Below are 467,354 nucleotides of genomic sequence, written 5' to 3' on the forward strand. Positions count from 1 at the left end.
GTAATTCCAGTTCATTTTTTAAAGCACAATATTATAGGAAATGGAACATTTGGATGCAACCACCACCACTGACTTGGGCTCAGAACACTTATAATAGCAAAGGATATTGTGGAATATGATGCTTACCATATTTTGCTTTAAAAAAATAATAGTTATGTTTCTAGCTTTAAAAAAAGGATTAGACTTAATAGAAAGACCACAGAGTTAATTATTTGTATTCCTCTGCAAATGAAAACATCCTCTTTCCTACTACTCATAGCTCAGTTCAATGAAAACTTTCAGAATCTATCCCTTTGCTATAATTCCTTGATGATGTAACATTATCTCATGCCAAAAGAGGTATAACAGAAATACTCTAGATAATTTACTGGAATTTCATTTCACAGTTGCTGAGGTAGAAGTTGGCTACGTATTTTTCCATTAAAAGATACAAAAATTCATCTAAGTTTATTGATTCAAAAACATACATTTTTTTTCTATCAGCAGTATTATAATAATTTCTAAACCAAACACTGCATGGAAATTTTCTCCTTGATGTGTATTTTTGTATTTACAAAGACTTATTACCTCAGGTGAGAATGTTACAATGAAACACTATAAACACATGGAGAAATCTGTGTCACAAACGGTTAATACAGTATACAGTATTAAGATAAGTTTTCTGGTTTCTAAAGAAAAGGTACTTTAGAATTCAGTGTGAGTCTCAGAAATAATTCTGACAATTAAGTAAACATCAAAATTTAATAAATAACATACATGAAAAACCAAACATTCAAAAAAAACCCCTTATACCCAACAAAATAATTTCTAATATTTGATGAAGATTTTGGCTGGATTTTCTTGGCAGTGTTCATTTATATACAATCTTTGTACTGCATTTACTCCATTCTGATGAAATTCCACCACGTGAAATCACAGAAGAGATGAAACCAGTATCACTACAATATTGTGCCTTCCTGAAATGCTTCTATCCACCTATTGGCAAGAGAAATTTGTTAGAATTATAAAATGCAATCATCTGGTACACGTTAAGACAATATACATAATAGCTGTACCTGTGGATCCAATTACCCTGCCTGTATATTTAAGATCTTTCCTATACTATTGGGGTGCCTGGGTGGCTCAGTCAGTTAAGCAACCAACTTCGGCTTGGGTCATGATCTCGCATTTCGTCAGGCTCTGTGCTCACAGCTCAGAGCCTGGAGCCTGCTTTGGATTTGTGTCTCCCTCTCTCTCTGCCCTTCTCCCGCTCACACTCTGTCTCTCTCAAGAATAAGTAAACAAGTGGGAATGCAAGCTGGTGCAACCCCTCTGGAAAACAGTATGGAGTTTCCTCAAAAAACTAAAAATAGAACTACCCTATGACCCAGCAATTGCACTACTAGGCATTTATCCACGGGATTACAGGGGTACTGTTTCGAAGGGAGACATGCACCCCCATGTTTATAGCAGCACTATCAACAATAGCCAAAGTATGGAAAGAGCCCAAATATGTCCATCGATGGATGAATGGATAAAGAAAATGTGGTGTGTGTGTGTGTGTGTGTATATACACACACACATATATATACATATATACACATATATATGTGTATGTATATATGTGTATGTATGTATATATATGTGTATATATGTGTATGTGTGTATATACATATATACATGTGTATATGTACCCATACACATGTATATATGTATATACATACATATATATGTTAGATCAAAATAGGTGTATATATATGTATATATATATATATATGTATATACACACACATACATACATACATACATACAATGGAGTATTACTCGGCACTCAAAAAGAATGAAATCTTGCCATTTGCAACTACATGGATGGAAACTGGAGGGTATTATACTAAGTGAAATTAGTCAGAGAAAGACAAAAATCATATGACTTCACTCATGTGAGGACTTTAAGAGACAAAACAGATGAACGTAAGGGAAGGGAAACAAAAATAATATAAAAACAGGGAGGGGGACAAAACATAAGAGACTCATAAATATGAAGAACAAACTGAGGGTTACTGGAGGGGTTATGGGAGGGGGGATGGGCTAAATGGGTAAGGGGGACTAAGGAATCTACTCCTGAAATCATTGTTGCACTATATGCTAACTAATTTGGATGTAAATTTAAAAAATAAAAGAATAAAAAAAAGTAAAAAAAAAATTTTTTTTTAAAGAAATAGACACTTAAATATAGAGAACAACCTGGGGGTTGGTTGAGGGGAGGTGGGGGGGGGGGGATGGGTTAAATGGGTGATGGGTATTAAGGAAAGCATATGTGATGAGCCCCGGGTATTGTATGTCAGTGATGAATCAGCTAAATTCTACTACTGAAAGTAATATTACACTGTATGTGAATTAACTGAATTTAAATAAAAACTTGAAAAAAAAAGATCTTTCCTATACTAAACTAGAATTCTGTGTATATGGAATTATACTTTATTTGGTAATATGGCCCAAAATCTGGCCTGACAAGTGCATCTTCTATTTCTATGAGGAGTGAGAAGGGACTATTTCATAAAAAGCTCTATGAAGTCCTGATAATCCCATATAATTGGTTTTGGAAATGAATACATCTGCAAACCTTTATTTCAACCTCCTTCCTGGTTTAAGGAACACTATCTTTGCCTCTGTTTCCTTCTCTCTTAACTCCCTGGGGATCTGTAATTGAAACCTGTTTTAGTGTTTTCAGTGAAAGAGAATCTATATCTGGTCTACTTCCAGTTGATCAAAATTTTGTATGTAATATAAAGTGTCTCAAAAAGAAAAAGAAATGTGTCTCAGAGTTTCATAGAAGTCTTCCCAGAATTCATTAGTCTCAAAGTTTATCTGACAATACCCACAGTTTCAATTATTCAGAAGACACTTGGAGGTAGTCACTTTGTATCTCCCTAGGACTGTAATTGCTTCTGTGAACATCTAAAACCACTCAGTTAATAGAAGCAGCCTATAACAGATATAGCTCAAATTTCAAGGACAGAATTTTCAAAAATTTAAAATTTAAATGCAAATGGCATGTTATATCATGATAAAGAGACTTTTAAAAAGTTAAAAATTTTCATTAAAATTAACACATTTTAATATTCTATACTATGCAAAAAAACCCCATTACATTAGTGACTTCAAAGAGAAACTTGTAATTTATCCTGTATTAATTCTCAATTATAAGAGGGCAGATTCCCTTTACTTACCTACATTCAATTGTCTTAAGGTTTTTCTACCTTGTTGACTTAATGATATAAACAAAAGATGTATATTCAAAAGCAATAATTTTTATCAGTTTGATGATGAATACAGATAAAAATCATGAGAAGTGTAATACCTAACAGAATATTAGAGCAATTACTCTTTTACCCAAGTAGTTTTTACAGAAAAAATAATGGTTAAGTGACAATTTTAAATATTCTTCAATTCAAAACAATTTATTTATAGTAATAGATATACATAGTAGATGTCCTAACATAGACTGGAAAAAAGAAAAAAGTGTTCCAGAGTATTTGCAACATTGTACCTGATTAATATGCAAGAGCATATGCAATTCGGGTACATTAATTCTAACTGCATTAAGAAAAGATAAGCCTTGCTGACTTAAAGCATTCTTTTTTTATCTGCATGCACCGTTTTAAGCCTATGGAGAAAACATAAGCACATCTTAGTGAAAACAAAAACATGTAACGTGTGAGACTAAAATAAAAATCAAGTGAAAGATTTGGTTAAAGGTTATCTGCTCTATTTTGTTTACAAAGGACCTGGGTTCCACAGAGATATGCTTCTCTATGTCAAACCACGTCATGACATCAAAACAAATATTCTTGTTGGAATTTTGAAGAGATTGTTTAAAAACCTTTACCATCTAAAATGATATCCATTTCCTTTTACTCAGTTATTGGGGACAGCATGGGAGCCTCTTAATGTGTTTGACCTTTTTCCCAAAGAAGTAAGTTAGCAAGCAGCTGTTTAAACTCCTGCTGTTCCATGGCACAATTGAGTCACTGGATTGCCAAAGTCCTGGAATGTTTCAAGAGATGATCCTCACCCTCACTGAAGGAGAGGTCAAATGCCTCGGCTTCCTTTCCTTGCAGCAGAGCAGTTTCATGCTGCTTCCTCAGAGGTCAGTATAGACAAAATATTTTGGACAGAACTACCTATTTTCTTTTCCCCTCTGCCTCCTGAAAATATTCCAGATCCTCTTGCTTGTCCTTAAAACAATTCTAAAGAGTTTGAAAAATATGTTAAATCTTCCTAATTTGGATCTTGGATTTAAATTCTTAATTGTCCCCATGCATGAAAGTAGGTTATTTTAAAATCAATCATGTAACAACTTGAAACTCATGTATAAAAGAAAAATATGCCTAAATTACTTACTTCTGAGCTGAGTGAGCATCATCTGCTTTGAACAGATAAAATAACATGTTTTTGTGCAGCAACTGGAACACTCTAGACTCTGAATTCTCATCTTTGACTTGAGTGACAGTGAATCCTAGTAAAGGCTGACTCTCCAAAGCTGCCACATCCTAATTTAAAAAGACACAAAGGGAGATGGGACTTTAAATTGATACAAAATTCAGATTTGCAAACTCTTAAAACTATACAGCTTTAATTTTATATGCACACTATATAGAAAACAATGATAATTCTAACAACTTACTTACTTTTCATTTATTCAACAATATTAAGATGTCCCCCCACCTCTGAAGCTACCCCATGAGCCAGACACTGTGCTAAACAGTTTTCCTTGGGTTCACACTCATCTAAGTTCACATATTTCCCCACAACCATGGGAGGCAATTATATTACTTTCATTTTATGGATGCAGAAAACAAGCTCAGAAAGAAAAGTGATTTACCCGGTCCCACTAAGGAAAAGCTTGGCTCTTAGAGCAGTGGTTTTTATAGCCAGCCAGGAATTGTTTCTAACCCAAACAAAGTCTATCTTATCGAAGTTTGAAGCCTGATCAATACAATCTGGGGATAGTCAAGGGACTGTCTTCCATGAGAGCTTGGCAGAAAGGGTAAGAACCTTTGCCTTTAATGAAGTTGTTAGTGGTCACATGACACCAAAAAAAGTTACATCTTAATACTATGGAAAATTCCTAACATTTTTTGAGTAAGAGCTCTAGGACATTGTTGACATTAAAGATAATAGCAAGAAGAATCTCCCCCTCCAAAAGCAATGCAAAACAAAAAAATACACAAAACGAATAGATCAAACAAATATTGTGATTATTTCTAATTGGCATTATAAAACCAGACTCCCAAATAATTCATCTTTAGATTTCAGATCTTACCTCACTTGCAGCATATGTATACAGCACTTTATTTTTTATGACAAACCACAAGTGTTTCCAGGGTTTTTTATTGCCCTTTGATCTGTACAAATAGCCACTCATGGAAGAATCTTCTGTATTTGCTGATACCTAGTAAGTAAACCCCATACATAGTTTAATGGTTTTCAGACAGCAACAAAATGTAAAGTAACAAAACTGCTTTTGATCATTGGTGCTGAAAGCAATAACCATAATACTATAATGTTTCAGAATGAAATTGTTTACGTTCAAAGTCTGCTACTGTACAAATTGAATACTGCCATTACCATGGGCATAAAAACCCCTTTCGTTTAGAAGCAATTCCAGCATTCTGCTTGGTTTAATTGTGCTTCCATGTATGTATTTCTTTGTGGTGCCACCTGTGTTTTCCTGGTTTCCAGAAAAAGAAAAATAATTCTAAAGATCAAAAATGCTTTTTGAAAGCTGCATTTTTGGGAACCGTGTATGTTGTTCTTCGTATTTTGCAATGTTAGGGAAAATTACTTAAACCTTTAACTCTTTCTGAAATAGCTTTTTGGACTTATAAAACCTGTATTAGGGGCGCCTGAATGGCTCAGGTCATGATCTCACAATTTGTGAGATCGAGCCCCATGTCAGATTCTGTACAGACAGCACGGAGCTGGCTTAGGTTTTTCTCTCTCCCTCGCTCTCTGCCACTCCCCCACCCAGACTCCCTCTCTCTCTTTCTCTCAAAATAAATAAATAATTAAAAATAAATAATAAAGTTTACATTAAACAATAATATTTGATCCTCCTCATAAAATTTGTAAGAAATTGATACAATTCATACATGATTAAAGGCAGACTTTAAAAATTCATAGAATCCACTTGTATTTGTTTTCTGTTGTCACATACAAATTACCACCAACTTAGTGGGTTAAAACAACATACATGTGTTGTCTCAGGAGTCCGGGCACAGCTTAGCTGGGATCTCTGCAGGGCCCCAGTCAAGGTGTTGGCCGGCACTGAGTTCTCATCTGACAGCTGACGAGGGAAGGGTCTACTTCCAAGTGGATTCAGGTTTTTAGCAGTATTCATTTCCTTGAAGTTATGAAACTGAGGGCCCTGGCCTCTTGCTGGCTTTTGCCTGGAGCTCATCCTCATTTCCAAGCCTCCCAAGACAACTACTTACTTCTTCAAAGCCCGCATGAGAGAAAGTCTCTAGAGCCCATCTACAGCAATATGGAGTCTTCCATAATATAACATAATCATGGGAGTGACATGCCATCATCTTCCCCATATTCTGTTGGTTCACAGCAAGTCACAGGTCCTTGCCCCACACAACGGGGAGGAGACTGTACAAAAGTGTGACCATCAGAGGAAGGGATCATGGAACCACCTTAAAAGTCTGCTCACCATTCTACTAATAACACAATCCCTAAATTTGGTCTTATGTTTCTCTCCTGTTCCTATGTTAAAAACAAAAGTTTCAACTGCCAGATTACAATCATTGAAACCTTACTACCTTTTGGCCTAGAGATTAAAACATTTTCATCCTTTTATGAAGCAAACTAAGTTTTGCTGAGACCAAAATTTGAGGATCAGAAACTGATCCTTAAAATCACCATAAATAATAGAATTTCCATTTACCTCTCTGTTAATACAGTTTTGTTTTTTAATGTTTATTTAATTTGAGAGAGCATGCATGCAAGCGGGGGAGGGGCAGAGAGAATCCCAAGCAGGCTCCATGGGATCTCACAAATTGTGAGATGTGACCTGAGCTGAAACCAAGCCACCCAGGTGTCCCAGCTAGTGGGAACTTTAATATTAAGTGCAAACAAATTTATATAAAAAAATAACATCCTTGTAGAAGATTACAAATAACTTTTTTTCAATTAGAACGTCTATGTTCAAATGAAATTTTGCTGGAAATGTAGTTATATTGGGATGCTACTATGTACTTAAGTGTTACTATCATTGCTCAAAATATTTTGTATGTTCCTTTTTTGGAATATTCTTAAATTAGTTTTTTAGCTATGAAAGAATACCAATCACAATCCTGAGTCGAGAATAGTCCTCTATTATCTTTTTAAAAATAAAATTGGTCTTAACCAAATTAATCATATGATTCATAAAACTTTCCAACGATATATATATATATATATTTTTTTTTTTTTAAGTTTATTTATTTATTTTGGGAGAAAGACAGCACAAATGGGAGAAGGGCAGAGAGAAGGAGACACAGAATCCCAAGCAGGCTACTCAACATCAGTGCAGAGCCCGATACAGGGCTTGAACTCATGAACTCTGAGATCACGACCTGAGCCAAGATCAAGAGTTGGATGCTTAACCAAATGTGCCACCCAGGCACCCCTGATTTGATTATTTAAAACATAAATCAAATCTAACTCAAGAGACATAGCCTGCCATTACTGAGGGTACTGAGAATCTGAATGTAATTCTAAAATAATGAGTTTCTGAAAATGTATTGAACATTTTTACTGGAATAAAAACTCTTCCCAATCCTTAAAAAGTTAAACATAAAATTATCATGTGACCAAGCAATTCCACTCCTAGGTGTATAACTAAGACAAATGATATTTATAATAACCCAAAGGCAGAAACAACCCAGATGTCTATTAACAGATGAATGGATAAATTCTGATATATACATACAATGGAGTATTATTCAGATATAAAAAGAAACAAAGTACTGATAATGCTATATAACTTAGCTTCTAAAATATTGTACTAAGTGAAAATAGCCAGACACAAAAGGTCACATATTGTAGGATTCCTTTTTTTTTTTTTTTAATGTTTATTCATTTTTGAGAGAGAGAGAGACAGAGAGAGAGAGAGAGACAGAGCATGAGTGGGGAAGGGGAAGAGAGAGAGGGAGACACAGAATTCGAAGCAGGCTCCAGGCTCTGAAATGTCAGCACAGAGCCTGACGCGGGGCTCGAACTCACTAACTGTGAGATCATGACCTGAGCCGAAGTCGGACGCTCAACCGACTGAGCCACACAGGTGGCCCTGCAGGATTCCTTTTATATGAGATATCTAGAATAGGCATACATAGAGACAGAGAGCAGATTAGTGGTTACCAGAGAGGGTGGAGAGAAGGGACAAGGGGATTGATTATTTAATTGATACAGGGTGTTTTTATGGGGCGATGAAAAAGTTTTGAAACTAGAGCAATATGGTGGTTGCACAATATCGTGAATACACTAAATATCAATGAATTGTATTGCTTTATTTTTTTTAAAAAAAGATTTTATTTATTTTTAAAGTAAACTCTACATCCAATGTGGGGCTCAAACTTACGACCCCAAGATCAAGAGTTGCAGGCTCTACCGACTGAACGAGCCAGGTGCCCCTGAATTGTATACTTTAAATGGTTAATTATAAATTAGGTGAATTTCAACTCAATTACAGATAAAAAGACAAAAACCACAGCTTCCCAAGTACAACACTTTTACTTTTATAGCACTTAATTAGATAAATTAATTTTCCCAGTTTGATTTCAAAGGAGCAAAGCAGTGGTTCTCAAACTTTAGCATACACCTGAATCACAGAGAATGCTTATTGAAATTTCTGATTCTGTAGACCTTGGGTGGGGCCTAAGAATATCCATTCCTAGTAAGTTTCCATGTGGTGCTTTTGTGCTGCTCTGGAGGACACTTTGAGGACCAGTGGAGTAAAGGAAGAAATGGCTGCAGTCAGGAAGTAGAGGTTTGACAGCAGAAGGTCTGTTTGTATGGCTGGTTGGAAAGATACACAAAATGGGATTGGAGTTAGGCTGGCTCTAGTCAAGAGCAGAAAGAGTTTTGCAACCAGTGCTGTAGAGTTTAGACTGACAAGGGGAGTAAGTGTAACAACTGTATCTATAAATTGTGACATCAGCATGGAGAGGCAAACAGTTATTGAGAACTGAAAATTACTTCAGTTTGTTAAGAACCTTAAAGTTCTGAAAGTCAGTTTAGATTTAGGAACTGAGTGATGGAAAGGAGAGTTGAGAGTACTAAATCCCCTTAACTAGGGTGGCTCAGTCAGTTGAGCATCTGACCTCAGCTCAGGTCACGATCACACAGTTCTTGAGTTCAAGCACAGAGCCCACTTTGGATCCTCTGTTTCCCCCTCTCTCTGCCCCTTTCCCGCTTGTGCTCTCTCTCTCTCAAAAGTAAATAAATATTAAAAAATAAATAAATCATCTTAAGTAGCTTAAGAAACTTGGCAATTAGAACTTTAAGTCCTAGTCTTACTATTTCATGAGATTGGCTATAAATCATTTCCTAGTGTTTTAACTGCCATGATGGAATACATTCAACTTTACATAAAGAACACAATCTTGGTCAAATTTTTAGAGTTGTCTGCTTCCACACTCCACAGAACACCTCCAGAGTATCCAAGGAAGAGAACAAAATTCAAAATTCTGCTGGCCAAAAAACTGGCCGGAAGTGGAACTAATTAATAAACTAATCAAAATGGTGGTAGATATGCAGTGCTGTGTGTTACATGACACTGGCTGACTGAACATTTGAATTTGAGGAGATGGGATAGGATATTGGTGATGCCTGTGGATTACACCACTGGCAGTCTAACTGTGTAGACAGACTATCCTAACTTTTTAAAGTTTTCTTTTCAGTTGAAAGGAAAGACAATTTACTATCAGTGCAGCTGTATATAGCCAATGAATCCTTACAAATAACAAACTGTGCAGATCAGGAAATGCTAATAAAACACCCCAAATATTCTATAGACTCTTCCCTCTGGTAAGGGTTTTCCTCAAAGTAATTTTAAAAATTCACATGTGTCTAAATTATCTTTTACTTTCTATCATTGCTATAAAATGTTCTCCAAACCTTTCAACTGCCATTTTCTAAATGACTCAGGTCATATGGGAGACCAAGCAAGAGAGTGAGGCATCAGCCACATCCATCACCAGTATTAAAATGCCATGTCTTAATAGTAGTGGGAAATGACATCTTCCTTTATGAAAGAAAAACAGTGTATTATATGCATATGAATAATTCAGCCTGTATCAGGTTGCAAGTTTAATGGAAACACTTACTTCCTTGAGAGCAGCTGGGATTTTTTTCTGTTTCCTCCCTGATGGAATACTATGGAAGACTGATGATAAGGCACTTGAAGGAGATTTGTGATTTCCAGGAGATCCAATCTTAGGAGAATGCTGGTGATCTAAAACAAATCAGATGCACTCATGTAGCCAATGGTAAGCATTTTGCAATTCAAGTTAATTCATATCAATAAACACTGTTGCATAAAATATCCATGGAAGGATACTTGAGAAACCGAGGACACTGAGACCCCTGGGAAAAAAAAGACAGCTGGGTGCAAGCTGAGTGAGAGAAAGACTTTCTACTGTCTAGGAATTTAAGCTTTTTCAGGTGTGAACCATGGTAAAGGAATACCCTTTTGTGCCTTCACAATTCTGAAACATGTTAATATACTACTTAATGTACTAACCATGTCAATGTACTAACTGAAATTAATTCTATAAATTTTCTTTAATGTTTACTTTTGCGAGAGAGAAACAGAGTGGGTACGGGGGAGTGGCAGAGAGACAAGGAGACACAGAATCCCGAGCAGGCTCCAGGCTCTGAGCTGTCAGCTCAGAGCCCAACACGGGGCTCAAACTCACAAACCGTGAGATCATGACCTGAGCCGAAGTTGGACACGTAACCAACTGAGCCACCTAGGTGCCCCCTAAACTAATTCCATAAACTTCTGAAAAAAAGCTCCTGACTTAAAAAAACCCCCAAAAACCTAAAAGCACTGTTTAGTATTGAGATATATGTTGAAATAAGAATATTATAATGAACAAAATGCTAGAAAGGGGGCTATAAGACAAGATAAGGAAGCCATTATATTTGACTGTAGAAGTTCAGTGAAAGCTGGGAAGAGAGTAAGATGTTTGAGTTGGCCATTAAGGTATAAGTATGAGTTTGCCAAGTCAAAAAGAGGAGGAAAAACACTCCCTGAAGGCAGCATAAGCAAAAGCAGAGGTATGAAATTAGATCATCTATTTGGAGAATAATAGAGCTGAGGAAAAAAAAAGGCTGGTTCTAAGGAACATGGACTGTTGTTTAAGTCATGGGAAATTAATGGTCTTTTAAGCTGGGAAGTGACATGAGCAGACTGAATTTAGGAGAAAAAAAAAAATCTGGCAGCAGGAAGGAAGAAGGATTTGCAGCAGAAAACCTGTTAGGAAACTATTACAGTAGACCAGATGAAAGATAGGGCTGAAATGAAGGACAACCTTTTTGCAATTTAGATCCTATAGGTTTCAGGAATTTAACCAAATCTCTCTTTTCAAAATGTAGACCTGAGCAGTCCTGCTAGCTGCATTCATCTTAACTGTGGGAATGGATACCTGCAAATAATGAGTAGGCAGATATGAATTACCATTTTGTATTTGGTGAAAAGCTGAACATGTAGATATACCATAGAATCTCACCAAATCAGTCCAAGTGATTAGAAATAAACTAACAAAGTGCCACCTACTATATTTCCATAGAGAATTATTTTACAGATAGACAAAAATGATTTGTTAATGAGCAGGCAGTTGTAAAACCGAAAACTTCAAAATTACTTGAAAGTTAAAGTTCCCTTGTAACTGTTTTAATGCATTTCATCCTGTAATTGCATTTCTACAATTAGTATTCTATGAGTTAAGAAAGCTTAATTGAATTAAGAAAGCAAAATTCTTTTTTTTTTTTTTAATTTTTAATTTTACTTTTGAGAGAAAGAGAAAGAGAGCGAGTACACATGCATGCATGGGTGTAGGTGGGGGAGGGGCAGAAAGAGAGAGGGAGACACAGAATCCGAAGCAGACTCCAGGCTCTGAGCTGTCAGCACAGAGCCCAGTGCGGGGCTCGAACCCACGAACGTGAGGTAATGACCTGCACAGAAGACGCTCAACCAACTGAGCCACCCAGGTGCCCCAAGAAAGCAAAATTCTTAATATTTTGAGATGAGTATCACCAATCATCTTGCTCACTTGTCTAAGATGATTCTTTTGGAAGGTTGTGTGAAAGCGTCTGGGAATAAAGGAATTTGTTAAATCTTTACTTATATATTACCTAGTTTCTGCAGTTCTTGGAAACAATGTTCACATACTCTTGCTGGTTGATTTTTCAGGTAATCTAAACCATACTTATTTGATGAACAAGCTTGGCATACAATCTGAAAACACATTGGAATTATTTCATTTAGAATAACAGTATCAAACCATCTAGTTTGCTACAATTTATAATGCTGTCTACCTATAGTGTTTTCTAAACCTTTTCACAACCACTGACTCTCAATTACACCGCTATGGAGTTCAGGCCCGTAGTGAACTCACACACTGGAAGATGAAGAGGCCACAGATTATTATGACTGTGTGCTAAGTCCATAAAATAAAATGCTAACAGTGTTAATGTGTGCAAAATATTTGGAACCATGTATGGCAAGCACTAAGTCCTCTGGTCGCCATATTTGTCATCATCGACATTGCCCCTGTCATCATTCCTGCTGTAACCACAACCATGTCTGCTGCACTTCTACCAAGCATTTGGCCCTGTACGAAATGCTCTCGAAACAGACCTTGTTTAATCTTCATGGTAACTCTCTGACGTCATTGCCATTTATGCTCATTTTACTAATGAGGCCATGAAGGTCTAGAAACGTCACTGGTGATAACTTCAATACTTAAAGTATCTCTATTAAATACTTAATACTTAAATAATATCTCTATTAAATACTTAGTATCTATGTAGTTTAAACAAATATCAGTAAATATGGGAGTCTAACTGTGAATTTTATTTTAGTGACAATTATCTATCATTGACATTCTACAATAACCTTGGTAGACACGGTAACGACTGACCTATGCCTAAATATTTAGAGAAAGTATCATCCATGATTCAGTATCTTTTTTCCCCCTGCCATGATTTACAAGAGGAAATATGCTTCCTCACTATGTACAGCCTGGAGCTATAAAAATTCACAACGGAGATGGGTGTCATCTTCTCCAACCTTTCCGCAGGCCCGGCAGTGGTGTCGTCGCCAGGTCAGAGTAAATTCACTTGTGCAGATCATACACATTGTGGCTCTGGTATCAGGGATCCAGATGGGAGCCTTTGATCCAAGAGGACTAACTTCCTCTTTATTTTCTGCATCAGCCTGGGGAAGAACAACTTTTCATTATCTCCATGCACAGTGAGTGCTATAGATTCAAGTCTTTTTTTTTGGGGGGGGGGGGGGCAATGCTGATGGAATTATCAAGGATGTGGGACAAATCATGGGCCATTATATTTTTCATGTTCTCAGGATATTAAGATTAGCTATATTCTAATAATGCTTTAATGCAAAATTAACTTAAAAATACGTCTGTGGTAGTGCCATGAGAGCTGATTAGTTTCTTCCTTAAATTATGTTATTTCCCAAATTTTTTACAATGAAGTTTTACAACCAGAAAAAATAAAATGTGCTGCATGTTATCACAGACTTAGTTAGACATTAAGAGGATATTTAGTTCTGAAATTATACACACACATGTATCTTTCTGTGAAACGCATGTTGCTTTTCTAAACCCCTAGAAAAGTTTAAGGCAAAAACTGTTTGAAATGCACTGAAAAAAAAATAAGAAGGAAAAGACAATACCTCATCAAGACTCCTACTAGGACAGAATGTGATTCTTTTTTTGGCATACTCTTCTATTGACCTGGAAATCGCTTCTAGCCATTCATCCCTTTCTGTGGCAGAACTATTGGGGGCAAAAGAAGGTTCCATTAACCAGATGTCAGCGTTTATTCTTTGCCTTCTTCTTACTTCTTTTCCTTCTGCCATGGCGACAGATTCCACTACCCTCCAACAATGCTAGTGGCAGGCAGCAGCTCGGAGATTTTTTTGCACAAATAATCAGAGCAGGCATTACAGCACACATGGCATTTTACCAAACACAATGTTTGTTTTCTTCCCCAATGTACTGCTTTATACTTTTGAAGTCTCTTAAATTTGGAGGTTTTTTTGCTTGGCTTAAAAGCTAGTCATACAATTAATAATTAGGGTTATTTCCATAACCTGAGATATTATCCTAGAATTTAAAAATTTTCCAAGGAATCAAGTTTCAAATCCAAACTTACAGCATAGCATACTAGCTATTTTTAGGTTATTAATTACTAAAAATTTCTACAAAGGACACTGGAGTAAAGGAAACATGTATCTGGCATCATAAACAAATGTTTAGGAAGTGTTAACAAGGAAAATAGACTGTAGTTGTTGTTAGGGCTCCCCTAAACTCTTCATGTTTTTTGTTTCTACCCTCAGGTCATCAGGAGCCACAGGATTCAAATCTAGACAGAAATGGGCCAAACAGGGGGGAAAGCTTGTTCAGAAAAAGGCATTCTCGTTCTGCTTTTTTTGCAACTACACCTCCTCCAAAAAACTCTGATGAGTGGCATTAGCACATTTAGTTTTGTATACTCAAGAGTGAGAGGCACATTTTAGGTAGTGCGTGTGTGTGTATACATAATAATCTCTCAAAATAAAATCTACCATTATGATGGGAATGGGACTGTGTAAGGAAATGTGTGTTTTAGAGAGGCATATGAAGTATGTATATAGGAGTAAAATGACCTGATACCTGCAATCTGCTTTGAAATACTTTAGGAAAAAAAATTTGTGGCAGAATCTGGATAAGATTTGAATCTGGGTGAGTGAATATGGAGTTTCATTGTATTATTTACTCTAAGTTTAAGAATATTTGAGCTTTTAATTTAAAGTTTATTTATTTATTTTGAGAGGCAGTGCGCGCATGCACATGAAAGGCAGCAGGGGAAGGGCAGAGAGAGAGAGAGGGAGAGAGAGAATCCCAAGCAGCCATCGCCTGGCTGCATTTCACAAACTGAGATCATGGCCTGGGCCAAAATCAAGAGTCAGATGCTTAACTGACTGAGCCACCCACACGCCCCTAAATAATGTTTTTATAATTAAAAATCCCATTATGCAAATGGTATGAATGGGCATATTCTGTTGTATTTTGCTGAGCACAGAGCCAAGTCAAGGAGATACTAAAAAATCACTCACCTTCCCCATAATAATTATACTCAGAAATGTACCTTCCTACTAAATGGCTTAAGTGTCATTTAGAATATACACTCACATGGTTATTAAAAAGTAGAAATCCACTTTTAAAAATAAAATTTTTTTTTTTTTTTTTTTTTTTTTTTTTTTTATTTTTGGGACAGAGAGAGACAGAGCATGAACGGGGGAGGGGCAGAGAGAGAGGGAGATACAGAATTGGAAACAGGCTCCAGGCTCCGAGCCATCAGCCCAGAGCCTGACGCGGGGCTCGAACTCGCGGACCGCGAGATCGTGACCTGGCTGAAGTCGGACGCTTAACCGACTGCGCCACCCAGGCGCCCCAAAAATAAAAATTTAAAACCAGTATAGTTCTCAAATTTTCATTATATATCAGGAATAAAATAAAATAGAATAGCTCTTATTTCTCTAATCCAAACAAAACTTGCCTCACTTACCTCTACTGCTCTACCATTACTGCCCCAGCTAGCTGCCATTTACTTAACAGTTACTACATGCCAGCCAACTGTGCTAAATGCTTTGCAAATGTCATTATATCTCACCCTCAGAGCTACCCCATGGACTATATTACTGGATCTTACACTCCTTGTCCCCAGTCCCATCACTCCCACCAATCAGCATCATTTACAGATAAGCAGTCTGAGGATTTGAAATGTTAGGCAATTTTCTTTAGCCAACAACATGACTTGGTATCAGACCCAAGTGTGGCTAAAGATTGAACCCTTCACCACCATGCCATTCATCTCTGTTCTCTTAACTAAGCTCTGAAAATACATGCTCAAGCTTCCAAGGAAACATTCATAGAATCTTACTGTCCCTCTTTTTCTCTTCCCTTCCTCTACTTTTCAGTGGAAGAGGTAAGAGAAAGTAGAGAGGCAGATGGCTAATTTGAGCTTTGCCGTCTGATTTTTCTGGAGCCCTGGGAGCATGTGGAATGTGATTTGACTGTGCAAATCATGTCACATATGCTGTTCTTTCATTTAATCATTCCTGGCTCTCTCTTGTGTGGGGATCTGCCAAAACAATGTTTACCAGCTCTTGATAACACATTTTTCACAGACCACACACATTTGTCTGCAGTACTGAGTAGAGACATTCTAGCCCTTCTTTTGTAACATGGTTAGCAGAAGAATCAGCATCTTCCTCAGTTAAACCAACTTAAAATGCAGTTAAACCAAGTATTCTTTTCTTTATGGAATGTGCCTATTGCCTAGAAAGCAAATTTGTATTAAACAAGCACATTCTCCCATTGACTGGGATGAATTTCCAAAGGGAAAAACCTCCAATAGAAGAGATTTCAGGTATGTTAAGATCTTGCCATGCTATCTAGTACCTGTGTAACTGTGGAATGCTATTCCGGCGTCTAAAGTCCACATCACTTCATTTCAATTCATCTGAGTAGCATTTAGCAGGAGCCTGCTGAAGGCCAGGTACTAAGCTATGAACTTACATAGCATACAAAACACACACTTGTAAGGGCTCATATCTAATTAATTGAGTTGAGACATAAAAACAAGTAATTACCACATTATACAATAAAGGCAAAGTAGATGAGTAACATAGAAGCAGTAAACTACCTTATTCAGGTAGCAGGAAGGCTCTACAGAGGTGATGACTAAGTTAGGACTAGAAGAATTTAGGCGTCGACATAAACTCTGCAGTGTCTCTGTGCATCCTCATTTGCCCTCCTAGCTTTGCTTATCTTCTCTAAGCTGATGACTCCCAAATATATGCCAAGTCTGGGCCCCCTTCTGACCTCCAGATCCTTACAGACACTGTCTCATTGATGGCTCCATCTTGATGATTGACAGGCACCTCACATTCAACATGCACCTCTGAAACTATATTCCTGATTGTTCCCCCAAAGCTGCTTTTCTCCCAGTGTTCCTTAACACAGGGAATGACACCACTATCCGACACAGTGTGCAAGCTGAAGACTCGCTCTTAATGCCTCTCTCTCTCAATCCCCATGTCCACTTAATCACTTTACTTCCCCTCCCAAACCATTCTCCACCCAGCAACCAACTTTTAAAAAGGCCAATCTGATCACATCAATCCCTAGTACAAACTTTTCAGTGGTTCATCATCCCCTAGGACAAGCTTTTCAGCTCAAGACCCAAATCCACAAGCTCTTTCCCCTGTCCCTCCAGGCTTACCTTTGATCACTCTCCCCCTCATTCTCTATTTTCATGCCATTCTGGTCTTTCAGTTCTTTGAATATGCCATGCCCCTTTCCACCTCAGCACCTTTGTACACATTATTCCTAATGAGAGCCTCCTTTCCCCTTTGCCTTGCTATCCAACTCCTACTTACCCTTCGTAACTCGGTGGACACAGCAGGTCTTTCAGGAAGCTAACCTTGACTTCCCTTTCTCTACTAAAATTAGTTCAAGTTTCCTTGTTTTACAGCCTCATAGCATCTGGTAGTTTTCCTGTGCAATACTTAATCATAATAATAACTGATTGTGTTGACATTTTGTTAAGTGTATGTCTTCCCTAACGGACTGCAAGTTCAGGAAAGGAAGGGCCCTTTTAATTCTCCACTGTATCCTGATGCTTAAAACACTGCCTGGCCCAGGGAAGAGGCTCCATATTACTTACTGAATGAGGGAATGAATTCCAGGCGGAAGCAGCTGCCTGTGCAAGGCAAAAGGATGTGAGGTAGGCTGGCATGCATGGAGAATACGTAGATCCATCTGGCAGAACATGCCATGTTTTGGTGGGGGTGGAGACAGGGAGAATGGATGGAAATCAGGCTGGTGAGGTAGACAGGAACCAGATCACAGGAGACCTTCTCAACTCCTTCCTACATGTTACAGAGTACCCAGCTCTCTGTGGTTGGGGGAACTCAGAAGAAGAGCATGGCACACTGGTGGCATTCAGTATGTGTCAGTTTTCCTTCCCCCAGGCCATCTTAATCCTTCCTTGGAAACTTACTTTCCCCCTACCTAGAACTTTCCAGTTTATCATTTCTCCTGAATAACCCACATTCAATCCATCAATAATCCTATTAACTCTGATTCTGAGCATTTCTACCATTCTAGTACAAGAAAGCATCATCTAGTTTCCTGCCTGGTCTCCCAACTTCTACACTAGACTATAATGGTTTATCTTCCACAAAGAAGCCGGTGTCCTCTTTTTAAAATATACATTAGATCATACCAACTCTTAGCTTAAGACACTCGGATGGTTTCCCAACACACTTAAAAATCCAATGACCTTATTAAGTTTTAAGATGCCCAAAGAAAGATTTACTATCATTTCCTGAACAATTTCATTTCTATTTATTTTTTAATGTTTATTTATTTTTGAGAGAGAGAGAAAGAGACAGAGTGTGAGCAGGGGAGGGGCAGAGAGAGAGGGAGACACAGAATCCGAAGCAGGCTCCAGACTCTGAGCTGTCAGCACAGAGCCTGATGTGGGGATCAAACTCAAGGGGCCTGAACTCACGAACCAAGAGATCATGATCTAAGCTGAAGTCGGATGCTTAACCGACTGAGCCACATAGGCACCCCAACAATTTTTAATAAAATAGAATTTTGTTTTCACCAAAGCGTGTATGTGTATGTGTGTGTGTGTATATTATATATATATATATATATATATATATATATATATATATATGTATGTATATATTTAATTTTAGAGAGAGAGCATGGGTACAAGTGGGAGGGAGGGGGTGGAGAGAAAGAATCTTAAAGCAGACTCCATGCTCAACGTGGAGGGAGCCTGATGTGCGGCTCAATTCCACGACCCTGGGATCAGGACCTGAGCTGAAATCAAGAGTTGGATACTCAACCATCTGTCATCCGGGCACCCCAACCAAAGCAGATTTTTCCTTAGGATATTTAAGTGTAACTGAAAACTTGACTTTCCTGTAGGTAAGATTTCTCTGGATATTTGAAAATAAGTTTCTTGATTTTAAGAACCAGGCTTAAGTATTTGTCAGGAGCCTGTTGCATAGGGATGTGATGTTCTTTGCACTTTTGTTCAAACTCAAACTCAAACTCAAACTCAAAAACAAAAAAATCCCAAAAAAACAAAAGTCACAGTTCCAGGTGATCAAGAGTTTACCATCACTTTCCAAGTATTAATCTGGAGGATGCTTCGGGTACCACCTCCGCCCCAACACCCACCCTGAAACTGCTTGCTCTGGTGGGTAGCTGGGAAGCATGTCACAAAATCCTGGACAAACCCTCTCTCTCTTCTGTCATCCTTAGATCTAGTGTCAGGCAGCAGTGGTCATTCCATCTCAGAAGGGTGACAATGACCCAGGGGGCGGTTCTTGTGGTCCTGATTATGGGACGTCAGACATCTGGTCTGAATCTTTGATATCCATAGACATAGGTAGTATTATAATGGTTAAAAACATGATTTTCAGTGTCAGATATACCTAGGTTAAAATTTCAGCTTAACTGCTTATTAGTTCTATAATCTTGGATGTGTTATTTAACCTGAGTCTGCATTTTTCTCATCTGGAAGGTCAAGACAACAACACCTACTCCACTAGTTATAATGGAAATTAAAAGAGAAAATAAATATAAAAGTTTAGCATTGTGCCTGGTGTAGAGAAATAAATGGTTCCAGTTAGAACGCTCGCTGCTACTATCCAGATGCACCAATGGAGCATGGCTGTTGGTGTCTCTTCCTGCACCAGCCAAATCCTGCCAAACATCCACTTCTGCCACTTGGCCAATAACTCAGTAATGTACATGTACGAGTCATACAACTTCTGGTTTCCTTGGCACTTGATTTAAATAGCGGTTAATATTTTTTGATTTACACATAAGTCACTGCAGGTTCCAGTGTGAAACAATGTGGTACCATAAATAAACAACAACAGATTTAAAAGTAAAAAATTTTCATTTGTATTCTGCCCTTGCCAGCTATGTATTGTTTTTTTTTTTTTAGTGTTTATTTATTTTTGAGAGAGACCGAGAGAGAGAGTGTGCGAGCAGAGCAGGAGTGGGGGAGGGGCAGAGAGAGGGAGACACAGAATCTGAAGCAGGCTCCAGGCTCTGAGCTGTCACCACAGAGCCCGATCTGGGGCTCGAACCCACAAACCGCGAGATCATGACCTGAGCTGAAGTCGGATGCTCAACCGACTGAGCCACCCAGGCGCCTCTCCAGCTATGTATTATTAAGACAACAATTGACTTTTTCTCTTAGTCTTCCTCATTTTTATGAGATGACACCCACCTCGTAGATTTGTTATGACCTTTCAATGTTATATGAAAACTTCCTAGTGAATTATAAAGCACTAGATGTCTTTAAAAACATTAGGTGCCATTGCAAAAAGATTTGAAGTATTCACTAAAATAAATAAATAAATAAATAAAAATTAGTAAGGCACTTTCAGCATTATTATTCTTTTCATAGGAACATTTTTATCTTTGTGCTTCTAACACATTATTAGATCACCTCTCAGACATTTTTATTTATTTATTTATTTATTTATTTATTTATTTATTTAATATATGAAATTTACTGTCAAATTGGTTTCCATACAACACCCAGTGCTCATCCCAAAAGGTGCCCTCCTCAATACCCATCACCCACCCTCCCCTCCCTCCCACCCCCCATCAACCCTCAGTTTGTTCTCAGTTTTTAACAGTCTCTTATGCTTTGGCTCTCTCCCACTCTAACCTCTTTTTTTTTTTTTTTTTTCCTTCCCCTCCCCCATGGGTTTCTGTTACGTTTCTCAGGATCCACATAAGAGTGAAACCATATGGTATCTGTCTTTCTCTGTATGGCTTATTTCACTTAGCATCACACTCTCCAGTTCCATCCACGTTGCTACAAAAGGCCATATTTCATTTTTTCTCATTGCCACGTAGTATTCCATTGTGTATATAAACCACAATTTCTTTATCCATTCATCAGTTGATGGCCATTTAGGCTCTTTCCATAATTTGGCTGTTGTTGAGAGTCCTGCTATAAACATTGGGGTACAAGTGCCCCTATGCATCAGTACTCCTGTATCCCTTGGATAAATTCCTAGCAGTGCTATTGCTGGGTCATAGGGTAGGTCTATTTTTAATTTTCTGAGGAACCTCCACACTGCTTTCCAGAGCGGCCGCACCAATTTGCATTCCCACCAACAGTGCAAGAGGGTTCCCGTTTCTCCACATCCTCTCCAGCATCTATAGTCTCCTGATTTGTTCATTTTGGCCACTCTGACTGGCGTGAGGTGATATCTGAGTGTGGTTTTGATTTGTATTTCCCTGATAAGGAGCGACGTTGAACATCTTTTCATGTGCCTGTTGGCCATCCGGATGTCTTCTTTAGAGAAGTGTCTATTCATGTTTTCTGCCCTCAGACATTTTATCTACATGATAAACCAAGAGTAAACTGCATGGTTTTAGGGAAGAAAAAGAAAAAGAAATAAGCCTAGTAGTTAACCTAAATGTCAAAGCTGTTGGAGATGTATGACTCTATAACACCAGCAGATGTTCATGTATACATGTTTTAAAATTTTACCTGGCTGAAAGGATAAAGGAACGTTCTACACTTTCAATCTTTAGTTCATTCTGATATGCTTCTTGGGTAGGTTTTCTGACCTGAAAGAAAGCAAGACAATTTGAGCAAACTCATCCTACTGCAAATCTCATCTCTGAAGCATAGCTAAAGTTGCTCAGTGCTCTTGGTGCAGTCATCCACCACCAACCCTCATACCCAGCTTTATCTCCCCCTGCTGTCCCTCATCTACTCTGTGCACCAGACAGAGTTAGATACCTGCATATGCATAGGCCCAACTTTCCCACCTTCAGGCCTTGGCTCACACTACTCGCCTCTACCTGGAATGCCTTCTCCACATCTCAGTATGGCCATACGTGACCTACTGTTTAAGGCTCGTGGTTCTTCCTCCAAAGACTTCTTCTCTGTTTCCTAGTTGCCACAAATTCCTCCACTGAGTCCCATCGAAAGTTGCACATTCTTTATTTTCTGAACTCCCCATATTTTAATTATGCCTTCATTGGTTATTTGTACCCTTATAGGTATTTATGTATAGTGTATTATCTCACCTCTGGGTGAGGCAGAGACAAAAATCATGATTCACTTCATCTTTGTATTTTTCACCAAACTTATTACCATGTTTATAGTAGTTCTCAATAAATACCTTATGAATAAATTAATGTGTGAGTGAACAAATGACTACATAAATGAATAAATGAACATATAAACAGTAACACAGGGAGAGAGAAAAATTAAGGATGTGAAAAAGATGATTGTCTTAGGGCTTCTTCTCTAAATATACTTGGGTTAAGAAAAGAAGTATCTTCTAACAGACGCACAGACCTTCATTCCAGCCAATGAGAGCATGTTGTTCAGTTTATACATCCCAGACTGCACCGGTGTTGTATACAACAGGGCATCATTAAACTGAAAGCAGAAATATTTTACAGGGTCAAGTAAAGAAACAAATTTCAGCTACAGAGACATTGGCAAGACACTGAAATAAAAAAGAAAACACTACTTTTTAATTAAAAGCTCTTTGAATAAAACACATAAGCATGCTTATATAAACTATAACCACCCAGAATGCTTTATTAAAATTATTATTATTAAAATACAATTTCGGGGGTGTCTGGGTGGCTCAGTTGGCTGACCATCCGACTTCAGCTCAGGTCGTGATCTCACAGCTTGTGGGTTTGAGGCCCGCATCGGGCTCCGGCTTGGAGCCTGGAGCCTGCTTCAGATTCTGTGTCTCCCTCTCACTCTGCCCCTAACCCACTCCCATCCTGTCTCCATCTCTCTCAAAAATAAATAAACACTAAAAAAAAAAAAAAAAAAAAAAAAAAAAAGACAATTTTGGGGCACCTGGGTGGCTCAGTAGGTTAAACATCTGACTTTGGCTCAGGTCATGATCTCACGGTTTGTGAGTTCAAGCCTGGCATTGGATTGTCTGCTCTCAGCACAGAGCCCGCTTAGGATTTTCTCTGCCTCTCTCCTGCTCACTCACTCTCTAAAATAAATAAACATAAAAAAAAGAAAAAAGGTGGGGCGCTTGGTGGCTCAGCAGGTTGAGTGTCCAACTTCAGCTCAGGTCATAATCTCATGGTCTGTGGGCTTGAGCCCCACATCGCGCTCTGCAAGCTGGGAGCTTGCTGTGGATTCTGTCTCCCTCTTTCTCTGCCCCTCCCCCACTCGCACTCTGTCTCTCTCTCAAAAATAAATAATAAACATTAAAAAAGAATTTTAGGGGGCACCTGGGTGGCTCAGTCGGTTAAGCATCCGACTTCAGCTCAGGTCACGATCTCGCGGTCCATGAGTTTGAGCCCCGTGTCGGGCTCTGGGCTGATGGCTCAGAGCCTGGAGCCTGCTTCCGATTCTGTGTCTCCCTCTCTCTCTGCCCCTACCCCGTTCATACTCTGTCTCTCTCTGTCTCAAAAATAAATAAACGTTAAAAAAAAAAATTAAAAAAAAAAAAGATTAAAAAAAGAATTTCAGAACGAAAAAAGAAAAATAGAAAAAAGGCATTTTCTAGAAAATGTACTCTTTCCAAGTTCTGTAACAGATACAATATTTTCTGAATTCTAAATCCCACTAAAGTATTGCAATCTGACTAAATAATTGATTGAATCAATTTTTCCACATTAGAAAGACATAAACTAAATTCAAAAAGGAAATAATTTCTGATTATGCATGCATCACAAAAGACTTTGTTTCCTACATTTGAAATGCAAAAGCAAGACAGTCAGTCAAAAATCCCACTAAAGCTATATGAATGTGTTAAGCTTATCTGTCATGTACAAATGTCTCCTTCCATTAGGCGAGTATCCCTTCCTCCGGCTCATCAGAAACACACATGGCCACTTACCAGGAAAAACACTCGGGGCTGCATGACTTTCCGAGACAGCTTCATCAGAGTTCCCTCTTTCAGAAAAACCTGATTCATCCAAACAAATATGCATTTAATCCCACCATCATAACACAATTATGATAAATATCTAATTTGTTTTTCAACTTTCTTTACCCCGAATTTTTTTTGGGGGGAACAGGGCTGGGTGGACATAGTTGCCATGTCACTTTTTACAGTTATGGTTTCTTTTTAAGCTGCTTAAGGAACTGGACAAGCCAGCAGAGTTTCATAAATCCAGTATTGGTCCCAGGGGTACTATGTGGTCTGAAATGTAACTGACTGAGCGTGTACTTGATCCTAAGGCATAGCCAACATCCTGACAATTGCACTTTGTAATTTTCCTGAACTCATTTCCTATGCCACTGTTGTGCTCTATGAGGAGCACCAAAATACCAATTTTCTCCCTCCCCTCTTAAAGATTTTAAATGAAATTGTCTTTAAAGCTGTGTGAGGTCAGTTAGTATTACACAATAAAATGATCCTATTTAATCAGATACTCTGTGGGGTTCCTTGCCTTTCTCCTAATTGAATTGAACTTCTTGTCACAGTGACTTAAATCATGAATGTTTTGAATGGATAGAATGAGCTTGGTTGATCCAGATTGAGTCAGTGAAGAGTAACAACAACAAATAAACCTATTTTCGTAACTGAAATGAAAAATAGCTACAAACAGTGTCTAAATACATTGTATTAAGTTTGCAAAAGGCAGTCTAAAAACACTTACCCGTCCAGGTTGCACTATTTCATGGTGTCCATTTAAGCTGTATTGAATTTGCATAAGTTTCTGAAAGTTGTCCTACAGAAAGAGAATGTATAGCATATGAAGGCCTGGGCTTTTAGGTTCAATAGTATAACAGCCACTGACATCAAGATACTTACCCCTTGCTTCATGATGTCATTGGCGTGATTGGCTACCTCAATAACAACAGCAAGGGCATCTAAAATGTATAGGAACAGAAGGGACATCAGGTTATTCCAATGAATGGCAACATTAAGCAATTCCAGAGGGCCAGATAGCAAGTTTATAGCAGCAACCCCTGGAGGAGCTTGGGTCTGATGAGGGCAATACCAAGGAAAAACAGTACTCGTGAAGAAAAATGAGCCCAATACTCTAATGAGACATTATAGGCTATATGTGTCAATAGTATAAATGTCAGGGTTGCTTTGTGCTAAGATTTGATTACCCTATTGAATGTTTACAAGGATAAGGAAAGGATTTCACCTGGAAGTTAAAGACCATTCCAGTATAAAGTGCCTTGGGAGAGAAGTACCGTGGCACAGGGGACAGGAAACCAGAACTATGAAAAGTAACGATTTAAGAGGGTCAGGGCTTCGCTGCCTTCTCTTGGTCTGATCCCAAGGGGAAAGAAATACTACAAAGAAGCATGTGAGGCTTTAGGAAATTACATGTACCATTTTGTGAGCTGAGTAATTTATCTGTGTTTATTCTTATTAACCCCTCGCCTTTAACAAAGTGTTTTTGAATGCTCTAGTCTTGTCATCTTCATAACTAGATATAAAGGGGAAAGTCTGCACTTTGTCTCCTTTTGGGCTATAGTTGTTCTTAAGACAGTAACGCTTCCCTACAGACATGGGGACATATGGAAAGACAATTTTTGGTTGTCACAGTGACTGGGAAGATCCACTGGCCTTTAGTGGGTAAGAGCCAGGGATGCTAAGCATCTTGCAAGACTAATTACAAGTTCATATAAAGAAGATTATCCGAAATGACAGTAGCACTCCTACAGAGAAAAAATGGTAGAGTATTATTTATTTTATTTTTTTTTTTGTTTCTTTTAATATGAAATTTATCGTCAAATTGGTTTCCATACAACACCCAGTGCTCATCCCAACAGGTGCCCTCCTCAGTGCCCATCACCCACTTTCCCCTCCCTCCCACCCCCCATCAACCCTCAGTTTATTCTCAGTTTTTAAGAGTCTCTTATGGTTTGCCTCCCTCTCTAACTTTTTTTTCCCCCTTCCCCTCCCCCATGGTCTTCTGTTAAGTTTCTCAGGATCCACATAAGAGTGAAAACATATGGTATCTGTCTTCCTCTGTATGACTTATTTCACTTAATGTAATACAAAACTGGTAGAGTATTAGAGAGGGAAGTATGTCCCCCTGAGGCTGGTGTGGTAGTGGCAATAATCATCAACAAAAGAACTATAAAAAAGAAAAAAAAAAAGAAAAAAAGAAAAGATCAATTTCTGGCAAGAGGTTGAGGTTTTTTTGGTCCCATTACTGTAACCTACCAATAGATTCTCTTTCTGGTATTAGCCTTAGAGGGTTCTACATTCTTCAAACATGTATTATTATCACCATTATCAAAGAAAAACAGTACTTCCTTATAGATACCCCAGGCATTTATCAGAATTTACTGCACATGACACTCAGCACAGCAGATATTCAAGAGTGATCCTGGACACATTCCCTTCCTTCTGGCCCATGTGAATTCCCGGTGCGCAGGGAGAAAAGGTTTAGGATTTAACAAGTGGATACAATGATAAAACAGCTGCTATTTGGTCACCAGGCCTCCAAGCTCTACCTTCTCCTATCCATTTTGCAATTCTACTTTCCCCATGTCACCCCTTTAGGGATCCCTTTAACTTTTCTGCCAGCCTTCCAAAGGCATATTTGTCTCATTTTCTCTCACCTCTTGGTCAATCTCATCTACAACTTTTCACTGTTTTACTGCCATGCTTCTGGCCACACAGTGTACTTCACTGTTCACTGCTTCTTTGAACCTATGTCTTTGCTGAAGGGTGTAATTTCCTTTAAGCAAGCTCCTTCATCTCTGGTGCTATATTTGTTTTATCTGGAAAATGGAGCTAATAACTCACTTTCCTTGAAGGCAGGAGCCCTGGGAGAGATGTTTTGAGGCCCTAGTCACTAAGTTGTGGCTAAAATTTTCATCTTCACGAGCCAGACTCTGGTCTGGAATGCCTGCTCTCCCTCTCATCCACCCTTCAACTCATCTCCAGCCCCACTTCTAAGCAAAGCACTGCCTCTTCAATCTTTGCATCTTCCCCACTCTTTGAAATGATTCTGTACTGCTCACTGCATCCTTACTTTAAATTTTTTTAATCTTTATTTTTGAGAGAGAGAGAGAGAGAGTGTGTGAGTGGGGGAGGAGCAGAGAGAGAGGGAGACACACAGAATTCGAAGCAGGCTCCAGGCTCCGAGCTGTCAGCACAGAGCCTGATGCGGGGCTTGAACCCACAAACCATGATATCATGACCTGAGCCGAAGCTGGACGCTCAACTGACTGAGCCACCCAGGCGTCCCACATCCTTACTTTAAAGCTATCTGTTTTGTTCTTTATCTGATGGGTATTACGGACTTTTCTCTTCAACTAGATTACATGTTCACCTAAGACAAGAAGCACACCATATACTCCACTCCAAACTTTGCCCTTTTTTTTTTTTAAAAGCACCTTTAAAAGCAAAACACTTGCAAAGAGAAGATGTTAGATTAGAAGAAGTAAAATGATTAAGAGAATGAGTAAGAATCTCCACAAAATGGGATAAAAACCTATCCAGCTTTGTAATCTGAAAATGTAAAGGATGTTTAAGAATTATAATCAGAATTCATAAAATTAATGGAGTATGGACATGGACTTCAGATTAGAGCCAGGGATATACCTATGGCATTTGAAAGAGTACTTTGGGGATAAATAGAAACACCAGTATCCGGAACAGAATTAATCCTTGTGTGTGTGTGTGTATGTGTAAGAGAGAAACACACACACACACACACACACACACACACACACACACACACACACTGTGGATTAATCTGTGAATATCAATGAGTCCCTTGTATTGTAATGGAAGTTTTCCTTTAAGTGCTACTAGGGGTGAGGGGTAGAAGGGTGGTAAGGCAATTGCCCAGCATCAAGCAGTCCCAGAATATGCTATTTTAGAATTTATCCCTGATTTGTGTAGTTGATCACTTCACAGAATCATGATTTTAAAGCCTGAAAGGACAGGCTTTTCAAAGCAACAGACACATCTACAGAAGGTGAATTTTCCACTGGCACAGAGTGACTGAGCATAGAAGGAACCTTCCTCATTCTAGAACATGCGGGGTCCTCTCTCAGGATGCCAGCTTCTGTGGCCAGCTATAATATAAGAACTTCTACAACATATAATACCACAAAAGTTATTTACCTTGAGTGTCTCTGAAATCTCCAGAGTCCTCTAGAAGATTTTTCAAATAATCTAGAAAAGGAAAAGGATTATAGTATTTAGTAAAATAAAGCACTAAGGAAAAAAGCATTTCATCTTTCTTATTCAATACTTTAGTCAGTTTTGTTGGTTAATATATGTGCTAGTTCAATGTGCACTAACTTTAAAAAAAATTGTTTTTTAATGTTTATTTATTTCTGAGACAGAGAGAGACAGAGCACGTGTGGGGGAGGGGCAGAGAGAGAGGGAGACAGAATCAGAAGCAGGCTCCAGGCTCTCAGCTGTCAGCACAGAGCCCGACGCGGGGCTTGAACTCACAAACCGTGAGATCATGACCTGAGCCGAAGTTGGTTGCTCAACTGACTGAGCCACCCAGGTGCCCCAATGTGCACTAACTTCCTAAAAATGTGAAAGAATAAAGCCCCAAGATGCATTTGAAATTAGAACACAGGCTCAGAGCTAGAAAATCAGGGGCCACACTGGTCATTTTCTTTTCTTTTTTTAATGTTTATTTTATTTTGAGGAAGAGAGAGAGGGAGAGAGAGAGAGAGGGAGGGAGGGAGGGAGGGAGGGAGAGGGAGAGAACGAACCCCAAGCAGACTCTGTGCTAATGTGCCCCACTACATGGGGCTCGATCTCATGGCCGTTTGACCACGACCTGAGCTGAAACTAAGAGACGCTTAAATGACTGAACCACCCAGGCATCCCCACACCCATCATTTTCAAGATGAAGAATCAGGTTACGTAACAGGGTTTCACTGAAGTTACAACCTCTAGCTAAGACTAGAATCCAGGTTTCCTGATGCCCAGTTTAGCACTTTTACTCCAATACACATGAAATGCCTTAATCTCAAATCAGCTGTGTGTCCAGCACAAAATTCTAAGCATTAATAGACTGAATACCTAAGGGATTTGTCAATCTGAGAGTCTAACAATGCAGAGAACATCAGAGGAATACTACATATGTCTAGAGCAGTGGTTCTCAAATGGGGGTGGAGTTTGCTTGCAAAGGGACATTTGGAAATGTCTGAAGACATTTCTGATTGTCACAACTGGGCAAAGGGGGTTCCATTGGCATCTAGTGACTAGAGGCCAGGGATGCTAAATATCCTACAAATGCACTGGACAGCCCCACAATAAATAATTATCTAAGCCAAAATGTCAATAGGGTTGTAGTTGAGAAACTCTGGTCTAAATGAAGATGTTTTTTAAATAAGCTATGTGGGTATACAGTTCTTATAATACAGAAAAAAAAAATTAAGGCAATAGGTTATATTTTATAAGTCTTTAACACTAACAGATGTCATGGGATTTCAAGGTACTTCAATCTCTGTTGAGAAATGTTGGATGATTTCGATTATCTCTCAAAACAAATTCTTAAAAAACAAAACAAAAACAAAACCACACATACAAACCACCCCCCCCCCCAAACAAATTCTGTTCCCTGGAATTTAAATTCACCCCACTACATGATCTCTATGGACTTTTGTGATTTTCTGTCTTGCTACTGCTTAACACAGGCCCTTTGTCCTTACCAAAGTCTGATTCTGCACAATGCTTGAATACTTCCCATGTGGTCCCTGGCTCCATACTTTTGTCTCTAATGTTCCCTTCTATGAATCCTTTTCTCTGTCTCTGCACATAAAAATTCTACTCCCATTCTTCAAGGTTCATCTTAAATTCCTCTTCTCTTACCAAACTTTCCATTTGAAAGAAATATTCTCTCCCTTTGAATAATGTATTACACAGTAGTTACTCACTTTATGCCTTTTATCATTTTCTCATTAGACTCAAAGCTCCTTGAGGGCAGGAGCCATATCTGATTCATCTTTCTATCCCTCATAGTACTTAGCCTGGGTCTTTGAATACCAGAGACAAGAAATGCTTGACGAATAAAAATATAAATAATTTTTTTAAGACAGGATTATGTTTAGGAAAAAGGCAGTAAAGGCTGAAACCTTTGTTTCAACTCCTAGTGCCAGTGGGAGTTGAGAAAATAAAAAGAGGAAAGGCATATTAAGAGACTGAATGTATTTTTATCAGAATCAGTCTCCATTCAGCAACATTATAGAACTGGTTAATTTCATCTCATGGATTTATGAAGTCATGCTCAAAGACACAAAGGGAAACCTGGATGTTAGTGTCAGCTTTTTTAATTCAATAGCTGACACAAACACACACCCAATTGCTGAAACTCTGTACATCTTTGAAACAGTGATCCAAGAACTCGTATGAGTTTAGACATGTATACTATAAATACCCAGCTCTGGCAATAAGCCATGGTGAGATACTGTGTATGACGACATTAAGCTTCTATGCACCATCCCTAGCAATTTAGCTCTTAAAGTAATCCGAACACAAGTTGGAGAGTATGGTACCAATCAAACAGATTTAAAAAACCCACAAAAACTAACAAAATGCACTTATTACACATTACACTTAGCCTCACCTGGAGACGAAAAATTAATCTCACTCTGACCCCACTCAGAATGCATTCCATTTATAAGCTTTGTTCAGTGGGCCCAAATATTTAACTTTCCTATGAGTAACAAGGCTGGGGAGAAAAACCTACTCTTCTTCTTACATCTTCTCAACACCTGGGCTATCGCATTAATCAAAAGTGATGTCCCTTAGAACCTCTAGTTAGTGTAAGAGTGTGGAAAAGCAATCAGATTTATTTAAATATCAGATTCATGGCAAGTTCCTACTTTGTCTTCAATTTTTGTTCTTTAATACAAAAGTATACCCAAACAAACAGAGACATTTCTCTAAACCAAGAGGGCTCACTGGAAGATGTCCGTATTAGGAAATCCTGACCTCCGAATCACAGGGCTGAGCTTGATAAGTTTGAGTTGCATTTTCTTTCCCTGAACTCAAGCTCAGCTGCTGTCCACCAATCTGAACTTGAGGCACAGAATGGAAATACACAAACTGGCTGAGCAGAAAACCCACCACTAGAATGCTGCAAAATCATGCTTTTAACCAAGGATGGAATAGAGTTAGGTTTACTTTCCTGGCCAACTAAAAAAACAAAACAAAAAAACCCTTAAATTTCAGCTTTCAAAATCCAATTTTCCAAATTCAACTTTCTCATGGATCCATCCATCCATCCATCTATATTTTCGGGGCACCTTGTTGCAGTACATCATCTTGACAAGTTTTTTACCTTTTCAAAGAAGACCAGACCATGAATCCCCTTGGTTAAGAATCACTCAGTGTCTTAACTGCAAAATGAGAAGAATGTGGCTGTTCAGCCTCTGAGTCAGATGGGAGGAGCACTGAAACCACGAGCTGCCCTAGTGACTGTTATGACCCAGGTGAAACCCCAGAACAGAGACCAGACAGACACGCTTGTGTTAGTCACAGGGAATTCTTACTACGTACCATTTAGAACCTAGTAATCTGCATGAGCTTCATTAGAAACAATGAGAACAGAATAGTCATTTCAATTTGCCATGTTACACTTACAGTATCCCAAGATTTTCCTACTTTTGCCAAACCAAACTAGGCATTTAAAAAAATTTCACTAATAAAAATGCTTCAAATGCTGCTAAGGTTATTTATAACAAAGAAAAAAAAGTTGGTGCAGTGTGCACGGGCACCACAAAATGTACTTTCTGGCCACCAGGTGGCATCATTGATTAATAAAAGTTAATTAACCCCTATTATTACCATTAGAAGCACAAAATTAGCCAAAACCTAGCATGTACCTCAAGAGATATACAAGTTAACTTTGTTCTCATATATGAAGCCCAGAGTGAAAGGATAAGGACACAACAAATACTATATGTTGTGAGAGGTCTACGTTTTCTGTATATATGGGCTCCTAGTAATAAGCCTTATCACCCCCTGATTACCTAATCAAAAAATAATCAACTTAAAGCAGACAACTGTTCAGAAGTACACTTAACCTTTCCTAAAAATGAGTCACTTGTGGGATTGGGATTCTGGGACATTTTAATTCAACAACACCCAGTTGGATTCCTGGACTATGTGCTGAGAAACGGTTGGTGGCAAAGCACAGAGGAAATGAACATACAAGGACAGTGACATTCCAAAGTCAATCTGTTTTGAACTTGAGAATGTGTCTTACTTTGTACTACCCACATTTCTTGTTTCTTCCTTAAATATGCACTGAAATCAGTGACACATCCAGAATTATGGGATCCAGAGAAAAATAAGTCTAGTCAATAAGCTTCTTTGCCAAAGTTTCAAATTTTAAAGGCAACCAGAAATTATCCTGACTTCTGAGACAAATAAATTATTTTAAATACCAAAAATAAAAGTCAAGTGTTACGTTGCAAGACATACTGCTGCCATCTTCAAGGCAGCTTGGTGAAGTGGTCAAGGGCACTCACTGGCAGTGTGAGTATAGACTCTTCATCGTCCAGCTATGTCTAGCTGAGGCTTTTGACTTTGGCCATGCCCTGTAGCATTTCTGTGTGTCAATATCCACATACATAAAATAAGTAGGGTGGACCAGACTGGAAAACTGTAATGATTATCATTCTAATGTATTATGAAGCCCATTTAAAAAAATATTCTAAAATGCATTATAGGAAATCTGGAAAATTAAACAATGGAGAGAACTCAAACCACGCACATCTCTTAAATAACTATTATGGAGGCGCCCAGTTGGCTCAGTCAGTTAAGCACCCAACTTCGGCTCAGGTCATGATCTTGTGGTTTGTGAGCCTGAGCCCCACATGGGACTCTGGACTGACAGTATGGAGCCTGCTTGGGATTCTCTCTCTTCCTCTCTCTCTGCCCCTGTCTTGCTTGTTCTCTCTCTCAAAAGAAAATAAAAATAAACTTAAAATAACTATTATGATTAAAAATATTTCCTTGTTTTTATAAATGCTTGATTTTAATTTTAATAATATATAGGATTTTATAGCCCATTTAAAATCTTTTGGCCCACATATTTTTTTCCCATAGGAATAGCTGAACAACATCCCGTGAGAGGGATGTTATTCGGTACTTAGGTACTAAAGGTCATTTAAAAATTATCTTGTTTTGGCTGTTCTAAATAATATAGTCCTATATCCTAATTTGCCCATAATGATGCTGCTGTATACTTGTTGCCCTTGTCTAACTATAAATAGTGCCTTTCACTCTTTGAATAATAAATTGTCTAATCATTTTAATTATAAGTAACACTGATCAGTATCTTCATATATTTGTCTTTTTTTACATACTTGAGACTGTTTCCTGATCAGAGAAAATGAAGTTTTTTTAAAGTACCTGATATATATATATCAGGTACTTTTTTAAAGTACCTGATATATATATATATAATTACATATTATACATATATATATATACATATATATATATATATATATATATATATATATATATATATATGAGAGATCCTCCCTAAAGGGATACACCAACTTAAAATATCATTATAAATACATGAAAATATCAAATTCACTAATGATCCAGTTATATGTATTGTAGTTTTTTATTGCTGATATAGTAGGGGGAATTAAAAACTTGTTTTAATTAATACTTATGATTTAGAGGATGTTAGATATGCCACTGTGTATTTATTATGCATTTTATTAGTGAATTATTCCTACGTTTAGTCTAGATATCTAAGGGAATTTTAATATTCTTAGTGAAAAAGCAATTTCTTTCATATTTGCTACTAAGATATTTTCTGACATATTGTCTATCTTTTAATTTTGACTGTTTTAAACCTCTATAATGCTTTTATTATTTAGAATAGTATAAAGGTATCAATATTTTCCTTTATAATTTCTTTACTTTTCTGGGCTTAGAAAACCATCTCTCCTCTTCTCCCTATCCTTAGTTTTAATAACCAATTTTATTTTTTTACCTTCTTCCCCCCCCTAGTTTAATGCTTTATATTTTTTTATTTTAATTAAGGCTTTCTTTTTTTTTTTTTAAGAGCAGTTTTACGTTCACAGTAAAGCTGAGAGGAAGGAACAGAGATTTTCCATACACCTCCCACTCCCACATGCACAGCCTCTCCCATTAGCAACATTCCCCACCAGAGTGGTACATTTACTACAACTGATAAAGCTATACTGACACATCATTATTACGCAGAGTCCATAGTTCACTGTTGGTGTTGTATATTCTATGGGTTTAGACAAACATAAAATGACATGTATCCCTGATGATGGTAATGTACAAAGTATTTTCACTGCCCTAAAAATCCTCTATGCTCTGCCTATTTAATTTTGATTTTAGTGTATTCACTAATGTATGAATCTCAATTTTTTCTTTCTAAAAAAAAATTTTTTTAATGTTTATTTTTGAGGGTGGTGGTAGGGAGAGAGGGAGACCCAGAATTTGAAGCAGGCTCTAGGCTTGGAGCTGTCAGCACAGAGCCTGATGCAGGGCTCAAACTCACAAACCATGAGATCATGACCTGAGCCGAAGTTGTATGCTTAACTGACTGAGCCACTCAGGCGACCCATTAATTTTTCCTTTCTTCTGTCTTACACTTCCTATCTTGCCATACATTACATTTTTATAAACAGGGTCATTTTAAAGTTACCTCCTTATTCTATTAATAGAATAATAATTTTCATTTTTCAAATGTTTATGTTGAGAAAGAGAGCATGTGCATGCATGAACACATGCAGGAAAGGGTCAGAGAGAGAGAGGGAGAGAGAGAATCCCAAGCAGGCTCTGCATTGTCAGATCTCATGAACCAGGAGATCATGACCTGAGCTGAAACCAAGAGTCGGATGCTTAATCAACTGAGCCACCCAGGCGCCTCAATAATTATTACTGTTCAATCAATAGGTCTTTCTTTTATACACACACACACACACACACACACACACACACACACACACATATATATATATTTTTTTTTTTTCTTTTTTCTTTTCCCCCCTTACCTTCCCCCAGGGTCTTCTATTAAGTTGCTCAAATTCCACATGAGTGAAAACATAGATATGTCTTTTCTCTGACTGACTTATTTCACTTAGCATAATACCTCTAGTTCCATCCACATTGTTGCAAATGGTAAGATTTCATTCTTTTTCATTGCTGAGTAATATTCCATTGTATGTATGTATGTGTGTATGTGTATACCAATCTTCTTTATCCATTCATCAGCTGATGGACATTTGAGCTCTTTGGATAAATTCCTATAGTGCTATTGCTGGGTCATAAGATAATTCTATTTTCAAATTTTTGAGGAACCTCCACACTGTTTTCCAGAGTAGCTGCACCAGTTTGCATTCCCACCAACAGTGCAAGAGGGTTCCCCTTTCTCCACATCCTCGTCAACATCTGTTGTTGCCTGAGTTAATTTTAGCCACTCTGGTGTGAGGCGGTATCTCAATGTGGTTTTGATTTGTATTTCCCTGATGATGGGTGATGTTGAGCATCTCTTCATGTGTCTGTTAGTCATCTGGATGTCTTCTTTGGAAAATTGTCTATTCATGTCTTCTGCCCATTTCTTCCCTGGCTTATTTGTTTTTCAGGTGTTGAGTTTGGTAAGTTCTTTATAGATTTTGGATACTAACCTTTTATCTGATATGTCATTTACAAGTATCTTCTCCCATTCTGTTGGTTGCCATTTGGTTTTGTTAATTGTTTCCTTTGCTGTGCAGAAGCTTTTTATCTTGATGATGTCCCAATAGTTCTTTTTTGCTTTTATTTCCCTTGTCTTTGGAGACATGTCAAATAAGAAGTTGCTGTGGCTGAGGTCAAAGAGGTTGTTGCCTGTTTTTCTCCTCTAGGATTTTGATGGTTTCATGTCTCACATTTAGGTCTTTCATCCATTTTGAGTTTATTTTTGTGTATGGTGTAAGAAAGTGGTCCAGTGTCATTCTTCTGGATGTTGCTGTCCAGTTCCCCAGCACCATTTGCTGAAGAGACTGTCTTTTTTCCAGTGGATACTCTTTCCTGATTTGTCAAAGATTAGTTGGCCATACATTTGTGGGTCTGATTCTGGATTCTCTATATTATTCCATTGGTCTATACGTCTGTTTTTGTTCCAATACCATACTATCTTGATGACTACAGCTTTGTAGTACAGGCTAAAGTCCAGAATTGTGATGCCTCCAGCTTTGGCTTTCTTTTTCAACATTACTTTGGCTATTCAGGGTCTTTTGTGGTTCCATACAAATTTTAGGATTGTTTGTCCTAGTTCTAAGAAGAATGCTGGTGTTTCAATAGGTCTATTCTTGTAATGGGATTATGTGCTTTTAATTATTGATGTTGTAGGATATGTATTGGCTGATGTTTCCCTCCCAGAATATTCTTTAATGATGTACTCTATTTTGCTAAACTGTGGATTTCATGAAGACAAGGAGCTTGAATTACCCTCGATTCCAGTACCTAGAACAAGGTCTGGTACATATTCAATAAATGTTTCCTGAATTTATGGTGGACTAAATGATACTCCATTTAGGGAAACCACTTCTTGCTTTCTACTTTACTAAGCAGTTGAGATAATACCTTGAGGGTCTGACTAGTGTAAAAGTACTCAGGCCCCTGCTCTCATTCTCTTGCCTCTCAAATATTAATTCTATTCTGGTCCTTGAAATGTGGCCCCGGGCTGCCTCTTGTACATACAGTGCTTGTCTGAATTAGAAAAAGTGACCTTTCTGGGCTCTCAGAAAGCAGGCCATCCCTTTCTGTGAATTAGAAAAGGCCACCTCTCCTGGGCTGATGCACCCCCACCCAGAGCACACAAGATGTCGAGCAGAGTGCAGGCTGGACTTGGACATCAGCCAAAGCCCTTGTACAGGACATAGCCAATGAGGCAGCCCTGGTCTATGCTAGACTTTGGGTCAGGGCCCTGGTCCTGAGGTGGCATGCCCAAAGGACTTACAAACTAAATCTAACTCCACGGGCTCATCTTACGCAAAATTGTGTAGCAGATTTTACAATGGACAGAATCTTCCTGTGGTCCCTTTTTATTGGGACAGACTGGCTAGGCATATCCAGGATGCCCTTAGAGGAATCCAAACAGTAGGACGTCTCTCAACAAAAGTAAACATCCATTATTTTGACTTGGTTGATACTGCTTTTTTCCATGGATACGTTTTCCAGCCGTTAAGCTTGCCAGTTTACTAGGTGACAATCTCAAAGGTACAGAAATGGTTTTGGCACAGTGAAGTTTCATTTACAGAAGTTCTTATCCATATTTGGTCCTTACCACCCTAATTATCAACAAAGAACAAATTTAGGTTTAGGGAACTAAGTATATTTTATTTTATTAGCCAAAGAATAGCCAAGAAAAGAATAAAGCAAATACAAACACTAAAGTGAATTCAAGTTTGAGTGAATTTCAGCATTTTCTTCAATGGGAACAGTTCCCGATGTAAGCCCATGACTAACAAACACTAAGAGGAAAACTCAGTCAGCTTGCTGGATCTTTGGCAAGGCAAGTTTCAATGATAGAGGCATTTGGCTATCTACAGGGAATCTGAGTCAAACATACACAGAGAACTAGAACAAAGAATGACTTTACAATGATGTCTGTGGGTATAGTTCTGGGGATCCACAAACTTGGATGGGCAAAGAACAAAAAAACAAACAATATTTTCACTAACTTCTACATGAAATACAGAATTTCCTTCTATTGTGAATGTAGCCAACAAACCACAGTATTACCAATGATACCAATGACTTTACCACCAGAGAAGTCACATAATTTTTTATTATCACATCACAGTTGTTGCAGATATCTCAAAATACCGTTTACCATCACCACTATATCAAAATCATGGTAGTTCTTATATCTACCACCAGATCTTCTTTTTAATGCATTACTAAAGTAGCACATGTATTACTATGTAACACTATAAAACTATTTTAATAACTGTATTTCAGGCTAATTGGTTCCTTTTAATCTTATGTATATTATTCTGTAACTTTAAAAAAAGTATTCTAAGAGAGCCATAGACCTCACCAGATTACCAGAGGGATCCAGGCATAAAAAAGGTTAAGAACCTCTATTCTGTAGAGAAAGTGAGATTACATTTAAAAGCTATAATTTAGGGGTGCCTGGGAGGCTCAGTCGGGTTGAGCATCCAACTTTTGGTTTCAGCTCAGATCATGGTCTCATGGTTTGTGGGTTTGAGCCCCATGTCAGGCTCTGTGCTGACAATGCGGAGCCTGCTTGGGATTCTCTCTCTCCCTCTCTTTCTGCCTCTCCCCTGCTTGCTCTCTCTGTCTCTCTCTCAAAATAAATAAATAAGCTTAAAAATTAACATTCAAATAAAAGTTATAATTTAATAGAACAGGCAAATAAAATGTGCTTATATCCTAAAGTCTTTCCATAGTACTAAATATTTCCACAGTACTAAGATATTTCATGGATAGAATTTATTAAATACCATCTCTCAAAATACCTTGTTCACAGCTATAATTAAAAAATTAATTGTAACATGTTGAGAGTTGAGCTAATAACAACAGGAATTCTGAATATTATCACTGCCTTACATCAGGGTCTTTGGGTTCTTCAGGAACTAAATTCCTTGGCTGGTGATTGGGACAGCCCCACCTTTCATCACGTTCTGCCCTAGAGAAAGTGTTAGAATGACTTTGAGGAAGACAATTAGCCCTGGGTTATAAAACAAATATTTGCTAAGCAGAAGTTTCATTTTTCAGTAAGAATTTTTTAAAAGTCATGCATTAATTTGACTGTGATCTTTTGTTGAATCTGCTTATTAGTCCGTTCACAGCTCAAATTAATAGCTTCAGAACACTATAACAGATGTTTTTAATATCCCATTTTCTACCAACATGGGAAATCCTGGATTTCTAAAACCTAGAGGGAGTTAATACCATCCCAGACTAAAGGCAAAGATTACAGGAAAAGTAATATAATATGTCGTTAGTCACTTATAACATAAATATTTAGAACAAGATCAAAGAAAACTACCTGATCCAAATTTAATCAAAGTTCAAAGGACTGTTTTTTCCTCCTAAATATAGAAGGGGAAAAGATATTTCAGAGGAATTTTTAAATTATGTTTTTCATTTTATTTTACTTTCTCAACATGATCCTCACTGATTTAACTTTTTTCAACACCAATGTAGTAACTTTCCACAAATAAAAGGTTTTTTTGTTGGAAAAATTTATACTGCATATAACACAGAGACAAAAAAAACCTAAAAGGATCTATGATAGTCATCTCTGGATGGTAGAAGATAAAGAAGAACTATGTTTTATAATACTTATATATTTTTTAATAGGCACAAAAGACCCTTACAAAAACAAATCCTCAAAATATAGTCACTCAAACAAATGACGAGATCAGTTTAATTTTCAGGACTCAGGAGAGGACGCTCTTGGTGAAAGCCTCAGTGGTTGGGCATGGCCCCAAAGAGGAGGACTAGAAGCTCCACCAGAGCAAGGACCACCTTGGTGTTGGCCAGTGCATACAGGTGTCCGGCTCAAGTTCAGTCCATATAAATATTGATTAATGAAAGAGAGAATCTGGCCTTGAGGACATCTTTCAATACAGAGTAAAAAAACCTATTGCAGTTAGAGCAAAGGAAAACAAAGTTTGGGAAATTCTGGGTTATAACATGTGGCCTTTATATTGTGAATAATAATGTCCCCCCCCCATTAAGACTTTTTTTTAGAGTGATTTTATGTTCACAGCAGACCTGAGAGAAAGGCATAGAGATTTCCCATATACCCTCTGCCCCAGACATGCACAGACATTCCCATTATCAATATCCTCCACCAGAGTGGTATGTTTGTTAGAATGGAGGAAGCTACACTGACACATCACAACCCCCCACTCCTCCCAAAGCCGATAGTTTACATTAGGATTTACTCTTGGTGTGGTATATTCTATGGGTTTGGGCAAATGACAGGTATCTGCTATTATGGTAGGATAATGTAAGCTTTCAACTTTCCTGGGCTCTCCTCCCAGTTCCGGGCAGGGCTGCTAAAACCCTTGTGATTTTCTAAGTGATAAGAGCACTAGGAGAATCTTTTGTTCTAACATCTGGCCTCTGACCCTAGTTCTGACAGAACTCCTAAATCCTCTGAAACTTCCTAGGTGATAGGAATGTCTTTTGTTATAAGGAGCTGACTCTGGGTGGGCTCCTGAATAGCTCCTAGATAAGGGCTGGTCACCAGAAAGATCAAGCCATGATTATAAGCTTGAAACTTTCAGCCCTACTCTCCATCCTATAGGAAGGGAAGAGGGCTAGAAGAGGAGTTAATATTGGATCATGACCACATGATGAAGCCTTCATTAAAATTCCAAAGTATAGGGGTTAGAGTTTCTGGTTGCTGAACATGTGGAGGTGCTGGGAGAGTGGTACCCAGAGAGGGCATGGAAGCTCCAAGATCCTTCCCATATACTTTTCCCTATGCATCCCTTCCATCTAGATGGTCACTTTTTTCCTTCATCATACCTTTAAAAAAATATTTATTTATTTATTTATTTATTTACTTATTTATTTATTTATTTATTTTTGAGACAGAGAGAGAGAGAGAGAGCGCGTGTGCCAGTGGGGGAGGGTCAAAGAGAGAGAATATCAAGCAGGCTCCGCACTGTCAGCATGGAGCCTGATGTAGGGCTCAAACTCATAAACCATGAGATCATGACCTGAGCTGAAACCAAGTGTCAGACACTTAACTGACTGAAGCCCCCCGCTTTTACCATATCCTTTAAAAATAAACCAGCAAATGTAAATAAGTGTTACTCTGAGTTCTATGAGCCATTCTGGCAAAGTAGTGAATCCAAGGAGAGAATCAGGGGAACCCAGATTTATATCTGGTTGATCAGAAATACAGGTGGGGCGCCTGGGTGGCTCAGTCGATTGAGCGTCAGACTTCAGCTCAGGTCATGATTTCGTGGTTCATGAGTTTGAGCCCATTGGGCTCTGTGCTGACAGCTCAGAGCCTGGAGCCTGCTTCGGATTCTGTGTCTCCCTCTCTCTCTGCCCCTCTCCTGCTCATGCTCTGTTTGTCTCTCAAAATGAATAAATGTTAAAAAAAAAAGAAAAGAAAAGAAATACAGGTGACAACCTGGGACATGTTGAATGGCATGTGGAGTTTGCAGGGGGGTAGTCTTGTGGGATGGAGCCCTTGATCTGTAGAATCTGGCACTATTTCCAGGTAGATAGTGCCTGAATTGAATCAAATTGTAGGACACCTAGCTGATGTTAAAGATAATTGCTTAGCATGGGACTAAACTACACATCTGGTGTCAGTACTGTGAGTGTGGTGGTGGTGGTGTGTGAACAGGAGAGACACAGGAGTGGGTTTTTCCTTTTGGTATCCTTGGAAAAGAGATTAAGTGACAATGTGCCAGGGGTGGTGGTGGTGATAAGAGGTAGCATGACCAGAAGGAAGATATTGCCACAATTTGACAGGAGTTTAGGAAGGCCTGGCCTAGAACAAGGGAAATGGAAACAGCAGGAATCAGAGGCAAAGGAAAACTGGTCAGCATATCCTATGAGAGAGAAAAGAAGAGGAAAGGGAAGTATTTCAGTCCTTTCCACAATTTTGTGCTTGGGTAACTGGAAGAACGTTTCAACTCTTAATAATTTATTGACCCACTCATCCATGAAACATTAATTGACACCACAGCATGGGGATTCTCAACCTTATAAAAAGGAACAATGTTTAACTCCCTAAGCCTTTCAGCTCATTGAGTTCCTGTTATGTGCCAGAGTCTATGACAGACACAGAATCAGGATAATAAAGACGGTCTCAACACTGAAGAGATGAGGAAGGAAATAAACAGAGGTAAACAATTAATGTTGCTCCTACAGCAGCACCTGTTTCTTTCCATTACTTCTTCACTGCTGCCTCAAGACTCTCATGCTCCTGGGGCACCTGGGTGTCTCAGTCGGTTAAGCATCTGACTTCGGCTCTGGTCATGATCTCACAGTTTGTGGGTTCAAGCCCTGCATCATGCTCTCTGCTGACAGCTCAGAGCCTGGAGCCTACTTCGGATTCTGTGTTTCCCTCTCTCTCTCTCTGCCCCTCCTCCGCTCACACTCTGTCTCTTAAAAATAAATAAACATAGGGGCGCCTGGGTGGCTCAGTCGGTTAAGCGTCTGACTTCGGCTCAGGTCACGATCTCGCGGTCCGTGAGTTCGAGCCCCGCGTCGGGCTGATGGCTCAGAGCCTGGAGCCTGCTTCCGATTCTGTGTCTCCCTCTCTCTCTGCCCCTCCCCCATTCGTGCTCTGTCTCTCTCTGTCTCAAAAATAAATAAAAAACATTAAAAAAAATTTTTTTTAAATAAATAAATAAACATAAAAAATTAAAAAAAAAAAAAAAAAAAAAGACTCTCAGGCTCTTAACTGCAAACAGGTTCTGGGCCCCACATAGATTTCAAGATCTGACTAGATCCACTTGCTTTGAGTGGCCAATATAAAGGTAAAATTTATAAGTTTTCCTACTTAAATTAAGTAAACCAGTTACTTTATTTTACCTTTTAAATAAAATAATTCTAATATTAAGCATTTATTATACAACATATGCATTTTCTTTAATCTTATTTTGAGTTGAGTTAAAAAAAAAAAAAAGTACTACCAAGAATTTAGTTGAAAGTGCTTTTCACTATGCTGAAGGAAGACAAAGCTAAGTCAAATATCCAACTGAAAGCCAAATTATGTCCAGGAAGAAAATTCTGCAAGACAACAGGATGGTTGTCTGACTAGTAGGGGCAGGTTGCAGTATCTGGGGATTTCCATCCACCTTTCTCTAAAAGGATTCCAAAAGAAACTATCCTATCTTATCTGTACTTCATCTCTACATTTTTCAGTCTTTCCCTCCTGAAACCAAGGGGGTCACATATCTATACTGAGTCAGGCAGGGATCCTTCCCCTAGTCTGCCTGAAACTCATTACTAAATCAAAGTTGTTAAAAGTTGCCCCAAATAGTCTTGCTGTTCCTCTCTGTTCCCATATATTTTGTGCTCTTGGAATTACTCCAAATTCTAAAATGAAAATGAAAGTTATATAACCCCACAAGGTTGTTCAAAGGATTAAAACACTGAGCTTGTTTATCCAAAAATGAGGACCCCATTTGAATAGATGCAAACCTAAAGATTTAAAATCCAACTTCTAAAAATTTAAGTGTATAGACAGGGAGCACTTTGATAGCAACTGTAGAAATATCTTGCAAAATAGGGAGTAATCAGAATATAACAAAAATGAGTACTGGAAAATCAGAGTAAAAAAAAAATTTTTTTTTAATGTTTACTTATTCCTGAGAGAGAGACAGAGTGTTAAGCTGGGGAGAGGCAGAGAGAGCGGGAGACACAGAATCCAAAGCAGGCTTCAGGCTCTGAGCAGTTAGCACAGCACCCGATGCAGGGCCCGAATTCACAAACAGTGAGATCATGACCTGAGCCGAAGTCGGACACTTAACCAACTGAGCCACCCAGGCATCCCTGGAAAATCAGAATTTTAAATAAAAATATAAACAAACCCTTAGCATCACAGCCTCCATATGTCCTTAGGATTCTAGGACCATATGTATACTTCAGTACTATCTGTGTAGTTTGGGGAAGGACAATTCACCTCTCGGAATATGTCTTCCATTTATTTTTATTTTTTATTATTATTATTTTTAAAAGGCCTAAGCCTATTTAAAGTTTATTTTGAGAGAGAGTGGAGGAGGGGCAGAGAGAGAAGAAGAGAGAGAATCCCAAGCAGGCTCTGCACTGTCAGCGTGGAGCCAGATGCAGGGCTCAAACTCAAAAACCGCAAGATCATGACTGGAGCTGAAATCAAGAGTCAGACACTTAACTGACTGAGCCACCCAGGAGCCCCTAAATATGTCTTCCTTTAGAAGACATCATCTCTGAAATTCTCTATCTCAATGTCATCCTTTAGGCTAAAGATGTTTTAGCTTAACGGGATATTTTAAACCTATCTTAAAAGCAGCCAATATTATTTCCTGAATGGCTTCCAATGTAATCAAAACTGACCCAGAGAAATTGAAGTGCACTAAATTATTGGTAAAAGACCCACTCCTTGACCTTGAAGAGTTTATAATCAAATTACAGAACCAATTTTCAAATTACAAAAATACTAGCAAATTCACAAGGCACCAAATACAGTAGTACCCCTTATCCATACTTTCACTCTCTAAAGTTTCAGTTAACCAAGTCAACAGCTGTGAGTGTAAGGAGGCAGAAGGTCCTTCTAACATGTCACTTAAGGTCAACAGTAGCCTAGGGATACACAGTGCCTAATGTCATTCATCTCACTTCATCTCATCATGTAGGCATTTTTTCATTTCACATCATCATAAGAAGGGTCACCATAGTATAATAAGATAGGAGAGGAAGATGAGGCACCCAATCAGTTAAGTGTTTGTCTTTGGCTCGGGTCATGATCTCACGGTTTGTGAGTTTGAGTCATGCATCGGGTGAGCTCGATCCCTGAATCAGGTGAGCATGAGCCTCACTTCGGATGAACACGAGCCTGGCTCCTCTCCCTCTCTGCCCCTCGCAGGATTCTCTTTCTCTGCCTTTCACTCATTTGGACCGCCACCCCCCGCCCCTTCAATTAAAAAAAAAAAAAGATATGAAAGAGACCGTATTCATTTTTTTTTTTTTAATTTTTTTTTAACGTTTATTTTTGGGACAGAGAGAGACAGAGCATGAACGGGGGAGGGGCAGAGAGAGAGGGAGACACAGAACCGGAAACAAGCTCCAGGCTCTGAGCCATCAGCCCAGAGCCTGACGCGGGGCTCGAACTCACGGACTGCGAGATCGTGACCTGAGCCGAAGTCGGACGCTTAACCGACTGAGCCACCCAGGCGCCCCGAGACCATATTCATTTAACTTTTATTACAGTATATTGTTATAATTATTCTATTTGCTATCATAAAATACATGACATCTGTTCTCTTAAAAAATAATTTTTAAAGCTTACTTTGGCTGTTTCATCACTTCTCAGTTAAAACCAAACTTCCACGAATCATAAATTAAATGTATAACTTTACTTAGATCAATCATAGTGTGGGGGGAGAAACATTTTTACATTATAATTTCAGAATCTTGCTCTATCCTTCTCTCATTTGAAACCACAGTAGTCTTTTGCCACTAAAAACACACTCCACAGCTGTAGAAACAGCCTAAGCCGTTTAACAGCTTCATTTACGACACAGCATTGAATTTATCTAGCAAAAACACAACACATGCATTGGTACTTCCTTTTTGTCCTGTGTTTTCTAAATCTCTGCCAAAAGCAGAGGAAAGAAAGTACAAATGGACAGGATATCCTCAAATTATTTGGTTTGCCTTATGTCATTCCAAAGAAAAATCTAGTGTTTGATTCACAGTTCGAAATTCAAACTGCACACTTGAAACACCTAGAGTGGCCAGTTCCAGATGCTGAGGGCAGGCGTTCCTCAACAGCACTTTGTCTTTTAAAAGGCAACCTTGGAAGGCTTTGCCTAAAGGAATATCAGGAAATTCTGGCTTTCCAGGACTCACACGTACTACATCCGATATAGTTTTTGGCTCACAAGAAAGGATTTAGTGAAGGAAAGGAGCATGCCCACTCTTTCTTATGAATACCAACAGGAACCAAGTACCTCAAAATCTATTTACATGAAATCACAACAGACTGAACTTAGAGTTGTGGTGGAATTTTGATATTCTTATCCATTTGACACAATTCTTAATGCACATAATATATGTATACTAAGTTGCTGCACATCCAATTATTTCACCAAATACTCCAGTGGACCTAGTAGAATGTGTCAGACACTAGACTTGGTGTGAGACTGTACTAGCTTTTCTGTGACACCAAACCACTTATCTCTATTATTACATCTATGTCAATAATACCGTGATATATGGATGGCTACGGTGAAGACTTGGAAGGGTCAAGGAATATAAACCCCTGAGCACAGTGTATACCTTCACTCAAGTCATAGCCTCTTGGCTTCTTCTTCCCCTTTTTTTTTTTTTTTAACAGTTATAGGAGTAAGCCAGATAGACACAGCCCTGTAATCTTGAAGCTTACAGTCTACTAGAAGATATAGATAATGACCATGAGAACAACAACATCATGATGATGACGATAAGGATACTACTATTATTACTAGCAGCCGATACTGGTTTAGAACTTAGTATGACCAAGGCACCATTCTAAGCACATAGCTCATTAATCAATCCTTACAACCCTCTGAGGTAAGTGACCAGGGCAACAAATATGTGTGAGTGACCCCCTAAACCTCATTCTTGAGCAGCTGGGAAAGGTCATTCTTGGGATTAATAATATTAATCAGGTAAAATGTCACAGGGATGTGGGGTTGGGATGGTATGATGTACATGTAAGAATAATGCCCACGCAGAGAATGCATGCAGGGATGATCAAAGAACTGATCAAAGAACTGGTTGGTTGGCAAAATGTCAGAGAAGCCTACCTGTCAGCAGCAGCCTGTACTGGGGGATCCTCTGAACTGGCTTGAGTAGGTAGTGCTTGAGGGCCAGATTAGCACAGCGTGGGCTCGTCTGAAAGGAAAAGGTATCCAAAGTCAACACAGGCATTCTTCTTTTTTTTTTTTTTTTTTAATTTTTTTTTAACGTTTATTTATTTTTGAGACAGAGAGAGACAGAGCATGAACGGGGGAGGGTCAGAGAGAGAGGGAGACACAGAATCGGAAGCAGGCTCCAGGCTCTGAGCCATCAGCCCAGAGCCCGACGCGGGGCTCGAACTCACGGACCCGTGAGATCGTGACCAACACAGGCATTCTTCTAAAAAGCATGGGACCCAGATTCAAGTGCCCAGGAAGCCAAACTTGAGGTGGTCATCAACTGTGGAAGGGGATTCATGGAAAAGCCTGCTGTAACTTAAGGCTCGGCTGTTATGCTAAGAGTGAAACCATAGCCCACTCAGCACCTAGCCCACCCTTTTCTGCAGGTAGGTCTCTGAAGTCACAGGCTCACTGCGATCATTTGTTCACGGCCCTCTCACAGATAGTGGTGGCTGCAGCCTGTGCTATAGATCAATTAGAGAGCACCACACTCTGCAGCTGCCACTTAGCAGAGCCTCTGCCAGTGTTTTCACAGGCACAAACCCAATGAGCAAGAGAGAAATGCATGGCACTGAAGATAAGGGGACAGAAATCAATCTACTGGGAACTGGATTCAAATAATAATCAGCGTCTATGGTCAATGTACTTACGATAACAACAAGTGGTAGTGGGGAGAACTGCAGAAGTTAAAGATGACCTGAAAAGTAGCCTAGCTATGTGTATCTTCTCTAATAAGCCCAATGGATGTAAAATTTCTTTCTCAGATGAATGGCTATAAAAGACAGCTCCCAAATCAGTGTATATAGAAACATTTGATTCCGGAGCCATTTTGATTTGATCAAAATGACAACTGATTCTGCCTTGAAAGCTCTTTTCCGAAGTAAGTACAACAGACACTTCAGCCCAACCCTGGGCCTCCCACCCATTCTCCGACGCAGGAATTTACTGTGAGGTGGCATCAAAATGGCTGAGTGAGAATGTTCCTGCATCCTAAGATGCTCTGCACTTCTTCCCCAGCTCAGGTGGGTGGGGAAAAGTTTTTTAAGATTTGCTCAGATTGTTTCATCTTTTTCTACATATGCACCTCTAGGGTCTGGTGCACAGAATACTTAAAAAATGATAATGATATTGCATTTAAGAAAGCATCTACCATGCAAGCATCATTAACCAAGACAGTTAATTTTCCTGTCTTATGTTTTCTTTTGCTGCCAAGACAACAGAACAATTAATTCTCTGGACACTGATGAAACCCTGGGTCAATTATCAGTTGCCATAGCTACATAAATCACACTTCCTTTCTTAACAACATGAAGACATCAGGAGAGGAAAAGGAAAAAAAAAAACCCAGAAAAAAGACAACAAATGATTTTAAAGTTTAATTACGTGTCTAATGTAAAAATAAGAAATCAGTAATATCATAATACCTCTAAAACCTTTCTAGTTTGCATGACTGGAATTTTTTTTTTTTAGTTTCAAAAGAGAGAAGTAAGTATTCAAACATACAATAATTCACATTTTATCCAAGACTGGGGGAAGGACTTAAACACAAAAGCTTTGGCTATAAAACGTTATTAATTTTTCCTAACTTTGACATTGAACCTGTGTCATTTATTTATCTAAAGGGAAACAAATTATATTTCCTACCCATCATTGTAGATTAGTTGTTAGAAGAAGAAAAGGAAAGGCTGAGTTAGAAATAAGAAATGTTTCTAGAATAGTCAAATTCATGGAGACAGTAGGTAGAATGGTGGTCACCGGGGGTGAGGCAGGGGAGGATAGGGAGTTGTTTTAGGTATAGTTTCAGTTTTGCAATGTAAGATGAAGAGTTCTAGAGATTGGTTGCAAAACCATATGAATGAACTTAACACTACTGAACTATACACTTAAAAATGGTTAAGATGGTTGTTTTATTTTGTGTGTATTTCCTCACAATTAAAAAAAAAGACCCATTAAAGTATTCTAACATGCAATAAAAGATTTTCAAAATTAAATCTGGTACATACTTTTTCACCTTTTAATTTGTTCAATCTCCTCTTTGATTCTGAAGGAATTAAATATCAGTATCTTTTTGTTTTCAACGATGGCAAATTCTTACAGCTTTAAAAACAACAAAAGAAGAAAAAAGGGTTCAACATTATATGGCAGCAAAAATACCTCAAATTCTCTAACAACAGCAGCAAATGCTGGGTTCTTCTTGCACTGCTCATCCAGCAAAGCTATATTCTTATCAAATTCTTTGATGTATGTGGAGTACATTTTTAGATATGGTCCCTTCTTTACAAAGATATCAGCAATTCTGTGTTGTTCAGTCCTAAGAAAAGAAATACACAAAAATATAAAAAGAGTCATTAGTGTATCCAAAACATATCCAATAAAGAGCAGAGTCCCAAGTCTAAGCCATCAGCTTCGCGTCTTTTCTCTTCTTGTAAGATATCTCCTATCTCCAAATGCCTACTCTTCACCATTCCCACTGCCGCCATCACATCTTGCCTGGACTTTGCCAGCCCTCTGAACGGTCTTCCTGCTTCTACCATCTCATCCATCTGTGCAGCCTGACAGTCTAAAAACGAATATTACTCATGTGACTTCCAATGGCCTCCTAGGGGACTTAGCAGAAAAACAAACTCCTCACCTTGGCTTACAAATTTGTAGCCTCATTGGTCCAGCTGCTGCCTACTTTTCTGACTCATTTCAGGCTTCTCTCCTTCTTTCACAGTACTCTCCAATCACACTGGTCTTCTTTATATTCCTTTGACATACAGAGTCAATCCCACTTTGCAAACTCTTACTAATGGCTTTGCATGCCTGGAAATATGGAGGAACCCTGGCTGGCTCCTTCTTTTTGTACAGATGTCACTTTTAAAGTGCTTTGCCTTTTCAGAGGGTCTTCTCGGCCATCCAGTCTTCACTTGCTAGCACGTCATCTTATTTTATATCTTTCTAGATCAGAAGTTGCTTTCATCTAATGTTTCTTGTCTATTTTTCTGGCTCTTCCCCCACTGAAACATCTACTTCATGAGAACAAGAGCCTCATCTGTTTTGTGCAATGTGATATTCCCACCATGCTTAGAGCCCTGACTAGCACACAGTAAGATACTCAAAACTTTGTTGAATGCAGAAATGAAGTATTGCAACAGCTGTTATTAAAAGCCAATGCAAAAATAAATGTTATTTCAGAAAGCATACTAAAACCAAAGACTATGTCTTAACTTGAAGACCCCAGAGAGAAAAATATTTTAATAAGTAGAAAATACCTTATCCAAGGATTAGAAGAGTTTTATGTCAGTAATAAGTGTAGCTTTTGCCATAATTACTGTTTTAGCTGTCCCTTTCATCAATTCAGTCTGTTTCTTAGGAATGTCTAATACTTTAATGCAGAACATCTATAGATCTAAACTTGGGAAAACTTTTAGCACAAGCGAAAAATATATTTAAGCCTCTTTATAACGCTTGCACAAATATACATATCTGTTAAAGGCAATTCAAGGTAATTTTAAAGATAATTTTTATAAGAAGAATGACAAAGTATGTATAGGAAAACTCTGTGGAATCACATTTTATTTCTATCATGACCTTAAAAAATACCTTTCAGTGATTCCTCAGTTCTTAACCCTTTGTTATTTTACATTCGGGCTACAGCTAGGAATTAATCACTTACCTAACATATTTTGCTAGCATGCACAGGCATATTTCTAAAACAGGCAAGAGGTATTTTTCTGGGTTATATGTAAAATAAAGCTTACAGGGAAATTTTGAATTTTGTGCATAGCTTCAAAGATGTCACCAAAGTTTCCGCTTCCTCTCTACAACCCAAGGAAGTACTTAACCTTTTGGTATTCTTTTCTACAGTCTACAGTGATATCATATACATGTAAATTTTCTAAACCAAATAAACCTATTATTCCAGTGAATGGTCTCTTTTCCAAAATGCAAAGACAGATTCATGAAACTCCAGAAAAGATAATAAAGCATTTAAAAACATTTCAGTGTGAAAATATCAACTAAACTCCCTCAATCTCAAAAACCTTGATTATCAGAGGTCTCCTACAGAAAGTTAAATTGGCTAAATATGGGTCCTTCTTGCTTTTGAGGCAACATTACCAAAGAATTTGAACAGTTTTAGAATTGAGCTCAGTGCATCAAGGTTGTGAATTTTGGCCATCTAAAATGACCAATCTATAGGTAACCACCAAGAAAATTTAATATATTGAAACAACTCAATGTAAGGAATACCACCTCTCTGTCACAAGCAGGGCCCTTGTGGCCTCATCTAAAATTGGAACTTAGAGGGGCGCCTGGGTGGCGCAGTCGGTTAAGCGTCCGACTTCAGCCAGGTCACGATCTCGCGGTCTGTGAGTTCGAGCCCCGCGTCAGGCTCTGGGCTGATGGCTCGGAGCCTGGAGCCTGCTTCCGATTCTGTGTCTCCCTCTCTCTCTGCCCCTCCCCCGTTCATGCTCTGTCTCTCTCTGTCCCAAAAATAAATAAAAAACGTTGAAAAAAAAAATTAAAAAAAAAAAAAAATAAAATAAAATAAAATTGGAACTTAGGGAAAGCTGGTCAGTCCATTTATACCAGTTTGACATCCTTTCCTCCAGTTCCTTCAGGAGATCCCGGTTGAGCTCATACAGCTGAGGCAAATAGTACAGGATCTGATTTAGGATCCGGTCCTCAATCACGGGTTTCCCAAGTTGCCTGGAAGCATGGGCCACTGCATCTCGGAAATCCTATTATAGTTCAAAGGAGGAAAAACAACATACACACACATATAATTTAATATAAAGCTTTTCACCCCAGTGATTCTCTTTTCTACAACAATATAGATCACAAACTGTATTTTCTGATGTGAAAGTGTTATGGCTTGGAGCGAACAATCAAGAAAGAATGCTTGTGGTGTCTCTGGTGCAAAAAGGGTGATTTTATTAAAGCACAGGGACAGGACCTGTAGGCAGAGACAGCTGCACTGGGGCTATGAGGAGTGGTTGATTTACTTTCAAGTAGGGATAGCAGTTCTCTAAGGAATTTGGAAGTAAGATTTCCAGTACTTTGAAAGGGTAGCTGTTGTGAGGAAAAGGTCATTTACTACTATTGTCTAGTAATACCTTAGTCATGAGACCCTTCATGAAGATGTATATCAGTGGGCCATATGCTTGGAGGATGACTGCTAACATATATCTTGGGGGGTGGGTAGAGATAAAGGAAGCTTCCAAAGGAATTTTTTTTTTAACGTTTATTTATTTGGGGGGGGGGGGAGAGACAGAGAGAGAGAGAGAGAGAGAGAGAGAGAGAGAGAGAGAGAGAATCCTAAGCAGGCTCTGCATGGTCACAGCAAAGCCCAAAGTGCAGAGCAGGATGAAGGGCCTGAACTCACAAACCCTGAGATCATGACCTGAGCCAGACTGAGTCACTCAGGCGCCCGTCCAAAGGAATTTTTATCCCTTAAAAGGTGACTTACAGGCACCTGGGTGGCTCAGTCGGTTAAGCTTCCGACTTAGGCTCAGGTCATGATCTCACAGTCTGTGAGTTCGAGCCCTGTATCGGGCTGTGTGCTGAAGCTCAGAGCCTGGAGCCTACTTCAGATTTTCTCTCTCTCTCTCTCTCTCTCTCCCCCCCCCCCCCCCCCCACTTGCACTCTGTCTCTCTCTCTCTCTCAAAAATAAATAAAATAAACATAAAAAAAAAAAGAGAGACTTACAGGATCCTGGAGGTCAGGCTAATGTCAAACTAAGGCTGTCTTTTGTCCTTAGCAAAGTATTAACATTGAGGCAGTTGAATTCCTATAGGAAGGTCACTCTGTCTCAAGGACTTGTCAATGGCTGTAAGTTTTAAGGAAATTTTATTTTTTTCCTTTGCCTTTGTTCTCCATATCATTTTCCATGTAGAATTACAAATTGAAAGTACGCACTTCCTCCTATCCTACTTAGCTAGACAGGAAAAAAAAAAACACAAAAACAAAAACACCACAACAAAGTGGCTGGGGTAGATATTTGGCCTTAAAACAGTCTGTGTGAGATTTCTCTTACATCTTTTGGTCTGATCTTCAAACTCGGTAATTATATTAAAGGGTATCTGGAAACTGTATTGCCTTTAAACTTATTCCAATACTGCTATATGAACACAATCCATTCATTTTAGAAGTCCCCAAGAGATCTTAATTGATTTTATTCTGGAAAGTCCCTTTGTTCACTTTCAGTAATTATTTCCCAACAAGAGCATTCTAGGTAAGGCATGTGGAGGAGTGGCACATTTTTAATAATCAGAGAATACTGGATCCAGTATTACTGTGTTTCCTTGGGCTAGCTGCATTTTCCTTGTCTGCTAGGTGGTTTCTGAGACTTTCACAATGCGCATCACTAGATAACACACTTAAAGCTTTTTGCAATGTGTTTGGCACACAGAATCAACAAAATATTTTAACCATGGACTCTTCTATCCCTCTAACCAACTTACCAATAAATTCATCAGGATTTAGATCTTTCACAAAACAAAAAATTTTCTCCTTACATTTTCTTTCCTGTCAACTTTTCCCTAGAAAATTATTTATATACCATGTTTTTAAGACAAGTCCACACCAACCTACCCTGTCATTCCAGGGGACTTGGAAAGGGTGGTGGTGTCTGGGATCCTATTTGTCTAGTTTCACACTATCTTGAGGTCCACCCTCTGGGGATAAGTAAAACAATAGTGGAATCTGTTCCACAGCCCTAAGGACTCAAAAACAAAGATTGTTCATTCTTAGAAACAATCTTTAGGTTTAATTAAAACCTTAAAGCAAAGCTTAGGCAAAACAGACTCTATACTAGGTTTCATCTTCCTTTACATTTATTTCTAACTATTTTCCCTTCAGGGATTCACTGGGCAAATCAAATACATCAAAAAAAAATACCCATTTCTCCCCTGATCCCTTCAACCACTTGCCTCCTGTACATTAACCATAGGCATTTGTTATATTTCTTGTGAAAGACAAAAACCTTATATAAAATTTAAAAGTAATGAATGGATTCCTTGCCTAAAGGATGGTTATTTCAGACAACTCAAATCCTCCTGTGCTAAACCAGTGCTAATAAACCCTTCACTTCAGGCCTCAGGATCTGGGACTATACTTTATTGGCCCAACAGTCACAATGGCCCAAAGGAACCAAGTACTTAAACTAGTAACTAAAGAACTACTTTTACAGCTAATTACTGTAATATAAAGATGCGAGTTTGTAGCTCGCATAAACTCCAATTCAGAAAGCCACACAAAACATCTCCAGAAACCAAATGGATATTGGCCAAATTCCACCTCCCAGCAGCTTGTTTCTATCAGCATTCACATTTACTAAGACAAAATAGACCTTTAAACTTAATGCTTTTGAAAGTCATTAGATTTTCCATCAGGCACAACAGAATATATTTACATGTCAGTCACAAATTATAACACAATTATAACAGTATTCAAAGCACAGTTAAACATCTTCCATAGTAGTCTTTTCTTTTTTTCTTTTTTTTTTTTTTTTTACCAGTTTAATAATTAATATAACTTAAATGCAAGAATTCCTTGTTCAGCAAAGCAATAAGCACTGCCCTTTCTTCTGGTAGAAGACATGATAAATGTATTTGTCCCTTGGCAGCAACATGACTTTTATTTTCCAGTTGGAAGATACTTCCTCAGTCACAACAGTGACAGTAGCCGTTAGTGGCTAAGTAGCTTAAGGACCCTATTTGACACAGCTTTTTGCCAGACTCTGCATTCCATATGTCTGCCACTATTGCCAAAAGGAAAACTTGCTTATTTGAGACACATTCAACAGAGACCAGCCAAATTCACACTGGGCTGACCAGTAAGATGGCCACCTCTAACTGGAGGTGTCTGTCACATACTAGGCAAAATGTCACTTTTTCCAGTACTACTGGATGATTGTAGGTAGCTCTGAACGAACTTGTGGCCCATACTGTCATTGGCAAAAGAGGACCATTTAATAGAGACTATAGGAATTTAGAGTTTCTATCCGGGTATCTATTACAAATTATTCCTAGGACCCATGAGGTTACATATTCTAAGCAAGCACTACCAGGGCCATCAACTTGTCTTCATCGTACCTTTTTGAAAGCAGAAAAGGGTACCCCTTACTCCAGGCCAATGCAACTCACACCAAAGACCCTACTTGCAACTCATGGCCTTTAATTATACACAGCAGCTCTGGCCTAAATCTCATCCCCTCACCTTTTGGGCTACCATCCCCTAAAAGCCATGTGCTATGGCCCCAGTGCCAGATGTAACTAATTCACACAAGAACTACACGCAGAATCTTTCACTTCTCAGCTCTTCATGAACCTCAACCATTTCCAGAACTGGTGCCACTAGAAGGAAGAAAACATCTTTTTTTTTTTTTTTTTTTTTTTTTTAAATAAAAAGGATGGTTACAACATATGTCTGGTTATTTTTCTAAATGCTAACAGCCAGGATAATTTGGGAAAGTGTGATGACACTTAGGAGCCAGAGGCAAAACTATTTTTGGGCAGAAGAATTTAAATTCCCCAACACCTCCTTGACTAAATCAGTGAGGATATAAGACCACAGGACTGGCACTTCAAAAATTAGATCCAGAGTTTACTTTTCTACACTGGAAAATCTGGGTAATTAAAATGAAAGGGGTATGGGAACCAGGATATAAAAATGTTAGGCAGGCAATAGAGTTTATTGATACCAACTACACATACTTTGGTCTATTCTTCCAACATAAAACCCACCAAAAATTCTGTATGTAAAACTGAACCATCTAACAGTCTAGTTTCTGATTACAGTAACCAAATGCATGTTCAACTTGGCATTTTTAGAAATAGGCTCCTGAATTATAAAGCGTATCATATTATTAATAATTCCTAGAAAACCTACAAATGAGAACCAGATCAACTTTTAAAACACAGTGAATATAAACCACAATTTCTTTATCCATTCGTCAGTTGATGGACATTTAGGCTCTTTCCATAATTTGGCTATTGTTGAGAGTGCTACTATAAACATTGGAGGTACAAGTGCCCCTATGCATCAGCACTCCTGTATCCCTTGGGTAAATTCCTAGCAGTGCTATTGCTGGTTTATATACACAATGGAATACTACATGGCAATGAGAAAGAATGAAATATGGCCTTTTGTAGCAACGTGGATGGAACTGGAGAGTGTTATGCTAAGTGAAATAAGTCATACAGAGAAAGACAGATACCACATGTTTTCACTCTTACGTGGATCATGAGAAACTTAACAGAAGTCCTTGGGGGAGGGGAAGAAAAAAAAAAAAAGAGGTTAGAGAGGGAGAGAGCCAAAGCATAAGAGACTCTTAAAAACTGAGAATAAACAGGGTTGATGGGGGGTGGGAGGGAGGGGAGGATGGGTGATGGGTATTGAGGAGGGCACCTTTTGGGATGAGCACTGGGTGTTATATGGAAACCAATTTGACAATAAATTTCATATTGAAAATAAATAAATAAATAAATAAAGCCTTACATAAAATAAAAATAAATAAATAAAACAGTGAGTTCCTTTGAAGTATTAACATACTAGCCTTACAAGCTCTGATCACTTGGGCAAGACTTAAGCAAAAATCAATGCAAATAAAGTCAAGTATGAACATCTAAAGCAATGAAGCACAAAACAGATGGTCTTATTCTTAGGGTCAGGATTTACATCTCCAGTGCCAAAGAGAAGTAAGTGACTTAATGAAGCTGTCCTGACTGGGTGTCTTGACCTGAGGGTATGACTTAACCACTATGATGACACAGTGAATTACAAAAACTAAATGGACATATCGATAGACAGGGAACTCTGCAGGGCTCCCTGCCTTCAAAAAGGGCATTACGAAATACTTCATATTAAGCCAAAGCAAAGCAGCTGGGAAGGTCAGAGAGCTTTGATAAATATGCAGAAAGAGTGTGAAACTATGAAGTAAATGTAGAAGGGGGAGGAAGTCCTAACATTAACAATTTGATTTTGTTTTTAAATTAAAATATTGACCAATGAAATGATTTCTCCCTCTCCCTATGATCAGACTGATCACAATCAGGTGATTGTGTATAATCATCAATGCACGCTATAAACTATATAAAACATGACTGAAATCAATCCTTTATCTCCAGTCTCTAACTCCCTTAACAACAAGTAATCATAATGTATCCTAAGTGAAAATATGTAGCTTCATTCTCATCTTCAGAAGATAGAAAACTAGAATTTCTCTGATTTCTTGGGCCACTGAAAGAATTCTGAAAACAAGCTAATATATCCAAAGATATACTACTACCCCCTATACAGCATGTAGAAATGTCAAGTTAATAATTTTTAATCCATTTCTGAACAGCGGCCTAAGTTCAAGGTCTCAGACCAGAATTCAAAGTATGGTTTTGCCATTTAGCAGTGGGTTACTTTAGGCAATTAGTTTTCTTCATTTTAAAAAACAGAAATAACAAGTATTTGATAGGGTTGTTATGAGGATTAAAATAGACAATTTACATAACACAGCATGTTTCAAGTCACACAGAGAGTGCTCAACAGAAGGCCATTTATTTAAGTAAAGGAGATTTGGTTAATTTAAGTGATCACATGAATATCATTTAAGGTCAACAAGTCCTGGAAGCTTGGAGACAGAATGCTGAATCAGAGGCATATAACAAGAAGCAAATACCAAACCAAAGTAAGGAAAACAAACACCTCAGCAGCAGGACAAAGGGGCTCTTAATGAACTTCATTCAGTGAAGGACAGTCCTAACAAGAAGGAAGCTGCTCAAAAAGTGAAGGTTTGGCAGCCATGTCAATAGACACTAAAGGAGTATTCTTTACAACTAAGGAACAAATTAATGATAATTAAATCATTAACAAGACTCAAAAAACAGTCTGTATTCAGTAGAAAATGATGAAGTTAGGGGAGCATGGGTGGCTCAGTCGGGTAAGCATCCGACTCTTGACTTTGACTCAGGTCAGGATCTTATGATTCATGAGTTTGAGCCCCAAACTGGGTTCTGTGCTGACAGCTGACAGCCTGCTTGGGATTCTGTCTCCCTCTCTCTCTGCCCCTCCCCTGCTTGTTCTCTCTCTCTCTCTCAAAATAAAATAATAAAAAACAAAAGAGAAAAAAAAGAAAATGATGAAGTTATTTAAGATAGGAAAAACTGGAGGCTTCTATGAGAAAGCCTTCTATTCTTTCTATGATTCACTTTTTAAAAAAAATTTTTTTAACGTTTATTTATTTTTGAGACAGAGAGAGACAGAGCATGAATGGGGGAGGATCAGAGAGAGGGAGACACAGAATCTGAAACAGGCTCCAGGCTCTGAGCTGTCAGCACAGAGCCCGATGCGGGGCTCGAACTCACGGAGCGCGAGATCATGACCTGAGCCGAAGTCGGCCGCTTAACCGACTGAGCCACCCAGGCGCCCCTCTATGATTCATTTTTTAAAAAATAAAAGATACATTCTAGTTACTAACAGACATATGAATGTCCAAATAACTGCCTCTAACTCTATAGATTTTAATGAGAGTCCCTCAAATTTTCAAGGTAAGTGGGTCTCAACCTTAAGAAATCAGTGGAGCAAAGATGCTTCATTACTAGTATCATTTTATTACTTAATCAGCCCATCTTTGTCAAAAAAGACCTCAAAGTCTCTGATCATTCTCTTGTCAAAAAAAAAAAAAATGTTTTTAAGTCATGCTATTTGGGCATTCATAAAATAAATTTATAGCTGTGTATTAAAATAGTCTCCCATCAAAGGGAAAATAAAATAACAAAAACAATGCAATTACTATTATTATTATTCCCATTTTCCAGAAGAAGAAACTAAGGCTTGACTTATTTGTCTAAGAACACATAGCGGCAGGGGCAGAATTCTTAACCCCTAAAGAATTAGTCACACTCATGCATTCAACAAATGTTTACTAAAAGCCTTCCAATGAACAGGAATGATGGTAGGTACTGGAGAGATGATCCCTGCCCTCACCTGGCTTATATTTTAGTAGAGTAGACCAAAAATAAACAACTAAACAAACAAATACACAAATTATATTAAGTGTCAAGAAGAACACAAAGGGAAAGGTAAAGAGAAAAGGATAGTCAAGAAAGGTCTCTATGAGGAGGTCACATTAAGCCAAAACTGGAAGGATAAAGAAAAAACTAGCTATGAAGAAAATGAAAACCAAACGTTCTGGGAAACTGCATTAGAAAAAGCTGTGAGCAGGAATAACCTTAGCAATGAACTAAGAACTGGAAGGAGGACTGTATGGCCACAGCATGGTCAGTGAGGAAGAGAACGCCCCTCTCTTTCCCCAGCATCTCATCTTAGTAAGAGGCCAAATCACATAGCATCTTGTAGGCAGGGGGAACCATAATTTGATGATCCAGCAAGACAAAAGGAACACTGTTAATAATTACTATTAGTTATTAATAGACAATAGACAATAACCAGAATTGTCAAAAGCAGACTGGGACATAAAGTCATCCTATTTACAAGCCTTGGTAAGTAACATGGACTTTATTCTTTTAAAAAAATATTTTTTTTAATGTTTATTTATATCTGAGAGAGAGAGAGAGACACACAGTGTGAGCAGGGAAGGGGCACAGAGAGAGGGAGACAGAACATAAAGCAGGCTCCAGGCTCTCAGCTGTCAGCACAGAGCCCGACGCAGGGCTCAAACATGTGAACTTTGAAATCATGACCTGAGCCAAAGTTGGATGCCCAACGGATGACTGAGCCACCCAGGAGCCCTGGACTTTATTCTTAATGCAATGGGAATCATTTAAAGGGTTTTAAGAAGGGGAGTGACATGTTCTAATATAGATTTTAATAACATCACTCAAAATTTTGTAAGGAAAAAAGATTGTATAAGAAACAGGTTGGGAAAAGGCTGAGAATGGAAACAGGAGTGAGTATCGGTTAGGAGGCTGGAATGGTTGTCTGTCTGCGTAAGAGATGATATTCTGAACTAGGCTGGTGGCAGTAACAGAAACAGAATCAGTAGGTTTGCTGACGGGTTGGTTGAAGAAGTGGGTGAGAGAGAGAAAGAAAGGACAGATTCTAGTTTTCTGGCTTTTGCAGTCATAGGGATGGCACTACCATTTTGTAGTTATTTTTTTTTTTTAATGTTTATTTATTTATTTTTAGAGAGAGAGTGCGTGTGTGCTATGTCAGTGCCGAGCCTGATGCAGGGCTCGATCCCACAAATCATGAGACCATGACCTGAGCCGAAATCAAGAGTCGGACACTCAACCAACTGAGCCACCCAGACTCCCTGGCACTACCATTTTGAAAAGGAAAATACTGGTATTGGGTATTGACTGGGAGACACTGTGTACACTGGACCTTTAAAAATACCTAAAGTCCAGGAGCTCATGGAAGATACTGCAGAGCATACATCATAAAAAAGATTAGTTGTAAAGTCTCGCCACTGCTGCTACAGGCCCTAATTTTCCTCACAAATATCAGGCAGATGAATCAAAGGCCTCAACTGGATATTCCTTCCAATGTCATAATAGCTTGAATGATAAAATTCTTTAGTTTACACTTTAGATTTTATAGTTAAGATATGAGCTGTGCCACCTAGGTCAGCAAATTATAAACAAAGAAATGTCAGTAAACTACAGTAACATATTTAAATTTTAAAAATATTGGACATAGTGGACAGTGCAGATACTGAATATTTCTGTCATCTCAGAAAGATCTATTAGTGCTATTCTAGAGTCTCTAATACAAAAAACTATTCATAGGAGGGGTGCCTGGCTGGCTCAGTCAGCAAAGCATGCGACTCTTGATCTTGGGGTTGTAAGTTCGAGTTCCATGCTGCATGCAGATAATACTTAAAAATATAAAATCTTTAAAGAAAATTATTCACAAGAAATCATGTATAACTGAAACAGCAGAATAGCTTCCCCCAAGCCACTCGGATACCTGGTTCATTTCCAAAAAAGTATCCACTGGATTATCTAAAGCCTATTATTTAGGTATTGTAAAGCAGTCATATTCTAGGGCATAACACAGACATTGACTCATTTATATGAAATCAGACGTAAGTAGTGCTCAGGATTGAAACTATCCATGTGTTACCTTTGTGGGGCACTTTTGGTAGAGGGATAAATATGAGCTTTAACAGTGTGGTGGGGGTGGTGAAATGAAACAAGACTCTTGACTTCACCCACATTATGCTGGTAACAATCCTCTCCTAATAACGGCTCTCACCTGGTTAATGCTTTGTTGTTAAAATTCCCATTAGAGCTGGGCTCTGCTGAGTTAACATTTACACATACCAGATAGGACGTTAACAAGAGGTAGGCAGATGATCTACTCTTACCCATGCATTAAAGGCTTAGGAGGTTTTGAAAATGTACAAGCCAAGATGGGTTTTGGATGATTCACTGCTCAACACCAGCTGGGGAAGAGGCCAAGGCCATCTATGAGATCTATCAGATCTGAGATGATATGGGAAATCCTTTGGTCTGACTGTCCATTTTTACAGTGTTTATGATTTGTTCCAAAAGTATAGAGATAAGAACAAGATACATTGTTTTAGGTAATCAAATAAAGAAACTAATGAAGCTCTTAATTGGTTCTCTACCTACTGGAATCAGAACTTCATTACAATGAAATTTTAGGACAGAGGAAAAAAGGCATTTGGAAGGGACAGAATTACAAAAAGATGAAAATAGCGGGTAATGAAAGTCAATCTAAGCACCTACGTACACTGTGCAAAATAAAAGGCTCTTTCACATACTTTATTCCACTGATTCCTCACAACCAGAGAGAGCGATATTTGTATCTTACAAATAAGGAAAGTTAGGCCCACAGGGTAGACTACTTTCTGATATTCATATAGCTGTTAAAAAACAGAATCTACATAGGCAGAATAGATGCTGATATTTTTGCCAATATTCTCAAAGTGTGGTCCTCTTTATTATTATTGGTCTGCAAAGATATTAGTTAGAAGCATAAATAAGGGATTGGAAACTTTTATGTCACTTTGACATGGCCGTGACATTTGTATTGTACTTTTAAAACTTCTGATCCAACACGGATTGGAAATATTTTAAATCCAGTCTCTCACCACATTATGAGAAGCACTACGCTAGACTATAGGCACTATGAGGGCAGGGACTCTGTTGTTCGTCATGGCATCTTCAACATGTGTTCCATGCAAGATTTGTTGAAATAGTGCACTGAATTTCCAACTCCAGTTTTTCTGACTCCATAGCGTTTTTTTTTTTTTTTTGCCTCCATGAGCTTACCAATTAAATTGCAGATGCTGCAAATTTCCTTAGAGTGGTCTAATTCTGTTTAGACGTGTCTATCAGAAAATAATGTCAAATAGGTACAATTTGTTTGTCCTACAGATATGTTAAGCTTTCCAGAAAAAGGAGTTTAGCTTTTTTCCTTTTCCCTCTGCAATGGTTTAAACAATACAGAGGTTCAGTAAAAACTGGAATTCATTTAGTTCAAAATGGAGTTTATTTTGAGAAGTTATTTATTCATCTTGCTGTTACATATTTGAATTTTTTTTAACGTTTATATTACGCATTTGAAATGGCAATATACTTCAAACTCAATAAATTTATTTGGGTGACCAAATGCCATGCTATAATTTTTAAAAAGTGAATTACAAAGAGAAGTAAGCAATACAGTCAAGATTTATATAAGAAACTATTCACAAGACAGTAATTTCTCAAAACAAATCAGTAATGTTAAGAATTGTTTTAGAAAAGGTTTCCAAAACTGGAGATTCTTCACACAGGATTTAGAGCTCCAGGTTTCTGTTGTACCAAGCACAGAGCACAGAGAATCATTTAGTGAATGTGAATCAGGCTTAAGTGCACCCTACTTTTCATTTTCACATGTATCTTTTAAGTGGAAAACTGAAAATAATGATACTTTTAGAGATATTAATGGGTGTGAACCTACCATTTCTCAGTAATTAAGATGAAGATGATGTTAATAATTATACCATCTAAGTAAATTTTCACTTCAGTTGCTTTCTTCATTGTTTCCTCTACCTTAACCCTCTTTTGTTAAGTCTTAATAACTTGCCAAAATATAATTCAAATAAAGTAGGATTAAAAGCGCTTTCACTGCTAATGCATAATGAAACTTGTAAAAACTTGCAGGTGCAAAAGAGTGCATGAGAAAAATGAATATGCTGTCAGACACATCCTAATTGTTTCCCAACAGGTTTGTTCAAGTTGACAATTATAAAAATGGAATACAAAACTTTAAAAAGTTAGTTATAAAAAGGTCTATTTTAAGAGTCTATTTCTGGGAGCTTATTCAGATAGAAGGAGAATGGTTTTGAACACTGAGCATGACATTCTTTATACATTGCTAGTGCAAAGTTTTCCTTATAGACATCTTCTGCAAATGCCCAAGAAGAAATACTCTAAAAACTGTTATGAAGACAGAAAGTTTAAAGACTTTGGAAATATGGATATAAAGGCCCTGGGGCACTTGGGTGGCTCAGTCATTTGAGCATCTGACTTCGGCTCAGGTCATGATCTCATGGTTTGTGGGTTTAAGCCCCACGTTGGGCTCTATGCTGACAGCTTGAAGCCTGGAACCTGCTTCAGATTCTGTGTCCCTCCCCGTCTCTTTGCCCCTCCCTGTCTTGTGCACGTGTGCTCTCTCTCGCTCAAAAATAAATAAACAAACATTAAAAAAAAAGGCTCTATTTTTCGGAAATAATCTGGGTATACTACCTACCCATTAGAATACATACATTTTAGAAAACGTCTATATTCACATATATGTATGAATTAAAAAAAAATTTTTTTTTAACGTTTTATTTATTTTTGAGACAGGGAGAGACAGAGCATGAACAGGGGAGGGTCAGAGAGAGGGAGACACAGAATCGGAAACAGGCTCCAGGCTCTGCGCGGTCAGCACAGAGCCCGACGCAGGGCTCGAACCCACGAACCGCGAGATCATGACCCGAGCCGAAGTCGGCTGCTTAATCGACTGAGCCACCCAGGCGCCCCTGTATGAATTTAAAAATGTAACCATATATTAGGAAGCACATGTATATATACACACATTAACAAGTATATTTAAGTTATGCTGAAAATTTTTTGACATAGGGAAAGACGCAAAAGACGATAGTCTCAGACTCTAAGAAAATATTTGCAGATACTTACAATATGCAAAAGTTTTAACACATCCACAAACCTGTAAAAAAAAAACAAAAACAAAAACAATAAAAGAAATGTTTTCAATGAACCAGTAGGGAAACAAATGGTCATTTGAATTATAAACTGAATGAATACCTACACTTTCTCTGAGCTCATAATCTCCTTGGCAATATGATGGACTTTACTTTTCATTCCAGTATCTTCATCCTGTGGATAAGACTACATTAAGAAAGCATAAACTCATAAAAGGATAATGAAGATTGGGTTTGAGCTGGTCAGATGTAAATCCAAGCTCTGATACTTATAGGTTTCTGATTAGAACACATTTCATACTGCATAACATCTCAAATGGCAAATGTGGAGCATGAGATGTGATTATTAAAACATAATACAGGAAGCGCTGAGAGCTATCGGTGATCCTCACTGTCACCAGCACAGGACTGATGGGACTGTCCTGGGGAGCCTGAGTCCTGGTGGAGCACAAATGCCAACGGTTCAAAACTGACAAGTCATATTCTGCAGGAGAAATGACCCTTACAGATATCACATAAACATGAGTTCTTCCCAATATGTAACCTAGGAATTTTTCTACTACCCTGAATTTCTCTTCAACATCTGCTGGTAATCATGGCATCTCCTCACAAACATTCATTGCTAAACATATACCCAGACATATCTCCCCTCCACTCCCTTCAAGATTTAACAAATCGCAAACATTCTGCAATATCTGGTTTAAATCTGTCTATGAAACAAATGGTTATATAACATTAAAGTTCCACTCCTCCTCCAAGAGTAAATACTAATCCTGCAGTGTGCATTTGTCCCTTCCATGTTTTCATTTTAGTACAGATGAACTTAAATACAATAGAAAAAAATCCTGGGGCACCTGGGTGGCTCAGTCAGTTAAGCGCCCAACTCTGGCTCAGGTCATGATCTCGTACTTCGTGGGTTCACGCCCTGCATCCGGCGCTGTGCTGACAGCTTAGAACCTGGAGCCAGTTTCGGACTCTGTGTCTCCCTCTCCCAATCTCTCTCTGCCCCTCCCTGGCTCTCACTGTCTGTCTTTCAAAAATAAATAAACATTAAAAAAAAAAAATCCTAACCTTTCCATTAGAAATATTGTTACACAAAAAATATTCAAGGTAGGCTATGAAACGAATTACTTACAAAAATAATCTTTAAAGACCAATAGTTATTAATTCAGAATGTACTAATACTCCAGCCTAGTTAGCCTAGGATATTCTGCCTTGCTACTTGACCTTAGCTCCTAAACTCTATCTTTACTTTTTTATTTTATTTATTTATTTATTTTGAGAGAGAGTGAGGGGGGGAGGGGCAGAGAGAGAGAAAGGGAGAGAAAGAATCTCAAGCAGGCTCCTTGCTGTCAGCACAGAACCGGATGTAGGGCCCGATCCCACAAACTGTGAGATGATGGCCTGAGCTAAAATCAAAGAGCTGGGCGCTTAAGCGACTGAGCCACCCAGGCACCCCTTAAACTCTATCTTTAAAGGAACGATTAAACAGATGAATTTGACTTCCATCCCCATTATTATTCCTCTTTTCTTATTTTTTTTAAAGCTTATTTATTTATTCTGAGAGCAAGAGAGGGGGAGGGACAGAGAGAGAGAGGGAAAGAGAATTCCAAGCAGGCTCCCAACTAAGAGCACATAGGCTGATGCGGGGCTTGAACTCATGAACCCGAGATCATGACCTGAGCCAACATCAAGAGTCAGATGCTTAACTGCTTGAACCATCCAGGTGTCCCTTGTTCCTCTTTTCTAAGACCAGTTGTTTTGGTCAACTGAGCAAGATCCAGCATAAGATACTCAGCTCCATTCACCTACCTTTTAAACTACATATAGCTAACATTCCTCAGGAAGCAGTCTTAAGCACAGCCTGATCTTGCAGACTATGTATCAGTCATGTGCTAATAACTATGACTATGTACACACACACACACACACACACACACACACACACACACACACACGTGAGGATAATTGTTACTTTGAAAAACTTAGCAAGGTAATACTTTTCTTACTATTATAATGGGTTTCTCCATATCATCTGTAGCTAGAAAGTTTAATATTTCAAAAATACAGTTTAGGGGCACCTTGGTGGCTCAGGTCGTGATCTTGCAGTTTGTGAGTTCAAGCCCTTCATCAGGCTCTGTGCTGACAGCTCAGAGCCTGGAGCCTGCTCTGGATTCTGTGTCTCCTTCTCTCTCTGTTCCTCCCCCTGCTCGTTCTCTCTCTCAAAAATAAATAAATATTAAGAAAAAAAAGAAAAATATAGTTTATATTTTGAAAACTGAAAGCCAGAAGAAATACATTAAAAATGAAAAAAGACGGGGCGCCTGGCTGACTCAGTGAAGCATGCAACTCTTGATCTTGGGGGTTGTGGGTTTGAGCCCCATGTTGGATACAAAGATTACTTAAAAACAAAAACAAAAACAAAAAAACAACCAACCAACCAAACAAACAAAAAAACACCAGAAACCTAAACCACTGAAAGATCTAAAGCTTTCACTGAGCACTCTTACTTTCAAGTGATGTGAGGTCCTTAAAGATCAAGAGGTGCTTTCAGCAGTAACTTTCCAGAAATGCATGCTATAGATGGTAAAGCATTTCACTAGCAGAGCCACCTGAAATGTGTACCAGCTTTATACAAAAATTTCAAGTAGGTGTACTTTATTTTTGGCATCTACCCTTTATTTCCTTTCCTCTTTTTATGGCTCTGCCCTTATTAAGTCTCTATTCTAAATTTTTTTTCCTCTTCAGGACCCCACTCTGCCAGGCCTGGTTTAGAGAGAATTGTGTGGTGATTCCATGATAATAAATGTTTATCCCCAGACAGATATCATTCTTCTTTCTGTTCCAGCATGGGACAAAAATACTTTAACTTAGAAAAACAACAAAGGTGGGCCTGACATTCCTTATCTGTAAAGCTAAAGTGTTGAACTTGCAACTTTAAAATCTTAAGATTTAAACGTTAAGTATCTCAGGGGTGGCATGGCAAGTCAGTGAGACAGAGGGTGGCAGCGATTCAGAGGTAGCACTGGAGCTGGAGACTATGAAGCAGGTGTTTCCTTTCTAGAGACTGAGACTGTAAACTTTGGGGGCGAATATGATGAGTACTGGCATAAAAACAGATGTAGGTCACAGGGAAAAAATTAAGAGAAGTCCTTAAATTTTGTCAATGGATTTTTTTTTTTTTAAATTTTTTTTTTTTAACGTTTATTTATTTTTGAGACAGAGAGAGACAGAGCATGAATGGGAGAGGGTCAGAGAGAGGGAGACACAGAATCTGAAACAGGCTCCAGGCTCTAAGCTGTCAGCACAGAGCCCGACGCGGGGCTCGAACTCACGGACTGTGAGATCATGACCTGAGCCGAAGCCGGCCACTCAACCGACTGAGCCACCCAGGCGCCCCTTGTCAATGGATTTTTAACAAAGTTGTCAAGACAATTCAGTGGAAGAAAGGATTGTTTGTCCCCACCCCCCAACAAAGGTTGAAAATTGCTGGACCAATTAGATGTCCATGAGCAAAAAGATGAATTTATAATCTACCTGACACCAAGATGTATCACAGGCTTACACATAAGAGCTAAAACTATAAAAGGTCTAGAAGAAATCCTTTTAGGTTTAGGCAAACAGTTTTTAGATACAACACCAGAGGCATAAACCATAAAAGAGAAAAAGATAACACTGATAAACTAAACTTCATAAATTTAAAACCTTTATGCTTGAAAAGACACCATAAAGAAAATAAAAAGATAAGCCCCAGGTTCTGGGTCCAGAATACATAAGATGTGAATAGATATTTCACTCAGTATGTAAGAATAGCCAATAAGTATATGAAAAGATGCTCAATATAATTAGGAAAATGTACATTAAAACGACAGTGGGGTTCCATTCCATATCCACAGAACGGTAATAAAAAAATTAAAAAAATAGTAGGGTGCCTGGCTGGCTCAGTCAGAAGAGCATGCAACTTTTGATCTCAGGGTCATGAGTTCAAGCCCCACACTGGGTATAGAGATTACTAAAAAAAATAAACTTAAAATCAGAAAATAGCAAGTGTTGGTGAGGATGTGGAGAAACTAGAACCTTTATCTTACTGCTGGTGGAAATGGTAGCCTTTATTCATATATTGTGATTGGGGGTTTTAGTTGTTTCCTAATATCACTCAAGGTAGAATTCCTATTTCTTATCTTTCTTGTTATTGAGATCACTCAGAGAGGAGTGATCACCATCCTTACTCCATCATTTAAAAATCTACAGTAACAGATTATCCATCATTTGATAGCACGGTTAGTAGAAGAAAACAGCTCTACCCTCAGCTGATTCATTGCTCTACAACCAAATTTGAAAACAAACTGATCATCAGAACCCCCAAGCAGCTCTTAAGTTTCAAATTCCCACTGAACTGTCTTGGAAATTCTGATTCTATAGGGGCAGGAAAGTGGTTGTCAGAAGAGGAAATTAAGGATAAATTTTTAAAAAGCCCTAGATTTCAAGAAGTAAATAAGGAGAGCAACCAAATATCCAAATAGCTATACCTATAAACACCCATGAAATATGCTAATATCTTGAAAGAGAGAAAAATGTATAGTTTAGGAAAATATTCACAAGGAATAAAGCATCCAATGACCTTCAGTCATTCTTTGAACAAGTCATCAAGTATCTGCATACTAGATACTGTAGAAACACACTCATCAAAACCAGAAACCTGGACTCCTTCTTCTCCACCTTCTGTGATCACAAGTGAGTCTTCAAGTCCTATCAATTTATCATTCTGCATATTTCTTTAAAGATTTATCAATCCTTACCTCTTCTTCAATACTGCCTCCTTATTTCTTGCCTACACTACTGCAGGAACATAAGTACAGTAAAACCTTGGTTTACAAGCATAATTCATCCTGGAAATATGTTTATAATCCAAAGCACTTGTATATCAAAGTGAACTTCCCCTTAAGAAATAATGGAAACTCAGATGATTTGTTCCACAACCCAAAAATATTCATATAAAAATGATTATAATACTGTAATATAATACAAAATAATAAAGAAAATGCAAAATATAAAGAAAAATAAACAGGGGCGCCTGGGTGGCTTGGTCGGTTAAGCGTCTGACTTCAGCTCAGGTCATGATCTCACGGTCCATGAGTTCGAGCCCCATGTCGGGCTCTGTGCTGACAGCTCAGAGCCTGGAGCCTGTTTCAGATTCTGTGTCTCCCTCTCTCTCTGCCCCTCCCCTGTTCATGCTCTGTCTCTCTCTGTCTCAAAAATAAATAAATGTTAAAAAAAAAAAAGAAAAAAAAAGAAAAATAAACAAATTAACTTGCACTTACCTTTGAAAACCTTTGTGGCTGGTGTAAGGGAGACAAGAGAGAGGAGGATTATTGTGTAGGACGACTTTCACTATCACTATCGGAATCACTGCTACCTATTGGCTCAATGGAATCTTTTTCTGCATGGAGCTATTGTAAACACTCACACATATGTTTGACTATAGTACAGTATTATTATTAATAAATTCTTGTCATATACTGTATTTCATGTAACTGGCAATAAGGCAACAAAGGAAAGGGTTTATACCTGCAGGCAGCCTGACCTAGAATGAAGTGAAGCATTCCTAAGCTTACTCTTATATGGAAAAGCAAAGGGCTGTCCATAGGTGCTTTGAAGTGACAAAAATTACACTAGTGCCATTTGTGGGCACCTTCCAATGTTCTGAAAAATCAGTGATTTTTGCCAAACACCGCGGCCTGAGACCGAGCATTCGAGCATGGGAGACAATCACCCACAATCCTGCAGTGAGAGCGAGAGAGTGAGAGCAAGAGCGAGAGAGACAGAACCACTGGCTTGGTCGTGATCACGTGACATTCAGCATCACATACTACTTGTATTGCAATATATCGTTTATCAAGTTAAAATTTATTAGAAATGTTTGCTCATCTTGTGGAACACTCGCAGAACAAGTTACTTGCAACCTAAGACTTTACTATGGTTTCCTTGGCTCTAGATTTTATCCCACTGCAATCCAGTCTCTATACTGCCACCAGAGTAATAGTTCTTATTTCTTTATTTCTTTATTTCTTTATTTAAATTTTTAAAAGTTTAAATCCAAATTAGTTAGCACATGGTGCAACAACAATTTCAGGAGTAGATTCCTCAGTGCCCCTTACCCATTTAGCCCATCCCCCTTCCACACCCCTTCCAGTAACCCTCTGTTTGTTCTCCATATTTAAGAGTCTCTTATGTTTGGTCCCCCTCCCTGTTTTTGTTTCCCTTCCCTTATGTTCATCTGTTTTGTCTTTTAAAGTCCTCATATGAGCGAAGTCATATCAGTTTTGTCTTTCTCTGACTAATTTCACTTAGCATAATTCCCTCCAGTTCCATCCACGTAGTTGTAAATGGCAAGATTTCATTCTTTCTGACTGCCGAGTAATATTCCATTGTGTATGTATATATATATATATATATATATATATATATATACACACACATATATATATATACACGTGTATATACGTATATATATACGTACATACACGTGTATATATATATATATATATATATATATATATACACCACATCTCCTTTATCTATTCATCCATCGATTGACATTTGGGCTCTTTCCATACTTTGGCTATTGTTGATAGTGCTGCTATAAACATTGGGGTGCAGGTGTCCCTTCAAAACAGCACACCTGTATCCCTTGGATAAATACCTAGTAGTGCAATTGCTGGGTCGTAGGGTAGTTCTATTTTTAGTTTTTTGAGGAACCTCCATACTGTTTTCCAGAATGGCTGCACCAGCTTGCATTCCCACCAACAATGCAAAAGAGATCCTCTTTCTCCACATCTTCGCCAACATCTGTTGTTGCCTGAGTTGTTAATACAGAGTAATAGTTCTAAAATGCATTTTAGGGGTACCTGAGTGGCTCAGTCAGTTAGGTGTCTAACTCTTGATTTAGGCTTAGGTCACACTCTCAAGGTCCTAAGATCAAGCCACACATCAGGTTCCATGATGGGCGTGGAACCTGCTTAAGATTCTCTCTCTCCCTAAAAAAAGTGGGGGTGGGGGGCACCTGATGGCTCAGTCGGTTAAGCATCTGACTCTTGGTTTCAGCTGAGGTTATGATCTCATAGTGTGTGAGTTGGAGCCCCACATTGGGCTCTGTGCTGACAGTGTGGAGCCTGCTTGGGATTCTCTCTCTCTCTCAAAATAAATACTTAAAAAAAAAAAAAAAAAGATTCTCTCCCTCTCACTGTCCCTCTCCCCCACTCAAGCTCTCTAAATAAATAAATAAATGAACAAATAAATAAATAGGCTGCCCTCATAAAAAAAATAAATGAATAAGAAAATATTTTAAAGAAGGCAAATATAATTACCTTAGGTCTCAGGTTGAAACACATTAGGAACTCCCTATCACCTATGGGCAACAAAGACTCAAATTTCCTTTGCCATATATCTAAAACACTCCACAGTGTAGTCTAGTTATCTTCACTAGTCCCTCCCCGCTCCCACACACTGTATACTCTCTACTCCAACCGAATTGGAACCATCTTGCAACCCCAAGTATGCTCTGCCCTTGTATGTCTGTCCCTATATGCCTTTCCTTCTGTTGTGATTTCCTTCCTCATCACTTCTCCCCTCCGCAAAGATTTCTGCCTGTCATATTCTGACTTACCCTTTAAGATGGCACTCAAAAGTTTATCCTTTATGAAGGCTACCTTGATATTCTTTCCCTGCCACTGCCACAGTGCCGGTTATTCTCTTACTCATGTAGATTTATAGAACTTAACCCAGTGGATTGTGTTTACTTGCTGACATTTTTGATTCTCTCTAGTTTAGGACCTTATTTACCCTGTATCCTGCACCTAGCACAATGCCTATGCACTGTGCAACTGATATGCATGAATAAGCAAAAGTGTCCAAAGGTGGCTGCCACCTTCTCAGAATGTAAGAATGGAGCACAGTGCTTTTGAATGTGTATTGAGTAACATGAAAATGTAGACTCAAACCAACTAACAGGTATTATAGATATTTCATCATGTAAAAAACAAGGTGGGGGGTTGGCGTAGATGATTAAGGCCTTTTGCAATTCTAAAATTCTAGGAGTCTATGTATGTATTCTATTGTCTATTTTACCTTTTAAACTAGGAAAACTACAGAGCTAACAAGGGATAGTAACTACTAGAAAATGATTCAATGGGTTACATTCATTTTCAAAGTAGACAGAAAGTCAAAGATAACTAAAAACCATAACAAAATAAAAAGTTTTGGATTATCTTCAACTTGTAAGAACAATGACTAATTCTGACCCAAGTCAAACAGTGATGGAAAAATACACCCCACTGTAAAACCTCAAGAGAGAGGCCATATTTGGCATCTTAACTTTTCAGATAATGACAGTCCTCACTTCAATTACATCACATTTCAAAGCAGATTGCTTGTTAAATAGCTGCATCTCCTAAAAGCACACTGCTGTGGAAGCTGAAACATTAGCCACAAATGAAATTACTTTGTGAAGATCATAAAGTAAGTCAAACAAATTCAAAAACAGAACCTTTGATTTGAAACCCAGTTTTCTGTTCTGATCTCTTGATAACAGCCCACCCAGCTTTGTAAATTCTTAACTGTGTTCTCTTTTATTAATATTTGTTTGCAAGCAAAAATGTGGTGAAATTTACCCATTACTTTTTAATAGAATTCTTAAAAGGCCTTTGTCATTCTACTCAAGGGCTCTACTAAAAAGCAAAAACCTGGGCACCTGGGTGGTTCAGCTGGTTGAGAGTCCAACTCTTGGTTTTGGCTCAGGTCATGATCTCAGGGTTGTGGGATCAAGCCCCCCATCAGGCTCTACACTGAGTGTGGAACCTGCTTGAGATTCTATCTCCCTCTGCCCCTCTCCTTCCTGCTCCCACACTCCCTCTCTTAAAAAAATAATTAAAAAATAAAAAAGCAATAAACTGAACAACCAGATCTGTCTGAGAAACATGTTTATCATTAATTTCATTAAATTATCTCCCAAATGAGGTAACACCATGATTAACCTTTAAAGGACAAAGTTCTCTTAGGTTTTCACCCCACTCTTCATAAAGAAAATTTAAAAAAAGGGGCATCTGGGTGGCTCAGTAGTAAGGGTCCGACTTCGGCTCAGGTCATGATCTCACGGTTCACGGGTTCAAGCCCCGCATCAGGCTCTCTGCTCTCAGCACAGAGCCTGCTTCAGATTCTGTGTCTCCCTCTCTCTCTGCCTCTCCCCCGCTCTCTCTCTCTCAAAAATAAACATTAAAAATTTTTTTTAAAAAGGGTAATTTTAAAAAGGAAGAGATAGGGATGTCAACAATCAGGAAAGGTGAACAATGGTGAATATTCTAACCATAATGAAGGGAAATGAACAGATCTCATTTTCAAAAAACCATTTATTATTTTTTTGACATTTTGTTGTAAAATTTATTTACTGATTTTGAGGGAGGGGGAGGGAGAGAAGGAGGAAGAGAGACAGAGAGAGGCGCAGAGAGAGAAGGAGACACAGAATCAAAGCAGGCTCCAAGCTCTGCACTGTCAGTGCAGAGTCCAATGTGGGGCTTGAACTCACAAACTGTGAGATCATGACCTGAGCTGAAGTTGGATGCTTAATGGACTGAGCCACCCAGCTGTCCCTCAAATAACCATTTATTATTAAGCACTGAAAGTAATGGCCAAAAACCATAAAACTAAAGACTTGGAACAGAAAAAAATAGAGATTACCATGGCTATTCACTACCATCCCAAACACATTCCATTAACATCATTCAACTTCTATGGCTTATCCCAAGTTTTAGTAAAGACAGATTTTGGTTAAAAGAACAACCACAACAACGAAAAAACCCAAAAAACACCAATTCAGGGAGCTCCAAGGCAAGTTACTACTTAACCTGAATAAAAAACTCCTTTTCTTCATGTGAAAAAAGAATAGTACATATGTCAGACCTATATCCTACTATGTTTTTATTTATTTTTTTAATCTTTTTTTTTTTACATTTATTTATTTTTGAGAGACAGAGAGAGAGAGAGACAGTGTGAGCAGGGGAGGGGCAGAAAGAGAGAGGGAGACACAGAATCAGAAGCAGGCTCCAGGCTCCAAGCTGTTAGCACAGAGCTTGATGCGGGGCTCAAACCCACGAACCGTGAGATCACGACCTGAGCCAAAGTCGGACGCTTAACTGACTGAGCCACCCAGGGGCCCCTCCTACTATGTGCTATGTTTTTAAAAAAATTTTTTTTTAACGTTTATTTATTTTTGAGACAGAGAGAGACAGAGCATGAACGGGGGAGGGGCAGAGAGAGAGGGAGACACAGAATCGGAAGCAGGCTCCAGGCTCTGAGCCGTCAGCCCAGAGCCTGACGTGGGGCTCGAACTCGCGGACCGCAAGATCGTGACCTGAGCTGAAGTCGGATGCTTAACCGACTGAGCCACCCAGGCGCCCCTGTTCTATGTTTTTAAAGATTAAGTGTATACCTGCACTCACAGTACAAAGACAAGCACAGGCACACAGGTGTTAAGATTCTTCCCTGTCTGGTAGCACTTTTACCTTTCCAGGAGTATCTATTTGAACATGTTTGCTTTCTCTTCACAAAGTTAAAACAAGGGCATAGTGGCACATATCCTTTATTTTCTCTTCCTACTGAGTCTGGCAATTTCGTAAGGAAATATTATTGTCATCGAGACATATCAGTTATGTACTCATTATCTGTCCATGGAATATGGCATCTGTTATGAATTGAATCACGGCCTCCAAAAGATATGTTGGAGTCCTAACCCCCAGGACCTCAGAACATGAACTTATTTGGAAATAGGGTTGTTGCAGATGTAATTAGTAAGTTAAGATGAAGTCATACTGGACTAGGATGTGCCCCTAATCTGATTGGTCCTTAAAAGAAGAGAAGAGACACAGGCACACATGAAGGGAGCACTCTGTGATGATGGAAGAAGAGACTGAAGTAATATAGCTATAAGCCAAGGATTAGCGAGGATTGCAGGCAAGCCACTGGGAAATAGGAAGGAAAGAGTCTCTCTTATAGGCTTCAGAGGGAGCATGGCCTTGTCCACACTGTGATTTTGGACATCTGGCCTCCAGAACTGTGAGACAATAAACTTCTGTTGTTTGAAGCCACCCAGTTAGTGATATTTTGTAACAATAGCCCTAAAAACCAATAAACCTATCACAATCACAATCATAGAAGTGTATTACACGTGCCTAATGTGCATAAACTTTCTTGACTTCAGAGTGTTTTTACAATTATTAGCCGGTATGTTACAACTATGTACCCTGTATTATCTTCACAACAACTCAGGGGAACATTATTGTCTCATTGTGTCAATGAAGAAATTGAGGATCAAAGAAATTATAAAAGAAGTGGTCTTACTATGCTTCTACTCCAAAGACTTTTTCCTTTGGAAACTGCTACCACCTTCTTTACTTGGTTGTGAGAAAGCCAAATTTGTTTCCTCTTCTTGGCTGATGTATATAGACTACACCACAGGCACTACTCTGTACAGTCTTCCACTTAGCTTTACTGTTTTCCTTTAGCAGGATTTTTTATTTTAATAGATTCATTAAAATATTCACATTCCATAAAATGAATTTTTACTCTTCTAAAGTATAAATTCAATGGTTTTCAATATATTCAGGGTTATGTACTCATTACCACAACCTAACTTTAAAACATTTTCATCACCCCTAAAGGAAACTCCATGCCTGTAAGCAGTCACTCACTCCCCATCCTACCTTCTGTCCAACCCCTGGCAAGCATTAATCTACTTTCTGTCTCCATGGATGTGCTTATGCTGAATATTTCATGTAAATGGAATCATAAAACATGAGATCTTTTGTGACTGACTTCTACTCAGCCTATTTTTAAGCTTCATCCATGTTGTAGCATGCATGAGCACATTTTCTAATTGCTAAGTAATATTCCATTGTGTGGATACAGTACATTTGTTTATACATTCATCAGTTGATGGATCCATTTATCAGTGGAAGGGCACTGGAGTTCCTTCCATTTTTTTGCTTATTATGAATAATGTTACCATGAACATTCTTGCACAAGGTTTTTATGGACATATATTTTCACTTCATGTGGGTATATACCAAGGAGCGGAAATGCTGGGTTATATACTAACTCTAAATTTCACCTTTTGAAGAACTGCCATTTGTTTTCCAAAGATGCCGTATGTGTCATTTTACATTCTCACCAGCAGTGTATAAGGCTTCCAATTTCTCCACATTCCTGGCCATTTGTATATCTTCTATGGAAAAATGTCTATTCAGATTGTTAGCCCATTTTTGTAATTGGGCTATTTTTTATTATGATTGAGTTGTAACAGCTCCTTACATATTCAGGATATAAGTCCTTTATCAGAGATGTGTGCCAATATTTTCTCCTCTGTGAGTTATCTTTTCATTTTCTTGATGGTACTGTGTATAGCACAGAAGTTTTTAATTTTGATGATGTCCAACTTGTCTATTTTTCCTCACATCACTTATACCTTTGTTGTTGCATCAAAGAAGCCTCTGCCTACCCAAGGTCATGAAGAGCTATTCCTATTTATAGTTTCAGCTCCTACATTTAGGTCAATTATACATTTGAGTTAATTTTTGTGTACGGTAAAAGGAAGAGGTCTAACTTTATTCTTTGGCATGTGGATGTCCAATAGCTCCAGCACAATCTATTAACCCTTTGATTTCTTTAACTACATATTTTGACTTTTTGTACTACATACATTTTTTTATTGTCACTTGAAATCCACTGTGATAGGAGATTGGTGCAAATAAACTAAATGACTTAAAATAATCATTTGACCATGGTCAAATGGCTAGTAAGTGGCAGAGCTGGACTGAACCACAGATCTTACAATGCCAAATTTCATGTATTTGTTAGAACATATTACTGCCTTCTATGTAAACATGCTTCAGATTTATTCATCAAAGATAAGACAAGGCAAGCTTGAAATTATATTTGGTTATATAAGGAATGATTGGAAATACTAAGCACTCAATTTGTGTAAGGAACTGTTTTAAACAGTGTATCATCTTTAATCATCACAATAATCTTAAAGAATAAAAACAAGTGTCAAAAAAAAAAAAAGAAAGAAAAGAAAAACAACTATCTACCCTACTCCCTCTTCTTCCCACAGATGAGGAAACTAAGGCATAAAGGTGTTAAGTAAATTGCTCAAGATCACAGAGTTGGTAAGTGGTAAGAATGCAGACAATCTGGCTCCCAAGACCGTGTTCTTCTTAACCACTTTGAAAGCAGATTACTTAAGAGGAAAGCATTCACCAGGCTACGCTTAGATGGATCAGCAACTGTCTAGAAAGGGAGAGTTAGCTCTTTTTATTATTGCCATTGCTGACTCAAGCTTGTCAGGATGGCTGACACTTCAAAAAGGGAGATCATTAATACACTAGAATCAGGTATAAAAAAATCTTATTAAGTGTCCATGATTAACTGAAGAAATAATCTCATCAAAAAAATTTTTTAATGTTTACTTATTTTTGACAAAGAGAGAGTGAGAGAGCAAGCGTGTGAGCGGGGGGGGGGGGGGGGGGGGGGGGCGCGCAGAGAGAGAGATACAGAATCCGAAGCAGGCTCCAGGCTCCGAGCTGTCAGCACAGAGCCCAACGTGGGGCTCTAACTCATGAACCGTGAGATCATGACCTGAGCTGAAGTCAGACACTTAACCAACTGAGCCACCCGGGCACCCCAGAAATAATCTCATTTTAAAAACAGAAAAATATTTAACAGCAGTGTGGCACAACTAAAGACAAAAACTAATAATATAAATACCAGAAGGGAAAGGAAAGGCCAGTACAAATACAAAGGAAGGAACTCTGGAAGTCTCCAATGACTACAAAACAAATGAGTCAACCAGGCAGTGTTGTGACCGGATGTGGTGGAAAGATGCATAATACAAAAGGGTTAGAGAGAAATCGTTCTTTTACGCATATGTCAGTGAGATCCCTAGTAGAATGTGGATACTGCTTTTGGTTACCATACTTCAAGAACTATGGGGAGAAATCAAAAGGGTTTGAACAAGAGAAATAAAACAGATGCAAACAATAGGAAACAGTACTTGTTAGAAAAAGAAGAACTTGCAGCTTATCAAAGATAGTAAAGGTTGATTTAATTATAGTCCTCTGAGAAGAAGACCATTGGAAGGCTCTTCCCCAAACTCCGAAGGATTTGGATCTTACCAGTCATTTATTTCTCAAATATCACTTTCTTAGAGGCTTTTATTCTAAGTAGCCTCCTCAGTTTCTAGCACATTGCTCTGTTTTATTCTTTTCACAGCATGTAATTATCTGAAAATCTCACTGTTTTCATGCATATATGGCCCCTCTTGTCCCGTTAGGATGTAAGCTGTTCAAGAGCAAAAACATTAAGCACTGCTTTATGTCTTGTACATACTTTTTATGTCTGGTATATCTGGGAAGTAGTATTTTATAAATACTTGTAGAATCTATATCTATGAAGCAGCAACAAGGAAAATGAGCTTTCAAATCAGAGATGGTAGCTACCAGTAAAACATAGGAGGAATTCCTTAATAATCAAAGTAAAACCTACACACTGCTGAGGGATGCTGTGGGCCTATAAGAAGTCACCCAGTCTGTCTTAGGTATCTTACAAACTCACCTGCCTTAAGGCTAAATAATTTCTAGTGGTTACTCCCAACTCTTATGAGTCAGTACTTTGCAGCATGAAATATTGCAAGAAATAATCATTGAGTTCCTACCATGTACTGAACAGTGTTCTAAGGCTTTACACATATCAGATCATTTAGTCCTGACAATTATCTGAGATAAATTCTGTTCTTTTCTTCATAAAATGGAGGCTCTTTAGCTTAAAGAGATTAAGTAATTTGCCCAAAGTTGTCTACCCTGCTCCTAAGTATTGGAGCTGGGATTTAAACCAAGATAATTACATAACTTATGCCATTCATTTAAGGCTGAAATAAATTTAAACAAAGCAAAAATATATTAAACAGGAAACAATGGATTGATAAATTATGGCACAGAAGTTGGATGACAGGGATTTTCTTCTCTATGGTTTGATACGCTTGCTATGCGGATCCTTTCAAATTCTATTTTGCTGTAACATTCCAACACATTTTAGGGTTATTGTTAATATACTATTTTTCCCCTTGTAAGTATGTCTTTATTAAAAAATATATTTAAAATGAAGCACTCATGTCAAACTAGAGAAACAATATAATAAACCTCCATGTATTGACATATCTTAAATAATTAACAACACATGGACAATCTTGTTTCATGTATAGTGTAAATACACAAAAACTGACTCACTTCAAAGGAAATCCCGGTATGTTATTAACAAGTCTTTATTCTGTCTCTGAAAAGACTTCATTAAATCTGAAATGCATCTAATTCCTTTCTTTCAAGTAGACTCACTTGGATTCAAGGAACAATCCTAAGAGGGGATTTTCATTATCAAAAAGAAAACCAATGGACATTGCCAAAAGTAATTTCTCAAAAACTACTAGTCTCTAAGTGATGTGCATTTAGAAATATGATTATCTTAGGCACTATATTATACCAAGAACTAAATTTGAATTAGAAAATGTTTTATAAAGGGGGCGCCTGGGTGGCTCAGTCAGTTAAGCTTCCGACTTCAACTCGGGTCATGATCTCATGCTTTGTGGGTTCCAGCCCCATGTCAGGCTTTGTGCTGACAGCATGGATCCTGCTTCAGATTCTCAGTCTCCCTCTCTCTCTCTGCCCCACCCCTGCCCCTCCCTCTCTCTCAAAAATAAACATTTAAAAAATTTAAAAAAAAAAAGAAAATGTTTTATAAGTTTTAAGAAAAAATTAACTAGGGATTTTGTGCCTATCATGCTGATAAATATTATCTCCAAATTATATGAGAGACCAACAAATACAAAAGTAGAAACAATTAAATACTAATATATACCTGTTTGTCTCCCAGGTCAGGGTCCCCTTTACTAGAATCAGAGCTGACATCGTCTTCGTCAGAACTGTTGAGGTCTTCTTCCTCATCTGAAGGAAGTTCACCAAGACCAAGGTCAAGATCGTTGTGTCCCTCCTGGGATGTTCCAGAACTGTTTCAATAAAAAGTATTGCATTAGTCACCTTTAATAACAAGGAATACTACCAAAAAACAAACATGATCAACCATCTTATTCCAGGTATACCTAAGGGATGTAAACACAGGGATGGAAATAGCCAGACCAACCAAAATTCCCCTCTCTTTCCTATCTCAGCTGTCAAAAACACAAACTCATCTTGAGATTAAAATAAACATCTTGAAAAACATGTATCTTCATGATAGGAAGGTGGATGAGAAGCAAGTTTTCTAGCTGCCCTAATCCTATGCTTCCATATCTCCTTACTCGAAAAGATCAGGTCTCTCTACCCCTATAAACCAAGAAGCCTCATGGGATATGGACTGTATTACCACAAAAGGGCACTCACTGGCTAAACAGGAACATTAGAAAAGGTGGTGTTTCCCTGGGTCTCAGTTTTTGTTTATTTGTTGTTTGTTTTAAAGCAACTAATAAATCTACCAGAATTGGGAGGTAATGACGGTGAACACAATAAACCATGCATGTGCTATTATGAACATGTGCCCAACTTCCCTGATTATCACCAATTCCTTTTATGTAACCACATCATAAGACATGGGAAGGGACAAGGATGTTAAAAATTCTTGGGCTCTGATCCAGACCTGCTAAATCAGAAACTCTAGGGGTGCAGGGCCCCAAGAGATACATGTTGGAAGTTTGAAAACCACTGTACCAGCTCATTTACCAACTCTGCCTCGCCAGCCTGACGTCATCAACATTTCCCATTTTGTATTGAGACAGATCTCTTGAATCTAAGAGCTATTGTTGCAATCCAGTCTGTAGGGGGGAATTCCACAGCAAAGTTCTCCAGGAAGACAACAGAAATAATTCTTTCTAACTTTGGTTGTAAAGGCTCAGGAAGAAATTATCTGTAGCAACTGCTTTCCTGTCTGCAGTCTATAAGAATATCTGCAGAAGAGTCAGTAAAAGATCACAGAAAATCATCAGGAGAAACACTCACACGGAATAAAGAGAGTTGCATTTCACCCTGGCAGGCCCCTTTACAGATCAAGGTCAGGTCATTCAACTGCCAAGGCTCCTACAAGTTATGAAAATTTCTAACAGGAATCTTAAAAGCTAAAGATGAATTTTCTGCCAGTTCCTGATTACACATTGTAGGATACAGACTAGCCTCAGATGCCATTCCTGGAACTCAAATGTTACACAAACCAGTTGGGTGAAGGCAGAATGCCAAAAGGAACACCTCCCTCTGCCAAAGACAGGGGTTCCTTATTATTCAGTAGCTAGAGGGCCTCAGAGAATCATATTGCAGCCTCAACTAGGTGGGTGCGTGCCTTATCATAGCTCCCATGACATGGAGGAGACTCACTCTCTAGGGAGGAGGTGGGGGTGGAGAATGGAAGCTTTCTAGTCAGATCACTGGCAAGATTCACTGTCTCTGGTTGCAGGGACAGGAGCCCAACCCAGCTGGGTAATTAGGTGATTTAAATTAGCTAGCATAAAATAAAGTTAACAGGATGCAGAGACTGCAGGATCCATCCATATAAATAAAAGAAAACGTACCTTCACTTCTTTTTATCTTAATTCTTTATCTTTCGTCCTCTAAAACCCTGTTACTCATAAACACATTCAATCTATGACCAGCTTCAGCATCACCAGGAAGCTTTTCAGAAACATAAAGCCTTAGGCCTCACCCTGCTGCAATGAATCACAGTCTGGTTATAACAAGATCCCAGTAATTTGGTTTTTTGAATCAGTGCACTCTTTTAGACTCAACACTATAAAAATTTTGAATAATCAGTAACAGAGCTTGTAGCACCTGTGAGGAAATTAGGTTTACTTTGTCTGAAGAGAGAGCTGAGAGGTGTTTCCTGGTCCAACATTTGGAAAGCCATTATTAAGGATACAGTAGGAAGCTAGTAACCACAACTGTTAGGGATATAAATATTTACAACAGTTAATTTAAGGACAAGAAAAAAAAAAAAGCTTTAAGTATTAAAAGGACACGGATCAAAACGTAACTGCCATAAAATGTTGGGAGTTGTTAGTTCTGAAAGTTGCTTTCCTACAGAAAACCTTCCCTGACCAACCCCTCCCTAACCACATTGGTTTACTTGTCTCTTCTGAATCCTACACCATCTCATTCAACTGCACATGGTGATATATTTGTTTCCCTCCCTAAAATGTAAACTCCTAAGGACAAGAAAATGGTCTTTTTCCGTTGAACCCCCAGGATCCTGCTTGACACATAATGGGCCCTCAGTAAAGTTTTAGTGAGTAAACAAAAATTATATTAGAAAGCAAAGAGTGTCAAATTTCAGACGTTCAGATGGTAAGTATTTATGGCAGTGGTGATCATAAAGAAAGGTTTGGGGGGGAATACTGGAATAGTGTATGGTTTAAAGGAGAAGGGGCATCCTAAGCATCATACTCAGTGGTGTGGAAGTGGGAATATTTGTTTTCAGAAAACAAAAAGAACATTCAGGCTGCAGCAGGAGTCTCCTACACATAATGGAAAACAAGCTTGGAGAAGATAACAGGTACTAGCCTGTCAAGGGTCATGAACAATAGCAGAGTCCATACTCAGCTTGTAGGCCTTCAACAAGAAGACTCAAATCTTCCAGTAGACCTCAAAGATTTCCTTAATCCATAGTTCCCTCCCATTAATGACAACAGAAAAGAGAACAACATCCCTTCCATCAACCCAGGCCTGTAGGCCCAGCCCATGCCCCAGTCCCCCGACCCAAACAGTGAAAAGGATAGCCCTAATTAGCATCAGTGAGGTCCCCCTGATCTCAAAAGATTAAATTGAAGTAAAAGGAGCTCCCTATATATCTGGATAGTAAATGGTAGACCATTTACAATTTCTGAAGCTTGCAAGGGAGGAATGTGAGCAAAGCAAAGCAAAGCAAAGCAAAGCAAAGCAAAGCAAGGTTTTAGGAAGACTAATCTTGTAACTCAATGGGGGCTGAATGGGGCGGGCACAGGGACAGAAGTGGATAGGGATCTGAGAGGTAATCTCAACAGTATAGACAGCCTGAATGAGGTTGGCTACATCAGGAATTAAGAGGAAGGGCTAGATATAAGAGTTAAAAACTTCATCAGGGCTATGGTAAAGAGGTAGGGGAAAAACCGGAGTCTTCCTTCAAGTCACCAGCAAAATGAGGGGGACATCAATTGAAACAGAAATTTCTTAACAAGGGACATGATTTTAAAGAACAGATAACGGGTTTGGCAGCAAAATCAGGAAAGATGGCATTTAGCATCCATATTTACACGTTTGTGTCTACATGTTCAAACAGAGAAAAGTTGATTAATCTATTTTCCCACATAATTCTTAGCAGCTTTCAAATCTATATAGATAACTTTAGATCTCAGATAATGAAATATGGACTTCTTACTGATGCCAGTCATTGAGTTGGGGGCTCATCTATTCTTTACATTTCCTTCCCACTGTCAGGAAGATATCGTCCTAACACTGTCAGCCTTGCGGGTTAAAGGAACAGGACATAGTGTTTCCTCCACAATTTCCTGCCTGGTTATTTCACAATTTGATAATCGAAGTAAAAGGAAAGTAAGCTGCAAATACAACCCAAAAAGAGTCAAGACTGGGCTCTACCTCCCCAGGCCATCCTTTCCAAGTCTGGATGAGGTAAGGGCAGAGAAAAGTAAAGCCAGAAGTAAATTCCCACTGATTAGGCAGCTGTCTTCAATTTCCACATGTCAAGGATCTACATACACATTTGGATCTGCACATCTGATTACTTAACGCCATCACTTTTTAAAAAATTATGTATTTTGGGGGGCACCTGGGTGGCTCAGCTGGTTGAGCGTTCGACTCTTGGTTTCAGCTCAGGCCATGATCTCATGGTTTGTGGGTTCAAGCCCCACATCAGGCTCTGTGCTTACAGTATGGAGCCTGCTTGGGATTCTCTCTACCCCTACCCCAATCACACTCACTCTCTCAAAAATAAACTGTAAAAGCAATTTTTTAAAATTATGTATTTTTTATGTTATTTGCTATATAGGCACAGTACACCCTCCCCTGTAAGTACATGAAATTTCTCTTTTAGGTAAGATATCACACGAAAGAGGGTTTCTCTTTTAGAAGGAACTGTCTTTTTAAAAAGACTCATTTAATCTATCTCCCCTAAGAGTTTTTCAGAACATAAAACTGCACAAGGCCGAGCCAGACATCACCACCAAAACATCCTTGTGAACCTCCATTAACCTGAAAAATTCCAGCAAAGGGAGGGGAGAACAAGGAGAACAGAGAAAGGAAAAGGAGAAGCACAGTGAACTGAGGAGCACTTTCAAAGCATTAAATCCTGTCTTCTTTGTTGATGAATCTAGTTATCTTGTTCCTCTCTTATCTGAGCCCCCGAAACATAGAATGTTCCATGTAATTCCTCCTAAACTTGAAGAAAAAAGGTTATTCCAGTGTCCTCACCTTCAAAGTTTCTTTCTAATTTTCAAGTCACAACATGTAAATCTGAACTTCTGAGATCTTTCTCTTCCTCTTTCTACCACTCCTGGACCAAACTGAGCAGAATCTGCTAGTCCTCAGGATGTTGTTATAATTCTCCTACAAATGCTGTCTCATTATGACTTAGTGATTATGTGTTTCCTTTGGCTGCTTTCATATTCATCACAGAATGAACAGAAAAAACTACTGTTAAGCACTTGAAGGATGAACACTACATAGAAAAATAAAAATGTTTTTTAATAAGTTATGTATTATTATATGCTAACTACATAATATTGGTTCACAATTTTCACCAGGAAAGTGTTTACATTTAGTTTTACCAGAAAATGTTCTACTCTGTTATTTCAGCTCCTTTACTGAACTTTTGATTCAGGGGTCGGGTTGAAAACCATAAATCAAATCAATAAAAAACGGTTTAGAAACCACTCTTATTCTTGTTTTCATGTCCTCTTTTCAATTACCCAGTACTTGGAGAATTTTCTCCATTTTCCACTCAGATGATTTTCCTGGGAACTATCTTTAAAATGAGTAAGTTATCTCTCTACTACTCTTAGGGAATATGGCACAACTGTAAATGGGTATATGTGGCCATTTTCATCCTCGAATAACGAAAGATGCATATATTTGTGGCATGTTTTTAGGTTTTCCAACTGTAGACTCTTGCACAATTATTGTTAAGTATGTGCAGAGCCAGGGTGACAGAGCATAAAAGCCAAGAGATAACACTGAGTCTGCAGCAAACTTATCTGACCTCATCAAAAATCAGGTTCTTCAAGTGTGACCTCTACGTGCTAAGAGACAAACCAGATCATCTGCTAGGTCTTCTCTATTCCTAACTGCTTTAACTAAAAAGAAACGTCAATGTTTCAGTAATATGTAAGCCGTGGATGGCTGATGTTCTAATTATAGTGTAACAGCAGAAATCCTTCCCCTCAAAGAAAGGTATATACATTAGTTTTTAAATATATATTAATCTTTAATCTTCTTTTGAGAGACAGACTAAAGGTTAGAACATACTTTATTTTCATTTTAAACATTAATGGATTTTATTATCTTGATTTCAGTAAAAATAATCTTTAATTTCACACATGTATATAATGCATTAACTTTCTTGAATTAAACACTTTGATTAATAAAACATACAATACAAATAAAATCACTACAATAAGGGATAGCACAGCAGGAGTATGTTACCAAAAAAGGAAAGGAAATGAAATCAAGAAACCTGCAGCATAAAATGCATACGGTTAGTGTTTTACTCTTTGGGTCATGAATTTAGAGGTGTTAACAACCAAGACTTTAAAACTACCAAGCTGGAATTCTATGGCTTCAGAAAAAAGAAACCACAGAGAAATACCCAGCTTCCTTGAAATATAAACTGAAGGTCGGTTTAAAAGCTGATTTGAGGCGACACTGTCAGGAAAGAATACCAGGCTTTAGTGATGCACTTTGAAAAACATGCCCACTTCATTTTCCAGGGGCAACCTTAACCTTTTAAATACCATTTCTATTTCCTTCCCTAGATACGCATTTGTTACTAGGATTCTCTAAACTGCAGACTGACAATTAAAAACAAAATCAGGATCAGTACCCCGAGGCTGCTATTTAAGATACAGTCATTACAGGACTACTCCAAAAATGGTTTAAAAGACAAATGGAAAAGGGGTGCCTGGGTGTTTCAGTCAGTTAAACGTCCGACTCTTGATTTGGGCTTAGGCCATGATCTCGTAGTTTCTGAGATCAAGCCCTGATTGGGCTCCGCACTTGACAGCACGAGCCTGCTGGGGTTTCTGTCTCTCCCTCTCTCTGTCCTTCTCCCGCTCGTGCGCACATGCACGCTCTCTCCCTGTCTCTCAAAATAAAATAAACTTAAAAGAGAGAGAAAAAGAAGTTGTAAAGGGATTGTTCAACATTCTATAGGGGCCACAGAATAACCACACAACTTGTTGACTATGTCACAGCGAACAGCACCATACTATTAGGCATCTCCCACAGCACTCTGGGTTGCGGGAGAACTCCTAGCCTGTAAATAAGGATGATCATGCCCTCCAGGGTTCCTGGTGCAATCCTGATGTCATAAGAGGAGCCTAAGGCTGATCACAGTCCAATAGGCACTCTTGTCACTCTAGCTTAGCTGGGAGAATCTGGTTCAATCATGAGCTGCTCCTAGGTGGAGAGGAATAGATTGTGATAAAAATGTCTCCTGATACAAGCACTAGCTAAAATAAATACCAAACATTTAATTACCAGCAATTTTGCTTTCTTAAAATTTGGTTTGAGAATGATTCCCTAAAATACTTTTCAAGAAATGTGGACCAAAACCTTTTTGTTAATACAAACAGAAAAGGGTTCTATTAAGTTTAGAAATGTCTCCAAATAAAAGAGCCCAAATGTCCATCGATGGATGAATGGATAAAAATGTGGTGTATGTGTATACACACACACACACAAATGGATTACTGCTCGGAAATCAAAAAGAATGAAATCTTGCCATTTACAACTACGTGGATGGAACTAAAGGGTATTATGCTAAGTGAAATTAGTCAGAGAAAGACAAATATATGACTTTACTCATATGAGGACTTTAAGATACAAAACAGATGAACATAAGGGAAAGGAAGCAAAAATAATATAAAAATAGGGAGGAGGACAAAACATAAGAGACTCTTAAATATGGAGAATATAAGAGGGTTGCTGGAGGGGTTGTGGTGGGGGGGTGGGCTATTTGGGTAAGGGGCATTAAGGAATCTACTCCTGAAATCACTGTTGCACTATATGCTAATTTGGATGTAAATTTAAATCAATAATTAAATTTGGATGTAAAAATAAATAAATAAAATATATTAGATGGGGGGGTGGGAGAAATGCTTCCAAATAAAATATAGCAGGTTGCCAATCCAGTTTTGTCATTGTAGCAAAGTTTACTGTGTTGAAAAATAAAAGTTTTCAATAAAGTTAGGGTTGACCCAACATCCTTTCTTCCCTTTATGTAACTCATTAGTACCACACAAATAAAGGCCACTAGAAATAAAGGGGTTGGGAGGGCTACATGAGGGTGCTTCATATTTAGACACACATACACACATGGATGCTTCACATTTACACACACACATATTTACACGTTTTTACATATTTTTTTTTTCAACGTTTTTTTTTTTTTTTTTTTTTTTTATTTATTTTTGGGACAGAGAGAGACAGAGCATGAACGGGGGAGAGGCAGAGAGAGAGGGAGACACAGAATCGGAAACAGGCTCCAGGCTCCGAGCCATCAGCCCCGAGCCTGACGCGGGGCTCGAACTCAGGGACCGCGAGATCGTGACCTGAGCTGAAGTCGGACGCTTAACCGACTGCGCCACCCAGGCGCCCCATATATTTTTAAAAAATATAAAACTGCTATGCCATTTATTTCAATAAATATTGAGGACTTATTATGTATCATATTATTTTAGGGGCTGGATGAAGATAATCTAATAGAATTAGTTAATATTCAAACTGTAAATTCTATTGGTTGCTTCTCTTTTTACCTGCTGAGTGAAACTTCTCTATACAGATAAAGGCAGAAGGAATTAATACCACAAGAATTAGGATAAAGGCAGGGACTATTTTCTGAAGAGTACAACTAAAAGTTAGTGCATACTAAATGTTAAAGTCAGTGCACAGGGGCGCCTGGGTGGCTCAGTCGGTTAAGCGTCCGACTTCAGCTCAGGTCACGATCTCACGGTCCATGAGTTTGAGCCCCGCGTCGGGCTCTGGGCTGATGATGACCCAGAGCCTGGAGCCTGCTTCCGATTCTGTGTCTCCCTCTCTCTCTGACCCTCCCCCGTTCATGCTCTGCCTCTCTCTTGTCTCAAAAATAAATAAACGTTAAAAAATATATATTTAAAAAAAAAAAAAGTCAGTGCACAGACATTAAGGGCTACAGAACCAGAGAAATAGATACCTCATGCAGGCTGGGGCAGTCAGAAATTTAAGGCACAAGCACGTGAAAGACTCCAATGACTAAAGAGGAGCAAAGGCATCCTAAGTTGGAGGGAAGGGAAGCAGTATAAGCAAAGGCTTGGAGGTAGGAATTGAAGTGTTGTGGAAGGTGCTGGAGGCAGGCTGGTGGTGGGGATTTCTGTGTGATGAGAGGCTAAGAGTGTCTACCAAATTAGAGACAGATCCCTCTCTTGGAGGGCAGCCATGGCAGAAAAGACAATCATCCATCCATGATAGGAAATGGGGATACCCACTCCTCTCCTTGGCTTTGCCAGGTTCTAACACTAGAGTAGGGAACCTAGTCGGGGAGCTGGGCCAGAGGAGTGGGACTCATTGATGAAGACATAAACACCTCATCTTTTGACTATCTTCTTAATCAAGATGACCATGTGTTTTTCTGTCTATTATACATGCCACACTGCTCCTGCCAATATCTCTTTATCATAATCCTAACAGCCACTGAAAAGGTGGTGGGCCTTTTGGAAAATATGACCATTCCCTCTGCCCATGCTATGCTCTTGATTGTGAGTCAATATGAAACTACTATGGTATAATACCTATTGTATTCTGTCTTGACATCCATGGAAAACGAAGAGGATGCCGAACGGCCTGACTGCAAGTTGCCCTTCCTATTCTGTTCCCACAGATAGGGTGCCCTAGCCAAACAACCTTTTTTATCACAGGGGCAGTTCTGGCTACACCTGAGTAGAGGATTTTAGTTCCTTGCCAACATATGGAATTATTCAAACCAGCCAATCATATCCTCCCATGGGAACCAAAGGGGACCCATTATCTTGATACTGTATAGCCTGCTTTCCACGGCCCCTGGTGACTCATTCTGTTCCCAAGTGCAAGCTCAGTGTGCGCCTATGTGGAGGGCTATGTCCTCCTCCCCTGTATATGTGACCAACCAACTGCTGTCAATCTCATCTGTCGGGTGTCATGCGTTTGACCATCTCCATAATGGAAGGACAGAAATCCCTCCCTTACCAACAGGGTGAATAAAAAATAATTAAAACATCAGTAATTAAGTTATTAATTAGATTATAAATTAAACACTAAGTTTTGTTAGAAATTACATAACATATTATAAATAAATGTTAGATAACAAATTATTAATCAATTATTCATTAAAAATAAACCACCGCAGAGGGTGCCATTTTCTGGGATCCTTAAGTACAAAAAGATCATTTGTACTACCAGTGCAAAGCAGTTGCACTGGTAGTTTTGGATATAATTATCCTAATAAATCCCATTGAAGGGTGTATCAAGTTAGCTTCATGTACACCTAGTTATATTTAGTATATGCATCTGAAGTCTGTCATGATAAACTTCAGCAATTTTCAAATTAAAGGTAGTAATGCTATGTGTTACAGAAATGACATATTCCATGTTACAGAATATTAAATGTTACATTAAATACAGACCCCACTATAATAAAGTAGTAGGGAATTACAAGGAAACCAGTAGTTAAACTCAAGAGACATCTGCTTTCAGTCCCAGATCTTATTTTAGCCAAGCCTACTTGAGTGTTTCCATTTTCTAATAGGAACTACAACCTGTAATTGGGATTTCCCACTGCCATGGGGAAAAGGATAGTAAGCTTCTTCGGAACCCATAAGTAGTCAAAGATGAGGAGGTTAAACTGTCACTCATGAACACATCAGTTCACTTCCTTATTTAAAACTAAACATGAACAATTCTACTTATCATTTGTCTTCTTCAGGTACTATCCACAAAAGAACTGTCCTAAAAATCTACTCCAGGCCCCCTATGAATCATCAATAATCCCAAAGACTCATCTGGAACCCATTTCTTTCTCAGAGTGTGCTAAGGACACAGTCCTATTCTTTCAAGACTTGAGAGGCAGTAGAGGGTATCAGGAAAGGACATGGGTTTTCTTCCTCCATTCTTCCTCCCATGCATCACTGTATCTTTCTACTAGTTAAATTATTAACTTGTTCTTTCTTTCTTTCTTTCTTTCTTTCTTTCTTTCTTTCTTTCTTTCCTTTGCTTCCTTGATTGGGAAACCAAGAAACATCTTAACATTTCTATCAAACTTGTATAGATAGCATCTTTGAAAGCTAGAGTCAGGGCAAATGGAAGGGGAGTAAAAATAAGCATGCCATTTTAGAAGTGAGATACACAAATTCCCTTTAGACAGGGTCAAAAGCATTTCATCATAGCTTCATACATTCCCAGGAGCAAAGAGGAAGCAGCAGTGAAGAGAACAAAAAAAACACCTAAACCTAAGACAGACTTGCATTTGAATCTAGGCTCTACTTCTCACCTGGCTGTGTGTAAATGGCTGCCTATTTAGGCTCTTTTATTTTATACTTCTCTTTTTTTTTTTTTTTTTTTTTTTTTAACGTTTATTTATTTTTGAGACAGAGAGAGACAGAGCATGAACTCTGGGGGAGGGTCAGAGAGAGGGAGACATAGAATCTGAAACAGGCTCCAGGCTCCGAGCTGTCAGCACAGAGCCCGACGCGGGGCTTGAACTCACGGACCGTGAGATCATGACCTGAGCCAAAGTCGGCCACTTAATCGACTGAGCCACCCAGGCGCCCCATATACTTCTCTAAACTATAAAACAGATAACACTACTGGCTATGAAGATTAAATCGGATAATATGAACATGTCTGGTACATGCAACGGACAGGAAATAGAGAATTTCTGTTTTTTTAAGAGAGAGGGAGTGGGGAGAGGGGCTGCGGGAGAGAGAGAATCTTAAGCAGGGTTCAATCGACAACACAGTGCTCAATCCCACAACCCTGGGATCATGACCTGAGTCGAAACCAAGAGTCAGACACTCAAGTGACTGAGCCACCCAAGAGCCTCAAAGATAAATTCTTAAAAAAGCAGACATGAGAAGAAGTAGAACTTAAGTGGAATGGCAAAAGGAACTGGAAGGTTTTGTTCTTGTTCATCCTTGGTAACCTAGAATTTAGTATGATACCTGATCTCTCTTTCCTGCATGGATGAATAAATTAGTGGACTTTATCCTAATATCTCACACAAAAATAGTACAGTATGAACAGACAAGTCCAGTCTGCTTCTTTTTGTAAGGCCCATGAGCCAAGAATGGTTTTTACATTTTAAATGGTGGAGAAAAAAATCAAGAATAATGTTTTGTGACATGTGGAAATACATAAAACTCAAATTTCAGTGTCTACAAATAAAATTCTATTGGAGCATAGTCAAGCACATTTGTTTTTGGACTGTCTATGGCTGCTTTCATGCTATATCCACAGAGTTGAACAGTTGCAACAGAGATTACATGGTAAAAATATTTACCATCTGACCCTTTATGGAAAAAGTTGGCTGACCCTTGCTTTAGTAGATTACCCAGAAGGAGCAGAATATCTGCTTTGGAGCAAAATGGCCTCTGTTTTTTTGTTTGTTTGTTTTAATGTTTTTATTTATTTTTGAGTGAGAGACAGAGCACGAACAGGGGAGGGGCAGAGAGACAGAGAGACACAGAATCCCAAGCAGGCTCCGGGCTCTGAGCTGTCAGCACAGAACCTGATGTGGGGCCTGAACCCACAAACCATGAGATCATGACCTGAACTGAAGTTGGACACTTAACCAACTGAGGCACCCAGGTGCCCCCAAACTGATTCTGTTTTAATCTTAGCTCTTCCACTTACTATCTAAGTGAAAATGAGTGATAAGCTCTTAACTTCTATTTGCCTCAGTTTCTTCATCCATAAAATGGGGATAATAATAGTGCCTACCTGAAAGGGCTTTATGAGAATCAAACAAATTTATATGAATAATGTACTGACAACAATGCCTGGTATTTGTATGCATGCTCTCTCACTTCGTACATGTTGAGTGTCATCTGTAATATTAAAAAAACAATTACTCCAGATACTTAAAAGTCTAGACTTGGGTAAAAAAATGACTTCAGACAGAAGCTTCTGCATTATCAGTCATGTGAAACAGCTCATCATCAGTGTACATGGCTGAGTAAAGAACTCCTGCAATGAGATCATATGAGCCATGATTTTGTAGCAGGTCACCCCTACTCTTGTTATAAATGTTTTACTTCACTGCTTCTTTTTGGGAGTTTATTACTTGTACAGTAATATCCTGAAGCTTGGAATAATCACACTTTTACCCATATCACAACACTGTTTCCTATTTCTAAAAGAATTTCAGTCACCACCTAATTTAGAGGTGTCCTATTAGATCTCAAGATACTTTTAAAAGCACCTTTCTAAACACTAGCTTTATCCCTCTTTGGTAAATAAAGATCACAATGAGCAACACAGGCTACAAAGACCTCTGAAAGTTATAAAATGCACATGTCACTTATACATTGAAGTTGCTGATTCTTTTAGTTATGTGAACTTTACTTTGTAATGTAAAGCAAGGTACCTGTATTTATTTTCTAATTACAGATGTTCATCCTACAGTAGAAAGTCTAGTAGACAGCACTTCAAAACCTTGATCCCCTGCTCTGAACCACTAGCTAAAGGCACCAAAAAAGGAGAGGAAGGAAGTAAGGACAAATTAAGGTACCAGAAAATAGTAAGAAAAGAAGGAAAGAGGAGAGATATAAGGAGCAAGTAGAAAGACAAAGCGTTATCCAGGAACGTGATCCACTCTTCCATCTGTGATATGTGCCTGTACTACCCTAGCTGTTCACTGAGTTCCTGGTGAGTTAAGCTTTGTGTTAGGCACCGAGGTAACACAAGAAGGAAGACTTCCTGCCTAGGGGAAACAGTTCTGACAGCCTTTGCCTTTCTCAAGTACCTCCAAGATAAGGCCTCCTGGGAACAGAGATTAACTACCCCTAAAATTTCCATTTATTCTAAAACTTTCCATATCAAAAAACAAAAACAAACAAACCCCCAGAAAACCTTTTCTCTCAACTAGAATGGAGGGGGATAAGGAGAGGGAAAGGAAGGAACATTTTACTTTTCGCTTTATGTACATTTAACTTTAAAAGAAAAAAAAAAAAGGATTCTATGTAATGCTTATAATTTAAAAACTTAATACAGAAAATCCCCATTCTCCTTCCCCCAAGCTTACTAATTTCAATTATTTCAAGCATTCCTCATATACAATATATATACGTGTGTGTGTGTGTGTGTGTGTGTATATATATATATATATATATATATATATATATACATATATATATATATGTATGTATATAATACTTAGGAAGAAAAGATCAAAGATAAGGGGGAAGGATGGGCTGGAGACAGCCATCCCTATCTAAGCCTCCTATAAAATGCAAAACAAAACAAAACAAAACAAAACAAAAATCAGACCATGTTGACATGTAAATTACAGCAGTAATTTTCAGTATACTTCCTGTAGACAGACTATAAATGAACACACTTCCAACTCTCTAAATTGTCTACCACCTGTCAAGGAAAATGATAAATTCCCTGTATGGTAAACCCAAGGAAGAAAGAACATCTTTACCCTAACATCAGGTAAGTATAGTAAGATAGAAGCTACTGTAAACTCCAACAAACCCTACTCACAGTCACAGATTTTAACTTATGGAATCAACCCACAGGGCATTAGCAGAAAAGCCAGCAGACATATTTACTGGAGTCAAGACTTCAACAAGCAGGCTGAAAAGACAGTAATATGTAGAATACAGGAGAGTATGGGAAGATACTTTGCTCCTTAGCAGTGGGAAGAGCTCAGTAAGAATTAAAGATGCTTAGAATTACTACTATTGAGAATCAATCTAACAAGGCTACTACATTCAATGGAACAGTTAAGATCTCATGTTAGCCCACTGTACAAAACCATCAACAGGTAATCAAGTAAACACTGGGTATGAAAACATACTTAAACTAATTTTACCATCAAAAAGCCCCTGAACCTATTAGAGCTAATGTATTTGCTTACTTTCTCAGTGTTTAAATTTTGCTCTACAAAGAGTTCATATATTTTAATGAGACCAAAACTAATTGAATAGTCACAGAAAACTTTCACCCTTCAGACCTTTATTTTATATTCTTTGCTAAAACCCTAGTACCAATTCTCATTTTATTTACTTATTTTTAAATATTTGTTTATTCTTGAGAGAGGGTGGGAGAACAAGCACAGGAGAGGGAGACAGAATCTGAAGCAGGCTCCAGGCTCTGAGCTGTCAGCAGAGCCCGACACAGGGCTCAAACTTACGAACTGTATGATTATGACCTGAGCCGAAGTCAGACGCCGAACGAACTGAGCCACCCAAGCGCCTCCCAATTCTGATTTTAAAAGTTTCTTTTATCCTTCCCCAAATATGGTACTTAGCATATACCTGGTATGCAGTAAGCACCTGTAATTGGAAACACAATTTAATATAACTGGAAACACAATTTAATACTAGGATGAAACGTGTAATCTATTAAATAGCTTTCTCAGGTTATCTGTACAAGTTCACGAACATATCCTATATGTTATTGGTCTTCTTAATAGTTAGAACATCAGATTTTATCTGTTGTATAGTGAGAACACTAAAAGATAAGGGTAAAAAGTTTTCTTAAGTTAACATTTTTCTAGAAGATTTCATAGTTTAAAAAAAATTTTTTTTTAACATTCACACATTTTTGAGAGACAGAGCATGAGTGGGGAAGGGGCAGAGAGAGGGAGACACAGAATCTGAAGCAGGATCCAGGATCTGAGCGGTCAGCACAGAGCCTGATGCAGGGCTTGAAATCACGAACTGAGAGCTGAGCCAAAGTTAGATGTTCAACCGACTGGGCCGCCCAGGTGCACCAGATTTCATAATTTTTTTAATTTAAGATTCTTATATTTTTCTCATCTGGATACCCGACTACTCGAGATTGGTGTTGATAATACACTTTATTTGCAGACAACAGAATTTAAATAACATATTTCAGCAGACCAGATGTTCAAATCCTAAAATAATGATATGGGTAATTGACCCCATAAGAGAAAGCACATTTTCTATAGCTAAATCACTCTAATCATTTCCTCATATATATAAAAATTGCACAAGGCCTTCACCAAGCTCTTGATTTTGGGACATGCTAACAGTTTGGCTAACTCCTTTGGGTACCTACAAACCGCTTAGATTTTTATTTTTTAACTTTCAGTTTTCTTACTACATGTAAGACATAGAGACAGATCTTTCACTTAAGAAAAGTTTTATAAAAATATTTTTTTTAGTATTAAATTATCTGCATTTTCTGAATCGCACATCACATCACGATAGGCACCTTAAGATACATACTTTGAGAGACTGTTAAAAATTGCTTTTGATTCGTGTGGGAATTTAGGCCTATGGCTTCTTTCTGCAGGTTCGTAACAGGACCAGTGGAATGAGTGGAATGGAAAGTTTCTTGCTTAACAATTCTACAACATGTAAGGATGCTCACTATCTAATAAAGACAGACTCATGTGAGGTCTTTTAGCCCAATTTCTCTTCTTCAAGGGAGCTTTGTTTTAGCAAATAGCAATAATTTTCCAAATCAGTGTAACAGCTTTCCAAAATTAACAGATGTTTCCTGTGCATTCTGGAAGCCTAGTCAGTGGGACACTGGTTTACTCAAAATGCAGCTGGATTCTGACCTCACACAAGTAAAAGCAATATATAACCTGACAACTATTTACTCAGATGTGACCACCTATTTTGTGCCAGGTATCTGCTGAGGCCAGGGACACAAAGATGCTTATAATATTTATTCTTATATTTCTTATATCTTATGTTTCTTTTTTTGGAGGGAGTGGTAGGGAGAGGCTAACAAACTGCTAGGATAGAATAATAAAGTAGTGCTGTGCAAAAGCAGACGAAGAAAGGGGTGACCTGTACTGCTTGGTATACAATCAATACTGTAGATGGTAGCTATCACTTTTATTACACTGTAAATAGGGTATGTTAGGTAACATGCTATGGAAGGGAGTGGCAACACAAGTATCCACAAATTCACTTCCTCAGTCTTTCAAGAACTATTTACAATGTGCCCATTATATGTCAGGCACTGTTCTAGGCACAGGGGATAAAGTGCTGTAACAAAGTTAAATGCCTCACTCATTCATGCAGGTTGTATTTTAGTAGTGGAGAGAAGTGGGAAATAGATAATATACTGATGGGAAAAGAAAGTGTTATTAGAAAGAAAAACAGAACCGGGTAAGTGGGACAAGGGGATAGGTGGAAGAGGTAGGGGTATTTTCTTACCTTTCCTACACTGGAAAGGGAGAGTTCCGTGAAAGGTAACATTTGAGTTAGGTCTAGAAGGATGAAAGATAATCTGTCTGGAGGAGGGTGTGTCAGGTAGTAGAACAAAGCTATGAAAGGGAATAGGGTGCTTAGGAATGTTGGTCAATCTTATACGGTAGGCAAACTCATGACATTACAAAGGCCAACTGGGGCCAGACCACAAAAAGTCTTATTTACTAAGGTAAAGAGTTTGAATTTTATTCTCTAGGGAGTAGGGCACCAAATGATGCTTAATTACGAGATAATTCTTTAAAAACAATAAACCGGGGCGCCTGGATGGCGCAGTCGGTTAAGTGTCGGACTTCAGCCAGGTCACGATCTCGCGGTCCGTGAGTTCGAGCCCCGCGTCAGGCTCTGGGCTGATGGCTCGGAGCCTGGAGCCTGCTTCCGATTCTGTGTCTCCCTCTCTCTCTGCCCCTCCCCCGTTCATGCTCTGTCTCTCTCTGTCCCAAAAATAAATAAAAAACGTTAAAAAAAATTTTTTTTAAAAACAATAAACCAATGGGACGCCTGGATGGCTCAGTCAGTTGAGCGTCCGACTTCGGCTCAGGTCATAATCTCGCAGTCTGTGAGTTCGAGCCCTGTGTCGGACTCTGTGCTGACAGCCCAGAGCCTGCAGCCTGCTTCGGATTCTGTGTCTCCCTCTCTCTCTGCCCCTCCCCGGCTCATGCTCTGTCTCTCTCTCTCTCTCTCTCAAAAATAAATAAACTTTAAAAAATATATATATGAAAAAAACAATAAACCAAAAAGTCTCACTTGCAAATGGGCCAAAGAAACAGAGATTTCACCTGAGAGGATATATAAATGGCAAATATGTACATGAAAAGATATTTAACATCATTAACCATTAAGGAAATGCAAACTACACCACAACGGGATGTCACTACACACACCTATCAGGATGGCTAAAAATAAAAGTGGCAAACACCAAGTGCTGAAGGGGGTGTAGAGACACTGGACCACTCATACACTGCTGGTGGGAAAGTAAAATGGTACAGCTACTCTGGAAAACAGTTTAGGAGGTTAGTTTAGGAGGCAGCACCTCCTGAAACTAAACACGCAATCACCACATAACCTGTAATTGTACTTCTGGGTACTTATTCCAGGGAAATGAAAACATATGTTCATACAAAAACCTATACATGAATGTCGATTATAGCTTTATTTTTAAGAGCCAAACAGTAGAAATGGCCCTTTAACTAGATGTCCTTTAACTAGAATATTACTCAGCAATAAATGGAAAGAGCTATAGAGACGTATACAACAACTTGGATGAAATCTCCAGAAATGATGCTGAATGAATTATGATTCCATTATATATAAAATTTTTGAAATGACAAAAAATTTGAAACGGATTATTGGTTGCCAAGGTTGGGACTGAGATGGGTGAGAGGTGGGTGTGGTTATAAAAAGGTAACAGGGGGGATCTTTGCAACGATGGAATTGCTCAACATCTTCACTGTGATGGCAGATACACAAACCAACACGTGGCAAAATTACATAGAACTAAATACATATATACATACTGAGTACAAGTACTGGGGAAACCTAAGTAAGATCAACAGATTGTATCAATGTTAGTATCCTGGTTGTGCTGTTTTACTATAATTTTACAAAATGTTACCATGAAGAGAAACTTGTAAAAGGATACTAGTTTTTCTCTGTACTCGTTCTCTTTTTGTTTTTAATTTTTTAATGTTTATTTTTGAGAGAGAGAGTGCATGCACGCAAATGGGGGAGGAGCAAAGAGACAGGGAGACACAAAATCTGAAGCAGGCTCTAGGCTCTGAGCTGTCAGCACAGAGCCCGATGCGGTGCTCGAACTCACAGGTTGCGAGACCATGACCTGAGACGAAGTTGGATGCTCAATGGACTGAGCCACCCAGGCGCCCCTCTTTCTTTTTTTTTAAAGAGAAAACTTTTTTTTTTTTTTTTTTTTTTTTTTTTTTTGAGAGAGAGAGTGAGCTGGGGAGAGGGTCAGAAGGAGAAAAAGAGAATCTTAAGGAGGCTCCACCCTCAGTGAAGAGCCCAACATGGGGATTGAACTCATGAGTCGTGAGATCATTACCTGAACCGAAACCACGAGTCAAAACCAAGGGACACTTAACCAACTGAGCCACCCAAACACCCTGCCCCTGTACTATTTCTTACAACTGTACGTGAATCTACAGTTATGTCAGTTACACTTTCAACTTAAAAAAATCATAAACCAGATTGTAAATTCCTTGTGAATAGGAACTCTCCTTAGTTTCTCTGATTTCTTGTCTAATTCCCCTATCCCCGCCCCCATTTCCAAATGTTGAGACCAGCCTGAGAGAAGGACATAGTGAGAGGTAATTATTTGGTTTCTGGTTTATCCAAGGGGAATTAAGTTTATTAATTTCTATAAAAGTAAAATCTATATTTTACCAAAATTCTCTATATAAATTCTATAAAATAAAATCTAAAATACCAACTGTCTCTGAAGTAGTTGATTATCTACTATGGAATAAAATGACTTCAAAATATCCCCATTAGCAGTTAAAATGTCATTATGTTTACATGGGAATCAGATGCCTTTTAAATCAACTGTCATTAGGTAGGAGTCTTTGGGAATCAGAGTCATGGAAAACTGGCAGATTGAGGCCAACAGGATTTCAGCAGGCTCCTATAACAAAAGCCTTCAGAGCATGGCACTCCACTACCCCCTCTTCATCCTGTTTTAGCACAAAACATTTGAAGAGGAGAGGCAGGAAACAAGTGATATAGGGTAGTGAAACATGTATCCATATCTGTAGACTAAAAAATCCATACTTACATGCTCTTTGGTAATGAGACATCCTCACAATGGAGCCAATTGGGGAGTTATTTCTGGATAGATTAATTAATTTGGATTGAGAGAAAAAAACTACAAATATATCAGAAGTCTGAATTATCAGAAGTCCTATAATTCAGTTTGAGTTCTTTCATATACATGTATCTACTTTTCATACCCAAGTATAGGTCTTACTTACCAGGCTTGCTTTGGAGAAGCCGTAATTAGCACTGTAATTATTTTACACGAGACACAGTGTTAAAATGCCCAGCAGGGTGTACACAAAAGGAATTTAATGTTTTCTACATGACTTTCAGCATTTATTTGCTTAAAATAAGACTAGCTAAATTCAGTTGAGCCTAGGCAGAATGAATACAAGATGCCAAATTAAAAAGTCACAGAGGCATCATGATCAGTGTCACCTTGGAGGTATATTCCACAAGCCTCTTGGTAGATGAAGCCAGTGACTGTGACCTATGTCAGCAGCCCCAGAAATGATGCTAGCAGTGCTCATCTAAGATTTTCTCTCAATCTATAGCCCAACTGAATGTGCTCCCTGTCCAGTTTCCAGGTCTTGCCCTCTCATAATTCACAAGACTGCAGAAATCCTATCTACTCCAATATTCAACCAGAGAGTGTATCACCTGCCTCTTTGGGGGAAAAAACCCCTACCATTCATTTAAATCTGTTTTTTTTTTTTTTCATTACGATAATAAGGATATCTTATTATAAAAGGTATTTCAGCTTTACAAAATTATTTACTTTGGGGATCCATAAATAGTAATTAACTATTAAACTACAGTGTTTTAGAGGTCAGAAAGTATTTGACAAAGAATGAAATCAGGAATAGTGATAATAAATAAAAAAGTAACTTTCACGTAAATCAGTGGGAAAATATGAGACATGCATAGTTCTCCCAGTGTCATTAATTTCCCCATAAAATGGTACTAAATGACAGGAACCCATTTTAACACCACTACCTTGACTAAATGCAAATATGGCATGAATAGTTCAGTTTCCAAACACTGAAACATCAATTTCCTAACCACAAAAACTTTCCAACCAATGAGCTCTTCTAGCATGAAAAATCTGGAGTCTCTGAAAATGCTCAGTGATGCCTATACATATCACTGCAGGTGTCCTTGTGTTTTCCTTCTAGACACTGAACAAATTTGGGACAGAAATACTTTGTCCATCAAGGTTTCCTGGAGAGAAGATTCACAGACCTCTACCGATATCAAACATAAAAAGAAAAAAAAAAAAAAAGGCAAAACCAATGCCTCACAGCACAGAACAATATGAACATATCCTGATTTAAAATCAGTATGTCTCAGGAACTTGGTTCCATATTGAGTTCACCTACACAATACCTGCGTGCCCTTGGGCAAGTTACTTAAAACTCATTAAATCTTAGTTTCCTCATCTGTAAAAGAAGATAATATCTGCCTTATAGGATAGAAGGGACTATGAGAGAGCTCCTAGCATGATGCTTGGCATAGCAGAAATACTGAGTAAATAGTAACTATTACTATTTAGCATAGAGTCTGTGCTATTTGATGTTAAGATCATTTCTTATCCTTGATATTATCTGGTTGATAGACTTTTGGTGAGGTGGGCAAAAAACTGGATTGATGGGGAGTCAGATAGTGGAGGGAAGAAAGTTTTGTTAACATATATTAGTAGCACAGATATTTGTTGGCTAAAAAGTTTCTGCTTAGTTTGAGCCCTTATCTCTCTGAAATCACCTGAAATCATCTTAAAAACACGAGCCAGGGGCGCCTGGGTGGCTCAGTCGGTTGAGCGGCCGACTTCGGCTCAGGTCACGATCTCGCGGTCCGTGAGTTCGAGCCCCGCGTCAGGCTCTGGGCCGATGGCTCAGAGCCTGGAGCCTGCTTCCGATTCTGTGTCTCCCTCTCTCTCTGCCCCTCCCCCGTTCATGCTCTGTCTCTCTCTGTCTCAAAAATTAAAAAGTTAAAAAAAAAATTAAAAAAAAACCACGAGCCATATAATCCTGTGTTCATAAGCTGTGTGCAGCCCTCCTTCCTAATAGGGATAACAATATCTGTCATAACTGAAGAAAATAGGCAATGTCACAAGCAAACCTAAACCTTTTTTCAACAACTAAGATCACTTGAGTTTTCTAAATCTTGCTGACTTTCACTGCAATGGTTCCACAACAGCATTAGAAGGGGCAATGTGGTATTCTGAAGCAGCAGGTTGGAGTCTTGGTTTTGCAATTTCCCATCTCTGTGGTGTGGAAAAAGTCAGCATGTCTTGCTGGGCTTGGCTTCATCAGTGAATGAGGAGACTGCACTGGATGATTTGTAATGACTCTATTAGTTCTAAAATTTACATTTAACCTAGAACCATTAAAAGACATATATGACTTTCCAAATTTCTCAAAATACCCAAAAGGTCCCCATTTAAGTTTCCTCACCCAAACGTGATACCAAATAAATCATATCTGGACTCATGAATGAGCTCATTATTCATCCCTCCCTCCCACCCCAAGTACTTCCCACAACCTAAAAGGGCAGTAGTGAGGAACTGTGCTTTTCCCTCATGTTTCCAACAGTGGAACTATACAAAGAAAATTTAAGAAATGAAACAGCTACTCATTTAAATTGAAATATCTGTTTACTTGTGACTGCAGATACATCTAAAGACCAAGAGAAAAGACAGAAAAAAAGTCACCAATTATTCCTTCTGTATACATTACACCAACTTTCCTGGACTTGAAATTATAATTGCCAAATAGTTCAAATGGGAACTACTTTCCAGATGAAGAAAGAAAAAAGAACGAGCTATTCTAAATTTATCAAAAACCAAATCTATTCTTTAATTCCTAATGTTTCAGATGATACTAACATATGCCAAAGTATATCAACTTGCCAAAAATATGTTACCAAGAAACTGACTTCAAAAAAATATATGATCTAAGTAAAACAAAGTTTTCTATGGAATCCATGGGAGCTCAAGAATAAGCAGTTACACCATTTCAAACAGAAAAAGGCTAATGTGTTTGTTTTCCTTTTTATTTTTATCCAAACATTCAGGGGAACTGATTTTCTTTGTTCAGTGTTTATTATTTCACCTTTCCTGAAGCAGAAACCAAAATACTTTGATAAATGGGAGAGTCTGGTAAACAGACCCTTGGACATTAGGGCTCAGAATCACGAATCTCATTGTATTTTAATTGTCCATTTTTCCTGAAGTCACCATCACCGTGATTCGATTTCTTCTTGTATAAAAGGGTATGATAACACCAAATACAACCTTACTCCAATGCACACTTATATGGAACCAAAATGGCTCTATAATACATGCAAACAAGAAGGGCTGAGAAATGCAGAAGACAGCTGTTCTTCCTGGAAATACTATCATCACACTTTACTCCACTGATAGTCTATTTGGTCAACCCAATTTTTATAATTCCAAAGATAGATTATCTCTGTCTGACGTCAAAACTACTTGCAAATACTTTTTTTTTTTTAACCTTCAGAGATCCACAAACACGATTACCAGACTCAGACTAATCCAAAGTAGTTTTTCTATACCACCCAGAGGAAACTAGGCAGTGCAGTTCTTGAACTTAACTCAGAATTTAATAAAAAACATCTACTTTGTAGCTTCCTACACCCAAATGTGCTACAACTCAAACCGCTTTTTGAGTTGTGGCACACTTTGCTACACTTCGCTACTAATATAGTTTCAAAAAAGTATTAAAATAAATAGGCTCATATAAACACGTCTACTTTTTTAATAAAGGGCTTGCCCTAAATACCAAATTAATCTATGTAATTCCAGGAAAAGATGATGCATTTAAAAGAAATGTCTGGAAGAACACAGAAAGCTTACAAAAGTAATATACAAAGCACAGGCATTACTTACGAATACCTGAAATATGAATACACTCATCACCCTACAAAAGAACATGAGCCTAGATTTGGAATTCCCCTGAACCACCTGGAGGAATGGTGAGCCAAAGTTCATCTTCTCCACTTCTTCATCCTGTTCCTTCCTAATAAGTTCCTCAACACACCACCTTTTACACCTCCTTGAATGTATCAGCATTTAAAAGTTACAAAAATCTTATTTTATCGTTCTGTTTTGGTATTGCCACAATTTCATTTGCTATTAATTTCCATTGCACTTTTCACATATCAGAAGCTAAGTAAGTTCTTGTGGGCTGGCTAGGAACCTAAGACCTACTCACAGTTATTTCTATTGCAAAAATGCATTGACTTCCAAACATCCTATTAACAGGCTTAATCCATTTACAGATTGATGGATTATCAGATTATCTTTACCAATCAGGTCCTTACAGGAATTAAAAATGTTTAGGAAAACAATGAAGGCCATCCTTGTCCCCTCCCCACAAGTGTCCTTTCCCAAAAGGTTCACACTGAGAATGTTTTTCTAGGAAATAGGTCAGAAGCTCATTTTGCAAAGCAATTTGTCTCACTGATATAATTGATTATTAACTTTTAAAAAGCAAAATTATTATATCCTTGGCTAAATTACAAAATTTTTAGATTTTTACTATTCAAAAATTTAATAAAAATCTAGCAATGGAAAACCAATCATCTCTAAAAATAATGCCACCCACCCCCCAAATGTGCAAATATCATCTATCTCAACACGATGTATTTTTACCATGACAGGATGTATGTGTGTACACACAATCATAATTTAGGATATTTGTTCTTCTATCTCTTGACTAAAAATATGCATCCAAAAGTATAAAGTGACATTCCAACACAGAAAAGCATAATGTTTGATAAAATATCACTTATCTGTTTCAGCAAAAAATGAGACCAAAGTGACAGTGCTGGAAAAAATACTGCAATTTCATTAATTGCTAATAATTAATTTGAAAGGAAAAAAGAAAAGCTTTATTGCCAAGAAATAAAATCCAATGCTTCTAGCTGCAGTTTCAAATGCAGGGTAAGTATGTAAACAAACAGATTTGCCAAAATTGTGAGGTTATGATTCCAACACAAGAAAGCCAAAGTTAAAGAGCCATACAAATGTTTGATATTTCCTGAGCTGATGATGTTGTAAATAACTCCCAGTAAAAGGCTTCTGTTGAGATACAGGAGTCCTAACCCTTACCCTCTAACAGTGCATAATCTTATCAGTGCTACAATAAGGTGGAAATGCTTATTAGGGCTATTAATTTATACTTTAATCATTACATTAAAATCCAACACTACCACCAGATGGTAAATGCAACCCAAGAGAGACTAGGTCTGATGATTTACAACACAGAAGCCATAACAGGATTTTAGACGATTTGTCATTTGGCCAGCTCATTAAGCCCAGTTTTGTGCTTAAAACGGGGAGAAAACAAACAAAAAACTTAATACTTTCCTTCATCAGAAATGAGGGTCTACTGATTAAGAAGAAATTATTTTGAAGTTTATTTTATTTTGAATCTTGGTGCTTGAGGAAAACCAAAAGATAAATCCAAACCTGTCAAGTGATGGGGACTTCTGGGCAAAGTTTCAAGAACAGCCATCTACATTGGCTGATTCCATTTCCTCTCTTTGAAATCCTCCTCAGTCTGCAATCTGGCTTCTTCCTCTAGAGCAACACTGACACTGTTCTTATCAAGGTTAAAAAACGACCTCCTAAATGCCAAATTCAATCTTGTCCATTTTTATAAGCCTTGGGTCTAGTCTTACCACCTTTGTGAAGTCATCTTTATCTTAATTTATTTTTTTAAGTAATCTCTACACCCAACCTGGGACTCAAACTCACAAACCTGAGATCAAGAATTGCATGCTCCTCCCCGACTGAGCCAGCCAGGTGCCCTGTGAAGTCATTTTTAACACCCTTCTTGGGGTATAACTCGGACAAAGTTTGGAATCACAAAACCATGCTGCCCTGTAATTGTCTGCTGCCTCACTGGACAGAAACTCTGGGGAGTAGGCACTCTCCTTTCACTTTTGAAGGCACAGTGCTTTACACATGGGTCAATAGTGCGGAATATATAAACTGAGGGCTTGCTAGGTTACCCAGGAAAACTCAATAATCATTCATTTTCTTTGAAGTGCTTATAATAAGAATTAAACAACAGAGGAAAAAGGTAGAAAGGTTCCAGGGAAAGTTTTTCTTGGTTAGAGAGTTAAGAAAGCCACTACAATTTCAAAAGGAAAATTCCCATATTGGCATACTATTATTTTGCTAATTTGTCTATAACTCTTTAATATTAACAGCCCAAATTTACAAACTTCCCTATGAAAATCGAACTTCTTAAATAATACTAATAAATAAGCACTCATTAGCCTGCATGCCAGTGAGACAGAAAGGCCTGCTGCCTGCTATGTATTTGAGGATAATCATGTTTGAAACATTTCAGGCAAGAGAGCTCCTAACTATACCCAAAAGGCACCAGAATACTCCAGAGTTTCTCACAATCTGGCTCCCAACAAAACTGCTTTTGAGAACCCAGGGCAGTAAGCAAACGGTGACCGATCTGGGGACACCAAAAGCTACAGTTTCTACGGCCAGGGGTATTCCCTTCACCCTCCTTTACCTTCATATTTGGCTATTCACCCTTCTTGGCTGCAGGGCTTCCCAGCACCACTCCTCACAGCAGCCAACTCCCCTCCTCCAGTTTCCTCTACTCACTCTTGCCTGAGGTCAGAAACCCAATTAGCAGAATCCTGCAGTGGAGAATGGGGAGGGAAAGAGAGGAGGGATAGGAATAGTGAGGAGAAAGGAGGGAAAGAAAATCCACTGCACTCTAAATCCCAATCACCCAGCCCTTCCCTTCTCCATATCACTCCCAATGCCTTACAGTCTTTCTCAAAGCAAACCCAGCCCCTGATTTCCTCATTCTTTAGTCACCTCACCCTTTCCATAAACACTGCCTCTCAGACTCAGTGGATTTGCTTCTCTGACATGGGGATGCTCAACCCCACCCTGGCCAATGCTCCTGCCTCAGCACAAAGAGAAGCTGAGAGGAAGAATTCACCCAGGACGAGGGAAGTGGAAGCCAGTACAGTAATGGTTAATATAATTTGGGTGCTAAACTGAGTCCTTTACCAATGTTTCCAAAGTTGTTTCTTTGGACAATACACTCTAAGTTCCAAATTACAATTAACTTTTAGAATACAATCCTATTTGTAACTGGGGACTGTATACAATTATTTCCTGATAAATGACAAACATGTTATGAATTAGTAAATATTAAGCTGTTGGATTCATGAAACATCTGTCTTCTAAAGAAGGTGACCATATGAGCCACCTCAAGCTTGGCAGTGTCTGTTTACTAATCCAGACTCTGGATGATTATATATGTGGACTCTGTAAAATTAGTAAGTCTCTCTGAGCCAATCTCCTCTGAAAGAGCCAGAATCTCTTCCCTGAGGATCGAGAAACTGTTAAAGACACTTGTCTACTCTTTCCAACAGAACGATCTTACATAGGGTTCATAATGTGTTTTTTCTAATCATTTTAGAACTTTACTGAGTTGGACTTTAATTACTGCAAGGCAGAGGTCTATATATTTTCAACAGCTAGATTACCAAACAGGATTTCCATTTGGATCCACTCAACTCACCTGAAATGTATGTCCCACTTCTCATTTACCTTATTTTAGGGTGTCCAGGTATCCTCCTCATGAGGGCTTGGGTTTTGCTTTCTCTGTCTATTCAATGTTGTTTACAAAAGGTACAACCTCCCAGGAAAAGCTGTTAGTCTGACCCTATGACTGAAGGCTTTTGATTCAGCTGGCACATTTCAAGAGTCTCAAGCCTGGCTCCCTGCTCCAGGCCTAAACAAAAATCTCTGTGGAAAGCTAATTCAAAAGCAGAGCTCACTCACTCTTCACCAGACTGCCCTACTTGACAGCCTGTAACCTGTCCAAAGCCGCCCTCAGTTTCCTGTGGCCTTGAGAAAGAACCCTCCTTAAGAATGCCATCCAGCTGCACAGGCTGGCTGTGTACATTAACCCCTTCCAACCACGTTTCCCACCACCACCAGAGCAAAGCGCCCTGTGTAAGAAACAGCAGAAAAAGGCTGAGTTCCAGAAGTTTACAGCTGGTGTTAGCAATGACAGATCCTTGAGATTTAAGCCTGAGGGCCAATGGGATGGCCAAACCTCCAGTTTCAAGAAAAAAACTTCATCTTAGGTAAGGACAGTAGTATACCATAAAGAAGCCAAATTAATTTCCCTTTCCCCCCATCACACTATTCACTATACAGAAGAATATTAAAAGGAGGGCAATACCAACAAAACTGTTCCATGGACAGAAGAGCAAGCATGAGAATACATTTTTTCTTTTAAGTTGGGATACTTAATTTCAATTCTCTGTCAAAATATTTATGCCATGAAAAAGGCTTTTGCCTAGGTACTAACGTTCAGAGTAGACAGTTGTAAACAGAATGGAGTCAGCTATGAGAAAAGTTAGGCAAGGGAGGCTAAGTCTTTCATGGGTCAAAGGAGGAAGGACAGGGTTTATGAGTAAAGAAAAACGTTAGGAGAGCATCTGTAAGCTAAAAGAAATTAGAACAATTTTACTTGGTACACTAAGATTTTGCTTGACATTTTTATTTATTCAATTCTCCTGATAATCCTTTAAGCCCCTACTACGTGCCATATATGTTAACATTTTTACAAAAGTCCCACTGTAGATCTGAGTATTCAAAGGCTTGAGGTTTATATATAAGAACACAAAGACTTCAAAAAGGGTCTATGTGCTTTTTGTTAAACACAAAACACTTTAAATGCAATGCAAAGGCCCCTCTTTGTGACTACAGAGAGAAAAAAAGCAGCTGCAGTGGTTGTGTTGTGGGTTGGGTTTTTTTTTTTGTTTTTTTTTTTGCCTCTTTTTTATTCATTTTATCATCCAACCAACACCTACTCATTCCTCCTCAGCCCCTTGGTTGACCTCATGAAGGATAAAAAGGTATGACTCAAACTCTTCTTGGAGCTTAAAACTAAAAACACAACACCAGACATACCAATAAATAATTACACCATAAAACACACAGAGAAAGGCTGTAAGGATACCACAGCATAAAAGGGAGATCAGAATAGGAAATAAACACTTGCTACTAGGTCTGTAAAAGCTTCATGAAGCCAGTGGTTGCTAAGCTGGACCATTAAAGATGGTCAAGGTTTTAACAAGATGGATGGAGTAGGTAGGTATATCAGAAGTAGCATGTACACATACAAAACTGAGAAAGAAAGGATAGTACCTTTCCACTTCCTGCATTTTTCCTACGTCCATATGAAGTCAGCAATTAGTCCTCAACAAGCAAAATAACTAATATCAGAGAGGAAATTTTGCAAATTTAGAGGTTTTAACTGACAAGGGCACCATAGGCAAACACATGGATTTCAAACTTTACAGATTCCTACACCTAACAAATAAACCTCACTGAACTGGCCAATTTCCTCTCCTAGTTTCCTATGACTTCTAAGTTGGTGCTTTGGAGGCCCTGCAAACTCGCTCTTCTAGGTCTCTCTTGTACTATCTACACTATCACTGGGTCAAATTCTTTGAATCAGCTACTAAAATAACTCAACTACTTCAAGCTTGCATTGAAAACATCCATTCTGGCTATATGATAAAAGAATACTGTAGTTTGGAATAATTTAATATATGCTTAACGAAGCCACTCTCTCACCAAGTGATTTTCCCCATCTCACAGGGTTGCTGCAGGTTAATTTCAGTTAAAGCACAGTGCCTGTCTGGCACCTAAGTGTTACCTGGAATGCTGATGTCTGGGTTCAAGTTGCAGCTGGCCATCTGAAGCTTCATATGGCTCTTCTACCTCATACACATTTGCATCGGTGTCCTCCATGCTTCTGGAATTTTGCCATTCTAACTCAGGAGTTTTCCCTACGGCCATAATAAATGGCAAGTTCTCATACTCTGGTATTTCCTCATAATGGCGTATATTTTCATACTCTGGTGCATAGCCACTTGTAATAGATTTGCAAGGTGTCTGAGATGATGACTCCCTGGAGAGCATTTGGTCATCCAAAGACTCAGATCTTGGTCCATTAGCTGCACTGGTCTGGCCCCGAGACTTTTTCCTCTTCTTCTGGGATTCCAGGCTGTAATTATCTGCAGAGTATGCTTTGATGGGTTTACTTTTCTTTTCTTCTACCAACGTGCCATGCCAATCACTTTCAATCCCTTTCCGCTCCCCACCTGAGAGGCTGCCTGTGGTTGTATCTCCAACTTGGCTATTCTTGAACCAAAATTTCTGGAAATCACTCTTCATGAAACAGATGGACAGTTTCATGTTCAGCAACTTCTTTAACGAGTTCTTCTTTTGAGAGTCTTTGCAAGGCTTAGTGCACCTCTCCACATCCATAGCAGATAATGATTTCGCTCTAGGCTTAGTCGTGGCAGTTGAAGGCTCACTATTTGATGATATGGTGACAGATTTTAAGGATTCTGGGTTCCCTGAAAAGGGTAAAATAGGATGAGGTAATTTCCACACTGGCTTTTCTGAAGTCTGTTTAGTCATATCAAAGGAGGACAACATACCATGGTTTTGGGCACACAAATGTCGAAGGTGATTTCTTTCTAGACCCTTCTCTGAATTGTTTTCTTCATTTGAGGGATAAGAAATTTTCTCCACCAGCTCCTCTGAGGCAGCTTTTTTAAGTACTCCTGCAGCAGGCAAGCTGTGTCTCTGAGGTTTTTTGGGGACAATTCTTGAGGAACTTTCACCTTTTATTATAGATTCTTTTTGTATTTGAGGGGCAGATGCTTCCAGGTTACAGGCAGTAGGCAAATGTTCATTGCAAGTTAATTTGAGTTGCTTAGGGAGGCTCATAGATAAAGTACTGCATCTTATAAAACTGGTCCCTTTGTCCATAGCAAGTGACATACTAGAACCATCTACTGTCTTGGTGTCAGAACTCAAATTACAATCTGTTTCTATTTTTTCAAAGGAAGATGTTTCATGACACATAACTTTCTGTGGATTGAGTAAATTTTGTCTGTCACTGTTGCAGTCCACATTCAATTCACTTTTATTTCCTGGCTTCACTTTGTCCACCTGTTCCTGGTTACACAAAACATTCTGATGAAGAACACCAATTTTACTGTTTTTCAAACCAGCTTCTAAAGGACAAGAAGGGTTACTGTCTAAATTCTCTGGTTCTTCAGTACTTTCGCTAGGAACATCTATATACTTTTGGCGTAACAGACGAGCAGCCCGTGTCTTTCTGGGCTTGGGAGTTGGAAATTTGGGGGTATAGGGTACTAAGTGAATTTCTAAGGGACCAAGATCTTTGACTTCTGATTTCTTATTAACTCCATCTGAAGATGGAAAAGTACTTCTTTTATCATTTTCCAGAGTTTCTTGTTCAGATGAATGAAAGCAACTATTGCTTTTTTCACTACTATGCTGATAAGTTTCATCACTAGGAATCTGTAAGTGGCAGTGGTGATGATCAGGAACTTTTTCAAGGCTGGACAGGGAAGGTGACAGGTCTGCAAACTCAATTCTGAATTGTCTGTTGGAATTATAGCCATCAGTCATTTCTGGGCTGTCTGTGGAGCTGTGCTTCTGTAGGGAAATAAAAGGTGATGCTCGTTGTGTTAAAACATCTTTAAGCTTCTCTTCTAGGATGTTTGCCTTTAAAACTACTGCATTCTGGCTCCTGACTTTTTCAAAGTTAGAATCACATTTACTCCTTGTTTTTATAGCTGAAGAGGACTCATCAATTTTACTATTTTCTAAATTTTCACGCATTTCCAGGGGCTCTAAGATAAGCTGCTTTACACACACATGTTCTCTATTCCCAAGTTTATGGATACACTGAGAATTACAGGAGCACATTGGTAAAATATAATCGCTGCTCTGATGCCCTACATTTTTACAATTAGAGTTGTCAGCATTTTTAGGTAATTCCTGTTTATGCTCTTGCAGGTTCACAATGATTTTCCTTGATGGTGACTGCCCGATGTCTCTAACAGGTGAGCCTTTCAGAACCTTTGGTTTCGGGGCTATTGCTGGTTTGGTTTTCTTTGTTGACTGTGGAACACTAGGAATCACAATATCAGGTTTAGGCGCAACAGGAGGTGGAGCAGGCTTATTATTTGCTACCACAAGCTTTGGCTTGGGGGCCACTGGTGGCTTCTTAATCTCTAGAAAGGAAAAAATAATAATTTGATGACAAAAACAAAAAACAAAACCCAAAAGATGATAAATGATTAAATTTGATAACATTTTTACTTTTTTTGACAAAATGGTGAACTTACATTTTACTAGGCAGATTATGTTAAAGAGTCAAATGTTACTCTCGAAAATTCCTTAAATTGTCCTTCAATTCCAATATACAAAGCTTTGGGTAGAGTGTACATTTCTTATCAAGTCCAAAACAGTTTTTCTTCTAACTCTAGAACAGATTACCATATCTTCAGTAGACACTAAATGAGATCATTGGCTTCTGCTTTTGGGACCCTTATAGAAGAAAAGTACTTCATTTGCTGAGTGCTAAGTGAGTGAATTTGCTTAAGTTACATGTAGATAGAACTCTTTAAGTTTGCCTCTCAGTAAGCAGTAGTATTCTTCAACTTCAATGATATACCATAGAGTTATATAAATGCTTTTTCTCAAGATTCTACCCCACTAGAACCCCAAAACTATCTTAAAAAGGAATACAGAAATCAAAAATTTTCCGAACTTAAAAACAAAAGTAATTCTTCTGTATTATTCAATTCATTTTAAAGTTGGATTTCTCTGTACAGAAATTGTCATTGGGAATTTTCATTATAATCCTTCCCAGAGCTTTATTTTTTAAAAAGGCATGTGTATAGGCTCTACACCACATCTAATCAATCAGAGATTCTGGGAATACAGCCTGGACACGTGTATTCTTTTAAGTTCCACATGTGAATATACTGTGTACCCTTAATTAATAATGACTACTGTAGTACATTTAAAAGATAACCACACACACATACAAAAGATGACCACAATTTCAATTGTAGCAATCCTCCCTTGACATTATATAAAAAGCACTTAATAAACACCTATTATACAATGCTAGGTTTATACAGACCTGGTCCTATCCTAAAGGTACCTAATAAAAGCCTCACTCAAAAGACCTATAAAATAAAGATATACAGAGCCCGAATATCTGTATTTTTTTTAAAGTTCTTTAGGTTTTTCCACCTAAACTATCTCTTATCACCTAGTCACATTTCCCCCAAGGAGACCTAAAGTAAAAATATTTTATCTTATACTTCTTACACTGCATGTTTGTTCCTCCAACAGGATCTAATGCTTAACAAAAACTTAATTTACTAAACAAAAACCATAAATCTTTCCAAATATCTGTTGGACATTAAGTACTTGAATACACGGAGGCTTTGATACTTCATTTAGTGATGATTTTCTTTTCAACAAAGGAAATTAGTCACGACACTTGGGAAGATATGACATGAAAGTGTGGGGGTGGGTAGAGAGAGAGGGAGAGAATAGGGTGCTCTACTTCCTTTTACCAATCATTTTCCCAAACCAAGGTCACACAATGACATATGCCCTCTCATTCAATTCCTGGTATAATGTCATAATAAAGAAGATAATAAAAAAATACTTCCAAAATAACTTAATACAAATTCCCAAAGCTACACAATTTCACTTAGCTATTTAATACACATGCTGTTACTTTTAAGTAGAAAAAAATTGTAAAACCATTCAAAACCTAATGATAAACCTTGTTATAATAGTCTATTAAATTAAACTCTTGACCTATTAAGTCTTAAGGGAAAGTACGATTGCCCTAGGCCTCTTCCCAACCTCCCACCTTACCCAAGATAATGAAAACTGACAAACTGTCATGTTGATTTCATTTTTGTAACCATTCTTAAAACATCTTATATTTGGGATTTTTGAAGGAATTAAAAAAAAAAAAAAGTCAGTTTTGCAAGATGGAAAGAGTTCTGGAGATTGGCTGCACGGCAACATGAAGGTATTTAACACTACTGAACTATACACTTAGAAATGGTAAAGATGGAAAATTTATGTGTATTTTACCACAACTAAAAAAACCAAACAAACCCAAAAAACAAAAATCCAGTCTCATCAAACTAATCTTTTACTTTCTGAATCTTATAGCCTGTCAAAAGCTTCAGGGCCATCTAACCAATCAATTTTTGCTTTTTAGTTAAATTGTTTTTTACTCTTTGGTAACAATTTCACTATTTTCTTTAAATGTGCTTTATACACATTATCAGCATATCAGCATATTATACACATATCAGCATCCAAGGGCCATAAATACCTGTTCTCTGTTAGTTTTGTAGAAATTCAAGCAAATACGTATGAGTGGTGGTTGATTCCCGACAAACAGCATAGCATATGTACCTAACACTTTTCAATGCTCACTCACTGCATTAAATAGATGACTGTGAACATTAGCTCACCACTGTTAACTATGTATTGGAGGAAGCAGATTAACATAACTCAGCTGGCTAACCTAATTCTGTGCCTTTGTGAAGATCTGGTTGCCTCAGTTTCCTTACTTGTAAATGAGGGATTTGAACAGATTTCTAAAGCCTATATGATTCCGAGATTATAACTTCTGTGATCCTTGCTTCAGGAGAATCCTTATATTCTCTAGTCCCTTATCTTTATATGATATTTCTTCAGTAGGACTTTGTCGGTCTTCACCATTAGAAGGCAAGCTCCAAGAGAGGAGGCATTTTGACATAATGCTCTATCCCCAGTCCTGAAAATAGAGCCTGGGAATAGTCAAAGCTGCCACATACATACCCTTCAATAGGTCTCAGTAACAGACAATTTCTTTTTAAAAAAAAAAAAATCAATATCCATTTAAATGTAGAATAATATTCTGAAAAGTTAGCAGGAATCAACTTCAGTAGGATTATTAAATGAGTTATTAATCATTAGTAAGAGCAAATATTTAAGTCACTGGTATAGCAATATCCAAAATCCTTTTAATTTATTAAATTAAATTATTTAATTTATTAAACTACATTTATTTAATTTATATTATTATTATCATCATTATTATTATCATTATTATTATTATTTAGTGGCTCTATCTCGAAAGAAACACAACTCAAAAAATAACAAGTCATTATGGCCTGCTCCTATGTCACTCTTGAAATAAGTGCATGATGTTTGGAAATGAACCCAGCACCTTTGGATCTTAATACTGTAACAACATTTAGACCCAAAAGTGTAGAGCAAAGCAGCAAATCTTTTATTTACACAGCTGTTTGGCTTCAGGGAAAAATAAGGTAAGAAAGTAAAGCACTAGTACCATTTTACTATTACAAACATACGCGTCATCTGTTAGACACAGATGGCTGTGGTTCACATGTGCACACCTTCTTAGCTATTGGCCAGCCCAAAGGCAAAGCACATTAATGAGGCTGTATAGGTTTTAAAAGATACAAAATATACACTGATAATCATCTCTCCTTTTTCATATACTGACTAGAATAATTCTAAAGTCTCTATTACTGGCCTACTCTTTGACAGATGCAGAAAAACGAAGAAAGCTCTTCTTCAGGATACATATAACTTAGATGTTCGACATTTATCTTATTTTTAAAAAATGAAGCCAAACCATCCCAAATACATCAGATTAGATTTAATGTAAACAAACACCCCCTCCCCCAACTGCAAATAACACTCTTAATGTTTTAATTAATTTGATTATGTACCAAAAAGCATCATAAAGAGTTTACAAAAATGATAAACACATAATTTTATAAGAATGGAAACAAAACCCCAGTTCTCTTCCATATTCTCCATTTAGACATGATAAAGAATAAAAAATCTTAACAGACAAAAAGGTAGTTAATGTTCTCAGCAAGCCATGGTAAAAACCAACTAACTCAGCTAAACACAGGAAGTGTTCTTTTAAACACCACAAAAATGTCTGTGGATTAATTGTAAAGTTGATAAAATACAAAAGTAGCTTGCATTATTCTAGGGTAATTCAAATGAAAGAATCAAACTTCCCGACTGAGCCCTGAATCAGATTTACATACTTAAATGCTTCTGGACCTGTTCATTAGAAACTGTTAGGACTAGAATTGAAAACAATACATTTAAGGTATGAATATTTTAAATGTGTTTGAAACTCCAAAGGAGGTGAGAGCTAAAATGGCTGGCAAGACTTTTAAATTTCTAAACATTTTAAATTAAGTGGACTGGGTCAGTAATAAAAATTAAAAGGTGAGGTACAGAAATTTAAGATGAAAACAGTTCACCTCAAGTACGTAGAAAGTCTCCCCTTGGTAACGAAAAGAGTTTATAAACAACTTTCACAGTGTATGATAACATATCTCTTATACATACATGTAACATTAAATAGGAAAGATCTGCAGTATGTTCAGGAATACTTCACTCCTTGCTTTCTTATCCTATTGCCTAACTTTTTACCTGGTTAGCTGTAATCTGATTACACCTAGCAATGCAACACTCCAATATATCTATGATTTAAAAATAATACAAATCAGAACATTGAGAGTGCTGTTTGACAGCTTCAAGTTGCAGAAATTTAAAACAAATGCCATGAAAAGCAAAGAAAAATTGATCATACTTAAGTGCTGATTTTAGAAGTAGCTTTGTTAGGGGAAGCCTAACACTATTGTACTACAAAATTCTTAATGAAGCGTATTTCTTTAAACATGGGCAAAAGCATAAAGAAAAATCCGCAATACTTAATGCATTATTAAGTTCTGGTTTAAAAATTAACCTATAGTCTTATAAAGTGCTTTTTTTTTTTTTAAAGCGCTTTTAACAGTAATTAGCAATTACCTTACTAATCATGTTGGAAAATAAAGAACTGTCCCTTAAGACTGTTTAGAAACACAACGCCAAGAAATCCGCAAAATTCACACAAAGGTAAATTACAGGCTTTGTCATCTGGATGAAGAGAAAGGACTATGGGAGGCAGACAGAAAATAAGGCTTCGACTAACCAGGTAGAAACAGAAAAAAACCCATAAAAACTGGGTGAGGTGAGGAAAACATTGCTATCGACAATTCTACTCCTCTGCTTCTCAGGTAACAGGAAAAACCACGGGGAGAGGAGTCACAATGTCTAAACCTCCGCATCTAGTAAGGGTCAGGGTTTCCAGTTGGTACTGGGTTCAAAGCGACTCAGAGCGGTGGCTGAGTTCAACACTCCGGGAACACTGCCCTTTCCTAGAATAACTGATTTCTTAACATGGGAATCTAAACTATTTTCACACGCAAAGCCAAAGTCGCCCAAACTTTGGGACACACGAGCAGATGTTTCCCTCTTTACATTTAGTGATTCACCTGGCGCAGAGCTCCCAATGCGGGTCTCCGTTTCAAGGGAGATCCCAAGAGAGACACGATTTCTAACCAGCCCCTCTGGTTAGGAAGGGTCGAAAATATTCGGCAGCACACGCCGTCTGCTCCGTACTTGCCACAGCCCTCGGGAAAGGCAAGGGGAACACCGTTAATCCACCCGGGAGGAGAAAGTTGCTCCAGAGCCCAAGACTAGCAGCGCTCGCTAGAAACTTTCCAGCGGCAGCGCGAGCGCCGTCACTTACCCGCGGCAGAAGTCATGATTCCCTGTGCAGCTCGTTTCCCCGTTAGCCCCCCTCAATCCATGCTCCTCTTACAATCCATTGTTTCCAGAGTTCTCTTCAAGAAGAGAAAAGCTTCTGCCAGGGGCCGCATTCCGTCCGAAGGTCCCGCGGCGCAAGCAGAGCGCCGCACAAAGGACGCGACCGGCTCCAGGGACCCAGCGGCGCTCCCGGGCGCGAGCCGCAGGCGGCGGGCAGGCGAGCACGAGCGCCTCCCAGCAGAGCTCGGGGAGGACGGCCAGGCACGGGCACGAGCAGGGCTCACCGCGGCTTCGCCGGCGCGCGCCCCAGTCCAGCTCCAGAAAAAAAAAAAAAAAAAAAAATCTGTACTTCAGGCGCCCCCTGCTCGTCGCAGCCGTAAAAGGCGGACAATAGCTCCAACCTCCTCCAATCAGTGAGCTCGGGCTTCCTCCCGCTCCTGCCCCTCCCACCCACACGCTCATCCTTTGCTCCAATAAGTGGCCCTGAGAGGGGGCGTGCGCTGCGAAGTATTCTGGGAATTGTAGTTTTCTGGACAGACGGGACAGTCGGTAGCAGACGCCGTGGTGCCGCCTGTTCTCCCGCCTTCATTTCCCATCGTGCTGAGGCGGGTGGCATGGCGGAGAAGGATGACACCGGACTTTGACGAAGAGGTGGTTTTTGAGGTAAGGGGAAAATGGCGGTGGATGTGGATTGCCTTTGTTTGAGACGGACAGGGGGGAAGGCGAAGGGCCGATCCCGGGACAACGGATTGGGTGACGCTCCTGCCCGCCTAGGTCCTCGAATCTCGGCGATTTCTGGGCCTAGTGTTGGTGGCAGCCTGACAGGTGTAGCCCCAGGCACCCTTGCCGCGGCAGCCTCGGCCTCAGGCCCGCCCAGAATTCCCAGCTGGGGCTCCGTTGCTAGGCCGGTGGACAGGCGCCCCCTGCTTGTTCCTTCCCCGGGGATGGATATGCTCGCGGGCGTACTCTGCCCGAGCGGGGCGGGGTCCTATCGTGCCTTTTGGATACTCCTGAATACAACTTAGCCTCCCCCTTTTTCGTCCTCGATCTTTTGGGTCAGTATCCAGAAGTGCCTCAGGTCATCCTTCACGGTCGAGGCGTGGCCCTCGTAATGAAGGCAGCAGGTGCCCGTTTTCTAACACGTTTTAAAATCTGTGTGTGGGACCTACTGCGAGTATTTAGGACCGAGGCATATCAACATCTAGGTCTAATTCTTTTGTCCTTTGCCGTTGCGCTAGGTGTAGCCCGTTCTTCTGACTCGAGCCTCTGGGTGTGAGTGCTTTTGTGTGGGACTATTTTAAGACGTTCTCTGCCATCTTGAATGAAACACACACGCGCGCGCGCGCACACACACACACACACACGCGCGCACACACACACACACACACACACACTCTATGGCGAGTATTTTGTTGCCACTTATCTATCAGATGCAGGAGAAAATTCACACCCGTTATAGATATATTGCAAATATGTATGCTTTATGTTCACTCATCCAAATAGATTGTAAGAAATTTTTAAAAAGAAATGGCCTATTCCATACAGTGAGAAAGCGAGGCACTAAGTGCAGAATGATAAATGTTGAAATATGTATAAACTGTTGTTGGAGGATTGATTTGGAAACAGGAGTCTATTCTTGTGGCCTCAGAGAAGCTACACCCAGTAAATGATACCGGAGATAAATCTTGAGCTATGAATCGGATTAGACAGATCGAAAGGAGAAAATGCATTACCGGGAAAGAACTGAATATGCCAAGGTTAGGAGGTGTGAAAGTACCTGGTGTGGATTTTTTTAGGGGCATGAGTGGGAGGGTCGCTATATAAAGTGGCTTCATGTGGCTAGAATGTAGCAGTAGTGAAAGATAGGGCCATTTTATCAAAATGAGGAGTCGATTGGAGGAGCTCATTAGGGAAGACAAGTGTTTGAATTTTGGAAATGAGAGAAAAAATGATGGAATAATGCCTTGGACAGATAATTCTAAGGTAAAATCAAGGAAGCAGTTACAGATTGAATGTGGGGGCTGAAGGAGAGACAAAAATGTAGGTTACTCAGATTTCTAGGGTAAAGAAAACTGGGCGGATGTTATTTTTTTTTTTACCCTATTTTCTTAGATTTCTGAATATAATAGTAATGAATGCCCAAAGAACATTTCATTATAGAAAATAAGCCACAAAATTACAATTATCTGTTAATCTACCAGCCAAAGATGGCCCCTATTAACGTTACAGTATTGTGTTCTTACAGACTTTTTTTATGCAAATGTATGTTTAATGTGTGATATTTTTTAAAGAAAAATGTATCATACGTAGAATTCTGAATGTATTTTTCACTTAAATTTATCATGAGTCTAACTATTCATTACTCTTTGAAAATATTGTTAATAACATAATATCCCTGCATGCATGTTTATCATAATATAACCATTTTCCCATTATTGGATAATTATATTGTTTCAAAATAACCATTGTATCAACACTGATATGATACCATCTTTAACTGCAACTCTGATTTTTCCTTAGAATAATTTCTAGAGGTGAAACTAGCGGGTCAAAGGATATGACAATTTTTTAAGACTTATACAGAAAGGTTATACTAATTTATGTTTCCGTTAGGAATAAGAGCATTGATTTCACCAAATCCTCAGCAACAGCCTTCTTAGTTTCTTTTAATCTTTGATAATTTGATAGGAAAAATAGCATTCCATTGTTCTAGTGTATATTCTATGCATTTATTGGAACCATTTTTATTTCTTTACTTGCCTGTTTCTTTTTGTATTTTTTTGTTCATTTTCCTATTGGATGCTAGCTTCTTAAAAATTGACTTGCATGAGTTCTTCATATGTTACTTAGACCTTGTAAGAAATTGTAGAAAATTTCTTCCAGTTTGCTGTTTAATTGACTTGCCTTTTGTCATGTACATTAATCTTTTCTGTAGCATAATATCAATGAGGAAAGTGTACAAATCATAAGTGTGTGCAGATTGATGAATTTTAACATGTTGAATACACCAATGTAAGCAGCAGCAGCCAGATCAAGAAACTGAACATCACCATCACACCAGAAGCTACCTCTTATTTCTTTTGTCGGTTCTGCCCACTTCAGATATAACCATTATTCAGACTTGGAATAACGAACTTAATTTTGCCTATTTTTATAGTTTATACACTGTGCAATTCTATTTGTATATCTCTTTTTTGGCTAACTTTTTTTCTTTCTGGTTTTGTTAGATTCATCCATATTGTCATGCGAGCATTTGTTATTTCTCCATAGTATTCCATGTGAACGTATGACAGCTTTTTAATCCATCTTACTGTTCATGGTCTTTGAGTAGCATCCAATTCGGGACTATTATGAATAGTGCTGCTTAGTATGTATGTTTTGTTGAACGTATTTCTTTATTATTATTACTATTATTATTTTAAGTTGGGGCAGAGAGAAAGGGAGAGAATTCCAAGCAGGCTCCACACTGTCAGCCCATTGCAAGTCTCGAACTCAGGAACCATGAGATCATGACCTGAGCCAAGATCAAGAGTTGGATGCTCAACCAACTGAACCACCCAGGCACCCCTTGTTGAACATATTTCTGTTGTATATATATTTAGAAGTGAAATTACTGAGTCATAGGAAATGTATATGTTTACCTTTTGTAGGTACTGCCAAATATTCCAACCCAGTTATACCAGTTTATACTCCTACCAGCAGTCTATAAGAGGTCTAGTTGCTCTACATCCTCACCAACACTTGCTAATATCAGTCTGGTTGTTTTTTTTTTTTTTAAGTGTATTTATTTATTCTGAGAAAGAGAGACAGAGTGCATATGTACACTTATGCACCTGTACCTAAGAGCTGGGGAGGGGCAGAGAGTTGGAGGGGGAGAATCCCAGGCAGGGTCTGTGCTGTTAATTTGCATTTTCCTGATAAGGAAGTTGAGAGTCTTTTTTATATGTTTATGACCCCACCCATTGTTTATCTACTTTTGAAAAGCCAATTCAAGTTTTTTGCATATTTTTCAATTGGGTTATCTCTTTTACTGATTTAAAGGAGTTCTTTACATATACCTGATACAAGTCCTTTGTTGGATATGTGTACCTCAGATATCTTATCTCAGGATATGTGTAGCACTCTCTTAATTGTGCCTTTCAGTGAACAGAAGCTCTTAACTTTCTTATAATCCAATTAAACCTTCTTTTGTAGTTAGTACTTTTAAAGAAATATTTGCCTACTTTAAGGTTACAAATGTATTTTCTCTCAAAGCTTTATTTTACCTTTTGCATTTAGATCCGTCATCCATGTGAAACTGATTTTTGTATGGTATCAAGTAAAGGTCAACATAATTTGTTTTTCAAATAGATGTCTGGTTAACCTGGCATTTACTCAACTGACCATTCTTCCACTGAACTACCATGTTGCCTTTGTAATAAATTAGGAAACCTTGTATGTGTGGCTCTATTTCTGGATGCTCTCTTTTCCATTGGCCAATTTGACCATTCTTATGCCAATAACATTATTTTAACCACTATAACTTAATAAAAAATGTCTGATTGGATAAACCTTTCAGCTTTATTTTCCTTCAAGGTTGCTTTTGCTATTTTTGGTCCTTTGCATTTCCAAGTAAATTTTAGAATCAGCTGGTCAATTTCAGTTAAGAAAAAAAAAGGCTGAGATTCTGATTGGAATTGCTTTGAATCTATTGATTGATTCAACAGATTCAATTGATTTGGAGAGACTTGACATCTTTACAATACTAAATCTTCCAATTTGTGAACATTTTTACTCTCACCTTCTAAATGAGGCAGTTTCTCATCTCTGTGTTCTAGAACTGACTTTACAAATAGGGAATATAGGGGAGAAAAATAATTTTCCCTCCTCTACCCTTCTACTTCTTGGCTGAGAACCCTGTATTAAAAGATACATTAGGGGTGCCTGGGTGGCGCAGTCGGTTAAGGTCCGACTTCAGCCAGGTCACGATCTCGCGGTCCGTGAGTTCGAGCCCCGCGTCAGGCTCTGGGCTGATGGCTCGGAGCCTGGAGCCTGTTTCAGATTCTGTGTCTCCCTCTCTCTCTGCCCCTCCCCCGTTCATGCTCTGTCTCTCTCTGTCCCAAAAATAAATAAAAAACGTTGAAAAAAAGAATTAAAAAAAAAAAAGATACATAAACAGAGAAAAACAAACAAGTTTATTAACATGTATACCTCATTTGTTCATGGGATATACTGTGAAAAACCAGAGCTAGACAATATTTAAAGCAGTAAACAGATTTTAATCCTGGCTATCACAATAGAAGAGACCTCAGTGAGAACCAGACTTAGTTGCAAATATAGCCTGGGCAAGAGGGAATTTAATTACTAAGAGGAAACACTGGGATAAGAGGGGTTTTGGGGAGCCTGGGTGGCTCAGTCAGTGAAGTGTCCGACTTCAACTCAGGTCATGATCTCGCTGCTTGTGGGTGCGAGCCCCTCATCGGGCTGTGTGCTGACAGCTCTGACAGCTTGGAGCCTGGAGCCTGCTTCGAATTCTATCTCCCCCCTCCCCTGCCACTCACATTCTGTCTCTCTCTCTCTCTCAAAAATACATAAACATTAAAAAAAAAAAAAAAAAAGAAAGAGTGGTTTTGGCTAAACTGATCTAATAGAAGAATTCTTGCTAAAGACAGGGGTGGGGTGGGTGGGGATTGGACATCAACCTGGGTGGGTGATAGAAAATGAGGAACCCAGTATCTATCAAGGTTGTTATGCTCATGAAGCTGAGAACACATGATCACGATCATAAGCAACAACGTAAGAGTCAGGAAACCATCACATCTGCCTCTCGATAACCCACAAAGCTGGTACAGTGGTACTGGAACTCAGAATCTATCCACTGTCTCTACCGCAACTGCCTCTGCATTACCAGAAAGCTGGTAACACATATTGGAACAAAGGAAAGAAGGAAGGAGGAAGAGAGAAAGAAAAGCCCACTTTGTATCTAGAATCCTAGCTGCAAGATAATTTGAGAAATCTTACATTTAGCTTTCCTGTCTCTTAAACCTCTCCTACCCTAAGAAAATTTGACTGGATATTTTTGGTGTATTTGTTTTAACACTGTTGTTTTAATGATTTTTAGAGTCAGACGTCAAACGCATTTATGTCTTAAGACTTACTCAGGGGGCGCCTGAGTGGCTCAGTCGGTTGAGCAACTGACTTCGGCTTAGGTCATGATCTCACGGTTTGTGAGTTCGAGCCCCGCGTCAGGCTCTGTGCTGACAGCTCAGAGCCTGGAGCCTGCTTCTGATTCTGTGTCTCCCTCTCTCTCTGCCCCTCCCCCGCTCATGCTCTGTCTCTCTCTCTGTCTCAGAAATAAACATTAAAAAAAATTTTAAAAAAAAGACTCAATGTCATATGCTACATTAAAATTAAAATTTTAAATTTTAAGTCAAGCAGAGTTTTGGAAAGTACTCCCAACTATATCCTTTCCCTACTTAAAACTCTTTTTTAAGTGCCTTGATTTAATATCAATTTCCTGGAATATTAGCAACTCTACTATCTTTTCTTATAATATTGACCCAGAGGTCATCTTTGAGTGCTGCTACTTTGGGAGGACCAGGGCTACACTGAAAGATGATGTAGTAGAGAATTAAGAAAGAAAAGAAAAGAAAGAGTGAGATTCCCAGGTCCAGGTCCCAGTCCTTGCCCCAGAATCTGACCTTCTTTTTATCAGTACTAGACTCCAAATATACCTTCAAAGTTAATTCTGTTATCTTGGAACCTAACAACCCCAAGAGGCTCCAATGGAAAGGAGTGGAAAGCATAACCTCAGACTTGGACCTCTCAGGCAGAACAACAACAGGACAAAGTTTCGAAAATGATGAACAGCATGTCTAACTCTGCAAAATAAATACTGAAATGCCAATATCATCATTTTACTCTGTAATTGTTATCTGTAAGATCTTTTGAGAGTATGTAGTCTCTATTGGCCTTAGGCAGGTGTTATAAAGTTCTGATGTTGCTCTTTTGTAGCTTTCAGATTTTTTCATTATAAATTAATTGCAGAACTTTGAGCCATTCATCCTATTTTGAATCCTTCCATGCCCAGAGGAAAGAGTACCTGAAAATAAGAGGTTTTTATCTGAAGGACAAATATTTCTACCTCTTTGCATTATTTGTAGTGTATCTAAACCATTTCTTCGTAACTACACTATAGGGACAAAGTTGTCCTCAAGGGACTCTTTACTCTTTCATATCTGTCCATGATAACCCTATTTCGGTGGCTGAATTCTTTGGTTTTTATTGAAATTCATTCTCTTTTCCTTTGTTCATGACTGGGAAAGCTAATTTTTGCACCTCTTATCTCTATCTCTTTCCCTCCTTCGTACTTCTCAGTAAATTATTAAATGCTAACTCTTTGTTGCCATTATGTTCAGGCGTACTCCTCCCCATCCCCACACTAAGATAAATGTGAGATGGCTCTCACCCAATCTCTCACACGTAAAAGTGTAAAAAATCCTTCCTTACTTGAGAGATTCTCCTTTCTTTATGTTATTTTTATATATTTTAATTTTAAAAATTTTAATTCCAGTATCTTTTCTATATTTGAAGGTTAAATATTATTTGTAGATTCTTTCTATTTGCATTATTGATTTGACTAATGGAAGAAAATTGTTTTTTGTCTGTGAATGTATATATTGACAGTATTTGGTATTTTGATAATGGAATTGCTGTCTGGAATAATTATAAAATTTAAGGTATTGTGTCATCTCATTTTCACTTAAAATTCATCTTCAGTTTTCTGCGGTACATAAAATTCCACAATTGTATAAAATACTCTACTTCTAAATAGTAGCTGAGCTTGGAAGCATAGCAAAACTCATGCTTTTATCACTATCTGAAATTGAAAGAATACTTATTAATGAGTTGTTAAATTAGAACCCTATTGACATAAAAGATTAATCATTAAGGCCAAAGCTAGTTTATTACCAGATGTGCAATAATAAATTTGTTTAACACAAGTTATAAAAATTATTCTTGGGGAACAAGTCTTTGCTTTTTTCTGTCTGGGTGATATTCCTTCCATTTTGGCTTCACATATCCACAGATCTCTAATGAGGATTTTAACATTTAAAAAAGTAAAATAAAACCAATGAAACAACAGATTTGGGGCAAAAAAAAAAAAAGAGTTTAACATTAAAAAAATTTAAAAAAATTTTTTAATGTTTATTTTTGAGAGAGAAGTGGGGGAGGGGCTGTTGAGAGAGGGAGAGAGAGAATTCCAAGCAGGCCCTACCTACACTGTCAGCACAGAGCCTGACATAGGGCTTGAATGTACAAACTGAAATCATGACCCGAGCTGAAACCTAGTCCGATACTTAACTGACTGAACTACCTGGGTGCCCCAGTGCTTAAATTATTTTTATGGTTGTCTTGGTATTTTTACACAGTTCTATTAAAGGCTTTCTTTTTTTTTAAGTTTATTTATTTTATTCTCTACACCCAGGATGGGGCTTGAACTCATAAGGTTGAGTAAATAAGAGTCAAGCCCTTAGAGTTCTCCATTAATTAGGAAATACAGGAAGAGATTTGGCTCATTTCCAGTCCATTTTTAGATCAGGAACTCTTACTCAATTTTAGTTTTCTCGGTTCTGTACCAGTGTTTCTGTAGTTCCCAAAGTTGGGATTTTGTTGATTAATCCACACCATTAATTTCATGTCTCTTTAACAACTTTTTTGAAGTGGATTTTCTACTTCTATATATATCTTGCCCCATCCTTTTAGTTTCACTCTTCCTTACAGCTTCTCCCTTTCTGATGAAAGGGCATAATACATCATTTTGAGAGAAAAATCTCTCCTTTATCTCTTAAGGGAACCACAAATGCTTTTTCTACTCTTTTTATTATCATTTGGGATAAGGAAAAAAGACAATAAAGTTGGATGTGATCTAATAATATCCAGACCTCATTCTAATGTTTATCGCATGCTCTTCTCACAACATGTTGCCTGTGTGTTTGACTTGGTTCTAATTTTTTTTTAAGTAGTTAAAAATGAGTTTTACTTCCTCACCTTGCTTCTGCCCTGCATCCAATAAATGCCCATTATATGCCAGTTCATTAATCAGATACTAAATGATATTAAGGGTAGAATCAGAACTAGGGAGCACTCAATCCACCATTGCTACCTTCCTTTCTCTTAGTTAAGACCAAGTCATTGTCGTTCTTTATATTTAATCAGTTGAGTGTATAAGCTGTGCAAGTCAGTTTTCTCCCTTTGCATCTCTTAAAGCTTTTTTTTTTTTTTTTTGATGGATAGATTTTGTTTTGTACTATATACAATTGTACTTAAGTACATTCGTGCTATTGTATGGAAAAAATGTGAAGTCACTCTTTTTAAAACTTTTTGTTGTGTATAACACTTAATATGATTAATTGGATAAGATTGATTTTGATTGGAAAATCTTAGAAGCCTGCAGCCAGGAAAATTTATGAATATAAGTCTTACCTGCTGCTAGTTTACAAAAAATTTTTAAGTAAACATAATTATTAAGTAATATCCTTTAAAGGCGTTTAAAAACCCCTACTCCTTCTATTACTTCTGCAGTTACTGAGTGATATTGAAGGAATTATGTTGAGGTTTTTTTCAAAGAGCTGCTTCTGATTGGAAAATGCTTAGTAATGATGAAGACACACCCTCCAGTTCAGTGGCCATTTTGTAGTGTGGTTCTTCTGGAGAAACAAGTGGGAACCATCAAAGAAAGAAGTGTATGGATCAGAAGAATATGGGCAAAAGGCAATAAATTTTTCATCTAGGTCAATTGGAGAAATTATAACTATGCTGTCCGTGAGTAGTTTAATTAGTAAGACCAATTTTTCTGGATGCTTTTAGCTTACTTAATCTTTTTGATTTCTGTGATTAGATTTGCTTTGCTCATATTGAGGAACAATTAAATTAATGCTTGGATTCAGAGCTTTGGGTATAGTAATTTAGAAGTTACGTTGAAATATGTAAACTACAAAAAGTATTTCCTGTTATTTTAGAATTAATTTTGCAAGGTACTTTTTATGGTATTATCTATCCAAGGTTTAAGGTTGGGGGTAGGGGAAGCAGTGAGTAGTTATTTTCAAATTATGCTTTCTGATTGTGTACTGATTTAAAGGTGAGTGAAAAGTCTGTAGGAATTCAGTATATTGACAATATAATTAATTGTAATGGGTAAATTTATTTTCCTTTGTAGAGTTTGTAAATTATGACGATTTTAGCTCTTTATATCTAAAAGCATTTTCATTAAAAATAGAGAAAACAGCTACCTTGCATAATTTGGTAATGACACTCTTCCTCATCAGCTTATTTTGTGATGTTCTGCAGTTAACCTGGAAAGAAATAAGGAAATAATAGCAATTAACAACAGGAATTCCTCCTTTTCCATCATATTTTCCCAGAAAATTGCTGTTTTACATGTAATAATTACATTTATACCTATAGCTATAAGCTATATTCAAGGAGAAAAGACTTCTAAAATATTTTTAATAACTAATAAATAATTGTTTCCAGGCAAATATCCTCCAACAAAGCCCTTAATTATAGAAAATCTTTTTTTCATAAAGATTTTGTTTTGAATAAAAGATCTTTTAGAGATTCCTTTGGCATGGCAGAAACTTTTAAAAATATATAACTTACATTACAGTACTTTCTTTTCTGAAGAAATTAAAAACAGATATAAATCTTTAAAGAAAAGTTACCTGTAAGTAATTTGATAGATTGTTTTAACAAGGGACTGGAAACAAAGCCTTCTAGGTAAGCACAGGTTTATTATAAATTGAAGTCTTCATTGACAAAGTCACTCCTACGTTATACACTTTCATATCTCTGTGCCAATGCCTCCTGTCTTCTACTGCCTTCTGTTAGTAGCTAACTGCCTTTTCCTACTGCTTCTTGTGTTTAATAATGGACTTAAAGAGATCAGATGACATCTGACATCTGACAGCAGTTAGCATTTGATATTTTACTGACATTTTAAGTAATGGAACTGTGTAATAGTTGACTAGATGGTTAATTTTGATATAGACAAGTGCACAGGATCATTCTATTCATTTGCTAAACCAACAATTCGACACCTTTTTTATTAGGCCTTACACTGGGCACCTTTTTCCGCACAAATAACACATGAATGTATTCTCATTATGAAAAAGTCAAATAATACAGGGAAAGCATCAGCCCTCCCTTAATCTTCCTTTTCTTCCTAGAAGTAACCACTCTCCTCAGTTTTCTGCCAGATCATTTTCAGTGCAATTATATTCATATGTACATACAAGCAAATATATACTCATAATACACATAGAAATGTTGTATAATATCTATAGGATCAATGCCTAGTAGAATTGCTAGATCAATGGATATATTAATATTTTTACATACTCCCATTAATGGCATCTGAAGTATCTTTTTCCTTATACCCTTACCAACACTATACATGACCAAACTTAACCGTCGCCAACTATCAGGTTAAAATTATATCTTTGTTTGAATTTGCACTCCTTCAATCAAGGGTAAAGTCTAGCATGTTTTTATTTGTATTCACCCATTTGTGTATTTTTTTTCTTTGAACTGCCTCTTTATATCCTTTGCCCATATTTGTAGTTTTTAATATTTTCTTATTGGATTATATGGTTTTATCATAAAGAAATTAGTTTTATCATATGTTGGCCATATTTTCTCTTAAGTGTCATAAGAGTTGTTTTAAAAACTCAGTGAGATAGCCTTGAGAATAATTTGGAAGAATAAGGTACTGTTGTTTTTATAGTCCCAGGATTCTTTGCAGCCAGTTTCAAGGTTTGTGTAATCTGAGGTAAATACATACAAATTATAACTTATCTGAAGAGAAATGATTGGGAATAAAAGTAGGTATTATCGGGAGAATTATGCTTTGTTGAATTTTCTAACTTAATCTGTTAGATAATTTTTAAATTACAAGTCCAGTTTCTGGTTAAAAAAAACACAACTATATAAAATACTGTATTAGACTGAGTTAATGAATTTATTTACTCTAAATTAGTTGCAACGTAGTGAAATAAATAACAGTTTTGGCTCTCTGTTGGCTTGTGTAGATTCAAATTCTGGCTCTCTTATTTCTGTGACCTTGGCTAAGTTACATGTTCTTTCTATGTCGTAGTTTTTCTCTTTTCTCAAACGAGCTCTGCCTCATAAAGTTATCATAAAGGTAAAATGAGTTACCACATAAAATGCTTAGAAATGTGCCTGGTACTTAGAAATGAACGTAGGTAATCAATAAATGTTTGGTGCTGCTGTTTGGGGACGAATTAGTGGGGGAGAGAATCAACCCAATAGATGTGAACTGACACTGATCATTCTCCTGTGAGAAGAAAAGTGCATCTCAGTAATATTGAACAGAATTCACAGCCTCCACTGACATTTCCAAACCAGAGATAAACACTGTTGGAACCTATGAAATGAGCCGGTGGAGCAGGTCAAGGACCGTTTCCGGACTCCCCCCTGCTTGTGGCCCCCATAGCCTGTGGGAAACTGCAGCACTGGAATACTTGCTTAATTTTGTTTGTGTGATCTTGATCATGTTTGTGCCTGCTATGGCTCTATCACCCTTGGTGAGTGGATTTCTAAATTGATAATCTATCGCCTGTAGATTATTTTTCCTCTTTGCATTTATACCTGAAAATTTCCCTTTGGTTTTTGCTTGAATTATTCCCGATTGTACTTTGTTAACTCTAAGATAATAAGTATAGAACTCTTTTAAGAATGAGTAAACAGAAAAGTCATGGAGCCTAAAACAATTCTATGAAGATTTGGAGTTGCCACGCTCCAACAAAGTATATTCACAGAAGGGGAAAAAAAAATCCAGATTTGTGTTTCCAGATTAAAGTGGCTATAGTTCTATGAAACCTAAAGCCACCAGTGAAGGGGGAATAATTTAATAATTTGAGATGAGGACAACCTGAAGAGAGGAAACAATACCCCTGAATTAAAAATTGTACCATGCAGGATCAGCATTTTGGACCTTAAGTGAATAAAATCTGATAAATAAGTATGTTGTTAACCATGTCTTTTACTTTCTGTATTTTGATGCATTGATCATCTCAGGACCTTACTGACCCTGGAGGGATTGCCGCTCCCAGAGTTAACCAATTCCTAAGAGAGAGCAAACCGTTCATCTAGGTAACACACCTCTCACCTGGCCACGACGCATCTGCCCTAATCATCACAGGGTCAGATACCAGACCTCACTAGGGACAACCCCTATGCTTCAGAGCCTGCTGAAATTATGCAGACTAGCCAGTTTTAAGCCTGCTTCCCTTGCCTTCCTCATTCCTTCCCAAAGAAACCACAGTAAAGGCCGTGATCCATAATTTCCTCCCTCTCCCCTCTTGACCAACCCTGGTGCTGCCACCATGACCTCCCCTTCCTCATGGCATGGCCTGCCTCCATCTTTTGAGATCTATGAATATAACTGTCTTTTCAATGGCAGTCATCTCCTGATCTGTTGGCCTTACCTGAGCAATGAAACTTACATTTTAAAACAATAAGGGATACCTGGCTGGCTCAGTCGGTGGAGCATGCAACTCTTGATATTGGGGTCGTGAATTCAAGCCCTATGTTGGGTGTGGTCCTTACTTTAAAAAAAAAAATAAATGAAAGAAGACTTCTTCTAGATACCCTTTTTCCTCAGAGACAGTTTTATGTTATTATTAAGGGTGTAGGCTTTGGACTCAGACCAAAGCTGGTTAGTCTTACACTATTTAACTTAGCCACGTTTTTGACTTCATATGCCCTAATTTCCTTCTAAAATGGTAGGAATAGTAATAATTTCGCTTTAGAAGTTTGTTGTTGAGAGTAAAGTATTATAGGGGCGTCTGGGGGGCTCAGTCAGTTGGGCGTCTGACTCCGGCCCAGGTCATGTTCTCATAGTTCGTGGTTCGACAGCTCAGAGCCTGGAAACTGCATCAGATTCTTTGTCTCCCTCTCTCTCTGCCTCTCCCCTGCTCACACTCTGTCTCTCTCAAAAATAAACATTAAAAAAACTTTTTTTAAGTAAATAAAGTATTATAAAACATCCTTAACTTAATGCCTACCATATAAGCAACTCAAGAAATGTTAACTTTCTTTACTATTACTCTATTTTCCAGCTTCGGCTCTACTCTTTTCTGAAATATTGGCCTCTTGTAAGGCCTTCTTATCTTCTCATCCTCTGTATTACCTCTAGCTGATCTCATCTACTCAATATGTTCCCATACCTGTACCCTACTATGTGGGTTTACCACCATACCTATTTGCTAAAAGCTCAGATCTGTGCATTCAAACTGGGCCACTTTCCTGATCTCCAGATATTTTAGGTCTAAATTATTCACATTTGAGTATCTCATAGGCTCCCTCTTCAACCTTGTTGTGCTGCCACTATTTTATATTTCAGTAAATAACACCACCTAATTGTCCAAACCAGAAATCTAGGAGTCACCTTGCCCCCCTCTGTTGCCAGCCACTTTCAAGCATAAATGGGTAGTAAATTTGAAGAGACAGTATTCACAAACTAAAGAGTGTTTATTACATTTTGAGAAAGGGAGTAGGGGTGAAGGGTAAGATAAAGGTATTTCTCAGTTTATATCTTTTTGTGTTGTTTGAAATTTTTATTTAAAAATAGCAATATGGTCAAAAAAAATTTTTTGTGAAATTGAACAATTGAATTTCCTTTTATAGCATAAAAACAGTTAACTTTTTCTTAAATATTCCCAGAGAGAAGTTAATGGCAGAAAAGTCCTATAATTCTAGTGCCAGACATATAGAAGGTGCTCAATAAATATTTGATTAGTGATAAATGAACAAATTGATGGTTGGATTGCCATTTGTTTTCCCTTTCTAGCTAAGTGATTTTTCTAGTGGAATGCCGCCAGCACTCAGTCAGTGGCATCTAGAAAACAGCAGATAGTTGGTGAGAAACCAGAATCAGAATTTGACCAGTAGTTGTTGTAGACTACAAAGGGCTTTCTAAAATTGTGTCTGCGAACAGCTCCTTCTGGGAAAGAGAAGGAGAGAGTCCATAGGGTACATAAGAGCATAAGAGTTAGTGTGAAAGAGCATCTGAGGTTCTTAGCCTGACACATGTGCTTGGTTGTAAGCCTATAGCATTAAGATGTGCCCATAACCGAATGCAAATTGGTGCAGCCGCTCTGGAAAGCAGTGTGGAGGTTCCTCAGAAAATTAAAAATAGACCTACCCTATGACCCAGCAATAGCACTGCTAGGAATTTATCCAAGGGATACAGGAGTACTGATGCATAGGGGCACTTGTTCCCCAATGTTTATAGCAGCACTCTCAACAATAGCCAAATTATGGAAAGAGCCTAAATGTCCATCAACTGATGAATGGATAAAGAAATTGTGGTTTATATACACAATGGAATACTACGTGGCAATGAGAAAGAATGAAATATGGCCTTTTGTAGCAACGTGGATGGAACTGGAGAGTGTGATGCTAAGTGAAATAAGCCATACAGAGAAAGGCAGATGCCATATGGTTTCACTCTTATGTGGATCCTGAGAAACTTAACAGAAACCCATGGGGGAGGGGAAGGAAAAAAAAAAAAAAAGAGGTTAGAGTGGGAGAGAGCCAAAGCATAGGAGACTGTTAAAAACTGAGAACAAACTAAGGGCTGATGGGGGGTGGGAGGGAGGGGAGGGTGGGTGATGGGTATTGAGGAGGGCACCTTTTGGGATGAGCACTGGGTGTTGTATGGAAACCAATTTGACACTAAATTTCATATATTAAAAAAAAAATAAAATAAAAAAAAAAATAAACACTGAAATCATTGAAATAGTGAGAAAAAAAAAAAAAAAAAAAAAAAGATGTGCCCGTAACCAAACTTTGCTCTTGATGGCTGGTTAAAATTTCAATGCATAAATTCAGATGTAGTTATTTTGAACATAACTCATTTCACTCTTAGAATGCCTATTGAGTTTTAGATTACAAGTCATGGAAAAATAAGTAATTTTCCATTTAGGTGTTTGCTTTTTAAATCTATCATTCTCCCAAAATAAGAAGTGAGGAAAACAGCTGTTGGGCTACTTAAGTTTTGTCAATTTTTCAATGTATGATTGCTCATATTCTAAAACAACATTTCTCAACCTTAGCACTATTGACAGTTTGAGCTGGATACCTCTTTGTGGGGTTCTCCTATGCATTGTAGGATGTTACATAGCATTCCTGATCTCTGCCTACTAGATGCCAGTAACATTCCTCCCCTCCTCAGTTATAACAGCCAAAATATCTTCAGAAATTGGAGTTGGGGGATGGGTGCAAAATCTAGTTTGAGGACTACTGCTCTATAGGAACGTACTGTTTGGTTTTTGTTTGTTTTTTAACTGTCTTAATGGTATTTTTAAAACATGGCTCCAAAAATCACAAAATTGAGACTTTTTATTCCACAAACTTTTAATTAGTTTGTGGAAGGTAAATATGAATAATTGACTTTGACAGGTAATTAGTCATTTATTTGTGACTAATAAGTCACAAGACTGTTAAGTCTCCACTAAGACTGGTTACTTAAAATCTTATTGCTAGAGGATACCTTTGACATTTGTTATCCTTGGTGGGAGTATTGAGTGACCTGGGCATTGTTGTAGAAAGTTTGCAAATCCAAATATTTGCCCAATGTTATATGAATACTTTTTATGAATACGTAAAATATCACATACATATGTTGCAGTGGGTTAATTGGTGCTAGTATAATTAACTCAGAAATTCATTTAAAGATGAAGCTAAATTAACATTTGCTTTTTGTCATATTCTCTTTCAGCAGATATTAGAAGGACCACTACCATTATATGGAAATTTGTAAAGACTTGAGTGTTCTAGTCTAAAATTTAATAAGCTTATCTTTTTCCCAGAGTAAAATAATAAATGGAATTTTCTCAATTTTACATTTTTCTGCCATATTATTTTCTTAAATCTTTTATACCAGACTCTAGGAAAGCCTGGCATCTGATTTTTTTTAAACTTATAATGGACTTTTAAAATTATACATAAAAGGAGAGAATAATACAGTGAAAGGTCTCTATACCCACGACCCAGCTTCGGCTTGAACAGCTGTTAATATTTTGCTAAACTGTCTGATATGTTTCTCTCCCACCCCCACCTTTTTTTTTTTTTTTTGGAGTATTTTATGAGACTGATGCGCTGCCCACTGTGCCGAGAGCCACTTTCTTGGAGTATTTCAAAGCCGATCCCAAACATTACCTGATTTTACCTGTAAATTCTTTAGTATGCATCTCTAACAGACAAGTGTGCTGTCTTCTTTTTTTAAATGCTAACTCCAATATAATTATTTAATAAAATTAGTAATTCCCTAATAATTGTCACCAGCCAGACCTAACGACCAGACCTTTACTATTCACCTGCTTGTACTCACTGACCTTTGTCCCACAGTTTTCCTTAGGCTCTTCTTTCCAGCTTATATCTCTGAAGTCAGGCAAAAGACCAAGGGGCATAGCATCCTGTGATAGAAACTGGAACTACTCCTTAAGCAATAAGGACTGCCTGGACAAACAACTCTAGCCAGCCCAGACCACCTAGACCAGTTTGAATTGAACCCCCAACTCATGCCTATGCAGGTGGACCATGGATGGAGTGACCCATAGAGTGACTGTCAGTTACCTTTACCTCATTGTAATGACAAAATCTCTGCCCAAGGAGAAGCACAAGCCTCATTTACATAACCTAGGGTACATGTAAAGGCATGTTTCCTTAGGATGCATGTGCCACTTGATGCTTGCCTCTAAGTGATGACAAGGCTCCCCTATCTAAATATTCATTGTAATCCTTAATAAAAGAAACCCATTCACCCTTGCTCAGGGAGTCAGGCTTTGGAAGTTATTTATTCCCCATGCTGTCCTTATTTGCTGCAAATAAAGTCTCCTTTGTGTGACAACTTACCTGTTGTAGTTCTATTTTTGACTCATTGAGGAGCAAACTCACGTTTAGTTAGATTACAGTATCACCTAATATCTAGCCTGCATTTGGATTTCCTCGAGTATCTAAAAAATGTCTTTGTATAGTTGTTCAAACCAGGATGTAGGCAAAACTCATATATGACATTTGGGTGATATTTGGATGTCCCTTTAGTCTTGAGCAGTTTCCTCCACTTCCTTTATTATATGGTTCATTTGTTGAAGAAACTGAGTAATTTGATATGTAGAATTTCTGTATTCTGGCATTGGCTGATTGCATAGGATAAGATGGCATTTGATTTAGCATAAAATTATAATTTTTTAGCATACCACTTTTTTATCTTGTTTCTCACAGAACATCATGGGGGTTTTTTTTTGGTGTTTTTTTTTTAATAATGTTTATTTCTTTTTAAGAGAGACAGAGTGTGAGCAGGAGAGGGGCAGAGAGAGAGGGAGACACAGAATCCGAAGTAGGCTTCAGGCTCTGAGCTGTCAGCACAGAGCCCAACGCGGGGCTTCAAACCCAAGAACTTCGAGATCATGACCTGAGCTTAACGCTTCACCGACTGGGCCTGAGCCACCCAAGCGCCCTGATGAGTTTTGTTTCACCACTTGAACAAGTTTAAGAAAATAGCATTCTTATTTTGTACTTAAGGAAGCTGGGACCAAGAGAGGATTTTCCTGAAACATGGCAGCCTATCTGGAAAGTATCAAAACACTCAGTATTTTCTTTGGTAGTTGAAAGCAGTGGTCTTATCAGAAATAGCATAGAAGGAAGCTTTTTAGCAAGGACCTCACCTGTTTTGTTTTGTTTTCTTCCCTATGCCTAGATATTGCTTGGCACATAGAAAATGTTCCATTAGTATTTATTAATGAATGAGTTGCCTAATTTTGCCATTGTTGCCAGGTTGCCTATTCCATCTCTGGCCTAGAACCTGGAAGGTTACAACGTATTCTCTCTGTAAGTGTTTAAAGCAGTTCAGAAGAGAGAACCTAATAATAAAAGTATTTTACCCATCACCTCAATTTCTGCACTAGTTTATCTTCCTTTTTAAATGCAAACCAGCAATAATGGTACTGGCACTTATGCAGAATGCACCACAAATCATGCAGAAAGCAAACAATGCATTAAATGGGTGGTTCAAGCTTTATATATCCATCAGTGTGGGATCTGATATCTTTAATGTGTGGGTAGGCATGAAGTGCAGGTAGTCATGGACTTAAATGAGTCGTTTTCTTGAAGTGCTTGTTCAGCAAAAATGTTGGGGTTTCCTGTCTATTTTTGTTTATTTTTCTTACAAAAATAGGTTTCAGCCATCACAACAATCTTAGCACAACCAGAGACTCTTGGCTGTCTTTCATTTAGCAAAATTCTTTCTGGTGCTATGATGTGTGTTTTCTGTCAGGCTAAAATTTACAGGAATAGTGAACCACAAGGATTTCCTGAGGAGAAGCTCCCACATGCTGTGTCTGAGGTTTCTCGTATTTCTTTTGGCAACACTATCATTCTACAATACTACAGAATTATGGTTTGAGTCCAGTGCTAATAATTTTTTACAAGAAAACAACTTAACTGAAATATTTATGCTTCTATTTTGCTTGAACCAAGGAAAAAAGTTATAACCAAAAATTACCTATCATCACCTACTCTACCTTGCCCTCTACAAAAAAAAAGTCCCTTTCTGAGGCTGCCATCAACCTATAATAATATTTACCATATGAAGCATAGAAATTTCTATGTATTCGTTTATAAATTTAATACCCCAACCTACAAATACAGTGATTAGGGCTGTTGCAACATGGAGCCTGATCTTGTCGTAAAAGAAGAAATACATTATTTTATATATTAGGCCGTCACATTTTAATAACTAACAAATTTGCCTTTTTCTTTCTTTTTTTTCAAGTTTTTTTAAAATGTATTTTGAGAGAGAGAGAGAGAGACCAAGAGCAAGCAGAGGAGGGGCAGAGAAGGAGAGAATCCCAAGCAGGCTCTGCACCAGCTGCATGGACCATGATGTAGGGCTTGATCTCCAAACCACGAAATCATGACCTGAGCCAAAACCAAGAGTTGATAGCTTAACCAACTGAGCTACGCAGGCAACCCCATTTGCCTTTTTCACTTCTCACTCGTGCATAGGGTAGAAAAAGCTTGTCTATATGGTTTCATAGTCCACATTAAAATCAACCTTTTCTAAACTATCACTTGTGGAGTTTTGTTATGGGTATTCTTTGGTAATACAATTGTCAGAAAAGACTAAAAAATATTCCCTTTCTAGGGGTGCTTGGGTGGCTCAGTCAGTTAAACGTTTAACTCTTGTTTTTGGCTCAGGTCATTATCTCATGGTACAAGTGATTGAGCCCTGCGTAGCTATTAGCGCAGAGCCTACTGGAATTCTCTGTCTCCCTCTCTGTCTCTGCCCCTCCCCAGCTTGTGCTCACGTGCTCTCTCTCAAAATAAATAAATACACATTTCAAAGAAAAAAAAGAATCCAGCTCTCTCCTGTTAAGCCAGGTAGTAAGGAGGTTTGCAAAAATGTAAAACAATCCATCTTGTTCAATACCTTTCTTTTTCATTTTGGAGAAATAGTGTTCTCATTAAAAATTACATTATTTACATTAATATTGTAATGGGTTTACTGTTATCTTAAGTAAATTAATAAATATTTTAATTTTTTTGGTTTTAATTTCTAATATGATAAATGTTGTTGGACATCCACAAAAACTCTTTGGGGCTCTCAATAATTTTTAAGATCCTAAAGAGGTTTTGAGACCCAAAAAAATCTGTGAACTGCTAGTCATGATCTGGTTTTCTGAGATCTGTCAAATAGTACACAGGTTACTTGGCAGTTTCAGAGAAAACATGATGGTAATTTTAGCCCCCAAACACTTTTTTTAAATTAATAAAATAATAATTTTACCAACAATCACTTTGCACTCTTAAAATTTGCTCAGTTGTGCTATGAGGTCTAATTTGGTCGGTTCATCTTAGTTAATGTTCAGTTTGTTAACCAGGGGATCTTTGTTTTTCATTTGTGTGTTATCATTGGTTAAATACTAAATTTTATTTTGGCTCTAAAGCGATGGAAGCATAAAAATAGAAATAAAACAACAAAATTAAGGATGCAACTCAGAATACTAAAATAAACATTATGAATAAGAGCTTTAGAGTACATACAGTCTGAGTTTATATGTTTAGAAATGGTCTGATTTGTAATAGCAGTCTAAAAAAGTAAAGTGTAAATAAGAAATACAATGGTGCCTGGAATTATATTCTATCAGACCTGCAGTACCTTCATCCGTAGTCTCCAAAGATTGTCTACTCTGAAATTTTGTCTAACTAGTTACACAAAGCCATGAAACAAGGCACAGTGATAGTCTTGGCAGGCCAAAAATTTCCAGAACTGTAAAACAGTGCTTTCTAGGGTGAAAGTGATGAATTCTGTCACTAGAGATGGGGAAGAAACCAGAATTACTAAAGCATCATTCATAGTTGCATAGCTCATATGAATGGATGTCACACCTTTGATAAGAACGTTGTGAAACCAACCAAAAAGTTAATGAAAAGTTTTACATTGCTAGAAAAGGCAGAATAAGGTACTGACAGAATTACTGTATCAAATGACACCTCTGGACGTTATTGGTATTATTCAAGGTACATGATTAATGCTGCTATTTTGCAAAAAGTGAAATAGCAAGTGTTCCAGATTATGGTGTTTCCAACTGAGTACATATGCTTTAAGTTGATGTGCAGAACACATATGGAGAACAAAGTATTCATTGTTTCTCTTCTATTTAATTACTTTTAAAATTTTCCATTTTGTTATTTTGTGAGCTGTGATATGAACTGGAAAAGGAAGGGACTTTGGGGGTCAGTGCTGACACTCATCAGCTAAGTGTGGAGTAAGAAAGGTATTAGAATTTGAATGAAAAGAAATTTAGCCCCCTTCCCCACCCTGAAGCCTGTTGCCAGAGAACAGTTAGCAATCAGAGTGTGCCTCAAGGTCTTGACTGAGCCTTTAATTAAAACTGGGGTCAGCAAACTAATGCTTTTGGGGCAGATTTGTCCTCTGCTCCTGCCTGATTTTCTGTGGCTGGTGAACTCAGAGTGGACTTCACGTTTTTAAATGGTCAGGGGAAGTATCAAAAGAATGATATTTTGTGACATATGAAAATTATAAGAAGGTCAGTATTTCCATAAATAAAGTTTTATTGGAGCATAACCACACTCATTGTTTTATGTAGTGCTGTGGCTGCTTTTGCACCACAGCAGCAGAACTGATTAGTTACGATAGAGACCATATGGTCTGCAAAGTGTGAAATATTTACTGTCTGGCCTTTTACAGGAAAACTTTGATGACCCTGGAATTAAAGTAACTCTGCTTTGATCCATCTTATTTATTGTTCTTCCCCCATGGGAGTTCACTTGAAGAAAGAGTTCTGCCTTAAAAACAAGTTGTGTTGTGTGTTTTTTTTTTTAAGTATGTAAACTTTTCGAAAGGTCAGCCCAACCGAACAAGCATTCTTGTTCTTTTGCCACTATGGGGACAGAGCAGGGTGAGGTTCACAACTCATTTTGAAAATATTTGAGTAATTCAAGGCGATATTTGAAGATCAAGGCAATATTTGAAGATACATTACGGGTGATGTTAAGATTAACCGTTTGTGCCACCAAAGGTTTTAAGTCTGGTAGAGACATAAGAACATATCCCTCCTTTTATTATAATTTTTTGTGTATTTTTTTCAAAAGAGTATTAAATGTAGCTTTAAAAGGAGGCATTTTACTTATCTTCTATTCTGTCAAATTGATACCCAGCAAATTGCTACCAGTACAAGCAAATTCCCACTCTGCCTCATTTTCCCAAACTCAAGGATATATTCCCTAGAAATATTGGTCTCACTTAACTGCCTCTTCTGTTTCCGTAGTATCCAATACAATTCTGCAATTATTAATTTGCTTGATATTTCTATACTAAGTTATAAGGAAGTTTCCCTGGTGTCTTTCTCTCTAAACATAGGAGGGACTGTTTGTTATTTTAGATAGTATAGTATAATATTTCAGAGTGTTGGCTTTGGAATCAGACCTATCCTGCTTTCTGTATCTAACAGAGTGAGTCTGTTTCCTCATTTATGAAATGGGTATTAACAATAACAATGATCATAATACTTTTTAAAGTTTGTTGTGAACCTTAAGTGAAATGATGCAAGTAGAATGTTTAGTTAAGCTTTTGCCACATGATACTACATTAGCTGTGTTGCTGTTTACTATTGTTTTCATGGTGGTTGTTATTTTATCTCTACTACCTAACGTAAGGTCTTTTTTAAAGTATTAAATATTTTTGTTGAATGGAATCAGGGTTTATTTTTAAACATGTCACCAACTTTGTGCTTTAGAGAAGACAAAGTTAAAATTAAAGCTTGCTATTTATCCAGAAAGAATTGTGCCATGTATTTTCATCCAACAGTGATGCTGATGCATCTGATGATTGGAGTAATTTTGTTTGTTTGTTTTTTTGTTTTGTCTGTTCCAAAACCTGTGCTCTTTCCACCTGGCTTATATATAGTTGAAGTGTAATTTGAGTGATTACTATGGACCAGGTACTGTTCTAAGTGCCTTGTATGTATTTAGTCCTTGAAAGGACCCTATGAACAAGGTGTAATTATTATTCCTATTTTAAGATGAGACAGCTGAAGCAAAGAATTTAAACTGTCATAGGATATTCAACCAATAAGAGGCACAGTTGGGATTTGAACCTGTAGTCTGGCTCCAGAGTTTGTGTTCTTAACCACCATGTTCTAATGCTTTTATTAGCCACAGAATCTCTTGTTTGCCTTATGGTTGTATGTGAGATACAGCTTATTTTAGGTAATTTTCTTGGAGTTTTAAGATTGTTTACAGTGGCAGACATATGGTAGGTCATACATACTTTTGCTTGAATGAATTAGTGAATATGATAGTATAAAATTATAATTAATGTAGTATAATCATTGCTTAATTCTTAGCTTCAAGTAATAACTACTTTTCATTGTAGGCCCTCTTAGGAGCTATCTATAGTCAGGCTTGGCTATTTTGAAGTAATCTACTCTAATACTACAAATATTTGGGCAAAGAAATTGCTTTACAAATCTATTTATATTCCTAAATCCATTTTTTCTTGCTGGTACCCACTCAGAAAAATCTGTGTTTAGAGTTTTTTCCTTTTTTGGGTCCCTCTGTTGAATTGTTGATTTTTTTTTTTTAATGTTAAATGGCAATGTGACAGATAATTCACTTTTTAATAGATGAAGCCTTAAAGAATTGGGGCATACTGGTCATGATAGTGAGTTTCCTATTGAATTTGACCTCTAAGCTTTTTAAATAGCAGTGATCTTGAAATTTGCTTTATTTCATGTCTTTTTCAGAATTCTCCACTTTACCAGTACTTACAGGATCTGGGACATACAGACTTTGAAATATGCTCTTCTCTGTCACCAAAACCAGAAAAAAGCACAGTGACAGAGGGACAACAAAAGCCTCCTGCAAGAGCCCTGCCAAAAGTAAGAAATCACGCTCATTCTCTCTGATTAATCTCTTGTTCTTCACCTCACTAATTATTCAAAGTGCCTTTACCTTTACCCTTGCAAAAACAAAACAAAACAAAAAAAACACATAGGTACCTCCATGTCTTCCTCAACACTGGTTTAAGATATTATGTTTTATTTCATCAGTAGTACAAAACTGTTTAGATAAACATAAATCTTTGCTGTTTTGGACTATCTCAGTAACTTCTATAATAAATGGAAATTAATATGGTTGAAGATTAAAATATATTGTTTATTCAAATATTGAAGTTGTTTAGAGGGAACCAGAAAAATATACTAAAGCCTTAATAAGAATTCAACCAGTAGGACTCATATTAATTGAAATTTTTTTCTTTTCATATTTTTTAAAAGAGAGCACAATTAACATCACTCCTAATCAGGGAAATACAAATCAAAACCACACTGAGATACCACCTCACGCCAGTCAGAGTGGCTAAAATGAACAAATCAGGAGACTATAGATGCTGGCGAGGATGTGGAGCAACGGGAACCCTCTTGCACTGTTGGTGGGAATGCAAATTGGTGCGGCCGCTCTGGAAAGCAGTGTGGAGGTTCCTCAGAAAATTAAAAATAGACCTACCCTATGACCCAGCAATAGCACTGCTAGGAATTTACCCAAGGGATACACGAGTGCTTGATGCATAGGGGCACTTGTACCCCAATGTTTACAGCAGCACTTTCAACAATAGCCAAATTATGGGAAGAGCCTAAATGACCATCAACTGACAAATGGATTAAGAAGATGTGGTTTATATATACAATGGAATACTAGTTGGCAATGAGAAAGAATGAAATCTGGCCATTTGTAGCAACATGGATGGAACTGGAAAGTGTTATGTTAAGTGAAATAAGTCAGGCAGAGAAAGACAGATACCATATGTTTTCACTCATTTGTGGATCCTGAGAAACTCAACAGAAGACCAGGGGAAGGGGTAGGGGGAAAAAAAAGCTACAGAGAGGGAGGCAAACCATAAGAGACTCTTAAATACTGAGAACAAACTGAGGGTTGATGGGGGGTGGGAGGGAGGGGAGGGTAGGTGATGGCTATTGAGGAGGGCACCTGTTGGGATGAGCACTGGGTGTTGTATGGAGACCAATTTGACAATAAATTACATATAAAAAAAAGGAAGAAAAATTAAAATAAAAGAGAGCACAAGTTATAAGAAAGCAAATTGATAACATATTTCACAAACAGTTTCAAGGGTATATGATGGAGTGGGTATATTTACCTCAATTTCTGATGCCCTTTATATCTGTGCAGTATCTTTTTTTTTAATGTTTATTTATTAATTTATTTTGCGAAAGAGAGTGTGGGCGGGGAAGGGGCAGAAAAAGAAGGAGGAGAGAATCCCAAGCAGGCTCTGCATTGTATGCACAGAGCACTATATGGGGCTCGATCTCATGAACCATGAGATCATGACCTGAGCCAAAATCGAGAGTCAGATGCTTAACCAACTGAGCCACCCAGGTGCCCCTGCACAGTATCTTTTTATACAATAAATATCTCAGTTGACTACAACATTGCGAGGCTAAGATACTAAAAAGAATCTCCATTACCATCAATTATGTTCTGTAAAATGCATTTAATAGATTCATTTATGTTCTATTAGCCATACTTATTAAAATAAGAAGATATTCCAGTACATTTCAGTTTTAACAAAAGGAATTCTAATTTAATAGGAAAAAAACCCAGATTACCTCATTTCCTAAACATTCTAGTTTAATCATTGTTTTATTACAAGACATCATTATTTTGGGGAGGAGGCTTTTAAAGTTTTCAATTAGTTACTTACTCTGTGGTGATAGAGAGAGAAGTATCTTTTCTCCTGTTCTTAGAAAAATCCCTACAATGTGAGATAACCAAGCTGGTCCCATTTGCCAGAGCAGAATAAATACTGGAGAAATGTTTTTTGACTGACACTTACAGGGTGGGAGTTAGGGAGTTAGAGCTCACACAGATCAGAACCAGTTTGCTATTCCTCTGCACTTAAACCCTTTCTTCTCCCTGACCCTTTCAAATGTGGATGTTCCTGGGAAGAATTTTGAAAGCAAAACCTAAGGATACAGCTAACAGGTTATTTATAGATTAAGACTTGGATTTGAGATTACTTGGCCACAAAAGAAAAAAATGGGCCAAGGGATAGTCTTAGCCAGGATATGGGCATTGGCGTTTTTTTGTTGTTAGGCAAAAACTTGGGTTTTATAGGTTTTAATCCTTTTCATTTATGATAGGTATTTTTACATATAGAAATGTTATTATTAACTTATAAATAAATAAAATGAGAGTTGAAAATTTCATCCCTCAGAAATTAAGGACCAGTAAAAAGCATAGCCAGAGAATGCGTTTCAAAATTACCACATGGTGGCTCAGTCGGTTAAGTGTCCGACTTTGGCTCAGGTCACAGCTTGTGGGTTCGAGCGCCTCATCGGGCTCTGTGCTGACAGCTCAGAGCCTGGAGCTGGCTTTGGATACTGGAGCCTGTTTTGGATTCTTTGTCTTCCTCTCTCTCTCTGTCCCTCCCCTGCTTGTGCTCTGTCTCTCTCCCTTTCTCTCTCTCAAAAATAAACATTTTAAAAAAATCACCACATGTCCAGAAAGTTCCTTTAGCCTTCATATTACACATTTCAATTGTATGAGCTAAATTTTTCTAAAATGGAGTTTTTCTAAATCTGGGGCAGCTGAATTTTAGAAAGATTTGTTGTATTACTTAGTTCCTTCTCAGGGGATATATTTTTAGAATTGCCCCCAAAGTTCTGTTCAAGCAGTGAAGTACCGATTATTTTCTTTTGAAAGCAGATTTTTTTATTATTATATGAGATGGTGATGAAGCTATATTTAGGATTAATCACCCTTTTTTCACTTTTATTTTTTAATGTTATTGTTAAGTACTTACTGAGTAGCTATATTGGGATTCTCACTGTGAATATTTATTCTCTGTATATTTTTCTAGTTTCTTTTCCTGTGATTATTCTTAAACGTTCCTCCCATAAACTTTGAGCATCAGGCCTCTTTGCTTGACCTGTTTCTCTGAGTGATCTCATGTACTTTCTTGCCCTCATTGGCCACTTATATGCATTCTGTCTTCTCTCAGTTCTGGATGCTTGTCAAACATTTTCACCTGCCCTATACCCCAGGAAACTCAGATTCAGAATATGTAAAACAGAACTTTTTTCAACTCAGCACTCCCAAAACAAACAATATTCTTTCCATATTCCCAAATTACCACTCTCTGTTATCTTAAGTTTCCTATCACTCCCACATTAATTTGGTCACTAAATGGTAAGTCACCTTCTTATGTCTCTAAAATCCAACCCTTGTTCATTACCATTTTTTGTTACCCTGCTTTAGGCCTTTATCATTGTTTAGCTGGACTATTAAATATCCTTCTAATGATACTTCTTGGCTACAGTTATTTCCTGCTAGTACCATCTCTGTGCTGTAGCCAGTTATTTTTCTAAAATGCTGATATTTATTGTTTCATATCCTTGCATAAAAATCTTATGCAAGGTGCTCCTCATAGCCTACAGTATAAAGTCTAAACTATTATGGCATATAAGACCAAAGTTCTTTAAAAACCCTCTCAGTGTTCGTTACTATTCCCTTCTTCCCTTGGGTCATAGCCCAGACTATGCCACCATGACCATGGCAGGTGGTTACATGGCTGTCCCCTTTACTCATTCTGTTCCCTTGCCCAGAATGTTCTCCCTCCTTTGTTAAAATTTCTGCTCATCTGTTAGGGTATAGCGTCAGTGTTAACACCTATTGACATCTTTTCCCACACTTTCCGAGACTTTACATTGATTTGTAATTATTTACTTTCTCTTCTAAGTTTTTGAAAATAGCAGTTATATGTATTTATCTTTGTTCCTATGACCCTTTTTTAGTACTCAGGATATAGTAATCACTCAATGAATGTAAACTGCATTTACTCAGATAATAGGCTATTAACATTAAGGTAAATTGAATTTTTGATTGGTTCAATAATAAAAATTATTTCAGTATGAGACACTTTTTCTAAAGTTGATTAAAATATCTTTATGCCTTAGCATTGTGGCATGAAAATGTTCTTAGTATTTGAGAACTTGGAACACCCTGTGATTTTCATTAAAATATATACTGTCGGGGCTCCTGGGTGGCGCAGTCGGTTAAGCGTCCGACTTCAGCCAGGTCGCGATCTCGCGGTCCGTGAGTTCGAGCCCCGCGTCGGCTCTGGGCTGATGGACGGCTCGGAGCCTGGAGCCTGTTTCCGATTCTGTGTCTCCCTCTCTCTCTGCCCCTCCCCCGTTCATGCTATGTCTCTCTCTGTCACAAAAATAAATAAAAAAACGTTGAAAAAAAAAATTAAAAAAAATAAAAATAAAAAAAATAAAAAAATAAAATAAAATATATACTGTCATCTTGACATAGATAGTATATAGGGTACCGAAGACAAATGAGCTGCATCAGGATAACTTCTGAGTGCTCTTTTAAAAATCTGCTGTTCACACTCTCAACAATAGCCAAATTATGGAAAGAGCCTAAATGTCCATCAACTGATGAATGGATAAAGAAATTGTGGTTTATATACACAATGGAATACTACGTGGCAATGAGAAAAAATGAAATATGGCCTTTTGTAGCAACGTGGATGGAACTGGAGAGTGTGATGCTAAGTGAAATAAGCCATACAGAGAAAGACAGATACCATATGGTTTCACTCTTATGTGGATCCTGAGAAACTTAACAGAAACCCATGGGGGAGGGGAAGGAAAAAAAAAAAAAAAAGAGGTTAGAGTGGGAGAGAGCCAAAGCATAGGAGACTGTTAAAAACTGAGAACAAACTGAGGGTTGATGGGGGGTGGGAGGGAGGGGAGGGTGGGTGATGGGTATTGAGGAGGGCACCTTTTGGGATGAGCACTGGGTGTTGTATGGAAACCAATTTGACAGTAAATTTCATATATTAAAAAAATAAAATAAATAATAAAAATAAAAATAAAAATCTGCTGTTCAGGGCACCTAGATGGCCCAGTTGGTTAAGCATCTGACTTTGGCTCAGGTCACGATCTTGCAGTTTGTGGGTTCAAGCCCCATGTCTGGCTCTGTGCTGACAGCTCAGAGCCTGGAGCCTGCTTCAGATTCCGTGTCTCCCTTGTTGTCTGCCTTCCCTCTCCCCCTTTGCTCACGCTCTGTCTCTCAAAATTAAATAAACATTAAAATTTTTCAAATAAATGAATAAATAAGAATTTTTTTTTTTTAAATCTGCTTTTCAGGTCTCATCCAAACCTAATGAATCTGAACCTTTGGTTTTGGGGACCCAAGAATATGTTTCTAACTAAAATATCTAGGTGATTCTGATACGCAAGTAAATCTGGGAACTATTAAGGAGCCTGAGACATACTGACAAAGGATATAACCAAGATGATTTTTTTCCTTCCTTTTTCTAATAAAAATTTTGGTTAGTTAGAAGTAAGTTATTTGCAGTTTTTCCGCTGTGTGGGTGTGGTTTAATGTATCCTGTACAATCTCATTAATCTCCTTCAGCGAAGCATCCTGTTAAAAGTGGCTGAAACCATCAAAAGTTGGATTTTTTCTCAGTACAATAAGAAAGATGACTTACTTCACAAGTTGGTAAGTGTTTGCTCTATTTCTTTTAGTCAGTTTTCAGGACTCCAGTTTATTAATGACAATACAATGAATCAGAATTTGTTTTGCTACTGATTTGGGCAGTGATTGATTCTAAATTCTGAAAAGTTCTCTGAAAGGAGACTGCCTGCTTCATAAAGTGTTTAAATAAAGTTTGTTTGTGTCACCTAAAAAAAAAAGAAATTCTTCAATAACTGTGGATCTTGAATTTGGACTTAATTTAGTATTATTTCATAGCTCTTCTAAGAGGTTATTAGCCATTTAGAATAGAATATTCTAGTTGTTATTGAAACCTTATTTGTTAGATTACTAATTTCCTGCTGCCATCTTCCTCCATTGACAAATACTCCTCTCATTAAGGAAGAGAGTGTATCAATTAGTGGGACCTTCTTTTTTTTCATTAGGAGCTTGACTGTATCCTTTTTTTCTTTTCTTTCTTTTTTTTTCTTATTGACTGTCTGTATCTTTATCCCATAGTCTATGATTAGAGTTTGGGCAAAATCAAAGTGGTTCCCCCCTGATTTATTTATCATTAATCTATCATTCCCTGACAACTTAATATGTAAACTTTAGTCTCCCAAGACCAGTAATCACAGAATTTCCCAGAGACTTGGAATTGTGACCATTGAGAGTCTCTGATTCCTGTGAGGCTTGCTTTTTTTTTTTTTCCTGCTCTCTGCTGTAGTATATCTGGTATTTGACCTGTGACACCCCCCCCCCCCCCCCCCGCCCAAGAGGGAATGCTTCAACTTTGTACATCTTAAGCAAGGCAAAATCCAGGTAGTATAGCTAAAAAATTGAAGTAACGAAGTTCTCATGGCTCTCCTAAGGAGCGATCAAGTATGGGTAGGCAGATTTCAGGATCTTCTGCTGGCCTGTGACCTTAAGATGATAATTATCATTCTTGTGAATTACCATTTGTAAGGAGATGTTTACAAAGTGCTTTCACATTTTGATTTGCTACTTCAAATACTGTAAAGTTTAGTGCATTTTGCCATTTGGAAGTGGTAAGATTTCCAAATGTCTGAGATTCAGATAGTTCAGTTTGGTTTAAGAATACTTAGTGAGTTGTTCAAGAATGTTCAGCTAGAAATTGATAGAGTTAGAATTTGAATTCAGGTCTCCTGTTTCCAAGCCCAGGTTCTTCATTATAACATAGTACCTCACTGGCTTGAGTGTTATTATGCCTTGACTGACTAAAATTACTTTTTTAGCAATCCAAATGGGCAAGTTCTCTGTTCAGGGTTTCATCTTTGTAGGTATGTTGAGAAGGTCAATGAAGTGTCTTGTCACCTACGTAGAATATCATCTCTATCCAGGTGGAGCCATCCTCATTCTTCAGTGATACTAGGATTGTGGTAAGGTATACGGATCCATATACATTTTTCTGTGGTTTAATCATAGTGTGCATAGTCCTGATCTTTTCATTCTTGGTTCTTTGTCACTGGCCACATGTTTCACTGTAAAGTGCCAACTTCTGTATGCATCCCTTTTGTGCCTACATTATAGAGAACTGTAGCAAGTACTTACCAAAGAAATCATTTAATAGTAATGGAACGAGGAATTACCCCGTTGGCTTCTGGCATGAGATGCTTGACTCTTCCCTTTGTCAGACATACTTAAAATTTTATTAGCTATACAGATATTGAACCAGTCCCTTTTTCCTTTTATTAAAATACTGACAGTTGCTCCATGATATCTGAACCTTTTCCTTTTTATTAAAGTACTTCTTAAAGATTTTTAAAAAGTTCATTTATAACAACTATAACGGTAATGGTATTAGTACTTTTGAAGCACTTTTTAGCCTGTAAAGTGCTTTCACACATGTTACCTCATTTGATCCTCATCAGCTCTATGAAACAGAACAATGTATTAAAAAGTATAGAAGATCGTTGAAATATATTGACACATACATAATTCCCTTCTCCATGCCTAGGGGTAAAAACAGAAATCTGTCTATTCTTTTTTAGCTGTGCTTCTCATACCCTTTCATTCCATACAGGCAGAAATCTTCCTGAGTTACCGTCTCATACATTTTCCTGTTTAGATCCTTAAAATATCACCATTACCCATTGAATCAAGTCCAGTTCATCATGTTAGCATCAAAGAGTCTGCAAAATTTGGCCCCAAACTACCTTTCCAGTCTTACCCACCAATTTGTTCATCACCCAACCCAGTCTTCCTTTTCTTTTATTCCATACCTGTTCTGCATGTCTGTGTTTGTGCTATTATACTATGGTAGAACCCTTTCCGTTTTTCCTCTATTACTGTAGTCTGTTCAGTAAGCAGTCCCAGCTCTTCCTTAAAGCCTTTCCCACAAACTTCAGTCTATTGGATCTCTTATTTTCTTCAACACTATAGTAACAATTATCCACTATGTTTCAAGTTTATATATTGTATTATGGTGCGTTTCTTTATTATGTTTTAATTATTTCGTGTGTACTAACAACATTAACAGCTAAGACTTACATAGTACTTAATTTGCACCAGTACTTACTATGCATCAGACACTATATATTGTACAAATATTGACTTATTTAATTTTCATAGTAGGTACTATTGAAGTAGGTACTATTCTTAACCTCATTTTGCAGATGAGGAAACTGGAGCAGAGAAGTTAATAACTTAAGATGTGGAACCAGGATATAAACCTAGGTACTAACTAGGTCTCAGCACTCAAACTTGTTAAGGGTGAGCCAAAGTTCACCTAGTGCACTTCCCCACAGCGCAGAGCATCCAACCATAAAGATGATAATATAATATCTAGTCAATCAGTATTAGTAGCTTTTAAATTTCTTCGCTTGTTTGACACTTGGACCTCGGTCCAAATAGGGCTTTTGTGAGATGTTTCTTAATATAGCAGGTGTCTATTTTCCCACTAGTTTGATTGGCATATTGCAGCAGTTTCCCTATTTTCTGCAGTTCTCATTTTTTTTTAATGTTTATTTATTTTTGAGAGAGAGACAGAGCACGAGCAGGGGAGGGGCAGAGAGAGAGGGAGACACAGAATCTGAAGAGGCTTCAGGCTCTGAGCTGTCAGCACAGAGCCTGATGTGGGGCTCAAACTCATGAGTCATGAGATCATGGCCTGAGCCAAAGTTGGACACTTAACTGAGCCACCCAGGTGCCCCTGCAGTTCTCATTTCTATAATTAAAGAGTAATATACAATTTTATAATTTATCCTTAAGAAAAAACTTAATTCCTCAGTGTAATCTGATTTAATTTTATAGCTATTGTGATCAGAATATAGTTCAAGTTCTTCCTTTGCAGAGACAGTCTAGTCACTAGATAATACTGCTTTAATTATTTAGAGTGTCTTGGTCCCTTTCAAGTTCATTTGTATTTATAGGTAATTGTAAGTAGTTTGTCACATTCTTGAATCACATATTCCTAAAGCTACTAGTACTGCCTCAAAGCACAATGGTTTTGGGGAAACATTATCCCAGTTTTGCAAACAGTTCTGATGCTAAGGATGGTGTTAAAGAAAGCGTACCTGATTAAGCAGCATATCTGTACAAGGGGCTTTGAAGAGGCAAAGCTCCCATTCTGTGTTAATAGCTTTCCCTCTCTTTGTGAGCCTTAGCCTTCCTTAAGTTAGGCTTCTTTAAACTTACCCAAATGTAGGTACATTGAGGTCTCATAAAAGGTAGGATTTAAAGCTTTTATAGCAAAAACTTGATTTTTAATGCTTAATGTTTTACTATCTCTCTGTGTGTGTGGAATCCAAATCAGATAATAAGGCCAGTATGTGAGGATTTATTTCAAAGATTACTTGAAAAGCTGCCATGCTCCTCCTTTTGCCCTCCTTGCTTCCACCCCTTCCCTAACAGTAGTATAAAGTGAATTGTGCTCTTCTCTTTGTGAAAGTGGGGTGGAATGTCAGTTAATTGGTTCCTAAGCTTAGAATCATGATTCTAAGAAGAGTGAAGAGACACACGGAAAGATGTGCAGCATCCCTAATCATCAGGGAAATGCAAATCAAAGCCATAATGAGATGTCACCTTACACCTGTCAGAATGCCTGATATCAAAAAGACAAGAAATAACAAATGTTGACAAGGATGTAGAGAAAAAAGAACTTTCAGTACTGTTGGTGGGAATGTAAATTGGTGTAGCCACTGTGAAAAACAATATGAAAGTTCCTCAAAAAATTAAAACCAGAAATACCACACAATCCAGTAGTTTCACTAATGGTTATTTACGTAAAGAAAACAAAAACACTAATTTAAAAAGATAAATGCACCTCTATGTTTATTGCTGCATTATTTACAATAGCCAAGATATGGAAGCAACCTAAGTATCCATCAATAGGTGAATGGATAAAGAAGAAATTATATATATCTATATATCTATATATACATATAGATATATAGATATATAGATAATGAATATTACTCAGCCATAAAAAGAAGAATGAGATCTTGCCACGTACAACAACATGGATGGACCTACAGGGTATTATGCTAAATGAAATGAGTCAGACAGAGAAAGATAAGTACCATATGATTTCACTTATACGTGGAATCTGAAAACCAAAAGAAACAAAACAAAAACAGACCCATAAATACAGAGAACAAACATGGTTGCCAGAGGGGTGGGGGTTGGAGGGATGGGCAGAATGAGTAAAGGGGAGTGGGAGGTTCAGGCTTCCAGTATGGAATGAGTAAGTCACAGGGATGAAAGACACAGCATAGGGAATTCAGTCAATGCTAACTGTAACAACACTGTATGGTGACAGATGGTAGCTGCACTTGTGGTGAGCATGGCATAATGTATAGAGTTGTCAAATCACTGTGTTGTACACCTGAAACCTAATGTAGCATTGTATGGTAACTAGAACTCAAAAAAAAACAAAAAAAACAAAAACAAAAAAACCAGAGAGAAAGAAAGGAAGAAAAAAGAAAAGGAGAGGAAAGAGAAAAAGAAGAGAGAAGAAACAGTGGTTCAAATATGAAACAAAAGTGATACACAGGCACATGCAAGGTGTGTCAGTAGATGGTGAAAAAAAAAATAATGCCAGGCTAAAGGAAGACCAGCGTTCCAAGATGTTCTTGTTTTATATAACTGAAAATCAATAAAGGGGTGCCTGGCCGGCCTAGTCAGTAGAGCATGTGACTCTTGATCTTGGGGTCATGAGTTCAAGCCCCACATTGGACATAGAGCTTATCTAAAGAAAGAAAATTAATAAATATATCCATATGGGACTAATATTAAAAATATTCTTCTCCTTCTCTAAAAGGAGTGTATGTGGTGACACATAACCCACAATCGAGGACATGCTCTCATAGTTGGATATATGGATCACTGCATTCCTATTAAGTTCCCATTATGAGGAGCTAGGGCAGGGTAGGCTCTTGTGTGGGAATGATTAACTGGCTAAGAAGAGCAAACCCATTGCCTTCAAACCCTGGACCTAATGGTTTTACTTTAACTGCTAAAGGCCTTATCCGGTAAAAGTTCTATTTTTTCTTAAAATAGGATCATTCTGTTCTTACATGTAATGCATAATAAAACTTCAAATTTTCTCATACAGCAGGCTATATGTAGGAAAGTATAATTGACTACCAAAGACTTAGGATTTGAAATCAGAATTCTAGAAGTTACTTAATCTCTTTGGGCATCAGTTTTCTCCTCTATAGAATGGAGAGGAGGATGAAATGTACATCACAGGGTTACTGTGAAAGTTAACCTATGTACTCTTAACATTGCTACTTCATCTCTCACCCTTTTTGTTTTATTTTGTTTGTTTGTTTGTTTGTTTGTTTGTTTGAAGTTTATTTATTTAAGTACTCTCTACACTCAACCTAGGGCTTGAACTCACAACTCCAAGATCAAGTCACATGCTCCTCTGACCGGGCCAGCTAGGCACCCCCTCATCTCTCACCTTCTTACCATGCATTGTATGGAAAGCTAAAAGCAGTAACTTGCAGTTCTAGAGAGGCTTTTGCTCTTCCCACCCCGTCTTCCAACTCTTTCATCTGGTCAGTTCTTGTTCATGCTTTAAGACTCAGCTCAGGCAGGCATCACCTGTTTTCCTTTCTCGGACTTCATTACAACTTTTGGTTCTTCTGTGCCATTTTCATAATCCCAGGTATACCTTATTGCACTTCTTTGCACATTGTAACTGTTTCCTTTTCAGTCCTCTTCATTAAACTGTGAACTTTAAGAGTAGAGACCTTGTATGTTTTGTTCATTTTTTGTGCCTTTGGTCTCAAGCATGGTGCCTGGTATATATAATATTTCTTGATAGATAGAAAGAAAAGAAGAAGGAATAAATGAGCTGGTATATGTGAAAGCATTTTGTAAACTATAAAGTGCTATGCACATATTAGCGCGGTTTTGCATTACATTCCTTAATGTTGTGTTTGTCCATTTTTAGAAGGCCTTGATCCTGCTGATGTAATTCTTACATTTTGGCTATATTGTTACAGTATCCAGGGACAACATCTTATGTTACAGGATTATACCTTCCATGCTCTGTTCCAGCAATTTAATTAATTAGGCTTAACTAGACAGGCTTATTAATATGTAGTTACTACACATTTCTTTATTAAAAATTTATATTTCACATCTGGTGGCTCAATGATGTCCATTGCAATTTTTATTGTTTCACATTTACAGTGAAACTGAAACCCCATATACATAATACTAAAGATAGATTGGACTGTTGTATCTTCTTGGAGGCTATACTGAAAATATATATAGTACCCCTAAATTTTGTTAGTACATTAGGAGCTTAGCATTTCATACAAAATTATGTGTGTATTAATGCCTCTCTTCGGGTTTTTTAATGGCAAGGATACTGGATTCCGACTCGACTCACTACATACCATCCTGCAACAGGAAGTCCTGTTACAAGAGGATGTGGAGCTGATTGAGCTACTTGATCCCAGTATCCTGTCTGCAGGGCAACCTCAACAACAGGAAAATGGACACCTTCCAACGCTTTGCTCCCTGGCAACCCCTAATATTTGGTACTGTCCAGAAAACATCTATCCTTTGCTTTCATATACAGTATTAGCAGAGGAAATCCACTGTGCTCTCTATTGTAAATTATAAACATTCCATACATTTTAACATTGTAATTAATGATAACCCAGAGGTTTAAAAAAAGAGTACCTTTCTAAAATAAATACTTTTTAAGGTGAAGCTGGAAAAACATCCAATTATTACATATTTTTAATTGAATCTAATTAGTTCTGTGTTTAATAACCCAACAAGCAGGCATAACATGTGCCCCAAGAATCTCTCTTACCCATACACCTATACACATGTGTGCATGCAGTCCTAGCCACTAGCTCTTTTATGTTTCTTTAAAATTAATAGATTATATCATAAACACATTGTAGAGACATCAAAAATAGAATGGGACGTGGAGGTAAAGTCAACTCTTGCTTTGTTGACTGAGAAGCCATAGGAAATATAGACTGACAATTCAGTCCTAAAACTTTTCTTGAAGTATTTGGGTCTAATACAGAAGTCCCAGGCCATGAATACCAAAAAGGGACTTTATATACATATATATATATATATATATACACACACACACACACATATATGTGTATATACATGATATGTATATACATGTATATATATATATACATACATACATATACACATATACACACACACACGCAGAACTGAACTATTAAAGTATGAGTTTATTAAGTGAACAAAATCATTGCTTGAACTATTCAAGTTATATAGGTGATTACATAACATTGGCCTGAGTGTTCTGGATGTATCTTTCTTATAATATTGACAAATGCTTCATATTGTAAGGGATAACAAAGTATGTCTTCCAAATTTGTAGGCACTCAGCCTCATGATGGAGTAAAGCATCATCTTATCCTTTACAAATCTAAGAATGCAAGGAGCTGCTAGAAGGAACCAAGGGTTTTAAGAATTTTATAGCTTTAACTTCTAAGTTTGCTTTAGCCACAGGTGTGATTAAGCAACGCTGAGGCCTGTAAATACTTTTAGACTTCACTATTCATGCATGAAAGTATAGGATAAGATTTTGCTTTATGATGTTACCAATATCACCTGAAAGTAAAGGATTCCAAGGGAAATTAGAACAGGTAAATATTTATTAGGAAGCATTCTTACATGTGACTTTCTTTATAATTTGATTATAACTGTCTTTAAGTATTATTGATGTTTTTTTAGATATCCTAAGAGACATCTCCTTATATTCACCTCTTTCTTATTACATTTTTATCAAAGCCTTCATTGCTTAAAAGACGTATTTTAGTCTATGTATTTGTAATTTGCCTAGATTTAAAAAGTTTCATATATACTTTTACTTTAGTTAAAGCAGTGAAAAAGTACAAAGTATGTGCATATTATCAGCTGCAGTATGTGTATTCCAGATTTATGATGATGATTATTAGATAACTTGAAACAATTACTCAAGTACATATTATTTCTGTATTTGGAAAAATGCTTATATTTTCTTGAGATATTTATTTCTGCGCAAATAATTAGAGTCTGACTTTGGGAAAAGAACTGATACTATCTTAATATTAAAATGTACTTTAATGTTAAAAATTAGTAACAATTATTTTTACTTTTAAATTTGTAAAATTGGATTTTAGGGGCGCCTGGGTGGCTCAGTCGGTTAAGTGTCCGACTTCAGCTCAGGTCACGATCTCGCGGTCCGTGAGTTCGAGCCCGGCGTCGGGCTCTGGGTTGATGGCTCAGAGCCTGGAGCCTGCTTCCGATTCTGTGTCTCCCTCTCTCTCTGCCCCTCCCCTGTTCATGCTGTGTCTCTCTGTCTCAAAAATAAACATTAAAAAAAATTTTTTTTTAAAAATTGGATTTTAAACTCTGTACTTGGTTTTTAGGCTAGAAGAGTCCATATCTTTTTTTTTTTTTTTTTTAGTGTTTATTTTTGAGACAGAGACAGCATGAGCAGGGGAGGGGCAGAGAGAGAGGGAGACAGAATCTGAAGCAGGCCCCAGGCTCTGAGCTGTCAGCACAGAGCCCGATGTGGGGCCTGAACTCATGAACCGCAAGATCATGACCTGAGCAAAGTCGGACACTTTAACCAACTGAGCCACCCAGGCGCCCCAGAAGAGTCCCTATCTTTAAACAAAAAGTCATTTCAGAGGACACCTGTTTCTTACATTCTTTACAAACTTATTAGCTTAGATTTTAATACCTAAGACACCGTTGTTTAGTTGCTAGATTTTTTAAAAACTATTTCACATTACTTATTTAAATGTTATTTTTTAAAGTCATAGTTTACAAAGAAGCTACTAGCATTTTGTCTATTCTAGTAAACCTGAATTATGGACTAAAGTAACACATCCTTCTCTAATCTGATGGGTTATCATGTTTCTTGGTTTCTGTGTTATAGGGATGTCTCAGTGCTGTTTGCCTTCATTAGTTTGCTCATTATGCTTCCCACTTGGTGGATTGTATCTTCCTGGTTGATATGGGGAGTGATCCTGTTTGTTTATCTGATTATAAGAGCTTTGAGATTCTGGAGGACAGCCAAACTACAAGTAACTCTAAAAAAATACATTGTCCGTTTAGAAGATACGGCAACAAATAGCCGAGCTTTTACTAATCTTGTGAGAAAAGCTTTACGTCTCATTCAAGAAACTGAAGTCATTTCCAGAGGATTTACACTGTGAGTTCATATTTCATTTTATTTTTTAAATAATTCTTTTCTACTACATAGTTAAATTAGAGTATTTATTACCTATTTTCATTTCTGTGTTGCATTTACAGAAAAAAAGTAAGTTTTTTCTTTAGCACTTATTAAAGTCTGTTAACTGTGAAGGAATGAATACATTATATGCTAGATTTAATATGTAGTATGATTCTGCTTATCTACTTTGAGAAACCAAAGAGCTTAGAGAATCATGATTATTTGTGTTATGTGATTTCTTATGAGTTAATATACAAAAAGAGCCTAATATTGAAGCTGGCATGCAAGATTACCCAACAAATGTTTGTTTCCTTTACTCTCTGCCAGACATTCTCTTTCCTCAGTTTAAATGATAGATGTATCTGACTTGAATTCATTTTGAAAAATGTTGCCATGCATTAATAATATTCTTTAGGTAAATGTTAGCAGATATTATGGCACTGATACTCTCAGTATATCAAACAAATATTCACATTCCCACAGGAAGTTAAATACTCTCCACTGTAGTCCAGTCTTAATTAAATATTAAGGTATAGGATATATAGGATATTTATTCTGTTATTAAAAGGATAGTTAATGTTTATTGAGCACGAATTATGGTCCAAATACTCTGCTAGGTAATTCTGTATACAACTAAAAGCATACAATTACATATGGTAGAACAAACGTTCAGGTCCATTCCATCTGACTCTAGAGCTTGTTTCCAGTCTGCTAGGCTGCCTGCTGAACACTAACAAATGACAGTAGTACTGTAGTATGTTTAATCATTTATTTAACTTACATAACCTTTCCAGTCTGTAGGTGGGAGAAAGTAAGTATATGATGAAGAATGATTATTACTCTTAATTACTTATATCTGCAAAATCACGAAAAGGGAGAGCAGAAGAACCTTGGGTAGTAATCTCGTTCTTCACTCTGCTGTGCTCTAGAATAGCACTTAAACTGTCCTGACAGAAAAGCCGTATCTGGAAAATAACAAAACAGGAAAGCAAAAGTATCTCTAGTAGTCACTCATTCTTTACTCTGTTGTGTTTTAGAACAGTGTTTAAACAATCCCAAAACAGGAGAGAGATTCTGTAACTTTTTTTTCTGCGTCTTTCAAAATGTAATAGTTCTCCGTGTCTGTTAATATTTGTCCTTGTATTATAAAGTCTATTTGTTGATAGAGCATAACAAATATTAAGTTGTTTGAGCATTAGATTTTAAAAGTTGAAAACAATGCTAAGTAATAGGTCCTTTTCATTCTTGATTTGTACAGTATTTCACTGAGCAGACTGGTTAAGCTAAATGGCTATGTGTCCAATTAATGCTTAGGCACATATAGAGGATTCTGTGCTTTTTGTCATTTTCCAACTTACATTAAAAATTATGTCTAGAATTGTCACGAAGAGCTAAAATGGGCCAGCTACACATGACTTACCTCCGGGTTATGATTCCTATCCATTGACATGCAGTCAGGCAAAAGAAATGTTGGAAAAAATTGTTTGACTTGTCTCCATCTAACTGGATAATGGACTGAGAAAAATTATGAGTAACAATAAATCTTGAATCATAACTTTTTTAGAAATATGTTCATCTTTAAAACTGATTTATTAGTAATATGGAGCGCACACAAGAGTTCCGTATATTGAAAACATGTGCTGTGTTGTTCTGCCTTAATTTGTCTTCTCTAGCGAAGAATCGAACCATTCTTTGCCTCATTCCCTTATTTTAAATTAAGCTTATCAGTCATTGTCCTCTGTTGTTTTTTTTTTTTTTTTTTTAGATTTTTAATGTCTGAATACATTATGGTTTGGTTAACATTTTTAAAGTTTTGATTTAGATATCTTGTTTTGCAAATTTGTGGTTATATTGTAAGAAATTTATAAATTCCAATATTTTGTATTGCTATTGGGAGAGGTTACTGGTTAGGTGGAAAAACTATTATCCAATAGCTATGTAATATGAAATCATTCTATGTTTCATTTAACAAAGCATGATATATTATACATCATTGTTGCAAATAGGTACTCCCCATTTATCTTTTGGAAAGTACTATGAAATGTGCTTCCTCTTGAATAGTTTGGAGAGTAGCTATGCTACTGCCTAGTAACCCTTCCTTTGCCTTTCTACTTGCATTCCCCTGTTGGCCACTGGTCCTGTTATCTCTCTGCGTCCCCTACTTCATTTTGAGTAGGTAAGTGCCAGTGGCAGCAGGTGGGTAAGTCATTTTACCCTACTTTTATGAATGTACAGAATGTATTTCTATACAGTATTTCATTGTTCTGTACAAGTGACCAAAAATATGAGTGATGAACATATGTAAATGCATATTAAGAATGTAAAACTTTTCATACTTACTGTAGATACAGGTTTTAAAAACTAAATGTAAAGCAGTACCACTCTAGTATATTTTAGCAGGTAGAGTGTCTATATCAAAAAGTTGCAATGTCTTACCTAAGTATTCTACATTTCTACCATATTTTGACTAAAATATATTGTTTCCCGTATCAGAAGAAGCCTTTACTCTTTGAGATTTTGATTTTTCATTTGTCTTTTTTTGGAGGGGGGCTATACATGTATCAGGGAAATGGCTATTTATGAGACCTGAGCTGGGATATTTACAGTCTTTTTCTAATAAAAACCATGAAAAAGGTTTTTTTCTAAGTTGAATAGAATTGGGGATTTAGAAAACAAAAACTTTAGGACACCTGTACAGTTGTATCACATTTTACTTTTCAAGTTTGCTTGACAGGGTCAGTGCTGCTTGCCCATTTAATAAAGCTGGACAGCATCCCAGTCAGCATCTCCTCGGTCTTCGGAAAGCTGTCTACAGAACTGTAAGAGCCAACTTTCAAGCAGCAAGGCTCGCTACCCTGTATATGCTGAAAAAATATCCTTTTCTGTCTTCATGTAAGAATAAATATGCTTCCAGAGTCCTGAATATATAGATAGTATAGCTGCATCCTGTAAAAGTTAAGTGTGAACTGAGATTGCCTATTTTGGAGCTAATTTCCATCATCACTTCTATTTTAAAGCTGGAAATGCAGTCTAGGGGGAATAACAATAACAGACAGGAAAAAAGGTTTTCTGTTCTCGTGTGGCTGTTTCAACTGAGGAAAAACTTGAAGGCCCTCCCTCTATTGGTCCAAAGAATAAAGTCAGAAGAACCTGGCTTTGCTAGGTCTGACATTTTTAAGAGTTACTGGACACATAAATTTGCGTCATGACATGGAAATAAACTGGTAACAGGAAATCCTTCCCCTTTGAAGAAACAGAGGCTCTCAAGTCAGATTGGCTAAGTTTAAATTTTGGCTCTATCAATTACTGCCTAGGTGACCTTAAGCAAGTTTCTTAACTTTCTGTACCTTGCGTTATTCATTTTAAAAATGGTAGTAACAATATACTCTTCCTGTGGTTTTGTTGACATCAAATAAGTTAGTGCATATAAAGTGCTTAGACAGTGCCTGGTGTATAATAAACACTCAGACTGCATGACAATAAGTCAGTCACTTACATTTACTAAATCAGGAAATTAGTTCTGTTAATCAGTAAATAAAGGTGTGTAGGATCTTTATTTCAGTTAAGATTCATAGATAAGTTAAATTATGAGTAAATAGAGTACAAAAATACTTCTTTGTACCTTCAGTATTTGGGGTACTGTAGCATGGATAAATATGCTTAACGTTTACAGAGTGCTTTATTATGTCTTTGTATATACCTTTCCAGCTAGATCTTATCTCCATTTTATGAAAAAACTAAAATCTCCATTTTGTGTGATTTGCTTGGTGTTACACGACTAGTGAGAGGTGAAGTTGTGTCTTAACTATAGGACTTATGACTTAAAACCTTTTCTATATGTATATATGTATACATATATTCGATATGTACATATAGAATACATACATATATACATATTTATAGAATATGTATTTATATATATATAATATATATTTATAGAATACATACATATATATACATATAGAAATATACATATTTCTATATGTACATATATACATATATACTCTTTTAACTGTATGACTTCTTTGGAAATTAAAAGCGTTTTATTTTTAGTCATGAACTTGTCCATTCAATTCCCATGCTGCCTGAATACCCATCTGCTATGTGCTAGACTTTTGAGTATACTCAATAGATTAACTGGAATTCATAATACACTAGAAGTGCCCAGGGTACCTTCCAACATAGTAGGACAATGTACTTGGCCTAAGGGGTCAGAGAGTGCTTTCAAGGAGTTGACCTTGAGTATAATAAAAGTCTGCATTCAAGTATAATGAAGCAAAGATAGGGGAAAAAAATAGGGGTATGGTCGTATGGCATGTGAACTTCAAATAGTTACTCATTCAGCAAGTATTGAGAATAAACTCGGTGCCAAGCAATATGCTAATCACTAGATACATGATGGTTCATGTAATAGACACGGTCCCTGCCTCAGAATACTTCTAGCTTAGTGAGGGGTGAAGGAGCAGAAAGGGATAACCTAACAGAGATTGCAAATTTATGAGTTTCCTGTGCCAGTTACTTTTTCTAGGTAATAGAAACCTAGCAGTGGACAAGACAAACAAGATCATTGTACTCATGACTCTTACCTTCTTGTGGATGAGGTAATGAATAAAAAAGTGAGATTTTCACATATCTGTTGTATAAAAACCCAGCAGAATAGGACAGAGTGATTGGTGAGTTACTGCTTTTGATTGGATGATAGGGGAAGGCCTTCCCGAAGAGTTGACATTTAAAATGAGATTTATGGGGCGCCTGGGTGGCTCCGTCGGTTAAGTGTCCGACTCTTAATTTCAGCTCAGGTCATGATCTCACAGTTTCATGGGTTCGAGCCCCACATCAGGCTCTGCACTGACCATGCAGAGCCTACTTGGGATTCTCTGTCTCCCTCTCTCTCTGCCCCTCCCCCACCCACTCTGTCTCTGTCTCTCAAAATAATTAAACACAAAAAAATTAAAATAAATAAATAAAATAAAACGAGATTGTAATGAGGAGAAAGATCATGTTCCAGTTTGACGGACCAGTGAGTATAAAGATCTTGTGACAGGAGTTATTTTAGCAGGACTGGAGGACAGCAAAAAGGCCATCATGTCTGGAGCACAGTAAATTGGGAGTTGGGGCATTAGGTGACATTCAGAGGTAGGCAGGAACCAGAACATATTTACCACACAAGAAACCTTAAGGAATCAAAAGAAAAAAGAACCCACCAACTATTTCTTTGAAAAGACCAAACAGTATAAACCCTCACATGTCTGGTCAAAGTAAAAAGAGTACAAATATACAAAATTAGTAACAGAGCTATAACCATAGATATGGAAGAAATTAAAATAATTATAAGGAGCTAGTATATACAACTTTGTGGCAGCGACTTTTAAAAAAGAAAACACCTGGGAGCGCCTGGGTGGCTCAGTGGGTTAAGTTTGACTTTAGCTCAGGTCATGATCTTATGGTTCATGAGTTTGAGCCCCACATTGTGCTCTCTGCTGTCAGCACGGAGCCCACTTCAGATCCTCTGTCCCCCTCGCTCTCTGCCCCTCCCCCATGCATTCTCTCTCTCCCTGTCTCTCTCTTTCTCTCTCTCAAATAAACTTACAAAAAAAGAAAGAAAGAAAACCCCTGATTTTATGTAAACAATGGAAAATTTGCAGGTATAGAAAAGTGATAAAGTTCTTGATGCACTACTATGGAATGATATCCAAATTGTTGAAAAAAAGAATGAAGTGCACAGCATTGTTCATGCTACCCTTCGATTGTGCGTAAAAGTGTGTGTGTATACACACATACACATATATATGAGACTATTTGTATATATGGGAGATTATAAATACATATGAGGGAATATGTGTATGTGTATATATCCACATACATATTTATATTTGGATTTGCTTTTATGCATGCATAAAGTATCTTGAAAGGTGCACAAGAAGGGGCACCTAGGTATCGCAGCTGGTTAAGTGTCCAACTCTTGGTTTCGGCTCAGATCATGATCTTGTGGTTTGCGAGGTCAAGCCCAGCATCCAGTTCCACGCTGACAGTACAGAGCCCTCTTGGGATTCTCTGTCTCCCCTCTCTCTTTCTGCTCCTCCCCTGCTCGTGCTCTCTTTCGCTCTCTTTCGCTCTCTCTCTCTCTCTCTCTCAAAATAAACTTAAAAAAAAAAGAGACACACAGGTTATCTTGAGAGATACTAATCACAGTTATCGTCTGTGCCTTTAGCTAGGGGAATGAGGTGGCTAAGGGACAGGGGTAGGAAGCAGTTTTTACGGTGCTCCTTAATACCTTATGAATTTTTTTATACCTTATGAATTTTCAATCCTGTGAATATATTACATGTTTAAAAATTAAATGAATAAAGGAAATTTTAACTACCAGGTTCAGATGGTTTTGTAGTTTTTTTAAAAAACTATTTCAGACCATAGAAAAGGTTAGGAAGCCTCTACTACCTCATTTTATTTATGAAGATTCTGTAATTGCAATACCAAAACATGTATTATAAAGAATAAAAAACTAGACCAATCTCACAGATGGAGATACAAAATATTTAAGTGAAATATTTATATATTTGCGATAGCACTATATTAAGATATTATATGATCAAATAGGAGTATGCTGGAAATATAAAAATAGTTCAGTATTAGGAATTGTATGGATATATTCTTTTTTTTTAATTTTTTTTTTAATGTTTATTTATTTTTGAGACAGAGAGAGACAGAGCATGAACAGGGGAGGGGCAGAGAGAGAGGGAGACACAGAATCTGAAATGGGCTCCAGGCTCTGAGCTGTCAGCACAGAGCCCGACGCGGGGCTCGAATTCACAGACCGTGAGATCATGACCTGAGCCGAAGTCGGACGCTTAACCGACTGAGCCACCCAGGCACCCCAAGGAATTGTATGGATATATTCTTTATAAAAACTGTTGAAGGCGGAAAAAATCACATATTAAGCTGATAGATACCCATGAGGAAGAGAAAGAGGAAACAGGCCAGTAGTCTGAGTGGGACAACCTAGATAGAACAGGCTTAGTGCTAATGGTGTTTTGCAGCCTGAGCACTGGTAAGAAGAGAAAAGTACGTACTGTAGTGTAGAAAGGGCCTGAGCCACGATACAGCAAAGTACACAATATAGTTTCAAAAGCTACTTGTCAAAAATAACTAAGTTAGCACGTTAGCACTTGTAAAGAGTTGAACTTTTAACTGTTTAGAGATGAAGGTATTTTATTCACATGTATACTAGTAGTAAGATACCTGAGGTTTGTTAATATAGTAGATTTTAAGATTGGTTTCTTTTTTTTTTAATGGATATTAATCACCTCCAGTCAAAGTTCAGAATAAAGATGAGTAAAGGTAATTTGGGATGATATGACTGTACCCTTTATACTTTTAATGAAAAGGCCTTAACTTAATTTAACCTACCCCCTGAACTCTGAGAGTGACAATGTAACCAACTACATCTGTGTGGTGCCTTTTAAGGAGCTGGGCCTGGGCCTTAGTGAAGAGCAGATTTCAGAAGAGGAAGCACATGACCTTACAGATGGCTTCAGCCTTCCTGCTTTGAAGGTACTCTGCCTGTGGAAAGGGCTGAAGAAAAGACAGTTGCACTCCGATTGTGCCTGTGCTATCTGAATGTAAATGGGACACCGGTCCCTTGCTGAACCGTCATCATAATAGCCTTCCTGACGTATGTGATGCTGTCTTTAAAAGTTGAGAGCATCATAAAGATTGGATGAGGAGATCCTTATATTCTGATATCAAAATACTTAAAATTCTTACTGTAAGCATATCTTGCCTTAAATCAGAGTTTATAGATAAGTGAGTTTACATTAATAGAAAACCAGCATGAGTGACTTTATGACTACTTGTTTTAACAAACATGGGTAAACAGCATATAAGATCTGTATCTTCCCTTGGAAAATCTACATAAAAGGATATATTTGACTATATAAGAATTAAGCTTCTAAATGAAAAAATTGCAATGATTTTTAACAAAGGTAGATAGAATTCTTTCTATATAAAGAACACTAAGTTATGTTAAATCTAGACAAGATAGGTGGTGCGTGAACTGGTTTCACAAAGGAAGAACTAGAAGTGGCCAATTCAGTTTCAGAGCGTCTGGATGGCTCAGTCAGTTGGGCGTCTGACTCTTGACTTTGGCTCAGGTCGTGACCGTAGGGTTGCGGGATTTGAGCCCTGTGTCAGGCTCTGCGCTGAGCATGGAGCCTGCTTAAGATTCTCTCTTCTCCCTCTGCCCCTCTCCGCCACTCATACATGCTCTTGCTCGCTCGCTAACTTGCTCTCTCTAAAAAAAAAATAGCCAATTCAATCTCGTTAGTAATAAGTAGACATTTTGCCAAGGTTATTGAAAGTTGATAATATTCATTATCTGTGAAGATCAGTAGTCACACACTATTAATAAAAGTATAGATTGGCTCACTTTAGCAGTTAATAAATACCAGTCTTCGGAAAGATACCGTATTCTTCAGTAATCTTAAGCTTAAAGACAAGTAATCAGAATATACTCGAAGTATGTTCATGATATTACCACAACAGCAAATATTGGAAACAAATTAAAAGCTAAGTAATATGAGATTGGTATATTCTTTGGGATTAGTAGTCGAAAAATTGTACGATGGAAGAAACAAAATAAAGCAAGTTAGAAAAACAGTGTGTGTGGTAAGATTCCAGTAGTAATTTTATTTTTATTTTTGGCTTTTTGAGAGAGTGAGAAAGAGAGAGGGCACAAGTGAGCAAGGGGCAGAGAAAAGCGGCAGAGAGAGAGAATCCCACAAGGGGCAGGGAGAGAGAAAGAGAAGTGAGGCTCACCTGAAGCGGGGCTTGAGCTCACCCAGTGCAGGCTTCAAACTCAGAAACTGAGATTAATACCTGAGCTGAAGTCAGACGCTTAAGCGGCTGAGGTACCCATGCACTCCTATGTTATTTCTTAGCTGTTTTCTAAGCCAAAATAATGGTATAATTTTGAATCCTAAACTCTGGATGTATCACTGACTAATTTCTTTGGACTTCTATAGGTCCATTATTCCTACTGTCTTCTTTCCTACTTTGTGTCAAATTTGTAAATAATTCATCAAGGAATATTCATTTACAATAGATGTATCTCATTATCAACACTTCTTTTCTGGGATAGAACTGTTCTAAAATATATACTGGTATTACATGCTATATTGGTATTAGAAGTTCCCACATGCCATGACTACATAATTTGATCAAACATTCTCAGCCAGTCTTGAGGGTTAGTTCAAGCTCAGCTGTATTCATTACTTAGGATAAAGTGAGAAATTTAACCAGAAGTTAAGATAAACAAATTAGTGGTTTGTTTTGAATTTTGATCAGTTTTTTTTATTGATGTAGTCCCGTTTTCTTTCCAGGTTTTGTTTCAACTCTGGGTGGCACAGAGCTCAGAGTTCTTCAGACGGTTAGCCCTATTACTTTCTACAGCTAATTCACCTCCTGGGCCCTTACTTACTCCAGCACTTTTGCCTCATTGTATTTTATCTGATGTGACTCAAGGTCTACCTCATGCTCATTCTGCCTGTTTGGAAGAGCTTAAACGCAGCTATGAGTTTTATCGGTACTTTGAAACTCAGCACCAGTCAGTACCACAGCGTTTATCCAAGACTCAGCAGAAGTCAAGAGAACTGAATAACGTTCACACAGCAGTACGCAGCTTTCAGCTCCATCTGAAGGCATTGCTGAATGAGTAAGTTTAGAAGCCAAATAAGAAAATGTCCCCATGTTCAGCAAGCTTCATTCTCCTGCCATTGTGATGATTGGCTTGTGTCCTAACTGGAAAGTAGCAGCAAAATTAAGACATGCAGCATGAAGGACAGTTTATAGCTATGAATGTAGCAGAGAAAGAATGATTTGGGGAGTCATTTGTAGTTTTCACTTTGTCCGATTTCAGCCCAGAACCTAGAAACATAGGACAAAAACAGGTGTTCATTCTGTTTGAGAGCTGAAATGGAGATGTTTATGAATACTGAGCTTGTTTTAACTCTTTTTAAGTGGGGCTCTTAAACTGGAGCCTGCGGTCTAAGAAAAGTATCTGCCAGCACTGGAACAGTAAGTTTTAAGAGGTATTGTTATATATAGTTGAAGAATAACATATTGCAATTTTAAAAATAAAGCATATTTGGACATTTTCTACATCAGAGGACCAACTTTTTTGGCCCCAGTTGAATAGTGAAGTGCAGGGTCCATAGTTTATATTTGTTTATCTTCTACTTTGCCTGGTATTATTGGTACTCTGCCTTGGTCAAATGTAGGATCCAGTCACTCCAGTGAAATTTTTCTGTAACGGATACTTGTGGTATAGGGCTGGATCAGATGGATGGTTGGGTTCATGTTGTGTTGGTAATCAGGAAGGTCATAGGAACTTAATGAGTTGATGAGATTGTAGTTGATGTACTCGACCCTGGATACCAGGCAAGAAGTAGAAGGGGAGGGCAGGAGTCCATTTTGTAAGATCAAAATAGAACAAAACAAGTCAAAAGCATTTGAAGTCTCAGTAAAATCAAAGGGCTAGTTCACTGGAGTGAGGAAGGATATGATGAATAAAAATAGGAAATTAAGGTGAGAGAAACATTTTGAGAAGGTAAGTTTTTACCCGTCTATTTACTGTCTGAGCTGGTCTCTAGCTGCTATTCTAAGAAAGCAGATGAATGAATGCTGACCTGACTCAGTCTTATCTCCCACAGGGAGTATGGGAGACAAGGCAATCTCTACTTGAGTGGGCAACAAAGGTCGGGCCTTTGTCAGGAAAAAATTTCAGTGGAAAGGTTGTATTGGGCAAAGGTAGAGTCTCTAAAGAATTAATTTTTGGCAGTAGAATCAGAACTACACAAGACATAATGGAATGCATTAGAGTGAGGGAGGATGGCTCAGGGAAGAAAGGCCGCACTGGATGGACATGAACAAGAGGGGTTTTGTGCCTTGGGCAGAGATTGTGGATTATGCATGGGAAGGATGTCTCCAGCTTAAAAATGAAATATTCTATATATGCTACTATACGTCACCTTTCAAACAGTATACCGGTCACAAACCATCATCTGTGATTTGCTCTATAGCACAGCTACACAAAATTTTTAGAAGTGTTGTCTGAACACTTCCAAAAACATTTGTTTTGTGTTTCACTCCTCCTCCTTACTTGTCCCCATTGCTCTTCCCAGTTGCTGATACTAGGGCATTAACCCTTTAACTGTTCTCCCTGCCTCCAGAGAGCTCCCTGCCAGATTAATGTTTCTGAGGCATATATTTGCTTTCTCCCTTAATCAAACATCTTCACTGGTTACAGAGTACAAGCAGCATAGACAGAAGTCTGTGTAAAACATTCTGTTGAAAGAATTTGCTATAACTCTATTATAGTCTGCTTTTCAGTCCTTCTCATTCTTTTCCTTCAGTCCAAACAAACTGCATAAATGCCTTTTCCCATATACCACTTAGAATGAACTTTCTCATCTTTTGTACATGTTCACATTTTATCCATCCTTCAATGCTTCCTCAAAAGTACCTTTTCCTTATGGGCTTTCCTATGGGCTTAGCTTCAGCCCATATTTACAGCTAACAGCTGTATAACTCTGGGCAAGTTTCTTTAACTCTCTGGACCTAATTCCTCATCTGTAAAATGGAAATAAAATGTTAGTTATAACTTTTTATGATATTGTATTATATTTCTCTATAATGCATAATTTCCCTGATTTAGCTATTTTTCCTATTAAGTATGAAATGAGCTTAATTTATCATTTCAGCTCATAAAATGCCTCGTATATGTAAAAGAAATATTGTTGAATAAATAGGTGATACTCTTTATAAGCTTTTTACAACATTATGATAAAATACACGTAACATGAAATGTATTATTTAATCATTTTTAAGTGTACAATTTAGTGGCCTAAAAAAGTAAACATACATTGTTATGCAACCATCACCACTTTCCATCTCCAGAACTTCATCTTTTAAGCTTATTTCTTAAATAAGTCCTGTGAGTTATAAATTTTCCACTTAATATTTTAGAAATCAGTTTCTGTTTTTCTTTATTACTCAGGGTAATAATTCTTGAAGATGAACTTGAAAAGCTTGTTTGTACTAAAGAAACACAAGAACTAGTATCAGAATCTTATCAAATCCTAGAACAGAAGTTGAAGTTGATTCAGCCCCATGTTCAGGCGAGCAACAATTGCTGGGAAGAGGCCATTTCTCAAGTGGACCGACTGCTCCGAAGAAACACAGATAGGAAAGGTACCAATGAGTGCTTCCTTTCATACACACTTGTCAGACATGCTTACTCCACGCCAGTAGGGTTTTATTAGGTAGATTTCTCATCTCCACGATGAAAGCGACATGACAAAACTTAATTTACTAAAAGAAAGTTGAACTTATACATACAAACTGACACTGAATATATAGTCTGGCTCTTTGTAAACAATAAATGAATATGTTTTGAAAGTTCTCTGAATCGTAAACCTCCTTTTCAAAAACTTCAGTGAGGGGCACCTCGGTGGCTCAGTTGGTTAAGTGTCTGACTTTGGCTCAGGTCATGATCTTGCGGTCCGTGAGTTTGAGCCCCGCGTTGGCTCAGTGCTGACGAGCCTGCTTCAGATTCTGTGTCTCTCTCTCTCTCTGTGCCTTCTCCACTTGTGCTCTCTCTCTCTCTCTCTCAAACATAAATAAACATTAAAAATAATAATAATGAACTTAAATGAAGGGATAGATTTTAATAGGTAGTATTCCATAATTAGAACTTTTAGAAACTCTTTTCCCATTAGTGTAATAATGAGTTTGATAGTTAGGGGCCAGAAGTTGAATCTTGCTTTTAAGATAAAACACTTCAGCCATTCATAAATGATAAATAAATGCTATAATAGGTGGCACTGCATACTTGTTATTAAGGGTCTAAAATGTATTAAATGCCATTATTTAATGGTAACATTGGAATGCTTTGTATTGCTAGGCAAATGGGCAATCTTGAAATTTTATGCGAAACTGCTTTAATTTGACCCATTTTTACTAATCACTAATTCATTGTAAATATTTGGCATATTAATTTCTGAACTTGTGCTACCAAACAATACCATGTTTATCCCTTGGACCTTTATGATAAAGTTAATCAGATTTACGTATAGAAATTGTATTGCTGGCAAAGATGATTAATGCTTTATCATCCTGTTAGTCATTTTTTTGTTTCCAGCTAGATCTGTCATACTTTAATGTCTTTAAGAAGCTGAATAAGTCTTTACATAGGGAAAGTATTAACTTTATTCAAAGGAAGTGTTAACATGCTAATTACTGATGCATCACCAATAGATTTCCTTTATATCTAAAATGTAATTGGCAAGTAATTTTTTTCTTCAAAGGGTAAATTTGCCAAGGATTTTTAATATATGCAAATATTTATGCATGTTAAACTTTCTGATGTGACTTAAGTCTAGAGCTTTTGAGTACATTTTCTTCAAATGGAAACATTCAGAACACCACTGGGTATTAAAAGATACATCCCATTCATCCCTCCCCTTAGCATACTCTGAGATGCTGAATCTTAGTCACTTAAACATAATTGTCAAAACTGTCTCCAAATCATCGGGCAGGTGATAAGCCATTATGTTCTCCATATGTGGCTTTTGCTTATAGGTGATAGTGATAAGAATTAAGATACAAGTCATTTTCAAACTTTTCTCCGTAAAACGCTTATAGTGGCCATGGCTATACAACTTTGAATAAAATATTTATATGATTTTTTTTTAAGAAGCAGGTGCTTTATTTAGCTGTTAGCTGGGTTTTTTTTAATGTTCATTTGTTTATTTTGAAAGAGAGTGCTCACGCATGCATGCTCATGCAAGCGAGGGAAGGACAGAGAGAAAGAGAGAGAGAATCCCAAGGAGGCCCCTGCAGAGCCCACCACAGGGCTCAAACTCACAAACCATGAGATCATGACCTGAGCCAAAATCAAGAGTTGGATGCTCAACCACCTGAGCCACCCAGGTGCCCTAGCTGTTAGCTCTTTTTTAAGTTATTTTAAAACTACAGAAGTATCACCATAGCTCACGGTACCCTTCATCCATATTCCTCAGTTGTTGACATTCTGCCATATTGGCCTTACCTCCTTATGTATCCATGTATAAATTCTTTTGGTAGTATTTTTTTTTAATGTTTATTTATTTCTGAGAGAGAGTGAGCATGAGCAGGGAGGGGCAGAGAGAGATGGAGACCCAGAATCTGAAGCAGGTTCCAGGCTCTGAGCTGTCAGCACAGAGCCTGACATGGAGGCTCGAACTCACAAACTGCGAGATCATGACCTGAGCTGAAGTTGGACGCTCGACCGACTGAGCCACCCAGGTGCTCCTCTTTTGGTAGTATTATTCTGAACCATTTGAGAGTAAGATGCAGACATGAGACCACATTACCCCTAAATCTTCTGTTTGCATTTTTGAAAAATGGACATTCTCCTACATACCCCCAATATACCACCAAAATGAAGACATGAGCACTGATATAAATTGCTTTCTTATCCACAGATCCCATTCTAATTTCACTGATTGATACAATAGTAATTTTATATGTCCAGATTACACATGGCATTTAGCTTTTATGCTCTTCATTCACTTTAGCTTTTCTTGTCTTTCATGATAAGTATTTTATTTAAAAAAATATCCTGAGGTTATATAAATATCCTTTCTTCACCAAATATTTACTCGCTATTAAGCATATACAATCTATATGATGCACTAGTATTCCAGATATTTACTCACGAGATATAAAAATTTAATGTTCACATGAAAATCTATAAACAAATGTTTATAATGGCTTTATTCATAATCACTAAAAACTAGAAGCAGACCAGGTATCCTTCAGCTGGTGAATAGATAAACTGTTCTATCCATACACAATGGAATAGTGCTCAGCAATAAAAGAAGAAATGAACTACTGATACATCATTAAGACGGAGGAATCACTAATGTGTTGTGTTAATCACTACATAGTCTATGATCCCATTTAAATGACATCCTTAAAACAGTAAAATTTCATGGGAACAGCAAACATACCAATGGTTATTGGGAGTTGGATATGGAGAGATGAATAACATAAGAAATGTTTTGAGGTGAAGGAACTGTTCTCTATCTTAGTTGTGGTGGTAGTGGTTATATGACTCTAATTTGTCTAAACTCATAAAATTATATACCAACAAGAGTGAATTTTATTGAGTAAAATAAAATAGCTTAGACTTTTTCACCCACTAGTTTTAGCATCCATTTGTGGATCTTGCTTGAATTAGCTGTTATTGTGATGGTTGCCAGGTGGTAATTTTCTAATTCCATTTTTCCTTTTATACTTACTAGTTGGCATTCTATTGTGAGCCAAAGCATCCCCCTTTTCTGCTTATTTATATCAATATGGATGTATGGATTCTTATTTTATTCTGTGGATCATAATTTGTTATTTTGTTGCTCAAATTGTACAAAGTTTGACCAGAGGGAGCCCATTTAAGGTTTGTGTCATTTTTTGATCATTTTTTGATCACTTCTTTATACTTTACTTGCCCCTAGCCCTAAGGGGTGCCCCTTGTGGGTGCTAAGTATGCTCATAGCCACTGGGATGTTCTTGTTTTTACCAATTTTCAGTGTAGAGGACAGTGAAATATATCTGTGTATATACTTATACATACATATTTCTACATCTGTCCATATATGTTATAAACCATGGGTTCACATCGATACCTCCAAATCAGTTCCATGGTTCTTCCTGTACTTCTCCCTCTGTATATTTGTACCACCATGAGAAACTTGGCTCTCATTATCTTCGGTATTAACTTATTTATTCAATGCCTTGTATGTAAGCAATCACCTGATAATATGGACTGTCTCCTAAGCCACATTGCTGCTGACTCACACCTAGTGAGAGTCCTTCCCATCCTGTCTCATTCCAGTCCAGCTTGCTTTGTCCACACTAGCCCTTGACAGCCAGGAGTCTCCCCTAACTCTGGTCCCAACCAGTTATCTGTCATTACTTTTAAAAGGTAGAAATCTAGATGTCTAAAGCCTAATTCTTTTTTAAGTTTATTTATTTTGAGAGAGAGAGAGAGACTGAGTGAGCGAGCATGAGCAGGGCCAGAGAGAGAGAGGGAGAGAGAATCCCAAGCAGGCCCTGCACTGTCAGCGCAGAGCCGAAGTCTCACGAACTGTGAGGTAATACCTAAGCCAAAACCAAGAGTCGGACACTCAATTGACTGAACCACCTACGCACCCCTAACGCCTACTTCTTTTTTTTTAATGTTTATTTATTTATTTTGAGAGAGAGTGAGTGAGCAGGGGAGGGGCAGAGAGAGAGAGAGGGAGACAATCCCAAGCAGGCTCCACACTGTCAGCGTAGAGCCCAACACAGGGCTCTAACTCACAAACAGAGAGATCATGACCTGAGCCAAAACCAAGAGTCAGATGCTTAACCAACTGAGCCACCCAGGTGCCCAAGCCTACTTCTTTTTAAGTAGAGAGATAATGTTGGAAGGTAGAGAGCTGGATATGAGAATATGAGAACCCTCTGGTTAGATACCAAATACCAATGTTAAGTAATGAAAGTTAACACCTGGGTGATCTTTTCAAGCTATGACTTGTGAAACCCATTTCCAATTCTAACTTCTGAGAATAAAAATAATATAAGGGAAATGTAAGATTGAAGTTTATTTTTTGTGGGGAAGAGTGATGGTCTGTCTTTGAGACTTCCCATGCCATGAACGAAAGTTGATTTGTTTAGCGAGTATTTAGAGAGGAAGTACCTGTTGTGAACCAGATACTATGGTGAGGTGAAGAAGGGAGAGGAAAACAAGTTTCTCCTCTGAGAGTTTAACTTACATTGTAAATCTACCGCTATTACCATTGTTAACTTTAACATCCTTAATTTTTTTATAAATTGAAAGTTATAATCAGAACGTCAGACTATGAAATTGGCAAAATATTAGTACTAAAAATGTTTTTTTTAATTCGATGTTCACTCATTTCTGTGTGGCCTATTGCTTTTTAAGGCAAGCCTGAAATGGTGTGTGAAAACCCACGTTGTACTGTGGTACCTTTGACGCAGCCAACTCTACACATCGCGGACAAAGATCCAATCCCGGAGGAGCAGGTAATGGTGAAAATTGCTGTTTTCTTCCCCCTAAAGAAGAGTTTCCCATACAGAGTTTACCTATCTATCTCTGTAAGTGGTGTGGATCATTACTGACTAAGTTGTTAAATTTATGTTTGTGATGAGCTTCAAAATTACCACACAATATATTGAACTGATAACAAATCATTAGTTCTTAGTACCTTGAGTTTGAATCCACTGAACCTACCAGCAAATTTTTATAAAGATTTTTTTCTTTAATATTTTATTTATTTTTGAGAAAGAGGGGCGGGGGAGAGAGAGACAGAGAGAGAGAGAATGAATGAATGAATGAATGAGTGGAGGAGGGGCAGAGAGAGAAAAGGGGACAGAGGATCCCACGCAGGCCCTGTGCTGACAGCACCAAACCTGATGCGGGGCTTGAGCTCACAAATGGTGAGATCAGGACCTGAGCCAAAGTCAGACTTTCAGCCAACTGAGCCACCCGGGTGCCCCTACCAGCAAGTTTTCATGTTCTTGTATCTTACTGTCTATTTCTTAGACACTTAAAAGTGATTAAATACCTTAAAAATTAATGCATTGGCAAAGGTGCCTTCTACAATACTGGAAATGTGAGTGGTGGTTACCAGACTGTATACATATGTAAAAATCCTGTACACTTAAGATTTGTGTATTTGGCAGCATGTATGTTATACCTCGCTTAAAAAAAAACAATTTTTCAATGATTTCTTTCGATACTGACAAAGATTTCTTTTGTTTATCCTAAGGAAAACTTTTTTTCCTTCAGTCATATTGTCTACTCAGCATTCTTAATTGCAAAGGGAGACCAATCTGTTTAACAAACAAGAAATTTGTTTAAAAAACCAGGAGGTGACTGACAAAATATCTCTGAGGGCCTCATAGTTACGTTTGAACTAGGATGGGGTAAACAGCCCAATTTACTCAAAAGAACTGTTCCAGTTCCAGCAACATCATTGCCCAGTCATTGGTTGTAGCCATTGTCACTCGCTCCATCATTGCTGAATAATAAAAACTACCTTCAGAACCTCTACCTCTGGAAACTTGATCTGCCACCATTCTTGCCAGAGTGGATTCCTTAAAACGCCTGCTTCCCTTGTGACAAACTTCTGGGTCCGATCTGATCTATATACATATGATTAGAGGATCCCGAGTCATTTGCCTGAATCATAACTGCAAGGGAGGCTGGGTAAGCAAGGGGCCTAGTCTGTGTCTTAGTGATACGAAGAACCACAAGATGAGGTATTCCCCAATTCTAGGAATAGTGTTCAAACCTCCTGGGAAGTCAGAAAGAACCACAAATACGGCCACAAGAAGGCTAATATACCTGACCACTTCCCCAAACCACCAGCCCTTCTAATTTTGATTTGTTTTGGCAGAGCAAATAACTATAATATTAACTAGATCCACAGGATGGTATCAGAGCAGAAAAATAATGATTGAAGTTATTAAACTTTCTTATCCACGGTCCCTTTCATTATCAACTGCTAAGTTTTTTTAAGACTTCCAATTTACCTATAATAATATGTTTGCTTTGTTTGCCCACCTTTGCTTTAGTGACCTGTGCCAAGAGTCTTCATTGTTTAATCTTGGAGATGGGTAGGTACAAGGTAATGAATGCTACTAGAAAATTGTCTGCTTGAAGTAAAGTGCTTTTTCTTTATTCATTTTCAGGAATTAGAAGCTTATGTAGATGATATAGATATGGACAGTGATTTCAGAAAGGATGATTTTTATTACTTGTCTCAAGAAGACAGAGACAGACAGAAGCGTGAGCATGAAGAATCCAAGAGGGTACTCCAAGAATTAAAATCTGTGCTGGGATTTAAAGCATCGGAGGCAGAAAGGCAGAAGTGGAAGCAACTTCTATTTAGTGATCACGGTAAGCACTGACTTCAGAGTAAAAGGTTATTTTAATGAAGGGGACTCTTTTTTTCTTGAACTACAACTTTTATTTTAGCTGTAATTCTTACAGCTTTAATTTTAGGGATCTCTCAGCAAGTATAGTGCTTTTTCTTCTAGACACAAAATCAATATGATCAATAAAAGACTAGGTATATAATCAAATTGGGAATATGAAATCAAGCTTTTTCATCAGTAACTTGATGTTTTACTACATTATTTTGGAATGGCAGTGAGTTGAATAAATATGATTTCAAATTTAGTGAATTTGAGATTCTAAACTCTTCTCTTTATGTGGATACTATCAATACTTCAGTGAAGCATCAGATTAGTGAATTTGAGATTCTAAACTCTTCTCTTTAGGTTGATATTATAAATACCTCAATGAAGCATCAAATTAGTAACTCTACGTTCATCATTGAAACAAGTGGATTAAGACCTAGGCCAGTTAGCTACATCATTAAGGTTTCTCAGTTGGTTTGAACACTTAAGTAGATGGGACAAGAAGAGGTGCTTCTGTGCAAGCTGTCTCCGTACTTCAATATTGACAAAATTGGATGATTTGACAATACTGACGATTAGCATTAAACTCCTTTATGTTTGCCACTCTTTTCTTTGGTTGGACTTCATGAGAGGTGAGGGAAGGAATGAGGGTATCTTGACAGTATCAGACTAGCTAATTTCTAATTGAGGAATTAACTCCTGTAGATTTCCAAGAGGTAGAGTGGGATTCCTCTTCCATTTTAGAGTACTTACCTGAAACCTCAAAATCAACTGCCTTCCTTTCCCATTCTCTTTTTCACTGGAAGTATATAGATTACCTGTACTTCTGGAAAGTTCCTCAGATTTCTCTTTTCTTCTCTTAGGAGTCCTGCCATTGTCCCATGTCCAGATACACCTTTGTTGATTTCATCCTTCCTCTTCCCACTGGCCCCCTTTATAGCCCAGATCCTTATTAGATTATGCTCATACATTGTAATAGCCTCTTAACTGACTTCCATTCTTTTTTTTATGTAAACTCTACCCCCAACATAGGGCTCAAATTCACAACCCCAAGATCAAGAGTCACATGCTGTACTGAGTCAGCGAGGCACCCCAGCTGACTTCTATTTTCAATACCTTTTTCTTCTAAGCTTTCCTTAGAAGATAGCTTCTAAGCTAGCTTCTGTCCTTGCAGGCTGCCTCCAGATTTTTCTCAAACAGTACAATGATAATAGCTCTCTTTTTTTTTTTTAATTTTTTAATGTTTATTTATTTTTGAGAGAGAGAGAGAGAGAGAGAGAGAGAGAATGAGTCAGGGAGGGGCAGAGAGAGAGGGAGACACAGAATCTGAAGCAGGCTCCAGGCTCTGAGCTGTCAGCACAGAGCCTGACAGGGGCTCGAACCCATGAGCCGTGAGATCATGACCTGAGCTGAAGTTGGATGTTTAACCAACTGAGCCACCCAGGTGCCATGATAACTCTCTATCTTTAAAACCTGCAGTGGTTCCCCCTTTCCCACTCTTATTAAATCTAAACTCTTTTCCCTAGTTTCAAGCCTCTCTATCATATGAATCCATCATATTTAATTATATTTATCACTCTTTCTGATATGGATATCTTCCTCTGGTTATATTTATCTAATTAGACTGTGGTCCCACAAACTTACTATTTTTATTCATGAAAAACATTCATGCTGCAGTGCCTAGCTGGCTCAGTCAATAGAACATGCGACTTCATCTTGGGGTTGTGAGTTCAAGCCCCACATTGGGTGTAGAGTTTACTTAAAAAAAAAAAAAAAAAACTTAAAAAAAAAAAACAACATACATGCTGTTTTGCTTTGCTAAGAATTCTGTCTTCTCCACCAAAAAAAAAAAAAAAAAAAAAAAAAAAAAAACTTAAAAAAAAAAAACAACATACATGCTGTTTTTTTCCTTTGCTAAGAATTCTGTCTTCTCCACCAAGCTGTCCTTTCTACCAGTTGCTCCTCCATGAATCCTCTGTTCCAGCCCTTCTACCTCTCCCACCACTACAGACCCTCACACCAAAGGGGCCCTGGAGGGAATTGTAACCATGTCTTGAGCAGCAACATATGTAGCAGATTAAAAACTTCCCAGGTGCAGCAGTAAAGAGCTCCTGCAGCCTGCTTGTTCATATTTTGGGTCTGCATGAATCAGGGATTGAGAGTATCGTTTTAGGCACTATTGTTTTCTGTGCATTCAATGTTTTTTTCTCTATAATGAAATTACAGTCTCTTTCAGTAGGAGCTTTATTATCCCCCACAGTGTTCATTCAGCAAATTATTCATTCAACAAGTAGTTACTGAGGCACTGTTTACTGCTATATCCCTAGTGCATAAATCAAGAGACAAAAATCCCTGTACTCCTGGAGCTTTACATTCTAGCAATGTTAACACTTGATCCTCCAGATGTGCAGATTATATTGCCCTATTTAATTAGCAATAATCAGGGATATCAATCAACATCTAATACATGTTGCATTCTTTAAGAACTAGATTTATTGCCTAAAAATGTACATGAAGACTGAGAATAGCATTGTATATACATCTGTATCCTTCCTATTGTTTAGTATTTTCTCCATATAGCTTTAAAATTATCCTACTGACAGTATGGGCAAAGATATAATGAGAGAAATGTGTCTTTTTTCAGGTATATGCTTTGGGTAGCTACGTTAGAAAGCGCAGTATTGCTGATTTTGTTTGTGAAATAAGTAAAAAGCTGCTGATACCATAAAATGCTTTTTCCGTGAAAAATTTCAGTACATCTTCCAGAGTTGTTTTCATCTCTGCCTACAGGGGTAAAGTCCGCATGGAATTAGAGAGGGATATTCTACACTGGAACCTGCTGTGGCCATTGTTTTCTGTTGTTGCTGCTTCTCTAGTGGAGTTACTGCAGCTTAGGGATCTGTTTCTTGGAAATGGACACCTTTTACAAATTATTTTTTAAATAAACGCCAGATCTTCAAGAAGCACTTTTTTTTCTTCCGTCATGCTTCCTAATATATTGTATTGTACTAACCCCTCATACTGGGAGGAGAGACTGCCTAGCAAGCAACCCACTGCCTACTAACATCAAGAGGGGCTAAATAAAACTTCATTTTCCTTGAAAGGACACCTTCTGCCGTATGGATATAATGTTTATGTATTATGCTTTGTATAGTAGTTGATCTTGAATACAGATTTTATTTTGTTTTATACTTTTATGTGACATTACAAAATGTGTGGAAGTTATGGCTTTACTTTCATCAGGGTCTTGTTAGGTGGTTGGCAAGCGAATAGGATTGTGTGCATTTTTTTTTCCCCATACTGTTTTCACTTGTAAATATATATGTGTTAAAGATATGATTATTATCTGGATTACTTCAGGCCTTTTATCTGACATATTATCAGTAAAAATCATGCTGCTTATTCTTTCATAAGATGGTTCTCAAACTTTAGTGTGCATCAGAATCAAGCGTAGGGTTTGTAAACACAGCCAGTCCTCATTCACAGTTTGCCATTCAGTAGGTTCTGGTAGGAATTTGCATTTCTACCAAATAACTGATGCTGTTGGTTCGGGGACCACACTTTGAGAACCACTGCTTTAATATTTTGAATAATACAATGTGTGAGGTGTTTTAAAATCTTCATTAAAACCCCGTCTCATTTCATTTCTTAGGCATTTTATCTCTTACAAAGTTCTCTGGATTTATAAATGTATATAGATTTAATAGAAAGATTTATTTAGCTTTTATTTATTGTTCTTTATTAGAAAAATAACGACTGGAAGTTTAAATTAAAGTTTAAATCATTGCTGGGTCCTTAGTTATTATTTTTCTTTCTTTTTTTTTCTTTTTCTTTCTTTCTTTCTTTCTTTTTTTTTTTTTTTTTTCTTTGAAGCTGTGTTGAAATCCTTGTCTCCTGTAGACCCAGTGGAACCCATAAGTAATTCAGAACCATCAGTGGATTCAGATATGGGGACAGTTGGTAAAAATGATACTGAAGAGGAAAATAGTAAACCCTCCACAGCTGACAATGAAATAAGTAGTAGGACTGAGTATTTATGTGAAAACCCTCTAGATGGTAAAAATAAAGACAATTCTGCAAATGAAGTCTTCCTCCAAGGAGCTGAAGAAAGAGTGTGTTCCCAATGTGAGAGTGAAGAGGAATCTCGGCAGGCGGACGTAGGGAGCCTGTCCACTGCCCATCCAGCTCCCGGGGACTTATTACAGCCTTCCATTAAGCAGAGGCTGGCGCGGCTCCAGCTGTCACCGGATTTTACCTTCACTGCTGGTCTTGCTGCAGAAGTGGCTGCTAGATCTCTCTCTTTTACCACCATGCAGGAACAGACTTTTGGTGATGAGGAGGAAGAACAGATAGTACAAGAAAATGAAAATGAGGTACAAGAGAAGTAGGAACCAAGATTTACATGGAGGATTTTAAATTATTGCTTTTATGCAAGTGTTTTAGCTTCAAGGCTAGATAATCCACTAGAAAGGGAAAATGAGTGTTAAGTTTACTATATATAAAGCTAAGATGTGAATTTACAGCAAGAACCCTGGTTTGAACAACTGATCTGAAAATAGTAGTTAACCTGTAAATGGCAAATCTTTTAGGAAAATAAGAAAGGTAAGGGCTCTTTTGAATAAACTGCTCTTTTTTTTTGCAGCACAGCTGATCGATCTTGGAAATTCTTTAGGTACTTTTAATAAGAAACAAATTTATCATTTCTTGCCAGAATTTGCTACCATGAAATGACTGGGATAATTCTGTTGCAAGAACATTAACATTTAGTATGACTCCTTTTTACTGTATTCTTGCAGTTCATAGCTGCAGCTATTATGTTAATAACAACTTGTTTGTATTTTATTTTTGTTTATACCAGTCTTAAAACAAAGATACAGGTTCTGAATAAAAAAAAAATGACTTCATACAATTAATGTGTACTGGGGTTTGGAACTAAAAAGTAGTTTCAAAAATACTGGGGTTATGACATTTTTTTTTTTTTTATGTTTCCTTGTTCATATGTGTATTTGGTAGTTAATTTTAAGGTGTCCTAATAATCTTTAAAAGAAAAACATTGTACTGTTTTAAAAATTACCCTTTCAAATATATTTTGTGTTTTTCTTCTGTTCTTGTTGTAACTAATAGAGATGATGTCAAAGTAGGATCCGTATAGTCCAAGACCCCATCCGCACCTTTGCAGAAAGTTCTTTGTATCTATTTGCCTACAGATAATTGGGTGCCGTTAACACAAGCAGATCATTTCAGCTGATTTCTAGCCTGAGGCTATATCCTCTCCACCTTAATGAGATTCTGGAAACATCCTGCCTGCTTCCTGGAAAGCATCCTTGTCTCCTCAGTACTTCATTTACAACTACCTCTTAAAAGAGGTTGCTTTCCAAATTGTCCAGTGTCATGATTGCATTTTCAAAGTGTGATATTTTCAGGAGTATATTGTTTCTTGAAATCTATAGCTCCTACGCAGTGACATAGTTTATAGACATTATTTGGGGAAAGTATAGGAATAATAATTTATGCTGCTGTCCTAGAAAGGAAGTTACACAACGAATATAGATTGTCTTTAGAATTAAGAAACACATTCAGATTCCTGTAAACTTAGTACTTTGAGTCAGTAGATTTATGTGTACCGAGGAGATTTTTATTTAATTTTTTCCAGTAATCTTAGGAAATTTATTTTTTATCCTGAGGAAAAACTTGATTCTGCTTTGTATGAATAGTAGAGATCCTTTGTACTATAAGTGATTCTGCCTATTGCCCAAAATTCTGAGACTGTCCATAATCAAGCTCTTAGAAATATTACAGGGTGGGCCCAGTTTACCACTTAGAAGTAGCTAAATTTCAAAAACAAAAATCTTGTTTTGAAACTGACAATCGTATTCATAAATAATAATATTTTCTTTTTAGATTACATAGTTTGCCAAGTCTTTTTCCCCTTGGATTTAGAAGAAGCAATTATGGGAACACTTGGTAATTGTTCCCCTTATCTGTGACCTTACACAGGAAGAATTAGAGTTTAATAATTTTTAATTCTTTTATTGTATTATTTTTATTTACACCAGTTTGGGGAAAATGTCTTCATAATATTTCATCAGTTTTATTCAATGCTCTCTAAGCATTGAAAGACTGATTTTGTTATAAATTTTAAAAAACTAACTTTAATGAGGAATTCCTAATCTTCCAATCTGATCTGTTTTATCTGCAAATATTCTACTTGTTTGAAACCATAATATAAGGATCTTGGGACTTTAATTGAAGGTTCTTTTTTTGTGTAGTTTTTAAAATTTCTTTCATCTGATAAAATATTGCTGAGATAAAATAGTATCTTCCCTGTGAATATTCCTAATGTTCTCTTATAATAGTCTAAAAGTCAATGTTTCTCAGTTTTTGTTTTTTATAGGACGCCTATATTAGAATAAACTGGAGGTCTTATTTTTAAAATGCAGATTTGGGGCCATAACTCCCAGTCATTCTTAATCAGTCATTTTGGGATGAGACCTAGGTGGTGTGTATGCTCAGTCAAATCTAAGAACCTCTGTCTAGGACTTTGTTTTCCTTGCCATGGATATCTTAGGAAATTAAAACAAATACGCCAATGTGACATAAGTAGGTATTCTTATTACTTTTCTAAGAATATTTCACTTTGTATTATCAGGCTTTTGACTAGTTTTAATAGTTGACATCCTGCATCTAAAAGAAGCCCGCTGGGAAAAATATTTTGTGATGCAAAACTTGTAATTATGCTTTCCAAATTTTACAGTGATATTTTGACAGGATAATTCTTGTTAAGAGTAATATCCTGACAGCTTTTGATATGAACATTTCCAGAGTTTATTTTACCAGGACAGAGCCGGTACTTAATGTAAGAATGCAATGACAGAAGCTATTTAGGGTCACTCTTGAGGACAAAATTTTTACACTCTGCCTACAGTGAGGAAAGTCATGGCAGTAAATGACCTAATAATGGTTATCATACCTTAAATTCTTATTTTTTTTTCAGCTATCATTATTAAAACCCGCATATCTGGACTACCTAGGACCAGACTCTTGCTGGTCTTTGATTTGTGATCTTTGGCTTATTTTTTAAGTTGTCTGTATTTGACTTCACTAGTCTTCTTTAAAATTGTACTTCATTAAAATTGTATGTTTGAATATATTTAATTAAGAACTCATGTATTGACTCAGGTTTGATTTCTGAAGTTATTGGAGACAAGTCAGGAGAAACACATTTAAGGCAAATTGCTAAGGAAATTTAAGAATATGGTTTTAAGGCTTTAATACAAAAAGGTTTTAATACAAAATTAAACTTCAATCTCAGAGCCATCATTTAAAAGCTATGGGTGCAGTTGACCTAATAATGTCATGGGGAGTTTTTCCAGCAAAAACCAAATTCTCTGGATTGCTAAATCATGTTGGTAAATTCTTACTCCTCAGAAGTAGTTAAAAAAGAAGTGAAACTTTTGAGGCTGAAAAACAAGATCTGGTTATAATTATGTTAGTGAAATAGGTCAATTTTCTTTAAAAAATAAATACTAATATTCTGATTCACATAATAAAGGTGGTGAATGTTAAAGCATAAAAAATTATGTTTTGATACATTTCACAAAATTATAAATCAATGGAGTGTTAATTGGAAGGGAGCCTAGGAGTCATTTCACTCTGGTGACTTATAGTGACTTACTTATACACTATAAGTAATGTAAAATATGAAGTCTTTTGATAAATTATTAGAAATCATGTGGGAGGAAAAATTCAACTGATTTGGTTTAATCATAGGACATTGTTTCCATACCCAAAAAAAACAAGGAAATAAGAACTAAATGCCATGAGACTGTGCTATAGCTCAGAAGACTCGTTTTTTGAACTAAAGTAGATAGCATGCTATGAATGAAACACAGACAAAGCAAAAATTGATTTATTTTTCCACTTCTGTTGATCACAACATGTCTCTGTAATTCACACTTATATTGAAAATGAAGCTGTAAACATACTAGAAGCAAAAATATAGGAAAAATACCATAAGTACAGTAACAATTTATTGACAGGTAAATAACCGACAGTAATTATCGACAGGTGACTAACTTGCATGAGTTAATTTTTCATGTAACTGAGGCAAATCCATTTAATCATAACAGTTTTTAATAATTTAATAGGAGGGGCACCTGGGTGGCTCAGTCGGTTTAAGCATCCGACTTCAGCTCAGGTTATGATCTTGAGGTTTGTGGGTTTGAGCCCCATATCGGGCTCTGTGCTGACAGCTCAGAGCCTGGAGCCTGCTTTAGATTCTGTGTCCCTCTCTTGCACTGCTCCTCCTCTGCTCATGCTCTCTCTCTCTCTCTCTCTCTCTCTCTCTCTCTCTCTCAAGAATAAGTAAAACATTTAAAAAAATTTTTAAATAATTTAATAGGAAAATTTTTAGAATGTACTTTCTGTACTTTTTTCTAGAATATTTAGCATATAATTTAACTTTTTCTCAGTCATCTTTAAGGATATCAGCTCCTCTCACAGGGTAATAAACAGAAATGCACCCTCAGGAGCAACTGAGATACATAATGTTCTATGCCCCTTTACCCTGTGACCCTGCAGAACTTTGCTTTTTGAGCTAGGTCTGGTTTTCACAGTTTCTCTATCTTCCCTTAAAATCAGCTGTCACTTTTTGCTCCTGTCTTGTGTGCCTGCCTCTTGCACTAGGTCCCCAATTTGCTGCTTCTCATCTGCTGTGGGCTGAGAAACCAGATTGCCAAACTTGCTAGAATTGTGTCTAAAATAAGAGTAGACTGAAAGAAGGCTAAGGGACTTTTCTGTCAGTTATGCGCATGGCCTTTGTGGTACCTGTTTGGCTGCTTAGCATACTTTTGTTTGCCTGTTCATTCTTTACTAAGAACTTGCTAAAAATACTTGGTTGAATATGTGATTGCCATATATTTAAAGTATTAATTCAGTTTTTATATGTTGGTGTTTCTAGGACTTTCCATTAATGAATTCAGCTATAAAAGAGAATTTGATTATCATCTTTGTATAAATCATTGTGTATATTTTAGGAAAATGGGTTTTTTTTTGTTTTTTTTTTTTCTGCTCATTATTCCTAGTATAGGACATAGACTTAAAACTTAAACATTATAAATATGACTCCAACTCTGTCCACCAAGATTTATATTTAGAACTATAGGTTTGAGACTAAACATGCATGGCTAATTTAGAAAGAACTGGCTAACTGGATATTTGGAGAATGACTCATTCTAGATATCCCAGTTTTCTATAGAACTTAAACCCCTTTAAGCATTAAAATTTTTCAGAATAATTTCTGAAGGTGATCTTTTTAAAACAATATGCATTGCTATCTTATTAAACAATATATGAAAATCATTTAAATCTTTTTTGATGTCAAAATGATCATTATTAACAAGTTATTATACTGTGATAGTCTAATTAAGGCACTGAGAGCTACATGCCCTTTTACTAAATGGCTCCATTCTGATGTGCTTTTTTCATTTTCTTGTCTTTGTTTTCTGATAGCAGTTCTCATTCCTCCAGTTTCTCCAAATACCGCTTAAGTGTGCCCATAGCAATGGCCTTTCTCCACCTTCGTTATGCTCCTTCTAGTCTGTTTTGGTTTCGGAAACCAGGTAACTAAGACAGCTAGAATAATGTATAAAGTAAGAACAAATTGACTCAGTGAAGACCTAAAAACCTGGATTATACTTAAATGCATGGATTTTGTGGGTATCTGTTACTACCTATTTCATTGCTATCTTTAAGTGAAGTTACTAAATTAGGTACCTGCTCTCAAAATAGAAGAGCTGTTATTGTACAAAAGGAACGATTATGTTTCTATACTTACCTTCTCTACATTCTATTTTTTAATTTTTTGTCTCTGATTAAAACCAGCCAACTCAAATTAGCATTTTCTACAGTACTTTCTAGTTGAATCAGATACCACATGTTGCTAAGAATTTCTTTGGCTAGGTTGGTTTTGTTGTTACTTTGGTTTTGTTTTTAGAGAAATGTATTTTCATTTCTGAAACAATGAAGTAGGTTGAGTCCTGGAAAATAAGAAAACTTTCACAATTGATATCCCAGAGAACTGAGAAGTAATAAGGTTTTTAGACTCTAGGCAGTTTTACCACAAAGAATTTATTCTTTGATGTGCAGGATTTTAACACAACATCTTTATTTTTATTCAACGCAATGTATGTTAAAAGTTTGCCAGAAATTATCAGTGTTAGAGCTAATGATGTTGACAGATGTTTGAATGACTAAATACCCAGTGTCATTCTATATTTTGCGTGTTTAAATTACCATTTGATGTTAAGCAAACATGATGATTTTTCTCTCTTGAATAAAAATAAACACAAAATTCACATGTTACAATGTTTGCAAGTAAAATTCAGATTTGTCTTTCTAGAAAGGGATACCCTCACCTTGAATAACTTAGTTTTACAAATAGGCTGATTATGTTTTAGTCCATACGTTGATTCATCTATCCATCATATACAGGGTAATTGGAAAATCAGTCTTTGGCCATGACACAGCTTAACATTATTCATATGCTACTGGAAGGGAATTGTGATATAATATTCACTTAAAAATAGAGGATCCAAACCCGTTTCTTGAGTTGAGACTGCCATTACAGAATAATCATGACGCCAACTCCTGGTTGGTGGTAGAAAGAGAGAGATTCTCTTTGAGTATAGTTGTAAGAGGAAAGTGATTCTACTCAGTATAATTGCTATACATTGAAAAGAGGATGAATTGATTACAGGATTCGCATATACAAAGGTATAACATGAATAAATTCTAAAATGTGTGATCAATTAAAATACATATGGTATTTTTTAAATGCTGTACATTTTAATATATTTTAACCTGTCAGCAGTTGAGTTAATTTGTTTCATCCCTGTTTACTGAATTTCATTTGGCACATATCAAACATGTTATTGAAACAGGACAGTATTTAAGTTGTGTATACTTCTGATACACTGTTTTTCAAAGTGGGTATATTCTATGAGCCATTGTTGTAGAAATATGTATTTCCCATCATATTTGTATCTTAAGAGTTTCTCAAGATAAAGAATAATTCTATTGTTTTGAACTTTACATTTTTCACTTTTATAGCATTTCCTAAAGGTTGGCTACCTACAAAATGAGTTTATTTCATCTTTGAAATTTTTTCTAAAACTAAAGCATGTCTTTCACAAGTTTTTTGTTTTTATGATATCCTAAGAAGTTACATATCCTTTACCCCTCCCAAAGTAAATTTTAAAATTAATTCCAAGTTTAAGTCAAAGTATTTTCTGCACAGTACTGGCACCTGGCAACGTACAGAAAACTCCAGAAATGTTACTCCCCTTCCTTAAACATTGTATGGTCTGGTACAGCCCTGGAGGTCCATATGAGTGAAAAGCCCAGAAGTCACCTGAGCTGAAAGCACTCCCAAGGAGTTTCGTTTTGTTTGGGTTTGTTCTAGGTATGGTCCCAGGGATCCCAGATCAAACCAGGCCCCTGGGCCTATCCTAGAACCAACCTAAACTCGCGCATCATTCCCGGAACATCAAGAGTGTGAAGACTGAAGATAACCTGAGGCTGACTAGACTTCCTACGTTCACCAGAACTCACTTTTTTGTATGTGTGCCTACATTTTAGCAAAAATTGGTTCATGAATCCTTCCAAAATTAGAGGAATGACAGTGGGTAACAAGATAAAGTCTTACCAGACTTTGACATTACAGTTATCACAGCAGAAATGTGATCTATAATATGGTTATTATTAATTGCTAGTAGGAGAATTGTTCTTGTAACTTATCAGATTTCTATTTTGTGGTTAAATGACTTTGTCACACAAAAAAATTTCTCCCCTAAATTAATGGTTTCTTTTTTCTTTGGTTTTGTCAAACACTTTCTACTCAACAATATGATTAACAGTCTTGTTTAATTATGCATCATCTCCGAAAGGCATTTGGTCTTTGCCCTCTGACTCCAATGCCGAGTAATTTTAAAATCTTTTTTCTGGAGACCAGTGCCTTTTTTCTTGTAATCTTTTGAATCCACCACAGTGCTTTGAGCTTGTTTTTTAGGTTCAGTTCTGGGAAGAACAGCATCATTTCAGACTCATTGTAGAGGCTACATTTCAGAATCTGCTATGGTTGATAAAAAGCATGATAGAGTGAAAATGGATTAATACTTTACAGATTACTGAAGTATTTTGCAGAATAAGGTTTTTATTATTATTATTTTTTGTTGTTGTTGTTGTTCCCTGCTGCTCTGGGTTTTTAAAAGATTGTGACCTACTTGATTCATCACATGGTCTCCTACCATAACTGTGACATTGCTGTTTTATTTCGTTTGAGGACAGGATTTCTGAAAAGGCATGAAAAGACCCCAAACCCAAAGGTTATGATACACAATGGAAATGTATACTTTTGGTAATACTGGCATTTCAATAGGTTTAGACCATGTTTGAAATAATTGCAGACAAATCAGGGATTCCAACTGTGAAAAGAGCCCAAAACTGTGCTGTTCCTCCAAGCCTTGTCACCAGAAAAATTGGATCAGTGAGTTATCCTTTAAAAGAGGACTGTGAGTTTGAGGCTCATTCTGAAGAACTCAACCCTGGGATTAGATCTGTACTGCCTTCATCACATAGATGCTTCATCCCATGGCTTCTATTATTTTTGCCTCTTAAATCATATTTTGATTACCCTTCTCAGTGTTTTCTTTTTTGCACAGTGTTTCCTGTTTACATAAATCAAAACTATACATGTTAGTACTGTATATGTATGTATTTTTTTGATAAAACGAAACCTTGGATCTAAAGATCTTTGGATTTTGATTCCTTTTAATGTCAAATGATCTAAATGCTTTTACTGTCTTATAAATTCACTCTTAATTTATGCCTCAATTCTTCCAATTAATTTTTTCTAATGAACTACATTACAATTAAATAGGTGAGCCTTATATCAGTTTCTTCCAGAATTTATGACATTTTGCATTCACCCAAACATGACAGTGTTCTAACATCAGCAATCTTGTATCCATGCACTGATCTGTAAGCATAGGTGACTATTTCTTGACATAGCCTGAAATGTATGAACCCATCTTATGTTTATGTTCAGTAAGTGTTCTCAGTATTTGAGGAGCATTTGCATTCTCTTTTGACATTGTTAATTATGAACACCTAAAATAGGAATGTGAGAACTGTCTTACAGAGTTCAGGCTTGTTTACATAGTAAGTTTCTAAAGTCAGTCTTCACTCCAGTCTTAACACTGGAGTGTGTTAAACTGTATTTTTTTTAATACCATTTAAGAATATCCTTTATTTTAATTTTTACTTTTTGACTACTTATATTTTATGTAGAACTGTACATTTCCTGCCCTACCTAAGATTTTCTCATCAATACTTTCTTTGATCGCTTGATATATCTTACCATACTGAATTTTTAAAGGATTTTTACAAAAACCAACAGTAGGTTTGTATATGTCTGTATTATTGTTGTTCCTCCTAAGCTTAACTAGTCTCTAATAAAATCTGTACTTCTTTGTGTCTTGTGTGTGTGTGCCTTTTTTTTTAATTCTGATGTTTGCCACATGAATTAGCCAAAAAGTAAAAATTCTTTTTCTCTTCCTTCTGTCTGTATTTTTCAGAATATGTTAACAAAACCACAAAAGACAGTTTTCTAGGAAAGCTTTGGATTCATTAGTCTAAGTTTTGTTCGGTCATTAAAGTGCCTCACATGATATTTTGTCAGAGTGAAACAGCAAATGAATTTTAAAAGCTTGCTTTTCACCCTTCTCAGTGACTGTCAGCCATTGGATACATTCTAATCATGTTATATTTGTTGACTTGTACGACCTTTCTGACAGAAAATACCTACTGAATTAAGAAGGAAGCTAACATCCAATGGATCATACTTTGTCCTATGTAATTGAATGAACTATTTGTTTATACATTTCTAAGCTTAGCTACAGTCTTGGGAACATTCGTGGTAGCTCCAAAATGGCTCTGCAGACTGAATGCTGGTTAAAGAGAAAGTGGCCTTCCTTGAACAACTTTTATTTACTTATTTCTTTTACTATTACAAAAGTTTTATTTAACAGAAAAGTTCAATATGAAAATGCACATGACCTGATTTTTATTTATTTAATTTCAAGTTATTATTTAAATTCTAGTTAGTTAACATATATGGTAAAGTTGGTTTGGGGATGGAATTTAATGATTCATCACAACACCTAGTTCCCTCCTAATGCCCATCACCTGATTATCACCCCGCCTGCCTTCCCATCAACCCTCAGATTGTTCTCATAGTTAAGAGTCTCATATGGTTTGCTTCCCTCTCTTTTTTCCTCCTTCATTCATCTCTTGTTTCTTAATTTCCACATATAAGTGAAATAATATGGTATCTGTCTCTATTTCACTTAACATAATACACTCTGCCTCCATCCACGTTGCAAATGGCAAGATTTCATTATTTATGATTGCTGAGTAATATGACCTGATTTTTATACTGTATTAAAACAGGTTCGGGGGGGGCGGGGTGTGGGAGCAGTTGATTTCTGGTGAATATACCCATTGTTTATTTTTTCAATTACCACCATTCCAATATCATTCTGTTGCCCAATAACCATTTCCACACATTGATCTATCACAAGATTCATAAAGGGATCGAATCCCTACAATATTCCTTGGACATAACACCATTTAATTTCAATGATAATTTCTTATCCATAAATTTTTTCAACCCTGAGGGTGAGCTTTGCTCAGGATGTGTACTCAGCAAGTTAAAAGATGCCTCCAAACATTTGAACTGAGCTTTTAAACTACCTCTTTCCAGAAAAAACTTGAAGCAAGGAACACACATTCATAAAGGCAGTTCTTGAAATTTGGCCCTTATCTGGGATTTACTAATTAAAAGTGTGAGACAAGATAGAATATATTAGTTACTCTACCGGATCCTGAAGTCATTGGGTAGGAAATATCCTGTATGATAATCACTCTTTGTCTTCACAATTTGCTTTTGAAGGTCTTTAGCAGATGTGCTATAGCCATTGAAAATAAAGTTGGCAAATACTAATTTTCCCCTAATGTACATCTGTAAAAATTAATAGAAGAGTTTCAGAATCTGTTCATGTGAAAATCAGTCCTACTTATTTTTTAAGAATTGGTGTTTTGTTTGTTTTTAATTTTAACCAAGCTCTATGTCTAACATGGGGCTTGAACTCATGACCCCAGATCAAGAATCACATTCTCTACTGACTCAGCCAGCCAGGTGCCCCAGTCCTACTTATTTGAAGAAAGACCTTAAATGTGTTCTTATGAGAAAATATTTACATTTATACACAAAATAATATTAGGCATCAAACATGTCCCTAGAACCTGAATACATTGAAGGTCAAGAAACCGGCTTAGTTTTCTCACTCAAATTTGTACATGTGAAGTGTCAGAACCAGTATCCTCCCCAATTCTAAAAGACTTCTTTATGATAAGCTGCCTATGGATACATTTCATTTTACAGCTAAACTCTAGGGGAGAGTACAGAGCCTTTGAATTTAGAAGTCCGTAGACTTGGATTATGGACAAAACAACGTCTCTAAAACTCACAGAAATCATTTAACCATGTCAAGGCACAGTTTCCTCTGTTAAATAAAAAGCATTGGGGCACCTGGTGGCTCAGTCAGTTGAGCCTCCAATTCAAGACTTCAGCTCAGGTCATGATTTCACAGTCCTGGGATTGAGCCCCTAATGGGGCTCTGCACTGGAATAGAGCCAGTTTGGGATTCTCCCTCTCCTTCTGCCCCTCCCCCACACACATGCGCACATATGTTCTCTCAAAAAGAAAAAAAAAATCATGATCTGTGAATTGGACTAGCCCTCTAAAATTCTTTTCCAGGGCTAAAATTCTCAGATTCTCTTTTTCCTAACAAAGAGATACAACTCTACTGTGAAAAGCCAAGGTTGTCATTCTTTTCCAGGGTGCAAGAGGACTTCTATTTAGGCACAGGTGAGCAGCCTACTAAATATTCAACCTTCAGATTAAGAGGATAAGAGGTGGTAGGGGTGGAGAAGATGGTAGTTGAAAAAGTATAGGTGGTTCCAGCTCAGAACTTAAACTGCTAAGAACTAAGTATATCTTACATCTTAAAGCAGTCTAATACTAGTACGTGAAAAGCAGGGTATAAGGACTTAAAAGGAACAATGGTTCCCTATGATTGCATGTTACTCCTTTCCTCTTAGATGGCGTAATCTTTTCATCATGAAGGGATGTCCTATTACAAGGTTTTCTCTATAGGAATAGAATTTTCTGCTTTATCTTCATTTCAGTAGCAAAAGAACCTAGCTCTTGTTTCATATCTTGTTCCTTGATCTGAAACACTTTATTCTTTAGCACCCATGCCTAGCTATTAGCCATGAATCCACTTATCTTGCCTGAACTTAGAAGATTAAGCTCTGACAGGTGGGTAATGATGGCCAATGACAAAGCTACTGTGCAAAATATGTACACTGGGATCTGAAGAGTTGAACAGTGTTAATCTCTTAAACAGTGACATAAGAAAACTTTTAGCCAGTTTTTTCACCACAAAAACTGTGAATTACGTATGGGGGAAAAGTGTAATTTAAGAAATTGGTAAGTTGAGGATATGTAGGATTTTGTTGCAATTTTGGGCTTCTAGTCACAGGCAGAAAGCTTTTCATTTTGTGTATATTCAAGCCATCCCCTCTTAGGCTAATCCTGGGGTCTGGAGAAAAAAAGAGACAAGGCTGCAGTGTTTAATTCTTGCAGAAATAACTTGGTCAAAATACAGAAAAATGTTGAACTGGAAAAAACCTTAAGTTTGTGTATGTCCAGAGGCCAGTGTAGGACCAGGCTCAGTACCAAAATTCAAAAATTCTCCTTTCTGAAATCATATTGAGTTGAAGTTCAGTTGAAATTGAAACCCTAGAGTAATCTAATCCAGAGGTGCCCAGCATTTTATCAAGCTAGGACCCCTGATATTATTTTCCACATGGGTAACATGTTTTGAATAATTTTTTTATCTGTCACATAACCTATATGAATTGAAACTCTGTAAGTTGCACTCCCTCCCTCATATTTTAACTAAGGCTATAGTGGCCATTCAGTTTGAGTGTGTGCTGCATGCCAGGCACTATTCTCGTGCTCAAGGCAGAGCAGTGAACAAGGTGAATACTAGAGGGGAGAGCCGGACAATATATTGGGAGTTAGATGGTGGTAAATGCTCCACAGAAAACAAAGCCAGGGAAGAGGAATATGGAGGATGTAGAGTGCTTTTTATACAGGGCAGTCACGTTTGAAGGGAGTGAGGGAACCAGCCACACGAAAGCCGTAAGTGAAAGGGCCTTGAGACAAGAACAGCAGAGAAGAGGCAAGTGAAACTCCTTGAGAAAGGGGCTGGCTGGTCGAGGAGGGCCTTATAATGTGTATGCTTTGCTTTGAGATAGGAAGCCATTGGAGGGTGTTAAGCAGTAGACTGACAAGACTTGACTCAGGTTTCAAAAATATTAAGTTTAAAAAGCATTCTTCTGTGTGGAAGTCTGACAAGGATGGGGAAAGGGACATCTGTTGGCTAATGCAGTAAGCTATGTGACGGATAGTGCTCATTGGTAGTGAAGGTCTTGAGGAGCAATCCAAGTCTGGATATATATGTTGAAGATAGAGCCAATAGGATTTGCAGATGCAATGTATGTGCAGTATAAGAAAGAAGTCTAGATGATTCTGAGGTTTTTGGCCTGAGCAACTGGAGGAACAGAGTTGTCATTTCCTGAGATGGAGCACCCAGTGAAGTTTGGGTAGAAATTGAGCTGGTTTGGGATTGGTTAAATATAAAATAGTTATTAATTGGGGCGCCTGGGTGGCTCAGTCAGTTAAGCATCTGGCTTCGGCTCAGGTCATGATCTCGTGGTTTTTGGGTTTGAGCCCCGTGTCAGGCTCTGTGCTGACAGATCAGAGCCTGGAGCCTGTTTCGGATTCTGTGTCTCTTTCCCTCTCTGCCCACCCCCCGCCACCTCCTGCCATGCTCATTCTCTGTCTCTCTCTGTCTCTCAATAATAAATAAACGTTAAAATTTTTTTAAATAAAATACTTATTAATCATTAGGTGGAAATGCTGGATAGGCAATTGAATATATGAATCTAAGTTCAAGAGAAAGATCCAGAGTAGGAGATGTCAGCATTTTGGGTGGTGTTTAAAGTTGTGAGCATAAGTCAGACGGGTCAGCACACTGAGATCTTTGGGGAACCTATGGTTCATAGGCCAGGAGATCAAAAGGAACCTAAAAAGGAGACTGAGAGGGAGCAATTAGTGACACAGAAGGAGTGGTGTCCTGGAAGGCGAATGAAGAAATTATTTTATAGAAGAGGCAGTGATTAACATGTCAGTTGCTGCTAAAAAATTGAGAAAGATGAATCCATTTGTATATATTTCTTGGAAAAATGTCTGAGTTCAAATCCTTTGCCCATTGTTAAAATAGGGTTATTTATTTTTGTTGTCCTTTATATATTCTGGATATTAATCATTTATCAGGCATATGCTTTGCAGATATCTTCTCCCCTTCTGTGAGCTGTCTTTTCACTCATGATAGTGTCCTTTGATGCACAAACATCATAAATTTTGATGAAGTCCAGTTTATCTATATTTTCTTTTGTTGCTAAATTTCCTTGACTTTTCAAAAGAGGCAATAGTACCACCTGATTCATAGGATTATCATGAAGATTAAATAATACGTGTGAAGGCGTGTAAAGGGACTGGGACAATGCCTGCCACATAAGGAGCATTCAATAAATACGTTATTATCCAGGCTAAGTCTGTAGTATAAAAACCAAGGGTCAGGGCCGCGTAGGTGGCTCAGTTGGTTAAGTGTCTGTTTGACTCTTGATTTCCGCTGAGGTAATGATCTCACAGTTTGCGAGTTTGAGCCCCGTCTTGGGCTCTGCACTGACAGTGCAGAGCCTGCTTGGGATTCTCTCTCTCCTCTTTGTCCCTTCTCCCTCTCTCAAAAATAAATAAGTAAATAAATAAATAAATAAAGCATAAGGATAGAAATACAACATGTGACATAGAAGCCGAAGAAGTAGAGGGTTTCAAGAAGAGCATGATGCAAGAAGAGCAAAATGATGCAGAGGTGTCAAGAAAGATCCAAAGAATAAACTTAGACTTGGAACCTACAAGTTCAGACAGTGGTGTGACAGAGGCAGATGCCAAATTATACTGGATTGAGAAAATCTATTAGGCCCTCTTTGATCTCCAAGACCAGGTCTGCTGTTTTGGCCCTCACAGCGATCCAACCAAAACTGACCCTGTGGGGGCTGCTGAAATACAGTGGGGGGAACACTTGGGTTGGAGTGAGAACAACTGGGTTAAAATTCCTGGTCTTCTACCACTTGGCACCTGTGGTCCTCTCTACGAGCTGCAGGTCCCTCGCTCTTAGAGGACAATTATTCCTATTTTACAGGGTCAGTAACATGCTTACATGAAGGCTTGGCATAATAGTAATTCTTTAACTATTAGTGTTATAATAAATGGTTCTATTCTGATTCCTCATTTTGTTCTAACATTCTAACTCAGTAGTTCTTCCTGAGTACCAGGTTTTGTGGAGTATTCCCACTTTACAGACACTTGGCTTAGAAGTTTGCAATGACAGTAAGATGAGATTAATACATGTCAAATGCTTATGATGATTTGGATGCTTATGATGATTTGGGCTACTGTTGTATTCTTGTTTTTATTCTTATTTATTTTTTTATTTTAGAGAGACAGAGAGAGAGAGAGGGCATGAGCAGGGCAGGTGCAGAGGGAGAGAGAGAGAGAGGATCTTAAGCAAGATCCGCACTCAGCTTGAGCCTGACACGGGGCTCAATGACACGACCCTGGGATCGTGACCTGACCCAAAATCAAGAGCTGGATGTTCAACTGACTGAGCAACCCAGGTGCTCCAAGGGCTGCTCTTGTATTCTAATGGAAATTTTTTGCCAGATTTTTAGTAGTGCCTCTGTCTTCAAGTCTGCTTCCTAAGCCACTGCATTTCCATAGTTTGTGAGTATTTACCTAATCTCAGCTGTTGCCATAAGAAGCTAGTGTTTAAATAGTATTATTAACCACATCAATGGATCTTTTTGTTTATTTTGGTTGGCTATAGACATGAAAATCCATCTACCTGAGTTGTGAGTGCCCTGAAGAAGTTTGAGGATTTCATCTGCTATTCAGTAAACAGAATATGGGGCTTCCATTGAGTTCCTACAGCTACCAAAGCAAAGATGTTTTCTATGGAGTAACAGTCAAGTCCTGATCACTTTTACCCATGTAAGCCACCTTTCAGGGAAGGATGTAAGACATATTTATTTAGTCTGGTTTGTACCTTGTTGTGTGCCTCCTATTTATTTATATTTCTTTTTGGTTTATTACATATCCCAAGATATCTTAGGAATGAATACATCTTGAAAATATAATAAAAATAAAGTCTATGAAGAATACTTGAATAACCATTCAAAAAATCCAAATGAGCTATGACTTTACAATATCTTGTTTGTTAATAATTAATAGTGAACAAATGGAAAGAATTTTTAATTCAATACACATTTACTGAATGGTCTTCGTACTAGACACAACAATTACCTTTGTGAAATAAGTATTCTTATGTTATAGATGAAAAAAGTGACTTTCAAATAAGTTCAGTGTCTAGCCCAAGAGCCCAAGACTCTTAGCAAGAAAAAATAATAGATTAGGTTCTCCAAAAAGGCTTTTTTACTTCAAATTAGGTGTTTGTTCTATGTATTTTGTCCATTTAATCTTCTTTTCTGGCATAGGTCATCACATACAAGAACACACATGCACATAAATGCACACAAGAATCCTAATTTCCACTTCAAGAAGCATAATCCCCTCAGTTTGCATTTAATTTAATCACTAGATTCCTAAAAGAAGTCAATTAAGTAGGCAATTAATTTCCTCTGTGCATTGTTCATTCACATATTAAACTGGTAATCTCATTTAAACATTTGCTTCCTCCCGCCCCAAACTGTCCCACTGTCCTCAATGTTTAAGTTCCCTATACTCATCAGATCAGTATGAGAATCTTTGCAAAAACCCTTTATAAACTGAAAAGATATACTAATTATCTAGTGGGATCTAGTCTGTCCCATTTAACCTGGCTGGCTATGCTGAGAGGTGAAATGTTTAAACCACACTGGTTATATCATTGTTCCAGCAGTTGAATGCAATTGAAAGACTTGTCCAAACTGCTCAAACCAAGCAAACAGTCCCTGATTTGCTCTCTCAAACTAAATATATTAGCCTTGTGGTGACCAAATATTGACCTAGTGACTAAATAAAAGGAGAGGTTCTAACTACCCTCTAAAGCACTCATCACTTACTCTTTCTTTTTAGTAATTTTTTGTCAAGTTAGCTAACATACAGTTTATACAGTGTAGTCTTTCTTGACTTTGGAAGTAGATTCCCATGATTCATCACTTACATACAACATCCAGTGCTCATCCCAACAAATGCCCTCCTCAATGCCCACCAGCTATTTTCCCCGCTCCCCCCCAAACCTCCCACGTCCATCAACCCTCAGTTTGTTCTCTGTATTTAAGAGTCTTTTATGGTTTGCCTCCCTCTCTATTTTGTAACTTATTTTTCCTTCTATTCCCTTATGGTCGTCTGTTAAATTCCTAAAACTCCACATATAAGTGAAAACATATGATATCTGTCTTTCTCTGACTGATTTATTTCACTTAGCATAATACCCTCCAGTTTCATCCACGTGGTTGCAAATGGCAAGATTTCATTCTTTTTTTCTATTACTAAGTAGTATTCCATTGTGTGTGTGTGTGTGTGTGTGTGTGTGTGTGTATATATATATATATATATATATATATATATATATCTCACATCTTCTTTATCCATTCATCAGTTTATAAATATCTGGGCTCTTTCCATAGTGTGGCTATTGTTGATAGCGCTGCTATAAACATTGGGATACATATGCCCCTATGAATCATCACTCCTGTATCCTTTGGATAAATTTCTAGTAGTGCTATTGCTGGGTCATAGGGTAATTCTATTTTTAATTTTTTGAGGAACTTCCACACTGTTTTCCAGAGTGGCTGCACCAGTTTACATTCCCATCAGCAGTGCAAAATTGTTCCCCTTTCTCCACATCCTCACCAACATTTGTTGTTTCCTGAATTATTAATTTTAGCCACTCTGACCAGTGTGAGGTGGTATCTAATGTGGTTTTGGTCTGTATTTCCCTGATGATGAATGATATTGAGCATCTCTTCATGTGTCTGTTAGCCATCTGGATGTCTTCTTTGGAAAAGTGTCTATTCATGTCTACTGCCCATTTCTTCCTTGGATTATTAGTTTATTGGGTGTTGAATTTGGTGAATTCTTTATACATTTGGATACTAACCCTTTACCTGATATGTCATTTGCAAGTATATTCTCCCATTCCACTCGCTGCCTTTTAGTTTTGTTGATTGTTTCCTTTGCTGTGCAGAAGCTTTTTATCTTGATGAGTCCCAATAGTTCACTTTTGCTTTTATTTCTCTTCCTTTGGAGACATGTCAGGTAAGAAGTTGCTGTGGCCAAGGTCAAAGAGGTTGTTGCCTCTTTTCTCCTGTAGGATTGTGATGGTTTCCTGTCTCACATTTAGGTCTTTCATCCATTTTGAGTTTATTTTTGTGTATGGTGTAAGAAAGTGGTCCAGGTTCATTCTTCTGCATGTAGCTGTCCAGTTTTCCCAACACTATTTGCTGAAGAGACTGTATTTTTTCCGTTGGATATTCTTTCCTGCTTTGTTAAAGATTAATTGGCCATACATTTGTGGGTCCATTTCTGGGTTCTCTATTCTATTCCACTGGTCTATGTGTCTGTTTTTGTGCCAATGGTATACTGTCTTGATGATTACACCTTTTTAGTACAGGCTAAAATCCGGGATTGTAATGCCTCCAGCTTTGGTTTGCTTTTTCAACATTACTTGGGCTATTTGGGGTCTTCTGTGGTTCCATACAAATTTTAACATTGTTTGTTCTAGCTCTGTGAAGAATGCTGGTGCTATTTTGATAGGGATTGCATTGAATGTGTAGATTGCTTTGGGTAGCATTGACATTTAACAATATTTGTTCTTCCAATCCATGAGCATGGAATGTTTTTCCATTTCTTTGTGTCTTCTTCAGTTCTTTCATAAGCTTTCTATAGATTTCAGCCTACAGATCCTTTACCTCTTTCTCACCATGTACTCTTAAGGAACCCTTCCCAATATGCTTCCAGATAGCAACTCTCATTCAAATAGAGACCAGAAAAGGGATATGTGTTAGTAGAGTGAGGAGACCTCCAAAACACTCTCTCCCAAGAATCCTAAAATGTCTCATTTACAGGAAAACAAAGAGAAGGCCATTTCTACCCTATCTGCCCTTCTACTGCATCGTAATGCTGCCAACAGACACTTCTTATTCTACACTTTGGACTATGAGTCCAGGCACCTGGGCTCCAATTTCAGCTCCACATCTCAGCTTTGTAACCTCCTTGAACTCCCTATGTTAAAAAGAAACAGCATCATCACCTCCTAGGATTGTTGCCAGGATTCACAGCAGATATTCTTTTCCTTGTAGAAGTCCTGCCTTTCGTCCTTGCCAAAAGCTGGGGCAAAGGCTTGGTTAATAAATGAAGGGGGCAAAGCAAAGTAAAAATGTGTTTGTCATTCCTGATGGAAGGAATGGTGAATGTTCATTCACTCTATCAAAAATTATTTATTGAAAATCTATTTGGGGGGTGCTAGGGTGTTCAGTCGGTAAAGCATGCAACTCTTGATCTCAGGGTTATGAGTTCGAGCTGGACATTGGGTGTAAAGATTACTTAAAAATAAAATCTTAGGGGAGTGCCTGGGTGGTTCAGTCAGTTAAGCATCTGATTTCTTTCAGCTCAGGTCATGATCTCACGGTTTGTGAGTTCAAGCCCTGCGTCAAGCTGTATGCTGTCAGCGTGGAGCCTGCCTCAGATCCTCTGTTTCCTTCTCTCTCTCTGCCCTCCCCTGTTCTCTCTCTCTCTCTCTCTCAAAAATAAAATAAACATTTAAAAAAGAATAATAAAATAAAATCTTAGGGATGCCTGGGTGGCTCAGTCAGTTAAGTGACCCTTGATTTCAGCTCAGGTCATGATCTCATGGTTCATGGGATTGAGTCCTGCATCGGGCTCCATTCTGGGAGTGGATCCTGCTTAAGACTCTCTCTCTCTCCCTCTCCCTCTGTCCCTCCTCCACTCACTTGTGCACGTGTGCTCTCTCTCTCTCTCTCTCTCTCAAAAAATTTAATAAATAAAATAAATTCTTTTAAAAAAGAGAAAAAAAAATCTACTATTTTTCTGGGCACCTTTCTAGGCACTGGGATGCAGGAATGAACCAAACAGACAAAGTCCCTGCCCTCATTGTGGGGATCAGATAATAAAACAAGTAGTGATCAGTGCTATAAACCAAATAAAGCAGGTAAGGAATGGAGAGTGCAAAGGGATCTTTTAGAAAGAACAGAAAAGAAAGGCCACTGAGGGAGTATAACCTTTGCCTAAGACCTGATTACATGAGAGAATAAACTGTGCAACTATCTGGAGAACAACCAGCAAAGACAGCACCATGTGTAAAGGCTCCAAGGGGGAACAGCAAGGAGGCCAGGACTGCTGTGGGGAAGTGGAAGAGAGGGAGGGTCAGATTACACAAAGACTTGTGGTCCAGAGAAAAGATCTGGGATTTTACTTTAAGTAAATGAGTACCTATTAGAGGGTTCTGAGCAGAGAAGTGCTGTAATCTGATTTAGGTGGCTTTTTTTTTTTTTTTTAATGTTTATTTATTTTGAGAGAGAGAGCAGGGGAGAGGCAGAGAGAGAGGTAAAGAGAGAGAATCCCAAGCAGGTCCCACACTGTCAATGCAGAGCCTGATGTGGGGCTCAAATTCAAGAACCACGAGGTCATGACCTGAGCCAAAATCAAGAGTCAGACACTTAACAGACTGAGCCATCCAGGTGCTTCTCAAACTCAAGTCTGCCCCCAAGGCTTATGTTCTCATTTCATCAAAATTTTGATCACTGTTCTAATTTTTTTAATGGTTACTAAACTGTGTTGGCTTTTAAAGTACAGAAGCATTATAGTCTTCCAAGAAAGGATAAGGAATAGCTATCTATTGGGGTTTCCCTGATTTTGAAATAACTGTTGTGATATCAGATACTGATATGAAAATCAGTAAGATTTTCATACTTCTTTTGTAGGTATCGGTTTTACTCCCATGGTCTTTTGTAAGAAAAAATTGCTTCTTTTGGGTTATAGATAGAAGATATATAAGCACCTGATCAAATATGCCTCTAAAATCAGAAACTAGAAATGAGAAAATAGGGTGATTGGTTGCCCCTACAACAAATTTGCTGGTAGGATTTGGTGAGGGAAGTTATAAATTTATCCACACTAAGAGAGAAGTTTCACTTCCCTTCTAATCTGTGATTAGCCATCCTCTATAACATTGTGACTTTTCCCTAAAGTCAGCATTACAAAATCTATGTATCTTACTAGTAAGTTTGATCACTAGTTCTTAAACTAATTTTGATAATCACATGCTTTCCTGACTTGCCATATAGTCATAGGAGAATTTCTTTTTCTTTTTTTTAAGTCAACTCTTTTTTTTTTTTTTTTTTTAATGTTTACTTATTTTTGTGAGAGGAATAGAGCACATATGTGCACTCAGGCCTGAGAGCTGGGGAGAGACAGAGAGAGAGGGGGAGAGACGATCCCAAGCAGTCTCATGGCTGTCAGCACAGTACCTGATTTGGGGCTCAATCCCATGAATCATGAGATCATGACCTGAGCCGAAATCAAGAGTTGGATGTTCAACCGACTGAGCCACCCAGGCGCCCCAGTCACAGGAGAATTTTCTGCATGCAACTTTATTTTAAAAAAGCAAACTCTAACCCCAAAGTGGGGCTCAAACTCACAACCCCAAGATCAAGAGCTGCCTGCTCCACCAAAGAGCCAGCCAGACGACCCATGCACGCAGCTTTATAGGATAAGACTCCTAGCCAAAAGAACCTGCATTGTAATTCCTCAGAGTCAAACCAGACATGCCTAAACAAGCTGCTTCTAGATATTTTCTTAGTTTTCACTACACCAGATTCACATACTTAAAATTAACTCTAAAGGTTTCAAAGCCATGTCTTAAGTAGGTGCTGGATTTGGAAAGAAAACAGAATGAAAAATTCAGTTATTTATAATTGCCTAATTAGTTGGTTTTATTCAGGTTAATTCTTTTCTTAAACTCTACACAGTATTTTTTTTTCCCTTGGAGGAGAAATAGGAGCCCATAAAAATAAGTAAGTAATTATGTCTCCAAGTCCCATCTTTTATGGCTCCTCCTGCATAAGGTGTTAAGACTAAAGCTGTTTGCACCACTTCTCCCTGTCCTAAGCCACATTTCCTCAATTCTCCTACCCAGTCTCTATGTTACCAGGCAGGGAAACATAGTGACACTGTAATTTACTTAGAACCGTAAAGAGCAATTTCACTCTCAATACTTCACACAGTAAGAGCCCAGACAGAGGGGTCATACAGCTTTCCCAACTAGAAGCATGATAGGAAGGAAGCAAATTTTCAAAATCATTCAACTCCCAATGGCTATGCTTCTCCATTCATATTACACTTTGGAATTTGGATATGCACATACTAAGCCTTTTTCAAAACTAGAGTTCATGGCCACACATATGATCTTTGAATGTATTTTGCATGTGATTGAGGTTAGGCCAATCAGACTTTATCTCTTATGGACTGCATAGGAAATATAGTCAAACTTAGATGGACAGGGGGTGCCTGAATGACTCTGTTGGTTGAACTTCCCACTTTTGATTTCGGCTCAGGCCATGATCTCAGAGTCATGTGATCGAGCCCTGCAACAGGCTCTGCACTGAGCATGGAGCTGCTTAAGATTCTCTCTTCCTCTGCCCCTCTCCCCCTCTTGTGCTCTCTCTCTCTCTCTCTCTAAAATAAAATAAAATTGAAAAACAAAACAAAGAACTGAATTGGACAGCACTAAAAACTGATGCCATCTGGTGGCAGCGCACGTGACTGCTGCTGAGGTCCTTGCAGCTGCCCTTGCTCCTAAGGCAGCCAGCCAGGGTCTTACAAAGGAGCTAATGAAGTCTGTCTTTGATTCTGTGGATTACCCTAAATCCTTCAAACACCACTCCCCTACCCCTTATATTAGTCAGAATTGGTTTCTGTTGCTTACAACCAAAGATCCTTAATAAATTAAAAAATATATGCCTTCATGCCCATAAAAAAGAATGAAAGGTAAACTAGAAAAACGTAAGTTTCTTTCACTGTCACTACCTCTTATTATTCACTGTGTTTACGATTAGAAGTTACATTTAGAAATTCAGAAAGAAAGGAAGACTTTGAACTTTGGTACAGAATAGTTTATGCAGGAACATTAGCTGGCTGAACCCAACAGTTTTCTAGTTCGTGTGCTCTTAGTATAGCTCTACATGAGACCTAATTCATATTGTCTACAGCAAAAATAATTTTTATGACTCTTAACCTTGATCTGTAACTACATTCTATCCTTCTTGGTATTTCTTTCTTTTTTCTTTTTTTTTTTTTTTTTGAAGCTGGCATGGGGAAGAGGTCCTTTAAAAAAAAGAAAGCTATATGAACTAATTATAACTCCATTTTAAATTGTACAATTCTGTGGGTTTTAGTATATTCACAATGTTGTACAACCATCACCACTATCTGATTCCAGAACATTCTCATCCCCCTAAAAGAAAGCCCATCCCCGCTGGGAGTCATTGCTCATTTCCTCTTTACCCACCTCTGGAAAGGATCTGCCTATTCTGAACATTTCATATATGTGGAACCATACAGTATATGGCCTCTTGTGTCTGGATTCTTTCACTTAGCACGTTTTCAAGGTTCATCCAAGAGGTCTTTTTAAAACACAGCACTTGGGGAGGTATAGGAAGATGGCGGCGTAGGAGGACGCTGGGCTCACCGCGCGTCCTGCTGATCACTTAGATTCCACCTACACCTGCCTAAATAACCCAGAAAACCACCAGAGGATTAGCAGAACGGAGTCTCCGGAGCCAAGCGCAGACGAGAGGCCCACGGAAGAGGGTAGGAAGGGCGGCAAGGCGGTGCGTGCTCCACGGACTGGCGGGAGGGAGCCGCGGCGGAGGGGCGGCTCGCCGGCCAAGCAGAGCCCCCGAGTCTGGCTGGCAAAAGCGGAGGGGCCGGACAGACTGTGTTCCGACAGCAAGCGCGACTTAGCGTCTGGGAGGTCATAAGTTAACAGCTCTGCTCGGAAAGCGGGAAGGCTGGAGGACAAAGGGAGGGAGAGCTGCTGAGCCCCCGGACAACAGAGCTCAGTTTGGTGGGGAACAAAGGCGCTCGCCAGCGCCATCTCCCTCGCCCATCCCCCAGCCAAAATCCCAAAGGGAACCAGTTCCTGCCAGGGAACTTGCTCGCTCTGCGCAAACACCCAACTCTGTGCTTCTGCGGAGCCAAACCTCTGGCAGCGTACCTGACTCCCTCCCGCTGCCACAGGGCCCCTCCTGAAGTGGATCACCTAAGGAGAAGCGAGCTAAGCCTGCCCCTCCTGCTCCCATGCACCTTGCCTACCCACCCCAGCTAATACGCCAGATCCCCAGCACCACAAGCCTGGCAGTGTGCAAGTAGCCCAGACGGGCCACGCCACCAGACAGTGAATCCCGTCCCTAGGAGAGGGGAAGAGAAGGCACACAACAGTCTGACTGTGGCCCCAGAGGTGGGCTGGGGGCAGACATCAGGTCGGACTGCGGCCCCGCCCACCAACTCCAGTTATACACCACAGCACAGGGGAAGTGCCCTGCAGGTCCTCACCACTCCAGGAACTATCCAAAATGACCAAATGGAAGAATTCCCCTCAGAAGAATCTCCAGGAAATAACAACAGCTAATGAACTAATCAAAAAGGATTTAAATAATATAACAGAAAGTAAATTTAGAATAATAGTCATAAAATTAATTGCTGGGCTTGAAAACAGTATAGAGGACAGCAGAGAATCTCTTGCTACAGAGATCAAGGGACTAAGGAACAGTCACGAGGAGTTGAAAAACGCTTTAAACGAAATGCAAAACAAAATGGAAACCACGACGGCTCGGCTTGAAGAGGCAGAGGAGAGAATAGGTGAACTAGAAGATAAAGTTATGGAAAAAGAGGAAGCTGAGAAAAAGAGAGATAAAAAAATCCAGGAGTATGAGGGGAAAATTAGAGAACTAAGTGATACACTAAAAAGAAATAATATACGCATAATTGGTATCCCAGAAGAGGAAGAGAGAGGGAAAGGTGCTGAAGGGGTACTTGAAGAAATAATAGCTGAGAACTTCCCTGAACTGGGGAAGGAAAAAGGCATTGAAATCCAAGAGGCACAGAGAATTCCCTTCAGACATAACTTGAATCGATCTTCTGCACAACATATCATAGTGAAACTGGCAAAATACAAAGATAAAGAGAAAATTCTGAAAGCAGCAAGGGATAAACGTGCCCTCACATATAAAGGGAGACCTATAAGACTCGTGACTGATCTCTCTTTTGAAACTTGGCAGGCCAGAAAGGATTGGCACGATATCTTCAGTGTGCTAAACAGAAAAAATATGCAGCCAAGAATCCTTTATCCAGCAAGTCTGCCATTTAGAATAGAAGGAGAGATAAAGGTCTCTCCAAACAAACAAAAACTGAAGGAATTTGTCACCACTAAACCAGCCCTACAAGAAATCCTAAGGGGGATCCTGTGAGACAAAGTACCAGAGACATCACTACAAGCATAAAACATACAGACATCACAATGACTCTAAACCTGTATCTTTCTATAATAACACTGAATGTAAATGGATTAAATGTGCCAACCAAAAGACATAGGGTATCAGAATGGATAAAAAAACAAGACCCATCTATTTGCTGTCTACAAGAGACTCATTTTAGACCTGAGGACACCTTTAGATTGAGAGTGAGGGGATGGAGAACTATTTATCATGCTACTGGAAGCCAAAAGAAAGCTGGAGTAGCCATACTTATATCAGACAAACTAGACTTTAAATTAAAGGCTGTAACAAGAGATGAACAAGGGCATTATATAATAATTACAGGGTCTATCCATCAGGAAGAGCTAACAATTATAAATGTCTACGCGCCGAATACCGGAGCCCCCAAATATATAAAACAATTACTCATAAACATAAGCAACCTTATTGATAAGAATGTGGTCATTGCAGGGGACTTTAACACACCACTTACAGAAATGGATAGATCATCTAGACACACGGTCAATAAAGAAACAAGGGCCCTGAATGATACATTGGATCAGATGGACTTGACAGATATATTTAGAGCTCTGCATCCCAAAGCAACAGAATATACTTTCTTCTCGAATGCACATGGAACATTCTCCAAGATAGATCATATACTGGGTCACAAAACAGCCCTTCATAAGTTTACAAGAATTGAAATTATACCATGCATACTTTCAGACCACAATGCTATGAAGCTTGAAATCAACCACAGGAAAAAGTCTGGAAAACCTCCAAAAGCATGGAGGTTAAAGAACACCCTACTAAAGAATGAGTGGGTCAACCAGGCAATTAGAGAAGAAATTTAAAAATATATGGAAACAAACGAAAATGAAAATACAACAATTCAAACGCTTTGGGACACAGCGAAGGCAGTCCTGAGAGGAAAATACATTGCAATCCAGGCCTATCTCAAGAAACAAGAAAAATCCCAAATACAAAATCTAACAGCACACCTAAAGGAAATAGAAGCAGAACAGCAAAGGCAGCCTAAACCCAGCAGAAGAAGAGGAATAATAAAGATCAGAGCAGAAATAAACAATATAGAATCTAAAAAAACTGTAGAGCAGATCAACGAAACCAAGAGTTGGTTTTTTGAAAAAATAAACAAAATTGACAAACCTCTAGCCAGGCTTCTCAAAAAGAAAAGGGAGATGACCCAAATAGATAAAATCATGAATGAAAATGGAATGATTACAACCAATCCCTCAGAGATACAAACAATTATCAGGGAATACTATGAAAAATTATATGCCAACAAATTGGACAACCTGGAAGAAATGGACAAATTCCTAAACACCCACACTCTTCCAAAACTCAATCAGGAGGAAATAGAAAGCTTGAACAGACCCATAACCAACGAAGAAATTGAATCGGTTATCAAAAATCTCCCAACAAATAAGAGTCCAGGACCAGATGGCTTCCCAGGGGAGTTCTACCAGACGTTTAAAGCAGAGATAATACCTATCCTTCTCAAGCTATTCCAAGAAATAGAAAGGGAAGGAAAACTTCCAGACTCATTCTATGAAGCCAGTATTACTTTGGTTCCTAAACCAGACAGAGACCCAGTAAAAAAAGAGAACTACAGGCCAATATCCCTGATGAATATGGATGCAAAAATTCTCAATAAGATACTAGCAAATCGAATTCAACAGCATATAAAAAGAATTATTCACCATGATCAAGTGGGATTCATTCCTGGGATGCAGGGCTGGTTCAACATTCGCAAATCAATCAACGCGATACATCACATTAATAAAAAAAAAGAGAAGAACCATATGATCCTGTCAATCGATGCAGAAAAGGCCTTTGACAAAATCCAGCACCCTTTCTTAATAAAAACCCTTGAGAAAGTCGGGATAGAAGGAACATACTTAAACATCATCAAAGCCATTTATGAAAAGCCCACAGCTAACATCATCCTCAACGGGGAAAAACTGAGAGCTTTTTCCCTGAGATCAGGAACACGACATGGATGCCCACTCTCACCGCTGTTGTTTAATGTAGTGTTGGAAGTTCTAGCATCAGCAATCAGACAACAAAAGGAAATCAAAGGCATCAAAATTGGCAAAGATGAAGTCAAGCTTTCGCTTTTTGCAGATGACATGATATTATACATGGAAAATCCGATAGACTCCACCAAAAGTCTGCTAGAACTGATACATGAATTCAGCAAAGTTGCAGGATACAAAATCAATGTACAGAAATCAGTTGCATTCTTATACACTAACAATGAAGCAACAGAAAGACAAATGAAGAAACTGATCCCATTCACAATTGCACCAAGAAGCATAAAATACTAGGAATAAATCTAACCAAAGATGTAAAAGATCTGTATGCTGAAAACTATAGAAAGCTTATGAAGGTAATTGAAGAAGATATAAAGAAATGGAAAGACATTCCCTGCTCATGGATTGGAAGAATAAATATTGTCAAAATGTCAATACTACCCAAAGCTATCTACACATTCAATGCAATCCCAATCAAAATTGCACCAGCATTCTTCTCGAAACTAGAACAAGCAATCCTAAAATTCATATGGAACCACAAAAGGCCCTGAATAGCCAAAGTAATTTTGAAGAAGACGACCAAAGCAGGAGGCATCACAGTCCCAGACTTTAGCCTCTACTACAAAGCTGTCATCATCAAGACAGCATGGTATTGGCACAAAAACAGACACATAGACCAATGGAATAGAATAGAAACCCCAGATCTAGACCCACAAACGTATGGCCAACTAATCTTTGACAAAGCAGGAAAGAACATCCAATGGAAAAAAGACAGTCTCTTTAACAAATGGTGCTGGGAGAACTGGACAGCAACATGCAGAAGGTTGAAACTAGACCACTTTCTCACACCATTCACAAAAATAAACTCAAAATGGATAAAGGACCTGAATGTGAGACAGGAAACCATCAAAACCCTAGAGGAGAAAGCAGGAAAAGACCTCTCTGACCTCAGCCGTAGCAATCTCTTACTTGACACATCCCCAAAGGCAAAGGAATTAAAAGCAAAAATGAATTACTGGGACATTATGAAGATAAAATCTTCTGCACAGCAAAGGAAAAAACCAACAAAACTAAAAGGCAACCAACGGAATGGGAAAAGATATTTGCAAATGACATATCGGACAAAGGGCTAGTATCCAAAATCTATAAAGAGCTCACCAAACTCCACACCCGAAAAACAAATAACCCAGTGAAGAAATGGGCAGAAAACATGAATAGACACTTCTCTAAAGAAGACATCCGGATGGCCAACAGGCACATGAAAAGATGTTCAACGTCGCTCCTCATCAGGGAAATACAAATCAAAACCACACTCAGATATCACCTCACGCCAGTCAGAGTGGCCAAAATGAACAAATCAGGAGACTATAGATGCTGGAGAGGATGTGGAGAAACGGGAACCCTCTTGCACTGTTGGTGGGAATGCAAATTGGTGCGGCCGCTCTGGAAAGCAGTGTGGAGGTTCCTCAGAAAATTAAAAATAGACCTACCCTATGACCCAGCAATAGCACTGCTAGGAATTTACCCAAGGGATACAGGAGTACTGATGCATAGGGGCACTTGTACCCCAATGTTTATAGCAGCACTCTCAACAATAGCCAAATTATGGAAAGAGCCTAAATGTCCATCAACTGATGAATGGATAAAGAAATTGTGGTTTATATACACAATGGAATATTACATGGCAATGAGAAAGAATGAAATATGGCCTTTTGTAGCAACGTGGATGGAACTGGAGAGTGTGATGCTAAGTGAAATAAGTCATACAGAGAAAGACAGATACCATATGGTTTCACTCTTATGTGGATCCTGAGAAACTTAACAGAAACCCATGGAGGAGGGGAAGGAAAAAAAAAAAAAAGAGGTTAGAGTGGGAGAGAGCCAAAGCATAAGAGACTCTTAAAAACTGAGAACAAACTGAGGGTTGATGGGGGGTGGGAGGGAGGGGAGGATGGGTGATGGGTATTGAGGAGGGCACCTTTTGGGATGATCACTGGGTGTTGTATGGAAACCAATTTGACAATAAATTTCATATATTGGAAAAAAACAAAAAACAAAAAACAACACAGCACTTGGGGTGCCTGGGTGGCTCAGTCAGTTAAATGTTGGACTCCTGATTTTGGCTCAGGTCATGATCTTGTAGTTCATGAGATTAAGCCCCACATCAGGCTCTGCATTGACAGTGTGGAGACTGCTTAGGATTCTGTCTCTCCCTCTCTCTCTCTCTCTCTGCCCGGGCCCATCTCATCTTTTCTCTCTCTCTCTCTCTCTCTCTCTCTCTCTCTCTCTCTCTCTCAAATAAGTAAATAAGTAAATAAATAAATAAATAAAACATTAAAAAAAAAACCCACAGCACTTAATCAGGACTTCAAATACAAATACATATCAACAAAAATACTCTTGCTGGATGTAGGGACCCACCTGGGATCCTTTTAGATTTTATGAGAGTGTATGATTTTGTATTCTAATGACTTGTTAGGGGATGGGGGGAGAAAGGAGGGAAGGAAGGAAAGAAAGAAAGAACGAATGAATGAGTGAATTCTTACAGGTAACAGTCTCCTTAATTAAAACAAAACACAGAGCTTTTAAGCAGCATGCTGGGGCCACCCTTTTCTGTTGTCCCTCTGTCTCACTATCACTCTTTTTCCTTACTATATAGTGTTTAGCGCATAGTAGGCACTCCATATTCTGTGTAAGGAAGGAATAAAGGAGGTTTGGTACGAGATGAGACTCTTTAGGTGGACAGGGCAGGTGACCAAGCAGCTCTGGCTCTGTTCCCTAGAGTTTTCCTGGGATTATGGGCATCAACACTTGTATCACCTTGATGTCCACTAAGGCACTCCATTCCCTCTCCAACATTCTCACGCAGAGTCACTGCTCTGGATCCACTGCCTACTTCCTCTCTCACACTGTCTCAAAAGCTACTAAAAGTTCTCCCTGCCCACAGTTTTGTCTCCCTCCAATTCATTATCTATATTGGACTGATAGTGATCTTTCTAAACCATGGCTATATACTCATGTCACTCCATACTTAAAATACTCCAGTGTTCCTCATTCCTCTTAGGATCAAGTTCATGCTTTTCCTCCTCTCTGTACCCCTCCTCCTTGCCTTCCTCTTCTCTCCCCTTCCCTTTTTCTTTGCCCTCTTCCTCCCCGCTCTTTCTCCTCCTCCTCTCTCCTCTTCTTCTCCTTTCTCCTCCTGCTCCCCCTCCCCCTCTTCCTCTGGCTCTCCCTCACCCACTTCTTCTCTTTCCCCTCATGACTCACTAGCATGATATGGCTTAGTCTCATCTTCTGCAACTATCCTCACATCTTCCCCATCTTACACTTTATGATCCAGATGGATTTTGTCTTGGACATGTTGAGTCGGAACTATCCAAAACACCTCTGAGTGGGGTGAACCAGGAGGCACAGGTATATGGGTCAGGTAAGAAGCTGGGACCAGGGTTGGAGCTCTGGGTGTCAGTAGCCTACAGGGAGTGAGTGTGTTGAGTTTGAAAAGGATTCATGGCAGAGCACCAAGGAAAGCCAGCATTCCCAGAGGAGGCCTCAACCAGGAATGCTCTCTGAAATATCTTCACTCCTTCATGATCCAGATCAAAAGAACTGAAAAGAATTGTTTTTCCTATTTGCAGATCATCCTTCCTCACTCTTACTTATTTATTCATTTTTTGGTAAGGAGACAAAATTCTAAGCCCTGTGTCTTTTAATTCAACAATGGCTACACATTATTACTGAAGCAAGTCCCAGCAGGCAGTTCAACAACAAATCAGAGTATTTGACAAGACAGACACTCAGACACTCAGCAACTTAGACTTGAGAAATAAGATTAGGCACACTCTAGTTACTCTGACCAGACAGCAGCACTGATCCCCAAGTGATTCCCCTTCCTCTGTGTCCCCCCTCTAAGCCTCATCCCTGACAGATCACAGCTCCCTGCCTGCTTGGCCCTGATTTGTTTTAATCACTGCCTGGGGTGCTCTAGTGTTGCTCTTTTTTCTTCTTTTATTGAAGTATAGTTTATGACATAAAATGTTATATTAGTTTCAGGTTTACAACAGTGATTGGACAAATCTGTATATATGCTATGCTCTCACTGCAGTGAGTGTAGTCACCATACAATGTTATCATAATACTATTGACAATATTCCCTATGCTGTACTTTTCATCCTCATAACATATTTATTTATAACTTGAAGTTTGTTAGTGATGCCTCTTAAGGTAGCCCAGGCCTGTGGAAGGACCAGGAAGGCAAGGAGGGATTGGGTCAGGGCAATTAAGTCATCTCTACTTGTCCCATGGAGTGCTCTCCTGTCAAGTGGAAGCCTAGAAGATTTATTTGCAACATTAGAGCGTGGAATGTTAACAGTTCTACCAAAAAAAGGATTCTATAGGTAAATGATAGGGAATTTGAACAGAATTAATTTGAACAAAATTAAAGAGGTCTCTTTAAATTAAAAAAAAAAGGAAGAAAAAAAGATTATGAATATTTACATATGAACTACCATCAAGTTTATACTTATTCTGTAGTTGAGTTTTTCAGGCTGTTTGCTAGAAAGGGCAAAGAGCTTTCTGGGGATATAGAAGGTCAGTGGTAATGGTTCCAAGAATGGTTGGTTTCTTTCCTTGAAATTATAAAAATTTCTAATAGGAAACTATGATTTTTTTTTTTTTTTGAAGTAGGCCTCATACCCAGCATACAGACCATCTGGGGCCTGAACTCAAGACCCTGATATCAAAATTTGATCTAAGATCACAAGTCAGATGCTCAACAAACTGAGCCACCTAGGTGCCCCAGGAAACTGTGATTACTAAAATGGTATTTGTTTTACTTAAGTTATAAATTATATTTGTATAAGAGATTGATTTTTACCAGCTAAACACAAAGACTATCTGTTTCACCAACTTTGTTCTGGAGTGTCTCTAGACTCTAATTGTCTTAATTATTTCTTTCTTTCTATTTTTATTTTACAGAGAGAGAAAATGGGAGGAGGGGCAGAAGGAGAGAGAGAATCTCAATCAGGCTCCATGCACAGTGCGTCCATGTTCATCAGGGATATTGGCCTGTAATTGTCCCTTTTAGTGAAGTCTTTGTCTGCTTTTGGAATCAAGGTAATGTTGGCCTCATAGAATGAAGCTTTCCTTCTACTTCTATTTTTTGGAACAGTTTGAGAAGAATAGATATTCTTTTATTTTATTTTATTTTATTTTATTTTACTCTTTTATTTTTTCTCTTAAATACAGAGAACTGAGGGTTGATGGAGGGGAGGCAGTGAAGGGATGGGTTAAATAGGTGATGGGCATTAAGGAAGGCACTTTTTGGGATGAGCACTGGGTGTCACATATAAGAAATGAATCACTGGGTTCTACTACTGAAATCAAGACTACACTGTATGTTAACTAACTTGAATTTAAATTAAAGAGAGAGAGAGAGAGAGAAGGAGGGAGGGAGGGAGAGAGAGAGAGAAAGAGAGAGAGAGAGAGAGAGAATGGATAAGTATTCTTTAAATGTTTGGTGGAATCCCCCTGGGAAGCCATCTGGCCCTGGACTTTTGTTTGTTGGGAGATTTTTGATTACTGATTCAATTTCTTTGTTGGTTATGGGTCTGTTCAAATTTTCTATTTCTTCCTGTTTCACTTTTGGTAGTTTGTATGTTTCTAGCAATTTATCCATCTTTCCAGATTGTCCAATTGTTGGCATATAATTTTTCACAATATTCCTTTATAATTGTTTGTATTTCTATGGTGTTGGTTGTGATATCTCTCTCATTCATGATTTTATCTATTTGGGTCCTTTCTTTTTTCCTTTTGAAAAGTCTGGCTAGGGGTTTATTAATTCAATTAAATATTTCAAAGAACCAACTCCTAACTTCATTGATCTGTTCTATTGTTTGTTTGTTTTTTTGTTTGCTTCTATATTATTTATTTCTGCTCTACCTTAATTTGCTGTTACTTTTCTAGCTCCTTTAGGTGTAAGTTTAGTTTGCATATTTGAGATTTTTCTTGTTTCTTGAGGTAGGCCTGTATTGCTATATATCTCCCTCTTATGGCTGCCTTTGCTGCATCCCAAAGGTTTTGGGCTGTTGTGTTTTCATTTGTATTTGCTTCCATGTATCTTTTTATTTCTTATTTAATTTCTTGGTTAGTCCATTCATTCTTTAGTAGGATTTTCTTTAACTTCCATGTATTAGCAGTCTTTCAAAATTTTTTCTTGTGGTTGACTTCAAATTTTATAGTGTTGTGGTTGGAAAATATGCATGGTATGATCTCAGTCTTTTTGTATTTGTTGAGACCTGATTTTGTGACCCAGTATGTGATCTATTCTGGAGTATGTTCCATTAGCACTCAAAAAGAACATGTATTCCACTGCTTTATGATAAAATGCTCTGAATATATCTGTTAAGTCCATCTGGTCCAGTGTGTCATTCAAAGCCATTGTTCTCTTGTTGATGTTATGCTTAGATGATCTGTACATGCTGTAACTGAGGTGTTAAAGTCTCCTGATATTATTGTATTACTATCAATGAGTTTGATTGAATAATAATATCAATTATATTATTATTGATTTATATATTTGGCTGTTCCAAATTGGGGGCATAAATATTTACAATTGTTAGATCTTTTTGTTGGATAGACCCCTTTATTATGATACAGTGCCCTTCATCTCTTGTTACAGTCTTTGGTTTAAAATCTAGTTTGTCCAGGGGTACCTGGTGGCTCAGTTGGTTGAACGTCTGACTTTGGCTCAGGTTGTGATCTCACTGTTTGTGGGTTTGAGTCCTGCATCAAGCTCTGCGTTGACAACTCAGAGCCTGGAGCCTGCTTTGAATTCTGGGTCTCCCTCTCTCTGTGCCCTTCCCCTGCTCATGCTCTGTCTCTCTCTCTCTCTCAAAAATAAATAAACATTAAAAAAAAATTAAAATCTAGTTTGTCTGATATAAGTATGGCTTCTCTGGCTTTCTTTTGTCATCCATTAGCATGATAAATCATTCTCCATCCCCTCACTTTTAATCTTCAGGTGTCTTTAGGTCTAAGATGAGTCTCTTGTAGGCAGCATATAGATGGGTCTTTTTTTTTTTTTTTTAATCCGTTTTGATACCCTATGTCTTTTGATTGGAGCATTTAGTCCTTTGACATTCACAGTGATTATTGATAGATAATGAATTTAATCCCATTGTATTACCTGTAAAGTCAATGTTCCTGGAGATTTTCTCTGTTCCTTTCTAGTTTTTGTTGCTTTTGGTCTTTCTTTCCCACTTAAAGAGTCTCCTTTAATATTTCTTGCAGGGCTGGTTTAGTGGTTACAAACTCCTTTAGTTTTTGTCTGGGAAACCCTTTATCTCTTCTTCTATTCTGAATGACAGCCTTGCTGGATAAAGTATTCTTGGCTGCATATTTTTCCCATTCAGCACATTGACTAAATCATGCCACTCCCTTCTGGCCTGCTAAATTTCTGTGAATAGATCTACTCCTAACCTTAATTGTCTTCCCTTGTAGGTTATGGATTTCTTTCCCTTACAGCTTTCAGGATTCTTTCCTTATCTTTGTATTTTGCAAATTTGACCACGAAATGTCTTGATGTTGGCCTGCTTTTGTTGATTTTGATGAGGGTTCTCTGTGGCTCCTGGATTTAGATGTCTTTTTCCTTTCCCAAATTAGGGAAGCTTTCAGCTATAATTTGCTCAATTAATTCTTCTTCCCCTTCTTTCCTGTCTTCTTCTGGGAGTCCTATGTTATGAACGTTATTATACTTTATGTAGTCACTGAGTTCCCTAAGTCTACCTTTGTGATCCAATTTTTCCTTCTCTCTTCTTTTTAGCTTCATTTTTTCCCCATAATTTTATCTTCTATGTCCCATATTTGTTCCTCTGTTTCTTCCATCCTTGTATTCATTACTTCCAGTTGGTTTTGAATCTTGGTTATAGCATTTTTTATTTCAGCCTGGCTAGTTTTTGGAACTTTTATCTCTGTGGTAAGGGACTCCCTGGTGTCTTCTATGCTTTTCTGAAGCACAACTGGTATTCTTATGATTGTTGTTTTAAATTATGGCTCAGGCATATTACTTATATCTGTTTTGATTACATCCCTGGCTGTGATCTTTTCTTGCTCTTTCTTTTGGGATGAATTCCTCTGTCTTGGCATTTTGTCTAGGTCTCTGTCTTCTCTGTGTTAGGAAATACCGTTATGTTTCCTCTTCCTGAGAGTAATGCTGTATTAAGAAGAGGTCTGGGCTCTTCTGTCCTGGGCCTGGTGCTTCAGGAAGTGTTTCCGGTGTATGCTATGTGCACTCTGCTGTTGTGTTTTGGTTGCTCTTTTCCTCAGGTCAGTCCTTCGCAGAATTTCTCTTTACCAGCAGTGGGGAGTGTTTGGTCAACCGACTGAGCCACCCAGGCGCCCCGAAGTGGGGAGTGTTTGGACTTTGTCCAGTGTGAGTTTTAACTAGGTGAAACTGTAGTTTTGGTCTGCTTGTTAGAAGAGGCTAGATTCTTTCTACTACAGCTGAAGCTTTGCAGCACCCGGCAGTCAGTGAACTTGGTGAATGCAGGAGAGGGATGCTTAGTGCTGGTCTTCTGTGGGGAAGGCACCACTGCTGCCCTGGCTCTCAGGCACACTTGCCCTAGTAACAAAGTACCTGTAGAGTATAAGGGGGTCAGACTTGGATTGAAGTCTATCTGTACTTCCAAGATGTGGCCTCTTTTCTCCCTCTGGCTGTGAAGTTTGTTCTCTTAGTCCTCAGATTGATTTCTTGGGTGTTCCAAATGATTTGATATTTATCTAGCTGTTATCAAGGGACAAGGCGAGCATAGGGTCCACCTACTCTAGAACACTCCTCTCGAATAATCTTTGGTCCTGGCCTCTCACAGAGCAGCCAGTAAGCCTCCAAAGAGGCTTCATTAGAAAATGAAGAAGGAGGAAGAAATTGGAGGAAGAACATATCTTGTGCACATGCCCACAGAGATATAAACAGATAGGGTGTTCCTGGAGCTCCTGTGGGTGCACACCTCGACCTCATTCTCTGTTTGCTTTCACCATGCCTCGCTGGTGGAGCACACAGACACAGTGGGACACACTGCAGGTTGGCTTTGCTTTCTAGGAGAATCCATTCTGCTCTGGTAAGTCCCAGAAAGTTCTCAACTTCCCCTGCTCAAAGCCACCTCTTATAAATCCTTTTACTCTCCCTGCTGATGAAATGGTAGATCCCTGCTGAGTAGAGAATACCAAAGCTCTGAAAAAATGTTCTTAATATGCACTGAAGAGAATATCATAATTCTTGTGGTTATAGTTTGCCCTAAATAGGTCCATGCTGTCTGAATGTGGTAGCTAAGGCCTAGAGAGGCCTCTAAGTGTCCAAAGGGCAGTGACAAGGAAGTCGTTTACAGCTCAAGAGCTTCACATTCTGGCTTCTATGGCCCCTTGTTCCATGTTGCTCCATGTTTATGTGAGTTCTAGAGAGTGAAAGCCCAATCTTCATGCAGCCAGACAATGTGTTTGTATTTCTAACCCACACTTGAAGGCCTCAAAACTCCAGCACAACTCCCTAAGAAAATACTACTGCAGTTTTAGTGTATTTTTAAGTATGAAAGAAACCCCAAAGCTTTGTTATGTTAAGTGTAATAATAAAATATAAATGTGCTAACTTATCAGCACAAATAGATCTGACCAAGCAATATAAATAAAGCAAAGGAGGGGGTGGGGGGAAAAACTTGTTAGATGCTAAATTTGCTTAAATTGATCATTCATTCTATTTTAGTCTTTCAACCTGACTAAAAAAGAGTTTGGAACAGAGTACCACGTTAACATGACTTTATTGCTCACTATATAATGAGGAGTCCCCATATTTTAAATCATTGTCCTTGCCATGTTAGGGGTGAGGAGCAGAAGAGAACAAAAAATTGCACAAACCAACCCTCTTAGCATCTTGAAGCAAACAGTCAACTCACTTTCTGTCTTGTCCTTTTAAAGTAGGAGTATGGATAGTTCCATCATCCACTTTCCTCTCTTGTATTATAACATACCTCCATCATTCTACTGATCACATCAAATCTTACTACAGTATTTGTTCTAGCTTATCTATTTCTCCTCCTGAAGACAGGGATCACATCAGAACAGATGGAACAATGTAAAACTGTGCCCTGGCAAATTGGAAATGATTCTCCACAATCTTATCCCTCTTTAGAGCTGTGGGCAATGCAAATCCCATCAACTAGCACATTTGTATATGAGTGAACACCTTGGGTAAAGAATTGATCCATCCCAATGCATCTAAGTAAACAGCTGAAATGGATTTTCAGCTGGGTTTTCACAGTGCTCTTTGCAGGCTTTTTGCCTTTGTTACATTGTGAGGAAAATGAGGGTTAATATATTATGGACAATCACCTCCGTTCTCTGTACTACTTTGCCCAAAGAAAAGTGGCAACATTGGAACAATTCTACACCTCACATTTTTTCCTTGAAAAATAAAGAAAACAATGATTCTGCCATGCTCTGAGAAGAAAGACAGAGCCATTCCCCAAGGCCCTCAGAAAGCCATCTGGCTGCAATCTTTCCCCGGAGGTTTTTGGCCCAGAGACAAAGCACACTTGTATCAGATGGATCAACACTGTCACCCAGTGGACAAACAGGTAGGTGGGCTGAGGCCTTAGCTTTGCTCTTGGCTTGGCAGCCAGCATTTAAATAGGACCCTGTTTGTTTTAGGTGATCACAAAATAATTGTCAATATTCTCCTACCTGGAATTGGGAGGATCTCGGCTAAAAGGACTTTGATTTGGCTGTCACGGATGAATGCAACTTAAGGAGGACATACATTTTCATTTTGCCCATGATTTTTTTTTTTTAGCCACTAGTAAATTTATAGGAAGCATAGACTATAACCAACCAAGCAGGTCTGCTAAGACTCACAGGCTTAAATAGGCTTGCAGAAGCAGGGAGGTATTTGATCACCTGCCAGGTACTGTGGGAAGATTTCCCTACCACAGAATAAGACTCATTGTTCATTGTTCATAGTGACAGTGGATGTTTACTTTGAAAAGTAAAAAAAAAGGTGGTTTTTTTTTTTTTTTTGGTGTATATGTGGACTGAAATCTGAGGTTATTCCCTTTACTGGAGGGAAATCAGTAGATGTGCTCTTGCTATCTCTGTTTTGTATACATCTCAACAGACATGCGTGGATGTAGCCTCTGCCCCGTTTCTCTCTTCCTGCATCACTGTAGTCCTCACTGTCATTTGACGCTCCCAACAAACAGGCTTACTTTTCATGTTAAGGTGCAAGGCTCTTTGCCTTAAGTCTTTCTTGCTAAATGTACCTTTAAATTAGTTTCTTCTCCCCAGCTGGAACCCATAAACAAGCTGAAAGCATTCATCTGGTATCACTTTCACTTCTGAAGTAGTGGGGGCTGAAACTTCACTTTGTGGTAAGATGCTTTTGTAGCATCTTGATTAAAAGTAAAGTCTCTGTTTATTGGAGGGAAATCTGGATTTGAATCCTTATCCCACCACTTGCTAGCTAGCTCCTTGGCCCTGAACAGGTTACTTAATCTCCCTAAAGATTAGTTGCCATCCCTATTATCAGGAACAATATTAGCACCTACCCCCTCAGAGGTTAATTCCTGCTGTAGGGATTTAGGTAGGAAAATACAGATGAGTAACAGCACAGTGCCTGAGCACATAGGAAAAGCTCAATAAGCATTAGTGTTAGTGTTATCATAATTATTACAATGACAGCAGTCATACTTATTATTACTAAAATGCAATTTTTATAAAGTATCTCTAGCCTAGCAGATGAAACCATGATATTTTTTGGGCTAGAAGGATCCTGAGAGATTATCCAGTCTATTGCTCCTCATTAAAATCATCCAGGGAAGTTTAAAAAAACATTGAAATCTCAGCCAGATGAAAGAATGCTTATTATTTGAGCCCTTTCAGATGAAATCTGGAAAAGGCACACCTAATCTATAGCAACAGAAAGCGGATCAGTGATTGCCTGGGGATGAAGGTGGAATGACTACAGCTAAGGGGCTGAGGGAAACTTCCTGTGGTGGAGGCAGTTCCTCAAGTATGCACATTGTCAAAAGTCCTCGAAACTGTACAATAAAGTGGGTGTATTGTATTGTATGTGAAATGTATCATAATAAGGTTGATGTAAAGCTGATACTCAGGGCCCCTGGGTGGCTCAGTCGGTTAAGCATCTGACTCTTGATTTTGGCTCAGGTCATGATCTCATGGTTCGTGAGTTTGAGCCCTGCTTCGGGATCTGCACTGACAGGCATAACCTGTTTGGGATTCTCTCCCTCTATCTCTCCGTCCCTCCCCTGCTCATGTGAATGTGCTCTCTCTCTCCAGATAAATAAATAAACATTAAAAAAAAAAAAAAAGCTGATGCCGATCTCATCCAAAGGAATTCTGATTTAACTATTCCAGTGTGAGACCCAGAAATCATTTTTTCATGCACCTAAGGCAGGAGCCAGTGGTGAGAGCCACTGATCTAATTCGGTCCTGTATGCTTGCCAATGAGATCATCCCAAATATGTACAGCTGGTTATAGTGGAAGGTGCAGGACTAAAATCCAGGTCTCCAGATTCCTTGTGCTCTGAGCCTTTGCCTTTATTAATAACATCCCTTCTCCCTGGAACATCCCTCTCCTTCTTACCTCTCTGTATCAAGACACTTTTAGGTTCAGCTCACATCTCATACCTCTCAGCAAGCTGCAGACTGCACCGCACCCCCCACCCCACCCCGCCCTTGGACTAGGAGTCCCTTGGCAGCAGAGACTGTGGCTTTTTTTTTTTTTTTTGTATTTGTATCCGCAGTACCCAATATTGTGCTTGGCACAGAGCGGACATTCCATACACATTTGTTGAACTGAAAAATTGGTGGAAGGGAATTAACATTTATTAAGTATCCATGATGTGCCAGGAATTGAAACAAACACTTTATGCACATTATCTCACTGAATTTTTATAATTTTATGAGTTGGTTACATTTTCCCTTTTTGTAAGGGAGGAAACAGGCTCAGAGGCTTCGTAATTTGCCCAAGGTCATATAGCCAGCAAATAGTAGAACCAAGGTCTGGACTCAGGTCTGTTTTTTTTTTTTTTAATTTTTTTTTTTTTTAACGTTTATTTATTTTGAGACAGAGAGAGACAGAGCATGAACGGGGGAGGGTCACAGAGAGAGGGAGACACAGAATCTGAAACAGGCTCCAGGCTCTTAGCTGTCGGCACAGAGCCCGACGCAGGGCTCGAACTCACGGACTGTGAGATTGTGACCTGAGCCGAAGTCGGACGCTTAACCGACCAAGCCACCCAGGCGCCCCAGGTCTGTTTGTTTTCAAAGTTCATGCTTTCTGTACTGTACTGGGCTGACTCAGTCACGGTAGTTACTCTGTTCAGTCTTAAAATATGGATATTATGTATCCTATCTCCTTGATTAGGTTATAATATTCTTAAATGCAAGAATTAAATTTTAGCATTTATAATCCCATATCTACTCAGGAGGTAGAGGATTTGATCACCTCAGTGTTAACAGAGTTTTTTGATTTTTGTTTTTTAAGTTTATTTACTTATTGGAGAGAGAGGGAGAGAGAAAGAATGAGCAGGGAGGGGCAGAGAGAGAGAGAGAGAGGGAGAGAGAGGAGAGAATCGCGAGCAGACTCCACACTGTCAGCACAGAGCCTGAAATAGGGCTTGATCTCACAAACCATGAGCTCTTGACCTGAGCTGAAATCAAGAGTAGGACACTTAACCAACTAGCCACCCAGGTGCCACCAGATAATCCAGTTTTTAACTTCACTAAAGTAACCATAACGATAACCCAATAGTTATAAGAATATCTACAACTATTAGTCAAGGGGGTAGTCAAGGGGGTACCAAGGAAGTTTGTGATTTGAGCTTATCTATTTCCTCATTCTCTCCATTCTTTTGTGTACTCTATGAATAATCTCGACATCATGCACAACATCATACACATATACAACATAGTAGGTTGGTTAAAAAAGTCATATATCTCAAAGTACATACCAAAAAAATTCCTGGAATGACATTGTGCCTTTGAACCAGAAGTGGACAACTGTTGCCAGTAAATTTAGATGCAGAGGTGATGTTGTATTTGAGCAATCGAAAGGGATCTGAACAACTCTAAAAAAGCAAAAAGTTGTAAAGACTTTAAATCCCAAGTAAAAAATCCCTTGCTCCATTCAGCAGTATTTGTATCTGAATCAACAATTCTAAACTCTATTCCTACCACTCATCAGGAATGCCCTCTTCAAAAACTCATCAAAGACTTCTGTATTGCCAAGGCCAGTGGACATCTTCATGTTTCTTCTATTTCTTGACCTCTTTAAGACATTTGAAATTACTGAACAGTCCTCCTTCTCAAACTCTTTCCTGGGCTTTTCTGGTCCCACTCTTCTGTTTTCTTTCTCTATGTGTTCCATCCTAGTCTTTGTCATGCATAATTTTTTCTCTACTTCTTTAAGATTTTTAAAAATTAATTTTTGAGAGAGGGGAGAAGCAGAGAGAGAGAGGGAGACAGAGGATCTAAAGCGGGCTCTGAGCTGACAGCAGAGAGCCCAATATGGGGCTCTAACTCACAAACCACAAGATCATGAGCTGAAGTCAGATGCTTAACCACTGAGCCATCCAGGAGCCCCATCGCTACCTGACTTCTAAATATCTAAAATCTCCATTCTTGCCTCCTGCTATTCACTCTCTTAACATACCCCTTTGGTCACTCATACTTTTAACTACTATTTCTGTCTACCAAATGTCTTCCAAAGCTAGTGCCTTCCTCTGAGTGTTGGACTTGTGGGTTGAACTGCCTACTTCTTGATGTCCCATTTTGATGTCACTCTGGTACCCCCAACTCAACATGCCCAATCTGAATTTTTCCATCTTTCTCTTCATTCTTTTAAAAAAAAAATTTTTTTTTTAATCTTTATTTATTTTTGAGAGAGAGAGAGAGACAGAGTACGAGTAGGGGGTGGCAGGGGGTGGACAGAGAGAGAGGGAGACACAGAATCTGAAGTAGGTTCCAGGCTCTGAGCTGTCAGCACAGAGCTTGAAGTGGGGCTTGAACCCATGAACCATGAGATCATGATCTGAGCTGAAATCAGACGCCCAACTGACCAAGCCACCCAGGTGCCCCCATTCTTTTTTTTTTTAAGTAGGCTCTACACTCAATGTAGGGCTTACGTGACCCCAAGATCTAGGGTCACAAGCTCTACCAACTGAGCCAGACAGCCACCCCTCTTTCAACATTCTTGTGGTAGCCTAAAGATGTCTATAAATTCTTTACCACTCTACCCATCAAGAGATGGAGGTCTGTTTCCACTCCCCTTGAATCTGGGCTGGCCTTGTGATAGGTTTTGACCAAGAGTATAACTGTATAACTTTTGAGGGCAGGCCTTAAGAGATCTCCAGATTCCATATTCACCTCTGGAACATTCCTTCTCAAAATATGGACACTGCTTTGTGAGGAAACCAGAATAACTCTGTAGAGAGGCCTTCAAATAGAGGTCCCTGGCCAATAGCCATTCCTGAACTCCTAAATGTCAGCAGTACTACCTGCCAGCCATGTGAATGAGGCTATTCTTGAATCCTCCAGCTGTACTCAAACTGCCCAAGCCAGTGCTATGTGAAGCATATTCCGGTCATCCCTGCTAAATCCCGAGAGGGTCATGAGTAAACATGTGGTTGTTGTTCTATGTTTGCAAGTTTTGGGGTGGTTTATTACTTGGTAATGGATAACAGATATTTCTTATCCTTGTCCTTCTGAATTCCCTATCTCAAAACAAAATAGTACCGCCATTCTTCTAACTGTCCAAACAAGAAGGTAGAAGACATCTTAAACTCTTCCCTCACTCAACATATCAAGTCTTAGAGTCTCGCTTCTATCCATCATTCAGACTCAGCATCCTTTTCCACTCCCACTGCTATTGCCTGATCATTTCTCTCCTGTGTAAATTGCTATAATAGCTCTCTTTGTCATTCCAATCTTTTCCAGACCATTCTGTTAAAATGATCCAACTAAAATACAAAACCTCTTACCGTCACTTCGGTGCTTAAAACCCTTTAATGACTCCTCTTCCTCTTCAAGGAGAGTTCAAATTCTTTATCAAACCTCATAGTCTTTCACTAACTTCTTTGGCTGCTAGCTTCCTCAACATGCACCCCCTAATACTGATTCATTTCCTATTTCCCAGATTCATCCTACAGTTTGCTATCCTTTTGCTTTCCAACGTACAGTTTTCCAATGTGCCTTCCAAAATGCCATTTGTGGTAAATATTCACCCAGTTAATTCTTACTAGTCTTACTAGTCCAACAAGCCACTTCTTGTCTAAATGCTCCATTGATACTTCTGACCAGGCACTCATTTCAACATGTCATGAGTCATGACTGTTCTCTGGATTGTCTTTTCCTTGAGGACAAGATCAGAGTCTGATTCATTTTGCTATCTCAAGTTATTACCACACTCCCCAGCATGTTGTAGGAACTCAGTGAATGTTTGTTATCTGAATCAATAAATATACAGAATTGTGCTATCAAAAAGTTTCATCCTCAAGTAGATATTAGGAGCACTGGGGACTTATTTCGTCATTATTAGAAGGATTCAGTGAGGGGCGCCTGGGTGGCGCAGTCGGTTAAGCGTCCGACTTCAGCCAGGTCACGATCTCACGGTCCGTGAGTTTGAGCCCCGCGTCAGGCTCTGGGCTGATGGCTCGGAGCCTGGAGCCTGTTTCCGATTCTGTGTCTCCCTCTCTCTCTGCCCCTCCCCCGTTCATGCTCTGTCTCTCTCTGTCCCAAAAAAAATAAATAAAAAACGTTGAAAAAAAAAAAAAAAAAAAAAAAAGAAGGATTCAGTGAGACATGGCTCCTTTTATCAGATGCTCTGGTCTCTACAATTCCTGCTGAGCATACATACGAAGCCCCTTCCACACCTCCTGCCTCCACATGCCTGGATATGAGGTGCTGGATATGAGCCATTCCTCCCAATCCATTCATCTCATTTGATTTCACTCTTGCCCCCCTAAGCCACTGCTTTTCCTACTCCACAATGCTATATGGCAGAGCGTGGGCTTAAGAGTGTGCTTCCTGGAGTAAGACTGATTGGTGTGAATCTCAGCCCCACCGCTTTTTAACTGAGTAACCTTGAACAAGTGACCTAACTGTCCTGTGTCTCAGTTATTCACCTGTGCTCAATGGACTCATGTGCAGAGAGCCAGCCATTTGCAATTCTTTTGAGAACTAGATGATATTCCGGGTAAATAGTGGTTGCAACACAGTAAATGCTCAATAAATATTGCTTTTTTGATCTTATTCTGTGTCACTTCAGATCAGTTGAACAAACATTTCCTGAGTGTCTGCTAGATGCCAGGTATAGAGGGAGAGGGGGATGGCAGGTACTGTTTGCACCAAGGATATTAGAGTCCTTGGGATTTGATGCACATCATTGTCTTTTTCAGTGAAGAGTTGAACTCTTCCTAACTATGGTCTTGCTCTCTCATCCACTTGGCTTGTCTGTCTCTTCAGGGGAGCCCTAGCTCCATTCACAAGCCCATAGTCCCAGAGCATCTCCCATGAAACTAAGAAAGAAGTAGCAGTGACCATATACCCCCATAACTGGCGTTTAGGCTAAAAAAACATTTGCTCATTCATTGGTTCATTTATTCATTTGACAAATAAATTTTAGATGTTAACCATGCACTAGGCCCAGTGATAGGCACTAGGGCTACAATGGTGACCAAGACACGGTCCTGTCATCAAGAAGATTCCAACTGTGGGCAGAGGAATCTGGATTCAGTGTAGGTTGGAAGGGTGGGGCTGCCACTCCCAGAACCAGTTCTCCCTGAGCTCCCAGAACCCATCCCACACACTCTGTGGCTCAGGCTACCCTTTTAGGAGCTTTGTCTACACCCTTGAGGCTTCCATCAGAGCATCTGGTGAATTCTCATTGCTGTCCAGCTTCCAAGTGCAGCTTAACAATTTCACCATTGTGCAGGCCTTGTGGTTCCCTGGTTAGGTGGAATGAAAGAGAATGAAGAGAGAGCCAAGACCCTAGTCTGACCAGGCAACCTTTTTGATGGAGACTGGAGTTCTAGGGTGAACTTTCTGTGTTTTACAACCTTCCCCATTCTTATTTGTATTCCCTTTAGGGCCTCTGGTATGAGAATATTCCCTTCATTTTTATGATCTAAAAAAAGAATCTACTTTATGGAAGTCTAGGGTACCCAGCCAATTACACCCATATTCTCTTTCTTCACCGTTTAGAGTTACAAAATGACATGTCACTTTCTTGCAAGGTTGCTATCAATTCTGTTAGATGAAATATTTCCTTCATCAAAACTTACCTTTTAAACTTGTTTGTTTATATTCTACCTTTTTAGCAAAAGATGCAAGGAGATTTATAGGAAGCAAGAATAGTATAAGAGAAAATTATAAATAAAAAAAAATTATGATGAGAAAATTTCAGTATCAATACAAGCTCTGGATCCAAAATAAGAAATGGATTTCAGATAAGTGGCCCATAAGTTCTTAATCTATTGTTATAATTCAGTTTAAAACTTTTCTCTGTACTTTCAGGCCAAGTAAAGAGAGAAACCCAGTTGGGTACCAAAAATCTCATTACCGGGAAAGAGGAAACATACAGGATCCTCATGGGAAGTAAAGCTATTCTAGCTTCTCATTCAGAAAGACAATTTTCACATCAGGCTTCATCTAGGGGAACACTAGGCCTGGGGAATATAATGTAACATCACTCAAAAGAAGCTCAGGGCTATTTAGGGCAATGTCTTAAAAGCCCAATCAGTGGACGCAGCTCTGCAAGAGGTGACACGGCCCTGCCCTCAGCTTCCACATGCTTCAACCTGATGCAGAACAAGACCTGAACCCTGCAGAGGTTCTTTAATATGTCCCCTGGGGCCATTGCTGGGGTTGGAACAGGGAATTGGTCAGGGAGGGAAGAGCCCCACTGGGAGGGGCCCTCCATGTCACATGAAAGAACTTGGACGTGGCCTGAAAGGAAGTCCTTAGAAGATTTTAAGCAGCAGAATGATGCAGTCGTGTCCATGTATTAAAAAGAGAACCCCGCAACGTGTAGGAAATATCACAGGCACCAAGACCAGAAAGCAGGAAAACTAGTCAGGCCACTGGAGAAAATCAGATGGGAGATGATGAAGGCCTGAAATAAGCAGAAGCAGTGGGACTGGAGAAAAGGCACAAATAGGGAAAAAAGTGACATAGTGATACAATCAATAAGACTTAGAGAATACTCTTGAGGGGAAAGGCTATCATATAGAAGAGGCTTCATGAGTTACTACTCAGATCCGCTGGTAGTAGTTACCAGCAGTGCAGTCAGGAAAAAGAGTTAGGGCCCAGTCTAGGCTCAGTTGAAAAGAATGATGGATCAGTAATGTCCACCATAGATGCAGAATGGTAGGATGTTGGCATGCCTGGTATTTACCATTCCCAGCCTCTGGCAAAAGAGGCATAAAAATGTACTGTGTGTTTCAAAATGTGCATACTGTGTAATTCCATGTATACGAACATCTAAAACAGATAAAACTAATTTATGGTGATGGAAGTCAGAAAAGCGGTTACCAGGGGTGGGAGGCAGGGGGATTGCTGACTGAAAAGGGCCAGAGAGAACTTTTTGGGGTCCGGAAATATTCTATATCTTAATCTGGCTGGTGATTATATAGGTATACACATACACAAAAATTCATTAAGCTATATGCCCTTAAGATTTGCGACCTTTTGGGGCACCTGGGTGGCTCGGTCGGTTAAGCGTCCGACTTCGGCTCAGGTCATGATCTCGCGGTCCGTGAGTTTGAGCCCCGCGTCGGGCTCTGTGCTGACAGCTCAGAGCCTGGAGCCTGTTTCAGATCCTGTGTCTCCCTCTCTCTGTGACCCTCCCCCATTCATGCTCTGTCTCTCTCTGTCTCAAAAATAAATAAACGTTAAAAAAAATTAAAAAAACAAAAAGATTTGCAACCTTTATTATATGAAGGTCATACTTCAATTACAAAAGCAGGGGAAAAATTCCTCCACAATCTTTTGTGTGGCTGAGGAAATGTATTAAGATGTAACATGCAAGTAGACATTATTCACAGTTTGTCTTAATACACATGATACCCACCTGAATGCAAGGCATGCTTTTGGATCTGTTCAGTTTCCTATACACTTGGGCCATTTCTTTTATAGTCTTGTCTGTTTCCTTAGCTGAGGTCACGTGGACTATAATGACCTGATCCACGGAGGACAGCTGGGTGCTTATAAGGTGATCATACTCCAGGTCTGTCACTTCAGGGATGCTGTAAGTGCCACATTGGCATGTGCCCCCTTCCTTCCCACACAGTGTCCTCCTGAGGACCACAGGACAAAGCAGCTGGGAAGCAAACCATGCATCCTTGCTCTCAATGGGAGGAAGAGGAAGCCTAGAAATGTAATGGTTAGAAATCATGTTTAAAGAACTGAATAGACAGAAAAAACATCACTTTGAAAAGAACCAAAGTGGCTACTTTGGTAAAGCATTTACATTTAATTCTGGACAGAATTTTATGTGTCAGCACACTAAAATACTTGTCAAAACACTGAAAGAGTTCAACGTAAGGCTTTTCAGTTATATAAGCACTTGTGGCTCTGAAACAGACATAAGCTATGTCAGCTCAGAGGAATTAATTAATCCAAATGATTGCAAATGATTGACCAATAAGGATGAGATTTAGAGCGTTAATTGCAGTTTAACAAATGCAAGAAGAATGCATTGAGACTGGTCTGTAAGATACTTACTTCATTCCCTCTTACAAGTGGGGAAAACTGGAGCTCAGGAAATTCAATAACATGACTAAAGCACACAAGTAGTAACTGATAGAGCTGGAACGTGAACCCGTGTGTATTTTTTTCTGTTACAATACTGCTGTCTCACTGACTGGAAGTGAAATATCTACAGAATACTTTTGAGTTGATTTATGTCTATTAATAGACTGGATAAATTATGTAACCCAATAGCCAGAATGGACATCAGAAAGCTAAATTTGGATCTGTCATCTATCACTAACTCTCAGTGTCACTGTAAATCTTCTGACTTTTTTATGCTTCAGTATTAACATCTGTAATGTAGGGATAAGTTTCCACAAAACTTCTGGGAGGTTATGAGGCTTATAAAAACAAACTCTGTGAATTTTTTTTTTTTTTAATTTTTTTTAACGTTTTTATTTTTGAGACAGAGAGAGACAAAGCATGAACGGGGGAGGGTCAGAGAGAGGGAGACACAGAATCCGAAACAGGCTCCAGGCTCTGAGCGGTCAGCACAGAGCCTGACGCGGGGCTCAAACTCACGGACCGCGACATCATGACCCGAGCCGAAGTCGGCTGCCTAACCGACTGAGCCACCCGGGCGCCCCAAACTCTGTGAATTTTAATTACACCTAAGGAATTTTTGTGTGATGCTGAAATTTGTTAAATAAAATATTTTAATTAAGTTACTGAAAACTGGCATTCCTGGTAGCTAGAAGAGTATTTTTTATTATCATTAAAATATTCAGTGTTGGCTTCATCTTTTCTTTTTTTTAATTTTATTTTAAAAATTTATATCCAAATTAGTTAACACAACCCCTCCAGTAAACCTGTTTGTTCTCCGTATTTAAGAGTCTCTTATGTTTGTCCCCCACCCTGTTTTTATATTATTTTTGCTTCCCTTCCTTTGTGTTCAACTGCTCTGTGTCTTAAAGTCCTCATATGAGTGAAATCATATTATATGTCTTTTTCTGACTAATTTCGCTCAGCATAATACTGTCTAGTTCCATCCACATAGTTGCAAATGGCAAGATTTCATTCTTTTTGACTGTCGAATAATACTCCATTGTATATATATGCCACATCTTCTTTATCTATTTATCCATCAGTGGATATTTGAGCTCTTTCCATACCTTGGCTATTGTTGATAGTGCTGCTATAAACATTGGGGTGCATGTGCCCCTTCGAAACAGCATACCTGTATCCCTTGGATAAATACTTAGTAGTGCAATTGCTGGGTCAAAGGGTAGTTCTATTTTTAACTTTTTGAGGAACCCTGTACTGTTTTCCAGAGTGGCTGCACCAGTTTGCATTCCCACCAGCAATGCAAAAGAGATCCTCTTTCTCCGCATCCTCACTAACATCTGTTGTTGCCTAAGTTGTTAATGTTAGCCATTCTGACAGGTGTGAGGTGGTATCTCATTGTGGTTTTGATTTGTATTTCCTGATGATGAGTGATGTGGAGCATTTTTTCATGTGTTGGTTGGCCATCTGGATGTCTTTTTTGGAGAAGTGTCTATTCATGTCTTTTGCCCATTTCTTCACTGGATTATTTGTTTTTTGGGTGTTGAGTTGGATAAGTTCTTTATAGATTTTGGATACTAACCCTTTATCTGAGATGTCATTTGCAAATATCTTCTCCCATTCCATCGGTTGCCTTTTAGTTTTGCTGATTGTTTCCTTCTCTGTGCAGAAGCTTTTTATTTTGATGAGGTCCCAATAGTTCAGTTTTGCTTTTGTTTCCCTTGCCTCCAGAGACATGCCGAGTAAGAAGTTGCTGTGCCCAAGGTCAAAGAGGTTTTTGCCTGCTTTCTCCTCAAGGATTTTGATGGCTTCCTGTCTTACATTGAGGTCTTTCATCCATTTTGAGTTTATTTTTGTGTGTGTGTAAGAAAGTGGTCCAGATTCATTTTTCTGCATGTCGCTGTCCAGTTTTCCCAGCACCACTTGCTCAAGAGACTGTCTTTTTCCATTGGATATTCTTTCCTGCTTTGTCAAAGATTAGTTGGCCATATGTTTGTGGGTCCATTTCTGGGTTCTGTATTCTGTTCCATTGATCTGAGTGTCTGTTTCTGTGCCATGTTGGCTGCATTTTCTTTACGCTGAACCTGAGGAACTTAGTAAATGTGATAAATGCCCAGTGGTGTTTTTTGAAGTTGTGCTTTTCAAAATATCTTGATTCTTCCCCTTTGTAGAAGCACATTTCTGAGAAATGATGATTATATATTTCCTTGTGATAATAAAACCCACACATGTAAATATAGTATGTTATTTCAGTTCTTGCCTTCATTTTCCACCCAACCTATTTTCAATGTCACGTCTTTTTCCCCTCTTTTCCTGCCATATTGTTTACTAGTGAATTTAGAAACAGGCCAACTCAGAAATGGACCTTCTTTTTTTGGAAAGAGAGGCAAAAAATTTCAATAGAATACTGTTGCTCTGAAACCTTCAGAATCTGAGTGCTTCTGTATTCATTATAGTAAAAGTTTATATATATGCATATCAGTGTGTGCACGTAGACCACTTTACATACTAAAAAAAGAAAACAAACAGCTGTGTACATACCACCAAGCTTTATCAAATATTAGTATTTTACTACATTTGCTATATATATATATTTTTTTTCATTATTATAATTTCAGATACAACTTATAGCCCCAAGGACATCTCCTGATTTCACTCAACTTTTAACTCTGATTTTGATGTATGCCATTCCCATGTATGTTACATAAATATATCATAATTCATAATCTATCAGGGTTAGGGTTTTAGTTGCAAGCAGCAGAAACAAACTGGCCAATTTAAGCAAATGCACAAAAACAAAGGAATGCACTAAAGAGCTTAGAAAATCTTTGGAAAGGTGGAAGAATCAGGCTTGCAGGGTCCACTGCCAGGGAAAATGTCCCCAGTCGTGCTGTAGAACTTGTCCAGTTCAGACACCACAGCCACAGCTGCTGGGCTGACTCTGCTGGTGGACCCTGCTGACCCAGAACACTGTCCTGAGAACAATAGCCGGCACAGCCTCTGGGAGCCATGTAGAGCTGATGCCCCTTCCTGCCTGGAGGGTCTGGGCAGCCCCTGCAGCTGCATGGAAATCTGGGCCAGGTTCATCGGATTGGTAGAAACTGGGTCATGTGCCTAGGGCCCAGTTTCAGAGGGAACTGAGAAAGCAAAAATCTGGCATTGTGGTCATCTATACTGGAAGTGTGCTCCACTTTGGCAAGTAGAGGAGTTCTCAAAGATAGAAAGTTGGTTCAGAGGCTGGATGGTCAAAACAAATGGCAGTTGTCCACAACAAAAAATTTAAATATCCTCTTGGTTATGGACATTTAGGTAGTTTCCTATTTTTAACTGTTGCAAACTGCTACAGTGAAATTTTTGTACATTTCCTTCTTTTGTACATAAGACTTTCATTTTAATGTAGTTAAACTTATCATCCCTCTCCCTAATTTTTGTGTTTTTTTGTGTGTTTGGTTTAAGAATTTATTTTCCTGCACCCGGGTGGCTCAGTTGGTTAAGCCCCTGACTTTGGCTTAGGTCATGATCTCACAGTTTGTTTATTGAGTCTGAGCCCCACATCGGGCTCCCTGCTGTCAGCACAGAGCCCACTTCAGATCGTCTATCCCCCTCTCTCTGCCCATCCCACACTTACACTCTCTCTCAAAAATAAACATTTAAAAAAAGAATTTATTTTCTATCTCAAGGTGATAAAAACATCCTCCTTATGTTTTCTTCTAAATATTTTATTATTTGGCTTTTCATATTTAGCTCTTTAATCTGCTTGGAGTTTATGATGGGTAGTAGGAATATAAGATAGGTAAGTAGGTAGATGGATAACCAATTGTCCCACCACCATTGATTGAATAATCCATTCTTTCCTCACTGGTTTGTATTGCTATCTCTATTGTATATCAAATTTCCATATGTGTCTGGGTCTGAACTGGGGCTCTCTATTCTGTTGCATTGATCTAACAAGTCTGATGCCCATACCACAATATCTTTGTTACTATCACTTCCTAAAAGGCCTTGAAATCTGGTCAGGCAAATCCTTTCACTTTGTTTTTCTTCTTCAAATGTATTAATGCTATTTCTACAGTTAGCTACCTTATACCTCAAAGAACACAATGATTAAAAAAAAAAACTTTTAGCACCTATGATTTGCTATACAATATGAGTGTTAAAGAGTAACAAGAGATCTAACGATACCACCTTTACAAGTGGCTGGACAGTAGCAGAGAGCTCTGAGAGCAGGACAGGGAGTTACCATCAAATAATTCAGGCGTGTTTGGATTTAAAGTTCTGATCTCCATCCTGTAAAGAACAGGCTGCTAGAATTCCCAGACCCAGTAACACCCTCTTGTTTTCACATGATCACTTATTCCTTCATCCCCAGCTTCACCTACAAGGACCCTATAACAGGTGAACACAGAGCATACCAACATCAGAGGCTCTGAAGAGGCATTCTGAGCATCCCTGATTAATTCTAATGTGTCAGCTAGTGTGACTACCAACCAAGCTGCTTGCTGGCCTGGAGACTTGGTCTGCTCATATTCCTAATATTCATGGGGCAGGACACCACCCCACCATTATTGGACTTGATTATGAATGTGAGGCCTTGGGGTTCTGAGTATTGGCCACTGAAAACCCACTAGGCAGGGAGGGGTACACACACACACACACACACACACACACATGCGCACGCGTCAAGGTTTTAGCACTCTCTACCACCCCGTAACTCCCCAATGTGAGGCAGTTAACATAAACCAGTGAGAGTTAACATAAACCAGCTGTCAGTGAGAGATACATATTATCTTATTTTATGCTTAAGAAATTCAGATTGGCTCTCTATACCTGTTGATATATTGAGAGTCTTAGTAATTTCCCTTACTTTTTGACAAGCTTATTTCTATTTTAGCTAGCCTACAGACCCAATTCTTAGAGGACTGAACTGATTTCTTTCTAGCACATGGTTTCTGGGCCTTCCTCGTGGTAACTTTGTCTTTCCATTCCCTTCCAATAAGTCGGCACTTTCTATCATGATGCACATTTGAAGTTGTAATCGCCAATGCAACCATCAGATAGTAATTTATTGAATAAAGCTGAAAAGAGGAGTAAACAGATTAAAAAAATACATCCATTTAAATTTTTTAAATGTGTGTATTTATAAACTTTAGTAACTGTTAAGGTTTCACATGCAGAGTTTAATGCACAGGAAAATGCTGGTAGTATAGTAATGTTTGGATGTCCCGAAATGCTGAAAGAAATGAAAAAATACACAAACGCATTAAGGTATAGCTATAGGTCAATTAACAAACCTATAAAGTCCCCATAGAGTCACATTCTAGCTCTAATTTCTCCTGTTAAGCACAAGCAAGTTGCTATATCCTTTACAGTGTGGTTCACAGTCATTACTGATGGGGTTGAACTACAGGAGTAAGTTTACATATCCCTTTGTCTACAGGACCATCCATCTTATCAGGAAAGTATGCAATGTGCTTCAAAGAGTAAGAACCGAATTTTAAAGTTTATTTATTAATTATGAGCAAGAAAGACAGAACACATGAGTTGGGGGTGGGGGGACACAGAGAGAGAGAATCCCAAGCAGGCTCCACACTGTCAGGACAGAGCCCAAAGCAGGGCTTGATCTCAGGAACCCTGAGATCATGACCTGAGCTGAAGTCAAGCGCTGGTTGCTTGACCAACTGAGCCACCCAGGTGGCCCTTAGGTGTTTATTTTTGAGAGAGTGAGCAGACAAAGGAGGGGCAGAGAAGGAGGGACACAGAGGATCCAATCTCCCTGCTAACAGCAGAGTCTGATGTGGGGCTTGAACTCATGAACCGCGAGATCATGACCTGAGCCAAAGTCAGACACTTAACCAACTGAGCCACCCAGGCGCTCTAAGAACAAAATTTTATTTTATTTAAAAAAAAAATTTTTTTTAACGCTTTTATTTACTTTTAAGACAGAGAGAGACAGAGCATGAACGGGGGAGGGGCAGAGAGAGGGGGAGACACAGAATCGGAAGCAGGCTCCAGGCTCTGAGCCATCAGCCCAGAGCCCGACGTGGGGCTCAAACTCACGGAGGGCGAGATCGTGACCTGAGCCGAAGTCGGCCGCTCAACCGACTGAGCCACCCAGGCGCCCCTAAGAACAAAATTTTAAATATGAGTGGAGTAGTACCTGTGCAACATAGTGCAGTATTTTGCATAGAATGCTGCTAAAGCTAAAGCAGTCTATAAATTAAAATGGAATTCAACTCCAGAACTTACTTTGAGCACTGTCTGCATAAGTGCTGTTTGACAAAAGAGATGAAATCGGCTACAGCGTGAGGCAGCATATAAGCACTGTTCCACTGTAGGTTTACCTACTGTAGCAGTCTGTATGAATGACAGTTTATAAGTGCACTAATATTAATACGTCCTTTCCCTAACTTTTTATGCTTTGTCTCTAATTTTGCAGAAAATGTATATTTTATTTATTTTTTTAAAGATATTTTAAAAGTTTATTTTTGAGAGAGAGAGCAGGGGAGGGGCAGAGAGAGAGGGAGACAGAATCCCAAGCAGACTCCGTGCTGTCAGTGCAGAGTCTGATGTGGGGCTTGAACTCAGGGAACTGTGAGATCATGACCTGAGCTGAAATCAAGAGTCAGACGCTTAACCGACGGAGCCACCCAAGGCTACGTTTTAAATCATGACATTTGTGGTGGACATTAGTGAACAATTTTTTTTTAGTTGAATACCAGGAGTCATTTTCATCTTCAACCTTCCTAATAAGACCCCAAGTTTATTTAATATCTGCCTGTCCCTTTTGTAGCCCAGCTGCCTCTGGACCAGCTGACCCCATGCTAAGCTCCAAGGATGGGCCCTGGATGGTTTAGGGCAGTGAGACTTTTTTCATTTATCCAGCCATGGCCACTGGGGAGAAGGTCAGAAACATGTGACACCAGACATAGTTTATCCCAGGCCTTTTGTTTGGAGTGCTGGGAACAAAGTCCCCCTCTCTTCCATGGTGGTTGTTCTGAGTAGATATGAAGCCTGAAACTGTTCGAGCATCTTTTTCCTGCTCACAGACTAAGCTGATGCACAAATGAGGGAAAGGGGGATGGAGTGGCTCAATGCCTCCCTTGTAGCTCTACCTCTCAATTTACAAATGTGTAATAAGTGTCCTTGTTTGAGTTGCATTCTCTGTTACTTGCCCCCAAAGAAAGCATTCTAATTAACATAACACGTAATGTAATAGGCCTTAGAGGTTTTTACAGTCATTATAGTAAGGTTTTAGCAAAGTTGAAGTAAACCTGAGTGTGTTCAATACACTATATCTTAACTGAATGTCTTCGAATTCTTTTTTTCAATTATTTATTCCATCGTTACTCACCCTGAGGATTCTAAACGTACCTGTTCTTAAGTACTTTATAGATTTGCTCTATTATTTTAATTTTGTCTAGATTGAATCCATCTTTTGACTATTGATTTTTGGATTGTCTTTGTTAGAATTAGCTTTCTTTAAAAAATTTTTTTTTTTTAATTTTAGAGAGAGAGAGAGAGAGAGAGAGAGAGAGAGAGAGAGAATCCCAAGCAGGTTTCATGCTCAGCGCAGAGCCTAACAGGGGGATTCGTCCTATGTTCCCGGATCCATGACCTGAGCTGAAATCAAGAATCAGATGCCCAACTGACTGAACCCCACAGGCGTCCCAGAATTAGCTTTTTTGATATGTTTTGGAATTTTGGATTCTAGGCTCATCTTGAGTGGAACGTTTTTCCTCTCTCTTTCTGTGATGTGTGTGTATCTGTGTATTGAGTGTGTGTTGAGTATGTGTATTCTTAACTTTAAGTCTTTCACAATCTTGTGAAGTAGGTATTATTACCTCCATTCTACGGATAGAAAAACAGAGGCTTAGAGAGGTATGTGATTACCAAAGTCTCATAGCTTGTACACTCTGCTAATGTGTTATCAGGACATTATGCTGTATTCCCTCTGCCAGGTGTCAGCCTGTCCTCCATGCACAGGATTTGGCTGGAAATTGAATTGGAGCATGGAAACCATATGTAGAAGTGATGGACATAATAACACGGATTTTCTCATGCACAGTGCTTAAGCCTTTAGGCTTTTTTATTTCAGGATTTAGAGTTCAACGACAGATTTAAAAGTTTCCATTAAGTTTTTACAGAAATAAATGGGGTCTTTATTAAATTAATATTAATCTCTTCAGATGCCATTGCAACATATAACTGAGCCATAAAAATAATTCTACATTTAAATGTGAAATGATTATGTTTTGACTTTTCACAGCAAATTTGAAAGTCTAAACAAACATTTTAGACCTACCTCACATAGTGTCTGCTTGCTGCATCACTGCAGATTTTAAAGCATTTACTTAATTTTGCTATTTATACCCAGTTCTGGCATGGGGTCAAGACCCTCTGTGATCTAGCCCCAATCCTGCTTATCCTATCTTCCACACCTGAAGCACGAGCAAAACCAAAGTGCTCAGCATTCCTCTGATTTGCCTGCACTGTCCTCTCTACATGCCTTTGGTCAAATTTCTGCTCTCCTGCTCGCTAGCTGTGTCTTTGAGGGGTGGAGATGGCGGCATGGGATTAATTATAATTTTACCCCTTAGGTGTGTCATGAGAGTTAAATCCGGCAAGTACAGTGTTTTGCATGGTACTTACTGTATAGTGAGTGCTCAGTAAATGTTAACCATTCCTGACATTATCAGTACCATCACTGTCCTTATAACATGTCTCTCCCCCTAGAGTACCATCTCTCCCTACTTGCATATCCAAATTCTCCCCATCACTCCAGACCCTATTCAAAGTCTCCTGGAGAAAGTCCTTTAAAAAAATCTCTCCCTCCACAAAACTCCAGCATTCTATCTCTACTGCTCTGGTAGCACTTTCTTCCTTAGTTTCCATTGATTAGTGGTACAAATTAATACTTTGAAGTTTTTGGAGGACAAGGACCAAGTCTTTGTATTGCTGATTGCCCACATGCCTATAGGTGGCAGATGACAGTGTTTGGTAGAATGAATTCATTCCGTGCCCAGGTGTCAGGCAGCATGGCTTGCTTAGTGGCACTCGTGAAGTCTGCTAACAATGCTGCAAATACAAGAAATGTCCCCCTCATGGTATTTGCCACTTTTCTTTATTTTTTTTTTAAATAGTGTTTATTTTTGAGGGGGTGGAGGGGCAGAGAGAGAGAGAGGGAGACACAGAATCTGAAGCAGGCTCTAGTCCAATGTGGGGCTTGAACCTACAAACTGTGAGATCATGACATGAGCCAAAGTCAGACACCCAACCAATTGAGCCACCTAGGTGCCCCATTGCCACTTTTCTTTAAATTTATTGTTTTCAATAACGTACTGAAGCAATATTAGGATTGGGAACCCTAGGGATTTTCAGCTCCTGGCCATCTTGGCAGATTATCAGCCTAGCTGGCCTGCAATTCACTCGGTGGTAGGGGAGGCGGCTTCTCCTGTGGCTTCCAAAGGCTGTCACCCAGTGTAGATTCCAGTATAGAGACCAGCCCACTCCTCCAACAAGCCCTCCCCTCTCCCCTGCCACGTGGACCTGGATGGAGGTGATGGCTGGGCCTTTTCCATCTGAGGTGAGAAGCATCCCTATTTGGCAGCTAGTCCCAGAGATACAGATGCAAAGAGAACCTGGCTTTTTATGTTGATGAAGAAAACAAGGGCACATTTCTCTCAGGAGAACTGCATGAGACAGCAAGGGAAGCAGTAACTCCTGGCCCTCATTTACCATCACCACACAGAGAGTCAAGAGTTTTCAACCCAAATATAGGGTCAGGTTTTAAACATGTACTCACCAAAGAGGTGAAAACAAACTGAGTCTTGATTCCTGATAGATTCAAATTCCTCTACTAAGTGGGCAGCCTCTAGGGAAGCAGGGTGGAGAAAACTCAAATGCTTGAATCTAGACATATAAACGTGTCCCACGTTTAGGAAAAACGTTTCACTGATAGCATGTAAGTGGCAACAGCTTAACCCACGCTGCTTAGAAAGAACTCTTGTGTGAAGCAATTTAACAGGTCTTGCTCAGCATTTGAAGGTGGACTGAATGACATCCATCTGAAGCTCTTTCAAACATAACCTGGACTATGAGTTAAGACAAATGAGGCTGGTACCTGAGGTACTGATTGCTGACTGGGGTCTTCCGGATGCAATAGAGAGGCGAAGGCTGAAAGATACCTTTCAGTTTTAGGAAGGTATTTTGGTATTGAAGATACTCCTTATTCTCATCTTTTTCCTTTGTACTTTGTTTCAGAGGAAATTTTGCTGATGTTTCTTTTTGTTTCTTGATCACTTTTTGTTTCTTGATCACTTTTTGTGGCGACTTGGGTATTTTGCAAATGTACAGGGATTCAATTCCTGAAATGTAAACAGAATATACATCACTGAAAACCTTTAGTGGGCCAGGGTATGTGTAGGCTGAGCTGTATGGGTTAAACTGGCTTCAATAATCTGGATGATCCTTTTACAGAAGGGCCTTTCTGTTGTTTCTCTTACTTTAAATGTACTTCTTGGTTGCCCAGGGGATACATAGCATCTATGTAATCAGAAAAATGTCTAGGTTATCAACAAATCTAATCCATGGGAGTTTGATTGTCTGTGCTTATCTTGTGCCAGATAATGTGCCAAACACTTTAAATGCACTATTCGACTGAAATAAGTTCCCTCTTGAGGTGAGTACTCTTATTTTCATGATATCACAGATAAGTCCACATACACTCAGCTAGAAAAAGCCAGAACCAGGCTTTGAACAGATCTGTTTAATTTTGAAGACTGTGCTTTGACCATGCAATAGACCAGTGCTTCCTAGACTTTTTTTTTAAAGTCACACAGAAAATTGTAAACTGTTGACCCCTATACATGTAGATTCTTATCACAGGAAATATGATATAAAAGAGAAAATACAATGTATTGGTATGGCACGTTGTGGTAAACATGCATGGCAGGTGGAATCAACTACCCAGGGGGCTCAATCACCCCAGCCCAGCCACTGCCCTAAGGGCTGAGGATATCCACTTCTTAGTACCTGTGTAAAACATTTGTGGCAAATCCTTTGGGAAACTCTACTATATATAATAATGACTAGCAAATTATTTCCTCAAATGGAGGAGCTTACTTTTTGGATGTAGCTTACATTCAATCCTCATTATTCACAGATTCTGTGCTTATGAATTTGCCTACTTGCTAAAGTTTATTTGTAACCCTAAATCAATACCTGCGGCACTTTCACAGTCACTTGTTGATGTATACAGCTAAGCAAAACTTAAGTTGTATCTTGCATTTTCCCAGTTGAGCTTGAACAAGGTGATGCTCTGCCTTCTTGCTTCCACTCTCACGCTGTAAGCAAGTGTCCTTTACGTGGTCTATTCAGTGCCAATGTTCTTGCATTTTTGCGCTTTTTGTTGGTGATTTTGCTATTTAAAATGGACTGCAGGTGTAATCATTCCAAAGTGCAAGACAGCATTCCAGTGGCAAGAAGGCTATGATAGGCCTCATAGAGAATATACATGTGGTAAATAAGCTTAGCTCAGGCATGAGTTATAGTGCTATTGGCCATGAGTTCAATGTTAATGTATCAAGAAAATATATTAAATAAGGTGTCTTCAGACAGACACACATAAAATAAGGTTACATAATGATAGGCTGACAAAAATACTGTGACCAGAGGCTCAAAGGAACCTCATCCTGTGTTTATCCTAGGAGCAATGGTTCAAGATTGGCTAATTCAGTGTTTGTAGAGATTTTATAGAACCCAGCTACTGTGAATAACGAGAATTGGCTGTGACCTGACTCTGTAATCAAACACCAGCTATGAGTTGACATTACAACAGTACATTCTAATGGAGTACACAGGCTTCTTCTCAACACAACAAATGAACAGAAGACATTAGCAAGGACTGAGGCTTTGGTGGGGAGACTGAACTATGGTGGTTGATGAGTAAGAGTATTTTCTGATCCAAAATATGAATATGAAAGCACCTTCCCTTGTGAAAATACAGAAGTGATCAAATAGATGATCTTCTCTAAAAAGAAAAAGGAAATAAAATTAAGGTCAGCTCCTTTGATTTTCTTGCTATGGCTAATCACCTGGACCCGAGATAAGAATCTATATGTGTAGTGCTTTACAGTTTACAAACTTACTACCTTAGGAACCATGGAAGGAAGAGGCATTCAAATGTTGATCCTCTGGAAGTCTGAATGATAGGAACAGGTTATATGGAGCAATTCAGTGGATTCCATAACTGACCTAAAGCAAATCTGTAGTAATCCAGCCAGTGAAGTAGGATGTGCTTGACCTTTTTCTGCAGTCTTCTTAATTTAATAACTGTTGTGATGTCAGACATAGGGCTTATGTCCATTATGGGATCAAACGTAGCTATTTTCATTGTGTCTGTTAAACTTGAAGGCTTCAAAACAGGAAATTACATATATAGTATAATTCATATAGACACTTACTATATGGTTATAAAACATTAATTCATTCATTTGTTCATTTATTTATTCATCATTCAATAGCTTGTCCAACAAATGTTTATCAAGTAACATTTACAATCAGGCACTGTGCCAGAAACTGGGATTACAGATACATATAAGTCATGTTCCCTTGTTAGTATACTTCATGCCACTGAATTATGCACTTAAAATGGTTAAAATTTTATGGTTTAAGTTTTATGTAATGTATATTTTATCACACCAAAAAATGGGTAAGAAAAAGCCATACTCCCTATCCTCAAGGAGGTCACAGTCTGTGGAAGAAGTAGATGGGTAAATGATTGCAATTAAAAAAATAGAAATATCATATGATCCAATAATTCCACCATGGGGTATTTACCCAAAGAAATAGAAACACAATTCAAAAAGATATATGTACCCCTATGTTTATTATAGCATTATTTACAATAGCCAACATATGTAAGCAACCTAAGTGTCCATCAATAGATGGATGGATAAAGAAGATGTGATAATATTCATGATGGAATATTATGAAGCCATAAAAAAAGATGAGATCTTGCCATTTGCAACAAAATGAATGGACCTAGAGAATATTATGCTAAGTGAAATAAGTTAGACAGAGAAAGACAAATACCATACGGTTTGCTTATATATGAAATCTAAAGACAGGGGCGCCTGGGTGGCTCAGTCGGTTAAGTGTCCGACTTTGTCTCAGGTCATGATCTCGCAGTTTGTGAGTTCGAGCCCTACGTCAGGCTCTGTGCTGACAGCTTGGAGCCTGTAGCCTGCTTCGAATTCTGTGTCTCCATCTCTGTCTGCCCCTCCCCTGCTCATACTCTCTCTTTGTCTCTCACATAAATAAATTTTATAAAAATTAAAAAAAAAATAAATCTAAAAACAAAGCAAATGAATAAACAAACAAAAAGTAGAATCAGACCTATGGATACAGAGAACAAACTGAAGACTGCCAGAGAGAAGGGGGTGGGGGAGGAGCAAAGTGGGTAAAGGGGAGTGGGAGATACAGGTTTTCAGTTATGGAATGAGTCAGTCACAGGAACAAATGGCACAGCATAAGGAATATAGTCAATGATATTGTTACAGGGTTGTATGGTAACAGATGGTAGCTACACTTGTGGTGAGCATAGCATAAGGTATAGAGAAGTTGAATCACTATGTTGTACCTCTGAAAATAATGTAACATTGTGTGTCAGCTATATTAAAATGAAAACAAAACAATTACAACACAGCACAAGGGCATGGTTAGAAGCACAGAAAGTTACAAAAGCTTAAGTAGGAAATTTAACATTTGTAACATTGAGTTTCTAATTAGCAGAAGAAAGTTTCAAAGAAGTATATCATGAGGCTATTAGACTTTAAAATATATAGTTATAGTGAGAAGTATATGTGATCTTTTCACAATAATTGGGTATATAGTTACTTAGGTTTGGATGAGCTTATGTGACTAGGAAAATTGTTGATAACTCAGTTATATATATATTAATTAAGTATACATAATTATATGGACATTTTCATATTTACATATAAAATATGTACATAATTGTATACCTAACTCATTATCCAGTTGTCATTTGCTTAATTTTAGTGTGTTATAACAAGCCTGATGAAGATATGAAACATGAGCAGAACCTAGGAAGAATTTGTTTTTTTAAATGTTTATTTTTGAGGGAGACAGAGAAACAGAGCATGAGAGGGGAAGGGCAGAGAGGGAGGGAGATACAGCATCTGAAACAGGCTCCAGGCTCTGAACTGTCTGCACAGAGCCTGACATGGGGCTTGAACCCACAAACCATGAGATCATGATTTGAGCCAAAGTTGGACGCTTGACTGATTGAGTACCCCAGCTGCCCTTTATCCAGGAAGAATTTGAAGAAAGTACAGAATTCAATGACATGAAGAATTTAATGAAGTGGGGAGCAAGAGTTTTAAGAAATTTGGTCTACAGAAATCAGATAATAAAGTTGAGATTTTAATTTGAACCTGGGAAAAATCAACTCTATCTGAAGGGCTCAGGCTTGACCTCCCTTGTTATAATGACTCTAAAAAGGACTGAGAGAATCCACCTGAGATGTTGATAAAAATTACCTGAAAACATGTCTTAGGTCCTGAGTATCAGTCTCAAAAATTTGGTGGATTAAATAATCCCTAGAAAAGTTTAGAATTCAAATAGAGAGATAAAGTAATCTGACAATGTTGAAACTTTAATGTGTATAAGTGAATTTTGAATCATTGGGATAATATTGTGTATTTGTTACATTTGAAATATTAAAGAAATTTTGGTAAATTAGGGAATCTAAGGTGACTCTTGGGCTTTCAATTTAAATTGAATCAACTGATTTTAGACTTGTGATTATTAAGTTTTAAAGTTGAAGATAATTTGACTAAGTTCAAAAATATAATTAGAATATTTAAGAGAACTTGAGATTCCCCCCAATTTAATTTGCTTTACAAAAATTAATAACTTGAGAATATTTTGCTTAGTGTTATAAATATGCATTTGAGGTACTTAAAGGGGAGCAAGATATATTAAAATATAAACACTTTAAAATATATGAGATTGTGGGGCACCAGGGTGGCTCAGTTGGTTAAGCGTCTAACTTCTGCTCAGGTCGTGATCTCACGACTCATGAGTTTGGGCCCCGCATTGGGCTCTGTGCCCACAGCTCAGAGCCTGGAGCCTGCTTCAGATTCTGTGTCTCCCTCTCTCTCGCTGCGCCCCCCCCCCCGCGCCCCCCCCCCCCCCCGCTTATGCTCTGTCCCTCTCTGTCTCTCAAAAATAAACATTAAAAAAATTTTAATATATGAGATTGTTTTTCATTAAGTTGTATGTGAGTCTAATTTGGAACTATAGTCAGTTCAATTTGAGTTAATCAAACATTAATTAAGAAGAGGTAAAGACAATTGTTATTTTATTTTAATTAATTAATTAATTAATTAATTAATTTATTTTTGCTGGCGACAATTTTATTGTGTTTACAGGTTGAGGGGCAGGAGGCCTCTCCCACCTCCTCCTCTCTGGCCCTGAAGCACTGGCCCATTCTCGGGGTCTTCTTCGTGCACCCAAATGGAAGGGGAACAGGAGGGGCCCCAGGCCTGCAGGTCTCTCTGGGAACATGGACAATTGTTATTTTAGTAGAGTTTATAGATAAAATAATTAGATTTTTAATAGCCTTAAACCTTAATGCAAACTGGGTTTTTATATAGGTCACTTTAATAAAATGAATATTAATTTCAAAACCAAGTGATTGCATTTTTCTACTCACAAAAATCTCTTAGACATCAAAACCTTTCACCCTGGTTCCTCGCTTTTGAAAACTTCTCCCTATCACATGTTTACTGAATTGGTTAATTACAAGCAAAGCAAATTTCTTTAGAGGTTTTCTTTTAATAGAATAAGATTGACAAAATTCCCCAAGAGTTGCTAAAAACCAGAATTTGCTAACAAGGGAAGATGATAAATGGAATTGATGAAATGAGATAGTTCACAGGCATGACCAACATCTGTGAGAAATACATTTTTGAAAATGTAAAAGCAGAAGGAGAAAGAAGCATTTTTTTCAAATGATTAGTAAATGTGTTACCAAAGAGGTAACACATGAACCTAAAAGTTCTAAAACATCCTGTCTCTCTCACAAGAACATAGACTCCGGAGGAATTATTTCTTTGAGTTTGTATAACAGACTGAGACAGAAGAACAAATAGGTGATAAAAATGAATAAAATAACATGAAAAAAAATAAACCCTGCATTTCCCCTTTCTGTACCATTTCAAAGAATAAGGGCTCATAATTGGATGATTTGGCAACATATTCCAGTCCTCTCAAATTCATGTTGCTTGCTGTATCCATTTGATGTTCAAAGTGAGACTCTTCTGCAGATCTCTTCTTCTACTTGACCCTATGCTGAACCTTCCTCTTTTTTGACATTTTTTTTTGTTTTATCAACTTTTTTAAGGTATAATTTAAATATAATAAACAGCACCTATTAAAGTGTATTATTTGGTGAGTATTGACAAATGTGAACACCACCATAATCAAAATCTAGAGCATTTCCAACACCCCCCAAATTTCTCTCCTTCCCCTTTGTAAGCAATTCCCCCCGGACCCAGAGGGTCTTAGAGTTTCACATGATTGGAGTCATATAGTATACAGTCTTTCATTTCTGGATTCTTTTTGCTCAGCATACTTTTTCTAAGATTCATCTGTTTTTGTGTATCAGTGACTCATTCCTTTTTATTAGTGATATTCCATTGTATATATATATCATTCATCAGCTGATGGATGTCTGGGTTGTTTCCAGTTTTTTAAAATTATGAATATAGATGCTACATTCATGTAGAAGTCTTTATGTGAAAATAGATGGCTGGCCTTGAGTAAATAAATACCTAGGAATGGAATTGCTGGGTCACCCAGTAGGTATAATTTTATAGAATGCTAAAAATTTTCGGGGCGCCTGGGTGGCTCAGTCGGTTGAGCGGCCGACTTCGGCTCAAGTCATGATCTCACGGTCCGTGAGTTCAAGCCCCGCGTCGGGCTCTGTGCTGACAGCTCGGAGCCTGTTTCGGATTCTGTGTCTCCCTCTCTCTGACCCTCCCCCGTTCACGCTCTGTCTCTCTGTCTCAAAAATAAATAAACGTTAAAAAAAAAAATTTTTAAAAAAAAAGAATGCTAAAAATTTTCTATATTGGCTATACCATTTTACATTTCCTCCAGCAATGTATGAAAGTCCTGTTGTTTCATGTCCTTGGTAACACATGGTATTATCAATCTTTCATTTATAGCCATTCTAAAGGGCATTAGGTGGTAACTCATTATGGTTATAATTTGCATTTCCTTGATGACTGGAGATGTTGCATATATTTCTACATGCTTTTTGGTCAACTGTATCTTAGTTTTCAAAATGTCTTTTCAAATCTATTGCACATTTTTTATTGGGCTGTCTTATTATTTTATGATTGAGTTGTAGGAGTTCTTCATATACTCTGGGTGTTGGTCCTTTGTAAGATATGTATATTATAAATATTTTCTGCCTTTATGTGGCTTGTCTTTTCATCTTCTTTCTGGTATCACTCAAAGATTTTAATTCTGACAAAGTCAAATTGTTCCCTGAAGCTTTTTAGGAAATGAAGTATATAGCTGCTGCTTTGGGTCAAGTACGAAGAAGCTTCATAGTTCCATAAAGTGATTTAAATTGGCTGAAGCCTGACTTTTTATTAAATTCACTCTAAATTTTTACTTTTGATCTTCCTGTGCACAGAAATGTCATGTTTTACAGGGTATGTGTGTATTTTAGAAATAAAATTTAGAGAATAAAGTATAAAGAATAGTAAAAGGAACACTCATCTACCCACTGCCCAGCTAAATAAACAGAACATTATCCATGAAATTAAACTTTAGCTCTCTGTGAACTCCTCCCCATTTGTATTTCCTTCTTCCCCACAAGGGAAAGTATTTGTACTATTCTGATTTTGGTGTTTTTATTCTGTTGCTTTTCATATAATTTCATTTCACATGTACAGATTATTAAATAATAAGACAATGTCCCTTACTTTCTTGTGAATTTGGTAATGCATTAGAATTTTTATTAGTTATAATGTATTCAGTTATAGGTGTTTTGCAGTAAAAAGGCTTCTCAGAATATCTCTTCTGCTATACAGCCATATTTTTTAAAAATTGCTTTATTGAGATATAACTCACATATCAGTCCATGTATCCAATTAGGGTATAGAATTCAATGGTTTTTAGTATATTCACAGAGTTGCACAGAGTTGTGCAATCATTTTCATAATCTAATTTTAGAGTATTTTTGTATCCCCCCCACACACAATCCAAAAATATTGTACCAATTAAGAGTCTATTTCTCCCTGGCCCTCCAGCCTTAGGCAACCTCTAACCTCCCCTCTGCCTCCAAAGATTTGCCTGTTTTGTATATTTCATGTAAATAGAATCATACAAAATCTGTCATCCTTTGTGACCTGCTTTTTTCACTTAGCATAATGTTTTCAAGATTCATCCATGTGGTAGCATGTATCAGTACTTCATTCTCTTTTATGGCTGAATACTATTCCATTATTTGAATATAATACATTTTCTTTATCCATTCATAAATTGATGAAAAATGCTGTTAAGTACAAGTTTCTATGTGGACATGTTTTTATTTCTTTACGGAGGAGTAGAATTGGTGAGTCATATGGTAACTCCATATTCAACTTTTTGAATAACTGCCAGGCTGTTTTCCAAAGTCGCTGTACCATTCCTCACCAGCAGTGAGGAATGAGAGTTCCAATTTCTCCATATGCTTACCAACAATTGTTACTGTCTTTTTAATTTTAGCTATCCTAATGGGTGTGAAGTGGTATTTCATTGTGGTTTTAATGTGCATTTTCCTGATGGCTAATTTTGTTGAATGTCTTTTCATGGGCTAATTTGCCATTTATATATCTTCTTTGGACACTTGTCTATTCAGATCTTTTCCTCATTAAAAAATGTATTATTTTCCAGGGCACCTGGGTGGCTCAGTCGGTTAAGCGTCCGACTTCAGCTCAGGTCACGATCTCGCGGTCCGTGAGTTCGAGCCCCACATCGGGCTCTGGGCTGATGGCTCACAGCCTGGAGCCTGCTTCTGATTCTGTGTCTCCCTCTCTCTCTGCCCCTCCTCCATTCATGCTCTGTCTCTCTCTGCCTCAAAAATAAATAAAATGTTAAAAAAATTAAAAAAAAATGTATTATTTTCCTTTTTATTATTGAGTTGTAAGATTTCTTTATATATTCTGGACACAAGTTCCTTATCAGACATATGACTTACAAATATTTTCTTCCATTTTGTGAGGGTTTTTTTCACTTTCTTGATGGTATTGTTTGTAGCACAAATGTTTTAAATTTTTATCAAGTCCAATTGATCTATTTTTTTCTTTTTTCACTTGTGCTTTGGTGTGGTATCTAAGAAACCACTGTCTAATCCAAGATCGGGCATATTTACACTTGTGTTTTCTTCTCAGAGTTTTAGCTCCAACATTTAGGTCTATAGTTTAAGGATGAGATCCAATTCCATTCTTTTGCACATGGATATCCAGTTTTCCCAGAATCATTTGTTGAAAAGATTATCTGTTCTTTAATTTTCTTGGAAGCTCAGCCAATTTTTTTATTAAGTGAAGACCTTATCTCCATCTCCTCAGATTTCCATAGAAGAAGGGTCCTTCATCTCTTCTCTTCAAGATGTCTTATGAGGATGGGCATGTCTGTTTTCTTCTTCCATCCTTTCATTGCTCTTTACAAGGAAAGACAGAATTTAGCTAATGGAAGAGCAGACAATAGTTACTTAACTGACCATATTTTCTAAAGTGGCACCTTTTCAACAGTTTTTTTTATTTTTTATTTTTTAATGTTTTTTTTTTTTAAATTTATTTTTGAGACAGAGAGAGATAGAGCATGAGCGGGGAAGGGGCAGAGACAGAGGGAGACACAGAATCTGAAGCAGGCTCCAGGCTCTGAGCTGTCAGCACAGAGCCCAACGCGGAGCTCGAACTCACAGACTGTGAGATCGTGACCTGAAATGAAGTCGGACGCTTAACCAACTGAGCCACCCAGGCGCCCCAACAGTTTTAAAGATAATATGTTGTTCAGGCAATTCCTGTGACTAAAATGAAAAAGACTTTGTTGAAGCAGTGTGACAGAAAGACTCTGAAACAAATAGGGAAGACATCAGAAGGTGGTGCCTTTTTGCTATGTGCCTTTCTCACAGCCAGGGAGGGCAGGTGAAATTCTGCCACACCAGACCACCTTTCCCCATTGGCTACATTGATTGCTCTCATTGACCACTTCTTATATAGTTTTCCTTGTATATCCAATCCTTGTGTGATAAGACTACCAACAGGCATGTCTCTCCCCTGTTCAAGTTTTCCAGCTTGCACTTTGATGGGTAAGGTAACTGGTTTTCTTCAATTTAGGGAGTCTCAGGTCCAAACTACCTACAATCCAGCTTCTCCAATATAGCTCTACTAGTGAAGCCTGTTCTTTCAGCAATTAATACCTTGATTTAGGTGAAGGTGATTAAGAGCCACAGACTTCCAGTTTTAAATAAATAAGTCACAGGGATGAAAAGTACAACATAGGAAATATAGACAATAATACTGTATTGTATGGTGATAGATGTAGCTACACTTACAGTGAGCATTTCATAATGTATATAATTGTCAAATCACTATGTCATACACCTAAAACTAATATAATATTGTATGTCAACTATACTTCAATTAAAAAAAATTTCAAGTGGGGTGCCTGGGTGGCTCAGTTGGTCAAGCGTACAACTTTGGCTCAGGTCACGATCTCATGGCACATGAGTTTGAGCCCCACGTTGGGCTCTGTACTGACAGCTCAGAGCCTGGAGCCTGCTTCGGATTCTGTGTCTCCCTCTCTCTCTTTCTACTCCTCCCACCTTCATGCTCTGTCTCTGTCTCTCAAAAATAAATAAACATTAAAAATTTTTTAAAATAATAAATGCCTTTATTTCTATTTGGCTCCTTATCTCTGCCTACAATGAGATTAAAAAAGGGAGATGAGGGAGCAATAGGCATTTCTGGATTATCAATATTTTTGTTTCATTCAGTTATACATTCTTTGGATAGGTTATGTATCACACATTTCTATTTCATTTTTTAAATGTTTTATTTATTTATTTAGATTTGCTTGAGAGAGAGAGAGTTGGGGGTGGGGTGCAGAGAGAGAGAGGAGGAGAGAGAATCCTTAGCAGGCTCAGGCTGTCAGCACAGAGCTGGATGTGGGGCTTGATCTCATGTGAGATCATGACCTGAGCTGAAGTCAGACGCTTAACCAATTGAGCCACCCAGGTGCCCCTATTTATTTATATTTGAGAGAGAGAGAGAGAGAGAGCACACGTGCATGTGCTTATGCACATGCATGAGTAAAAGAGGGAGAGGGAGAGGGAGAGGGAGAGGGGGAGAGAGGGAGAGGGGGAGAGGGGGAGAGAGAGAGAGAGAGAGAGAGAGAGAGAGAGAGAGAGAATGAATCCCAAATAGGCTCTGTGCAGAGTTTGAACTCACCACCTGTGAGATCATGACCTGAGCAGAAATCAAGTCAGGTGCTTAACTGACTGAGCCACCCAGGCACCCCTCTATTTCATTTTTTACTGGGATTTTTCAGTGGAGTTGGATTCATATCATTCATTCTATCTTAAATACATTTTCCCAATTCATTTTTTTTTAATCTTCAAGATTAGTTTAATTTGCAAACATACTGGGCAGAGTGAGGAACCTGTGAAGGGTAAAGAAGTTGAAAGCAGCTTGCCTTTCATGTCAGGCCACAAAGAAAGCAGGTTGCAAGAAATGTTTGATGGAAACAAATAATTCCCAAAAGTGTCAGACATCTGTCTATGAATTATGTGTACAGCTTCAAAAGTAGGAAACTCAACAGTACACTTGTTAACAATTGTTGGTGTTTTGGTATGCTAGAGTTAGCTCATCAACCATTCATGTGAAAACCCAAATTATTGGGAAGAAATTAAACAACAAAAATAAATCTTTGAAAGGTCATACCTTAACATTCTTCTCTGGAAATACTATTCAAAGAGCATATGAAACATCTAAAAAACAAAAGAACTCATCTTTCAGAAAGATTTGAAAAAGGACTAAGTTGTCACAGTTGAAAAGATGATTCATTATTCTTGCTTGCACGACCTTGAACATTTATTTTGGAGGGAGGGGATATCTGGGAAAATTGCTGATTGTAGGAGTTATTTAGAGAAGTTACAAAAAGGGACTCTGTTGATTATTTTGTGCTATTTGTGAATGCGAGAGATAAATATATCAGTTCTCTATTAAGAAAGTAACACAAGAAGTCGTTCCGTGCCTTGAGAAGAAGGTGTCCTCGTTCTAAGTCTTTGGAAAGTGTAGGTTTCATGAAAGAAATGAATATAAATTATGGTGTCAAACCTTCAGAACTGCAATAACAATTTTTTTCCGATTGATTTTCCTTGGTAATATTACTCATAATGTTTCATCTTTGTGGGAACTTCACACATTTCAAAAATATTTTTTTCTTATTTCAAAAGTAATGTACTCAACCCCCCCAAATTAGGCATACATCCTTCTAGTCTTTTAAAATACATAATAAGAGGGGCGCCTGGGTGGCTCAGTCGGTTGGGCGTCAGACTTCGGCTCAGGTCATGGTCTTGTGGTTCATGGGTTTGAGCCCCACATCAGGCACCGTGCTGACAGCTCAGAGCCTGGAGCCTGTTTCAGATTCTGTGTCTCCCTCTCTCTCTGCCCCTCCCCTGTTCACACTCTGTCTCTGTCTCAAAAATAAATAAACATTAAAAGAATTATAAATAAATAAATAAAATACATAATAAGAATATATTTTTCTTTTTAAAAAAAGAATATATTTTTCTTTGTGTTGTCTGGTTCCACTTTTGATCATACTATTTCATCATTTAATTCCCTCCCCCCCACACACTTAACAATATTCTATGAATATCAAAGGGATTTTGTGATACTACTTCCCCTAGAAACCAAAGACCATGAATTTTTTTATATTGGAAAATGATGATGGTAAGCACACTTCAATTTATAAATATTATAAACAGCATCATTTCTAAATATTATTTTATAGTAAGTAACTAATAAATGATCACCAGTTTAATAGTACCAAGTTCTCTTGGAAACTTAAGAGCTGAAGATCATCCAACTCTAGGCTAGAGAAGCTATAGAGGCCTGGACCAGAGGGTGTGGATTTGCATTCCTCCATCTGAGACAGAAAACAGCAAGGGCCTTCTTACATGGCATCGAGTAGTGGAGGCATGGGAATTATGGGGAGAGGGAGACACTCCAAAAGGATCTAGCAGAACAAATAGTGGAAATTAGACTTGGGCTCCACATACAAGAGATCATGTCACCTCAATGCAAGCTTGTCAGATTGTTCCCATCCAGAATACCCCAAAACCAAACCACAAGGATGCTGCTAAGTTTGCCATAATGAGGAAGAAGAAGAATCTGGACTATTGTGACTATCATCTGGGATGGCAGAAAGCTGCCCCAGTGCAGAGTGAGCAGTTAAGTGGTTTGACACTTAAGAAGTTAACTGGTCTAGGAAAGCTTGAGAGCAAGGGCCTAAAACATAGGTTTGGGTCACCCACTCCTCTTTTCTCATACTATACAAATCCAAAGCACGAGAAAATGCCAATAATAGCATAAAAGTTTCTACATTTTCAGGTATCTGTTCTTCAGCTCACTATAAAAAGGTTCTCACTTCCACCTGTACCCTGAAATCATTCTTGCTGAAGTCACTGTTGATCCTCCTAAGACAAACTCAATGGATGCTTTTTATTTCTCATTTGTTTGGCTACTCTCAAAGGCTCATTCTATAACCCCTCCCTCATTTTGAAATTCACTTTGTTTTGTATGTTATTATCAATTGTAGGAAACAGAAAACTCTCTAGCCCTTTTGTAAGTATCTGATTATAAAATCACCAAAAGAGGGGAAATGGCAGTCTCCAGCTGTTCTCAGAATACCAACTGACTGACCAGGGGAGGTACTGCCTCCACCTGTTATCAGGCAGGTGTGGTCAGGGAAGTGTCACTGGAGCTGTGGGGCTCTGGAACAGTCTACTAAAGCTGCGAGGTTAGAACCAGGAAGCTGCCACAATTGTGTCTCATTATCTATGATGCTAGTGACTAGATAATACAGTGCTGCTGTGAGAAAACCCAACTTCTCCATGATCTTGTTTGCAAAAGCAAGAAAATGGTTTCTGCTTATTTCCATCTTCCAAATCCCATATGAATACATCTAATTAATAGGGCTTAGTATGCATCTAGAAATCCACCTGCAAGAGAGTCTGGAAATACAGTTTTTAGTTTTCCAAACCCAGCAGTACAGAATCTGTCATACAAGAGGGAGGGGAAAGGACATGGATCTTACCATGTCCACCACAGTAACATGGTTCTCCTCCTACCTTTCTACCTGCCCCTTAAGTGTTGGTTCACAATAATCTGATGATTGATCTCCCCATACCATATGCCCAAATATTCCCCCAGGAATAATTATAATATGAAACAGTTCTCAAATCAAGTGAGTACCTTGGGAGCATTCACAAATGTGCATGGGCCTTTTGACTGATGGCGCAACAGGCATTTAGTTTGTGGGGGTCAGGGATGTATTCTGTAATGGTCCTGAACAACTAAGAATTATCCCGCCCCAAATGCCATTAATGCCTCCTTGAGAAACAAGGATTTCTAGATTCAGGATTTCATGAACCACTAAATATTGTTAAAATTCATCAAAGTATACACTAAAAGTGGATGCATTTTATAAAACTATAAACAAATCATATTTAAATAAAGTTAATTTTTAAAAAGTTAAATACACCACCTCACACCCAATAGTATGGATACTATTTTATTTTTATTTAAAAAAATTCTTTTAATGTTTATTTACTTTTTGAGAGAGACAGAGACAGAGAGAGACAGAGACAGAGGCGTGAGTGGGGGAGGGGCAGAGAGAGGAAGACACAGAATCTGAAGCAGGCTCCAGGCTCCTAGCTGTCCCCACAGAGCCCAATGTGGGGCTCGAATTCATGGACCACGAGATCATGACCTGAGCTGAAGTGGGATGCCTAACCGACTGTGCCACCAGGCACCCCAAATGGCTACTATTAAAAAAAAACGCAGCAAATGACAAGTATTTTTAAGAATACAGACAACTGGAATCCTTGTGCACCGCAAATGGGAATGTTGCATGGTGCAGCTGCTATTGAAAACAGTACGGTGGTTCCTCAAAAAATTAAAAATGTAGTTATATATGATCCAGCAATTCCACTTCTGGAAACAAATATGAAAGGACTGAAGGTAGGGTCTCAAAGAGATATTTATACACCCATGTTCATAGCAGCATTATTCACAATAGCTAAAATAGGGAAGCAATCCAAGTGTCCATCAACACATGAATAGATAAATGAAATGTGGTATAATGAGATATTATTCAGTTTTAAAAATGAAGAAAATTCTGACACCTTATACAATGTGGATGGACTTTGAGGACATTATGCTAAGTAAAATTAGCCAGTTACAACAGGACAAATACTGTATGATTCCACTTATGTGAGGTAGCTAGAATAGTCAAATTCATAGGGATAGAAAGTAGAATGGGGGTTGTCAGAGGCTGGGAGAGGGAGGTAAACAGAGCTGTTGTTCACTAGGTACAGAGCTTCAGTTTTACAAAATGAACACGTTCTGGGGATGAATGGTGGTGATGGCTGCATAACACTGTGAATTGTGAACTTAAGCTACTGAACTCTACACTTAAAAATGGCTAAGATGTTAAGGAAAGTTAAACACCAACAAACAACAAAAGTCATTCTATGCTCCTTCCAGTAACTATACAAACAGGCCCATCTGTGTGCAATTGCTTGACTCTTCAGCTCTTTATAACAAATCCAGCATATGTCGGAAAAGGAAAATAACTCTAGAATAATATGAAAACTAAAAGTTACCTTTGCCTGCGATATCAAAATAGTGACTGTTTAACACTTACATCTTTGTCCTGTGTTGCAGATTTCATATGTTTGCACTTTACTTTATAGGCCTTGAATAACTCCATGGCTTCTTTGGAGATGGGGTTGACATCAGGGAATGGCTGAGAGAGAGTATTAAGCTCTTTTCAGATGGGGACATGGTCATAAAAAACCAAGGAGGCAAGATAGCTTCATGTAAAGGCTTTATTTATGGCAAAAATTATACAACTTCAGCATATGTGAAATAAGCATGGTATTTCTATGCTATAACCAAGAGCAACACAGTTTTGATGCCCATCCCTAAAACTAGAGATCTTTTATTAAAGGTTCATACATGTTCTGTAATATGTGTATCATTCCCATAAACACACTCAAAATTTAAAAATCTTCAAAGGTTTGATTAGAATTAGTAAAGCTAGCCCATTATTTGACTACACGATATTAGAGATACTGACGTTTTAATGTCTCATCTCTTGACAAAAGTTTTAGCATAAAATTCCTCAATAGAGAGTTAGTGCAAGTGTCAAGTGATTAAGAAACATTCTTCTGAGCCATAGTTTTTGCAATGCTCATCTTCAAGTGTCTTTAGAATGTTACTTATGCTGAAAAATAGTGACTTTAAATCAATTTAGTTTTGCTTTAAAAACAATATATGAACCCTACTCCATTTTAAGAAATCATGATTATATAAATGCAAACAATTCACCCAAATAGGAGACAGAAAATTAATTCACCGAAGCTTAGGAATCATGACCTTAGAAGAAACCAGGTGTTCATTTTTCTCCTAAGTCTATTTTCCCCTTCTAAACTCTCTTCATTCCAGTTACTTCACAGGTAATGTCCAGTAACAGCCCTGGCAGGATTTTTAATTAGCCAAGATTCCAGCATCCTTACTGTAGCAATTACCAGGAAATACTGCAAGAATCTAAAATCAAGGATGCCTGAATGGCTCAGTTGGTTGTGTGTCCAACTTCCACTTAGGACAAGCCCCGTGTAGATCTCTCGGTGAGATCGAGCCCCGCGTCAGGCTCTCTGCTGTCAGCGCAGAGCCCACTTCAGATCCTCTCTCTCTGCCCTTTCCCCACTTGCTGTCACTCCCTCTCAAAATAAACATTAAAAAAAAAAGAAAGAATCTAAAATCAGTCAGCATTGCTCTTCCTCTGGTCTGCACTGAGGTGGTGCCATGAAGATGATTAAAGAAACCTCTGGACCTACCTCCTCAGGTAAGCCTTGATGGAAAAACTTGCATTTTATAGGTGCCAGAGATAGCTTTAGGCTTTCGGGATGCCATTTGTAGACCAAGGTTATGGCAAAGCGCCCAGAAATCTCCACTGTAATGAACTCGTTCACCTGGGGGCAACAGAAAGGACTGTCATTTCCTACACAGAATTCTCACGCTCATAATTCAAGTAGAAATCTTAGACGTTTGCACGACACATGGAAAGAAATTTGAGATCTACATTCACGGTTTCAGTCTGGTTCCATTAAAGTCAGGAGTGGCTTTTAGGTTTTTAATGCTGCAAATTCGGGCTTCTTAAGGGAAGGAAGAGGAATGGTGAGAGACTGTTAGCAATTAGTGTAGTCACGTCTTATAAGGAAAGTCAGATTCACTTTAGACTGAGAAAATTCTGGGTCAATTTGCAGGTACTTCTGAGTTCTAATTCTAGCTCTTGAGACAGTGTCTCTTGTAAAATATAGCTGACAACATCTGACTCCCTTGATGATCAGAAAAGTCATTAATGGCTGTCAAGTGCTTAGAAGTTTTACAAGTCTTCCTATTACTGTGAAACTTATTAAAGCTGGAGAGATTTTATAAATGACAAGGATAGGAAAGTAATGATGAACGACTTTTAAAGCTCAAATGAACATCTGCAGATTTGCAGAGCATATTTTTAAAAGGCTTGCTGCAGATAAAGCATCCTAATTAAGTCAACTGTTCCAAGCCTGCAACTTGTTGGGTTACGAGTTACACTCCCTTGCTTCCTGAAGGCTGCCAGCTGAGGTAAGCTGAACTGAAAAATCTATCCCATTTAGTTATACTGACCTTTTTAGGAGAGGAAACTCTTGACTCCTGAGTATCAGTAAACTTGCACATACAGGTTTGCTGCACAGTTTCTCTACCCACTCTTTACTTCCCTAACCTTTCAGAGCTAAGCACTACTTCTTTAAAAATGGCAATCCAAATAGTATGTGTAGGATACATGGCCACCATGGATGGTTTTGTAAATTGTATAAAACAGAGACCTGGAGGTAACTTCCACACAATAGTGTGTACAGTATAAATACAATGTGAGCCATAAATGTGAGCCACATAAGTAATTTTACATTTTCCAGTAGCCGCATTGAAAAGTAAAATCAGGTGGGGGCACCTGGGTGGCTCAGTCAGTTGACTGTCCAACTCTTGATTTTGAGCCTCATGTCGGGCTCTGCGCTGACAGCGTGGAGTCTGCTTGGGATTCTCTCTCTCCCTCTGCCCCTCTCCCCCACTCATGCTCTCTCTCTCTCTAAAATAAAAAAAAAGTAAAATCTGGTGAAATTAATTTAAATAACATTTTATAAATAAATACATCCAAATAGTAACATTGCAACAATGTAAACAATATAAATAATATAAACATCAATAAGATATTTTATATTTTCATTTTTTGTACTAAATTTTTGAAATCTGGTGTGTATTTTATGCCTACAGTGTCATTCGAGGGTTCCATAACCACAGGGTAGACGTCTAGTGGCTGCCATATAGGGACAGCACAGCTCTTTATAATTGGTACCTCTGGGGCTGACTGTACAAGTGCACCTGCACAGCCCTATGCAGTGGCCCTGGACACAAAATATAGCCCGTGATCACACGCACATACACATAAAGTAACTACCTGTGAATCAGTGAAGTCTAGCACAGAGGTTACAGCCTGGCAGCTTACGAGTATTTGGTTTAGTCCTGTCAGAGTTTGAATTAATTGCAAATTTGAAATATCAGGATATTTCATCAAAAAAAATCTGAATTCATGGCTTTAAAAAAAAATCATAAAATACAGCAGGCCGAGGCCCACACTCCCATGTGGCAACAGTCTTCTGCCCTGAGCAAAGGCTGTCTCCTTTAGGGGAGACATACTTTCCAGTTCACTGAAGTTCCCATTGGTAGGCTCACTCTTACATTCTCTGAATTTCTGATCCTTGATCTGACAGAAATGCACATTAAGCTATTGACAAAGGTAATTGTGCGAAGTGAGACTGAGGAGGAGACTTTTACTCTGAACATTATATGCTTTCCTATTTCTAAAATATTTTCTATGATAAACAAAATGCTTTTCTAATAATTTTTAAAAATTACTGTTTAAAGTAACTGCTGCTTAGCAAAGACAAGCCCATCAAGAAAGAACCAAGTGAAGTAAAAAACTGAAATAAAGATTTATCAGATTAATTGGCTAGTGTACACAGCCAAACTGAATAATTCAGTCTTCCCAATCCTCTTTTTCCCTAACAGTATATTTTAAAAACTCAAAGTCAATTATTGGTATGGCATAAGAAATAGACATAAGAATAAAAAATTGTAAATACCCAAATTTCAACTGGATCATCAAGTTTTCCCTTTGAAGGCCACATCCATTCCCTTATAATGTTTCCTTTTTTGCCGATCACCATGCCACCATCCTGATTAAACATCATTGATATTATTAGGCTACAAAAAAGACGGAAATATGACTTATTTAGAAGAAGAAAAATTCATGGACTCATTGATTTGGCTGAGGCGACAGAAGTCACCGGGTCATATTAAGTACTCCTTCCCATCATATTCTTGGATCACGGTCACCTTGCCTTTGCTTGAATATTCTTAAAGGGAAGGTTGGTATATATCTGCTTGAATATTCTTAAAGGGAAGGCTGGTGTCAGAATCTGATGGATTCCCCTTTCTGAGACACACCTCCTCTTGTTTCAGCACCTCCCATCTATACAGTCATATAGATGACTCTGCTGGCCATGATTATTGTATCATGTGGTACCGCTGCCTGGGCTGTGGCTCATTGGATCAGGGGTGGACATTTGCCCAGAAATGTGTTCTAAATGGTTGCAACAATACATACAAAAGGCCATGAGGAAGGTGGTGGGCATAATGCATTCAAGGGACTGAAAGAAAGCCAGTGTAGTTAGAGTCTGGAGTGGCATAGATGAGAGTAGAGTAATTGGCAGGAAGATGCCAGACGTGCAGGGCTTCCTACACTATACCATGAAGGTTATCTTAGGAGCAAAAAGTCATAGAAGGGTTTAATAATAGAGCAAAGAGGTGACAGGATCAAACAGATTGCTAAGGAACCAAAGTAAGTGCTAGCGACCAGTTAAGAGGTCAGAGAGAAGAGGGCAGCTTGGACTGGAGCAGGGATGAGAGAGATGGGAGATACATGTGTGTAGATTTATGAAACATACAGATTTGGAAGGATGGGATTTGGGCGATGAAGAACAAGGAGGTGTCAATTTTATCTTCCCTATACTTTATGTCTATTAATGCAGTCTAGCATTTTATAGCTTTTCTGGATCAGTAGCATCACACTACGTGTTCATATCTCGATTATCTTTGTATCTTCTCTTTTCTCAGCATAGCACCTGGCACAGAGAAGGGACTTAAACTCAGAACTTCCCTGTGCGGAGTCTGCTTGGGATTCTCTCTCTGTCTCTCTCACTCTCGCTCTCACTCTCGCTCTTGCTCTCTCCTCTTTCTGCCCCTCCCCAGCCCCTCTCAAAAATAAATTAACTAAACAACAACAAAAAATCATAACTGCCCTGACAAAATGGATTCAATTTAACAAATACATTTTGGGTAATTATTGGATGCAAGACACTATTTAGGCATGGTTAAACATTGAGGGATGCCCAGACTGAGGTGCTCTCTTTATTTTCAGTCTTGTGACATTCATTATTTTGAGAGATAATATTTACTGGGAGCCTACAATGTGCCAAGCCTTAAATATCTGCTTTTAGTAGGCAGTGTTACTTAATGGTTACAAACATTGTAGAGCCAGATGGTTAATGATATTGAACCTGGTTCTTCCATTTCCTAATTGTGTGAACTTGGACATATTTGTTAATCTTTCTGTGGCTTAGTTTCCTTGTCTTAAAAATAGCGATAACAATAGCCTCTACGTCACAGAGCTGTTGTAAGGACTAAATGAATTAATTATGTAAAGCACTTTGACAGAGTCAGGCACCTTGTAAGTTCTCTGGAAGTGTTGGCTTTTATTATTATTAAGTCCTCACAATTCCATCTTTAAGTATTATGGGTCCCATTTCCCAGATGAGGAAACAGAGGCTGATGGAGGTTGGTTAATAGAATACCTGCAGCCTAATGTAAATTTCAATGGGGGGGGGGGGTGGTCACTATCTAATAAAAGAATAAGAATAGTTCACAGTATAAAAGAGGTGCTTTTGACTTAATCGAGAAGCCTGTAGTCCTACAGATGGGTAGGAGGAACAAAGCCACCAACCCAGTGAAAAAATAGAAATAGAACTTTCACACCTTGGACACCTGGAGTGCATTCCTTTCCTGAACAGCCTACCCTTTCACTCCCCTGGGAAGTCCAGCCTTCAGCTCTTCTCACTCCTTGGAGGGGCCCCAAGGAAGACCCTAAAGGCCTACCCATGCACTACAGTAGGAGCTCTCTTCCCACAGGCTTGGCGTTTCCCTACACACTGGATCCTGGCAACAAGGGTCCCAGCCTACATCCCCTTTCATTCATCTTCCTGCTAGTATGGGCTGCTGAGCTTTCTCACCAAGACACCCCTTTGGTGGGATGACAGGTGCACAAAAGGAGGATTAGTTTAAAAGACTGTTAATGGGGGCACCTGGGTGGCTCAGTCAGTTAAGTGTTGGACTTCAGCTCAAGTCATGATCTCATGATTCATAAGTTCAAGTCCCGCATCAGGCTCTCTGCTGTCAGTGCAGAGCCTGCTTAGGATCCTCTGTTCCCCTCTCTCTCTGTCTCTCCCCCACTCTCTCCCAAAAATAAATAAACTTTAAAAAAAAAAAAAGATCGTTAATGATTAAATAATGAAATCCCTTTGAAGACAGCTTTTTGTTTTGTTTTGTTTTTGCCTTTTCTCTTTCAGAGGCTTCAGTTCTGTATCCTCTTCCAAGGAATGGTTTCTGGTGCCCAGGATGAAATTGAACAGGGGCAGGATTCAGCCATGAGGCTTAGTGTTTTGGGCTTCTGTGAAGTTCCCAAAATATCATCAGCAGATGGTGTTGTATTCTTTTGCTTAGTTACTGTTAGCAAAGAAGACAGGAAGAGGATGAGGAAGCAACCACTCCAGAGCTGCAAGTGGAGGGAAATCACCTCCTGTTTTATGAATATAATTCTCATCTTAGACATTTAATTTTATGTAACAAATAATTGAAGTTGGTGGGGGGGAACCTAGATGGCTCAGTTGGTTAAGCATCTGACTTTTGATTTTGGCTCAGGTCATGATCTCATGGTTTGTGAATTCAAGTTCAAGACCCGAGTCCAGCTCTATGAGTGCCGAACTGCTTGGGACTCCCTCTCTCCTTCTCTCTCTCTCTTTCTCTTAAAAGAGATAAATAAATTTAAAAAATAATCAAGGGGGCAATTTCCCAGTGTACGCCTAACTCTTGAGCAATATTAAAGTTTGATCAGGGCACTAAATATTCTGGCTTCTACCCAGAAAGTAAAGATTTGGGATGTATTTTCATTTCAATTTTAACTTTGTTGATTTATAATCCTGTAAAATTACCTGTAAATTAGTCCTAAAGGAGATCTCAAAAACTATTTGGCCCAATTTTTGTATCAACCACTATTATATTTTATTTATAGCTTTTTATTTTATTTATTTTTAAATGTATATTTATTTTTGAGAGAGAGATAGAGACAGAGTGTGAGCAGGGAGGGGCAGAGAGAGACACACACACAGAATCCGAAGCAGGCTCCAGGCTCTGAGCTGTCAGCACAGAGCCCAACGTGGGGCTCAGATGAACAGTGAGATCATGACCTGAACCGAAGTTGGATGCTTAATCAACTGAGCCACCCAGGCGCCCCTTTATAGCTTCTATTTTAAATTTAATATTATTTAAGTGACAAGGGGAATTTTTTAAATATTTCATAAAATTTTTGCAAACAGTAAACACCACATTTAGGTCCAGTTTTGTTGTAGGTAAAAGGGAAATAATGACATATACTTTAATGATGCAATATAGGACAGCAACTTATATACTAATATTTTGAGTTCTTTCTTTTATATATAACAGCTTTATCAAAATATAATTCACATCATACTAGTCACTATTTAAAAAGTACAGTTCAGGGGCACCTGGGTGGTTTATGACTCTTGGTTTTGGCTCAGATCATGATCTCACAGTTCATGGGAGCCTGCTTGGGATTCTCACTCTCCCTCTCTCTGCTCCTCCCCACTCTCCTGCTCACTCTCTCTCTCTCTCTTTCAAAAATAAATAAATAAACTTAAATTAAAAAAATTTTAAATGTACAATCCAATGATTTCTAGTATATTTGCAGAATTGCCCAGCTATCACCTCAGCCAATTTTACAACATTTCCATCCCCCTCAAAAAAACCCACATGCCCATCCATTAGCAGTAACTCCCCATTCTTTCCTCCCCTAGTTCCCCTGGCAACCACTAATCTACTTTCTGTCTCTATAGATTTGCCTATTCTGGACATTTCATACAAATGGAATCATACAATATGTGGTCTTTGAGACTGATTTCTTTCATTTAGCATAATGTTTTCAAGGTTCATTCATGCTGTAGAATGTATCAGTACTTCATTCCTTTTTATGACTGAATAATATTCCATTGTACAGATATACCACATTTTGTTTATCCATTCATCAATTGAAGGACATTGGGGTTGTTTCTACTTTTGGCTATTATGAATAATGCATTCAAGTTGTTTTATGGATAGACTACATTTTATTTATTAGTTATCAGTTATTTGTCAGTTGAGTTCTCTTTTTGAAAATGTGTTAAGGGTGTTGCAATGGAATTATCATAGGGGCTCACAAATGGGGACTCTAATTTTAGCTCAGACTTCAGGACAAGAAATGCTTTTTTTTCACTAGGAATTTAAAATGCCTGTCATAAAAAGTAAAAGAGAAAACTAAGCAAACATGTGTATGGATGTGTGTGTGGATGTATTTTGTACAATAGACAAATGCTCTTTTCTGTGGATACACTGACAGAAGGGATTTGAGATTCAGAGGAAGAGAAAATTTTAATTTCCATGCAATACAATTTTAATTTTACTTGGCAAAAAAATTTTTTCATGTGCATGAATTGCTTTTATACACAAATAATATACTCTCACTCCTACCTCATAGTGAGCTTTCTCATTGGGAAGCTGTAAATAGTAAATTCTCTGGTTAGAGCTGCAGAAAGCTTCAACAACCTTTAGCCAGAGCCAGTATTTGCAGTTTGTTGGAGGAAAGTGAAGTTTCACACAGGAGTCAATTAATAAGGATTTAACATTAATAAATAGTACTTAAGCAAAGACTTTGACTCAGTTATAAGAACACTGATGCAAAAAACAGGCATTTCAGGAGAACCTAATACTCTAGAGTCTGGTGCAATAGGGTCCAGCCTGTAGTGAACTCAGCCCTAGTCCTGCCAGTTAGATGTTTTCACCTTCTTAGTTATGTAAAACCAAACACTGATCTCACATGCCTCTGAACATTCTTTGCGTTCTTTTTATATCCATATATTATAGGGGTTTATTTGGAGTTTATCACCATAGACTATAAGCTTACACCTTCTCAACCAATTCTTTTTTATCTCCACACTGTCCCAAGTGTTATTATATATTGATACCTAAATGAGGTTGACCCTATCAGACTAAGGGTCATATTCAGATGCCAATACTAGGAAAAACTAGTTCCCATAAGGGAATTATGTCTTAAAGGGGGCTATTTTTGTCTGGGTGAGTTATATATTATATCACCTAATAGAGTGATTTGTGAGAGACAAAATTAGACAAGATATACTTCTGGAAGGGGAAGGGGATCAGAATCCAGAGTTGTTACAATATATTACCTAGAATATCTAGTTTCAGTAAAAAATTATAAGACATGCAAAGAAACAGGAAAATGTGACACATAGGAAGAAAATCAGGAAATAGAAGCTATCTTTAACGGGTGCAGATGTTGGATCAGACAAAACCTTTAAAGCAGCTAATATGAATATGTTAAAAAACCCCACAAAACTAAAGGAGGGTGCGCCTGGGTGGTTAAATCGGTTCAGTGTCCAACTTCAGCTCAGGTTATGATCTCACTGTGGGTTTGAGCCCTGCATTGGGCTCCATGATGACAGTGCGGAGCCTGCTTTGGATTCTCTCTCTTTCCCTCAATCTCTGCCCCTGTCCCACTCACTCTCTTCCTCTCTTTCAATGTAAATAAATTAATTAAAAAAAAAAATAAAGGGAATGGTGTTTCGATTAAACAAAAATACAATTATAATGAGTCATCAGGTAGGGAATATCAACAAAAAGAAATTTTATTAAAAAAAATTTTTTTTCATGTTTATTTATGAGACAGAGAGAGACAGAGCATGAATGGGGGAGGGTCAGAGAGAGAGGGAGACACAGAATCTGAAGCAGGCTCCAGGCTCTGAGCTGTCAGCACAGAGCCCGACACGGGGCTCGAACTCACGGCCCGTGAGATCGTGACCTGAGCCGAAGTCGGACGCTTAACTGACTGAGCCACCCAGGCGCCCCATGGAATTTAAAAAATCTAAGTGGATATTCTGGAATTAAAAAATATAATAATGGAAATGAAAACTTCACTAGACTGGCTCAAAAGCCTCTCTGAGTTGGCATAAAAATCAGTGAACTTGAAGATAACTCAGTAGGGATTATCCAGTCTGCAGAACAGAAAGGAAAAAGAGTGAAGAGAAACAGAATTTCAGAGTCCCATGGGATCCCATTAAAAACATCAACATACATTAAACAGGAGTACCAGGAAGAGAGAAGTGGGCAGAAAACAAATGTTTAAAGAAATAATGGCCTAAACTTCCCAAGTTTTTTGGAAAACATTAATGTATACATCCAAGAAGCTCAGCATTTCAAAGCTCAAGGAGATCCACACCTACACACATTACAGTCAAACTGATAAAAGCCAATGACAAACAAAATCTAGAAAGCAGCAAGAGAGCAGTTAGAGAAAGAATAAAATGCAAATGGACCTGACGCTTAGTAAGCACTCACTAAATATTAGGTAGTTATGATTTAAATCTTCAAACTTAGAGGAGAATCAACCAGTATCCTTGTGTAAGAGTATATATAAGAATGAAAAGACTGATCCAACTTTAGGGAAACATGGGTTTTAAGTTGTTTTTTCAATAATGAGCATAATGTTATTATGTTAGCCATGGTCTAGGTCAGAATCTAAGCCCATAGTTGCATGGCATTCCTTTGACAGGTGTTTTTAATTCAGGGGTAGGCCTGTTGGTCTGAAGAGACTCAAAGGAAGGACATATACTTGATCCATGAAAAAAAGAGTTTTAAAATTTTTCCTGCTAGACATAAAAAGGAGCACATAGCCAGTGTCACTGGTAGCCACCAGGGGAACCACCTCAGAAGAAAGGATGCCAAGGATAGCTGAGTAGAAAGATGAAAAGAATCTGGATCTTACATGACATCACTAAGTCACAAATTATACTGCATCTAGAGCCCATCTTCTCTATAATTTGAAATGGAACTTTCTGTTATTTGCTATAGTAAAGCAATATACATATATATTGAGTATATATAACTGCTACAAATTTTTTGATTATATTTTTTATGGCTGTCTGTCTTAGAATCCCAGCTGATCTAGCCTCCCCCCACCACCTATTCCCAATAGCCTGACACAAATATTTCCTGGAGTCTTGTTAATTCACTGTTCAATCATTCAACAAACATTTTATTAAGCACTCAGTATGTACTAGGCACATACTAAGTATTTGGGGATAAAGCAGTGAACGAGATATAAGTGGTGTCTCCCATCATGGAGCTCACATTCTAGTTACACAGACACAGTAAATGAACATTTAATTTCATATTATAATTAGTGGTAATAAGCAATAAAGTCATCACTAGAATAACGAAAAGGATAAGCCTTCTTAAAATAAATGGTCAGAAGAGGCATCTTTTGGAAAACAGTCTGGAAGTTCCTTAAAAATTTTTAAATTGAGTTACTGTATAACCACACAAAAACTTGTTTGTGAATGTTCACAGTAGCATTATTCATAGTAGCCCCCAAATGGAAACAACACAAATATTTGCCAACTCAGGAATGGAGAAATGAAAGGTGGTATATCCATATAATGGAATATTATGTGGCCATAAAAAGAAATGAAGTAGTGATACATGCTACAACATGGATGAAACTTGAAAGCCTAATGCTAAGTGAAAAAAGCCAGTCACAAAATACCACAGATTATAGGATTGCATTTATGTGAAATGTTCAGAATAGACAAACGTGTAGAGGCAGAAGGTAGATTAGAGGCTGCTTAGGGTTAGAGGTGAGAGTGTTGAATGGTGAGTGAATGCTAATTGTACAAGGTTTCTTTTCAAGGTAACAAAAATGTACTTAAAAAAAATTTTTTTTAACGTTTATTCATTTTTGAGAGACAGAGAGAGAGACAGAGTGCGAGAAGGGGTGGGGTAGGGAGGGCAGAGACAGAGGGAGACACAGAATCCAAAGCAGGCTCCAGGCTCTGAGCCATCAGCACAGAACCCGATGTGGGGCTCAAACCCACGAACTGCGAGATCATGAACTGAGCCACTCAGGCACTGCAAGGTGACAAAAATGTTCTAACATTAGATTATGGTGATGGTGGCAAAACTGTGTAGATATACCGAAAACCATTTAATTGTACACTTTAAATGGGCAAATTTTATGGAATGTAATTTTTTCTCAATAAAGCTATCTAAAACAAAAAGAAAAAAGAAAGATCTCTCCTAGCAGGTGATATTTAAACTGAGACCTTAAAGATAAGAAACCTGTTGTGCAAAGAGTTGGGACAAGAGCTTTCAGTCACAGGGAACAAAGGCTGTGAAGGCCATGAAGAGAGACAGAAGTTTAGTAAACAAGGGGGTAAGTGATAGGCGATAGGTTGGAAAGGGGCCAGAGCAGGGAAGGTTTTCTGAAACTTTCAAAGTCACCAAGTTCCATTTTGATACATACTCTTATTAGGCAGTATAATCTACATGGCAGTCTGCATGAAATATTTAACAGTGAAACCCATGGATAAGGCCACAAATGGAGAGCTGTTAATTCCAAATGCCATATAGCTGCAAAACACCTTATTAAGAAGAAAAGAAGTATTAAGTGTTAAAAGGGAAAAGTATTTAAAGCAATAATTAGCCTATAACTGGGGAATTCCATTAAATTACTTTCACCATTGTCATAAATATCAATTTCTAGGAGATATTCACATTCCAGGGAGCACAAGAAGAATTCCGATCTCCAAATAGTTCAGAAAGTAGGGATCCTATAGAATACCAGGCAGGAAAAAAATCACTAAAGCAATACAAACACAGATTTCATAGTGTCTAAACTTTGTGTGCAGTTGTGCAGTGTCATACTTGAGATCTGAAATAAAAGGACATGACCAATCCAGTCTGGACCAACACAGAATGTAGAAAGGAATCAGAGGATGACACAGAATTCTAAGTGAAAATGTAAGAATATCTGGACCAAAAGCAGGAGAAAGAAGACACCCAAGCCTTGCAAATTTTCATGAACACTCTTGAGAGGAGGGATTGGTTGTTAACAGACTAATACTGTTAAGTGATCATCTTATGTACTTATAATTCTCAAATTCTATTATACATTATTGATCAAAATAGAACAGGGGGTGAAGACAGGCAGAGAGACAGAGAGAAGTCATAATTTAGATTCAGTGTTGCCCTTGTGATCATCTGCAACAATGGCTGCGATATTTTTGCAACTTCTTCCAAGGAAAGTAGAAGTTCTATTTTTCCACCCCTTGAATCCAGGGTTGTTCACATGACTTGCTTTGATCAAATGAGTCATTAGCAAACATGATACTAGAGAAGGCTTGAAAAGTGTGTATGCACTGGGATTTGTCTTTTACTCTTGCTGCTTTTAGAACCCAGCCACCCAGTCAAGAAGCCTGAGCTTAGTCTGCTAGATACTGGAAACACATAGCCCAGTTTCTCTGTTGCTCCAGCCTATTGCCAGATACATCTAACCCCAAAGCCCATGCTCATTGCCACGATTATGACTATGATTATTACTACTCTTATTATTGCTCATATATTGTATGCTCAGATCTAGACCTCTGTCTCAATGCATTAAGGGTTGGAAAGGTGAAAATTACACATTGGGATTAGAGTGTGCAAACCGGCTCCAATGTTTTTCTCTACCATGCAGACTTGGAAAAGGTTTCCATTTTCTATGAGCCTCAATTTGTCTCAGCTAGGAATTACATTTAATCAAGAAGGTTCCTGGGAAAATTAAATAGCATGAAAAAAGTGCCCTCTCAACACAAAGTGACACCCATTAGCAGTAATAAGGCTGAGATGTTTCAATTGAGCTCACCAGAAACAGTTTCCAAAGAATCTAACTTTAACAATCCCTGGAAAAATGAAGTGAAAATACGTTTGTTCTTCATGAAAGCAATTGTTAGTTTTCTGCTCTGTGATGTCACAGAATAAAATGTTCAATTAAAATGCTATAGAATTATGCAGTGTTTCTTAATCTTTCTTTCGAAACTGTTGAGTTACTAGGGTTGGGAGGGGGAAAGACTTTTTGAAAGTATGTGCTTTCTCAACCTTTGAAATGCTTCCAGATTCTGTCATCATCTTTTCATCTCAACATCAAAGTTGGGAAAGTCTCTTCCACAGGGAGGGCAGGTGCTCACATGCTGCTCACCAAGGCACTTTGCTACCCCATAAATCTGTCTCTCTCTACCTGCATCTTGAGAATCAAGCATTAGTTTTTTTATTTCTTTTAGATTTTTACCTACTTGTACTCTTTTGCTAGTAAACTTCTGACACATTCAACAGGTGATTTGGCTTACAAAAACAGCCAGGGAAGGGGCTTCACCAGAAGCATGGTCAGCACATATGAAATGCTTAACATGGCAGAAACACACAAAAGCATATTTCTGAAAGAGCTTAAAAAACGGACGAGGGGGTTCTTGCTTTCTACATGACCTAACTTTCAATTTGCATTGTCTTGAAATCAAGAGAAGTCAAAATACAAAGGATGGGAAAATATGTGATCAGGACTCATTCAAAAAATTCAAATTCAGCAAATTGGGAGGGTGAGTTTACTCACATAGTGCCTTAGTTCACTGAAAGGATGCCTTATGGATAAACTACAATGTAAATCTCTTCCTAAAACTCCAAAGGCCAGAAAATGTTTTTCTAAGGCCACATCTTATGCTTTTCTTTTATTTGCTACATTTATATACTTAAGGTACCTTTGGTGCAAATTTTCCATTTGTGGTGCTTTAAATATTAGAGTCACCAACTAAATTGAAATTAAGTACATGGGAGAGGAGCAGGCAGAGGTATGGGGGTAAGTAATATCCCAAAGAAGGGTAAATATAGAGGAACAGTAATTATTGTGTCTGCCGGATTGTTCCCCCCAAATTCATATTCACCCTGAACCTCAGAATGTCACTTTATTTGGAAATAGGGCATTTGCAGATGTACTTAAGATTTCGAGGTGGATTTAGAATGGATCCTAAATCCAATGGCTAGTGTCCTTATAAGAAGAGAAGAGGTCAGGGGCGCCTGGGTGGCGCAGTCGGTTAAGCGTCCGACTTCAGCCAGGTCACGATCTCGCGGTCCGTGAGTTCGAGCCCCGCGTCAGGCTCTGGGCTGATGGCTCGGAGCCTGGAGCCTGTTTCCGATTCTGTGTCTCCCTCTCTCTCTGACCCTCCCCCGTTCATGCTCTGTCTCTCTCTGTCCCAAAAATAAATAAAAAACGTTGAAAAAAAAATTAAAAAAAAAAAAAAAAAAAAAAAAGAAGAGAAGAGGTCATAGAGAAAAAGGCAATATGAAGATGGAGGCAGAGATTGGAGTGACGTGTCTACAAGCCAAGGAACACCAAGGATTGCCAGCAACCACCAGAAGCTAGCAAAGCAGCATAGTATGGATTCTCCCTCGGAGCTTTCAGAAGGAATCAACACTGCCAATACCCTGATTTCTAATTTTTGGGCTCCTGAACTCCAAAGAATAAATTTTTGGTATTCTAACTCACCCAGTTTATGGCAATTTGTAATGGCAGCCACAGGCAGCTAACAACAAATTAACACATGGTGTAGGTGGTCTTGAAGAGACCTGCAGCATCTGTTACCTGCAGTTAGTTGGCTGTGGACATTTTGACATTGTCACCTGACTCCTTTAGCCCACCTTTGACCTCACCCTGATCCTTGCTAACACTTAGTGCTATACCTCACCCTCCTTTTCCTGAGCTTCTGAAATATGAGATGGAGAGGGATTGGAGTTGGGGAAAGCTGCAGGATATGGTGGAAATCAGGAGAAGATTTGGGTCAGGTACTGGTTAGGCTCAGGAATACCACTGGGATAAGAATTTGAGGTCAAGATCCTCGTGAGCAGTTTCCAAGGACAAAGAGAAACCCCAGAATTATAGAGAACAGGACAGGTCTTCCTGGTTAGTCCTTATTCTTGGGCAGTGTTATATTTCTACACTTAACCATCTCTGACTTGACAAAGAAACATTTAGCTGAGGCATGTTTCCTAAAGCATTATAGAGCCATAACACTTTAAAACACCAACTTTCATGATCCCTATGATGGCATCTCTCAGTGTTGTTCCTGCCTGTTTACTGTCACATGTGCACACATTCTCAGCCTTGGTATTCTCAAAACTCCCCACTCCATACATCCTCTGTCCCCACTTCCTGCTGCTCAGTATCTCTGTCTTAGAACTTTTCAGATCTTTACCTATCTACCTATTTCCATATCTGTCCATCCATCCATCCATCCAGCCATCCACTCATCTGTCTTTCTTTAAAAAAATATTTTGATGTATGACTGACATACCAAAAGTTATACATGTTTAATACATATAATTTAATGATTTGGGAGATAAGTATACATCCATGAAACCATCACCATATTCTATGCCATAAACATATCCATCACATTCAAAAGTTATCTATATCTGCCTTAGCCTACCTGTCTTAGAACACACTAAAAACTGACATGGTAATTTGTCTTATTTAGGTCTCACAACCACACAATAGGGTAGGTACAATGTATATATAAATTCTAAAATAATATTTACATTTTTATTATTATAAAATCAATAATACCTATATATTTCTTGCTAAATGACTATAAATACTATGTCTAGATTGCTAGTTTTTTTTTACAGTACTATATATAATATAAATGTATGTATATGTATACACACAAATGCATACAAACACACACACACACACACACACACACACACACACACATAAATTCCAAGTATTTACATTGTTCCTGTACTTGTCATCCTTAATGGGAATGCTATGTAATGTAGTGGGAGAATTCACACTGCTCTCTTCCCAGTCTTTCCTTTTTACCCATGGCCTTCTCCCACTCACCTAGATCTTGAACAGCACCTGTGGCTTCAGGAAAGTGTTGTGAGAATAACAGTGTCAAATTCTTGACTTTTGAGATTGAAAAGCTGAGATCTAGACACATGGCAATAGGGATATGGGAGAATACGTAATCTGTCAGGAGCAGATTTTTGTACCGCAAAGGAGTAGGGGGTGGAAAGGAGTATCAGAGGCTAAGTAAGGAAGTTCAGTGAAAGAAACCTCTAGAGAAAAAGCTCTGTGCCATCCTCCTAAGGCCAGTTGCAGGGTGGGTGTGGGGTGGGTGGGGTGGAGCCCTCAGTAGAGTAGTAAATCCCATATGAATTTGAGGGATTTGAAAGCCTGGGCAGGTGGTGAGCCTTGGGGCTGACCTGAGGCCCAACATAACTCAAGAGTAAGAGAATAGATGCATGAGGCTTCTACACAGACGGGAGTGGAACAGCCTTGATTTCCCCATGTTCAGGGTAAGACAAAGCCAGACAAATGTTTCTTGTGTGCTCATAAAGATGTGGGAGTAGCTGAGAAAAAGCCTGGCCTTGGAAGACCTTGCAACTGGAGCCAGAGGGATGCACCCATGAGCTTCAGAGACCAATCACACAGACCATTTAGAATGAAGATGCCTGAGAACCAAACGACACTTCCCCAGCTACTAATGCTTTCTCATTTTATCAGCTCCTTGGAATGGAAATGAACCCTTGGGGAAAGGATACCAGGGTTCTAAGTTTCTGCCACCCGCTGGTAGAATCTATCTAGAAATTAAATTGAGTGTTGAAAAAATAAAGTTGTATTTTCTGCTCATCTGAACATGTGGACTGAAATTTGTATCCATGATAACGGAACCCTGTAGCTCACTCTACTATTCCTCAACCAGTAGATTTTTGGGTTGGCTTCTCTACTCACAGGAAGTGAGATTCCATCAAGGTAGTGCTCTCCCTTGCCTTGGTTAGAACAAACTCAGCTTTGTCTTATCAACAGGTTGATATTTTGGTGAGATTTTTGGGGAGCCAGCATTCCAGAGATCACCATTTAGTTTCGATCTGTTAAGCACACTCACAGCTGAGGGTCTTAGCTCTGGCTTTTCCCTCTGCTTACACTTTTCCTGTCCACAGCACGGTTTGCCCTGCACTGCCATATGTTTCTGCTCACATGGTCCCTTATCAAAGAGGCTTTCTTTGGTCATCCAATATAGAATAGCAATTCCCCATTCCCACCACTCTTCAGTTCCCCTTACCCTGCTTTACTCATTTATTTTTTAAAGCCTCTTTCATCACTTGATATGGTATATATTTGTTTGTTTACTCTGTCTCCCTTCACTAAAATGTAAGCTGCTTAAGGACTTTGTTTTGTTCTCTTCTATATCCCCTGTGACTAAACAGTGTTCATGCTAGTAGGTCCTCTGCAAATATTTGTTGAATCAACGAATATTTTCTACAGACACATTTTTGTTTCAATGTTCTGCATTCATTTCCCTTTCTAAATATTGCTCTTCAGTTTCCCTGTAACAAATCTCCTGACAAACAGGAACTTTATATTCCTCTCTACTCTAATCTGACATATGATAGATGCTCAATAAATATTTACTAAAGGAACAAAAAGAAAGGAGAAATGCATAGATGAATGAATAAGACATGTGGTAGCAATGGTGTGGCTGATTGACAGCAGTGTGAGGTAGCAAAATAACCTCATGCCCTCTTCTTTGATCCCTCTCTCGTCTCCTCCCCTACTCCCAGGATGGCTTATCCAGATTGTTAGCTAAGTGCTTGAATATGCAAAAATTAGTTGGATGGGGCATATAGCTATAAAGAGCTGAATTTCTCTTTCATAAGAAAATGAAAAGATTTGGAGGGTGGGGAATGAAAAGGGACAAGGGCTTTTAAAATAGAAGGGATAAGAATAAAAGAGGATCCTGGAGAGGAAAATGAAAAAGTGGACATGAAGCACTTTTAAAACATGTTTGTACATTTTACACTTCATTTGAGATGTTTGATGCAGCATGCATTAAGTTTCCTGTGACCCAAACCACCAACAAATGTGGCCATCCTCACAGAGGGGTTTTTATATTTGAAAATCAAAAAAGGAGCAAATTTCCCAATTGTCTCAAATAAAAGAGAGCCAGAATAAACCCACAGTTACAAGGCAGAGTGGAGAACAAGATTCAAAGGAGGCAGGGAGTCAAAGTCAGAGGAGACGGTGAGATTATAACCCCTGAGAATTTTGCAGCAATCTTGAGAAGGATGTGAGACTTTCTTTTCTTTTTTTTAAATTTTGTTTTAACGTTTATTTATTTTTGAGAGAGAGAGAGAGAGAGAGCACGAGAGGGGGAGGTGCAGAGAGAGAGACACACACACAGAATCCAAAAGCAGGCTCCAGTCTCTGAGCTGTCAGCACAGAGCCTGATGTGGGGTTTGAACCCATGAACCGTGAGATCATGATCTGAGCCGAAGTCGGGAGCTTAACCCACTGAGCCACCCAGCCCCTGATGTGAGACTTTGTAAGGGTATGGGATGGTGGTACTGCCAGTGCAACCAGTTCTTAAGGGGGCAGAGAGGCCCAGCTGACCCCTGGCCCACCTAAATAACAGTCTTCCTGTTTCAGTTCCCAGCCTTTGTATTCTTGGGGCCTTGCCTTCGTATATGTCCCTCTGCTCCTGAGAGACAGCATTATCATGTGGATGGTGCAAATGGATTCTTTGAGACCTATGGTCTTCTGGCCTGTTGAAATTTGCAAGTCTCAACCTGGAGCAGCCATGAACACATGTGTATGTTTCATTTTCCTTACCTAGTTTCCAAATTAGATTGACCATTTAAACGATTACTTTCCTGTCCTTGCCTCTGTTGGGATGTAGCTCTTTCTCCACCCCTTAACTTACCCACAAGTTCTAATTTGTCTGGAATCTCATATACCTTCTAGGAAAAGAAATGCTACCACATCCAAAAGGTGTAAAGGTTCCCAGGATAACTTGATCTGGCAGGTCACTGAATATGTTGGTGTACGTGCCACCCCAAGGGAGAGCAGAATAGCTTTGGCAGACAGCGAGGCGGCCAGAAGGATAGGTAAAATCCAGGTTAAGGAACTGATACTGATAAAAACCAACAACAATGGTAATAATTATTCTTATATGGAATGATGTTAACTCTTATCTTATTTAATTAGAAAAAAAATTATTTTAATGTTTATTTATTTTTGACAGAGAGAGAGAGACAGACAGAGCATGAGTGGGAGGGACAGAGAGAGGAAGACACAGAGTCTGAAACAGGCTCCAGGCTCTGAGCTGTCAGCACAGAGCCCGACACAGGGCCTGAACTCACGGACAGTGAGATCATGACCTGAGCCGAAGTCGGACGCTCAACAGACTGAGCCACCCAGGTGCCCCATATTTAATTTTTTTTCTAATCAACTATTTACAGATGAGCCGACAGAAGTCCAGAGGGGGTGACTCGCCTTCCCATTGTCGCTGAGTACAATAATGGTGGTGCCAGGCCATGCCGGGTTCCCTGACTCCCACTTGCATATTCTTCCCATACGTTCATTACTTGCACCCTCATTTTTATTTACTTACTATTTATTTATTTATTTATTAGCTTCAGGTGTAGAAGTTAATAATTCAACACTTACATACAACATCCAGTGCTCATCACAAGTGCCCTCCTTAATACCCATCACCCATTTAACCCATACCCCCTGCCCACCTCCCCTCTGTAAACATCAGTTTTTTACATGCTCATTTTAGCCCCAAACTCTTTGAAACCAGTCTTGTGGATAATAGCAAGGAAGTCTGGTCAGATTGGTTCTATTAATGGAAGAGTCACTGGAAAACAAAGTTGCCCATTGCTACCCAGTATGGCCTGACAGCATGCAGCAGGAGGACTGTGTCTCCCTGCCAACATCTGTGGACAGATGAGAGCAAAGGAGGGCTGAGGGATAATTATGGATATGTGAACAAGTTCACAAAACCTAGCTGCACCAACCTCTTGAGGTCTTTTTCATTTTGGATTTGCAGGAATTTATCACAAAATCTCTTTTCTCTCTAAGCTAGATCCTCTTGATGCCCAATGCCCATGTGGTTCTCTCTACCAACCAGGAAAATGAAGGAGAACTCATTTTCTCAGAACCATGTGAGCTGTTGTAGCCTAACAGCTACAACCAGAGGTTGACTTAAATAGAAGTAAGTCTTGCAGACTAGAGAACTTGCCCCAACCTCTTTCTTGCATTGACTTCTCTTGTCTCCAGCAGGAGGGAAAGTGGACCCTTGAGAGCAAAAGATTGAGGCAAGGCATCAGACTTCCTGTTCCAATACTCATGCGATTTTCTGCTGAAACAGAAATGCCCTACCTCTCGAGACATCCTTTCCATCATGCCCAGCCCCTTCCATCCTCCTTTCCTCTTGGGATTTCAAAAGGATATTAGGTCAAAGAGGAACCGTCTACCAGGGCATAATGGAACTTTTTCATCTCTGGGTCAGCCTCTTTGACTGTTGGCATCTTAGGCTTCCTCTTCAGCAGCTCCAGCCAGAAACATTGGGAAACTTTGGGACTGTCGTCTACCTTCACCACACCTTTAGGATCATTATAGTGGCGCAGGATAAGACATTTGTTGAATCCTTCTTTTTTAAGCTTTGCTTCTTCTGCTTTTCTGTTCAAAGAAAAAAATTCCAGAAGTAGTTAATTTCCTGATCTTATCAAGGGCTAGAGGCTGGGCAATGGCTGTTCTGGCCTCTGTGACCTCACCTTTACTGCCAGTCTAAGAGGCTTCCTTAGATCTGGACAGCTGGATTTTGAAATCTTTAGCCAAGTGTTTATTCAGTGCCTATCATTTGTAAACAGTTTTTGAGGACCTGCTGTGTGTGAAGCACTGGACCAGAAGCTGCAGAAAATGCAGGACTAGTAAGGAGTCCTCTCTCCCCACAGGAGCAACATGATTCAGTGTAGACCTTGGACGAGAACTGAGGTGAAACCTGGTGCTCACACTTGGGACTTTAAAAAAGTATGCAAAATTCTAAAATCTGAGTCTTAGTTATTTTTCATTTGTAAAATGGGGGTAACAATGCCTCACAGAAATGTAGGGAATCTCTGGTTAATTAATACGCACAGACCTCTAGGCACGGACCCCAGTATTTAGCATGCCTTCTAAATATACTAGTTGTTTTTGTTACAAGTTAGTGACACATACATACATACATGTTCATTAATAATAAGGTGGTAGAGGGGAAGAGTAGGTGAATATGAAACTACATATGTTCTGCATTTCAGACAGAGACCTTGAAATTAAGGTAGGCCCCTTGGAACAGTCATTTAACTATTCACAGATATTCACTAGGTATCTTCCACAGGCAAAATTCATATGTTCTTATGAGATAGGTGCTATTTATCCCCATTCTAAAAAGTCCCTGAATTTTGCAGCTGCATGGTAAAGCCAGGATGCAATGTCATGTATATCAGCTCCAAACTCTCTACTTTCTTCACTTCATGAGACTGTTCCCCATATTTCTAGTGTCAGGAGCAACAGGAGTTGTGCGCATACTATAAAATGTAGACCAACCAGTTAGAGTGGGAGAGATCCAAAGCATAAGAGACTCTTAAAAACTGAGAACAAACTGAGGATTGATGGGGGGTGGGAGGAGGGGGAGGGTAGGTGATGGGTATAAGAGGGTATCTTTTGGGATGAGCACTGGGTGTTATATGGATACCAATTTGACAATAAATTTCATATATTAAAAAAAATAAAAATAAACAAACAAACAAAAAATGTAGACCGACCAGGGCTTTGTATCTGAGGGTCAGCCAATGAAACAGAACTTCCTAGTTCTTGCCCAGCTTCCTGACCGCAACCCACATGCACACACAGCTATGCACACACATATACACTCATGTGCACATACATACACATACATATGCACATATACTCGTGCACTCAAGCATGCCAGATTAGAGCTGTTGGCAACATGCCATTGGAAGAAGCCTCCAGAATCAGGCTGGAAGAGCAGAGACATTCTTGGCCCTCTAGGAGACCAACACCACCTGTTTAACATCCACATGGACTGGATGGCTTGCCTTTACTCCATGGTCCCAGCTACTAAAAGTGGGCTGCAGGGCTTCTGGGTTTAAGACATAATGCAGTGATGGAATTGGGCAGATCTATAACCAACACTTGAAAATAATCAGAAGTGTCAGGACTCTAATTAGGGGAAATGGTAGCTACCTTCTCAGAGAAGAGTTAGGCATTTGGGCATTTCTAACATGGGTATAGAGTGGAATGCAAAACAAACAAACAAACAAGCTTCAGCAACAGGGTAAAAAAAATATTTAAGGCTGCCTTCAGCAAGTCCCTTCAGATTCAGAATACACACAAACAGGAATCCTCAATGTTTCACATTCTAAGGTGCACTTGAAAAGTGCTAAAGTTGAGCTAGCATACTTCAATAAGGGTCTTGGAATGTTTAGAAGAATTGGTCTGTGTGCATGTGTGTGTGTGTGTGTATGTATGTATGCACATGTGACATTTATTGGTTGAGTGTGGGTTTTGGGGTATAAGAGCTATGCTGAAAGAAAAAATTTTAAATGATTAAAACTCAGAAATTGGACAGGGTGCCTGGCTGGATAAATCAATAGAGCACCTGACTCTTGATCTTGGGGTCATGAGTTGGAGCCCCATGTTATGTGTAGAGTTTACTTAAAAAATAATTAGACAAAACTGGAGGTATCACAATTCCAGATTACAAGTTTTATTACAAAACAGTAGTAATTAAAACAGTCTGGTACTGGCATAAAAAATAGACACATAGATCAATTGAATAGAATAGAAAGCCCAGAAATAAACCCACAATTATATGGTCAGTTAATCTCTGATGAAGAAGGAATGAATATAAAATGGGAAAAAGTCTCTTCAACAAATGGTGTTGGGAAAACTGGACAGCCATATGCAAAAGAATGAAACTGGATCATTTTCTTATACCATACAGAAAAATAAACTCAAATTGGATGAAAGACCTAAATGTGAGACCTGAAACCATAAAAATCCTTGAAGAAAGCACAGACGGTAATCTCTTTGACATCAACTGTAGCAACATTTTCTAGTGTCTCCTGAGGCAAGAGAAATAAAAGCAAAAATAAACTATTGGGACTATATCAGAATAAAAAGCTTCTGCACAGCAAAGGAAACAATCAACAAAACTAAAAGACAACCCATGGAATGACAGAAGATATTTGCACATGACATATCTGATGAAGGGTTAGTATCCAAAATATATAAAGGACTGATATAACTCAATGTCCCCAAAACAAACAATCCAATTAAAAAATGGACAGAGGACCTGAAGAGATATTTTTCCAAAGAAGACATACAGGTGGCTAACAGACACAGAAAAGATCTCAACATCACTCCTGATCAGGAAAATGTAAATCAAACTTATAATGAGGTACCATTTCACACCTTTCAGAATGGCTAAAATCAAAAACACAAGAAATAACAAGTGTTGGCAAGGATGTGTAGAAAAAGGAACCCTTGTGCACAGTTGGTGGGAATCCAAACTGGTACAGTCACTGTGGAAAACAGCATGGAGGTTCCTCAAAAAATTAAAAATAATGCTGCCCTATAATCCAGTAATTTTACTACTGGGTATTCACCTCCAAAATACAAAAACGCTAATTCAAAGAAATACATGTAACCCTATGCAGCATTATCTACAATAGCCAAATTATGGAAGCGACCCTAGTGTTTATCGATAGATGAATGGATAAAGAAGTTGTGATATATATACACACTGGAATATTATTCAGCCATAAAAAGAATGAAATTTGTTTGGCAACAACATGGATGGTGCTAGAGAGTATAAAGCTAATTGAAATAAATCAGTCAGAGAAAGACAATACTATATAATATCACTTATATGTGGAATTTAAGAAACACAACAAACCACCAAAGAAAAAAAAAGGGAGATAAAGACAAACCAAGAAGCAGACTCTTAACTATAGAGAACAAACTGATGGTTACCAGAGGGGAAGGGGGTGACAGGATATGGGAAATAGGGGATGGGGGGATAAGAGTACACTTACACGATTTTGAAAAAAAAGTAATTGGAAAATAATATAGCTGATTAATGAAAGGAGGGAGAGGTATATAGCCACACTGCTGTTGGCTTCGGGGGTATTGGGGGTGGAAGTCCCTAGCAATTAGCAAGGTTCACTGGCCCCTCTAAGAGAAACAGGAGCGGGCACTTTTCAGTAAGTTCTGTGGGGAAGGAACCAGAGCCAGGAGGGTGGGCAAGGGCCAGATCTGCCACTCAAAAATGGAAATGCCTGATTAAAACAACTGGTTTCTTTGACATTTGTTTCTTCTTTTGCTTTCCTCCTCCTCCTGCCACTCCTTCTTCTCTTTTTCACATCCTCATGAAAATGTATCCCATTGTCAAAAATGAGGTGAGTAGGCAGAATTTTTGAGCAATGTGACAAAAAAAGGAGCCCTTATAAATTGCACTCTTCCCCACACCAGAACACACACACGCTACTCCATTTATAAGCATCAAACGCTGGCAGGAATTCAGCCTAAGAGCACACATTTATAGACCAATTGGAAACCTGAGTCTAATTACCATTTACCAAGCCCACATCTGGGCTCTTTCATTCAACGCCTAGACATGATTCTATTTTTCTGTGAGTCTCTACAAATGGACCTTTTGGATTATTCTTAAGAAAGGTAAGTATGCCTCTAAAGTGTATATACCTATAATCTTTGGGAGAAGAAAAGCCATGCTCCCCCTTCTTACTTGCAAGGCCAAAAATCAAGATACAACAAAGCTCTAGTGCAAAAAACTCCAATGCAAAATCTCCTACCTTATCTGAATGTTACATTATTCAAATACTCAGAGTCGGCAACTATAATTCAGGGAAGTTCCCCATAACTCTTCTTCTTTTTCTAACCCCTTTAAAAGTCCCTAGACAAAGAGTCTTGATTATTGTGTAAAGACCAATCAGTCTCTCTGCCAAAAAAAAAGGCTGCCCTTCACTGCCTTTTCTCGAGGAATTGGCAATGGCAGTAGTTTTGTTCTCCTCTTGCCTGAGAACCAGAAGTTGACCTCTGGATTCTCCAGCAGGTGATAATTAACACCAAATTGATTAGTTCAACAAAGGAGCCCTAATACTTGCATAAAAGGTTTCTTCAAAGTTTTGGGTGGCTGGTCATTCCCAGGAAAAGTCATTGTTGGGCTTACAAAAGAGTTCTTCTCTAAGTCAGAAGTTACCCAATTATCCTAGCCCTCTGGTATCTGGACCACTCTAAGAGAGGCTGGAATAGAAAGGGAACTGCATTTCAAATCATCTCAAATCAAATTTGCCTAAGAATCTAAGCTAAATTCAATACGGTGGGGACATTCACTGAATGTCAGAACTGAAGGATGCTTGGGCAATATCTAATTCCATTTTACAGATGAAGGAGTCAAAGTACAGAAAAGGGAATTGATAATTGCTAAATAATAGTTACTGTTTACTAAGCATTCATATATTCTACAGATTGTGCTAAGTTATTGAACTGGGTTATTTCATTTAATGCTTTCAATAACCCTATGAGGTAAATTCTAGTAGAACCTCCATTTTATATGAGGAAGATAAGGTTTTGAGAAGCAGAATAAGTGCCCCAAATACTATGGTTGGCAAATGGGAGCATAAGACTTCTGTGAACTTCAAAGCTTGAAGTTCTGCCCCTTAACAGACATAGCCTCTTGGAACACAGGTCACACAGCTAAGAAATGGCAGGGTCTGAGTTAGGAGTGAGTCTGGATTCCCAGTTTAATGCTTTTGTACCACCATACTCTAATCGTACATATGAATAAAATCAGAAGACTAGAACTCTACCAGCTACAGCCCAAAGATCTGATTCTCTGATTCAGGCCCAGACAAAAGGTCTAGGTAAACCCAGTGTGGAGGATGTGCTTTGCTGTAAGGAGTGTTTTGGGTTCTGGTCTGGGATGGGAGGGTTTGGGTTCTGGTCTGGGATGTAGTGACATTTGTCAGACCAGACTTCCTGTGCCAAGAAAAGAGAGTCTATTTCAAGTGTGTACCTGCCAACAGAGTTAGAGAAGATTCTTTCTTCTCTCATTTCCCTGTGTCTGACTTGATATAATGTTCTGTGTTGAGCAAATGTGGTAGAAATTTGGTAGGGTACAAAGGCCAATAGTTATGATTTGCCAAAAATTGCATTTCATCCAACAAGCATTTTTTTTCAATCTACTTATTAATCACTCACCCTGGGAACCAAGGGATGTTAAGATTTGGCTGATTTTCTTGCAGAAATGTTTTGTAATGCACATAATGTAAAGTTACATGTGTTCTTTTTGAAGCTTGGATTCTGTATATGATAAATCCCTTGGGAACAAATTTTCATTGTTAAAAACCCACTCCCTTGAGATAGTTTATTACTATGGGTAATGTGTAACAGCATCAGACTCATCCCTGGTGCTGTGTGCCAGCTAAATTCACCTCTTCCATCTACTCTGCCAAGCCATCTCTTCTTCAGTCTAAACTGACTTGTCTCAAGAAACCACTTCTGACAGTACTGGGTTATTATTAAAAAATGCTTTTAGCTTGCTTAGTGCTTTAGTGTCTACAAAGTACATTTATATACATATATATATAGTCACAACAACCTGCCGTAAGCAGAAGACCTGTTATTATCCCTAAATGACTAAAGAAGCAGAGGTTCAGGGAGTTCAAGTGACTTACACAAGATCCCACACCCATTGACTAATGAACCTAAATGTTTTGACTCCAGTTTTTTTTTTCTTTCAATTTTTGCTTTAGTCTTTATTTTTCAGAGCAGTTTTAGGTTCACAGCAAAATTGAGTGGAAAATACAGAGAGTTCTCATATACTCCCTACAAGTTTGTTTTTTTTTTTCTTTCGTTAAAATTTGCTGCCTGGTCCACATCACTTGAGGACTTCTTTAAACTTGAAAAATTAATTGTAAGCTCACCTGGAAGAAGAAATTTGTAAAATTGGTTAAGATGTTTTTGATGTAGAAAGAGTAATCATGGCACAAAAACAGTCACTGAGATCAACAGAACAGAATAGAGAACCCAGAAATGGACCCACAAACATATGGCCAACTAATCTTTGACAAAGCAGGAAAGAATATCCAATGGAATAAAGACAGTCTCTTCAGCAAGTGGTGTTGGGAAAACTGGACAGCGACATGCAGAAAAATGAACCTGGACCACTTTCTTACACACAAAAATAAACTCAAAATGGATGAAAGACCTCAATGCAAGACAGGAAGCCATCAAAATCCTTGAGGAGAAAGCAGGCAAAAACCTCTTTGACCTTGGGCACAGCAACTTCTTACTCAACATGTCTCTGGAGGCAAGGGAAACAAAAGCAAACCTGAACTATTGGGACCTCATCAAAATAAAAAGCTTCTGCACAGGGAAGGAAACAATCAGCAAAACTAAAAGGCAACCGATGGAATGGGAGAAGATATTTGCAAACAACATATCAGATAAAGGGTTAGTATCCAAACTCTATAAAGAACTTATCCAACTCAACACCCAAAAAACAAATAATCCAGTGAAGAAATGGGCAAAAGACATGAATAGACACTTCTCCAAAGAAGACATCCAGATGGCCAACCGACACATGAAAAAATGCTCCACATCTCTTATCACCAGGGAAATACAAATCAAAACCACAATGAGATATCACCTCACACCTGTCAGAATGGCTAACATTAACAACTCAGGCAATGACAGATGTTGGTGAGGATGTGGAGAAAGAGGATCTCTTTTGCATTGCTGGTGGGAATGCAAACTGGTGCAGCCACTCTGGAAAACAGTATGGAGGTTCCTCAAAAAATTAAAAATAGAACTACCCTATGACCCAGGAATTGCATTACTAGGTATTTATCCAAGGATACAGGTATGCTGTTTTGAAGGGGCACATGCACCCCCATGTTTATAGCAGTGCTATCAACAATACCCAAAGTATGGAAAGAGCCCAAATGTCCATCGATGATGAATGGATAAACAAAATGTGGTGTATATATACACACACACACACACACACACACACACACACACACACACTGAAGTATTACTCGGCAATCAAAAAGAATGAAATCTTGCCATTTGCAACTATGTGGATGGAACTGGAGGGTATTATGCTAAATGAAATTAGTCAGTCAGAGAAAGACAAATATATGACTTTACTCATATGAGGACTTTAAGAGACAAAACAGATGAACATAAGGGAAGGGAAGCAAAAATAATATAAAAACAGGGTGGGGGGGACAAAACATAAGAGACTCTTAAATATGGAGAACAAACAGAGGGTTACTTACTGGAGGGGTTGTGGGAGGGAGGGATGGACTAAATGGGTAAGTGGCATTAAGGAATCTACTCCTGAAATCATTGTTGCACTATATGCTAACTTGGATGTAAATTAAAAAAATAAATTAAATAAAAATACAAATTAAAAAAAAAAAAAGAAAGAGTAACCAGAGGAGGTTTGCTGTACCAGTAATTAAGATACAAATACCTAATATTTACCGAATGCCTAGTTGTACTAGGAAGCTTTACAACTGCCCTAAAAGGTAGCTACTATGATTACCTTCATTTTACAGATGAAGAAAATAAGGCAAAGGGAAATTAGTGACTTTCCCAAGGTCACATGCATGGATGGAGCTGGGATTTTAGACCAATCAATTTGACTTTAAGCCCTCTTTCTTAACACCATACTTGTTTCTCTCATATTATATAATCTGAATAATTAAAATAGCTGAAAACTCAGGTAGATCAACGAAATAGAACAGACAGCTCAGAAGAAGACTCTAATATATATAAGACTGAAGATTAATTTAAGCTGAGAACTCAAATCTGTGGATAACACAGACTGTATTCAATACCTGGCTCCAGAGTGATGATAGAGTGCTGTGGTTAGATGCACAGGCTTTGGTATCAAACAAATCTAAGAGTAAACAGCAGCTCACTCACTCCCTAGCTTTCTGACCTTGGCATAAAAGCAGTTGACTTACTCATGGAGGCATGTAAATTGCTTCGTGTGGTGTGTTACACAAAAGAAGCACTCAATAAACATTAGCTATTTTTATTAGCACTCAGTAAACACTAGCTGTCATTATTATTGGCATGGGAGAATTAAAGCTAGGATCTTCATACCATACACAATTTCCAGTAAGTGGAGAAAAAAGAAGTTAAAAATAGAGTAGGTCTATCTAATTTTAGCATGAGGAAAATTTTTCTAGTTATAAAAACAAGGGGAAAAATCTTAAAACAAAATATTGATACTTGTACAATAATAAAAGTTAACTTAAATACTATGCCTAGGTGTTTTAAAACAGCTGTAATATGATGTAAAATTAGATACTAAATTTACCAATATACTGAATTTACTAATTTAAATTTAAAAATTCCTGGAGATTCAACCAATAAAGAGTAATTTCTAGTGAAACTAAGTTTAAAATTTTAAATACAATAATAACTGCAATTTTTAAAACATTTCACTAGAAATTACTCTATGCTGATTAAATCACCAGGAATTTTCATCACAAGATCTAACAATTTAACATGACCATTGTGGCCTGAGCTCTGGGCTTGCTCTGCCTTTCCTAATCCTTAAAGGGGTTTAAAGAGAAAGACACCATTAAAGAGAATGAGTCAGATGATTGCAGGTCCTTCTTTCCCAGTCATTGCACAAGCTGCTCAATTCTCATCCAGAGCAGGAAAGAGGCAGTATTTCTTTTCTTAATGTTTATTTACTTTTGAGAGAGAGAGAGAGAGAGAGAGAGAGAGAGACAGAGACAGAGACAGCATGAGCAGGGAGGGGCAGAGAAAGAGATACAGAATCTGAAAGAGACCCCAGGCTCTCAGCCTTCAGCACAGAGCCTGATGTGGGGCTTGAACTCATGAACCATGAGATCATGACCTGAGCCAAAGTTGGACACTTACCACTGAGCCACCCAGGAGCCCCAGAGGCAGTATTTTAGAAAAATCTAATAAAGAATTTGACATTACATTATAAAATCTCTCTTAATTTAGATTTATCAATAGTATTAAAATTTATTTGCTTCTGATCTAAACATTTCTCATTTTGCAATTTACCTTTTTGATGTAATTTTATTTTATTTTTTAAAGTTTATTATTATTTTTTAGTAATCTCTACACCCAACATAGGGCTCGAACTCATGACCTTGAGATCAAGAGTCACATACTCTTCCAACTGAGCCAGCCAGGTGCCTCTGTGTGTATGTAATTTTAAATAAATGTTTTAAATACTAAGTATGTATCCCATTTAAAACATAACTCACAAAGCAATAGTAGTTATTTTCTCACCAAAGTCCAGGTGGGAACCTGGAGTGAAAATAAAGCATGGTTGAAAGTGGGTGCATTTTGGAGTCACATAGACCCAGGGTCACCCCTGGCTCTGCCTTTTTCTAGCTGTATGACTCTAAACAAATTGCCACATTTTGTGGCACTATTAGTGTCCTCACCTGTAAAATGGAGATGATAATCCTCTCTCTCTCTCTCTCTCTCTCTCAGTTGTTCTAAGTAGTATAGATAATAAATGTAAAGCATCAGCTCCACTGTCTAGCCAGAGTAGAAATTTTGTCAATGCTTGCTGTGGTTACTATCACCTCCTAATTGTTTGATTCTTACCACCTCCTAATTGTTGATAGTTAACTTGCTGAGATGTTTAGTTTCCCATTTGAGGTACACGGGGACTAGTTTTATATTTCCTTGGAACAGTGCTTTCCCTATGGCTGGCGCTTCTTTCCCTGACTTCTTTTCTTCTCTCCCTCCTCTCCACTGTTTTCACACAGGATCCTGTGCTGGTCACCTGACAAGGCTGATTGACTGGTAAGTCGTGTAGCACAGACTGACTTATTTCCGTGAGTTACCAGGAAAAGAAGGGTTGTGTGTGCATGTATGTACATACTTTTTTCACATTACAAACACGACAAGCAAAGCAATAGAGTGACTTGCCCAGGGTCCCACAGGCTCTGCATCTCTTCTTGCCTATCTACGCATCACACGCCTCATAAAAGTATATGATTCTAAAGATTTCAGAGGGCTCCCTACATTTGAATTATGGCTTCTTGTAGTCTCTTCACAGCAGTATTGAGGATTGTCTTCCATTTCAGAATTTCCAATTTTGAGTGAGGATGTTGAAAGATCCAACCTTAAAACAACAACAACACACATAGTAACTCAAAATGGCTATTTAAAAATTTATCTCCATGTCAGTACTCACTAGATAAATCCTGCTCAGCTATCAGTCTACCCAAGCCTACTTGAAAAAGGAACCAAAATCCATTCATATTAAAGTGTAAGCAATTAGCTTAAGAATTACCTCTTCTCAGGAGATTTTAACTAAAATGGGATCAAAGCTTTAACCCCAAGGAATTAAATCCCTATGAAGACCTCTGAAGAAGTAGAGGCCTTTTAAAAATCCCTACAAACCTGTAGACCTACAGATCAGATTCTTCAGCATTCCCCAGTCCCGGGACAGAATCCCATCTCTCAAGAGAGAATAGTTTATTGGTAGTCAGTAGACGTGGGTTCTGTTCCTGAGTCTTCTCTGTGGACACTGGAGGAAAAGAAGCACTTTCTTTCTAGGCAAGGAGCATGTGACTCTAGGGGCAGTGACTATCTCCTTATCTTCACTGTGTGAAGCAAGCCTAACCATAGAAATTTGCCAAGCAGGGATGGACAGAGAAGAATCCCTGCAAGTGTTGAGTCATACATCCTGCCTTGGACCTTTGCTCCTGTGGTTCTTCCTTTAATCTTGTGAGTTACCCCCAATACACGAGCACAGGATTCTCCTGTTGCTGAAGCTAGTGTGAGTTGGGTTCTTGTCACCTACAGCTTAAAGATTCCTGACTAACATAATCACATTCAGGTTCATCATCACTGGATCAAGAGAACCATCCTTACCTCAGATTGGAAAGGCTGAACAAATTCTATCCTCATTTCCTTGGGGTTAGATAATGCATTGTTGCCAGCCTCCCACTGTGGGATTTCAGTCCTGCCTTTTAATGACTAAAGGCTGGCTCCTTGCTCACAGACTATCTGCTTGTCATTCAGTTTCCTGCTGAGGGATTTCCTGTCACTGACTTTACCTACTTATTTGGACTCCTGGGCATTTTCATGCAGAACTCTCTGGATACTTTATAATTTACTTCATTCCTATTTGCTGTTTTGCCCTACTTACTGTGCTTATTCTTAGCATATGCATATTTCCTCAATATCTATCCCTCTTCAGTGAGACAGTTCCAGTCCTAACTTGATTCCTAAATACATCAAATTCAGAAGCATATGTAGGGAATGGGGAAGTATGGGAGGGACACTGGACGCCTAAAAGCATATTCCCTAAAAGCAGAAACTTCAACAGATCTTAAAGTTCTTAGATTATGATGAAAAGATTATGAGAAGCAAATCTATGAGACCCATGGCAGTCAGCCCCAACTCCTACTCACTCCCTGAGCCACACAGCTATATTATGTCTGTATTTCAAGGGATGACGAGTTTCCCTTTTCCTAACAACCTATATCTTATCCCTTTTATAACCTCATAAAGGGATCATCTGTATTCTTCCTAGATTTGTGTAACCATAATCTTCCTTGGGAAGTCTCCTTTATAACATTTAAACAATTTAAGAGCCAAGTTTTGCCTTTTAACCCAGAAGGTTTGGTTCCTAGTCCAAGTTAGTATGTTTTTGTGATGGAAGGCCCTGGGTGCTCTTCTGGGGGGACAGGCATGTCATTGTTCCTGAAGCTAGTTTCTCAGAACCATGAAGAAAAAACTCCTAAGATACAAGAGTGGAGAAATCAGGGAAGGCTGGGGGTGGGGTGGGGGTGGGGGCTGCATTTGAAAACTTTTTGACTTGGAATCCATGAACTTAAATGTCTGGCTCTGACTGAGGTTATACTATGAGGATGACTGAGAGAGTTTTCAAATTCAGGGAATGTAAGTGATTCTCACTCTGCTTGCTCATTAGAGTCAACCCTAATTTGGGTGGGTAAAGGGATCTTACCATTTTCTAAACAGATCTTGGATAACAGGGAGAAGTGGATGACAACAGGTAAATGGCTATCCTGCGGGATCTGTGAATACTGGTTTTGTTTGACAAGAGCTAGGAAAAAAGGAAGGAGGAGGAAGATGAGAGGGCAGAGGGGAAAGAGAAGAGAAAGTGAGTATTTTGCTAAATCATCATCAACACAAAAAACAGTTGTCAATATTTTAATATTCTTATGAGGGCATTAGCAAAATTTTCCATAAGTACCCATAGTGACTCATGAAATATTTTAATTTGCTCTAGAAATGAAACCGTTTTTTAAAATTAAATATCTTTGCATAACTTCTTGATTTACTAAAAGATTGTGTTTATGCTTTTGTTCTAAGAGTTGCCCTTTCACATGAGAACCACTAAAAAAAATTCATGTTTTACTTTCATTTATTTTTTTAGCAATGAGATAACAGTTAGCAGCCTGTTCTGGTTAAAAAAAAAAAAAAAGGCTACATGGACACAAAGCCTCTCTGTATCATTAAGTTTTGTAATAAAATGTAAACCTAATTCTTTTTTTTTTTAAGTTTATTTATTTACTTTGAGAGAGAGACAGAGAGAGAGAGTGATCTGGGGAGGGGCAGAGAGAGAGAGAGAGAGAGAGAGAGAGAGAGAATCCCAAGCAGGCTCCCCACTGCCATTGTGGAGCCCGGCGCAGGGTTCGAACTCACAAACCATGGGATCATGACCTGGGCCAAAATCTAGAGTTAGACACTTAACGGACTGAGCCACCCAGGCACCCCAAAATGTAAATTAAGACAAGAAATTCTATTAGTGTATGAAGTGGAATGAAGTCATCTTATAAAATAAAATTAGATCTTAAAATCTATCTAAAAATAAAATATTTAGGGATATTTTGAAAAGAAAGCAAATCTCATGGTAGCTTCTTAAACTTTATATATGAATTGGGAAGTCCTTATTTCCAGGAATCCATACAAATAGTCTGCATCTAAAATTTAAAAAAATAAAAATTAAATTAAAGTAAAGTAAAAAGATGAGAAAATTACAATGATAAAAGTAAAAGAAATAAGGGTACAAGTAAGAATATGCACAATAGGGGCGCCTGGGTGGCTCAGTCGGTTAAGCATCCGACTTCGGCTCAGGTCATGATCTCACAGTTCGTGAGTTCGAGCCCCGCGTCGGGCTCTGTGCTGACAGCTCAGAGCCTGGAGCCTGCTTCACATTCTGTGTCTCCCTCTCTCTCTGCCCCTTCCCTGCTCATGCTGTGTCTCTCTCTGTCTCAAAAATAAATTAACATTAAAAAAAAAAAAAAGAATATGCACAATAACTATGGCTAATATTTATTAAGCACTTACCATATGCCAGGCACTATGCTAAGCACATTACATGCATTATAAATTAGTTTATTTCTTTCAACAAAATTCTACAATTAATCATCCTCATTTTACAGAGGAGGAATTCAGGTAAGTCTAGAATAAGACCTAGAAAATTTGCTAGTACTTGTTCTAAGTTCCTAGTGATGTTGATGCACTGGTTCCAGAACCACACTTTGAAAACTGCTACAGAGCATTCCAATCTTTTTATTAACAGCAATCACTTGTTCTTAAAGAGTAAAAATTGTATTGCTAGAATTATCTTGTTAAAGCAAATGCATTAGGCTTCATGAACCATCAGGAACCTGTAATAATACCTATATACCAAAGGGTTACTCTGAGGATAATATGAGATAATGGAAATAATAATAATAAAATAACAGGGGTGCCTGGGTGGCTCAGTCAGTTAAGCATCTGACTTTGGCTCAGGTCATGATCTCATGGTTCATGAGTTCAAGCCCTGCATTGGGCTCTCTGCTGTCAGAGCAGAGCCTGTTTGGGATTCTCTCTCTCTCTCTCTCTCTCTCTCTCTCTCTCTCTCTCTCAAAATAAATAAACATTAAAAAAATAATAAGATAACAAATACATAAGTAGTGTCTACCATTGGGTGATGAATGTAAGTGTTTAACCAGTATATTGCACACCTGAAACTAACATGACACTGTATGTTAACTGGAATTTAAATAAAAACTTAAAAAAAAAAGTAGTATCTACTATATCTAGATACTTTTCCAAGTGTTTTAGTGTTAACTTATTTAATATTCAGAACCACCCAGGAAAAAGATATGGTTTTTAGTACGATGTTACAGATAATGAAACTGAGACAAAGAGGGGTTATGAAATGTGTTCATAATTATATGAGCTCAAAGTTATATAAGCAGTAATGCAATAGCCAGGATTTGGACCCAGGAATCCTAAAAGCAAAGGCTTAATCACTACACTAGTTTACTTCTCTATCTCAGAGGGGTCATTGTAGAGATAGCAACCACTACTATTTATTCTCATTGTCAAAATCATTATCACTATTACAATAGCAGAATGAGAATTAGGGATAAGATAGCAGAAAGGCTACTATATTGGGAGTTAGAAGACCAGGGTTGGGATCACAGCTCAATCAGAAACCGTATGACTTTAGGCAAGTTACTCAGCCTTTTGGAATCTCAGTTTTCTTCTTAGTGAAACAGAAACCCTATTAGCTGCCTGACAGGGATATCTGGACAACTAAATTAGATAATAGCTAGAAAGATCCCTATGATCTATAAAATGTTATAATCGAATATGATTTTAATATTTAAAATATCAGCTCTTTTGCTATGTTGAAACTTGCTTGTATATATCAACACAATAGAAGCTAAAGTGAGAAATCTTAAAAGTACTGAAAATAAAGCTTCACTCTGGGGGTAAAAGTGGGGTCTACCTGTACTCTCCAGAATGTAGTGCTAAGCTCTGGTGAGGTTCTTCATCCTTTTTAAATTGCATGTTTGTGCCAGTCACTCATATCTCCCTATTAAGTTTTCTGAAATTATTATCAGCAAAAATTTCAGACCCCTAAGACTTTATTATTATTTTTAACATTCTTGGGTTTGGTACTTGCAAATGTTTTCAGCATCTGAGAAGAGCATCAATGTCTTGGAATTAAATAGGTAACTTCATCAAAAAAAAATTTTTTTAACATTTATTTTTGAGAGAGAGACAGAGAGAGACAGAGAATGAGCAGGGGAGGGGCAGAGAGAGAGGGAGACACAGAATTGGAAGCAGGCTTCAGGCTCTGAGCGGTCAGCACATAGCCCGATGAGGGGCTCGAACCCATGAACCATGAGATCATGACCTAGCCAAAGTCGGACGCCTAACCGACTGAGCTACCCAGGCACCCCAGTAACTTCATCTTAACAGTGAAAAATCTGGAGGCTAAGAACAGGCAAAGATCAGATGGCAGGAGAGAGCAACATTCTGAGAGGATGATGGTCCCTCAGAAGTGAGGGAAGAAGAAAGCAGAATTGATTTCTCCATGAGGCACATGTCTAGAAGCCCGCCAAAATGTTTTAATTTTAGTTTCTTTTAAAGCAGAAGAAGAAACTGAATAAGACAATAATGAATAAATAATAATGAGTCTAGCTGGATTAGATTTATCTTTGTAATAATGCAGTCATAAGATATAGTTTTTAATAACTTCTATGAAGTAAGGGACACAGTGAAGGGAAAAGCACCAGAGCCCACAAAAGCCCTAATTTGGCCCAGGGAGTGAGGGAACACAAATGTGGTCGTAGGCAGAAAGGAACTGTGGAAGCAGCATCAACTCAAGTGTCTCTAAAATGGGCCATTTTGTACTATTTCACATATATATCATATTATCACAAGTTCCTGGTTTTAGGCTTACAGACTCAACTCTTCTCACTCTGAAATTAAATGCCCCCTTGTGTATATATACCTGCCCTTTCACTCAGTTCCTTTTATTTACCACCTTATAAGAAGGAAAGCTTCCTTTTTCACAGTTAGCTTGGTCCCCCATCTTGTTTTCTATTGTGATAAAGTATACATAATACAAAAATTTACCATTTAACCGTTAAGATATTTTTATTGTGGTTAAATTTGCATAATGTAAAATTTACCATTTTTACCATTAAAAATTTTTTTTAATGTTTATTCATTTGTGAGAGACAGAGAGAGACAGAGCATGAGTGGGGGAGGGGCAGAGAGAGAGGGAGATATAGAATCCAAAGCAGGCTCCAGGCTCCAAGTTGTCAGCATACAGCCCGACTTGGGGCTTGAACTCACAAATCGTGAGATCTTGACCTGAGATGAAGTCAGATGCTTAACCAACTGAGCCACCCTGGTGCCCCCCATTTTAACCATTCTCAAGTGTACAGTTTTGAAGCATTAAGTTCATTCAAGTTCATTTACACTGTTGTACAATCATCACCACCACCATTCATCTTCAGAAAGTTTTCTTCTTCCTCAATTGAAATTCTATAACCATTTAACAGTAACTGCCTATCCTCCCTTCCTGCCAGCCCCTTGCAACTACCATGCTACTTTCTGTCTCTACGAATTTGATTACTTTAGGTATCTCATGTAAGTGGAGTCATGGTATATTTGTCCTTTTGTTCTGGCTTACTTCACTTAGTATAATGTCTTCAAGGTTCATCTACATTATAATGTGTATCAGAATTTCATTCCTTTTTAAGGCTGAATAACATTCCACTGTATATATATACCATAATTTGTTTAACCATACACCCGTCTATGGACGTTTGAGTTGTTTCCACCTCTTGGCTATTGTAAATAATGCTGCTATAAGCATTGGTATACAAACATCTGTTTGAGTCCCTGCTTCTAATCACCTCCAGTTGAAGATAACTTCTTCCAGGCCTCAAATTATTTTTTTTAGTTTATTTATTTATTTGGAGAGACAGATTGGTAGAGAAAGAATCCCAAGCAGGTTCTGAGCTGTCAGCACAGGGTTTGATGCAGAGCTCGATCCGCAAACCATGAGATCATGACCTGAGCTGAAACCAAGTGAGCTGTTTAAACGACTGAGCCACCCAGGCACCCTTGGCCTCAAATTATTTTTAAAAACAATGTCTGACACAAGACAAAAATAATCAAATTCACAAGGAATCAAGAGAACATGAATGAGAACCAGCAGAAACAAAAGGAGGACCCCACAATAGATTCACATAAATATACCAATCTGATTTGTGAGAAAGATACAAAAGCAATTCAATGGAGGAAAGACAGCATTTTCAACAATGATGCCGAAGCAACTGGACAACCATAGGCAAAAAAATGAACCTCAGTGTAGGTCTCACACTTTATACAAAAGGTAATGCCAAATGGGTCATGGACTTAAATGTAAAATGTAAAACTAAAATGTAAAACTATAAAACTTTTAGGAAAAAAAATAGGAGAAAACCTTCAGGATTTAGGGGTAGGCAGAGAACTCTTAGCCTTGATACCAAAAACACTATTCATAAAAAGATTTTTCAAAAGTTGGACTTCATCAAAATTTAAAACTTTTTCTTTGCAAAGGACCCTATTAAAAAGATGAGAAGACACTGGGAGAAAATATTTGGAAAGCACATATACAACAAAGGACTAGTATCTAGAATATATAAAGAACTCTCAAAATTCAACAATTAAAAAAACAATCCAATTAGAAAATTAAGCAAAGACACGGGAGATATTTCACTGAAGAGGATATACAGATGGCAAATATTCAATATCATTAGCCATTAGAGAAATGCAAATTAAAACTATAATGAGATATTACTACACACCTACAAGAATGGCTAAAATAAAAAGTGGTGATAATACCCAAATGCTGGTGAGAATGTGGAGAAATGGTATCACTCATACAATGCTGGTAGGAATGTAAAACAGTAGAGCCATGGAGTGCCCGGCTGGCTCAGTCAGAAGAACATGTGATTCTTGATCCTGGGGTCGTGGGTTCAAGCCCCATGTTGGGTGTAGAGATTACTTAAATAAAACTTAGAAACAAAAACAAAAACAAAACAAAAAACCAGTACAGCCTCTCTGGAAAATAGTTTGAAAGTTTCATATAAAAGTAAACATGCAGTTGCCACATAGCCCAGCAATTGTACTTCTGGGCATTTATCAAAGAGGAATCTAAACTTATATTTACATAAATCCTATACCCAAATGTTTTAGCAGCTTTCATAATAGCTAAAAACTGAAAGAAAAAAACCCCAAACAAACAAACAAACCCAAATACCTAGATGTCCTTCAAGGAAGGAATGGTTAAACAAACTGTAGTACATTCATACCATGGAATACTACTGGGCAATAAAAAGGAACAAGCTACTGATACATACTACTTGGATGTATCTCCAGAGAATTAAGCTTGCTGAAAAAAGGCAATCACCAAAAGTTATACATTGCATGATTCCATTCATATAACATCCTTGAAATGACAAAAATTAGAAATGTATAACACGTTGGTGGTTGTCAAGATTAAAGAGGGGGTGGAAGAAGGAGGGAAGTGGGTGTGGTTGCAGAAGGACTCCATGAATGGTTCTTGCCTTGATAGAAATGTTTTGAATCCTGACTGTATCAATGTCAATATCCTGGCTGTGATATTGTACTATAGTTTTGCAAGATGTTGTCATATAGAGAAAGGGTAAGGGTATATGGTATCTCTCTGTATGTGGATCTACAATCATCTTAAAATAAAAAGTTAATTAAAAAAATTACATATGTGGCTAGCATCATATTTATTTTGGACCCTGCCACTGTAAAAGAATTTGTAGGATCCCTTAAGGCAGAGAATTCATATCACATGAATGTAAAGTGTAACAGATGCTTACAATGAAAGCACTATAAATTTTTGTATCTTTCTCCTGACATTCACTAACACTTATTAAAATTATTAACACAAACCAAATATATATCACTAATATAATGTTTTGTCAACATCTCACTCACTTGCTATTTTTATTCATTTTTTAAAAATGTTTATTTTTGAGAGAGAGAGAGTGTGCAATAGTGAGTGCGCATGAGTGAGGGGGGAAAGGCAGAGAGAGAGGGACAGAGAGAATCCCAAGCAGGCTCCACACCCAGTGCAGAGCTCCACGTGGGGTTCAGTCTAACAAACCTGAGCTGAAATCAAGTCAGGCGATTAACTGACAGAGCCACCCAGGCGCCCCTTTATTCCTTTAAAAAAAAAAAAAAGAAACCTGGAGGATTATTTATAAATCTAATTAACTTCTACTCACCCGATGAAACAGGGTGGTCTTTTTTTGCTTTCACAAGATGATTTTCCTTATGATATTCCTCTCTTGCACAGGTGCTGATTTGGGTCATGTTTTTGGAATCTCTTTTTAAGGCATTGTTTTTCTTCAAATTTTTCGTTGCACACTTACAAACACCTTCAATAAGATCATGCCAGCTGTAATTCATAAGATTTACAATTCCCGCAGGGAAAGTAATGTTATACTCAGCATATTTCTGCAATATCTCCCCAAGTTCACTCAGTATTTCAGCAGCAATCAGTTTATATTCTTCAAATAGATTCTTTTGCCGGTATATTTTGGTGAATCGAAGGTTAGATGAAAACTTGGAAACACCAGAAATTTGTGAGATCCCAGATGAATGGAATTCATCTTTCTTCTCACATTCAGATACTGTAGATAGTCTTGCTTCCTTTTGTTCTTTAGATACTGTACTGTTTGTACGCCTGTAAAAAACATATGTAAGCCTTAAAAGATATTTTATTTTCTTTAACTCAGTAATTCAACTTCTGGAAATCCATCTTAAAATGTAATAAAAAGGATGTATAATATCTGTGAATAAAATTGCTAACTGTAACATTATTTGTTGATATTAGAAAAAATTGAAAAAAAAAGAATGGCCCATAAGGATATAGCTAAGTAAATAGTGCCATGCTCATACAATGGGTAGCATGAAGAATTGTTTGGAAAATTGCTCTTAATAATTTGGGAAAATGCTTATGTTATAATATTATATAAAGATTATACACGGTTATATATGTGGAATGATCTCAAATGTAAATGTATGTACCATATATCTGCTAGTACAGAAACTAAGCAAATATCCTCCAAAAAAGTAAATTGATTATGGGATTGTGGAAGTCATTTTTTTGCCTTCTTTTATACTTTATACTTTTCTAACTTTTCTACAATTAATATTTATTACATTTATGAACAGAAGATAAAAACCAGTATATGTGTGTACTGCTTATTCATTACCTTAATTATAAGACAAGACAGAGGTCGTTTCTTCCAAAGAGCCTTCCCTGAATTTCTTACGTTAGACTACAAACACGTTGTATGTTCCCTTAGCCTGTCCTACACACCCCATCAGATGTTACTACATTATACTGAAATTCCAAAGCAGCAACAGAAACAGATCTGCAAAGGTCTAGATATCTCATATACTGGAATTTTCAGCCACAGTTTACAAAACAACTATGCATACCATGTTTAAAACTTGCAAGTGATCTACTCCTTTTGGTAATAGCATCTAGGTAATTCAAAGTAACCCTTTCTTGGAGACAACTAGAAAAGCTGGACCAAAAAAAATTTTTTTTTCTTAAAGACTACAGAGAGCTAACAAGATAGTGAGGAGTTACTATCAGTATCTGGAAGAGGATTGAAATCCAAAGAGAAAAACCCCATATTTTCCCCCTTTGTGGAAGGTTAGAGGTATGGAAGGAAAATTTACCAATTCTATAAGATGCATCTGAGAGGCTTAAAGACTGGTCAGGACTTTTGATAGCTTTGTGGGGGCTAAGTGTTCAAAATTTGGAATCTAGGGCCTTCCATGGCAAGGTTATTGGTTGAAACTCGAAAGGCTGTGGCCTAGGAGTAAGGATTATCCAGAAGTACACCTAGACCAGCACATTATAACACAGCTTCAAATTATCTCATTTCCTGACATTGAATTAAGGTGACCCCTAAGTGTTGCTATCCACAAACTCCTGACGGAAACAAATGTAAATCTCGTCCGGTAGAAGTTGACTTCATCCTAGCCCTCATAATTTTTTTAAAAGTTTTTTAAAGTTTTTAGAAGTTTACTTTGAGAGAGAGAGAGAGAGAGAGCGAGCTGGGGAGGGGCAGAGAGAGAGGGAGGGAGAATCCCAAGCAGGTTCAGCACTGTCAGTGCAGAGCCTGATACAGGGCTTGAAATCACAAACCGTGAGAACATGACCTGAGCCAAAATCAAGAGTCGGAGGCTTAACTGAATGAACCACCCAGATGCCCCCAAATTATTTTGAAAAATAGTTTTCAAATACAGTATGTGACACAAAGTGTTTTAAAACACAAGATTTACAAGGAATCAAGAGAACGTGAATGAGAGCCAGTAGAAACAGCAACTAATAAAATAGAACCATAGGGAGATATATAGTTTAAAATAACTCTGCTTACTATGACCAAGGAAATTGAGAATGTTTGCAAAGAACTGAAAGCTACACACACACACAAACACACACACACACACACACACATACACACATGAGCATGTTTGAAAAAGAACCAGATAGAAATTATAAAGCTGAAACATATCATAAGCCAAATTAAGAACTCAGTAGATGGGTTTAACAGCATATTAGACACAAAGCTGAAAAGAAAATTAGTTAAACGAAAGACAAGTCAGAAGAAAATCTTCACAATGAAGTATAGAAAGATAAAATTGAGCAGAAGTAAGATCATAAAATACCATCTGTTTATAGTCATCAAAATTTACTATTAATTTAAAAAATAAAAGGATAAAATGGAGGGGGATCCTGTTGGTAAATTAAAACACGTGTGTTATTTGACTCACCCCATGAATTTATATATATAACACTAACCAACTCAGCCACTCAGGTGCCCCTCATATTGACTTCTAAAGATGTAGAGCTACACTGTATGTATACTAGTATTTCACGCTAATATCTATATTAATATGGAATGTATATAAAAGGGAACATACAATTCCATGGCCATTGCTATCCTGAGATAGAGTGTTTGGCACTCTCTTGGGCCAAAGTTGTTCACCTTTGATAAGACCGTCTGAATTCTTAATGTTTTAACTCTACTACCAAAGTGATTATGGTTAAGATTTGGCCTACCATGTATCTAAACTACCAGGAGAGAGAATGTACTGCTGATCAAGTGGCATTTAAGTCTATTGCTTCCTAGAGGAATTCTTCCAAAACAACTAGAAATTAATGGCACCCCCAGGCCCTTCCCAGTCCCACAGACATTTTTGGTTGATAAGTCCATATCCCAGGTGCTGATTACCCCATCTCTGGGCCCTTAAAATGCACAGGGTTTGAATCTAGGGGGTAGAGACTAAAGGAAGGTCAGACTTCAGCTGACTCTCTCTTACAAGGCATTACCAACAGCCTAGTTTTACAAATTTCTTCAGTGTTTTTCTCCACACACTTTTAGGAACTGATACAGTTCCTGCCAACTACAAATCATTTATCTGCCTTAATGGCAAAATTCCTTTTTTTTATTATGATAAAATTCACATAAAATTTACCATTTTAACCAATTTTAAGTGTACAGTCCTAAGGCATTGAGTATATCCACATTATTGTGCAAACATTGCTATCATTCATCTCCAGAACTTTTTCATCTTCACCAGTGAAACTCTGTACCCATTAACACTAACTCTCCATCCCTCCTGTGGAGGTTCAGAGCATACCACCCCAAAATATGCCATTTTAGCATATTGATTATATTGAGTTAAAGGCACTTGAAAAATAGCAAATGCAAGAAGTGCATTCTGACCTTCCTTTTTCTTCCTGAAAGCAGGAGCTAAAACCCTCAGGTGAAACATACCCTCCCTATACCAGGAGGAAGAAACATTCTTATCACCAAAGATTAAGCTGAGGTCAGGAAAAATCTGTACAAACAAATTTTGTTAAACTCTTACCTTCTGAGTCATTTCTCAAGGATTAATTTCTCTAGCCTACCCCTTTGTCTTGTCACATTTTCACAGTTTATTATTTTGTCCAACCTAGCATATAAGCATTCAACTCTGTTCCATTCGGTGTTTGTTCTACACTTAAAAATTACTAGATAAAAATGTTTTTCTCCTACTGATCTGTCTTATATCCATCCCGGTAGGAGATCCTGAGAAGGTAGAGGAGACATTATATACCCTATATCACTCACTCCACCCCCAGCCCTGGTAACCACCATTCTACTTCCTGTGTCTACAATTTTGACTACCCTATGAACTTCATATAAGAGGAATCATACAATATTTGTTCATTTGTGACTGTCTTATTTCATTTAGCATAACGTCTTCAGGTTCAGCCATGTTGCAGCATGTGTCGGAATTTCCTTTTTAAGGAGTAACATTCCATTGTACGTGTATACCACGCTTTGTTTATCCCCTCATCTGTCAATGGACTTGGGTTGCTTCCACCTTTTTGGCAATTATGAATAATACTGCTATGAACATGGGTATATACTACCTGTTCAAGTCCCTGATTTCACTTCTAGAATTGTAATTGCTAGATCATGGTAACTCTATGTTTAATTTTTTGAGGAAATGTCATATAATTTTCTACAGTCACTGCACCATTTTACAGTTCCACCAGCAATGCACAATCTAATTTCTCTACATCCTTACCAATACTTGTTACCTTCTGGTTTTTTTTGTTTTTTTTTTAATAGACATCCTAATGGGTGTGAAGTGGTATACAGTAAAAGTTGTTTTGCTTTGAAAAAGCAAAGTTTTGAAAGTTGTTTATACTTGCTCCCATTCTCTATTCAACCCACTCTATGTGTCCCCACCTCTCCACAAAGAAGCCTCTTTTAAAGTCACCAAAATCCTTGATCATACTGAACCAAACAGTCACTATTCAGTCTTCACCTCATACAACTCCCACGCAGCATTTGACATAACTGAACATTCTTGAAACATTTTCTTCATTGGTTTTTTGAACATCACTTTCTCTTGGTTCTCCTCCCTCACTGGATATTCCTTCTCCAACCCTTTGCTGGTTTCTCTTCATCTCTGAGTTAACTTCTCCCTCTCACACCTCCCTTCTTCTCTCTACCTATACTCCCTTTGTAAGCTTACCCATTTGAAAGGCTTTAAAAACTATTTAGACACTGACAACTCACAAATGTACATATATACTTCTGACCTCGCACCTGACCCCCAAACTTTTATACCCACTTTCTACATAACATATCTAAAAGGCATCTCAAGGTCAATTTATCCAACATGTCCAAAAATGAACTCCTGGTCTTTCCCACCAAACCTGTTTTTCCCTTAGTTTTTACTTACTTCAATAAATAGCAACTCCATTCTTCTAGCTGTTCAGGTCAAAGGCTCTGGTGTTATCTTTGGATATCTTTACCCTATCTTTTTCTCACATTCTATATCCGTTCCATAACAAACCCAGTCATCTCTACCTTAAACTATATCCAGAATCAACCTTATTGCCCCTCTTTCAGAACTATCACACTAGGTGATCTACAATCATCCCTTGCCTAGATTATTACTATAGATAGGCTCTTATCTAATCTTCTGCTTTTCCCCCCAGTTCTTAAAATTGAATCTCAACACACAAGCCTAGTCATTTAATCAGGTCCAGTGACCCCTCTACACTCAGATTCTGCAATGGCTTCCCATGTCACTCAGTATAAAAGCCTGCATAACAGTGGCACCCAAGGTCTTTCATGATCTGACCCTCTCCATCCCCTCTTTTTTTTGCTATTTATTTATTTATTTATTTATTTATTTATTTATTTATTTATAGATATTTATTTATTTTGAGAGAGAGAGACAGAGAGAGAGAGATACGGAGTGAGCAAGGAAAGGGCAGAAACAGAGGGAGACAGAGAATCCCAAGCAGGCTCCACAGCTATCAGCATGGAGCCTGACAAGGGGCCTGAACCCATGAATCATGAGATCATGACCTGAGCTGAAATCAAGAGTCCGATGCTTAACCGACTAAGCCATCCAGGCGCACTTCTCTTATTATTATTTTTTTTAATGTTTATTTATTTTTGAGAGAGAGAGAGAGAGAGAGAGTGAGTGGGGAAGGGTAAAGAGAGAAGGGGACAGAGGATCTGAAGTGGGCTCAGTGCTGACAGCAGCAAGCCTGATGCGGGGCTCGAACTCAACTCATGAACTCTGAAATCATGACCTGAGCTGAAGTTGGATGTTCAACCAACTGAGACACATAGATGCCTCTCCCTTTCGTCTTATTCTTATAATCTTATCTCCTACTACTCTCTTCCAATTCATTCTGCTTCAGCCACACTGGCCCCCTTGTTATCCCCAAATAGACCAAGGATGCTTCTCACTGTTATGTACCATACACCCTTACATCCATCTTCTGCTCAAATATTACTATAGAAATGGAGCCATTTTGAACACTCTATACAATATAGCATCACCCTCTTCCCCTTGAACCTGTTTTTTTCTCTAAGGCACATATCACTATTTGATATTCTATATATTTACTTGTTTATTTGGCTTTAATTTGTTTCCTTTTGTTCCAATGAAAGCCATGAAGCAGAGGCTTTGTTTTGTTCATTACTGTTTCTCTAGCACATATTTGCTCAACAAATATTAGTATAAAGAGAAAAAAGATAGATTTAGGTCCAGATAGCAATGTTAGTGGGTTAGTGGCTTTGCTCAGATGTGATCCTTCTTTAAGATGGGAGCCATGAGGGGCACCTGGGTGGCTCAATCAGTTAAGCATCCGACTTCAGCTCAGGTCATGATCTCACAGTGCATGAGTTTGAGCCCTGCGTCAGGCTCTGTGCTGACAGCTCAGAGCCTGGAGCCTGTTTTGGATTCTGTGTCTCCCTCTCTTTCTGCCCCTCCCCTGCTCATGCTCTGTCTCTCTCTGTCTCAAAAATAAATAAAATCATTAAAATTTTTTTTTAAAAAGATAGGAGCCATGAGTTGGATATAGAACATTTATATCCCAAGCACATATTTTACTGAGCAACATCAAAGGTATCTTCAAGCCTCTGATAGTTGATATAATAAAATCTAGGAGGACAATCAAGCATACATTGCATGGACACTGTGTTACACAGAATACACAGAGAAGACACAGTCCTTCCCTTTCAGGAGCTTAAAATCTATAATCTGGCTACTATCTTTACTCATTTATTCAATCAGTATCTATTGCATAAGAAACCAAAACTGATTTCACTACACTATCAGAGGTATGAACAAAAGTACTTTAAATGAGCTGTCCTTTGAAATGTTCCTTAAACCAGTTGCTCAAAGACTTCTAAGACAGCTAACCAAGTCATTACAATTTCAAAGTGTTTTCTTCCACCAAGTCAGTGTGGTAAAACATTATCAACACTCGATGGAATTTCACTTGCATAAAGTTTTTATTAAATGGTAAACAGCACTGGGACACCTGGGTGGCTCAGTTGGTTAAATGACTGCGGCTCAGGTCATGATTTCAGGAATTGTGAGTTTGAGCCCTGAATTCGGCTCTGTGCTGATGGCTCAGAGCCTGGAGCCTAGAGTCTGCTTCAGATTCTGTGTCTCCCTGTCTCTCTGCTCCTCCCCTGCTCACACTCTGTCTCTGTCTGTCTCTCTCTCTCAAAAACAAATAAAACATTAAAAATTAAAAAAAAATTTAAAAATGGTAAACAGCACTAAAGAGTTACTTGTATTTCTCTTCTAAATAATAATTCCATTCACATAATGTGAAAAATAACAGTACTTTCCCAACTAAGTACTTAAATAAAGTAAAAGGGAATGTTTTTAAGATGAAAAGGTATTTTAATTTGCATAAGAATTCTAAATGTAGATCTTAAATCTTTGATCTTCAGGCATTAGTTATATTTTCACTGATATTTAAAAGATGGAAGACCCATTTTTGAAAACTTTAAATATAATAACTCATGAAATTTCTATATCTCTTTATAGCTTTCAAAGTTGCTTTCATAAACATCATTTTACTAAACTCCAATACAAACTGTATGAGCCATACTGTGTTATCTTCACTTTAAGGTATTTTTTTTTGTTAACATCTTGTAAATATGCATTCATAATTGTCAGATTTACCTATTGCTCAAATGAAATGATAAAAACTACTTATTTCAATAATAATATTAACACCTACCATTTATTAATTGCCTCAGTTTTATTATATGTAAGATAAGGTCAATAATTTTACTTCCTTCAGAGGGTTGTTGAGAAATTGAATGTGCATTTTAAAAATAATACTTACCTGTCTGGTTTATTTTTCAGACAGAAGCTCAAATAATGGACTACCCATTTCAAAACCAGACTTAAAAACCTTAAGGAGATAATCAACAATGAAGGTCTTAGCACCTGGCTCAGTGTTAAAAGTAGCCCCATTTCTCTAGGAACAGCACATATGAAGAAATGACTCACTCATTCAAGAAATATTCATCAGCACAGTTCTAGGCGCTAGAGAGACATAGCAAAGAGAACGGAACTCTACCTCATGGACCTTAATGGGGAAGACAGGAAGGAAAAATGAAAGGAGGAAGAAGGAGGGGAAAGAGAAAGGAAGGCAATGAAAATTACAGATAGTGATAACTGCAGTAAGGAAAATAAAACAAGACACTGTAATAGAGTGACGGGGGTGGTGTATGTTTGGCTTCCTTGGATTGGGAGATCAGGGATGGCCTTTCTGAGGTGGCATTTGCAATGAAACTAGAATAATGAGGAGGAAGAGCCAAGCATAAAATAATATGGCAGAAAAACATTCAAAGGAGAGTGTACAGCAGATGCAAAGAACCAAAAGCAGGTGGGCTTGGTTGTTAAAAGAATAGATAGGCCATAATGTCTGGGGAGCAAGTGACAGGCAGTGGCATGCAAGGAAGTCAGAGGGCAGGTAGGAGAGGAAATGACAGAAGGACTTGCAGCTCATGGTAAAAAGTGTGGATTTTACTCCTGGTACAGTGGCAGCAGTAGGATAGCCAGTGGAAGAAACAGGGTGTTTCTAATTGGAATGAACAGAAGCAATGCTTAAGACATGCAACAAATAAGAAAGCTGGGCAGCCAATAAAGCCCTGGAGCCTTATGATAAACAGACCTACTATTGCCCCTATGACAACCTGAACTCATTTACTGAGTGCCAATTATAAGTCAACTACTGTGAATGTAAAATAACCAAGTTATGTCGAATTGTTTTTCAAACAGAAAGAGTTGGAAATAAAAAGACAATTGGGGCGCCTGGGTGGCTCAGTCGGTTAAACGTCCGACTTCAGCTCAGGTCATGATCTCGCGGTCCGTGAGTTTGAGCCCCGTGTCGGGCTCTGGGCTGATGGCTCAGAGCCTGGAGCCTGCTTCCGATTCTGTGTCTCCCTCTCTCTCTGCCCCTCCCCCGTTCATGCTCTGTCTCTATCTCAAAAATAAAAATAAAACGTTAAAAAAAAAAATTTAAAAAAAGACAATAGACTTCTGAAAAGAGCAGCAACTTGCAGTGGTCTTGAGAAAAGTTATATAGCAGGCTCAAAACAACAAACAAACAAACAAACAAATAAACAAACTCTACCACATGAGAGTATACTATGGTTTCTCAACCCTGGCCCTATTGACATTTTGGACCAGATAATTCTCTGTTGTGGAGGGCAGTCCTGTGCATTGTAGGATGTTTAGTGTTGCATCCTTAGTTATGGCAACCACAAATGTCTTCAGATATTGCCAAATGCCCCTTGTGGGGCAAAGTTGCCCCTGCTCAAGAACTCACTGGTATAACTGACAGCTTTTAACCTTATACAACCTTGTAATACATGTTCTAAGATGAGTTGGAGTATTTTAATTTCCAAGTTGAAAAACTGTAGTAATTAGCGGGTAAAAAACATTGTGAAATGACTAGTTCCATCATTTCATTTATATTTAAGGGCGGACACTAATCTGTATTAAGCCCATTCTGTATGTTAAGCATTGCTTTTAGGACTGGGAATAGATAAGTGATCAAGTAGATTTTAAAAAATCCTTCCCTATAGACCTGATACTCTCACAAGGGGAGGGAGAGAAAACAAAGAAATAGGAATGACATTTATAATGTTATAGAAAGTGATAAATACATGAGGAAAGTTAGGAAGAAGAATAGGGAATGCCAAAGTGAGGACAGGGTAGAAATTTGAAATAGGATAATCAAGAAAAGTCTCATCAAAAAGGTAATATTTAAGTAAAATATGAAAAGGAACAGGAAGAAGGGTCCCTGGGTGGCTCAGTTGGTTAAGCATCTGACTCCTGATACCAGCTTAGGTCACGATCTCATTGTTTGTGAGCTGATGTGGGGCTCTGTGCTACCAGTAAGGAGCATGATAGGGATTTTCTCTCTCCCTCTCTGTCTGCCCCTCCCCTGCTCTCTCTCTCAAAATAAATAAACTTAAAAAAGAAAAAGGAACAGAAAGTAAGCAATGTAGAAACCAAAGGGTACATCTAGTACAAACCCTGTAAAGCAAAACTGAGGCTGGGTTTGTGGGGAAAGGGGCAAACAGAGTGACTGGTCAGATATGACCAATTATGCTTCAATTAATCACTGATCTAGCTAAAATAAAGTTCTCTGATTGGCTTCATGGTCAGCTTTGAAATAGGAAATTCCTTGATATAGTTTCTTAAGGGATGGGGAATAGGAAGCACTGGTCCTGAGCACCTATAACTCTTTGAAAATGTAAAGTGATCCCAGCAATTGAAGAGTAATTCCAAATATTTTACCTATAAATAGCTCTTGAGGTGTATCTCAAATGGGGGAAATGGCCTTCATGTTCTCTTTTTTCCCATATTTTCCTTTTTGGTTTCATCTAAAATGAAAGAAAACTTTCTGATTAAAAAGCAGAGAAAAATACTGGTCCAAAGCTAATTATTTTTAGAAATGCAAACTACAATTTGATGAGACTTAGGTATATTATTACCTGATCAAAGAAATAGATGGGCCCAATATCCAAAGACTTGACTTCAGTAAAGTCTTCCATTCTGCCATGAGACCTAAGAAGGAGAAATTAGAACTCTGAAGAAAAGTTATCATGTTTATAGGTGATTTTTCAAAGCACTTTACACTTTGAAAGTTTAGATGTTGTATTTTCAATGAAATGTAAAAAAATTTGGGGTGGGAAATGCAACTGTTCCTTTATCTCTATCTTTGCTTCATAGGCTATCAACTTGACATAGATGCAATCAGAAGGATTGCATGCTATGGGCAAACAAAGCAATAGCACATCCCTGCCAAGTATCTTAACCTGGGCACTACTGACATTTTGGGCCATATAATTCTTTGTGGTAAGAAGCTACCTTGAGCATTGTAAGATGTTTAGCAGCATCTCTGGTGTCTACCTACTAGACACCAGTAGCATACCCTCCCAGTTATGGCAACAAAAAGTGTTCCCTGACATTGTCAAATATCTCTTGGGGATCAAAACTGCCCCTGGTTGTGAATGGCTGTGCCAATGCAATGGCCAGGGAAAAAGGTTTGACAGGGAAGGAACTGGTTAAGATAATTAACACTGCTGATGACAGGGCCATTTATAGCAATGCCATTCAAAATATGGTCTCTGGAGGAGGGGCCTCAGGATCACCTGGGACCTTGTTAGAAATGCCAATCCTCACTCAGACCTCATGTATAGTGTATCAGAATCTCCAGAGGTGGCATCTAAGAACTGGTGGTTGAACAAGCCCTCCAGGTGATTCTGAAAAATGCCTAAGTTTGGGAAGCATGGACTAAGAGGACACATTTTACCTAGTAGGCTGTGAAAACCCACTTGTGACTGGGGGCAGTGGGGGGGGGGGAGTCTGGGGCTGGCTAAACCATAGCTAACTGGCCTAATGGATTTGTAGTAGAAGGATGAAGGAGCACACGGTGGAGGACTGAGTAGCAGCAACAACATCAATGGACTGGGAAATGGGATGGACTGAGGATCATTAGCTATTACTACTATTAATAAAGAAAAATTTCAGAGGCCCAGATTGGATTAGCCCATCCTTTAAGTAGGAGAATGTCTTTAAAATGAAGATTTGAAGGACAGCAAAACTATTTATCTACACATCTCCATCTCATTGTCCTGCCACTGTAGCTGAAGATTCTACTTTAAGTGAATCCAGTATCTCAAAAATCCTCGGTTAAAATGTAAAAATACAGGCATTTATGTTGTAACATGTTATGCACATTCATGAAAAACCTTATGTCTTGCAATATTTTTCACTAGAAATAATAGGGCTTATGGGAAAAACAGGGTTATGGTGCACCACTTAAAATCCATGCTACTTTGGAACCAGAGCACAAAAAAATCACATGCCAGTAATTGGCACCTGAGGAGAAACTTAAACGACCCTGGCAGGCGCTTATAGCAGAAGCTGCTTCAGGGATATATTTTTTTAAAAATGTTAAGAGTAGAAATTCAAACTGATGGGTACTGAAATAATGTAGATGAAGTAGAGCTCCTTGCCAGTGGGGTTGCTTTAAGGCATGCACAGAGAGAAGTGAAACCTGCTACAGTGTGAGAGAATACCTTTCTGGGGAGGCATCCTGGGTATTAGTGCTCATTTTTTTATTTTTTATTTTTTTTAAGCGTTGAAAGATCTCTTGCCTGTGTCGCAGCTGAGCTGAAGGCCTTTTCCCACCCTAATAAAGGTTACAATTCTATTACCTCTGCTGTGGCCTCCTTTCACCAGAAAAATCAAGTATGAAAATTTGAGGATGACAAATTCCATGCTATGCTGAGATCATTCTCTCATTTAATAATTATTAGTTAATTTGCTTTATAAAAACACAAATTGTGGTCAAGTATGCTACAGTTGACCCTTGAACAGCATGGGTTTGAACTGTATGAGTCTACTTATAATGCAGAGATTTTATAGTACTATAAATGTATTTTCTTCTTTTTCTTAACGTTTATTTATTGATTTTTGAGAGACAGCAAGCTAGCAGGGGAGGGGCAGAGAGAGAGAATCCCAAGCAGCCTCCATGCTGCCAGCACAGAGACCAATGTGGGGCTCGAATTCATGAACAGTGAGATCATGACCTGAGCCAAAACCAAGAGTCGGATGCTTAACCAACTTAGCTACCCAGGTGCCCTTATAAATGTATTTTCTCCTTATGATTTTCTTAATAACATTTTCTTTTCTCTAGCTTACTTTATTGTAAGAATATAGTATATAATATATACAACCTACAAAATAAGTATTGATCAATTATTTATGTTATTGATAAGGCTTCAGGTCAATAGTAGGCTATTAGTTAAGCTTTGAGGAGTAAAAAGTTGTAGGTGGATTTTCAGTTGTGTCAGGGGTCAGTGCCCTTACCCCCAGTGTTGTTCAAAGGTCAACTGCAGTTGATCAATGAATTAGAACTGAGTCTAGAAATAAGCCCTCACATCTATTGTTAATTAATTTTTGGCAAAGGTGCCACAATAATTCAATGAAAGAAAGAATAGTCTTTTCAGCACATGGTAATGAGACAACTGGATATCTACATACAAAAGAATGAAATTAGATCCCTACATCACACCATATACAAAAATCAATTCAAGGGGTGCCTGGGTGGCTCAGTAGATTAAGTATCTGACTCCTAATTTCAGCTCAGGTCATCATCTCACCCCACACTGGCTCTGCTCTGATAGTGTGGAGTCTGCTTGGGATTCTCTCTCTCCCCTCTCTTTGTCCCTCCTATGCATACATGTGCTCTCTCTCTCTCTCAAAACAAACAAACTCTAAAAAATCAAAATGAATCAGAGAATGGGAAAAATAATTGCAAAGCATACCCTATGTAATAAGAATCTAGTATCTAGAATATATAAAGAACTCTTAAATTCAACAAAAAGACAAAAGATGAATGACTCAATTTAAAAATGGACCAAAGATTTGGAAAAACATTTCTCCAAAGAATATATGCAAATAGCCCATAACACATGAAAAGATGCTCACCATCATTAGTAATTAGCTAAATTACAATCAAAACCACTACATACCTATTGGGATGATTATAATTTAAAAAAAGACAATAATAAGTGTTGACAACATATGGAGAAATTAGAAACCTCATACATAGCTGGTAGGACTGTATAATGCTGCAGTTGCTTTTGAAAATAGTCTGGTAGTTCATCAAAATGTTGAACATAGAATTATCCCATATGACTCAGCACTTGTACTCCTAGATATATATCCAAGAGAAATGAAAACATATATGTCCACACCAAAACTTGTACAGGAATGTTCATAGTAGCATTATTCATAATAGCTAAAAAATAGCAACAACATAAATGTCTATTAATTGATGGATGAAAAATATTCTATAATTAAATAGCAGTAGTAATATATTAAAAACTACAGAATTATACCCTTAAAATGATGAATTTGTGACATGTAAATTACCATTTTTAAAAAAAGAGTACCCAAAAGTCTCTGCCAGTTCCAACTTCTACCCATAACAACCTAAAGATATCAAATTCCAAAGTTCAAGCCCTCAAAAATATGAGTGCCTTAAAAAGTACCAACCTTCTGTCTCACCAGTTGCTGCAATTTTCAGACCCAAGGAATATTAGAGATCTGTTGGTTCTGACTCCAAAATAACTTTGTACCAGAGTTCCGTTCAGAACTTCAAGACCAACTGATTCCATTCATGTCTTTTATTTTGGTCATCCTCAGTCACTGGAAATGTAAACTTGGAATTTCTGGATTAAGAGAGCCAGTTGAGCACCAAGTCGTCTACATTCTGGAATTTGTATAAAGTTAGAATGTCTTTATTTATAATTACCAGAACTTTAACAACACAGAAATATGATATCTCATATGTTTGGAGGTAGAATAAGTAGCCTATGGATTCCAATTCAGTGGCTGAATGACATCACCAAGGATCCAGCATCATCCCATCTTTCTGTTCTGTGTTCTTCAGATTTCATCCCCAAGGATCATTTTCAGCTTTGAAAACACCTAAAAGAAGGGACCATATTTTCTTTTGTGTGTGTGTGTTTTTTTTTTTTTAACTTAGGAAACGTTTTCCAGATGTTCTCAATGGGTTTTTCTTTTTAAAAGTTTTATTTATTTATTTACTATATATTTATATTAAAATTTTTTTTGAGAGGCACCTGGGTGGCTCAGTCAGTTAAGTGTCCGACTCTTGGTTTCAGCTCAGGTCGTGATCTTGCAGTTCGCGGGTTCAAGCCATGCCTCGGGCTCTGCACTAACAACATAGTAGCATTATTCATATGACATATGACATATCATATGACAGAGCTTGCTTGGGATTCTCTCTCCTCTTTTTCTTTCTCTAATAAGTAAATAAACTTAAAAAAAATTTTTTTGAGTATAGCTGACAATGTTACATTACTTCTAGGCGTACAACATAGTGATTCAACATCTTTATACATTATGCTGTGCTCACCACAAGTGTAGCTGCCATCTGTCACCATACAATGCTATTACAATATCATTGACGATATGTATTCCCTATACTGTACCCTTTTATTTTTTTTAATTTTTTAAAGATTTTATTTTTAAGTAATCTCTACTTCCGATTCAGGCTTGAACTTACAACCTCAAGATCAAGAATTGCATGCTCCAGTGATCAAGCCAGCCATGTGCCGCTCGCTATACCTTTCATTCCCAGGACTGATTCATTTCATAACTGGAAGCCTGTATCTCCCACTCCTCTTCACCCATCTTGGCCATTCCTTCCACCAGCCTTCCCTCTGGCAACCTTCAGTTTGTTCTGTTTATTCATTTGCTTTGTTTTTTAGATTCTACATATGAGTGAAATCATATGGTATTTCTTTTTCTCAGTCTGACTTATTTCACTTAGTTTAATATCCTCCAGGTCCATCCATGTTGTTGCAAATGGCAAGATCTCATCCTTTTTGTGGCTGCATCACATTCCACTGCATGGGTATGTGTGTGTATACACATATGTCAATAAACATTTAGGTTGCTTCCATATCTTGGCTATTTTATTTGTTTTTTAACATCACTTTTTTTTTAGTTAATTATTTAATTTTAAAATTTACATCCAAGTTAGTTACCATATAGTACAACAAAGATTTCAGGTGTAGATTCTTTAATGCCCCTTACCCATTTAGCCCATCACCCCCTCCCACAACCCCTATAGCAACCCTTTGCTTGTTCTCTATATTTAAGAGTCATTTATGTTTTGTCCCCCTCCCTGTTTTTATATTATTTTTGCTTCCCTTACCTTGTGTTCAACTGTTCTGTGTCTTAAAGTCCTCATATGAGTGAAGTCATATATTTGTCTTTCTCTGACTAATTTCACATAGCATAATACCCTCCAGTTCCATCCACGTAGTTGCAAATGGCAAGACTTCATTCTTTGTGATTGCCAAGTAATACTCCATTGTATATACATACCGCATTTTCTTTATCAATTCATCTGCCGATGGACATCTGGGCTCTTTCTATACTTTGGCTATTGTTGATAGCACTGCTATTAACATTGGGGTGCATGTGCCCCTTCGAAATAGCACACCTGTATCCTTTGGATAAATACTTAGTAGTGCAATTGCTGGGTCATAGGATAGTTCTATTTTTAATTTTTTTGAGGAATCTTCATACTATTTTCCAGAGTGGCTGCACCAGTTTGCATTCCCACCAGCAATGCAAAAGAGATCCTCTTTCTCCACATCCTCACCAACATCTGTTGTTGCCTGAGTTGTTAATGTTAGTCATTCTGACAGGTGTGAGGTGGTATCCAATATGGTTTTGATTTGTATTTCCCTAATGATGAGTGATGTTGAGCATTTTTTCATGTGTCGGTTGGCCATCTGGATGTCTTCTTTGGAGAAGTGTCTATTCATGTCTTTTGCCCATTTCTTCACTGGATTATTTGTTTTTTGGGTGTTGAGTTTGATAAATTCTTTATAGATTTTGGATACTAACCCTTTATGTGATATGTCATTTGCAAATATCTTCTCCCATTCCTTTCCATACTGTTTTGCTGATTGTTTCCTTCTCTGTGCAGAAGCTTTTTATTTTGATGAGGTCCCAATACTTCAGTTTTGCTTTTGTTTCCCTTGCCTTTGGAGACATGTTGAGTAAGAAGTGCTGTGGCCGAGATCAATGAGGTTTTTACCTTTCTCCTCTAGGATTTTTATGGTTTCCTGTCTTACAAATAGGTCTTTCATCCATTTTGAGTTTATTTTTGTGTAAGGTTTAAGAAAGTGGTCCAGTCTTCCCAGGACCATTTGCTGAAGAGACTGTCTTTATTCCATTGGATGTTCTTTCCTGCTTTGTCAAAGATTAGTTGGCCATACATTTATCGGTCGATTTCTGGGTTCTCTGTTCTGTTCCATTGATCTGAGTGTCTGTTTTTGTGCCACATATCTTGGCTATTTTAAATACTACTGCAATAAACATAAGGGTGTATACATCTTTTTGAATTGGTATTTTCATTTTCTTTGGGTAAATACCCAGTAGGGGAATTACTGGATCATATGGTATTTCTATTTTTAATTTTTTGGGGATCCTCCATACTGTTTCCCACAGTGGTTGTATCAGTTTACATTCCCACAAACAGTGCAGGAGAGTTCCTTTTTCTCCACAACCTTGCCAACACTTGTTTTTTATTGTGTTTTTTATTTTAGCAATTCTGATAGGTGTAAGGTAGTATTTCATTGCGGTTTTGATTTGCATTTTCTTGATATTAGTGATGTTGAGCATCTTTTCATGTGTCTGTTGACCACCTGTGTATCTGCTTTGGGAAAATATCTATTCAGATCCTCTATTTCTTAATCGGATTGTTTGTTTTTTTGGTGTTGAGTTGTATAGTTCTTTATATATTTTGGATATTAGTCCCTTATTTAATATATCATTTACAAATATCTTCTACCATTCAATGGTTTTTCTTCATGTCTCATTGACCAAAATTGTGACACATGTCCTTCCTAAACAAGTCACAGGAAGGATCAGAATTGTTGTGTATTAGCTTAGCCCAATCAGGGCGTACCCTAGAGGATACATTCATCTGGTCAGGCACATGGTTAGGCAAAGACAACTGACCAAAAGCAGGGTTATGTTAGCAAGGAAAAAACGAAAATGAATTCTGGGTAGACTTCCAACGGTGTCCATTACAGGCATCCAATGTCTATGGTTAGTTTTTTCATCCATTCACATTAAAGCAAAACTTCCCAGTTGGCAAAGCTCTGCCCATGGACATAGAAGTCACAGTTCTCCCACTGCATTATTGTAAAATACGAACACGTAAGCAACACCCATCAGACATGTAAGGAAAATGTCCAACATGAAAATGAAAGATCATAATAAAGAATTCTACTTTGAATCATGATAAAGCAACTGATACTGGATATAAGACTTTCCACCAAAAACAACCATCAAACTAGGCAAAATAAATGTTTTTAGACATTGATCAATAGGAAACACAGAACTATTATCCCTACAAAAGAGAAACAAATGAACAAGCTTCAGGATTGCAGTGGCTTTTGTCTGGGGGCACTTTCCACTGGAAAGGCCAAATAAAGCATGGTGGTGTATCTGAGCTGAGGAGATGGAGACCAGATATCACTGAGAAGGAAGTTGCACAGAGAAGTCTGCACAGGAAAAGACTCTGCAAGACTAGGCAAAGGGCAACTATTAGGAAGAGAACAACTGTGGAGAAACTATGGGTTGAACAATGATCAGAGGTTGAACAGGAATGGGAGATGTTGGTGTTCCAACCAACCACAGTGGAAAGGTCTATTTAACTATCCGAGAAATTTAGTAGAAATCCCAGAAAGCCTAGGTTTTATGAATGGGGTTAAACTAGCACTACAGTAGCATACTTCATGAGAAATATAATGACATAAACGTTATTTAAACTTTTTCTAGTAACCTCTTGGAAAAAAAGTAAAAAAGTAAACAAAATTAATGTAAATAAAATATTTTACCCAATATGTCCAAAAATGATCATTTCAACACAGAAAATTATTAATGACATAGTTTACAATCTTCTTCATACTAAGTCTTTGAAATTCAGTGTTCATTTTACACTTACAGCACACTTCAATTGTGACTAGTCACATTTCAATTATTTAATAGCCCTATGTGGTTAGTGGATTTTGCATTGAACACTGGTGTCCTAGAGTAAGGGGTACTCTAGCTCTAAAAACAAAACTTAAAAACAAACCTTGAAAGTATCACACTGAGATGCAAGTAAATTAACTATTTTAGCAATATTCAATACTCCATCATGAAAGAGAATAAAAGTCTTTCAGAGTAGTGTCTGTAGTTTCTAGCCTAAGATAGCAAATCACAAGACATGAGAATTGGAAAATGTGACTCTCGACCAGGAGAAAAAATTGTAAACTCAGAAATGAAAGAGATGATGAAAATAGGGGATAAGGACTTAAAAGTAGCTATAATGTGTTTAAATATTTAAAGGAAAACATAAATGTAGTAAGACAACAAATAGAAAATCTCAATAGAGAAATGGAAACTATAAAAAAAGAACAAAATGGAAATTCTAGAATTGAAGAAAATAGTATCTGAAATGAAAAGGTAACCAGATAAGCCTCATCGGAATTAGACACTATAAAAGTGACCTTGAAGGCAAAGCAATGAAACCATCCAAACTGAAGCAAAAGAGAAAAAAAAAAATCAAAATCAACCAAATAAGACAATTTCAAGTTATCTGATTCTGTGTCTGGTGAGGTCCAGCTTCCTGGTTTATAGACAGCTGTGTCCTCACATAGTGGAAGGGGCAAGGGACCTCTTTGGAGCCTCTTTTATAAGAATACTAATCCTAATCATGAGGGCTCATTACAACATCATTCACAATATATTCCTAGTTCAACTCAGCCCACCTTGATCTTCAACACTAAAATAACCCTCAGTTCTTTTACAAGTAGTAGGGAACCATGATCAGGAGAGATGGGAAGAGGGAGTCTATGAATGGTACTGTCATTTGCCCTCCAGTATTTCATGTAGTTTTTATCTTTCGTTTATGAACTCTTAATATTGATTCCTATGTATCCCTGACTAATAAACACCTGAAACTTCCATGTAGGTAATGATACTCCTGACATTTTGGCCATAGGAATATTTCTTGGAACCATATATGTCTTTCCCAAAGTTCAGCCTAAATACATGGATGCTACATAGAGATTATGGGGAAGGTAAAGTTCTATTATTAAGTATCTATTCTCCAGTTACAAAAAGAGATAATAATATGTTTGAAGACAAAAGGTAACCTAGGATGTTGTTGGACAGAACTAAAATAGGAAAGGAATTATACCAGAGTACGTGGCAACAGAGCCACATGTAATTTCAAGAAACACTCTCTCTAGAACAAAAGAGGGGAACACTGCAAGAGTCACTAATAAAGTAAGTTTGCGATAAAGGATCCTTTGCTCTTTGAGCTGGCATTCAGGATAGTGCATCCCAATCTCTTGTGAGGATCCCTCTTTTGGTGCTAACAAAATTGCTGTCACTAAAGTTACCAGTAGCCTCCTGATAGCTAAAATCAATGCTCTAGTTTGAGACTTCATACTACTTAATCTTTCTTCAGCAGTTGATATAGTTGACCAAACTTTTATTCTGTAAACCCTTTTTTTCTCCTTATTTCTATGTGATTATTCTCTAAAGCATTTTCTCCTTCTTGTCCTATTATTTCTTTGTACTTTTTTAAACGGAATTTTCCACTCTTGTTTGTTGTAAACAAAATCCTCAAACATTAGTGTCCTTCTGGGTGTTTTGGATCCTGTTCTCTTCTCCCTGAATTACCTCATTCATAGCCTTCTACCCAAGTCCTAATAACTCACATGTCTATATCTCCACACCCATATTTCTAACTGACTACTAGATATCTTTGTCTGGATGCTCTACAGGCATCTCAAACTTAAAATGCCCAATGCTTATCTTCGCCTCCAACTCCTACAAAACCTCCTCCTCCTCCTTTATTCCCTATCTCAGAGAGTGGTACCACTATCCACCCAGGAACCCAAGCCAGAAACCTGGGTGTGATCCTAAACTTCTACCTCTCCACATTTAATGGACCATTAAGTTCTTTTAAATCTATGTTCAAAGTGTTTCTGCAATCCAACCTCTCCTCTCTGGCCCCCCGACAGCCTTCTGTAAGTTCTTATCAATACTGTTATCAACAGTAACATCTTAGCAAGTCTCCTCTACTACAAGGTTCTGTCATTTCCAATGTTTTCTTTAGAATAGAGGCCATTAGACTTAGAGATCTCACTGTTCAGAAAAGTCTAAAAAATGGTTTTGAGAACTGACATAGTATGGTTTTCTGTTTTTAAAAATTTTGTCAGGGCACAAAACCCAACATCATCTACTCTCACTACCATTTCATAGTAATTTAAAAGACTATTCAACTTCAAAAAATAGGAAGTACCATACCCTCGTTGAAAACAGTTCTTTAAATATATTTGCCTTTTCATTTTATTTTTTAAGTTTATTTATTTTGAGAGAGAGTGAGAAAGAGCAAGTGTGTGAGCCAGGAGGGCCAGAGAGAGAGGGAAGAAAGAGAATGCCAACCAGGCTCTGTGCTGTGAGTGCACAGCCTAACGGGCTTGATCTCACAAACCATGAGATCGTGACCTAAGCAGAAATCAAGAGTCAGACACTTAGCCGACCCCTATTTGGCTTTTTAAATGAAACCGTTTAGGGGCGCCTGGGTGGCTCAGTCGATTGAGCGGCCGACTTTGGCTCAGGTCATGATCTTGCGGTCCGTGAGTTCGAGCCCCGCGTCGGGCTCTGTGCTGACAGCTCGGAGCCTGGAGCCTGTTTCAGATTCTGTGTCTCCCTCTCTCTGACCCTCCCCCATTCATGCTCTGTCTCTCTCTGTCTCAAAAATAAATAAACGTTAAAAAAAAAAATAAATGAAACCGTTTATTGGATGGCAACCATTGCTCTAGAATTTAGACTGCCATCACAGTGATCTTTAGCTAGCTTGAAAAATCTCTGTGTTACATAACCATTTAAATTTATCCATATAATCTACATGCATATCCTTTTCTGGCTTTTAATGGCACATAGTAATCATTTTATTTACATGTTATTGACATGTCTATTATGGCCTTCTATTTTAGACTTTTTTCTAAAATAATAAACTTTAAACATCCCTGTGACATATCACCTTCAGGCCTTACAATACAAGCTATCCTCTAGGGTAACATAAAAGGCCCTTTACAATCTAGTTGTAATTTACTCTTCAGCAAGAACTTACCATAAACATTCCATATTCTTTCATGCCTTTATGCCAGTGGCTCTCAGCTGGGAATAACTCCCTGCATCCTTCTATAAGAAGGCATTTGGCAATGTCTGTGTTATGATCTGAATTTTGTTCCCCACCCCCCAAATTCACATGTTGAAGCCCTAACCTCTATGTGACTGTACTTGGAGACTGGCATGTGTGTGTGTATATATATACACACACACGGCATATGCATGTATATGCCGTGTCATCTATAGATTTTTAAAGAGTTGTATCACGTTTTAAACATAAAGATATGAAAAAAATATCCTTACCCTTAACATTAAGAAATCAAGCCTTCTCAATTTTTTTCCTAATATATTTCTTGCTAACCCATTGCCAGAGGTCAATAAAACATAAGAGTGCCTTAGGATATCTAGGCCATCAAATGATCCAGACAAATGTAAAATTTTTAGGAGCATGGCTTACTAACAGTAAAGTTAGCTAACATTTATCACTATTGTGTAAGACATTGTGCTACCATGAGTGCTTTCTCTCCATATTGAAATTTAATTTCCATATTCTATGTAGTACTATTATTATATTCATTTTAGAAATAAGGAAACGTATGTTAATGTTAATGTTAGTTAACACAAGTAAGAGAAGTGCAATTTGGAGAAATTAAGTGACTTGTCCAAAGCCATACCACTATCAAGGACTTCAAAATAAAAAGTAAGACTGGGGCTAAAAATGTCCATTTTTTGAATCGAGGTTTTCTTAGCAAAAAATACATTTCTGGACAAAATAATAAATATGTGTTATTGTATCCAGGCACCTGGATGGCTCAGTCAGTAGACCATGTGAATCTTGACTTCAAGGTTGTGAGTTTGAGCCCCATGTTAGGTATAGAGATTACTTAAAAATCTTTAAAAAATATATGTCTTATTATAATGCATTGACTTTAAAAATGGAAAAGTATCTCCCTAAGGAAAAAATACATTTTTATCTGCTTATCTAGTTAGCCATCTGAGACAAAATTACTTCATGTAGCCAGCTAGGAAAAATATTTTAGCCTGTACTGGTATTGAGTTACATTATTTACTTAGATTCTTAGTTCTCTTAGATTCTTTGAGATTTCAACATTTCTCATTCCTTTATCCTATTCAATTTCCTCTTGTAGAGAAACTAAATGAAGAAAAATGATGGAAATAAGGAGTGTAACGGGCTATTATTTTAAGTACTTACTCAGTTATCTCAAACTCTGGAATTTCCTGGAAAACAATCATCCAACAAATATCGACTACCATCCTGTTGAGATATATATTGTTTTTATACAACTACCTTGAAGTTTAGTTTTCTTGCTTCTTTTCAGGAAAAAAAGGGGGAGAAGTAGAGTACAATCCCTTTCCAACAAAGAAACAGTATTTTGTCTTATTGCATTTTAGTAGCTTATTTTTTTAAGTGAACAAATTTTATTTTGACGTTGATAATTCTGTCAACCTATACCAGCACCCCTTTGTGAAAAGTCATTTATCAACCCTACAGTTTCTGTCCTCCAGGATCCTGTGTCTCCTCAACTGGGTCTGAGACAGTAGCCACAGTACAAGTATTTCCAGAATTTACAGAAAAACCGGGAAGATTTACAAAAAAATTTTGGAGGCATTTTGACGTAGCAGTATTACTTATAAGGATGTTAAAAAATCTTCTGCAGTAGCCTTGCACCTCAAAAGGGTGAGCTTTGATTTCTCCTGAGCTTAGTCACATCCTTGCCCCTAGTCTGAATATCTTCTAGACTGTTTTAAAATTCTTCACCTTTGTGATAGATTAGCTTGGAATAGAAAAGAATTAATAAATGACTTAAGTATTAGCATAAGTATTATTTTATTCTTATTTAGTTAAATTTTTATCTCACTGAATGCTACACTCTCTTGAGGGTACAGATCTGTCCTTCATTTTTTATTGCCCATCAAGAAAAATTATTTCTAACCTACAATCAATAAATGTTTACTGATTTGAAATTTCAATTGGGAAGGCAGAATACAGAATTATTAAACTTTTGGTGCCTGATGCCTGTTTGGATTCTATTCACTTGCTGTGTGACCTAAGTTCACAAAACTTTCTAATTTCCTCAACTCAGAAGCGGATAAAATGAGAAAATAAAGTACTTGGAGCTTTTCAAGTGCTATTGATACAATGACTATTTCCTGAGCTCAGACTATGCTTTAGCTTAGAGGTAGGTGCTGGTGACAGAACACAAAATACACAGGGTGTTCTCTTCAGAGCCCAAGGTAGTTGGGGAGACAGACATAAACCAATTTACCAAACATATTATGTAATTACAAATTGCCATGAAAGGTTAAGAATTCAACGAGAGGTTGTAAAAGCAGGGCCTGATTTAGATTACCGAGGAAGAGTCTCGGAGGGAGTGGCATTTCAGCTGAAATTTGAAGGATGAGGACAGTCTCTTATTTCCTCACCTCCCTCTCATTCCTCAACTCTCTGGAGTCCGCCTTCCATCTCTCACTATCTAAGTAGCTGTTGCTGAGGTCACCAATGTCTTCCATGTTACTATATACAACTGACATTTTTCAGTCCTCTTACTTGACTTCCTAGCAGCACTCTGCGGTTAATCACTCCCTCCGTGAAACGCTGTTTTCCCTTGCCTTCTCTAATAATAAACGCCTCTTCAGTCTCCTTTGCAGGTTCATCACCGTAAGTGCTTGGACAGCCTCGTCGTGAACTGTAACTGTGAAAAACAACACAGTCCTTCTGAGTCCTAAAAAAAAAAAAAAAAAAAAAAAAAAAAAGGTGTACAAGTGAACACATTTTGGGGCCCTCTTCTCGCTTTCGGCACGCTTCATAAATCCGCTAACATGACTTTTCGGTTTCAGCACAGACGTCCCTCTCTCTTGAGGGCTGGGCAAGCACAGGCATTCAATGTGCCCGGGGAATGCCCAAGGCGCGGGACAAAAAAGGTGTATGAGGCAGCCACTAGCACTTTAGCAGCCACAGTCCAGCGCTCCTCCGCAGCCTCGCCCAACACCCCTTCGCGCGCGATTCGCGCCGTCAAGTCCTCCGACATCCCAGCATTCCCTGCGCTCCTACCATCGAGAGCAGCTTCCGGCGTCGCTCGTGTAGGTGGGTGAAGAAGGAGCGGGCCCTCGCCGCTCTGTCTCACTGTCTCGCGCTCTCTCGGGCAACATGGCGGGTGTGGAGGAGGCAGCGTCCTCCGGGAGCCACCTGAATGGCGACCTGGATCCAGACGACAGAGAAGAGGGAGCTGTCTCTACGGCTGAGGAGGCAGCCAAGAAAAAAAGACGGAAGAAGAAGAAGAGTAAAGGGGCTGCCACAGGTAAAGGGAGTTTTGTATGTTCCCAGTCCCCGCCAGGGATTGCCGAACGGCTCGGCCCAGGCCCGGCAGGGGTGACAAGAGACTGGGGGACTCGGAACACTGCACTGGACTGATTCCCAGGACTGAGTGTGTGTTGAAATCGGACTACAGATTCCCAATCTCGGGGAGAGGCGGCTTCTCCTTAGCTGGGACTAGAGAGTTGGTGGGGGTGGGGTGGGGGAGAAAAGGGTGCTTCAGCCTGTGGTGAGGTAGTTCTGGGGTTGCTGGGCCCTTATAATTGCCAGAACTCAGCTCTCACCCATACATACCGTGCAACGAACTTGAAGCTGTGCACAGGGCTCAGCTCTACCACCCGCCTCGCGGTGTGCCTTCCTCAAAAATCCGTTCTGACCCGGACTGTCGCCTCTTTGCTGAAGCAACCTGGAGCATATTTTCGTCAAGGATAGGAGAGGAGTGGGCAAATCTTCGTGCCTTGACTGCGCCTCCCCCCACCTTCCTGGTTTACAGAAGGATATTTGTTGCGGGCTGCACTTCTGGGTGTGTGTGTATGTGTGTTTGCCCACGCGCTCATGTCACTGAGTAGTAATTGCAGAATATATGGATGGTAGTGGTGCGAATTTTCACCTGCCTCATCCCATAGCATCACCAAGCTTCAAGGCTTTTAGGTGTGAATTATGATGCCATTTGCCGGCAGTCCAGATAGAATATTCTGTGGGTTGGAATTGAACTTCTTTAAATCCATTGGTAAGGTAAGGAAAACAGCTGAAAGTTTACACTTGGATTACATTATGAGTTAGGAACTTAACATATTTTGAGAAGTCGGTGTTTTTGTTGTACGTGGTCCTTCATTTTAGGGAAAAAAATGTTGTACCTGTTTCTAAAATCAGCCACACAAAGATTGAGGGACCAATGGAGAGGCCACAAGTGATGAAGGTGAAGTTGAGACAGGTTGGAAAGGGTTAATCTATAACTTTATGAAATTTTGATTAAATGGGAGTTGAAAAGGGAAAGTTGTGGGTGCTGAGACACTTCAAGAGAAAGTTTAATCCCTGGACATAAGTCGGCTGTTCCTGGCTTTCGGATGAAATCCAAACTCTTCAGTTTGTCCATTCAGGTGCTCAGTAGACTGACCCTAATATATTTTTAGCAGTTGTATCTCTCAATATGAACCCTCTACAGTAGCCAGAATATCACTTCAGTATGTGCTAAGTGGGAATACTATCCCTTTATACACACAGCTATTGCTCCTACAGCTAGATTGTTGTAATCACTTGGGTGAGGTGGGGGGAGCTGGTCTTGTGCTGTTGAAGAATTTAGGTTTTTTAGTAATGGAATTATCTTTTCCTATTTGTTTTGATTTTACCCATCCTGGCTTGGCAACTTCTTCATGAAGATTTGAAGTTCCCCGTGTCTTGTCCAGATCCTCCTCTTGCTAAGACCTTCAGCATTTACTACCTATCTTAAGTACCTGTTTGGTTAATAAAGTGTTTGCTGTCGTCAAATTGTTAAGTACTTTAAAAAGTGAAACAACTTAAGGCTAGGGACCAACTCACATTTTCTTTTATTGTTTAGTTACTAGTACAAAGAAGGTGTAATGGATAGTTTATTGAATGGACAATGCTACTTAGATGTGGCAGATTTTTGTTAAGTAAATTCGATTATGTTCACAATAACGTTTCTGTTTTTGTTTCCTGAATACTTATCAGACAGGAAAGGACTTGTGTGTTCTCCAGGATCCTTAGAACATATTCAAATTGGAAAGTATCTTTATTAGATTTGACTTATGTTATATTTGATCAGCAGGGCAACAGGAACCTGATAAAGAATCAGGAGCCTCAGTTGATGAGGTAGCAAGACAATTGGAAAGACAAGCATTGGAAGAGAAAGAAAGAGATGATGACGATGAAGGTAAATGGTAAATTTGATTTTTGTGGTTAGAAAAGCAAGAAAATATGATATTCTTTAAACAAAATCTGCTTGTGTCCATATAGTTTGTGATTCTCTGATGTTTTACTTAATTAATTGACATTAAAGCCTCAATATCACAGATAAAAAAGAAAAGGTATTTATAAGTAACTCTTAAAAAGTGGGATAGGTTGAATGTCTGCTCAAATAACACAGATCTCAACTTTTAAAAATGTACTTGGTAAAATACCAAGTAGTGGGTATCAAGATGAAATAAAAGGACTGTTTATTCAACTAACATTTATTGAGCAACTAATATGTACAAGGCACTGTCTTAGAATACTTTCACATGTGTTCTCATTTTACCTTCACAAAACCAAGCAAAGTAGGTGCTCTTTTCAGGAAATAATAGTTATGTCATTTTCCCAGTGTGACATAGCTATGTGTAGAACCAAAAGTTTCAAACCTAGCACCTGATTCCAAGTCTATTCCTTTACTCTGTATGAAAGCTCCCTCTCTTTATTTTCAAAGACTATATGGAGTGCCTCTAAACTCTATTACAAATTTCCCAACCCTAGCTTCTTGCCGTATGTTGGTCCTATAAAATTTCTTTAAAGACAAAAACTCTTGGAATTCTAACAATTGATGTTATCAGTAAGACAGTGGAGGCAGTATTTGCTAAGAGAACTTATTCTGCAGGCTTTTTTGTCAGAAAGGGAGATGAGACTTTCCCATTCTTAATTGTACCGTTGTGACTTGCTGCTCTTCCTCAAGCACTGCCAACTTGGGCTTGTGCCTTATAATCCTTAGCAACACAAAAGCTTCCTGTACTTTAATTATTGTGTTAGGATAAGGCAGAGTAGTTGTCTCTCCTTTAGAAAGATAAACTCTATGTCTTCAAGGAGCTTATAGTCAAAATTTGGTGGAAAATATGCCAAGGTTCAAGGGAATAGTTAGCTCTTCCTTAAGCAAATCTCTAGTCCATTTTACCTTGGTTTGTGCTTCAAATTAAGAACATATTTTGAGCTCTTAGCAAGAAAGAAACTGTTAAATTCAAGGTTATATAATAGATTGCTGTAGGCCTGTGTAGAATATCAAAATGTTAATCTTGAAGAGTGTTCCTTGTTTCATTGCACCTCTGCAAAGTTGTGTGAATCTCTTGACATTGAAGGAGAAAAGTTTGATTGTCGGATTGGAAATCATCAATGTTTTAAAGACAATTTTTGGAGTATTGGTTTTCTCTAATTGAATTGTTTGTCTAATTTGTTTCAATAATAGTAATTATTGAAATGAATTAATAGTACTAATTCATACTAATTAGTAGTACCAATTAATAGAGTAGTACTACTTATCTATTGTGAGAGTTGTTTGAGAGGATAGAAAGTATTTCAGAATCTTTGTACTAAAGAAAAACTGATAGTGGGGTGGAGAGACAAAGAGCGGAAAAGATACACTGAAAGCTTATTGGAATTTGGAGATGGAATTGCGGGCTCAGTGATGAAGGAACACTCTTTGGAAGGAGTGGGACTTGAGTGAATGAAACCAAACAGAAGAGACCACTTTGGGGTAGAACAATGCTGAGAATGTATTCAAGATGTAGTGAATAGTGCAGACCAGCCATATGAGATGATTTGTTGAAGGAGCCTTGGAGCATTTTTAAAAGAAGAATGTTATAGGGGAGCCTGGCTGGTTCAGGCCATAGGGCATGTGACTCTTGGTCCTCGGGGTCGTGAGTTTAAGTCCCACATTGGTAAAATAAAATGTTAAGGAAAAGAGAAGAATGTTATAAAAATAATTTAATCTGTATATATATGCAGGGTTGCTAGAGGAAATATACAGGAAAGGCTTGGAAATCATTTTGGAGGGCACTTAACAGCTTAGGCATGTGTTAATGATTTAAATTGGTGGGCATAAATGAGAATGGAAAGGAACGGTTCATTGGAATAGTGGTTGTGGAAGCAGAATTCAAAGGATGCAAGAGACTTTCAAACTGGGGAGAAGGAAGAAGAGGCATTAGTAGATTCTAGAGGTTTGAACATGGGTGACAATGTTGGTGCTGTTCACTGAAATGGTGAAGTAGAGAGGGAGAGTGGGTGGGGATTGGAGGAGGGAATTTGTAGGCAAAGGAGAAGGTATTGTGTTTAATTTTAGATGTGTTTAATTTGACACTGGAGTATTGGTATGAAAAGTTAGTCCCATGGGCAATTGGCAATGTTCTAGAAGTAATTCAATAAAGTTTTAAGTTAGGTTTTTTATAAAAAATTTTAACTATTTAAGTCCAGTGCAGGACTTGAACTCATGACCTTGAGATCAAGACCTAAACAGAGCTCAAGAGTTGGACCTTTAACCAACTGAGCCACCTGGGTCCCCTAAGTCAAGTTTATTAAGGTATAATTTGCCTAGGACTATATTCACCATTTTCAAAAAATGCACTTTGTTTTGGAGAAGTTTTACTTGGGGTTCATAGCAAAATCAAGCAGAAGGTACAGAGATTTCCCATATACCCCCTACCACTACACATGCACAGCCTCTCCCATTATCAACATCCCCCACTGGAGTGGTGCATTTGTGACAGTGGATGAACCTACATTGATATATCATTATTATGCAAAGTCCATAGTTTATATTAGGGTTTACTCATGATGTTGTACGTTCTATGTATTTGCCCTTTATGAGTAATCGTTTGATGGGACGCCTGGGTGGCTCAGTTGGTTGAGCATCTGACTTAGGCTCAGATCGTGATCTCACCGTTCATGAGTTCGAGCCCCGTGTCGGGCTCTGTACTGACAGTTCAGAGCCTGGAGCCTGCTTCGGATTCTGTATCTCCCTCTCTCTGTTCCTCCCCTGCTCACACTCTTTCTCTCTCAAAAAAAAAAAAAAAAAAAAAAAAGATTAAAAAAAAAAACGATAAGTATATCGTTTGGTGAGTTTTGACAAATGTATGCATTTGTGTTACCACAACCAGGATGTAGACCATTTTCTTTTAATGTTTGTTTATTTTTGTGACAGAGAGAGAGAGAGAGAGAGAGAGAGACAGAGTGCAAGCAGGGGAGGGTCAGAGAGAGGGAGACACAGAATGTGAAGCAGGCTCCAGGCTCTGAGCTGTCAGCACAGAGCTTGACGCAGGGCTTGAACTCATGAACCAGGGCTTAAACTCAGGAGCTGTGAGATTATCACCTGATCCGAAGTCGATTGCTTAACCGATGGAGCCATCCAGGCACCTCAAGATGTAGACCATTTTCATTTAACATTTCCATCTCCACAGAAAAGTTCCCTTGTACCCCTTGAAGTCTGTTCTCTGCTCTATACCCTAATCCCTTGAAACCTTTGATACATTTTTCTGTTACTGTAGTTTTTTCTACAATGTTATATAAATGGAATTATTGTAGTGTGTGGCTTGTTTGGCTTATTTCCCTTAGCATGATAATCTGAGTCATCCAGTTGTTGCATATGTGTCAGTAGTTCATTACTTATTATTGCTGAATAGTATTCCAAATTCGTTTATCCACTTACTAGTTGATGGATATTTGGATTGTTTCTAGTTTTTGCCTTATGAATAAAGTTATTGTGAACATTTGTATACAAGGCTTTGTGTAGACATTTTCATTTCTCCTCAGTAAATACCTAGGAGTAGGTTTGCTGGTCATATGGGAAGTATATGTTTATAAGAAACTATCAAACTGTTACTTAGAGTAGCTGTGTCATTTTGCTTTCTGGTCAGCAGTGGTTGAGAGTTCCAAAGTGCTTTGAATCTCTTAAGCATTTGGTATTGTTAATTTTTAAATTTTAGCTTTCTAACAGGTGTGTAGTAGTATGTTATTGTGGTTTTAACTTGCATTTCCCTAATGATTGATGATGTTGAACATCTTTTCATGTTTTTGCCTTTCATATATCTTTGGTGAAATGTTCACATCTTTTGTCCATTTTTCAATTGAGTTACTTGTTTTGCTGAGTTATAGTAGTTCTCTATTCTTGATACAAATTCTTTATCTGATAAATGTTTTAATATTTTCTTTCATGTTAGTATTGTTTGCAGCAGAAAAGATTTTAATTTTGATGAAATCCCATTTATTTTATTTATGGTTCATGTTTTTTGTGTGTTATCCAAAAAGTTAAATAATTGCTGTCTCTAGGGTCATGAAGATTTTTTTCTTACGTTCTCTTCAAGAAGTTTTATACATTTTTATTTTTATTTATTTATTTTAAAGAATGGAAAGGTTTTTTTTTTTTTTTTAATCTTTATTTTTGAGAGACAGCATGCAGGTGAGCAGAGATGGAGCAGAGAGAATTTTGAGCAGGCTCCACACTGCCAGTGCAGAGCCGGATGTAGGGCTCGAACTCATAGACCATGAGATCACGACCTGAGCCAAAATCAGGAGTTGGGACATTGAACCAACTGAGCCAACCAGCCACCCCAAGAAGTTTTATATATTTTTAGCTGTTATGTTGAGGTCTATGATCCATTAGAATTCATTTTTGTATATAGTGGAAGGTAAGAATTAAGGTACCTTTTTTTCTTGCATATGGATGTCCAGTTGTCATTCAACAAATGTTAATTGATTTGGACATAGTGCTAATCCAGCAATAAATATGAACAGTCTATACCTGTTAAGAATATCCTGGGATGCTGTGAAAGACTTACAAAAACATAAGTTGTGGGGCACCTGGGTGGTTCAGTGAGTTAAGCGTCGGACTTCAGCTCAGGTTGTGATCTCACTGTTCATGAGTTTAAGCCCCTTGTTGGGTGCTGTGCTGACAGCTCAGAGCCTGGAGCCTGCTTCCAATTCTGTGTCTCCCTCTCTCTGCCCCTCCCCTGCTTGCATTCTGTCTGTCTCTCAATAAATAAACGTTAAAACATAAAACGTAAAAATAAACATTAAAATCAAAAATTTTAAAAACCAAAAATCAAAAATAAATAAACATTAAAAAAAAACATAAATTGTGGCATGGTATAATGCATGGGAGTATAAGCATATATAGTTGACTATTCGGATCCAGGCTCTACTACCCCTCTGGCAATAAACAGTAGCTATTATTCCATACCGAATACAGACCTTGAACATTGGTCTCAGAAGAATGAGTATCAAAGGAGGAGCTTCTTCTTACCTCATTTTCAAGATGAAGAAACCATGGTAGAGAGAGGCTAAATAATTTGCCTAACATCACACAGCTGGAAGGACTTTTAGGGTGTATTTAAAACTGGATATATATCTTGAAGCATTTGTTTTAGGTTGAGTGTAGTGTTATGTACTGGTATGCTAGACATTGAATGTTCTTCCAGAGTAAAGACCATCTTGTTTGCTATTTTGCTCCTTTTACCTATTTGAGAAGTCAGCAAATTATTATTATTATTTTTTAATGTTTGTTTTTGAGAGAGAGAGCGTGTGCAAACATGAGTCGGTGAGGGGCAGAGAGAGAAGGAGACACAGCAGGTGCCAGGCTCTGAGCTCTCAGCACAGAGCCCAACATGGGGCTCAAACTCATGAACCATGAGATCGTGACCTGAGCCAAAGTCGGATGCTTAACCGAGCCACCAATCCCTAAGCAAATGTTTATTGAATGAATGAAAGTTACTATTAAAATTGTAGTGCAGAATATGTGAATTAGTGTTTTCTTTTTTAATTAATTTTTTTTTTTTTTTTTTTGGAGCACCTGCAAGCAGGGGAGAGTGGTGGAGGGGGAGGGGAAAGGGGGTGAAGGAGGGAGAACCCTGGGATCATGACCTGAGCTGAAATCACTAGTCAACCACTCAACTGACTGAGGTACCAAGGCACCCTGAAAGTTGTGTTTTCTAAAAAAAAAAAGAAAAAAATTCATGTTAAGAAAAAAATTCATGTTAGGGGCTCCTGGGTGGCTCAGTTTGTTGTCTTGATTTTGGCTCAGGTCATGATCTCTAGTCAGATCAAGCCCTGCGTTGGGCTCTGCTCTGACAGCGTGGAGCCTGCTTGGGATTCTCTCCCTTCCCCTCCCCTGCTCGTGTGTGTGTGTGCTCTCTCTGTCTCAAAAATGAATAAACATAAAAAAAATTTTTTACTGTTATTTTTCTTGAGCTTTTGAATCTAGAAACCAGTAATGCATAAGTTGGCAATGTTTGTGTTCCGACTGTGTTTCCATGTTTCCTGTACCCAATTTCATAAGGTTGAATGAACATAAGAAATTGCAAATTTCTGGGGTGCCTGGGTGGCTCAGTCGGCTAAGCGTCCGACTTCAGCTCAGGTCACGATCTCACAGTTCTTGGGTTTGAGCCCCGCGTCGGGTTCTGTGCTGACAGCCCAGAACCTGGAGCCTGTTTCAGATTCTGTGTCTCCCTCTCTCTCTGGCCCTCCCCCGATCATGTTCTATCTCTCTCTGTTTCAAAAATAAATAAACGTTAAAAAAAAAATTTTTTTTTTTTAAAAAGAAATTGCAAATTTCTAAGTCAAAAATTGTCAAATATTGGCTGTTTTCTATCACTCAATCCATTAAAGCCCTATATCATGTTACCTCCTTCTTTGTTAAACTGCTGTTTCCTATTTCTCATTTAGGTGAAAATAAGTAGGATAAAATAAACGAAAAGAACATTCATTTGTTGAATAGAGTGAATATTTATCATATGCTTAGTCCTGTGCCTTAGTTTAAGAAATGGTGTATAATCTTTAAGGAGCTCACAGACAAGTAGGGTCATTGTAGCTCCCTTATCATTTTGCAGAAAAAAAAAAAAAAAAAATATATATATATGTATATATATATATATATATATATATATAATTTTGTGTGATAATTATAATAGAAGAATATAGGTGGTAGCATGGTGAGATAATTTCTTTTATGACTCTTGCTTATCATTCTGGGAGTAGAAAATTTAAGCATTCGTTTGACATTGTTTTATGAGTGTGGATTTCATGATCTAAAATTATTGATGCTAGCCATGAGTTACTTCCACTAGGGGAAACATTTAAAAGAAGACTGTATGGTGAACATACTATTAAACTGTTAACTTCTAATTGTTGCCACAGCTTCCTATTCATCCCTGTTTCATAGCATTGTGATTTGTGGGTAGATTGGCGTACTTCATGAGTGTTGAAATTTATTGAGCAGCCTTTTTAGAAATTCAGAAATTCCAGTCTATTTTTTGGTACCCTTTATTTAAAATGTTTTAAGTCACTATTTATTTAATCTTGGCCATAATAGTATCCTTTATCTTTTCTCCAAGTTCAAGAGAATGGCATGGGCTTCATAAAAGATTGTTATAAAAACTAACAGATAGTGGTTACTTTAGTTACTCTTTTGCCAACTATTTTTTCAGATAGTTCTTAATCTCCATTTTTGGGCATCAGGTTCTTTTGAGAACCTGACAACTGAACCTAGGAAAAGTGTATATACCCTCTGATTTTTGTGTACATTTGACCCAGAAGGACTCTTTCTTTAATAACAACTATACAGGAAAAGATATTTAAAGTTTTTTAATTTAAAAAAAAAAAAAATTTTTTTAACGTTTATTTATTTTTGAGACAGAGAGAGACAGAGCATGAACAGGGGAGGGGCAGAGAGAGAGGGAGACACAGAATCTGAAACAGGCTCCAGGCTCTGAGCTGTCAGCACAGAGCCCGACGCAGGGCTCGAACTCATGGACCGTGAGATCATGACCTGAGCCGAAGTCGGACGCTTAACCGACCAAGCCACCCAGGCGCCCCTAAAATTTTTTAATTTTTTAAATTTATTTTTGTGGGGTTTTTTTTGTTTTTTTTTTTATTTTTTTATTTTTTTATTTTTTAATATATGAAATTTACTGTCAAATTGGTTTCCATACAACACCCAGTGCTCATCCCAAAAGGTTAAATTTATTTTTGAACAAGAGAGAGCGCAAGTGGGGGAGGGACAGAGAGAGAAAGAGGGAGACACAGAATCTGAAGCAGGCTCCACGCTTGGAGCTGTCAGCACAGAGCCCAACACGGGGCTCAAACCCATGAACCGTGAGATCGTGACCTAAGCCAAAGTCAGATGCTTAACTGACTGAGCCACCGAGGTGCCCCAGGAAAAGATATTTTAAAATATGACCCCCTAAATATCCCTGCATGGATTAGGAATCAGGTGATATATTCTTGGTCCAGTTCTGCCATTATCAGTTGGGATTACCTTGGGCATGTCCATTAAACATTCCTTGTTTTACCTCATAAAGTTGCTTTGAGGATCACATGAGGTCATGAAATACTAACCTGCAAAGCATATGTAAACAAACTAGTAATATTTTAGGTGAAGTCACCCAGTCATTAGCATTAAACTAACACTGGTTATTTTTCCTAGTTTTTGAAAAAGAGTGTTAATATACTTTTTATTCTTAAAAATACCTTTTTCAATAATTCTTTTATTAGAGTGAGTCAAAGTTTCCTTAGTGCTTTTGATTATACAAACCAAATTTTGAGACATTAGCATTATATAGAATTCTGTTCTAAGAATATTGGATCAACTCTGTTGTATGTTATTTAAGATGCTTTGTGCGTGTGTTACCTGTCTGCTTATGCTTGTTTTGTCTCTCTGTTTCTGAGGTTTAAATAAATGTGTACTTGAAATGGTCTTTTCTTAGATGGAGATGGGGATGGAGATGGAGCAGCTGGAAAGAAGAAGAAAAAGAAGAAGAAGAAGAGAGGACGTTAGTATCTTAAGTTGGTCTTACTTAAAAAATTTTAACTGTTTGTTAACCAGCTGGTTTGAAGAGTAGGTTTGAAGTTGCTTAAGATCCTAGTGTATGTCAGGGAAATAAATTTAGGCTTAACAGAGGTAGAATTTAATGAAACAACTATTCTTTCATTTAATAGTCCTGTTGGTATTTTCTTTACCTATTGTTGAGATAAAGGATGTTAATAATAAGTTGGTTGCATTTTACCACAATTTAGGGATGAGTTTATCATTTAAAACTTGGATAATGCAAATAACAATTCTTTCAGTGATGACTAAAGTGATGCCACTGTGTGGTAATAGGGTAAACATAGTTGGCAGTTCACCTGCCAGCTTTGAAATTACAAGATTCTTGATGAGTATTTAATGAGGATTCCCATTATTTAAAATTTGTGCATATGGTAAAATTTTACTAATGACGTATTGCACTATTTCATATTACTTAAAATGTGATCCTACTTGCGTTTTGTTTTATTTTAAATGGCAAATTGACATCTTCAGGGACCTGAAATTCTATTAGGGAGACCAGGGGGAGAATGTATAAGTATTGGGGAATAAATGTTGGGTTGGGTTGAGAATCAGGACAAGTTCTAATCTTGGATGCCCTTTGGGCTATTAGGGACCATTGAATGTCTGGTTGCACCTTTCTTTAAATCTTTCAGGCGAAAATTTTATGAATTAGAATATTGGGGCTTGACTCATTTTTATCTCTGTGTTGAGAGAAATACCTAACTTTTTAAAGAAAGCTTTTGGCTCTGCCAGCGTTTTTCCTGATGTGTCTCCAGATGAAGATAGGATAGCCTTCTTTCTATTCAGGCTTCTACTTTTGTTAGGTCCTTCTACACATAGGATGTCAGTTCTGTCCCTAGCATAGTCTGTATTAAAAAAAAAATTTTTTTTTTAAGTTTATTATTTTTGAGAGAGACAGAGAGCAAGCAGGGAAGGGGCAGAGAGACAGAGACACAGAATCAGAAGCAGGCTCCAGGCTCTGACCTGCCCGCACAGAGCCCGACACAGGGCTCGAACTTACAGACCGCGAGATTATGACCTAAGCCGCAGTCAGCCGCCCAACCGACTGAGCCACCCAGGTGCCCCCATAGTCTGTATTTAATGAGCATAGGCTACCTATGTTCTAGAAGTCTTCCAGGGATTATGATATCATATTCCTTCCGTTCAAAAATTGTTAAAAGTGTGCCTATGAGACAAGGTATTGTCTGAAAATGGTTTGAGAGATAACTCTTTCTCCCAATACTCTTAAATTACTCCCTAACAGAAGTAGATAAACAGGGAGTAATGTTAAGGGTCTACTTTGTATATGCCATTGGTAGAATTCTTCCACTGACAGATGTTTTACTATGATGCCATCAGCTTTTATTGTGCCTCCTCTGAGGATGTTGTTGAACCTATTGTTCATTACATTTCTTTATGAGTACTTGTAAGAGACACTCTTTTGTTTGGTCTTAGTATCAAGAATAATTGTGCTTTTCCTGAGTACTTAATGTATTTATCTCATAAGCATGATCTATATGCAAATAACCTAGCTTTAAAAATATATATATTGGCTACTAGAGGGCTTAGAGCCAAATCTGTGGTTTTGTATTGGCTGTATTTCAGGTTCTACTTTATGTTCTTTCCATGTTTTGATTTTTGTTCTCTTATTTACTGTTCCTTATTTGTTTATTTTTGATCTCCTTGTAGGCTATCATAAATCACTTCTGGAATAAGCCAAATAATGTAATGATGAGTCATTCACTGCCCTTATTTTCTTCATTTATAAAGTGAGAGAATTACAAATGATAGTAATGATAACTGTAGTACAGATTGTATAATTATTCATAGTTTTACATAAAACTTGGGCAGGGTACATTAGAATTTTCAAAGGTTATCCAAGATTTCATCTGGTTTTTCATTTTGTGGATGAGGAATCTGAGGCTTGGCACATTTGGCCATTTGTCCAAGTCACAGTTAATAAGTGGTTAAGGCTAGTCATATTTTGATTACAAATTTTTTTCTTTAATGTTCTTTTTGAGTCTTTTGCTTTAAAGTTTATGGACAGTATAAAAGGCATCTGTCAGATTTGTGGATGAAATAAAGCTGAGGGTGGTAATACTTTTGTTGATAAACTCAGGATTTCAAAAGATCAAAAAAACTGAGAAATAGATTAGGATTAGCAAGCTGAACTTTTATAGATGTACATAAAATTAGAACAGGGTAATAGGATCTAAGGATTTTGAGTGCTAGTACATTGTGAGCCAAAAAGCAGGGAGTCTTAACTATTTAATAGCTCTAAGATTTTTAGAATTAAAAGTATAGTCTTATATTAATTATACCTTATTTGGACTATTAATATAAATCAATTCTGATACCAACTTACAAAGAACATTGACAAATTCAAGGCTGGCACCACATAGGGGTGAAAGTGTTAAGAACCATTTCCCTTAAAGTGGTTTCTTATCATAGAGAGGAAGGAATCAGTTGAAATGAAAAGTAAAATGTTTTCAACTGCAAAGAATAAAGCTGGAACTAGCAGGATAAGTATAGGAAGAGGTTTCTAATAGTTACAGTTCTTTCAAAATGAATGGATTTTTGCTTGGGAGATAAAGACTGCTTCCATTGTTAGGAGTTCACTGCCATCTGTCAGAGGCATTAGGGGATTCCTGGATTTAAGTGTAAAGCTAAATTAGTTGACCTCTAAGATCTTTTTTTATTTTAAATTTAAATGTTCCCTCTTAGGAGGGCCCTAAAACAGTGTTTCCCAAGTTTACTTGCCCATAGGACGCTTTTAAACATTATGTAAAGACGGAAAAACATTTGGTGCTCATGAGATACTATTTGGGTTAAAGGAAGGAACTGAACATGGTTCCATAGATAAATGATTTGGCTCAATAAAGTCATATTTTTATTTATATAGTTTTTTCCCCCATTGCAGAACAAAAAGAGCAAAATATGTGTTAAAATTGAAGACAAAAATCTGTAACATAAGACCAGTTATAATCAAAAGAAAACCACATATTTCACCTCAGTAGTTGAAATGCTGCAGATATACATTGAATGTCTTATATCACTGCATAAATTAACTCAACATCCTGGCAGTCTTTGGAAATAGCAGTCATTACTAAAAGGTGATTCTTCATATAATAAGAACTATGTAACTAGTTCTTATGTATTTAAACATTTTTTTCAGAAGACAGATCCCCAGATATTTTTGAAAGTCATCTTGGAACACTGGTGTGTTTTAGAACATAGTTTGGGAAATAATGCTCTTAAAACATATGTAAGAACTCTACCTTTTTTTAAGTATCTGGAAATTTGTGTATGGCTACCTAAATTCTTTTAGCCCTGGGTATGTATATGCTTAACTTTTATACCTTATTTCCTTGAAATAAGTTTTTCACTTAATTTATTAATACATAGTAGTTTTATATTTTTATTTCATCTTTATAGGATTTCTTCCATATTTTCTTGTTGCTTCTTTGATTTTTATTTGTGAAAAACAGCCTTTATACTATTCCATTTCCAGTATAGTAAATGAAGACAAAAACATTAGAATGTGCTTTCTGCCAAGGCATATACTGTTTAAATACATAATGGAATTCTAAGGAGTTGAATATTTCTATTCCCAAGCAGCAGTACATCGGAGAGGAGGTGGCCAGCATGGTGAAATATCTTCTGTTTTTAACTGTAAGACAGCAAGGAGATTCTTTAAAATTAGGTCATATAACAACCATTAGGAACTGAGAAAAACTGTAATGATAAGTGCTTAATTTTATTTTTAACTGCAGGAGTTAATGCTTTATTTGTATCTCACAGCAAAAGTTCAAACAGACCCTCCCTCAGTTCCAATATGTGACCTGTATCCTAACGGTGTATTTCCCAAAGGACAAGAATGCGAGTACCCACCCACACAAGATGGGTAAGGATCATAAAATAACTTCCAGTTTGATTTTTGAAAATTGTAGCTTAGCAATAAAGCAGATTTGATTTTTCTCAGAGCTTTGGTCCACCACCTTAATAAAAGCTTGTGAATTGGTTAACCAAAAATACAGTAGAAGCCCTCTTATCCAAAATAATTGGGACCGGTCATAGTTTAATCAAAAAAGTATGTTAAAGTGGGGAATAACAAAAAATAAAAATCTTTATCGATAAAGTTAAACATTTGTTTTTTATCATTCTTGATATTGGAACATGTTTTTTCTCCTCATAAGCTATATCCATAATGTATTGTCTTTGAATGTATTCCATTTTGAGCTGCTGTGAATAAAAACTATGTAGTCTGAGGTCTGATACTTGTAAGTTTACATTTTTTTCCTGAAACCATTTGCAGTTCTTATCTACACTTAATGTGACAAGTTTTTTTTTTTTTTGATGACTTGCCTTTATTTAGACTTTTCTGAGTAGTCAATTTAGTTTTCATAGGAATAATTTTTTTTATGTACTATATAACAAAATTACAGAATTATAGTAACTGATAATTTACACCGGTTTGTGAGCAAATCACCTGATTTTTCTGAAAGGCAACATTTCCGCTGGTCAGCAGACACTCATAGTGGCATTATGTTGACTGGCTAAGAACATGGAAGCTGGGATTCATTTGAATACCAACTCTAATGCTTATTAGCTTGTGACTTGGGCAAGTAATTTATCATGTCTTTGTTTTCATTTCTTCATCCATAAAATAAGCACTTCATAGGGTTGTTGTGAAGAATATATGTAAAGCATTTAGGAGGGTAACAGACACATGTAAGCATTGTTAGTTGCTGCTATTATTATTCAGAACAGGAACCTGTCAGCCCCTAATTTTCAGAATACAGTGGCCATTGGTCAGTATATTTTACAGAGGGAATTGAGACCATCAGTTAATCCAGTGGTTGCCGTAGTTGGTTAAGAAAGCTTCTACTGTAGCCTTATTTCACTGACCTGTAAAGACATCATTGTTTTTCTTTAAATTTAGGAAAGAACATGATATTGTTATATTTTAATCCCCCTCCTTAATTCCCAGTACCTATAGGGAATAAGTCTATAAAGTTCTGAAATTTTGTGTCATGAGCATCTTTTCTTTGGATTTGAATTCATCAATCACCATCCCTATCTTAAAGCATCTGTTTTTGAAATGTTACAGGCATGTAATTTAACTTTTTGTAGTACATACGATATAATCAACATTTATTTTTAAATATAATCTTTTTAATTTTTTTTTTTTTTTTTTTTGCTTGTTCCCTCTTCCTTCCCTTCCTTCCAGACCCATGTAACCACCTAGCAGGTAGCCTTCCATATTTTTATATGCTCCTATATGTGCACATCTATGTCTGTTTATGTAGGGGGAGTGTTTTGGTCTTGTTTGTTTTCCAAAATGGAATCCTATGCACATTTTCATCACCTTTTCTCATTCAGGAAGGCTCTCCAAGTCAGTCAGAAGACCTGTTATTCTTTTGAATGGCTTTATAATATTCCATAGAGTGAATATGCTATATTGTATTTCACCATTTTCTAGTCGATGAGCATTTACTTTGTCTCTAATATTTTTTGCCATATTATAAACCATTCTGTAATAAGTATTTCTAAGATACACATAGTATTTATGTATACGTGTTTATGTATGTGTCTCCTTACACTCTGGCAGTTTTACTGTGTGATAGTTTTCCAGGAGTGGAACTGCTGAATCAAAGAATATGTTAGCACTTTAGTTTATGATTCTCAAACTGCTAATGATTGTGAGCATTTTTTGATTGTTGGCTTTGTTCTTTTGCTCTTCTAAAAGTTTTAAAATTTTGAATATGGTATATTATACCTCTGGATTCCTAGCAGTCTCTTAGATTTTTTTCAAACTCTTCCTCTGTGTTTTATTATGTCTTTAGTTAGTCTGGAATTTTTTTGTGTAGAGTTGGGAGTGCTAATTTTAATTTATTTCAAATGGACAGCCAATTGTGCTAGAATTGTTTATTCATGAAATAATTCATTCTACTCAATGGAATAACCACCTCTGCCATATACTATATTCTTATATTATGGAACTATATTTTCTTAGTCAACCAATTTCTATTCTACGGATCTGTTTGTGTATTCCTGTGCTAGTATTTGGATTTATCAGCAACTTTATATGTTGATAATTCAATAAGGCAAGTCTTTCTCCTCTGCCATACACGCCCAAACACAGTTCTTTTTTATACTAAGCTGTTTTTAGTCATAATAGTTTTAACACATATACCCACAGAAAAATGCTCTCATTAGAATTCTGATCAGAATTGCATTATACTTATGTATCTTTTTTCAGAAAATTGACAGTTGTGTCACTTTATCTTATCCATTGTCATAGTATATTTTCCCACTTATTCTGATTCTTTTCAGGTAGGTCCCATCCCTTGTTTGTTAAATTTATTAAGTGTTTTATGGTTTTGTTACTGATGTGAACAGGATGTTTTTATGTTTCCATTTCTATGTGTTTATTGCTAAGTGGAAGAAAACCATTGATTTCCTATACTTACTAAAAAATAGATTAATATTTTTAATAATGTGAATATAGTGGAGCAGTTGAAGTAATGTTTAATACAAAGAAAATTGAGATTTTATAAACCTTAAAAACTATCTTTCCCTTCTTACTATCATCTGTTGCAAATTAAACATTGTAGAGGTAGAATAACCTCTGATTTTGAAACAATAGAGGAAGATATTAATTATATGTTATATTTCTTAAGTAATACTTAAATATTTAAAAGCAATCTTGTATGCTGTGGGGAAATGAAAAAGAAGTTTATTGTGGTTATGTTTGCTTTTTAGTAAGTTTTAATATTTTTTGACATTCATATAACCAGTTTTGACTATTTGCAAATAGATCAGAATCAGTATTCTTATAGGTTTGGTAAAGTATTAAATACAGTTTTGTATATACCCTTTTTTTTTTTTTTTAAGTTTTCATTTAAATTCTAGTTAGCACACAGCATAATACTAGTTTCAGGTGTATAACATAGGGATTCAACACTTCCATATATCGCCCAGTGCTTGTCACAACAAGTGCACTTCTTACTCTCCATCACCTGTTTCATCTATTCCCCCCACCTCCCACCTCCTGTAACCATCAATTTGTTCTCTACATTATAGGGTTTGTTTCTTTGCTTGTCTCTTTTTTTCCTTCATTATTTTTTTTTTAATAAACTTACTAAAAATTGCATGAATTATCACAAAGAACTTGCCTGTGTAACTACCACCCAGGTTGAGTGCAGCATTTTATTTAGCTTTTTATTTAAAATAATTCTGCACTTAAGAGAAAGAATTCCTGCATACCTTTCACTCAGGTTCTCTTTAACATTTGCCTCATCTCTTGTTCTCTTTCTCAGGGGAATATGACAATTACACCGAATATATATATTCTGTATAATATACCAGTAACATTCCATTTTCTCCTTGGAAGACAGAAAGATAGAGGGCAGATGTGGAAAATGTTATATTGGTGAATCTGTATTCATCTACTTTTTCTGAATTATTTGAAAGTAGTTTGTGTATTTTTGGATGGAATACTAGACAAGTAGATATCCTGTCCTTTTCAGGATTGTCACATCTGGAGGCACATGATATCAGATTTTATCACTTGGATAAGGTGTATCTAGTTTCTCTAGTGTGTCATTACTATTTTTTCCTCTTATAATTAGTAATTTGCACTTCTAAGAAAACTGACTTTCTGTGTGTATTTCCTATGTTAGTAAAAATTTTTAAACCAATTTTGAATGACTATAATATTCTATTTTGTATCTAGTATAATTTTATTAGTGATTTCGCTCTATTTTCTGTAACCTGGAATTAGTTGTAAAGGCTTAGATTATATTTAGATTTTGACAGGGACATATAAGTGATACTGTGTTCTTCATATTGAATCATAGTCTGTTGCATCAGATATAATGTCAGATTGTTCTGTTACTAGTTTTACTGTATGTGGTCACTTGGTTAATGTGATACTAGCCAGCTGTTTCTTTTTTAAAGGTACTTTTTTCTTTTTGCAGTTTCCAAGTAATCTGTGGGTAGTTTGGTACCATTGGAATATCCTTTTTTTCAACAGCCTTTTTCTTAATTATTTTAATATCCATTCATGCTTTATCAGTTTTTTCATTGGGGACTGCAAAATGATGAATTTCTAATTCTGTAGTTCTTTCTACATTTATTAGCTGATTTTCTATAAGAAGAATTTTCCTTTATCAGCTGGGTCTCAATTAACTTTATCAGTTAACAATAGTTTCTTATAGGCAAAGTTAAAACATGCTTTATTTTTCTGTTTACCAGTTTTCAGAGGAAGGAATTGATCTACATGCAATCTTAATTTCTAGGTTAAAGGCATGCATTTTTAAATGATTTTTATAAACGTGGTATTTGGTGCTTTAAAAATATAAATGTAAGTAGCTTTCAAGTTATCCATGCAGTGAGTTCAGAAATGTTTACAACTGTTTGAAACTAATAATCAGATTCCTTTGTATCTTTTGGTATTACTTACATTTTATGCTCTTAACACATCTAGTAAAAATGATGAAATATTGAAAAGACTCCGAAATATGAAAGAGGTGTGGGAAGTTTACATACTCTGTAAACACTTCTGTAAAGATTCTCTTTCGAGCAGTTATTTTGATAGTTTTGTTGTATATACATAATTTATTTAAAAAGTATTTCTAACCCACCTCTGTCACTTGGATGAATTAATTGCCTTTTCAAATAATTATTGGCTCAGAATGTGTTTTTCATTTTACTAATTTCTATGTATTTGCTAAATAGACTGAACGTCAAAATACCAAATTTAGGAAAGAGGACAGGCTCCTTGATAATATTTTTTGTCTTTAGAACGAACCTGGAATTCTTTTTTTTTTTTTTTTTTCCAACGTTTTTTATTTATTTTTGGGACAGAGAGAGACAGAGCATGAACGGGGGAGGGGCAGAGAGAGAGAGGGAGACACAGAATCGGAAACAGGCTCCAGGCTCCGAGCCATCAGCCCAGAGCCTGACGCGGGGCTCGAACTCACGGACCGCGAGATCGTGACCTGGCTGAAGTCGGACGCTTAACCGACTGCGCCACCCAGGCGCCCCACGAACCTGGAATTCTAATTTTAGATGCTGGCAGTGTATTTCTTGAATATTACTAATGGCTTTCAATTTGAACTCAAGACTTAGGAAAAGAATTTCTTTAATCTAGCTTCTGATTGGTACCTCTTTAGCAATAATGCAGAACATTCCATAACCTTTTGAAGAATTACTGCTTCTAAGAATCAGCTATGCAGCTTCAGAAGTATAAGATGTTTATGTGAGACCTGTTGATTTCACTATTGGAGATCTTTATTGTGCCATATTCTGATTCTAAAATGTAGTTAGATAGCATTTGAAATTTAATTATACTTAGCATTTTAATCTATAAGAAATGGATTCCAAGAATTGAAGAGAAAAAATTGGAATTGATAATGACCAATTTCATTTTCATGGCCCTACTGCATGATATCCATCAATTCCCTGTAGACATAGTCTTTCATCTTAACCATTCTAGAAAAAACATTTGGGGATATTTTTGTTTTTCACAAAATGTTTGGCTTTTGAGGCAAGGGGTGCAATAATGGTATGGCTATTGTATATGTGCCAGAATTATGGCCCATGTAAGAGACAACTGTGATATGTTTTGTTTAAAAACTGATGTCTTTACAGTATTCTTATGCCTGGAAATGATTGATTCTTAGAATGTTTGGGTTCTTGGTTTCCAGGAAAGATTTTTGGATTCATGGGAGAGAATAAACTGGAGTTATATCTGGAGGTCAGGAGATTGTGGCTTGTCTGTCCCATCATGGAGTGAGCAACTATAAGTGTATTGCAACTGAAAAAGATTGAGCCACATGTTGAGAATATACTTTTTAAAGGATCGTATCCTGTTACCTTCTAGTGTGAGGATGTTCCTTTGAATACTTGTAATTGCCTCTTGAATCTTCACTATTCCGATTAAAAGTAATTCATACACATTTAAGTATTTGTGGTGTTCAAAACTGACCTTAACAGATGGTGCTGCAATATTTCTTTATAATGTCAGTATATAATCCAAAATACATTTCCAAACAGAAAATAAGCCAAAGAAGCCTCTGTGATGCTTAAGTATCCCTAAAATGACATAGGATGGCCCCTTTGTGTCATTGTAGCAAATTAGAGCTGCTAGATGTTGGCACACAGGTAGCTGTTGCGGTAGGAAGTAATCATAACTTGACAACGACCAAGAACTCACAGTATTTGGAAACATTAATTTAGGGGCATACTCTAGAGCAGTTATGTTAACTTTTTCTATAAAGAGCCATGTAGTAAATATTTCAGGCCATGAGTGTTACTCACTTATGCTTTTGTAGCATGCACGTAAGTACCTATGGACAGTATGTACACAAATAGACATAGTTGTATTGCAGTAAAATTTTGATTACGAGACACGTACCAGGCTGGATTTGCCTGCAAGCCATAGTTTGAGGAAAATAGGAGTAATCTTGAATGCATCACTTTATTTCTTTTATTTTTAAATTAAAACTTTTTTTTTAATGTTTATTTATTATTGAGAGACAGAGAGAGAGAGAGAGCATGAGCATGAGAGGGGCAGAGAGAGGGGGAGACGCAGAATCTGAAACAGGCTCCAGGCTCTGAGCTGTCAGCACAGAGCCTCACGCAGGGCTCCAGCCCACAAACTGTGAGATCATGGCCTGAGCCAAAGTTGGACACTCAACTGACTGAGTCACCCAGGTGCCCCAATGAAGGCATCGCTTTATACTGAGTATAATTTATACCTCAGTGATCACTGAGTTGTGAACTGTGTGTTCAGTATTGCCAGTAATGTATGAAAGTTATAAGAACTTTTTAAAAGATTTTCATTTGAAAAGTTACTATTTTTGAAAGGTGCTGCTTAAAGGGAGTCAGTGTATATTCTCATTTCCCAGATACTGAATAAAAAATGTTTGTTACCCCTGGCAGTTTTCAAATATGAGCCATATCCTTCAAGGAGAATCGCCTCTTACATATATGTACAATTAGATCCTGCAAAAGCACATAATATTTTATATTTTGGTGAAAGTATATGTAGATTTCCGGTCAAGTTTTCATATTAGTACTTACCCTGTTGATGAAATTAAACGTTAATTTTTGGTGTGGTCTTTTGAAGTCTCTCAGAGTAACCTTGAGTGGAAGGATAATTTTTTTTCTTCCACTGCTTGGTTTCCAGGACTCTTTTCTGGCTTCTCTGTTTTTGTTTTTTTTTTTCCTTTTTGTGTTATTTTTGTGTGGCAAAGTTTTAGTCTCTGACTATGAATGAAATTTCACTTGAGGACTTTGAGAGTCTTACAAAAAAGGTTTAACTTGATTTGGCTTGATTGCAAGTGTGTGACTACTCATATTTCAGAAACTTTGCTGATGTTTAATATAAGAAATTGAATGTGTGACATTTTTATCTAAAATGTCTTATATTAGTGTATTTTTATCTCTCAGCTTTTATGCTTATCTGCTGTTTCTAAAGTGACTAATACTATGCTATACATACTATAAAGGCGAACAGCTGCTTGGAGAACTACAAGCGAAGAAAAGAAAGCATTAGATCAAGCTAGTGAAGAGATTTGGAATGATTTTCGAGAAGCTGCAGAAGCACATCGACAAGTTAGAAAATATGTTATGAGCTGGATCAAGCCTGGGATGACAATGATCGAAATCTGGTAAAAGGAATATATTTTTGTAAGAATGTGATAAAAAAAAAATTTTTTTTAAGTGCTAACTCTCCAGTTGTAATGTTTGGCTTTCTTACTACTTTGCTTAAACTTGATGTGAGGGTTCTAGAAATATGAGTTCTTATACTGTAAATGTAATGAGGAAACCATAAGAGGACATTTATACCTCAACCACCCTATTTTGTACTTTGTACATTTATATGTGCAAATGCACACATTACTCTGATTCTTACTTTCTGTTTGGAAGTCTGTTACTTCGCTATCTAACAATTTGTATTAAAATTATTGGTCACAAAACAGTTACAATGCAATGAAGAAACCAATAAAAGTACTTTGTCTCTAGTTTTCCTTTCGAGTAGTAATTAGCTATAAAAGGCAACAGTTCTCTAATTCAGACAGTTTTTTAAATGTGCAACATTGAGCAAATAAAATGTAATCAACATTTATATTAGTCTGAGTGGAGAATCTCACTTCCTGGTAACTAAGTTAAAAGTGGATTGTGTGGTTCTGTTTCTCTAGATTTCTAGTGGAATTGAATTTTTTTAATCTTTTATCTTTTAGAAATGAGCTACTATTTTCATAGCATCAGAGAACTATTAGTCATTCACATCCAGGAATTGTCCAGATCTTTCCCAGAAAGTAACTTAAGAGTTTTAGTAAATTCTCTGGACCTGATGACCTTTAAGGTATATAAAGATAAAAATGTAAATAATTTTTTTTTAAATAGTGAAAAGTTGGAAGACTGTTCACGAAAGCTAATTAAAGAGAATGGATTAAATGCAGGCCTGGCATTTCCTACTGGGTGTTCTCTAAATAACTGTGCTGCCCATTATACTCCAAATGCTGGTGACACAACAGTATTACAGTATGATGACATCTGTAAGATAGACTTTGGAACACATATAAGTGGTGAGTTTTTGGAAATAATTCCCCCCCCACCCCCCCCCCCCACCTCCAGAAAAAAGTAGTCTTCTCTATGTTAGATGGGGCTCAGGTACTTGAACTTCCTAATTTTCTTCTTTATGCCTCACTTTTCAGTAGAGTTGTGTTGAGCCAGTTTTTGAGATTTACTTTTAAGTATCCTACTACATGGAGTATAATGCAAACCATTGGGTAATTGAGGTTTATAACTCTTTGTATCAAGGTGAGAAGAAATTAATCTTGTTTATCTATTCATGTTGTTTCAGAAATTTATCTGTTAATAAGAAAAACACACATTTACTTAGAACGTTTAAGTTTACCAACCTTTATATACTTGCTAGCTTTTCTAAATTCTGCCCCCAAACCTTGTTGGGTGAGTACCTTTTATCTCACTTAGGTGAGGAAATAAAGTTCAGATAAAGAAAATAAAGTTCAGATAAAGTACTTACCTGAGGTTTTGCTAAATTCCAGAAGCTGCACTGATTGGCGTCTATAGACCTTTACATTTTCTCTGCCCACATTACTGTTCCTTAGTCCCCAGGTTTTTCTCTTTTTGATTTGTTTCTGTTTATATTTTTGCTTATCCACCTAGGTTAGTACTATATTGGTGCTATCTTGAAATGTTACATACTGACCCTGGAATTAGTCTTTGCATTCTGAAACTTTTATTTAACTTATTTATACTTTTTTTCACTTTGATTTTGAATGCTGTGTGGGTACTTGGACTGCTGCCTTCTTTTGAGCCCATCGTTTTATTTGCATGTTAACTAGGCAGATTAATAGAATAGATGCAGTAGACAAATTGACTAGCTGATACATCAACTTAAAGAAGAATTTTCTCTTTCAGGTAGGATTATTGACTGTGCTTTTACTGTTACTTTTAATCCGAAATATGATACATTATTAAAAGCTGTAAAAGATGCCACTAACACTGGAATAAAGGTATGTGAACTGGAAGCACAATTTCATTCAATGTATTTTGAGCATTTTATAGCCTGTTGAAGGTCTTTGGATTATGTAAGACTGGTCCACTGCCCTTAGGGTTTTAAGTGAACAATTCTAGTATAATATACCAAAGGTTTTATAAAGGAAGTTATAATATACAAAGCAGTTTATCTAATTGTCCCTTATTTTAGAATACTAATAAATTGTAATAAAATTATGCATTTTGAGTAACAAGTATATATATCATTTTGTTTTTAGTGTGCTGGAATTGATGTCCGTCTGTGTGATGTTGGTGAGGCCATCCAAGAAGTTATGGAATCCTATGAGGTTGAAATAGATGGGAAGACATACCAAGGTATGTTTTTAAAAAATGAATATTATTTTGAAATGCATGTGACCTCTTGCAGAATTAATTTTACAAAGTAGTGTTGAGTGCTTTCTTTATCTCCTGGGAATATAAAGAGGGAAAATAACTTCATCTTATTAGGAAAACTGTGGTCACTAGGTGGGAACTCTTGCCGAGCTGCGGTGGTAGCTGATAAGATACCCAGGGATTTATTTGAGAATGGCCAAAATGTAGACTTGGTTTTCTGTGACTAAGTCAAATTGAGGCTTAAAAAGAAGCCAGGGACTCATTCCATTGATGAGCCCTTCACCTTTTTTTTTTAAGTTGAGTTCAGAATTTGGAGTCCAGTTAATTCCTTGTGTGTTTTTTCTTTAATCTTTATTCCCTTTGCCTCTTGGTCTTTCCCAGCCACTGCCTTAGGTACACAGTCCCAGAGTCACCTGTGCTTTGTGCTGCTTTCCCAGCTCTCAGGGTCTAACCACTGTCCTTCCTGATCTGTGCTCACTGCTCTCTGTAACTACTGTTCTAATAACTTTTTAATTTTATTTTTATTTATTTTTATTTTTTAGTGAGTATATTTATTCTAATAACTTTCTTAAGGAGTGTTTCCCACATTTCCTTTAACCAAATCCTGTCTCTCCCTTGTAGTCATCTGAGCAGAGACATTCATACCTCCTTGACCTCTGTAAATTCACATGATTTATTTAGCATTCTTAGCCTGACCTTGTTGATACTGATAGACTACTGTGTTTCTACCAACTGCAGAAGGTATTCTTCCTCTGCAACCTGATGGTGTATGTCCTTGTTGCTCACAAATCCGTAATCCTGTAAACATCAGTGCAAATCAATCATTTGTACAGTACAATCAATATAATTGTCATTGTTTCATTGTTGTAGAGTTGAAAAAACCTTGCTACCTAATTCTGCCTTAAAAGAAAGGCAACTCGTCCTGGAATTCTAGCACTGCAGAGATAGATTTTTTTTAAACCATTTTTATTGTGGAATATCACTGAAAATACATGCAACACAAAAATTCAGTTAAACAATTGTAAAAGTTATGTAATTTTATCCCTTGAGAAGTAGAATATTGTCAGCATTCCAAAAGCCCTTCAATTCTGTATACTCTTTTGAATTATAGCAGTCTTCCTCTAGCAAACCAAAGTCTTGAGTGCTAAAGTATTTACATTTGCTTTTCTTTATGTCTTTAGTATCTAACTATGCATCCTTAAACAACAGTATATTTGTGCTTAACTTTTACATATATAATAATAAAACAATATGTATATAATTGTGCCTGTTGTTCTTTTTTCTTTAGGTTTTATTTTGTTGTTCTTTAGTGTATCCCCAACCTTTCATTTTTATTGTTTAGTATTCCATTGTCATGAATATACCACAGTTTGTTCTGTAATTGGTCTCAAGACCTTGGAGTTGTTTGGATTTTCCTTATTAACATTTGGAATGTGCTATAATTGTAAAATTTAAGATAGGGAGGTGTGTGGATTCCATTATGTAGGCCAAAGCTTTCTGGAATTTTCTACACCCTGGTGGCAGTCCTGCTAGATTCATTTTGTGTCCTGGGATCTTCAAGCCCTAGGACTGGAAGTTCAGCCCCCGCCTTTGTCAACTGAAGAAAAAACTGTATGAGTTGGTTTGTGAAAAAAATAAAAAAATGTAAGGTTTTACATCCTATCATTTCGACACAGTATCCACATTGTCACATTACCTTTTGGTCCATAACTGTAAAAATATTTTTTGTTTGTAATCACTGTGTACATGACATGTACTGTGTAATATAACTTTATATTAACAGTACCTCCTTAAGGGCACTTGGCTGGCTCAGTCCAAGGAGTGTGTGACTTTATCTCAAGGTTGTGGGTTTGAACCCCATGTTCGGCGTAGAGATTAAATAAAAAAAAAAACAAGTTAAAAACGAATGAAAAACAATACCTCCTTAGATGACCCCCCATTGTTACCTCATCACATAGTTTTTTCTTTTCCCATCATCCCCCTTTACTCCCTTCTAGTTTTTAGTAAATTGCAATTAACATCTTTTCTATATTCTGCTAGTTTTCCAGTTTGTATTTAACTATGTCAATGCGAGGTTATTTAGTAGTGCCATATCGTTTTTAAATCAATGCTTGAACTCTGTGCCAGAAAGCCAAGAGATCTGTTTGTGCTTCTGGAAACCTTGAATAACTGTTTTCCTATTATGCCAGTGAAACCAATCCGTAACCTAAACGGACATTCAATTGGGCCGTATAGAATACATGCTGGGAAAACAGTGCCCATCGTGAAAGGAGGAGAGGCTACAAGAATGGAGGTATGTATGCCATACATACAAAGTGTTTATTGTGAAGCATTCTGATTTTTTTTTTCCTAAACTAAAGTTAGTGATAGTTGAGTATATAGTATGTTGAGCAAAATTAACTTGCCATCTTTACTGGTCTGTGCAAGTATGCAAATTGTGTCTGGTCAGGCCAGGGCTCAGTCAGCTATGGAAGTTGGGTATGTCAGAGGATTGTTCATTCAACACTTAATGAGTATTTACTAAGCATCTCTTAGATGCCAGTCTCTTTAGTAGTCACTGAGGATGTAGTAGTGAACAAAATAAAATTCCCTGCCTGTATAAAGCCTACATTCCAATAGGAGGACATAGACCAAAAAGTGTAAGGAGATAAAGCAAGGAAGGGTGGATGACTACCAGGGGGTTATTTCATGTTGTTTTTTATATGAAGTAAATAATAACCTCAGCCTGAAGTTGACAAATGGCAATTTTAATTGGTTCTGAATTTTTCTTCTCTCCCCTTGACCTTACATATTCTTTAGGAAGGAGAAGTGTATGCCATTGAAACCTTTGGAAGCACAGGAAAAGGCGTTGTTCATGATGATATGGAATGCTCACATTATATGAAAAATTTTGATGTTGGACATGTGCCAATAAGGTGAGAGACTGTTGTTTTTATAGGAGTATTAAGCTTCTTTTCCCAGTTAGTAGCATTTTTAAAAATGTGACAAACGTTCACAGTGGTATATTCATTAATGTACAGTTCTATAGCCTACCAGTAAGTTGTGTGGATTTTTATAATACAGCAAGGAAATTGGCCTGTTAAAAATCTTAACTGAGATGAAAATGATATAGGCAAGTATTCTCATCAGATCCAGTTTCTAATAATTGTTAATACTTTCAGAGAGAATCATTTTGCTGGCATTTCTAGGTTTTTGTTCTTAATATTTTCCTATTGATAAACTTTCTATTTTTACCTTAATTTCCCCCTTAAACTTTTTGGAGAAGATGGTTGAAGGATGGATTTATACCTCCTTTATGTGCAGGTCTTTCAGCTTGGTGCACAAAAAAGGAAATTAACCACCATAATACTGTTGATGAGTCTCTACTGGGAATTTAACACACACATGTGTAGACACATAAATAAATACGTAAGATAGTCTTCAGGTGGTCTCCCATTCAGCTGCCATCTATAATTAGGTATGGGCTGTTATACATTCTGACTTTTGAATGTTGAAAGAGACAAAAAGTTTTTTGAAGTTAATTACCAAGTAAAACCACAGCTACCATATGAGTTTTCCTTAATGGGGAAAATGAGTTGGTAACTTTTTAGTCACCTGTTAATTTTGGATTTTCTCCTCTTAGGCTTCCAAGAACAAAACACTTGTTAAATGTCATCAATGAAAACTTTGGCACCCTTGCCTTCTGCCGCAGATGGCTGGATCGCTTGGGAGAAAGTAAATACTTGATGGCTCTGAAGAATCTGTGTGACTTGGGCATTGTAGATCCATATCCACCATTATGTGACATTAAAGGATCATATACAGCACAGTTTGAACATACCATACTGTTGCGTCCAACGTGTAAAGAAGTTGTCAGCAGAGGAGATGACTATTAAACTTAGTCCAAAGCCGCCTCAACATCTTTTATTTTCTAAGCTTTGTTGGAGTACATTATACCACAATTAATTTGCAACATGTTTGTCTGTTTAACAGTGGACCTATGTAATGCTTTTATCCATGTTTAAAAAGGAAGGACTTTGATCAAATGCAAACCATCTAATGTAATTAGCCAAGGAAAAAGCTTTCAGGACTTTCAAATGTTAACTGTTTTTCCCATCTAGGAAATGCTATAAAGCTCAAATTAGTTAGGAATGACTTACACATTTTTTGTTTTAAACACCTAAGAGATGCTTTTCAGATATTTATATTGCCATATTCTTAATTGAATGCTTTGAATGACTACATCCAATTCTGCACCTATACCCTCTGGTATTGCTTTTTAACCTTCCTGGAATCCATTTTCTAAAAAATAAAGACATTTTCAGATCTGAGAGCTACATTTCAATGTCTGTGGTTATAATTCTGCACAGGAAATAGCTGAACTTAACGTAGGGAAATGTAGAGCCTTTTATCTGGATTGTAGACCTCTACACTGAAACTTTTCTTCTGACATAATGGCTAAAACAAGATCTACACATGCATAATGTGGGAAAATCTTCACAAATTAATATAAAGCTTTAGGAATGGTTTGCCTTTGTTTTCTTTTTAGAACCATATTAGTCTTTGTCTTTCATTTTTTTCCCATGACATTATGAAGATTAATTGAAACATGACCTAGTAGACAACATTGTACCAACTTGAAACCTTGATTTAGTAAAATCTCAACATTTAGATCCTTTATCCAGTGGTAGTTTTTATCAGGAAATGTATTCAGCTTGCTCAATAAACCAAAAGGGCATTTAAGACTACAAACACTAGAACAGGAAAACTTCCCATACTTGGATCTTGCTATAATTAGAAACGTTAAGTTGAACTATTAGGCATTTCCATTAATGAATCAAATTCACCCTGCCCCTTGACTGGCTTGAATTAAAAACTAGTGGCATTTCAGTTACACTAATTATGGCAGCTAAGTGCGTAAGTTGAATGTAAGATACCTAATATTTACTTATTTAAACTGAGTCCCACTACAGATTCTTGAACAAATTGCCTGAATTCTTTGTAACCGATTTGTTGGGGATGTTCCAACACAATTTCAAAATTGTTTATGTACCAAGGTAAAGCCTTAATTTGTATATGCTTTAGCACAATAAGATTCACTGCCTCTGGGATGCTGTTTAGTTTGTATTTTGTTTAATGTTTTTCTCATAGGAAGAAAAACTGGATTTCTGTACTTAGATCATTTATTATATATATAGCATTAGAGCTATAAATGTTGTCTTGTGGGGTAAACAATCTAGTTTTCAGTTATATGAGCCATGTTTATTATGGTGCTAATGTTCAATAGCTACTTTCAGATTATTTTCTCCAGTTTCTGTGATGTGCTAGTGGCAGAGCTCACAAGCTCATGCTTAGACATGTTATAGGGCTTGGGCCCTCCAGCTAGTTCTCTTGGGGTTCTGAGTCCATACTACTTTGATGTGTTTTGGTGGGAGATATAAAGTATCTCAATTTCTGTGCTCAAGAGTTTTATAATTTACCCTGTGAATGAAGAATATTGGAGCATTATAAGACCTCTCTTTAGCAGTAGGGATCTCAAACCAGTTATAACCTCCAAGCTCTCTTCCTAGTAACTCTTGTGAGCAGTAGCATCGCTGCATGCCCCTGGAATAGCTGGAAGAAATATGATCTTGTAAATAGGAAAGCTGTCACTTAAAAACATTGTATTGTTTACCTACTAGCCATGTATCTCTTGAAATCATTTTGTTATGTTTACAATGATGTACCTTATTAGTAACAAATTATTAGTTGATGTTTAACAAATAGTGCCTTTAGTAAATTATTTTACAACCAAAACACGTTGTTTTTTGTTAGATCAACTTAGCCGAATGTAGAAGTCTACACTAAGATGTACAATAAGAAATTTAAGTTTCTGTTCATTGGCTAGGTTTTGGTTTTGTAAATTTAATACATCTTTTTATATCCATTTTAGGTTTGTAGCAAAATTGAGCATCAAGTACAGGGTTCCCATATACCCCCTTGACCTCACACACAGTCTTCCGCCTAGGTTTTAGTTTTGAGGGATTAAAAAGTAAAAGGCTCGGGGCGCCTGGGTGGCTCAGTCGGTTGAGCGTCTGACTTCAGCTCAGGTCATGATCTCACAGTCTGTGAGTTCGAGCCCCACGTCGGGCTCTGTGCTGACAGCCCAGAGCCTGGAGCCTTTTTCAGATTCTGTGTCTCCATCTCTCTGAACCTCCCCCGTTCATGCTCTCTCTCTCTGTCTCAAAAATCAATAAAGGTTAAAAAAAAAAATTAAAAAAAAAAAAGCTATATGCATACATATAGGTGTGTATACCTTTAAAAAAAAAAAGGGTAAGTCACTTTCTTTCTCATATATTTTTATATTGAAATAAGTACTGAAACATCTATACCATTACAAACAGCAGATCTTCCAGAGTTGTCTTTAAATTATCTCCCTAAAACCAGGTGCTAAAGTGTATAGCAGTTTACCCAAGTATAAAGTAATCCTTGAAATTAAAAAAGGCTAGACTCAGGTATCTTGACCACATAAATCTTTAATGAGGTATAATTACGTTAACAGTTGAGGTAACAACTTGCATAGGTAATTAAGTGAAAGATTTTAAACTTTAGCCATTTAATACTCAGGCTGTATTTTGGCATAAATGACTTGTCTGTTCAGTGATAAATTCTCATTGCACTTCATCATCAGCTGCCCCAGCAACTTGGCTCTCTGAAATTTAAGGAAAATTTGCTAATAGAGGTCCTTTTCAAGCTTATACTTAATAGATGAACACTGGCAAAAAACAGCATTCTATAGGGTATTATCTTTCATGAAGATTTTAACCTACAAGCAAACCTAAAAAGAATAAATGATCTTCCAGTGGTTAACACTGAGCTAAGATGTGAAATAGCTGATCTATAGAGGTTAGTGGATGATAAATTAGCAGCAGTAGGATTTTAAAGAGATCTAGTAAGATTATTTGGGAAGAGCAAAGAGTATTTCATAACATATAATAAAATGGAAGTTTAGATAGTTTTTTTAAAAGGGCCAAGTATTTGAACATCTGAGGTTCCTAGTCTTCACATAATCGGAGCAAGAGTGAGTAATCCAAGCCGATTTAGAAAATGAGATTTAGAAAAATTATTTAGAAAAATGAGATGCTGAACATCTTGCCCAGTTGCCAATTTTGAACAATTATCTTCTCTGTCCTAAGCAATTTTTTCTCTTCAAGAAGACTTATTTTTTTCCTTTAAACTAAAAATCTCAAGATATGATACAGTACAAAGCTTTTAAGAGATCTAATGTTAAACATACAAAAAAACCTCATATCCAAGTTAAACTGTACTTGCTTACCATAATACACTGCTGAATTCAGATTTTTGATAAGACTGCTTTATTAGAATCTGGACAAACCTGTTTGCTGCCAAACAAATCATTATAAGTCTGAGCCATCATTGTTTTCATGTCCACAGTACTGAAGTAATTTAAATATACTACTTACAAAGCTGTCATTTTCATTTGTATGAAGTTTGACTATGCCAAATAAAGAACAATTATTAAAACTTAATACATTTTTGAAAAAAATGAAGTTCCTTTAACCAAAGGAATGTTTGTTCTGAGTCCTGTAACACACAAAGCCTCAGGAGTATCAATTTGTGTGACCGATGAGTATTTAGGTAATACCTTGGTATTTCACAGTGAATGTAGTAGTTTAACTGCCTTCAAGGGGCAAAGGTAACTTCACTATGCAAATGGCCTGAAAGAAATTTTTTCTTTTTTGGTAATATCATTAGTGAAGACTATCTAATTTCCACCTAATAAGAATTTGTATAGAAAATACCTACAAAAGCTAAATAAAAAATGTATAAAATGATGCCACCTGAACTTCAGTAAAAGATTGCACAAATTCATGATCTGAGCCAATTAAGACATGAAAATATAAAAGAAGTAATGCCAGTATGAAGTAAACACTGAAAGTTTAAAACTCCCAAGTACTTGAGAAAAGTTTAGTTACCTGCTGTCATACATGTTTATGCTAATTTTGTCTCTGTAAAAACAGTTTTGTTGTGGATACAAAATGTAGAAACTGTGCACTGAATCCTAAGTAAAAAATTAAAACAATGAAGCTCAAAATTGTAAGCCCTTTTAAAAAGTATATATAAAATCACAAGAAGAAAGCCCCACTGTCTTTGGATCAGCTAAGGATTTCATTAGAAGAGGTATCAGCTTCTTCACTGGGATGTTGGCTACCAGACAGGAGTTCTGGAGGCAAGAGTTTAGAATGTCCATTCTCAGTAACTCGCTGGGTATAAAACAAGATATAAGCTTGGGCCTTGCATACTTCATCCATAGTGCACATGCTTAGCTTGGAATCATTGCAGTGTACCCAGAACCCTAGAGTGAAGCACAGAAATATACCTTAATGTTTATAAAGGAATTTTAGAAGTTTCTAGTATAAATTAAAATGGATTTAAAGGTATTAGTTTCAGTAAGAGTTAAAGTTTCTTTGAAGGGAAAATAATTAGCCAACTCCTTTCTTTTAAATAGTTTGGGCAGTATGTTACTCTGGATTTATCTACCTTTATTCTACAAGTAGTTTTAAGTTAAAGAATCTGATTAGTTCACCTGACACAATCTTTAATTCCAGGTATCATTTTACCAGTTAATGCTTTTGCTACTAGTCATACTGTAAAGCAAACAGTGTACAATTCACTCTTGGTAGTTTATTGTTAAATTAATTGCCTTCGTGGATTATGTGGGCTTTCTGTCCACACGTCTTTTGTGTTTATTTTGTGTAGGGTGAAGGGAAATGGTATGAATGTGGAGGCTCAGTCTTCGTTCAATAGTAGGTAAGGAAGGGAAATAAAAAAACCCTAAGTCACTTGTTACCTATGAAGACTGTCCTTGAGGGTCCATGGAGGCAGTAAATTAAAGTGAGTTTTGTTAAAACCTAAACTCAGAGTTTATTCTAAGTATCTGTGATCCCAGTGTATTAGATGGTCTGTTCTCTAGCAAAATTAACTAGATGAAACCAGTAAACAGAGGACTTGCCCTTAGAAATAACGCCTGTAATAAAAGATAGCACTAGGGTGCCTGGGTGGCTCAGTTGGTTAAGTGTCCGATTTCGGCTCAGGTCATGATCCCACAGTTCGTGAGTTCAAGCTCTGTGCTGACAATTGGGAGCCTGGAGCCTGCTTTGGATTCTGTGTCTTTGTCTCTGCCCTCCCCCACTAGTGCTCTTTCTCTCTCTCTCTCTCTCTCTCTCTCATAAATAAACATGAAAAAAATTATATAAAAAAAGACAGCACTGAATTAATGCAACCATTCTTACTATCTTATTGCTACAGCCTTTGAAAGTCAAAACTACTACAATCCTGCAGAAAATATCCATTTTCTGCACAAACTCTCAGTTTTTTTATGAACTATAGAAGTATTCTTGAAAGAAAACAAAAGGTCAAGTGGCTTCACTTAAGATGATTTAGTGGTCAATTTAGAAATTGTAAATCCTGAACTCCAGCTTCAAAATTTGACCCAAGATAAAATACTTTTCCCCATCTACCCATCTATACCTCCTTCAGAATTATAGCAGTAGGCAGTGTAGTGTCCTGAGCCAAATCCTTTCCCATGGTGCATTACTACAGCAGATAAGTCATAGATAAAACATTCTGGTCTGAGGGATTTCAGGGATTCCCTGCAGCAATAAGGCTCCATGTTTAAGATTTCTTCAAAGCCAACATGAACACCAATTTTCTCTCGGTTATTACGTCCTGACCACCTGTGAACAAACCAGGGTAAAATTATTTAAAAAAAAAAAAAATCAATGGAATATAAACATGTGCCAGGTTCAGACAGTCATAATAATAGGTCTCAGTATAGAATACAAAGTATCATATGTAAAATAATGTAAATATAAAATCCTTTCAATGCTGAAGGTGGCTATAAATGGAAGAATTTAGGCTTATTAAACAGGTCTAGTCAGGTTTTAAAGTATCTGCCTTCTGTAGTTAGATGATAATATAGGAAGAAAATTAATATAGGAAGGAAATTATGGCCCTGTGGCAGTTTCCCCCTTCTAATGGATTAATTTAAAGTACCAAAGGGTTTTTAAATTTTTATTTATTTTTTTTAGAGATTGTATTTATTTTTCATTAAAAAAATCTTTTAAAGGTTTATTTATTTATTTTGAAAGAGACTTACAGAGTGCGAGTGGGGTAGGGGCAGAGAAGGGGAGAAACGAATTCTAAGCAGGCTTCGCACTGTCAGCACAGAGCCTGACACGGGGCTGGAACCCACAAACCTAGGATCATGACCTGAGCTGAAATCAAGAGTCGGATGCTCAACTGACTGAGCCACCCAGGCACCCCTAAAGATTTTAAATAATCTCTACACCCAACAAAGGACTTGAGCTCACAACCCCAAGACCAAGAGTTGTAGGCTCCACCAACTGACCAGCCAGGTGCCCACCAAAAGGTTTTTAATTCTCTGTTGCCTTGTCACACCATAAGGGAGATACCCCAGAAGCTAGAGTTTGTACTTGGGAAACATACTCTGGATCCTTCTTGGCCAGATGTGGAGAAAAAAACAGAACAAAACCTCTAATTCTTCAGAACACTTCAGAGCTCTTAAAAAAAAAAAAAAAAAGGAACTGTGACCCTTCCTTGTAAGTCAGCAAAATACTCATTAGGGATAGAACTCTAATAGTGCCTCTATACTGTCCTTTTCCCAGCCTGTTGGTCATCCTTCTTGGTACTAGATCAAAACATGGCAAACAATGTTTTTATCATACACAGAGTATGAGCTGGTGCTACAAGGGAAAATAATGTAATACATGGTTGTTCTTAGAAGGGATTATAATGCAGCTTGGGGTACTGTGGTGCAGAGACAAAAGACAGCCATTGATGAAAATATAATAGCATTAAAGTACTAAAACATGAAGTTATGATGGATAAAAATAAGTAGACAAAGGAGAAAGGAATATAGATAGGTTTTGTGAAGTCAAAATATGTGAAGATGGTATCAGTACAATATAAACTGGTATGGAACTAAAGGTGAGACTTGCAAATTAAATGGACTAAGACTCGTATCCCAATCCTTCCCCATGAAATGTATGAAAAATCCTACATCCAGTGCACCTTTAGTCAGGATGGAAGACCAAGCACGTTAAAAAAAAAAGGCACTTGCTTAACGTAAGTTCCTATAATTCTTATCATTCACAAGTTTATATTTTATTTAACCATAAAATTCAAACCTTACATTATTTAATAATGCTCAATAAACACTTGTATGCCATCTAAATAGACAATTGATTCCTATTGATAAATTTGGCACCCAGTTTTTTTCTGCTGATACAGTAAATTGTGGGTGCCTGGGTGGCTCAGTGGGTTAAGTGTCCAACTCTTGATTTCAGCTTAGATCATGATTTTTAAAAAAAATTTTTAATGATTATTTATTTTTGAGAGAGACAGAGCACAAGTAGGGGAGGGGCAGAGACAGAGGGAGACACAGAATCGGAAGCAGGCTCCAGGCTCTGAGCTGTCAGCACAGAGCCCGACGTGGGGCTTGAACTCACAAACCATGAGATCATGACCTGAGCTGAAGTCGGACACTCAACTGACTGAGCCACCCAGGCGCCCCTCAGATCATGATCTTGAGGTTTGTGAGTTTGAACCCTGTTTTGGGATCTGCACTGACAGTGCGGAGCCTGCTTGGGATTCTCTCTCACTCTCTCTCTGTCCCACTCATGCTCTCTCTCAAAATAAATAAAACACAAACAAACAAAAAAAAGAAATACAGTAAAATGATAACAAGATAACACTATACCCTAAGTGCACAGTGGTTTACTTCAAAGAGAAGGGAGAGAATAGACCGGGAGACACACGTGGGGAGCTTTTACGGTACTAGAAACGTTCCATTTCTTATGCCTTTTCAGAGGCTCCTGTATGCCCCTGTCCAATCCCATTCTCCCTTTTATCTTTTATATATCCTATATATTTTATACACTGGCAAATCTTCATTCAAAGATGAAGAAAAAGGAGAAAGACAAAGTGGTAAAGGCAGCATAAGCAAAATCTCTGAATCAGAAATAAATATGGCATGAAGGGTCAAAAATGTTTTGGGCAGAAGATGGAAAGGGAGTCAAACAGGTTTAACTCTAAGGAAAGCTTCAAATACCAGGTTAAAGCAGCAATTATGAAGAACAGGAAGTTCTTTAACAGTTTACAGTAGCCGATTCAGTACCAATTTATGTAACCAAAATTTGAGTCCTTTCAGTTTTTTCTTTACAGAATCTCTTTTATGTTCTTACCTCTCCATGCTCCCTGGCCCTGGAATACAACATTAACCTCCTAATTAGTCCTCCAGTTTCCACTCCACTTGATTTTATGCACAATGGCAGGTCTTGCCTGACTTCACTAAACCTTTTGTTTATACCCTTCCCTGTTCCTTCCTCCATACCTTTGTTCACGTTGCTCCCTTAGGCTAAAGTGCTCCTCCTTCTGTACATGCCCCATTCATTCACTTAGTAAATATTTTCGGCCAAATACTATGCACAGAATTTGGTTCTGGGCCTTGGGATACAGGAATGAAATAGACAACATTCCTGTCCTTACTGAGCTTCTGTTCCACTAGCAGAGGAAGAGAAATAAGTAAACTACTAATTGCAGGTGATGGGTTCTGCCATTTAAGCAGAAATAGGGTAGTATGATAATGAGGGTTGGGTGGTACTACCTTTTTTTTTTTTTTTTTTTTAGAAAAAAAAGAGAGAGCTTGAGCAAGGGTGAGGGGCAGAGGGAGAAAGAATCTTAAACGCTCAGCACGAGCCCGACACAGGGCTAGATCCCACAACCCAGGGATCATGACCTGAGCCAAACGCGAACCCTTAACTGAATGGGCCACCCAGGTTCCCTGAGTGGTTCTACTTTTAAGTAGGATGGTCAGGGAAGTCTGCTCTAAAGAGATGACATATAAACTCAGATCTGAATAATATAAAGACCCCTATGCCATAAGAGAGGCTTTGGGAACATCAGCTAACCCCCTCTTCTAAGTCTCTGATAAATCAATTTGTATATAATTTGTGATACTTAGTATTTCTATTTCACCACTATTTCTGTGCATGCCTGACTATAATCTTGAGAAAAGGAACCTACTTTATATTCCCCAAAGAATATAGAACATCTTGCATTAACCAGCACTCACATGTTATTTGCTGACTGTTCCTTTAACAGCTTCAATAAGTAACTAAAATAACTGACTAGAGTTAACAGTTAATATCTCTGGGAGGTGGGACTGAGAGGAAAGAGATACTTATTTTAGGCTTTTACTTTACCTTCTGTAAAGTTTGAATTAAAAAAATATATTATTGGGGCACCTGGGTGGCTCAGTTGGTTGAGTGTCTGACTTCAGCTCGGGTCATGGTCTAGCAGTTCGTGAGTTCGAGCCCCGCGTCAGGCTCTGTGCTAACAGAGCAGCCCGGAGCCTGCTTCAGATTCTGTATCTCTCTCTCTCTCTCTCTCCCTCCCCCTCCCCTGCTTATGCTCTGCCTCTGTCTCAAAAATAAGTAAATAAATGTTAAAATAAATAAATATTTTAATTATTAAAAAAACTTCACATTTTTCAATGTTTATTTATTTTTGAAGGAGAGAGAGACAGAGTGTGAGGTGGGGAGGGGCAGAGTGAGAGGGAGACAGCAGGCTCCAGACTCTGAGCTGTCAGCACAGAGCCCGATGTGGGGCTTGAACTCACAAACCGTGAGATCATGACCTGAGCCGACGTCAGACCCCTAACCAACTGAGCCACCCAGGCACCCCAATTATTAAAAAAACTTTAAACAAGCAAAACCCAATATGTATGAAAAACATGGTCTCAGTAGTTTTCAAGTCCTAGCACATAAAGTCATTTAAGAGAAGAATAAGCTTTAAGGTTAACATGGTTATTACAAAGTATGAAACCATATGCTTTGCTTAACCAACAGTTTTGCAAACTAATTCACCTGACTAGACATATTTCTGAACACTAGAATTTTTTTTTGTTTTTGTTAACTGCTCTTAGTTGAACTTATTTTTCTGAGAATGAAACAATTGAGCCAAATCCTCTAAGTTATAAAGACTTTTACACCCTCACTGAGCATATTTTAAACTCTATAAGCAGAAACTTACATGGAGAATAAGATTACTGAGCAGACCAAAATGGGAGGGGTCGACTCATTAGCAATGTATTCTACAAGGGAAGCAAATCAGAAGTTTAGTTATTAAATGTAGTGTTTACTGGTCAAGGCTAGAGATAATGACAGGATTTTTTTTGTCTTTAAAAAAAAGCAGAAGTAGGGGTGCCTGGGTGGCTCAGTCAGTCAAGCATCTGACTCTCAATCTTGGCTCAAGTTATGATCTCATGGTTCCTGATATCTAGCCCCACCTGGAGCTCTGCTTGGGATTCTCTCTCTTCCTCTCTCTCTGCCCCATGCACACACACTCTCAAATAAGCAAACATTTAAAAAGTAAGTAAATAAATAAGTGAATGCAGAAGTAGGTAGATGTTATTAAGTCATCTGCTAGCCCAGTATATACTACTAAAATTTGATTCATTATGTGTGTTAAGTTTTAAAGCATGATAAGCACAAGGAATGATTAAATTAGAAGTGTAAAGTTGGAGGGGAGCCTGGCTGGCTCAGTTGGTATATCATGTGACTCTTGATCTTGGTGGTGTTAAGTTCAAACCCCACGTTGAATGTAGAGATTACTTAAAAAATAAAAAATCTTTAAAACAAACAAACAAATGAAGCATGTAGTTATAATACCACTACAACTAACCTGAATCGTTTGAGATGTAGTCTGAGAACCTGAGGTAGGTGACAAACCATAAGCTGTTTTCGTGCCTCTGTGAGTACAACTGATTTTGAGGAAAACCTTCTACGTTTTGCTGTGATATCAAAGACAGAATGAGAATCAAATTTAAAGATACAAAGAAATGCTGAGTAAATACTTTAGACATGTATTATTAAACATCTTCTCTGTCACAGGCATTGTACTGTGCTAGAGATAAGGACATACTTGCTCTAAAAAAAACTTGTAAGTACAAACATGCATACACACAACTTAAGAGCTAGTCAAGGTAGACAGACATGTACACAATTCAGTACATGATTTAATATAATCCTGCAAATAAGGCAACAGAATGATATAGTGCTACAATATTTAAAAATGGATTTGGCTATGCCAATTAAGAAGAAAACTTTCCCTAAACATACTTTAATATACACTTCCCAAATTCTTCATTTAAACAATTATCATGGTCAGTTCATTTACTGAATTTAATCAGAATCCCAGTGGGGACAGGTTCATAATTGCTCAGAACACCCTTCCCCACTTCCTGGCACAGCAGTCCTTTACCAGCTCTGTGTCTGAGGACTCCCTTGGTGTCTTGCTTTTGCTATTTTAGTACAAATCTTAAAACAGGTGGCATTTTAGATTCTTTCTGTTGTCTCCTCTGCTTCTCTTAGAGGTTCACCTATGAATTGTACCCTGCAGCTTCAGGCTGGGCCATTATCTACAAGTTTGCTCTGGATGCCTAGGAGCTGTCCTTCAACTTATACAGCAGCTCTGACTCCAGTCACAGCAATAGCTGCTTCTCCTGTACGGGGTGGAACCAGTCCCCTATGAGGCTATCCTCTAAGCCATCTCCACTTGCCACCAGAAGACTTTCCTCCAAGTCTCTGCTCCTGACATCCAGGAATCCAGCGCTGCTGAATGTCCTAGACCTACATTTGGATTGTCTCCCTGAATATATGGCCCATGTATAGCTAGATAAGTGATGTCAACTCCCTGACTTATAATTTTAAACACTTGCCTGTATGTATTAAATTAGAGTAGCTCTTTTAGGCCTTTATTTGGTAGGCCCAACACACACACACACAAACATATTATAAAATCATATTCTGTATTCATTCATAGTATCTTTCTATTCCCAGATTTGGTGATGAAAGCATCTAGGACCATTCACATTTATGTCCAAGAAAAAAAATACGTCACCATTTGAATTTGATAAGGTTTATTTTGTTCTAACCTCATAAATCTTAGGGTTATATATTTATAACAGAGTTCATATTAGACAGCACTCAGAAAATGTCAGTATAAGCCATTCTAAGAAAACCATCAATTGATGTGACATTTCTTCAATGCTGGAACATCCAATATTTCTTTTATATTACTTTAGAAGTTTAGTATCTAAAACTCTAGAGTCATTTTTTCCAGACATGGAAATTAGAAAGAATACTTGAAAATATATGGTATAAACACTAAGATGCCACATGTACATTGATAGAAAAGATAGACACCAGCTAAAGACACAACAGATCTGTCATGGTTTTATATACAATTTCCCTGGAGGATGATGCTTCTCTTTAACTGCAATGGCTGTTTCATCCCCCAGTGCTGGGTTCCTGTGCTCACCTCTATGACAGAGTTTCTCATAATAGATCTTAATTGTCTGTTTCTTCCATTAGGAATGTAAGTACCTTAAAAAGTATTTTATTTCTATCCATAGCAATTAGAACAATGACTAATATAGAAGAGACAGTAGATGGTTTTTGACTAAATCTTTGTTTTCATGAAACCAATTTCCATACAGCAGTCCCCCTATATATTATGTCCTATTATCTAGCTATGCATACACACACTTATACGCATATATTATCTATAGATCAGTGTTTTGATATGTAGCTAAAAGACTCAGCAAACATTACATTCAGTACTAAATAATATGCTTTCCTTTGACTATTCCCCGTTGCTACTTTATTCTGTCTCATATATTAAGTTTAAATTTCTTATTTTATGAATTCTTTCTCTCCACAATTGACTATAGGATAAATTCTTTTAATGTCATCAGAAGGCAAAACAAACACATAGTTCACAAATGCCAATTATAAAGTAGAAACATCTATCTCAATTTCTTTTGATGAACTACCAAACTTTATTTCCAGAACTACTACTTCAGGAATTTTTTACGCTTCCTCTCATTTGTGTTTCTCTTTGCTAATCTTAGAAAAGCAAAGAGAATATATAGTCTCTACTTACAGTTACACTGGTCACATACGTAGATTTTTCCTTCTAAAGCTTCAGTTTCTGTGAATTTGGCCAACATTTCAGTAACCAGACATGGCTGGGAAGTAATATCTTTTCCACTGCATTGGTATCTTTCTGGAAATTCCAATGACAAGTCCCAGAAAGGTTCTATGGTGTTTGATTTGTTGTCACATGCAACACATGTAACCTGAAAATAAAAATATTAGTTCCTCAGATTACAATCCTTCTGTCAAAACACTTACTCCTTTCACTATAGAGGTCAGTAAATTAGTTTTTCTTATGAAAATGCACCATCAGAATTCTGAATAATTTGCTTTGTATTATTTTCAGGGATTTTTTTATTATTATAATTTTTCCTTTCAATGACTGTCATTAAACCCATTATGTACTGGTGGGCTTTAACCAGTAGGCATTTAAAAAACTCCAAGGCCATTAGTCAAATCTGAATGTAGGTTTAAAAAAAAAAAAAAGACAACTGTGGACTCATTTAATTTGGTATATATGTGTGTGTGTGAAAGAGATTTATATGCATTTAATTTAATATGTTTAGATTATTGGACTTGTTCTTTGTCCTTTTTCCTTCCTCATCTTTCACTAATTTTCTCTCTCCAAATCCCTATAACCTCTTAACCATGATACAAATAAAATACTATTTGTATATTTTTATATATAGTATATTAGTACGTGTAGATTTTGAAGCCCTACCAATTGATAATTTCAAAAGCCAATACATTTAATGTAAATGGTGTCATACTCTCACTTAAAACAAACATCACTACATCAAAATCTTCACCAAATATAGGAACTACAAAGAATACGGGGCAGTTCTAACAACTGACATAGGAAATAGAGCAACTGGAAAGGGAAAGACTTAGAACTTCAGTGAAACACTCAGCAGGATTTAATGTTGAAGACAGACTACAAATCTAATAATCTCCACATGATAGATTACTAAACTCTTTCATAAAGCTACATTCCTGAAACAGGCAACAAAATAAAGAAGCCAGGTCTAATGTAGATTTTAGATTTAACAAATTGACACAAAGAAAAGAACACTCTTGGTGTTTGTCTGGGGACTCATTTGGGCCAGGTTTTAACCTTTTGAGAACAGTTTATTAAAGGAACCAAGCATCTGAATCTCCTGAGATAACCATATTCCTAAGAGTTTATTACATGTCTAAAGGAAGAGAGCAAAAAGCTGGCATAAAAATTTTTATTAATTTCAAGTCATCCATAAAAGAAAAAATAAACACACGGGCACTCTTGCACTATTCAAAATATGAAATATAAAATTCTTTCTGGAAAGAAACTTGTACTCAAGTATCGAAAGACCTACCTTTTGACAAAGTAATGCTACTTCTAGGGTTCTGTCTTAAGGAAATCATTAGAAAAAAATGTCTTATAACTTTATAATAACAGAAAAACTGCAACTATTTTACAAGTCAACAATATGGGAATGGGTAAATATATTATGGTATATACATATAATGGACATTGACATGCTGTAAAAAACAAAAAAAGGATAAAATATTCTAAAGACTGAAAAATCTTTACATCATAATGAAAAACTACAGGCACCTGGGTGGCTCAGTTAGCCATCTGCCTCCTGATTTTTGTTCAGGTCATGATTTCACGATTGTGAATGTTGAGCTCCAGTCAGGCTCTGTGCTGAACATGAAGTCTGCTTAAGATTCCCTCTCTCTCCCTCTCTCTCTCTCAACAACAACAACAACAACAAAAAAAAAAAAAAAAATGAAGAAAGGAGATAAATTCATCATGACCACACAAGTTGGGGAAAATATGTATAAATGTGCAGAAGAAAAAAAACTAGAAGGAAATATACCAAAATATTAATAGTTTTTATATGTGGATTGTGGAGTTATGGGATAAGGGGATGGTTTTTCTTTTACTGCATAGATTTATTGTATCATATAGGTCCTTGGGGTCTATATATTACCTCTATTTATAATAGTACATTAAAAAAATTTTTCGTTTAAATTTTTAGGTAAGTTCTAGGCCCAACATGGAGCTTGAACTCACAACCCCAAGGATCCAGAGTTGCATATCCTACCGACTGAGCCAGCCAGACACTCCTATAATAGTGCATTTTATTACTTTTTTCCTCTCTTTCTTTTTTTTAAGTTTATTTATTTTGAGAGAGAGTGTGTGTGCAGATGGGGGAAAGGCAGACAGAGGGAATCCCAACCAGGCTCTGCTCTGTCAGTGTGAGGCCCAATGTGGGGCTTGAACCCATGAATCATGAGATCATGACCTGAGCTGAAGTTGGATGCTTAATCAACCAAGCCACCCAGGCACCCTTAATAGTGCATTTTAAGCTTTTGCAGAAAAATGGTAGAAAAACAAAATTGCATGCAACACAAGAAACAACTCTAATTTGCTATTTGGCACAATGTAGAATCTTTACATTTCTGAAACATTAAGTGGAATAAAGATCACAGATACACCCAAGGAATAATTACATTTGAAATACTTAAACTACAGGCATGCATGGCTGGCTCAGTTGGTAGAGCATGTGACTCTTAATCTTGGGATCATGAATTCAAGCCCCACGTTGGGCACAGAGCTTCAAAAAATTTTTTTTAATGTTTATTTTGAGAGAGAGAGAGAGTGTATGAACAAGCAGGGGAGGGGCGGAGAGGGAGAGAGAACCCCAAGCAGGCTCCATGCTGTCAGTGCAGAGCCTGACACGTGGCTCCATCCAATGATGCTGGGATCATGACCTGGGCCAAAATCAAGTCAGACACTCAACTGACTGAGCCACCCAGGTGCCCCAAGCTTCAAAAAAAATTTTTTTTTAATATTTAAGCTACATTCTAGCAAAGTATGCTAATGTTATAAAAACAAAAGGTAGTATCATTACTGTGAAAGTTGAAATGAGGAACAGAGGCAGGTGTGCAAGAGGAAGGAAATGACCTAACAGCCAATTGCCTAAAACAAAAAAATTTTTAAGATCTATGCTATGGAAAAGTAGAGAACCTTATGTCTAGTAATAGTTTACCAACAAGTCCACTCATTAGAGTTATTAATTGGATTAAAGATCCTGGTTTTGTGATTCCTTTTCACAACAAGGGAAACTTTTACAGCAGTAATTAAAATAAAGGAAAATCATTTAGGATTATTTTCAATGAAATCACACTTACTTAAAATTTCCCTACCTACTTATTAAAGCTTTCAGACCTTGCCCTCGTGGGTTTTATAGAAAGTCTTCCAGGGCTACCTCTTGGTTCCTAAAATTATTCAAGTGTGTACCAAATCCATTCCCAGTACCGCAGCATCTTCAAATCTGCTCCCTAAGGCATTAAACCCTCTCTTCTCAATCTCTCAGAAAATGAATTTAATATTATCAACCTAAGAAGCTTTGTTTCCTGATTCCCTCTTCCCACAAAAAAAGCTTTTTAAAAAATGTTTATTATTTTTGAAAGAGAAAGAGTGTGCGTGTGCATGTGCAAAAGAGTGGGCGAGGAGCAGAGAGAGAGGGGGAGACAGAGAATCCCAAGCAGGTTCCACACTGTCAGTGCAGAGCCCTGCACAGGACTCAGGACTCAGGACTCAGGAACCGTGTGATCATGACCTGAGCTGAAATCAAGAGTCGGATGCTTAACCAAGTGAGCCAGCCAGATGCCCCAAAAGCTTTGATACCATAGATGAAAAACTACTTCCAGTGATTCATGAAGGAAACACATAAATGAGTGAAACACTGTAAATGAATAAGCTGACTTCTTGACACATATTTGTAAAAGCAATCTATTCTGACCTGAAAACAGTCCTCTCTAACACACTAGATAAACAGAAAATACACATTTTTTTAGGCTTCGTTTTATGAATTCCCCAAGATGAAAGTAAGATTAAAAACAAATCCATACCTGACTAAGTAGTTGTCCATGAAAAATATTATTCACAACATTCAGAACCTGTTTGATAAGTTTCCTTTGAGAAGTGGGGATAAGAGCTGGTAACCTAGTACCAGTTGTCTCTAGTTCATGTTGTATTTTATCCAAAAGTTCACAGAGAAATTCCTGAGCATCCTGTTGGGCATAACCACGAAAAGCTGGAATTAGTCTCCACACGGAGTGTAGCATAGCAAATGGTGAGACTAAGGCCCACTTTCCAGACCACATGACTTGGAACAAAGTATGCAATTCATGACAGAGAGAAATGTATTGTGAACTTGGTTCCTTTGGCTGAATAAGTTCCATCTTTCTACTCTTTGATGCTCCACCACTTAGTCCTAATGATAAACTTGGATGTCTGGAGGGAACACAGACTGTATCTTTTTCTTGGCATTCATTCATTTGATATACTGTATCTGTGACTGGTGGATGCTTATAAGGTGATCTTGTCTTATCACTAGCTGTCACTGCCAGCCATCGGTTCAGATCAAGTTTTAAAAAACATTGCCGAAAAATAAGTAAATGACTCAACACTTGAAGAACAGAATTCATATAGCAAGTATTTCCCAAATTTCTCAATCCAGTTACACCAGGAGTTACTATTGGCCTTTGTTTACCTGAGGAGTCATTGGCTTTTTTTAATCTTACATCTTCTGAGGTAGGTACTACTTTATCTTTTGCTGGTGATGCTGGGGTTTGCAGTGGTACTTGAACAGGAACTATTTCTACTGTGGTAGACTGAGCTAGACCTTGCAAACGTAAACTCTTTCTTGGATGTATACTTTCCAATTCTGTTTTAACTTGATACTCTAATTCTTGTCGTCTTTTCTTCACTTCTCTTTTTGCTATTTTTTCCTGAAATTGTTCCTCTTGTCTTTTTCTTCCAATGGGTGATTGTTCAAACCAAGTTCGAAAAATTTTACCCATTAATATTCTTCTTCTATGCCAAAGAGCAGTATACATTTGATCTTCATTTTGAAGCAGAGATTGGGTGCTATCGTGTAAGTAATAAGTATCATCACTTGTACCCACAGACTGCAAAACCCTTCCACTACGAGTCGTGCACTGATAATTTTGACTTTTGATTGCACTTAAGGTACTTCGTAGTAACTTCAGGTCTCCAGTTGCATTATCATTAAGAACATAATCATCACAAAGGTAACAAAAAACATACATCTCATTCACCTCCAAGGCAACAGGATGACTGCTATCTTGAAAGTGCCTGACTGCATGTTCTTCAATGTATCTTCCACAAGCAACATGAGAACAGCTAAGGCAAGCCCAAATCGACTCAGTTGTATTGCAGTCCACACAATGCCATTTCTGAGGGTTGAGGATGGAATGGTCTTGAGCAAGCCGCAACTGCCCAATGTGTTTGCACTTATCCATTGTTAACATTTATTCAGTCTAGCTGAGAAACACATAATCCAAACAAGTCTCTGTTCACGATACTTGAGACATCTGAAAACTAAGCAGAACAATATCAATTTTTAATAAAAGCCAATATTTTTCTTTTTTATAAGGTATTTTTCCAAGAAAAATTTTTATAAATTTGCTTCCTTTGCTCCCAATTTGTGGGCTGCCTGTCATAACACCACAGGCAGTTCTTACCTGTCTTTTGTTCCGAAGCTCTCTAATCTCTCATCTGCCTTGCTCTAAAAAAATACACGCTTAACTTTCTCCAACAGGTTCCCTTTAAAAACTGTTTTTAATTTTCTGCCACCATCTACTGGTAGAAAGGGGGTAGTGCCCTCTTTTCAATGAACTAGAATAAGATCCATCCTTTCACCCAATAGTTGAGGGCAGTTTAAAGAACTACATTCCTTTTCTTAAAAATTAGCGTCGGCAAGACTGAAATATATCTCAGTAATGTCTACATTCTGAGACCCCTATCCAAATTGTTACTAAAGCATAATCATAGTTAACAGCATGAGTTCTGAAACAAACACTTAGAGATATGAATTCTACCTCTGCAACATACTGTTATATGTCTGATTTGAGCAAATATTTTAACTTCTCTAAATTTCTGTAAAACAGGGAAAAGTCATACCAACTTCAATGAAAAACTGAAAAAATATGAAATATTTAACACACAGTAAACCCCCAATAAATGGTAGCTATAATGGTAGCTACAGTGAAAAAATATGTATTTTAAGTAGGCTCTACGCCCAGTTGTAGAGCCCAACATGGGGCTTGAACTCTGAGATCGAGACCTGAGCTGAGATTAAATCAGATGTTTAACTGACTGAGCCACCCAGGTGCCCCTAAGATGAACAAATCTTAACATTCTATTATAGTCTATTTATTCAAATAAATCACATCGATATTTACTTAATTACCATTTTAAATTTAGCTTTCCACTAGTAAATCAATAATGACCTTTAATTCATGGCTCTGTAACATACTTTGAATTTGACAGACTTGACAGTTTACCTTAGGGAGGGAGAAAGACAGAGACATGCTTTTGTGTTTGAATAGCCTCTTAGGAATGTACAAGGATACATAAGCAAAGCAAAAAAGAAAAATAAGAAGTGGATAGCAATATAATAAATGTTTACATTCTGGTGGGCCTATGCACTATCTGAAATTATAAGCGTATTACAAAAACAAAAACAAAACCCCATCCCAACATAATAAAACAAAACAAAAAAACCTGTGTGGTTTTGACCCAGAAACATGTTCCTTTATGAGTTAAGAGTCAGGAAAACTTCTGCTACAGGATCTAAAAATAGAGGCATTTGGCTGACTTAGTTGCTTTAGTGTGCAACTCTTTCTTGATCTCAGGATTGTGAGTTTGGACCCCACATTGGGTATAGAGATTACTTAAAAGTAAAATCTTAAAAATAGATAAATAAAAATAAAGATAGTAGGGGTGCCTGCGTGGCTCAGTTGGTTGAGCCACTCTTGATTTCAGCTGAATGATCCCAGGGTCATGGGATGGCCTGAGTCAGGCTCCAGGCATAAGCAGTGGAGTTCTGAGTTCCAGAACTCAGAACATTTTATGTAGTATGATCAATACTTTCAAACTTTTAGGGCAGCTGATAAAAGGACACTATCCAAAATCTATAAATAACTTATCAAACAACCTCCCTCAAAAACAAACAATCCAGTTAAGAAATGGGCAGAAGACATGAATTGATTTTTCCAAAGAAAACATCCAGATGACTGACACATGAAAAGATGCTCAACATCACTCACCATCAAGGAAATACAAATCAAAACCACGATGAGATACCACCTCTCACCTGTCAGGATGGCTAAAATTAACAACACAGGAAACAACACGTGTTGGTGAAAATGTGGAGAAAGGGGAGCTTTCTCGCCCTGTTGGCAGGAATGCAAATTGGTTCAGCCATTCTGGAAAACAGTATGGAGGTTCTTCAAAAAGTTAAAAATAGAACTACCCTATGATCCAGCAATTGCATTACTAGGTATTTACCTAGTAAATACAAAGGATACAAAAATAGTGGTTCAAAGAGGTATGTGCACTCCAATGTTAATAGCAGCATTATCAACAATAGCCAAATTGTGGAAAGGGCCCAAATGTCCAACAACTGATGAATGAATAATGAAGATGTGGGGTATAGGTAACAATGGAATATTACTCAGCCATCAAAAAGAATGAGATCTTGGGGCACCTGGGTGGCTCAGCTGGTTAAGAATCCAACTCTTTTTTTTTTTTTTTTTTAATGTTTATTTATTTATTTTGAGAGAGACAAACAGAGACAGAGAACACAGCAGGGCAGGGGCAGAGAGAGAGGGGGAGAGAGAATCCCAAACAGGATCCCTTGGAGCCTGACTCAGGGCTCAATCTCATGAGTAAGATAATGACCTGAGCTGAATTCAAGAGTCAGATGCTTAACTGACTGAGCCACCCAAGCACCCCAAATGTCCAACTCTTGATTTTGGCTCACGTCGTGATCTCACAGTCTCATGTGAGATGGAGCCCTGAGTTGGGCTCTGAGCTGAGCGTGGAGCCTGCTTAAGATACTCTCTACCTCATCCCCATTTGTGCGTGTGTGCGTGTGCTCGCTCTCTCTCTCTTAAAAAAAAAAAAAAGAATGAAATCTTGGAACTTGCAATAGCATGGATATAGCTAGACTGTATTATGCTTAGTGAAAGAAGTCAGTCAGTGAAAGACAAATACCATAGGATTTCACTTGTATGTGGAATTTAATAAACAAAACAGATGAATATAGGAGAAGGGGGAAAAAAAAGAGAGGGAAGCAGATGGTAAGAGATTCTTTAAATTACAGACAACAAACTGAGGGTTGCTGGAGGGGACATAGGTGGGTAATGGGCTAAATGGGTGATGGAGATTAAGGAGGGCACTTGTGTTGAGCACTGGGTGTTATACATAAGTGATGAATCACTAAATCCTACTCCCGAAAACAATATTACACTATGTTAACTAACTAGGATTTAAATATAAATTTGAAAAGATAAATAAAAAATACATTTTTTTAGGACAGCAATATGAATTTCAATGGTACTTAGGTGCCACCTCCAGGCATCTAAGAAAGCTGCAAAGGTGAAGTTGATTTTTGGTTCCTTCTCACCAATTTTTTTTTTTTTTTTTTTTTTTTAGTAAAATCTCCTAGCAATCAGAGAGCCTCTCCCCCTTCATTTCTTAACTTTCAAATGTAGGGTGTATCATGAATATGGACTTAAGGCTGACCAGTCCCAACACTCACATGTGTACACATTTCAGGCACACATTTTTTCTTAAAATTTTTGAAGTTTATTTATTTATAAATAAGTAAACAAGCACAAGTGGGATAGGGGCAGAGAGAGAGGGAGAATCCCAAGCAGGCTCCACACTGTCAGTGCAGAGCCTGATGCAGGGCTCGAACTCATAAACTGTGAGACCATGACCTGAGCCAAAATCAAGAGTTGGACACTTAACCGTCTGAACCACCCAGACACCCCTTCAGGCTCATATTTCAAGTTTATTTCTCTTCCTTCAAAATTTCCTGAGGTCCAGAATCTGTTCAAATACAGTATTTTATTAGAACTCCTAGCATTCAACAGTAGTTGCTAATGGCAAAATTAAGACATCAAAGATTAATATGCTCCATTATCCTAAACCCTTCCACGTACTGAAGCTAAATATCTCATCCTTGACTCCTTTTTCTCTCTCCCTACACCAATCCTTCAGGAAAAAATGGTTGGCTCTATCTTAAAAATATATCGAGAACCCGACAATTTATTACCTCTACTGCTCTCACCCTGGTCCAAGTCACAATCAAGTCTCACCTGGATTACTGCAATAAGGCTCCTAAATGGTCTCCCAGCTTTGATCCTTGTTGCCACCAAGAGTTTACACAGCAACAGCATGCTCTTCCTATAAACCTAGACCACCAGGGCCCAGACCTGACACTTAAGGGGGTCCCTGCCCTAACCCTCTCCCATGATGTGGAGTCTGCAGAGTCAGGGGAAGGTGGTCACCTGGAGCCTGCACACATCCCAGCTTCCCTTTTAGATCCATTCATGGGTACCTAAGACCCAGAAAATTCCCTGCCCTAATCATCCCCAAGCCTGCTTCCAGAAACTATGGGCGATAAGTCACTGAAAAACTCTGTAGAGAAGAATGACATGATCAGATATATAGGTCACAGATGGATCTGAAATGCAGACCCAGAGGAAGGATGAATGATTAAAAGAGATTATTACTCCAGATATAAGGAAATTAAAGCTGCAGAAGTGTTGAAGGAAAGATGGGAGCAGAGGTAGATTAGCGTCAAACAAACTTTGGCTTAAAGAACTGGTTCAATATGGAGATTAAGATAAAAATGTAGGGTTCTCTTCTATCTACTTTAATGTGGTTTTTGTTGTTGTTGTTTTGTTTTTTTTTTTAAGAGAGAGAGAGCACATGTGAGCTGGGGAGGGAAGCAGAGGGGGAGAGAGAGAACCTTAAGCAGGTTCCACGCTCAGTGCAGGGGTCAATTCTGAGCCCAAAATCAAGAATCGAATGGTCATCCAACTGAGCCACCCAGGCCCCCTCTACTTTTGTTTTAAAAAGATTATATAAAAAATAAAATAAAAAGGATCATATAAAGAATACAGAGACAATTTAAACATTCCTTTCTGGCAAGTCAGACAATAATTATTAGTTCAACTTCTTGAGATGAAGATGGAAATGCTGCTTATTTACACTCAAGGGAAATTATTTCATTCTAAAATTTTAGAGGTGGTATGAGTTATACCTTGCATAACATTCAGAAAAGAAGACTCAAAAGAAAAGAAACTTCTAGAAAGAATGTATAATATAGTTTATTTTGGGGTTATCCATATTTTCAAATATCTAAATAAGCATGTTACTTATACAATAAATTTTAAATATGCATACTAGTATATAATTTAGCACATATGTAGCTAAATTATACACAAGCCTCTTTAATCTCTTCTCTGTTCTGCAAATACATTCCTAATTGTTACTAAAAAATCTATTTACATGATGATGGCAAGGTTCTCACGGCCCTTCAACAGGAAGTGGCCTAAAATTGAACATTGTGATTCCATTCAATGAAAAACCCTGAAAAAAGTGAAATGCTGATCAGATGCCATCTCTCTGAGAGGCAATATAGCAGTGGAGAGGTATCACAACAAAATGGTTAGAAAGGACACTCTACAATCCAAATGACTGAGTTTAACACTTAGCTATATTTACCAAGTGACCTAGACAAATTATTTATGCTCTACTTACCTCAATTTTCTTATCTTTAAGAAACGGTGGTAAGAACACCAATAAGGTTGTTGAGGGAATCGGAGAAATTTATATTCATAAAGCACTTAGAATAAACCCTGGCACTTAATTATGTGGCTCTCAGTATCTTAGTTGACAATACTACTGTGAATACTGCCACTGCTACTGCTATTATATAGGCTAATTTTCTTCTAGTTTTATCACTTTTAGCCAGGGATTCATTCTTCTCAGCCAAATGTATACTGAGCCCAACTAAGGTGCTAACTGAAAATGAAGGTATTAGCTGAGAACTAAGGTCTAACCTCCCCCAGGAGTATTTACTTTTTAAAAGGGGAGCTCTCAAAGATAAAATCTTTTTTAAAAAATCTGAAGAAGTGAAACCAGGAGCACCTGGCTGGCTCAGTTGATAGAGCAAGAGACTCTTGCTTGATCTCAGGGTTCTGAGTTCAAGCCCTACCCTGGGTGTGGAGATTACTTAAAAATAAAATCTTTTATAATGTTTTTTGATATGTATTTATTTTTCAAGGAGAGAGAGACAGAGCGTGAGGGGAGAGGGGCAGAGAGAGAGGGAGACACAGAATCCGAAGCAGGCTCCAGGCTCTGAGCGGTCAGAACAGAGCTCGACGCGGGGCTCGAACCAGTAAACCACGAGATCATGACCTCAGCCGAAGTCAGAGGCTTAACCGACTGAGCCAGCCAGGCGCCCCAAAAATAAATCTTAAAAACCAAAACAAAAAAACCCACCAAGAAGTGAAACCAGAATGGTTGAATGACCAATAAGATTAATATTTTAGAGCAGGGGGTCCACTTACCCGGTCGAGTTATGAAAGAAACCAGAGGGCAGATAACCAAAAGAGGGGCAGGGAGGTAAGCAGGAACTAGAAAGCCAGGTTGCTGCCACCTGAGGCTTCCAGTTTGCTCTGCTGCCTGGTGTCAAAGCTCAGAGACACTTAATAAGGTATCCCCAAAGGGTTCTCATCACACAAGATCTAAAAGCTTGGAGGAAAATTAAGGGGTATGGGAGTATTTCCTTGACACTTCCTATTTTCCTCTATTGGGTTCAGAGCACTTCTTTTCATTTGCTAATCCACTGTGGAGAAGCTATGTATTAAACTCTGTTTAGCTTCAGCAGGTTGGTTATGTAATTTTTATCAGTATATTCACTTTAAAGAGAGAAAATAAAATATTTTTGCATACTCCATGTAGAATCTGATAAAATATTACCTAATATAATAGCAACACACAATTAGTCAAGATGTTCTGAATGGAATCTATATACAAGGATTAAAATAATCCACACTATCATTTTCTCATACATTTAAAAAATGTTTCATACTTAAAGTTCCAATTAATATCTATGAAATGTTTTTTTAAACCAAGTATGCTACCTTTATTTGAAAAGACAGATGGATTTATAATATTCTGAAAGCTTTGTTATTCTTCACTGATTAAAGACAATGAAATTTTTAATTGGTTCAAAGAAAACCATTCAAGCTATTTAAACTTTCCATGGCATATAACTGATGAACATTTTTATTTTTAAAATTCCCTGCTACTGCTATTATATAGCAAATCTCTACAGTTTAAGAAAATAATTGTATTTGACTTATTGAAAGCTAATTATTTTACACAGAGTTAACATATAACAAAAGCAATTATAAAATAGAAAACTAAAATGACTAGAAGAGAAAGAAAACATAAGATCTTATTAAATATGGTGTTTTTAGTTAAAAATTTACATCACACACAAGTATCAAATACATGGGTAAACTATTTAACTTGTAACAGTTCAACAGCACAAAACTGCTTATACTTACCACCCAGTGAAGACTCTCTGAAATTAATTTTCATTTACTCAAATGATAGCCCTTTGCAACATACAATCCAGGCTTTCAGCATGTAGTAATACCCTTCTGACATCTATTTCAATGGCTCATCCTACTGGCAGAAGTTCAATGACAGATGTAGGTAGCTGACCACCAGAACCTTTCTGAACCAGTCTCAGGCACACTGCAAACTCAGCTTACCTGTACATCTTGCTGTCACAGAGTTAGTTTCTCTTCCAATATTCTCATATTTTTTAAAAATATTTTTAAATGTTTTATTTGTGAGGGAGCATACGTGAGCAGGGGAGGGGCAGAAACAGAAGGGGACAGAAGATCCAAAGGGGGTTCTGTGCAGTAAACCCAATGAGGGGCTCAAACTCATGAACTACAAGACCATGACCTGAACTGAAGTTGGCCGCCCAACCAACTGAGCACCCAGACGCCCCTAATATTCTCTTATTAAAGATAGAGTAGTATTATTTAAGTACCCAGGCTATTTTGTTTTGTTTTGTCTTTGGTTTTACTCCTCCCTCCCATCCTTTCTACTCAAACATTCTTATCACCTATGTATAAAAGGTTATCACTCCCCAAGTCTTTATTCCTTTTCATTTGCAGAGCTATCATTCTTATTATGGACTTTACTGTATCATTCCTGAGGTACAGCAGTAACCTCCAAACTGGTTTCCCATCCTCCAGACTCTCATTCTCCTCCATAGTACTATCCTGCCAAACTAATCTTCCAAGTTTCCTTTGAGCCTTTAACTATTAGAATCTATTAGAACTAATAGAACTAGTCCCATAGTTCAATAAAACAGAGGATTTCTGGGGCACCAGGCTGGCTCAGTTGGTAGATCATGTGACTCATGATCTCGGTCATGAGTTTGAGCCCCATGTTGGGTATAGAGATTAAAATCAATTAATCAATAAATTAGCAAATTTAAAAAAGTCTCTAACTTCCTAAAGGACTTGGGTTGTGCCAAATGTGAATCCTTTGTTTGTATATACATCCTTACTGCCACTGAACTGTTGGATAGGTTCCCTATGGCCAGGGAGGGACTACATGTCAAACATTTTTTTAGCGTCTTAGTTTAAAAAAAAAAAAAAAAAAGCCATTTTACTTAAAAAAAAAATCCTATAGGTTTGATAGCCATGTTGTTTTAGGCTACCAAATTCTTGGCACAAACAACTAGTATTGAATGCAGGTCTTGCTTCAGTTCTCTTTATGACATTTGAATAAGTGGTTAAGAATAGGAAGCCGATTATACTTAGAAAGACAAAAAGAAAGAATAGGAGGTCACTGATTACTAGTGACCCAAACTGCCCCCCCCCACCCTCAACCAAGTGGCTATTTTTCCCTCAAGGTCAGTTAAGGAACAGTTTCCTGATATTTTGTGATATCATTATCCTATTTCTCCATCCTTAACCACAGCCTACCACGTGTCTAGTACCATTCTATGTGCTTTCAGACACCCCAAATAGACTTTATACAAAAGTAAACTGAGATATACTTCCCTAACCCTAATTATTTTAGGTGCCTGGCTGGCTCAGTTGGTACGTCAAGCAACTCTTGATACAGCATGTGACTCTTGATCTCGATGCCGTGAGCTGGAGCCCCATGTTGGGAGTAGAATTTATTAAAAAACAAAACAAAACAAAACAAACACACACACAAAAAAACTAGGTGGGGTACCTGGATGGCTCAGTTGGTTAAGTGTCTGACTCTGTTTTGGCTCAGGTTATGACCTCGCAGTTTTGTGAGTTTGAGCACCACATTGGACTCTGCACTGGTAGTGAGGAGGCTGCTTGGGGTTCGTTCGTTCTTTCTTTCTTTCTCTCTCTCTCTCTCTCTCTCTCTCTTTCTCTTCCTTCCTTCCTCCCTTCCTCCCTCTCTCCCTTTTTCCTTCCTTCCTTCCTTTCTTTTCCTTTCCTTTCCTTCCTTCCTTCCTTCCTTCCTTCCTTCCTTCCTTCCTTCCTTCCTCTTTCTCTCCCTCCCCCCCCTTCATGCTCTCTCTCTCTCAAAATAAAAACTTAAAAACAAAAACAAACACACAAACCAACCACAACAACCAGAGGCACCTAGCAGGCTCAGTCAGTAGAGCATGCGGCTCTTGATCTCAGGATTGCGAATTCAAGCCCCACATTGGGTGTAGAGATTACTTGAAAATAAAATCCTTAAAAAAAATAAAAATAAAAAAATAAACAGGGGCACCTGGCTGGCTCAGTCGGTAGAGCATGTGACTTTTCATCTTGGGGTTCTAAATTTGAGCCCCATGTTGGGTGTAGAGATTACTTAAAAATAAAATCTTTAAAAAAATTAAAAATAAACAATAAAAAAGTAAAAAAAAAAAGGGTTAAATTTTGGTATGATATGCAGTGACCCTTCAAATAAATATTTGTGCTCCAAATACAAATATTACTAAGAACTACAAAAATCACTGAAAACTTAGAAGGATAGCTAATTTTACTTCAAAAATTAATATTCCTCTATAAATTTGTTACCTTCAACAAAATGGTCTTTTCAGCTGACCACCCCATTCCACCTATTTTATCTTAAAACACTTAGAAAGAAAATATGGAAAGGTACAATAACAGTATAAACTTTGGAAGTTCCTAGAGGAGGACAGGTACTAAAGATCATTCACATAAAAGTAATCTTGATTTCGCCAGTGCAATTAGTAACACAGTTTTCATATTCTTTGCTTTAAAAAATGTTTTCATGAAAAAACAGGAAGTTACCATGAAAAATAAACACACAAAAATAGCCAAACTAAATTACTATTTTAAAAAGTGACACAGGGAGCTCCTGGGTGGCTCAGTTGGTCAAGTGTCTGACTTCAGCTCAGGTCATGATCTTGCAGTTCATGAGTTTGAGTCCTGCATTGGGCTCTGTGCGGACAGCTCAGAGCCTGGACCCTGCTTCAGATTCTGTATCTCCCTCTCTCTCTCTGCTCTTCCCCCCACTTGCACTTGGTCTGTCTCTCAAAAATAAACTTAAAAAAAAAAAAAAAGCTTAAAAAAAAAAAGTGACACAGAACGAGGGAACTGGCTAATATACACTCCTAAAAGAAAATCTATATTTAAAAATTTGAACAGACACTAAAATAGTATCATTATGCTCTATTAAACTTCTCCCAAGGCACCTGGGTGGCTCAGTCAGTTGAGCCTCCGACTTCAGCCGAGGTCATGATCTTGCAGGTTCGTGAATTCAAGCCCCACATTGGGCTTGCGGCTGTCAGCCTGTCAGTGTGAGCTCACTTAGGATCCTCTGTCCCCCTCTCTCTGCCTCTCCCCCACTTGCGCTCTTCCTCCTCCCCCTCAAAAAAAGCTTCTCCCTTTTCAGAGTCATAAAAACATTTGCATTTTACATCATTTCTAGTGTGTCTCATAGAACAGCTTTGCAATCATTGAAAAATTGTTTAAAAGTTTTGAAATACCACAAGATCAGTCTAAACTCTTTACCATGGCCTGTAAGTGCCTTCAAATTGCCTTCAAATTGTGGCACAATATATACTTTTCTATTCTCATCTATGACCAGCCACTTTTCACGTATCTTTTATTAAAATGTTTTTATATACAAATGACCATATTGTGAATAAAAAATTTTTGTAACTGGGGTATTTACTACTGTTTCAAAGGCAATGGGTGTGCACATTTTATATAAATACTTATATACATACATAACACTGGGCATAAAGAATATTTAAATAAAATTGCATCACAGTAATCATCTTTGTCTCATTTGAGAATTCCTAGAGGGATAGATATTAAAGATTCAACATATGCTGAATCTTTATTTTAATAAAGATAATTTTTATAACAAAATTTAATTTTCTTTTAACAGTAGCAAATCACCTAAACAGATCCTCTAAAAGCTATTAAAAGTAGGAAGATTTGTTATTTTCCATAATAAAAGATAGGAGGAAATGGCAATTTCAATAGGAAGTTGGCCTTAGGAATTACTAACCACACCAATCTTTGCGTTCATTTGGATAAGAATGAAAATAACCTTTATGCATAGTAATTAGGGCAAATCCTACCCCACTCCTTATAAGCAGGTTCCAAATTTCCATGGAACTACCATAGTAACCCGTGCTCTTAGGAGATGTTTGCAAAATGTCAAGGGTCAAGCATAGTGCCTGGTACAAAGGGGTTCAAAAATTTAAATGAACAAATGATTGAATGAATTAACAAAATGGCCTCTCAAACTCTCCCTACTCCCTCTTAGGTATGCTATCATGCCTCTTAAGTGCTTTGGCACCTCTTATCAATCATGATGTATTTCCTTTCCTTTATCCCTAGACAGGCCCTAGTTATTCTTCCTTCCTCTAGAAATCTAGAATCTATAATTACCCTGATCTCGCTTGAAACTCTTCATTAAACAAAAAAGGATACTCTTTTTCCCTGGGCCTTCTTCACATCTCTAACATTGCCTCCCCAGAAGCACAGAGATTGACTCTAATTGATGTTCTAAGAAAAAGAACTGGAAATTAAGTTCTGCCACCAGGTTTATTTGATTTCCTTACCCATCACTACTTACAGGTATTTCATTCATGGGCAATTTTGTTCCAAAATATTTATCATTAGTGTCACATCACCATACTTATATATCAACATACTGCAGCTAACTTCATAACAATGGGAGAAATGTTCACAAAAAGATTGAGTGGGGCACCTGGGTGGCTCAGTTGAGCACCCAACTCTTAATTTTGGCTCAGGGCATGATCCCAGAGTCGCAGGACTGAGCCCCATGTCAGGCTCTGTGCTGAGCATGGAGCCTGCTTAAGATTCTCTCACTTTCTCCCTCTGCCCATTTCCCCACCCCACCTCTCAAAAAAAAAAAAAAAAAAAAAAATTAAGCATTCTATTATGGGTCTAGAAAATTGAGTTCAAATACTTTGTGTAAAATGCTTAGACTCTATCATTCTAGCACATCTATAATTTGGCCTAACAAATATATTCTTGGACTATAAATAAGCTTTTCCCATGGTATGTAAAACTCCACTGAAAGTAAAGTTTTATGGTCTCTGAAAGCGCTGTGAAAAACCAATGTACTTCAATAATCTTAATTTTTGCCAGAAAGCCAGTATTATAGAATCCTCCTATATTTTAGTGACTTGTCACTTCCTATTTCGGTTAGGCCTAATGGCAAAACTGTCCATTACTGAATCCAGAAAATGATGGGCACACATTTCCTACCTTGATTAGTCTCCTAAGCCTGGGCCCCAGTCTCTGTCTAATCTCCCTCAACCAGACAACTCCATTAGAATCCGGCAACCATGTTTGTTCTGCCTAACATCACAGGAAGGAGAAACACTTCAAAGCACCCTTATTCTGCCTATAAGAAGCCAAGACGTTGCCTTTCTCTATATCTCTGCACCATTCAAAACCACAATTCGACACTTACAGGGATTTTCCCTCCATGATAAGCAGATAGTCAGGTGCTGGGGATACAAACAAAATACAATCAGACTCTGCCCTCAAACAACCCAATGAGCAGAAAATCCTCTTACGTACCACCAATGCTATAATACTCAGTAAGATTTAAGCATGTAGAGGAAAATTTGGGTAGAGGGTATATATGATAAATTTCTGTAGTACAGAAAGAAAAATCTGTGAAAAGATGGGGGGGGGGTGGTAAAGACAGGTAGAAACAATATATTTCAAATATTTAACCCAAATCTTCAACAGATTTTCCAATTTAAATATTCCAAAAAGTGTATCATTGTATAGTATACTCAACACAGATTCACTTATCACTTAAATGTTGTTAAGCTAAAAAGTCTGGGATAATTAATATTCTGGAAGAAAAACAAGGTGAATGTACAATGAAAACAGCCAAAACATTTAAATTTCCTCACTGTATGCGCTAAACTTTGTTAAATATTAGAATATCTCTAAATTTCAATAAAGATAGACTACATGAAAATTCCTAGAATGAAAAATCTGCCATCCTTTGCAAAATGAACGGCTAGTACACAAAAAGCTAGAGAAATCGGAGCAGGGTGGAGAAAAGGTAAACAAGACAAAATGTTTAAAATCTCTTTCAAATCTGTGTGGGGGTAGGGGTTGGAAATTAAATAAAAATAAAAATCTCTTTCAAATCCCGAGATGCTAAATTAAGGATAAAAAGATTAGGGCTCCAAGAATACAAAGTTTTCCTCTCTTTCAAGACAACTGAATATTGAATCTCACTGAGATGATGAAATATTCTATAAACATGTGCTTAACTCATGTTTGGCTTTCTGAATTTGATCACAGTGAACAGCTAATTTTTTTTCATTGTTTACACTGAATACTGATTTTAAAGACAACTCAAAATGGAATTCCAGGCCCTATGTTACCACCCCCTACTCCCCCCCCCCCCCCCCCCCCCCGCCCCACAACCCGCCCCACACAGGCTACTTCACAGATAATAAGGAATTCAAGTGCAGGGTCTGAAGGTCCTATTTCCATGCTAATTTCACAATCCCGTTACTTGCAAGATAGGACCATTAGAGTTTAAAAGTGGGGGAAATCAGGAGGGGTTAAGGACAAAGCGACTCTCCTAAGACTTGCTAAATTGTCTACTTCCAAAATTAAAACTGCAAGAAATTATCCGGTTACATGCAGAATGTACAACAGCTCAAACTTGCAGTTGAAACAATCACTACGTTTCACTTTCTTTTTTATTGGGAGTGGGCGTACGAGGGTCTCCTACCACCTCTTAAACTTGAACATTTTTTTCTTCTCATGCTAACACGTTTCTTAAGCCCCCAAATGAGTTTAGCCCATTAGCATTCCTTCCCCGAAGGCCAGCGGAAGCTGGTATTCAAAAATCCTAAGTGTCTCTAAGTGGCAGCAGGTGCTGGCAACGCTGGGACCCGATCGTTGGAAGGAAAGCAAGCCATTCCTCATAAACGGACGGCTAGAAAATGCCCTTCCAAAGCCTCCCAGGGGATTTCGAGCATCACCTGGCAGCAATCAGAGCCAGGGGTTAGGATGCGGTTTTATTTCGACAGTACCAGCTCTGCAGAGTGCCCAGCGCGCATCCCTATTCATGATCACATCTATATAGCGCTCCCCAACGCGGGTCAGGGCACATCTCCCCCTCCGCACCCCCCAAAGTCTTCCTATTTCGCCTCTTCTCCTCCCAACTCATGCCCCTCCAGCCCCGCTCAGGGTGGCTACGCGGTGACCCTGGCCACACGGGACGCGCGGCTGCCCGCAGCATCTCTGGGCACTCCTGAGGTGGCCAGCCACCAGGACATCGCACGACCCACCGAAACTTCCCAGAGGCGCCAATTCTAAATTCGCCGGACCCGCCGCCACTGCCACTGCCTTCTCCGCGCGCCCCTCAGCCCGCTCCCCTCAGTCCGTCCGCAGCCCCCCTCTCCCTCCCTCAGGACCTCCCCGCGCCCTGCGAGGCGGGAAAACACCGCCAGGTGCCCCCAGGCCCCGAAGGCTCTGGTCGGACCTCCGCTCCGGTAGAGAGCCTCATTCCGCCAACCGCTGCAGCCGCGCGCGTCCGTCACGCACACTCACCAGCCCGAGCCGAAGCGGCCATCTTTGCGCTCACCCCCGGGCCCCCCGCCCCCGGTTCAGCGGCTGCGGCGGCGGCGGCGGCGGCGGCGGCCCGGTCGAGCGGCTACGTCACAGGTGACGCCGTGCCGCCCCGCCCCCCGGGCCTTTGGCGTGCCGGGGGTGCCGCTCCGCTTGACTAATGCCACCCGCTCGGCTGCCGGGGACGCCCTGAGAGGCGAGCGGCAGCCGGGATTCCGGTCGTGGTCCAGGGATGGGCTTTGCTCAGCGCGGCATGTGGCTCTGAGCGGATAGTAGCCGTTTCCTCCCCAGGCGGGCTTCGCACCTGTCCTCATCTCCCGGGCACGGGAGGGTGCAGCCAGTGTTTACTACAATTCTGTGAGATGCAAAAGATTCCGCGGGCGTCCGAACCCCTCCACTGAATTTCTGCGACTCGCACAGCGTCAAATTGGCAGGAAGGAGCGCCCATTCCGTTATCTTCCAAATCAGCGCAAATTGACTGGCATAGACATTCGTTGAGAAAACGCTTCCTTTCTGAGGAGGCAACCCTACGTGTGACCTCGAGGGGATCGTGACTGCTTTGAATTGAGCTTCCTCAGACAGCAGTCGGGCAAGTAAGGTTCCAGAATGGGACACTCACTGAGACATAAATTTGAGGGACACGAAGAGACTCCTGTGTCCAAAATCAACCTGAAGCTGTCGATTTACCTGAAATTGCCAATTTAAGGTAATGAAATAGATACCGAAAAGAAGAGCTTAGAGAGAAAGATCTAGAGAAGAGAAAGTCAAACCCACAGGTACATGAAAATTAAGCCATTAGTATTTCTTGAGCTTGTACTCTGTGCTCAGCTGTGTGCCATTTCTACCTCCGCTACCCTGTGGGGAATATTTAAAATGAAAAGACCTATCTTTTTAAGGGGAGGTAGAAGCAGCAAGACAAACATGCAGCGTTAATAACGTGTCCGTGGAGTACATTATCTTGCAATATATAAGGGAAGCTATAAAATTGTTCACATGAACAACTCCACTTCAGGGAATATCTTTCCATGGTATGAATGGGGAAAAAATGAGCGCACAAAGGCATTCATAGCATATTATCTAAACAAAAGTTTGAAGGGAAATGGCTAATTAACATCGGCATATTAGCCTCAGGAATTCTTACGTAGATAACAAATGGCAACGGTCTAATCAATTCACATTATAAAAAGTACCAGTTGAAGATTCAATTGCATAAAATGTAGTTTTGCACATATAAATGATAAGTGATGAATTTTCATAGTTTAATACTCCTTTCATTCTTTTTTTCTAATACAAGTGCATTAATAATTCTATAGAATTCAATTCTGTCCCCAGTGCAGTCCTCCAGTTCAAAACACATAAACCACTGTCTTGTAATCTTTCCCATCACCTTAATTTCTAAAATGCATTACATGAGAGTATCTCTTAAGAGGAAGTATTTCATTTAAGTATTTTTGGCATACAATATAGTTTTTCCTGCATTTCCTAGAAAGCAAAATATAAGTTCAAAAACCTTGCTCTCCTTTTTTAAGGTCATAAAACCCATCTAGAAGATCTTTGGCAAATATTAAGAATCCGCCGCCACTGATCTAGTAATTTTGCTTTTAGGAATACAATTTTTTACTTCTGCTCAATGTTATTTAGAATAGTGAAGACCAGAAACAACCTAACTGTTCAGTACCATGGGAAAGGATAAGTATATCTGATATAGTCATAGGACAGAATATTATATAGTCATCAAAAATATTATTTTCAGGGCTGTCTAGGTAGTTCAGTCACTTAAGTGACCGACTCTTCATTTTGGCCCAGGTCATGATCTTGCAGTTTGTGAGTTCGAGCCCTGTATCTGCTCTATGCTTACAGTGCAGAGACTGCTTGGGATTCTCTCTCTCTCCCTCTCCCCTCCCCTGCTCATGCATTCCCTCTTTCAAAATAAATAAATAAACTTAAACAATTATTTTAAAAATTCTATTTTCAGGGGGTGCCTGGCTGGCTCAGTTGGTAGAGCATGTGACTTGATCTCGGGGTCATGAGTTTGAATCCCAAGTTCAGCATAGAGATTACTTTTAAAAAATCTTATTTTCGGGGCACCTGGATGGCTCAGTCAGGTAAGCGTCCGACTTCAGCTCAGGTCATGATCTCACTGCTTGTGAGTTCGAGTCCTGCGTTGGGCTCTGTGCTAACAGCTCGGAGTCTGGAGTCTGCTTTGGATTCTGTCTCTCTCTCTGCATGCACCTCCCCTGCTCGCTGTCTCTGTCTCTCTCTCTCAAATATAAAATAAAGCAATTTTTAAAAAAAATCTTCTTTTCTAAAAATATTAAATGAAGGATTTATAGGTCAAGTCAACTGTGTCTCCCATTCCCAATTCTTCAAAGAGGGTCCTTCTTTATAAATTATCTTACTGGACTGTATGACCCCTTCTCCCTCTTTTCCAGAGTTTATTAGTCTGAGATGAACACCAGACCCAAGACCAATCAATCTGTAGGAAGCTCTTTAAAAGCTCTCCCTGCCCACCCCTGGGGACCTGGCTGGCTCAGTCAGTGGAGCATGCTGCTCTTGATCTCAGGGCTTGTGAGTTCAAGCCTCACATTGGGAATAGGGATTACTTAAAAACAAAATCATAAATAGATAGATAGATAGATAGATAGATAAAACCTCTTCTCAAACACTGAGGTAAAAGGGGTTGAGATGGGTTGAATATTGATTTAAAGGCACATTGAAATAAAAATTAATTAATTAATTAATTAATTAATTAATTAAAGGCACATTGAGAAGGCAAACAGTGGACACCTGGAAGCAAGAGGCATAAAGAAAGAGGATATAGGGGCGCCTGGGTGGCGCAGTCGGTTAAGCGTCCGACTTCAGCCAGGTCACGATCTCGCGGTCCGTGAGTTCGAGCCCCGCGTCAGGCTCTGGGCTGATGGCTCAGAGCCTGGAGCCTGTTTCCGATTCTGTGTCTCCCTCTCTCTCTGCCCCTCCCCCGTTCATGCTCTGTCTCTCTCTGTCCCAAAAATAAATAAAAAACGTTGAAAAAAAATTTAAAAAAAAAAAAAAGAAAGAGGATATAAGGATTAACAGCTGAGGTAAAAAGAAGCAGTAGCTGGGGTCTTCAGATTCTGAGTAGAATGGTTTGGATGCCAAGAGTCTGTAAAATAACAATGTAAAAAAAAAAAAAGCAAAAACTAAATGCAGGATGCAAAAATGTATATATTGTATTTAAAAACGAATGTGTATACTATTCACATTGAACACTTGGAATACATCAACATTTTAGTAATGGTGGCAGGATTACAAGTGCCGTTTTTAAAAGATTTTATTTTTTTAAGTAATCTCTCCACCCAGCATGGGGCTTGAATTTACAACCTTGAGATCAGGAGTCGCTCCACTGACTGAGCCAACCAGGCACTCCACAAGTGATTTTTATTTTCTATGTGTTCTGCAATGATCATACTTATTTTTTTTTTAATGTTTTTTTTTTTGAGAGTGCGTGGGTACATTCGTGCGGATGAGTGAGGGAGGGGCATGGAAGGAGGGGGATAGAGGATCTGAAGTGGGCTCTGCACCAACAGCAGAGCGCCCGATGTGGGGCTCGAACTCATGAACTGTGAGATCATAACCTGAGCCGAAGTCCAACACTTAATTGACTGAGCTTCCCGGGTGCCCCATGATTTTTAAAAAACTGTTTTAAAGGGTTAAATAGAATGAAGATCATCAGTATTCAAAAATTGTTCAGGGGTGCCTGGGTGGCTCAGTCGATTAAGGGTTGGACTTCGGCTCAGGTTATGATCTCATAGTTTATGAGTTCGAGCCCCACGTTGGGCTCTGTGCTGACAGCTCAGAGCCTGGAGTCTGCTTTGGATTTTGTCCCTCTCTCCCTGTGCCGCTCCCTCACTCATGCTCTGTCTCTCTTTCTCTCAAGAATAAATAAAACATTAAAAAAAAATTGTTCAGAAAATAAGCTGCATGTGGCCAAAGTGACTAGCAGATAGAAGTTCAGATAATTTCCTGAGGTCATAAATGACTTCAAGGAAACGGTATTTAGGCTGGGTCTTTTAAAGACTAAGATGATATTTTTTCATTTATGGGAAGAAGACAAAGCAAAGACAAGTTGAGTAAGTCATAGGAGGAGGGTACTGAATAGATGTCCTCAAAAGGTCTTGAATACAAAGATGTAAGCTAGAGAGAGGTGCTGGATGGGAAGGAATGAGCTAGAGATAAGAAATTATCTGGAGATTGTCATTAATTGTGTTAATAATTAAAGAGATCGATTGTAGCATAACCTTATATATGTTTACTGTTATTACTATTTACTCAACTTTGAAAATTTCCTTAGCTACCATTTTATTCTGAGTCTTAACAACGTAGGCCTAAATTATGCCGTGTCTAACTTGTTTCTAGAGCTCCAGAACCAGAACCTCATTTTTACATAGCTGTCTTAATAATTTTTCTCACGTAATTTTCCTCTTTGTTTTACACCCATGTCATGAAATCTAAGCTTTTTACTATAAACAAAGAAAAAAATGTCTTCTTCCCTTCACACATCATCAACAGGCTTCCCCAAACTTACCTACATCCTCAAAATCAGTCTTTCCCCTTATCGGCCTTTGACTGCTAGGAGGTCAGTCTCTTTACAGTCTTGCACACTTCAGGCACTTCCCACCTTTAAATCTGCGCAGATGTTTATCTCCTAAGTAGAAGCCCCTCCAACTTTCACTCCTGCAAAATTACAATCAACCTCTTTCAGAGCTGGCCTAAGCTCTTACCTCCTGGAAATTGCTTTCCTAGTAACTAGGCTTTCAGATCCCCATCCCCCAACCCCCAATACATTATTATGCAGTCACAGCTTTTGTTCTGAGTTCCGCGCCTGGTTCTCTCTTTGCATTGTAACCTCTTTGGGGAGAAGGAATGTGCACTGGCTCCACTGTGTGTCTCTCTACAGCTCCTTAGTATAGTGATGGCCAAAAATACTCTTAAAATGCTTAATGAATTAACAAAATTAGATGTTCTCTCGCATAATAGGGCATTGTGGAAATGATGTGTAGTGGTTTCCCTTGTTTCCACAGTTCCTAAATTGGGAGAAACGTCAATTTGCTTTTTTTTCTAAGGGAAGTACAGTTTCCTAACAAGATAAAATTTTAATGACTTTGATACCTCCATTCTGAGGCCAGATCCAACTTCTGAAGTAGATACAACACTAACTGGTTGTTTCTTGGATCGTCAGAGTCTGAATGAATTAAAGGAAGACAAAACACAAAATTTTGTTAATCTTAGGGCTGCTTTTTAATCTTTGTGTTGATTTTTAGAATTTTCTATTCCAGTCTTTTATTAAAATGAGAAATATCTTGGGAATCCTAATTGTCTATTAAAGAAGAGTTTAGGGTTTTGTTAACTTTGAGAAAACTGCTTCCAAGAATTTTCAGTTTTACAGACTAAATGTTCCTATCAATAATTTTAAAGCTATGAAAGATTCATTTGACAAATATTTTTTGAACACCTATGTGCCTGGCACTATGCTAGGCACTGACATGTCCATGACCTTCATTTCAATGTTAGGAAGAAATAAAGGATTGAATGGAGAAAGTAGGTAAAGAAAATACTAAAAGACTCAGACCTAAAGTCTGATTAAGGTGTAACAACACCCTGCTGTTGATTTTTTAAAAATAGAGTTACCCAAAAACCTTAAATTTGAGGCAAATATGTAAGAAAAGAGTTGAGAGAGAAATATTAGAACAGCAGATGACAACATATGGTCTTAGTAGGTGAATATAGAGAGTGGAACATGAGCAGAAAGAAATGGCTTTAGAATTAGCTCTTTTAAATTCTTTCTTTTTTTTAGTTTCTTTTTCTGAGTAGGCTCCATGCCCATTGTGGGGCTTGAACTCACTACCTTGAGATTGAGAGTCACATGCTGTACCAACTGAGCCAACCAGATGCCCCTAGGCTTTTTTAATTCTAAGAAACAAAGAATGAGGGTGGTGGCAGGTAAGGGAGGCAAATGCAAGTTAAAAAGTAGAAGACCCCCAAACTGATTGAATTTTAAAGGGCTGGTAAGTGTTTATTTAGTGGCCTGTGAGGGAAGCTTATACCTTGAAAAGTACAACATATGCCTACTAGAAATTGGAAAGGAGCCTGGGGTTTTGTCATTAACGGCAGCAAAATTGTAAAATAGTCATTTTGTCTCTCCTTTTAATATCTTCTCCACCTCCATCCTGCTCAATTTTTTCAGGAATCCACAGGCTGCTTGTGCCCAGGGCTTTATATCAGTTTATCAAGGCTTTTTTTTCTTTTTTCCCAATAAATCGTTTCCCACGTTATTCTAGGACTCTTTACTCCAAACTTCCATTTTCTAAGGAGCCCAGTTATCATGTAGTAAACTCTAGTGTTTAGTAATGTTTTTTGCATTTCTGACTATTTATAATGGAACCTCCTATAGACACTGAGTATGGGATTATAAAATGAGATTTTAGGGGTCCATGCTGGCTCAAGTCAGTGGAGTGAGAGACTCTTGATCTCGGAGTTGTGATTTGAGCCCCACATTGGGTGTAGAGATTACTTAAAAATAAAATCTGAATGAATGAATGAATGAATGAATGAATAAATAAATAAATAAATAAATTTAAAAGATGAGATTTTTAAATTTTTTTTTTTTTAATGTTTATTTATTATTGAGAGACAGAGAGACACAGAGCGTGAGCAGGGGAGGGTTAGACAGAGGGGAGAGACACAGAATCCGAAGCAGGCTCCAGGCTCTGAGCTGTCAGCACAGAGCCGGATACGGGGCTCGAACTCACAAACTGCGAGATCATGACCTGAGCTGAAGTTGATTGCCCAACCGACTGAGCCACCCAGGCGCCCCTAAAAGATGAGATTTTAAGCATTGTGGAAAACAAATGAGATATTTTCTTAAGCCTGGATGCCTTTCTAAGGATAAGTTAAGGATGTATGTGTGTGTATAATGTTATAACATGTTTATCTAGTTATAATCACAATGTATGACAGTTTATCTAAATATTTTTAGTTCTTTAAATGTGTTGCATGTTTTACTTTTATCTCCTCTGTAAAGTTAGGGAAATAGTATCTGTCCTATCTTCCTTACAAGGATGTTTTAAACATCAAATGAACTTTTGCATGTTTAAACCCTTCCTAAAGTATAAAGAGAAAAGTAAATGTACTTATCATTATTTCTCTCAGGATCATTACTGCCCTGTAAATTTCCTTGAGGTCAGGAACTGAGATTTGTTCATATTTATAACCCTTTAACCTGAGGTTTACTTTTTACTAAAGTAATAGCTAATTGGAGGATAAATACCATAAATGTTAAAATTAGTTATGATATTATGAGAAACATGTAGAACAAAGTTTTAGCCTCCTTTTCTCATAGCAAGCAGGGAAAGGATCTGGAGAAGCAGAGAGAGAAAGGAAAAGGGTTAGAATTGGAAATTCTAACTTATAAAGCTTTAGTAAACCATGCCAAAAAGATACTAAAAGTATCTTTCATGAGGGAAAGTAATCTTTTTTTTTTTTTTAAGTTTTATTTAAGTAATCTCTATACCCAATGTGGGGCTTGAACTCATGACCCTGAGATCAGGAGTCACATGCTCTTCCAACTGAGCCAGCCAGGCATCCCTCATGAGGGAAAATAATCTTTCATGAGGGAAGATGATTGGGGTACCTAAATTTTATTTTATACTGTACATGTAATTAAATACTGTATATTTAATTTTGAGGGGGGGGGGACAGAGAGAGAGGGAGACAGAGCATCTGAAGTGGGCTCTGCACTGATAACAGAGAGCCTGATGTGGGGCTTGAACTCACAGACCGTGAGATCATGACCTAAACCAAAATCCTGTGCTTAACTGACTGAGCCACCCAGGCGCCCCTGTACATATTTTTAAACCTGTATTTTTTTTTTAATTTTAAAAAAGTGTTTATTTTTAAGAGAGAGAGAGCCAGCAGGGGAGGGGCAGAGAGAGAGGAAGACAGAGAATCCCAAGCAGGCTCCCCAGTGTCAGTGCAGAGCCTGATGTGGGCTTGAACCCACGAACCATGAAATCATGACCTGAGCTGAAATCAAGAGTCAGGTGCTTAACGGACTGAGCCACCCAGGCACCCCTAAACTCATTTAAAAAAAACAATTAAGAAAAGTGGTTAATCATAATTGTTTGTATAATTATTTACATCTTCACAAACCCTTTGGAAACTGAAATCCTTTAGTGTTGCAAAAAAAAAGAAAGCTGAGTATAAAGCATCGATTAATGTAGTAAGGTACTGCAGCATATAAAGGAAACCTCATACTGTAGATTCAGTATATATGCATGCAGTAAAAAGAGCTAACGATTCTGGGGTGCCTGGCTGACTCCATAGATAGAGCATGTGACTCTTGATCTCAGGGTTGTAAGTTTGAGCCCCATGTTGGATGTAGAGATTATTTAAAAATAAATCGTAAAGGGGTGCCTGGGTGGCTCAGTCGGTTAAGCGGCTGACTTCGGCTCAGGTCATGATCTCGTGGTCTGTGAGTTTGAGCCCTGCGTCGGGCTCTGTGCTGACAGCTTGGAGCCTGGAGCCTGTTTCAGATTCTGTGTCTCCCTCTCTCTGACCCTCCCCTGTTTGTGCTCTGTCTCTCCCTGTCTCAAAAATAAATAAAACGTTAAAAAAATTTTTTTTTAAATAAATCTTAAAAAAGCTAACAATTCTTCATGTGCAAGAGCTAGGATGACCACCCTGCTTTTCTCTGTTGTCTTAAGGTGACTTCCTTTCAGGCCATAGGGCCCTCTTGGTGACAGTCATTGGTTTAGCCATCTGTTTGTGTCTGTAAGCTTCCCCTTGCTTGGTTAACCAGAGATGAAGTTCTAGAAAACCGCATTTCCACAGGAAATTCTTAAAAGGAAAGGAGGTTGTATGTAAGGCAGATAGCCTCCATCTATTTCATTTTATCTTTGGTCTTTAAACTAATATTTACAAAACTAAGCAGAACGGATGCTTGGTAGAGGTTTCTTAATTTTTTTTTTTAATTTTTTTTAACGTTTTATTTATTTTTGAGACAGGGAGAGACAGAGCACGAACAGGGGAGGGTCAGAGAGAGGGAGACACAGAATCTGAAACAGGCTCCAGGCTCTGAGCTGTCAGCACAGAGCCCGACACGGGGCTTGAACTCACGGACCGCGAGATCATGACCTGAGCCGAAGTCGGCCGCTTAACCAACTGAGCCACCCAGGCGCCCCGAGGTTTCTTAATTTTTAAACTAAATATATGATTCCTGGTCTATAGAAAAATAATGAAAGATGAGTCAATCAGAAAACAAAAGGTGGCATAAAGAAGTCTTTTTAGCAACATGAAGTTTTCTTTGATCTATTTGCATGAAAATTCTAAAATGACTTGGGATTGATCACAGAAGGAAATTTGTATAAATTCACTATTGAATAATTATGAAGTTACTTCTTCTTTTCATAAAAACCAATGATAATATTAAAGAATGACTTAAACATTTAACTTATTTGCTTATGCTTATAACATTTTATTGAATTAAGACAAAATCTAGTTTTAACATTATTATTAATCACACTGGGCAAGAGGATTATAATTTTGACTAGTCTCATTATGAATAGTTTTCTCCCTTTTTGTTTAATACTGATGTACATGTAATGTACATTATTTGTACAAAAAGCACTATAAAGTATGCCTTTGTTGTGTTGGTGTGATGGGATGCCAAGAAAAACCAAATTACCTTGGCTCCATTATGAGGGTCAGAAATGCCCATATTATTAAAACAATTTAAGACCCCAGGTTAAAATGCAAATCTGGGGGAGAGGGGGATATTTTTTAAGTTCCTATTAGTTTGTTGTTGTTGTTGTTTTTCCCAAGAAAGCCCCATGCCCAACATGGGGCCTGAACCCATGATTTCAAGATCAAGAGTCACATGTTCCCTGATTCTTGAGCCAGCCAGGCACCCCAAGCTCCTAACAGTTTTAGTATCTTATTGCAAATTAGTGAATTAGATAAATTAACAGTGCTGTGAAGATAATGGGAAATAGGTTTTTAAATTTGGGGGATGACAGGGAAAATGGGAAACACGCATAGATATTGCGTTGCCTTGGAGAGGCCTGATTAGGAGTGGAACAGCATCAGGCACTCACTGGGTCTTTGCGGAAATAGAGGAAATCCGAATGAACATAAAATGTTTTATCTTAAGGGGCACCTAGGTGGCTCAGTTGCTTAAGTGTCCAACTCTTGATTTCAGCTCAGGTCATGATCTCATGGCTCATGAGTTGAAGCCCTGCATCAAGGTCTGCACTGGCAATGCAGATCCTGCTTGGGATTTTCTCTTTCTCTCCCTCTCTCTACTCCTCACCTGCTTGTGCTCACTCTCTCTCAAAATAAATAAGTAAACATTAAAAAAAAAACCCACCGTTTTATCTTAAGATGAATGCTAGTTAGGAAGTCCAACACTTTAAATATCTACCGAAAATGTGAGAATTCTTTCTTCATAATCAACTGTGGACTTAAGAGAAACAAAAAAAAGCCTGTGTGGCTCAGTTGGTTAAGCTGCCATCTCTTGATTTCAGCTCAGGTCATGATCTCTTGGTTGGGGGATCAAGCCCCACTTTTGGCTTTGCGCAGGGCATGGAATCTGCTTGAGATTCTCTCTGAAAATGGGAATTACAAAACCGATTCAGCAGATTCATGTCGTTTTGAGGATTATGTAAATGCTTTTGTAAACTATGAAGTACTACATGAATTCAAAGTAAATTAAGTCCAAAAGGTGGATAAATGATCTTTCTATATAATTTGCAGATTTTTTATTGACACCAGCAAAATCAGAATTGTGGTATTTCTACTAGCTGCTACTATGCATAACACAAAGATATAACAAAATTTTTAAATGATAGTTCCCAATAAATGTGAGGTGCTATTATTATCATTGAATCTTATCCTATCCTAATACGTGAGGTACTTTGTTGCTAAGCTTTTCTGCTTCTTCTAACATTTCTTTGTTCTCTTCCTTTTCACTGGCTCCTAAACCTCTGCTTTTAAACATCCAGTTTTCCACATCTTGAAAGAAATCGCTTGATGTATAGCTTCCTGTCTCAACCCCTTAATTTCTCTTCTCCCTTATATCATCAATGAGAAGCTTATATCAGTAGATCTCAAAGGCACAGAGATAGTTGCCATAGTTCCAAACATAAATGATGCCGACTGGTGATGCATTGGTGCAGCTTCTGGGAAACCAAAGTCTTTGGATTCTGGTTGGGCATGGGAGTGGGGGAGGGGCAGGGGGAGAGTATGGTTGCAAAGCTGAAACTTAAAGGAATTGGCAGAAGGTTGCCACCAGGAGTGGAACCTCCTGCTTAATTTGACTCAACACGGGAAACCAAAGGCATGGACAGGATTGACAGATTGATATCTCTTTCTTGATTCTGTGGGTGGTGGTGCATGGCCGTTCTTAGCTGGTGGAGTGATTTGTCTGGTTAATTCCAATAACGAATGAGACTCTGGCATGCTAACTAGTTACAAAACCCCGAGAATAGTTGCCTTGAAACCATGTTTCATTACATTCAATAAGAACTCATTTTTCTTCAGTCTCCTGTCTACTTAGAGCTACGGTTTGCCTCCCCCTGCCCACTTTACCTATCAGTTTTAAATTCATCATCAATGTACTCTTTACCAAATAACCTCAATAGTTTTCTACATTGTCAACCACTAAGAACATTTTGTGAGTTAGAACAATGGCAACAAGACAATCTTAGTAATTATTTTTCTCAATCCTAAAACTCTCTGTAAATGAGAACTATAATAAAAAGCCTAGAAATATAAGTCCTCTGATTTAAAAAAAATCATCATGACTCTATGATAGTGATTGGTGGATGTTGAAAATGCCTGGTTTATACCTGCCATCTCCATTTTCTTTTCATTAGCCACCTACAATCAGGCTTCTCACCTTACTGCTTTGAAAATATTCTTTCATTTACTTATTTTTAAATGTCTATTTTTGAGAGACAGAACACGAGCACAGGGGGGCAGTGAAAGAGGGGGACAGAGGATCTAAAGTGGGCTCTGTGCTAACAGCCAAGAGCCCAATGCGGGGCTTAAACTCAGGAACCTTGAGATCATGACCTGAGCTGAAGTCGAATGCTTAACTGGCTGAGCCACCCAGGTAGGTGTCCCTGAAAATATTCTTTTAAAACAAGCTCCCCAGCAATTTCTTCCTGGTCAAATTCAAAAACCATTGATCTTCCTTCACCAAAAATATGCTAAAGTTGATCACCTTTTCCTTCTTAAAATACACTCTTAGATTTTATTCTTAGACCTGTACATGATCCCCTATGTATCAGGACAGAATGATAACTATGGCTGCTGCTGCTGCTGCTGCTACTATTATTGCTGCTTTCACTTAATAGTTAGCTTATAGTCACTGCTTACTGTAATTCTCACAATTGTCCTAAGGAGGTCAGTATTATTATCCTCATTTTACAGTTGAGGAGGAAACATGTTCAGGATTTAATCAATTTATTTATATTCACACATCAGACCAGGATCTTCTCTGGAGGTGTTAGATTTAGCAGTGGAGAGGCAGACATAAACTGGATCACGACATGCTCTGTTCCCTATATTTAGAGAAGGAAAGTTTATTTGTTTTATTCTATTTATTTATATTTTGAGGGAGTACTGTACTTTGTTTGTGAAGGTGGCATTTCAGGTAGTTTTTTTACACAGGCTATTCATCCACAATTTTATTAAGTGTCCTTTGAACGCAGTTTTCACCAAAATCAGAGAAAGTGGATAGAAAGCAAGCTGTGCTAGGTTACTGATATTTTTCTCCTTTTCAAGTCAACTGGCTCCAGTAGGAATGGGAATGCAACTTTGGATTTGTTGAGTCTAGGCAATGCTGTAACCACATACACTAAATTGCATAGTATAGTTATCAGAATTTGATGAATGACAACATAGATTTTAAATTAAGCTATGTAGTATAATTTGCTCAAATTTTGACCAAGTAGATTTTATTGGAGCCTTTGCAGTGATACAGTAGGATTTAGATACATTAGTTACATACATGTTTTAGTTTCTCAAATAAATGCATAACAGTATAATCTAGCTACAAAAGATTTCCTTAAGGTTTTTGTTGGCATTTCAGTGTTAACAATTGGGACTTGAGTATTTTAGATTTCATCTGAAATTAGTGGTTCACATACAAAAATAAATGGTTTTCACAGTTGTCAGCTTTGATTAACATAATATTAAACCTCTTGAGTATATTACACCACTACTTTTATTTTTTAACTGACAGATCTGAAAAATAATAAAGACAGAGTATGTCTTACAAACACATTAATGTATATATAGTCTTTGATTTTTTTCATTTAAGATATGCTTACCTTTTTTCAGAGGCATTTGGCTTTCTTCTTTTAGCAGGTTTTGTCACTAAATCTTTTACCTATCTACCAAAGTACTTTCAAAATTTTTTTTGTTTATTTTTATTTGTGTGTGTGTGTGTGTGAGAGAGAGAGAGAGAGAGAGAGAGAGAGAGAGAGAGAGAGCATGAACACGAACTGGGGAGGGGCAGAGAGAGGGAGACACAGAATCAGATGCAGGCTCCAGGCTCTGAGCTGCCAGCACAGAGCCCAACGCAGGGCTTGAACTCATGAGCCATGAGATCATGACCTGAGCCAAAGTCGGACACTCAACCGACTGAGCCAGCCAGGCACCCCATCTACCAAAATACTTTCAATCGTTTGATTAACAAATCTAATGGAGGGAGGAGAGGATTATGAGTTATCTCAAAGATATATTAAGGACCTCATATCTGTATAAATAGATTGAGGAAAGGAGGAATTGTGCATTAGTTATAAAGCCTTTCATTGCAGACAATTTATATCAAAGAATTTTCACATTATCTTTCTTCATATTTATCATTATATAGCTGAGGAAATTATTAAGATATTAAGTGACTTGTCTAAAGCCACACGGCATTGATCAGACCTGGGATTAGAAAACAAGTCTTCCTATGACCAGCCATTGTTCTTCACAGCATGCATACCTTATAGATACCATTGTTCTCTGAAGTGTACTTTATAGATACCATGGAAGTGATTTCTTTTGAGAGATAGTTATTAAAGCACTTCCCACCTCTCAACTTGTCTACTTTTGAAAAAAAGTCCTTAAACCTGACTGTCTAAATTAAACAGAAGATAGTGTTAGCATCTCCAAGAAGAATTGGTATAGATATAATGAGAAAAATTGATTTAGAGAATTTTACCTGTAGTTTATTTCCTGCTAGATTGCTTCCTTGCCAAGCTAATTTGACCTACATTTAAAGGTGTCCAAATCAACTGAGATGTCATTCTATCATAATTATAGAAGCTCTTCCACCAAAATGTATTCAGTCATAAATAGGTAAACTCATGACCTTGGAGAATGGACAGAAAAACAGATAAGACAGTCTCAAAGAAGAAACAGAAATGTATGTGCTTTCTAAGCTACTCATTGTAGGATGGGTGTAGGGATCAACTGGTTCATAATTAAAGCTTTACTCATCTTCCTGATCTGAGCTGTATCCTTATTTACTCCATCTGCATTTTATGTGAAATGCATTGATGGCCACGAATCTGTTTCTTTGGTTATACTCAGTGATACAGGAAGTGTCCTAATAAGCACTAGAATCTGAATAATAAGGATAATGGCTTTGGTCTGAAATTTGCAGATAGGACAGTGGAAGCTGGGGCGAAATGACTGGTCCAGAGTCATACAATGGGATACATAGCTCCCTGGATCCCAAAGGACAGCTGTTTCCTCCAAGATTTGGTGACTCAGAAACCTCATGTTTTTAGAAAATTCTCCCTTAGGGCAAATAAAAATTTATTTACTTATAACATTTACCATCTGAGTCTATTTCTGCCCTGCAGGGCCTCACTGGACAACCTTCTTCTGTATCCTCTCTGCCCAACCTCAGTCTCTTTTATATCTTGTACAGCTTAGGTTCAGAAGCTGCTTTATTTCCTGAGGAAATTTCTCCAACCAAGAGTTTTCAGTATTTTAATGTTTATTTTATTTTTGAGACAGAGAGAGACAGAGCATGAGTGGGGGCGGGTCAGAGAGAGAGGGAGACACAGAATCTGAAACAAGCTCCAGGCTCCGAGCTGTCAGCACAGAGCCCGACGCGGGCTCGAACCCACGAACCGTGAGATCATGACCTGAGCCGAAGTCGGAAGCTCAACCGACTGAGCCACCCAGGCGCCCCAAGAGTTTTCAGTATTTTAGATCTTTTTCTCTCTCTTTTTATTGCCCACTTGTGCCTACTTGCAAAAGATTTAACATGTCTTTAATACCTTTTGTCCTTCCTTCTCCCACTCCCAGTCTCCAATCTCTTCTTTTTATTTTACTCCTTATTTTAGATAATAGAATCATCATCTAGTCAACCATTTATTTTAGAAACCTTAGGATCATCTTTTATTCCCCAACCCAGCATTATCCATCACATTGAATCAGGGGCCAAATCTTGCCAGTTCTATCATTTAAGTGTCCCTGAGTCCCATTTCTTTTTTCAATGCCACTGCCCCAGCTCTCATTCTTATCATTCCTTGTCAGTACTATTATAATTAGCCTCTATACTCAATTCTCTGCTTCTATTCTCTCTATGCTACCCTATTACATATTACATATTACCCTTATTACATAGTCAAAAACCTTACAACTTGATGAGAAAAATGAGATATGTGCATAATAAAAAATTAGAGAATAGCACAAGATAGAATTTATAATCCAATGCTAAAAGTTGTGTATTGGCCACTCAGTATTGTGTGAAGTCAGGAAATAGCGGTTATCACTCAGAAAATTTCTAGAGAAATCTGCCTGGAAATGGTTTAAAGGACAGGTGATATGCAGAGAGAAGTTGAAAAAATGCTCCATGTTGTAATGAATGAATTCACTAATTTGTTAATTAACAATAACAACAATAACATAATGACCCTTTAATTGAACCCCTATAATATGCTAGTTTGCAGGATAGATGTTATTACCTGTCCTCTTAGCCTTTCTGATCTGGGTTACAGGTGAAGTAATTGAGCTCTGAAATTTTAAATAGTATGCCTGACATCACAATAAATTTCAGAACTGACATTTAAACTCAGGTGTGTTTGGTTTTAAAACTCAGGGTTATTTCACTGTTTCACTAAAATTCATTCAGGTATCTCTGACAGTGTGGAAATTAGTATAGAAGTGGTGTTAAAGGGGATTGCAAACCCACATATCTGATTTTGAGGTCATTTTTATGGCACAGAGGACTATATTTATTACCTTCAGCATTTATAATCAAGGGATAGATTAGAGATCAATAAGACATTGTTACTGCCTTCAAGGAGCTCGATGTGCTGGGGAAGACTGGCAATACAGTGTGATCAGTGTTATAATGAGAAAAGATCAGGGAAACAAAAAGTTGAGGTTAATAGACCTGTTGTGTTCTAGTCCTGCTTCTGACATTAACTAATTTGTTGTTGTTGTTATTGTTTTTTTAAGTAGGCTCCATACCCAACATGGGCTCAAACTCATGACTCTAAAATCTAGAGTCATATGCTCTACCAACTGAGCCAGCCAGGTGCCCCTGATAGTAACTAGTATAGACAAGTCATTTAACTAATAACAAGTTTGTTTTTTCTTTCTTTTTTTTTTTAAATAATTTTTTAATGTTTTATTTATTTTTGAGAGAGAGAGAGAGAGAGAGAGAGAGAGAGAGTATGAGCAGGGGAGGGGCGGAGAGAGAGGGAGACACAGAATCCAAAGCAGGGTGACCTGAGCTGAAGTCAGATACTTTAAACGACTGAGCCACCCAGGTGCCCCACAAGTTTGTTTTTTCTTCTGTAAAATGAAGGGGTATGACTAAATAAAGGAACTTCTTAGTTATTGAAAACTCATTGGTTTGTTTAAAAGTATTTATTTATTTTTTTGTTCGTTATTTAAGTAATCTCTACACCCAACATGGGGCTTGAGCTCACACCCTGACATTGAGAGTCACATGCTCTTTGGACTGAGCCAGCCAGGTGCCCCCTCATTGTTCTTTTTATTCCTAACTTTTAGTTCTATTTTTGCTTTTCCATTTCATTCATTCGTTGACTCATTCATCAGTCCTTCATTCCGTCCACATGTTCCAGGCACTACGTGGTACACTGGGAACACAAACATAAGATATGGTAACCCCTTCCCTCACAGGCTTGAGGTATGGATAGGTAAATTCAATGTAGTGTCACAATAGAGGCATTTACAAAGTGCTATGGGAAAATGGTGGAGAGAATGTGGGGTGGGATGAGGATGAGGATGGGGAGCAGAAAATTTGACAAGGAGTTGACGTTTACAAAGACTCTCAAAGAGTCAGTAGGAGTGCTCGCTTCGGCAGCACATATACTAAAATTGGAACGATACAGAGAAGATTAGCATGGCCCCCGCGCAAGGATGACACGCAAATTCGTGAAGCGTTAAAAAAAAAAAAAAAAAAAAAAGAGTCAGTAGGAGATTGCTAAAACAAGTGCACATGGGACTTCAAGGCCAACTTTTTTTTGGTGAAGCTGTGCTTGTACTGTCTGTGATCAGCTGCTTCTAGGATTGATTTAGCTAATTTGGCTGGTTGGACAAGCATCTTTTCCGCGTTTCTCACTTCATGTTTTCTTCCCCCAGAAACTATTCTCTTTCAAAGAGGACTGACTTCCCAGACACAGTTGTATTTTATAAGTCTTTATCTCTCTAAAAGTCTAATATTCTAGCATGAATCTAAAAGACTGTATTAGAGGGGCACCTGGGTGGCTCAGTTGGTTAAGTGTCTGACTCTTGATTTTGGCTTTGGTCATGATCTCACAGTTGTGGGATTGAGCCCTGAGTCAGACTCTGTGCTGATGGTGTGGAGCCTGCTTGGGACTCTCTCCGTGCCCCAACCCCCCTCTAAATAAATAAATAAACATTAAAAAAAAGATTGTGTTAGAGTATTATGAAGTGATATCGTGTCAAAACTCTGGAACTAGGTGTGACCAGGAAGGATTTTCAGAGTATTAATTAGAAAAAAATTTCAGTGATTTTGGAGTCAAAACAGACCTTCATTCAGATTCTCTTTACCTGTGAAGTGGGTGATCTCACAGAGTTGTTTTGAGGATTGAATGAGCTAATATATGTAAAAATAGACATAGCCAATTACTTAGGTGCATGATAAATGGTATGTGTTTGCTGATAGTGGTGATAGTACCTTATTATGGTGATGTATTTTGTTGCTGAAGATAGCAATAGCTATAGTAAGAATGAACTACAGAGTTAAAAGTACTAGATTAGAGGGTTGCCTGGCTGGCTTAGTTGGTAGAACATTCAACTCTTGATTTCAGGGTTGTTAAGTCTGAGTCTCATGTTGGGTATATAGATTACTTAAAAATAAAAAATATATACATATATTTTTTGAGAGAGTACACACTTGCACACAAGCAAGGGACAGAGGGGCAAAGGGAGAGGTAGAGAGAGAATCTTAAGCAGGCTCCACTCCCAGTACAGAGCCCAATGTGGGGCTCAATCTCATGGCCATGAGATCATGGCCTGAGCCAAAATCAAGAGTTGGATGCTTAACCAACTAAGCTACCCAGGCACCCCAAAAATAAAATCTTGAAAAAAAAAGGTACTAGATTAGATGGTAGCAGATGATGATTTGTAACTCTGACAACCATTGTGCCTTATTATAGAGTAGAGATCAATTTCTTGATGATCCAGTTTAAAGTTATATTGGTCATACATCTTTATTTGTTCTTAAAATTTTTTTAAGTTTATTAATTTTTTTTAGTAATCACCATACCAAATGTGGGGCTTGAACTCATGACCTCGAGATCAAGAGTTGCATGGCCTTCTGACTGAGCCAGCCAGACGCTGCTGTTTGCTATACATCTAATATAGGGACAAATGGGTAATTATTTCTATGAAGTTTTATGTAATTTTCAAAAAATGTTTATTTATTTATTTTGAGAGAGAGAGTACACATGTGTGAGTAGGAGAGGGACAAAGAGAGGGAGGGAGAGAGAGAATCCTGATGTGGGGCTTGAACTCACAAACCATGAGATCATGACCTGTGCTGCAATCAAGAGTCAGATAGTTAACTGAGTCACTCAGGTGTCCCACTTTATGTATTTTTTATAGTTAAAAAATGTTAAAGGAAATAATGGTGGGAAGAAGCTCCATTTCTAGACATCTGTCTCTGCACAGTCCAGGGGAGGAATTCTTCAGGGCCAGTCTGGCATTGGAGAAAAAGGGAGAAGAGAAGTTTGGGTTACAGAAGTGGGTACCTCACCTCCTGAGGTGCTTAGAAAGGAGATGTACATTTGAAAGTGAGAAAGTTCGCATTAAGAAGCCAGGGAGGGGCACCTGGCTGGCTCAGTTGGTAGAACTAGAGCATGTAACTTTTGATCTTGGGGTTGCTTGAACCCCATGTTGGATGTAGAGATTACTTACCAATAAAATCTTAAAAAAAAAAAAAAGTAGCCAAGGATTACAGGGCTATGTCTTTACTCTGTAGATAGTAAAGTCCTGGAAAAAAAAGATAATGAAAAAGAGGAAAATATAGTTTTTCATGGTATCTGTCATCTCACCTATGACACTGAAGAAGGTGCAGCTCTAAACCTATTCCTCAATCTACCAGACTGTGAACATACGATCCTCAACCATGGAAAAATATACAAGAAAAAAATATTTGGAAAGAATATGCCAAATGTAATAGTCCTTTCTTTAATTGTTAGGATTATGGGTGATTAATATCCTTTTTAAATTCTTTGTAGTCATTTCCACATTCTACAATAAGCATATATTGTTTTTATTAAAAAAATTCATTTAAAAATATTTAACAAGTCTATCACCTATCCAGTGGGAGCTATTGTGTTAATGGTATCTATTATTTCATAAACACTCACTTTTATGCCCAGGGACTATGCATGCAGCTTTGTAAGTATTTTGTCATTTAATCTTCACACTAAGCCCATGAAGTATATACTGTTATTCCCATTTAGAAATGAAGACACTGAGGTATGGAGATCAAGTAACTTGTTTTAGGTCATGTAGTTAACAGGTAGCAACACCAGGATTTGAATCCAGGAAGACTCCAGAGATTCCTATGTATACTTACTTCTACTATGTACAGTGCTTTGGTCTATACATACACTGAGACAACTGGCAGCTCTCAACTTTGGGTCTGCTTTTAGGTATGCCACACACAACATCTATTTGGTGGCTTATAGCTTATTTTAATGTTAAAAGCCTTCAGATGGTCTGATAATATTTTTGTTTTTCTTACAATTCTTAGGAAAACAGGTATTTCATTAGGAAGATAAACTAGAGAATTGAATTCAAATATATACATAAAAGTTTGTTTCATTTCTGAACAAACTGAACAATGCTATAAAATTCTTTTTTTATGTCATTAGTGTAGCTTTTGCTTCTTAAAAACATTTTATTTCACTTATTTTTTTAAGTTTATTTTGTTAGTACTGTCTACACCCAATGTAGGGCTCCAACCTCAGTTTGAGAGTCACACGTTCCATTGATTGATCCAGCCAGGCCCTCCTGTAGCTTTTGCTTTTTAAGCCACTGTGTCCTAGAGCTAGGTTTCTAGCTCCTGTGAATGAGTGTTTTTAGGAATACAGTTAAACTTTGGATTGGAATAACTTGTTCTGCAAGTGTTCCTTAAAATGAGCAAATATTTGTAATAAATTTTAACTTGATAGATGAGTGATGTCTTGCAATGCAAGTAGTATGTGATGCTGAATGTCACATGATCACAGTGGGCCAATGGTTCTTGAAATTTGCTTTGATATGCAAGTGCTTTGGATTGCAAGCATGTTTCCAAAACTAAACTATGTTCACAAACCAAAGTTTTACTGTAATTGCAAAGAAGCAGAAAATGTGAACATTTTTTCTTCAGTTAGTGCAACCACTGTAGGAAGATACTTTTTTGGAAAGTTGAGCAAGAGTAGTAGTGTAGATCAAGAGTATAATTTTTGTTTTTGTTTTTAAGTAAAGTCTATGCCCAAAGTGAGGCTTGAACACACTACCTGGAGATCAAGAGTCACACACTCTACCAACTGAGCCAGCCAGGTGCCCCATGAGTGTAGTTTTGGTATAGAATATCCTTCTGTAATTCTCTAGCAAACAGTTTTCATACCAAAAACCATTAAGTACCTAGGAATGAACATAATCAAAGAGGTGAAAAATCTATACACTGAAAACTATAGAAAGCTTATGAAAGAAATTGAAGAAGACCCCCACCCCCCAAATAGAAAAACATTCCATGCTCATCGTTTGGAAAAATATTGTTAAAATGTTGATACTATCCAAAGCAATCTACATATTCAGTGCAATCCCTAAAAAATAACACCAGATTCTTCATGAGCTAGAACAAACAATCCTAAAATTTGTATGGAACCACAAAAGACCTCGAATAGCCAAAGCAATCCTGAAAAAGAAAACCAAAGCTGGAGGCATCACAATTCCAGGCTTCAAGCTGTATTACAAAGCTGTAATCATCAAGACAGTATGGTACTGGCACAAAAGCAGACACATACATCAATGGAACAGAAGAGAGAACCTAGAAATGGACCCACAAACATATGGCCAACTAATCTTTGACAAAGCAAGAAAGAATATGCAATGGACAAAAGATAGACTCTTCAGCAAATGTGTTGGGAAAACTGGAAAGCAACATGTAGAAGAATGAAACTGGACCACCTTCTTACACCATACACAAAAATAAATTCAAATGGTGTAAGAAGGTGGTCCAGTTTCATAAGTAAACATAAGACAGGAAGCCATCAAAATCCTACAGAAGAAAACAGGCAACAACTTCTTTGACCTCGGCCACACCAACTTCTTACCTGACATGATTCCACAGGCAAGGCAAAAGCAAAAATGAACTATTGGGACCTCATCAAGATAGAAACCTTCTGTACAGTGAAGGAAACAATCAGCAAAACTAAAAGGCAACCGATGGAATGGGAGAAGATATTTGCAAATGACATATCAGATAAAAGGTTAGTATCCAAAATCTATAAAGAACTTATCAAACTCAACACCCAAAAAAACAAATAATCTGGTGAAGAAATGGGCAAAAGACATGAATAGACACTTCTCCAAGGAAGACATGCAGATGGTTAACAGACACATGAAAAAATGCTCCACATCTCTCATCACCAGGGAAATACAAATCAAAACCACAATGAGATACCACCTCATGCCTGTCAGAATGGCTAACATTAACAACTCAGGCAACAACAGATGTTGGAGAGGATGAGGAGAAAGAGGAATCCTTTTGCACTGCGGTAGGAATGCAAACTGGTGCAGCCACTCTGGAAAACAGTATGGAAGTTCCTCAAAAAATTAAAAATAGAACCACCGTATGACCCAGGAATTGCACTGCTAGGTATCCAAAGGATACAGGAGTACTGATTCAAAGGGGCACATGCACCCCAGTGTTTACAGCAGCACTATCGACAATAACCAAAGTATGGAAAGAGCCCAAATGTCCATCGATGAATGAATGGATAAAGAAAATGTGGTATATATATACAACGGTTATTACTTGGTGATCAAAAAGAGTGAAATCTTGCAACAAGGTGGATGGAACTAGAGTGTATTATGCTAAGTAAAATAGGTCAGTCAGAAAAACACCAATATCATGATTTCACTCATGTGGAATTTAAGATACAAAAGAGATGGACATAAGAGAAGGGAAGCAAAAATAATATAAAAACAGGAAGGGAGACGAACCATAAGAGACCCTTAATACAGAGAACAAACTGAGGGTTGCTGGTGGGGTGTTAGGTGTGGGGATGGGCTAAATGGGCAAGGGGCATTAAGCAGGACACTTGTTGGAATGAGCACTGGGTGCAACATGTAGGTAAGGGTGAATCACTAAATTCTATTCCTGAAATCATTGTTACACTATATGTTAACTAATTTGGATTTAAATTTAAAAAATAATTTTAAATAAAATGCAAATAATTTGAGTTCAGTAGTATGTAAACCATGAAAAAAAGAGGATCTGACGTTTTAAATATATCTTAAATCAAAAGTAAAAAATCAAAGTTAAAAAAAAAAGTTTTCAGCTTTGGAAGAGACCTGATAAAGTCCAGCCAAGTGGTTGACATCTGGACATCCTTGAGTGCCCTCCTCATTTCCCTCCCATCATCTTCCCTTGTCCTATGATTCTAGTAACAAAGGACTCACAGTTTCCAGAGGCAGCCCTTCTGTTTTAGGACTGCTGTTGGTAACTTTTTCTGATGTTGAGTAGAAACAAGTCTTCTGGTAGCTTTTTATTTGTCCTACAAATGATTGAAAGAACAATTTTAATAGATCTGAAACAAATTTTAGTCTTTTTTTATTATGTGTGATGGCAGAAGTGAACCCTCAGTATGCTCTGTATCATTATGGATTTATCAGTTAGTGTTCTTTATATGATACTTTTGTTTCTCCAAGTGTTTTCTGTAGAGTACATTGTATTTTGGCTTACCCTGTCATCTGAGAGGAGGCTGGGATAACTCAAGTACACACACACCTCCTTTCCTAATCCTTACAAAGTAGATCTTATTATTTCCATTTTACAGATAAGGAAACTGAAGTTAAATAATTTCAAAATCACAAAACTAGAAAATAGCTGCATTGGCACTTAGATCTTAGGGTTTCCAAGGGATTAATGCCTGGACTTTGAATCCTTATACTTTACATTGTAATTAATATGCTAAATATCAGATCAAGTGGAATATCTGTGGTAGCAAGGTAAGAGACCTGAGAAGGTCACAGAATTTGTTTGGAGTTGGAATCAGTCTTGCAGTATATCTTGGTTTTGTTTCTACTTGTTTGTGTAGTCTACTGGATGTTATTGGCTTGAAAATATAAATTTGGCTCATTTTTCCTAAGTGCTTGTAGACAGAGGTGCCTGTTTGATCCTTTGATTTAAAAAGAACCTGTTTAGTATCTTTAGGACTATACGGATGGCATACTGCTACAAAATTAGACTATGCTTCTATTTTGAGATGATTCCATTCTAGGATTCCGGTTAGATTGCTTTTAAGACATAGTATAAAACTTCCCATAAGCGTGACCATTTCTGAAGAAGCCCAGTGCTGAGACAAGTAAATATAGTCATTTCCCCAGAGGATTAGGGAGAGTATTTTGGTACAAGGATAACTAGCACCATCTTCAAATGGACAGGATTTTTGCTAATAAGTTAATAAGTCAAATTTAGTTAATAGATGGGAAGGGTCAGGAGTAACAGTCAAAAACAAAAGCCTTTATTTTCAAAATATCCTAAACTCTAAACTCCCCAGAGATGGTTTAAGTATATATCAAAGCATCTTCCATCCCTAATGGGACAGAAATAAATCACAGTTCTCTGAATTCTCTTTTCTTTCAGGCTCACCTGCCCACACTTCAGAACTTTCTGAATTCTCAGACTTTATACCGATGGCAGACCCCAGCTCCACTCATCCAAAGCTTTCCATTTTGGTCAGTTTGAATCCCTATGAGGCAACTGCTTTCAGAAGGGTAGGTATTATGAGCTCACATAGGGCTGTGGGGGAGGGGTGAGCTGATCTGTGGGGACTCCCCTTTTTAGTAGCTGGTCACTCCACTTCAAACAAATCTGCATCACACTGAGGGTTTCCACCCCTTTTTCTAACCCATTTGTCCCTAGTGCCTGGGGTTTTGGGTCCTGGGGAGCCATTCTCATGTTATCTTCTCTTTGTTTTTAGGTTGCATTCTGCCTTAACCATAATTATCGTTTATTCTGTACCTTTTAGTTTGGTGGGGAATGCTGAAGTTTTGCTAGCCTTTCAGTTGCTGCCACTCAGGTCCTTTCTAAAGGACAGAGGCTCAAATATCAATTCCTTGATTTGTCCCTGGCTGGCTGAGAAAATCTTAGTGTTGGAGGGGGTTTCTGAGCCCAAATTTCTCTTTCAATTTTCTTTGGTGAAAAAAAAGCAGCTCTTCCCGTTTCTGAGTCTTTCATCTCTTAAACTTCTTTGAGGATCGTTCTATCCTCAGAAAAACACAATTTTAGAGGTTCACAGACCTTCCAATACCTAAGAATATACCATCTCCAAATTAGGAACCCTGCCTGCTCTAGTGTCTTTCTGGAGTCATATGGGTTCTGGTCTAGTACGAAGGAATAAGTGATGAATGTGGCTTTTAGGAAGCAATAAACTGATTTCCTCTCAATTTTTTATAATTTCCATAAGCACTTTCAGCCTCCTGTGTTTGAAATTCTGGGAGCACTCTGCACTGTGGCATGGAAAGACATGGTAATTCCCAAGTTGTTTTCATATTTTCTTAGAACTTTAACATCAACACTTTATTTCATAACCATTTTGGGAGAAATGAAACTCTGAAATTCCCTATCCATTGCATGTGGCAGTAAAGTGACCTCTAGTGGACTTTTCTGGTAGTTTCCAAGAAATTCTGGAACAAGGAGCTGGAGGGGCAGTCCACCCAAGTTAGATTAGCTATTCAGCTACCTAGTGCCCTGAAGTTCAGTTGGATGCATGGTAAGCTTCAATGCCAAGGCTGAGACAGGTGAGGGAGGTACTTTTGGATGAAGCAAGGTTCATCACTGGTAAAAGTCGCTGCAAGAGACCTTGAGTTCTTTGGAACTAACATTTCTCTAGAAAAGGAAGGACTGAAGATCAGATTATGAACGACGAGTCAGGACGAACCCATTGGATTGATTTTAGAAAAAAAAAGTTGTCTCTTTGAAATAATGAATAGTAAGAATGATATGAAGTCATGATAGACCTTTAGGCAAAGTGAGGGAGGAAGTGTTCCACATTTTATGTTTTGTGTGTTTTTTAAAGACACATGATCAGGCTATTTAACAATCAACAGCATGGGTGCAAAAAAAAAAAATCTACATTAAAACCCTTTGTTGGAATATTTTACATTTTCTACAGAACAGAAACTAAAATAATCTGTTTACACTTAGTCACAAATACAGTCCTCGAGTTTTTTGCCCATGTGTATGGACACATGAGTATTGTCTAAAACATGTCTTCTTTGTATACAGCAGCTAGGCCCTGCCACCACTGTTCTTGGCTGAGTTCACAGATCTGTGGTAACCTGTAGCTTCCCTGTCACTTCTCTGGCTTCCCTCTCCTGCTAAGCTTTGTTTCTTGGCAGTAATTAAAACCTTCTGCCACTGCCATAGCTACTGCTGCTGCTGGAACCACCATAGCCACCTTGGTTTCATTGTTTGGCAAAATATTGGCCTTCACCGCCATAGTGGCCAGAGCTTCTGCATCCAAAATTTCTTCCTTTTGAGGGTCCAGAATTTGAAGATTGATTGTTATAATTGCCCAAATCATTATAGTTTCCATTGCTTCCATCATTACCAAATCCATTATAGCTGTCTCCACTGCCACCATATCCACCACCACCTGGACTTCCACTAAAGCTACCGGCTCACTGAAGTTTCCTCCATGACCAAAGTTGTCATTCCCACCAAAACTACCTCCACAACCACCACCAAAGTTTCCAGAACCACTTCAACCTCTTTGTCTGGATGAAGCACTAGCCACCTCTTGCTTAGATAGGGCTTTTCTTACTTTGCAGTTGTGGCCATTCACAGTATGGTATATATATTTTGAGAGAGAGAGCACGCATGAGTGGGAGAGGAGAGAGAGAGAGAGGGCATGTGCGAGCGTCGGGGAGGGGCAGATATAGAGGGAGAAAGAAAGAATCCAAGAAGGCTCCACCCTGTCAGTGCAGAGCCTAACACGGGGCTCCAACTCACAAACCATGAGATCATGACCTGAGCTGAAATCAAGAGTTGGATGCTTAACCCACTGAGCCACCCAGGCGCCCCAAAGTGTGTTGCTTTTGAAAGACAATCTTGTCTACGGAGTTATAGTCATCAAATGTTACAAAAGCAAAACTGTTCTTGGCACTGCCTTGGTCAGTCATGATGTCAGTCACTTCAGTTTTCACATACTATTCAAAATAATCTCTTAGATAGTGTTCTTCATCACCATCTAAGAAGATGGTGTCTTCTCTATTACCACCAACAAAAATCTTTTTCACAATTAAGTGGGCACCAGGTCTTTGAGAATCTTCTCTTGAGGCAGCCCTCTTTGGTTCCACAACTCTTCCATCCACTTTGTGTGCCCTTGCATTTGTGGCTGCATCCACCACAGTGGCATATGTGACAAACTCAAAGGGTCTGCAGTTCTTGGTGTTTGGATCTCTGATTACCACACAATCCATAAACATTCCCCATTGTTCAAAATAGCCCCTTACACTCTCATTGGTTGTTTCAAAGCTCAAACACCTGATAAAGAGCTTCTGCAGCTGTTCAGGCTCTTTGGGAGCCTCTGACTTAGACATGATGGTGGTAGGAGGGGAGACTTTAATGATGGTTACTCAGTGGCATCCAGGGGCAGAAAGCTTTATGTTCTATTGTTTTTTTTTTTTAATGTTTATTTATTTTTGAGGGAAGAGAATGTGAGCTGGGGAGGGGCAGAGAGAGAAAGGAGGACAGAAGAACTGAAGTTGGCTCTGTGCTGACAGCAGTGATCCCCATGTGGGACTCGAACTCGTGAACCATGAGATCATGACCTAAACTGAAGTTGGACACTCAACTGACTGAGCTACCCATGTGCCCCTGTTTTGTTTTGTTTTTTAAAGATTATCTACTTGGGGAGAGAGAGGGAGAGAGAGAATCCCAAGCAGGCTCTGAGCTGTCAGCACAGAGCCTGATGCAGGGCTCCATCCAACAAATCATGAGATCATGACCTGAGCCGAAATCAAGAGTCAGACACTCAACTGACTGAGCCACCCAGGTGTCCTTTTATGTTCTTTTTTGAGTGCTGCGACTTCTTGTTGGGAGGAAGAAAAGGAAGCGAACATTTTAAGAGTTCCAACTTGGGGCTAAACAGTCTGTCAATCTGTTAGTCTCTGTCTCTCTGTTTCTGTCTCTCCCACTCTCACCCTGTACCTTTTATCCAGCCCTACACAACAGCCAAAAAATGGGCAAATTCCATATATGGTCATTGCCTAGGGCCTACCCTGGCTCCTTTACTGGCTCTAGATCATGCTTTCTTTCCACTGGACTGCACTGATCTTGATTACCTGGCTTGCTACTTGGAACTCTTCAAGAACATTTACTGGGACTTACCTCTCAGCATGTACCAACTCTTGGATGTTTTAGGGAGGTTACCCTGCCCCAACTCTGTCCATGAGGATCCAAACCCTGGTGGTAGCTGGCCCACTCTTACACTGGGGAATAGCTGGTTTGGACATGTGGTTTGTTTGGGCCTTTTGTCTAATAATAATCCCCTTGCTCCCCTCTAACCTGGTATTTAATCTTGTACCTGTGAGCCTATTTCTCAAGTCACTACCCCCTGGGTTTGGTCCTATGTTGAACACTGAGGTCTCATCTAGCTGTAGGACTAAGGCTTCTAAGGACTTAGGGTTGTAGGCCTGACCTTTTTGGAACTCTGTTATGATGGGATTTATATCATGCCCTCAGGATAAGGTGATTATAAATTAATAATGAGGATGTTTTCTCAGAGGGATATAGAAACTCAATATTGAATATTCTTTTGATTAGCATTTAAAGATGCTGTTAAACCAAATTCTATCATACATTTAAATTTAAATGCTTTTTTCTAATGTTTAACACAAGAACACAGAGATGTATTCTTAACACATATAGAAAACTTGAAGAATCTAAATAATGAGTTAGAAAACCATAAAAGACTATGATAGAGAGCAACCCAGGGTTGATGGGGAGAAGTGGATGGGGGATGGGCTAAATGGGTGATGGGTATTAAGGAGGGTACTTGTTGTGTTGAGCCCTGGGTATTATACGTAAGTGATGAATCACTAAATTCTACTCCTGAAAACAGTATTACGCTATATGTAACTAAGTAGAATTTAAATAAACATTTGAAGAAAAAAATATATAATGGATTAGAAAAATAGAAGTTATGTATGAATTTCTGGTTGTGCTAAATTATTATAAACATTTGCCTGCTTGGGGCAGAACTATCTCATTTCTTGTCTTTCTAGCTTCAGCAAAAACCCACCAGAGAATCACACTTATAGCTGCGACAGTTCATGATCTATCTTAACAATAGGACTTAATGATTCTGTTTAGTAAATAACAGCTCATATGGCACTTGTAACATGTATGGGTTATGAAGATGACACCCAAGAGGAATTCAGAGGCTAGTGGGTATGCATGGTTTAGTGAAAGATGGCACTTGACAAAATACTTCAAGTTCAGCTGGTGGTAGAGGAAAGCCATTTGAGAATTAAGTTCAACAGAAGTATAAAAACTGGGTTAATTTAGGTTTGCCATTATTGGGTGAATCTAAAGTATAGGATTCCATGTTCTAGCATGAAAGAAATTATTTTTGAAGTAGTAAATAAATCTATCTATGAAGTGAAATGAGACTGTTCTTTTGAGTGGCAAGATGCTTTCTAATTTCCCAACAAAAATAAAGAAAAGGGGGACCTGGCTGGCTCAGTCAGTAGTGCATGTGACTCTTGGTCTCGGGGTTGTGAGTTCAAGTCCCACACTGGACGTAGAGCTTATATTAAAAAATAAAAATAAAAAAGAGGGGCACGTGGGTGGCTCAGTTGGTTGAGTGTCTGACTTCAGCTCCACCTCGGCTCAGGTCGTGATCTCACAGCTCCTGAGTTCAAGCCCCGCGTTGGGCTCTGTGCTGACAGCTCAGAGCCTGGAGCCTGCTTTGGAGTCTGTGTCCCCCTCTCTCTCTGTCCCTAACCCACTCGCATTCTGTCACTGTCTCAAAAATAAATAAACATTAAAAAAATTAAAAAAAAAAAAAGAAAGATGAAGAAAAGATCTTAAGAGTGGAAAAGCAATATTTACCTCCGTATACTGAAGGTTTGAAACACTTTTTTTTACTTTTCCTACGGAAGCACTTGCATTAGTGCATTTGCCATAAGGGGGTGCTCTGGGATAATAATTTTTAGCAAACAGCTATCTTTTCTGCTCCGCTACCTGAAAAAAAAGCAAACATATAGATTTGTTAATTCTGTTTGCATCTCATTTCACTAACCCTCAAAAGGTGTCAATTTAAATTAAAAACGTGAAAAGAATGTTGAAAACTGTTTAAAATGTAAATAGCCAGTGTCTGGCTTCAAAGGAAAAGACAGACATTGGAAGATGTATTTTTTTTTTTTTTTTTTTTTTTTGTAGACGCTTGTTACCTTTTAAGGGATTTGATTCACAATAAACCAAAGCTGCACCTGAGTTCTGCTAGGTTGGAAAATGAAAACCATATCTCAGGGATTAGCATTTGCTGTTTTCCTTTAGTTTTTTTTTTTTTTTTTTTTTTTGCAGCATTACTTTCACTATGTCTTTGGCCAATGCTGTGGTGATATAGTTGAAATTGCTTTCTTCCAAAGTTGTGTCAGTGTTTTGTATTAGTTTATTCTTAAGGCAGGGGGTTAGGAACGAAGAATTCCACAATAGTTTCACTGTCACCCCTGCAGTATTTGTTGGTCAATTCTTAGGTTCTATTCTTGCCTCTCTAAGGTTGGTGAGGTGGGGGTTGAGGCAGTGAGAAGGAGACTCCCTTCTGTATTCAGACTGGAAGGGAGAATCAGAGGCAATCATAGTAGCTCTTTCAAGTATAGAATGCTGTGAAGGGGAACTAAAGAGTCAAGGTCACAAACAGGACATTTAGAGAAATGGCTACAACGTCTGGTGGCCAGAATGGAGGGTCCTCACTGTTTTGGTCTAAGTAACTCATAGGGTTCTGCTGCAGATGTCTGTTGACATTGGCTCCTTCCTGCCTGGGTGGCAAAGGGCCATGGCATATAGCAGAAGGATAAAGAGAAATGTTACATATTTGAATATGAAAGATTATATAGTCCCTAAACTCATCTCCTTAGGCAAAAACAGGAGAGGCTTTTTTAGTCATGTTTATGACCATTTAACTCTCTATATGCAAAAGGGAAATTTAGCTGAGGATTTGTATAGTATAACTTGGGAGATTTTCTTAAAAGTTTATTTATTTTGAGAGCGAGAAAGAGTGCGTGGGGGAGGGAGGGAGAGAGAGAGAGAGAGAGAAAACCCCAAACGGATTCCACACTGACAGTGTGGAGTAGGATGTGGGGCTCGAACTCAGCAACTGTGAGATCATGACCCAAGCCAAAACCAAGAAAGAGCTTGAGGCCTAACTGACTGAGACACTCAGGCACACCTTAATTTGGGAGATTTTATTTGAGAATAATGTCCAGACATAGTCTTTAGTGCATTCTTAATACACTACATTACGTGAAAAAAATATATATATATATTCATATCATCTATATTTTTATTTACTTATTTAAAAAAAACATCTATATTTAAAAAATACATTTTCCTTAAACATGTTTTAGGTTCTGCTTTCCAAATTGGTTGCCTTTATGGCTTTTCTTTCTAGAGGTGATGCAGAGGAAAGAGGAAAATGAAGACTTTTGAGTAAAGGAAAATGTACACAAGCTTTCCCCTCCACTTATTTTGATATTTAAAATTATATTTTTCTTGTTCTTTTCTAATCATAGAAAAAATAACCCAATCTTTTCTTAGACTCCTGATTATAATAGAACAGCCTAAGGAAAAGATTTTCTTTAAGAGTCTAATATTAGACACCATCAGAGATTACCAAACGGCCAAGAACTAAAACAGAAGGAAAATGTTCTCCAAGATTTGTTTTTGTTTTTTCATTTTTCTCGTGGCCTTCCCATCTATAAGTTTAAAAGATTTAAGGTTTAAAGTAAGCCATAAACTCCATATGGCTGATAGTTGTCTCATACATTTTGTGAGCTGATGAAGCATCTGAAGGGGGATGTGCAGTCACTAGACTAGCTTCTGACCTGCACACACATTTTTTTTTCATTAATCCTTTGCACAGAACAGATGCTCTGGGTGCAGTTTTAGGCCAGAAGAATGTCCAAAATATGTGGGTGTGAATTTGGCCAAAGGGTTAGTTGAATGTGGAGCACAGATACCAGCCTGGAAACAGGTCACATTTTAATGAAAAATGCACATTCAGCATGGCATTGTGTTTTTCAAAGAGGTGGTTCCCAGCCATGGAGAACACAAGGGAGAAATAGGCATTCATGTGGAACTGCTTTAAAACAGAATTCTTGTGTATCCTGGCTGGTGGGGCAGGGCTCTAGTACCCCTTGGGAAATGAGATAATGGAATTTTGCTAGGCATAATTGAGTTTTTTGGAGCATCAGTCGTAATTCTTCAAAAAGAAAAAGAAACCTTTATAGTTGAATAAAGGAAAGACTTCATAATTATGACTGGCTATGCTAGAAAAAATCTTTCTGAGAGGGGCAAAGGTGTTGTCCCATTCACATGCTGAGAATGTGACTAAGCAGAGAAACAGAATTTTCCTTGCCTCACTAAAAAAAAAGAATAGTGAAGAAAAAAAGTGGCCAAAAAATCTCTACATGTTAAAGAGTGAAATATAGAACTCACTTAGATATATGTTTTACTAGAAATGATTTTATTTCCTCCAAAGAAATGTGTGTGTGTGTGTGTGTGTGTGTGTGTGTGTGTGTGTGAGTGTGTGTGTGAATTTTAAACCATTTGAAATGAACTGTAAGTACACAGGCAACATAATTAAGGTTACTTTTAAGAATGAGAGAAATATAGGAATATTAGACTCAATCACTTTTAAAATAGGAACAAAATGCTATTTGCTAGTGTTAACAAATAGATATTTAATTTTATGTCATTATTATGATTAGTTGTGGATGGCATGCAAAAGCAGCAATGAAAAGTAACTTCTCAACAAACAAATACATTAATGGAGGTATTATATGTGAAGTAAAGAAGGTGATGGTTTATTCTACTTTCTGCTGGTCAGTTAGGATGATGAGGGGATATGAAATTAGGACATCAAGAAGAATGAAAGAATCTTAGTGTTATTTAGTGTGAAGAAGGCAAGATTAGAAAAGTCAACAGGAGGAAGAAGGTTGCTTCTGGGTGGACCTCCAAGTCGAATTTTGTTCAGTAAATGGAAAAAGTACAGATCAGTCAAATTCAATATTGAGTCTTCAAATTAGTTGACCACTGGGCAATAATGTTGCAGAGAAGATTCAAGTATGAAGGTGCCATGACAATAGGATAGAGTCTATGAGATAGAGATATGGCCTCAATTCTGCCCAAACCTTGAGGGTAAAACAAGTCTCAAAACTCTATTTATTTACAAAGATAGCAAAAATAAAGAGTTAAATGTGCATAATCTTTAGGTATAAAATAAATGTTATAAAATATTTTACTTCTTAAGTGTTTGTTGAATTGAATTACATTAAATGTTATAAGTCTAGGAATATTTTTTATCCGTTTTATTTTCAATATAGTTTAAGCCTATTTTCTATACTATAAGTTAGGCAAGTTAGATATCTGTTTTAGATAGAAAAACCCATGGGGCACCTGGGTGGCTCGTCGGTTGGGTGTCCGACTTCGGCTCAGGTCACAATCTCGCGGTCCTTGAGTTCGAGCCCCGCGTCGGGCTCCGTGCTGACAGCTCAGAACCTGGAGCCTGTTTCAGATTCTGTATCTCCCTCTCTCTGACCTTCCCCCATTCATGCTCTGTCTCTCTCTGTCTCAAAAATGAATAAACGTTAAAAGATTTAGATAGAAAAACCCATTTCCACATTTCAGCCTCATATTATTACAACTAACAATTTGAAGAAATCAACTCTTTTGAGTTTTAGCAACTTTAGGAATAAACTGAACCCCTTCTTGTTGCCTTCTCTATGAGCTGAAAGCAATTGAGTTAAGGGCTAGAAGTTTCCTACACCTACATTAAAGGAAAAGAAAGAACTCAGAAGAATTTCTTCTTGCTCTGGAATATTGGTGCTGGAACAATTGGGTATCTATATGAAATAAAAAGAAATTGAGTTCTACTTCATAACATAGACAAAAATCAATACCAGGTAGATTCATGACTTAGGTATGAAAGTCAAAACTATAAAGCTGTTAGGAGATAATATAGCAGAATACCTCAAGGGTAGTAAATGATTTATAAACAAGTCACAAAAGGCATTAAACATAAAGGGAAAATTGACTACCCCCAAATTGTCAAGACAGCCCCAGGAACCTCTTCAGACCTGCTTTCTGCACCCAGCTCTCAGGTGAGCTCAGGAAAACGGCTCCCAGCCCTGCCCTCCAGCTGTGTCATGAAGAGAGTGACTTGGGGCCTTCTCTTCACACTGGCAGGGCTGCCTGCCTTGGATGCCAAAGTCCCTTCTACTATGACAGGGAAAGCCTGCAGGTGGGTGGGATGATTTTTGGAGGGCTCCTGTGCATTGCTGGAATCTTGATCGCCATGAATGGGAAATGCAAATATAAGTACAATCAGAAGCACAGCCCCTTACCTGAGAAAGCCACCCCAGTCATCACTCCAGGCTCTGCCAGTAGTTGCTGAGCACACGGCCAGCTTCGTGGCACGCTTGGTACCAGCTCCAATGCTGTTCTCTCCCCGCTTGGAGGCTTTACCCTTCATGATGGCCTTTCTCTCCAAGGGTGGGCCTTTAGGCTCCCTTCTGATCAAGAGGCTGTCCTAAAATTTTTTTTTAAAAGTGTCAAAAGACAGTACAAAAAGAAAAGGCACAGAATAGAAGATTTTTGCAACCTGTAACATCAATCAAGTACATACTAGTATCCAGAATAAAGAACTTCTTAAAAAAAAAAAAAGACTACCCTATAGAAAAAAGGGCAAGAAAAGTGAAGGGCATTTCACCATTTCATAATAAGGGATATCTAAATGGTTGATAAAATATATGAAAAAAGTATTCAGCTTCCTTCCTAATTAGGGTTATTTAGACTAGTGGGATACCAATGTATACATACCAGATTTTTGAAAATTAGAAAAATTTGAGGTTGGTCAGGATAAGAAGCAACAGGAGCTCTCATACACTTCTAGTAACAGTGTAAGTTGGCACAACCACTTTGGAACTTAGTTTGCATTATCAATAAAGCTGAGACACTCATATTCTATGACACAACAATTCTCCTAGGAATATATTGTGTGCTTATGTTTACTAGAGTTCATGTTTAACAGTACTTATAATAACAGCATTGTTCATAATGACCCCCAATGGAAACATTACAAATATCCATTAACTGTGCAAGGGAGGAATAAATTGAAGTATACTTATATCCAGAAATTAAAATGAACAAAGTACAGCTATCAGAAACAATATGGAGAAAAAGAGAGTATGTACAGTATGATTCCATTTCTATAAAGTTCAAAAATAGGCAAAACTAAATTCTTTTATTTAAGGATATACATATGGGTGGTAAAACTAAAGGAGAGCAATCCAGGATCATGATAAAAGTTAAGATAATGCTTAGCTCAAGAGGGATGGGAGAATAAAAAAGGATCTATTCTTCAGAGTTAGCAAGTATTTATGATTTCTAGAAGGAACAAGATATAGAAAGTTCATGAGTTGAAAAGAAAATGTGCCTAACAGAAGTGATATCTATAAGTAAGTCATTCTCTAGACTTATCAGATTGGTATTTTGAAATGTTTTAGAAGATAAGTTAATATATAAACCTGTTAATATGTATTTATATTTCTGATTCATTTATTACCTGAAATGTTATGAAAGTAGACTATTGATAAAATTGAAAAGTAGGCAAAAAAATTGTTTTTCTCTTGATTTTATCTCTGCCCAAATCCTGTGTCTCATTTCTAAATTGTTTAATGAAGATGGTAGTTGCTCTCTTGGCTTAAGGGATTAACTATTCCAGGAATTTGTATTTTAAGAGATTTTTTTAGAAGACTGAAAGTCTTTAAAGACTCCAAATAAAATCTCAGATGATGGAATTTAAGCTATTTTCACAAGGTGGTTCACTTTTAAGATTTTGTGAGTAACAAGCAGCCTCTGCTTGTAGATGATCCACCGAAGAAGAGACCTCCCCATCTTTAGCTTGAAAGAAAGTTGGTTTCTTCTGAAGCTGACAAAGATTTAAAACTTTGCCTGAAGTTTCTGCTATGTGATTCAGAGGTGGAATCTCTACAAAATCTCTACTAAGGACTGTAAATAGAGATACACATTTTAGCTGCTCATGTATGAGATGACTGTTCTCCGCTTAGACAGATGAAATATAACCAACTGCTAATGTATGAAACTTAGAAGTCCTTCATAAAAGAAATTGGAAAAAATTATACTCTTGGCTGGAATGGAATAAATTTCTTTGATTTATGAAGTATAAATTGTAAGATCACTAGTTTGGCAAAGTTAGAAAAGATATATTATTATGTGGAGGTGTAAGAATAACTTATCTGTTGAATTTGAAGTGAAGCCCTTAATTAATCTTAAGATTGGGCCATCTCTTGGGATGGAAATAATCATCAGAAATACTGAATAGGTAACTGATATACTTGGTAATTTTTGGAAGCAGCCAACAGAAGACTTTTAAGTAATTTGTATTATATTCTGACTATTGAATACCCAAAATTTATTCAGTGACAGTACTAAGCCAACTCAAAACTGTAGACAAAAATAATTGCTCTTATATTGGTTTAAATGTTAGTGCAACAGTATTAAGTGGTAAAATATGTACATATACACACATTCTCTCGAGAGTTTCATTAGTTTCTTTTCTGAGTGGTTGGTGGGAGATATTTGTAATAGATTTCAGAATGGTTCTTTGAGCCTCTTGATGCATCTTTGTTCTAGGGTAGCCAATCTAGTTGTCATAGTTGATATCTTATTTTCTATTTGTATTTTTAAATATTTTATGGAAATCTCACAAGTGCACAAGGATATATATATACTCATTCATTCTCTGGAACATTTTAAAAGCAAAATAAAAAAAATTGGAGGCAAGCTAAAAACCCATTACAATGGGATAGTTGTTTTATGGTATAAGGATAAAATGGAATACTATCCAGCTGTTAAATGAATGAGCTACATTCATAGTGCAGATATGAAAGTATCCCCATTCCTACTATATTGCCTTCTCTTTCCCAGCCTGTGCCTCTGGCCTCATGGGGACTTTCCTACAATCAGTTGACAGAGGAAAAGAAATCGTAGGCCTGATTTATAGGTAGTTCTGTGCGATATGTAGGCACCACTTGAATGAACAGCTGTAGTACTACAGCTCCTTTCTGGGACATAAAGGACAATGGTGAAGGGAAATTCTCTCACTGGACAGAATGTTAAGCAGTGCACCTGGTTGTTCATTTTTCTTGGAAGTAAAAAATGGCCAGATTAGTGATTATACACTGATTTATGGGTTGTGGCCAGTAGTTTGGCTGGCTGGTCAGAGACTTGGAAGGAACATGATTGGAGAATTGGTAACAAAGAGATTTGGGGAAGAGGTATGTGGATAGACCTTGCTGAAAGGGTAAAAAATGTGAAGATATTTGTGTCTCATGTGAATGATCACCAGAGTATGTCCTCAGTAGAGGAAGATTTTAATAACCAAGTGGATAGGATGACATATTCTATGGATACCAGTTAGTCTCTTTCTCAAGCCACACCTGTCATTGCCCAATGGGCTCATGAACAAAGTGGCCATGGTAGTGGGGATTGAAGTTATTCATGGGCTCAATGACATGGACTTCTACTCACCACAGCTGACCAGGCTAAGGCCACTGCTGACTGCTCAATCTTCTAGAAGCAGAGATTCCCCAGTGTGGCACCATTCCCTGGGGTGATTAGCCACCTACCTGCTAGCAGGTTGATTATATTGGACCATTTCCATCATAGAAGGGGCAGCATTTTGTTCTCACTGGAATAGATACTCTGGATATGGATTTGCCTTCCCTGCATGTAATCCTTCAGCCAAAAGTACCATCCATAGACTTATAGAATGCCTTATCCACCATCACTAGTATTTCACACAGCATTGCTTCTGATCAAGGAACTCACTTCACAGCAAATGAAGTGTGATAGTGGGCCAGTGCTCATGAATTCACTGGTATTACCATATTTCTCATCATCTTGAGGCAGCTAGTTTCATAGAATGCTAGAATGGCCTTTTGAAGACTCAGTTACAATGCCAGCAAGGTGGCAATATCTTGCAGGGCTAGGACAGGATTCTCTGGGAGGCTGTATATGCTCTGTATATTCTGCTGTTCTCCCATAGCCAGGCTTCATGGGTCTAGGAATCAAGGAGTGGCAGTGGCACCACTCACCATTAGCCCTAGTAAACTACTAGTAAAATTTTTTCCTGTCCTTATGACCTCATGCACTCCTGGCCTCGAGGCCTTGGTGGCAAATGGAAGAATGCCTTTACTAGGAGACACAACAATTATTCCACTGAATTGGCAGTTAAGACTGCCACCTGGTCTTTAGGTTCCCCATGCCTCTGAACAGGAAAAGAAAGGAGTTACTGTGCTGGTTGGGGTGATTGATCTTGATTACCAAGGGGAAATTGGGTTGCTACTTCACAGTGGAGGGGAGGAAAGGTATGTCTGGGATTTTAATTACTTCTTTATATTTTTTATTTTTTAAAGTTTATTTATTTATTTTGAGAGAGGGAGAGAGTGCGTGAGCAGGAGAGTGGTAAAGAGGGAGAGAGAGAATCCCAAGCAGGCTCTGCACTGACAGCATGAAGCCCAACGTTGGGGCTTGAACTCCCAAACCGTGAGATCATGACCTGACCCCAAAACAGGAGTATGATGCACCCTTTTATTATTTTTTAAATTAAATTTTATTTTGTTTTAGTAATATGCACACCCAACATGGGGCTTGAACTCACAACTCCCAGATTAAGAGTTGTGTGTTTTAGGAGTGCTTGGGTGGCTCAGTTGGTTGGGTGGCCAACTTTGGTTCAGGTCATGATCTTGTGGTTCATGAATTTGAGCCTTGCATTGAATTCTGTGCTGACAACTTGGAGCCTGGAGCCTGCTTTGGACTCTGTATCTCCCTCTCTCTCTGTCCCTCCCACACTCATGCTCTCTCTCTCTGTCTCTCTCTGTCTCAAAAAAAAAAATATATTAAAAAAAAAAAGATTTATGTGTTTTACTGACTGAGCCAGCCAGGTACACCTGGCTATCTTTTATTATTACCACACAGTTGAAATTGATGGAAAACTGCAACCCAGTTCAGGCAGGACTAGAGATGACCCAGACCCTTTAGGAATGAAGGTTAAATTACCCCACCTGGTAAAGAACCATGAGCAGCTGAGGTGCTTGCTAAGGACAAAGGGAATACAGAATACAGAGTGGAAGAATAATTTTAAATACTAGCTATGACCAGTATTATATTCAGTAATAATGAGGTCTGGAATTATCATGAGTATTTCTTCTTTATTTTGTTATGAATATGTTTATGTGTATGTGTGTGTGTAGCAAGTATCTTTGTTTTTTTCCCTCTTATCCTCATCTCATATAATATAAATGCTTTGACTTTACATCATAGTATTTAAGTTATATGATATCAAGAAGAGTGAACATCACCCAAGGACTTTGCATTTTCTTCTGGGGAAAGGGTTAATGTTTTTAAAATTTTATTTATTTTTAATTTTTTCTTTTTTAATGTTTATTTATTTTGAGAGAGAGACAGAGACGAGAGAGAGAAAGAGAGAGAGAGAGAGAGAATGAGTGGGAGGGGGGCAGAGAGAGGAAGACACAGAATCCAAAGCAGGCTTCAGGCTCTGATCTGTCAGCACAGAGCCCAATGTGGGGCTTGAACCCACAAACCTTGAGATTATGACCTAAGCCGAAGTCTGATGCTTAACTGACTGAGCCACCGAGGCACTCCAGTTTAATGTTTTTTTTAGTTGTACGAAGGATAGTTGTATCATGTTAAGTAGAAGTATAACCACATTGTTATGGACTGAATGTTTGTTTCCCCTGAAAATTCTTATGTTGAAACCCTGTCCCTCTAATGTGATGGTATTAGGAGATGGGGCCTTTGGGAGGTAATTAGGATTAGATGAGGGCATGAGGGTGTAACCCTCATGAATAGCATTAGTGCCTTTATAAAAGTCATAGGAGAGCTTTCTTAGCCTCTCTGCTCTCTGCCCTCTGAGGATATAAGAAGCCAGCAGTCTGGGATGCCTGGGCTGGCTCATTTGGTATAGCATGAGACTCTTGATCTTGGGGTTGTGAGTTCAAGTCCCACATTAGGTGTAGATCTTACTTTAAAAAAAGTCAGCAGTTTGCAACCAGAAGATGGTTCTCATTAGAATTCAACCATGATGGCATCTTGTTCTTAGATTTCCAAACTTCAAAACTTGAGAAATAAATTTCTGTTGTTTGTAAGCCACCCAGTCTATGGTACTTTTGTATAGTAGCCCGAAGATGCTTGTCTTAAACATTTAAAAAATTTTTTAAAGTAAACTCTACGCCCAACGTGGGGCTTGAACTCACAACCCCAAGATCAAGAGTCACATATCCTATTGACTGCACCAACCAGGTCCCCTAAGACACTTGTTTTGTTTATTTAGATATCAAGTATGGTTTAAAGAGTGCCAAGTTGACAAGAGGTGGTCTTGTGATGATTAATTTTATGTATCAACATCTGTGGTGCCCAGATGTTTGGTCAAACACCAGTCTAGATATTGCTGTGAAGGTAGTTTTTAGATGTTATTGAGATTTTTTTGTTAAGTTTATTTTGAGAGAGAGAGTGTGTGAGCAGGGGAGGGGCAGAGAGAGAGAGGGAGAGAGAGAATCCCAAGTAGGTTTCTTGCTGAGAGTGAGTAGCCTGATGTGGGGCTTGATCCCACTAACTGTGAGATCATGATCTCAGCAGAAATCAAGAGTCAGACACTCAACTGACTGAGCCACCCAGAGGCCCATATGTGATTGACATTTAAATCAGTGGTTTGAGTAAAGCAGATTACCTTCCATAATGTACGCTGATGAACAATGCATACTGTAAATTCCATTTTTATTTAAAAAATCACATTCAAACATATACACACCTATAATTAAATACTCATGGAAAAGGTTCTGAAAATAATGCACACCAAACCAACAGCGATAACGTCTGGGAAGTGGGACAAGAGTTGAGGTGAAGAAAGAGTATATCTTTCCTTTTTTCTTTTTCCTTTTTTATTTTTTTTTCATGTTTATTTATTTTTGAGAGAGAGAGAGAGAGAGACAGAGAAACAGAGTATAAGCAGGGAGGGGCAGAGAGAGAGAGAATCCGAAGCAGGCTCCAGGCTCTGAGCTGTCAGCACAGAGCCTGATTTGGGGCTTGAACTTACAAACCTTGAGATCATGACCTGAGTGGAAGTCAGATGCTTAACAACTGAGCCACCCAGGCGCCTCTCCTTTTTTCTAAGTTTATTTATTTTGAGAGAGAGCAGGCAAGAGAGAGAGAAGAGAGAGGGGGAGAGAGAGAGTGAGAGAGCAAGTGAGTGCACACAAGTGGGGGGGGGGAGAGAAGAGAGAGAGAGAGAGAGAGAGAGAGAGAGAGAGAGAGAGAGAGAGAGAGAGAATATCCCAAGCAGGCTCTGTGCTGTCAGTTCAGAGCCCAACTCCAGGCTTAAACTCACAAACTGATATCATGACCTGAGCTGAAATCAAGAGTCAGACACTTAACTGACTGAGCCACCTAGGTGCCCCTTTCCTTTTTAATTTTGTAAAATTTCTATAATTAAAAATTTCCCAATCAGAATGTATTACTTACATTTGTCCTTTATTCCAGAGGAAGACCCTACTTTTCTTTATTTTTATTTTCTTTTGGTTAGAGGATTAGTTATCACCTTCAGTCTGTCAAATTTTGTTTCCCAATGTTCACCTACACTGTATGCTAGAACTATTTCTGTACTCTGTGTGTCAGAGCATAGCTATCCCATGGCCATCTTCTCTACATCCTGTGGACTATGGAAATGTCCAGAATAAGACTAAGAATAATATAACTTGTTTGTGATTCCATATTTTACAAGAAGTAAATTAGGAACATGTATTATTAAAGACATAAGATATTTTGTGTGAGTAAAGATAGTCTTTTGTTAGTAGTTGACTTGCAGTGTTGAAAGTTGGGTTTCCCAGGCAGCAGACTCTGAGACAGAGTGAAGGATGTTTATTAGGCAGGGCCCTTGGGATCAAAACTTGTCAAAACACGGGGAAGGAAGCAGAGGGATAAGTCCAGCTGTGATGCGTACCAACCACAATCTCATCTGACCCCACAAAGAGCTCTGAAGCTGGACTAGCCCTTCAGTGGTGTCCTAAGTTGGCCCTAGATAGCCAAGTCTTTATACTCCAGCAGCAGCCAGTCATTGGAGATGGGCTGTCCTGGAAAGGGCGTGGTTTCCGGCAAAGCTGCTCTCTGCTTCTCAGACAATCCTGGAAGGGGCTGGCTGACAGCTGACGGCTGGCTGATTGAGGCAATTTCTGAAAGGTGTTAACACATGGTAGGGCTGTCTGCCAACAGTTCTCCTAGCAGCTGGAGCAACAAGTCCTTCAGTGATGAGAGATCTGGGTGGTACATCATAATGTCTATCTCATTCACCCTTCTTATTCTTGGGATCAACTTCTTAAAACTGTTCATGTATTTTTTTTTGTTTTTGTTTTTTTTTGTATATAATATGTATCAGCATGATAATTCAATGAGATAATTCATGTGGAATACTTATGGTACTGATTAAGTGCTAACTATCTTTATTATCAATACCATTATTAATATTATTGTTCTCACCTAGTTGGCAGATATCTTGAGAAAAATTTTTTTTCTAAGCTTCATTTTTTTTTAATGTTTTATTTATTTTTGAGACAGGGAGAGACAGAGCATGAACAGGGGAGGGTCAGAGAGAGGGAGACACAGAATCTGAAAGAGGCTCCAGGCTCTGAGCTGTCAGCACAGAGCCCGACACGGGGCTCGAACTCACGGACCCTGAGATCATGACCTGAGCCAAAGTCGGCTGCTTAACCAACTGAGCCACCCAGGCTCCCCTAAGCTTCATTTTTAAAAGTGTATTAAATTTTATATTCACTTCACATGTATTTCAGCACACAGTATTATTTTGTGCTACAAAGATTTCTTTTTAATTCTTTAAAGTTGCGATTTATATTAAATCATTACATTATACACTTGAAACTAATATAACATTGTATGTTAATTATACTTCAATTAAAAAAATTTCACTGCATCTCAGAGATAGCAACTCTGAGACAGAGAGAGACAGAGTGTGAGTGGGGAAGGGGCAGACAGAGAGGGCGACAGAGAATCTGAAGTAGGGTCCAGGCTCTGAGCTGTCAGCACAGAGCCCAACGTGGGGCTCAAACTCATGAACCGTGAAATCATGACCTGAGCCGAAGTCAGACACCCAGCTGCCCCAGCAACTACAGTTTTAAGTGTTTTCCAAATTCATAATCTCTAGGCCTTTAAGAGTTTAAGCTTCATTTTTATTAAGCATGGAGAAGAGTTGGTAGAAGTGGAAATGAATATTATTATAACATTTCTGTTGTGCATACATTATATCAAGTTGATCCTGAAGAAGGTTGTTTTCCTGTGGTATGAATGCTAATCTATTTTCACATGATAAAAGGAATTTTATTCTTCCTTTTGCTTTTAAAAGATCTAATTCAGTGTCATTCGATGATTCCTAAGGAAGTCTCTTTCCTGGTTTATTAGGGGAAAGCCAGGCCCAGATTTTAAATTCATTCCCTTGACAAATGTAATCCCATCATAAATCATAACAATAAATGAAAAGCTGGCTTCTGCTCTAGAAAATAGTAGTCATATGAGACTATTGTTTTAATGCTGTTGACATTTGGTTTTGTACATTTGACTGCTGTGCTGATGAAAAATATCTGTTAACTAGGGAAAAAAATAATAGAGGCTAACACTTACTGAGCATTCTGCTAAGTATTTCACCTGTATTAGCTCATTTAAGAATTGTATCAGTCTTATGAGGTAGATTGTGTTAGTTTCTCTCTACTATAGATTGTGAAATTGAGACTCAGAGGGCTAAGAGGGCTAAGTTAAAGTAAAACGTAGTTAAGTGGCAGAGCAGGAATTAGAACCCAGGATAATCAGACTACAAGATTCACTCTTCTGGCCAGGGGAGCCTGGGTGGCTCAGTCAGTTCAGCCCCCAACTGTTGATTTTGGCTCAGGTCATGATCTCACAGGTTTGTGAGTTCGAGCGCTGCATTGGGCTTTGTGTACTGAGGGTGCAGAGCTGCATAAGGTTCTCTCCCTCTCTCTCTCCCCCCCTCCTTCATACCCTCTCTCCCAAAGTAAACAAATAAACTTTATATAAAAAAGATTCATACATCTAGCCATTCCACTTTAGTGACATGAAGGACTGATTTGAGTCCATTTCTCTCAATTAATGAATCATTTATTGAAAACATACTATGAGCCCAGCCCAGTCCAGCTTGGGGAGAATATAAAATTATAAAAGCCCTCTCTCCGTGTTTACAATCTAGTTGAGGGGTTTCAAGATAATCAAGGGGAGTGTTTCCTGAGCCTTAATTATTCTTTTACTATTTTTCTTTGTTGTCATGTGTGCCACATCAAGTATTATTTCCCTATCTCTGAATGCTCTTACTTCCTGAACTTGTACACTCAAATCTCCTAAAAGTATTTTTTAAAAAGCTTAAAAAAAGACTTAAAGATAGTCTTCCCTATATTTTTAATGCCTTCTTCTTCTTTTTTAGATTTTCTTTTCTTTTCTTTTTTTCTTTTTTTTTTTTTTTTTAATTTTTTTTTTTTAACGTTTATTTATTTTTGAGACAGAGAGAAACAGAGCATGAACGGGGGGAGGGGCAGAGAGAGAGGGAGACACAGAATTGGAAACAGGCTCCAGGCTCTGAGCCATCTGCCCAGAGCCTGACGCGGGGCTCGAACTCACGGACCGCGAGATCGTGACCTGAGCCGAAGTCGGGCGCTTAACCGACTGAGCCACCCAGGCGCCCCTTCTTTTTTTCTTTTTGAGAGAGAGAGAGAAAGCATGCAAGCAGGGAAGAGGGGCAGAGGGAGAGAGAGAATCTTAAGCAGGCTCCATGCTCAGCTCAGAGCCTGACATGGGGCTTGATCCCATGACCCTGGGATCATGGCCTGAGCCAAAATCAAGAGTCAGGACTCAACCTACTGAGCCACCCAGGTGGCCCTAGATTTTATTTTAAAATAATCCCTACACCCAACATGGAGCTCGAACCCACAACTCCAATATCAAGAGTTGCTTGCTCTAATGACTCAAAGATGATTCAATACTTTGAGTATTTTTTTTTTTGAGTACTTTTTTTTTTCTTTTTGAGAGAGAGAGACTGTTCATGCAAACTAGTGGGAGAGGGGCAGAGTGAGGGGGGATAGAGAGAGAATCTTAAGCAGGCTCAATGCCCAGCTCAAAGCTCGATATAGGGCTTGATCTCACAATTGTGAGATTATTACCTGAGCTAAAATCAAGAGTTGGAAGCTTAACCAACTGAGTTACCCAGGTGCCCCGAAAGATGATTTAATACTTTGGTCAGTACAATAAGAGACTGAAGAAAAGGAAAATGAAGTGGAAGAATGTTATGCAAGTGGTCATTTTTTCACTATTGCTATAGGTAATTTAATATTTCTTCCATTTTCTTATTATTTTACTCTTTAAAAAAATTTTTTTTAATGTTTATTTTTGAGAAAGACAGTGTGAGTGGGGGAGGGGCAGAGAGAGAGGGAGACACAGACTCCAAAGCAGGCTCCAGGCTCTGAGCTTTGAGCACAGAGCCTGACCTGGGGCTTGAACTCATGAACTGTGAAATCATGACCTGAGCCAAAGTCAGACACTTAACCGACTGAGCTACTCAGGTGCCCCATTATTTTACTCTTTTTAAAAAATATTTATTTTTGAGAGAGAGAGAGAGATAGAATGAGAGCAGAGGAGGAGCAGAGAGAGGGAGAGAATCCCAAGCAGGCTCCCTAGTGTTAGCGTGGAGCCCAAAGAGGGGCTTGATCTCATGAATCATGAGATCTAGACTTGAGCCGAAATGGAGTCAGTAACTTAACCGACTGAGCCACCCAGGTGCCCCTTGGTTTAGTCCTTTTTAAAATTGCAGTTGAGAATAATTGGTTAGCAGTGATGAACTTATTCTAAGGTTGATGAAATAGCAAAATATTTCAAGATACAAGAAAAATAAGATCACTAAGATTCCATAATTTATCATAGATTTTCAAAGGGTCCAGTGGACCTTTATGGTAATTGCAAAATAGAATGAATTTTAACCTATTAAAAATAAAAAAGCAAAATTTCTCTTTGTTTTTTGAAGACATCTAAGATAAAACAAAAGTCAATATTTGAGGAAGACCTCTATGAAAAATCAATCCTTACAAACAGAACAGAGCAGAAAAGAAAATCAATAACCAAAAACGAGTCTAGTGGACACTGACATTATACCAAGTTGAATTTTATAACAATTTTATGATATAGGTATTATTATTATCCCCATTTACAGATCAAAAAACTTAGTGTTTACATTGTTAAGAAACTTGCAGGGAGTACAACTCTGGAGCCTGTGCTCATAATCACTATTTTATCTCCCAGGTCAGTGGTCCTCCTATTTTAATCTCTCATATCATCCTATAGTTTTTTTCAAAAACTATACATATGTATGTATTTATATTTTCTTACCATACTATAAGGACAAAAGCTATGTTTGTTTTACTGATCTCAGTATGTCATTACATGTAGTGTAGTGTCTGGCAGAAAGTCAATATACAGTAAATGTCAGTTGAATAAATGAACAATTATTCAATCATCATGCTTAGCATACAATCAGTTGCCATGGGCAAAAGTATCTAAACACTTTCTGTATTGAGCATATCCCGTTGAGAGCAAGTTGTAGATGCTGGGAAAAGATCAAGACATAATCCTGCCCTCAAGAAATTTGCAGTCTAGTTGGGATATAGGGCAGGGAGCAAGAGCAGGGGCATAAAAGGGTTATGCAGGTGGAAAGGTATAGACAAGTGACCTATAGAGAACTTCACTATTCCCTAGTAGTTTCAGTTTCATAGGAGACGGTCATCATGGAGGGTTCCTTTTTTCCAGGGAAGAAAAACTTTTTCATATATTTAATTGTAGCCTCTCAAGGATTTTTGGAAAGAAATTTTTATTTCTCATTTTTCTAATCCATCATCTGTTCCAGGAAATTCTTTCAACCTAAATCTTATATGATTGATTTATTAACATTTAAAAAATGTGTATTTATTTTGAGAGAGAGACAGACAGACAGACAGAGAGAGAGAGAGAGAGAGAGAGAGCAAGCAGGGGAGGGGCAGAGAGAGAGGGAGAGAGAGAATCCCAAGCAAGGTCTACACTCTTAACACAGAATCTCACTGGGGGCTCAATCCCATGAACTGTGAGGTCATAACCTGAGCTGATATCAAGAGTCAGATACTTAACCAATGCAGCCACCCAGGCACCCCTTATATGATCAATTTAAACTGCCATCCTCTTTTTCTGTTCTTGGAGCATAGAAATTGGTGGTGAATGTTGATAGACTGCTTTGAGGATCATTATTCAGTCACTCTCCAGTCTCTTCTCCAGGTATATAATTTTATTTTTAAAAGTTTTCATCATAATTTTATTTTCCTATTCTCTAGTCCTAATTACTGCTCTCCTCTGACTTATCTCTAAAATTTTTAGGTTTCTTTTAAGTTGTGAAGCTGCGATTTGACCATGGTCCTTATAATGGGATCATTATTTTACTATTTCTGCCTATTTTCCTTTGTCTTTTTTTTCTTCTTTTTCTGTTCTTTTTCTTCTATGTTGGCCATACAAAACAGTTCTCTCTCTCCCTCTCTCTCTCTCTCTCTGCCTGTCTGTCTGTCTCTTTTCCCCTATGCTTTATTTTACAGGCTTATTAGCATCAACTTTTCCTCTAATTAATAGTAGCATATAGTTAACTTTGCATAAGTCACATCTCCTCTGTGGTAAACTGAACCATGGCTTCTGTATTCATCACCTGTGTGGTATTCTGTTGGATCTGGGCTGGCTCTACTTTAACCAAGAGAATTTAGAGGAAGTGACACTGTGCTTGTTCCAGGCTTAAGCCTTAGGAAGACCTAGCCTTCTGGGGAAAGCCAGCTGCTGTGTAATATGTTTACCCTGAAACTGCCATCTGTGAGCAGTTGTCTTCCACATGGCCTCTCCATGAGCCCAACCTAGCCACATGGAGAGACCATGAGGAGGAGAACCAAACCCTGGCCAACAGGCCCAGCTGATCTTCTAACCGACAGCTACACCAACTTGCCTGCTTCTGAGTAAGGCCATCTTGGAAGTAGATTATCTAGTCATAGTTGCTCTGCCCTAGCTGACGCCATGTGGAGCAGTGACAAGCTATCTTTGCTGAGGCTTGCCCACCTTACAGAATTGTGAGCAAATAACCAATTTTAAGGCACTATTTTTGGGGGGTAATTTGTTAAGTAGCAAGAAACAATGGAAACATCCTCCCTGGGCAAGACTTTGTTTTTATTTTTATTTATTTATTTTTTTAAATCTGTGCATTAGTTCAAAGTGAATTAGTTGGACAAGATACTCTGTACATACTATAAACTCTCTATTAGAGAGTGTGGTATACTTTGCTCCATTGCTGCTCAACTTCTGCCTACAGCCCTATGTTGGTCCTTATTGATGCTTATTTGATACTAATTTGTTACTGGTCTTGTTGAATTTTTTTTCTTAGATCCAAATCTCTAAATTGCCAGAGTCATTAGAAATAACTTATTTTGTCCTCCAGCATGCTAACACTGCTCTCAGCTTGGTGGCATGTCATTTCATGAGCTTGCCTTTTACTTCATCATTTCCTTCAGCAGTCTCACAGCTGCATTCTCACAGCTGGACTGGCTGATTCATTATCTTTTTTTGGCCCTCAGAAAATCCTACTGGCATAGTTTCTAGGATTCATAAACTTGCCTTTCCCACCATTTTGCTGTTTCTGGCTCAAGCATACCCTAAATGGGTCATTTTTCTAAGACATAGCATGCCCATTCCTATGAATTTCTTGTGAATAATATGTGCTATTAGAAAGCTAATGAGAAAAGTACTACTCTTTTTTTGGTGGAGTCTTGGCTCAGAATATTTCTGAAGCAATCATCATCAATTAATTATGCCTCAAGACTTCTGTGATAGGGATATGAAACCAGTAATTCTTTTTTTCACATCACTTTGAATTCATGTCTAAGAATATTACAGCACATTTGCTCTCCTTGAGTTGAATTCATTCCAGAAGGAACATATTTCTTAGTAAATACTGTCCACTCATTTTTGAAGGATATTTAAGCTTGGAGAATATTAAAGTAATTGATTCTCAGCATTTTAAAAACTACTTTCAATTTTAGCCACTGCTAGCCATCTGTTTATTCACTTCAGAAAGAGTTCCAAACATAGCCTAGAGTCATCATGAGTAATCTTAACAGGCTCACTGGAGCATATGCTATAACCCCAGTCTTCCCAGGATTTCAGAGTGCTTTAGAGAAGAACTGCATGCCATATTAGGGCCCATTTATCCTGTCTCATACATGATATACTCAGAATAAGAGCTAAACACATTATCTGAGGTAACAGCAAAATAGAAGAGTTGATGTGTGGAACAAGTAGCCTGTAAGGTTGGCACAATACAAATTCCCATGATGCAAGGTTACTAGTTCTAGGATAGAAGGTTGCTGTTTCCCCTTCCCACCAACCCTCTCAACCTTTGAAGAATACTAATTGTCAAAGGCCCCATATGCAGGTCTAAAAACTTTCTGGGACTATATGTATTACCTGATGTTATGTTTTTCTACTACTGTACTGGACATTAAACTTTTTTTTTTTTTTTTTAATCCAGCATCTCTTCTTTACAGGAACTCCTCCTCCTCCACTTCCTATGATTCTGATGGGCTACAATTCCAAGGGCCTCACTCATCTGGCCATAGCTGAATGATGGTAGAGAGGATTCCTTCTGCAGAAGTTGCTAGCTTAGGATGTAACATGGAGTCACACATGATAATTTTCTGAAACCTCATGGAGTCTGTCTTATATTAGGAGAAAACTAACAAATGGGAGCAGGGTGGAGACAGAGAAAATAAACGTTGCCAATATTGGTCTGGCCTCAGGATACAGCTGTATTTGAACTTTCAGACAATCTACTCATTTGCTCTTTTGCTTAAACTCATTTAAATTGTGTTAGTCTCATTTGCAATCAAGAGTAATAATTAATAGCAACCTATTCCTTAAGGAAAATTTATGCAACCATAAAAATAGCTTTCTTATCTAGCAGTTCCACTTCTGGATATATACCCAAAAGAAATGATGGGGCACCTGGGTGGCTCAGTCGGTTAAGCGTCCGACTTCAGCTCAGGTCACGATCTCGTGGTCCGTGGGTTCGAGCCCTGCGTCGGGCTCTGGGCTGATGGCTCATAGCCTGGAGCCTGCTTCCGATTCTGTGTCTCCCTCTCTCTCTGACCCTCCCCCATTCATGCTCTGTCTCTCTCTGTCTCAAAAATAAATAAACGTTAAAAAAAAGAAAAAAAAAGAAATTAAACCATTTTCTTGAAGAGATATTTATACTCCCATGTTCACTGCAGCATTATTCACAATAGCTAAGATACCGATTGATCAACAAATGAATGGATCAAGAAAGTTATATATATAGCACCAATATAGATGAACCCTGGGTGGGGTTTTATACTAAGTAAAATAAGCCGGACAGAAAAAGACAAATATTGCCTGGTATCACTTACATGTGGATCCTAAAAAAAAAAGGTCAAACGCATAGTAACAGAGTAGAATGGTGATTACCAGAGGCTAGGGGTGGGGGAAAAGGGGAGATAATTGATAAAAGGGTGCAGACTTTCAGTTATAAGATGAATAAGTTCTGGAGACCTAATGTACAGCATGGTGATTATAGCTAATAATAATGTATTGTGTACTTGAAATTTACTGAGAGTAGATCTCAAGTGTTCTTACTACACACACACACACACACACACACACACACACACACACACATCATAACTATGGGAGGTAATGGATACATTAATTAGCTTGATTGTGCTAATCATTTCATATTTGTAATGTATACTTGTATCAAAACATCATGTTGTACACTTAAATATTACAACTTTTATCAAAAAATGAATGATTGAATGAATGAATAAAATACATTGTTTAAACTGAAAATCACTAATCAAAGTGAGGAGATAAAATTCAAGTCCAAAAGGTGGGAAGGGAAGTAGTAGAAGGAAGGAGGAGATGGTCTTAAACTTTGAAAATTCTGAAGGATTATTTTAGTTTTCTTTGTAAGGATAAAAATATGTAATTTCAAAGCTGGCAGCTAGAGATGCATTAAAAACAAGTTTACTGATCTGGGCTTAGAAGTCTCCTTTTCACCCATCAGAAAATAACTCATGCTCAGCACATTCATCACATCATCAACACAACTGAAAATCAATATTGCCTATCTCTACAGGCATTCCTAAGGAGGTACGGTGCCCAGGGTTTTTTAATTCTATTTCTCTAGGTCCTATATTCCTAATATTTCAGGCTAAAATGAAGCTACAACTATATTCCTTGGGCTAAAGCCTCCCAGTGGGTAGCAGTATATTTTTTGGAAAAAAAATTAGGATGCAGATCCTTGTCAAACATGGCTCTACCTGTCTGGATTAAGGCAATCACTTCCACCTAGTGAAAAAGTATGAAATTATATGAAAATTCTGTTCTAAAATGTTAACAACTGTCACTTACATTTCCCAAAAAAAGCCCCTGGCAACAATTTTTCTTTTCTCTGTTTCTATGAGTCCTATATTTTATAATATTGCAATGATATCTGTCTTTCCATCACATTGTTTATCCATTCATCTGTCAAAGGGCACTTACGTTGTTTCCACACATTGGCTATTAGGAATAATGCAACAGTAAACATAGGAAAGCAGATGTCTCCTCAAGACAGTGATTTTATTTCCTTTGGATATATACCCAAAAGTAGATTTGCTGGCTCACATGGTAGTTCTGTTTTTAATTTTTTGAGGAATTTCCAAATTGTTTTTTATAATGGAGGCACCAATTTATATTCCCACCAACAGTGCACAAGGGTTCTCTTTTTTCCATGTCCTTTCCCATATTTGTTATCTTTTGACTTTTTGATAATGGCCATTCTAACAGGTATGCGGTGCTATCTCATTGTGGTTTTGCATTTTCCTGATGTTTAGTAATATTGAATGTCTTCTCATATATCTGTTGGCCATTTATATGTTTTCTTTGGAAAAATATATATTCAGGTATGTCCGTATTAAAAAAATTTTTTAATGTTTTTATATTTGAGAGAGAGAGAGAGAGAGCATGAGTGGGGAAGGGGTAGAGAGAGAAGGAGACACAGAATCCAAAGCAGGCTCCAGCCTCTGAGCTGTCAGCACAGAGCCAAATGCGGGGCTAGAACCCACGAATGGCGAGATCATGACCTGAACTGAAGTCAAATGCCCAACTAACTGAGCCACCCAGGTGCCCCAGGTATGTCTGTATTTTAATTTTCAAGGTACCTTAAACACATTTTGGAAGTACAGCAAATACACACTCATACATTACTAGATAAGGGTGGAGACTTCTATCAAATAGGAAGAAATATTAATGGATATGTGTATTGCATTTGAACTTTTATCCTATAAAAATCATTAGGCACATCAGAGAATCTAGTAAAAATGATTCTTTTGATAAGTATTTAGATTAAATTAACCAAATATTGAACACCTGTGTACAAGGAGTCATGCCAAATATTGAGAACAAGAAGATTAAAATGATTTGAATCTTAGCCCTTAAGGAATCTAGTGAGGGAGATAGACTTGATTTCCCAGACAAGCAGAACTAATACTTCTTCCATTAGGCTCACATTGTACCTATCTCTATTATAACACGTATCATAATTATTTCTTTTGGGATACCTGCCCTGTTTTAGAATAAAAATTCTACAATGGGCCAATTGGCTGTCTTATTCACTTTTATATTCTCAGTGCTGAATACTGTCCTTGATACAGTGGGCATTTAAATTTTTTTTTTCAACGTTTTTTATTTATTTTTGGGACAGAGAGAGACAGAGCATGAACGGGGTAGGGGCAGAGAGAGAGGGAGACACAGAATCGGAAACAGGCTCCAGGCTCCGAGCCATCAGCCCAGAGCCTGACGCGGGGCTCGAACTCACAGACCGCGAGATCGTGACCTGACTGAAGTCAGACGCTTAACCGACTGCGCCACCCAGGCGCCCCAGTGGGCATTTAATAAAAGCTTTAAGTTGATGCAACTCATGGAATATGTAACTCAGACTTTAAAAATGAGGAAGTGTGTTGTTTTATATAAAAGGAACTCCAGTGGCAAGGTAGATCCAATGGTCTCAGTAGATCATCAAAACCAGAGGTTCTTCATACTGCTCTGTTCTATTTTAATCCTTAGGCAGTTTCCTCTTATGGTTGGAGGATGGATGATGGAGTGATTAGGCTGCATACTAATTTGGCATGTGACGTGGCAGGAGGCAGTGGGGGTGGGGGGTACAGGACCCCTGATCTTTTTAGGAGAGATGAAAGTTTTCCCCAAAGCACCTAGAAAACCTTTTCCCATATTTCATGGATTAGAGTTGCACATAATTGTGAAGGGCTATCCGTGCATTGTAGGATATTTAGCAGCATCCCTGTTTTTTTACCCAGTAGCGTCTTCCCACCAATTGTGACAACCAACCAACCAACATTGCCAAATGTCCCTTGGGAAGCAAATCATCCTGACTGCAAGCTATTATTTAGATAGTTTAGGATTACTCCCTAAGCTAAGAGTGAGTCAGGTTTGTGTAAGGCAGATGGGGATATATACTTGAACCAATCAGGGTTCTGTCAGGAAGATAATAGATCTGGTTAGGTAGCTAAAATGTCCACATCGCATGCTGTTAGAGGCAAACAAGTTCAGCATGCAATTTAAAATTTTAGTTTTCCTCCATCTTACATGCCCTCAAATTTCTGTTCAGTGAAATTAGAAGTGAAAAAAATGAGCTTATGTTGAAGGGATTGGTTCTTGTCTCTTCGCAGTTTCTTACAAAGTAATTGGAATCAGGCCACTTTAAGTTGGAAGTTATAGAAACCCAATCCAAACTGCTTATACGAAAATGGAATTCACTGGCTCACGATAATAATCATAGCCAAATTTTATCAAGTGCTTCCCCTGTAACAGGAGTTGTTCAAAATGCTTCCCAAATGTTAACAGATCTTATTCTCATAATAATTCTATGAAATCTTTACTATTATTTCCATAAGGAAAGTAGGTCATAGGGAAATTAACTAGTGATCAGCCATTAAATGGCCATACTTTGTAAGTGCTACGGGAGCCCCGAGGAAGAATTGAATAATTCTGACCTGTACTGAGAAGGTCTCATGGAAAAGGGGCATTTTTACTTTGCTTGGAGGGAGGGTACAATATTTATATAACTGCAAGTTGAGGGATAGAGGGGAGAAAATGGTCCCTCTCTCTGTATAATGCTCTTTCAGGGCTGTACTCTGGCACAAAAAACCTCTCTGGATTCCAAAAGGTAGAGCTCTACTCAACTTATAAGCCCCAAGCCATTTCCCCCACAGGTACACTCACAGCTCTGTTGTGACAGGTTCAGGATGGATTCTGATATTACCTACAAAGTACTAGGGGCAGCACTCTGATTTACAACCTTTCTTGAAAACCCTTCTAGACTCTTTCTACCTGTCTTCTAATGGGTCTCTTGCCATCCTGTAATTTGACCTTAGTCAGAATCAGGGTCATCACATAACAGCCTTGCAGGTTGTGCACTATACCACTCCAGGGGCATCATTCACAGAAACCTATTAAATGTCTGCAAGAAGCTATACACCTATGATTTTATAACTGCAAATACAACCTCTGGGGCGTCCAAGCCCACACTAGTAGGAAACTTTTTTTTTTGATGTTTATTTATTTATTTATTTTTGAGAGAGAGAGAGAGAGAGAGAGAGAGAGAGAGAAAATCCCAAGCATTCTCCACACTTTCAGTGCAGAACCCAATGAGGAGCTCAATCTCATGAACTGTGAGATCATAACCTGAGCTGAAATCAAGAGTCAGATGCTCAACCAACTGAGCCACACAAGCACCCCCAGGCTGAGAAATTTTTGAATCTCCAAGAAGGACATAGTCTTCATTACTGATTTAAGAGGTGGTTACAGAGGATAATGGGCATGAAAGAACCTCCCAGATAGCAGAATCAGGGTGGATCAGAAGGGCAGGGAATTGGGCAGACTTACTCTCTGTCAGGGCAGGGAATCTTTGCATTTGCTGTGGACCAGTGACTACTATATATTTCCCATTCTTTCCTTTTCTGACTTGGAGTTTTTACTATGGTTATCATGTCTTTCTCACACACCAGTGCATATTGGGTGCCTTAGTTTATGAGTCCCTCTTCCAAAAGGAGCCACATCCAAACTTGATGGAGAGGACTAATTCTCAGAGATCTTGGACTCTGAGATGGGTGTGGTAACTTGGTGGGAGGTCATATTGGTTCTCTTGGGATGGAGGTGAATGTGTTCTTGTATTATCAAAAGAGTATATATCAATATTTGGACACCCAGAGAAGTGGTTTGTAGAAAAACCTACTAATTGGCCTATGATATCCATTGTCTCAATCTTCCTTTTAGGAATAGAACTTTCAAATTTTAGTTAGACACATGGTTATCAAGCTAGAAACAACATTTTCTAGCTGTATGTAAGTGGGCCATAAAGCTATGTCCTGGCCAATGAGATGTGAAAAGAGATGATCTATGTCCTTAAGAAGATATCATCACTTCTCGTTTTACCCTTTCATACAACCTGCAATGTGGTAGTAAATTATTTGACTGTGTGGCTGGGAGCTTCATTTAGTAAATTTTCTTTGCAGGGCCTGGCAAATTTTCTTAAAGGGGCTGATAGGAAATACTTTGACTTAAATGTCATAGAGTCTCTGTCATAACTACTCAAATCTGCCATCATAATTCAAAAGCAGCCATAGATAATACTTATACAATTGGGCATGGTTATGTTCCAATTAAACTTTATTTACAAAAACAGGTGTCCAGCTTACCAACTATAATTTTTCTATCCCTGATTTGATGGAACAATAAGATAGGTGAAATCTAGGCCCCTGGATGACCTCATGGAAGAAAGCCACTCTACATTCCTCATCTACTAGTTCAGACTTTTATGTGGAGAAATAAGTCTTTCTTTCCTTCTTTCTTTCTTTTTTAAAAAAATTTTTTTTAACGTTTATTTATTTTTGAGACAGAGAGAGACAGAGCATGAACGGTGGAGGGGCAGAGAGAGAGGGAGACACAGAATTGGAAGCAGGCTCCGGGCTCTGAGCCATCAGCCCAGAGCCTGACGCGGGGCTCGAACTCGCGGACTGCGAGATCGTGACCTGAGCTGAAGTCGGACGCTTAACCGACTGAGCCACCCAGGCGCCCCTCTTTCTTTTTTTTATTTCTTTATTTCTCTCTCTCTCTCTCTCACTCTCTCTCCCTCCCTCCCTCCCTCCCTCCTTCCTTCATTCCTTCATTCCTTTTTCTCTCTCCTACCTCCTTCCCTCCCTCCTTTCTCTCTCTCTTTCTTTCCTTCTTCTTTTGAGTGAGAGGGGAAGGGGCAGGGAGAGAGGGAGAGAGAACAAGCAGGCTCCACACTCAGCACAGAGCCTGACTCAGGACTCAATCCCATGACTATGAGCCAAAATCAAGTTGGATGCTTAACCAACTAAGCCACCCAGGTGCCCCAATAAGTCTTCATTCTTTTTTTTTTTTTTTTTTTTTAATTTTTTTTTTTTCAACGTTTTTTAATTTTTTATTTTTGGGACAGAGAGAGACAGAGCATGAACGGGGGAGGGGCAGAGAGAGAGGGAGATACAGAATTGGAAACAGGCTCCAGGCTCCGAGCCATCAGCCCAGAGCCTGACGCGGGGCTCGAACTCGCGGACCGCGAGATCGTGACCTGGCTGAAGTCGGACGCTTAACCGACTGCGCCACCCAGGCGCCCAGTCTTCATTCTTATTTAAGTCACTGTTATGTTGGATTCTATTAAGGTGCTCAAAGCAATATCTTAATATAACTATATCTTACTGGAAGAAATCCCTAAATGATCCACTGTAAGCATTATTACTTTATTTTAATCATTGATCTATTTCTAGAAAAAGAAGTGATGATTGGAAAAGTAACTTTCTCAAAATCCCATGGCAAATCTGTGATGGTATGGGGAAATGCTCCCATTTCCTGTGATTCTGAAGATGTCCGTTAGAAGTAGCAACTAAGATAAAGTTTCTTTGTTTTTGTTTTTAACCCAAAATCATTTCGAAAGTGATTAGAAGATGTTAAATGACTGCTGAACCATGTATTTACGAGTAAAGGTAGAATGAATAACATTTCATTAAATGCATGTTAGTTGCAGGTTCCTACCTGCAATTCTGGTTAAACATAAATATCCTAAAGGCAGCATACTTGTAAAGGAAATTCCAGTATGTTGCATAACATATTCACATTTTACCCATCATTCAAGGCATTGTATGTACTATTATCAACTTCTCTAAGTACATTTTTTTATTCATAATCAATATGAAATTGAGAATTGCAATACTTCTTTTCATGCTGCTGACAGCCCACTGTTTTCTGAAGAGCAAGACAATCAAAACAAAATAATTGGTCATTTTGAAAAACAAAATTACTAAATGAAGTAGGCAGTTGCGGGATGGCTTATAATTATTTTTGAGAAAGTTTCCATCAGTTGTTCATATTAAAAAGTAGATCTTTGGGGCACCTGCGTGGCTCAGTGGGTTAAGCAGCTGACTTGATTTCGGCTCAGGACATGATCTCATGGTTTGTGGGATTGACTCCTGCATCAGGCTCTGCACTGACAGTGAGGAGCCGGATTGGGATTCTCTCTCTACCTCACTCTCTGCCCCTTCCCCCCGCCCTGCCCCCACTCACTCATGGTCTCAAAACAAGTAGATAAACGTGAAAAAAATTTTTTTAAGTAGATCTTCAAAGTTGTCTTTCTCTGTTTTGCTTTTTCTCTTTAGTGAAGGTATCTGTGTTTACTCTCTTTATGTTCTTAGTAGTAATTACTTTCATTCATTTGCTTAATTTCATCTTTTGGCTCCATTGTTTTAAAAGTGCAAAGTGATGCATATATTGCCAGCTTTGAGTTTTGCAGCAGTAGGTGTGGTGCAAATGTCATGTTTCTTATTTGTGTGTTATTTTCTAAACATATTCAAGGCAGCGCCCCCTGAGACAGCTGTGACAATAATGCCCCACCATGACAACAGAGGAACAGTGCCAAAGCTCAGCAAAACAACATTTACTTGGCAGGGGAGAGAGAAATAGAGGCTTTTCACAGCCTTTTGGAAATGCTAATAAGGTCTCAACCTTGAATCATGTTTGCTTTTTATCTGGGAAACCCTTTCTAGTTATGATACCATCTGTATAAGTAGAAGGAACAGCTTCCAATTTTGAAGTATATATCATAGCAGATTTCTGAGAAGGGCTAGTCCAAAATCCAGGTGCTTCCTTTTCACCTGGGAGAACAGTGCATTTGGGAACATTTAAAGCCCAAGATCTACTTCTTTGGGTCCTTAAACTGAAGACAGTCTGAAGCTTGGCAGGCATCACCACCAGGGGTGGTGTTGTGTTAAAGTGCACGAAATACATTTGCGATGTGTAAACAGTTGACTCAGAGCTCAGATTTTGTTCTCATGAATAGCTCTTTTAAGCTTCCCTGCCCTTTTTGTTCTATGTTGCATAGTTGGAAAAAATATTATTATTATATGATAGCTCAATTTAAAGACCCACACTAAACCAACTAAACTCAGCCTTCACACTTACATCCTCCCTCTGATATCTGGCAGTAATCTTTTAAACAGCTTGTCAGAGGAATACTGTTCTGTGGCTGTATTAAAACAGGTCATGCTGTATGTCCCAACAACACATGAAGGCTTAAATCTGGGTTGTTGGGTGGAAGCTCTCAGCTCCCTTTCTCCGCCTCATCCTCACTGGAATAATTATATGGATGGTGCTTTTCTTCTGTGATTTATCTGTGTTTTCAATGGCATAAATCCCATGAAGAGATGGGCCATTAAGGAATTCTAAAAGTCAACACTTTAAAATATGTTTGAAAATTTCTCTTGCTTCTTTGCTGTTTCTGAAAAACTTAGGAACTTGGGAATTATATATAATAAGCTGTAACTCTCTTTTTGATCATTTTTAGAGTTACTAATTTATAGCCCAAAGAATTATATGACACTGTTTACTATAAAGACAGATAATACAGGACCATGGGAAACCCGAGCTGTATTACTGCATAGCAAAGGCCACCTGTTGGTTATGATTTACTGTCTTAAAATTTATCTTTTCCTATAGAAGAAGCAATATTATTATTAGCCAGCTCCTTTGAATGTTTACTATTATTACTTTTTAGTACTGGATGTCAGAGAATATTTTTCTCTTTATTATTTTCACATATATTCAAATAATAGGAAAGGCAGATAGAATAAAAACAACATAGGAATATTATTTATGTGTATGTAAATGCATGTGGCTTAAATAAACATGATAATTTAGTAATATGAATAATAATATAAATACACTTAGTAGTCTCTGTAAAAAAAATGTGGAAAGTTCTGTTTACATGGATTTTCAAATTAAAGTGATTTAGGGACCAAAGAATACTTTCATAATAAAATCATTTCTCAGTGTTTCAACAAACCAAACTATGTGTATGTATCTGTATATAAGTAAGAGAATGCTTGTTGTAGAAAATGTGGAAAATTTTCACCTGACATTTTATCAGAGATCATTACAAATATTTTTTTTTTTATCTTTCCAGTCTTTCTAAAGAAATGCACACAAGCATTTTCTCTTCTACAAAATTGATATCAAAGTCTGTATAAATCCAACAGTGTTTACTATTTGCTTTTCCTGTCACCATATATTTTCAACATTTAATTCTTTCTTAAAATATTTGGTAACATGATCTTAAAACTTAATCAAATGAACATACCACAATTTAATCAAATTACTACTGTTGGACATTTAGATTGGCCTCAATTTTTCCATTTTATAACAACATCTAGCAGTTGAACATAAATCTAGTTGAATATAAATCTTAGATGTATCTTACTTCCTTAGGATAAATTCCTAAATCTAAGATTAATGAGTTCAATGTTATGGTCACCTCAATTTTAATGGGTGAAATAATGAAAAAACTTGTTATTTTCAAGTTTATAGTTCCTTTCAGCTTCTATGTGTGAGAAATGAATTGTCTAACAAAATAGTTTTGTTTCTTTTAAGACGGAAAAGTTTCTTTGGGGTAGTCCAAGAAATGAAACATTATCAGTTTCACTTGTTTGTGATTTTGTAAGCATTGTAAATATATTTGGGGGACAAATTGGCATGGAGTTTTCTCCTGCTGCTGTGAATGCACCATTGCTTCATTCACAGCTACCCACTTGCAGCTATAGACCTGATATTATCACTCATGTCATTTGGGCAAGGGTCTAGAGGGTAGAGAAAGAGACAAAGACTGGTGACCAAAGATAGATAGGAATTAATACCAAGTCAGGCAAGAAAGACATAAGTAAAGGGTAATAACTGATGTTGGTCAGAGTGGGTCTGAGAAATAGAGTAGATACTTTAATCTGTTTTAAATTTTTTTTTTAACGTTTATTTATTTTTGAGACAGAGAGAGACAGAGTATGAACGGAAGAGGGTCAGAGAGAGGGAGACACAGAATCTGAAACAGGCTCCAGGCTCTGAGTTGTCAGCACAGAGCCCGACGCGGGGCTTGAACTCACAGACCGAGAGATCACAACGTGAGCCGAAGTCGGCCGCCCAACCGACTGAGCTACCCAGGAGCCCCTTTAATCTGTTTTAATGAATGCTAATCATCTGGCTTAGTGAAAACATCCTATTGATATGCCAAAACACAATGGCTTATACAAACATTTGATAAGCCATTCTCAAGTGTGGATACAGTTTAGTCATTAAGACAGATTGGATGGTTGTATTCTTCCTCAATCATTTACAGCACACACACACACACACACACACACACACACACACTGCATGTACACGTACCCAAAAATGTAGCTGTGTGAATAAAATTAATTATTAAAAGCGTTTATTTTGCTGGGTGGTGCCTGGGTGGTTCAGTTGGTTGAGCCTCTGAGTCTTGATTTCAGCTCAGATCATGATCTTATGGTTCTTGAGTTGGAGCCCCGCATTGGGCTCCATGCTGACAGTGTAGAGCCTACTTAGGATTCTCTCTCCCTCTCTCTCTGCCCCTCTCCTATCCATGTACACACACTCTCTCTCTTTCAAAAATAAACTTTGAAAAAATAATAAAAATAAAAACATTTATCTTTGAAGTGGTAGTATTTTGAGCACAAATGTAGTGATTATAATAAAAATAAAATCATTTATCTTAGAAGTGGTAGTATTTTGAGCTCAAAGGTAGTGAACAAGAAATAATCAAAGGCATTCTGCATTGAGCCCAGGGAGATGGTCTAAAAGCTATTTTGTTCTTGCATTGCTACTTTGGGAAGAATGGGGAGTTTTTTTCTTTTTTTAAGAGATAGAGGACCAGCCCACCCAAGAAAGTTGTCTGTTGTTACCTAGGACAGTTTCCCTAGTGGTAAAAATCCCTCTGAAACTATTCTTTTCCATCTGAAACCAGAGAGTAGGCATAAGTAATTTCTCCTCTCTAACACAGAGATCAGAAGGATAATCGAAACATTGTGAGTCAGAGTTTATCAGAGGGATGAGATGGTCAGGGATGAATGACCAGAGAGGGAGAGGTGATAATATTAGGACCAAACAGATGTAATCACTGTTTTCACTGACCCTGTGGCCCTCTGGGCAGGGCTTGGGTCTCTTACTGCAGTGGTTTCCACATCTGAGCATCAGCCACAACTGGGGTGTTAACATGTTCTAAGTTGGAATTTGGGGGAGTGGGACTTGAGATTCTATCTTTTAAAAAGTTTTTCAACTCAGTCAGATTAGGAGCTGCTGTCTTGGAGTTTTATAACTTTTAAATTGTGAGATTGCTGATGCTGGACATCAGACCTAAGTGAGAGTTTCTTAAAGTGATAGTCTCCAAAGTGGGATGTCAGAAGAAAATATTAGAAGTATTTTATATATTTATATTTAAATTTTTAAAATGTGTATATATTTTTGAGAGACAGAGAGACAGTGTGACAGGGGAGGGGCAGAGAGAGAGAGGGAGACACAGAATCTGAAGCAGTCTCCAGGCTCGGAGCTGTCAGCACAGAGCCTGATGCGGGGGCTCAAACCCAGGAACTGTGAGATTATAATCTGAGCTGAAGTCAGACACTCAATGGACTGAGGCACCCAGGGGCCCCTGTATATTTATATTTTAAAAATATCATTTAAAATGTTCTACTTTTTCATGTATTATGAAATATATAAGTATGTATTATATAATTTATAGGGGCGCCTGGGTGGCTCAGTCGGTTGAGCGTCCGACTTCAGCTCAGGTCACGATCTCATGGTTCGTGAGTTTGAGCCCCGCATCAGGCTCTGGGCTGATGGCTCAGAGCCTGGAGCCTGCTTCCAATTCTGTGTCTCCCTCTCTCTCTGCCCCTCCCCCATTCATGCTCTGTCTCTCTCTGTCTCAAAAATAAATAAACATTAAAAAAAAATTAAAGAAAAAAAATATATAAGTATGTATTATATAATTTATAAATAAATATGCATATGGTGGGACTTAGGCTCAAATGTTTTACTGATAAGGTTGAGCAGTGAAAACAAAATTTGGAAACCACTGCCTTATAAGGCAGGGAAAATTAAAACTTAGCCTTAAAAGGCAGGTATCCAAAAAGAAAGTTGGCCTCCAGAAGTAGATGTAATGGACAGTATACTTCTAGAGTCATTGGTATATTAGAAAATGACCAATCCAGATAGGACAACGGTAAAATGCCAGGAAAAGGAGGAAGTGGATAGGAATTGGGGGCTCTGGCTGCTGATAGCTTGAGAGGCAGTATGACATAGCCAAAAGAGAATAGGCTTAAGAGTCAGCAGATCTGATCTTTGAATTCTGCCACCTGACGGCTGTGTTACCCTATCTCTCAGTCCCACTTTCCCCATGTGTAAAACAGGGATAGAGATACTTAACTGGCAGGAATGATTTGAGAATTAAATGAGATAATGTATGTATTTAAGAGTTCAGCACATAGTAGGTACACTATAAATGATAGCTATTGTGGAGCACCTGGGTGGCTCAATTGGTTAAGCATCCAACTCTTGATTCTCTCTTTCTCTCTCTCTGTCCCTCTCCTGCTTGTTCTCTCTCTTTCCCTCTCAAAATAAATAAATAAACTTAAAAAAATGATAACTATTGTTATTGCAGCTATAGTTGGGAATTGTACCATTTATAGAGGCAATATAAGGCAGTGGTTGATAGTTTGGGCTCTGAAGTAAATTTGCCTGAGTTGGAATCCAGGCATTGCCACTGATTAACTGTTATATTGGGCCGGGTGATGGTAATAATAATAATAATAATAATAATAATAATAATAATGCCTATCTTCTGGGGTTGTTGTGAGGTTTTAAAGAGTTTATATATGTAGGGCATGTAGCATGATGTCTGGCTGATAATATATGCTTGATGAATATTAGTTGCTGTCATCATCATGGTCATCACCATCATCGTCATTGTCATCATAATCATCATCATCATTACCATGTTTGCACCAGGTTTTTTTTTTTTTTGAAGTGAGAAGGTACATGATAATTATACAATTGTAACCATATAGTTACAATTCTGTAATTAATATCTAAGTAAAATGACCAGTAAATCTGTTGGTATGGTTCACATACAACATTGATTCTGAAATGTTTCCATACACTAAAATCATCAGTGGGGCTTATGAAGAATACACCTGAGTCCCACTTTAGATTTCCTGAATCAGATGGACTCCAGGCAGCTGTATTTGCCATAGGACATATGAGCGCTTCTGATACATAAGAAAGTTTGAGAACCACTGATTACAGCGTTCTCCTTTTAATAGTTTTAGTTCTCAATTACTCAATTTTCCTCAAACCCCAAATAAATCATTCAGGTAGTGTTAAATTAGAAACGCCTCAGGGCACCCGGGTGGCTCAGTGGGTTAAGCGTCCGACTTCGGCTCAGGTCATGATCTCGTGGTTTGTCAGTTCGAGCCCTGCTTCAGGCTCTGTGCTGACAGCTCGGAACCTGGAGACTGCTTCAGATTGTGTCTCCTCTCTCTGCCCCTCCCCCACTTGTGCTCTGTCTTTCTCTAGCAAAAATAAATAAATGTAAAAAAAATTAAAAAAAAAAAAAAAGAAATGCCTCCACGATCCAATTGACCATCTGATTATTACTTGGCGCTTAGCAAATTGTACTCTGGATTTAGACTGTTAGGCCACTGGTTGGGAGTTTTAAAACGCTTGCCTTTCATTTGGAGGTTACATTTTACTTTTTATTTTCACTAAATCACCATCTAACTTTACTGTTGGAGATAAATGAAAATATTCTTAATCAGGACTGAGAGAATTTAGGGGTTAACTAATCCAGTGTCCAAATTGCACTGATTAAGAGGCTATACTTTTACCTATATCTAGTTAGTAGCAAAACTATCCTTAAGATTCTGTTTCTTGATTTCTGCCTTTGTGGTCTTTTTGTTACAACATGCTGCTTCCAATATTTTGATGACTTGATTGGGCACTGAAAAAAGGCAATATGTTCACCTTTTGGAACTCTGTTTAAGTCACTAAAAACATCATTTAAAAACATTCTCTCTCCTGCATCTCTGAAGACATGAAATGGCTAGTACTTTCAAAATGAGAAGAGTACTCTTGAAAACCTAATTTCTTTTATTACTTGTTCCCAATTTTTGGCTTCATTGTCAAATGAAAATAATAGAAAATTACTTCCCATTATCATTCAAGTCAGTTGGAGTGATCAATATACTTAAAATACCCACTGACACGTGCTGATTCTTTAAAGTACTATGTCACTGAAAACTTTTGACTTATTTGCATTTATCTACTTGGAGTAACTCTCATCTAACAGTGGGAGATGGTCCATCAGTTATCTTTAAGTTCTGTTGTTACTATCTCATAATATAGTCTTTCCCCTTTATAAACTTATAAAATAATTTAAGCATATAGAAAAGGTAAAGAAAATCATATGACAAGTAATATATACCCACTGTCCAGCTTTAAAAAGTCTTAGCATCTTACCACAGTTTTTTCGTATCTTTTTGTTTCGTTTTTTGGAATAAGAGTACCAAAAAGTAAGATATAGTACCTATATATATCTGAAATACCCTGTATAGCCTTCCTCTGCCCCTCTCCTGTGATAACCACTATTGCGAATTTGGTGTTCATCATTCTATGCCTGTTTTTTTGCTTTTGTTTTTATTTTTGCTTATTTTTTTGTTATGCTTCTTTTTATTATATGAGTTATGCATCCATAAACAATAGGTAGGATTGTTTGCATGACTTTAAACTTTATATAAACAGTATACTGTACCTAAAGTCTTCCAATTACTTTTCTTTTTTGCTTAACATAAAAAGATTTATCCATGTTGACAGGTGTTGCTCCAATACATTTATTTAAATTGCTGTAATAGGGGCGCCTGGGTGGCTCAGTCGGTTGAGCGTCCGACTTCAGCTCAGGTCACGATCTCACAGTCCGTGGGTTCGAGCCCCGTGTCGGGCTCTGGGCCGATGGCTCAGAGCCTGGAGCCTGCTTCCGATTCTGTGTCTCCCTCTCTCTCTGCCCCTCCCCCGTTCATGCTCTGTCTCTCTCTGTCTCAAAAATAAATAAACGTTAAAAAAAAAATTAAAAAAAAAATAAATTGCTGTAATAATGGAACAAAAAACTGCTGTATAGTGTTCTAGTGCTTAAATGTACCTTAATTTACTTATCTAGTCTTCTGTTGGTGGATATTTAGGTTTTTACTTGATATGCTTCATTGTGCACATGTGTGGGAGTTTTTCTATGGTATAAATCAAGAAATGGGGTGTAGCTTTAATTTTGTTAGTTATTGCCAAATTGCTCTGTTATACAAATTATAGTGCCTTAGAATTCCTATTTTTTCCACCTCTTCAATATCATTGGATATTATCAGATTTCTTAATTTATGCCAATCTTATATCTCATTCATTGTTTAAATTTACGTTTCTCTGATAACTAGTAAGAATGAACATCTCTTCATACGTTTACTGATCATTTAAAAAAATCCTATATATTTTTTTCTAAGAGTGTTAAAGTTTTGCTTTTCATATTTAAATTCTTAAACTTCCTAGAACTGATTTGTACTGTGTGTGTGTGTGTGTGTGTGTGTGTGTGTGTGTGTGTGTATGTGTGCTGTATTTTTTCTAAATGTAAAACTACTTATACATGTTCTTTGTGTTAAAAAGTAGATCCTTTAGGGGCATTTGGGTGGCTCGGTCGGTTAAGTGTTCGACTTCAGCTCAGGTCATGATGTCGTGGTTCATGAGTTTAAGTCCTGCAATGGGCTCTCTGCTGTCAGTGCAGAGCCTGCTTCAGATCTTCTATACCACCCTCTCTCTGCCCCTATCCCGCTCATTCTCTTTCAAAAATAAATAAACCTTTTAAAAAGCTATGAAAAAGTAGATCCTTTATAGTACCGGTAGAGTTGTATCTTTGCAGTCCCCCACCTTTTAAATTTTAGTGATTCTGAAATTACCAACTACCTATCAGAGCTCTGCATCAAAAATAATTTTTTACATAGTTACCATTTTATATGTAAATGGAAACTTAAGCCATGTATACAAATTTCTATAATCGGATTGTCACTTGGTTGAATTATTTGCATGATACCATAAATATTTAAATTTAAATTTGGGTCCCTTAGTGTCACTTAAAATAATTTTAAAAAGATTACACTTTCATGTAGCATTGAAAAGAAAAGTTAGTGTGTATTTGAAGGGCATGAAAATAGATCTATGGGATATACATTTTTTCAGGGAACAAAAGTTTGTCATTCTAAGATTGGCTTGCTGTTCATAGTTTCTTGGGTTAGCAAAAACCACATGCTTTCCAGGTTCTAAGAAAGGGAGCCACCCACAAATACTTTGTTTTATTTTGTGAGTGATGTGTGCAAAAGAATTATGTATTGTGGGCCTAGCAATGCAATTACAGGCAGTGGAAATTGCTAAATATAGGAAAAACTGGTATGACTGATTCAGATATCTGAAAGACTCGGGCACTAAATATATGTCAAAATTTTCTGGATAATATTCAAGGGAAGCTTGAATTTTCTGGATAACATCCAACTAAGAAAATAAAAACAAATGCAGAGTGCAGAACACATCCTGGTATTCTTTAATTAATCTGCTTTGAAATTATTCTGTTAATCCTAAAAGTGGTAAAGAGGATCAGCAAATATTATGCCAAATCAAGGTCACTGATGCCATGTATTGTGCATGGCATGATCACTGTAAAAAGTGAATTGGAAGTATATGAATAGGAAAAGTCTTTAACTTTGACTGTAATACTACATAATACAGCATAATGTAATTGTATAGATAAATACATGTTTAGTAAACACTTTTGTGTACATTTAATATACTGGGTTTTTAAGTTTTTAGTTTTTTAAAAATATTTATTTTAGAGAGAGAGCGGGGAAGGGGCAGAAAGAGAGGAGAACAGAGGACCTGAAGTGGGCTCCACACTGACAGCAGAGAGCCCGACATGGGGCTCGAACCCAAGAACCCTGAGATCATGACCTGAGCTGAAGTGCGACACCTGACTGAGCCACCCAGACGCCCCTATATTGGGTTTTTTTAAAAAGTGCATTATTATTGATGGTCTCTCTGATAATTGGTGTCATTTATTTATTTATTTACTTACTTACTGTTTTTTTTTTAAATTTTTTTTTTTAACGCTTATTTATTTTTGAGACAGAGAGAGACAGAGCATGAACAGGGGAGGGGCAGAGAGAGAGGGAGACACAGAATCTGAAACAGGCTCCAGGCTCTGAGCTGTCAGCACAGAGCCCGATGCGGGGCTCGAACTCACGGACCGTGAGATCATGACCTGAGCCGAAGTCGGCCGCTTAACCGACTGAGCCACCCAGGCGCCCCCTTACTTACTGTTTTTAATGTTTATATATTTTTTTGAGAGAGACAGAGAGACAGAGTGCAAGCAGAGGAGGGGCAGAGAGAGGGAGACACAGAATCTGAAGCAGATTACAGGCTCTGAGCTGTCAGCATAGAGCCCGACACAGGGCTGGAACTCACAAATGATGAGATCATGAACTGAGCTGAAGTCAGATGCTTAACTGACTGAGCCACCCAGGTGCCCCTGATGCCATTTTAGAATCAAAGAATTTGAAATGCCTCTTTACCAGGTATGGATCAAGACTTCTCTGTCTGCTACCTCTTGCTTTTTCTTAGAAAGAGCTGTTAAGGACCCAGAGAACTACAGGAAAGGGGTATAGGCTTTTTTTTTTTTTTTTCATGTTTATTTATTTATTTATTTTGAAAGAGAAAGGGAGCGAGCAGGGTGAGGCTGGGGAGAGAGAGAGAGAGAGAGAGAGAGCGAGAGAGAGCACGTGAATCCCAGGCAGGCTCTGCACTGGCAGCGCAGAGCCCGAGGCAGGGCTCAGTCTCACTAATGGTGAGATCATGACCTGAGCTGAAATCAAGAGTTGGACACTTAACCAATTGAGCCACCCAGGTGCCCCAAGGCCTTGTCTTTATCTTACAACAGAGGAGAGACTATTAAAAAAACTTGCTTGGACTTGGTGATGCTGAGTTTGGACTGTTAATGCCTAAGCTGTGATGTTATTTAAGAAAGGAATGACCCAGACTTTTGAAAATGTATTGAAGTGATTATCCTTGAGACTCTCAGAGCAAGAGCATACCTTTGTGAGTTGGAGTAGTGGTTTCCATGATGACAATGGGAATTCCCTTGTCACTCCTATCAGAAGAAGCATTTCCTGGGACTGGAAAAAAAGGCAGGACATGGGTGAGCCTTAGACTGAAGGCAAGAGAGAGAATTCTTCTCTCACTGGACCTTTTGGCATTTTGCCTAGGCTTTCTTGTATAGATGTGCCAGTACACTGCCAGTGGTGGGGGGTGAGCCAAAGCTTGCCACATTTAGGCAGGTTGAAATCTAGGCAAGGAGATACCCTGAGGGTCCGTGAATGTTGGCTCCCTGTCCAGAAGGTTCTGGGAGAAACCATAGCAGTTATAAATTACTTATAGCAGTTGTAAATTACTTCCCATGCCAGTGATTCAGATGTTGGTGTGCAAGAGATATCTTGTGGAGCTTTTTATAGACTCAGATATCTGAGACCCACTTCCAGAAATTCTAATTGAATAAGAGTGAAGTGGGGCCCTTAACCTTGTTTATAACAAATATTCCAGATAAATCTAATGCATTTAGTTCACATTTTAAGAAATAATCTTAGGCTGCTTTCCAGTTGGCTACTTTTGAATCTTGGTTGAAGTCTTGTTACAGCCGCTAGTCTGCTGTGATGGAATACCGGAAGGGCCTGTTACATATTTTAAAAGATGTGGCAAAAGGGAGGGTGATGCCTTACCCCCAAGGCCAGAGCAGCAGGAGCAGTGGTGGTGACCAAGCTGAAGAAAGCCATGCTTAGTAGAGTAGCTGTCTCATGAGGGACATCATGGGAGGCAGTGGACTTAGGCTGCTGGGAGGTGGCAAGGTTGAAGTCTGCAAGAATTTTTCATAGAAAAAAAATAACAGGAAATGATTTTGTAGTCAGGGTCCACATGGTTTGGGGTTAAAGGGCTTGAGAGCATAGAGTGGCTTCCAAAAGAAGAAATCCTTTTCCTTCCCTATACCACACCCAAATGTTAAATAGCTAGTAAAGACTGACTTCAGTATCCCTCAAGGGTGACAAGTAGGAAGAAAAGACAGAGTGTGACATTGCTGCTCTTCGGAATCATTCCTATCAGCCAGGGCTTCCCTGGTAGCTCCTAGTGGTACTTCTGGTCTTGGGGACTTTTCTCAGGTTTATGTATTTGGTAACCACCCCTCACGCCCCTCCCCAAACATCCTCAAGCAACACAGTGACTGGAAACCTCAGTGTCACCTCCAGAGGGCGCTTGGGTCTCTACCAAAGTCCTGAATGGCCTTCACCAGTTAGGGATTCCACTTTCTTCCAAGAAATTCCTTTTTTAAAGATTACACAAGAGGAGCAGGACTGTGGAGTCCTAATCAGTCCTGTGTTCTCTGTATTCTTCAGTGCCAGGCTCAGGGCCAGCTTCCCTTTCTCTCCCTTGGCTCAGGAAACATTCTTGAATTTTCCATGGGTACCCCCTTCCCAGCGTTCTTCCTGCACTGCAGGGTGTTGATAGTAGAACCCATCACTTTCCCTTGGCACATCCTCAGGGATCTGTTGGCTTTGGTAACAGCCCTGATTAGCTCCTTCTGTGTTGCCTCAAGTACAGGACCATAGAGACAGACTGGGCTCAGGTACTAGTCTAGGGATGGATCTCAGAGAACCTTAAGGTAGATTTACAGACTAAACCTCAAAAATCATCCCCAGGAAGCACCAAAAATATCAATTTCTAAACAAGAATAAGTAAAAAGAAGTTTTTCTGTGTTAACCTCAAAGAAAGGCAGTTTTGACCTTTTGTTCTCAATAGATTGTTTGCTTGAGTTAAGAAATGTTCACATGGAATAGTTGTCATTAATATGGGTGACCTAAAGGTTAATATAGCTTAGGGAATGCTTTTCACTGTTTTGTATTGTTGGTTTCCCTTTTGTGAAATTCTGTGGCCAGGGAACTGCATAGTTCCAGTGTGCAGTCCAGTAGCACATTACTAATTGCATTCTTTAAAATACAGATTTATGTTGGTTTGTTTGGCCATATCAGGAGAGAAACCAGTGTAGGGGGTTATAAAATGTCAAGGTCATAAACTTCATGGGGCTTTCAGGCAAATGAGGAATTTTTATTAATTCTTTAAATGCAAATGTCCAGTAATATCTCCATTTGTCACACCCCCTGCAGTGCTCCAGGTAGGAAAGGATTTCAACCTGCTCAGTTGGGGGCCAAGTAGAGAAGAAAAAAAAATCTGATTATTCAGAGGCTCTCTGTTGTCAAATAGTATAGTTAAATATAATAATATAAAACATCCCCCCTTTTCCCCTGACTGTCCTTGGAAGAACGTATATCAAATACAGATGCAAAACTAGAGGAATCACTCTCATTTTGTACCCCCTGGAAGGACATATTTTAGAATGAAATCAGCAAGTACCTTGGCAGGCACCCAAGATATCAGGTAAATTGTTAACCATCTGACTATTCTTTTACAAGAGGAAAATTGAGTGTGGTATTAAAGCAAAACCTCTTTATTTTAAACTAGTGGTTCATAGTCCCATTTTAGATGCCCCTAAATATTCCTTCCTAAGGCCTTTTAAAAACACTTTAAAAGTGCTTTTTTTTTTTTCCTTTTTGTACAATAGGACCAAAAGTCCAAATCTGGAATGACAAATCATCATGTTATCAATCACCTTCCTATTCTGGTCAAGGGCATATTAGGTTACATGAAAAAGATCCTAAATCTGTCTTCTTGTGACTAATCAGCATGGGATGAAGTTTTCATACTCTACCACATTACCTGTAGCCAAATATTATTCCTGACTTGGGTTTTTGTTTATAGTCACACAGTAGAGAGTTAAAGAAGATTAAAGAAGGAGAATGTTGCTATATATTAGTAATTTTCAACTTGTGGGCTAGGACTCCTGAGAAACTGGGGAAACTAGAGACAGGGTTCTCTAATCAACATGTGAAATAGCACTGTGTGTAGATCAATAAATAGCATGTCTCGCATATATATGTGCTTTCTAAGGTTGGGCGCCATATTGGTTTTCACTCATTTTTGTATCATCAGTGCCCACTTCAGTGCCTGGGACACATTAGACATTCTGTAAATAAATAAATGAATAAGGGGATAATGAATATTATTTTTCTAATATATGTGAATGCTGGCATGATAAATAAAGTACACACTTATTTAAAAAGCACTACTAAATTAATATTTTGTCATCATGGTTTCTTGTTTTTTACTATGGTAAACCATAAATAACATAAAATGTACCATTTTAATGATTTTTAAATAGATCTGTAGCATTAATCATCATGTTTCTTAATGGATACTAACAGCATGAATGCTAACCTGAGGGTCATAACTAAACTTCAAAGTGGTCCTCATTGTCCTACCAGGGTTGAAACCACTCATGTTCAGTTTTTCTGATAGGAAGTTATCTATTCTTGACAATTTCCAGTGTCGTGCATCTCACCCGTTCAAAGAGTTTCATGATTGGGCTGATAAAAGTGTTAAAAAATGTTCTTGCTTGAGTATTGAGTTGAAATCTATCTTCTTGTACTTTCCCACTGGTCTAAATGATTCTGGTTTGAGGAAACAGAATCAATATATTATGCCTTCTTCCAAGGAACAACCCTTATCAGTTGCCAGGTTTTTAGGGTTTTTTTTCTTTTAAAGCAACTTATTATAGAATCTGGATCGCATCTGACCAAAATTCCATCTTTTGAGATTTGAAATTGAAGGATTAAAAATTGTGCTGCTTTCTCTTAGTTCTAGGCCTTAACAAACACTAATAGTTATAAAAAGCATTTGTAGATTGAATGGACTGGGCTTGTCTTGTCCACACCCCAAAGACCAAGACCAATGGAACAGCTCAGCCTTTTGCTTGTGCAGGAAAGGTCTTACCCAAGACAGAGCCTCCTTCACTCCTCCTATCCATATGGATGAAGCACATACTAGGATGCCCTTCATCTCTCCCCTCGTCCCCACAATCAACCCAGCATGTAGGAGATTTGGAGCTTCCCCGCGCCCCCCACAGTCTTACACGTGCTAACTTTTTTTTTTAAGTTTATTTATTTTTGAGAGAGAGACAGAGCATGAGTGGGGAGAAGCAGAGAGAGAGAGGGAGACAGAATCTGAAGCAGGCCCCAGGTTCTGAGTTGTCAGCACAGAGCCTGACGTGGGGCTTGAACTCATGAACAGAGAGATCATGACCTGAGCCAAAGTCAGACATTTAACCGACTGAGCCACCCAGGTGTCCCTATATGTGCCAACTTTTAAAAATGTCTTTGAACATAACACAATCACTATAATTTCCTTTCCTTTCTTTCTTCCCTTTCTTCTATTTTCCTTTTTATCAGATATTTGGAATATTTAAAAATAAAGCAAAACAAAAATTTTCTTTCTCCTGTCTGTTTTCTTCTCTTGTCACTCTCTTTTCTCTCCACCATCCTGCCTTGTGTTCAATAGACCACTAATTTCCTTTTGTGGTTTGTTTGCCAACAATAACATCTTTCTGAATTATCCATATTAATTAAAAGTGAATGTCAGTGTTAAAACAGACCCCTGGCTTCACATTTTGATGAAGAATTATTATACTCAGAACACAGTGGGCCTAGCACGAGGTCATACTCTAATGAATGCCCAAGATAGGTTGATTATTGAGTGAAAGACAAAATGACAAAACAAGCTAGTTGGGGTTGCCAGTCCATACTTGGCTGCCTCTTGTGTTTCCCTGATTACCAGAGCCAGAATTAGCTATGAGTGGGAGACCGTGCTTTCTTTTTCCAGTTCCCACTCCATGTTGACTCACATGGACATTTCAAAAGAATCCCCAAGTCCAAAATAATTTGTAATGAATACAAACACCTCATTTATAATTTTGGCCTTCTATTACAGTCTGTAAAAAAAAAATGTTATATTTGATGGCTAAATAATGCGTATGGGAACCAATATCTAAATTTAAGTTTTTGACTTGCTTCCAGAAGTCAATTCTTGGTCAAGATCTTGAAAGTTTATCTCCTTGGTAGTTATTTCTTCAAGTGATCCTTTGACAAAACCTATTCATACCATGATACAGAATCAACAGGGGCTACATTTACCTTGGTTTTTTTTTCCCCCTCTTATCTCAGAAAATCTCTTATGTTCATTCAGAATTTATCAGTGTCCCTTTAATTCTTTTGGGTATTATTCTATTGAATTACCTGAAAGAATTGATGAAAGCCAACTAATTCTAGTTAGGACCTCAGAGTTGAATTTAGCCAAACCCATTTGGGCCATCAGTTTTAAGGGCAGTATAGGCTTTCATAGTAATAACTGACCTGTCTCCTTTCACTAGGTCAAGAAATATTCTTGTCATTTCTTATCAACAAAGAAGAACTTTTTTTTTAGGTTAAAAAATTTTTTTTAATGTTTTTATTATTTATTTATTTGGAGAGACAGAGGGAGAGCTAATGAACAGAGGAGGGGCAGAGAGAGAGAGAGGGAGTGAGAGAATCCCAAGCAGGCTCCATGCTGTCAGCACAGAGCCCAATGGGGGGCTCCAACCCATGAACTGCGAAATCATGACCTGGACCCAAATCAAGAGCCAGATGCTTAACTGATTGAGCCACGCAGCACCCCAAAGAAGAATTTTTGATTGCTCTTTAACAGAAAATGGGAAATTCTTTTGGTCATTTTCCTATGGTGAACATCTAAATACCCATCTAATGATAGGTCCCAGAGAAATCTAGGACTGGAAGAAAGCCCTCAGGTCTTATGATCCATTTCATGATAGTCCTTTGTGTCCGTCCATGTTAAAGAATCTAAGGCCAGCTCCTTACCATATTAAGTGGCATTTTCTCTACAAGAGTTGATAGTGTTAAGTTCCTCTCTTGGAAGCAGAAAACATTCCTCTCCTCTCTGAAAGCACTTGGAATGCTATAGTGCAAAATGTAGGTTTGATGTTCTTTGCATATGGAGGGAATATTACTAACCTGCCATTAATAGAGCATATCTTTCAAATGAAAATTTCTTCCAAATCCAAAATCATGGGGGGAAAAATAGAAGGAGAAACTGTCGCAGATAAAAGGGGACTTGAGAGCCTTATCAGCCAAGGGCAATCTATGGACTTGGTTTAGATCCTGATTTGAGCAAAACATTTGTAAAACAGATACTTTAGAGGTAGCTGAAAAATTTGACCATGGACTGGATTCAGAGGATATTAAGAAATGATTGCTAGTTTCATTAGATATGTTCATTGTATTGGGTTATGCTAAAAAAAATTCTTTTCTGTTAGAGATGCAAACTGAAGTATTTATAGTTGAAAATGATAATATATTTGGGATTTGCTTTAAAATATTCCAGAAAGGGGCGCCTGGGTGGCGCAGTCGGTTAAGCGTCCGACTTCAGCCAGGTCACGATCTCGCGGTCCGTGAGTTCGAGCCCCGCGTCAGGCTCTGGGCTGATGGCTCGGAGCCTGGAGCCTGTTTCCGATTCTGTGTCTCCCTCTCTCTCTGCCCCTCCCCCGTTCATGCTCTGTCTCTCTCTGTCCCAAAAAAAATAAATACAAAATGTTGAAAAAAAAAAAAAAATTTAAAATATTCCAGAAAAATAAGGTGAAATAAGATAGGATAAATGCTCAGTATTGAAATTGTATACATGACTTTCATTAGATTACTTGTATTAATTTTGTATATCTTTGAAAGTTTCCAAAAATACAAAGTTTTAAAAAAATTTTCTATTGTTATTATTCTAGAAGCAGAGAAGAAATATTATCCAGTGTAGGTCTTGCCTGTACTATTTTTAATAATGATAAAATTATTCAATAATTAATCACTAAATTAAATACAATGGCTGGTTATTTTTATTTTTTAGGACTGTTAAAATATAGTAATATTTTAGGTGCTTCACACATATCTCATATAATTAATAATTGTGGAGTAGTTTATGTTATTCTCCTTTTGCAGTTGAGGAAACTGAGGTTTCAAAGAGGTTAAATAACTAGTGCAAGGTTAATAGAACCAGCTAGTGATGGAGGCTGAGGTTTGGACACAGATCTAATTCCAAAGCTCGTGTTCTTTGCACTACTGTTCTACCACTCATTCTGTTTATAGTTTGGGGTCTTGCTGACTAGAGGCATCCAAGTCAACTGGCTAATTAAGAGTGATTTTCTTAAAACATAAGTCAGTATGTCACTGTGCCGCAAACCTCCCAAAGACTTCCCATCTCACATGGAGTAAAACCCAAAATGTTTACAGGATCCAAAGGGCCTTACATGGTTGTCTCCCTCCTTGCCACCCATTCCACCTCATCTCTTTCAACTCTCTTTGCTAACTCTGCTGCAGCCACGCTGGGATCTTCGGTGCTTTCCTGTAAATGTACGGAGCATCCTGCTTAGTTAGACCCTTCACTTTGTGTTCCCTCTGTCTGAAATGCTCTTTCCCCACATCTGACATGGTTCACTTTTCACTCCCTCCCCTCATATCCTTCAGACTTTCTTCAAATGTCTTCTTATCAGAGAGCATTTCCCTGACCATCTAACTAGATGGGCACCCCCACTGAAGTTTTCTCTTTTCTCCTATCCTTCTTTTCCTTCATAGTGCTTATCACTTCCTGACGTCATGTACTTGTTTGTCTGTTTCCCCTCAGTAGAATGTAAACTCAGTGAGGAAAGGGATTTTGTCTATTTATTCACTACTATATCTCTAGCATCTGGAACAGTGCCTGACACATAGTAGTTGCTCAGTAATATTTGTGCTGAATCAGTAAATGACTCTCTTCCTCATCAGCCCAGTGATCTGAATCACCTGGTCACATACATCATGCCCAGGCTGGGCAACCTATGGGACTGAAATGGAATCACTGACAAAACCAGCACACTGTCTGATATCCTATGTTATAATGTGGACATTGTAGAAAGGTTAGCATTGAGATCCAGCATTTCCTAGCTACCCAACTATGAACAAATTTCTTAACTCTTTTTAGTCTTAGTTTCCTTATCTGTAAAATGCAATAATAATTATTAGACAATCACAGGATTATTAGATACTTATGTAGAATACTGAGCAATCTGTCCAGTTTAAATCTTTTTATGGTAAGTCAGAAGTTCCTCCTTAAGTTCCCAAAACTTTCTTTGCTTTCATAATTCCAGACATCTGATTAGGCAGCCAAGAGCTCTGAAAGGCCTTTGGCTGGAAACTGAGGATTTATTAAAGCCAATGTGCTCTCCTTCTTGTTTGAGCATGTAGATGACATAGAATAACCCCTCCGATTTATTGAATTAGCTTTTCCAGTGTTGTTTATGCTGCCACATGATCACTTCTCAATTTGACAAAAATTACTTTATAATAGGGATTAGATGGTACAGAAATGACAGTGGTCTCTGCTAGATCTATCACATTCTTTTTTTTTTTAACCAAAAATCTCCAGGATGCCAACTTTGCACAAAGACTTACTGTTGTTATAATTTTACAGGACTTAATAAATTAGCCATTGTTATGAGATAACCTCAAAACATTAAGAGATCCTGGCTTGTAAAAAAAAAAAAAATTAATGGAGCAAAAGTATGGACACATTAGTAAAAAAAATTTTTTTAATACCAAGTAGTATTTTTTTAAAGTTCGAGTGGAAAGCGGTATAACCACAGGAATGTACATTAACAAAAGCAATACACTAATTAAATAACACACAAATGTTATATTGTCTGGGCATTAATGCTTGAAGGTCATGTCTTAGTTTATAATAGTGAAGGGAATTTATGAAGGGAGGATTATTTGACAGGAATCTTTCTGTCCTACAAGTTATGTGTAGGTTAAGATAATCAACAATTCTTTTTTTTTTTTCCGTATGAGTAGAACTACAAAGAAGAGAACTGTCTGCATTTATAATTCTTGCTTATTATAATGATGATATTTAGCTCATAGGATCTTGGGAAGAAAAAAGAAGAAGGAAGAAGAGAAGAGGAGAGGACTGTACTCATGGGACATTAAGCTGGGGGTTAGTGTTCTAGTTAGTTAGCTATAGTAAGGGACACTGAGACTTGGGCAGGTTGCTGGGGTTTAATACCTAACAGAGCAGGAAGCAAATGAGCACTGAGCCATGTGGCACTTTTTCCCTGCCATCTCTAAACAAACATAGCAATAGTCCAAAAGCACAAAGGTGGGTCTGGCACATGGAACTGAGTTTCCTGGTGACTTTATCTGTGTCTTGGCATTTGGTCTGTGTTTACAGTCTAAGCAACAGATATGAGGTTGCTTGACCTCAACAGATATGAGACACAAAGGAGAAAAGCACAAAATAATGACCATTACATAAAGGTACTGTTTACTCTGAGCTTTTTGGAGGATACAGGAGGAATGGGGGAATCAGCTCTACTGCATCTGCTTTTGGTTCATCTGTGGCCCAGGCTTGCTCCCTTCAGCAGTCACAGCTACCCAGTGTTGCTCCATAATTACTGGAAGGCAGTGAGGCCTATGAAAAGCATGTGATGTAATCACACTTTCAGGGAAATCTGTTGGGGCTAGTGATAATAACTGGGTGCCAAGATCTCCTTGATACTGGGCATAAAGAAGGTGCTCAATAAATATTTGAAGTCACTTGACTCTGACACAGGCTTTAGTCATGGGCTCCATTCCTTTACCAATATAACCGAGGGTGTCACAGGTCTGTGTTGGAGAAACTAAGAGATATTCAAGGCTGGTTTTTTCATGTGTCCCTGTTCCATCTGGGGGTGGTAGTACAGACAGGTGGGAGTCATGGAAGAAAGGCCAAGAACACATTTCAAGACATAAGGCCATGTCCTGTCTCAGAGACCCAAATGACAGCATCAAGTGGCAGCTTTGAGTGTGACTCTGGTGTGTTCCTTTAGCTAGCTTCCCTACTGTGATATTTTAGGGCCTTATGCAAGTTAAATTCAAAAAGGTTGTTAGGAGAAGCTATGAGATAGGATCTATGTGAGCAGTAGGGATCCTCAGTGGAGAAAATGCCATGAACCACTCTTTGACAAAGGTAGTGCAGAGCCACTCTAAGAAGTGTAACTAACTCCTGAGGCAGCAAAGGACATCAGAGTTTATGAGAGCTTTGCCACGAGGGGGTTGCATGGCTGAAGGGAGCAGCATGGATCATCAGCCTTATACTCTGGCCCCTATTAGACAAGAGTAATTCAGTCTAGGTATCACAAACTCTGAAGTAATCAAATCATGAAATATTCTGAGAGCAGAGACCAGAGTTAAAGCTGCTTCTGAAGATGCCTAATGTAATGTGAGAACAAGTCAGCTTTGAGTGGCTCTGTCATCAGGTGGGCAGCATAGTTATTCTTTGCCTTATTTCCAGAGCAAAGACTGAAGAGACCACAAAAGGATTCTATGGCCAGCAGATGCAGCTAGATCCCAGGAGTGGTGCAATTGGAGAGAGTTCACGTGTCACTGCCAATTTCCCAGTGAGCACTATGGCCAGATGAAGTACTACTGAGGTCAGAGAAACAAATTTTTACTAAATGGTAGTGACTGAGAAGAGTTAGCAAATTTCCAGTTTTGCCATATTTAGTCTTTTCATTAACAGTACAAATCAGGGTTAAAGCAAATATTTGTTTCCACCTAGTCTTTTGTGATTTGAACACTGATGTCATTGCTTCCTAGTTTCCAGTTTTATGATTTTCTCCATTCCCTGCTAGGACCAGTCAGCTAAAGAATATTTGGCTAGCAGACAACAGGAAAATACTATGCATAGCAATTGAAGAAATATGTGTTAGGGAAAAATATCATGGCCCTATAAAAATAACAGGGGAAATCCTGGCATTTAATCAATAATGACTTCTCATTTTAAACCATAACTCATTTCAAGTAATTCTTGTGTTCTAGAAACAACACCTGTTCATCTTGCTGTAGAAAGGCATGAGAACACGTAGCCCAGGCATGAGAACGTAGGAAAAATTTTCCAAGCCAAATCACTACGAAATGCCAATGGTAATATTTCACTTATGTGGGATATTTGTTGATATATTTGCCTTTTAGGCTTCTTAGAAAATGGTGCAGAATTGAGCCACATAGTAGACAAAATGATTGCTTTTCAGGATCATTGCTTGCCTACACCCTATTGCTACCTCAACCCCCTGGTAAGAGTCACTAGAGGCGCCAAATGGGAATTTAAGGTAGAAAAGCATTCGCACAGGGTAGATATCCCTCAGAGACCAAGCCTGAGATGAGGACTAGAGCTATGCTAGCAAACTGGAGGCTTACCACCATGTTCTGAACTCCATGAACTAACTTTCAATGTGCTCTGGGAGAATGGACAGGAATGGGCTGGGGGAAGGAAAGCAGCAGGGACTCGGGGAACAAGTCTGAATAGCAACACCCTGGAATTGTGAACAAGTCAGGCTGTGGTTTCATGCTGCCATATGAAGCCCATTGGTGAAGGAGTTTCCTGCGTGGACACAAAAGGAAAGGTGATACTTCTAAATGAGTGAGTGCTGAGATGGAAGGTGGAGGCAGAGGGTCAGGACCCAGATTTTGATTAGAAAGTTACCGTGAGTCAATTAAGGTCAGCCAGGCAAGGAGAAAGCAGACAAGAAGGATTTTAATAGCAACAAGCATCAGAAACTTGATCTAAGGGAATCTAAGTCTCTCTGAGAGGTGAGGGTCTGGGCAAGAGGTCTGAGTAACAGATCTAGGATAACCTGCTTCTTTGTCACCGGTCTCTTCTCTCTCAAATCCATCTTAGGCTGCAGTTAGAACCGAAAGTTGGTATTTATCACTCCTCTGTTCCAAAAGCTTTGAATGACTCACGGTTGTTTAAAGAACCAAGTTCCGGGGTACCTGGGTGGCTCAGTCAGTTAAGCAGCCGACTTTGGCTCAGGTCATGATCTCGCGGTCCGTGAGTTCAAGCCCCGTGTCGGGCTCTGTGCTGACAGCTCAGAGCCTGGAGCCTGTTTCAGATTCTGTGTCTCCCTCTCTCTGACCCTCCCCCATTCATGCTCTGTCTCTCTCTGTCTCAAAAATAAATAAACGTTAAAAAAAAAAAAAGAACCAAGTTCCAGCTCCCTAGGCAGGTGTTGAAGAACTTCAGCAATCTGGCCTTAAACAACCTAATAATTAATCAGTCACCATCCTATTCCCACTGTTCCTGACAGAATGGTGTTTTTAAATTTTCCAAACATAATTTGCTTTTCTGCTGTTGAGAACACAGGATGAGACAGTAGGGTCTTACCCTCTCACCTGTCCCAGTGTCCTGTTATGGAACACCTGGATTGCTGGGCCTTGTTGCCAGTTACCATAAACCTCTCTCTCTGTTCACATCCTATTTGATGTCTCAGCAACATCAGATGGTTTCTTTGAAACACTGTTCTCTCCTACCTCTCTTATTTTCTCTTAATTATTCTCCAACTGCACTTACTCCTCCTAAATCCTTGCTAGTTTTTCCTCTTCTAGCTGAGTGGTAAACGCTGAAGTACCTTGGGAATTTGTCTGAGCCTGGCTGTGTTAACTATCTATGTTCTTACCCTGGCTGATCTCATCTCTGGCAGACTAAATTATGGACCCCAATTTCATACTCTCCCTCCTGACGCCCCCGCCCCTCCCAATTCTTGCATCCAGGTTGTCATCACATACAGTCTTGGATGTGTAACTTGCTTTGGATAATGATATACTGGTGAAGGTCAAGGTGTATCATGTGTCCAGGACTTAAAAAAATATTGAGATGTAATTGACATGTAACATTGTGTTCTAGAGACAACACCTGACCCCACAGGTAGAAGCAGAGATGGTTAAATTGAACCTCAGCCAATCTGCAGATGGGAGCAAAAATAAAGTATTGTTGCTTATGCCACTGAGTGGTGGGAGTGGTGGAGTAGTGACCATATAATCTATTTGTTATATGACTTCCAAATATAAATATTTAGCTTTTCACCTCTCTTCTTCTGTACTCCAGACTTGTGTATCCGGCTGAATACTTGGCATCTCTACTTGATGTTTAATAGGAATGGGACTCTATATTCATCCCTAAATTTTCCTTTTCCTATATCAGTATATACCATCATCCTTCCAGTTGTTCAAGCCAAAAATTTGGGAGTCATTTTTAATTCTCCTTTTCTTCATTTTGACATTTAATCCTTTAGCAATCTCTGCATAGTGTCCTACAGAGTTCTGCGTATAAATATGTCCACTTTTCTCATCTTCATCAATATACTATCTTTTGTTTAGAAAAGTTCGGTAAATTTTTAGTTGTTTTTTCTGCCTTCACTTTTATCCTTTCTTCACCCATTTCTCACATAACATCCAGAGTGATCCTTTGAAAGAGTAAATCATATCCTTCCACTTTCCTCCAGTTGCTACTCATCATTACTTAGAATAAAATCCAAACTCCTGAAAGTTCTCATGTTTCTCATGTTCTGGCCCGTGCCTGCCTCTTCAGACTCACTTTATACCAGTCTCTGGCCTCACTGCTCTTCCTTTCTGTACTTGGAACACTCCCAACTTATTCTGACTGAGGGGATGTTATACTGGCTATTTCCTTTAGGAAGAATGCTTTCGCCCATCTATTTATTTGGCTGCTGCCTCCTCACTGTGTAGTTATATTAGCTTAAGTATTACCGCCTCAGAGAGGCCTTCCCTAACCACTTTGTTTTAGGTAGCAACTCACACTTACCTCATGTCTGCTAGGTGGAATGTGTACGGTGTTGTGCTGCCCTATCCTCCCTCATTGGAGGCTCTGCCGCCCCAGCTGCTGTGTGTGCTGTTGGCAGACAGTCTTCAGCTGTCAGCCCTTTTAGGGATTGCTTCAGCTGCAGAGCACAAGGCCACGCCCTTCCCACGGTGGCCCACCCCCAGTAGGGTAGAGTGGTCAGGACAACTGTGAAGGGTCATTCCTCTTCAGCTTTCCCTGTGGAGTAGGCTGAGGCTGTGGTTGGGCCTGTTTTGCCACTACCTTCTCTCTCTGCCCACCTTCCAGTGTTTTCTCCTCTATCACTGATGCTGGTTTTTTGTTTTTGTTTTTTCACATTTATTCATTTTCAAGAGACAGAGTGAGAGCAGGGGAGGGGCAGAGAGAGAGGGAGACACAGAATCCAGAGCCGACTCCAGGCTCTGAGCGGTCAGTACAGAGCCTGTTGCAGGGCTCAAACCCACCAACCGTGAGATCGTGACCTGAGCCAAAGTCTAATGCTCAACTGACTGAGCCACCCAGGCACCCCCACTGATGCTGGTTTAAAGGACCCTCCTTAGTAAACATTTTGAATGCTAACTTCCACCTCAGGGTCTGCTTCTTAGCACCAGGGAAGCATTATTTTCTTCATGGCGTTTAAAACTATTTGTAATTATTTTATCAAATCATCAGGAGGATGATCGTTTCTCTTACTAGAATGTGAGTTGCAAGCACTCAGAGACCTGCTTTCTTCACTCTTATATCCCCAGTGTCCTGAAGCCTGGAACATTATCATCATCATAACATCAAACACCTAGTATTTACTATATGCCAGGAGCTGTTCCAAACACTTTACTTATGGAGCACCTGGGTGGCTCAGTCCTTTAAGTGTCTGACTGTTGATTTTGGCTCAGGTTGTGATTTCATGGTTCCAGAGATCAAGCCTCCCATTGGACTTTATGCTGACACCACTGAGCCTGCTTAGGACTCTCTCTTTCCCACTCTCTCTGCCCCTCCCATCTCATTCCCTCTCTCTCTCAAAAATAAATAAATAAACTTTAAAAATAGTTTACTTATATTAATTTACTTCATGCTCACAACAACACTATGAGTTAGTACTATTATTTCCCCCATTTTACCATTGGCTAGCTCAGAGTCACACACCTGGTGACAGAACCAGTATTTGAATCCAGGCAATTAGAGTCTAGAGTCTATGTACTTAATCCATTATGCTATTTTTTTGCAGCAGCTTTCAATAAATGTGAATGGTTGAGTAAATAAAGAAAAGGGAGTAGTTGGATATGCTTTTCTAATTTGGGGATATCACCTATTTATTCATCTGACAAATATTTTCTGAGCACCTACCATGTGCCAGGTATTATGGTATGCACAGGGGATACAATGTGAATGAAACAGATATGATCCCTGCCCTTAAAGATCTTGTACAACCTAACACAAGAGAATAGATTAACAAAATGTAAAAATGAGCAAATATATTACTTGCTGTCACTTTCCCTCCTTCTAAGGTGGTGGTCTAGAAGTATAACCAGTACCATTGCTACCCACGATGTCTGGTTTCCCTTTCAGATATATCCTTTCAGGCAATCAGAGTACCACCCATACCTGTTCTATAGGGTATACTATTAGGTAATGGAGGCTTGCTGACATTTCCTACACAGCGACTTTTTAAAAAAGATTAGAAGGCAGTTATCATTTCTTAGTTGTAGTAGGGAGAAGAGAATGGAGATGCTGAAGCTCCTATTGCTGATGGAGCCTAGCTATAGGAAGAGTTACCAGGTCATTGCCTCAGGACTCAATCCCTGAGTCTTGTCAGCAGAGAACCAAAAGGAAGAGAGAGAGCCATGGAGAAGCAGGGCAGTTGGAGAAGCAGGGCAGTTGGCCGTCTCTGCCGACTGAAAAGGCACACGTGAGGAAGAAGTGCTGTAATGTGGTGACTAGAAGCACGGAGTCCGGGGCTCAGACCTGGGCTTGTACTCTCACTTACTCACTTACTGCTTGTAATACAATAGCCTCGTTGCCTACTTGAACTTCCTTTTCCTCATGAGTAAAATGAGTAATAACAGCACCTGCCTCAGAGGTTAGCATCAAGTTGTTGTGAAGATAATGCATCTAAAGCAGATCTCAGTGACAGCAGTATTTGGATTTCAGGAAAGTCTGGGCATCTGAGTCATCACAGTTGTTCTAAAATCACAATGCAGACTCTATCTCTGCCTGGTGAAATTCAAAAGCTCGGAGGTTGCTGATAGATCCAGTTAAAACCATCTTCTCTGTGGGGTTTTCTACAATCTCTTATTCAGGGCTTCCTCAGCACTGTTTATTTGTAGTTCATTAATAGTATTTCTCCTGGGGTGACACACTATTGCTTGTCTGTGTCATTTCCCCCAAACAACCTCTATTTGCTTGTGTTTGAATTGTATTAATCTTCTTCCTCTTCCGCCCCTCAATTTTTGGAATGAGGGCATCTGCCTTCTATATTGAAGGAAATACATACTGAATCTGTGGCACAGTGAAGAAACGGTTTCTCTTGTGGAAAGAGAGAGCTGTGTTATCTCTGCCATGTTATCAAGGTCAGTGCTTTTGACTCCTAGTAACAATAGCCAAATTTGTATCAGTTGAAGATCCTCAGGGCCACTTCTTAATGATGGGAGAATTTTTTTCCTTTGCCTTAAGAAAAATTGGAGCAACTTCTTTTGTTTTTCTGTTTATTTTTCTTCCTTGTTTTGTAGAGGAAGAAAAAAGCAAAGAAGAGTTAGGAGGTAAGCAAGAAGTAAGACATCTTCCTAAATAGAATCACAGATGAGAATGAAATTTTCAAGGGAGGTTCAATCAGGAGTGATTTGGGGGAAGCACTTGGGCCTAGAAAAAAAACATTTGGCTTTCTGGACCTT

The 467,354-nt window shown here is 38.1% G+C and overlaps 5 protein-coding genes, 1 long non-coding RNA gene, 1 other non-coding gene and 1 pseudogene across 19 annotated transcripts; 5 read left to right on the forward strand and 3 right to left on the reverse strand.

The window, feature by feature from the left end:
* Positions 1–695: 695 nt before the first annotated feature.
* FGD6 (FYVE, RhoGEF and PH domain containing 6) lies at positions 696–117,379 on the reverse strand. 2 transcript variants are annotated; one of them, XM_078449604.2, is made up of 21 exons: positions 117,168–117,379; positions 109,350–111,750; positions 80,031–80,178; positions 64,181–64,260; positions 64,048–64,078; positions 51,490–51,641; positions 49,072–49,228; positions 46,807–46,894; positions 28,424–28,474; positions 25,133–25,191; positions 24,978–25,049; positions 24,212–24,280; positions 22,690–22,773; positions 21,871–21,950; positions 13,952–14,054; positions 13,325–13,471; positions 12,388–12,490; positions 10,356–10,483; positions 5,306–5,434; positions 4,384–4,532; positions 696–975 (listed from the first exon to the last, which is right to left on the reverse strand). In XM_078449604.2, the coding sequence occupies exons 1-21, from the start codon at positions 117,181–117,183 to the stop codon at positions 939–941; spliced, it is 4,284 nt and encodes a 1,427-aa protein (XP_078305730.2). In that variant the 5' UTR covers positions 117,184–117,379; the 3' UTR covers positions 696–938. The 2 variants fall into 2 exon arrangements, with proteins under 2 accessions (XP_078305730.2, XP_078305731.2); XM_078449605.2 differs by having other exon boundaries at positions 64,181–64,248; positions 117,168–117,378.
* Positions 117,380–117,702: 323 nt separating this feature from the next.
* On the forward strand, positions 117,703–189,533 carry VEZT (vezatin, adherens junctions transmembrane protein). The gene is made up of 13 exons (XM_078449587.2): positions 117,703–117,847; positions 141,517–141,651; positions 147,218–147,304; positions 148,639–148,677; positions 154,118–154,293; positions 156,681–156,956; positions 159,700–159,849; positions 164,381–164,528; positions 166,355–166,686; positions 169,030–169,223; positions 173,998–174,098; positions 175,770–175,977; positions 179,874–189,533. Exons 1-13 carry the CDS (start codon positions 117,812–117,814, stop codon positions 180,386–180,388), a joined length of 2,397 nt encoding a protein of 798 aa, XP_078305713.1. The 5' UTR covers positions 117,703–117,811; the 3' UTR covers positions 180,389–189,533.
* Positions 127,380–320,291, reverse strand: LOC132693931 (uncharacterized protein C3orf20 homolog). 3 transcript variants are annotated; one of them, XM_078449585.2, is made up of 17 exons: positions 319,833–320,291; positions 306,004–306,076; positions 305,807–305,892; positions 295,375–295,835; positions 288,279–288,377; positions 286,325–286,424; positions 275,654–275,881; positions 274,153–274,302; positions 258,228–258,348; positions 255,885–256,019; positions 254,690–254,791; positions 240,926–241,085; positions 238,794–239,037; positions 227,991–228,288; positions 221,875–221,991; positions 190,937–191,079; positions 127,380–127,518 (listed from the first exon to the last, which is right to left on the reverse strand). In XM_078449585.2, exons 2-17 carry the CDS (start codon positions 306,061–306,063, stop codon positions 127,488–127,490), a joined length of 2,535 nt encoding a protein of 844 aa, XP_078305711.2. In that variant the 5' UTR covers positions 306,064–306,076; positions 319,833–320,291; the 3' UTR covers positions 127,380–127,487. The 3 variants fall into 3 exon arrangements, with proteins under 3 accessions (XP_078305711.2, XP_078305710.2, XP_078305712.2); XM_078449584.2 differs by lacking the exon at positions 319,833–320,291 and adding an exon at positions 309,578–310,007; XM_078449586.2 differs by lacking the exons at positions 127,380–127,518; positions 319,833–320,291 and adding an exon at positions 309,578–310,007 and having other exon boundaries at positions 190,861–191,079.
* Positions 320,292–320,340: 49 nt separating this feature from the next.
* METAP2 (methionyl aminopeptidase 2) lies at positions 320,341–349,394 on the forward strand. 2 transcript variants are annotated; one of them, XM_078449602.2, is made up of 11 exons: positions 320,341–320,583; positions 322,384–322,491; positions 331,052–331,117; positions 334,954–335,056; positions 342,672–342,833; positions 343,573–343,754; positions 344,614–344,708; positions 344,970–345,066; positions 347,274–347,377; positions 347,884–347,999; positions 348,707–349,394. In XM_078449602.2, exons 1-11 carry the CDS (start codon positions 320,433–320,435, stop codon positions 348,957–348,959), a joined length of 1,437 nt encoding a protein of 478 aa, XP_078305728.1. In that variant the 5' UTR covers positions 320,341–320,432; the 3' UTR covers positions 348,960–349,394. The 2 variants fall into 2 exon arrangements, with proteins under 2 accessions (XP_078305728.1, XP_078305729.1); XM_078449603.2 differs by having other exon boundaries at positions 322,387–322,491.
* Positions 349,395–351,560: 2,166 nt separating this feature from the next.
* On the reverse strand, positions 351,561–406,600 carry USP44 (ubiquitin specific peptidase 44). 9 transcript variants are annotated; one of them, XM_078449597.2, is made up of 10 exons: positions 406,495–406,599; positions 405,303–405,397; positions 387,231–387,303; positions 386,647–386,795; positions 379,948–379,984; positions 365,985–367,479; positions 362,092–362,287; positions 359,830–359,938; positions 354,595–354,800; positions 351,561–353,419 (listed from the first exon to the last, which is right to left on the reverse strand). In XM_078449597.2, the coding sequence occupies exons 6-10, from the start codon at positions 367,407–367,409 to the stop codon at positions 353,220–353,222; spliced, it is 2,136 nt and encodes a 711-aa protein (XP_078305723.1). In that variant the 5' UTR covers positions 367,410–367,479; positions 379,948–379,984; positions 386,647–386,795; positions 387,231–387,303; positions 405,303–405,397; positions 406,495–406,599; the 3' UTR covers positions 351,561–353,219. The 9 variants fall into 9 exon arrangements, with proteins under 9 accessions (XP_078305723.1, XP_078305727.1, XP_078305726.1 ...); XM_078449601.1 differs by lacking the exon at positions 379,948–379,984 and having other exon boundaries at positions 351,561–351,754; positions 406,495–406,600; XM_078449600.2 differs by lacking the exon at positions 386,647–386,795.
* LOC132660423 (U6 spliceosomal RNA) lies at positions 399,447–399,553 on the forward strand. The gene has a single exon (XR_009601774.1). It is a non-coding gene; the product is annotated as a U6 spliceosomal RNA (small nuclear RNA).
* Positions 406,601–409,385: 2,785 nt separating the features above from the next.
* On the forward strand, positions 409,386–432,077 carry LOC132693935 (uncharacterized). The gene is made up of 2 exons (XR_009617056.1): positions 409,386–409,455; positions 431,838–432,077. It is a non-coding gene; the product is annotated as an uncharacterized LOC132693935 (long non-coding RNA).
* On the forward strand, positions 416,280–416,653 carry LOC132693934 (FXYD domain-containing ion transport regulator 4 pseudogene; annotated as a pseudogene).
* Positions 432,078–467,354: the final 35,277 nt, after the last annotated feature.

The sequence above is a fragment of the Panthera onca genome, chromosome B4, assembly GCF_046562875.1.
Source record: "Panthera onca isolate mPanOnc1 chromosome B4, mPanOnc1 haplotype 2, whole genome shotgun sequence".
Taxonomy (NCBI): Eukaryota; Metazoa; Chordata; class Mammalia; order Carnivora; family Felidae; genus Panthera; species Panthera onca.

Coding starts and splice junctions, on each gene's coding strand:
- METAP2 (XM_078449602.2), top strand. CDS start 320,433: ATGGCGGGTGTGGAGGAGGCAGCGTCCTCCGGGAGCCACCTGAATGGC. Junction 331,118..334,953: donor GAAGAAGAAGAAGAGAGGAC/GTTAGTATCTTA, acceptor TGTATCTCACAG/CAAAAGTTCAAACAGACCCT. Junction 343,755..344,613: donor CTTTGGAACACATATAAGTG/GTGAGTTTTTGG, acceptor TTTCTCTTTCAG/GTAGGATTATTGACTGTGCT.
- LOC132693931 (XM_078449585.2), bottom strand. CDS start 306,063: ATGGAAGACTTTACTGAAGTCAAGTCTTTGGATATTGGGCCCATCTAT. Junction 286,425..288,278: donor CAAGATCTGTTTAGAAAATG/GTAAGATCCCTT, acceptor TGTTGTTTTAAG/GTTGGATCTTTCAACATCCT. Junction 221,992..227,990: donor AAAGCATGCCTTGCATTCAG/GTGGGTATCATG, acceptor TTGCTTTTTTAG/AGTTGTTCAGATCCCTTTCG.
- USP44 (XM_060656720.3), bottom strand. CDS start 367,409: ATGTTAACAATGGATAAGTGCAAACACATTGGGCAGTTGCGGCTTGCT. Junction 362,288..365,984: donor ATGGACAACTACTTAGTCAG/GTATGGATTTGT, acceptor TTTTATTTTCAG/GTTACATGTGTTGCATGTGA. Junction 354,801..359,829: donor CTACATCTCAAACGATTCAG/GTTAGTTGTAGT, acceptor GTTTGTTCACAG/GTGGTCAGGACGTAATAACC.
- VEZT (XM_078449587.2), top strand. CDS start 117,812: ATGACACCGGACTTTGACGAAGAGGTGGTTTTTGAG. Junction 148,678..154,117: donor TCAGTGATACTAGGATTGTG/GTAAGGTATACG, acceptor TTTAATGGCAAG/GATACTGGATTCCGACTCGA. Junction 169,224..173,997: donor AAGAAACACAGATAGGAAAG/GTACCAATGAGT, acceptor TTGCTTTTTAAG/GCAAGCCTGAAATGGTGTGT.
- FGD6 (XM_078449604.2), bottom strand. Junction 25,192..28,423: donor AGATTTCAGAGACACTCAAG/GTAAATAACTTT, acceptor TATACATTTTAG/ATGCCCTTGCTGTTGTTATT. Junction 4,533..5,305: donor ATACATATGCTGCAAGTGAG/GTAAGATCTGAA, acceptor TTTTTAAATTAG/GATGTGGCAGCTTTGGAGAG.